This window comes from Triturus cristatus, chromosome 8, assembly GCF_964204655.1.
Source record: "Triturus cristatus chromosome 8, aTriCri1.1, whole genome shotgun sequence".
Taxonomy (NCBI): Eukaryota; Metazoa; Chordata; class Amphibia; order Caudata; family Salamandridae; genus Triturus; species Triturus cristatus.
Genome location: NC_140591.1, coordinates 805,097,612 through 805,674,327, shown reverse-complemented (window position 1 = coordinate 805,674,327; position 576,716 = coordinate 805,097,612). Strand labels below are relative to the sequence as shown.

The 576,716-nt window shown below is 45.2% G+C and overlaps 2 protein-coding genes across 2 annotated transcripts in view; both read right to left on the bottom strand.

Annotated features, from left to right (window-relative positions):
- CLYBL (citramalyl-CoA lyase) overlaps positions 1–49,763 on the bottom strand; it is a 2,027,539-nt gene extending 1,977,776 nt beyond the window's left edge. The window contains exon 1 of the mRNA XM_085622259.1: positions 49,645–49,763. Coding sequence (XP_085478385.1) covers positions 49,645–49,694 — 50 coding nt within the window. The 5' untranslated portion in view covers positions 49,695–49,763. The remainder of the gene's footprint in view (positions 1–49,644) is intronic.
- A 51,934-nt stretch (positions 49,764–101,697) lies between these two features.
- Positions 101,698–363,807, bottom strand: TM9SF2 (transmembrane 9 superfamily member 2). Its single transcript, XM_085622258.1, has 17 exons — positions 363,455–363,807; positions 330,131–330,198; positions 318,876–318,969; positions 310,921–311,048; positions 295,333–295,462; positions 276,427–276,551; positions 269,558–269,669; positions 262,939–263,018; positions 248,525–248,633; positions 228,134–228,266; positions 222,347–222,466; positions 219,921–219,978; positions 190,290–190,449; positions 173,065–173,216; positions 136,041–136,152; positions 130,173–130,344; positions 101,698–102,834 (listed from the first exon to the last, which is right to left on the bottom strand). Exons 1-17 carry the CDS (start codon positions 363,581–363,583, stop codon positions 102,767–102,769), a joined length of 1,950 nt encoding a protein of 649 aa, XP_085478384.1. The 5' UTR covers positions 363,584–363,807; the 3' UTR covers positions 101,698–102,766.
- Between the last annotated feature and the right edge of the window lie 212,909 nt (positions 363,808–576,716).

Below are 576,716 nucleotides of genomic sequence, written 5' to 3'. Positions count from 1 at the left end.
AAAGTATGTAAGGATGGGCACATGTGTGGAATTAAAATAGATTGATGAATGGGAGGAGCCAAGATGGCGACCGGGACGGCAGCATAGACTCCCGGCTCCGTGAACCTCCGCATCCCGCACGGATATCCTGCACGAGATCCTTAACCTGTGCTACGCGGTCGTGTCTCTGAAGGAGAGTGGCACCCGACTGTGTGACTCCGAAGTTTCTGGCTGCGGTATCGCCGGAGAAATGGGCATTTGAACTCTGCGGTCTGTGCGGCCCTGGAGCCGGGACCTCGAGTGGACGCCGTGGCCGGGTGGCAGTTCAACAACAGCGGCCTGTTGTGGCTGGGTGGTGTCGGTCCACCGGAGCGGTGCCAAACTCGGCCTACATTTCGTCGTGACCGTCTCTACTGTCTAGCGTGGCGGACCGAGTGCATGCCCGGGGGTGCAATGCTCAGACCCTCCGGTGGCTGCCCCTGCCTTTGATGGTGAGCTGCCCGGCCGCCGCCCGTATCCTGCCCTGATCATTGTGGGCCGCCCCCGAATTTTTACGGGAGCTGTTCCGTAGTGGGGACGACTGTTGCCCGTGACCACGCAACGGATAACTTTTCGCCTGCCCCCGGAACCCGGTCACCAGCGACGTGGACATCGAGACGCTTGTCCCAGGGTCCCGGCCCCGGTGAGGGTCGGGCATACTTGGCGGCCATCTTGTTGCGATGAAGCCTACCATCCTGTCCGCTGGGTCGCAGCGGGATTGTGAGAGTGCAACTTTCGGGAGTGTTGCGGCGCGATCGCAGAGAGCTGTGCCGGGGTACGGCGACCTCCTCGAGGCCCTTGGTGCTCTCCATTCCTCCTTGATTCATGGTGTCGGGGTCTTGGGGAGTAAGCTCGACGGGGTGGCGTCGGCGCTGGGGCAGTGGCGGCCCGCCGGTCCGCACGTACACAGGGACTACCCACACTGCGCACAGGAGGACACTTTGGCGGCCACCCCTGAGGTTAGTGCACAGCTGGACACTCCGGCCGATATGCTACAGTGTGTTCGTCCAGCGGAGGACCTGATCTGCCCCGGAGGCATTAGACCTGAGTGGGATGTGGTAGCCTCGTCCCGTACGTGCCCTCCTGCGACCCAGAGACAACTCCAGCAACTATTGTCTGCTTTGGCTGATTCTGCCTTCCTGGACCTGGAGTGCGGTGTATATCCTTGGGCAGCACTGGGAAGCCGGTTTCTCCACGCTGCGGACTGTGTTGATGCTCAGAGACTTCCACCCCACCTGTGTGCGTTGCTCCTCGGACGTTTTTGGACAATCCTCTACCTTGGAACATCGGATATGGTGCTGGGTCGAGGGGTAGGCATGGGCAGACTCCCGAAGAGTGGTCAGGGATGAGGCTGATCCTTCAGGGGTGGTCATCTAGTGGACGGGCGGGCTCAGGGGTTGCGTGCTCTCCTGGCATAGCTAACAGCATCATAGGTGCGTAATGCTCCCCATTTTTCTTTGAGAAGACAGATTTTGTGCCGTGTATTGCTCACTTTGGGGGAAACTTACCGTGCGGGTGGGAGAAGCCGGGGGTATGTTTTGAAGGCCCTCCTCCAGTTTATTAATACTTTCTCTACCCCCCCCGTCTGGTGGGGTTCTTTTCCTACTTCTTTTTCCCTATTCTCCTATATTTCGGGTCTGGTTCCAGGGCGACAGGCACGCTGCTGGGGGGGGGGCCGTACTCATCTGCAGAGGTGCAGGGTGGGGGGTTGGGGGAGGGGGTTCTTTAGTCTTTTATCTCTTTTCCATGGCCTCCTTTTTCTTCTCTGATTCTTTTCGTTTTTCTTTTTCTGGGATCAGTGTGATACGCCTCCTTTGCTATGACTCGTTGCCGCTCCATGTGTACCACAATTTCCGGGGTGCTCTCCGGGAGTTCTGGCGTGGGACTGCAGGCGCGACTGCTTATGATATTCTTCCCCATCCTGATGTACTTGTGCTTGCGCCATTGACCTAATTGATTGCTATAAATCGCTTACGTTTATTACCCTGCATACCTGTAACTGTTGTTTGAAAATTGTCTGGCACCTGATCCTTCTGCCTTGTTTCATCATAAAATGAAAACCTTTTTCTCCTGGTGCCCTACCTACGCTGTTTACAGTATAGCATTACGATTCTGCTCCCCGAAGTGCTGCCTGTGTTTACACTTGCCTGTTTTTGCTCTGACTGCTTAGCGGCCGGCCCCGGGGGGTTGTAGGCCCATACTTGTTCTTGATTGAACTGTCAATAAAGGTTTTCAAAAAAAAAAAAAAAAAAAAAAAAAATAGATTGATGATTGTGAGAGGCTGGGTTGGTATATGATGTCCACTAATGTATGTGGGCACCTTGCACAAGTCAAGACAACCCTTATGGTGATTTAAGAGGTCTTGGACAACCTTAGAAAGCTCTCTAAGTGGTAGCTGTGGAGAGCCGCCTTCAGGTTTAGTCCAGAAGGAGTGTAAAGCAGCTTGTTTTTTAAACAAAATGCAATTTTATAGGATAGGTTAAGTGAAAAGACCCACACCAAGTATTTATAAAAATATGTATTTATTATATAATACTCTCTAGAATGTTCATGTATCTCCAAAACAGAGATGAACACAATGCACACAATACTTTAGCAAAGAAACACAGTAAATAGCACGAAATACACAGTGGCCCCAGTGGGGGACCAAACCATATACTAAGAAAGTGGGATAAGAACCACGACTCGAATCAAGACAGTGTCAAGAGGACTTAGAATTGTAGGGGACCCACAGAACCACCCAAGGTAAGTAGATAGGGATCCCACGGAGAGCGTGTGCAGGGTGAGAACACAACCGCGTGCTCTGTACAAGTCTATGTGCAGGTCACAGTTGGATGTTGAAAGATTAAGGACCCTTCCCAGTGGACCCTGAAGAAACCCTCTGGAAGACAGAAGGTTGGAGAGCCACCCCACCCGTGGAAACCCTAGTACCCACGTTAAGTACACCGGGGAAGCTGGGTGCATACGTGTGAAATGGTGTCGGAAACCGCCTCTAGACCCAATGGAGGACTTCAGAAAAGTGCCGCTGCTGGAAGAGGAGAAAGCGTGGGAATTCATACATGGATTCTTGAAGAGGAGTACCTGAAAGCAGAGGGGACAGAGTCTATGTCACTCGGGAGTGACCAAGAGACTTGGAAGACGAATGCCCTCCGATGTCGGGTGCTTTAGGAAAGATGACGGTGACCTTGACTCTGCAGCTGCGAGGACCGGGCGACGCTGAGGAAGACCAGGACCCAGATCCGATCTGTCCTATCAGGGATGTCGAGTGCTGAGGGGTCGGTGTCCGGCGGGAGCACCAACAAGTCTTGGCAAAGGTAACCCACGTAGGAAGTCAAGAAGGTGCACGGTTGGGACCAGCAAGGTCCAGGAGACTCACAACAAGCAGGGGAGTCAGGGCAGGCCCCAAGCAATCAGGGGAGCCCAAGGAAAGCAAGGATGACCCTCAAATGTATCCATAGGCCGGAGGCACAGGAGTCGCGAGAGGACCTTGAGCAGCTCACGAAAGGAGCAGACCACGGAGCCCACGAGGCGGTGGGGCTGAATATCTTGGTGGAAGAAGTTGCCGGACGTTGGGGCTACTTGGAGCCCAATGCACTTGTCACAAAGTTGCCAACAAGCATAAGAACTTGCAAAAGTACTTGGTGCACAGGGGCTCAGTTAATACAGCCTCCACAAAGGATTCTGGCCTCAAACTCAGTGAGAAGACAGCTCGGACCTTAGGAGAAGTAGGTAACCACCACCTGTGTTGTTGAAACCTTCGGAGTTCGCAGGAGCTTGGGATCAGCAGACCGGTCAGCAGTGTTGAGGTGCCTGCAAATGAAGGGGAGTGACTCTTTCACCCCAAGGGAGATTACTTTGGTTGTCTTTGATGCTTCACAGACCTTGGCGGTTCTTGTATGATGCACAGGCACAGACAATGCAGCAGACTGGATGGGAGATGAAGTCAGGCCCAAACGGAGTCCAGCGCAGTCCAGAGTGCCGAGATGGTAGAAGTGCAGTGGTTTCAGTTCTGAATCTTATCCCACAACGAATCTAGTGACCTACACTCAGGTAAGTCCATAAGTACCCTAAGGAAAGGGTCGGGAAGATTCAGGGGACCCTCCCAGCGGAGGGTCTGGACAGGGGGGAGGTTACTCCCATTTCCTTTGTCCAGTTTCGCGCCAGAGCGAGAGCCAACGGCTCCCAGAACTGGTTTGAAATGGACTATGCACAAGGACACCAAGTGTGCCCCTCATGCAGACATTCAGGCGCTGGCAAGCGCACCCACCCGGTCACAATACACTAAATCTTGTCTGGGAGGTGGTCACAGCTCCCTGTGACAGGATGACTATTGTTCCACCTTTCTCTGCTCGAGCTTGGCTCAGCAGCAGGAGGGCAGAAATGTGTCTGTCCGGGACTAGAAAGTTGGCACTGGGAACACTGAGAGCCTAACGGAGGGCTCTGCCAGTGCTTGGAATCATACCTCCCACACCTTTACGGTGTGGGAGTTTGATTCCAACATGTTTGATACCAAACCAGGATTCGCTGCAGCCGTTTTCAAGATGGTCATTGCGTAATTACGCAGTGCCCCTCTATATATTATATGGCTGCTTTACTGATAACCTGGGAGAATGGACTCCGTAGGCTGCAGGGGTGTCCTGCTCATGCAGGGGCACCCTCTCACTTGGAACCAAGCACCCTGCCTTCAGGATTGCAAAGGTCTGCTATAGGGGTGACTTATAGGTTTTAAGTGCAGTGACCATTAAATATAGTAGACCTACATCTTTAGTAAGTGGTGCATGCACCAACTTACACAGTCTGCAATGGCAGGTCTGTAGTAAAATTTTGAATGGTGTCTAATAGGTGGCATAATATATGATTCAGCCCATGGGAGACATCTGGGGTACCTATGCCCTGGGTACATGGGTACTATATACTAGGGACTGACAAGGTTACCCCAGTATCTAATCTGGGATGCACCTATGTACTGAACACAACAATTTAGGGAGAAAAGAGATTGATTGGTGTCCTTATTAGCAGGATCCCAGTCAGACTAGTCAAAAAAAGCATCACATCAAGCTAAAAGTGGTGGTGACCATAAGAAGTAGATCCTACTTTCCTACAGTGATATATAGGAGTTTTACTCAATGGAATTGTTTGATCAATCACAAATTGAGTTTGAAAAGCCAAGAACTAAGGGCCATTACGCTGCTGCAAACCCTGTTATTCACTAAATCACAGTTTGTGAATGCTAAACAACTTATTGGTAGGTACTTAACCCATTTTGCTATTCAATAAGTGTTTACCGAATCGTAAAATGGGTTTAGAAATGCATACCATAATGCAATCTGGAAGAGGAGTGTTTAGGGTTTCTCTTTCAAACTGCCATTCGAAATGCTATGTATCAATGATTTCTGACTGCAATTTCGATCACAAATTATTTATAGCTTACCAACTCCTCAAAAGGTGTGGTAACCCACTGACAAAAGAGAAATGGACCCCTAGGTACCCATTTCATTTTGTGAATGTAAAAACAAAGCTTGTTTGGATGTGGGCAGTGGTCGACGGGAAAACTGCCAACCCTTTCATTTATTTATTTTCTTTAAGTGCATATTTAGGTCTCGCCTAGCATTGCAGCACGCATGCGCTGCTCGCCCGGCGAGACATATTGTGAGAGAGGAGATTTTTTTAAGGGGACTTGAAGCCCCACCCATCATTTTCATTAGGTCGCGTCAGCGTTTATGCTAAACGCTGGCTTCCCATTGAAAAGGATGTTTTTTGGTCACTGCCCTTTCTCCCTTTTGGACGGCCCATCCGAACTGGGTCGTATGCTTCACGGCTGTCGTGAAGCAATTTCTTATCTTTAGGAGGCGTATACTGCCGGATCAGGTATCCGACAACATTTTTATTTTTACTTCGACGCGTTTATCTGAGCCGCTGCTTCTGGAACCGAGGTGCTGCAAGTATCGGACTGCCGGCTTGCGGAGAGCCGGGAAGCGGTGAGCGTCGCTTAAAACTTGTTGTTGTTGTAGTAGTGGAGTGCACCTTGTGCTGTATGGAGCACGTATTACTTGTGAAGTGGAACTAGGGCCTGCACTTAGGTTTCCATCTTCAATGGTAGAGAATACTATACAATGTGTTATTTGTTTGCATAGTTGCACTGAGTTTCGATAATATATTTTAAGCCTGTGCGCCCTTGATGAAGGCTACAAACGGACATAGTGTATGTGTGTTAAACAAGCCTAGCGCCCTTGCCCAGCCTGTGCGAGCGCCGCTTGCAGTTAGGAATGGGTTAAAGAGCCGGCGCAAGGGTAAATGCTTCCAAGTGTTTACAAAGCCGCACTCTGCCTCCAGAGGCGAGCCATCCGGGAGCCTAGCGGTGCTCCTCCCCACGAGGTGCGCCGGCGGGGTCCCCTTCCCCGGCTGGCAGAGCCCCGCAGTAACAGCCGCGTGCTTTGTATTCTCCTCCCAGGCGTCTCGAGGTGTTGTAAATTGGCTGCGATTGGATTAGCATTAGCGGAATCCATCTGGTATTTAGAGGCTATCTTGTCCATTTTCTGGAATCCATTTTGTATTTTTGGCAGCCATTTTGTTTGCCATGTGCTCACCATGTGCTTTGTCCCGTTTAGTGTTAACTGCTCTTGTAATCTGCCTAGAAACAAACTATATATATAGTATCTTCTGCCTTCGAACATGCCCAGTTGAGTTTACAGCTGTTAGTAGTATGTAACTGTCAGGATGTGTTTACTAGCATTGGCAAACTGTTAACTCCTCCTACTTGTCGACTGTGCAGTTTCTGTATGACCATCTATGTGCATAACTCTTTTCATATGTACTTGTACCGCCTTTTTTCAGCCCCTGTGTCAGTATAAAAGGACCATGCTCTTTCTATTCAGTGTGCTACTTCACTCAATACCGAAGGGTGCTGTGTGAATGTAGTTCCACCTCATGAGGTTTATTAAACTTTGTATTTTCTATTCCAGTTTCTGTGCCAACTTCTTCCTATTGGTCTGAGGACTCTGTGCAGAGAAGGGTGAACCCCTTGCACTGGTAGGCCTAGCTGAGGTCCACTTCTACAAATTGGCGCCCAACCAGTGGGGCTCATCGGCGACTCGGATGCCCAAAGGATTGGTCGCGACAAAGGATTGGAATCTCGCTCTGGACGCGATCGCTGCCCGATGAGACCCGAGTCTTGGCAACCACGGCGTTTTTCCTTTCTTTCTGATCTGACCATCCAGGTGGTGCCGGTCCTCGACTGAGATCTCTTCTGTTGCTTCGCCGTGCAGTGACCATTTGGTCGATTTTAGAACTTGGCAGTTGGAACCTGGACACCAAGTGATTGGTATGTGTCCTTCTGCGGCGCTTGCTGTTGGTTTTGATGCCTGGGATTGGTAAGGTAGTTTAGTAACACTTACTGTGGCTTTTGGATTTCGGAACTTGTGTTGGCCAACTTGGTTTGTTATGAGATTTATATATGGATTGCAATCTATATAGGCAGGTAAGAGGAGAATTTTCTCTATTTGAATTGATTTGAATGGCACATCGTACTAAAGGTACTTAAGTGCTACTTTGATTATAATACTGCATATTCTGCACTATTTTTGGCATGCCTGTTTTTAGCACACTTCCTAGGATGTGTTGCTTTTGTAGTGGTACCAATTTGAGACTCGAAGCACAACCGCCCCCCCCGGAGGGGACACCTAATAGGGATATGTATATTAAGCATGGTCTTTCTTCTATAATGTACAGCACATTATGGAATAAATACACTCGTAAGGATCCTGAGTTGCGTTGGCCTATGTATGGGTCATTTGATTTACGAAAGATTGAGTATGTGGAACAATGTCTGTGTAAGCGAAAGACTAGGCAAGATATGTTTGATTGTGTACGAATGTGGGAGAAAGAAGTGCGTGAACAAATGAAGCATGAGCAAGTCTTTATTGAAAAAGAACAGCGAAAGAACATTTATGTGAAAGCATTAGAGCTGAAGAACTAAGAAATAAAAGAGTTAAAAGAGAGAGAAGATAGGGAGCTCAATTTACAGGTAACTGGCCAATACGCTGTTCGGTGGCCCCTTTATCCTATACCTAATAAACCACAAGATGATTCCTTATTATTAGATCGTCCTCCACCTCCGTATACTGTTCCTTCTGCCCCATATGAGTCAGATGAGGACTCTAGTTCGGTGGAACACAAGACACGAGAAACTCGTTCTATGTTGACCGCTGCACGTTCGACCCAGCTTAGATCTGCTGCTCGTAAAGCAGTTCGTAGCATTGCCCCCGCCTCTGAACTTCTAGATAGTATGAAATGGTGGCAGGAAAGGGAGCAGCTGTATTTTACTGAGGTGTTTGCTGCAGAGGTCCTTGAGCTGTTTAGGAAATATTCTGAGGAGTTAGAGCCCGACGATGTAGCAGTTAATTGTAAGCAAATGCGGGATGGTCTTTTTGTTTTCCCCCAGGTGAATGATACAATCAGGCGTTTGGTTAAACGGCGTGTTGATGCAGTCCGTTTGCGAGAGGAGAAAAAGGCTGCAGACATAGCTGCACAGACATCTCAGACCGGCATGGCACAAGCTTCTATCTCCGGAACAGATAAGACTATGATAGTTCATGCGAAACCTATGCGGGAGGCCGCGCCTTTGTATGTTCCTCCTAAAGGACAGGGTACAAGTGATGATAAGGCCTCTATCGATGCAAAGGGTTGTTTTATTTATAATTGGGTTTACACTCCTTGGAATAGGACGGATGTTATGGCACTTAAAACTGCATTGCCTGATCCGCAGGAAAAATCCAGCCGCTTTTTATGAGGAAGTTGAGGGTGCGATTAGCTCTTGTACTATGACTTTGCCTGATATTGATTTATTTTTCGGATTGATATTACCGCCTGATATGTGGAGAACTGTTCGTAAAATTGATGATCGTGCAGCTTTTGGGGCGTTATGGAAAGACTTAGAACAAATGGATGTAGAAAGGGAACCCGCACAGAAGCCATGTCAGTTAATTCTAGATCTTCCCGCAGCTATATTAGTTAAGTTAAAAACGATTATTCCCCCTAAAAAGATAGATTGGACTGTTTTAGCATCTTGTAAGCAAAAGGCAGATGAATCGGTCTCTGATTTCTTTACACGCTTTGAAGAAGCATTCCACGATTTTAGTGGTCAGTCATTGACGGATGACACAGGCAGACATCTGTTTGTCGATAAATATGTCGCAAACCTGTTGCCAGGAATAGCTAGTCGCCTAAAAGCCAGTGAGAGTTCATGGACTACCTCTTCCCCGATTTCTCTCTTGACTATGGCTCAGTATTCTGAACGCCAGGAATTAGAAGCAAAGGGTAATGAGGATAAGAAGACTAAAGAATTAAAAACGAAGGTTATGTTGGCTCGGGCTTATGGTCTGCCTTTTAGAGGTAGTGATAGAGGCGGACGTGGATCTTATGGTTCGTCTTTCCCTTCTTATACTCGTTCGAATTTGTCTGCTGACCAGTGCGCATACTTTAAGAAATTTGGGCATTGGGCTTCCGATTGTCCAGCACTGTGTGCTCAGCAGTGTCCACGTGGTCGGGGACAAATGAGAAATCGTTCAGGATATTCAGGGCTTAGAGGAAGCACAGGTGATCGTGCTAGGTTTGATGCTAATATACGTGGGCAGAATGGGTTTAACACTTTTGATAGAAGGAACCAATATCAAATGTCTGACTATGTGCCGTCTGATTCTCAAGATTATGCATAGGATTGCCTAGGATGGGGTAAGGAATCAGTTGAAGTTCCAGTAGATCAGAGGGGTCCCTATGTCACAGCGAATGTTTTGGGTTCTACTGATCAGTTTCTGGTTGATACAGGAGCTACTCGTAGCGCCTTGTCTAAACAATTGGTTCCAAGGGCTCCCCTGTCTGGCTTAACCATTACATCGATAGGTTTCGATGGAACCCCTTCCCTTAGCCCATTGTCACAACCACTTGCATTCCATGTGGATAAATTTACTGCTCCGTGTCCATTTTTGCTTTCCCCAAATACACCAGACAATATTGTAGGTCTTGATATGCTCAAGTATTTCAGGGCTACGATACGATGTTCTCCAGAAGGTGTACGTGTTATCTTGAATGACAACCATCCTGTGATGGAGAGAGCTTGTCTTGTTAAAGAGGATATTGCATTAGCTTCACTCCCTAGTACTTTGTGGGCTACTTCAGACACCGATGTAGGGCAAATGGTTATTCCACCGGTACACATTAGTGTCAAGGAGGGCGCTGTGCTGTCACGTTTGCCTCAATACAAAATTTCACAGGAAGGTGAAGAAGCACTCATACGTATTGTCCATGATCTCATTGAAGTGGGGGTTGTTGAGGAAGTTCCTTACAATGTTTGTAACAGTCCGATTCTTCCTATTCTGAAAAAGGATACTGACACTAGGATTTACCGATTCATTATTGATTTGCGAGAAGTTAATAAGATTGTAGTACCACAATACCCCGTGGTTTCTGACATAACGACACTTCTTACTTTGGTTCCTCCGACAGCAACTACATTCTCTGTGATAGACTTAAAGAATGCTTTCTTTTCGATCCCTATTCATCCTGATAGACGATATTTGTTCGGTTTCACTTTGAATAATCGATCGTATAGATTTTGTAGAGTTCCTCAAGGCTACACTGAAAGTCCTAGTATTTACAGTCAAGCATTAAAAAGACAACTTGATTCTTTTGTTTTGCCTGAAGGTGTGGCTCTCATACAATATGTCGATGACATCTTGTTGGCAGCCGATACCCCTGAACAGTGTGAAAAATGTACTTTGTCCTTGCTATCTTTTCTTGCTTCCCATCATCACAAAGTGTCACGAAAGAAATTGCAATATTGTAGACCGAAGGTAACCTACTTAGGTCACCTTCTGTCTAAGGAGGGCCGTGCACTCACACCAGATCGCATTCAAGCTATTTTAGACACACCAGTGCCCCGTACTCAGAAAGATGTCCGTGCATTCATTGGTCTTACTTCTTTTTGTAGGCAATGGATATTAGGATTTTCGCATATTGTTAAACCCTTGCTAGTACTCTTTTACAAAAAGACGGTGCACCAAGGGAAAAGTCTTTTCACTAGTTCCAATCTGTTGTTCTTTTATTTTCATTCAATTTTCAAAAAACAGACTCAGCCAACGCGTTTCGTTCTCTACGAACTTCGTCAGGGCTGTGAAAGAACATAGATAAAAACATACATATGTATAAAACACATAAAGCACACCATGAAACACAACAAACTACATTGCCAATACTACATAAAGAAGTGACATCATTACATGTTGCCATATAAAATAGTAGACACACCTCAACGGACATACAAAATCAATTTCAAATTTGACATATACATATATTACACACAAAATATAGGCAAAAGTATTACTTTTTTTTATATATATAAAAAAGAGACAACATACATATTAATCAAATACATATACATCACAAAAAGTTTAAAAACACTATAGAAAACACATATATATCCTGCCTAGTTTCACAGACAAAACTTAGTGTGTTCTGCCTACCTAAATACACTGTCCAATGTTATGTAAAGAGAACTCCTTTGGATTAATTTAAAAGTGGGAAAAGAAACCCTGAAACCTAATCTGCAAGTAAGTATGTTGATAGAGATAAAGATAGCGGTCCTTTTAATATTGAAAACACTAGCTAAAGTAACTACTGATCTATAAAAAGAGAGAAATAAAGAAAAGAATTTTATTTATTTAATTTAGATGCCAATTCTTACCATAGGTTGTTTCCAAGGAGCGGCCACCATAATTTCAAAAAACAGCCGTCTTCCAAATGGTATATGAATATATGTAACCTAATACGAATAATAGTTTTTCAAGGAAAAAGAAAAGATGAATTCCATTATGGCCTATTATGGGCATGAGCAATCGTAATCACCTCAAGTAGCCATTTAGTTTATACAAAAAACGAAAAACACCTTACCTCTGCAAATATAGAGGCTCTCGTGAATATGTCACCGGCTAATCCAAAAATTAATTAATCGAGACCTTTGGTCGGTTTCTATGTATCACAGGTAGAGGTAAAACGACCTTGTTGTCGTATATTTAGGCCCACAGTACAGGCTCCATCATTCTGGAGAAGTAACATAAAAAACGCAATGTGTCAAAGGAGTCCATTATTGGTCTGATTCCATTTTACAGGGGGTCAAGATCAATCACATTTCCGAAATATCAAGGTTCTAACTCGATGGTTTCTATTGCATATTGTTCATTCGAGTGTGCACTAATATATCACAGAATAGAGGCCGTAATTATAACCATTTAACATTGGACCGCTTTGAATACCGGAGGGTTCTACTCAGTTATATGCGATTTCGTAGAATAATAGCGTCAGACACGTTTTAAACAGGCGAACGATCAACAGCATTTTCCTGGCATGGACATATAGTTGTCCATAGCTGCCTCACATCATTTTATAAACGCATGAAACTATTAAGACGATACCAGCGATAATCCTAGCATTAATACACGAACAACGCCCGTGTCAACAAATTAGCAGAAACATTCCTTTTTGGTCGCATAATTAGCCCCAAAGATAACGGTAATATTAAGACCGAATCTAAATCGGCCAAACGGTAGAAACGTTCCTTTCGATTCGCAAAGGGGTGTTGCACCAATACACTACCCTCCACATACACCAAAAGAATCTCGTCTTACCTTTCAAATACCGGCGCTATCTCGTGTCACCGGTGAAACCCTACCCCATAGGTCAAACGTCTTAAATAGGCATAGCCCACATATCACGTGATAAGTTACGATGTTTGTAAGGTGACAATGCAGATCTTAGTGCTCATTTTACTTCTGCGGGCGCCATTTTGGAATGGTGTTCTAATACATAATATCCAATCTCATACGAATCAAGAAACATCTATATCTGTCACTTAGATAAATAAAAGAGATTAGATGTATATGCCCGTCCCGTAATGAGTTGCGACAGTAATATATTCACCAAAACGGTACTTTTGCTAAGTTTCCAGCACTCGGGCGCCATAATAACAACAAACAAAAAAACTATTCAAAAAAGCTTTTTTATATATATATATCCGTGTAATCCGTGCAGCGACCAAATTTAAGTATAAACGAAGTGTTTCGGAAAATACTGTTTTAAAACCATTTTGGTTATATGATGGTAATGTGTGAGCTCACGTAGCGACCTATGCGTGTCATTTAAAGAGAACTATATCGTTGCAATGCATACCGTGTCCGAATGACATAAAAGTATAACACTCATATGCATATTTTGTTTAAAATCCAATATATGTGTTAAGGTTCAATTTTCATTTACAAATCCCATATACTACATAATCAATAATCAATGCTAGCGACTGGTGCGATTTCGAGAATAGAAAGGAAACCTGAGAAGGTGGTATATAGGGTTTCCCACATATAGAGGTGCACGCCAAGAGAAAATATAAATAATAAAATCAATGTGAATGCTTGAACTTAAGTAATTGACAAATGGGCGTGAAAGAAGTATGGGCTGGATACGATCTATGTAACATGACGTCCCAGCATTCCCTAATATTTGTACAATCTCTACCTAAAAGGAAAGAGTAACACGCATCAAATCTTGATGTGTATATCATTAGGAGCCAATGTTAGCTCTAATGTGATCAGATTGATTGTTCGCCTGATTTGCACGCGATATCAGGAGACATTATTGCCCAACCCTCCATGGGCTCAATATATAACGATTTTTTGTTTATGTTTCAATCCAGTTTGAAACAATGGGAAACAACACTTAAGAGAGAAGGGTAAAAAGACGGAACGAACAAATTAAGATCAAGTGAGGCCCAAGTTATATAAAGAAGGCCCTTGGGGATATATAGGTAAACGGGCATTTCTTCAAGATTTTCTCGAAACGTCCTATAATCAGAAAAGGTGAGTTCATATAACCAGTGGAACTTTTAATATAATGGCCACTAATGGCTATCTGCAACTAGTCCCGTATTGAGATGAGACAAAGATGGGAAGAGCAGGCACAAAAAAGTGGAGTATATCGGTCCAATTGTCCAACAGGTATACAGAGGATCATATTTACCAAAATGTGTGAGACAATATAAGAATAGATGGAGAAACCATGTGATCTATTAAGGGGACCTCGTATGTTAAGTATCATAGCCCACAGTTGTCCCCACCTATAGAAAATAGTGCATTTCCCCATCCGTGTTATGCCCCAGACTAGTCGCTCTCAGACGACAAATCCATTTGGATTCTTTCTGTCTCAGCAACAGATCCCTGTTGCCGCCTCTCTTTGGTTTCGGAACATGTTCAATGGCGTGAAACCAGAATTCCAGATCCTCAGGATGTTCACTGGCGTAATGATTAGTGATTGGGTATCTGGTGTCTTTGGTTTTTATTGCCCTCCTGTGTTCCTGAATCCTAAGTTTTAAAGTCCGGATAGTACTTCCGACGTAGATTACGCCACATCTACATCCCAAGACATATACCACATATGTCGTATTGCAGTTTATGAAATTTTCAATCCTGTACTCTCTCGAGCTGTTGTAACAGAAAGCGAATGTTTTGTTCCTGCCTAGGGGGCAGACATTGCACATTCCACAGGTGAAGAATCCCTTTGGTTTCTCCGGTAACCATGTTTGTGTTCTTTGATGAGAGGTTACATAACTAGGACAGAGTGATCTTTTCAGGGAGGTACCCTTTCTGTATGTAATAGATGGTCTGTTGTTAATCACATCTCTTAAGCCTGGGACCCCCACTAAGAGATGCCAATGCTTTCTGAAGATATTGAAAATGGTATTACTGTGGGAGGTGTACTGGGTTATGAACCTAACTTTAGTGTCAGTTACGTGCCTTTTCTGTTTGTCCTGTAGTGTCGTGTTCCGATCCATCTTACTGACCCTAAGTTCAGCTCTATCCAAAGTGGCCCGATCGTATCCCCTTTTTGCAAATCTGCTCTTAGTGTCTCCAATATGTGCATGGAACGTGTCTTCCTCACTACAATTCCGTCTGACCCTCACCATTTCGCCAAAGGGAATATTCTTCTTTACAGAGTGGGGGTGTGCACTTGTTGCGTGCAGCACAGCGTTACACGCAGTTTCCTTCCTGTATAGTGTACTGTGTATTTGCCCATGTTTGATGTAAAAAGTAATGTCAAGGAAGTTGATGTGTTCCTTATGATAAGTCATAGTGAATTTTACATTGTATGTGTTGGTATTCAAAAAGGATACATACTGGTTTAGTTGGTCAATCGACCCAGACCAAAGGCAAATCACGTCATCAATATACCTCCCCCAGTACACGATGTAATTAGTCCAGGGGGAGGCATTCCTGTTCCAGGCATGCTCCCTCTCAAACCAACCCATAAAGAGGCAGGCGTAAGAGGGAGCAAACCTGGAACCCATTGCAGTTCCATGTATCTGTTGGAACCATTCACCATCAAACAGGAAAAAATTATTGTCCAGAATGATGTTAATCATTGAGACAATCATCTCATTATAGTCATAAAAACTTGCGTCTTCTCTATCAAGGAAGGATTGAACTGCTTTGATACCATAAGTCTTGTTGATGCAGGTGTAGAGACTCTCCACATCTAGAGTTACAAATGTTAACTCTTCTGACCAGTCAAAGTCTTTGAATTTCATTAAGATGTCCTTGCTATCCCTTACATATGAAGGCAAGTTGGGGACGTATTTCTGGAGCTTGAGGTCAACGAATTCTGACATTTTTTCTGTGGGTGAGCCCACCCCAGAAATAATTGGTCTCCCAGGGGGAAATTTCCCCCCCTTATGTACCTTAGGTAACACATAGATACATGGGAAATTCGGACAATTCACCCACATGAATCTGCACTCATCTTCACTGAGAAGACCGGATTCCCGCCATTCTAGTAGTTTTGCATTGATATTCACTGTGCTGTTGGGGTTAGGATTCTCATTGATCTTACGATAATGTGTCTCATTACTAAGTTGTCTTGATATCTCCTGCATATAATCTCCATGGTTCATTACAACGATGTTCCCGCCTTTATCGGCTTCCCTTATGACTATGTTCGTATCCTTGTTCAATCTTGTCAGGGCTAATCTCTCTGCCGCTGTTATGTTGTTAGTTGACCTGGGAGTGAATCTTTTGGGTGTTTCAATGTTATAAAGCTCCTCTGTGATTTTATTGTGAAAATCATCAATGTTGTGGTGGTAGGAATGCGAGGGTATGAACTTAGATTTTGGGCGTAGTCCACTGTCAATACTCGCACTATGATTGATGTCTAGGTCTTCAAGGACCGTAGTTATATTCACCTCATCATCTGGATTTAGGGAGAGGAGACAATGTATATTACGCACTTCTTGTATGGTATGTGTACCCCTACTTTGGACACCCCTTTCACCCCCTTGTTCATAAGATCTATTCGCAAAGAAATCCTTAAGTTTCAATGTCCTGGTGAATTTGAAGAGATCGACGTGCAGGTTTGCAAAATCCCCTCCTTGTGTTGGGCAAAAATTGAGACCTTTACTCAATAGACTTTTTTCATCATCATCCAAGATTTTATTTGAAAGATTTATGATTTTTAAATCAGTATTCACATTTTGACTGGTCATAAGGTCCCCTGTTGTTCCGAGCCCACCCGCAGCTACTTCTTCACTTTGGGCACTGCACCTGATTTGTTTGTCAAGCCTCCCCTTTTGGTTGCTCCTTGATCGCCTACCTCCCCGCCTCTTTTTGTTTGGTCTTTTTTCTGTTGGAGGCGGTTGCTTATCCTTAGGCTGGCTAGTTCTTTTTGGAAGGACGAGGCCCCCTCTTCTAAAGGGACATCTGGCAGTACATGGCTTGATGTGGAACTACCTAAAGAGGAAAGGGATAGGTTGCTATTAGAGCCTGTTTCCTCACTTACATCTCTATCTTCCCTTGTCCTTTTCTTGGTCACATCCTCGGTTCCCTGCAACCCATCATATTTCTTGGCAAAGGTGTATATTCTGCCATTTTGGTAGTCCCTATCATCCCTTCTTATTTTACTTAGTTTTTTGTTCTTCAAGTACAGTTGGTGATCATCCACTACCTGCTTAAGTATTGTATAATTTTTCTCAATCAAATCCTTCTCAGTTATACTGCTAATTTCCTTTTCAAGGAGCTCAATCTCTGCCTGTAACTTTTCCCCCGTAACTTAGTAATGAGACACATTATCGTAAGATCAATGAGAATCCTATCCCCAACAGCACAGTGAATATCAATGCAAAACTACTAGAATGGCGGGAATCCGGTCTTCTCAGTGAAGATGAGTGCAGATTCATGTGGGTGAATTGTCCGAATTTCCCATGTATCTATGTGTTACCTAAGGTACATAAGGGGGGGAAATTTCCCCCTGGGAGACCAATTATTTCTGGGGTGGGCTCACCCACAGAAAAAATGTCAGAATTCGTTGACCTCAAGCTCCAGAAATACGTCCCCAACTTGCCTTCATATGTAAGGGATAGCAAGGACATCTTAATGAAATTCAAAGACTTTGACTGGTCAGAAGAGTTAACATTTGTAACTCTAGATGTGGAGAGTCTCTACACCTGCATCAACAAGACTTATGGTATCAAAGCAGTTCAATCCTTCCTTGATAGAGAAGACGCAAGTTTTTATGACTATAATGAGATGATTGTCTCAATGATTAACATCATTCTGGACAATAATTTTTTCCTGTTTGATGGTGAATGGTTCCAACAGATACATGGAACTGCAATGGGTTCCAGGTTTGCTCCCTCTTACGCCTGCCTCTTTATGGGTTGGTTTGAGAGGGAGCATGCCTGGAACAGGAATGCCTCCCCCTGGACTAATTACATCGTGTACTGGGGGAGGTATATTGATGACGTGATTTGCCTTTGGTCTGGGTCGATTGACCAACTAAACCAGTATGTATCCTTTTTGAATACCAACACATACAATGTAAAATTCACTATGACTTATCATAAGGAACACATCAACTTCCTTGACATTACTTTTTACATCAAACATGGGCAAATACACAGTACACTATACAGGAAGGAAACTGCGTGTAACGCTGTGCTGCACGCAACAAGTGCACACCCCCACTCTGTAAAGAAGAATATTCCCTTTGGCGAAATGGTGAGGGTCAGACGGAATTGTAGTGAGGAAGACACGTTCCATGCACATATTGGAGACACTAAGAGCAGATTTGCAAAAAGGGGATACGATCGGGCCACTTTGGATAGAGCTGAACTTAGGGTCAGTAAGATGGATCGGAACACGACACTACAGGACAAACAGAAAAGGCACGTAACTGACACTAAAGTTAGGTTCATAACCCAGTACACCTCCCACAGTAATACCATTTTCAATATCTTCAGAAAGCATTGGCATCTCTTAGTGGGGGTCCCAGGCTTAAGAGATGTGATTAACAACAGACCATCTATTACATACAGAAAGGGTACCTCCCTGAAAAGATCACTCTGTCCTAGTTATGTAACCTCTCATCAAAGAACACAAACATGGTTACCGGAGAAACCAAAGGGATTCTTCACCTGTGGAATGTGCAATGTCTGCCCCCTAGGCAGGAACAAAACATTCGCTTTCTGTTACAACAGCTCGAGAGAGTACAGGATTGAAAATTTCATAAACTGCAATACGACATATGTGGTATATGTCTTGGGATGTAGATGTGGCGTAATCTACGTCGGAAGTACTATCCGGACTTTAAAACTTAGGATTCAGGAACACAGGAGGGCAATAAAAACCAAAGACACCAGATACCCAATCACTAATCATTACGCCAGTGAACATCCTGAGGATCTGGAATTCTGGTTTCACGCCATTGAACATGTTCCGAAACCAAAGAGAGGCGGCAACAGGGATCTGTTGCTGAGACAGAAAGAATCCAAATGGATTTGTCGTCTGAGAGCGACTAGTCTGGGGCATAACACGGATGGGGAAATGCACTATTTTCTATAGGTGGGGACAACTGTGGGCTATGATACTTAACATACGAGGTCCCCTTAATAGATCACATGGTTTCTCCATCTATTCTTATATTGTCTCACACATTTTGGTAAATATGATCCTCTGTATACCTGTTGGACAATTGGACCGATATACTCCACTTTTTTGTGCCTGCTCTTCCCATCTTTGTCTCATCTCAATACGGGACTAGTTGCAGATAGCCATTAGTGGCCATTATATTAAAAGTTCCACTGGTTATATGAACTCACCTTTTCTGATTATAGGACGTTTCGAGAAAATCTTGAAGAAATGCCCGTTTACCTATATATCCCCAAGGGCCTTCTTTATATAACTTGGGCCTCACTTGATCTTAATTTGTTCGTTCCGTCTTTTTACCCTTCTCTCTTAAGTGTTGTTTCCCATTGTTTCAAACTGGATTGAAACATAAACAAAAAATCGTTATATATTGAGCCCATGGAGGGTTGGGCAATAATGTCTCCTGATATCGCGTGCAAATCAGGCGAACAATCAATCTGATCACATTAGAGCTAACATTGGCTCCTAATGATATACACATCAAGATTTGATGCGTGTTACTCTTTCCTTTTAGGTAGAGATTGTACAAATATTAGGGAATGCTGGGACGTCATGTTACATAGATCGTATCCAGCCCATACTTCTTTCACGCCCATTTGTCAATTACTTAAGTTCAAGCATTCACATTGATTTTATTATTTATATTTTCTCTTGGCGTGCACCTCTATATGTGGGAAACCCTATATACCACCTTCTCAGGTTTCCTTTCTATTCTCGAAATCGCACCAGTCGCTAGCATTGATTATTGATTATGTAGTATATGGGATTTGTAAATGAAAATTGAACCTTAACACATATATTGGATTTTAAACAAAATATGCATATGAGTGTTATACTTTTATGTCATTCGGACACGGTATGCATTGCAACGATATAGTTCTCTTTAAATGACACGCATAGGTCGCTACGTGAGCTCACACATTACCATCATATAACCAAAATGGTTTTAAAACAGTATTTTCCGAAACACTTCGTTTATACTTAAATTTGGTCGCTGCACGGATTACACGGATATATATATATAAAAAAGCTTTTTTGAATAGTTTTTTTGTTTGTTGTTATTATGGCGCCCGAGTGCTGGAAACTTAGCAAAAGTACCGTTTTGGTGAATATATTACTGTCGCAACTCATTACGGGACGGGCATATACATCTAATCTCTTTTATTTATCTAAGTGACAGATATAGATGTTTCTTGATTCGTATGAGATTGGATATTATGTATTAGAACACCATTCCAAAATGGCGCCCGCAGAAGTAAAATGAGCACTAAGATCTGCATTGTCACCTTACAAACATCGTAACTTATCACGTGATATGTGGGCTATGCCTATTTAAGACATTTGACCTATGGGGTAGGGTTTCACCGGTGACACGAGATAGCGCCGGTATTTGAAAGGTAAGACGAGATTCTTTTGGTGTATGTGGAGGGTAGTGTATTGGTGCAACACCCCTTTGCGAATCGAAAGGAACGTTTCTACCGTTTGGCCGATTTAGATTCGGTCTTAATATTACCGTTATCTTTGGGGCTAATTATGCGACCAAAAAGGAATGTTTCTGCTAATTTGTTGACACGGGCGTTGTTCGTGTATTAATGCTAGGATTATCGCTGGTATCGTCTTAATAGTTTCATGCGTTTATAAAATGATGTGAGGCAGCTATGGACAACTATATGTCCATGCCAGGAAAATGCTGTTGATCGTTCGCCTGTTTAAAACGTGTCTGACGCTATTATTCTACGAAATCGCATATAACTGAGTAGAACCCTCCGGTATTCAAAGCGGTCCAATGTTAAATGGTTATAATTACGGCCTCTATTCTGTGATATATTAGTGCACACTCGAATGAACAATATGCAATAGAAACCATCGAGTTAGAACCTTGATATTTCGGAAATGTGATTGATCTTGACCCCCTGTAAAATGGAATCAGACCAATAATGGACTCCTTTGACACATTGCGTTTTTTATGTTACTTCTCCAGAATGATGGAGCCTGTACTGTGGGCCTAAATATACGACAACAAGGTCGTTTTACCTCTACCTGTGATACATAGAAACCGACCAAAGGTCTCGATTAATTAATTTTTGGATTAGCCGGTGACATATTCACGAGAGCCTCTATATTTGCAGAGGTAAGGTGTTTTTCGTTTTTTGTATAAACTAAATGGCTACTTGAGGTGATTACGATTGCTCATGCCCATAATAGGCCATAATGGAATTCATCTTTTCTTTTTCCTTGAAAAACTATTATTCGTATTAGGTTACATATATTCATATACCATTTGGAAGACGGCTGTTTTTTGAAATTATGGTGGCCGCTCCTTGGAAACAACCTATGGTAAGAATTGGCATCTAAATTAAATAAATAAAATTCTTTTCTTTATTTCTCTCTTTTTATAGATCAGTAGTTACTTTAGCTAGTGTTTTCAATATTAAAAGGACCGCTATCTTTATCTCTATCAACATACTTACTTGCAGATTAGGTTTCAGGGTTTCTTTTCCCACTTTTAAATTAATCCAAAGGAGTTCTCTTTACATAACATTGGACAGTGTATTTAGGTAGGCAGAACACACTAAGTTTTGTCTGTGAAACTAGGCAGGATATATATGTGTTTTCTATAGTGTTTTTAAACTTTTTGTGATGTATATGTATTTGATTAATATGTATGTTGTCTCTTTTTTATATATATAAAAAAAAGTAATACTTTTGCCTATATTTTGTGTGTAATATATGTATATGTCAAATTTGAAATTGATTTTGTATGTCCGTTGAGGTGTGTCTACTATTTTATATGGCAACATGTAATGATGTCACTTCTTTATGTAGTATTGGCAATGTAGTTTGTTGTGTTTCATGGTGTGCTTTATGTGTTTTATACATATGTATGTTTTTATCTATGTTCTTTCACAGCCCTGACGAAGTTCGTAGAGAACGAAACGCGTTGGCTGAGTCTGTTTTTTGAAAATTGAATGAAAATAAAAGAACAACAGATTGGAACTAGTGAAAAGACTTTTCCCTTGGTGCACCGTCTTTTTGTAAAAGAGTTTGTATATCTGGTTTTCCAGTAGAGCAAAAGTACGGCATGCTCTGGACGTGTTTCTGCACCTCTTTAGAAAGAATTGTGTATTGATTTTGGATTTGGTGTGCTTAACTGTGGTCAGCCGTACGTTCCTTTTGTTTACAGTCTATTTAGTTGACCGTTCTGCACTCTTTTCCATTTGTTATTTCATAAATATTAATTCGAGTTGAGGGCTTTATTCCCTCAGATAACATGCCTAAATTTCAGGATGGACGCGAGGAATTGGCTATGGATCTTTTTGGGACTAGTGTCTCTAAAAACACAACAACTGTAACCAATACGGCTACTGTGAGCCTTAAGACTTTATTTGTGAAATTAGAAAAATTGCGTAAACAAGAGTTAAGCAGATGGTGGGACGGAGTCACCTTGGAGCAGTACATGAAAAATGGCAGAATTCCAAGGGGACTCCGTATCCTAATCTTCCCGACATTTGAAGATCTGAGTGGGGATCTACTTAAAGAATGGGAATGCAATCTGGAGGGTGCATCTATAACGATGATGAAAATCTTGGTAAGACACGCTGCAGAGAAGGGGGAAAAGTTACAGGCAGAGATTGAGCTCCTTGAAAAGGAAATTAGCAGTATAACTGAGAAGGATTTGATTGAGAAAAATTATACAATACTTAAGCAGGTAATGGATGATCACCAACTGTACTTGAAGAACAAAAAACTAAGTAAAATAAGAAGGGATGATAGGGACTACCAAAATGGCAGAATATACACCTTTGCCAAGAAATATGATGGGTTGCAGGGAACCGAGGATGTGACCAAGAAAAGGACAAGGGAAGATAGAGATGTAAGTGAGGAAACAGGCTCTAATAGCAACCTATCCCTTTCCTCTTTAGGTAGTTCCACATCAAGCCATGTACTGCCAGATGTCCCTTTAGAAGAGGGGGCCTCGTCCTTCCAAAAAGAACTAGCCAGCCTAAGGATAAGCAACCGCCTCCAACAGAAAAAAGACCAAACAAAAAGAGGCGGGGAGGTAGGCGATCAAGGAGCAACCAAAAGGGGAGGCTTGACAAACAAATCAGGTGCAGTGCCCAAAGTGAAGAAGTAGCTGCGGGTGGGCTCGGAACAACAGGGGACCTTATGACCAGTCAAAATGTGAATACTGATTTAAAAATCATAAATCTTTCAAATAAAATCTTGGATGATGATGAAAAAAGTCTATTGAGTAAAGGTCTCAATTTTTGCCCAACACAAGGAGGGGATTTTGCAAACCTGCACGTCGATCTCTTCAAATTCACCAGGACATTGAAACTTAAGGATTTCTTTGCGAATAGATCTTATGAACAAGGGGGTGAAAGGGGTGTCCAAAGTAGGGGTACACATACCATACAAGAAGTGCGTAATATACATTGTCTCCTCTCCCTAAATCCAGATGATGAGGTGAATATAACTACGGTCCTTGAAGACCTAGACATCAATCATAGTGCGAGTATTGACAGTGGACTACGCCCAAAATCTAAGTTCATACCCTCGCATTCCTACCACCACAACATTGATGATTTTCACAATAAAATCACAGAGGAGCTTTATAACATTGAAACACCCAAAAGATTCACTCCCAGGTCAACTAACAACATAACAGCGGCAGAGAGATTAGCCCTGACAAGATTGAACAAGGATACGAACATAGTCATAAGGGAAGCCGATAAAGGCGGGAACATCGTTGTAATGAACCATGGAGATTATATGCAGGAGATATCAAGACAACTTAGTAATGAGACACATTATCGTAAGATCAATGAGAATCCTATCCCCAACAGCACAGTGAATATCAATGCAAAACTACTAGAATGGCGGGAATCCGGTCTTCTCAGTGAAGATGAGTGCAGATTCATGTGGGTGAATTGTCCGAATTTCCCATGTATCTATGTGTTACCTAAGGTACATAAGGGGGGGAAATTTCCCCCTGGGAGACCAATTATTTCTGGGGTGGGCTCACCCACAGAAAAAATGTCAGAATTCGTTGACCTCAAGCTCCAGAAATACGTCCCCAACTTGCCTTCATATGTAAGGGATAGCAAGGACATCTTAATTAAATTCAAAGACTTTGACTGGTCAGAAGAGTTAACATTTGTAACTCTAGATGTGGAGAGTCTCTACACCTGCATCAACAAGACTTATGGTATCAAAGCAGTTCAATCCTTCCTTGATAGAGAAGACGCAAGTTTTTATGACTATAATGAGATGATTGTCTCAATGATTAACATCATTCTGGACAATAATTTTTTCCTGTTTGATGGTGAATGGTTCCAACAGATACATGGAACTGCAATGGGTTCCAGGTTTGCTCCCTCTTACGCCTGCCTCTTTATGGGTTGGTTTGAGAGGGAGCATGCCTGGAACAGGAATGCCTCCCCCTGGACTAATTACATCGTGTACTGGGGGAGGTATATTGATGACGTGATTTGCCTTTGGTCTGGGTCGATTGACCAACTAAACCAGTATGTATCCTTTTTGAATACCAACACATACAATGTAAAATTCACTATGACTTATCATAAGGAACACATCAACTTCCTTGACATTACTTTTTACATCAAACATGGGCAAATACACAGTACACTATACAGGAAGGAAACTGCGTGTAACGCTGTGCTGCACGCAACAAGTGCACACCCCCACTCTGTAAAGAAGAATATTCCCTTTGGCGAAATGGTGAGGGTCAGACGGAATTGTAGTGAGGAAGACACGTTCCATGCACATATTGGAGACACTAAGAGCAGATTTGCAAAAAGGGGATACGATCGGGCCACTTTGGATAGAGCTGAACTTAGGGTCAGTAAGATGGATCGGAACACGACACTACAGGACAAACAGAAAAGGCACGTAACTGACACTAAAGTTAGGTTCATAACCCAGTACACCTCCCACAGTAATACCATTTTCAATATCTTCAGAAAGCATTGGCATCTCTTAGTGGGGGTCCCAGGCTTAAGAGATGTGATTAACAACAGACCATCTATTACATACAGAAAGGGTACCTCCCTGAAAAGATCACTCTGTCCTAGTTATGTAACCTCTCATCAAAGAACACAAACATGGTTACCGGAGAAACCAAAGGGATTCTTCACCTGTGGAATGTGCAATGTCTGCCCCCTAGGCAGGAACAAAACATTCGCTTTCTGTTACAACAGCTCGAGAGAGTACAGGATTGAAAATTTCATAAACTGCAATACGACATATGTGGTATATGTCTTGGGATGTAGATGTGGCGTAATCTACGTCGGAAGTACTATCCGGACTTTAAAACTTAGGATTCAGGAACACAGGAGGGCAATAAAAACCAAAGACACCAGATACCCAATCACTAATCATTACGCCAGTGAACATCCTGAGGATCTGGAATTCTGGTTTCACGCCATTGAACATGTTCCGAAACCAAAGAGAGGCGGCAACAGGGATCTGTTGCTGAGACAGAAAGAATCCAAATGGATTTGTCGTCTGAGAGCGACTAGTCTGGGGCATAACACGGATGGGGAAATGCACTATTTTCTATAGGTGGGGACAACTGTGGGCTATGATACTTAACATACGAGGTCCCCTTAATAGATCACATGGTTTCTCCATCTATTCTTATATTGTCTCACACATTTTGGTAAATATGATCCTCTGTATACCTGTTGGACAATTGGACCGATATACTCCACTTTTTTGTGCCTGCTCTTCCCATCTTTGTCTCATCTCAATACGGGACTAGTTGCAGATAGCCATTAGTGGCCATTATATTAAAAGTTCCACTGGTTATATGAACTCACCTTTTCTGATTATAGGACGTTTCGAGAAAATCTTGAAGAAATGCCCGTTTACCTATATATCCCCAAGGGCCTTCTTTATATAACTTGGGCCTCACTTGATCTTAATTTGTTCGTTCCGTCTTTTTACCCTTCTCTCTTAAGTGTTGTTTCCCATTGTTTCAAACTGGATTGAAACATAAACAAAAAATCGTTATATATTGAGCCCATGGAGGGTTGGGCAATAATGTCTCCTGATATCGCGTGCAAATCAGGCGAACAATCAATCTGATCACATTAGAGCTAACATTGGCTCCTAATGATATACACATCAAGATTTGATGCGTGTTACTCTTTCCTTTTAGGTAGAGATTGTACAAATATTAGGGAATGCTGGGACGTCATGTTACATAGATCGTATCCAGCCCATACTTCTTTCAAGCCCATTTGTCAATTACTTAAGTTCAAGCATTCACATTGATTTTATTATTTATATTTTCTCTTGGCGTGCACCTCTATATGTGGGAAACCCTATATACCACCTTCTCAGGTTTCCTTTCTATTCTCGAAATCGCACCAGTCGCTAGCATTGATTATTGATTATGTAGTATATGGGATTTGTAAATGAAAATTGAACCTTAACACATATATTGGATTTTTAACAAAATATGCATATGAGTGTTATACTTTTATGTCATTCGGACACGGTATGCATTGCAACGATATAGTTCTCTTTAAATGACACGCATAGGTCGCTACGTGAGCTCACACATTACCATCATATAACCAAAATGGTTTTCAAACAGTATTTTCCGAAACACTTCGTTTATACTTAAATTTGGTCGCTGCACGGATTACACTGATATATATATATAAAAAAGCTTTTTTGAATAGTTTTTTTGTTTGTTGTTATTATGGCGCCCGAGTGCTGGAAACTTAGCAAAAGTACCGTTTTGGTGAATATATTACTGTCGCAACTCATTACGGGACGGGCATATACATCTAATCTCTTTTATTTATCTAAGTGACAGATATAGATGTTTCTTGATTCGTATGAGATTGGATATTATGTATTAGAACACCATTCCAAAATGGCGCCCGCAGAAGTAAAATGAGCACTAAGATCTGCATTGTCACCTTACAAACATCGTAACTTATCACGTGATATGTGGGCTATGCCTATTTAAGACGTTTGACCTATGGGGTAGGGTTTCACCGGTGACACGAGATAGCGCCGGTATTTGAAAGGTAAGACGAGATTCTTTTGGTGTATGTGGAGGGTAGTGTATTGGTGCAACACCCCTTTGCGAATCGAAAGGAACGTTTCTACCGTTTGGCCGATTTAGATTCGGTCTTAATATTACCGTTATCTTTGGGGCTAATTATGCGACCAAAAAGGAATGTTTCTGCTAATTTGTTGACACGGGCGTTGTTCGTGTATTAATGCTAGGATTATCGCTGGTATCGTCTTAATAGTTTCATGCGTTTATAAAATGATGTGAGGCAGCTATGGACAACTATATGTCCATGCCAGGAAAATGCTGTTGATCGTTCGCCTGTTTAAAACGTGTCTGACGCTATTATTCTACGAAATCGCATATAACTGAGTAGAACCCTCCGGTATTCAAAGCGGTCCAATGTTAAATGGTTATAATTACGGCCTCTATTCTGTGATATATTAGTGCACACTCGAATGAACAATATGCAATAGAAACCATCGAGTTAGAACCTTGATATTTCGGAAATGTGATTGATCTTGACCCCCTGTAAAATGGAATCAGACCAATAATGGACTCCTTTGACACATTGCGTTTTTTATGTTACTTCTCCAGAATGATGGAGCCTGTACTGTGGGCCTAAATATACGACAACAAGGTCGTTTTACCTCTACCTGTGATACATAGAAACCGACCAAAGGTCTCGATTAATTAATTTTTGGATTAGCCGGTGACATATTCACGAGAGCCTCTATATTTGCAGAGGTATGGTGTTTTTCGTTTTTTGTATAAACTAAATGGTTACTTGAGGTGATTACGATTGCTCATGCCCATAATAGGCCATAATGGAATTCATCTTTTCTTTTTCCTTGAAAAACTATTATTCGTATTAGGTTACATATATTCATATACCATTTGGAAGACGGCTGTTTTTTGAAATTATGGTGGCCGCTCCTTGGAAACAACCTATGGTAAGAATTGGCATCTAAATTAAATAAATAAAATTCTTTTCTTTATTTCTCTCTTTTTATAGATCAGTAGTTACTTTAGCTAGTGTTTTCAATATTAAAAGGACCGCTATCTTTATCTCTATCAACATACTTACTTGCAGATTAGGTTTCAGGGTTTCTTTTCCCACTTTTAAATTAATCCAAAGGAGTTCTCTTTACATAACATTGGACAGTGTATTTAGGTAGGCAGAACGCACTAAGTTTTGTCTGTGAAACTAGGCAGGATATATATGTGTTTTCTATAGTGTTTTTAAACTTTTTGTGATGTATATGTATTTGATTAATATGTATGTTGTCTCTTTTTTATATATATAAAAAAAAGTAATACTTTTGCCTATATTTTGTGTGTAATATATGTATATGTCAAATTTGAAATTGATTTTGTATGTCCGTTGAGGTGTGTCTACTATTTTATATGGCAACATGTAATGATGTCACTTCTTTATGTAGTATTGGCAATGTAGTTTGTTGTGTTTCATGGTGTGCTTTATGTGTTTTATACATATGTATGTTTTTATCTATGTTCTTTCACAGCCCTGACGAAGTTCGTAGAGAACGAAACGCGTTGGCTGAGTCTGTTTTTTGAAAATTGAATGAAAATAAAAGAACAACAGATTGGAACTAGTGAAAAGACTTTTCCCTTGGTGCACCGTCTTTTTGTAAAAGAGTTTGTATATCTGGTTTTCCAGTAGAGCAAAAGTACGGCATGCTCTGGACGTGTTTCTGCACCTCTTTAGAAAGAATTGTGTATTGATTTTGGATTTGGTGTGCTTAACTGTGGTCAGCCGTACGTTCCTTTTGTTTACAAACCCTTGCTAGTACTTTTGACTAAAGATACTCCAATGCCCCTCCCATGGACAGATGAATGTGAGACTGCTTTCCGACAGTTACGACAAGCCCTTTGTTCAGCACCAGTGTTAGGTACTCCAGATTATACGAAGCTTTTTACACTATATGTACATGAGAAAGATGGATGCGCATTGTCAGTTTTAGTGCAGACACACGGTGACAAACAGCGTCCCTGTGCATATTTTTCAGCAGTACTTGATCCTGTTGCTTGTGCGTTACCTGGATGCTTCCGTTCAGTTGCAGCAACAGCTGTGTCAATACGTCAGAGTGAAGGGATAGTTTTGTCACATAAGCTGTTGGTGTTAGTACCCCATGCGGTTGATGCCCTTTTAAATCAGACGAAGACGCAGCATTTAACTAGTGCTCGTCTGACAGGATACGAATGGACATTGTTGGCCCCTCACATTACACTAAAGAGATGTGCGATACTAAACCCAGCCACTTTGTTGCCATACCCGGTGACTCAGTCTCAGTCACAGGAGTATCATGATTGTATATTCCTTACTGAGGAACAGACAAAGGGTCGTGTTGATTTGCAAGACACGCCCCTTTCAAGTATTGATGGGGAACTATGGGTTGATGGGTCCTGTTTGAAGTTACCAGATGGTACAACGTCAGCTGCATATGCAATTACAACACTTCAGACGGTAGTTGAGACAGCTCGTATTCCACAGAAGTCAGCTCAAGCAGCTGAGCTAATAGCTTTGACACGAGCGTGTGAACTTAGTATTGACTTATCTGTGAACATTTATACAGATAGCCGCTATGCGTTCGGAGTGGCTCATGATTTTGGGCTACTCTGGAAGGAGAGGGGCTTTCTTACATCCCACGGGGTGCAAATAATGCATGGAGAATTAGTACATAATCTCTTGACTGCTTTAACATACCCGAAGAGAATAGCAATTGTTAAATGTAGCACACATAAGAAAGTAATTGATAAGATAGGACAAGGCAATGCTTTTGCAGACCAAACAGCCTGTGAAACTGCCATGCAGCGAAGCACCACGTCTATGTACGTAGTGAAGTCACAGGCTGAACATTGGCATGATACCAGACAGGAAGTGCTAGATATGCAGAGATCTGCTTCTGCAGAAGAAATTGAGCAATGGTCTAAGGAGGGAACATTGGATGATGAGGGCTGTTGGAGGAATAAAGAGATGAGCAAGTGGAGATGGCCGACAGCCTATTTACAACCTATGATTCATATGGCACATGGGCCGGCACATGTTGGAGCTCCTCGATAACGAAATTGCTCACGCAAGTTTGGGAGCATCCAGAAATTGCCGGCACAGCTAAAAAGATAGTGCAGTCTTGTCTGATTTGTCTTCAGCATAATCCTGGTAAAGGGACACGAACTCCTACAGGAGGGTTTGCTACGCCAAACGCACCTTTTGAAGTTTTGCAAATGGATTACATCCAGCTTGAGCGCTGTAATAACTTAAAGTATGTTTTGGTAGTGGTATGTGCCTTTAGTAAATGGATAGAGGCATACCCTACGAAGGACAATACAGCTCTCACTACAGCAAAGGTGCTTTTGAAGGAATTTTTCCCTAGATTTGGTGTTTGTAAACTTTTATGGAGTGATAACGGACCCCATTTTATTGGGCAAGTTGTCGAATATGTCCTGAAGGGGTAGGGGATAAAGCAGAAGTTCCACGCTGCTTTCCATCCACAATCAGCAGGGTTAGTGGAAAGGTATAACGCCACACTTAAATTAAAACTGGCGAAAATACTGGCTTCCACATCCTTGAATTGGCCAGACGCATTATCTTTGGCACTGTTGTCCATTAGATCAGTGCCACATTCGCGATCTGGTCTTACACCGTATGAGGTGGTGTTTGGAAGGCCTATGAACATTTGGGGAATTCCTAAACCACGCCCCATACATGATGTACCATGTGTGTTGATGAGTGACTACCTATCACAATTGACTGACAGTTTGGTTTCTATTCATCAACAGGTTCGAGAAGCTCTTCATGATAGGTCTGCAGGTGAAGGCCATGGACTTCGACCTGGAGACCAGGTGATGATCCGATCATTCCAGAGGTCAAGCAGCTTGGACCCGAGGTGGCGCGGCCCGGAGCAGGTGCTCCTTTCAATGAGAACTGCGGTCCGAGTGACGAACAGAAGGAACTGGGTGCACTCCACCCACTGCAAGAAAGTGCCGTCTACCTTGGTGGATCCTGTTGCTTTAATCGACCATCGAGACATCCTGGATACAGAGAAAGGCCAAGCCATATCACCTGACGAACCTGAGGAAGTCTTCCCGGACCACACAATTCCTGGAGTATCTCGATACCAACTGAGACAACGGAAAGAGCCTGCATTGCTGAAATAGACTGGTTGAGCAACCTCCCTGGGTTAGTGAAACGGAATGCCGATGTGACAAGGGGGGGAGGATCAGTCTTGTATAGTGTAGCGACACCCGTCTTGACCCTCGGTGAAGAAATCAACGGCTGCCCAGGGATAAGAGCTCTAACGATTGTTTTCAACAATAAGCTGATCATGTCCACAATGAGATCAACTGTTGCTAAGAGAAAGATCATTTGTGCTATAGGGTTTGTTGTTGCTATGGTGGCTGTAGCAGTAATAACCTGGTTCGTTGAGAAAGTGGCTCCTGCTCGAGAACTTTTAATCGCCACTACTCCAGTATCAGTTGAACACCACTACTTTACGCTACCCTACCATGAGCAGAAGCATCGACAATCCTACTTAAATAATACCTTTATCCAGATGTTGCATCATACTCATAATGCCACAAATACTACCAACTGTTGGGTGTGTGGGATGATACCTGCACATCAAAAGAAAGGAGGAACACCTTTTATTCCTCTTCCCTTTTCTCATAATGGTTCTTGTCAAGCGTGGTATGCGCTATTGATTGCATCTGGAAGACGCACAGTAGGCGGGCTTCTTTTTCGCCTTAATAAAGTATGCTACCAAGATAAAGATGGTTATCCTCAAGCCAAAGGGACCAAAGGGAATGGGAAGAGTATCAACCGGACAATATTTCAACGCCATATATCTTCACAAATATGAGAACTTTTACCAGTAATAAACAATTTGTGATTTCTGTTACCAGAGCTAAAGCAGATTTATGTGTAAGCAGTATTGGAAGAATTCCAGTGGGGAAAGCGAATGTACTGTAATTCCGTCTATTGAAGGTATAAACAATAGCACTTTCATAGCCTCACACAATACTTATTTTATCTGTGGTAGCCACGGATATTATCAACTACCTGCTGGGTGGTCAGGCGTGTGCTATGTGTCCTTTCTATTGCCCCCTGTGTTTCTGGCACCTGCATCATATCACCGGGACCTTAAATTATTTAACGATATCTCTAGAAATAGATACAAGAGGACAATAAGTACTGACGAAGTAGACCAAACTGATACCACTGTGCAACAATATGTCGATTTTAATTTAGGTTTGTTCTCCTTTGTGGGTGCTGCATTAAACAGTAGGAAAGTAAGACGATTAACTAGAGTTGTGGAAGCTGTTACCAATCAGACAGCTATGGCACTTGGGAACATTACGGAGGAGCTGCAAATTGCAAGGATTGTAGCTCTCCAGAACCGAATGGTCCTAGATGTGGTTCTGGCTGATCGAGGTGGTGTATGTCGCATCATCGGTAGCAGCTGTTGCGTATTCATACCGGATCACTCACCTTCAGTATATGACGCAATATCAAAGCTGCATAAGAATGCTGCAGAAATTCATCCAGAGACTGGTACTTGAACTTTGGCTGGATGGTTTTGGACTCTCGTTTCTGCTTGGGGCTTGAAGTTACTAACTATCCTGTGTATAATTATTACGATACTTTTTACATGCTGTGTATGTATCCAACGTGGTCCAATGCTTTGCTCCATTTGCATTTCTGTCTGTATACCTGTCAAAAGGAATATTGCAGAGACAAACGCCCAACAAATGTTGAATAAAGAAGTGGCCGAAATAATGCTAATAGATCTACGGGATGCATATTTAGATTACCCCAGAGAAACAGATGTCTTCAGCTAATGCTAAAAGGGTCGTCTGTTGTAAATTGGCTGCGATTGGATTAGCATTAGCGGAATCCATCTGGTATTTAGAGGCTATCTTGTCCATTTTCTGGAATCCATTTTGTATTTCTGGCAGCCATTTTGTTTGCCATGTGCTCACCATGTGCTTTGTCCTCCTTTAGTGTTAATTGCTCTTGTAATCTGCCTAGAAACAAACTATATTTAGTATCTTCTACCTTCGCACATGCCCAGTTGAGTTTACAGCTGTTAGTAGTATGTAACTGTCAGGATGTGTTTACTAGCATTGGCAAACTGTTAACTCCTCCTACTTGTCGACTGTGCAGTTTCTGTATGACCATCTATGTGCATAACTCTTCTCATGTGTACTTGTACCGCCTTTTTTCAGCCCCTGTGTGGGTATAAATGGACCATGCTCTTTCTGTTCAGTGTGCTACTTCACTCAATACCGAAGGGTGCTGTGTGAATGTAGTTCCACCTCATGAGGTTTATTAAACTTTGTATTTTCTATTCCAGTTTCTGTGCCAACTTCTTCCTATTGGTCTGAGGACTCTGTGCATAGAATGGCGAACCCCTTGCACTGGTAGGCCTAGCTGAGGTCCACTTCTACAGAGGCACCGCCGCCGCATGAAGTGAGAGGAAAGGACCCGGGAGCAGCAGCAGGCGAGCCCGGGGACGCGAGCAGTGCTGCACCATGCCGCCGACACGATGGGCTGGCTGGAGGAGCCCAGCTGGCAGCTCCATGTGTCCCTGCTGATGCTACTGTCCCTGCACACCAAGGGTAACCGTTACTTTCTCTACACCGGCTCCTTGTGGCGAGGTACGCTGCCGCCTCCGTGTCTGTACGTCTTGCCTCTTTTCTTTCCATAATGGTGGCGCACAGTGGACTCGTCTGGCCCGGGGGTTACTGAAGTCAGAGCCCACTGGAAGTCCACATGAAACCGGCAGTTCAGAAAGTTGCTTTTAATTCTGATGCAAGTGCTGTCTCTTGCCGAAAAGTTGATACACTTCGATCCCTGGCAGTGGTTTGTTTCAGTGATGCGGATTTGAATTTTTGCATTTGAATGCAAGCACAGTTCACACAGGGGGCGGTCTGCAGGTGACAAAACGTAGGACAGCAGTTAACATTGGCATCCATGAACTGGTTAACAAGCAACTATTGTAGACACACCTCGCTGTAAACATTTAGATGCCTAGCTACAAGGTTATGACTTGGGCTTGCGTCGAGAGATGTAGTAAATAAATGCATCCTGCTGGAATCATGTCTCATGTGGTAGGCATGGTGGGGTTGGGTCGCCTATAGTGCTAGTGTAACTTGATATTCGTTTGTAAGGCGCTGCTAATGTTGTAAGCACTCTAACACCTTCGGGTAAAGTCGGCACTATACAAAACTGCGTAAATAAATAATCTAGTGGGAAGGGTACGTGCTCTGGGTGTTGAGGAGGGTGGGGCTGCTGGCTGGCTTCAGACGCATGTTTCTGAAAGGCTGTCCAGGGAGAATATGCCTGAGAAGTGGTAGCGATCGGGCCGTAGGAAGGTGTGTGTGTGGTGGGGGGTGCTAGCTTGGGTGGTACCCAGGTTGGGGAGGGTCAAGATTCAGGGTGCTTCTGGGGCTGCACAAGTCTAGGATGCATAACCACATAATCTGTGCATTAAGATGACCCGATTGTATTGCAGGGTTGCTTTGTGAAATGATAAGGGGGGCAGCCTCTCCTTACCTCCACGACCTGCCCAGTATGAGTTGCAGCAAAGACAGCACAATGGTGACCGCTGTGGTGATCATGGCAGACACTGCCAGGATCATGTCCCCTTTGGAGTCTCCCTTCTCTTCCAAACCCTGCATGATCCTTCTCTCCACACTAGTGTAAATGCAATGCAATAGGTTTCGCATTTACAAACATTTTAGCTATTGCCATTTTAAATCTCAATGCATTTTATTTATGTTTTACAAAAGAAAAACAAAACCAAAAAAAAATGTCATTTACAATGTCAATAGCTCTAAATAATGTCACTGCGAGACCTATTACATTGTAAATGCTTATTTTTTTAATGTTGCCCCATTCCATTTAAGGAAAACAGACTGCATTTAAAAAGAAAATTACTTTATTTAAATGCCACTGCAGGCACTGTGGCCTACTGATCTGAGCAGGTATCATTCCTGTGATAGCCTCCCATTGGAGTGAGTCACAATTTCTACACCCTGAATAGTAACGAGATAGGTTGAATTGCTACTCACCCCATAATGTGATTGTGTGAACCAACCTAACATTACGTTCGGTGATTTGCAACGTTCAAAAAGTATGTGCGCAATCTGCAACCACATTTTTCTTTCAAATCAATTGTTAGCACATTTGGCCCTAAGTTTTTAAAAATTATTTGCAGATCCAACAGCCTATGGGGGAATAAGTAGTTCCTACTTTTTGAGCCTTTCTGAATATACACCTTTGAAAAACGAATTGTTATCAAAAGAGATGTCCTAGAAAGCCTTGTTAATGACATATAGTACATTAATGAATAATTCTCCTGACATACTTGATAAGCTAAAGGGGAAATCGGAAAGAAATGTGGGGGTCCTAGAAGATGAAGATAGGATAGACATCCTCAAGTATCCGAAACATATTAGAGGAGGTGTCAAGCTAGTTCAATTCAAAATCTTACACATAAAGTGCTTTAGGCTTACTCTAATGAAATTGTTTGAGAAACACCCTACATTTACTTCCTTCAGACTCGCTCCATACCTAGTATAAGGTTGACAAAGACATATATAAAGAACTGACACTATGTTCATGGAAAATTACAAGTATAGCACGGCAATTGAAAACTTCTGCAAATACTTTATTGACCTTCCTAGAACAGGGCTCGAAAAATCTGAAAAATTGTACTAGTCCTGCAGGTCTAGTACTTTGCAAAATGTCCTCGACCTAACAGTAACCTACTTGACCTCCGTCTCTAAAAGCGGAGCAAAAGTGACAAGATAAAAAGATTTAAAGACATCTTTATTGTTCATTTGCTTTGTGAGCAATAAAAAGGCCTTTAAATCTCGTTATCTTGTCACATTTGCTTCCTTTTCAAAGACAGAGGACAAAAGTTAGTATGTTTTCCTACTATCCAGAAAGGGCGAGTAGGACCTAAAAATAGCTCGACCTCATTAAATTTACCTCGCAAATACGAGCGGTCGAGTGGATTTGTCGAGCCCTGTAGAAAATGTTCAAATCATTTGTTTGCAAGAAAACATGGAATCTTCAATCATTCCTGCTGGAAAACTTTCATTTGTATCAAATCTTAGCCAAAAAGAACACCATGGGCTTCCAGAGTAGCGGCCTAATGACAATGATACACAACATCATGTCTGTAAAACCTCTATTATACACTCAAACTCAACTTACTTGCTACCAACACTCCTAGGAGACAAAAATCAAAAACAAGTATTATAGATAAATATCTATTTTCCCTCATTATTGGTACTAAATAAATCAAAGCTCCGAACATGGTAAGAAGACCTTTAAGACATTTTGGATTTCTTTCTGAATCCCACAGTGGTTCTTACAAGAGACTTCAATGACAACCTGTAATCAGGAAATGCGAAGAATCTTGCCCGAGACAATCTTCGAGATCCGTTTTTCAACATTTTGTCACCCGTCTGTGCACCTTGGATAGCCAACAAACAACTAAAGAACAGTTATTTGCTTAGGCTACTTAGTGACCTGGGATTTTACACACTGAACGGAAGATTACCAGCTGGCCATCAGGCAAGACCAACATTTATAGACAACAAAACAAAACGTGTAACCGATTATACCTTGTTGCACTACACTGCTTGCATTCTGTAAAGATTTCCAAATTGTCCCAAGAAAAGAAAGTGATCGTCATTCAAGCAGATATCACTACGTCTTAATCATAATTGTTTCAAGTCTGAACACCACCACCATTCTAATCAAGTCTCTGCAGTACATCCGAGATCTATAAAATGTAAGGGAAATTACCAACTTAAAATAGCTCAGCTAGGTTGCCAAGACTTTACCGTAAGATTTAAAACTCCAGCTCTCGAGGGTGGACAATTAATCAACATTTTTAGTGAACGGGTAAAAATTGTAAGGCGGAATTTTTAAATTTTCTTTCCACAAAATAAATACTAAAATGGTCTCTTCCATTTTCAATTGTACAGAAAGGCTGATTAGATCAGCAAAAGCGAATATTGGAGGTCATTTAGATCGCTCCTAAAAACCCCACAATCTCACTGTCTCAGGACCTTTTAATCAAAATTGAAAAACAGAGATACAGAACATAAGTAAAAGTAATACGACAGGATGCACAGGGAATAGCTTGGATGGAACTGTATACTGGAGTCAAGGAAAATAACAAAACATTATTTTGGTAACTAATTGGCCATGGTACAGCGTCCTTTATGAGCGTAACTGACCATCCTATAAAATTTTAATCATGGCACACATATATTATCGATCTTTATGAAAAAATAAGTTCTCCACCATTGTCCTTATTGAATATGTTAACACCTCATTTCAAATCACACAAGGTGAAATTAAATTAGTCATTAAAAACTCTTGCTCTTCAAAGGTAGCAGGCCCCAAAAGAATTCTGATTGATGTATTAAAGTCAGACCTTGACTTTATGAGTTCTCTTTTGCATATCTTATTCTCAGTAATTCTTGAAACTGGACGAATACTTCTACCTTGGTTAGGAGCGATAATTCAACCAATCTACAAGAAAAGGGGACAAAGTGAATCCAAAGTTCTATCGACTCATAACTTTGTTAGACTCTAGGGTAAACTCTTTGCAAAGTACTTACTGAATGCTCTATACAAATGGACGATGGAAGCGAATTGTCTGCCATTACAGAAGTCCGGATTTAGATCAAATTGGTTTATAATAGATAACATTGTGAGCCTAAGGTTACTTGATAAAATATTAAAAAGGGAGCTTAGGTTTTACATATGTTTTTTCGACTATTCCTCAGCCTTGAACAGAGTGAATTGAACAAAACTCTGGGGGAAAATTGTCCAGCTGGGTTATCGACCAAACATTGTTACATTTCCTTCTTTTTTTTAACCTTTATTTTACTTTGGTGTACATGCAGGTGATGAGTCGCTGATTCGTCAAGTATAGTTACAATATCATATACTCTCATTACAGTACTACAACTTGCACTGACAAACGTAATCAAGTGGTTATGCACAAAAGTATAAGAGTAACATTTAACTTAATATAATAACATACCAGAGATAGTTTTTACTAGTTTACATTATAATAGTTTACATCCAATCAAGGCAAGGATTGCATAGCCAGTAGATATAGACAGAGTGGTTCCCAAATGTCCAAAGGGCAAGAAGTCTTTGGGAGTGTGGACCCATATACCTCGGAGTGTATTACGCGGGCCGAGGGTCTGGGTGCTGGGGACCTGGGTCCATCGGGGCTGGGTTTGGAAGCAGGGACCGGGCCCGGGGTTTGAGCTCCGTCCGGCAGGCCATGGGATGCAGGAGCCCCTCGTCCTGCAGGCCAGCCGAGGGTCCTGGCACGGGCGACGGGGGTTCCATTGGGGCCCGGTAAGGCTCTCCCCTGCCTGGCTAGGGTTCAGAAGCTGGGACCAGGCCCAGGGCTTGAGCTCCGTCTGGCAGGCCCGGAGTGCGGGAGCCTCCCTGTCCTGCAAGCCAACCAAGGGTCCGGGCGCTGGGGACGGGGAGGTCCATCGGGGCTCGGGGAGGCTCTCCCCGGCCTGGCTAAGGTTTGGAAGCTGGGACCGGGCCCGGGCTTGAGCTCCGTCCGGCAAGCCCTGGGGTGCAGCCGCCCCCCGTCCTGCAAGCCAGCTGAGGGTCGGGGCGCTGGGGTCGGAGGGCCCGGGGAGGCTATCCCTGGCCTGGGTAGGGTTTGGAAGCTGGAACCGGGTCCGGGCTTGAGCTCCGTCCGGCGGGCCCTGGGGTGCGGGAGCCCCCCGTCCTGCAAGCCAGCCGAGGATCCAGACAATGGGGACAAGGGGGTCCCATCAGGGCCTGGGGAGGCTCTCCCCGGCCTGGCTAGGGTTCGAAAGCTGGGACCGGGCCCGGGGCTTGAGCTCCATCCGGTGGGCCCTGGGGTGCGGGGGCCCCTCATCCTGCAAGCCAGCCGAGGGTCCTGGCGCTGGGGACAGGGGTTCCATCGGAGCCCGGGGAGGTTCTCCCCGGCCTGGCTAGGGTTCAGCAACTAGGACCGGGCTCGGGGCTTGAGCTCCGTCCGGTGGGCCCCGGGGTGCGGGAGCCTCCCGTCCTGCAAGCCAGCCGAGGGTCTGGGCGCTGGGGACGGGGGGCCAAGGGTGACTAGCCCTGGCCTGGCTAGCTTTCGGAAGCTGGGACTGGGTCCGGGGCTTGAGCTCCATCTGGCGGGCCCGGGGTGTGGGTGCCCCCCGACCTGCAAGCAACCCAAGGGTCCGGGTGCTGGGGACGGGGTATACCGGGGCCCGGGGAGCCTCTCCCCGGCCTGGCTAGGGTTCGGAAGCCGGGCCGGGCCCGGGGCTAGAGCTCCGTCCGGCAGGCACCGGGGTGCGGGAGCCACCCCATCCTGCAAGCCAGCCGAGGGTCCAGGCGCTGGGGATGGTATCCCCCCTACCTAGAACATGACAAAGTTGCTTAATGTGATTTAGCCATTGAATTTTCCCCTTGCTCCCCCCTGGACATAAGATCCCCTAGATCCTCCCTGTAGCTGGAGAGCTCGGGGGTCGTCCATAAACGTCTCCAGTACAGGAGGGGGCGATTTGAATCCAACTCCTGAATAGGAGCCAAGCCCAAGTCCAACCGAAGGGGTGTCAGGGGCGTACTCATAGGGAGTCTCAGTAAACGCCTGATAAAACTATTCTCAGTGCGAGATAGGGGGGCAACACTAACGTGACCCCATAACTCTGCACCGTAAAGTGCTCCCCCTCTCGCCTGGGTTTTATAGATTTCCTTAGGCGGACTCAACAGTTTAGAAGAGGTGTCATTAAAAACCTTTAAGATACCACCAGTTGATTGTGCCAGCTTCAAGTTAGCCTTAACCATATGGGATCCACAATCCATCCGATCATTTAATGTAATCCCCAGGTAATCGAAGGTGGTTACTCGGTCCAGAGCAGTTCCATCCAGGTGGGGGAGGGGACAATTGGCTAAATTGGGGTTATAGGCCATGAACTTAGTTTTAGAGAGATTAATCTCCAAGTTCCTCAGTCTACAAAAGGAGCAAAAAGCCTCTACTGTGCGCTGGATACCTGTAATTGATTTTAACAGTAAAAGGGTATCATCAGTGAACATTAGGGCAGGTATCTTCCGCCCCGCTAAACTTGGAGAATCCAGATCTCTTGCTCCATATAGATAGTCTATCAACCCATTTAGGAAGAGCGAGAAGAGCATGGGGGCCAGAACGCACCCCTGCCTTACTCCCTTTTCCACCGGGAATGGAGCTGACAGTTCCCCACACCTCCCAAATCTCACCCTTGCATATGTACCTCGGTGCATGCGTTTAAATAGATGGCACAGATAGGCCGGAACGCCCATCTCCAACAGGATTACCCAGAGTTTATCCCTTTCGACCAGGTCAAATGCGGACCGAAGGTCCACAAAAATCAAATACAAACTACCTGCCCCAATAGTGACCGTCTTCCAGTAGACCAACTGTAATCTAAATAGTTGGTCTATGGTGGATTCTTTTGCATGGAAGCCCGCTTGAAGGGAGGTTAGGATGTGGTGTTCGTCCATCCAGGTCTGCAGCCTAGACAAAAGAAGGCAGGCAAATAATTTCTGGAGGACGTCAATCAAACTAATGGGGCGGTAGTTGGCCGGGTCGAGAGGGGAAGCTTTTTTGTGGATTGGAATAATTTCAGCTCCCAGCCAAGTGGAAGGGATCTCCAAGCCCTGAAGAATGGCGTTAAAATAAACCCAAATATTGGGAGCCCAGACCTTTTGTTCACTAAGATATAGATCAACCGGGATCCTATCAAGGCCTGGGGCTTTCCCTAGAGACAAACGTTTAAGGGCCGCCTGGACTTCAAGGAGAGAGCAGGGTGGACAGGCAAGGCACAGGGCCTCCAAGTGTACTGGTGCACATATGCTTGTTGGAATCACTGGATCTACTCGAGATGCAGGGTTACTAAGAGAATAAAGAGGTTTAAAATGGTCCAGCCAGACCTCTTCACTAAGGTTTGGTGTAATGGCCGACATCCCTTCAGCCGACCCCACTTGGACAAGGTTCCAAAAGGACCTAAAGTCACGAGCTTCCAGAGCTGCTTTGATACTTTCCCACCTTGAGGCCTCCCACTCTCGCCTAGACTCCTTTATCAAGGTTTTGTAGGTTTCCCTGGCGATTCTAATACCTGACTGGGACCTCGATTTTACCTCCTTGAGCAAGATGTTTTTAGCCAGCCTACAGTTTTCATTAAACCAGTGGTCACGCTTATTCACCCTTTGCCTTTTCATATTGGTAGTGTAAAAATAACCGATCAGGGAGCCGAGGAGTTTCTTGTGGATGCACAGCAATCCCTGTAGATGGGGAAGGGGGGAGGTCACCATTAGAACTCAAGAGGTGAAGAACCTCTGTTAGGGACTGTACAACATAAGAATATAACTCCGCTAACTTGTTGGGTGCTAGTGCGATCTTCGCCCACCTGATACGTCTACCACCTGCGGCTCTAACCAAGTTCGAGTTACAATTAATCTCAGCACCCCTAATTTCTTTACGATGGCCAAGAGTAGTAGATAATTCTAGTGATAATAAATTGTGGTCACTGTCATCCCTTTGAAAGACGTGAAAGGCTCTCAACCTGGCCCAGAAATCTACGTTTACCAGGATGTAATCTATGGTCGTAGTTTTCCCTTGTCTGTTAAAGGTGCATAAACCCGGAACATCTGGGGGAAGTCTGCCATTACAAGCCCTTAAAGAATGTGAAACAACCAACTTGTTTATTGCAAGGGCCAAAGGCAGTAAGCGCTTTTCAGGATACATAGTGCATTCCGGGATCAGCCAATTTTCATCCTCGTCTGAGGTTACCGAAGGGATCCCCATAAGCGGTTCAAAGTGACAATTGAGATCGGCGCCAATGATTTTATGATATGACGAGGGGAAAGAATGAAGGACAACCTCTAAGGCGTCCAAGATTGATAGACCCAACTGAAGCGGTTGGGAGCGTAGATAAACGTTAATCACTGCCAATGATAAGCCATCCTGGAAGTTAAGTATAATACATAGGATGTCCGGGCAATGAGAGTCTATTTTCTTAACTGAGCAGCCTAAGTGGGAGACCACCCATGTACATAACCCCCCCGAGGGTCTTCCCCTGGGTCCCTGCACTGCTGGAGAATAGAAGGATGCATATCCTACACTCACTGGGTCAGATAATAACCAAGTCTCTTGGAACAGACATAAGTCGTAGCGATCCATCAGCTCACCCCATTCCGGATTGTGCAGCTTAGGCCCTGGCCCTGCTATGTTCCAAGACCCGATTAGTGGTCTACGTGACACCACGTGGGCAGGAGAACCCTCGAGGGGTTGGGACGCGCTAAGAGGGGGAGATGCTATATGTATACGAGTGTCCAGCTCCTGTTTACCACCTGTAGGGCCAAAGTTTTTGGAAGATGGGGGTATAGTTCCCCTACCCACCTTGGTGCTAGTGACCTGCTCAGGGAACCACACCTCTGTACTCGAACCCTCCACAGCGTGACTCCAAGACCACAGCAAAACCGTTCCGGCTGGACGCCATGGTGATAGTGGTCAATCTATATTGCTCAGTGCACTGTATCTATTGCCCACTGAGATGTTGTAGTCTGGTTCATTGGCATCATACTGGGGGGTGGGAGATGATTGTAACATTTCCGGTATAAGAGGTCGAGAATAAAAATACCCCAGGTGGCAAGTGTTGATAGTGCCCCTCTTAGAAGGCCCTCCATATGCTAGTATGTGTCCAGCTACTCTAGGATCCCTAAAGTTGATAATTACACAGTCGCCACAAATATCTTTGGGTCTAGTCCCCAACCAACTGACTCTACGCGCAAATAGGATCTCCCCCAGGCCGGCACCCCTTAAAGGTCTATGTCTGTTTAACCAAAAGTTGGTTTTATTCTTTAACTCCTGGAAGGTTTCCCCTCGGTCACTAACTAGTGGAGGTACACCCGTAAGCACCACCACATACGGTGACGCTTCTGGGGGTAACTGGGGGCGGGGAGGAGATGTGGGTGAACCGTTTACATCGGATTTCCGGGGAAGATTGTGTAGAGGCCTACCCGATTCTAGGCTCCGAGTACTGGGGATTTTTGGTATAGTAGATGAACCAGACTGATTCACACCCGAAACAGCTGAAGACAGTTTGGAGCCAGTAGTTTGACCACAACCAGTCGGAACTACCAAGGGGTTCGGCATACTTTGAGAGGCCGAGGCATGCGTACAGATGTCAGAGCAAATACTTGCACCTTGAGTTGGACCTTTGATAGTAGACTTGGTTGCTCCTTCAGCCCCTATAATAACAGGATTCCCCGACGAAGGGCTAGACTGAGATCTCCCTGGGCCTTTATTGTTTATCAATGAGGCTAGACTATCAATCCTGGAAGTCAAAGATTTAAAGTGAGTGGTAATAAGATGTTCTAAATGTGACTGAAGATCAATTATCAGATGGGTAGCCCAAACAGGCGGACCTATAGTAGAAGGTGGAGGGCCTGGGACGGACGGCACATAAACAGGTGTTGATGCTGTTCACTTAGCCGATTTTTTAACCCGTTTTACATTTTTAGTTCTAGCATGGGGTTTAAAGGGCTTTGTACATACCGGCGGAGAAGAAGATGGAACAACCTCTATTGAAGGATTTTCATCAGGCTCAATCTGAGCACAAGGTAGATCAGAAAAAGAGGGCATGTGAAAAGAAGTAAATTCAGCGGGGTTAGCTGTGGCTACAGAGCTATCGCCCACAGAAGTAACAAGCATTGGCATAGCCAATAGGTCTCGCCTTTGGGACCTTATAAGTGTTTAGCCATGCAACAGTTGCATAACTAAATACTTATAAGGTCCCAAAAGCGAGACCTATTGGCTATGCAAAGCGGCCGTGCGGCCGCGAAAGTGAAAGTGATCGTGATCACACATCAAAGCGGCCGCGAAAGTGAAAGATATCGCGGTAAAGCGCGGCGCGCGTGCCCTCGCACATGCACTGTAGCTCTAGGCTGACCTGGTAGCACTTTTTGGAGCCCTCTCAATAAGTCTCGCCAGACCAGCGCATGCTCTGGGTCAGGCGAGACCTAAAAAGGGGCATAGCGGGGGTAATTGAAAGACGCCTTTCAGTATTTTCTATGGCTGTTGCCACTACCCCTATTGTTTTCTGTAGCATTTTGTCAATGGCTGTAAGGGTCGGGAGCGATTGGGTCGTTGCTGCTAATTGTCTAGTCATAGGGCGGGCAGCAGAGGGCTTACTATTTTTGCCCTTGCTGCTCATTGTAAAGGGTTAAACAAAGGTATCTACAAAAGATAATACACTCTCATACGCAGATTAAACTAATCGATTGAGATAAGGAGAATAGACAATATTAAACAATATTAACAAAATATAGCCCCACAGAGGCACTTCTAATAATAATAAACAAGTATCAGGGCACAAATTCACTGGTTACAAAATATTATTAAAATTACCACGAATGTCGGGGGTCCATAGCTCGTTTAGTCTCTACCATCATTTTCAAGAGGGGTGGCCCAGCCCAGCTCCTGCAGCCCCTGACGGCCACAGACGGACCCGCCCTTGTCCCGGGCTTCTCCCGGCGCGTCCCACAGGACGAGGATCCAAACAGACCTTTATGCGCCTCCTGGCGCTTACGGATGGAGTTTGCGGCGTCCTCGCCGCAGTCAGGGTTGATGGGGGATGTAGTCCCAGTGTGGCGGAACCAAGCCCGGCCCGGGGTTCAGCCCCAAGCAGGAAGCAGCTGCAGGTGAGCCAGGGATCACAGGTGGAGGCTCGGCGGAGTCAAACCCGGCCAAGCAGAGAAGCGGAGCAGAGCCTGGCCAGCGGTTCAACCCCCAGCAAGTTAGAATGATCACAAGGAACTCGGCCCCAAACACTCCTTTATGCGCCTCCTGGCGCTTACGGATGGCGTTTGCGGCGTCCTCGCCGCAGTCAGGGTTGATGGGAGATGTAGTCCCAGTGTGGCGGAGCCAAGCCCGGCCAAGGAAAGCGGCGGAGCAAAGCCCGGCCCGGAGTTCAGCCCCAAGAAGGAAGCAGCTGCAGGTGAGCCAGGGCTCACAGGTGGAGGCTCGGCGGAGTTAAACCCGGCCAAGCAGAGCGGCAGCGCAGAGCCCGGCCAGCGGTTCAACCCCCAGCAAGATAGAATGATCACAAGGAACTCGGCCCCAAACACTCCTTTATGCGCCTCCTGGCGCTTACGGATGGCGTCTGCGGCGTCCTCGCCACAGTCAGGGTTGATGGGGGATGTAGTCCCAGTGTGGCGGAGCCAAGCCCGGCCAAGGAAAGCAGCGGAGCAAAGCCCGGCCCGGAGTTCAGCCCCAAGCAGGAAGCAGGTGCAGGTGAGCCAGGGATCACAGGTGGAAGCTCGGCTGAGTCAAACCCGGCCAAGCAGAGCGGCGGAGCAAAGCCCGGCCAGCGGTTCAACCCCCAGCAAGATAGAATGATCACATATTTTAGGGAGATAGTTTTTAAATTGTGTGTATAAAAATGCCACTTTTAGAAACTAGGTATTTTCTTATTTAACCATTCTATGTGCCTCTGTTATTGTGTGTATTGACAGTCTAGTGTTGGAGTGACAGGGGCTGGGGATGTACATTCACTGCAGACAGCCACAAGGGGGGCTGAGATGTGTCCTGCCTTTCCTTGGGAACTCATAGCTGAGTTGAAAAGACCTTGGTTGCATTTAGAGCAGTGGGATGAGTTTTCACTTGTACCTGAATAGGCAGTGTCTCCTCTGCACAATGCTGTCTCCACCAGAGAAGACAGGACTGGTTTGGACTGGGCTCAAAGACCTTTGCCACAAAGAGTAAATAGGTATCAGTATTGGAGCTTAAATCTCAGAGAATTAAATCACTTCTGGACTCAAGAGGACACTCTGCCAAGGAGAAGAGTGGTATGAAGGAGTAATACCCCTTTACTGTATGTGCTTTGATGGTTTGGCCTCCAGTTGCTGCTTTTGCCAAAGAGAGGTGAAAGACTGGAACTTTGCTGTGAACCTGCTTGAAGAAGAATCTCCAAGGGCCTGCGTGTGCTGGCCTCCTGTTCTGAAGTCTCAGGGCACAAAGACTTCACCTGCAACCCACTGACCAGCACTTGGACTCCTGTATGGACTCCTGCGTTCAAAAGGGCGCCAATTCCAGTCACTGGACCCTGAGAATTGCGACCTGCGCCGAGGAATGGGGCAACACTCGTGAAGTGCACCTCAGCTCCGACGCCCGTTGATGCCTGCAGTTATCAGCCTTCCCAACGCCAGCGCTCGCACCTATGCCGTCACCGCCTCGGTATTGCTGAACCGCTAACTGATGAGGGTGACTTCACGAACTCTTCGACTTCGCATCGCCTTACCGGAACAGACTACTCACTGCCGACCCCCCCTGTCCTGGGCTCATCGCCTCTTCACGGACACAATGCCTTGCCCCCCCGCGCCAGCAACTACAGAACCGGCCTCGGCACGGATGCCTCACCTCCAAAACGCCGTGCATCGTCTATAGACTTCGTTTCCAAGGTACTGTTGTTTAGGGGTCCGTGTGACTCCGTGGCCAAAGCCGCACACCTTGCAATACGTGCCGTACTTTGGATTTATGCCTGTCACGATGTCGTAATAGCCCCAGGTGGAGCGGTTTCGTTTCTACAAGTTCTATTTTTGCAATCATTATTCTAAAGTGATATTTTGATAAATATATGTTGGATTTTTGTCATTTTGGTCTTGTTTGGTTAAGATAAAGATACTTTATTCTTCTTAACTGGTGTTGTGTCCATTTATGATGTTTTCACTGCGTTACTGTGTAGCAAGGTTCCCTACTTGGACAAAGGTACATACTTTTGCCAACAAGAGACCCCCATTTCTAACATGGTGTAATACTGGCTTAATGGCACATGTAAAGCTGAAAGTCGGATAAGGTAATCTACGAGTATACAGCTTTCTAATACAACAAATTAAATTTAAATTTTAATGCATGCATATATGTTACATTGAAGTACTTTGTAATATAGTTACGCCTCAAATGTATTGATGGTTTGTTAATGCTTTGCATCATTCATTGATTGAATTCAATGCACTAAAGAATCTATAATGTGTATGTAATTAAATGCACTTTCATATTAATTGTATAGCTTTTCATTTAAATGTGCTAATTTCTGCATTCACTCTAAAGGATTGAAGCTTTACTGATGCTTTCCCATGAGAACTGTTGTTTCTACTGACTTGTTTTTTTGCAAATGTTCTTACCATTCAATTAGTTTAGAAGAAGATACTTTGTGTGTTAGAGATAGATACATGGCCTGGGATAGAGGCCTTGGAGATGGCACATGAGAACTCGGAGTTATTTTGTTTTCTTCTTTAACTCCAACCCTCGCTGATGGCAGAAAATCCTGCTTCAGACGAACTTTGGACTTTGCTTACAGGCTGAACTTTCCTGTGGTCTGCCGTGCTGGCGGAGCTTTCCTTGGACTTACTGACCTAACAAAATTCTGCGGATGCCCTGCATGTTTTTCCCTTGAGCCCTTAGCCTTTAAAGGTCACTTTGTCTCTTTGCTATGGACTTTGAGAACTCTAGACCATATACCCTCTGAACTCTGTTCTGAATAGTCTCCCTCTGAAAGTGATTTCTACCCATTAAAGACTCTTGATTAAGCTTCCAAAATGATTCTGTAGATATTGCGCATCCTATTCCGCCTAATTCCTATCACTGTTTGTGGAGTTGCTTGAACACTGAATTCTGAGTACGCTTGTATCTTATTGTGTACCTAGAGAATAAGATTAATGCCTAGCAAAGCCCAGCTAATAGTATTCTCTGAATTTTAAGTATTAATGCTCCTGTTCTAAATTGCAGTCGCAGAACTACTGGGTTTATGTAATATTTGTACCCTTAATTTCTTTACGAGGCTTGGCCCTCCTGTGGCTACTTTGCATTTGTATAGTTTTGCCCTGAGAGTGATTTATCTAAACCTGATTTCTAAACTGTAATAAATACCCTGGGATCGGTCTTCGCTGTGTAGCTGTTTAGTTACAATGTTGATTAAATATGCACCCCTAACTCTCTCACCCCCTGAGTGTGTACGGAACACGATCCATCGGAGGGCAAAAGTAAGCGAGGGAAAACTGAATATAAACATATGGTTAGTTGTGCACATAACCCCCCAAATCTAGTTCAATGAACTGCCACACGATGGCGATACAGACTAGTGAAAAATCACGAAAGAGGCCTATACAATGCTCAGCATAGCAGAGACGTTTAATTGAGGTTGTTCATGAAACATATACACTAAACCACTCAGGGGTATAAAAAAAAAACGCACCAAACACAAAAAAAAAACATTTATCGTGTGCAGTTCTTTCTACCATACTGTTGGTAATGAACAAATAGTTCGAATTTTCTCTAGAATGTTAAGAGACGCCGAATGTATGGCTTCGAGCTCGTTCACGTTGTAAACTCGCCCGACCCCCACCACTCTTGTCCCACTCGTGGCTAAATATCTTTCTCCAATCTTGTCCCCGACGTGGCTAGATTTCGGTTTTTAAAATCCTCTTAATAAACGACTGCATAGCTAATAAAGCTAGGATTCACACGTTTTAATGTGCGCAAGGCGGCGGAACAATAGCAATTTGGCAACATTATCAGAAATGGCATCAAGTCACCAAAACTTCGCGTCACTGTAATACCCAGCATGAGGAATAAAAAGTACGGATATTTTAGAAGGGGTGGTACAAGCCAGTCCTGGGGAGAGCAGGGACTGTTGAAAAGTTGCCAAGAGACAGCTTGGGGATACGTTCTTCGCTCCCAAAAGCACGCTAAAGTACTAGAGGCATCACAAAAGCTACCGCAGCATGCACTGGTGGTGGCGTTTCTTCCTCAAGATCCTTTGCATTCTTTTTTTATTTTTTACTTTTGATATTACCTATACCGATACTACACTCCGCATGCTATAGATGACCTAACGGTCAGAGGCTCAGAGCTGCCGACTTTGGAGCTGGTGAACTAGGTTCGAGTATCACCTCAACTTCCTGTGATTGTGAATAAATCACTTCATCTCCCTGTGCCTACCAAAAATTATGAATGCATACTACAGCTTCTGCTTCTATAAAGTGCTCCAATACCTTCAGATCGAGTTCGAGCATTAAAAAAAAATCAACAAAAAAAATAGGCAAGGGAAATTAACCAGAAATACAAGCTAGTCACATGCTTAAAGAGATACAGCGTATCGCGCCCCCTGCGGAAGAAGGGGCGGAACAGCGAAATTCATCTGGTAAGCTGCTATTGGCTGCAAATTACACCAACGCACGTCATCTGATTTAAAGGTTACTCTATTGGTCTTTTGCCGTAGCCCCGCCTGTAGGGTACGTGAACTAGAATTTTGCCCCTTAAAATTGTACGGTGTAAACAGGTTGTCGTGAAATGCATTTTACACTGCGAAACCTCGCGCTTCAAAAGTATTTCGCGAATTTAACAGTATGGGAAGGCGAGGCCCAGACCAGCGGCCAAGTAACGAATCACTTCCGCCCACAATTGTCAGTCAAATATGAAAACTCACGAGAAGCTGCGGCGGGTTGCAAGTCCCAGCCTGATAACGAGTGGCGCCATGAGTCCGCTCTTGAAGGGCACCGCGCGTAGTCTTTCAGCAGCTGCTGTTGGCCGATGGGTAGGCGGGCTTAGAGAACGACGAGTTTTTCCATTGGGTGTCGTGATGTGGAGAGGGAAAGGCAGGTAACCGGGTTGACGGCTCTAACGGCTTGGCGAACTTGATTGACACTATGAGAAAGTTGCTGGTACTAGAAGAGTTCGCGTCTGGAAATCTCTTTGCTTGTCTAACCACTCACTAAACCACAAATGCTCCTTATTGCCCAGTTAATCAAGTTTATTGCCCCGAGTTACTGAAGCAAGTTTAATGTTTTTTAATGATAAATTATCATGATGCTTACAATAATACAACCAGTAAAAACGTAACCTATAATGGGAACCATTACAGAGGCGCAACTAGAGCCAAATTTCGGGAGGGAGGGGTGCTAAAAAAAAAAAAAAAAATCGGGGGGGCTGAATCTTTAAGCAATAGGCAGAGTGGAGCTGCAGGGGCTCTTAGAAGGGGTGAAACAACAGCAAGGCCTCATTAACATGCAAATGGTCTTTTAAATACCTGTGAAGTGCTCGGCTGCGGCTGTGTGTGTGCCGGGGAAGATGTTTCATCCGGGGCTGCCACACACGGGGAGGGAGGGAGTGAGGGGGACTGAAGCCCTTTGAGTCCAATGGGTGTTGCGCGCCTGGAACCATATAGATTTAGTTTTGGAAGAGCAATCCACAGTGAACAAGGGATTTTTCAAGGAAACGGTATTTACATTAATAAAAAAAAATGGAGCAAGTCTCCATCCAGGCATTCAAGGCCTGTTATAGCCATTTCACAATTTATATACATCGCCTTCATGCTCAAATTATAACAACACTTGTGTTAACGAACAACCGCTTGAAAGGAAACACAGGCGCAAGAGGGATCTCACACTTGTGATGAAGCGTGATGGTGTTCTGAAATTTGTAGGGGTGCATCATAACCACGGATAGTCCACACCTGCATATATTCTCATGTTGTATTAACATTTTACCATTAGAAGGCGTTCAGTAATACCACATGAAAGTGTAAGTGGTAGGAAAAGTGGCGTGCCATGTAAAGAGACAGCGTAGAAAATCATATGAGGATTCTGTAATTCATCATTTGCCTAACGAAATTGCTTATATGTAATGTGATGTGTATGATTTAAAATGTGCAAAGAAGTCCTCCTATTTGGGCATTCTCTTTACCCATAACAACACCTGGGCCCAAGCAGTTTTAGCTAAAAGGTTGGTTTTATTACGCACTACATCTGCTTTAATTACTTTTGCTCGAAAATTAAGAAAAAGACCCTCCGTAGAACTTTAAAAACTGTATAAAGCGAAGTGCGTTGCACCGGCACTCTATGGCAGCGGGGTGTGGGGTTTTGCTGATTTACTCTCAATCCAGAGAGTGGAAAACTCTTTTTTAAGATACATCTTATGCTTACCGAAAGGTTCCTCTGATAGCGTTTGTCACGCAGAGTTAGGGCTTCCATTTATTTCCGACCTGATTAGAGTTGAACCTGTGCTTCTATGGCACAGGCTGTGGTCAAAAGATGAGGCCAAATTAAATAGAGAAATTCTTGCGGATACGCTGAACCTGGAAGGAGCATTGAGGATTCCTTGGCTAAGATATGTGTATAATTTTTTTAAGGATCTTGACCATCTCGAGTTTTTCACCGATCCCCGCTCCCTTAAGCTCATAACAAGGAAGAAGCTAAGAAAAGAGGGTATGCTGCTGCTCTTTAATCACTTTTAATATTCAACCTTACCTGACTTATGTACAAGGTGCCTATGATAGGTTTTTATTGACCCGTTTTAGGCTGGGAATTTTTTATCGACTAGTCACTTTCCCCACACCAAATGACTGGTCTCAAAAACTCCAAACCTGCCCCTGTGATAATTTGTCCCCACAGTCCATGATCATGTCACCCTTTTCTGTAAATTTTACACTGCTGCAAGGTCCCTGTGCTTGTAGCCTATTCTTAAACAATTCGGGTTGTGCCAATGCCGACCAGATTTTTTGGCTCTACAACTTTTAAATAATGAGCACACAGTGTTTAGGATATTGATCTTTTTGAAAAAAGTCTTGTCCTATAGGAAGCAACTGTCCATGATCTGATACATTTTGTCAAGAGTTTGTTTCAGTTTAATACTGTTTTTAACTTTTTTAAATGTAGTATAAATTAATTAATATCTGTTTTTTTTCTGTATGACTAATTGTACTGTATTTTCTATGTGCTTTTATGATTGTCTGTGCAAACAATCTAATAAAGCTTTCTTGACCTCTTGTATGATTTAAAATGTGCACCATATTAAAATTGCACATAGAAGTGACTTAATTGCATTTAACGTGTAGACTTCCATAAGTTGTCACAGTTAACAATGAATTTGATGTGCTTCTGTAATGTAATGAGATGTAAAGGCCTAAATGAAAAGTTCACTTACGTGTATTTGAGAGGCCTTTGTGTTTCACTCTTATGTTGGCCGATTTTCTGTAGGCCTGAAATGTATTTTCGCTGGGGGCTCAGTAGTGAGGGTTTTAGTGAAATCTCATGTGCATGTTGAATCTGTTCTGTTCTCACGTTTCTGTTGCAGGTGGAGAAAGTCGTCTTTGCTAATTAGAATAACGTCTTTTGTTTAGGAGAGTTAGGCTGAGGAGGATGTGTTACATTCTGGTGAAGAAGAACTGATAATTGGGAGCCGGTGTTCTTTCTCATTGAGGGAGGCCTGGGAATCAAGGTCATCGAGCCAGGAGCTGGGAGCACCGACACCATGTGGAAAATCACCTATGGGAAGTGTCTAGCGAGATGAGGTGATATGTTGGCGTGTTTTATGTTTTGTATGAGGCATAGAGTCCCGGTGTGGAGTCGGGCGAAGGGATGAGGGGATCGAAGAAGAGAGAAGGAGCATCTTAGAACGAGCTCTGTAGCTTTGGCTACTTGACCCATACAACGCGAGTGTACTTCTTATGAAGTCTTCACGCGCTGACACCTTTATCCTGATCTTGCCTGAGAAATGCTAAATAGGGATATCATGATAGTGGTAGTGTAGGGACAGACTAATGCTTTTTATTCATACTCCGCAGATGAAGACTGAACTCGACGTGGGGGAAATAATTGCCTGCCTTCTGTTTCTGGAGATTGTCATTCTGTTCATGAATCATCGTATAAAGTTAGCCTGCTGGGTTGGATTTGTATTAGTTCCCATGTATTTCTACAACCTCGTAATGAGGTGTTTTTACATCCAGTTGTTTTTGGCTTTGTAATAAATCCCACTAACTTGGAGTCTGTATAGTCATAGTCCTTGTAAATTGCGAGCCTGTTCAAATGAATTGTTTCTCCCCTTTACGCTTCTCAGCAGGCAATAAAGGTACGTCATCCATGAGTTCCACAGTAATTTGGTAGGGAGGAACTTGGCCCTTTCACTTGTGTCTCAATGTCAGTAGTCCACGCATTATATGTAAATGTGAGCACAAGTGTGACACGAGCACAGCTATAGCGCTTGTGCACACCGCCCACACATGCTGCACATGCAACCCCCCCCCCCCCTTTTGGGGGAGGGGGGACAAATTATGTTCCTCGTACTACTTCTAATCATACTGATTTAGCGGAAAATTTACTTAATCTGTAGGGGTGCATTATAATTACACATGTAGAGCGCACCCGCATATAATCCTTTGTCGTGTTAACATCAAGTGTTAGGCTCTAGAAATGTAATAACATAAAATGTGATGTGTTTATCTTATCAAATAAGAAAACGTGAGGCGGTAATGTGGAAAGCAATTGTAATTAGCAGAAAACACGGACGTCAAGAACTAATGTTGTTCATCTGACAACCATCCATTATTAAATGTGTTTATTAATCATGTCATAGTCATACAGCTTTATTCGATCTTTTTAAAACGGATCATAAAAGCACAAGTTATCTAAAAATTCCAACACAATATATACACATATATACACATTTAAAATAATAATTAAACAGTTGCCGTGATCCAGGTAAATTCATATAAAAACGTTTATGAAAAAAGCAGTTCAGAATTTAAAATTATTTAGTTGTTGCTACTAAATTGTCGTCCCACCTTTTTCCTCTTCCTAAAACAAGCCCACAGAAATGAGGCAACAGAACAGCATACAAATGAATGTTTTTCTTTCCTCTGTATAGGTCTTGCAGAATAATACAATGTGTAGATCTGACTGTACTGCGTAGTTGTTACAGGGACAGGGTGAGAGATCTGCTAATTTATATTTATTTTGGGGGTATCCCAGGAGTAGCGGGATCATGTTCATGCGGAAACGCAAAAGGATAAATCTGTGCTGCGCATTATTTATGCGTGATTAATTCTAGAAACCTTCCCCCGATCTTGGTGGTACCAAATCATAAAGATGGGAGGAATGATAAATATGTTTCTTTTCTCTTCGGGCATACTTTGATCTCTTAATGAATAAATCAGTTATTCTTTCCATTGAAACCCCTTTTGCAGGACTCAGTCCTGAAATAATTCTCCCATCCCTAACGCTTTCAGATGGACCTCTCCGTAATTTAACCATCCAATTCTTTTATAATAATCTAATTTACAGCAGTCCTTGATAATGGTTTGAGTCAAATCCACCACAGACCTCCGCCATACTGATAGCCACAACAAGACTGGAGCCAGTCTTATGTTGTTGCTCAAATAAGGAAGCCCCAATTCACAGCGTAAAATATGATTTGGGGCTGATTGCGGTAAGGACACACGGTTTAAGAAAAAGGAGTCTTATATTTATTGTAGCGGTGCAACGTTAGCCATACCCCACACTCCTGCCCCATATATTGCAGCGGACTTTGTTTTAGCTGAATATATATTCTTAATTGCATCCAGTGGGCTGCCTCCCAACTTCTTAGCAAATCTTTTAACAGTGTTAACACTCTTTTGCATGCCCTGGGCTCTTGCTGCCACCAAATTAGGCCACGAGTGGTCTTTATCAACAAGCACTCAAAGGTATGAAATGGAGTTAACTGTCTCGATTTTCTTGCCTGACAACTGGAAATGGGCATGTTTCTCACCTCTTGCGGCTCCAGACACAATTATAAATGATTTTGATTCGTTGACCTTTAGTTCCACAGTAATTTGGTACTGAGGAACTTGGCCCTTTCACTTGTGTCTCAATGTCAGTAGTCCACGCATTATATGTAAATGTGAGCACAAGTGTGACACGAGCACAGCTATAGTGCTTGTGCACACCACCCACACATGCTACACATGCAACACACTCCCCCCCCCCCCACTTTTGGGAGAGGGGGGACAAATTATGTTCCTCGTACTACTTCTAATCATACTGATTTAGCGGAAAATTCATTTCATTTGTAGGGGTGCATTATAATCACACATGTAGAGTGCACCCGCATATAGTCGTTTGTCGTGTTAACATCAAGTGTTAGGCTCTTGAAATGTAATAACATAAAATGTGATGTATTTATCTTATCAAATAAGAAAACGTGAGGCGTTAATGTGGAAAGCAAATGTAACTAGCAGAAAACTCTAACATGAACTCATGTTGTGCAACTGACAACCATTATTAAATGTGTTTATTAATCGTGTCATTTTATATGTAGGCAGGAATATTAACTGAGCGTGCCTTATTTTCTATGTAATTTCTTGAAGGTCATTCACTATTTGCTTAGGTTAGCTGAATCTTGTAGGCCTGAAATGCCTTTCCCTGTAAGCTCTCGCTTTAGAATTAACAGTTTGAATTTTATGTGTGTTGCGGATTCCGTTCTTTCTCATATTTGTGTTGCAGGGGGAAGAAGCGCCCTTTTTAGTTAGAATAATGTCTTTGTTTTAGTAGTCCGGCAACCAAAGAAGAGGATACATCATGAGCTGATGCCGATAAGGAGAACTGCTGTATTGTCACACCAGAGAAGGCCTAGGAATCAAGGTCGACATGTTACTGTTCAGGAACATCGCTGTTCCGTGAAAAAGTACCAATGAGATCGTGGTCAGAGCAAATGGCGTGACCTGCAAGGACTCTTGGGAAGATACCTGTAATATTGGGATGTTACAATTAGGGAGAGTAGCCCACTTCTCTGCCTTCAGAGAGAGAGCATCTCAGAACGAGCTCTGTCTCAATAGCTTTATGCAATCTGACCCATCAATGGTGGAGAGACTTCTTAGAAAGACTCCACATGCTGACACCTTAATTTATTTCCCTGAGTGTGCTTCTGTTGGGGTTTCAGTTTAGCGCTAGTGTAGGGATAGATTGATGCTTTATATTCATCAACTCTCGATGCAGGGAATTTAGACTCATGCTTTTTGATCCTCTGCATCCTATTTCTTGAGTTGTCTTGTGCATGTTGCACTGACTCAACTTTGTTTGCAGATTTGGCTTCATGTTGATTCCAATGTATTTCTACACACTAATTTTGAGGTGTCTCTGTATCTAGTTACTTTTGGCTTTGTAATAAATTAACTAACCTCATGTAGTGGTCTGTGGTTACTGTGTGTCCAGAGAAATTCCTATTGAATTGATTGGCTTCGTTAAATTATTTTCTCCCCCTCTATGCTGCTAAAAGACCCACCAAATTGAAGCTCTAGAATAGATCTAGAACTAATGGGCCCAGCCCTTTCAGTTGGTAGTAGAGGATGGTTTGCACATGAGCGAGGGGAGAATACAGAATAAGTCTAGAAAAAGGAGACCTAGAACCCCAGAGCCCTAAAGTAGAGCCCAGTGACGGAGAGCAACGGAATTCGTCAGAGACTGGCGGAGTTTGATGGTGCGGCAAGATCTGCGGCGATCGGAGGAGTGATTATCAATCGGGATGTGTAGTGTTACATTGCGGGAATGAATTGATTGTGTGATGTCTGGCAGAGTTGGTGTCAGTCGGGTAAATGTGGTTTCGATATGCACGTGCTCACACTGCTCACTTTTCACTAGTGCAGAAGTTACAGCATGACATTGTGCCAAGTGAGCGCTGTAGGGGAAAGGGAAATCCTTTAAAGAAAGTCATTTTCTCTCTGGATTTCCCTTCTCTTTTTGAAACTCAGGAGCAGATTTCCCTTCTCTTTTTGAAACTTGGGAGCAGAAACATTGTCGTGGTGTCACCATGCCTTTAAGTGGAAGCTTTTTCAATATTATTATATAAGCCACAGTTGCTGCTTATTTATCTTATGCAAATAACAACCATTGACAAAGCCAATAGTCCTGACTTGTGGTAGGTATGATGTTACTTGTTGAATCACATATCTGAATGCAATGACAGAAACAGCAAAATACAAGTCGGGTGGCACACTATGCTAAGCACAGATTTTTAGCTCACGTGTTTTTAAGCCATGCCCTTAGTTACATTAGCCACGCCCCCTTGTGACCGCCCCAGTTTTTTCATCCCGCTTAAAACCCTGGGTGAAGAAGACCACGAGTTATTGTGATTGTCTGAAAGAAGAATTGAGGAGGAGTTGTGAGACGTCATCAACAGTTCCACCTAAGATAGGGAACATTGGGCAAATGGGACGTATGGGAATCGTTTAGTAAACCTTGTGTAGAGGTGAACTATACTGATTCGGCTGACCAGCGCAGGTTGAAGGTTGCCGTGTGTGAATGCTCTTGGATGAATTAATTCTATTGATGGCAGACAATTCCGTAGTTTAATACAATTGTCTGAGTGAATGTGTACGGAGAAATTGCGAAGGAGGGTGAGCCACTGCGAGGAGTGAAGGTGACGTCAGAGTGTGCAGTGCTGTGATAGGTCGGTTGGTGTTATTCCGTGCTGAGATTGGTCGTAGTCATCAGGAAGTTGTGGTTGAGAAAAAATATTGTTTCATCATTAAAATTGGATAACCTTAATTCAATGTTTTAGGGTGTTGCAGGAACCTTTCAGGGAGTTGTAACTCGAGTGGGCGAAGTAGCGCCAAAGAGAATACTCCAGCACACTATATGGTGACAAATGTAGGACACCATACTATAATCTGTCTTCAAAATTGGCACAAAATCACTGAGAAAGAGGGTTAATTATCATTTCCACGTTTTTGGTAATTTCGGTTGGACGTGTTGCACCGGTTGAGAGTAGTGATGTTTGCGCTGCGACCTTTGCCTAGATCAACACAGTTTAACACGAGGATATGTGCAGCACATGCTAAAAAAAAAGGGAGATGTATCAAGGGAAGATGAGGAAAAGCTTTGAGGGCATATCAAGAAGCGCAATGGGATGCACAGCTTAAGAGATCGATAGTGGATACTATTGAAGGAGAAAGGTTGTACCCAATGCTCAGAGGAAGGAAGACGAGAGTTGGCGAATATAGGGAACACAGAGAGTGTGTCAGCATCTCAGACAGGTCCTAGTATGAGAGTTGTGGGAAAGATATCCGCAGGACTAGGTTGGACGGGAGTGTTCGCCTTAGGAGGTATGGAACAAAATAAAGTCAACGCTGCTTCACGGTTACCAGAAGCTCTTAGAGTACCGGTCACTATTGGTCCTGTTGTCTCTATGCAAGACCTGAGCTCAGTGGGAAACCGTAGTCAGAGACAGTCCAATCAGGCAGAGGGAACTGGATTGGGAAGGTCAGGGAACATGAATGGAAGTCGTCCATCTCTAGTGCCTATGGAATATAGTACCCCTTTAGCAGCCACCGCTGATCCTTCAGGAATACGCATTGGTTCCAATACTATACGATCCATACACCTGGTGAGCATGAGCTCAGACTTGAGGATGTGGGAAACATCAGTGAGGAGACCAGTGAGTGTAACTTCAGAAACAGGTGCAAGTCAGGGAGCTACCGGAAATAAACATGGCCAAGATGCTTCAGATTTAGAGACTTGGCTGAGAGATCATAATGACAGTAAGGAAGGTCAGAGCAGTACATCGAGTCAGGCAACGATCAAGACTGCAGTAAAGGCAAAACTATTGGATGTGGTGAAGTTGAAGGCTGAGGTAGACAAGATTATCAGTGGGAATGTACCTTTGGAGAGAATGGAGACATATAAACCAGATGACTTCTTGTTTATTACGAAAGATATCACACGCAAAGGAAGACGAGCACATGAGAAGTTGTCAGAACTAGCTCAGTGATATGAAGTAGACTTGTTTCGAACGAAAATGCTACAGGGAAATCATAGGCTTAATTATAGTGACCAGGAGCTGGAGGAAGAGAGAGTGATGGGATTGAAAATACACATCCGAGAGTTGGTCATAGAAACACGGGCTTGAAGTGTGCTTGATAAGTGGTAGAAAAGGTGGTCAGACAACAGGAGGGACAGTAGGTCATAATCAAGGGAATGTCCAAGGAGGTGTTCAAGGCACACCAGGTGCAGCCGGAAGAGGGAGAGGTGTCCCTATAGATCCCAAAACCCGGGATAGATATAGCTACTCTTGAAAAAGAAAAACGCTGGTCATTTGTATCACAAGATTCGGCATTAGAGGCACAAGTGTCACTTAAATCCAGCGAATCAGGTGCAAGTGACAGATGCGGTAAGTCAGTTATCAACGGTGACAAAGCCAAGATCCCATAATACGGGTGGGAATCAAAATCAGTTAGTGCAAGTGACGCAACCTCAGAGAATCTCACAGAACAATCAAACATACCATCAGATGCCCTTTATGGAAGTGTTAAATGGGTTTGACCAGGAGCCATCCCAATGATGGTGCCTGAGGGGGAAAGAAGACTATACTCTTGAAGCAGTCTTAGAGGTAGACCAGAGTGGACCATATGAAGAGGCAGATGTAGATGGTCGTCACATTACATTTTTGATTGATACTGGTGCTACCCGTTCTACTGTGAGATCTGCAGTAGCCCCAAACTTACCCCTCTATGGAAAATCAATCCAAGTTGTAGGAGTAGCCAACAGAAGAATGACAAACTCTTTGACGGAAGAGGTGCAGATGAAAATCGAAACCTTAAAGGACCATCACCAGTTTGTGGTGTGTGATTCAAATCCAGTCTGTTTATTAGGGCATGATCTCTTGTGTAAATTGAATTGTACCATATATTGTACAATGAAGGAAATTGAGTTGCCGACTTATGACAATGACGTTGCTTTCGAACTAGCGAATTAAAACCATTGCATAGACAGGTTTCCTTTGCTGACAGTGGAGTACATGCCGCTGGAATTGAGAGAGACTGTCTCTCCTGTGGTATGGGACTTCACAGGGGAGGAAATCGGACTGATTCGAGGAGTCAACCCAGTCCGCATATAGATCAAGCATATTGTAGAATTTCCAAGAACACCCCAGAACAATCTGACCCCGGAAACGGTGGCAGGGATTACACCTGTGATTGAGTCCATGATTACGCAGGGAATACTGAAGGAGCTCGTAGGAAGTTTGCGCAATTTGCCCATCATGGGATTGCAGATGTCAGGCGAAAAGTACCGCATAGTACAGGATCTTAGAAAGATGAATAACATCGTGATTCCATGTTGTCCTGTGGTACCAAATCCATCTGTAATCCTATTTCAGATTCTTTGTGAAGCTATCTGGTTCACAGTGATATGAGGAAAGCCAATTTTCTATTTGCTTTCCGTCTGGAAAATCGTGTCTTAACATGGTGTCATATCTCTCAAGGATATAATTAAAGCACATCCATCTTCAATCAGGTCTTGAAGAAGAACCTTGAGAGCTTGATTTTGCCCTGAAACTCTGTGTTAGTCTAGTATATTGATGACCTCCTTGTTGCATCCGAAACACGAGAGGCTTGCAGGGACAATACTACTACCTTGCTAAATCACCTAGCTGACAATGGGCATAAGGTGTCTCAGAGTAAACTTCAGTATTGTCTGATTGAAGTTCAGTACTTGGGTCATCAAATTGAGAAAGGCAAGAGGGAGGTGTCCCCACAGCGAGTGGAGGCGATCATGAAAATTAATCCACCTACTGCCCAGAAAGAGGTCAGGATGTTTTTGGGAATGGTTGGCTACTGCCAACAATGGATCCCAAATTTCTTTTTGATGGCGAAGCCTTTACAGATCCTAACCCACAAGGATCTGAGTGATCCGGTATCCTGGGATGAAGACTGTTTGATTGCCTTATTGGAGCCGATAGTGTCTTTGTTGTGCTCCAGCTTTAGGAATGCCTGATTACAACAAAGCGTTTTCACTATTTTGTCATGAAACGGAAGGTTGTGCTCTCCCTGTACTCACCCAGAGACATGGAGGTGCCCGTACATCAGTGGCCTATTTTTCAGCTACATTAGATCCTGTCGCTTCAGTGTTGCCCGGATGTCTCAAATCTGTTGCTGCAACAGGTGTCAGTATCGAACGATGTGAAAACATTTGATGGGTCATCCTCTTACTGTATGCATACCACACTCAGTTGATTTCCTTATGACGAGGACCAAAATACAGCATTTGACCAATATCAGACTAACAAGATATGAAAAAATCCTGCTTGCAGCAGAAAATGTGACCTTAAAGCACTGTTCTGTGTTAAACCCAGCTACTTTGTTGCCTGTTCCAAATGCTGATGAGGAAAATTGTGAAGACCATGACTGTCTGGATGTTACTGACCTTTGCACCAAACCGAGACATGACATTGTTGATGAGCCATTGTCTGATCCTGATCAAGTCCATTTTGTTGATGGTTCATGTCTAAGGGACAATGAAGGCAATCTGAGAACAGCAATTGCTGTCTGCACCATCTCTGGAGTTGTGGAATCCACTTTTTTACAGGGATTACACTCCATACAAGTGTCTGAGATCATTGCCTTGACCCGTGCATGCCTGGTCTCTGAGCAGATCCGAGTCACCATCTATACCGATAGCCAGTACGGTTTCAGTGTAGTTCATGACTTTGGACAGCTATGGTCGCAGAGAGGGTTCCTAACATCATCAGGGACTCCCATTAGGAACAGGGAATATGTGAGACAGTTGTTGAAAACAGTGCAGTTGCCAAAGGAAGTGGTAGTCAAAGTGCGCTGCACAAGGGAAGGGGCTGATTTTGTCAACCTTGGGAAATCGATACACTGATGAAGATGCTTGTTTTTGTGCCATACACGCATGCATTTTCAATGGGGAATATGTTGGCGAGAGTACCGAGAAGACCAAACTCAGCATGATGCTAGCTGTTGCAGACACATGGGATGAAGTTAGGCGGTTGCAATTGTAAGCAACAGATTAGGAACAAGCGGGTTGGATCAGAGCAGGTTGTGAGAAGGGAGAAGATAACATTTCGGTTTCAACTAATGATACAGCAGTGTTACCAGATTGTTTGTTGAATCCAATGGCGAGACAGATGCATGGAGCAGCTCACAGAGGGAGAGACACAATGGTGAGATTGTTTAGGCAGACTTGGTTTAATCCGAGATTTCGTGTGATTGCAGAAGCAGTGTATCATCGGTGTGTTACTTGCCAACAAATGAATGCTGGAAAGAAAAATGTTGTTGCCTTGATCCACATTGGGAGATCGGGGGGGTCCTTTCAACGGATCCAATTGGACTTTATTGAAATGCCTGTGTGTAATGGACTGAGATACATTCTGGTTGCAGTGTGCATCTTTTAATGGTGGGTGAAAGCTTATCCAACTAGACAGTGTGACAGCCTCACAGTAGCAAAGTTATTGTTGAGGGAGCTTATACCACGCTGCGAATTTCCAAATACATTGGAGTCGGATAGAGGAATGCATTTTCACAGCGAGATCATGAAACTATTGTGCACTGGCTTAAGTGTGGATCAGAGACTGCACTGAAGTTACAGGCCAGAGGCATCAGTTATTATGGAGCAGATCAATGTGATGCTTAAGACGAGGCTGGCAAAAGCGTGTGCTTCAACATCTTTGAAATGGCCCGATGCATTGCCCTTGGTTCTAATGAGCTTGCACAGCATTCCTGATAAGAGAACGGGGCCATCTCCGCACAAGATCCTCATGTGAAGGACGATGCGCTTACCTGCAGTGCCGTCTATAGCTTTAATAAACATCACAGATGACTTGATCCTTGACTACTGCAAAGAATTGGCTGATGTGGTTCGTTCTGTGTCTCACCAGGTTGGAGCAGCGACTACACCAACATCAAAAAGTTGTTTGTTCTGTGTCTCACCAGGTTGGAGCAGCAACTACACCGACATCGAAAGACCTCTGTCACGACCTGAGCCCTGGAGATTAGGTGCTGGTCCTATAGCACATAAGAAAGAACTGTCTTGTCTCACTGTGGTGTGGACCGTACCAGGTGATATTGGTGACGAATACCGCTGTGAAGTGTGGAGGATTGCCTAACTGGATACACGCTTCACGTAGTCGACGAGTCTCAAGGCCCTCTGATAAAACAGCTCCTCTCCCAGAAGTGATTCCAGCCATGATCGCAATGTCACCAGAGAGGGCAAGTGGAACTTTGGGGATTCCTGAAAAGGTTGGATACCCATCAGGTCAAGCTGAGCGGGGTCATGCTACACACAGCCCAGGTAAAGACTCTGAGGGAGATGGTAACGTTGCGAGTGGTACAGAGTCTGACTAAGCAGAAGAGACTGGTGTGGAAACTTTTTTCGTGTACAGTCAAGGAAGAAAGAGGTCACAAATCGTCGTGGCCTGTGAGACAGAAAAGAAGACACTTGACACTTTCATCCGAGAGAGAACTTGCACCAATAAGTGAATCATCTGAGTCTGATCTCAGTGATTCTGAACAAGCTCAAGGAAGTGTTAGGAGATCAAGGAGAACAAGAGTGCTGTGTCAGAGATACTCCTCTTCCAAGTGGACTGATCAAGCTACAAATGCAGGGGAGAGTGAGGTCCGAGACTTTGATACCGATTGTCGAGATCCTGCTGAAAGTTCCTGGAATAGAGGCTAATGCAGTCTTGTCTTTGACTGTGCCTTATCCACCAAGATTGAGTTGTTTACGGACTTTGATCTTGAGAGACATCGAATTCTCAAGCTTTGGAAATCAGCCACCTCCTCGGGAGATTGTAGCATTCAGAGCTAAACTGCTACAGCGAGTCATCGATGAGACTGGCTTTGATCTAATAAGGGATGTAAATTGAACTTTGAGCTGTGAATAAAAATTTTACTTGAATGAAGATAACCTAGGCCTGAGTGGAAGAAGAGTAAAATGAGGGATTTTCCATTAGGAGAAGAAAGAGTGTTAAGGGAGTCTTCCAAGCTGTGTAAATACTGTGCCAAAGACTGCTGTGAGAATTTTAAGATCCAAAAAGAAGTTGCTCAAAGACTCTGTTGCCAGTACACAAGAGGTGGAGAAAAGAGACCGTGTATTGATCCTCTTACAGCTACAATCCAAACCAATTTGAAAATAGAGTCTGGAAATTCCAATCGTAGGCACAAATGTATTATAGGTATACTTATTGTAGAAGTAATCATAGTGATAGCTGTAGTCATTATTGAGTCCATCTTAAGCGCACACAAAGCTGAGGTACAGGGAGTTGGGTTACATGGGACATCCACACCTACCCCTTCTGCCTCAAAAGAGGGTACATTAGGATCTGATAGAGGCTTAATAGAGAAAACTGCTGTATGAATATTATGGATGTGAATGACTTGTGTGTGTATGCAACTGCTTGCTACGGTCGAGGAGGGTATCAGGTGTCATCACCTGCCCTTGGCATATGGTATTAGTTGTAGTTTGCTCCTTAGCAGCTTTTATGGCAAGGGTCATTACGAGTACTATTTCTCAAATTATGATTTGGTACTTTCAGAAGTTCCAGTCTGCAAACATCTGAACAATTATGATTATTATAAGTAAGAAGAGAGAATTGGAAAGTATTTTGTACCCACAGTAACACTAGACACTGCTTATGCACATAGACACAATTTAACTTGCACATTAACAGACAGAGAAGAAATCTGTAGATAAAGTAGAGGATAGACAGAGGCCTAACCGTTGAGGTTAACAGTAAGGAAGAAAACTTTGAATGGACCAGGGAGGAGTTAGCTCACAAGGCTAAGGGAAGCTATGGTCCTATAGGTCTAGATTTGGAACAACGAGGCAAGCTTTGCATCTGACAGGTACAGACATGCTATGACACTTTTTTTGTGGGACAGAGTATGTGCAATCATATGTTTTTGATTGACGCTTCTTCAAAGAAGTTCCTCCAAGACGCAGTACAAGTGGTGCCAAGAGTAAACTTTGTCTGTGGGAAGAACAAATGGTATAGCACTTGTGTTTTCAAAGATACACAACCTGGAAGATTTGGAGAGTTTTCAGTCAACCCATGATAGAAACGTGGATTGAGTGTTGGTAAAATTGTGGGAGACATATTTGGAGCGATGATACCTAGTTTGGGTGTAGTATTGAATGACATCAAGATTAGAAAATGATCTACAGTAGGGGATATGTTGTTGGTCAACACAGCTCAGTCATTGTTGCTCGTAGATGGAGGGATGGTTTCGATAAGGGCTATGGTTATGCACAGCCACCTTGCTTAAGATGTATTATTGCCAAAAGATTGTGGAGTCTGTAGGATGCTGAAGGTGCAACTGTGTTGCATTTACATTCCTGATAATAGTAAAGATCTGAGAAAATATATAAGTAACATCACTGAGATACACCATGAGATACATGACTTGGCCATTGAGGAAATTTAGGATAAGATTGGAAAAGGATTTGGAAAAGTTGGAAGTTGGTTTGCTAAATTGGGAAAAGGAATCCTTGGATACAACTTGAAGCCGATCGTAATTGTTGTGGTCTGTGTTATCTTGTTAGGTATGGTAAGGGCCTACAAATGGCATAAGTCAAAGCAATTGTAGAATTCCATTAGAGAAAGAGAAAGAAGGGTGAAAAGACTGCAGGACAGTCATGAGAATCTTAAGCGGTTGGAGCATTTCAGACAGAGGAGACTAGCTATGACATCTGTTTAGATCAGTCTACTCTACAGGGAATTAGAGGGTTTGTGAAGACAGGTCATCAGAGGGGGGACTAATGTAGCGGAAATTTCATTTCATTTGTAGGGGTGCATTATAATCACATATGTAGAGCCCTTCTGCGTATAATCCTTTGTCGTGTTAACATGAAGTGTTAGGATCTTGGGGGGGGCGTGGCCGAGCCGAGCTGCGAGATGGCCGCCGTGTAACGGGGCTCTGCCGGCCGGACAACTAATCCGTCAGCCCATCCGGTCTCTGCCTTGATTTTTGTGCAGGGAAGATACGGCGGGAGGTGCCCAGAAGCCGAGGATCCCAGCGGTGCTCCTGCGGCAGGAGTCGGCTGCGGGAATCCGGAGATACGTGCCCTAGCGGATCCGGCGGCTGGGAGGCGCCGCGCTGGGCGGCGACATCTGCTACGCGGGGCCCTGGTCGCGGGCCGCTGACCGAAAGGCACGCAGAGACTAGCGTGGACGCCTGCAGAGCGTGGGCTGCCCTGCGATTGGAACCTGAGGTGAAGCGGCAGGCCCCTGCTGGGCTGTGAACGGCCTTCGCGGCGGAGCTGGAGCGCGTTGTGTGCTGGCCTGACGGACTGACTGCCTGGGCCTTGCCGGCGTGGCCGCGATCTGCGCAGATGACTGGGCCGGTGCTCCTGCTGGCGTGAGGCGACGGACGACGGACGCTGCGACCACTGGTCGGCGAGGCCCGATCCATACCTGCGACGAGGGGACTCCGGATGTCTGGCCTGTGTAATCCGTGCCCGGGCCTCTGAGGGTCTGCGGCGCCACGAGGCGGTGGCAAGAAGAGCGTGAGAGGCCGGGTGACTCTCCGGGCTGCTGCCTGACCGCGGTGAGCCCGCGATTGATGCGTGACTGGTGCCGACCCGCGACCTGGGTGAGCCGAGAGCTGGCTGGGCCTGGCCTACCTGTAGAGGTCCCCCGAGGTGCATGAGGGCCGCTTGGAGTGGCGAATACCTGACCTCTGCGATCCGGGCGCTGGTTGGGGCCCGTGGCCTGCGGCGTACCAGCTACCCCCCTTCATTGGTGCCGGTGTGTGAAGACCCCTCGGAGGCGACATGGGGAAGTCGGACACCAAGCAGCGGAAACTCCACTTTGAGAAGCAGGCTTCCCGCGGCGCTGTGGCGGTTCCGCCATCGCCGAATGTGGTCCCTGACACGCAGCTAGACCCAACACCGGAGGATGATGTCCGAAGCATGTTCCGCGACCTAAAGGGCTGCCTCAAGGACATCGATGGCAAGCTCGACTCCATGGCCCAGCGGCTTGATGGCATATCCCATAAGGTAGACCAGCACGAGGAGCTGATCGCTGCGGCGGAGGCGCAGATTGCCGAATGCGAGGAGGGCCTCGGAGACACCCAGGAGAGGTTACTACGCATGGACAAGGTCCTGGAGGTGATAAGAGGGCGCAACGAGGATTTGGAAGCCCGTTCCCGAAGAAATAATGTGCGTATTATTGGCATTGCGGAATCCACGAACATTGGAAACATGGAACAATTAGTTGAAGGAATGTTCCGCGAACTGTTTGGGGCGGACCTGTCGGCCATGTTCCTGGTCGAGCGGGCGCACCGCACGCTGGGGCCGCGACCTGTGCCTGGAGCTCCGCCACGACCGATTCTGGCACGGGTTCTGAACTACCGAGACAGGGATACCATCCTGAGGTTGGCGCGTGAAAAAGGTGAGCTCCGATTTCAAAATATGGCCATCTCCCTATTTCCGGATTTTACGCAGGCGGTGCAGGCTGCGAGGCGAGAATTTATACCGGCTAAAAAAATATTTCAAAAGGTGGGGACTAAGTATGCCATGTTATACCCGGCCAAGTTGCGGATACACCACAAAGGGAAGCCAATGATCTTTACGGCCGCGGCGGATGCGCTCAAATTTGCGAGGCAGGCGGAACGCTCGGCGCGTGAGCGGCGAGATGAGCAAGGCACTCCTCCGCTGGGCCAGTTGAGCGACACTGAATGACACCGCGCACTATCACTTTGAGATGTGCTAAAATGCTGGTCGCAGTGACTGTCAGGTACGCGGCCTGTAGCCGCATCTGGAGGTCCATGGGGCCTACAGGGGCCGAAGGATCTGTCCCGGACCTGTGAGAACTGGCTCGACGTAACACGGCTCACTTTGCGAATGCCTCACGGAGCGTTGCGGGGGGAGAAATGTTGGGCCTCCTTTGCTGTAGGTTGTTGTACTGCGTTAACAAAAGGCAGCAATGTTCGGCCACCCTGTCGCTTTTAGACGGGGGAGTGAGCCGGTGACCCCACGCCCTGTGGGATGATTCCCGAGATACTGTTACGTGACATTTACTGTTGGGTGGGGTGGCGGGGGGGGAATGTATCTCAACCTGATTGGGGGGTTGGAGTGGGTGGAGGGGGGTTCTGGTTATTGTTGGTTGTTACTACCACACTGCGTTTTCTTACTACACCACGACGTGACGACGCGGCCTTGCCACAGGCTGACTCTATATGGTTGCCGATCCCCGGGAAGGGGCAGCGGGGGGATCCCCTGTGGGCCCTGGTACGTGAGACATTGGTAACCTCGCCACTGTATGGGACACACACATATATGCCCCCCTGACCGAGTTGCACTGCCTTACATGGAATATCCGCGGTCTTAATGACCACCGCAAGATACGCTTAACTCATGCGCATTTGTCACGACACCAAATTGACATATGTTTCCTACAGGAAACTCATTTGCCTCGCAACGCCGGGGACAAGCTTCGAGGTGCTAGATGGGGCGAGATACACACCTCCGGCTGCTCCAGCTATTCCCGGGGAGTGGCTATTCTTATCCGTAAAGGCCTCCCTTGGCAAACGTTTAAGGTAACTGCTGACACTAAGGGACGCTACATCATACTGACTGGGAAACTATTTCACATGCCGATGACGTTAGTTAATACATATGGCCCCAACTCAGATGACCCTGGGTTTTTCCGTCACGTCTGGCACCTGGCACAATCACTGGGCGGAGGGGCTTGCATGTGGGGAGGAGATTTCAATGCTGTGCTGTCGCTGGACCTGGATAGGGAGGGGGCTGCTCGCGCGCATCACCCGCACGCTGCAGGTCTCATACGCGGCCTAATGGCAGATTATAATCTACTGGACTCATGGCGGGTATTGCATCCAGCGGTTAGGGAAGGCACCTGCTTCACCCCGCACAGAGGAGCCTGGTCCCGCTTGGACTTCTGGCTCTTGACCCCGCAGGTCCATGCTTGGGTGTCTGCAGTCGCTCACAAGGCGCGCACCCTCTCAGACCACTCCCCTGTCGAGCTAACTCTGCGTGTCCCCAAGCCATACATCACGCCCTTCACGTGGCGACTGCCGCCACAGGCCCTGTCAGACCCGGTGTTTCGGGAGGATATCCATCAACACATACTTGACTACTTTGAGCACAATTAGGGTTCCGTGACGTCGTTGGGCACCTTGTGGGACGCGTTTAAGGTGGTGATAAGGGGCCACTGCATTGCGGGGCAGGCCAAAGTACTAAAAACTATCAGGGGTGCGCTCGGTAAATTGGAAGATCGCCTGCACTCACTGGAGGTGCAGTACTGTTCGGACCCTTCGACTGCCATGTTGGCGGACACTCGCGCCACGCTCACTGAATACCAGACGGAGGCCGACAGGGAGCTTAAATTCCTGACTAAGCATGCTGTGGCCCGCAGATATGGGGAGGGGGATCGCCCGGGCAGAACGCTCGCCCTCCTGCTGCGCTCACAACGGCCCTCTCCTTTTGTCTCCTCAGTGATGACTGCGGGTGGTGATACAGTGTATACCCCTCCGGAAATACTAGATACCTTCCGGACGTTTTACAGGGACTTGTATAGGGCTCGGGCAGCCCCCCCACAGGCGGAGCTGTCTGACTATTTTGATACGATACAGCTTATATGGTTTAATGCGCACCAAAAAGGTTACTTCGATCGACCATTTGAGGCAGACGATGTACGGGAGGCAATTGGGTCATTAGCAGCCGGTAAGGCGCCGGGACCGGACGGCCTCCCGGCGCAGTTTTACAAGGAATACGCAGACCTCCTGGCCCCCCGGCTGTTGGCAGTATATGCAGAGGCGGTCGAGTCAGGTATACTCCCAGACTCCATGAGGGAGGCTGTCATCATTACCCTCCTGAAACCGGACAAGGATGCCCAGCAATGCGACTCCTACAGGCCATTATCATTAATCAACACTGACGCTAAGATCTTTGCGAAAATGCTCGCAACTCGGCTACAGCCGGTGTTGCCCCTGATGATCCGCCCGGATCAGTCGGGCTTTATACCGGGCCGATCGACGTCCCACAACCTCCGCACCCTCTTCGGTGTACTGCACTATTTGGCCCCACATGTTAAGGCTGCGGCGGTGCTGCTGGACGCCACCAAAGCGTTCGACTCCCTGGAGTGGGGGTTCCTGTTTCCTCTGCTGCAGCGCATGGGGGTGAGTGAGGCCTTTATCGTATACATTAGACTGCTTTATACTGACATTACTGCAAGGGTAAGGGTAAACGGGCTAGTCTCTGCGCCATTTGCCATTCGGAGAGGCACGAGACAGGGTTGCCCCCTGTCGCCTCTGCTTTTTGCCATCGCCACAGAACCTCTGGCTGCCCGCATTCGACAACATCATGCGGCCAGGGGCATTGGCTTCTCGTCAAGGGCGCTAACCATATCGTTATATGCAGATGATGTCACGCTGTATGTCTCTGATCCTCAGGTTAACCTCTCCCCTCTGACACGAGAACTGCTGGAATATGGACGGTTGTCGGGGGTAAATATAAATTGGGAGAAGTCAGTCATTCTGCCCCTGACTACCGGGACTCCCCGCTTTACCCCGGACTGCCCGCTGAAATGGGCAACTGGGCCGGTACGATACCTGGGGATTTGGATAAGCACAGACATGCAGCAGATATGGGCGGAAAATTATGGGCGTGTGACGGGTTGGATTGAAGAGAGGGTTGGCCGTTGGAAGCATTTGCCCCTTTCGCTGGCTGGCAGGATTGCTGTGGCTAAAATGGTGATCCTGCCTAAACTCCTCTATTTATTCGTGAATATCCCGCTGCCCCTGACTACACATTTCTTGCGACGGCTGCGCTCACTGATGGTGGAGCTGGCCTAGGGGGGTAAACAGCCGCGGGTGTCCTGGGAGACCCTCACTCTCCCACAAAGACAGGGAGGCCTGGCTGCACCAGACTTCTCATTATATGCCTACTGTGCCCAGGCGCAGTTCCTGCACTACTGGGCGCACCCCACACCGTTTCAACCGCATGTGGCGATCGAGACTGATAGGGCGGCTCCGCTGCCGCTGACTGTTGCACTCTACACGCCACACGTCCGGAGGTGCACAGAAATCGACCCGGTGCACGCACTCAGGTGGGCCTGGAATGGGCTGAGACGTAGGGCCGGATTAGATCTTCTTTATACCCGCTCTGTGCCCCTGCGCGGGAACCTGATGTGGCCGCCGCTGCGGACTATGCGGACCGGGGAGCGGGCCGCGGAGCTGGGCCTCAACACTGGGGGCGATCTGTTTCCAGGTGACACCTTCCTTACGCCGGAGCAGATGTGTGGATCGGAGGCTCCGACGCTACTGGACACGCTTCTTTATTACCAGCTCCGCCACTCAAGCAGGAGGCTGTTCCCCACGTTCCCGGCGCCACCGCCGGATCTGCTTGCTTTGGAAAATGTGCTATCTGTGGAATCTGGCCGCAAGCTGGTCTCCCGATTGTATGTGCGAATGCAGACTAACCACCCCGTGATGCTTCCGGCGGCGCGGGGCCTGTGGGCGGCGGAATTGGGCGCGGATATTTCTGATATACACTGGGATTTGTGCTGTAAGCTACTTGAGATTCTGTCCCCCAACTACAGGCTACGCCTGATACACTTCAAATACATACACATGACTTATCGCACACCGAGCCGGCTGCACCGCATGGGTTTAAGGGACACCGATGAATGCTGGCGCTGTCATGCCCCGGGGGCCACCTTTGTACACATGGCGTGGGGCTGTCCTGCAGTGGCGCTGTTCTGGACCAGGGTAGTGGAGATAATATGTGCTATCACAGACCTACTGATCCCATGCACACCCCAGGTTGCACTGCTGGGGATTTTACACATGGTTGAGCCCAAACACTGTAAGCTGCCAGCGATGCTATTATTACTGGCCAAACGACAAGTTGCTATGCATTGAGGAGTTGCTACGTCACCTAGCATTAAGGTATGGGTTAAAAGCGGTGTCTATTGCCAGACCCAGTTGGCCCTGTACTGGGAGCTTATGCTGATGCGATCAAGGCCTAGGGATATATGGGGACCCTTCATACACTGGCTGGAGCTCACTCCGCTACAAACGCTGTAGCTCGATGTTATCCCCTAGTACGGGAGGGTGAGGTCAGTACTTGCTGCTGCCAGTGTGGCGTGTTGGCGGCTGTCGGGGTGGGGAGACACGGGTGGGAGGAGGTGACTGATGGTCGGTTGGGTACAGCGGAGAATGACATGTAACACTGAGTTGATGTCCTTGACATTCCGTACTTTGTGCCTTGTTGGTTGGGAGACGTGTCGTCATTGCTTGAAATATGTACGCAGCAGTGTGAAGCATTGTTGTAAGTTTGTTACTGAAAATGCCAATAAAAAGAATTAAAAAAAAAAAAGTGTTTGGATCTTGAAATGTAATAACAAAATGTGATTTATTTAGCTCACTAAATAAGAAAACATGAAGAGTTATTGTGGAAAGCAATTGTAACCAGCAGAAAACACTAACGTGAAGAACTTGTGTTGTGCAACTAACAACTATTCAGTATTAAATATGTTTATTAATCCTGTCATTTTATATGTAGGTAGGCATATAACTGAACAGGCCTTATTTTCTATGCAATTTCGTGAACCTCATACAATATTTTCTTATGTTTAGCTGAATCTAGTAGGCCTGAAATGCATTTCCGTGGAAGCTCTCGCTTTAGAATTAACAGTTTGAATTTCATGTGTGTTGTAGATTTCGTTTCTTTCCCACGTTTGTGTTGCAGGTGGAAGAAGTGCCCTTGTTAGTTAGAATAATGTCTTTGTTTTAGTAGTCAGGCAAGGAGAGAAGAGGATACATCGGGAGTTATTGCCGATAAGGAGAACTGTTGTATTTTCATACCGTAGAAGGCCTGGGGATCAAGGTCAACATGTTACTGTACAAGAACATCGCTGTACTTGGAAAAGTACCTATGAGAACGTGGTCAGAGCAGATGGCACAACTCGCAAAGGCTCTTGGGAAGATACCTGTAATATAGGGACATATCAAGTAGGGAAAGTAGCCCACTTCTTCACTGCCTTCAGGGAGAGAGCATATGTGAACGAGCTCTGTCTCGATAACTTTATGCTATCCAACCCATCGATGGTGGAGAGACTTCTTAGAGAGACTTTTTAGGAAGACTTCACATGCTGACACCTCGATTTCTTTCCCAGAGTATGCTTAAGTAGGGATGTTACTCAAGTGATAGTGTAGGGATAGATTGATGCTTTATATTCATCAACCCTCGATGCAGGGAAATTTGGACTCATCTTTTTTGATCCTCTGCATCCTATTTCTTGAGTTAATTGTCTTGTGCATGTTGCACTGACAACTTTGTTAGCAGATATGGATTTATATTGATGCCAATGTATTTCTACACTCTCATTTTGAGGTGTCCTTATGTCCAGTTATTTTTGGCTTTGTGATAAATTAACAAACCTTATGTAGTAGTCTGTGGTTACTATGTGTCCAGAGAAATTCCTATTAAATTGATTGGCATTGTTAACGATTTTCTCCCTGCTACGCTAGCATACTGCTAAAAAGAGCCATCAGATTGAAGCTATAGAACACATCTAGAACTTATGGGCCCAGCCCTTTCAATGCTAACACATAATCTGGATATTGCACAGGAGGGTTACGCGTCCTAACATCCCATGCCACCCCCAAATGGTTCCGAATTACCCCAGACCGTACTCCACTGGGCTTAGAAAAATTCTACATACATTTTTCTTCTTCCACACCCAAGAACACATTGTCCTGACATTCCTTAGGAAAACATTCACCTCCTTTGAACCCATCCAAGATTTCAAACATTGCCCCTTCAATGCACACAGTGGTGTTAAAACACTTCAATAACTCGAGTAGGATCTGACCAACATGCTGTTCCCTTTATTGCTGTCCTTCCCTATCTTTAACCACATCATGTTGCCCACATTCATTTTCTGCCTACTACAATCACATTTTTTTCCCCATTAATGCATCTCTCATTTTATTGTTATACTCTTCCACCCTACGCCGTGTGGCGTCAAAATCAACTTCAGCTATGCTATCAGCATTCTTTCTCTGATTCTTCCACCTCCATGGGATTCATCTAGTACTAGGTTTGCGTCCCCTGAGTAGCTCGAATGGACTCCCTGAAGTCACAGAGTTGGGGGAAGTCCTGTAAGATAACATGGACTGTAACGCTTTGCTCCAGTGTGAGAAAGTGCTCTCTTCCTGCATGGTTGCCTCCACTTTTTGCTGAACTGCTGATGTACTTTGACTGAGTGTGTCCTGGGTCCCTGCTAATCCGGTACCCAGGGCCTACGTTCTTTCCCTAAAAATGCATTGTACACCAAACTCAATTGTCACTCTCAGACCACAGGTCAGCCCCTGGTAAATGGTACCCCAGGTATCCAGGGCACAGTGACCAGGGAAGGCCTCTTAGGGCTGCAGCACTTATTGTGCAACCCTTAGAGGTCCTGTACTTTTACACTCACACGCTGCCTTTGCAGGCTGCATGTTTTGGTGCAGAACAAAGTGAAGAGTCGACATGGCACACATCCCTGTGTGCCATGCCTACAACCCACTGCCCTGTCATAGATCAGTCATCCCTCTAGCTGGGTGCACTATACCAGTGGTGAGGGTACAGGTGCATGAGCCCTATACCCCTACAGTTAAGTCAATTCTTAGACATTGAAAGTGCAGTGCTTCTATTAAGAGTATATGGTGCTGGGAGTTTGTCATTACGAACTCCACAGTACCATAATGGCTGCACTGAAAACTGAGAAGTTTGTTATCAAACTTCTCAGCACATTAAACCCACACTGAGGCCAGTGTTGGATTTAATGAAAAATGCACACAGAGGGAATCCTAGAGATCCCCCTTGAAAAACGACCTACCACTAGTGTCCAGGCTGAGTGGCTGCTTTCAGCTGCCATCACCATACATGTTTCTGGACCCCTGGGTCGAGAGCCTGCTGCTCTTGGGGGCCTGAGACAATGCACATCCTGGGACGAGGTGCTAAGCCTCTTTCCCCAGGATGGGCAGGGTCGACGAAGGGGAAGCTTCAAAGGCCTGCCCCCTTTGTGAGCTTCCCCAGGCCTATTGCTGCTTTCAGGAACTGGCCCCCACCGGTTCTAACCCTCAGGTGGGGGAGGCGAGGTGAAGCACAACTCTCAGTCCCCGCCATCTTGCAGATGGGGGACCCTAGTCAAAGTGAGGGCATATGCGCCCCTCCTACTGGAGGGTGGCATAATAGGGGGTGTAGGCACCCTAAGGAAGGGACCCATTGGTCCCAAGATTTACTTACCTGTAACGCTCCTAAATCTAGTATTTAGTGGCACCCTCGAACCTTGCCTCCTCAGACAAGAAACCACAAGAAGAAAAGAAGTAGTAGGACCGAATACCGGTGCCGAAGCTAAGAAAAGGAGGACGCCCATTGGCTTGGCCCCAGCCCTACTGGCATGTCTCCACCACGAACCTGCATAAGCGATACTCTAGTGTGTCCTAAAGCCAGCAACCTCAAGAACCCCGAGGACCTGCCCTGCCTTCCAAAGAAAAGACTGTCTCCTGTGAACACCGGATTTGTTCACCAACAGACTCCAGGTCCGGCGAAATTCGCGAGTCTGCACCCGTCACCCACGGCCCGAGTTCGAGTAGCCCAGCACCACGAGGAGGTCTCCCCAGTGATCCTAACCCGAGATCCAGTGATCCCTGACCTGCTTCCAGCTGATGCCTGCAGCCTCAATACGGAATGTCCCCCTCAACCGCGAAGATCCGACCCTAAAAGACACCCCTGCACCCGATGCCCCACTGCCTTGGGTGGTCCAACCGACGGTGTCCAGCCAACCCTCAGCATCTAAACTTACCTCTCCAAGTGGTGGTCGCACCCAGAAGACCTTCGTCCCCAAGCCTGCAGTGCGTTTGCAAACCAGAGAACTCCTGTTGAAAGTAACAGGGCACCTGATGACAAGCCAGCACCCTGCACCCGGCCGCCCTAGTGCCGCTAAGGGTGTACCTTTGGTGCTATCTTGAACCCCCAGTTGCCGTGAGCTTAAGTCCAGGAGCTTTGCTCCCACAACATTGTGGCCTGCTCGTAAGCAGCCACCAACCGGAGGCTCACTATCTCCCATTGGATAACATTGGGCCTCAGCACTCTGCATCTGGCCTCGCTACTGCTGCTGAGGGTGTAACAAGAGTGGATCCTTGACCCTGGGGGACCCGGAGTCTAACCCCAGAAACCCAACTCCCACAACAAAGTACTTACCTGTTAACCAATAACACTATTTCCTCCCATAGGCGTGTGGAGTTGGGAAATCTATGAAAGTCTTTAAAACTGTAACCAGATAACAAAAACACTTTTACTTACTTGTTTACAGGAAATGTCCCAGTGTAGTATCCAGGTATACTACACTGTGTAAAAAAAAAAGTAATCTGTAAAGTAATCTACTTGACAACCTATTGAAAAACCAATTCAAAGTATATGTACAATATTTCAAAGCATCGCATTACTAGTGATTCTACTGTAATCAAACCAAAGTATATTTACAACTGCAATTCAAACTGTATTATTACTGCAAAGTATAAATCACTTACCTGTGCTAGGCTTGCTTGGTTCTAGGAAATAAAAAAACGTAAAGAATATTTTTATATAAAACTAATTGGTCTGAAGTTCAGTCTTTGAGTATGTGACAATCATTTGCTGATTGAGTGTGTTCAACAAATGCTTAACACTACCCTCTGATAAAGCCTTAGTGCTCGCTGACACTACCACAAATAGAGAGTAAAGTGCTATCTACTTTTACCTCTGCCAACCTTTGTGGTTCCACAGAACTCGGTGCACACTATACCTAACTTTGGTATAGTATATACAGATACAAATCTTCTTAAGCTATATCCCTTCTTTGACATGACACCTGAGTAGTGCCTCCATTATTGATGTAAGAAAGTCCAAAGGGAAAACTTTTACTTTACAGTATATTTCGGTGCTCTGTTCCTTTGGATGTTATTGAGCCCCTCTCCTTGTTTTTACGAGGTTACGATAGTATATACAGAGCCAGCTTCCTATATCCAGTACATCCCCCCCCCTTTTACAGATAACTGAATCACTCCCTGGACCACACGGTTAAACCGTTCTACTTGAACAATGGTCTCTGGGTGGAACACAGCAATGCGTCTATGCACTACACCACATTTATCAAGATACTTCTTCATGTAATCACTCACAAACTGGGGACCATTGTCGGTCACTACTTCCTGGGGAATACCTTCTCTACAAAATAATTCATGTAGAAATTCTACTACACTCTCCGAGGTGACCTTCTTCACCATTTTGATCTCTGGTCATTTTGAAAAAGAATCAATCATGACAATACCAAGTGCCTCCTGCCTGGGTAAGACAGAAAACGGACTAATGATTTCCAAACCTAATTTTCGCAAAGGCGCACTGGGTAACTCAAACAGCCTGGGATCAGATGACAGAGCCTTAGCGGTATTGCCACTTAAGGCACAACTTGTACACATTCTAATGTGATGCTCAACTAAAGAATCAATGCCAGGCCACCAAAAATTGTCTCTGACCCACCTCCTAGTGCACGACTTACCCAAATGTCCCTCATGGGCAGTGTCCACTATAGCATTCCTCAAGTTGAAAGGAGGTACAGATTTGTCCCTTCTGACCACTATATTATTTTCCAATGCCAACTCTTCATGTACTTTAAAATATCCTAATAAATGTCCAGACACCTTCCTTTCCTCTGGCCAGCCATTCTTAATATATTGGATCACCTTGCTCAATTCGTAATCCATTTCCATTTCAGCTTTCCATTTCTCCTCCTGAATAATAGGACGCTCCAAACTTAATAGGTTCACATCTTGCCTAGTGAAGGCCACTTCACAATCATCTCCCTCCAAGCTCATCTACCCCGGATATGGTGGAGGAAGCCAGGACATACAGTCCGTATGCACGTTACACTTCCTTGAAACACATTCGGTATTGAAAATTCTGCAACCTGGAAGCTAATCTGGCCAATCTTGCTGATATGGTACGCCCTCCTCCAGGTGCCATTATGTGCCATTATATGCACCAGTGGCTTGTTTACAGTTTTTAAGTAAACTTGGTCCCCCTAAAGAAAGGTCTAAAATGTTCTGCTCCCCACACACAGCCAACAACTCTCTCAAAGACAGAGTACCTTTTCTCAGTATCATGCAAATCACAAGATGCATAAGCCACAATCCATTCTTTACCCTGTTTACTTTGCATTCGAATTCCACTAAGGCCACAGCTACTTGCATCAACCATCACAGTACACTCCTTACCAATGCCCTATGGTTTGAGACAAGTGGCTTCCACAATCATTTTTTTTAAGTGCACAGAACATAGCTGTCATCTCTTCCATCCATTCAAATCTCACATTTTTTTTTGTATAACACTAAACAGGTCCACCTTGGAAGCCTAACTGGGAATAAAATTCTGTAAGGCCTAGGCATGCTACTAACTACTCCTTAGAATTGGGAATAGGAGCTCTAATGATATTCTCCACGTGGCTGTGTTTGGGCTTAATTCTTGCACCACTAATACTATGCCTCAAGTACGCCACTTCTTGCTTTTTAAATCTACACTTTTCCATGAGCAAGCTAAGAGCATTGGAGGACAAAGCTGTCAAAACACTCCTTAGATTACCGTCCTATTCTTCATTCATACCAAAAACTAAAATATCATCTTGAAAAGCTATGCCTCCATTATTTCCTTACAAGGTCTCTTTCATTAATCTTTGAAAGACAGAGGCAGCAGTAGCTAACCCAAAAGGCATTCTATGGAACCTAAAAAGACCTTCAGAAGGACAGTAATAACTTTATTCAGTTGTTTTGTTTTAAACCATCAAAGTGTACAAAGAGAACAAAACCCATCAATTTACAGTCTAAAACAAAAGAATAAATTTCAAAGGCTACATTTAAAAAGTACAATAAAAATAGCAGGAATAAAAACATTAAAAGCATAAAAAAGGCGAGCTTCAGATTGACAACCTTCCAGTTGAAAAGCCACGCCACATACAAAAGTATTAAAAAGAAGCTTGTATGCAGTACTCAATTCATTAGTTCCATTAACCAACATATCACAGTCAAAAGAATTGTTTTCTGGCACTAACAATCAATCCGTCCGAGGATAAAAACTTCTGTCGGTTGATCCAAAAGGAGAATAAAAAGCGACTAACGGCAAAAACTATTGGCCCAGATGTATCCGTTTTTTAGATTCTGTATGCAACCTTATATTGCCTTACACCAAGATTTAAACAGATCAGTCTTATCCACCTCCTGCGAATCGGTTGGTATTTAACACAAAAGAAAAGTATATGATCTTCATTCTCTTTTGCTCTAACGCAGGCAGGACATAAGTCTGATGATAACCCAGCTGCCTGATTGCCGCGAAACTTTAGGAGCAGGTTGCCATACCTGAATCTAACATATAGTCTTTTAGCAAGTAGAGGTGTGATTTGGTCCAGGAAAGGTTAAAATCTCGGACATGGCTTAACATTTAACAATTGCGTTGTTAGATGGCCATTTGCTGATCTAGTAGCATAGCGCTCCACACAACCGTCCAATACCTGGCTTTCAGTCTCGATAGATAACCTCTAGTTGCCTTCCCCTGATGTTCGCATAGTTCCAACATATCCATCGATTTACACCAACCTGCGATATGTTTGAACCACAGTAGTTTTTTGGCACCACTGGTCATCAATACCTCCCTCATCGAATTACAGTAGTCAGAGACCTGGGGTGTTGGACACATGCATAGTCAATAGATTAGGGGTTTCAGTGAGGTCATGTCACCTATTCTTTTCATCCCTAGGTCACAAAACAGAGATATCAGGGGGGTGGTGCTGGGGGGTATCGAAATAAGTGATCTGACATGGATGTTTTCACAGATCGTTAGTTTGGTTACATTAATGTGGCCCCATATCTCTGCTCCATACAGTGCTCCACTCTGGGCTTTGGCACGGTAAACTTCCATTGCTGGGGTTAAAGATTGAGTATATGACTGTTTGTAGTATCTCAGTATTGATTTGGACCTGTGACATAGGATAAGATAACTCTTGTCTAATTGTTGTTCCCAGGCAAGTGAGTCGCTTAATCCCAAGGTAATCAAAATATTTTACCCGCTCAAGAGGTTCACATGCAATCCTAACCTCACATAGTTTTCCCCGCACTTTCCCAAACACCATATATTTAGTTTGGCAATGTTAAGTTCCAAACTCCTGTCCCAGTAGAAGTCTAACAAGCATTTACAATGCAATGGTCTCGGCATTGTTAAAGTTAGAGCTATTGGCATTGCTCATGACATTATTTTTGTTTAGGTTTTTGTTTTTAAAACATTTAACCTCTTGAGTGCCCCGCCCTTTCCCCGCCCTGTGCCGGGCCTTTCATTAGCGGGCGGGGTTCATGACGAGATAGTCTCGCCATGGGCACAGCGCAACCGGGCTCCATGACGAGACTATCTCGTCATGGGCACCGAAGGGGTTAAAGAAACGGCATTGTTATTTACAATGTCAATAGCTTAATCACTCTCAAATGCGAGACCTATTGCATTTGCACCCACACACAGAGCCACACACACAAAGCCACCCACACACACAGAGCCACCCCCCCCCACTACCTCGGCATTTATTTACAATGCATAAAGCCCCTGTGCTCCAAAACAAACTGATTTCTCTGAATGCACAGAGGTTCTTGAGCTAAGGGCTGGGAGCGGAAACCCTCGGACATGTGTTGATCATACCATTTGTTAACCCGTTCCAGACTGGGGCGTCTCAAGTTCTGCCATCGGGTATTAAAATGCCTTTGAGGGATGGGTATGCACTCACCACGAATGACCTTTCATTTAGGAATGACCCCGTGTACGCGCCCACAACGTTGGCCTACAGTAGTTCCGGATTTTCCAGTATCCTTAGTACTTTTCTTTTTACCGGTTCTTTAGTGATATTTTTTCAATTTTTATTTTGCGTTTTGTATTGTGCTGTTAATGTCCCAAATACACAACCGATGGTCCGTCAGACTGATTTTTTTTCGTTTTCTTCTTTTACTTTTCAAGATTTTACATTTCTGACAGTTAACTCAAACCACAAGTTGCAAGTAACATGCTTTTTAAGGCTTTTTTTCTTTTTCTTTCCATTTTGGTCCACTATTAAATGTGTTAACTCCTAAAGTTTCTATTTACAAAACCGGTACCTGATATTTTATGTAGTTTCATGATCCTGAATACCAAGCTGAGAGTCGGGCAGATTCTAAAACGTTGCTCACCAGAGACGACGTAAATCAGATCAAATAAGCATCGGCAAAGCCAATTTCTAACTTAGAAGTTTATTGGCTTTGCCAATGGTTTTTATCAATGTTGTGCAGGATGGCTAAAGGGAAGGAGCAAAAAGGGTGCTATAACATAGCGGGCACGTCCGCTTCTAGTTGTGTGCACCATATACACGTGTGTCTGTAAAATAATGTGAGCATTTTTTCCCATGTGTCCAGTTGGGTCGGTAAATAAAAAAGTGCAGGGGGAGGGAGCAACACAAGTAGGGGTGGGCGTAACTTGTGTAATTCCTTGTAGCGGAATCAAGTGGAATTACCCAGTAGTACGTGAGAAGAGTAACTCTGTGTTTAGCGCTAGTTTAATCGCGCAAAATGGACTCAAAGATTCATTCTGCTCTAAATAGCACTAAATTCAACACAATACGAATAGTGAGCAGCAGCCGGCACCCATGCTTGCTAAATGTGCTCTTGCAGTAGGATCCCCCCAAAATTATTCTTAATTACGTGAGCAGACGTAATCGCATTATCACCAGTAATTCTGCATCAAAAAGTAACTCAGAATTACTGCAATTACTCTGAGGTTATTGAAATTCCGCTCAGGCCTAAACACAAGTAGGGGGTCCGGCGGCACTGAGGGTGGGGGAACAAAAGCAACATGAGGTGCAAAGGAGAGAAGGAACATCAACATGGAATATGTAGGAGAAGAGCTTATGGGCGAGGGTGACAAGCAGTTGAAGGAGAGCACAACATGGACAGGGAGGGGAGAAGCAAACGAGCGACAGAGAGCAACACTGAGTGCGGCCGGGGACAGAGTCCGGTTAATTATCTGCCGCACGTTCTCGAGCGCCAGGAAACGCCAAGATCAGCCTTGCAGCAAGGAAGAGGCGACCCCACGTCCCGCTCCGTTCCGACCGCGCACAAAATGGCCGAACCTTCCAATGGTAAAAAAAAAAACTCACTAAGCCGGGACTAGCAACCGTAACAGCAACAGTACATGCAGCAGCAAGGAGTGTCGGTGACACTTCTTTTCTTACCACATCACACCTGACCTGCCTTCACTCCGCAGGTGATTAGCAGCGCTCTACAAGTACCCATAACATACTATAATATAACAAAAAGGGAGATGATGTCGCCTACAGCAGTCAACCTCAAAGCTGGGCAACTGGGTTCGAGTCTCGGCAGGGACGCTCAAAATCCTGTGATTCTGGGCAAATCACTTAACCTCCCCTTGCCTAACAACATGAATGTGTCCATCTGTACACAGTTAGTGCTCATGTAAAGCACTCTGATATCTTTGGGTGGAGTTCGCGCTATATGAATAGAAAATAAAAAAAATAACATAACATGTCCCTATCAGCTTGGAACCAACTTCCGTTCCATCTGCGCTGTTGTTTGGACTTTACCAAGTTTAAAAAAATCTTTGAAGGACTGGCTGTTCCAGGTGTTGTGGTGTTTCTGTGCTGCTCAGCACCGAGATATACCTTTGGGTATGATTTGTTGCGAGATACCAAGTAGGAATAACATAACTCCCTGCTTATTCCCCCTTTTCAAGACAGACATTAAAGTATTTCTATTCAGAAGATACCTCTCATAACATTATGCCACCTCGTTCTGAATCTCCCCTCGATACTTGGGGGGATATTTACAATAAAATGCTGGAGCTTAGAGCACGGCAGAGAACCACAGTACACAGGCAGGCATACCAATAAAGAGTCACAAAGAAACGTCAACAGAAACACAAACATAGAAACATACAGAACACATAACCAGACAAGCAAACAAACAACATAATTGTAACTAGCAAGTCAAACAGAGGAGATCATGGACATGATCAAACAGTCAAACAGAAAACGGAACAACAGAGGAACACAATCTGGCAGGGAATAGAGAAGAGAACAGAGAGAAAATAAAGGAGACAAAGGCTGACACACAAAAAACGAAAGACAGGTAAAGCAAAAACCATGTCAAAACACATGCAAAGAGGCAAATAGGGAACACCATAGAAATATAACCAGGGAAGAAAAGTGAGAACAGCATCGAAAGAGAAGAAGTGAGTCAACACTAGAGAGAAAAACAAAGTGAGAAAGAAAACAAAACAGGCAGTTCTAGAACAGCATAAATCTCAAATCAGAGAGGCAAGAAATATGAGAAAAACACTCAGAAATGTAATCTGAAAGTGTTCGGAAACTCAACCAACCACACAAATACAGACAACCCCATATATAAATAAACGAAATCAGAGAAATAGAAAACACAATAGACAGCAACATAGAAGCACTTCTGAAGCCAATACTATTGACGCAGGATAGGTTATTGAACACATCTAAGGGAAATTCTAGAGAGCAGCCAAATGGAATTGTAATATAGAATAATCTAGCAATAAAAGGGAGAATCACACAGAATCCCAAGAACAGGATGAACCAAGAAGTAAAGAAATACACAGACGCGGAAAGTGAGAAAAAGATAGGGTGACAGCCCACAAGTCTAAACGCTAAACACAGAGAGAGAGACATTCAGAGAGTCAGAAGGAAATATAACTCCAGAGACCAGCACAACAAGTATCAATACCAGACAGGGTGGCAGGGGGCAGTTGCTGGGAGAAGGCATTATTCCTCTCTGAGCTGCGGCAGTTACACCACATCCAGAGATGGGACTGTGGACAGGGATGCAGAGTTTAGGCATTGGTGAGAACAATGCAGGGAGGAAGCAGTGTTTCACATCCAGCCCACAGCTAAGCTCCTTGCACAGTAGTGACTACTCTCGTTAGCCTGGGTGACATCCCTTGGAGGTTCCTGTCGATGTCGCGGAGCATGAAGCCAAAAGAGCTTATGGGCGAGGGTGACAAGCAGTTTAAGGAGAGCACAACATGGACAGGGAGGGGAGAAGCAAACGAGCGACAGAGAGCAACACTGAATGCGGCCGGGGACAGAGTCCGCTTACTTATCTGCCGCACGTCCTCGAGCGCCAGGAAACGCCGAGATCAGCCTTGCAGCATGGAAGAGGCGACCCCACGTCCTGCTCCGTTCCGACCGCGCACAAAATGGCCGAACCTTCCGATGGTAAAAAAAACAAAAAACACGCCCACCACACGTAAAAGGGGCAAGGAGTAAAAAAAGAGAAAGACGCGAAAAAACACGCCCCCGAATCTGAAAAAGACGGGGCTTGTTTGGAGAGACAAAGCTCTTCTCCAATGGCTGACCAGCATTGAAGAGGCCAGCCAATTGAGAAGAGGGGAGAAGAGGGGCGGGTTCAAGCCCCACTTCTGAAAAACATTAAATTTCGCGAGCGAGACTGCGCAAGCGCAGCCTTCGCTAGCCAAAACCTAAAAATGAATCCACTAAAATCTGGAGGCCCATAGGTGTTGTGGATATAAGTAAAGAATCATCTGCAAAGAGCAGGATGGGGACTTTCGCCCTTCATAGTAGGAGAATCGGTCCTACAATCCAGCAATCTGCTAGCCACGTCATTAATAAACAGGGAAAATAGTGTGGGGGCAAGCATACACCCCTGGCGCACCCCACGCTGTATCGGTATCCTCTCTGTTAATTCACCACTTTTCCCCCACCTGACCTGGGCATAGTTGTCCTCCCGTAATCTAGCTATCAAGGTTACCAGATCGACTGGAGCACCTAAATCAAGCATTGTTCTCCATAGCAATTCACACGGTATTAAATCAAACGTGGCTCTCAGATCGACAAATGTTACATAGAGTTTCTGTTTTTTTAGTAGCACATATTTCCATATTAATAGGGTAAATATGAAAGCCTAGTCGCATGTATTTATTTTAGATCGAAAGCCTGCTTGATATGGGGACGGCATCACATTATCATCTATCCAGACTTGGAGTTTATCCAGGACTTATCTGGCAAAGATCTTTTGTAATTGTGGATCAGGCTGATGGTCAATCATTGGAAGGGATGGAGACGTCACCCTTTTTGTGTATAATAATCTCAGCTCTCCACCAAGTTATCTGGATATCCCCACCCTCCGATAAACAATTTGACATGAGATTTATATACGGGCCCAATTCATGGGTTCTGATTTATATAAATCGCCTAGTAACTGATCAGAGCCAGGGGGTTTATCGGCCTTTAATCTGTTAATTGCTGACAAGGTGTAATCTAAACTGACAATCACTACAGTGCCCGTCGTATTCGTGGCAGGGAAAATGTTAGCAGTCAAAAGTCAAAGTCAAAATGGTCTTTATTCGGATAAAATATCCATAAAAGTACAAATCATCACCACCAATAAGATATAAAATACAACATAAAACAGCAATAAAAACAAGATCATTTTTCATGATGATATTACTAATGACATGGGTAAAAAGTGCAAAGGTAGCAATAAAGTGCAAATATATTCAATGTACATAACATGTGAACATCATCAACTATATCATTTTGTGCAAACCAGCAATCGAATGCATAGAATGAGAATGTTAATGCAAATAATCTCCTCTAGGTAAAAATGAGTGAAACTTGTCCAAGCGTGTTATCAATGTCATAGGAATTTGTGCAAACTGGCAATAAAGTGCTAACAATTTCAATAAATACGCTGTGCATATAATAGCCTGGCAACGACCATATTTAGGTGAGCAGATTTTAAGAAGTAGATGAGGTAAACAGTAACGTCAGAATGAGGACAATCTATATAATATCCATTGTTTTCCGTGAACGTATCGCTGAATACAAAAATGAACTTGCTCTGGTAATCATCTCATCACTTCCTAACCGCAATATTTCATTGTAAGCCATTTTGTGATCCGTGATAGCATGTGACTTAAAGTAAGGGATAAAATACTGTTTAGTGTAACTAATGTAAAAATTGCAAAAAAGCAGAAAGTGTAAAGTTGTTTGTTTTTGACCATTTCCACATGGACAGAGCAAATACTCTAAGTTTTTATTAAAACCAAGTGGAAAACAGAGAGAATATTTTATGCTCCCGTCCCTAAGGCGAAAGAGCAGGCTCCTGTTCCATCTTCCGATGTTTCTCTTAAGATATTCCTGTGGTGTGGCTTTGTTATAACCAGGGCAAGACGAGATGGAAATATATCTAATTATTGATGATTTGAGAAGCTCTGAATGTTCTCTTTCCCTTCGGTATGAGTCATATAGTAACTCTCTCAGTGTCTTAATGTTCATGCCCTCTACGTTTTGATGTTGAAAAAAGATATGTTCCAGTTCTACACTAGCTAAACTTTCTTTTACAGCATTAAGCCATGGAATGGAAATGCCCCTATCACATTTGGTGCAATCAATGATTATTTCCTGTGTTAGAATTGCGGCCGGGTTTTGCCACAACTTCAGCCAGAACAAAGCTGGCCGGGATTTAATAAAATCCTCAACGTAGTGCATGTTTAACTCTTTATGGCATATGTAAGTGGGTGATGAGATTTGTGCCCCCAAAACCTTCCTACAGAATCTATTTTCTTCCGTTTGAGTACCGCTACTATTTATGTACCCCCACACCTCAGCACCATATGTTGCGGTAGGTAAGCATTGTGATTTATAGATCTGTATTAGGGGCATCATAACCTCAGCCCTCTTTGGCTGTTGTAAGCTAATAATAGAATTGACTGCCTTGGCGAGTTTGTTTCTGCCGTGTGCTGTATGTGCAGACCAAGAGCCGGTCTCTGAAAAGATCAGACCCAGATACGGGAAAGTGCTAGTGCTTTTTAAGATATTATCACCAGAGACTATGTGGTTAATACGATATTTGTTGGGCCCGCAAGACATAATATATGACTTCTTAAAATTGGTGCACAAGTCCAAACCAGCCATAAAAGAGACAAAGCCCATAATTAAAGTACGTAGTGCTCTGGGTGTCCGGCCCATCAAGACCGCATCGTCTGCGTATAGAAGTACTGGGAGTAAATTACCGTTAATTTTCGGCACATCGCAAGAAAGTTTAGATAGGGATTTGTTTAATTCATTTATATAAAGGATAAAAAGAAGGGGGGCCAGGACACAACCTTGTCTGACCCCTCTGCCAATTAAAATATCCCCGGAGACCTCTCCATCATTATTTATCCTAACACGTGCTTTTAGGTCTCTGTGCAGATGTGCCAGAAAGTGAACTAGTGACTCGTCTAGTCCATAGTTTAAAAGAATCTCCCATAACTTCGATCGATTTACAAAATCGAACGCTGACGATAGATCCATAAAGCCCAGGTACAAAGGAACTTTTTTGGCGACGGTATACTTGCCTAAAATAAGGTTTAAATTCAAACATTGTTCGACAGTTCCCACATTACTTCTAAATCCCAGCTGACAAGGATGTAAAATGTGATTTTCCTCTGCTCAAAGCCTGACTCTATTAAAGATCACTCTGCCCAGGATCTTCAGTGTATTATCTATTAAAGATATAGGGCGGTAACAGCTGGGGTTTGATCTATCGTCCTTTTTAAAAATAGGTACGATGACGCTGCTTGACCAGGTATCAGGGATTTTAGTGTTGGACAGATTGTTAAAAACATTACAAAGCAAAGGGGACCAAAAATCAGGTTCGGATTTGATTAGATCAATTGATAGACCGTCAGGGCCTGGGGCTTTGTTCCCTGCGCTTTGGTTAATAGCATCTTCCACTTCCGAAATGGATATAGCAACCTTAATTTCTGTACAAAGGAGATCTATAGTGGTTACTGGGGCTGTATATATTTTTGCAAAATGCTCCTCCCATATCTTGCTTGGTATATTAAAGTTAATGGGGATTAGGTTGGATCCCATGGACCTCAGAGCTTTTACTTCGCCCCAGAACCCAGTCACGTCTTTAAGTACGGCAGTGTGGGCTAGTGAATCCCACCTCTCCTTCAAGATCTCGTCCGTACGTAACTTTGTTGCTTTTTTATAGCATCTTCTCAGGGTCATAACCAAATTCGTGTTCCGTGGTTTTTCGGCCAGTGCCTTGCGGAGATCCCGGTTAGCCCGTGAGCAAGTCCCATCAAACCCTCTTTTGTTCTTGCTTTGTTGCCTGATGGGTTTAGAAATTTCCTGTTTAATGCCAGTGCATAGCCTGACAAAGGCTTCAACTATCTCTGTGTCTTGGCTGTCACTAGACAAGCACGTGTCCACAGTTAAAGAATGAGATTTTATGATTCGCGCAAGTAGGGCTTTATTATTTATGCCTTTCCAAATTACTCTAAGTTTGTCGGTGGATGCAACCAGATCCCTTGCCCCTATTTCTTTCCGTTTAGTGACTTTATTGGCAAATTTAATGATTGTCAAAATTGGATTATGGTCACTATACCTTGCTGATAAGACCTCAGCCTTAACTAGGCAGTTCTCAAGGGGCGATGATATAAAAACATAGTCAATGGTCGATGAACAACCACGGCCTATGTAGGTGGGCAAATGGTCGATGTCGGGAGATCCACCGGCTTTATCCATGACATTGATTAGGTCCCTGGAGGATAGATGATTGAACAATTCTTCCCCTCTTTTACAGTGGATTATTGGGGGAGATGAAACTGTAGTGTTATGCATGCTTTTGTACAAATGAGCATTAAAATCGCCCCCTAAACAAATTCCATCCAGTTTCCCAAACTTGTTACCCTCTAACATATCATCAATGAAATCAAATAGAATAATAAAATTCTTATTAGGCAGTGATTTAAAATCATTATTATAAAAATTTATAAAACATATCGTGGTCCCATTCGAGTATATTGTGGCCTGAAAATGACTGTCATTAGTCCCCAAAGGTTTAATGCAACTTCCTGCAGTAATCTTTATCCATGTGGATAAGCCCCCGCTAGGTCGACCAGCTTCAGGGCTGAGGGCAGTACTATTAAAACAAGCAAAACCCTCAAGTAACAAACTGCTGGTACTCCATGTCTCCTGAAACATCAAAACATAAAAACTGCTGACCATTTTAGTCCACTCTACTATATTCATTTTTGATTTTAGGCCAGCGATGTTCCAGCTTAGTATTTTTAGATGTTGATCAGAGGATATAGGTTCACAAATGGCAGTACTAGAGGGAAAGCACTCTACCGGGCAAACTGTTCGGGGATAAACGGTAGGGCTGGGTTTAGACTTAGCCTGAATGGCTATAGGTGCTTCCCGCGGCTGAGCTACATTATTTGAAAGATTGCACGAAAGTCAATCCTGACCCTCTAAATCAGTCAAAACATCAAACCGATTGTATACGGGACATGTCGGGAATATAGAGTGATCATTTCTTTGGGGTGGTCTATAAAAAAAGCCCAGTGGTAAAAAGGTTATGGCAGTACTAGGGTGAATGGTGTTACGTTTTAAGATACATTTTACCAGGGAAGGATGCCTAAAATTTATGACTATGCAGTCGCCCATAATGTTTTTTGTCGAGGGTCCAACCCAACCCACCCGTCTTACCATCAAAATTGTATTGGCAATCTCCATACCCATCCCCTTAAACTTGCATAACCAATCAATACACTTGTTCTTGAGTTGGTCCCAGGACTCACTTTGGTTTTCCTGCAGAGGTGGTACTCCGGCTAAAATTAAAACGTAAGGACATGCCTCTGGCGGCAGGTTAAGTACCGCAGCGGCATGTTTTTTAGACTGGATGGGAGGAGTAGACTTGAGGTTGGTATGTAACGTTGGGTTTGTGGGTACTGTCTCAGACGGGGTAGGGGGGACTGCTGTTGGGAGTGGAGCGTGGCAGAAAGGGTTATTGGTAACAGGAGCTATTGACGAAGGTGGTATGCTGACCAAATTGCTCGTTACAGGGTTGCGAGGCAAGCTCTCCTTACTGCCCTCGCAATTTGCGCATAAATTGTTTGCGCTAGTTATAGTGCGTTTCCCACTACCTCCTTGAATCCCCTTATTAGTAGCCTCCATATCTTTTAATAATCGTTCCCCCCTGGTTTGATCAATAATAAAAGTCCCTTTCCTTTTGGTGTCTTCTTTCTTTACTAGGCTCTCCAGTCTATCCAGACGTTTAAAAATAAGATTAAACTGTTTGTCCATTAGACTTTTCAGTTGTTTAAAAGTGGAATCCACAATGGTGTCAATTAAGTTCTCGGTTGACCTGCCCAGCATACTGTTTGCGGGTGTTAACTCAGTTTGTGTGCACAAGGTGTTGGTTTCTACTATAGTGGTAGTTAAGTCAACGATGCCATTTGTTGGGCCCTGTGAATGTGTGCTTACATTGACTGGGCTCACACTTGCTGTAGATTTCCCACGTGACCACATACTCTGGGGAGTTGGTTGAGTTTTATTGTTGCTCCACCGAGGAAGCTGCTGCTGAAGTAGCGCCTCCGGGCGCGCTTCCCGCCGGAAATGGGCGGTGCGAGAGGGGGCTGCTGGGGACTGTAGTCTCCCCCTGTGGCAGCCTCTGATGACGATAGGCGGCAAGGGAGAGAGAGCCCAGGTGAGTACAGTCGCTTTGCTGCTCGCTGCTGGTGCCGGCGCTGGAAATGGCCTGATGACCCATGTTAGCAGTATTCTGATCAGCTCGAAGACTGTCTATACAGCCAGTACCCCCAGCCCTGGTATCTAATGTGGAAAAAAGTTCCACCCAAACCTCCGGCTGGATATGGTAACTGGGAGTAGTTGCATTTTCCAAGTTTCCCTTTGCGATAATGTGCCAGAACAGGCGACTAGCCTTACATTTTGCGGCTAGTACCAGGTCTTCCCAGTGTTGATCTGCATAGTCACGTTTAGCTTTGGCAAGTGCAGCTTTGTATCTTTTGCGTGTCAGGGCTACCCCGTAGTGCCCCCTTTGCTAGCTTGCATTTACTGTTGAACCATTTTTTATTCACTGTACCACCCGATCTACTGCCAGAGCTATTTTTCGTAAAAATAATTTGAAGGGCATCGCACCAATAGTATGGGAGTTAATTCAGAAGAGTGTTCACAGTCCATACTACTGCTCAAGCCAGACAGAAAATGTGTGAATAACTCATAAATCCTAGTGTACAAGTACTGATCTGCTAGGACTTTGGGCCAAGTGACTCTTCTGTGATTGTTAGTTACAAGAGGCTCTTCTACTCTAGAAATACAACTGGTTGGATTCCATTCCAAGGCAGTAACCATCGTTTTTAACAGCAAGGAGTTGTGATCGCTGTCAAACCTCTGGGTGATTGTCATATCCTCCACTACAGACCAGATTCTTATGTCAACTAGAATGTAATCGATAACGCTGGTACTGGCACCCCGTTTGAAAGTGGCCTGCTAGATGTGGTCCTCTCGTTACATGCCCTCAAGCTCCTTCCTGTGACCAACAAAGCAATCTGCAGAAACACAGACGTTAGACGATGGCAACGATGACTAGCTACCAAATTCGGTATGCCCAACGTCTCGTCCTCCTCCTCAAGTAAGGTGCTAAGTAGTGGAGAGGGCTCAAAGGGAGCATTGAAGTCCCCTGGCAACAATGATTTCAGAGATGGTTTGATATACTCTTACCAAGTCATCTAGCAACGTTCATGAGTAATAAACGCAATAAATTTTTGGGAGTCATCAAGACACACCTGGTGATATGCACTTGCCAAATCTATACATGAAAACACACTTGCACCAGCCAACGTGATGACCATTTCTTGGAGATTTGGGAGAGGATGGGCATCCAACCATATTGAGCTATTGAGGCTGCGCAAGTCCACACAGAGCCTCAACTTACCTGAAGCTTTAATCGAAATACCAACTGGAGAAACTCGAGAAAAAGCCTCCACAGGCTCTATTATTTCTCTTTTTCAAAAATCCTTCAGCATATCCCTCAATGTATCCTGGTACGCGAGTGGTACATTCCTTACTTTGTGTCGCATGGGAACTGCAGCATCACAAAGCTTGAGACTGTGTTAAAATCCTCTGAACTCTCCAACCTGGTCACTGAAAACTTCAGGAAATTGTGTCTGCAAACCCAGAATGAATGTGCCCAATTTCTCCCCCTTTACATTTCTCTCCCACTCAGAAGCATTCTTGATAATATAAACAGGAGGATACGCTCTTGGGTCCAGTCTTATACCCATCTCCTTCTGATGAGTCCAATCTAACAAGGACCGATCATTCCTTGGAACATATACCTTGCCTCTTATATGTCTGCCAGAAAAATTCAATTCAGCCCAGAAATATCCTACTAAATCTATTTTGTGTCCCATGTACCCTCAAGGTGTCATATCAGGAGATAACGGTTTCCTGTTTGGCCCCTTTTCGTTCACAGTATCATGAGACAGAATAGTGTACCATGCACATGAATCTACCAAAACTGGAATTAAAACACCATCAAAAGAGATATTGCAAGCTGGAAATTTGGTATTAGTCTTTCCACCAATCATGTTGAGGATAGCATATGAACTTAGTTCAATGCCCCAGCGTTGAATGTGAAAGACATGTTTTTGTAGACCTGCAGAACCCTATACAATACATTGGTGAAATAGAGTTATTGATTTTGGGGTACTAACAATCCCTATGAATGGATGAGGGGCTCCGTGGTAACAGAAACAAACCTATTCCATTATTCACAATATCACTCACGCACACTGCACTAAGAATAGACACTATAAATAAAAACATTTGTTGTGACAGAAATAACCTGTTTCTCAGTACATCTAAAACAACTACACAGGATATCAAAACGGCACATAGCAAGCAAAGAGAAAAAATAAATTCTAACGGTTAAAATGTCATCTACAACTAATACCCTAAAACATATCTCTGTGCGCTACATAGACAGCATGGAAAGCAGAGCAACTTTTATCCTAGCGCTTCTTAGAGAGGAGCGGCGCACTGTACCTTGTTGACAGCAAAAGCTGATGTCATTAGCTGAGGTGTGAAGGCAGTGTTCTCTGCGAAGGACACATGCTGCTGGAACGGCCTTCCTTCGGAACTTTGCATTATCAGCACTGAGCGAGATGTTGCATCTTCGGAAGAGTTCCGGCAGTAGGTGAGACTGTCTTCTGGGAGAATTTCGGGTGATATTCAGGGTGAAGGACCTCTCAATTAAGTGGTAAAATAGCGGTCCTTATAAACGAAATCCTATCAGGGATTGGTATTTCTGACATAAGAGGACGCCTTTTCAGATTACAGTATTTTGACTATATGTCAGGACTTGTTCTTATTTGACCTAGACATGATAGACACTTGACCCAGACTTTTGTCACATCAGATGTTAGATCTGTGTCATCAGCCAGACGACCTAACAATTTCACAGTTCTTAGAAAGATAAGGTCAGAAAGCATCTGCGTCAAATGGCAAAAATGACAATGAGTCTGCAAAAAAAAAAAAAAAAAAGAGAAAGATGGTGACCTCCATGATCTAAAATCGTGACGAGCCTACCTGAAAAAAAAAGTCAAATTAATCTGACCTTAAGGGCTTACCTTCACTTCCTGCCACTCTTGGACTCCAGAGAAGGCACAGGGGTGTCATCGTGCTTCCCGGTCTTGCTCCTGATCTCCACCAAAGCAAATTCAGAATTTAGTCCTCACGCACCAGAGTCTGTGGATTGGTTAGTGATGTCACAGCAAATAGAGGCCTTCAGAGAAGCCATGCTGCACATTTTTGACACTTTACTAGTTTCCTCTAGCAGGCCTTTGGGCCCCAAAGATTCACAGGGCCTCCATTCAGACTTCAGCCAGCGGATCTTCCCTAGGTGCAGTCAGTGCCCCTTGCCGTCGCATCAGGTTCTGCACTGGCTGTGGTCCAAACTTCAGATCTGGTGCCGCCTCAGGCTCTTGTTCTCTTTGCACCAATGCCAGAGGAGCATTTGTAGTCCATTGTGCCATTGACTCTGAGGAGAATCAACCAACACCACACCCAACTCTGACCCGCATGCATCTCAATTTTTTAAATCCACCATCCACCCCGACTATTCTCGGTCTCATTCTTCTGAAATGTCATTGAGCTACTTTAACTGCAACGACGCTCAAATTCTCTCCTCCATCTGCTTATGCTGGGACCCCCCTCGCTTACCAGTGACTCGTAATATCTCGCTTTGCTAATACTAAGCCTAAATACTGAAATTTGCTTGTGACCTTGCTCTTAGAGGTATGTGGAAATCTGTGTAGTAAACAATTTCCTGCTGTTATGTGCACTGCTTTCTCAGTAATTTCCGTCACCTCCCTCCAGCAATTCTCTATTTTGGGGTAACTCCAGAACATATGGAGAAACTCCGCTCCTACTTAGCCACAGTGGGGACACGTGGCCGTGGCTGTGTTAAGATACCTAATAATGAGCCCTGGGGTAAGGTACGCCCTATGGAATACGTAAAAATTAACCAGATGAAATCGGGCATTTCTAGTGACCTTGCTGACCCTTTCCGTCAATTCTCCCCATGTTTTTTCCTCCAAGGGTTCTCCTAAATCCTCTTCCCATTTCTGTTGTATTTCACTAAGTGGGAGGAGTATGGTACGGCTCAGCCTTCTATACAAACAGGCGACCGCCTTAAACGTCCACGCTGCCGTTACCACATATTGGCACACTTCATCTAATTCAGGTTCAGTAAGGCCAACCCCCCCAATGCCTACGTATTGCTGCAGTTAAGGCTGCATGGAAATGGAAGTCACCCCCCGGTATCCCATTCTTCTCACTAAATTCTTCAAAGAGTAATAATATGCCATCCTGAAACCACTGCTCTATGGTGAGTACTCCAGCTTCCTCCCATGTTCCTAGCTTCCTCCAATCCGCCCTTTGCGGCAATGCCATACAATACTTTAATGGTATGTCTGGTGCATTAGGGTGTCTCACTTTAGCCCTTTGCGACCTTCTGAGCCAACATTTGTGGGCCACATGCACTTTCACATTAATTTCTCTCTCTGATACAGGTAGTTTCAACACTATTCTGAGAAGAAGGTCCGGAGCGGAGCATCCATCGCCCTGCTGTACTGTTACCCGAAGTTGGCTGGACACCCATTTCGTCAGCCATTGCAGTTGAGCTGCAATATAATAGTATTCAAAATCCGGCACCGCTATTCCCCCCTCCGTATAACAATACACACCAATAACCACTGATTTGTACATGATTTTATAACTGGCAAAACTGGCCACCGACAGCCCATCTGGTTTCCATCTTGGGGCTATCCATGGCTCATGGTGGCTATCTTTTACATGTTGTGTCTATTCCGTGCATATCTTAGACAACCCTAACATATGGAGGATCCTACATATAGCGCCCATCCAGGCAAATAGTGACCTTTTCTTGTTTCTGATATCCAGGCCTATGGTGTCGGTGTCATCCATGGCCATCACATATGCGCCTCTTCACAGCATCTGATGTCTCTAAGGGACATAGGCAAGATGTCTGACACACAAGGAGTAGCTCTGTTGTGTGGCGGCTATAGCTGGAAGATTGCTGGGCAGCCTTAGAATAAAATTGCCCTTTCTGGCATTTGGAGAGCCTCCCAGGCATATGATGAGGATGCACATCTTTGTAGTCATTCTCATAAGGAAATAATGCTTCAAAGTGCACCACTTGATCTAATTTAGCTCACAATTATCCACTAATAGCCCTGCTAGAGGTGGGATGTTAAGGGAATCAAGCTCTAAACCTGAGCACTCTTGGAGCAATCTGTGACCGATTTACAGACCAAGTTGACACTGCCAATGCAAAGGGGCAGAAAGTCTGCTGCAATTAGTGTCAACCACCTGGCCTGTCACAGTGAGTTTGTGGATCTAGACTTAAGGAAACGGAACCAGCCTCCAGCAAGTGCAACGAGGCAACATTGTTGTGGTTATACAGCAGTGAATTCAAGGAACGTGGAGAGGATCTTGGCTAGGAGCGAGGACAAGTATTATGGATAGGGACAATAGTATCCCACTGGGGATGGTCGCATAAGCAACAAGGACATAGAACAGAGGAGGCAAGGTGAGTGGCTTATTTGCATTAAGACTTAGGCTACCTTGCTGTGTCACTGACAATCTACAGAGCAGTATTTATATTGCGTGCGCCTCTTTATTAATTTTGTTATTGCAGTTCTATAGAACATGTACCGGACCTACTAGGGAAGTAAAGCATTTGACAAATACCAAGAGTTACACAAACAGTGAAAGCAATGGGGTATAATCAATCAGGGTTTTCTGAATTGGGTCAGTGACTGGGATTGCCAGGGTGTTCCAGGTGTTGGCGGCGAGGTAGGAGAAGGGTCTTCCACCGGTTCTAGTCTTGTGGATCTGAGGGAATGAGGCAGTGGCCAGCTGGGCAGAACAAAGGCGTCTGGCGGGAACGTGAAATGCAAGATGATGGTTCAGATATGCTGGTCCAGCATCGTGGAGTCCTTTGTAGGTGTGAGTGAGGAGCTCGAAGGGGATTCTTTTGTCGTCTGGGAGCCAGTGAAGTTCATGAAGGTGTTTGGCGATGTGGCTGGGCAGGGGGGTGCGATGGGTGGGTGGGTCAGAGAGGGTGTCTTGAGGACCAGTATGGCTGTGGCGTTTTGAAAGCTCTGTAGTTTCCTGAGGAGTTTCTGGGTGATGCCGGCATAGAGTGTTGCCGTAATCGAACCTGCTGGTGATAAGTGTGTGGGTGACTGTCTTTCTTGCTTCAGTGGGGATCCAGCTGAAAGTCTTTTGAAGCAAGTGTACTGTGTGGAACCATGAGGATACAGCGTTAACCTGGCGGTATAAAATATAATGCTGGATTTGGATTTAAAAAATAGATTGATTGTATTCAAGTGGGGGGGGGGGGGGGGGGGGGGGGGGGACACAAAAAGTGTATATTTTGGAAACGTGATTTCCAGCAGAGAGAAGGAATTTCTGTTGGGGAACACAAGTATATACAAGTGAGAGGCAAGCACAGAGCGGGTGAGAACTCTGGACCCATTAGAGAATACTATAAGCAATCAACTGCAAATAGTCAAAGGAGTTCTCAAACTGTTTGTCCCGACAGCAGGTGAAGTGGGGTTTTCCGTTATAGGTGTTGGAGCGCAATCAGAGTGATTTGTCTATATAGCCACCAGCGAGCAACTACGATTGCTTCACAGTGTTTTTTCTTTTGAAGGCAGGGGTTTCCAGGTAAATTAATACTGTACTTTGGAGCGTATAAGAGCCTCCACTAATGGTTTGTCAGACAGGTAGTTTACCAAATCTCCCAGAAAAGTCCTGCCACCTTGAATAAACATACAGTCTTAATTGAGAGCCATTTTAGAGGTATCAGGATTGGACTCATTGGTTTGGATCTTCTAGAGGCCAAAACTAGTTGAGCCGTTACTTGACTGGCTACTATTTGAAGCAGCCAAATGGAAATGTTAGACAATTAGTAATTTCCATAGTCGAGCCTTCAGACCAAAAGGCATTGAACAACTGTTTAAAAGTCTTACCTAGGGATAAAGGATTTGATACTATGGAGGTGATTTATTAGAAAATGCGCTCCTCTGGCTAAAGTGTTTATGGGGGTAGACACATGTAGGATTTTGCCCAGGAGGTTTTTTGCGCTCTCAGCAATGGAAATGTTGCATCAGTTAAGATGAACTTTGACTAGAAATATTTGTACCAGGGTGGGACAATACGGGAGATGGGGATGGGGATGGGCAAGAGGCGAGGGAGAGCAACAGGAACTCCTTTTTGGGGGCTCAGTTTAGGGTGAGACTTTTCATAATAGCTGCATGTCATCAGCATAAAGGTAGAATTAAAGATTTGATGGTTTCAGAAGGATGCATAGAGATTCTGTGCACCATTTGAATAGAGATGGGGAGCTGATGGACCCTTGAGGCAGTCCCTGTTGAAATGGCAGTACACTGGAAATACGAGCTAGAAAGTGTGACCTGGGAGTGATTTACGAGGTAGGATTGAACCTGCTCAGAAATGTGTCACTAATTCCCATTTGTTCTTGTAGTATCTGCTATACACAAATAGGAGCTAAGGGGGTGGAAAAGAACAGGTCGCCCCCCACTCACGGAATTCAACACAAGAAAAGACCTGTTCTGTCAACTGTATGACCTGCTATGGGCATCCACCGTGTATTTTTGCAATCACACAATTTTGTGTGACAAGACAGTGGATCAATATCTCCCATCTGCCATAAGGTGACTTCAATCACTTAATTACCTTAAAAACCTAGTGTTTGTGCTGTCTCTCCCTGTATAGCCCTCCCTCTAATGTGAAGAGAAACTGTGAGGGTGGAATAATGTAACAATGAATTAAGAGTGTGAAAAAAGGTGAGAGAAAGTTAGCAGTGCCTCACAGGAGTAACACCATGGGAGTTTACAGACTGGTACTCGCCTGCATCCTCAGGTTCTCATAATTAGCAACTAGCAACTTATAAATCAAATAGGTGATGAAGAAAAAAGAACAAAAACGTGTTCAGTGTGGAATATATGAACCCCGTCAGGAGTACCGGGATCTGGCGTAGGAAACCCGATGCACCTAGTCTAAAAACGAGCTAGACAGCCACTACCTATATTACTTTATTCATTGCTGTGTGACTGCTCAATTAAAACCAACATGTTACATTGCCTATGTAATCTTACGGCAATTTCATCAGGGTAAGGGTCAGTTGTCCACACTGCACTAATTTTCTCTGTTAGTTATACCTACAGGAAACGGAGACAGCATAACACATCTCATCAACACAGACCTCAAAATAAAAAAATATTGCCGTTTGTGGGGAATGTTGACAACACATATGATATATTTACCGGGTGGTTGCCCTTCATCGGCATACCTGCAACCCCGTTTAAAAACTGCGCATGTGTACTAGTCCATATGCGCAGTGCTCGTCGCAGTCGCTTCAATCAGTCAGCCTGTATGAAAAAGGGAAAGTTATTCAAGCATTCAGTACGTCCCATGACCATGCACCATGATGTCATTCAGAATAGGGATCAGCCGCTACCCTACCTTAGGTCACTTCTGAGAGTCCCAAGCACTTGTTACGCGCTCGTGCGTACACCCCTCTCTCACGGTAGTAAAACAACCGCCACTCGTCTGTACTGCCTACACAACTCAACCTCTATTGAGTAAAGCATCCCCTCTTTATTCGTACTTGCGCTGCCCAATCTACGTTGCGGCCATATGGTTTATCATATCACGGGTGGCTGCTGCGTATGTCGTGCATATTGTCAATCACCCCTAACTTCACCGGGGGATACATCAGGCTTCCGCTTGTCTACTTTGGTCTAAACATTACTATAGGCAAAAGTCTCTATCTACCCCTCCCGCCTGGCACAATGCTCGTGGGCCCTGGTGATTTAGGAAGACTTCCTCCCCGCCCATAGATCTACTGAAACCCGCATACCGTGACAACGCGGGTAACTGGCAGCCGCTCAGCACCTCATCGTATCTGACTCGTGGCAAACAATTTTAAATGCAGCGCGCGCTGCGTCAATAGGAGTTGGCCCGCCCTGCTTCCGGTCCTCACATCTGATCCAGTTCTACCAGCCCAATGCGGCGGCCATTTGAAAATGTCCACAAGCCATAAATGCAATCCATATGTGATATGTATTTTGGCGTGTGTCCTGTCTCTGATTAAAAGAATTACTGGCATGTTACTTAAATGTCGCTGATGTATCCCAAGCGGTTATTTGCCTGGGATAAGGCAATCATGTAGATGTATATTTGTCTTCCCTAGCTGGACCATTTAATTTCATTCAATTCAACACAAGCCTCCCCCAAAGATGCACAGGCATACTCCCTATCAGTTTGATGTACAATTAATCTATGCAGAGTACAGAGGTAAATTTCTATGATACCTATAAGGACAGGTCACCACCAACCACCCTAGTACTTGTACTGCTTACTGCAGCCATCTGTTTAGTCTCAGGACAATGCCTGGGGGATTATCAAATTGACAACCTGGTATCTCCAGAATGGTGCCACTTTGTTCCATTCTATAAGCTCACTGAGCCCATGTTGGTCTACCCCCTCTTGATATATCCATCGGGCTTCTTTCGTGCTCAGTCTGCTCTCCATGCTATACTCGTCCCCTATTACCTTTTCTAGTACCACCCACCGTATGTCCATGTGGTGATGTTTCTGTGTTATAAAGTGTTGTACCAATTTGGTCGTGAGCTTGCCCGCTTGTAGTATCTGCACCAAGGAATGGCTAATGGTGTTGAATGCTGTGGGTAAATGCAGATGTACGAGGAGGCCAGATACGTCTTTGTCAAGGATGTGCAGCACATCATCAACTACTTCTAACATTTCTGTGCTGCATCCAAACCTAAAACCCAGATGAAAGTCATCCCGCAGGTTATTTTCTTTTAAGATTTTTAATTGTTTTGTGATGCAGATTTTTAAGGTTGTAGGATGAAAACGGAGTCTGGACAGCGCACAAAAGTTATTCATGTCATCAGGATTAGCATATGGTTTCTTGCTGTTTACACATTTTCCAAGTGCCTAGCAACATCCCAGTAAAGACTGCATCTGCTCCTTTATTGCTAGCTGAACTCCAATTTGCTTTCCTCAGCAAAAAAAGTTGCTGCTCCTTTCACCTCAAGGCCTTCACCACAATCCTGATGCATACACCCTCCCCCAAAGTTGCTGCTTCCTTCACCTCTAGGCCTTCATCACAATCCAGATGTATGTGGGTGCAAGGTGGCCCCCTGATGCCTCTCTACCTTAAAAGCTTGTGTTTTGCGCACGACTAGCCAAACTGGACCTAAATTTCCACTGCATTTCCCACCATGTCCACCTAAACAGAGACCAGGGGCCGTATTCTGCATTGTGATTGTTTGCGCCCGGTGCACTGGGCGAAACAATCACAGTGCGCCCTATTATGTTTAATGTGCTGCCCACAGGGCAGCCGCGAACTTGTGCTGCCCTAGGGGCAGTGCATTCAAGTGAAAACACGGAGCAGCTGCTCCGTGTTTTCACTGAGCAGGCGGCACCTGCCAGCACTTTAAAAGGGGATTAGAGATCCCCTTGCAGGCGGGTGCAGTCACTGACTGCACCCGCCTGCTAGGGGATCCATGTTACCCCCTTATCCCCCTGCAGAGGGCTACTGTCAGGAGGTGCACTGACAGCGCGCCACCTTTTAAATAGCGCACTGTCAGTGCACCACCTGAGGGCTTCTTTGACTGCGCCCACGTCTGTAATATGGCGTGGACGCAGTCAGAGGAATTCCCTCATTTGCAATAGGGTACGCCCCTATGCAAATGAGGGACCACCCTCTGTTGATGGCGCTAGCGCATTAAATATGCCAGCGTTTTCGGTATTACAGAAGGGGGCGCACAAGCGTCTGCGCCCCCTTATATAATACCAAAGTGCCCTGGGAGCGCGCAAAGTGGGCGCAAACGCCTGTTGTGCCCCCGGGGCACCTTCCGTAATACGGCCCCAGGGGTCTCTTTTTTACAACACAAGGTTCTCTGAATATTTGGGCAAGACCGACGGTGAACCTGTATCACATTAGATGCTCATTATTTTTAGAGAGAAAATGTCTTTCCATTCCAACAGGTTCAAAGGTTCACTCCTTTTTTGTTTTAGACGATTATGCGTATTTTAGGGGTTAGTGAGAGCTAGTTTCACTGTTCTAAAGATTATAAATGTTGATGTGGATCCCACAGGAGAGAACTTGTTTGCTTTGTCCTTTCAGGAAATTTTCAGTGGAAGTATTTACTCATATAGTAGTAATCTCAATCAGAACACAGCGAGAAAGGTTCTAGAAAGCTATGACCATAACTAGTCCGACCAAAATTCTTAAATTGATTTTACTTTCTGACTTGTCTGTACACTATCCAGCATATTATTGATTTCTGAAAACATCAAATGTTCAGAAACCGACTTCCCTGAGGACCATTTAAACTTCTACAGTAAATGTAGTAAACAGTATGTAAATACACTTGCTAGATTTAAAATCATACATATTTTTATTAATTTAATGCAGATCAATGTTTAATTAAAATGACTGTAAAGTGAGATGTTCAATTTTTGTACTTAACATTTACAAATAACAAGTTAAGAATCCATGAAAAACTGGGAAGGAAAAGCTCAGAACAAAATAACATAATTTTTTACTTGCCAGCTATTTTCGAAGTTGTTAAACATAAGAGATCGTGGCGGCAGAGGTCAAAAATGTCCAATGCAGTGAGAAATAATATGTACATATTTCTAGCTTTTGCCTCATCTTTCGGAATTATGTCAACAATTCAACTTTTATTTGAATGGCAAAAACATTATTGCAACCATGTAGAAAAAAATCTGACTTAATACGTGGCAGATTAGAACAGAACAATATTGGTCGACAATAACAAATTGAACATCCGAAACTAGAATTATTTTAATTCATTTTTTTAAGTCCATTCTGGTATTTACAGAACATCCTGAACATACATTAGACATCTGTACAATATTTAATAAGGTATAAATGTACAAACCCAAAAACGACTCAGAGGCACAGTTTTAAAAGGCCAAACTCACTGGAACTAAGGAGGAGTTAAGACAGGTACCAAGAATATTTATAGACTGACTAAATCAGATAAAAATGAAAAAAAGGAACAAAACCCAGATTTAAAAAAAAAAATACAGTTTAAGTTATTCTCCACACCCGATTTATCATATTCCCTTCAAAGAAAAATATCAGGTCTACGGTCTAGAAAAAAACCTATTTACAACTGCAATTTTCAATTGCATTGCAAATGCTGTAATGCATACCCCTCTGTACCACTGAGCAATTCTGCGCTAGTGTTACTATATTTACAAGTGTGTATAATATGTGCTCTTCATTCAGCAGTATGATGAAACACATCAGCACTAAATAAAACAAAACTGGAAAGAAATTATTTAGTTGTAGACTAATGTTGCTTCACGGGGGTATACTGTGTTTTGTATCACGTTATTTAAACATAATATTTTCGTGAAAAGTTGAAGCTCTTCGTTGTTAATGTTTTTCAGCAAACAAAATTTTCCTCTGGTGCTGGTCAGTCCACTTTCACTACGCTGTAAATTTTGGTCACAAACCAAAAACATGCAAAGAAGCCAATCGTTCCTGTAAAAGATATTAAACGCATTAGTCAAGCTGCAAAAATGCATACACACAAATATATCTATTCTAAATTAAAACATTAGGAATTTGTTTTCCCATCAGTAAATGTATCTATGTTGGTTATATTTATAGCAGAAACCTGGGCTTCCTCCAGATTCCTCATCTAAAACTATCAGAGTATCTGGAAAATTTACATGCAATCAGGTCTAGGCAGAGGGCACACCATCACCCCTCTCCAAGTTATTTGCAGGCTCAGTAAAGACACTGTCCACAGTGCTTAATTTGAGCCGGTGGTGGCAACCGGCACTCAATTTTGGGGAATGGCACTTATTTTTCTTCATCCGACGAAAGAAAGAGAGAAAACACACAAAGGGTAAAGAGGGAGGAAGAAAGATGAACAAAATAGTCTCAAAGGGAGAAAGAATGAACTGGCACGAGTGAGATAAAGGGGCAGGGAGTCTCTTGAAGGGGTTAGAGAGGCATGAGGTTGAAGACTGCGCAGCCTTGGTAATTGGGGTAATGAGATTTAATAGCACCGGCTGCGGCTTCTGAGCAGAATTTTGGGCAGCAACACTCATTCTTTTACAAACATTGACCGTCCACAAAAGTGAAGTCGGTATGGCTCAGTTTCACCTGCTTAGAAGCCAAGGATAACGAACAAAACCATAAAAACAGAATACAAAACAGCATATGATCTCCTTAGTAAGCGGTCAGAGGTAGTCTGATGAGGAATCTGGGCAAACCGAGTATCCACCAGAAAAAGTGTTACTAATACCAAGTAACTTTTTCATCCTAAGGATACCTCTTACTGATTCCTCTTCAAGAGAAACTCCCCATTTAAAGTTGATGAAAAGAGGATGATCTGAGGAATATAATACAGGAAGGTCAGACAAAATGTTCAGTCTAAACATTTCAAAACAACATGATGAGAAAAAAAACAATCCTCACTCCTCCCGTAAAGATATTTAAGCTCAACACCGATCATAAAGTGACAGATGTCAAACGGAGGCAACCCTTGAAAATTAGTACATCTTGGTAAGCTGTATCAACAGTCAGCTCAACCAACTCATTAACAAAAGTAATCTTCTCAATGACTTCCAGTTTGGCTTCAGAGCTGGCTGCAGCACAGAGACCGCTATACTGCAAATTACCAATGCTATCTGTATTCGCTACAATGGGGTATTCTTCCCTGCAGATCAAAGTAAATTTCCCTGCGGTGCATGACACAAAGCACAATATCCTCATTTGCACTCTACAAAAAACGCATGGTTATTGAAAGGAAAGTTCTAGAATTGCTCTAATCTGATTTAGCCAATCCATTGCAAATGAGCACTCCTCACTGTCCCACCCTGTGCCCGTTTCTCGAGGATCCCACAAAGCTCTGTTCCAACCTCTACCCCCTTCAATCGCTACCTGGAACCCTTGGGTAAAATGAAAAAATCTGGCAAATTTTACCATCAATATTCTGAAGATATCACGCTATACTTAACAATGGCGGCTACCCCAGTGCGAAAAGGCAGAAGTGCCTGGGTGGGCGGTCCTGCTCGAGGGCGGCGGCGGCGGCGGCGGGGGGGGGGGGGGGGGGGGGGGAGAGTGGCTTGCCTGTTGTGGGTAGTGACTGCTGTTTGGTCGGCAGAGAAAGCAGTGGGGTAACGCCCCCACGTCCCAATGGGGGAGCCGCCACTCCCCCCGCCCTCAAGCAGGACCGCCCACTCTCCCTTTCTCTCTATGTAGGCTGCTGCATGCAGCAGCCTACATAGAGAAAATGTCCCGGCTGGGGCGCTCTCCGCTGCGCCTCACCAATCACAACGCTGCCATTGCAGCGTTGTGATTGGCGGAGGGGAAGAAGGGTGGCTGCCTTTCCTGCGATGAGAGCTGCAGGAACCAGAAAACACAGGATGGCGGGAGTCGGGACCCATCCAAAAGCTGAGGTAGCGCGGAACGGCAAGTTAAAAAAAAATTTTTGTTAAACCCCTCCTGCCTCCTCCCCCGCTATGACCCCATTGGCCCCCCGCCCACCCGACATGCCCAGCCGCGACTGGATTCATGTCCCTGTATCTTCCGCCGAAGAGACTACGTGGCTTCCAGTCATTGAATGTTTCCTATGTTAGCGTGTGCTCTCGTGCCCCAAAGCCAGTTCTGGGTGCTTTTAGAGGCTGTGACCCCTTCTGGCCTTTGAGGTCGGACGTCTAAGCTGCCAGGGTCTGAGCCACTCATAGGAGCGGTCATGGTGGGGGGTGATGCTGCCTGGCACTGGTGGCTTCAATCGTGTGAGGCCAATCCCGGGGGCTTTCCAGAAATTACATTTCTCAAACCCTGAGGCCGGTCGTGGAGGGCTCCATTGTCTGAGGACGGGCCCTTGTGTATTCGTTGCCTGTAACATGTTTTCTGGTCCAATTTTTCTTAATTATAAATTAAAACACCCTTCCAAATGTAACACAGACAGATGGATAACTGGACACCTTAAGTAAAATGACCTTAAACCTACAATACTTGTATTCCTTCTGTTTACTTGTTTGGTTTAATTGTGTGCTAGACAAACCAGCGTAAAACGTTGCTTTATTGTACATCAAAAGAACGCTATGTTCAAACCTTTACTAAAGGACATTAACAAACAACCCCGTAAACTAGTAGCTTAAATACCTACTACACACTAATAAACAGATTGCTTGGCCCATTCACAAGCCCACTTTGTTTAAACCTTCACTGAAACAGCCGGGGGCCACAGTGTGGCTCCAGATACAAACCCAGTGACTTGAGGGGGTTCACCTTCAGAGCCGCGCAGTGAAAAGGCAGGGCGAGTGGGTGCTTTAGTCACAAACCGTGGTGTTCCAATCAAACTGCTTACATGCAAGCTATAGCACATATGCAAATCGGTATTATTGTATTAGCTGTGTTATCTTCTATTCATTTTATAGAATATGACATTTAATTGATTTGGGTTCTGTGATTAGTAACCTTGTTTATGCCAATTGGAGAAATGTTGCAAACTCTCGTTGCTACGTTAAACCTCTTAAGCAGACTTTATTCCATTCTGTAAAATTAATTAGTTAAACACTGTCCACTTTGGTAGAGTGAACTCGAAAACCCGAGTCTCTGATAATTGATTGCAAAGTCTGCAGAAACCTGTAGATCACAGCTGGTTCACAATCAATGTTACAAAGTACCGCTATCTGTGCCTAAATGGCATGCATGTCTATGTAAGGACTTTCTTAATTTTGGGACTTTGTTGAGGTCTTGTGGGCGCTGCTAGTCCAGTGGAGAGGAACTACCATAACCAGAATCCACAGCACCTGGAGGCGCTGCAATGAGCGAGGAAGGAGGCGGGCCACCAAACACCAATGAGCCTAAAGCGCGTCCTGGCTTTCCAGCTAATGTCCGGGCAGAAGCAAATTGTGTCACTGTGTTGTTTCCCCAGCTGTGCCCACTGTTTTGCTTCTGCCTACACCTGCCTTGGACAGCCTGCCTTGTTGATGCTTGATTAAATAATACTCTAGAGAGATGTCGACTTACGCCAGAAGAATATCAGAAGGTCCTGAAATGAACCTGTGAGGCAAGCAGGGCCTGCTCTAGTGAAGCGTGATTGCAACCGGTGCCAGTGCACGGGGTGCTAACTTCGGGGGGTGGGGCGCAGTGTGTGCAAGTAACTCTGGTGCAAAGATTTTCGCCCACCACTTTGAAAATCCACCAGCCACCACTGATACTTAAAGATATCCTCTCTGGATGAAATCTCTTCTAGGACATCATCTCTAGGTTAAATACAGTCTTGGATGAATGCTCATCATTTTAAATTTAATTGCAATAAAACGGAGTTCTTATTCATCACATCACATACATTCCCCTATTACACTGCAACAAAAGTCGGATTAAACCAATATGTTAGACTGTTAGTGGACTAAAAACTTCAAACAAATAAATAACTAGCACACGTGAAAGCCCTTATCCTTTTAGAGTGGACTCGAATACTATCTGGACACTTTTGTTCGCAATAGCTATTCCAAGGAAACTTGAGGCAGGTGAAACAGAGGTTATATGTTTCATCAATGCATTTCTTTAATTGGTACCATTGACACCAACAAACATTTGCCTATCAAGTCTATGGAAGGATGGCCATAGAACCAAAGAGTCCTCCTGGAATCAGTCTATGTAAACACCCTTCCATTTTGGAAGAATGAGGCAGAAGGAAGAAAACAGGTAAGGAAACCTCAGACAAGTGAGCCTGAAACCACATTAGGCAGGCAAGAGTCTTAACACTGCCTTACTGGGCCGACAACATATATAAGGAGGCTTAATATTAATGCACAGTGAGGTGTTCTCACTATTTTGAGTGCTAGTACACCAATCAGAATAGAGCACATTAAGAGTGTCAATCATAATTGTGGGGATTAGACTGTTTGGTTACCAGCCTTCAAGGTGCCAGAGTACATAAAGGGATGATATAGTGTTGATTCTCCAGAGTTTGTTTTTTTAAAAGAAATGATGATTAACTGTCACAAATTCACAGAGATGCTTGTGGTAGGATAGTGACTTTTACTTTGTGCTGAATTCTCAGCAAGATAGGAGCTTATCTTCCACAGACTGCTGTCACAAGCAAGTATCACGCCGTCCCATATTGGGCAACCCTATAACTTAGTTGACGCATGGAGAATTACACACCCTTGGGAGACAGAATATGCATATTATGTATTGTAATACGGCTCGCTTCACAGACCTTGATGGGGAAGGTCAGAGAGGTAACCATATTGCCCAGAACTTTCTCTAGTGGTACTCCTGCTAGACAACCCCCCCCCCCCTCCCACAGAGGATTAGATACTAAAAGTTCAGAGGACCTGAGCTATTGAACCAGCTGATTCACTCATACGTTTGGTACAGGATCATACAACATTTTGAGCTTAATGATGGAACAGTGGCTAATGGGGAGACACTGTGGGCAGTGTTTAAGTTATATATCAGGGTATTTGCATCTCTAAGGAGGAAGACAAACCAAGTTGCTGTGTAAGACGTTAGGTCTCTTAAAGAGCTCAAAAACCTAGAAAAGGAGCATATCCAGCAATGAGAGCGGGTATATCCAGCAATAATGGCTCAGTCATGACTTCGCTGATCAACACAGCTATTGATATAGGAAGGCTCCCCCTACTGATATTAGAGGCTATTACAGATGTAATCACAAAGCCAGGCCGTGACCAATACCAAAGCACCTCATACAGACCACAGTTACTAAACATACACAATGAAATAAGATTCAGGCCCAGAGACTACAGTCTGATGTAGAGACTAGTGCTCCTGGAACATGCCGGGATTATAGCACAGCATTCAACTACTCTCAACGTGTGCACACTGATGGCCGTAGTTCCAGACCCACAAGCAGCAGTCGTTTTACTTGATGCTGAAAATGCATTTGATGCATTGGAATGGTATTCACGTAAGAACTTAGAGTATGGGCCTTGGACAGTATTTCCCAAGTCTCACAGACTTGTTAAACACAGACCCAAAAGCCCGGGTAATAGTAAACTATCTGTATTGGGACTCTATCTGTATAGGAACACTATCCTAATTGGTAGGGACACTTGTCTCCATGGCATTACTCTGGGCTCTTAAGAGGGGGTGGAGATATTATGGATGATCTCTATAGTACCCACACATACTACTTGGATTAAGGACTTGGCATACTATAGTATAGCAGTGGAGGAGAGAGTACAGTAACATGCTACATTCTAAGACATGCCCAAAGGACTTCTGGGAACCTTGCACATCCTTCATGAGACAAGAAGAAACAGCATCTGCTTTATAGAGCTGTACTGGATCATTTATTGACGTTTAACTAAACATATGAACTTGTGCATATGTACGCCCCAGGGGATGTGGTCTTCACTCTAGTGGTGCAACAATGTTAACTGGTATGATTGTACTATATTTATGGCTGAATCATGGGCAGAAACACGTAGAGTACTCCGAGGTTATGTTTATATTCTTGATGTTATTATAAAATATAAATAACATTTTAAAAGGTGCCCATCATAAATACTAAACCCACACTAAAATCTCACACTGGAGCAATGAGTTATTAAAACCATGAAACAATATGCAACTGTAAGAAATATCCCTGCTCAGGCGACTAAGAACATAGAGATGGCCACCAGTAATCCTCTGGAAGTTCCTACATTTGACGTTGGAGAATGGCAGGACCATGGAAACAGCTGAAGATAAACGGTCCAAAAGTAATAGTACACTGATTCTGGTCGGTCTATCTGAAGAGGTCATAGATAGTTCAATAATAAGAGAAACAGTCATCATGAGTGGTGTGGCTACCGGACTGGGACATACCACAAGCTAATGGATGAAAACAAGTTACTTACCTGTAACTTTGGTTCTCCAGTATTGTTAACCTCCATAGATTCCCATGGCTTGCATCATTCCCTGTCGTCGGAATGGGAGTTTCGGTAAACAAAATAACATAGCAGTAGGTACAAAAGAGATTCCCTTTTGTAGCATATCCACCTCTTTTTGCAAAAGAGACCAAAGTAAAGCAACAGCCCATCAGATTAGCCTCACCCCATAGAACCCTCCTGAGAGAACCTCAGAGCCTCAGATTTTCTGAGCCGTTGTCTAACAGTATAACCAAAACCTGCTGAGGGCTGAGCTTTCCCAGGGGAGGAGGGTGGGCGCATGGGAAGCTATGAAAGTTACCAATACTGGAGAACCAAAGTTACAGGTAAGTAACTTGTTTTCTTACTCCAGTATTGGAACTTTCATAGAATCCCATAGCTTGTATCAGAGTAGCTAACAGTCAGAAGCACATTTTGCTCCCTTATTGACATCTCTTCCTCTATTCCCTTTTTTCTTCCCAAAAGTAAAACATCAATCACCAGTGCAATCACAAAGAACACATAGCAAAATGTGCAAATAACAATAAGAAAGGAAGGAGGGAAAAAAGGAAAGCTCCACTCAATGGAAGAGGTTCCTCAGGACTGCCTGGCCTACAGCCGTGTCTTCTTGTGCCAAGGTCTCCAGGCAGTAATGTCTTGTGAAGGTGTGCGTGCTGCTCCAAGTTGCAGCCCTGCAGATGTCTTTAATCTGGACTCCCGCAAAGAGAGCCGCAGAGGAAGCCATGGACCTGCCCTCTAGAGGCTTGTCCGCTGCAGAATGACAGAACTGTATAGCACTGGAGATCCATCGAGCAATACCCTGCTTGGACAGGGGTAAGCCTTTGCGGGGAGCACTGAATGCAATGAACAATTGAGAAGACTTCCGAAATTCTTTAGTACGGTCCAGATAAAATTTCAAGCACCGCTGCACGTCCCGTGAATGAAGTGCCCTTTCTGCTGGCGTAGAAGGCGGAGGAAAGAAAGCCTTGAGAATCACCGGCTCATTTAAATGAAAGTCCAAAGGCACCTTTGGTATGAACTTTGGATTAGTCCTTAGAATCACTGTATTTCTTTTGAATTGGAGGAAAGGTTCCTGAATTGTGAGAGCTTGTAATTCTCCAATACGTCTTGCTGAAGTGAGAGCAAGAAGGAGCGCCAATTTCGATGAGAGGAATTTCAAATCTGCTCGATGAACCGTTTCAAAGGGATGCTTCATCAGCTGGGTGAGAACCAAGTGCAAATGCCATGTGGGGGGCGGAGGCCTCACTGGAGGAAAGACTCGAAATAGGACTTTGAGAAATTGTTTGACAATTCTGGATGACCAGAGAGAAGGTCCAGATGCAGTGCGTCTGTAGTGAGAAACTGCAGCCAAGTGAACATTTATGGATGAATGAGCCAGACCTGCCTTAGCCAAGGACAGGAAATAAGGAAGAACCTGGTGAGGTTAAGACGAGAAAGGGTCCACACCTTTCTGTTGGCACCAGATGTAAAATCGTTTCCATTTCAAACGGTAAGTCTTGTTAGTGGAAGGAGCTCTAGCCTGAGAGAGAACATCTCTTATCTCTTCCGAGAGATGAAAATCTAGGAATTCTCGCTGCTCAGGAGCCATGCTGACAGGTGTTAGGAACGAGGATCCGGATGCCAGATCTGGCCCTGGGACATCGTGAGAAGATCCGGGATCGCCCGTAGAGGACGTGGAGGGGCCAGAGAAAGGAGGTGAAGCTCCGTGAACCAAAACTGCCTCAGCCAAGCTGGAGCTATTAAGATCATCTTGCACGGCTCCGTTTTGATCTTCCTGAGTATTCTCAGAATTAACGGAATGGGGGGAAAGGCGTATACAAATGATCCTGACCAAGCTATTGAAAGCGCATCCCCAGCGATCCGCGACGGTGTAGTTTGCTTGCGTAAAACTGGCATTTTCTGTTCACCGGGGTAGCAAAGAGATCTATTGAGGGTTTGCCCCACAGGTGGAAAATCTCCTCCAAGACCATCGGGTTTAGTTCCCATTCGTGGCTGACTGACGAAAGTCTTTTAGCAGTCCTGGTAGGTGTTCTGCCTTGAGCGATATTCCGTGTAGGATCGCCCACTCCCAAATTTTCTGGGCCTCCTGCGACAACGGAAGAGATCTGGTACCCCCTTCCTTGTTTATGTAGCGCATGGCAGTGGTATTGTCCGTGCGGACGAGAACCGTTGAACCCTGCAATCATGGAAGAAATGTTTGCAGTGCCAGACGAATCACTCTGAGCTCCAGGAGGTTGATGTGAAGAAGGCGGTACCGGGGCAACCAATGCCCGCTTACATGTAAGTCTTGAAGCACCGCACCCCAGCCTTCCAGCGAGGCATCTGTTACAACTTGAGGAGCCGGATTGCTTACGAAGGATAGATCTTGGGAAAAATTCTCTTCCTTTGTCCACCACAAGGCTGCTTTTTTCATTGCCGCAGTAATCACCACCTTGTCGTCGAAGGAGCCGTGTACTTGCTGCCATTGTATGTCTAGTTGCTCCTGAAGAGATTGCAGCCGCAACCTGCAGTGGGGTATCAGAGGGATGCATGAAGAGATCACTCCTAGAAGGGATTTGTAACTGCGTACTGAAAGACACTTTCTTTTTCTCAACAGATGAGCCAAGGACCTCAATTTTTCTTGCCTTTCGAAGGATGGAGAAGCCTTGTTGAGAGACGTGTCCAGGATAGCCCCTAGGAATCGTGCTTTCTTGGAGGGACAGAGACTACTCCCTGTTGAGTGTCAGACCCAGATTGCTGAACAGAGTCGTACATGCCTTGACTGTCTCCTCCGCTGTCCGCCTGGACGGAGCCTTCAGCAACCAGTCGTCCAGGTAGGGGAAGATTTGAAAATGCTGTTTCCTTAGGAAAGCTGCCACCGGTGCCAGCACCTTGGTAAAGATCCTCGGGGCAGAGCGAAGTCCAAAGGGTAAAACTTTGAATTGGAAGTGGCTCTTGGCTACTGTGAATCGTAGAAACCTCCTGTGGGCTGGATGAATGGGTATGTGAAAATACGCATCTTCGAAATCGAGAGTGGCCATGAAATCTCCCAGGTTGAGGAGACGCAAGATATCCTGGAGAGAGACCATCCGAAAGGATTGACTGATGAGATAGGTGTTTAGCTCCCTGAGATCTATAATGGGGCGCCATTTCTCCAGCGTCTTCTTGACCAGGAAAAACCTGAAGTAGAAACCTTCCCCTTTCTGAGACAGGGGAACCGGCTCCACTGCTCCCTTGAGGAGCATCTGATGAACTTCGAGCCGTAAGAGAGACAGATGTTTTGAAGGCATAGCGACAGGGGGCTTGGAAGGTGGCATATGAATAAACTCCAGCATATGGCCATTTTGAATGATGTTGAGCACCCAACGGTCTGATGTTATCCGTTTCCAGTTGAGGAGGTATTGAGACACCCTGCCTCCCACAGATATTGACGGGGAGGTGGGTACAACAGGTAGAGCCAGAATGCCGCTATTGCCTCTTGGAGGTGTCACCCTGGTGATTTTGTTTTCCTCTAGTGTTGGACCTAGCGAAAGAAGAGGTCTGGCCTTGTCTTTGTTGGTATGTTGGTCGATAAGACTGAGACTTTGAACCATAAGAAGAGTACCGTTGTTGTTGGTACGAAGCTCTGTAGGATGTGGTACTCTTCCCCCTGGCCCCACGGAAAGGAACCTTCCTATACTGAAGAGTTCCTAGAGATCTTGCCGTCTCCGTATCCTTTTTAATGTCCTGGAGGGCATCGTCGATATGTTTGCCAAATAATGCCTCACCATCAAACGGAAGGTCTAGAATTTTGTTCTGGACCTCCGGCCGGAACCATATCGCCCGGAGCCAGCCTTGGCGACGAAGAACAGCTGCGCCTTCCAGTGAACGGAAAGCTGTCATGGCAATATCCATGGCACAGTCGATCACTTCCGCTGATGTAGCCTCTCCCTCCTGTAGAATCTTCTTGGCCTCCACCTTGGACTCCTGTGGGAGCTGGTCCAAATATGGTGAGAGGTCGCACCACATTTGGCGATCGTATCTACCAAGGATCGTCAACGCATTCGCTGCCCGTACCAAAAGACTTGCCATAGAGGAAAACCTGTGCCCCGCATTTTCAAGGCGCCTGCCTTCTTTATCGGAAGGAGTTGTCAGGGGTGCAGAAAGTTTGCGTGACTTTCTTTGCGCCGCCTGCGATATTACCGAATCCGGCTTTGGTTGACCTATCAAGGACGCTGGACTATCCTCAGGAGCCTTGTACTCCAGGCGTGGCAAAAGTGGCATGACAGTAGCCGGGGTTTTCATTGCCTTCAAACCCTCGTCCCAGACATGGCTGACAATGGGAATGGAACGGACCACTTTCCTGTAGGGGTCCTTAAAATCATAAAGGAAGCATTCCGTTTGAACTGAAGGCATAGGAAGTTTGAATCTATTGGAGGCCCTTTCCATCAGTTTGTGAAATCCCCCAATGTCTGCCAGGGGAGAATCCACTGGATCCAGAGTAGGTGAAGCTGGATCCAGGATCACATAATCATCCCACTCTACACACTGGTTAGACCTGTTGACATCATCCTGATCCCCGTCCGAGGAATCATCTTGAACATCTTGGACCACTGGAGGTATACCTGGGCTGGATACCTGCGGCTGTGAAACCATCTGGAATGGTTCTCCCGGAGAAACCACTGCAGAAGCTGATGGTGTAGGCACAGCATGTACTACAGAAAAAGTCAAAGAAGGAGGATGAGTAGCTTGAAAAAACCTCTTCCTATTATCCTGCAACATGCCCTGGAGATCTGCCAGGAGGGAAGAAGGGACTGAAACCATCTCCTGGCCTGCGCCTTCCTGACGCCGAGAGGATTGCTGGTATGAGCACTCATGAATGTATTCGCCCTCAGAATCCGTGTCTTGGCATTTTACCAATAATTGTGAGGGGCTATGAGCATAGCCAAAAGAATCCTGATCATCCCCGTCAGAGTCCTCTTCTTCCTCGAGCAACAGTGCGGGAGGCAAGGGGGTAACCCTCCTTGGAGACGTCATACCTGGCGTTATCCTCTTTAAGGAAATAGTGATCTTCTTCGTAGACGAATATGTCGTCAACGGTACAGTCGGAGATGGGGTTGTAAGAGAAACTATCGTCGAGATCCACCGTCGACGGTTGAATCGTTGACGAAGAGATGGGCGTCATCGACACTGCCGTTGACGAGACCGTCGACACCCCTGCCGTCGTCGTCGTAGTTGCTCTCGTTGACAACACCGTCGTCGCCGCTACCGTCGTTGACACCCTCGTCGCCGTAACGGTCGTCGACGCTCCCGTCGACTCGGACGTCAATATGTGGCTTGAAGGTACCGTCGACGAGCCCATCGACGGTGCAACTTTTTTCATCTGGGATTTTGAAGTCTTCGTCGACGGAGTGTTCTGCAGCGTTGTCGACGATCTGGAATCTTTCTCCGACTTCTCAGATGTTAGAGAAGAGGGCTTTTTAAAAGCTTTAGCAGACTCCACCACTGCTGCAGCTGAAGATAGTCCTTCCCTCTCCTTTGCACCATGGAGAGATTTTCTAGGACCGCGGCTCTCAGACTCACGGGGGGTCTTTTTTGAGGCCTTAACAGGACGTTCTGAGGATGGTGAAGGGGAAGCCCTACCCCTTTTCACTGACCTTCTAGATGAGGTGCCAGGTGATGAGTCCTCACTGTCACTTGACAGTTTCCTTCCTCAACTTTAGCTTCTGGGGCCAAGTGAGGAGGCGACCCTCACGGTCCCGTTGGGTCTTTGTAGAGAAGGTGCGGCAGATCTTGCAGTCCGCTGCCTTGTGATCAGGGTACGGGTAATAAATGCAGTCCTTATGCCTGTCCTCCACATACAGACTCTTCTTGCCACAGGTGGAACAAGCCTTGAAAAGGGCTTTATTCTCCTTGTCAGACATGTCCAGATGAAATACCAAACAATTCTGAAAAAAAAATGCTGAAAAGGTAGTCAAATAGAGTTGAAGTGAGCAGACCTCAAAGGAGACTCCCTTAGCACAACGTGCGGTAGAAAATCTAAGGCTCTGAGGTTCTCTCAGGAGGGTTCTATGGGGTGAGGCTAATCTGATTGGCTGTTGCTTTACTTTGGTCTCTTTTGCAAAAAGAGGGGATATGCTACAAAAGGGAATGAGGTCTAGGCCTTTTTCTCTCTCTTTTGTACCTACTGCTATGTTATTTTGTTTACCGAGACTCCCATTCCGACAACGGGGAATGATACAAGCTATGGGAATCTATGAATGTTCCAATACTGGAGTAAGGATAACTGCGCTCACTGTGCCCCACCTGCCCTCTGAGACTCCACGAAATTGCAACTTAAAGGGCACAGATCAGCATAATTAGTTTGGAGAAACGTGTATTTAAGTTGGGTAGGTCGTGATAAACTCAGAAAAGTTCACAAGTCAGAAACAGGGCAAGGAGTATGCCATATTAAAGATACAACAGCAGATGAGAGAATACTTGGAAAACTATAATTAGAAAACAACAAGAAAGGGGAAGCATGCTACATAAGTGACGACTCTTGTACATTAAGAAAGGTCTTTTAGATATGCAAATAAAAGTACAGGCAGGGCTCTGGAAAACATGTTACCCAACTAAAAGAGAGTACATACATAATGGGAGATCATCCTTCCAGGACATGATTGGCCTATGTCAGAGTACAAAAACACCCAGTCTTAAGAGACGACACCTTTGTAACATGATCTTCTACGAGGAAATTAATATTTAACTTCAAACTCACTTCGACCCCTCATGAAGTATTCAATTCCAATCAAAGAAATAGTTACTTACCTGGAGGAGTATTTCAGAAACTAGAGGAATTCACTGGATTCATATGCTGTGTATTATTCTGCCATCTAGAAGTTGAGTGAGTCTTTAATTTTCCTCTTTCATTCATTTTTATTTTACTTTTTGGGTGTTATTCAACCACCATTTGGTGGCAAGTCCATACCCTAGTGATGGCAGCCGCTGTGCATGGCTGCTATTTTTAGGTTTGCTTTTCCCCTTTGGTGATTTTGTCTGTGTCTTTGGGCTTTCTGTGTGGTCTGTGAAAAATAGACATTCTGCAGCTAATAAATAAGGCACCTCATTTCGGGTGGGGGGGCATGTAAATGCTGAAAATTCTTCAAGCTGCAAAACTACACCTATGGGTAAGTAGCCATTTCGTTTGAGGGTGAATCCTTTCTAAATTAACATATTGTGCACTGATTTTGTAGCAGTGTCTGGGTTGAATTAAGTGCAACTGTTGATTTTGGAAAATTATAAGCACAAAAGGTACTAATACTCAAAATGCAATCACAAAAGAAAAAGGAAGAAAAGAGAACAAAGAACGATGGGAACCTAAACAGGATTATTGGTTTCCCATCATTTCACCAAAGTGACCAGTGTCATCATTTGGGTTCACCAAACAACTCATATGATCTCCTCCTTTTTAATCATTGGTGGAGTATTGAACGAGTTGTATCCGCTCATTAGATTCTTGACAGAGGAAAAAGAGAGACCTTAAGAATAGGTCAACATTAAATACTAAAAACTTTCAAAATCATTTGTAGATGGAAGTAGTGCAGTGCAAACAAAAGTGTGAGTAAAATAGGATCAGAAAGAGAAGCTAGAGTCTATTCATGTCAGTTATCTCAATTGCTTTCCTATATAAAATAGTGCAAGAAAAAAGCAGTTCAATCCAGTCACTGCTAGTATTGGGTCGACATGTTACAGCCCACGGGATACCTCTCCCAGGCTTTCTTCAGGACTTTGCTGTAATACGTTCTCCGCTACTGCAATAATTCATTTTAATATATTGAGATAAAAATACATACAGATGGGATATAGTTGTATTTTTCTGATCCCCAGTATTTACAAGATGTGTGGAACATCTAAAACAAAATGAGATTGCAAATTTAATAAAGACATATCTGTGTCTTAGAATGCAGTTATTCTTATTGTCTTTAGAGCGGTCTTTACAAACATAAAGTCCAATGCTCACCCGTTAAATACGAGGAATAGACCGCACCCGGCTCCAGCTCTTGTCAATGAGGCCACGCTCTGTAATGCGTCCATAAAGGTACATATGAAAATAATGAAACAAATGAATATATAAACTGAATTCAATGCGTTTTATACTGGTGTCCTAATCACCTTTATCACTTGAAACTATTAAATATTAATCAAGTGTGTCCCTAATGGATAGTGTATTACAACATTCACCACTAAAATGGCTAAAAATGGCATAAGGCTCTCTGATAAACTTCAGTTATCTATATACATTTAGTGTCACAGAAATAGTAAACCCCATGTCTTGGAACATATGTTTTCTGCAATTTGTGGGAAGGTATGAAAATACGCGTTCGCGTTGTCTCGAAGTTAACAAAAAACATCCAATAATATCTCAGAATACGTTCAAGTATGGTCATATCTCTTATCGGAATGATGTCCGTATCGTGGAGACTTAGTAGTTGATTGTGTCTACCAACACGGAACGGCACCCTGCTTTGTACATCTTGAGAAGCAATAGTGTCTTTAGGCAAAGAGTAATGTACTACCAATAATAGCAGTGTAAGATCTTGGTGTGACCTCTTAGTTATCCGCTCTTTTTCGGAATGGTTACTGAGAAAAAAGACAGCAACACTGCGAGAGACTATACTTATAAAGAACCAAGAAAAACCAAGAAAAGGTGCTGGGTTTCAACCTTACCTGTGCGCCGTTGCCTCGCGTTTCAACATGGCTGGAATGGAGGCAACAAGGACGGTAACCCGCCATTGTTTTTAACTGTTGGAAACGCCCCCAGGTGGAGTGCATTGACACTGAGTAGTCGCGGGAAAAAAACTTCATAATAAACTACACAACTACATCACTCATGTCGGAAATTGTAGTTTTTTGTTTCATGGATCCACTCAACGGGTGTGTTTTGTGGCTTTCTCAAATGTCGATAAAGTTTAATAAGTAAATTAAAATCAAAATGCTATCTCGATAAAAACGATCTTATCGGCTGCATTATCCTTCGCGTGGGCTTACAAAAGATTGAATATGAAGTAGGCTAAAATAGCGTATGTTGCTATCTCGAATCTCAGCGATCTTGACGGCTGTGTTTTCATCTGCATAAGATTTGTATTGCTTAATGCAAACAATGTTTCAATTTCTGTGACAGCATAGTGATCATGATAATCAATGTTTTAACTGGCCCGAATATAAGATTGAGAACTACTGAATGATGTTACTAGGCTTGGAATCGGTAGTCCTCATCGGGGAAACTACTAGAGATGTGAACCTTATCATCAGTAATAATGATAATTATCTCTATGATTCTGATACTAACAAAATAACATAGTTCATACAAAAAAAAAAGTTGTCAAGAAAAAGACCCTATCCATTATTAATCGAGGATGTCAACTCGTACTTGCTAGGGGCTTATACCAGTCAGAGAGAAAAACGCTATATTAGCAGGTTTTCTTAAATATGTGTTAGCTCACATACACAGCCAAGGATAGAGTGCCAGAATGCAAATGGTTTAGTCATTATTTGATCAATATTATAGAAATAGTGCATTAAAAAGGACAGCACTAATTACTTGGTTAACCACTTCAGCTCTCAGATCTCAACAGAGGCTGCTCATTGTTAGTTTATTATCACATTGTTGCAATTGTCATTATCGTCTTTGAAGAGAGACCCATGGTATTGCATCATTCAGTCCTTGGGTATCACTGGATAATTTGTATATCCACTTCTGTTCTCGTATGAAGAGAACATTAGATATGTCCCTGATATGGGCCGGAATGAAGGGTTTCTCCAATACAGTCCATAAAAAATCATCTGCACTGTGAGCTTGGTCTACAAAGTGTCTTGTTAACTTGGTCATTGTTTTTTTACACCTGAATGTGCTTTGGTGTTCCAGCCTTCGTAATTTCACTTTTCTAGTTGTCATACCAACGTATCGTGAATTGCAAGGGCATGTAATAAGATATATTAGATTATCACTATTACAATTGGTGAAATTCCTTTGAATCCAGGGTCGATTTGTCCCAGTATTCACAGATTTTGACTGTCGAGTTTGGGGACATATGGCACAGGAGCCACATGGATGGTGGCCTTGTACTGACGGTAAGTCCCACAATGTGCCTACTATACGAGGTTTGTTGCCAAAAGGTTGTGTGTGGACAAGTTTATCTCGCAGATTTCTGCCTCTTTTGAATGAAAACAGAGGCAGTGGTATCTTGTCTGTGCAGCAGTTCAAAATGCGCACCATATGTCCATGCCCATATGTCCCCAAACTCGACAGTCAAAATCTGAGAATATTGGGACAAATCGACCCTGGATTTAAAGGAATTTCACCAATTGTAATAGTGATAATCTAATATATCTTATTACATGCCCTTGCAATTCACGATACGTTGGTATGACAACTAGAAAAGTGAAATTACGAATGCTGGAACACAAAAGCACATTCAGGTGTAAAAAAAAATGACCAAGTTAACAAGACACTTTGTAGACCAAGCTCACAGTGCAGATGATTTTTTATGGACTGTATTGGAGAAACCCTTCATTCCGGCCCATATCAGTGACATATCTAATTTTCTCTTCATACGAGAACAGAAGTGGATATACAAATTATCCAGTGATACCCAAGGACTGAATGATGCAATACCATGGGTCTCTCTTCATAGACGATAATGACAATTGCAACAATGTGATAATAAACGAACAATGAGCAGCCTCTGTTGAGATCTGAGAGCTGAAGTGGTTAACCAAGTAATTAGTGCTGTCCTTTTTAATGCACTATTTCTATAATATTGATCAAATAATGACTAAACCATTTGCATTCTGGCACTCTATCCTTGGCTGTGTATGTGAGCTAACACATATTTAAGAAAACCTGCTAATATAGCGTTTTTCTCTCTGACTGGTATAAGCCCCTAGCAAGTACGAGTTGGCATCCTCGATTAATAATGGATAGGGTCTTTTTCTTGACAACTTTTTTTTTTTGTATGAACTATGTTATTTTGTTAGTATCAGAATCATAGAGATAATTATCATTATTACTGATGATAAGGTTCACATCTCTAGTAGTTTCCCCGATGAGGACTACCGATTCCAAGCCTAGTAACATCATCCAGTAGTTCTCAATCTTATATTAGGGCCAGTTAAAACATTGATTATCATGATCACTATGCTGTCACAGAAATTGAAACATTGTTTGCATTAAGCAATACAATCTTATGCAGATGACAACGCAGCCGTTAAGATCGCTGAGATTCGAGATAGCAACATACGCTATTTTAGCCTACTTCATATTCAATCAGTAAGCCCACGCGAAGGATAATGCAGCCTATAAGATTGTTTTTATCGAGATAGCATTTTGATCTTAATTTACTTTTTAAACTATCGACATTTGAGAAAGCCACAAAACACACCCGTTGAGTGGATCCATGAAACAAAAAACTACAATTTCCGACATGAGTGATGTAATTGTGTAGTTTATTATGAATTTTTTTGCCGCGACTACCCAGCGTCAATGCACTCCACCTGGGGGCGTTTCCAACAGTTAAAAACAATGGCGGGTTACCGTCCTTGTTACCTCCATTCCAGCCATGTTGAAACGCGAGGCAACGACGGACAGGTAAGGTTGAAACCCAGCACCTTTTCTTAGTTTTTCTTGGTTCTTTATAAGTGTAGTCTCTCGCAGTGTTGCGGTCTTTTTTCTCAGTAACCATTCCGAAGAAGAGCGGATGACTAAGCGGTGACACCAAGATCTTACACTGATATTATTGGTAGTACATTACTCTTTGCCTAAAGACACTATTGCTTCTCAAGATGTACAAAGCAGGGTGCCGTCCCGTGTTGGTAGACACAATCAACTACTAAGTCTCCACGAAACGAACATCATTCCGATAAGAGATATGACCATACTTGAACGTATTCTGAGATATTATTGGATGTTTTTTGTTAACTTAGAGACAACGCGAAGGCGTATTTTCGTACCTTCCCACAAATCGCAGAAAACATATATTCCAAGACATGGGGTTTACTATTTCTGTGACACTAAATGTATATAGATGACTGAAGTTTATCAGAGAGCCTTACACCATTTTTAGCCATTTTAGTGGTGACTGTTGCAATACACTACCCATTAGGGACACACTTGATTAATATTTAATAGTTTCAAGTGATAAAGGTGATTAGGACACCAGTATAAAACGCATTGAATTCAGTGTATATATTCATTTGTTTCATTCTTTTCATATGTACCTTTATGGACGCATTACAGAGCGGGGCCTCATTGACAAGAGCTGGAGCCGGGTGAGGTCTATTCCTCGTATTTAACGGGTGAGCATTGGACTTTATGTTTGTAAAGACCGCTCTAAAGACAATAAGAATAACTGCATTCTAAGACACAGATATGACTTCTATTAAATTTGCAATCTCAATTTGTTTTAGATGTTCCACACATCTTGTAAATACTAGGGATCAGAAAAAGATAACTATATCCCATCTGTATGTATTTTTATCTCTATATATTCAAATGAATTATTGCAGTAGCGGAGAATGTATTACAGCGAGGTCCTGAAGAAAGCCTGGGAGAGGTATCTCGTGGCCCGTAACATGTCGACCCAATACTAGCAGTGACTGGATTGAACTGCTTTTTTCTTGCACTATTTTATATAGGAAAGCAATCGAGATAACTGACATGAATAGACTCTAGCTTCTCTTGCTGATCCTATTTCACTCACACTTTTGTTTGCACTGCACTACTTTCATCTGCAAATGATTTTGAAAGTCTTTAGTATTTAATTTTGACCTATTCTTAAGGTCCTCTGTCAAGAATCTAATGAGAGGATAAAACTCGTTCAATACTCCACCAATGATTAAAAAAGGAGGAGATCATAGGAGTTGTTTGGTGAACCCAAATGATGACACTGGTCACTTTGGTGAAATGATGGGAAACCAATAATCCTGTTTAGGTTCCAATCGTTCTTTGTTCCCTTTTCTTACATTTTCTTTTGTGATTGCATTTTGAGTACTAGTACCTTTTGTGCTTATAAGTTTCCAAAATCAACAGTTGCACTTACAGACCACGGATTATCTCTAATGTATTGTGAATCATTGAATAGGGGGGATCTAATACGTTGTGTCTAAAAATCCCCTTAGACCCTTCATTGTATTTTCTTGGGTTGAAATAGGATCAGGCTCGCAAAGAGGTACTTTTACCCATTTTGTCCAATCCACGTTGGCTGATTTCAATGTCTTCACAGTAGTGTTATGTGAATGTGAATATGGACGACCAAGTGGTTGCCATACAGATGTAATTACTGGAAACGTTTGCTATAAAGACTAGGGTTACCTTCTTTTTCCTCATGGTGTGCTCTAGATTGCTCTTCTAGTTGTACCCCTGCTTTCGAAAAGCATTTCTGGCTGGTCTGTACTATCCATCATGCAATGGTCCCCATGGTCACTGTGAGCCCAAGCTCACTTGAGCAAAGGAAATAAAGAACTAGTTTCCTTTCTTCATGTGCTTATTTCTTTGAAGGTAGTACTTAACTGCCCTATGAAGTTCTAGCACGTGGAGAGCTCTTTCTGCACGTATCTTTGGCTGCTGGAAGAATTCTGTTTGTAATGTTTGGTTAGCATGGAAATGTGAGATAACCTTGAGATGGAACTGTGGGTTTATTTGCATGACCACTTGTTCTTGTGGAATAGCAAGTAAGGTTCCTGCATCATAAGCGCTGCAGTTTGCTGACACTGCATAGTGATGTGACTGCTATTGAAAAAACATTGTTTTCAGTATTAAAAAAAGTAGCCTACTTTATGCATTGGATCAAAGGGATTCTTCGATAATTGTGTTAGCATCAAGTTTAGATTCCACATAGGGGAGGTTGCTGACTTGGGAAGTGCTATCCTCCTTGCACTTTTAAAGAATCTCTTAATTACTGGTGCGTTGAAGAAACTTCTACCCATGGATATGTCACTATGGCTGAGAACTGTAACTTGAATGATGTGTAGGTGAGATGCTCATCAGGTTGTTATGCAATGTTAGGTATTTAATGACAGTAATGTCATGTGTTTTACTGCCCAGGAGGCCTTCCTTGTTGCACCAGTGGACAAAGCTCTTCCACGCAGCATTTTCTTGTGCTAAGTATAATAGTTTACTGCAGGTTCTCAGTCGGAGTCTCACATGGCCAAATTCTTAATCTTCAGGAGCCAGGCTGAGGCTGGGTGGTTCTAGGTGACAGACCAGTCCTCTTTGCATTGATAGCAGGTCTTGTGAGACTGATAACCGTATCACTTCCCCATTAGAAATCTCCATCAGTTCTGAGAACCATGACTGACTTGTCCATCATGGTGCTATTATGATCATCTTCATGGGTGGCTGCTAGCATTTGTTTACAATTAGGTGGTATCAGATGTACTCGGAGAATAGTATACATAAATGTCCCTGAACAATCTATTGAAAGGGTATTTCTCTGGGACAGGTGTTGTGGGTATCTAGATTCAAGGTTTTGAAATGTTTTGTTTTCTGTAATGGCAAACAGACCTACTTTTGATGAGCTGTTTCTGGCAACCCTGTTCCAATATTTCTTGTTTTATTTAGCATTCGTGTGAGACGCTTGCTTGTCTGCTTAACCTGTCCACCTCTAAGTTGTGAATACCTGGCAAGTGTGTTGCTACTATGTGTACATAACCAATGGATGGCCCATTTTCAAATTTCGGGACTATCTTGGGCAGTACATACACATTTATGTGCTGGACTGCTTCCCTTCGGTTCCAAAACTCATGATGTCCAAGTGCCTCATGGGTTCTCCCCATCCCATGTGGAATGCATTTGTGGTAATGGTCACTAAAGAACTTGGTTGTATGAAAGACCTGCCTACTGCTGTATTGCTCATGTTCCAAAATGCAATTTCATTCTGTACCTTCAGAATAAAAACCATTAAAATTGCTTTTGACCATTGCTTCTGTGTACATTCTTGTATTGGTCTCATGTGGGGTTTGGCATATGGAATAAAGGGAATGAAAGACGCAATTTTACCCATCAATTTCCCAAGAATCCTCACCCTCAGAGATAGCCCCTCCTGGTAAAGGAGTGTTTTCTCCATCAAAGCCAGGATCCTTTTTGTCATGAAAATTGCTTTTGTGTCACTGGAATTTACTCTAGCTCCTAAAAATATTTGTCTCCAGTTTAACCCCTTGTGTGCCACGCCCTTTCCCCGCCCTGTGCCGGGCGTTGCATTAGCGGGCGGGGTTCATGACTAGCTGGACTCGTCATGGGCACAGCGCAACTGCGGCCCATGACGAGTCCAGCTCGTCATGGGCACAGAAGGGGTTAAGGAAGGATTTCTTCAAGTTCAATAGGAATCTCAGTTTGCGTGGGGGTATGCATGACCATGTTTATATTCTTCTGGCATTGTCTAATGAGTTGGCCTTTACCATCTAGGCAGTGGTATACATAGTATACATGGTATACATAGATCCCTTGCATTCTCAAGTGTGCTGTCACCGCAGTCAAACATTTTATGAACATGCTAAGTGCAAACTCATTGTAGCTGCTCCCCTTCTTATGTGGTGGTGGAACTATAGGGCTTCCATTTGTTTTACCATTTCATGGTCCTTCTCAATCTGCTACAAGGTGTCAAACACCACTGTGCCAAACAACTGCTCTCCTATGAATAGAGTGTTTGTGATATTCTAGTGCACCTCATGCTTAAAACACCTAGACTCTCAGTCAAGCATGCCTTCTCTGGGTGGTGCCTGTACACAGCTGCTCGCTTGCCATATACACAACCTCCAAGGCTGACAAGAGGCAGGTATTTGACATAGCCTTGCCCACTGTTTGCACTCTTTCTGTATTGTTTGGAGAAGTACTGCATCAACTCCTCTATTTCCTCCCATTGTTAATTCCCATATCTACTAAGGAGCTCACTGGGGTTGGCTAGTCTCCTTTTGGTGAAGCTGCTCTGTCTACTTTTCGTCCCATCACCTCCACTCTCTAGCTTTCCATTTCTGGGGGAGGGCCTGTAAACACTGTGGCCTTAGTACTTTCCAAGGCTGTGCCCATTATGATTAAATTCAACACTGAACTGCCCTTTATGCAATGGTGGCTTCTCCACTAAGACGGAGGAGCGTCATCTCACTGCCTTTAGCAGTGAGAAAAAAAAAGATAACTCGCTTTAATATAATTTTATTTATACCTGCTGTGGCAGCTCGGTGGGGTGGATCTGCTCTTCTCTCAGAGCAGGAGGAGGAGTGGTGGGCACTATTTAAGTGCGCATGAATGTTTGACTGGCACTCTCAGACCGGCCAGACATTCATGCACACTTTGCATGTTCTCCATGCAGTCTGCATTACAGCCTGCCTGGAGAACATGCCCAAGCTCCCATTCCCTGGCTGAGCACCAAACCACGGGTGTGCAGACCAATCACAATGCTGTATTGCAGCGTTCTGATTGGCTATGGGGAGCTTGGGTGCTTCCTGTTTCCACAGAAGAAGCCGGAAAGAGGAATGAGGAGAGGTGGTGGCGGCGGCTGGTCATCCAGCCGGCAGGTGATATTTTTTTATTTAACCCTCCTACCCCCTTCCCCGCCCCACAGCTGCTTCCAGAGAGCAGCCGCCCCTGCCTTTATGTACATGGGATCTTTTTAACTCCACCTTAAAAAGCCTCCCTACCATGATCTAAAACACTTGGGCACTGGGAGGTATTGAGTCCTCCCTCAATACCTCCCAGATGTGTCCCCTTGCCCGTTTAGGGCAATGAAACATGTTGGCCGTTCAGGTTAAAATAGTCTAAACATGCTGTGTTTTTAACGGAGTGTGAACAAAATAAAAAAATGTGTGATAGATGTTCACAACTCAATTTTAACTTATGGGGAGTTTAGTTTACTCTTTTTCACATTACGGGGCCTAGATGGTAGATAGATGTCACCTTTATTTACACACCTCACTCTTATTGAATTTTCTACATTTGTTCAGAGTTAGGTCACATTCATTTTCTGTCAAGAAAGTGCCGATGATGACAGAGTGAGCAAACTGGTGAGTGACAACTAGTAGCTCCATGGATGGTGCTTACGCGAGGCACTTTCTGACCCACCTCACATTTTTTTTTTTAATAAGATATTCCTATCTTGCCTTTTTTTCCCCACAGTCGGCGTGTCTTGTTTCGTCGACTCCTCCCTCCCAAGGTCTTGATGGCTTTTTGGTGTCAAACTGGTGCTCTTGCGCTGAGACCTATAGGATTTTCTTTATTTTGTCTTCCCTTTGCTCGTCTAGGATTTTGGTGTAGAGGGAATCTTTGCGTTCTTTGGGTCTGATGGCTATGTCTCGGGCCCACTGTTTGAGGGGTTACCTAAGCATGCCTCTTGTGTTCTTTCTTTGGTACTTGTCGCTTTTCAGGTCACCAACAAACTCTTCGATGTCTACCCCTGCGCTATGTCAGTTCCCTCTGTTTTCTTCATCATCACTAGATAGACACTTGAGGGAAATGTGCTGCTTATGCGGTGTCTCCATCGTGGTGCTGAATTCCTACCTCTGCTTTTCCCTAGCACTGAACTCTGTGTACATTTCACAGTCTTCGGGGCTGTGGTCTTTGAGCAGGCATAGGTTTCATACTTTGTGGCTGTCTTTTTGTTCAAACTTATGATGGCACTTGCGGCAGAACATGAAGGGAGCATTCTCCATTTCCCTGAATGGTTCCAGCCCCACGTATGCACATTCTTCGACCCCTGAGGTGAGCTCCCTGGAATGGTGCACCTACTTATTTCAGAGATATTCAATGGATGTTAGTCTACCTTCGATGAATCTTTCCTTCTAACTGTTTTTCAGGACTCTTCTGGATGTTCTGCTCATTGCTATGTCAATAACTTTTTACATTTCCTCCAACGATGCTGAAGCCCTGACTTCTGACTCCAGACCTAACGGGAGAAAAAACTACCTGAAGATGGCTACCACGTTACTGGGGCTTTCAGGGTCCACGTCTGACGTTCCAAGGGGACAGACATGCCACAAAATGGTGGTTGACTATGCCCAAAAAGTTTATCAAATATATTCCGTACCCAACCACTAGAGGGCAGAATAATGCACAGCATGCAAATCCAGAAAAGGTTCCAGCTGCAAAAGTGGTGCTACCATACAAGACAAGACCTGAAATATTGTAATTGAGAGCTTTTGTAATCCTCTGAACCAAACTCCATATAGGCTAAATCGGAGAAGTGAAGAAATGCCTTGTCAATCCTTTTGAAAAAGCTTAATAAAGTTGTTTAAAAACGTGATATAGTCATGCTATTTTACTGCTGCTTCTCGTCTCTATGTCCATGTCTGTCTTACACATTGTGGAAGTATTCCAGGGGATGCTGTTGCTGTGAATGTTTATGAGGCCTGGGGTTAACAGGGTGATACTTGCAGTACTAAAGTTAAAAATAATTTTGCTAGAGAGGCTAACAACCCAGGATTATGCTCTACACCAGTTATCTTTCAAATGCTTCAGGAATTGTTTTTCTCAAAATAGTCTTTCCATTGCAAAGGACATGTCTCGATATCCGACTGGAAAAATCCTAGAGAAACTAAAACAACTGCTACAGTAGAGTCTTCAAAACACCATGACCATGCAACAGACTAGAGCATCTACATTGTCTAAAGAGCCATGGAGCACTTACTATGACTCTTTCTTTGACTGAGAGAAGGGTGCGCTCATCAATTCTGGCTAATGCGTTGCTACCATAGCCACCATTTTCCGCAAATCAAGTAAGTATCAATCTAGGAGGCATGATGCCAAGTGATGAGGGAAACACTTTGTATAGATGGTAAGAAGGTGCTTTTAGGGAGAAAGAGGAAAATGGAAATCCACTGCAGCACAATTTGTCAGATGTAACTTGTACCAAGCTCTCAAGGTGTGCATTCAAATTCAGCTTTGTTGGAGTGGTTCGAGCTGCAAGTTGCGTGCATTTTGACAGCCGGGATTGACAAAGGCTTACACAAGCCACAATGACCAGTTTCACAAAGGCTTCTTCAATGGGGTGCATGAATTTCTTGGTGAATCTAACACTTCTCAGCAGAAGATATATCCAATTTCGGAGCTTCGGCTGCTTTCTGGATCACAACCAGTATGGGGGCCTGGTAATGTACCATACCAATAACATTTTAGTTCAAAGCACTTACAAGAAACTAAGCCTTTGCATCATCTTTCTAGTCTCTGTAAAACTTAGGAAAGTCTGGAGCATCCCAAACCAGCTCTTCAAATGTAAGCTTTGGAGTTGGTGTCCTCAGTGAAAGGCTTCCCATCAGACAAACTAGAAGGTATCCTCTTTTAGATGTTCTCAATGGGAGAACAGTCATATGGCTGTCCAGTAAAAACACGAGCAACACCACCAAGCTCTGCATCAATGAAGTAAGACCTGTGGTAAACTTTAAGATTAATAACCTCGGCTGAAGTACTGACGTCTTTGAGCCAGACACACACTGAGACTACTTCAATGACTGGCGGAGCATTAGAACAGCGCAGATGGTGGCACTTCTCCGAGCAATAACCAGATATCCGGTAGGAAATTGGAGGATTGCTTACACATATGCTTTTGCGTCTAGGAGAGCTCAGTTCTGGAACGTTTGCACCTTAATGATACTGCCCATTCTAACCCTCACTTTGAGACTACAAGTCTACTATTCCATAGTTTATAACTTCAGATTATGAGCCATGGGATTGAAGTGCTACAACTGAGAAGGCCTGCGCATTATGCAGGTTGGTATGTGTTCCAAATATATAACGCTTTGGAACTAAATAATTAATCTAAGCGAGAGAACACTTGCAGAATACTTCTGCAACAAAAATACATTTACTAACCAATTTAAAGGTGCTGGCTATAACTGGGAAACTTCCATAAGGATATACAAATCCCATGTACGGTCTTCTAACTCATAAAATATACTAATTTTACCAATGATGCTTGGAAGTAGGAGCAGCACAACATATAGTAACACGCAAACATACTCACAGTACATGTTGTATGTTGCTATGCACATACCTGTTGTAGGTTCTGGATAGGAGGTGCTTGTGTGTAGATGGCACACTAGTTAGTGTTCCTGGCTCCTCTCCACCCTATTAGGAACCATACCTTGCGCAGTGGGAAATACGCACAGTATGTATGCGTGCGCTTCAGCTTAGTGGGCCCAGATGTTTTTCCACTTGATTCTTCCTTGCCCGACAGCTATTGTCAATACTACTCTCACATGTATATTGACTTCACAGCTCTTTTTCCTGCATTATATAAATTATATAAGAATGGTCTCCAGGTGTGCATGGTAGACTTCACCACAGTCTCTCTCTCTCTCAGGCTCTGGCCTCCAAGGGCACCTCCAGGAATGACACAAGAACACTCATGTTAGACTTGTTCAAAGGTCGAAGTAGGGTAACTTTGGGAAGGGTCTCCCTGCAGTGCCTAGTCTGTAAGTGTATACCTAGCCTTGATTGGTACTAAGCTCAATGCTGGTCTCCAAAGGATGAATCCCTAGCAAGGGCCCAGGGACAGAGTCCCGGGAGTGTGAGTGTGGCTTTTGATGTGAGATTCATAAGTATAGGAGCTTACAAAATGATGCTGCAGCGTCATAAGTGGTTGCTTTTATTCCTCTTTAGCCATGCCACACAGCATCAGGGATGCTGTACTGCATCACTAAAAACATTGGCAATTCTAACATGTCCAGAAGGCAAGTCCTAATGGCTGTGCCAATGCTTGCTTATTCATAATTTTCTTTTTTACAAGACAGTTCAATCTGTCTGAGCATATGTAAAAATAGCCCACAGTGGTTTGTCGTTTTAGGGACCAGAAATTTTAACACATACTTCCCCGAACCACAAATAATGTAGTTACTTTTCTGTGCATCCTTCAAATCATAACTTGCTCAAAAGCTTGAACTGTCTAAACAACTCCTTGATGCAAATCAGCAAAGTATGATAGTTAAATATCTTTCATGTAGTGTAGTTTTTTTTAGTATTGGAATTATATTTACCTGTGAAGAGGAAGAATATCAAAACCATTATCATCGTGTATCCAAAGTACAAAATTGTACTGGCTGTTCCGGTAATTTGTAATTTTGAAAAGAAATAATGGACGGCATAAACAAGGAAATAAACTGCTGTAAAGCCACTGGTAAGGAACGAACGCCACTGCCAATGGTAATCCTGTAGGTGGGGGAAAGATAAAAGAAAAAACAGTTTAATGAAAATATGAAAGCATCATTTATTTCATGATGCACCAGATGTGATCAAACCTAGCAAAAACTGTTTTAAATTATGAAAATTTATGAAAAACTGGCAATGTATTCTTTTATTCAAGCATCTCAAATCCCCCCAAATCAGTCCACCAATTGAATTAAGAGGGAATACCTACGCCAAACTGCTTAAGAAATAGAATATAAATATGTTAAAAGAAGGATAAACTCGCACCACTACATCTCTGTTCTGTAAAATCTTTAGAAAATATTTCTAGGTGACATTTGCCAGTTATAAAAGAACGTCTCTTAACATTTCATAATTTTAAACTTAAACAATATGCAAATATTATTTTCTGACAGTGTACATCACCCCCCCCCCCCCTATTCCCCCCCAAAAAACTGCATTAAAATTCAACTTAGGGGTTGTCTCCAATAAATACGTTTGGCCAGGCAAACATATTGCATTACATTTTTTAGTCAGACTAAATGTGAACTTTGTGTAAACTGTATTTCAATAATTCCCGTAAGATTTTAAAGTTTGAGTGGCAGTAAGGTGGTGGACAGCTGTGCGTGGTTCTGCTAATGACATCTTAATTGTTAATCAGTCAACAGCAATGCAAAAGCTAATGGTGTTGAACAAGTTACTTACCTTCGGTAACACATTATCTGGGAGAGACATTATCTAGCTGGAGAATTTCCCAGGCGTCAGACTGGATCCGGAAACTTTTGCGTGAGCAGTACCCCTGCTCGATGTCAGGTGGCTCCGGTGGGCTCTATGCGACGTCGCAGGTTGAGATGTCGCAGTCATCTATATAGGCGCCACCCAGATGCGTGTATGTCAGTTACGTTCACTTTTTCCACCCTAGAGGCGCAGAGCCATGAAGTGAACTGACTAGTGTGTGTCACAACTAGGGCCCTGCAAAGGGGATCAACCCTAGCCCTATAAATCAGTCCGCAGCGCAAGAAGGCATGAGTTGGTCTTTAAGGAATCTGCAGCTATATTTTGTCTCCACCAGATAATGCATTACCTAAGGTAAATAACTTGTTCATCTAACAGAGACTTCTAGCTGAAGATTCCTTGGCTTTGAATAGATACCCAAGCCATACTTCCTGGTGGTGGCTGCGGTCATATTTAGTAGACTAGAAAGTCCTGCAGGACCAAAACGACAAAATACCCATCCCTGCAGACTGGACTATCATTGCAGTGAAGCCAATGTCCAGGACTGGCATTCCACGAGACAATGCCGTGATCAAAGCCTTCCCCCTAGTGGAATGGGCTCCTAAACCTTCAGGAGGCTGCTTGCTAGCCAGGGCATAGCAGATCTTAATACAGTTATCGACCCACGAAACACCACCTTATCCAGGAAAGTCATAGGATAGGGAGGCTTATATGACAAAGCCTGCAGCTCACTCACCCTCTGGGCAGATGTTATTGCCACTAGAAAGGCTGTCTTGATGGTAAGCAGCTGGAGGGGACAATTGTGTAATGGCTCAAAGGAAGCTCAAATAAGATATGTGAGAACCAGATTTAGAACCCACTGCAGTAAAGGGGGTAGGGGGAAACATGTGTACAAGCCCTTTTAAGAACCTACTCACAATAGGGAACTTAAAAAACGAGGGTTTGGTCAGGCAGCCGCAAGAAAGCGGACAGAGCAGAAAGATAACCCTTGAGAGTGCCCAAAGCAGAGCCCTGCTCGACACGGGTAAGAATAAAAAGAAAAGTATTAAATAGAAAAACAGAAAGAGGGTAAATAGACCTTTCTGTCTAATATCTTACACATTTTTGCCATCAGCAAGCGTATACCATCTTGGTGGAGGGCCGTCAAGATAAAACTACTTACTTAGAGAGGAACGTCAAAAGCTATCAACTGTCACCGCTCAATCTCCACACAAGTATGCGGAGTTGACCGGTTCGGGTGGAGGACCCTCCCTTGCTGCTGGAGACAGAAGATCCTCCTTAAGAGGCAACCTGATCAGAAGATCGATGATCATTCGAAGAGGCTCTGGATACTAAACTCTCCGTGCCCAGTCCGGAGTCACAAGAATGACTTGGGCCCGGTCATTTTTGATCGTCTTGAGAACTCTGGGCAGAAGTGGTATGGAGGGAACGGCGTACAGGAGGCCTGAGCTTCACTCACGACGCAAAGCGTTGCTTAGTGAAAGCCGCCTTGGAAACTTCAGCGTGCAATACGTCTGGCATTGCAAGTTCTCTTCGGAGGCAAACGGATCTAACCAAGGCTCTTCCCACTATTGGAAGAAACCTTGCGCATCCTCCGATTGGAGATACAAATCTTGATCCGCTAGGCATAGTCAGCCGATTTTGTCCGCCCTGGCGTTTGGAGAACCTGCCAGGTTTTGAACCACCAGGATCATGCCCTGCTGGTCCAGCCATGTCCAGAAGCGTATGGCCTCTTGACAAAGGGTTCACTACCCCACACTGTCCTGCTTGTTGAAGTACCACATGGCGGTCGTGTTGTCCGTGAACACTTGCACTAACTTCCCCTTGACAGAGGGAAGAAATGCTTTCAATGCAATTCGGATTTCCCGAAGCTCCAACAAGTTGATGTGGAGCCCCGACTGCTGGAGAACAGTGCCCTCTGATCTCCACCTCACCCAGATGGCAGCCCCATCCCAGTAGTGATGCATCTTTCACTACTGCGAGATCTAGTTGGGGAAGAGAGAGGGGTCAGCCTCTGACCCAAAAGCCGTTTGTTAATCACCACTGCAGGTCTTTTGCAGTACCCTCCGTGATCTGAACCATGTTGGACATATTATCCTGATGCTGTGCCCACTGGATCACCAGGGCACACTGCAGAGCCCGCATATGCCCTCTGGCACGATTTACCAACAGGATGCCACGAGTCCTAGAAGCATCAGTCATTCTCACTGTAATCCAGGATACAGCGTAAACATTGGTATCATGATCTGAATATCGTGGACTCACTGCTGTGGAGGATAAACCCGAAACTGCACTCAGTCCAGAACAGCTCAGATGAAAGGGAGCGTCTCAGAAGGAGTCAGGTGTGACTTTGTATCATTTATAGTGAACCCCAGCGAATGCAGGAGGTCCACCGTAGTCTACAGGTGGGAGACAACAGTCTGGGGCAAGGACACCTTCAACAGCCAGTCATTAAGGTAGGGGGAAGACTGAAACCCCTAAACTGTGCAGATGAGCTGCAAACACTGCCATCACCTTGGTGAGCACCCGAGGCACGCTGGTAAGGCCAAAGGGTAGCACAGTGAACTGAAAGTGCTCGTGCGCTACCTTAAACAGCAGGTAAATTTTGTGGGGTGGCAGAATGGGGATGTGAAAATGGGCATCCTGCATCCAATCTGCTTGGTCTAAGGCAGACAAGACTTGAGCCAACGTGAGATTCTCCTTTTTTTTTTAAAAAAGAGATGGACGGTCCGGAGGTCTAGAATAAGACGTAAACCTTTGTTCTTTTCTTGGTGTAAGAAAGTCGCTGGAGTACAACCACTGCCTTCTTCTGAAATTGTACGTTCTCTAAAGCCCCTTTGGCAAGGAGAGCAGTAACAGATGATTCTCCGCCAGCCGTTCTTCAGTTGGTGGTAAAGGAGGAGGAAAAGACAGAAAAGGAAGAGAGTAGCCATTTCAAATGATCTGCAAAACCCATCTGTCCGTGTTATGGACCGCTAGTGGGGGAGATGATGTTGAATTTTCCCTCCAACTGAACTGGCATGGTCTTGCAATACCAAACTAGGAAGGCTTGGGGGCTGCATCCGCAGAGGAGTGGGTGGCGGATGAGTTCTGGCTACCATTTCCACGAGGTCGGAATGTACCACATCCGTGTTCTCGCACAACTTCGAGTGCCTGTGCAGGACCACGATAGGGGTATGGCTGATGCAGCTGAAAATCCCTTCCATTGCCATGAAAGGGGCAAAAAGCAGACTGGGAGTGAGGTGTTAGAGAGGCCCAGGGACCTGGAAGTAGCCCGTGAGTACTTGAAGCGCTCCAGTGGCGAGTTTTTCTGTCTAAAGAGATGAGTCCCATCGATGGGCATGTCCGTAAGATTGGCATGGACATCCCCCAGAAAGCCAGCTGTTCCCAGCCAGGTGTCGCGCTTTAAGGCTTCTGTTGACGAGATCCTCTGCCCAGTGAGTCAGTCGTATCTAGACCACACCCGATAGGGAACTTTACCGCATCTCTCCTATCTTTCAGTGCTTGGGAGAGCACGATCTGGGCCTCCTCTGGAACCTGTGACAGCACTTGCCCAACAGTTTTCCATAAGCTGTGCGAGAATCGGCCCAATAGGCATGCTGTGTTCACAGACTACAATGCAAAGCTGGCGGAAGAAAACATCTTCCCAAATGCATCCAACATTTTGGATTACGTGTCTGGGGGAATGGAAGGGAAAGTGCCATGGGCTGTTGAAGTCTGAACTACCAAGATCTCAGGGGTGGAGTGTTGGCTGAGGAAGCTTGGATCACCCAGTGCAGTGCGACGGAGGTGTGCTATTGTCCTGTTCACAGGAGCCCCTGTGCTAGGCTTGGACCAAGTACCTAGAAGGACATCTGTAAGTGCCTCACTGAAGGGCAAAGGGGGTTTGGAACTTGGGCGAATCGTTAGTTTTAGCAGTTGTGATAGGTCCCTTTTTGTGTATGTCTATACATCATTAGGAGCTTAGACACTACATCTATTAACTCACTGGCATAAAAAAGTGCAGAATTTGGTTAATGACCACAAAGGAAAATCTTCATTCATTAATTTCAGTTGATTACATGATTTTATCAATTTGGATGTATTCTCACACACAACAATATAGCCACACTTTGTATTTATCTCCCATGAGTTTTGACACATGCTTGCGTGTTTTTTTTAGCACATTTTTACTCATCTGAGCCTACTACTTCCAATGCTTCATATGCTTTATATGATACATTTGTTTGCTTCCATACCAAGAAATAATTGCTGGATTGATTAAAACAATGTAATCAAACTGATGTGAAATAATACTTTCCATAGCAGTAATTAACCAAATTCCCAGGAAAGGTGAGGCATATAAGGTTCAATCCCTGAATACCTTGAATGAGGTCTGGCAGATAGAGGGGTGTCTACCTTTAGGGACCTGAAGGAGTTGCTAAATCTCTCTGAAGTAAATAGCATAGGACAGGACCTCTGGCATTGGTGGTACCAAAAGGAAAAGTTTTAGAATCCTTAGTTTGTCTGTGTAGTAATGAAAATCACAGGTTAAATTTTACAAACCAATCGTTAAAACATGCAATGCAAATCAAAGACCATCTAAAATTCAATAATGCAAGAAGACATTATAAAACATCTTAATATTTAAAAACCTTTAGCAAAGGTTCATTGCCAACCATGTCAGGGACAAAGATATAACGTTCTCAATTTTGTATAACTATTACTATGATTTCAGTACTAAATTACAACTGAATGTGTATTACAGTGGAAACACCTTCAGTAAATCGCAATCTATTTATCGGGTGACAAATGTATTGCATGCACTATCTGGCCCTAATGTTACATGACAGAGGAAGTGAGAGTTCAGGATAGAAAATATATACTTTATCTTGAAGATGCACTGCTTTTGTAGGTAGGTATGGTTGACCTTGATATAGTGACATGCAACTTAATTTAAACTTAAATCCCAAAAATAGCAGTTTCAACACTTATATTAAACTTACCTCGGCACAGAGGTGAAAGTAGCAGAGAAGAATGGTTGCTTCAGAACAGGTAATAACCAAAATGATGAATACAAGAAACAAGAAGCCAAACATGTAATACATTTGATGAGACCTAAATAAAAAAAAAAAGCAATATCACAATTATACCCTGGGTCATTTATACATATTATATTATGCAAGTAATTGCCTACCTTTATGTTTTCACTGTTTAGTGTTCAGAGTACACGGCCTCAAAATGTCACATGCAACCCATCACTGTACACTAAACTACATGTTCACAAAAGTTTTTTTTCCAACCAATTTTATTGAGTTTTGAACAATAGGCGTATAACATACATGGCTGACCTCAGCGGACGACAGTACAAGGTGCACCTTACAATGCACAGCATTCCATGGCAGGAGTAAGTGGTTCAGTACTATAGAACTTAATGTCAGAACAATCCACACACGATAGCAGATCACAAATACATTGTGGCGTTAATCAAGAAAGCATATTTTATACTGTGCAATTCAATTATGAGGGGTAAATCCTGTGGCGTCCTATGTTAAGGCCACGTGTAGCAATCAACATACTTTTATGAGTGATTCCGGAGCACCCCCCTCCCTTACGGAAAACGGAGATGACACGCACCCGATTCACCAGGCTCTACAGGGCAGTAGCATCGCCAGACCGAATCGGCGCCGCCTGAGGTTGGTCCCTGGGCATATGTAAGCGGGCCCTAACGGCCATCATGATCACACATCCAGGGGGGAATCCTGAGTGTCCTCAAATTCTTCTCACATGTCCCACAAGTCTGCAATTGGTACCTTGCGAGGGCCCCTGACTTCCTCCCAACGCAGCGCAGCTGCCTCGGCCCTGCCCCACTTGAGTGTCGCTGCGCACCAGTGTTGGAACGTCGGGAGTGTGGCGGCCTTCGCGATGGCCCGAAATGCGATGAGTATTGCCAAATCTATGAAGCGGTTGGGCACCTTTTGAGCCTTCCTCAGCTTAAATATCCCCAGCAGTGCCCCTTCCAAGGTATGGAGGTTGTCACGACACGTCAGTGTGATGAGCATATCTGTGACTCCAGACCACACTGTTGCAGCATCCAGACAAGACCAAAACATATGTATTAGATCCGAGCTAGGTGCATGACACTTTGGGCAAAGAGAGGACGACTCGAATATTCAATGAAGAGCGGCCGGAGTGAGTTATGTCCTGCGCTGTATGTTACATTGAATGTACTGGAACTTGGCATTAAAGAACACTCTGCAAGGGTAGTGTACGGTACTTTCCCATTCCTTTGGCGTTGGGGCTCGACAAATGTCAGTATCCCAAAGTATGCGGATGGGCAGCAAAGGGTCTGTTGTGTGAGCCAAAGCTTTGATGAACCAGGTTACTAGTTTCCGACCACGCCACATGACATGCAGGGCATGGGTGTTGTTTCGGTTAGGACACAGTGACACTCCACAGACATCCCACCTACGCCAGTGTCCAGTGGGCCAGGAAACGCCCCACAGGTAGGTCGTGATCTTCCTGCAACTGACCAAAGGATATAAGCTCCCGGTCTCTGAATAGGTCTCCCACCGAGGACACTCTTGCATCTCTCCTGCCCTTCCCTGTCAATGCTTGTGGGAACTGCGTGAAGAAGCTCACGCTAATGGGTGGAGAGTACAGGACCGTGCCTGGCATGAGCTTTAGGCCTTCCTTATAGCTCTGACAAACCACTCTCATCAGACCGTACGCCCATCGAGGAGGTGTTCACAAATGTTGACCTATTATTTTGCATCTTAAGGGATGGCAGTGCCACAGTGGGAGGGAGACGGATGACCGACATTGTGTTTCTGATACCACTCTGAATATAATCGTCAAAGTTTGATTAACAGGCTCACGAGAAATTAATGAAGAGGGGATGTAGATGTCCTCAGTTAGCTAGCAGATACTGTGTATAAAAAATGGCTTGGCACAAGGAGCACTATATGCAGAATGCTAGGTAACTATGATTAACTGTTAAAGAACTCCTTCAGGTGGAATTATTTACAGCAAGATCTCCGACAAATATAAAGACTCTCTTGCTAGAGGACAACAGGCATTTTCGAAGAGAAAGGTTCGGCTTTTGAAAAATGCAGGAAGTACACAAGATACCATGCACAAAATCAGGACCTACAGATACTGATGCACACCTAACACATCCACGCATTCAGAAAACACCTTTATAGTTGGCCACTGACAAAGAAAACACAGAGGCACACATACTAGCATACACAACTCTTACACAAAGGCCTGCAGATCTACCAAATCTTCTCATATAATTTGTAACACAATAATCTAGTCAATGGTTTCTGTCTAAAAGCAAAACACCAAGTCCCAGAAAGTGAAATGTCACACCTGCCTGAAGGTGTCACACGTATCATTGGCCAATTTAGCAAGTTTACCCACAGAAATTTGAAATATGGTGTGGGGGATTTAAGTTAAAGGCAACTGGCCTTTACATGATGATTTCACTTGTTTTTGTGTTGCTCGTTTCACAGAAATAAACATGTTTGACAAAAAATCTAAGGAATCTTTCTATTCTTTCATTTCAAACTGCAAATTATGGCTTCCCTGCACTTTCAGTGATTGAACACATTTTGATTGGCTTGTCAGTATGCCTAAGGTTCTATGTTTGCCCCTGCAGTGACAAGCCTCATATACACCTATGGATGTATGTTTGCAGCTTTACTTATGCCAACTTGTCTTTAATCAGAGCCACTTTGGAGATACTACATGTATTCCAGGTAGAGATATGTGGTATGGAGTAGGTTTCATTTAGAAACATGCTGCATAGTGAAGTGAAAGCATGTTGCACGTCTCCTTCATTCCCTCGCTCTTCCCGTCCTACCTCTCTGTGAATGGTAATAAGGAGCTGACCTTGCAACAAAAGATCACCAACCAATTTTAACTAATAGGGGAAAGGATATCCTAATTTGTTGGTTTAAATGTTTTCAATAAACCCAGTATCAGTTTTTATTCAAAAGTGTTTATTTTATCACTGGTATTATCTACCTCTACTTTTAGCCAATCATAAGACCCTGCCATAGTGTGTGCTCTCCATTTATCTATAGTGTTCCATTTATATTAAATTATGGTATATAGTCCAAATATAGATCCCTTAATCCTAAAACGTAATTAAAGGATAGAGCCAAGTGTCTATACTTCTGTAACAAAATACCCATTAACAAAGACTGACAGGGATTAAATAGAATATTCAATATAAAAGTAGGTGGAGCCAAAACCGTGAATTGAAAGTATTAGAACGTTTTTTCCTGTATTGCTAAAGACTTGTCCAAGTACAAAATATAATTTGGAGAAGTCCAACACTCCCTTTATATAAAAGAACATGGTATTAAGTTGGACACATGATTCTTTATATGGGTTGAGAAGGATGGGTACCTGGACCTCTTGTTTCAGTTTGTAGATTTAGATAGTTCCTCTGCCAGAGGAATTTGTGGGTTATATATTGATAAAAATGGCTGCTGTGCAATACAATTACTTTTTATGCGTTTTGTTTTTAGTGTTTTTAACTATATGGAGTCGACATCATGACTAGAAAGTGGTATAAAAATGTAAATCAGCAGATTATCCACGGTGTCCTAAAGACGGTGGAGTTGCCTTCTGAAACCACAGAAATGCGTCAAGAATCCACTATCACCTTCACATTATACAAGTCTAATATTGAAGAACAAGTTACTTACCTTCGGGAACGTCTTATCTGGTAGAGACTATATCTAGCTGCAGATTTCCTACCTTTGAATTTTCCCCGGCATTAGACTGGATCCGTAAGATTTTTTGTGAGCAATGCTCCTGCTTGCAGGCAGGTGGCATATGTTGGCTACATGCGTCGTCATCCGCGCCGGAAGTGAAATCCACATCGCCCATATGGGCTCCACCTCTGCGCTCTGACATCAGTTACTTTTCACGACCTTCCCCGCCAGAAGCGTGAAGCCATGAAGAGCACCGAAACTGGTGTGTCCAAACTAGGGTCTTAAAAGGGATAAGTCTTGACCCACGAGATCTGTCTGCAGATCAGGGAGAATGGGTGGGACTGTAAGGAATCTACGGCTAGATATAGTCTGACAGATAAGGCATTACCGAAGGTAAGCAACTTGTCCATCTGATAGAAACTAGATACAGATTCCTTACCTTTGAATAGATACCCAAGCAATACCATCCCTGGTGGAGGGTCTGCGGACAAATTTAAACGAGGAAGTCCTGCAGGACCATACGGGGAGATACCAGTCCCTGGGGCCCGACTAACCAGGCAATAATGCTTGGTAAAGGTGTGCAGGGCTGCCCATGTTGCTGTCTGGCAAATGTCCAGGACTGGGACTCCACATGCTAATGTAGTGGTCGCAGCTTTGGCTGTGGTGGAATAAGCCCATAAGCATTCAGAAGGCTGTCTCTTGGCCAGTGCATAGCAAATCTTGATGTAGAGAAAAACCTATCAAGAGATGGTCTGTTGCTTCACTGCCTGACCTTTCTTCGCACCAACATACCCCACGAAGACTTGGTTGTCCACTTGGAACTCAGGTGAACAGTCCAGAACGAATGACAATGCTCTTTTTGGGTCCAGACGGTGGAGTCGCTCCTCTTCCTTAGAAGGATGTGGAAGAGCGTGGAAAGTGGGCAAAGTGACATATTGGCCCACAAGAAATGGTGTTATCCCTTTTGGACGGAAAGAGGCCCTAATGCAGGGCACCAGTTTGTCCGAATAAACTGAGAAGAATGGAGGCTTGGAAGATAAAGCCTGCAGCTCACTCACCCTCCGGACACACATAATCGCCACAAGAAAGGCTGTTTTGATGGTGAGCAGCCTAAGGGGACAATTATGCAATGGCACGAAAGGAGCGCACATCATAAATGTGAGAACCAAGTTAAGGTCCAAATGAAGCATAATGAAAAGGGTTGGGTGAAACGTGTACAAGACCCTCCAAAACCTATTTATAATAGGGGATTTGAAAAGGGAGGGCAGCCGCAAGAAGGCATAAAGTGCAGAAAGATAGCCCTTGAGAGTGCCCAGAGCAGAGCCATGCTGGGCAAGCGAAAGAATGAATAACAGTACCTAAGAAAGAGGGGCAAGAAGGAGATCAATTTGCTTAGATGAACACCATGCCACAATTTGTATCCAACAGCAGGCGTATATTGTCTTGGTGGAGGGGCACCTGGCTACAAGAATGACGTTACAGACTTTGGAGGAAGGTCGAAAGCCGCCAACTTCCGCCATGCAATCTCCATACAAGAAGGCGGAGAGTGGACAGGTTGCCTGATGCTGCGACCGAAGATCCTCCCGAAGGGGCAGCCTGATCAGAGGATCGACCCTCATGTTCAGAAGCCCAGGATACTGGACTCCATGCCCAGAGCGACTCAGAAGGAAGACTTGGGCCAGGTCGTTCCTGATCATCTTGAGAACTCTGGGCAGGAGTGGTATCAGCGGAAAGGCGTATAGAGGTCTGAGCTCCACCAGAGATGAAGTGTCTCTGAGTGAAAGTACCCTACGAACCTCCAAGAGGCAAAACTGCTGCCATTGTGTGTTCTTGGCGGAGGCAAACAGATCTAACTAAGCCTCTCCCCACTGCAGAAAGATACCTTGCGCCACCTCTGGTGGAGATGCCATTCGTGATCTGCTAGACAACAACTGAGGACATCCAACCTGATGTTCAGGGAACCTGTCAGATGTTGAACCACCGATGATATACCCCATTGTCCCAGCCCTGTCAAGGGACGCAAAGCCATTTGACAAAGGGTCCACGACCCCACCCAGCCTGTTAGCTGCAGTGCCACATGGCAGTGGTGTTGTCCGTGAACACCTTAGCCTTCCCTTGATGGAGGGTAGATAGACTTTCAATGCCAGTCGGATCGCATGGAGCTCCAGCATCGGTCACTACTGTGAGATTTGGCTGAGAAAGGGAGAGGGATCTGCCTCAGACCCAATCGCCACCACTGCAGGTCCTTTGCAGCTGCCTGTAATATCAGGACCATGCCGATCTTACAGGCAGGAGAGACACAAGATCGTAAGTGCTACATTTATAGATGTACCAGCACCTTCGTTTCATGTGTGCTCTAAGAGAGGCCTGCTGGCTGAAGATTTCTAGAAACTTATATGGCAGCCAGGGTTTTTGGGGGTCGATATTCCCCTACACTTCGGAAAGAGAACATTCAATAACGACAAGCAGCCTGGCAGTTAATGGAAATGTAAATAACTTTATCGACGGGAATTAGTGTTCTAGACATATAAACGAAATACATTTGCCACCGGCACTACATGGAATGATTTCTTTGAGGCAATGAAAGTGGTAGCAAATTCCAGATTCATATTAATGAATCTGGATATGAGCTCTTAAGTTCTGTATTTGAGGAGGACATAGTATTTTGCTGAAAAAACAGTTGAAAAGCATGATGGACGTTGTAGTCCGGACACTAATGTTACTAGGATCAGACTCTCAGAAACTCGGCTATTGCTTTAAATAATAATTGCACATAGCAATGAATAACATGATAGTACTTTGTGTAAATGGATATTCTGATCAAGAACGTTAAACAGCACACATGAAACTAAGGTGCTGGTACATCTATAAACGTAGCACTTACGATCTTTTATCTCTCACTGTTTCCCACCTCAGTGTATTTAAAACGAGAACAGCTGACACCCGCTATTGTTGCACATGATTGGGAGGATCGAAAAACGAAATGCTGCACTGTTTGGCTGCTTGTTTGGAATGAAAACTCTGTTTGACCTGATATATATGATGAACAATTTGTCATAGATGCCTTTCCTCCTCCTCTCGACCCTTGATGGGATTACATGCTTAATTAAAGCCCTCCATGAATGCTTCGATAACTGGGATTTTTAAAGAGGGAAGAGTGTTCCCTGTTCCAAATATATACATATATACACACACATACACACACACACACACACACACACACATACACACCCCCCCCCATGGTGGCATGATGTAGCCCGATTGATGTACAAGCCAACCCCGACACCAGATCCACACCCAGGGGTGTCACGCTGGGCGTTGATGTGGATCCATGGAACCAAAACAGAAAAATAAGAGAGGTTTGGGCGCACGCATGGGGTTGGGGTGGAGTACAAGGCAGTTCAAGACTGGCAGTTGCTCACAGGGCTCGGCTCCACACTGCGGCTAACCCGCAGCTGCACATGGCCAAAAACCTTCCTGTAGGGAGCAATGTGCGGTGTGGGTTTGGCCTTAAGTTTAATAAAGTTTAATAAAATATAACTTTATTAAAAAAAAACCTAGGAATTCAAAGGAGAAAAACATAGGTTAAAGTGATGCTATAGATAGTAAATGTGATTATTTGCTACTTTGCATAAAAAAAACCTTCGAAATTCATTGAAAAAAAAACAAAGGTTTAAGGGATGTCATAGTTAGGCGAAAATGTCAGTTAAACATGACATTTTAAACTAAAAAAGAGCCACAGAAAATCACCAGCTATAGTTATCTCAAGTAACTAACTCGTTCCCTACAGCTACTATAACTCACGCCTCCACCATTCACAGTTTTCTCATAAATAATTTCACTGCAAATGTTGCGGTGATATTTTCAATGATGTCATATATATCTTGAGCGATGTAATATATGGGTTAGTTAGCAGTGCACGGCGAGGGCACAATTTATAGTTACATTAGGGTACAAGTTATAGTTGCTTGAGAGAACTACAACGGGTGAATTTCTGAGAGAAAAAAAATACTTATCAATTGGAAAAATCCACACATCAAATTGAAGATTCATTGTCAAATGCCCAAAAGTTAGAAAATACCAGAGTTTTGAAATATTTGGTATCTCTTATGGGCCTAAGGAAGCTACTAGACGGATAAAAATGTATTGTGTAATTTATTAAATTCATAAATAATTCTTTCATCTTTATGCATAAAAATAGCACCTACTGCATATCAATTAATAGACATACAAAAATAAGGATGAGAAATAAAGTGCCTGTGCTTTTGCAAATGAAAGGAGCAAAAAGCCTCTAAAAATGTCTGCCTGCATATTTGTCCACAAATGAAATAGGTTTTCATCAATAGTATGTGAAACACATGGTATATGAATTTGTTTTATGATTATAGACAGGTTCATATCTATTTTTAATTGTGTTGTCTTGTGTTTTTAATAAAATTCTAGCAATTTGTGTATATGAAATATAACAATAGTTATGGTTTCATTTTAGTTGGGTATATGTTCTAAAGCATGGGCTCGATTTTGTGCTGGGAATTGGAATAAACTCAGTTTTTAAACTCATCCTTCCACCAAGGGAATTCTCTTTCTACCCATTAGTAGCACCCTAATCCCCTGGATGGTTAAGGGGGTCCCTCTCATTTCTTTTGATATGCCTGAATTATTGCACATAGTTGTAAACAAAATTAAAAAGGGCTTAAGGCATTGGTGAAAAAAAGAGACCTTTATGCCCGTTTTCGAAATGAACTAAAAAGCTGTAATATTAAAAAAGTACAGTCACTCGACTCAGTTCTTTAATGGCCTATTTGATTAATTTTAAAAGGTGTCCTGTCAACTGGCAAGAGGATCCACAGAGACAGCATGCAACATCCTCATTACAAGATCTTATATAAAGGATGTGGAACATTGGTCGTAACCACTATTTTCTGAGTGGAAGTAATTTCTTGCACATCATGTTTTGCAATGCCTCAGGAACAGCGTGGCACAGCCTACAGTGCTGGTCAGAGTTACTGCACAACTTTCCATACCAATGCCCCCTCAGAGGTACTACTAGCCACAGCCTGATTAACTGTTTTTTTTATTCCAGCGAGAGCAGTTGCTTTAGGCATGCCGGCCAGTTTGGTGGATCATACAGTTTGGACAAAAGAGTTGAATTTACTTTCTTGCCCAGTTCTTTTTGGTCCAGTGCAATTGACAGAAATGTTGCTTGCTTTACTAGCACTCTTGCCAGGCATTTGCTTAGGAGACTCGTTTCCCATAAGACTTGTGCTTCGAGAGTGGAGCAACAGCTTGAGATATTTGTTCCACATGGTTGACAAATTTTTGATTATCTGCCACAAAGATAGTCTGGTCCCATTTCTTTTAGTTTTGCACAATAGGAGATAAATTTGGCGTGCACAGTCAGCTCATGCCTAGTTAAATTAAAATCCTGGCAAATATACGTTAGAGCCGTGGAATCTGACAGGTGGAAAAGGAGTTGATAGCAACTGCAGCTGCTAAACCGGTTCCTAAATGCAAAAATTTCACCGGCTGAAGTAGGCATTAATTTGCTCCCCATAAACGTAGACAATTTTGTTGCATCCAGGCCAGTCATGTTTTTAAGATGTTTTGAAAGGAGAGTTTAGTGTCTGTGCCGAATTCTTCAGTGCTTTCAGATGTGCCTCTCTGCGCCCTCTTTTGTTGAACCACATTCCTAGATAGTTGGAGGCAGTTACCCTTTCCAGCCTTGCTTTATGCAAACACAAAACACCCTTTTTGCCCAACCTACTGTCAAAAATCAGAACCTTGGATTTATAGCTATTCATTTTAACCCTGTTTGTATTGCAAAAGGAGGCAATATAATGATCGTGGGAGCCCAATGGGAGTTTGATCTAATATGGTGTCATTCGTATAATTCAGGGCATGGATCTTAGTGCTCGCTACCTTGATATGGAAAGCTCTTGTTTTTGTCAGGGATTGATTTTAGTCAAATAAAAATAGATTGAACAGTAGAGGAGCAAGGAAGCAGCCGGTTTGTTTTAGGCCACAATTTGTGGCAATTATTTTTGACATGACCCATTCTGATAAGATTTTAATTTGGACCCAGGTGTCTTAATAAAGACTTTCGATTGCTGATGGAAGGGAGGCATAAATTCCCCAGTTTGCCACTTTAGCCCAAAGCCTGTCTTTGCCCAGATTGAATACTGATTCAAATTCAATACAAGTGGCATAAAGAGATTGACCTTTGCTCACCACTATTTGCTCAAAAGGAGTGGCGAGACATAGCAGATCGTCTCTAATGCTACTTCGTCTCCTGAACCCAGTTTGATAAAACTGGATTAATGTCCTCCGAAGGAACCAATTATCTAGCTGTTGATTAAGTATTTTTGCGAAGCTCTTTTCTTCAACATCAAGGACTGCACTCCATCGGAGGTTCTCTGGGGAGCTAAGAGAGCTCTTTTTTGGGTCTGTTACGTTAACCTCATGTTTGAAAATGAATATGTATTATGAATGAACAAGTTACTTACCTTCGGAATGATATATCTGTAAGAAACATTAGTTAGATTCCTCACCTTAGAATATCCCCAGGCGTCAGGCTGGATCCGGAAAGATTTTTCGTCAGCAATACCCTTTGCACGTCGCTAGGCGTCATCTGCGGCTCCGCGTCCATCGTCGGCGTCATGCTCCGGAATGACGTCGGAGTACTTAGACGCCGCCCTCGCGCACTGACATCAGTTCTTGTACATAGCTTTCCACGCCAGGAACGCAGAGCCATGCAAGAGACCGACACTGGTGCAAAAATAGTCTAGGGCCCTGAAAAGGATAACCTTAACCCTAGATGTCGGTTCGCAGAACGGGGAGGATGGGTGGGTCGGGGAGTAATCTAACTAACTAATGTTACTTACAGATATATAGTTACCGAAGGTAAGTAACTTGTTCATCTGAAAGAAACACGTTAGTTAGATTCCTCACCTTAGAATAGATACCCCAGCAATACCAACCCCGGTGGTGGGTCTGCGAACCAAGATCACACCAGAAAGTCCTGGAGAACAGAACGGCCAAAGAAGCCGTCTCTCCGGACTTGGCTGTCCAGGCAATAATGCTTGGCAAACGTGTGCAGCGAGGCCCACGTTGCCGCCTGACAGATGTCCTGCAAGGGGACTCCCCGACCCAGGGCAGTTGTCGCTGCCATGGCCAGAGTGGAATGGGCCCTCAGCCCTACAGGAGGTTCCTTTTTAGCCAAGGAATAACAAGCTTTGATACACAATACGACCCACCGAGAGATGGTTCGCTTGTGTACTGCCCTCCCCTTCTTAGCACCCACGTAGCCCACAAAGAGCTTGTCATCCACTCGGAACGGCTTGGTGCGGTCCAAATAAAAGGACAGCGCCAGTTTTAGGTCCAGACGGTGGAGCCTCTCTTCCTAAGGATGCGGAGGCGGAAAGAAGGTAGGCAACGTGACAGACTGCCCGATGTGGAAAGCAGTCACCACCTTAGGAAGAAAGGAAGGACGAGTCCGGAGAACAACTTTGTCCGGATGGACAGAAAGAAAAGGAGGCTTAGAAGATAGAGCCTGGAGCTCACTCTCCCTTCTAGCAGAGGTGATGGCAACTAGGAAAGCAGTCTTGAGAGTGAGAAGACGAAGGGGACAATTATGAAGTGGCTCAAAGAGAGCGCACATCAGATATGTCAATACCAGGTTCAAATCCCACTGAGGCATTACGAAAGGGACAGGAGGAAACATGTGAGTAATGCCCTTGAAGAAGCGAGAAACAGGGGATTTGAAAAGAGAAGGCTGATCAGGAAGCCATAAGAAAGCAGAGATAGCTGAAAGATAACCTGTAAGAGTGCCCAGAGCAGAGCCCTGCTGGGCCATGTAAAGAAGAAAGAGAACCTCAGAAAGAGGGACGCAAAGGGGATCCACAGCCTTTGCTGTGCACCATGCCACAAATTTGTTCCACCTGCAGGCGTATACCGATTTTGTGGAGGGACGCCTGGCTGCCAGAATCACATCGCAGACTTCAGGAGGCAAGTCAAATGGCATCAACTGTCGCCGCTCAATCTCCACGCATGGAGGTGGAGACTGGACAGGTTCGGGTGGAGGACCATCCCGTGCTGCTGCGACAGAAGGTCCTCCCGAAGAGGCAGTCGTATCGGGGGATCGATCAACAGACTGAGTAGCTCGGGATACCAGTACCTCCGTGCCCAATCCGGAGCCACCAAGATGACTTGGGCCCGGTCGCGCCTGATCTTCTTCAGCACTCTGGGCAGAAGTGGTATAGGCGGAAAGGCGTACAACAGACCACAACTCTACTCGCGGCAAAAGGCGTCCCCGAGCGAGTGCTGCCTTGGAAACTCCAACGCGCAGAACTGCTGACATTGCGCGTTCTCTTCGGTGGCGAATAGATCTAACCAAGGCTCTCCCCTCTGCCGAAAGAGGCCTTGCGCCACGTCCGAGTTGAGACGCCATTTGTGATCCATCATGCACTGGCGGCTGAGTTCGTCTGCTCTGGCGTTCAGAGAGCCCGCCAGATGTTGAACCACCAGGGTGATGCCCTGATGTTCCAGCCATGTCCAGAGGCGCAGAGCCTCCTGACAAAGGGTCCATGACCCCACCCCGCCCTGTTTGTTGCAATACCACATGGCGGTGGTGTTTTCCATGAACACCTGCACTACACTTACCCGAACAACGGGAAGGAATGCCTTCAGTGCAAGTCGGATCGCTCTCAGCTCCAAAAGGTTGATATGGAGCCGAGACTCCTCCGGAGACTAGAGTCCTCTGATCTCCGCCTGCCCCATGTGGCCCCCCATCCCAGGAGGGACACATCCGTCACTACTACGTGCTCCGGTTGGGGTAGGGAGAGGGATCTGCCACTGACCCAATCGCGGTCCGTGAGCCACCACTGCAACTGTCTTGCAGTGCCCTCCGAGATCAAGACATGGTCGGACAGGTTGCCCCGATGCTGGGCCCCCTGAAACTTCAGGTCCCACTGCAGAGCCCGCATTCGCCACCTGGCGTGATGCACTAAACAGGATGCCATCAGCCCCAGAAGCCGCAGCACACACCGGACCGAAACCCGGGATAGAGGCCGAAAGATGGGAAGCAGAGCCTGAATATCCCAGACTCGCTGTTCCGGAGGATAAGCCCAGAACCGCCCGATAAATAGGAGCGTTTAGGAGGGACTCAGATGCCACTTCGGCACATTGATGGAGAACCCCAGCAAATGCAGGAGGTCGGCCGTAGTCTGGAGGTGGGAGACGACTTGCTGGGGCGAGCCCGCCTTCAACAACCAGTCCTTGAGATAGGGGAAGACTGGAACCCCTGATCTGCGCAGATGAGCTGCGACCACCACCATCACTTCCGTGAACACCCGAGGGGCACTGGTGAGTCCGAAGGGGAGCACGGTAAACTGAAAATGCTCCTGACCAACCGTGAACCGCAGGTAACGCCGGTGGGCCGGCAGGACGGGGATGTGGAAATAAGCATCCTACAAGTCCAACGCGACCATCCAGTCTCCAGGGTCTAGGGCAGCCAGAACCTGAGCTAAGGTGAGCATCTTGAACCTCTCCTTCCGGAGGAAGGCGTTGACGTGCCTGAGGTCCAAGATAGGGCATAGACCCCCTTTGCCCTTCTTGGGAACCAGAAAGTAGTGGGAATAACAACCACGGCCTACTTCTGGACCAGCAACGCGCTCGACGGCCCCTTTGGCCAAGAGGGCCGCAACTTCCTCCTGTAGAAGATTCAAGGGATCCCCCGACATGTTGTGGCACTGCGGTGGAATGGCTGGAGGGGTCGTCTCGACGGGGAGGGAGTAGCCCCTTCGGACGATTTGTAGCACCCACCTGTCCGAAGTGATGGAACGCCAGTTGAGCAGGTGATGGCGAACTCTGCCTCCCACTGGCGTGGAATGGGCCTGAAAGCGCGGACTAGGAGGGCTTTGAGGCAGATGCTGCTGGGGTGGATGTGGATGGACCGGCACGTTGTCCCCCTGTACCACCTCGGCGGATCCACGTCCACGACCGCGTGGAGGTTGGTTCAGCGGCCTGCGGCTAGGCGGACGTGAGGGGGCGCTCCTTCCTTGGCCACGAAAGGGGCGAAAAGCGGAAGTTTGTGGACGCGGGCCGAGAGACCCAAGGACTTGGCCGTAGCCCTGGAGTCCTTATAGCGCTCCAGCGCACTGTCCGCTTTGTCGCCAAAGAGGCGACTGCCATCAAAGGGCATGTCCATGAGGGTGCTCTGGACCACCCCGGAAAAAGTCGTGGACCGCAGCCAGGCATGATGACGAAGCACCACTGTGGACGACATGGCCCTGCCTAGCGAGTCCGTCGTGTCCAAACCACATCGGCTGGCATACTGTGCTGCATCCCGTCCCTCGGCAAGAGCCTGGGCGAGCCGCGTCACCGGGGCAGCATGTCCTCCACCGTATCCCACAGAGAGTGGGAGTAACGGTCCAAGAGACAAGCGGTGTTAATAGACCGCTGCCCTAAACTAAGGGAGGAGAACAGCTTTTTACCAAACTGCTCCAGTCTCTTGGATTCCCGATCCGGGGGCGCGGACGGGAAGGAGGTCTGGGAAGTAGAGGTCTGGATAACCAGGCTCTCAGGCGTGGGGTGCTGGGACAGGAAACTGGGGCCGCCCGGTGCAGGGCGGTGGCGCCGGGCCACGTTCCGGTCCACAGGAGGTATTGTGGAGGGCTTGGACCAAGTGCCCCACTAAATGGCAGCAGAGGCTCCGAGGAGCTTGCTGACGGTTGGAGCACTTCAGTGAGGAGGTTAGTCCTCAAGGCCACAGTAGGGAGCTCCAGCCCAAGGGCTTCGGCCACCTTACGCAACGCCACAGAAAAGGTAGCACCTTCCGCCGAAGCCACAGTCGGAGGAGAGATGAAGCCAGTGTCAGGGAAGGTGTCAAGGCCACTGGCATCCCCCAGCTCATCTACCCAGACACTTCCCAGTCGCCATCGTCATCCGATTCCTGGTAAACAGGTGAAATGATCGGAGCCGGGCGGAAAATGAAATGGTCACCCATCGGCGTCGGATGCGGCGCCGGATGGCGCCGGGTCCGGACCGGGACTGAACTGGGGAACGACACAGTCCGGAGACGGTGCCGGGGGTGGCACCGGTGTCGGCGGAGGAGGGGTCGTGAGGTCGACCGGCACCGACTGAGATCCAGGCCTAGATCCCGCGGGGACCCGCGGCGTCGGGACCGAAGTCGACGACGGCGCCGGGGCCGCTGGCTCGCTAAGCCTCCCAGTCGAGCCCGCGGGGCCCGAAGGCGCGCCGGCAGGGGTCGACGGCGGAGCCAGGCCCCTCATGGCCGAGAGGAAGGCACTGATCTCCGCCGGAGTCGCGTCAGTCCCAGGGACATGCAGGTATGGGGACGGACGCGGCTCCTGCGGCTCCGACGGAGCCGCGGGGGTGGTACCGCCCGGACCCTCGACCGAGTCACGCGACCGGCAAGGGGAGTCCGAAGAGCGATGTCACCTCTTGGACTTCTTACTATGCTTCGACTTACCCGAAGACTCGGAACCTGACGAGCGGTGATGATGGCTGCGGCTCCTCGACCGGAACCGTGAACGGCGCGGAGCCGAGTGCCGGAGCTCGAGAAGCTTGCGGGAGCCTTCGAGGTCAAGGCCCGGCAGTCTAGGCACGACTCCGCATCGTGGTCGACCCCAAGGCAGTAAAGGCACCGGCGGTGGTGGTCCGTTACTGACATCAGTCGGTGACAGGAGTCACAGACTTTGAAACCAGGCATCCTACCAGCACCAGTATTGAGTCGACGAGAGTAGACAAAAGAGTCCAAAAAGTTTAGTCAAAAAGTGACTAAAAGGCAAAGCTCTTCCCGGATCGGCACTGTCTGGTGCGGAAAAAAGAATAACTGACGTCAGCGCGCGAGGGCGGCGTCTAAGTACTCCGACGTCATTCCGGCGCATGACGCCGACGACGGACGCGGAGCCGCAGACAACGCCTAGCAACGCGCAAAGGGTATTGCTGACGAAAAATCTTTACGGATCCAGCCTGACGCCTGGGGAAATTCTAAGGTGAGGAATCTAACTAACGTGTTTCTTTCAGATATACATACACACAGAGGGCTTCTGCTCAGCTCTCATCACCCATTGGTTAGTTTAACTGCCATCACATCAGTCCACTTCAGTCATGTGCTCTCTTCACTGTGAGTGACAGCATTTCACTTGGGCACATCCACTAGAAAAGTAGTCCACTTCAGTTTGAATGCTGGTGGCCAAGCTCTGCATTTATTTCTCCTTTATTTTGTGTTTTCTTTTTTTCTGCACACACAGCATTTGTGCAAAAACCTAGGAGACGGCATTTACAAAGAAGCATGGCTTCAACAATGGGATTTCCCTATGCTGTGGCAGCACCAAGCACAATGTTTGCAGCACGTCATTTTTATACCCATTGCCAATTTATATTCACAACTTGCAATAGCTCATATAGCCATGCACCCCCATTGTCAATGCTACCAGGCCACAATTTCCTTTTCAGTGTGCTTGCCACTGGTGCCAAAACCTGAACTTGCCACGGACATATAAGTATTGCTGCAAGATGGGGCTTCCTCTGTGCCAGAACTTACGTGAGCCTGGCAGCACTAAACACAACGACTGTAGGGTCTTATTAAATTACATTAAAAATATCCCTAGATTGACCTGAAGTACTTGATACGAAATTAAATGTCTTTGCTTTCCAAACTTGTCACTGTTTACATTGAATTCCAACTACAGCCACTGCTGCTAATTTAAGCTGGATGTGGATTGGTCCTTTTTTGATGATTGCATTTAATTCTGTTACAGTACAGCATGGCAGGAAATCCCTCTGAAGTAATAAAATGTTCATTTTGAGTAACGTGCACGGGTACGACTGCGTATTTGCCATAAGACAGTTCAGTTATTTAAATCCTTTTTTATAGTCTGTTCAGTGGCGCAATTAAAGTATTGCATACGCCAAATTCCGTCGCTCCCAGGCTCCATGATTGACAATCACTTCTTAAGACCTTCAAAACACAGGAGGGGCGCTGCATCAGCTTCATGCCTGCAGTGCAGCAGGTCAGCAGAATCCTTAGCCCTGGATCATTATGCCCCTTTCAACTTATCTCCTGCAATTCGCTCATAACAAAGTGTTTTAATATAGTCTGTGAGTCGGGCACCTTGATTTGGCAGGTACAGGATCCTGTCTTTCTTTTGTAATACACACCATGTCTAGTATGTATCAGCACAGAGATTTTAATTTACATAAAGCGAGCAGTTAAACCTTTACTTTTCGGATTACAAAATATTTTCTGCAGTGTATTCAGGTCCTTCTCATTTTTATTTTCTCCACTAAGAGCTGTGCACCATCCTTGCTTTTGACAGATTCTCAGACCACACTTTTTATACTACAGTGTGCGCATGTTTAATTGTCTTGTTATACTTCCCACTCTTCCTTGATCCTCATCCCTGTCAATGCCCCTGCTCTCACAGATGCATCTCATTCGCTGTTCCTGTGCCATGCTAAGTTCATAATGTGACGTATTCGCTAGTGCAAGCAACACAATTGACCTCGCCACCCATGATGTTTTTAAAAAAAGGGAAATTAGTTTCTTTAAAGAGAATAGCAGTTCAGACTAACTGGGGCATTAAACTTTAAGGAGGACCCCTGTTGTCTAGTTCATAATTTCATATTTTTTTAAATAAACCAGTCATCAAATCATTAACTAAGCACATCAAGTGACTCACCTGCCAGTGCAAAATCCACCGGGGCACACTTCCTGAGAAATGTTTTGTGCAATAGGCTAATGCATTGAGTAGCACAGTCTACCACATGATACATTAAAAAAAAACTAACGTTTTAGAGGGCATGCCACTGTACCACCATGCTAATGACAGGGGTTACATCAAGTTGTAATTATAAATAAAAAATATTTCTCAAATAGCTGGAAACAGATTTCAGCATAACAAACATGTATATTTCTGGTGGAAACAATGGATGAATGTGATATACGAAGTGGAGATCCTTGCTGCAGTTACTTCCATTGGTCCATTCGTCAAGAGTAAGGCTGAATCTTTCTTTGCGGACCGAGCATTGCATAATGCTAGTGTAGAACAAGTTACTTAACTTCGGTAACGATATATCTGTAAGAAACATTAGTAGTGATAGATTACTTACCTTTGAATTACCCCCAGGCGACAGACTAGATCCGGAAAGTTTTCGTTAGCAGTACCCCAGCACATAGGAAGGTGGTGTCGTGTGGCTCCGTGTCCGTCGTTGGCGCCGAGATGACGTTGTGGCAGCTTAGACGCCACCCTCGCGCGCTGCCGTCAGTTCTGTACACTACTTTACGCGCCAGGAACGCAGAGCCATGCAAGATATTGACCAGTGGTGCCTTCAAACTAGGGCCCTGAAAGGGATGACCTTAACCCTAGAAATCAGTTTGCAGAACGGGGAGGATGGGTGGGGCGGTTAGGAATCTATCACTACTTATGTTTCCTACAGATATATCATTACCGAAGCGAAGAAACTTGTTCATCTGAAAGAAACACGTAGTGAAAGATTCCTTACCTCACAATAGATACCCCAGGAATACCAACCCCGGTGGTGGGTCTGCGAACCAAGATCAAACCAGGAAGTCCCGGAGAACAGAACAGCCAAAGAAGCCGTCTCTCCAGACTTGGCTGTCCAGGCAGTAATGCTTAGTATAAGTGTGCAGCGAGGCCCACGTAGCTGCCTGACGCACAAGCTACTACTTGTGAAACAATATATCTGTAAGAGACATTAGTTAGTGATAGATTCCTTACCTTAGAATATCCCCAGGCGTCAGACTGGATCCGGAAAGTTTCCGCTAGCAGTACCCCTGCGCGTCAGTAGGGGGCGTCGTGCGGCTCCGCTTCCGCCGCTGGCGTCTTATGCGCTGAGATGACATCACAGAGACTACTTAGGCGCCACCCATGCGCGCTGACGTCAGTTCTGTACACGACTGTCCGCGCCAGGAACGCAGAGCCATGCAAGACACTGACCACTGGTGCCAGTAAACTAGGGCCATGAAAGGGATGACCTTAACCCTAGAATCAGTATGCAGAACGGGGAGGATGGGTGGGGCGGTAAGGAATCTATCACTAATGTCTCTTACAGATATATCGTTACACAAGTAGTAACTTGTGCATCTGAAAGAGATAGGTTAGTGATAGATTCCTTACCTTAGAATAGATAACCCAGCAATACCAACCCCGGTGGTGGGTCTGCAGATAGATTACACCAGAAAGTCACGGAGAACAGAACGGCCAAAGAAGCGGTCTCTCCAGACTTGACTGTCAAGGCAGTAATGCTTGGTAAACGTGTGCAGCGAGGCCCACGTAGCTGCCTGACAAATATCATGCAAGGAAACGCTGCGTCCCAAGGTAGTAGTGGCTGCAGTTGCCCTAGTAGAATGGGCACGCAGACCCACAGGAGGCTCCTTCTTGGCCAACGAGTCAAATGCTTTGATGCACAGAACGACCCACCGAGAGATGGTTCGTTTGTGCACGGTCCGACCTTTTTTGGTGCCCACGTAGCCAACAAAGAGCTGGTCATACACTCGGAACTGCTGTGTGCGCTTCAGATCGAACGAGAGCGCACGTTTTAGGTCCAAACGGTGGAGCCTCTTCTTCTTTGGAAGGAGGCGGAAAGAAGGTGGGCAAAGTGATGGTCTGCCCGATGTGGAAGGGCGTGACAACCTTTGGCAAAAAAGAAGGACGGGTCCTTAAAACCACCTTGTCCGGATGAACAGAAAGGAAGGGAGGTTTAGAAGAAAGAGCCTGGAGCTCACCCACTCTTCTGGCAGAAGTGATAGCTACCAGGAAAGCCGTCTTGAGAGTGAGAAAACGTAAAGGACAGGTATGAAGGGGCTCAAAGGGAACGCACATCAGATAGGTCAAGACAAGATTTAAGTCCCATTGAGGCATTACGAAAGGCACAGGAGGAAACGTGTGCATAATGCCTTACAGAAAACGGTTAACAACCGGGGACTTAAAGAGCGAAGGCTGATCTGGAAGCCGTAGAAAGGCAGAGATGGCCGAAAGATAACCTTTGATAGTGCCCAGAGCAGAACCCTGCTGGCCCAAGGATTGTAGGAACAGAAGGACCTCAGGAAGAGGGGCAGAAAGGGGATCCACAGACTTTGCTGGGCACCATGCCACAAACTTGTTCCACCGGCAGCCGTATACCGTCTTAGTGGAGGGACGCCTGGCTGCCAGACTGACATCACAGACTTCGGGAGGAAGATCGAAAGCTGTCAACTGTCGCCGCTCAATCTCCACACATGGAGGCGGAGGCTGGACAGGTTTGGGTGGAGGACCATTCCCTGCTGCTGCGACAGAAGTTCCTCCCGAAGAGACAGACGAACCGGGGGGAGTCAATCGCCATGCTGTGTAGCCCGGGATACCAGTATCTTCGTGCCCAATCCGCAGTCACAAGGATGACTTGGGCCCGGTAGCGCCAAATCTTCTTCAGCACTCTGGGCAGAAGTGGTATAGGCGGAAAGGCGTACAGAAGACCGCAACTCCACTTGCGACGAAAAGCGTCGCCGAGCGAGTGCTGCCTTGGAAATTCCAACGCGCAGAACTGATGACATTGCGCGTTCTCTTCGGTGGCGAATAGATCTAACCAAGGCTCTCCCCACTGCTGAAAGAGACCTCGTGCCACCTCCGAGTGAAGACGCCATTCGTGATCCATCATGCACCGACGGCTGAGTTCGTCCGCCCTGGAGTTTAGAAAACCTGCCAGGTGTTGAACCACCAAGGTAATGCCTTGATGTTCCAGCCACGTCCAGAGGTGCAGAGCCTCCCGACATAGGGTCCACTACCCCACCCCGCCCTGTTTGTTGCAATACCACATGGAGGTGGTGTTGTCCGTTAACACCTGCACCACACTTCCCCGGACAAAGGGAAGGAATGCCTTCAGTGCAAGTCGGATCGCCCAGAGCTCCAGAAGGTGGATATGGAGCCGGGACTCTGCCGGAGACCAGAGGCCTCTGATCTCCACCTCTCCCATGTGGCTGCCCCATCCCAGGAGGGACGCATCCGTCACCACTGTGTGCTCCGGTTGGGGAATGGAGAGGGATCTGCCATTGACCCCAATGCCAGTTTGTGAGCCACCACTGCAATTGTCGCGCAGTGCCCTCCGAGATCTGGACGGACTCGGACAGGTTCTCCTGATGCTGCGCCCACTGGAACTTCAGGTCCTCTGCAGAGCCCGCATATGCCATCTGGCATGATCGACCAGCAGGATGCAGGAGGTCATGAGGCCCAGCAGCCTCAGGGTCATCCTGGGCCAGGATAGAGGCCGAAAGATTGGAATCAGAGCCTAAATATCCTGGACTCGCCGTTTGGGAGGATAGACCCGAAAAAGCGTCGTATCCAGAATCGCTCCGATAAAGAGGAGCTTCTTGGAGGGAATCAGGTGCGACTTCGGCACATTGATGGAGAACCCCAGCAAGTGCAGAAGGTCGGCCGTAGTCTGGAGGTGGAAGACGACTGCCTGGGGCGATCCCGCCTTCAACAGCCAGGTGTCGAGATAGGGGGGAGGAAGACCGGAACCCCTGATCTGCACAGATGAGCTGCGACCATCGCCATCACTTTCGTGAACACCCGAGGGGCGCTGGTAAGGCCAAAAGGGAGCACGGTAAACTGAAAGTGCTCGTGGCCTACCGTAAACCGCAGGTTACCCTGGTGGGCTGGCAGGACGGGAAAATGGAAATATGCATCCTGGAGATTCAACGCTACCATCCAGTCTCCAGGGTCGAAAGCAGACAAGACCTGAGCCAGAGTTAACATCTTGAACTTCTCCTTCCGGAGGAAGCGATTGACGTTCCGGAGGTCTAAGATAGGACGCAGGCCCTTGTCCTTCTTGGGCACCAGAAAGTAGTGGGATTAACAACCACGACCTACTTCTGGCGCAGGAACGCGCTCAATGGCCCCCTTGGCCAAGAGGGCCACAACTTCCTGTTGAAGAAGTGCCAAGTGATCCCCCGACATGCAGTGGTACTGGGGTGGCATGGCTGGAGGGGTAGTCTTGAAGGGGAGGGAGTAGCCCGATCGGACTATCTGTAAAACCCACATGTCCGTGGTGATGGTGAGCCAGTGGGGGAGGTGATGGCGAATCCTGCCGCCCACTGGCGTTTGATGGGCCTGAAAGACCGGACTAGGAAGGTTTGGAGGCAGTGGTGGCCGGGGTGGAGGTGGACTGACCCGCCCGCTGGCCCCCTGACCCACCTTGGCGGGTCCCGAGGCCGCGCTGGGACTGTTGCTGCTCAGGCCTGTGGTTCTGAAGCGAACGTGTCAGGCGCCCCTTCCGTTGCCACGAAAGGATCGAAAAGCAGAAGTCGGAGGAGGCAGAGTGGCTGAAAGGCCCAAGGACTTAAAATGCTCCAACGCACTATCTGCCTTGTTGCCAAAAAGGCGAATGCCATCAAAGGGCATGTTCATGAGAGTTTTCTGGACATTCCCAGAGAAGCCAGTAGTCCTCAGCCAGGTGTGGCGACGAAGCGCCACTGTCGTGGAAATCGCTCTGCCCAGCGAGTCGGCGGTGTCAAGGCCACATCGAATTGTGAATTTGGCTGCATCTCCCCCTTCAGCAATAGCCTGAGAGAGCACTGTCCGGGCCTCCGCCGGACACTGAGGCAGCACTTGCGCCACCGTATCCCACACAGAGTGGGAATAACGGGCCAAGAGGCATGCAGTGTTCACAGACCGCAGCCCTGCTCTGGCGGAAGAAGAAATCTTCTTCCCAAACTGTTCCAGTCTCTTGGATTCCCTATCTGGGGGTGCGGTAGGGAAAGCGCTTTGGGACGTGGAAGATTGGACAACCAAGCTCTCAGGGGTGGGGTGTTGGGAGAGGAAAAGGGGGTCGCCTAGGGCCGAGCGATGGCTTTGGGCCACGCTTCTATCCACAGGAGCCCCTGTGTTGGGCCTGGACCAGGTGCCCAAAAGAACGTTAGAAAGTGCATCATTAAAAGGCAGCAGTAGCTCCGCAGAGGTAGCCGCCGGCTGAAGCACTTCTGTCAGGAGGTTAGCCCTGACGGCCACTGTAGGGAGTTGGAGGTGGAGAGCCTCGGCCGCCCTACCCAACACCACTGCGTAACTAGCACCCTCCTCCGCAGCCACGGTAGGAGGAGTTAGCATGCCATGATCAGGAGAGGTGTCAAGACCATTGCCATCCCCCAGCTCCTCTGCACAGTCCGGGTCATACTCGCACTGAGCTGTGAGAGGGTCCCCAGACCCCTCCCAGTCCTCCCCTTCCTCCGAAGGGTGATGTACAGGCCGAAAATACGGAGGTTGGGCATAGGGAAAGAAAGGTCCCATCGGCGTCGGAATCGGCGTCGAGCGATGCAGTTCCGGCTCCGTGTTCACATCGGGGCAGAAACAGGGGCCGGCGTAGTCTGGTGCCACGGGCGACGTCGGAGGTGGCGCCAACGTCGGTGGAGGTGTAACAAGGTCAACCGGCGTCGACCGGGATCCAGGCCTGGATCCATGGGAGCCCTGCGATGAAGGGGCCGGAGCTGCCGACAGTGAAAGGCTAGCACCCCCCAGTCGGGCCTGCGAGGCCCAAAGGTGTGCCGGCGGGGCCCAGACGCCCCAACCGTCACCTTCGCCCAAGGTTCTATCATGGAACGAGTAAACGTCATAGAGCCCTGGGCGAAGGCTCGAGGCAGAAGGCAGCGCGAGGCAAGTCGCGAGGACAGAAGCAAGTAAACACAACACATCTCCTCATTTACAGAATAAAATGAAACAGTATATGTGGAACCACAAAGTAGTGGAAGAACTAAAGGGAAATTTGGTACAGGAAAATCACAAGCAGGAGGAGAAACAATGTATAATTAATCACATACAAAATCTTGTAACTTTTTTGGAGGAATTATCTCTCTTCCATGTCTACTAACAATGGACTCTTTAACATCGGAAACACCAACGTCAAGCTCATGTGGAGGAAAACCATCTTGTGGTGTATCAGGAATACCAACTTGGGGAGTATCGTCAGCACTGTGAGTAGTGGAATCCAATGACGTGCGAACAATGGTCTCTCCAGTGGAACTCTCAGGAATCGGTTGATCATTGGAAACAACACTAGAGTCACTAAGACTGTTGGACTTCCCCCTCAAGGCAGAACAACCACTGGTGCCCTCCCCAGGATCGTTTAAAGGTGGAACCTCGCTACCTACATGGGAATATCCCTGGTGGATGTCGTCATCAAGAATCCAATCATATCTAGAAGAGGTGCCGCCCCACCTCCTCCTTGGATCAGAGTACTGTGGGGGCAAGGTACCATCTCCCCGGCACAATGACAGGGACGACAAATGCCACACCTTCCCATCACTCAAACGTGCAGAATTGCAAAAGATTTTTGACCATAAGGGGTTGCGAATAGCGGCTAAATCCTTTTTTAACAAAACCACTACTCTTGACTCTAACCCACTGTCCCACATGAATATTGACCTGTTTGCATGCATGCTTAGAGTCATAATGGTCCCTACTCCTTTGCTGGGTATGTGTAATCCTGTTATTAACTGATTCCACAGACCAGTCGACTTTCTTGGGGAATGACCATCCAATACAGTCTTTAGTGATGGGTGTCCTGCCTCTTAATAACACAAAAGGACTAGAGCCAGTAGACTCGCAGGGTGTCACACGGAAAGCCCACAAGTTGTGAATCAATTCTTTCCTCCACGATAGATCATTGTGATTGGCCAATTGCACAATTCCCTTCACCACACGGTTAAACCTTTCCACTGCACCATTACCAGCAGGGTGGTACAGGGAAGTAGTCTTGTGAGAAATGCCATTGTCATTGACAAACCGCTTAAAGCTGTCAGAAACGAACTGTGGGCCATTGTCAGTTACAATACACTTGGGCAACCCTTCCCTCATGAACACACTTTTCAAAAACTTGATGACGGCTTTAGTATCAGCAGATTGTACAATTTCCACTTCTGGCCATTTAGAAAAATGATCTACTAGGACAATGAGATAAACCTGCTCACCATTTTCCCAAATAGGCCCAAAAATGTCCACCCCCAATCTTGTCCATGGCATACTAGGATTAGACAGTGGATGAAGGGGAGGTTTCAAGGTATGCTGTGATTTGTCAGAGTTTTCACAAGCCAGACAGTTTCTCACTCTCCTCTCTATTTCCAGGTCCAACCCCGGCCACCAGTATGAGGTTTTAACCCTACTCTTAGTCTTCCCAATACCCAGATGCCCCTCATGACAGATATCGAGCACTTTGGAGCGAAGGGAAGCAGGGGGTATGACTCTGCCATTTCTGAGGATAAGACCATCTTCCAATGACAACTCGTGTCTCAATTCCCAGAAAGAACGTAAACTGTGGGGTAAGTCTTTCTTTATGGGCCAGCCTTCAACAATATACTTTCCTATCTGGCACAAAGTAGTGTCTCCAGCCTGTGCTGATAACCATTCATGTTGCGAAATACAAGAAATGTCATCCAAAATTTTAGCAACACAAAAGGATTCGATTTCTCCAACGGAGTCATCTGTACAAGGCAAAGGTAACCGACTTAAACAGTCAGCAACCACATTTTTTGATCCAGGAACATATTGCACATTGTAATTGTAATCCAACATTCTCACTGAAATACGTGCTAGTCGGTGAGAGGCAGTTTGTAAACCTTTAGTAGTAAGTACCTTGACTAGGGGTTTATGGTCACTTCTTAGGGTAATGTTAAATCCCCAGACATACTGCCGAAAATGTCCCAAACCCCATGCACATGCTAAAGCCTCACGCTCTATAACGGAGTATCTTTCCTCAGTAGGTGTAATGGAGCGTGAGGCAAAAGCAATGGTCTTTTCAATTCCCAGGCTGTCAATTTGGCTCAAAACCACCCCCAAACCTTTCCCGCTGGCATCAGTGTTGACAATGGAATGTAATGAGGGATTAAAACCTTGTAAAGGTGGGGCTCTGCAAATGTCATCTTTTATATCCCCAAAAGCCCTCTCACACTCATCAGACCACACGAATTTGCATCCTTGCTTAACCAGCTGTCTAAGAGGGAAGGTCTTAGAAGAAAAGTCTTTTACAAACTTCGCATAAAATTCAGACAACCCCAAAAAAGCCTTCACTTCGCCTTTGTTCTTTGGGGAAGGGGCATTCTTGATGGCTGACAACAACTCTTTTTTAGGTTTGATGCCTTCACCGCAAATTTCATGACCTAAATAGGTAACACTAGACACAGCAAACTTGCACTTTTGAATGTCAGCGGTAAGACCATACCGTTCCAGAGTCTTAAGAACTCTAAACAAATTCTCGTCATGCTCCTCCCTGGTGGTACCCATGATCATAATGTCATCCTGAAAAATTAATAAGTTGGGCTCATCTTTGAACAGCATATGCATGAGCCTCTGAAACATAGCTGCAGCAGAGGCAAGTCCAAAAGGGACTCTTTTAAACCTAAAACATCCAAATGGAGTCACAAATGTAGTGAGGCTTCTGCTGTCAGGATGTAATGCAACTTGGTGGTACGCTGCAGTAAGGTCAACAGTCGAGAACCATTTAACTCCATTGGTATGAGAAAACATCTCACTGATTCTAGGCAAAGGGTACTGATCAATCAGGATATTCTTATTAAGGTCCCTGAGGTCCACACATAAACGGAGCTTGCCGTTGGATTTTTTAGCGCAAACCAAAGGTGCGACCCATTCTGCAGACTCCACAGGTTCGATGATGCCACCTCTTTGTAGCTTAACGAGTTCTGATTTAACTTCATCCCTGATTGAGAAAGGGATGTTCCTGCATTTGTGGATACACGGAACAGCATTTTTTTTAAGCTCAATTTTATGATGAAATCCTTTAAGCTTCCCTATTCTCCCAGAAAACACAGTTTGAAATCTCTCTTTAATATTCATTGTATATGCATCCTCTGATTGCACAGACAAGACAGGATCAGGGCTGTTAGGATCTAGGAATATGCCCAGCTTACCTTGGTCCCTCCACCCCAGTACAGAAGGACCAACTTCAGAAATGTACAATTTGCTAACTGTTTGTCTGTCTTTGAACAAGAAAGGCAGTTCCCTGTAACCTAAAATATCGATAGGTGAAATGTCAGGACTGGCAAGTTTACGGCCTATCACGGGAATAAATTTTTCCTCCCAGACATCTCTGTTAACAATTGTATAGGGTGAACCCGAATCAGCTACTATGGCAATGTTCACTCCACCAATCTCCATATGGCAGACAGGTTTTTTGCTTTTGCCCTTCACATTCAGAACGTCATCATCAACCAGTAGCACAAAAAGATTCATGTCATCCTCATCAGAAGAATCCGACATGTCATATCCATCAGGTACGACTACTTTCACTTTAGAATTCTTCCTTTGCTTGCTATGACACATTTTTGCAAAGTGCCCAACAATTCCGCACTTGGTACACCTTTGTTTAAGGGCAGAGCAGTTTTTGTCATTCGCCAAGTGGAATTTGCTCCCACATCTAAAACATCTTTTGTCACCAGGGGGGGGGGGGGGGGCATGGCTGACAGAAATTCCTGCAGCTAGGCCAAAGTCGCCGACGAACTCGGGAAGGGCAGGTAAGCCGACGGCGACTACGTAGGCTCCGCCAGAGCCGCGGGGGAGGCACCACCCGCACCCTCAGCCGCGTTGCGCAACGGGAGAGGGGAAGTCAGAGAGCGATGGTGCTTCTTCGACTTCTTGTGATGGTTCGCCTTACCTGACCTAGAGTGCGAAGACTTCGATCCCGACGAACGATGGTGTTGGTTCCGCGACCGGTCCCTCGACCTTGAGCGGCGCGGAGCCGACTGACTGTTTTCCCGCAACTTTCGGGACCACTCCCGCAAAGTCTTTGGCGCCATGGCCCAGCAGTAGGGGCACGACTTGGGGTCATGGTCGTGCCCCAGGCAGTAGAGTCTCATGCGATGACAGTCCCCGACTTGAAACCGGGTATCCCTACGGCACCAGGAGTCGATCGACTCGAAAAAACAGAAACAAAAAGCCTAAAAAAACTCAGTCAAAAAATTACTGGGGGGTACCGCTCTCTCCGGATCTGCGCTTGCTGGCGCGGATAAAGAAAGAACTGACGTAAACGCGCGAGGGCGGCGTCTAAGTAGCTGCCGCGACGTCATCTCGGCGAACACTACGCCAACGACAGATGCGGAGCCGCACAACACCACCTTCCGACACGCAGGGGTACTGCTGACAAAAACTTTCTGGATCCAGTCTGACGCCTGGGGGTAATTCTAAGGTAAGGAATCTATCACTACGTGTTTCTTTCAGATACATAGAGACACTGGCTCATACCCAATTGGCATATTTCATTTACTTTTAAGTCCCTAATAAAGTGCCCTACCTGCACCCAGGGCCAATAAATGAAATGATACTAGTGGGCCTGTAGCACTGGTTGTGTCACCCACTTAAGTAGCCCTCTAACAATGTCTCAGGCCTGCCATTGCAGTGCCTTTGTGTGCAGTTTACTTAGCCATTTTGACCTGGAAAATTAAACCTTTTGCCAGCCCCAAAACACCGCTTTTTTAATACATATACGTCACTCTTAGGTTAGGCCATGGACAGTCCCTAAGGCAGGGTGCAATGTATTTAAAAAGCAGGACATGTACTTTTACTGGTAGTGAAAAACTCTTAAATTCTTTTTTTACTACTGCAAGGCCTAAATCTCCCATAGGATAACATTGGGATTTCCTTTTATAAGAGTAATTTCTAAATGGTAAGATATTACGGATTAATGTCTGGTGTCTTAATTTAAAATACTAACTTTGAGTCAAGTTGAATTTTCAATTAACATTCTGAAAATGCCACTTTTAGAAATTTCGCAGTGTCTTACTTTAGCCATTTGGTGCCCGCTGCCTGTCTCGGATACACGTCTGAAGTGGGTGGCAGCTGGCTTTGTGTATTCTCCTTAGACAGGTCCTAGACTTGATGGGACGTTCTAGCAAGATGGGAGGGAGGAGATGGATCCAGCCTCACTTACACCTGAATAGGCTGTGTCCTGCCATCAAAACAAAGGGCTACATACCCTCCTGCAGTGAGTCTGGAGACAGGGCTGGGAGGGAGGACTCTGTGCTAGTCAAACGCAAGTCTTTGGGATCTCTCCCACTTCAAAGATCTAATTGAGTATAAGTACTGGACCTCTGACATCACCACTTCAGTACACTTCTGGACCTCTGAAGACTTTGCCAGGAAGGGCTGCTGAAAGGACTGTCATGCTGCTGGACTGCTGTATGCTACTCCTGCTTTGCTGACCTGCTGCTCTCTTGCCTGGGTAAGGACAGTGGATCAGCATCACCTGAAACCAGAGTGACTCCAAGGGCTAGCCTCCTGATCTGAAGTCTCAGGGATATTAAAAAAAAACTACCAGCCAATCTGCTTCTGCACTAAGGACTCTGAACTATGTGAGTCTACCCTGCCAAGTGGTCCCACCCCAGTCCTAGACCTTTGGAAGTGGGCCTCAGGTGTTTTTACAACGAAACAGGTGAATCCTCTGCTAAGTGGCGCATCTACTAGTATAACTGATACATCTCCTAAGCTGAGCAGCGCATCTTCGAGCAGAACCGACGCATCGGCGCAGTTGCATGGATTCAACTGGTTACAAAAGACTTGCATTGCCGCTGCATCCCGCATCTTGGGATTGAAGTATCGTCTTTGGAACCGCCACTGTGCAACACTTTTCCCGGCACGAGGTCTGCGCATCCTTCATTGACGCCAGCCTCGACGACAATGCAGAGGGCTCTCAAACATTTACTTTACTTTGCATATTTCTTTCTATATGTTTCATTAGCTCACTCTATTTATCCTGCAATACTGGTAAAGACCTTTTTAGGAACTTTAGCCAACAAGTCCAAAATCTCTGCTGCTTTAATCAGGATTCTGATGTTTTAGAGTTTAATCAGATTAAATGAAGGGCTCTGAGAGAAGCTGTGTAATCAGGCTGAAATTCAATATACATCCTTTTAAGAATGCCAGACCTAATGTCTTTGCCAATGCTAGTTATTGAATATGCTACTTACCAGTATGCATCTGTTCTTGGCATGTAGGGCTGCTGACATTCATATCTGTGCATAGATCGCCGCCTAGTGTTGGGTCCGGATGTTTGCACGTTGTTGTCCTGGAAGAGTCTTCGAAGTATCCTTGGATAGGTGACTCCTCCCCTGGACTACAGTGCGCATGGGCATCCTCTCCATCCTCAGATTGTTTTTCGCCATTGTGGCAGTGATGGAGTAGATACAGAAAGTGATGACCATGCTTGCAGTAATTCTGAGAGCTGCAGCTGCGACAGGCGCCGGGGAGGAGGGAGGGCGATATGAATGTCAGCAGCCCTACATGCCAAGAACAGATGCATACTGGTAAGTAGCATATTCAGTTCGAGGCATGTGGGCTGCTGAATTCATATCTGTGCATAGAATATATAGCAGTGCCCTCTATTGGCGGCGGCTACCCGTGCCAGCTGCAGCGGTCTGAAAAAGTGTTTTGAGAACAGCCTGTCCTACAGCTGCCTGCTGTTTTGACTGCACATCTACGCAATAGTGTTTTGTAAATGTGTGTGTAGTGGACCATGTGGCTGCTCTGCATATATCATGCAGGGGAATATTTCCTAGGAAGGCCATGGAAGCCCCCAACTTACGTGTTGAGTGGGCTCGTGGTGGAATAGTTAAGGTGCGTTTTGCTTTTTGATAACAGATTTGAATACACTTAACTATCCATCTGGCTATCCCTGCTTTGGAGATGGCGTTACCTTTGTGGTGTGGGACAAAGGCAACGAACAGTTGTTTTGTCTTCCTGAAGGGTTTAGTCCTATCGATGTAGTACATGAGGGCCCTCCGTACATCTAGTGTATGTAGTGCCCTTTCTGCAACCGTTTGTGGGTTTTGGAAGAAAACTGGCAGTTCAATAGTCTGATTCATGTGGAACTGCGATATTACTTTGGGCATGAATTTGGGGTTGGTACGTAGTACGACCCTGTTGGTGTGAACCTGTATAAATGGCTCTTGAACGGTTAGTGCCTGGAGTTCACTAACTCTCCTTAGGGAAGTGATCGCTACAAGGAAGGCCACTTTCCAGGTAAGGAATTGAATCTCGCATGAGTGTAGAGGTTCAAAGGGTGGACCCATCAGGCGTGTGAGGACCAAGTTGAGGTTCCACATTGGAGCCGGTGGGTGGCTTGGTGGAATGACTCGTTTGAGTCCTTCCAAGAATGCTTTGATGGCAGGCACTCTGAATAGAGAGAGGTGCTGCCTGGTTTGCAGATAGGCTGAGATTGCGGTCAAATGGACACGTATAGAGGTGTACGCCAGATTGCATCGATATAGGTGTAAGAGGTAACAGATGATGTTTTGGATGGATGCGTCCAGCGGGTTGATGTCATTATTACCGCAATAAATGACGAACCTTTTCCATTTGGATGCATAGCAAGCTCTGGTAGTGGGTCTCCTGGCCTCCTTGATGATGTCCATACAGTCAGGTGGCAGGTTGAGATAGCCAAACTCTAGGACTTCAGGAGCCAGATCGCCAGATTCAGCTGTTGCGGATCTGGGTGCTGAACCTCTCCATGGTTCTGCGTCAAATGCGCGGGTTTGATCCGCAGCCTTTGATGCGGCACCACGGAAAGTTCGAGGAAGGTGGTGTACCACGGCTGGCGTGCCCACGTGGGAGCAACTAGGACGAGTGTCAGGGAGTGTTGTCGGAGTTTGCGGGCCACTAGCGGTATCAATGGCGCTGGGGGGAAAGCGTACGCAAATCTGCCGGACCAGTTCATCCATATCGCATTGCCCTGCGACTGCGGATGTGGGAATCTGGCGGCGAAGCTTTGGCATTTTGCGTTTTCGCTTGTCGCGAATAGGTCTATCTCCGGATGACCCCACTGCTGGAAGTACGGTTGGAGTACTGATGGGTGTAACTCCCACTAGTGCATCTGGTGGCTGTGTCTGCTGAGCAGATCCGCCATCTGGTTGTCCTTGCCAGGGAGGTGTTCCGCCATGAGGAACATGTTCCTTTGAATGGCCCACTTCCACATGCTCTGAGCCAGATGAGACAACTGTGGAGAGTGTGTTCCTCCCTGTTTCTGTATATAGTACATTGCGGTCATGTTGTCCGTCCGGATCAACACGACCTTGTTGCATAGATGTACTTTGAATGCCTTCATGGCTAGGAAGATTGCCATCAATTCCAGAAGGTTGATGTGCAACTTCTTTTGTTGTGTTGTCCATAGTCCTTGCACTGTATAGTGGAGTACATGAGCTCCCCATCCCTGGAGAGACGCGTCCGCTGTCAGTACTATCTGTGGGACAGGCTCTTGGAATGGTCGGCCCTTGCAAAGGTTTTGTGGATTCCACCAATGCAGAGAGTTGTATGCCCGACCGCTCACCAACACTAGGTCCTTTAACTGTCCTTGAGCCTGATTCCACTGACGTGCTAGGCACTCCTGAAGTGGGCGCATATGTAATCTCGCGTGCGGGACTATGAAGATGCAGGAGGCCATCATGCCTATCAACTGCATAAACACTCGCGCTGGGAGTGAGTGATTGGGTTTGAACTTGGAGATCAGCAGTTGTATGCTGTTGATCCTCACTAAATTTGGCTGAGCTGTGGCCGCCAGAGTGTCTATAGTCGCACCTAGGTACTGTTGTACGTGTGCGGGCTGGAGATGGGACTTTGGATAATTTAGTGAGAATCCCAGACTGTGAAGAAGGTGAATGGTGCGGGACATGTGGCTTGCACATTGCTGGGCTGACTTCGCTTGAACGAGCCAGTCGTCTAGGTAGGGGTAGACGTGTATATGCTGCCTCCGTAGATGTGCTGCCACCGTAGCTAGGCACTTCGTGAAAACCCTGGGCGCTGTTGTCACGCCGAAGGGAAGGACTTTGAACTGATAGTGCTGCCCCTGAACAGTGAACCTGAGGTATTTTTTGTGTGAGGGGTGGATGGGTATGTGAAAGTACGCATCCTTGAGGTCCAGTGTGGCTAGGAAGTCTCCCTGCTTGAGAAGCGGAAGGACTTGCTGTAGAGTGAGCATGTGAAAGTGCTCTGAAAGAATGTACTGGTTCAGGGGTCTCAGGTCTAATATAGGTCTGAGCGACCCGTCCTTTTTTGGAATTAAGAGGTAGAGGGAGTACACTCCCGCACCCTGCTCGTGGATGGGTACGACCTCTATAGCGCCTTTTAGAAGCATACTTTGCACTTCTTGCTGTAAGAGCGTTAAGTGCTCTGAGGACATAGGACGGCTTCTTGGTGGTATTGTGGGTGGAGTGGAGGTTAACTCCAGACAGTAACCGTATTTTACAATATCTTTGACCCACCTGTCCGTGGTGATGGAATTCCACGTGGACAGGAACCTTTGTAGCCTTCCCCCGACAGGTGTTATGTGGTCGGGAGGAAGGGAGAGGGCGTCACTGCTTGTTCTTGGGGGAGGACCTGGTGTTGCCGTAGCCGCGTCCTCTGCCCTTTGTGCTGGAGCCACGATATCCACCTCGGGTGTTTTTATCATAGGTGGTCTGTGTATTGCCTTTGTTATATGTTTGTTGTGACCCCTGTCCTCTACCTGCTCCCTTGTTTCCGGGGCGACGAAAGGAGCCGCTCCGAAAGGACTGAGTTTGTAGGGCGCCCATGGACTTTGCAGTGTCCGTGTCCTTTTTTATCTTTGAGGGTGGTGTCAACCTCTGGCCCGAATAAATAGTCGGGGTTGACGGGCTGGTTCAGTATATTGTTTTGTACCTCAGGCTTGAATCCTGAGATCAGCAGCCAGGCATGTCGTCGCAGCATGACGCTTGTGTTTATGGCTCTGGCAGCCGTGTCTGCAGCATCTAGTGCGCATTTGATGGAAGCGTTCGTTAGTAGCTGTCCCTCTCTGATGAGCATTTCTGCGCCTTCCTTGAACTGGTCTGGGAGATGTTGGAATATTTGCTCCAGTGTGTCATAGTGCGCTCTATCATAGCGAGCAAGGAGCGCTTGAGTGTTGGCTATGCGCCATATGTTGGCCGCTTGTGCGGCAACTCGCTTGCCAGAGGTTTCCAACACCTTGGACTCTTTGTCCGGGGGAGGAGCGTCACCTGTCGTTTGCGAGTGTGCCCTCTTGCGTGCATTCGCTACGACGATGGAGTCGAGTGGTAATTGTCCTCTGATGTAAGTAGGATCCCCAGGTGCTGATCTGTATTTTTTATCAATCCTGGGGTTTATCACTCGTGCCCTGGTGGGTTCTTTGAAAATGTCCTTGGCTGGTTTGAGGACCCCCTTCAACATTGGCAGAGTCTTTACATGTCTTTCTGAGGATGCAAAGGTGTCCATTAGAAAGTCATCTTCGATGGTATCAGAGTGAAGCTGTACCCCATGGTTATTTGCAGCACGTTCAATAAGAGCGTTGAACGCCGCAGTATCCTCCGTAGGAGATGTTTTTGCCCCATAGAGTTGTTGGTCCTGTGCATCGAGAGGTGCACTGGGGTCTGCAGGGTCGCCCCAAGTTTGATCAGGGTCCTGCTGGTCATCAGGGTCCGTGTCTACATGGTAGGGGACTTGGTCATCCATGTAGTCCTCCAATGCATCCGTATCGGAGCGTGTGGGGGAGAACCGGTGTGGATCCTGGTAGGATGAATGGAAGGGTTCATAAAGGAGAGGTTCCGATTCTGCAGGCAACTTCCTTTTTAGTGGGATCCTGAAAGGGTCCAACGGCGGCTCCGAAGTTATCCTTCGGTCGTGGAGAATCATCCTGCCAGTGTCGGCGTCGATGATACGTGCCGGAGACGTCTCAGCAGGTGTGACCGTAGGTTGGGTGACCCGTGTCCTGAGTTGGAACATTTTTGGGATTGTCGACGGAGGCAAGCCGAAGGTAATGTTGGCCGGCACCGAAGAGGCTGCTGGAGCTCCGATCGAACCGGAACCCGACGTGTCCTGGAGGACAGCTGTGGTTTTGCTGCCTTGCGTCGCACCAGGTCGTACTTGGGGCGCCTTCGAGGCTTTGGCACCGGCCAGGCTCGTAGAGGCGGCCGTGGATTTTTTCGGCGCCGGCGGTTCATCGAGTCGAGGTGCAGAGATCACCGTCGAAGTCTTCGATACCTGAGGCTTAGGTGTCGTCGGGGGAGCGATGCGAGACACAGCAGGCGGTACGGCCCTTGGTGTCGTTGGTGCCGGTAGCCGAGCAGGTTTGTCGGTGCCGATGGCTTTTTTCCGTTTGTCGACTCCAACGTCGCCCGCTTCAAGTTCGGCACCGAAGTCCCTCTTGGTGCGGTCGGTGCCGACGCGGGGCGCTGGCGTCGAAGGCCTCGATCCGACCAGCGCCACTTTCAGTTTCTGTTTCGGTGGAACCGGAGCAGCTTTCGGTTTCGGTTTTGTGGTAGGGAAACCGGCCTGTTTATGTAGTAATGGCTGCCGCTGAACGTCCGAGGCCGGGCCCGAGGGCGGGGCCGAAGAACTGCGGGATGGGTCTCGGGTAAGGCCCGAAGGCGATCCCTCGACCGGAGCCATAGGCTGTGGCACTGGTGTTTCAACGGTTTGAACAGGTAGGCCTTGTTCATCATTGGAGCTACTCTCTTCGGCCCCTAAGGCCTCCTCGTCGTCTCCTACCTCGGTGTCGTCTTCACCTCTGTGGAAGAGTGACTCGTCTACCTCGTCCGATCCGGGTTCATGTTCGGAAACGGGACTGGAGGGCAAGACTTCTAATTCCTCGACGTCTTCGGCCTCGTCGAAGATGTCTGTTGGGGCCGGTGCCGCGTGCTGCGCCTCGAGTCTCGCCGCTAGTCGATTCCGCAGAGTCTTCTTGGAACGGAACCGGGCACAGGCCATGCATGTCGATTCGTCGTGGTCCGGCGAAAGGCATTTGTTGCACACCGGATGGACGTCGATGTGTGGGTACTTCGCATTGCATACCGGACACCTTTTGAATGGCGTCCTCGATTCCATCGTCGAAGTAGTCGATGGACAGGTAAATGCGAAAAAAGTCGGTGCTGAAAGTTAGTAAACTAACAGGATTGTATCGAAACCCGATCGATAAACAGTACCGACGCAAACTAAAGGCCTTTTGGCCTCGAAAAAATATTTTCCTAACTTGAGCTAAGATAGCACATCCGAACCCAATGGCGGAAAAAAACAATCTGAGGATGGAGAGGATGCCCATGCGCACTGTAGTCCAGGGGAGGAGTCACCTATCCAAGGATACTTCGAAGACTCTTCCAGGACAACAACATGCAAACATCCGGACCCAACACTAGGCGGCGATCTATGCACAGATATGAATTCAGCAGCCCACATGCCTCGAACGTATTGGAACCAGCAAGGGACCTATCCAGCTGTAGGGAATGAAGTTCATAGACAGACAGTTCCTAAAAAGATGCAGCAGCAATATGACAAAGTCAGCTTGGGCATGCTTAAACAATGACTCCGAGATGTCGTTTGGACTCGGAGCACCAGAGGTGCGAGTGGCGATTATTAAAGCACCAACTGCACTTAAGGGATTAGGTCTTCTATCTCTATTGGATGAGTGGGGGTGGACAACTTCGAATGCCACCGCTTTCAGGGAAGGATTGCATTACTCACATAAACTTGTTTAATGTGCTTTTTCAGCTCACTGGAGTTTTGTTTGTGGCAAAAGAGTGAGATTTCCCTATTGACATCTCATTCACTGTGCACTAGAATCTCCTTGAATCTTTGGATTTTGCCACTTCTAGCAATATGGTCCATAGTCTCTCCACTGCAGTTTTCGTTTGGTCAGATACTGCCTTTCTCTCTTGTTGCACTGTTTACTTCTTTTAACTCTGTTCTTGTTTTAATACAACTTCGGCTTCTAACTGCCTTGTTCAGCCAATATGTTTCCTGGGTGCTGATCTGTTTACGGGTCACTTTGGGGAGAGGATGTAACCTTATGGTTAGAGCTGTCGACCTTGAAGCTGGTAAACCGGGTTTGAGTCTCGGCAACTACGCTCAACATCCTGTGATTCTGGGCAAATCACTTAATCTCCCCATGCCTGGCAAAAATGAATGCAACGAAACTGGTGCTCATGTAAAGCACTCTGATACCCAATTTCTCGGGTCTAGTTAGCGCTATATAAAACAAAAAAAAACAAAAAAACTCCCTTTGCTGGTTTACGATCTCCTTCACAGCGCCAAGATTCCAGAAGGAAGACAGAAATTGTGAATACCCGCTGGCTATGCATATCTTTATATTCCTACTAGAGCCGATCATGGCAAAAATTTCAGGGAAGGTACTTGGTGTGGAGCCCTTTTGGAAAACATGAAACAGAATAGTGGGAGACCAGCAAACAGCATACAGAAGAATATTTTAGCGATTGAGATTGTTAGAGGAGAAAGAAAGCAGCAAAAGTCTAAAATAAAGTTCAGCAACTTACCAAATGCTATTCAGAATGAAGAAAAGCTGGATGAAGATGCATCCGAAGGGTAGGATCCCACCCATAACAATTCCTGGTAATGGTTTTGTGTAAAATGACTGCTCAGGAATCTGACGAGGTATCTGGTTTGTCCGAACTGGGTTTTCAATAGCCTTTGTGAACAAAGAAATACTTTCCATTATGAACGTATAGATTTTCTGCGTGATAAATCCTGCACCTCTTTCGCTTGCAGGCACACTAACTGTATTTAAAGAGTTCAATTAGACAGCTTGTAGAGCCTGCAAATCAAAATCTAGTAATACACGTCGCAGATTGCTTTGTGTAACATCAGAATTTTGTGGAGCAAATTGTCTCTTGCAATAAAATGTACACAATTCTTTCTAAGAAAAGGTGATGTTAACCATAAAACCAGTTTTTGTAAATGTGCAAACACAAACGATAAGCAGAAATTACATGCAATGGATAAAGAAATCCCTACTAGTAAAATTCTGCTACACAAGGGAAATTTTCATTTATTTAATGCATACATCATTGAATTTATCATCTGGACTAGTCAGTATAAGTAAGCACATTGTCTTAGCATCTCTTATCCTATTTAATAGAGTATCTATACAGTAGCAGGGCAAATACAAGTGCCTTTTCATTGTCATCTGCACTTTATTGCTAGCAACAAGCACTGAGAAACAACTATTTCCAGCTGCCCAATTGAGTTTTCCCTCACCTCTGCATCTTAACAGGCACAGTATAGACACAGCATATAAAGAGAGTTACCAAGATGTCAGTCGAAAGGTGGAGACCAGTTATCATCTTGCATTATAAAAGTCCTAGAGCTGCTGAAATTTGTTTATCCTCACCGAATTATAGAGTATGCAGTCTGCGATCTTAGAATCTTCTACATAGTAGGCTTCCAGATCTAAGGTAAATGTTCCTAACAAAGTCAGCAGTGACTTTATTTGCAGAAACCTTTGAAATACTGTTTGCAATAGAAACAACAACCAGATTGTGGCCAATAACAGTACATATTCACATTAAAAGTGATCTTATAAGGATTATGTTACTTACCCAGTAGGAATCTGTTCTTGGCATGTAGAGCTGTAGATTTACATGCTTTGCATACTCCTGCCATCTTGTGTTGGCTCCGGATGTTTGCAAGTTGTTTTTCTTCAAAGATATCTTTCCAGTCACAAGGCAAGGCGACTCCTCCTTTTGGTGATGGTACACACGGGAATAGACTCCATTGTTAGATTGTTTTCCCGCAAGAGGGTGAGAACGGAGTAAGTGAGTGTAGTTAAGAGATGTCCATGCATAGATAATGTAAATAATGAGAACTGCAACTACAGGTGTCAGGGGAGTGTGAGTGTGAATCTACAGCTCTACATGCCAAGAACAGATGCTTACTGGGTAAGTAACATAATTAGTTTGCGGCATGTGTGCTGTAGAGAGACATGCTTTGCATAGACTATATAGCAGTATTCTCCCAAAGCAGTGGCTAACCAGTAGATGTTGCAGTTGTCTGAAAAGGTGTCTTTAGCACTGCTTGGCCTACATTTGCCTGTTGGCGTGCTGATACATCCACACAATAGTGTTTGGTAAATGTGTGTGGTGTAGACCATGTTGCTGCTTTACAGATGTCAGCTATAGGGAGGTTACCTAAAAAGGCAATAGATGCCCCTATTTTGCGAGTTGAATGCACTTAACAATCCATCTTGAAATACCAGATTTAGAAACAGGATTGCCTTTGTGAGGTGGTGTAAGGGAAACAAACAGTTGCTTTGTTTTACGAAAGTCTTTTGTTCTTTCTATATAGTACAATAGAGCTCTTTTGATGTCAAGTGTGCCCATTCTGCTATTGAATCAGGTTGAGGAAACAACACAGGTAACTCAACTGATTGTTTAATATGGAAAGCAGAAACCACTTTGGGAAGGAATCTGGGATTAGTGCGAAGAACAACCCTATCTTTATGTAGTTGAAAGAAGGGTTCTTCGAAGGTGTATGCTTGTAGCTCACCAACTCGCCTTAATTAAGTGATTGCAATGAGAAATGCAACCTTCCATGAGAGAAACTTTAAAGGACACTTGTGAAGTGGTTCAAAGGGCGGACCCATAAGTCTTGTAAGTACAACATTAAGATTCCACAATGGTGCCGGGGGAATTTTTGCCGGTATAACTCTTTAAGCCTTATATAAAGGCTTTAATGACAGGAACTTTGAACAAAGACAAATGCTGTGTGTTTTGCAAATATGCAGCTACTGCTGCTAGATGCAACCAAATTGATGTGTAAGCTAGCCCACATTGCTTTAGGTGCAGAAGTAACAATGTTTTGAACTGAAGCATCTAGAGGTAGAATTTTGTTATTACAGTTGACAACAAATTGTTTCCATTTTGCTGCATAGCAATCTCTGGTAGTAGATTTTATTGCTTCCTTCAGAATAGTCATACAGTATGGTGGCAAACTTAAATATCCAAACTCTATGACTTCAGGAGCCAAATCGCTAAGTTGAGTTCCTTGGGATTTGGATGTCTGATTTTTTCATGGTTCTGAGTAAGGAGACTGGAGGTGAGATGTAGTCTTTGATGTGGAACTACTGAGATCTCTAACAGGGTGGTGTACCACGGTTGACGGGCCCATGTGCGAGCTAACACCAGTGTGAGAGATGTTTGCCTGAGCTTCCTAACACAAAATTGGAGGAGAGGGAGAGGCGAAAAAGCGTAGCCAAAAATCCCTGACCAATTCATCCATGTGGCATTGCCTTTGGATAGAGGGTGTGGGAACCTGGAGGAGAAGTTTGGGCATTGTGCGTTGTCTGTTGTCTGTTGTGGTGAACAGATCTAATTGAGGATATCCCCATTGTTGAAAGTATGGCAGGAGAACTTGGGGATGAAGTTTCCACTCGTGTATTTGTTGCCTTCTTCTGCTGAGGAGGTCAGCAATTTGATTGTTCACTCCTGGGAGGTGTTCTGCCAGAAGGTGACTCTTGTGACGGATTGCCAATTTCCAAATTGTCTGAGACAGTTGTGACAGTTGTAGAGAGTGTGCCCCCCCACCCCCCCCTGTTTTTGTACATAGTAAATCGCAGTCATGTTGTCCGTGCAGACTAGGACAACTTTGTCTGTGAGATGAGACTGAAAAGCTTTTAGCACTATGATGTGGAGTCGTTTGTGTTTGTTGTCCCAGAGACCCTGAATTGTGTAATGATGGAGATGTGCTCCCCAACCTGTGAGAGATGTCTGCTGTTAGCACTAATTGTGGAACAGGGTCATGAGAGGCCACCTTTTTAATATATTGTGGGTTCCACCACTGCAGAGAGCGATGGGTGCGTCTTTCTACCAACACTAGATCTGTTAACTAATGCTGTGACTGATACCACTGACGTGCTAAGCATTCCAGTAGTGGACACATGAATAGTCTTAAATGAGACACTATTGCAATGTATGACACAATCATTCCTAGTAGCCGCATGACAATTCTGGCTGGCAAGGTTAGGTTACTTTGGAACTGCAGCAATAGAGTTTGGATATTGGAAATTCTGGTTGCATTGGGGGAGGCTAGAGCTGTGTGAGTGTTGAGAGTGGCTCCTAGATAGGATTGTATCTGGGAAGAATGTAGGTGAGGCTTTGGAATATGAAACCCAATTTGTGGAGTAGGTGTAGTGTGATCTTGGTGTGTTATAAACACTTTTGGTGTGTGCTGGCTTCGTCTAGATACGGAAACACATGAATTTGCTGTCTCCTGAGATGAGCTGCCACTACTGTTAGACATTTTGTAAATACTCTGAGAGCAGTAGTTACTCCGAATGGGAACACTTTGAACTGATAGTGATTGCCTGCTATCAAAAATCTGAGATATTTGCGATGAGCTGGATGAATGGAAATGTGAAAATAGGTCTCTTAAGTCTAGTGCGGACATAAAATCGTCTTGCTGTTGAAGTGGAAGGACCTGTTGCAGAGTTACTATATGGAAATGTTCTGACAGTATGTAACCGTGATCCAAAATAGGGCTTAATGATCCGTCCTTTTTGGGGATCAGAAAATAAAGTGTGTATATCCCTGAACCTCGGTATTGTAATGGAACTGGTTCTATGGTGAAAGCTTGTGAGAACGAGGTGGAATGTTTGGAGTATTGGTATTAATCTCCAGGCAATAACCATGCTGGATAATTCCTAGCCCCCATTTGTCTGTTATGGATTGCCAAATGGGGAGGAATTGTAGAAGACGTCCCCAGTCATGTGTTCAATGATCTGGGGAATGGTGGGTAAGTCACTGCTTGTTAGGGGAAGGGAAGTTACGGGGTGCGGAACCCCTGCCCCTACCTTAGCCGTGGTTTCCTCTGTATCCTCCTTTAAAGAAGCCTCTTGTGGAGGAGGACTCATTGTTCCCTTTATATGAGGAAACATTGGTGCCTGAGGATGTGGTCTTGGACCCCCCCCATGGTAAAAGGAGCGACGAAAGGAGACCCAGTGTAAAGGAGACTGTAGAGCTCCCATAGACTTATCTACCTCAGTGTCTTTTTTTAATTTTCTCTAATGCCTGATCAACTTCAGGCATGAAGATGAGCAGATATGCCTCTGTGCTGGTCAGTCCTATTGCTGCCTGTGCAAATGACCAGGGAGGCCATCTTGAACCATGTACTGGACACTGGTGAAAACAAGAACCCTGATATATGATGGCTTCACTGATCATAGGGATGTTTGGTACCAAACATATCGTCTTGATAAACCCACACTGATGCAAGTGTAGATTTATCAAAACATGCCCTTAGAGGCAACCTTATAGGTGTCCCCTGAAAACCTACCAGCCTCTGGTGTGGTGCGCTTGCTGACTGGATTCTGCTAGCCTGCCACCCGAGACAACTGTCTGACCTCCTAGGGTGAGAGCCTTTTGCTCTCAGGTGGTCAGAAACAAAAGCCTATACAGGAAGAGGGTGTAACACCCTCCCCCACAGGATGACCAGCTGATTAGTCTCCTTGGGCTGGCGAACTTCAAAAGGAGCCGCCATCTTTGGAATACGAATCTGGCTCCACCCACAGGAGAGGAGGCCACCCCCTCACCCCCCGTCCAAAGCCCATTTGGCACCTAGACAGGCGGGAAAATTAGCTAGTCAGGCTAGTACCAACCCTAAGGTGGGCTAACTGAGGTGGACAAAAAGTTTCAGAGGTAGCATCTTAGTAATGTCATACCTAGGAATTCTGTGACAGGGCTATGCTCATTTTCCACAGGAAGTGGTCATTTAGGGGGCGTAGTGACCCCAAGGGTCAGATGCCCATTGGCTACTACCCAACACTCCCCTAAATTCAGTATGAAGGAGAGTCTCTGGCACCAGAGAAGCAGTTCCTGACGTCCTAAGTTGACAAAAGACACTAAAGGGCCGCAAAAGCAGAGAAGACTGAAAAGACCACCTGACTTGGCCCTCCATCGGACTGTCTGCACCCCTTGTCGAAAACTGCACCAGTCTATTTGTCCTGCAGCTGTTGACTCCAGAAACCTGGAAGGACTGCCTGCCTTCGAAAAAGGCTTGAGACCCCTGCGAACAGCAGACCTGTTCTAAAGAGCTCCAGAGGAGAAGACTCTGAGGCCTCCGGAACCGCCAAAACCAGACACCTGAAGCAGCCACTGCACCAGTCGCCTCCGGCCATAATTGAAGTGGGCCAACGGTGCCAAAAAAGTTACCAGACCTGAATCATGGTAGCACCCCTCCTGGACTCCACGATATGGCCTGCAGCCTCTGGATGCAAGTCTCCCTCTACCGCGACAGCAAGGAAAAATCTGACGCCTAAAGACACCTCTACACCCATCACTTCTAGGGCTTGGTGAAGCAGACCAAAGGTGTACCTCGTCCATGAGCATCGCAAGGCCTGATCCCACTTGCTGGTTCAGCCAGACTGACTTCCTAGCCAGAGTCTGTAGCCTCTTTTTACAGAGACCGATCCCCACTGAAACGGATTGGGCTTCCGTCATTGATTTGCACCCTGCACCCGGCCTGGTGCCGCTGGTGGTGTACTGTTGGTGCTGTCTAGGACCTTGCCCACCACTCACCTTTACCCCTGGAGATTCGTCCTGTACGTCGAACTCTATCTGTTTGCGGATAGCATTGCAGAACTCATAAATTGCACTATGTGTCCACTTTGTAAAGTGAAAAGAATTTATATCTGAAAACGTACTTACCTGAATGATTTTTCTCTGATGCCTAAACATCTATACAGATATCTGCTATTTTTATAAATTGGTGTGGATCTCCTTCTTGAGTTGCGTTGCCATTTATTAAACACGGTGTGTATATTTGCAAATGTCTTACACTCCTATGTGTTACGCCCAAGGCTGCTTGACCAAACTATCCCCTAATAGAGCATTTGGGATTGCATAGGAAGCCCTGGCCACGAGGATCCGTTTTTAAATGTTAGAGCTGTCCCGCTGCAGGGCCCTAGTTGTTTTAACACACCATTGTCAGTTCGCTTCATGGCTCCGTGCTTCTGGCATGAGAAGTTGTGACAAGTACTCACGTCAGTGCTCCGAGGTGGTGTCTATATAGATGACGCGGACTTCACGAGCAGAGCCCTAATGGTCCAGAGATGATTTTTCGGATCCGAAGGATCAGTGCCAGTGGATTTCGGTGCCGAATGCGCCGATGTGGAACCAGGCTTCGGTGTGAACTAAGACAGTGGTTTCCCTTTGGGTTGGTCTTTTGTTTTGGTACCGGGGATGGGGTTTCTGTACCGACGGTAGGCTCACTCGATCCAGAGTGGTCAGAAGGCTTATGTGTTGACTTCTTTGCCAAGCCCGAAGGCGGGGCATGGGAAGTTTGGTCCCGGTGTGCACCTGGGCCCGAAGGTGAAGGTGTTACCGAAGCCTTTTTATGAATGGGTGAGGGGTCAACGTCAGTACTTACGACCCGCTGCCCTGGAGTGATGGGGATGTCTTAAACGTCGGAGTCGTCTGCTTCGGAGGCGCTAATGTTGCCCTCTTCGATATGCTTCTGCTCAGGTACATTGATGCCTTCTTGGAAGATACCGTCCGGTATCTAGGTTGATGATTGAGCCATGCTTCTTCGAACCCGACGATCCCGTATTGTTTTCTTGGAGCGGAAAGAGGCATAAGCTGGACAGTCTTTGGCCTCGTGCTCGGGCGAAAGGCAGAGGTTACACACCTCGTGAAGATCAGCGTGTGGAAACTTGGATCCACATTGAGGACACTTTTTGAAAGGAGTCCTTTCCATGAGCCAAAAGGCCTGATGGCGCAGCTAGGCCCGAAGGCCTGCGTCAACGACCGGAATCGAAGAATTCAAGTTTGTAGAGATGCGCGTCAAATGGGAAACATGATCGAAATCAATACCGAAGAATGGGTGAAGGATTGCACGTCGAAAGGTAGAACGGTAACACCACCGAACTGGAGCGTGACGAACACATCCGAGCCCGATGGCGGAAAAAAACAATCTGAAGATGGAGTCAATGCCCATGCGCACTATTGTCCAGATGAGGAGTCACCTATCTCGTGACTTCCAAAGACTTATTCCAATACAACAACAAAGTGCAAACATCCGGGCTCAACACCAGATGGAGATCTATGCATAGTGTGTGATCTGCAGCTCATATGCCTCAAACGTAGGCTTTCTTCAAGTCCAACGCCACCATCCAGTCTTCCGGATCCAGGGCAGACAGGACCTGAGCAAGAGTGAGCATCTTGAACTTCTCTTTGAGGAAGTAGTTGAGGGATCGGAGGTAGAGGATAGAACGAAGGCCTCCGTCCTTCTTTGGAACCAGAAAATAGCGATAATAGCAACCACATCCTATTTCTGGCACGGGAACCCTCTCTATAGCTCCCTTGGCTAAGAGAGTTTTGACCTCCTCTCGAAGTAAGACAAGGTGATCCTTCTTCAGCCGATTGTACGTTGGAGGCATGGAAGGAGGAGTAGTTTTGAAGGGGAGGGAGTAGCCCCTTCGGACTATTTGCAAAACCCACCTGTCCAAGGCGATTTCCCGCCAGTGTTGGAGGTGATGGCTTATCCTGCCACCAACTGGTCACCCATGATCTGGGAGGATCAGACTTGGAAGGTTTGGAGGTAGAGGGAGGGGAGTTTGTGGCCTGACCTGACCCACAGGGTCTGGGTGAACCGTGCTCATGCAGAGGTTGCAGAACTTGCACTGTCCTCTGGCTGGGGTAGGTTGGAATCCTCTTCCATAGCCATGAAAGGAGCGAAAGGAGGACGTGGGCCGGGATGACACTGAGATGCCCAAGGACTTGGCCATAGTCCACAACTCCTTTAAGTGCTCTAGGGCGGCGTCCACCCTGTCTCCTAAGTGATGGAGCCATCAAAGGGCATGTCCATATGGTTAATTTGGACATCCCCAGAAAAGCCAGACTTTCTCAGCCAGACGTTGCGCCAAACAGCCATTGTGGATGAAATAGCTCTGCCCAGTGAATCTGATGTGTCTAGGCGACAGCGTATGGCAAACTTTGCTACATCTCTTTTGTCTACAACAGCTTGGGAGAGGAAAGCCAGGGCATCTCCCGGGAATTGTGACAGCACTTGTGCAACTGTTTCCCATAGTGAATGGAGGTAACAACCCAAGAGGCATGCAGTGTTTACCGACCGCAAAGCTTGGCTGGTGGGAGAGAACATCTTCTTACCAAAGCTGTCCAGCCTTTTGGATTCTTTATCCAGGGTGCGGAAGGGAACGCGCAATTGGAAGCAGAGGTTTGGTCTACCAAGCTTTGGGGGGTTTGGAGCGAGAAGAGAAAAGTTAGGTTGCCTGGTGAAGGACAATGGCGGCAGGTGATGGTTCTGTTCACAGGAGCCCTTGTGCTGGGCTTGGACCAGGTGCCCAGTAAAACATCGGTCAAGGTCTTGTTGGATGGCAGCAAGGGATCTTAAGTGGAAACACCTGGCTGCAGGACCTCTGTCAAGACATTGTTCTTGAATGCCTCCGTAGTAAGCAGCAGGTCTAAGACCTTCGCAATCCTATGCACCACCATAGCGAATGAAGCCCCCTCCTCCGTAGCTAGGTTAAGAGGAGAAAGAGTGTCACGCTCTGCAGAGGTGTCTAAGTCACTGGCATCAACTTGTTCCTCGTACCAGTCGATTTCTTCATTATAAAAAGGGACATCTAAGGGCTCCTTCGGCCTCTCCAAATCCTCATCCAATCCTAGACTTTCAGAATAAGGCAAAGGATAGGACATGGAGATTGACGGCTCTGGTGTTGGCGTCAGAGGACGCCCAACTGGCTCTCTGTCGTCCGGAATCAGGATGGAGGTGTCGCTGCCGATTGGCACGGGCGACATCAAGGGTCTCAGCGCAGGACTAGTTGGTACAGCCGGAGCCAGTCCGGATCCAGGAACTGATCCGAGAGGAGTCCTGGGCTTGGGGGCAGGAGTCGACAGCACATAACTCAGGGGAGCGCCTTCTGGTGAGCCTGCAGGGCCGAAGGTGCGCCGGCAAGATCAAGCTGCCCAAATATGGTGCACATGACATCATAAAAGGTTTTCAATTGGGTGGGGGTCGCTCCTGGCCGAGGAAAGGGAGGGAAACACCGAGCTGACCCAGCCACCTGCTCCGTGGAGTGGGGCATCGAGCGCCTAGAATCATCATCTCGTCAGGTGCATTCTTCGACTTCTTGTGTTTTTTGTGGCGCCTCTTACCTGACCTCAATGACTTCGAGTGAGAGGAGGAAGACTTGATCCCCAGAGCGGTGCTCGGACCTTCCTCTCGACCGAGAGCAGAACAACATCTCTGGGGAGACCTCAGAGGTGCCGGACGCAGGGCAGTGATCAGCTTTAGGGACCGCTCCCTCACAGCTTTTGACGCCATGACCCGGCAGTCAGAGCACGACTTTGGGTCGTGGTCGCGCTCCAGGCACCATAGACACGAGGTGGAGGTCAGTAACCGACATGATGAGGTGGACAGGAAGCGCATGGCTTGAACACTGAGGTCTTCTTACTTGAAATACCTACAAACCGAGAAAAGTCGACAAAAACTCGAAAAAAGTCTGTCAAAAAGTGACAGGGGGTAGCTCTCTTAGACGGATCTGTGCAGGCTGGAGCAGAAAGAAAAGAACTGACGTCAGCACGCCGAGGTGGCGCCTATATAGATGATGCAGACGTCATGTCGACCGACACCATCTACCGGCACACTGGGGTACTGCTATGAAAAATCTTCCAGATCTAGCCGGATGCCTGGAAGTTCTATTTTAAGGAATATGTGGCTGTATGTCTCTAGCAGATATATGTACTTTCCACTTGCCTTGTAAGGGACCACTCAGGGGCCAACTGTAGCTCTGGTCAAGCAACTACGCAAAGTAAATAGGAAACACCATGTTTTCCAACATGGCCTCTACTATGCTGCAACATGCCGCGCACATCACATATGGTTGAGGCAGATTGCTAATGTAGGCCACTAAGAAAAGCCAGTGTATTTAAATAGACATCAAAATTGTGATTGCTAAGTGACATCATGAGTATTTTTGCTAAAGTCCTACATTATAAGTCATCAACGGTGGGGACACACAACTATCCAGCCAGGCAATAGCTAAGGATTCTGGTGAGTGCCACTCACTGATTTCTTTCGTGGGCTGGTCAGTCTTGCACAGGAATGAAAGGTGAATATTGGTTTTATTTACCACGGCATGAACTTGTGGGGTGAATTATTGCTCCAAGCTGAATTCTACTCACAAGTTGCTGATTGGTATTGCGTGGGCTGTCTGCATTAACGTAGAACATCCACTGAAATATGTTACAAGGCTCAAACCTTGTCTCAATTAGTCATATTCAGGCAAAGGCCTGAAATCATCACTGGCAGTAATGCAGGATTTTATAAAAAGATCTCTACTTTTTGCACTGAATGGTCTCCACAAGTTTTCTAGTTGTCCTGCTCAACTCAAAAAAAGGAGACGGCAAAGATCTGGACGCAAAAGGGGACTTCACATATGTGACAAGTCTTACTCAAAATGTTCACTCAGACACTACAAAGCCCTAGGCCCTGGACAGACAGAGAGGGATGGATTAAATACATTGAAGGGTTTTAGGCAAAGATTATTATTAATAGACAGAGTAGCTATCACCTCAGTTGACTAAGCTAAACAATGCACACTTCTAGAATGCCCGGCACCAAAAAAAACAAAGGGTGAGATGCAGGTAAAAAAATCATTAAACATATAGAATAAAAACATTAAGAGAGTGGGACACTACTGAAATTCTTACAGAGCCAATGCATGGTAGTTGAGGGTAATCGCTGGTGCATGTGGTAGTGATTCAGGTGGGTGTATTGTGTGCAATACCATGTAGGTACAGTGACACTAGTGTAAAGCAGAAACAGGTGGTGGCACCTTGTTTTTGAAGGACAATTAGACATTTCAGGTAAGTGGGAATTATCCCTAGAATTAACCCCAACTCCTCTTGGGTTGTTCGTGAATTAGGAATACCTACTTCAGGCTCACACTGAATTGCCTCACTGTAGCCACAATAAGTGTGTCTCCAGCAGGACTGTTTGAGCCCTTTTTATGACCCTTCAAGTGCATGATAAAAGGCTCGCTATAGTCATAACCCTGAAAACACAAGTGAACATTTGGCATCTATGCCAATTAATAAAAGTCTCTTGGGACACAGTTTTATTCAGTTTCTGCGAGCTCCTAAAAGGTATGTAGTAATACTGCAAGTAATAAGATAGGGTCAATCAATCCATCAATGACACTTGTAAAGCGCGCTACATACCCGTAGGGTCTCAAGGCGCTGGGGGGGAGCTGCTACTGCTCGAACAGCCAGGTCTTCAGCTTCTTCCTGAAGGAGAGGTGGTCTTGGGTCAGGCGCAGGTCGGTCGGGAGGGAGTTCCAGGTCTTGGCGGCCAGGTAGGAGAAGGACCTTCCTCCTGTAGTCGCTTTTCGGATGCGGGGGACGGCGGCGAGGGCGTGGTTGGCTGATCGGAGGTGGCGTTTGGGAGCGTAGAAGTTGACTCGGCTGTTGAGGTAGCTCGGGCCTTGGTCGTGTAGGGCTTGGTGTGCGTGGGTGAGGAGGCGGAAGGTGATTCTTTTGTTGACGGGGAGCCAGTGAAGGTCTCTCAGATGTCCGGAGATGTGGCTGGTTCGTGGGATGTCGAGGATGAGTCTGGCTGAGGCGTTCTGGATCCGCTGGAGTCTTTTCTGGAGCTTGGCGGTGGTACCGGCATAGAGGGCGTTGCCGTAGTCCAGTCGGCTGGTGACGAGGGCCTGGGTGACGGTCTTCCTGGTCTCGGTGGGGATCCACCAGAAGATCTTCCGTAGCATGCGTAGGATGTTGAAGCATGCCGAGGAGACGTTGTTGACTTGCCTGGTCATGGAGAGGGAGGAGTCCAGGATGAAGCCCAGGTTGCGTGCATGGTCTGTCGGTTTGGGTGCGGTGCCCAGGGCGGGGGGCCACCAGGAGTCGTCCCAGGCGGAGGGAGAGGAGCCCAGGATGAGGACCTCCGTCTTGTCCGAGTTCAGTTTCAGGCGGCTGGTCGTCATCCACTCGGCTACCTCTTTCATCCCTTCGTGCAGGTTGGCTCTGGCGGCGGCGGGGTCGTTGGTCAGGGAGAGGATCAGCTGGGTGTCGTCGGCGTAGGAGATAATGCGGAGGTTGTGTTTGCGTACGATGGCCGCGAGGGGGCTCATGTAGACGTTGAAGAGGGTGGGGCTCAGAGATGATCCTTGGGGGACGCCGCAGATGACTCCGGAGGCCTCTGACTTGTATGGTGGTAGGCGGACTCTCTGTGTTCTTCCGTCGAGGAAGGAGATGATCCATTCCAGCGCCTTGTCCTGGATTCCGATGTTGCTGAGGCGCCGTACTAGGGTTCGGTGGCAGACCGTGTCGAATGCCGCGGAGAGGTCTAGGAGGATGAGGGCCGCTGTTTCTCCATTGTCCATCAGGGCTCGGATGTCATCGGTGGCGGCGATGAGGGCGGTCTCGGTGCTGTGGTTGGCTCGGAAGCCGGACTGTGAGGGGTCGAGGGATCCGTTCGTCTCGAGGAAAGCGGCCATCTGCTTGTTGGCGGTCTTCTCGATGACTTTGGCTGGAAACGGGAGGAGCGAGATGGGGCGGTAATTCTTGAGGTCGGTGGGGTCCGATGTTGGTTTCTTGAGTAGAGCGCTGAGTTCGGCGTGTTTCCAGCTCTCAGGGAAGATGGTGGTGTCGAAGGATGTGTTGATGATGTTTCGCAGGTGGGGTGCGATGACAGCGTCGGCCATGTTGAAGATGTGGTGAGGGCAGGGGTCGGTTGGTGATCCGGAGTGGATGGAGTTCATCGTGCGGATGGTGTCTTCGGTGCTGATCGGGGTCCAGGCGTGGAGGGTGGTGGGGGGGGGTGGTTGCTCGGTCATGGTGTGCGTCGGTTGGTTGTTGAAGCTGTTGTGTATGTCCGCGATCTTGTTGTGGAAGTATGAAGCGAGGGAGTTGCAGAGGTCTTGCGATGGGGTGATGTCGTTGTTTCCTGCGCTGGGGTTGGAGAGCTCTTTCACGATGTTGAAGAGTTCCTTGCAGTTGTGTGCGTTGTTGTCCAACCGGTCCTTGAATGCTGTTTTCTTGGCGGCGCGGATCAGCTGGTGGTGTTTCCGGGTGGCAAGTTTGAAGGAGGTCCTGTTGTCCAGTGTCGGTTCCCTTCTCCAGACTTTCTCGAGGGCTCGGCAGTTCTTCTTGGAGCTCTTGAGTTCGTCGGTGAACCATGGGGCTTTCTTGCTGCCGGGTCTGCTGGGCGGGGTCCTCAGTGGGGCGAGTTCGTCCGCGCAGTTGCTGATCCACTTCGTGAGGTTGTCGGCGGCCTGGCTGGGGTTCGCTGAGCTGGCAGGGGGGTGCTGGCTCAGGGAGGTGGCGAGCTGGTCTGCTGTGATCTTGTTCCAGCTTCTGCGGGCGGCTTGTTGCTGGTGCTGGTGGGTCGTCGCTTTCTTGAAGGTGAAGTGGACGCAGCTGTGGTCCGTCCATTGAAGCTCTGTGGCGTGGCTGAAGTCGATGTCCTTGCTGGATGAGAAGACAGCGTCGAGTGTGTGTCCGGCGAGGTGGGTGGGGGTGGACACCAGCTGCTTGAGTCCCAGGTTGGCGAGGTTGTCGAGCAGGGTGCTGGTGTTGCGATCGTTGTTATTTTCCAGATGGAAGTTGAGGTCTCCCAGGAGGACGTAGTCAGCGGAGGGGAGGGCATGCGGGCTGACGAAGTCGGCGATGTCCTCGCTGAATTGTGTGCGTGGTCCAGGGGGTCGGTAGATCAGGGTGCCTCTGAGGGTGGTGTTCGGGTTGGTGTGGATCTGGAAATGCAGGTGTTCGGCGCTGGTCAGGGTGTTGTCGGTGCTGGTCGTGAGACGGATGGTGCTCCTGTGGATGATGGCGATGCCTCCTCCCATCTGGTTGGCGTTGCGGTCCCTCCGGACGATCTTGTAGCCCTCTGGGATGGCGGTGGCGATGTCGGGAGCTGAAGAGGCGTTCATCCAGGTCTCCGTGAGGAAGGCAACGTCTGGAGCTGTGGTGTCGAGGAGGTTCCAAAGTTCGATGGCGTGTCTGTGGACGGAGCGGGTGTTGAGCAGGATGCACTTGAGGTGGGTGCTGCTGGTGTTCGGCTTGGTGGGTGCTGGTGCGAGGCAGGTCTGGATGCAAGTGAACTTGCAGGCGTGGCAGCTGAAGGGTCCGTGGGTACGTCGTGGAGTGGCTTGATGGCATTCTGGGAGTCGGCCGGTGTTGAGAGCGGTGAGGGTGGCGGCGGAGTACGTCAGGCGGGTCGGTCGGGGTCCTCGTGGGCCAGGGGTCCTGGCACTGGGCGCGGTCCAGGCGTGGACGGGCGCAGACGGGCTTACCTTTGGCGCGCCTTCGGCGCGCAGTCGGCGCGCCCGCTGCGCGTGGCCGCTGCGCGTTCGCACGGTCGCCATTTAAGGCGAAGTGCGCGGGTGGGCGGAGCAGCTGGGAGGCGGGAGCGGGGAGGGTACAGAATCGAAAAAGGGGCGGGGAAGAGCGGCGGTGGCGGGAAGGGAGGGCGGAGGGGTAGGCGGGCAGCACGGAAGGAAACCACAACACGGGGAAAATAGTAATTAACCCCTTCGATGCTGCGGCCGCTGTGCTGACGGAATCTTGCGCGGGCGTGGTCATGACGGAACGGTTCCGTCATGAGCACAGCTCAACCGTGGCTCATGACGGAACCGTTCCGTCATGAGCACCGAAGGGGTTAAACAGAACAGGCACAAATTCACAACAAAGCAAGGAGAAAAAGAAAGTTATACAAAACAGGCACAAGTTCGTGACAAAACAAGGAAGAAAAGAAAGTTATACAAAACAGGCACAAATTCGTGACAAAACAAGGAAGAAAAGAAAGTTATACAAAACAGGCACAAATTCGTGACAAAACAAGGGCAAAAACAGCCGCAGCGGTGGCAGCCGGCAACCGGCGAACGGGGCAGCAGTGAGGCAGAGGGCAGGCAAGGGGCACACGCAGCAGCTGGTGGCCGTGCGGCGCGGGGGTGTCCCACAAGTGGGTCACACTCACCTGCGTCGCACGGTCGCCCTTTAAGGCCAAGTGCGCGGTTGGGCGGAGCAGCTGGGAGGCGGGAGCGGGGAGGGTACAGAATCGAAAAAGGGGCTGGGAAGAGCGGCGGTGGCGGGAAGGGAGGGCGGAGGGGTAGGCGGGCAGCACGGAAGGAAACCACAACACGGGGAAAATAGTAATTAAACAGAACAGGCACAAATTCACAACAAAGCAAGGAGAAAAAGAAAGTTAGACAAAACAGGCACAAGTTCGTGACAAAACAAGGAAGAAAAGAAAGTTCTACAAAACAGGCACAAATTCGTGACAAAACAAGGAAGAAAAGAAAGTTATACAAAACAGGCACAAATTCGTGACAAAACAAGGGCAAAAACAGCCGAAGCGGTGGCAGCCGGCAACCGGCGAACGGGGCAGCAGTGAGGCAGAGGGCAGGCAAGGGGCACACGCAGCAGCTGGTGGCCGTGCGGCGCGGGGGTGTCCCACAAGTGGGTCACACTCACCTGCGTCGCACGGTCGCCCTTTAAGGCCAAGTGCGCGGGTGGGCGGAGCAGCTGGGAGGCGGGAGCGGGGAGGGTACAGAATCGAAAAAGGGGCGGGGAAGAGCGGCGGTGGCGGGAAGGGAGGGCGGAGGGGTAGGCGGGCAGCACGGAAGGAAACCACAACACGGGGAAAATAGTAATTAAACAGAACAGGCACAAATTCACAACAAAGCAAGGAGAAAAAGAAAGTTATACAAAACAGGCACAAGTTCGTGACAAAACAAGGAAGAAAAGAAAGTTATACAAAACAGGCACAAATTCGTGACAAAACAAGGAAGAAAAGAAAGTTATACAAAACAGGCACAAATTCGTGACAAAACAAGGGCAAAAACAGCCGAAGCGGTGGCAGCCGGCAACCGGCGAACGGGGCAGCAGTGAGGCAGAGGGCAGGCAAGGGGCACACGCAGCAGCTGGTGGCCGTGCGGCGCGGGGGTGTCCCACAAGTGGGTCACACTCACCTGCGTCGCACGGTCGCCCTTTAAGGCCAAGTGCGCGGGTGGGCGGAGCAGCTGGGAGGCGGGAGCGGGGAGGGTACAGAATCGAAAAAGGGGCGGGGAAGAGCGGCGGTGGCGGGAAGGGAGGGCGGAGGGGTAGGCGGGCAGCACGGAAGGAAACCACAACACGGGGAAAATAGTAATTAAACAGAACAAGCACAAATTCACAACAAAGCAAGGAGAAAAAGAAAGTTATACAAAACAGGCACAAGTTCGTGACAAAACAAGGAAGAAAAGAAAGTTATACAAAACAGGCACAAATTCGTGACAAAACAAGGAAGAAAAGAAAGTTATACAAAACAGGCACAAATTCGTAACAAAACAAGAGCAAAAACAGCCGCAGCGGCGGCAGCCGGCAACCGGCGAACGGGGCAGTAGTGAGGCAGAGGGCAGGCAAGGGGCACACGCAGCAGCTGGTGGCCGTGCGGCGCGGGGGTGTCCCACAAGTGGTGATGGTCCTAATCAAGGCAGGCAGTACCAGCAGGAATAAAAAAAAAAAGCTGAGCTTTCACTAAATCTACTCGAATTAATCTAGCCTAATGCAGCACCAAGAGAAGTCCGCAAGTGCTGAAGAACACAATCGGGAGAAAACTACTCGCAAGATGCAGCTTAAGCATTACACCGAAGATAAAATCTAATTTCAGGTTCACAGTAAAATATATTTAAAGTGGAGCCATTGATATGCCCAACATTTATAAAATAATGAAAAAGTAGCAAAATATTTTCAAATATACTTACATTTTTCTTAAAGCCAAAGTAGGCACCAATAAAGGTCAGTGGGACAGATATGCAAAACCACAGGGCCAGTATGGCAACCAAAGTACCGAATGGAATAGCTGCTGAAGATCCTTCTCCCCATAGGATTAAATTCATGACAAAGAAATCAGCAAACACAATGCTGCAAAAACAAACAAGGTACTTTAATTAGATACAACTTTAAGTAAAAGCACAGCGTCATACATCATTAAGATTTGTAAACGTTTCACAGAACTCAAACATTAAGGTTCTGTTTAAGTGGCTTTTATCATCTATTTGGCCATCTTGTTACACCCTTTGGTACCTACTGCAATATCAATCAAACTGAGGCCAGCTTCTCATCCACAAAGAAAGCAGCATTATTCTTTTAGCTGAGTCTTGGCAGCCTCCTATGAGACCTGCAGAATACGCAGAGGTAGCCAGGGCATATCTGAGCTCAATACATAATTGGTCTTAAACACAAACAATATTCAGGTGGAACGAAGAGAATTAACTCTCAATCTGAAACAGGATTAACAAATGCAAAGTATACACAAAATTGAAAACGTTTCTTATCTTTAACAATCATTTTGCAGCTTGTACTGCCGTAGATCTAGTGTTAGGTGCACATGTTGCAACTTGATTTGCCTCGAAGTTAAGAGTTTAGTTTACAGGTAACTTGTGATTCCTCCCCAAAAACTCACAATGCACCAAGAGAGACTCCACCTTGGATGGTTTTTTAGGTCTCGCGCCTAGCGGTGCACTGCGCAGCACGAGACATTTTGTATGTGAAAAACAGGTAATATTAGGTGCCCCTAGGAAATCGCACACGCTCGTGCCTGTGAGTTTCCTTTTGAGCTTCCCCAATTGGCCTTTGCGTGCGTCTTATTGTAAAAGACTGCACGCAATTGGCCCGAGGCACGCGCATAGCTCCTCACATGGCCTATAGGCCGTGGGAGGAGCAATTATCGTGCCCAGACACGGGCACGATAATTGAAAGCACATGCCTCTCGCGCGCACGTCTGCCAGATCGCAGCGCTCAGCACCTTTCAAGCGCCGTCTAGCTCTCCGACTCTTCTGATCCAGTTCCCAGGAAAATAAGGAGCGGACGCTTTATTTTCTTCTACTTGTTTATTATTTAAGGGGTCGGGGGAAGGTTTAATTGTCATAGTGTAGGAAAATTTGGGTGGTTATGAGGCATATTCTGCCTCTAGTGCCCGGTTCCCATGTTGGCTTGAGCAGTCTTCCCTGTAACAAAAGGCCTTTGGGCCAGGTCCTCGCTCAGGAGGGAGCCTTGTGCAGCCCTGGGCCCCCGTGTGCATGAGATGAGTGGGGGCCCTGTGCGGTGGGTGGCACCCAGTGCCCCCCCGCACCAGCAGGGAGCCTCGTGCAGCCCTGAGCGCCTGTTTGCATGAGATGACTGGGCCCCGTGCGTTGTGTGGCACCCAGTGCCCCCCGCGCCAGCAGGGAGCCTCGTGCAGCCCTGGACCCCCGTGTGCATGAGGTGATTGGACCCGTGCGGTGGGTGGCAGCCACGCCCAGCAGGGAGCCTCATGCAGGCCTGGGCCCCCTGTGTGTGAGGTGCCTGGGCCCCGTGCGGTGGGTGGCACCCCGAGGCCTGCTCTGCGGACCCCCTCTGCCTCTCCTGTACACAGCTCACCCTCCCACCCCTCCAGCAGCAGAAGGTTGATATGGCCGCCTGTGATGCGCCTGAAACCCGATCTCCCTCTAGCACAAAATTTTCTCCAGCGCCTCCTGCCCTCGCACCGCCTGGCTCTGGGCGCTTCCAGCCCCCCACTATCCCAACTGTCCCCCGGGACACTCCCAACTGCAGGTGCGGGGCTGCTGGGAGCTGCTGAAGGGGCACTTCGTGGGTGCCCGCGGTGGTTGCTGCGGTCCGTGGGGGGGCCGTGGTGGTACGCGGCTTCTGGCTAACACTTATGCTGTGCATGGGTTGTGGGTACGTGCGCTTTGAGGTCGTGCGTGGTTGTGAATGTGCCTGTGTTGTAGGGGTATGTTTGGCAGCAGCGGAGTGTTTCTGATGGGCGTGCATGTGCTTGGAATGTGTGTCCGTCGGGTGTGGGCAATGCCTCAGAGTGCACTTGTGATTCGTTGGCCTGCTGTGAGGTGTGTGCAAGTGTTGTGGGGAACTTGTGCGTGTGTTGCTGTGGCAATGCCTTGTCTATTTGAGTCTGTTGTGAGTTGCGATTTAGCTGTGTGAGGTGACGATGGCCTGAGTTGTGTGTCGGTGTGTGTGTGACCTGTCCCTACGAAATGGTGTTGCATCATTCATGTACGTATGTAGTGAGCGGTGGAGATGGTTTGTGAGTAGCATTTTGTGTGAGTTGCGTGAGATGGCCGTTTTCTTTGTATGCCTGTAGTGTGGTGTTTCATGCACGTGTGGTGCGATGTCTTGTGACTTGTGTTTTGTAGACGTATGTGTGTTGTGGCGTTTCATGTAAGTGTAAGGTGATGTTGGCTTGTGTTGTCGGTGTTTGTGGCATGTGCCTACGAAGTGGTGTTGTGCGTTGGTGAGATGGTTTGTGACTAGCATTTTGAGTGCGTGAGATGACAGTCCTCTGTAGCCCTATGCCTGTGTTGTTGTGTTTCATGTAAGTGTAAGGTTTGTGAGTAGCATTTTGTGTGTGTGTGAGATGACCATGCTTTGTAACCCTATGCCTGTAGTGTGGTGTTTCATACATGTATGTGTGGTGCGCTGTCTTGTGCATTTTGTGGTCGTGTGTATGTATGCGCGTCAGAGTGTGTGTTGTGGTTGGTGGGGAGTTCGTACCCCCGGGCATCCGTCCCTAGATGAATGCGCGCAGACAATTCTTAATTATACGGCAGGGCGCGGTGGCTGGGTCTGACATTTAAGCTTGAATGGATAATAAATTGCATTACGAGTGAAGGGGCCGGGGGTCGCGGGGCAGGAAGCGGGGAGTTGAACTTGTCCGAGCTCCACCGCAGTCTCAAGTTTCTGCTAGTGCCCAGGGTGGAGGGGCAGAGGGGGGGAGACTCGGGGGTTGGAGGGCTCTTCTGCACGTACACAAGGGCGCCTGCACCCTCCATCACGAGGAGACTGCGTCCCCTGCTGGCCGGCGCCTTCCTCTCTCGCCACATGCTCGTTTCACGCCGAATCGCCACTTGGGGAAGGAAAGCCTGTAGCTCCAGAGGTCAATGTACTTGCTGCTGATATTTGTGTGATGAATACGATTGCATGGGATGTTAAGCGCTTCTAGCCAGCGCAAACCTAAGAAAACAAGCATTTGCAATGCAATAGGTCTCGCATTTTTAAAGTTTGAGCTATTGGTGTTGCATTATTTAACAATGCCTATAGCTCAAACTTTAATAATGCGAGACCTATTGCATTGCAAATGCTTGTCCTTACATGGGTGAGAGTTAATTAGTGTAGTAATCCGAAACACGACAGTCTTTGTATAGTGGTATATCATGCCTAAATGTTTGAAAAGAGTCTAAGCACCACAGTGTGAGCTTGCATCTGGGGAAGCGGGAGAGAACATATGAATCTAAATTACTATAATCTGCAAAATGGCTGCTACAGGTAAGTAATGTGTTCTGTTTGCAGCAGGTGTTGCTGTAGGTTGCACATTCTGCATAGACCAGAAAACAGTGCCAGTCTCCCTGAAGCAGTGGCTTGCAAGCTACAGGAGAAGACGTTTGGGACAACGTTTTAAGAACAGTTTAAGCGACTTGCGCGTCTTGGTGGGCTTGAATGTACACAAAATAATGCTTTGTGAAAGCGTGGATGGTAGATCATATTGCATCTATACAAATGGCTGCATGTGGAATGTGGCAAAGGAAAGCCATAGGGGGCCCCTTTTGCCAGTGGGATGTGTTCTCGGCTCAACATGCAATGCAAGTTTTGCCTTAGTATAATGGACTTGGATACACCCGACTAGCCATCCAGCAAACTGACTTGGGAACAGGCTCTCTAAGTGCTCTAAGTGTGGATTACCAAAAGCTACATTTGCTTAGTCTTTTTAATAGCTTTGGTTCTATCAGTGCAATACATGAGAACTCTAAGTCTAGAGAGTGTAAAACTTTCTGCAATTGTTTGAGGTTGTGGAAAAAAAGATTGACAAATCAATGGTTTCATATGAAAAGGGGAGACAACCTTAGGCAGAAAACAAGGGTATGTCTTAAAAATGAACCAACCTTTCTGCAATTGACTAAAAGGTTCCTCTGCAGTTAATACTTGCAATTTATCCACTCTATGAAGGCAAGTGATAATGGAATGGATAGAGTAAATGAATGTGTACATACAGTTATCAGCGGTAGTGAAGGAAAAGCATATGCAAATATCCCTGATCAATTCCTCCACAATGCATTGCCCATGGACTGTGGGTAACTGGAGGTGAAGCTGTGCCATTTTGTATTCTTGCACTCTACAAATGGCTCAATAGTTGGGGTCCTGCAGCAGACAATGTACTGTTGAAAGGCTTTAGTCTTGATCCAACTCTGGTCCTTGTATTGAAGCGTCCTGATGAGAAGGCCTGTGAAGTCGTTGTGCTGCTCTATGAGGTTTCCTACTTGGAGAACGGCTTTAAGGTGATTGGCGTGATGCGCATTGTCTGGGTCAACTTGGACAACTGAGGTGAGTGAGTATCACCTTGCTGTTGAATGTAATACACTATGGTCATGTTGTCTGTACGAACAAGCTCTATTTTGTAGTTAATTCGTTTTTTAAACATCCTTAACACAAATTGAATTGCCATAAATTCTGGAGACTGACGTGCGACCTCTGTTGCTAAGTAGCTCATTATCCTTGAACTATGAGGTCACCCAAATGTGCTTCACACACAGTGAGGCATCTGCAGTAATGGTCACTGGTAGCAGAGAAACAACTTTGCTAGTACTAGGCTCTTGCTGTTCCACCACTGCAGTTTGTGCTCAACTGTGGGCCCCACCAACACTAGATCCTCCCATTGACCAGTCGTTTTGTGATCATTTTTGTCCAGACACTGTTGCAATAGGTGCATGTGCAAATGAGCATTTGAGATTATTGCGATAGAAGATGCAAGCATTCCTCAATGCATATTTGAAACAGGCTTGAAAGACTATGTTGGGTAACTCTGATCAAGGCTTGGACTTTAGAGTCTCTCTGGGTTGGGGCTATACATCTTGGCCTCGAGACTTGGCCTCTAGTGCTTTAATCCAAAAGGCCATTTGGGGGTTGAACCACCTCTGGAACAGTGGGCTGGGCCAACTGTCATGTTTTCTTCTGGGATGGTTAGGGGATTGAGGCAGGCTGTTTCGGTGATGTTCCCTGCTCTGGAGCAGTCAGTACAGCTCCTCTTCTATTTTTATTATTCAGTCCTTTACGTTTCCAGGATAGGACTCCTAGTAGTGAATCTGGTTTGCAGACTTATGCGACTCTGGAGGATTTGAATCAGTCAGCAGCTTCTGAGGATGATCTGCGGATAGCACCATCTTGTTGCGCTTAGAACAGTCCATGTTTTGGGTTGGCCGCTAAGAATGAATCTCAGGTTGTTGCACCTAGCATGATCAACTGCATCTTCCACACAAACTTAGAGCTGTCTGGATGATATCATCTGAAAAGGATTATGTTACTTACCCAGTAAGCATCTGGTCTTGGCATGTAGAGCTGTAGATTCACACGCTTTGCATACTCCTGCCATCTAGATTTGTGTCCGCATGTTTGCAAGTTGTTTTTCTTAGAAGTCTTTCCTAGTCACGAGGTAAGGTGACTCCTTTTGGTGATCGTGCGCATGGGCATAGACTCCATTGGTTAATTGTTTTCCCGCAAGAGGAGTGAGTGTAGTACAGAGATGTCCATGCATATGTAATGTAAATGATGAAAACTGCAACAAATACAGGTACCCAGGGAGGTGGGAGGGCTCAGGTGAATCTACATGCCAGGAACAGATGCTTACTGGGTAAGTAACATAATCCGTTAGAGGCATGTGTGCTGTAGATACACATGCTTTGCATAGACTGTGTAGCAATATTCCCCCAAAGCGGTGGATAACTGGTAGATGTTGCAGTTGTTTAAAAAAGTGTCTATAGCACTGCTTGCCCTACACTGGCTTGTTGACGTGCGAACACATCCATACAACAGTGTTTGGTAAATGTGTGTGGTGTGGACCATGTTGCTGCCTTACAAATGTTAGCTTTAGGGATGTTACCTAAGAGGGCCATAGACGCTCCTATTTTACGAGTGGAATGTGCTGAAGGCGGTATAGATAAAGCTCTTTTAGCTTTATCGTAGCAAGTTTGAATGCATTTAACAATCCATCTTGAAATACCAGATTTAGAGATAGGATTGCCTTTGTGAGGTGTAGCAAACGCAACAAACAGTTGTTTTGTTTTATGAAAATCTTTTGTTCTTTTAATATAGTACAATAACGCTCTTCTGAGATCAAGTGTGTGAAGAGCTCTTTCTGCTACGGAATCAGGCTGAGGGAAGAACACAGGTAACTCAACTGATTGGTTGATATGAAAAGCAGAAACCACTTTGGGATGGAATTTTGGGTTGGTGCGAAGAACTACTCTATCTTTCTGAAGCTGAAAGAAGGATTCTTCTAAGGTGAATGCTTGCAGCTCACCAACTCTCTTCAATTAAGTGATAGCAATGAGGAAGGCAACTTTCCATGAAAGAAACTGTAATGGACAGTTGTGTAATGGCTCAAAAGGTGGACCCATGAGTCTTGATAGGATAATGTTCAAATTTCAAACTGGTGCAGGAGGTACCATGGGTAGTATTACTCGTTTAAGTCCCTCCATAAATGCTTAATTACTGGAACCTTGAACAAAGATAGCTGTTGTTTGTTTTGCAAATATGCAGCTACTGCCGCAAGATGCAATTGAATAGAAGTGTAGGCTAGACCAGCACGCTGTAGATGCAAAAGATAACAAATAATATTTTGGATAGAGGCATCTAGTGGATCAATATTTTTTTTTTTTTTTTTTAAACTTATTTTTATTGCCATTTTCACATTTCATACATTGTACATCATTCATATTCTTCAAGTGGTCGTGTCCGATCATACATCCTGTAAGGATACTTAACAACTGTATTGATTGATGATTCGTCACCAGGAAGCATAAACAGTGCATACAGTTATCGTGACGTTCACATCCTACGATCTCGGGTTCCATATATGGCAAAGGAACTGGGGTTTAACATAGGTATAAACTAGGGAATGAAAATGGAAGAATATATCCAATTACACTAGTGAGGGAATGTAGCGTCGTGATGGTGAGGCACCTCTGATACTCATGTTTGCCTATCCTAGTCGTTACGACCGAGAATCGTAATAGTGTGCCTGGAGCTAGGGTTTGTCAAGACCTCGCGCGGCTGGGAGTCTACGGATTCAGGTGGGCAGAGCCTGTGACTGTGTACTCTGGATTAGTTGTGTAGATGCGTCATCTGGTGGGTCCGCCCCCGGGGAGAGCTGCCTAAACTGGTATAATAACATGGCCCATTCCATTGATATAGGGTGCTTGCGGGTCCCTTTCACCTCCTCCTCCCGTAATGTCTCCTCCGCCGCCGCCCATTTGTACGTAGCTCCCACCCACGCCGCCACCGGAGGACCGGTGGGGGAACGCCAATGCATGGCTATGCTGCGTTTGGCCAAGAGCACCGCTAAGGAGAGGAAGCGAGTCTGCACCTTGTGCTGCTTACTTACGCGAAAGATGCCTATGGCACTGGCCTCCCAAGTGTTCATGCAAGTTAGCCCAGTGAGGGTACTCAAAGCGGTGTGAATGTGGTGCCAGAAGATTTGAATGACGGAGCAGCTCCAAAACATATGCCGAAAGTCTTCATTTTGTTCGTGACATCTGGGGCATAGGAACTGAGTGTCAGGGTAGAATCGTTGGAGGCGTGCAGGTGTGAGATAGGCCCTGTGTAGGATGTAATATTGGATGTTTTTAAAACGTGCGTTTCTGGAGACTTTCTTAGGGTATCTCAAAGCCTTCTCCCACTCCCCCTCATGGAGCACCCGCCCGATTTCCGCCTCCCAGGTGGCCCGGAGGGTCGCCAATGGTTTATTAGTCAATTCCCGTATGGCTTTGTAAAGCCATGTAGTTAGATGGCGTCCTGCTCCCATATGTAGGATCGTGTGTAGCACTGGGTGTGTGTGTGGTTCCCCATTACTTAGGTCCTGATGCGGTCGGTAGCTATCTAGGAGTTGGCGGTGAAGCAGGAACTGCCCTGGGGGAAGCTCGTATTCCTCCACCAAACTAAGGAACGGTCTTAGTTGCCCGTCCTCGAAAAGGGACGCCGCCTCCGTTAAGCCACACCTCGTCCATGTGCGAAGCGCGCTATTCGTGTAGTAGTGTTCCCGGTTGGGCCATCCTACCAGAGTGAGTAGAGGGGAGTACAACGGGGTCCCCGGGGACATGCGGTGTATCCGCAGCATGCACTTACGTGCGACCAACACCTGTAAGGGGTACGTGGGCTTTGGGTGTGTGCCAGGGAGGAGCAAGCGACGGATCTCCGGAACCGATACCTGTCCTGCGATGGTATGAGTTTCCACAGTATACCTGTCTGCTGTCCAATGAGACAGCCATTGCAGTTGTGCTGCTAAGAAGTAGGTTTCGAATGATGGGGCTCCCAAGCCACCCTGCGTGGTGGGCAGTTGTAGTTTTGTCAGGGCTATTCTGTGTCTGGTGGACCCCCAGATGAGCGCACTAAGAAGGGAGTCTAGGTCCCGGAAAAAGGTCCTGGGCGGGATTACGGGCAGGTTGGTAAAAAAATACAGCAATCTCGGAACCATGATCATTTTGGCCAACGCTACTCTCCCAATTGGAGCCAATGGGAGGCTCTTCCAAAATCCGATCGTAGCCCTAATGCTCGCCAGTGCCTTGCAATGGTTACCCTCGAACATATCTGTGGAGGAGTGGTAGAGACGAATTGAATATGCTACTTACCAGTATGCATCTGTTCTTGGCATGTAGGGCTGCTGACATTCATATCTGTGCATAGATCGCCGCCTAGTGTTGGGTCCGGATGTTTGCACGTTGTTGTCCTGGAAGAGTCTTCGGAGTATCCTTGGATAGGTGACTCCTCCCCTGGACTACAGTGCGCATGGGCATCCTCTCCATCCTCAGATTGTTTTTCGCCATTGTGGCAGTGATGGAGTAGATACAGAAAGTGATGACCATGCTTACAGTAATTCTGAGAGCTGCAGCTGCTACAGGCGCCGGGGAGGAGGGAGGGCGATATGAATGTCAGCAGCCCTACATGCCAAGAACAGATGCATACTGGTAAGTAGCATATTCAGTTCGAGGCATGTGGGCTGCTGAATTCATATCTGTGCATAGAATGTATAGCAGTGCCCTCTATTAGCGGCGGCCACCAGTGCCAGCTGCAGCGGTCTGAAAAAGGGTTTTGAGAACAGCCTGTCCTACAGCTGCCTGCTGTTTTGACTGCACATCTACGCAATAGTGTTTTGTAAATGTGTGTGTAGTGGACCAGGTGGCTGCTCTACATATATCATGCAGGGGAATATTTCCTAGAAAAGCCATGGAGGCCCCTAACTTACGTGTTGAGTGGGCTCGTGGGGGAATAGTTAATGTGCGTTTTGCCTTTTGATAACAAATTTGGATACACTTAACTATCCATCTGGCTATCCCTGCTTTGGAGATGGCGTTACCTTTGTGGTGTGGGGCAAAGGCAACGAACAGTTGTTTTGTCTTCCTAAAGGGTTTGGTCCTGTCGATGTAATACATGAGGGCCCTTTTGACATCTAGTGTGTGGAGTGCCCTTTCCGCGACAGTTTGTGGGTTTTGGAAGAAAACGGGCAGTTCAATAGTTTGATTCATGTGGAACTGCGATATTACCTTGGGCATGAATTTGGGGTTGGTACGTAGTACGACCCTGTTGGCATGAACCTGAATAAATGGCTCTTGAACTGTTAGTGCCTGGAGTTCACTAACTCTTCTTAAAGAAGTGATCGCTACCAGGAAGGCTACTTTCCAGGTGAGGAATTGAATCTCGCATGAGTGGAGAGGTTCAAAGGGTGGACCCATCAGGCGTGTGAGGACCAGGTTGAGGTTCCACATTGGAGCTGGTGGGTGGCTTGACTCGTTTGAGTCCTTCCAAGAATGCTTTGATGGCAGGCACTCTGAATAGAGAGAGGTGCTGCCTGGTTTGTAGATAGGCTGATATTGCGGTCAAATGGACACGTATAGAGGTGTACGCCAGATTGCATCGGTATAGGTGTAGGAGGTAACAAATGATGTTTTGGATGGATGCGTCCAGCGGATTAATGTCATTATTACCGCAGTAAATAACAAACCTTTTCCATTTGGCTGCATAGCAAGCTCTTGTAGTGGGTCTTCTGGCCTCCTTGATGATGTCCATACAGTCAGGTGGCAGGTTGAGGTAGCCAAACTCTAGGACTTCAGGAGCCAGATCGCCAGGTTCAGCTGTTGCGGATCTGGGTGCTGAATCTCTCCATGGTTCTGCGTTAAATGCGCGGGTTTGATCCGCAGCCTTTGATGCGGCACCACGGAAAGTTCGAGGAAGGTGGTGTACCATGGCTGGCGTGCCCACGTAGGAGCAACTAGGACGAGTGTTAGGGAGTGTTGTCTGAGTTTGCGAGCCACCAGCGGTATCAACGGTGCTGGGGGAAAAGCGTACGCAAATCTGCCAGACCAGTTCATCCATATCGCATTGCCCTGCGACTGCGGATGTGGGAACCTGGCGGCAAAGCTTTGGCATTTTGCGTTTTCGCTTGTGGCGAACAGGTCTATCTCTGGATGACCCCACTGCTGGAAGTACGGCTGGAGTACTGATGGGTGTAACTCCCACTCGTGCATCTGGTGGCTGTGTCTGCTGAGCAGATCCGCCATTTGGTTGTCCTTGCCGGGGAGGTGTTCCGCCATGAGGAACATGTTCCTCTGAATGGCCCACTTCCACATGCTCTGAGCCAGATGAGACAACTGTGGAGAGTGCGTCCCTCCCTGCTTCTGTATGTAGTACATTGCGGTCATGTTGTCCGTCCGGATCAACACGACCTTGTTGCACAGATGTACTTTGAATGCCTTCATGGCTAGGAAGATTGCCATCAGTTCCAGAAGGTTGATGTGCATCTTCTTCTGTTGTGTCGTCCATAGTCCCTGCACTGTGTAGTGGAGTACATGAGCTCCCCATCTATGGAGAGACGCGTCTGCTGTCAGTACTATTTGTGGAACAGGCTCTTGGAACGGTCGGCCCTTGCAAAGGTTTTGTGGATTCCACCAATGCAGAGAGTTGTATGCCCGACCGCTCACCAACACTAGGTCTTTCAATTGTCCTTGAGCCTGATTCCACTGACGTGCCAAGCACTCCTGAAGCGGGCGCATATGTAGTCTCGCGTGTGGGACTATGAAGATGCAGGAGGCCATCATGCCTATCAACTGCATGAACACTCGCGCCGGAAGTGAGTGATTGGGTTTGAACTTGGAGATCAGCAGTTGTATGCTGTTGATTCTCACCAAATTGGGCTGAGCCGTGGCCGCCAGAGTGTCTATAGTCGCACCTAGGTACTGTTGTACGTGTGCGGGCAGCAGATGGGATTTTGGGTAATTTAGTGAGAACCCCAGACTGTGAAGGAGGTGAATGGTGCGGGACATGTGGCTGGCACATTGCTGGGCTGACTTTGCTTGAACGAGCCAGTCGTCCAGGTAAGGGTAGACATGTATGTGCTGCCTCCGTAGATGTGCCGCTACAGTAGCTAGGCACTTTGTAAACACCCTTGGTGCCGTTGTCACGCCGAAGGGAAGGACTTTGAACCGGTAGTGCTGCCCTTGAACAGTGAACCTGAGGTATTTTTTGTGTGATGGGTGAATGGGTATGTGGAAATACGCATCCTTGAGGTCCAGTGTGGCTAGAAAGTCTCCCTGCTTGAGCAGCGGGAGGACTTGCTGTAGAGTGAGCATGTGAAAATGCTCGGAAAGAATGTATCTGTTTAGGGGTCTCAGGTCTAATATAGGTCTGAGTGACCCGTCCTTTTTCGGTATTAAAAAGTACAGGGAGTACACCCCCGTACCTTGCTCGTGGACGGGTACGACCTCTATTGCGCCTTTTAGAAGCATACTTTGCACCTTCTGCTGTAAGAGCGTTAAGTGCTCTGAGGACATAGGACGGTTTTTTGGAGGTATTGTGGGTGGAGTGGAGGTTAGTTCTAGACAGTAACCGTATTTGACAATATCTTTGACCCACCTGTCCGTGGTGATGGAGTTCCACGTGGACAGGAACCTTTGTAGCCTTCCCCCGACAGGTGTTATGTGGTCGGGAGGAAGGGAGAGGGCGTCACTGCTTGTTCTTGGGGGAGGACCTGGTGTTGCCGTAGCCGCGTCCTCTGCCCTTTGTACTGGAGCCACAATATCCACCCCGGGTGTTTTTATCGTAGGTGGTTTGGGTATTGCCTTTGTTGTATGTCTGCTGTGACCCCTGCCCTCTACCTGCTCCTCTATTTCCGGGGCGACGAAAGGAGCTGCTCCGAAAGGACTGAGTCTGGAGAGCCCCCATTGACTTTGCGGTGTCCGTGTCCTTTTTTATTTTCTCAAGGGCCGTGTCAACCTCCGGCCCGAATAAATAGTCGGGGTTGACAGGTTGGTTCAGTATATAATTTTGCACCTCAGGTTTGAATCCGGAGATTCGCAACCAGGCATGTCGTCGCAGCATGACGCTTGTGTTTATGGCCCTGGCCGCCGTGTCTGCGGCATCTAGTGCACACTTGATGGAAGCATTTGTGAGTAGCTGTCCCTCTCTGATAAGAATTTCTGCACCTTCTTTGAACTGGTCAGGGAGATGTTGGAGTAGTTGCTCCATTGTATCATAGTACGCTCTATCGTAGCGAGCGAGGAGCGCTTGAGTGTTGGCTATGCGCCATATGTTGGCAGCCTGGGCGGCAACTCGCTTGCCAGTGGTCTCTAAAACCTTGGACTCTTTGTCCGGGGGAGGAGCGTCACCTGTTGATTGCGAGTGTGCCCTCTTGCGAGCATTCGCAACGACAATGGAGTCGAGAGGTAATTGGCCTCTGATGTAAGTAGGGTCCCCAGGTGCTGATCTGTACTTTTTGTCGATCCTGGGGTTTATCACCCGTGCCCTGGTGGGTTCCTTGAAGATGTCCTTGGCTGGTTTGAGGACTCCTTTAACAAGCATGGGCAGAGTCTTTACATGCCTTTCCGAGGAAGCGAAAGTGTCCATAAGGAAGTCGTCTTCCACGGTGTCAGAGTGAAGCTGCACGTCATGATTATTTGCAGCACGTTCAATAAGAGCGTTGAACGCTGCTGTGTCCTCTGTCGGAGATGTTTTCGCTCCATAGAGTTGTGGGTCCTGTGCATCTAGAGGTGCACTGGGGTCTGCAGGGTCGCCCCAAGTTTGATCAGGGTCCTGTTGGTCATCAGGGTCCATGTCTCCGTGGTAAGGGACTTGGTCATCCATAGAGTCTGCCAACGCATCCGTGTCGGAGTGTGTGGGAGAGAAGGATAGTGGGTCCTGGTAGGGCGAGTCGAAAGATTCGCAAAGCACAGGTTCTGAGTCCACAGGCAGCTTTCTCTTTAGTGGGATCCTGAAAGGGTCCAAGGGTGGCTCTGAAGTTATCCTCCGGTCATGGATAACCATCCTGCCGGTGTTGGCGTCGATGTAACGGGACGGAGACGTCTCAGCAGGTGTAACCGTGGTGTGGGTGACCCGTGTCCTGAGTTGGAACATTTTCGGGATCGTGGATGGCGCCGAAGAGGCTGTTTGAGCTTTTAGTGGGCCGGAGCCCGATGTGTCCTGGAGGACCGCTTGGGTTTTGCTGCTTTGTGCTGCAACGGTTCGCGCGTGAAGCGCTTTCGAGGCCTTAGCGCCCAGGTTGGTAGAGGCGGCCGTGGACTTTTTCGGCGCCGGTGGGTCATCGGGTCGAGGGGCGGAAATGGCCGTCGACGTCTTCGATGCAGGAGGCTTCGGTGTTGCCGTGGAAGCGACGTGAGACGCAGCAGGTGGTATGACCTTTGGTTTAGGAGTCGGTGGCGTCGGCGCCGAGAGCCGAGCAGGTTTGATGGCACCGAGGGCCTTTTTCCGAATGCCGACTCCGGCGTCGGCCGCTTCGAGTTCGGCACCGAAGTCTCGTTTGGTGCGCTCGGTGCCGATGCGTGTCGCTGTCGTCGAAGGTGTGGAAGGCCTCGATCCGACTAGCGCCACTTTCGGTTTCGGTTTCATTTGTACCGGTGCAGCTTTCAGTTTCGGTTTGGTAGAAGGGAAACCAGCCGGTGTAGGTAATAATGGCTGCCGCTGAACGTCCGAGGACGGGCCCGAGGGCGGGGCCGAAGAACCGCGGGATAGGTCTCGGGTAAGGCCCGAAGGCGATCCCTCGACCGGAGCCATAGACTGTGGCACTGGGCCCTCGTCAGTCTGAACGGGTAGGCCTTGCTCGTCATTGGAGCTACTCTCTTCGGCCCCTAAGGCCTCATCGTCGTCTCCTACCTCGGCGTTGTCTTCATCTCTGCGAAAGAGTGATTCGTCGACGTCGTCCGAACCGGAGTCATGTTCGGAACCGGGATTGGAGGGTAGGATTTCCAACTCCTCTACATCTTCGGCGTTGAAGATGTCTGCCGGGGCCGGTGCCGCGTGCTGCGCTTCGAGTCTCGCCGCTCGACGATTCCGTAGAGTCTTCTTGGAACGGAACCGGGCACAGGCCATGCATGTCGATTCGTCGTGGTCCGGCGACAAGCATTTGTTGCACACCGGGTGGACGTCGATGTGGGGATATTTCGCATTACACACGGGGCACCTCTTGAATGGTGTCCTCGACTCCATCGTCGGTGTCGTCGATGGTCAGGTAAAAAGCGAAAAGTTGTTTCCGAAGTTAGTAAGCTAACAGGTAGGGTCGAAACCGATCGAGTGAACAGTACCGACGCGAACTAAAGGCCTTTTGGCCTCGACTAACTTTTTCCTAACTGGAGTTAAGATAGCACATCCGAACCCAATGGCGGAAAAAAACAATCTGAGGATGGAAAGGATGCCCATGCGCACTGTAGTCCAGGGGAGGAGTCACCTATCCAAGGATACTTCGAAGACTCTTCCAGGACAACAACGTGCAAACATCCGGACCCAACACTAGGCGGCGATCTATGCACAGATATGAATTCAGCAGCCCACATGCCTCGAACACCAAGGTATCGTCCTCCGCGCTCCAAGGCACTCGCTGGGTTCCTATGTGAACCTCCTGCGGAGGTAGTTCCAGATGCAGCGGATAAATTGTGGATTTATCCCAATTCACTCGTAGTCCTGAGGCCGCAGTAAATTCCTGCAAAGTTTCCCAGAGGGGTGTCAGATCGTCCGCAATGTCCCGCACATAGATCAGCAGGTCATCCGCGTATAAGGAAACACTATGCACCGTGCCTGCTATCGGGATGCCCCAGCTCTCCCCTTCCCGCCGGAGTCGTATGGCTAGAGGCTCCACCGCCAGGGCAAAAAGCAGAGGGGACAGCGGGCAGCCCTGTCGCGTGCCCCTCTGAACCGCAAACTCCGTCGATATGTATCGGCCTAGGCGCACCCGCGATGTCAGTCCGGTGTACAGTAAGCGCGTATAGGCTAGGAGGGTGGGCCCTATGCCTACTCGCTGCAGCACCGAGAACAGAAACTGCCATGTGAGGGAATCGAAGGCCTTCTCAAGATCTAAGATGAGACAGGCCGCTCGAGGGTATATCCCCTGTACCTGATCCTGAATGTGGAAGACTCGACGTATGTTCTGGGACGTACATCTGCCGGGTATAAATCCGCACTGATCCGGGTGAACCAGAGAGCGTATAATTTGGACATATCTATCCGCCAAGGTCTTCCCGAAGAGTTTGCAATCGGCTGACAATAGCGATATTGGACGGTAGGAGGCCATTCGCTGTGGGTCCCTATGTGGTTTCAGGAACGTCACGATTACGGATTCTCGCATGGATTTCGGCAGTTCTCCCTTCTTCAGCGCCGCCGCAAACACCTCCACTAACCGAGGGACTAGGTGCACTGAAAACGTTGTGTAATATTCTAGGGGGAACCCATCCAGCCCCGGAGCTTTATTTCGGGCCAGGGCACGCAGGGCCCGCGTCACATCCGCCGAAACTAGTATGGCATCTAGGGCCTCCTTCTCTGTCCTCGTGATTGTTGGGAGAGGTAAAGGATCGAGAAAGCGATCCACTACATCCTGCGGGGTAGAGGTGGGGTCGCTATACGTCTCGGCATAGTAGTCGCGGAAAGCCCCCAGAATCTCCGCTTGGGAGTGCACTAACACCCCCCCAGGGTCCAGTATCTCGGTGATGGGCTTAACTTCCGTGTCTTGCCTGGCCAACCACGCCAGTAGAGTGCCCGTCTTGTCCCTCTCTCTATGCATCCGTGTAGCATATGATCGGAAGTTGCACCTTCGCAGATCCGCGGAGGCCGTTTGATAGGCCGTTTTGGCTTCTGCTATACGCCGCGTCTCCTCTTCGGACGTAGCGTCCCGTTTGGTGAGGGTCGCCAGGCGGTGTTCCGCGGTGGTGAGGGCCTGTTCCAATACGCGCTTAACACCCGTTATTTGCCTCAGGCACTCTCCCCGGGCCACCACCTTAAACGCATCCCATTCCACTAACCTAGATGACGCTGTCCCCGAATTGCGTGTGAAATAGTCTTGGATGCTACCTTCCTGATCGTGACGAAAGATCTGGTCTGATAGACAGTCCCGCGGTAAGCGCCACGTGGGGACCGGTGGGTGTGGGGGCCGCCAGTGTAACTGGAGAATGTGAGCATCATGATCGGATATGATCCTGCCCAGGTAGTCTGTGTGGGCGATCCTGGGCAGGATAGTCGCCGTACATAAGAAGCGGTCAAGTCGGACGCGCAAGTTGTGTGGGATGGAATGAAAGGAATACAAGCGGACCAGGGGGTGGCGCATCCGCCAGGCATCAGTGAGCGACCAGTGCGAAATCCAAGCCCGGAATCTAGTAGTTTGCTTATGCGCCGGGGAATGCAGTGGAGGCGGGTGCGATCGGTCAAGGTTCAGGTCAAGTGAGCAATTATAGTCTCCTCCCAGGACCCAGGGTATAGAAGCAAATGGGGCAAGGACCCCCGTGAGATGGTCCCAAAACTTGTCTTGGTCAACATTAGGGGCGTAAATGCTACCGAGAAGTACTACCTGTCCGTCTAGAAGACCCTCCAGTAGCGCATATCTACCTTCTTTGTCGACTACTCTCCGAAGCTCCCGGAAGGGAGTTCCCGGTCGCACCCAGACCAGCGCCCCGCGTGCATACGCAGAATAGGTTGTGGCACACAGGAGACCCCTCCATTTCAACTGCAGTTTCCCGACCTCCTTTGCAATGAGATGCGTCTCTTGTAAAAAGACTATCGGGGTGTTGTGACGCTTTGCGTAGGAATACACCGCATATCGTTTGCGTGGAGTGCGAAGCCCCCTAACATTCAGGGTGAGGATGGTGACATCAGTGTGTGGCGTGTGATGCGTCATGGTCTGTGTCTGTTCGCCAAGCGCAGGGACTACGCCTATTGAGGTGTGCATAACTCGGTCGCTCCAGGTGGCTAAGGGTGCCTGCGTCCCCCGACGCCGCGTAAGCATAAGTGGGAGATGGCTGGATGGATCAATATTGTTGTTGTTGACATATACAACAAATCGTTTCCATTTTGCTGCAAAAGAAGCTCTGGTAGTGGGATTTCTTGCTTCTTTTAGACTAGTCATACAGTCTGGTGGCAAAATTAAGTAGCCAAACTCTATGACTTCAGGAGCCAAATTGCTAAGTTGAGCTCCTTGGGGTTTGGATGTCTGATTTCTCTATGGTTCTGAGTGAGAAGGGTGGAATTGAGATACAGCTTTTGATGTTGGACAACTGATAGTTCCAAGAGTTTGGTGAACCACGGTTGATGGGCCCAAGTGGGAGCCACTAGAATCAATGTGAGGGATGTTTACCTGAGCCTCCGAAGCAGAAATGGAAGGAGAGGGAGAAGCGGAAAAGCGTAGGCAAATATCCCAGACCAATTTCTCCATAGGCCATTGCCTTTGGATTGAGGGTGAGGAAAACTGGAGGAAAAGTTTGGGCATTTTGAGTTGTCTACTGTTGCGAACAGATCGATTTGTGGGAATCCCCATTCCTGAAAGTATGGAAGGAGAATCCAGGGATGAAGTTCTCACTCGTGTAGTTGTTGCTGCTTCCTGCTGAGGTCAGCAATTTGATTTTTCACTCCTGGGAGGTGTTCTGCTAGAAGATGAATTTTGTGATAGATTGCCTAATGCCAAATGGTCTGAGTGAGTCGTGACAGTTGCGGAGAGTATGTCTGCCCCTGTTTTTGTACATAGCACATAGCGGTCATATTGTCTGTGCGGACTAGGACAACTTTCTCTATGAGGTGGGACTGAAAAGCTTTCAGTGCTAGATACACAGCTAGAAGCTCTAGATAGTTGATGTGAAGACTCTTGTACAAGTAGTCTCAAACCTTGAATTGTCAAATTAAGGAGGTGGGCACCCCAACCTGTGAGAGATGCGTCTGCTGTTAGCATGACCTGTGGAACAAGGTTGTTAAAGGGCAGCCCTGTTAAGTTTTGAGTGTTCTACTTCTGCAGAGAGTGATGAGTGCGGCTGTCTACAAACACTAGATCTGTTAATTGATCTGAGACTGATTCCACTAACGTGTTGAGCATTCTTGTAAGGGACGCATGGGTAGTCTTGTATGAGGCACTACTGCAACGCATGATGTCATCAATCCCAACAGTTGCATGAAAGTCCTGACAGCTAAGTATTGACTGGTCTGAAACTGTAGTAGCAAAGTTTGAATGTTTCGAATTCTGCCTGCATTGGGAGAGGCTAGAGCTGTGCAAGTGTTTAGAGTCGCTCCCAGATAGGACTGCATTTGTGAAGGCTGAATATGAGACTTTTGCGCATTAACTGTGAAACCCAATTGGTGGAGTTAGTCTAATGTAGTCTGAGTGTGTTGTAAACACTTTTGTTGTGTGCTGGCTTTGATGAGCCAGTCGTCTAGGTATGGGAAGACATGAATCTGTTGTCTTCGGAGACATGCTGCTGCTACTACTGGCAGACATTTTGTGAACAATCTGGGAGCAGTAGTTACTCCAAATGGGTTACTTTGAACTGATAGTGTTTTCCCGCTATCACAAGTCTGAGATATTTGCAATGTGCTGGTTTAACAGGAATGTGAAAGTATGCGTCTTAAGTCCAGTGTGGACATAAAACTGGAAGCAAATTTGAAGTGTGACCATGTGGAAGTGTTCTGACAGTATGTACAGGTTTAACGTCCTCAAGTCTAAAATTGGTCTTAAGGAGCCATCATTTTTGGGGATTAGAAAGTACTAACAGTAAATTCCTGAACCTTGGTACTGTATGAACTGGTTCTATAGCTTTTTTTTTGTTAAAAGATCCTGTACTTCATGATTGAGGAGCTGCAGGTGCTCTGAAGAGAGTTTGTGCGTGCGAGGTGGAATACTGGGAGGATTGCTGGTGAGCTCCAGGCAATAACAATGTCGGATAATGTCTAGCATCCATTCGTCTGAAGTTATGGATTGCCAAATGGGGAGAAATTGTTGAAGGCTTCCCCCGACAAGTGTTAAATGATCAGGGGGGGGGGGAAGTGAATGCAAGTCACTGTTTATTGGGAAAAGGGAGTTATGCGTTGGCGTGCTCTTACCCCTACCTTTGAAGTTGTTTCCGCTGTACCCTCCTCTATAGAAGCCTCTAGAGGAAGAGGGTTGTATGTTTGACATATATGAGGAAGCGAAGGGGTCTGAGGGTGTGCTTTTGGACCCTGCCCTATAAAATGAGCGGCAAAATGAGCCTCTGTTTGATGGGGACTGAAGTGCTCCCATGGGTTTTGCCACGTCAGAGTCTTTCTTAATCTTTTCTAAGGCCTCATATTTTTTATATTTGAAAAGATGTTGCTTGTCAAAAGGGATATTTAAAATAGACTGCTGGACCTCAGGTTTAAAACCTGAAATTCTTAGCCAAGCATGCCAACGTAGGAGAATCCGGGTGCTTCTCCCCTTGCTGCAGTGTCAGACCCATCTAACGCACATCTAATCGAGGAGTTAGATAGGAGTTTGCCTTCTTGAACAAACTCTTGTGGGAGGTGTTGGAGTAGGCCTTCCATCTCGACACCCAGTGTGCCCTGTCATACCTAGCTAGTAGGCCCTGCGTGTTGGCAATGCGCCAGTGGTTAGCGGCTCAATCAATTTAGACTCTTTGTCTCAATTGCTCGCCATTAATAAGTGGGCACACGGTGAGCATGATGACCCGAACTTTCGTACTGACCGCTGGCTCTTGGGTAAGGGCGGATATAATCGGGCCCTCTACATAAATCCACGCAAACTTCACCTTACTGGGCCCACTGCGCGTACAGTAGAGATCTGGCATGGGGTCAACAAAAAATGGGGTTGGAATAACACACTCACTAAGGCCACCCCACTCTGGGAGCCCGACATGTTGGGCAAACTTAGTCAGTGCCCTGGATTTGAAAAGTGGGACATGATAGGGATCTCGTCGGTGGGTGACATGTGGGTGAAAGGTTAGCTAGCAACATTTAAAGATATGCAGGCTAAATACCTCGTAGCTCGTACAGAGGCTTATAGATCAGCCACGCGATTGCTGCTGCCCTGCCGAAAGACGGCCCTGTGGCTGCATCCACCCCGCTGGAGGATAGGCTGTTACTCGACCCTATGCCTTCAAAAGCCATTTCCCTCACATACAAGAAGCTTCTAAACAACCGGCTGGACCCCATGACCCGATTGCGCCAGCACTAGGGGTTGGACCTGGGAGAGATCGAGAATGATGACTGGCGTGATGCCCTGGCGTCCCCCAAGGAGGTGGCCATTCCCTTGCGCCTGGTTCAATTAAAAATCCTACATCGCGTTTATTTTGACGCACGCACACTGTTTAAAATGGGTAGACGACCCGCCCCCTCTGTGCCTCTGGCGCGGTCATTTGCCAGGCACCTTCTTCCACATATTGTGGGAATGCCCTAAAATGCAAACATATTGGGGGAACATCACGAAGCAGATGGAGGGCGTGTGGTAAATCTTTGAAGGCTACCCCCCAGCTCGGTCTACTCAACATGTGGGACACCACGGATCTTACACAAGCACAACAGTCATGGTCTTCTACTGGGTGGTCACTCGCGAAACGCAATATTGCGCAGAAATGGGGAGCAGAGACGGCGCCAGGCCTGAGGGACTGGGCGATAGACATGGACAGGGCAATTATTGCCGAAAAAGACGTCTTCAAGCACAGAGGGTGCCCTAAAAAATGGGACCACAAATGGGGGAGGTGGAATAAATACAGAGGCGAATTGTGTGTATCCCCTACCATTGAGCTACAGCAAGATCGACGCCACCTACTGGAGGTCACTGGATTTAACGACACACTCCCACCCGGATGACAGCGTCAGGCTTGCTCCATAGTATGTCACCGAAAGGGATGGGACTCTTATTGCGAATGATTGTATGCCCAAGGGCGGATTGCCGCCTAACCGTTATACTCCTCAAAGTTGTACTGGGAGGTGGACTGTACTCAAGTCGTATTATATAATTTGTATTGCCATGTTTTCACTGTGGATCCATATACCAACTTATCAAAGCAATGTACCATGTCTTTTTCTTTTTGCTTAATAAAAACTGTTCAAAAAATATTAATAATTTAGACTCTGTCTTGGGGAAGTGCATCTGCAGAGACCTGCGAGTTTTCTCTCTTACGAGCATTAGATACCACTAGTGAGTCTAAGGGTAGCAGCCCTTTAATAAAAATAGGATCTAATGGTGGGAATTTGTATTTTTTGTCAACCCTAGGTGTTAAAAAGCGGCCATGAACAGGGTCCTTAAAGTACAAGTTACTACTTGTGTAACGATATATCTGTAAGAGACATTAGATAGTGATAGATTCCTTATCTTAGAATATTCCCCAGACGTCAGTCTGGATCTGGAAGGCTTTCTGCTTATCAGTACCCCTGCGTGCCAGTAGGTGGTGTCGTGCGCGCCGGGATGACGTCACAGAGGCTACTAAGACGCCATCCATGCGCGCTGGCGTCAGTTCTGTACACAACTTACCGCACCGAAACGCAGAGCCATGCGAGAAACTGACCTTTGGTGCATAAAACTAGGGCCCTAATAGGGGATGACCTTAACCCTAGTAACAGCTCGCAAAATGGGGAGGATGGGTGGGGCGGTAAGGAATCTATCACTAACTAATGTCTCTTACAGATATATTGTTACACAAGTAGTAACTTGTGCATCTGAAATTGACACGTTAGTGATCGATTCCTTACCTTAGAATAGATACCCTAGCAATACCAACCCCGGTGGTGGGTCTGTGAACAAATTACACCAGAAAGTCACGGAGTACAGAACGGCCAAAGAAGCCGTCTCTCCGGACCGGATTGTGAAGACAGTAGTGCTGGGTAAACGTGTGCAGCGAGGCCCACGTAGCTGCCTGACAAATATCCTGCAAGGGGACAAAGCGTCCCAAAGCAGTAGTGGCTGCAGTTGCCCTGGTCGAATGGGCACGCAGTCCCACAGGAGGCTCCTTCTAGGCCAAGGAGTAACATGCTTTGATGCACAGAACGACCCACCGAGAGATGGTCCGTTTGTGCACCGCCCGACCTCTTTGGGCACCCACGTAGCCAATAAAGAGTTGATCATCCACCCGGATCTGCTGTGTAGGCTGCAGATAGAATGCAAGCGCACGTTTTGGGTCCAGACGGTGGAGCCGCTCTTCTTCCATTGAAGGATGCGGAGGCGGAAAAAAGATGGGCAAAGTGATGGTCTGCCCGATGTGGAAGGGCGTGACAACCTTTGGCAAGAAAGAAGGATGTGTCCTCAGAACCACCTTGTCCGGATGAACAGAAAGGAAAGGAGGTTTGGAAGAAAGAGCCTGGAGCTCACTCACTCTCCTGGCAGAGGTGATAGCAACCAGGAAAGCCGTCTTGAGAGTAAGACGTAAGGGACTGTTATGAAGGGGCTCAAAGGGAGCACACATCAGAAAAGTCAAGACAAGATTAAAGTCCCACTGAGGCTTTATGAAGGGCACAGGTGGGAACGTATGCGTAATGCCCTTAAGGAAACGGTTAGCAACCTGGGACTTAAAAAGAGAAGGCTGATCTGGAAGCCGTAGAAAGGCAGAGATGGCCAAAAGATAACCTTTAACAGTGCCCAGAGCAGAGCCCTGCTGGGCCAAGAAGAGAAGGAACAGAAGAACCTCAGAAAGAGGGGCAGAAAGGGGATCCACAGTCTTAGTTGTGCACCATACCACAAACTTGTTCCATCTACAGGCGTACACCGTTTTAGTGGAGGGACGCCTGGCTGCCAGGATGACATCACAGACTTCGGGAGGAAGATCGAAAGGTGTCAACTGTCGCCGCTCAATCTCCAAGCATGGAGGCGGAGGCTGGACAGGTTCGGGTGGGGGACCGTCCCCTGCTGCTGCGACAGAAGATCCTCCCGAAGAGGCAGTCAGATCGGGGGATCGATGCTCATACTGAATAGATCGGGATACCATACTCTTCGAGCCTAGTCCGGAGCCACAAGAAACGCGAATTATTTTTCCTGTAATGCTTCATTATGTCCTTGTTTACCTCACTGATGCACATCTTGTGTCAGAAGTTGATATAATTTCAAGGGGGACTTGGGAACTTTTGACCCCCTCACCTATTGTTATTACACTGGGTGAACCAATTCTCTGGAGCAAGATACAAGATATCTAGAGACTTAATACATGGTGGCAAATGGCGGAGGAGTTCTCCACTGCCTGTAGAAATTATGCTTATATCAAATAATGGAGGCCCAGCGTAATCCCCATATACATTCTGGGAAGCCTCTAAACGAGTGTTCCAAAGTCATGCCATGGGTTATGTAGCTCAAATATAGAAGGACATAATCAATTAGTGGTGCTCATCCAAGCTCACGTCATGGAATGATATAAGAGTATAGGTGATCGGCTTAACAAATGATGCTGTTATCCATTAAAGGTACCCAGGTCACACTGAAACAATGCCCACCTGATGATGGGGTAAACAAGCATAGGGACCAGGTGGGAAAACATATTGTACCAGGCTAGGACAGACCCCCATGAGGCATGTGGATCAGGTCAGTTGTGCTTCAACAGAGTGTTTGGTAGAAAACTAACATGTGGCTGAAGATTTTGTCTATCTCTATACTAATCTACAGAGCAGGAGAGAAGCCCTAGATTACACTGTGAAGGATTCCATACTTGCCACTATACCCTCCCCTCCCCTCACCTAGCTCTAGCAGGTAGGGAACAGCTAGATCTTGAAACCTATGAAAATTAATTGCCTATCCCCTCCTCTGAGATCTCAAAAGGGAAGATGCCAGGGCCTAATGGCATTCTAGCACTAGTCTTTCATAGTTTTCCTCTAAATTAGCACCTTCTCTAATTAATATATTACACCAAGCAGCCAAGGACAAATCTCCTCGCCAGACTTCCGACAAGCATTACAGTTCTGTTATGAATTCTTTGGCTCAAAGTGAAGGTTATGGTTTTATACCTGGTAGGGCTACCAGCCAATCTGAGACCATCATAATGCCTTGGCTCTTGCAACACACATACAAGACCATTGACACTTGCTAGACTTGGAGAAGAACGTTTACGAAGTCAGCTGGGAGTTTGTTTAGCATACTATCTGGACTGGGCCCAGCTACTAATGTTACACCCCCTACTATATAAACAACTACATGCTGCAGTTTGGGTGAATGAAAAGCTTTTGCGATTGAGGAGGATACCCGACAAGGATGCCTGCACTCAACTTTATAATTTACAATCTCCATTGAACTCTTGGTCCAGAGATTAAGGGATGATGGTTTGGTAAGAGTACCACTGGTCAGAAGAGCTAAAGGATCATGTGTCGCTGTCATGTAATGGGAGATCTTGTATCAGTTTTAGCAGTATTCAGGTCTACAAGTAAACAGGTCTGAGACCATCATTCATCCAGTTCATAGAACGCTTGAAGAGACAATATAAGGCTTTGGTCTTCAATTTCCAGATGCTTATAGCTTACTGATTCTAACCTAAGTCTCAAATTCCCTGACACAATTCTGGACTAGCAATATTACGCCTCTTATATGCTGTGGGTCATGGGGCACTGTACTGTCCTTCCACATTCCCTTCTGTGAGGCATCACAATCAAACAATCATTGGCATAGCCAATAGGTCTCGCCTTATAAGTGTTTAGCCATGGAACAGTTGATGTTGCATCAAGGATATTGTGCTGCATAATTAAATATTTATAAGGTCCCAAAGGGGAGACCTATTGGCTATGCCAATGCTTGTTTTGTGAAAGCATTTATACAATATTTTTGTTTTGTGTGTTTGTGGTTTATATGACGGGGAAAAAAGTAACTTTGCAATTATGCTCTAATGTTGCCAACGGAGGAGTTGTTTCTGTTACCCAAAGTACCGTGGACATCTGATTTGTCAACATTACCAGAGCCGAGAGCTCACCATGGGATAATATTTTAAAGCCTGGCTGCCTGATATCTGGCAACACTGACCCATATTACTCTTATCTGAATTCCATGGCTAGACACTTCAAACAAGAAAACAGCAATTTGTAAAAGGGAAGCGCGAAGCTATGTTTTGGTGCGTGTGTGTATGTATGTGCGCATACTTAAGCAGAACCCGTAAAGGTTCAGAGTACAACCTGACCAATGAAAACAGCATCCTCTATTTTAAAAGGTACAAAAGCTTCACTCAATCGCCCTGCAGCTGCTTACACGGCATCGACGACCCTGTTATTTGTTGTATGATATGTGGATTCATTTGTATTTTCTTTACATAAAAGAGTTCATAGGCTAACAGTTTGCAGACAATGCTAAGTGACGTTTCCTGTTGGCCTTAAGCTCTTCAAATAAAACCAAGCCGGTGCCTCTTGAAGTGTGCTGCATTTCCATAAAAGTGTGTGGGTTCTGCCAGGACATCGGTGTTCTGCAGCCCTTTAAAGCAGCTCAGTGCAAAATGTTTTTCCGATAATACTAATTGCTTTATTTGGACACAAAATCATGAAGTTATTTTGAAAAAATGTATGAATGTTTATTTGTGTTGCTATAATCTTTTATTTCCTTTGATGCCATAGACAGGAGATTTCCACTAGCATGAACTGAAGAGGATGTGGCATAATGGCAATCTTTATGTACTTTGGTGCTGGGGAGCAAGGTTCTAGTCTGACTTGAGCGTATTATCCATTATCTTCTTCTGAAAACAAGGTGCGCACACATTTCAAATAGATTCCAGTGCAAAATTACCATATGCTACAGCAACACTGACAAGCATCTTAACTGCAAGCCCTGTTTCCATTTGTTAGAGGATGGCAAGCATTGGATTCACTGCAGCTTACAACCGAATGCAAATTGTAGAAAAGTTAAAGTGACCGTGAAGTGAAAGCAGCTGCGCGAGCTTGTGAAATCTGACAGATTGCACACTGTGCGTTGCTGCCCATAACCGCAAGCCGTAGGCCTTTACACACGCATGAGCGTGTGAAAAGTCCAGAGCGATTACAAGAGGTCGTTTTACTAGGCTCGACCTAAAAACAGATCTCCCTACCAAAAGATTCACTTCAAAAGAGCTTTCTGTGGAAAAATAAAGTGTAAGGAAATCAGTCTTTTCTGCGTGGTCACCCAGGAGTCCTCACCGCCTGCTTAACCCCATAGTTTTGCTGCCTTTAGAAATCAGTGCACTTTACCACTGCTAATCAGTATTAATGTGTCTGTGCTCCCCCTGTAAACATGGTCAAAATGGCTTACTCCTAACTGGCATTTTAACATGCCTACAAGCCCCTAATATATGGCAGAAAGTATACCCAGGGCTTGGAAGTTAAATGCCACCAGTGGACTTCAGCACCTATTGTGCCATCCACTACCCTGGCAGTGCAAACATGGCTTCAAGTCTACCAAAATAGCCTGATTGTGGCAGTGCAAAAAATGCAATTCGAACTGTCAAAATAAAGCCTTCTGACAGGTTAAAATTTCCCTTTCAAATATTAATAATTCACCCGAGGTAGACCTTGTCACCTACAAGACAGGGTGCATTGCATTTAAAAGTAGGACTTGTAGAAATCTAATGTTAACACGTCCTTACAGTGACTAGCACCAAAAAGCTATTTTTCACTGTGGCAGGCCCAGCTGTTTTATGTAGAAAACCATGTTATCTAGAAAAACAGATTACATTTGTAATACCTTATATCAGGAATGAAACTAGCTAGAAAAATATTCAAACAACTATTTTCAATAATTATTAAAAGTCTAATTTAATGATGAAGTCGGATTTTTTTTTTTTAATCAATATGAAGGAAAAGTAACTTTTAGAAACAAATCCGTACCCTGCCTTAATTTCCGGAAGGCTAAATTTGCATGAGCTCACCCAATTCTGCCAGAATAGGTGTCGAAGAGATGTGGAGTGAAGATCTCAAGTTAATTTAGGGACTTTAAGGGTTCATCCTGAAGAGGGTTATGATTATTCTAGGAGGTGGGTAGTTACCCAACCCAATTAATAATCCAATTTCTTACACAAAGTAATGACCAAATATTTAAATATTTCAAATATGCTTAAGACCTGGAGCATCCGTGTGGGAGACATCTTGTCTTAGTACCACTCCCCACATTTAATGGTTATAAAATAGTGCAATTATGGGTCAAAATGTGACCCAGCATACGTCACTGAAAGATGGATGCTGGGCGACCACTCAAACCAACATTACTTATATGGAGGCAGACTCATCTTGTACTAATGTGTTCTTGAAGTCTGCAAGCTTGTCTATGCTGAATTAAATTTTACAGGGTGAAACACCCCTATTGGTGGTAATATATCGGCTCCATGGTCTCCACCATCTCAGATTTTTCAAGTTAGGATGATGTGGGACTCTTCCACTGACCGCTTTGGGCCTTTGCAAGCCTACAAGAATTTGACCTTCACCAAGCACGATGTTTCGTATAAGTACAGATGCAGTATGCCTCGTCTCCTTATCAGAAAGGTTCCAATAAAATTGTGTGCTTCAATCCCCTTGAAAATAATCTTACGATGGGTGCACAAGGGGATAAAAAGATTTATAAATCATGCAAGTCCTCAGTTAGCAATTCACCTTTCCTGCAAAGTGGATGGCTAAGAGGAATGAACATATGCTTTAACTTAGAGAGATTGATCTGATGTAACAGGATAATCCCAGAAACACCAGAAAATGTGGAAACCCTGCCAGGTACATTTCCAACCAGAATAGTTAAGTGAGATAGGGGTTCATTCTATAGGGGTTTTCGATTTGTCCACGGCCTCCTTTTGTCATTGAATTTGGGTCAGTGGCAGCCTTTGGTACACTACAGAGTAACTGTGGTCAACACCTTATATGAAAGATACAGGTCTATTGCTATCTAGTTTTTAACAATAATGTAATGCATTACATGTAAATACTGTTTTTAATAAAATATAGTGAAACTGATTTATTTTTAAAATAAGATATGTCCTGCCAAGCGGGATCTGAATACAACTGGTTGGTGAAAAGATGCTAGGGAAGCATTCAACATGATGCTATGTTTTTCTGCGAATTAGCCATTAGGTGAGTCAATACAAACAAATCCAATTTTACCTGCTCACCAGGACTTTCCCTCATATACAGTGCTTTAAGTACACTAATGCCATGTAAAGCCCCGTAGTCCCTAAATTTGAAGCCCAATGTCAGGTCATAGCAGATATTTGTGATGCAACATTATCTTGTAATATTCCTCAAGAATATCCTGGAGAACATTACAGAAGAACTTCAGACAAACCACAGTGGTCGAGACCTAGTGAAGTAACAAGGAATTAAAGAATAAAAATAATAATCTGAAATGACAATGACAACTATAAGAAATGTTCCACAGCCAACAAATTCACCTATATGCTAATATAGTCCACTACAGAGAAACACCAAGACACATTCTAAATTAGATTTACAGACCACTAACTAATCTTCTGGGAATATAATCAGGCATGATGGTGAAATAAGAGCAATACTATCTTCAGCAGTACAGTATATTGACCTATTTTAAAATGTACTGCATTTTATTCCACTCATCCTACTGATATAAGCAGGTAAACAGAGTGAGCATTTCTAATAGTCTTATAGGCCATACTGGAGAGCTGCCATTTGAATGAGATGTATAGTTTTACACTGGGTTTTAGAGCTTTTTTTAAATTGTGTTTTATTGGTGAAGAAGGATAGATGACTTAGAGCTATGATGCATTTGTCAAGGTATTAAGGAGGGAGAACAATGTACATTTTCTTTGCTCGATTCTAGTGGTCACAAGCCAGGCGAAAAAGCCAGTGAGACACAAGATCTTGAAATTCAAGCTGCTAAGTGACTCGGACGCATTCAGTTTAAAAAGCTTGGTGGAAAATATGAAGTTAAAGAATGTGCATAGATTACACGTATGTGCGGAGCTCGTTCAGGCATATGGAGTGGCATAAGTGGTTTCTAGACTTATTAAAGGGTGGTTATCAATATACAACACCTGGGAACGAGAGACAAACATGCTGCGGAAATTAAAACAATTAAGAAAAACAATCATATCTTATTAATAACTGTGTTTATTTCTAGGAACAATAAATACTTAGCATATACATGCTCTGAAAGTAGATTACTGAAAGAAAACTATTTGTCATACCCGGGACACAGGAACGATGTTAGTAGTACATTGGTTTTCCATTTTTCACCACCAAAAGCTGTTGAAAAAAGGACAGCAAATATAATTGAGCAAAGCAATGTCTTGTGCAAGTGATCATAAGTGAAAATACAACAAATGTTTTATTTCCCGGATAGAAAATTCCAAATTAATAAACCAATGCATTCACCCATAATATATATATATATATATATATATATATATATATATATAAATTTTATTTTAAGAAAAAGGTCCATGCATTTCCACAGAATATGACATTAGGTAGTCAAAGTGATTTTTAAAGCATACAGTTCCTAACTAATAATAACAGGTAGAATGATTAAAAAGAAATCTTTTCACTGGGAGACCAGATTTACTGATGGACATGTTGCATGTGTGTAAATAAATCAAACATTCTAGGAATGCAAAAGACATCGGTTTCAAAGTCTTGCATATTACATGAAATTGATAATCTACATTATAACGAGCAAGCTTTTCAAATATTCAGGGTACTATCTACTCAACTAACATTTGACAGCAACATCTGCTTCTCATCAGCAATCTAGCTATAACCCATGGATGTTTAAAATGTAACTCAAACAGGGGATAACAGGGAGAGGGGTACTGGGAGGAGCAGCACTTGGCTGGGAAAAGGTATTAAGGACAACTAGAGATTTCTAAGGGCTAGTACTATGGAATGTCCTCTACTTTGTTTTTAGTGGAAGACTATTTCGTCCTTAATCTGTTCAGTGACATGATGAAATAATACACTGGTGTAGTAGAAAAGAAAATTGGGATATATTTAAAATATGAGGTTTTATTGTTTCATGAACGCACCTATAATAACCAGGATTTTTTCATTCCGACTGCTGTTGTCGATGGGAATCTATTTCAGATAGAATATTTCCTAAAATGAGTTCGTTTTCACTTTGGCTGTTGCTAGGGAAAACATTCAATGATCTCTTTTGAATTAATTCATTGGTATGTGTTACACTACAGTGTTGAGCTTAAAGAAAACTAGAGACTGGTAAAGATTAGCTAATGAGAAGACAAAGTTGTTTATGTGTAATCCAAGTTTCTCAACAGGGATATTCGCTCTGAATGGATAAACTGAATAAAATCTGCGTGTACCCGTACCTGCTAGATGCAAAAACATTTTTAATAAAACTAAGGTTTCCAAATAAAATTCCAATTAACTTGTCAGCAAAATTATTTAACACAACAATACATTTGGCTGAAAACATTAATGCAAAATACCACTGTAGCGCAAGAAAAAAGAATCATGAAATTGTGTACTAATTAGTGTAAAAAAACAAACAACTAGGAGGCCGTGCTCCTTTATGAACTTTGGAAGACTACCCTGAGATATCTTCTTGCCTTTAATGAAATCAGGCAGAATCCCATAGGAAAGAACCCCAGTTATAAAAACGTGAATATTTAGTCTTTTTGTGCCCCCAAATTGCTTCACCGAATTATCACAATCACTTGTGTTAAAATACTGATATTAATGTAAATATTAAACCACAGTTTTCATGAAGTCTTAACAAGATATCTTTAAATATCACAAATCCAGAGGAAAATCTTGCACATAGTTTAATGTATTCCGAAAAACCTAGAGAGACTGTGGCCAACGATGGCCATGGTTGGGAACCAATGACCAAATCCAGGGTCATGTGCTGGGGAAAAAATTATTTTTGACTGGATGGGCACTACAGCTGTGTAGGGTGGTACACCCAACAGTGAGATTCCCCGAGGGCTCTGTTGTGTTCAAGGTCTTCCTCTACATGGAAACATCAAGTCAGGACTGCTGCCTCTTCATAATGTAACATGTTGGCAAAGCACGTTTTACTTGGAAGGGGATGCACTGAAGACCACTGGGCCCTGGTTTCCAATCACGATCTGTTTAATGTTGTCACCTACCAAATTACAGTCTTTATGGTGTTGCACATCACCCTCTGGATATTTTAGACTGCTCTTGTACATACTCAGACATTTGTTTGAGGGGCATGTTGAGAAAACAATAATGAAATTCATCACGGTGATAACAGATACTGTACGACTTCAAATTAGAGAGAATAAACTGCAGGTTTGATAAAGTAGTTAAAACTCAGAAGGCTAGCAAATAAGTCTGATTTTGCACTCACACCAGGTCATGCACAAGTCTATGGACATTGGATTATAAAACTAAACATTCCACTGTGTAAGAAGTAATTGGTTTTTGAATGGCTGCGACTTTGTAACTCTCTTGGATAGACATAGACGGTGTCACTTTACACAACATTTCCAGGTATATAGCTGTCGAAAATAAAGATGATTAGCTCCCATTGTATGGGATCTTAATCCTTTTGAGGAATACGTTTCAAAACTAAACAAAGACCTCACTCAATTTGGACTTTCATCTATACACTGCAAATCCTCCTACTTACATTTGTAGAATCTAGCAGCAACATATCCTGCTGGAGTTCCAAGCAGTACCCAGAGGACTACTGCACACGTCATCAATGCTCCTCTGTTTGCAGGTGACAAAAATCCCAAGCAGGCAAAAACTATATTACAAAATAAAAGTTAAATGTAATTGCCATCAACTACAGTAAAATAAACAAAAAAACACTTAGTAAAATGTTCAGCATGCAGTCAAATAAATATAAACAGTGAGCCTCCATTATCAACTAATTGTAATTGCCATAGGCAATGATTGTAGCTAATAACAAGTGCATCTCAAGCTACTGAACAATACAAGGATGTGGAATTCCTATAGCCCCACGCCCAGGACATATTGTTGAGTATCAAGAGCAACAAGTTTTCATGTGTATTTTGTGCTTGGGGCAAGTAGGGCCAACCCCCTACAGCACAAACCCATTGGCTGCCAGTTTACAGTAAAACATCATGGATTAGGGAAGGGCATTGTCTGCAGTTCAGATCATATTTGTATCCATAAGTTAATGCTGTTCAGACTTGTATTTATGGTTCAATAATACAAAGCCCTTATTATTAGGGTGAGCGCTCTAAGTAAATGTTAGCTCCGACTGCACTACTGACTGGTTCCAGTATACAAATGTGCACACACATTTTCAAAGTTGAGCAATTTGAAGCTAGGTATAATGCTCTCTGATAAGATGCAAATATTTTTAGAAGCTTGAAAGCAAGATGATTCTTTGCTTTCAAAACAAAATGTTCACGTAAAAATGCAAGCAGGAAAAAACAATTAGATAAACTACTGTAAAAGTTAAGGTACAATTTCTTTGCAGCATCATTTAGTAAAATGTGTTAATGTATGCTAGTATTACCCAAAACTATTCATAATGGAAAATAAGTGTAACGAGTTTCAATAAGATTATAGGAAACATAAAAATAAACAAGATATGGCAAATCCATAGGTCTGAAATTGGTAGTCAGCCTTTTGGCTTTGTCAATGCATGTCTTGTTTTGGCATGGTTTTTGTAAAGCCTTATTGGTGTGGGAGCTGCTGGCCCCTCACCATTATAACAAACATTGGCAAAAGCTAAAATTGCTTTCAGTCTCAAAAAGCACACATTGCCACAGTAGTTCCTTGCACTGAACAAAACTACTTTGTGTGCCGATAGACTCCTTGTGAAAGAGCAGAAGGCTCTCACTCACAGTGAAACAAGCTGATCGACCGAGAGAGAGACAGAATTTTAATAAACACAAAAGGTCATACTTAACGTCAGACCTAATTAGGGGTCCAATTATTAAAGAAAGTCTCAATAGTGCACCCATGTCCTGTGTTACATGGAGATCTATGGCTTTCAAGAATTCACAAGAATTTACATGAGTAGGCCAAGAAATTGTACTCCTAGAAAATATTTGTGAACTGCATTTTAGCATGAGCAAATATACATGTGCAGATTTGCTCATGCAAAAATCTAGGTGTTTGCAAATTCACTTTCTCGCCAACAACTTTTTTCACAACCCTGGAAGAAGTTTTAGGTCTGCTATTGTCGGGAGTCAATCTCCAATCTTTCTCAGTATGGGAAAAGATTAGAGAAGAGTTGGTGAAACCCCTTAAAATACACAAGTTAGTAGGTTTGCACAGACTCAAAATGGCATTCCAACCAGGAGCTACCTTCAGCTCTAATATGTAGATCTGCAGAAAGGCGGTAACATAAGGAAATCGCTAGTATTCAAACCCTATGTTATGAGCTCTGCCATAATCAGAGAGGCTATTTCAGAGCTTTTATATAATGAGATTGCTGCAATAACTACGCGGCACCAAAGGGACAAGTGGATTTTGTTACAGGACAAGTAGATTTATGAAGCAACTTGCCTTATGGACAAGTAGATAATTTATTACTTTTCACAACCCTGACCATAGGTCCAACTGTACATTTATATTATAATGTTACTTATCATGACATGCATAGAACTATACTAGGTTGAATATTTGCATATGAAGGCATTAGTTACAATTAAGTTACAATGCACAGTAAAGGTATAGTTTGACCTTTTTTTCTACATCAGGCTATCACCTGAAAAAACACATCTTTAATATTCCTTAATTTTCTTGAACACAAACAGCCACTTTGAAGTTTATTTTCCTAACCCTGTTTCTTCACTCACAGGTGCCATTAACACACCAAAACCCCCTAAGTACTAGTCTTTCTATCCTTCATGCAAAACCTTTGTAGTTATCACAATTGCAATCAAGGAAAATAATTTTAAACAGCTACGTAAGCAATTCTTTGCCCTGCAAACTGTATGAAAACTTCAAAATGATCTTCTAGGCTTACAAAATAGGCAATGATGAAATAATCCAATTCTTGGCTAAATCAAGCATCACTTTTTAACAGGTGGTCGATTTCTCATTATTTGACAATTTGTACATACTATATACATTTGTTTTAAATAATATAGTACAATATGGTGGCTCCCAGAAAACTATACAACATAAAATTGGAGTCATGATTTTTCGACAGCTTTATTGCATATAAATCTAAGACAAATGTACATATATAATTCCAATGATTACCCTGATAATGTGGATAATCTATGCCTCTATTTTGAGATGCATGTTTTTCACTAGTATACAATAGAGGTAAGTCTTGTATTAGTTCAACATAAAAACCAATAGGTTTCTTACAAGGAAGAATTTAGAGATCAGGGAAAAATTACAGGACTACTTCACAAAAGCAGGGCATTCTGAATAAGATCGGTTTGGGAACATATATTTTCCATCAAACGGATAGGCACATACCTATAAAAAGCACAGAAAAATGAAAAGGCGGTCCAGGAACTTCCAAGCATTCTGCATTTCTTTGGTTGTCCTAATAAAATTTACATTTTCAAGTTCACATGGGTCCCCAGGTTGGGCATTAACCCGCAATGTTTTCTTCCGTGTGTAATATGGGATGACCTTTCAATTATATTGAAGGGAGCAATATCTTGCACGGACAAGGCCTATGCACAGCAACATCATACATTTCAAAGAAGGAAAAATCTTGGAGAGAGTTAACTTGTACCGACTGGTCAAATCGCTCTCACCCATAATCCTTAGGAACTACAAAACACTGCATAAAGCCTCTCTTATCCTATTCACACCAGAAAGCCAAGGTCACCACTCATAAAACCAGGGTGATTACAATGAAAGATGTGTTTCACACACAACTCAATGGTGAAATCCACACTTCTTTCGTTTCAATCTCATTACGGATAAATAAAATGCCTCTTGCTGAGAATTGTCAAAACCACAGCTGGTATAAAATGTTACCTTAGTCAAATAAATGTTGTCTAGGATCAGGCAAGTAACAGCTGGCCTACTTGTGTACCCTCACAAAGATGACACCCATACATTCAGAGAAGAGAGGATTGGGAAAGGCAGCTATAACTCATGTGCAAGCACCCAATATCATTTAAATGAGGCATACACGTATATGTTATGTACAGTTAGTATGTGTATGTATAGTTTGTACTCTGATTTAGATGCATTTCGGTCCACGTTTTCTCTGGGAAATTTCTCATTCTTTAAATCTTATTTCACAATTTATATGCGTTCCAAGATCCCACAATTGAGCAGCATACGTTAACTATTCATGGAAAGAAGATCCTTGACGGGCAAACAAACTTTCAGTTAAATGCATTTCACAGATACACCCCAAACATTTGCAAATGTATTTTCTAGTTATAACTCCGTAGTTTATTGCTAAATCAAAGGTATGGACAGACTAACCTTCATAAGACCATTTTGGGATATCTTTGTACATCCGGAAAACATTAGCTGGGTTTTTGATATCAGGTGGAAATTAGTATTTCTAACTATCCGACTATGTACTGGTTGAATGCAGGTAAACATTTGTCTAGAACTCCAAAGATACAAACCCTGTTCCATCCTTATAATCCAGTTGGACATGGTAGTAAATATAGACTTTTTTCACTTCTAGGGTTTGAAGAGACCACTGCCTAAGAGAAAAGCCTTACTAGAGTTGTTCTTAAGTGATAAGTCACCTCTACAATAATTTTTTCTCCTGAAGTAAGACTGCCCTCACTTCTAACTTTCTTTTTTAGAGCAACACTTCCTTCTGGGGTGAAGATGATTTGCTCTCTCCCATAGAGCGAGGGCAGACTTTGGGAAGATTTCTTGGTTCCAAGTGGCACTAGAACTTGAGAAGGAACCTCTGAAACAACTAACATTTGGGCTGTAAAACCTCAAACTATTTGGCTGATTTAGGAATGAGCTCTCTACTTACAGCACACCATTAACATCAAGCTGAAACCCCCAACAACATGTTGACACCAAGCCAGGTAGCAAAGCGGCTCCTGACAATAAATGGGAATGGTGGCGATTGCACCAAGGCTTGTAAGGTCCCCTTGAGTGGGTACCAACAGGGTCAGAAACGCAGGTCAGTCACCTCAGTTGCTGCAGTGGGACTCTTAAGTCAAAGGAAATGCACTTTATCTGAAAGAGATCGGATGTATTTTGTCAGCAGGCCAAGCTTGGCACACAGGCCAATTACATTTCTGTCCTTGTATTTCTGCTGAGGCACTTTCTCAAAGATCTTACATTCATCAACACTTTCAATGTTATACAATGTAAAGAATATACAGCTGAGGCAATTTCAGTTGGAGAGGAGTACAAAGATAATGCACCTTCCTTAAACATTTTAAAATACGACAATCGTCAAAACACACAAGGCAAAAAAAAGAGTCAAATCATATTTTCAGAAGGAGTTTGAAACAGAGCAAGTCATTACTAAGGTCTTCTTGATCCACACACAGAAAGAGTAAATATTTTTTAACTGACAATGCATATATCATAGGTTTTCATCAGAGGCTGGATGCCTTTAAGTGAAAGTGTTAAATCCCTCTTCACCAAGGTTTCGATTTATATAACCTTACTCATGTTTTCTGAATACTGTCTTTTGTCTGGGCCTTAGAGCAAGAGCCCTGCGAATAAGGCTTACAGAATTGGAAAGCCCAAGTAACTGATCACTTCCACAGCACAGAAACATTTCATCAAATAACTGAAGCTGTTGTATATCTGCATGGCTACGGGTGCTTTCTGAAAGGACTCTTACAAGGGATACAGTTTTGATATGCAGAAGGTAAATAAGCAAGTAGGGAAAGCATATGAAAACAGTTGTAAGTAACCCTTCGTGGACAATGAGCCGGTGAGGAACTGTAGGTTCTTTTTAAGATCTTTGTCAACAGTATGAGGCATCTCTGGTGCTCCTCTGGTACACAACGCATAGTTACCTTGGTTATTATTCATAAAACTGCACACATTCTGTTTGTAAAAGGAACCATAGACTATCTCAAAAAGATTAAACAAGTGAAACAACTGCAAATTAATTTTTTTCCATTTTTCACAAAGACGGTAACCCGAAGCAAAACTGAACAGAGTCAGGGAGGCAACATGTGAGCAGGGAAGTGCACTAAAACAAATCTGCCATATAAAGTAGCTTTCGGCCTAGATACAACCAAATGGTAAATCGCAAGCAGATCGGCGGTATAGCATGCACCAATAATAGTAATCTGGCAACTGATTGAGTCTACCCTTAAACGCCCAATTACTCCCATCACCCAAAAATGCAATATAATTTAATAAAGGATTAAAAAAGTATGGCCCTTTTCCAGTTATCTACAGCAATTTCAAGAAAGATTTATTATTACATTTCCACACTAGAGAAACACAATTATGTAAGGTACAAACATTATATTAACTTTCACACTTGGAGAGTACTTCTTTTTAGAATACTTACAGAGAGTTATCAAAGTCATAATTAAGATTTGGGTGCCAGAGCCCAGGAAAACAGACAGCAGCATTCCTTTTCTGGGTGGCCTGAAAATATCACCATGAACCAGCTTCCATCCAAATTCTTCCTGGGCATCTTCCTGGAACAGGAACAAATGATACATTTAATGCAGGTTGAACAAAGTTCTTTAGTGATAGTAACATAAGTAGTGCACTGGAGATTGTATAGGATGCCACCGGAATAACTACATTTACCAACACAGATATGTAAATGACCGGTATGAGTTATCAAAATTAGTATGCCAATAAGCAGCTTGGAAATACATGCAAATTATATTTTAAGCACATGACTACATGTCCAATGGCAGTTGATAAAAGCATATGGTAACATGCACATATGCTTCTCTCTTTCTCTCTCTCTCTCTCTATGTCTGTTTTTAAGCTAATGCGTGAATATTTAGGGAAACTGCGGAACAAATGCAAAAGTTACTTCCCTTCGGTAACGATATATCTGTAAGAGACATTAGTTTGTGATAGATTCCTTACCTTAGAATTACCCCCAGGCGCCAGACTTGATCCAGAAAGTTTGTGTCAGCAGTACCCCTGCGCGTCGGAAGGTGGCGTCATGCAGCTCTGCGTCCGTCGTAGGAGTCGTGATCGCCGGGATGACGTCGCGGCAGCTACTTAGATGCCACCCACGCGCGCTGACGTCAGTTCTGTACATGGCTTTCCATGCCAGGAACGCAGAGCCTTGCAAGATACTGACCACTGGTGCATTGAAACTAGGGCCCTGAAAGGGATGACCTTAACCCGAGAAATCAGTTCGCAGAACGGGGAGGATGGGTGGGGCGGTAAGGAATCTATCACCAACTAATGTCTCTTACAGATATATCGTTGCCGAAGGTAAGTGACTTGTGCATCTGAAAGAGACACGTTAGTGATAGATTCCTTACCGTGGAATACATACCCCAGCAATACCAACCCCGGTGGTGGGTCTGCGAACCAAGATCACACCAGAAAGTCACGAAGAACAGTACGGCCAAAGAAGCTGTCTCTCCGGACTTGGCTGTCAAGGCAATAATGCTTAGTAAAAGTGTGCAGCGAGGCCCATGTGGCTGCCTGAAAGATGTCTTGCAGGGAGACACCACGTCCCAATGCAGTAGTCGCTGCGGTCGCCCTGGTAGAATGGGCGCGCAACCCCACAGCAGGTTCCTTTTTAGCCAGAGAATAACAGGCTTTTATACACAAGACGACCCAGCGGGAGATAGTCCTCTTGTGTACAGCCCGCCCTTTCTTGGCACCTACGTAGCCAACAAAGAGCTGGTCATACACCCGGAACTGTTGTGTGCGATTTAGGTAAAATGAGAGCGCACGTTTTGGGTCCAGACGGTGGAGCCTCTCTTCCTCTCTGGAAGGGTGTGGAGGCGGCAAGAAAGTGGGCAAGGCGATAGTTTGCCCGATGTAGAAGGAAGTAACAACCTTTGGCAAGAAGGAAGGAGGAGTGCAGAGCACAACCTTGTCCGGATGAACAGCCCGAAAAGGAGGTTTATAGGAAAGAGTCTGGAGCTCACTCACGCGCCTAGCGGAGGTGATGGCAACCAGGAAAGCAGTCTTCAAAGTTAGTAAACGAAGAGGACAGTTGTGAAGCGGCTCAAAAGGAGCGCACATCAAATCCGTAAGAACCAGATTCAAGTCCCACTGTGGCATCACAAACTGAATAGGAGGGAGAAGGTGAGTAATGCCTTTGAGAAATCTACATACGACAGGGGACTTGAAAAGAGAGGGCTGATCAGGAAGCCTGAGAAAGGCAGAATTTGCAAAAAGGTAGCCCTTAATAGTGCCCAGAGCAGAGCCCTGCCGGGCCAAAGAAAGTTGGAACAAAAGGAATTTGGAAAGATGGGCAGAAAGGGGATCCACAGCCTTTGCTGTGCACCATGCCACAAATTTGTTCCACCTGCATGCGTATACTGATTTAGTGGAGGGACGCCTGGCTGCCAGAATGATATCACAGACTTCAGGAGGCAAGTCAAATGGCATCAACTGTCGCCGCTCAATCTCCACGCATTGAGGTGGAGGCTAGACAGGTTCGGGTGAAGGACCGCACCCTGCTGCTGCAACAGAAGATACTCCCGAAGAGGCAATCGGATCGGGGGATCCATGCTCATACTGAGTAGCTCGGGATACCAAACTCTTGGAGCCCAGTGGGGCCACAAGAATGACTTGGGCCCGGTCGTGCATGATCTTCAGCACTCTGAGTAGAAGTGGTATAGGCGGAAAGGCATACAAAAGACAAACTCCACTCGTGATGAAAAGAGTTGCAGAGCGAGTGCCGCCTCGGAAATTCCAACGCACAGAACTGCTGACATTGCGTATTCTCTTCGGTGGCGAATAGATCTAACCAAGGCTCTCCCCAATGTTGAAAGAGACCTTGTGCCACCTCAGAGTGAAGACGCCATTCGTGATCCATCATGCACACCAGCGGCTGACTTCGTCCGCCCTGGAGTTCAAAGAACCTGCCTAATGTTGAACCACCAAGGAAATGCCTGAACGTTCCAGCCATGTCCAGAGATGCAGAGCCTCCTGACATAGGGTCCACGACCCCACCCCGCCTTGCTTGTTGCAGTACCACATGTGGTGTTGTCCGTGAACACCTGCACTACTCTCCCCTTGACAGAGGGAAGGAATGCCTTCAGTGCAAGTAAGATCGCCCGGAGCTCCAGAAGGTTGATATGGAGCCTGGACTCCGCCGGAGACCAGAGGCCTCTGATCTCCGCCTCTCCCATGGGGCCGCCCCATCCCAGGAGGGATGCATCCGTCACCACTGTGTGCTCCGGTGTGATCTGCCACTGACCCAAATGCTGGTTCGTAAACCACCACTGCAACTGTCGTGCAGTGCCCACCGAGATCTAAACGTACTCGGACAGGTCCCCTCGATGCTACGCCCACTGGAACTTCAGGTCCCACTGCAGAGCCCGCATATGCCGTCTGGCATGATTGGTCAGCAGGATGCAGGAGGCCCAGCAGCCTCAAGGTCACCCTGACCGAAACCCAGGACAAGGGCCGAAAGATCAGAATCATAGCCTGAATGTGCTGGACTCGCTGTTCGGGAGGATAAACCCGAAACTGCGCCGTATCCAGAACCACCCCGATAAAGAGGAGCTTCTGAGAGGGAATCAGGTGGGACTTCGGCATGTTGATGGAGAACCCCAGCAAATGCAGGAGGTTGTCCGTAGTCTGGAGGTGGGAGACGACTGCCAGGGGCGAGCCCGCCTTCAACAACCAGTCGTCGAGATAGGGGAAGACTGAAACCCCCTGATCTGCGCAGATGAGCTGCGACCACAGCCATCACTTTCGAGAACACCCGAGGAGCGCTGGTAAGGCCAAAAGAGAGCACGGTGAACTGAAAGTTCTCGTGGTCTACCGTGAACCACAGGTAACGCCGGTGGGCCGGCAGGACAGGGCTATGACAATAAGCGTCCTGCAAATCCAATGCTACCATCCAGTCTTGCGAGTCTAGGGCAGACAAGACCTGAGCAAGTGTGAGAATCTTGAACTTCTCCTTCCAGAGGAAGCGACTGACATTCCGAAGGTCTAAGATGGGACACAGGCCCTTGTCCTTCTTTGGAACCAAGAAGTAGTGGGAGTAACAACCACGACCTACTTCTGGCGTTGGAACACGCTCGAAGGCCCCCTTGGCCAAGAGGGCCGCAACTTCCTGCTGGAGAAGTGCCAAGTGATCCCCCAACATGCGGTGGTACTGAGGTGGCATGGCTGGAGGGGTAGTCTCGAAGGGGAGGGAGTAGCCCCTTCAGACTATCTGTAAAACCCACCTGTCCGAAGTGATGGTGCGCCAGTGGGGGAGGTGATGGCGAATCCTGCCGTCCACTCGCGTTTGGTGGGCCTGAAACACCGGACTAGGAAGGTTTGGAGGCAGTGGTGGACTGACCCACCCGCTGGTCCCATGACACACCTCGGCGGGTCCCACGTCCGCAGCTGCGCTGAGACTGTTGCTGCGCAGGCCTGTGGTTTTGAAACAAACGTGTTTGGGCGTCCCTTACTTGGCCACGAAAGGAGTAAAAAGCAGAAGCCGAAGGAGTGCGCGTGGCCGAAAAGCCCAAGGACTTAAAACACTCCAACGCACTGTCTGCCTTGTTGCCAAAAAGACGAGTGCCATCAAAAGGCATGTCTATCAGAGTGTTCTGGACTTCCCCAGAAAAGCCAGTCGTTTTCAGCCAGGTGTGACGGCATAGCGCCACTGTAGTGGAAATCACTCTACCCAGCGATGTCAAGGCACCAACGAAACGTGAACTTGGCTACATCTCTCCCCTCAGCAATAGCTTGGGAGAGCACCGTCCAGGCCTCCTCCGGACACTGAGGCAGCACCTGCGCCACCGTATCCCACACAGAGTGGGAATAACGGCCCAAGAGGCATGTGGTGTTCACAGACTGCAACCCTGAACTGGCGGAAGAGAAAATCTTCCCAAACTGCTCCAGTTTCTTGGATTCCCTGTCCGGAGGTGGGGAAGGGAATGTGCTCGGGGACGCAGGTTTGGACAACCAAGCTCTCAGGGGTAGGGTTTTGGAAGAGGAAAAGGGGTCACCCAGGGCCGGGCGATGGCATCGGGCTACGTTCCTATCCGCAGGAGCCCCTGTGTTGGGCCTGGACCAGGTGCCCAAAAGAACGTCCGAAAGCACATCATTAAAGGGCAGCCGCGGCTCCGCTGCGGAAGCCGCCGGCCGAAGCACTTCTGTCAGGAGGTTAGTCCTGATGGCCACTGTAGGGAGCTCGAGGTGGAGAGCCTCCGCCGCCCTACGCAACACCATTGAAAAAGCACCACCCTCCTCCGCATCCAATGGTAGAAGGAGACAGTGCGCCAGGTTCTGGAGAGAATTCCAGATTACCTGCATCCTCCAATTCCTCTGCCCAGTCCTCCCTGTCCTCCGTAACCTGCAGGGCAGGTGGGAAAGAAGGAGTATGGAGAAAGGGATAGAAATTCCCCATCGGCGTCGGAATTGGCATCGATCGACACCGGTCCGGCGCCATTGCCATGTTGGGGTGGAAGCAGGGGATGGCGTTGACCGATGCCAGTGGCGGTGCCGTAGACCTCGATGTCGGTGGAGGTCGTATGAGGTCAACTGACATTGGCATGGATCCATGGGGGTCTCGCGGCACTGAGGCCGGAGCCGTCGACAACGTCGGGGCCGGAGCCGGCGACGAAGAAGGGCGAGGACCCCCAGTCGCACCCGCGGGGACCGAAGGCGTGCCTGCGGGGCCAGACAGGCCAAAAATGTGGGCCATGGCTGACAGAAATTCCTGCAGCTGAGCCAGTCGCCGACCGTCCCAGAAAGGGCAGGTAGGCAGTTGGCAACTGCATAGGCTCCGCCGGAGCCGAGGGGGTGGGACCACCCTCAGCCGTGTCGCGCGACAGGCTAGGCGAAGAGTGATGTCGCTTCTTCGACTTCTTGTGCTTCGTCTTACCTGACCCCGAGTGGGAAGACTTCGTCCAACGATGGTGGCGGCTCCTCGACCTCCCACGGGACCTGGACCTTGAACGGCCCGGGCCTCAAGCAACTTTCGGGACCGCTCCTGCAAAGTTTTCGGAGCCATGGCCCGGCAGTCAGGGCACGACGAGGGGTCGTGGTAGCACCCCAGGCAGTAGAGACACTCGCGGTGTGGGTCCGTCACTGACATCATGCGGGGACAAGCCTCACAAGACTTGAAACAGGCATCCCTATACACCAGACTCAAAAGAACAGAGACCAAAAGTCCCCAAAGACTCAGTCAAAAATTGATTGGAGGTACCGCTCTCTCCAGATCTGAGCTTGCTGGCGTGGAAAATGAAAGAACTGACGTCAGCGCGCGAGGGCAGAGTCTACGTTGCTGCCACAACGTCATCTCGGCAATCACAACGCCTACGACGGACGTGGAGCCGTACGACGCCACCTTCCGACGCACAGGGGTACTGCGGACGAAAACTCTCCGGATCCAGTCTGACGCCTGGGGGTAATTCTAAGGTAAGGAATCTATGGAAGGTAAAGAATCTATCACTAACTTGTCTCTTTCAGATCATGTTGAACAGCTAGCAGCTAGTTATCCCTTTCGTCTTTTAAATAAAAGCGGTAAGCCTGCTCAGTGATCTGCTGTTCGCAACTCAACTGAAATAACCTACCACATTACTGAAGCCTTGTCATTGTCCTTTAACAGTTGAGGAATGATGACAAACATTGACTGGATTGAGGAAATCAAAGATGGGTGTCTATATAGGTATCCCAATCTTCCACATATACTGATCTTGATGTGGCTTGCTCTGTCCATGAAGTATTTACAAGCCCCCAGTAAATACAACAACTCAACGGAAGAAGGGGGAAGTCTGCCTCCTGGATCATGTGTGTGGGGGGGAAGAGGAGACAAAGGCAGCAACTCCCCCCCGAACGTGAGAAGTGTGGTAACCGCCACCATCACTGTTGTGAATGCTAAGGTTTCCCATGCTAGGCTTGAACAGTTGCAAACTAAACCTGCTGTAAAACAAATGACCTTGAGGAACCGCCTCTGACAACGTTATACCACGATATGAAATACGTATATCCAGACTTTCAGGTGGGCAAAATTATATAACTATTCCGCAGTGTAACATCGATCACTACAGTAAGAAATAGGTGTTTTTCTCATTTAAACATAGGCAATTGTGTGCATGGAAATCATATTGGAGGTATCCACTTGTGTACGAAAGGATACTGGGATAAGAGCTCCAGATTTGGGGTCCATTCAATTTCTAATGTCATGTGGTGAATGTAAGCACGTGATTCTTTTTGACAAGGCCCCCCCCCCCCCCAATTTTTGCCTGGATCTTGGTGCATAAAGTTATATAAAGATAAGTTTTATTTTTATAAATTGATGTGGATCTGTAAGAAAGTGCCCTCTTTTTGCATGGTTGCCACCACTTTTTGCTAAACTGCTGATGTACTTTGACTGAGTGTGCCTGGGTTCCTGCCAAACAGGTACCCAGGGCCTATGTTCTTTAACTAAACTGCATTGAAAACGAAACCCAATTGGCACTCTTTGGCCACAGGTCAGTCACTTGTAAATGGTACCACAGGTACCAAGGGAACTGTGGCCAGGGAAGGACTAAGGGCTACAGTGCTTATTGTGCTACCCTTAGATGCCCTGTACCTCAACACACACACACACTACCATTGCAGGCTGCGTGTTTTGGTGCAGAACAAAGTGAAGAGTTGACATGGCACACATCTGTGTGCAATGACTACAACCAACTGCCCTGGCATAGGTCAGCCACCCCCCTAGCGTGGTGCACTATACCAGTGGAGAGGTTACAGGTGCATGAGCCCTGTACCCCTACAGTGTTTAAGCCAAATTCTTAGGCATTGTAAGTGCAGTAATACCATCAAGAGTATATGGTACTGGGAGTTTGTCATTACAAACTCCACGGTACCATAATGGCTTTACTGAAAACTGGGAAGTTTGGTGTCAAACTTTTCAGCACATTAAACCCACACTGATGCCAGTGTGGGATTTAATGAAAAATGCACACAGAGGGCATCTTAGAGATGCCCCCTGAAAAACAAGCTAAAACTAGTGTCCAGGGCAAGTGGCTGCTCGCCAGCTGCCACCACCACCTTGGGATTGCTAGAGCAAGCCCCGGTCCACTTATAGGGGATACCTGGACTCTGCACAGTATGCCTCTTTTTGGTATACTATATAAAGAACCAGGCTTCCTACATTGGTGGGGCAGTGGTGGGATACAAGACTTGACATTTGCTGTACCACTCGGTTAATAAGCGATTCCACTAAAGAATCCAAAATGGTCTTTGGCTACAAATAGCTTTTGTCTATTTCAATTTCTTTTTCTAAATTGCTTAACTTAACTGTTAGGGCTGTGTGCTAAGCCCCACATTCCAAAATGTTTAGAATTTAAAAGTATTTTAGTTATTTAGCCGATTTTACAAAGTCTACTTAGAAATGTTTTTAAATTTCTAAAAAGGTCCCAACTACTTTAAATCCATGAATTTTTATCCTTTGCACACGCTCCAATATTAAATGCAAATTCCACGCGTAATAGGTGCACACAAAAGGAATAGGAGTAATGTCTTTGTCTTTTCTTTGTCAAAGAAAAGACAAAAAAGACATTACTCCTATTCCTTTTGTGTGCACCTAATACGCGTGGAATTTGCATTTAATATTGGAGCATGTGCAAAGGATAAAAATTCATAGCTTGATTGGCCTTGTGGAGCAATGTTTGGAGGGTCTAGGGTGTTTTCCCTAACCTATTGCACCACAATGATACACAGGAAGTGAACACTGACGCTAACTCAGTAGACGCCAATTCTCCTAGTCAATGACACCCCCCTAGCGCTAATACTTTTAAACCATGACTGCGGTAACAGTGACCCAGGGAAAGTGGATGCTGAAGAGGATGAGGGTTCCATCAGCAATCTTACTAATAGTAACACCACTGGGAGCACTACTAGTTGCACCCCAGAAGAAGACTGCGAGGATGCTGATCTTCAAAAACTAGCAAAGAGGATAGCCTTAGAGACCAAACTCTTAGGTATAGAAAAGGAAATAGGTGAGAAAGGCCTAGGACCCATCTCTGATGGCAGAAAAGTTATAAATAGGGAGAAATATGAAGCTATAGAGCCTAAGCTCCCCAAAGGGACTGTCCACAAATAAACAAAGGGTGATTATATCACCAAATGGTTTACTGCCTTTGAGAGGACTAGTAGAATGAGTGAACTCAGCAAGCAGTATTGGGGCTCTATACTCTGGGAGATGATTTCAGGAAATTGCAGGGATAGGCGCCTGATCCTGGGTGAGACAGGTGCTGTGTACTATAACCTCATGAAGTATACCCTGACTGAGGGCTTTGGACTCATCACTGAGCACAGGATCAGATGCAGGTAAACTCTTAAAACGTCGAGTCAGACCTGGGTAGATATTGCTGACTTCTCAGTCAAAACACTAGGTGGCCGGTTAAATGGTAATGTGCAAGACTATGATGGGCTTTATAATCTTATTATGAAAGAGTATCCATTAAGTAACTGTGTCTCAGAAAAATTGCATCAGTACTTGGTGGACGTAGGTTCAGCCTCTCGACAAGAACTAGGAAAAGAGGCTGACCACAGAGTCTTCTAAAGGCCCCTAAAAACTCTTTTAGGAGAGTGGACCCCGACAATACACAAACCAGGGCTGGGTACAAGGTAAGAACTGGGATCCAAAGAAGGCTTGATGCTTTAATTGCAAAGACAATAGGCACCAAACTGGAGACCGTATCTAGCTCTAAAAGAACCCCCCTAGTGCACCTACAGTTCCAAATGCAGTGGTAAGTCTCCAGATGATACCACAGGAGTGCCCTGACCATGCCAAAGAGGACACTAAAGCAACTCTAGTCTAACAGGACAAGGTGGATGTAACTACCTTGGCTGTCTAGCCCAGTAACTTGGAGAAATACAGACAACAGCCACATATTAATGAGGTTAAAGTTGAAGCACTGAGGGATACAGGTGCAGGTGTGTTGTATCCTGCTTTCCCTCCTCTTTGTCCTTTTTCAGTGGCTTGTTCTCTGCTGCTCAGCCAGTCTCTATGATGTCATGTATTGTTCTATCTGTGTATGTTCAAGTGTACTTGTCGGTTATCTTGGAGGCTGAGCAGCAGGGTGGCTGCTCCTGGTGGGGTCTTTACTGGATTCTACTATCCTGATTATATGCTGTATCTGTCTATGTTGTGACTTCATCTCAACAATAAATTTACATCTGGAACACAGCTACAAAGAGCCATCTTTTATTTTATTGGATGTTACACTGGCGACGATTCGGAAAAGGACCCATTTAAAGAATTTTTATTGCAGCTTAAGAGAAGAAGAAACACATTTAAAATATTCCTGCTTGCCTCTGGGTACCCCACTGGTGTCTGCATCCAACCGACAGCCTCAGCCCAGAGCATTATGTAACCTTTACTGAAGCAACTTTACTTCTAATTATCTGCAATAACCTCTGGCACATATCTAAAGGACAACCTTGCCTTCTGCCGGTGAGTCAGCTTACATACGAGTCATTTTTCTACTGCTGACTATTCTTGGTGTGCCTGCGCTCCTTGTGCCAACCTGCTGTTTAAAGGTCTCCTGTTTACAAAAGCGCTTCTTGGACTTTTACAACCTGCAATTAAAATTAAAGTGTGCCTGCATCGACTCCGTGTTTCGGTACCTTGGAGGTTGTGCACTGGCAGTTTAAGTGAAGAGATGGCTTTCACGTTTATGAGGATGAACTATTTCAAAATATCTGGGTTTGGGAACTTCAGACTGTTTCAATTTGTGTAAATTGGTGATTTATGTGTGCTCTGAGGTGTTTTGGGCAACGCAAGTAATATTCTGTTTTGTTATTTGGCTTGCCTACGAATTTAAACTGTTGTGAAGCCGTTGAATTACATTTTTTTTTTTTTTTTTTTGAAACCGTTTATTGCAATCTCAAATATATACAAGTATGGGCCTACAACCTTCCGGCCGGCCGCTAAAGTGACAAAAGCAAATGACATACATACAATAAGGCACTTGGCTTTGCATAGACGATAAAGCAGGAGGTATCAACAACGTGGGCCACATAACTCTGAACCCACAATACGGTTTCGTTTTATACAACACAACAACAAAAAACCACACCCGCAAGGCAACCCACGATCGAAAATGACGACACGTGCTCCTCAAGTGGGGAACCCCAACCATCCAAAGAAATCCAGAGAGGGGGAGGGAAACTGATCCGGGACTGGGAGAACAATTTGCCCAGGGCTGAGGGAGGGGGTCAACTATGGGGATGGAGCTGGTGAAGCGGGACGTTGAATTACATTTAAATCACACATTGAGCTTGTGTACCTTACGTGCTCTCGTGCTTCTCCGTCTTGTGTGACGCCTTGGACTTATGATCTGCATGGTTGTATTACGCCCAGCTGCACTGACACACCGTGAACCACCGGCCCTGCATCGTCAACATGCCGCCATTTTTGAGGAATACATAAAAACCTCTTGTTGTCATATTTCCTCAAGGACTCTGCACGGCTAAAAAGACCAAAAGCCACACCGTGGGACAAGCCTGGATAATATGGACCTGATTATCTCCGGAGGAAGATTAGATTAGCGTGCAGCACTCCCACTTACTCAGTAAGGCCTCTTGTGTTGCGAATTTTTGTGTTTTTATTTGTCACTTTCAAGAAGCTTCACATGGAACTTTTCTAACTTTACCAGCATGCCGCTTCCTCTCATGTTTAAATACTGTACTGCAATACTTTTCCATGAGAGATTGAATCTTCTATGTGACGCCGTCCTTGGAACAAACAGAGCGTTTGGGATTTTGGCCTTACATTATAAAATTTTCAATGTGCACTACTACGGATTTCTTGAGTACTAGGTTTGAGTACTGGCGAATTTTCTCTCCAGATGTATCCATGGTGGAAAAACATTTGCTGTTTTCCTGTTTGAATATTTTCTTTGCTTTGTTATACATGCTTATTATTTACATGATGACATATTTCTCCTCTTTAGTTACCTTCAATGTAATGCTCTATGCAGGTTATTGCATATATGTTAGTTTTCAGAATTTCTTTAAAGGTACTGGGAGTGCTCATTGCTAGGCATCCTAATTTATGGTGGTGAGCCATTCACATGCTCAATTTCTATTGAGGAGCTCAAGGTTTGATTTCTGGTGATAAGTTTATTTTGTCATACTTACTAGTCCTGAATTCTATTTGAATTTCTTGTGATGCAATGCTGAAGTAATTGATTTTATCTATGCATAATTGTGCTCTATTTCTGTAATGGTGTTCAATTTTATTGATGCTTGCTTGTGATGAACCACTTAAATGTTCTATTTACTTAGAGGTGTTCAGTTTTATGCAGAGCGTTAAAGGTGCTCAGTGTTTATGAAGAGCCGTGGAAGTGTTCAGTTTTATTGGTGCTTATATCTGATGAACCACTTAGATGCTCTATTTTATTAGGAGGTGTTCAGTTTTATGAAGAGCCGTACAGGAGCTCAGATCTTTTTATGCTTATTGGTGATGAGCCGCTGGTGCTCAGTTCTGTTTATGCTTACATGTTGTGAACCACTTATGTGCTCTACTTTGCTAGAGGTGTTAATTCTTATTGAGATGCTCAATTCTATTTATGCTTACTGGTGATGAGCCATAGAGGGGCTCAAATATGTTGGTGCTTACTTATGCTGAACCACTTCGGTGCTCTACTTCTTTAGAGGTGTTCTATTTTATTATGCTTGCTTGTGCTGAACCACCACTTAGGTGGTCAATCTCTTTTGAGGTGTTCAATTTTGTCATACTTACTGCTGATGAGCCATATATTGCTCAATATCTATTGAGGTGTGCAATTCTGTGGGGGGCATTCTTTATTTTGCTTCCATTTTTGCTCGTGATGACATTTTTCTTGTGTTATGCTTTAACCTCTTCTTCCTACTTTGCGAAGAGGGTGTATATGTTTGATGTTCTGTCATTCTTTTGCTCCTCTACTTTCTGTTCTCTCTCCCTCATTGCTTCGGTTAAGGGGGACGGTGTGTTGTATCCTGCTTTCCCTCCTCTTTGTCCTTTTTCAGTGGCTTGTTCTCTGCTGCTCAGCCAGTCTCTATGATGTCATGTATTGTTCTATCTGTGTATGTTTAAGTGTACTTGTCGGTTTTCTTGGAGGATGAGCAGCAGGGTGGATGCTCCCGGTGGGGTCTTTACTGGATTCTACTATCCTGATTATATGCATCTGTGTATGGTGTGACTTCATCTCAACAATAAATTTACATCTGGAACACAGCTACAAAGAGCCATATTTTATTTTATTGGATGTTACAAGGTGGCACTATGGTGACTGAGAAACTGATATCCCTAGGACAGTGTCTGACTGGTGAGACATTCAGAGTCCTCAACGCTGATAACCAGACTAAGGTCCGTCCTTCGAATGAGGAGGGGTTACTGGACAAAAGAAGGTGGTGTTATCTTCTGTAATTATTGTAGTCTGTCTGCTAGGAAATGATCTGGAGTCCTCAGCTTGGGCTGAGGTCAAAAGAAAAACCCATGCAGTCATGCTAGGTATACGTGATTGGGTATGTGTAAAAACAAGAGCACAATGCAAAGCCCAGGGTGAAAAAGAGGAGTTGAAGCCTGGAATAATGGCCCAACGAGCCAAGAGAAAAGGCAAGAAGACTTGGAAACAAACTAAGGTCCCCTCTCCTCAGGGAGAAGAACTGTCAGACCCAGAGGTAACTGAGCCCCAGGAACTTGGGCCTTACACAACAGAGCTCAAGGGTCCAGGGTGGCCCTCTAGAGAAGATCTGTGTCAGGGGCAGAGGCCCTGTCCCACTCTTGAGAGCCTGAGACAGCAAGATGCTGACCAGGAAAAGGGAGAGGTCAGTGTCTCCCACAGAACCTATTGGGAGGAGGAACTCCTATACACTGAGGCCAGAGACCCCAACCTGGTGCCACTAGGAGAGTGTCAGTGTCCTAGCAGTGTAGATTTTTAACTCTTTCGCTCATGACATCCCCTTACCTGGGCATGTTGGCCAGAACAAAACTTGTAGTAGGTTAGTCACCCACTCCTACTGGCAAGGTATGTCCCAGAAGATGGAGTTTTTAACTCCTGTGTTAACTGTCAAGCCAGTGGTAAGACAGTTAACCACCCAAAGGTCCCCTTAATTCCACACCCAGTGGTTAGGCTTCCCTGTGAAAGGGTAGGGTTTGACATTGTTGCCCCCCTGCACCCACCAACACCATCAGGGAACAGTTTCATACGGGTGGTAATGGATCGTGCCACCAGGTACCCTTAAGCTATTCCACTTAGGATGGTCACTGCTCCTGCAGTTGCCAGAGCCCTCTTGCTTAGTGGGCTTCCCTAAGGAGATTATGTCAGACAGATAGTAAGTTCATGTCTGGCTTCCTAAAGGATAGGTGGTATGAATTTTTTGTGACTTACAAGTTCACTATCCCATATCATCCACAAACCCATGGTTTAGTTGAGAGATTCAACAAAACCATGAAAGGCATGATCATGGGACTCCGAGAAAAACTCAGAAGGAGATGGGATGTCCTTTTTGTCATCCCTGCTTTTCACCTACAGAGAAGTAACAGACAGGAGTAGGTTTTCCCCCCTTTGAACTTCTGTTTGGTTATCCTGTCTAGTAAAGTAAGGCTGGGAGAGACCTCTCAAAGAGCTTAAACAAGAAATAGTGGACTATTCACTTGGCCTACGTTAAAGGATTGCCAAGTACATGGAGAAAGCATTCAAAAACTTTGAGGCCACCGAAGTGTCCAGAACCTCTGGTAAGACCAAAATGTTGCACTGGTGGAATTCCAACCAGGGCAGAAGGTGTGGGTACTAGAGCCGATGGCTTCCAGGGCATTCCGGGACAAATGGGGTGGCTCTTACCCTATCCTTGAAAGCAAAGGTGAGGTCACCTACCTGGTTGAGCTAGGCACTAGCAGGAAGCCTCACAGGGTCATCCACATGAACAGCCTAAAACCTTTCCATGAAAGGGCTGATGTGGCCATGATCAAGGTCACTAATGAGGATCAGGAAGCCACTCCCTGAACTCCTCTCCCAGAGTCCTAATAATGGGTCAGTTGATATAGTGGTCATTTCAGAAACCCTCTCTGCCCCAACAGCAAGCTGACTGCAGTCAAGTCCTAGTTCAGTATTCTGAGTGCTCTTCGCTTACCCCTAGTGAGAGTAACTGGTGTGTACATGACATGGACCGTGGTGACACTATGCCTGCCAAAAGTAAACTGTACAGACAGCTTGACCAAGTCAAGGAAAGCATCAGGGCTGAAATCAGCAAGATGCTGGAGCAAGGGGTGATGGAGCCTTCTCAAAATCCCTGGGTCAGTCTAGTGGTCTTAGTCCCCAATCCTCATTCCAAGGATGGTAAACCAGAACTGAGGTTTAGTGTGAACTATAGAGGTCTCAATACTGTCACTAAAACAGATGCACGCCCAATTGCGTATGAACATATTGACAGGCTAGGGCTAGTCTTTTCTGCAATACTTTTGATTTCACATCAAGGTACTTGCAGATTGGTCTGACCTCTGAAGCAAAAGAAAAATCAGCATTCTCGATCCCAGATGGACATTATCAAATTACATTAATACCATCTAGTTTAAAGAATACCCCTGCCACCCTCCAAAGGCTGGTGAATAAAGTCTCTGCTGCGCTGGAGTCTTTTAGTGCAAGATATCTTGATGATATTGCTGTCCATAGCTCCACTAGGCAGGATCACCTGATCCACCTTGGAAAGGTCCTTGAGGCTCTGCAGAATGCAGGCCTCATTATCAAGGTAAGCAAGTACCAGATAGGGAATGGCTCTGCTGTATAATTGGGCCACCTAGTAAAAGGTTTCTTATCTTTATGGGGCCAAACACATGGCCCCATAAAGATAAGAAACCTTTTACTTCAGAAGGAAAGCAGGCGAGGCCGTCCAAGTGGGACGGCAGAAAAAGCCAAAAGTAATCGTCATAGGCTGCCCCAGCACTTGTTGTAAGGAAGGCTTGCCTTTCTGTTGCCCCTGCTTTTATTGCTTTGTGAAAAGGGCTCGCGCTGCTGCTTGCTGCCAGTGCCCCACCAGCTAAGTGTGGGATTCTTGTGCAGCTGTTGCTCGTGGGTTTCTTGTTTAGTGTGCCACAACCGCTAAGGCTGTGCTTGTTTTGTTAGTCATGTTTCCACTGCTGATTTGTGTGCTGTGCCTGTAGGGCTAGAGTGACTGCTCAACTGCCACCAGCGTTTTTCATGTGCAGCGCAAGAGTGGATTTCAGAGCGGATGCCCATGCAGTGCCTTTATGAGTATGACAAGCGCGCGCTAGTGCTGAGTGTGCGCGTGCTGCGTGTGTGAAGGAAGCGTTAACAGTTGCCGCGCAATCTGTCTCGAGCCGGGGAGGCTTGTAGTGCTGCTGCTTGTGGTGTTCCTGTTAAATGTGAATACATCTTGTGTCAAGAAGAAACTATAGACATAAGGACGCTTCACATTTAAGTAGTTAGGTTAAGAAGTAAAGAAGGGCGTCCTCACATCAAAGAAGCTCAGACTCAATGACGCAGCAATGCAGCTTTCCAATAACACTTCAAAATCTAAAATCTTGGGTTTACTACAACATGCCCTGCCTATGCCCATATTTAACATGTTTGGTGTAAAGGAACGGTGCCCTGCTGTGGCTGGTGCTGTACCCATTATCAATGAGACAGAAATTTGCTGTCCTGCACATACAGTCACTGTGTGCGTATACGCGTGCGTTTGCGAAGCTAGCAATTCAGTTGCTTATGCAGTACCTGAAGTGGACTAGAGTGAAGCTTGCACTGCTGCTGCCTGTGCTTCACGTGCTTCCTGAGAGATGTGCGTTATTGCTGTCATTGCTATCGCAACCTGTTGCAAGTGTGGAAGTGATGTCTTTGCCGCACTCCCTTCAACTTGGGGCAGAGGAGCTAAGGCCTAAATGGGAGAGGACTCATCATGGTGACAACGAAAGACAAAGAGAGGAAGAGATTGTGGCAAGTGAAGGGACGAGAAGATGAACAATTGGAGTTGGGGGTGGAAAGGAATAAAGGTGTGAAAAAGAAAGAGAAAGAATGTGTGAGAGGTAAAAGTGAAAGAGAGCAAACGACAACAAGCATTGAAAATGCAACAGGCCTCGCCTTTTATTAAGTTAAAGCCATTTTCTTTGCTATACAATACCATTAGTAAAGCAAATGGCTTTAACTTAATCAACGGCGAGACCTATTGCATTTTCAATGCTTGTTCAGCATGGCTTGAACATCCAGATGAGACAAGAGACAAGGAAGTAGAACAACCGACTGGAAAATGACCAAATTGAACAATCTGTAGGATCAAATGCCCCAAAGTTATTCCCTATCACTTTACCAGATGGACTGCCATTCACACCCATTTACCCCAAAATTGTGTGGGTAGGATAAAGTACTACATCAAAGCAGTTATGAGGCAGTCACTGTGGTGGGTGATGAGCCAGCTGGTTCTCCACACCATGATGCAGTTTTGGCTGCAACAACTGCTCCTCTCTGACCAGATGTACTGTGTTTTGGCTTCCATGGCAGTTCGAGCTACTGGCAAAGTCCGAACACCTGGGTATTCTTCTGATGAAGGTGAAAATAATTTGTAGGTAATGCAAGGACAAGTAAGATCACATAAGTCCTAGCCTCTTTAAGGTCTGAAAATGGTAATTTGATTGCGCTCAAAAGAAATTCTCTCGAACAAAAAGAAAAAATGAAAAATTACTTTCCTGGTTAGATCATATTCTTTGATCATGACTCCTGGTTTGAAACTGCCTGCAATAGCAGGCTGGAATGAAAATGCATACAAAAGAAAGTTAGATACTGATATTCTTGTGGATACATATCTTTTCATATATTCCACATGGTTAAATCTTATGTGGGAGTCGCACAGAATCAGTCTTTCTTTTATTCAGCAATAGCTGGCACTGCGTGGCATTGCTACAGTGTCAATTTTAGATCGGTTCACATCATCCGCATATGACATAGTGGGTCCATGAATGTGCCACCTGTGCCTGGTTTTCCACGTTCCACAGAAGCAATAAGGAAAAAGAAGAATTAGCTACATAAAGTGATAAAATAAAGGAGAGATAATTTTATGAAATGTGAAACATCTCTAAAAGGCAGGAGGGCTATAAGAAACCTTAGGGAAAATATAGTATCCACAAAAAAAAAAAAGTGTTACCGTAGGTAAATTACTTATTCTCCTAATTTATATTTTTCCCCACAGATTCCTCATCCATGGATGTCTGCCAAAGTAATGATCATTGTTAAGGCGGTCTGGGCTATGGAGTGCAACTTATACCAGAACATTTTGTTGGACTGATATCTGAATCCATATACATGAATGCATCAAAAATGTGTGTGTAATGACTACCGCATTACTAATTGCCAAATATGGAGAATCGGGCTCCTCTGGAAAAAGCAAAAGTGTTAGTACCCCTCTTGCACAGAGAGCATTGTGTCCTGAATGGGAATCTTTTTTAATCAAAGCACATGAGGGGACAACCCATCAGGATGCAGGGCCTTCCAAAACTCTTTTTCAGATACCGCCAAGCCAAAAAACTAAGGGCCTGATTTAGTCCTCAGCGGACGGGTTACTCCATCATAACGGTGATGGGAATCCTGTCTGCCAAAATATAAATCTGATGGACTTAATATTTCGGCAGGTGGGATATTCGTCACAACTGTGATAGAGCAACTCGTCCGCCAAGATCTAAATCAGGCCCCAGGTCAACAGTATTTTTCTCTATCACAATTACATTTCTAACTATATTAATTTCCCAAATGCAAAGAACGTTGCAAGTATACAAAGATCATGTAACTGCAGATACTAACTGAATCTGCAAAACTGTTTTTGTATTCTTCCCTCATGAACCAACAGCCTAGCATAAGTCAGTCCACTGAAATATTGCTATTTATGAATGCTTTGCAGTCATAATTATCCACCAAAACACTAACCATCTACAACACAGCTTCCTCTCTTATTCTTCCTCAACTTTAAGCTTGCCTTTAATCATGTACAGCGTTCCACTTCCTTTTGGCGATGTTTGCACTATAGAAATATCTTATACATACTGCTTTGAGATACAAGTGGTACTTACACAACAACCAAGTCCTTCATACATAACACACAATTAATTGGTACAACAATGGAACAGGTGTGGTTCAGGCAAATTACAAGAAAAATAGATGCACCATAAAAAAGAAAAAATTAACAAGGGAAAAATAATGCTTTTTGTGCAGTACAACAAGAAAAATAAGAGAAAGCTGGTTTTTATCACACCATGTAGTTATGTCCCATCATTACTCAGGTCTGGCATGAATTCAAAAATTTAATCGGTTACTGGTAGGAGGCACTAAGTTACACCAGAAGCCTATCTCCTAGGCCTCCCTCCCTGCCTGAAACAGTAAGGTAGGAACTAAACGGGCAGATATTATAGATACTGGCGATATGGGCCATTACAATGCTCTAGAACTCTACTTCAGGTTCCCATAGCCAATTGCATCTATTTCCAGTGATGACTTTTTTTCATCTTGGAAAGTTTTGTTCGCAGCTTTTCAACAGTCTACTTTTTTGCCTTTTGAGAGAAAATCTTTTTTCCGCCATGGTTCACTGAACTATTTCTCTTGCAAGACAACTTTTTAATGATTCCATATGTTGTAGTCCAGTAGGGAGGGCTGCTTTTTCATCTCTCTGCCGTTGTAGTATTTGAGATCCTGGGTCTCAAAAATTAACCTATGCACCTACAGGAGATTATGAAGATGTATGCAATTGTGGCAATAGAAAGAATTCTGAAGGAAACCATATGAAAATAAGTGGATGAGAGTTTGTCTCTGTGCCCTGGAAATAAATTTAGACCATGTAAAATCCTCTTTTTTCTTTTGGATGATACATATTAGGTAATGGAAGTTAGCTGTTAAAAGGTTTACGGCTAGCAGAATGATTGTCCCGCACAGGAGGCCTTGGTAAATATCCTGTTACCAGGGAATGGGATGAAATATGCAAGGAATTTTCATAGACTAGAAGAGATGACACATGACCCGCTTGAGAATGGCAGGAGGTCACCCGCGGTCCTTGGACAGAGATGGAACAGCAAATTATAAGTTTTTTGCCATACATGCTTTTAACATACCATAGAAGAACAAAATACATTCAGAATGTTTCAAAACTTCCCCTTTTCCTCTTCTCAATTAACGCTCTTATTCATCTTTCAGCTTTTGAACACAGCCATCCCCTCTGCTTTAGCCATGGGAGAATTATTAGTTTTATAATTAACTTGCTCTTCTAAACGAGTTTCATGGTTTTAAATATGGCATTTTAATAATACTACATAAGTACTAGTGACACAATAGAATTTATACACTATATCTGTGGATCGATTTGCATTATACAGCCTGTTTAATATTAATACAACCTTATTCTGTTTTATAAATTAACTACCCAGAGTAATGATGTCTCTGGACACAAGCCTCATGTGATACAGTTTTTATATGTGCTGAGTTTACAAATGTTGTATGAATTTATGAAATGCCAATAAAAATAAATTTTTAAAAAACAAGGAGAAAAATAAAGCCAACGCTGGTTAGGGATCTTCTCACAACGAATAAAAAGAATAACTCAGGGCTGCGCAAATGTTCAGTGTTCTAGGATCCCACATCACTTCAATGGGGTTATATGTCCAGGATCTTATGCAGCAGAATGAACGTATCAAATAATTTCCCGGGACTAAAACATAATGAATACATTATGATTTTAACACTGATCCATCGAATAAGCAAACATTTTGTATTTTTTCTTTAGTGGGCCATTAAAGCAAACAGGAAACTATGTATTGCAGGAAAATGTAACTTACTGTAGAATCCATTTGATTGTATCTTGCAATATCTTTATGCAAAGTCCGTAGCATTATCATGGCTACCATTCCAGATAAGAATAAGACGATTACCAGAGAATTCATGATGCTACGAAACAAAAAACATAAATTGATCACTATCATTTTCAATATGGTTTCATTTTAAGTGTCTTATGATTAGAAGTTCGCATCTTACCACTTTTTACCATTTAGAGATTACAATTCCTATCAAGTTACTATCAGACACTCTTGTAAACAGGAATACTGTTACATGCATCTTGAAAACAGGACATTGTTTAGTAACACAGTCTAACGGCTACTTGATTTTACGAAAATGAAACCTTTCCTAAAATGAACTGCTTCCACCAGTAGCGGCTGAGACTATTTCAAGAATTCCACCCATCACTGTTTCTCCTTTGCTCAACATTTTACAAATAATTTGTTTTAACAGTTTTTGTTCAGAAGTTTCTGTTACACTCACCAAACGGAACTTTCAAAATAACAGGCAACGCTTCAGAAAAAATAACACCCGCTAAGGGGTCCATTTTATTATATTTATTGAGGTAGTTTTTTTTTTTTTTACTATTTGTAAGCAGAAGAAATATAAAAAAAAACTTTTTAAATTAAGCATTAAAAAGACATACACACTACACAAATGCAATATAGGAGCAATAAAGCTGTCCAAGTGAGGCATGTATGATATAGGGACAAACAGTAGCCATAAAATATGACATGACTGAAGTGTGGATTCAAAGTTTCAAATTGCATAAGAGGTTTATCTCTTATCGTCTATCACCTACCAACATCTATATTGACAAAATTATGCATCTTCATACCTTATCACAGAAATAATTCCAATTACAATCAACATTCTCACGTTCACACCTATTTCTCCTATAGTGAGTCCAAATACCTCTAGACTACTGCTTGGAATGTGTGAGATTTCTAAACATTTTCTCCACATCAACACAGAACAGCAAGTCTCTATGCCATCCCATCATTCAAGGAGTCCATTTTCTCATCCAGCGCAGGGAAATTGTGCAGAAAACGTTCTTGCACACCTCTTATTAGGGAATGTGCCAGCAGGATTACAGCCAGTTGCATGTCTACTTGGCTACCTAAAATCTGAAAACTGCTTGCACAACGTCCTTCAGAAATTCTCGTTTTTGGACACCATTGAAAGATGTATAATCCCTGCTTTCTTACATATGGTATTTTGACAGTGACAACTTGCCTGAATTTAATAATGGTGCATGGCGTCCCATTTTAATAAATGAGTTGAAATCACCCATTCAATGAGAGAGCCTCAGAATTTGTACATGCTTTATGCCACTACTACTCAGAAATTGCATGTCTTCAACTATTTCCACACCTTATCAACAAATGATCACTTTCTCTAATAAGTCGTTGTTCTGGAGGCCTCCATTATGTTTCAGGTGGTCAGAATGTGATGAAACAGATCTAGAATTATTTCCTCATTTAAACGTAATTCTGCGACAACATTTGGTACAAAAAGAATAACTATTTAAACCAGCTTTTTGACTGAAAGTAGTATGTTGTCCTTTTAAAAAGTGGTATCCTATTTAAGTCAATCTGTCAAAGGAGGTTATTGGCTTCAAAGGCGTGTGCAACGTGACGCAACAACTACATTTAAATCCCAGTGAAAATTCGGTTTCAAATGGAAGACTGACTGCTTAGTAAACAAAGTGGTATTTCATAGCGTATTTCATTTATTCCGCTAAAGTATGCTGCAGTACTCCATGGACAATGTTTAATGGATGCTAAATGTAATCATCAAATGACTAGAACATCATTTAAGTGAAGTGATTGCCTTCTCAAGTCTTTATAACAGAACACATAATGACTATGATGTCTGTTAAACAGCCCATGTGTAGGAGGACTACTTTTAAGAAGAAGAATCTTCAGTTCAGCAATGATAGGGAGGGACGAAGTATCCATATCTTGCTGGAATACGGTATCTAACATTTGTAGAAAAGGCAACCATAAAATCTAAGCTGTCAAATACCACAAATGGGGCAAGAGGAATTCTGTTGTTGGAGCTTATGAACATTTAAAATTCTGGTAAATGTGGCAAATTGCTGACATGTCATATGGAAACTTACCTGAACAATATAATAGACGAAAAAATCCTCTAGGTCACAGTTAACTGTCCTGCAGTTCAAATTTCACAGGTGTGAAGCAATATGTAGTCTTCTTAGAGCACATATCTTTCATCTGCTCTTGGCATACACAGCAGTAACAATGTTGACCAGAAGGTCAGACCCAAATCTGCACTGAAGTAGGAATGACTTGAGGCTCAAAACGATAATTTGAAGAAGACTAATGTAAGAGATCTTGAACAGAACAGAGCCCAAAATCAGAGGATGCAGACTGTGGAGCAAACAAGCTGTAAAAAAAAAAACATCTTCTTTAACCATAAAATGTTGCCTATCGGGATGGAAAGGAAGACCTTTCAAAACATTTGAAGCTCACGTAGACAACTGGAGGGACTCCATTGTTTCAATTAGGTCTGCTATCTTTTTTAATTTGGCTATTTAGCTTGGTCTCTGTGCAAGGCCAGGTTATGATACAAAGATTTCCTTCTTAGATTGGCAAGTGGGGCAGCATGAATATGCATGGTCATAAGCCCCAACAGATTCTTAGCATATGTTTTGTGGATCTCTGCATACAAAATGTTGTCTCCAGCCTACCCTAAGTCCTCAGACCATGAAGGGCACAACACCAGGGCCAACTATGAACGCCTTCTCAAAAGACAGACTGTGTTAGTTAACAACGTTGAGATGGCATAATCAGCAAGTCAAAACAAATACATGTGACAGAAATTGCTTTGTGTGGTGTTGTGATAAAGTGCCTCTTGACATGGTTAGCCCCCCACTTTTTACCTGGAAAATAATGTGGTTTTGATTGTAGTGCACATGGTCCCTGCGAACCAGGTCCCCTGTGCCAGTACTCCTTCCCTAAAACTGTTTCACAATTGGCAACTATAGCCCCCTGTAAGTCTCTAGTAAATGGTACCCTTGGTATCTAGGGCATAAGAACTGAAGAGGGTTCCCTAGGGACCCTTCACCAGGGCCATGCCACTGTAGCTTGCATGCCTTGGTGCAGTCAAAAACGACACAAAGTTGACATGGCACACCGCCAGTGTGCCTTGCCAACAAGCACTGCCTAAGGTATAGGTAAGTCACTCAACGATCAGGCCTTAAAGTCCTAAGGCAGGGTGCACTATATCGCAGGTGTGGGTATATCTGCATGAGCAGATATGCCTCTACAATATTTAAGTCTATTCTTAGATATTTTAAGTGCCAGGGAAGCCATAGAGAATACATGATGGCTTCTCTAAACACAGGCGTGTTTGGTACCACACTACTCCTCTCAATAAACCCACAATGATGCCAGAGTGGGATTTATTGAAACATGTACTCAGAGGGCACCTCAGAGGTGCTCCCTGAAAACCTACCAACCCTAGTGTGGTCACAGATTGGCATTAGGCAGCCTACCACCACCAGACATGTGGTGGTAGGCTGCCTAATGCTGCAGATGGCAGCCCCTGGTTTAGACCCCCAGTTTGGGCGGGAAAAACTAGGAAGAATGAGAGGTGTGGCCACCTCTGCCAACTACACCCCTAAGGTGCAGGAGGCCAGCTGAAGCACATCTTTCAGTCTCCACCATCTTGAAGATGGTGGAACTCCTCCAAGCAGGGCTAGGACTCTGCCCCCCCTCTCACAGGAGGGAGGCATAAATAAGGGTGTAGACAGACCAGGTAAGGTGCCCATTGGCCCTACCCGTCCTTCAAACACCCCCTAAATCTAGTATTTAGGTGGCTCCCCTAGACCCTGAAACTAGATCCTGCCAACCTAAAAAGAAAGAGGATGAAGAAGACGTCATGCAGGGAAGACTGACAAAGCCCACTGACTTGGCCCCAGCTCTACTGGTCTGCCTGAACTTTCAAAGCCCTTGCTAAGAGAACAACGCCTGTCTTGCAGCCAGCAACCCCTGGGAGAACTGCCTGCTTTTGAAAAAGACCAGAACTTCCAAGGAGCGGCTCTGTCCTCAAGAAATCAACCCAAATTACTCTGGTGCCCTCCGGGAACCGCGTTTCCTTACCACTCTGCACCCAATGCTTCCACCCTGTGTACAGGTGGCCCAACGATCCAGAAAAGGTTCCCCAGCAATCCTGAGTCCAAGTCCATTGTTGACTGACCCCTCCTGGACTCCACAACTAGTCCAGCAGTGTGAATCCAGAGGCTCCCCCTAACCATGACCGGCTAGAGTGAGAGAAACCCAAAGCCAAAGGACACCCCTGCACCCGGAGGTCGACTGACTGTGTCTCTGCGACCTACATCATCCCAACTTACCTCTGCTGTTGCTCTTCATGCAGCCTCTGGATTGACGCCTGCAGCCTGTTTTCAAAACCATGTTCCTCCATTCACTTGCATTGGGCGCCCAACAGTGTTTGCACCCTGCACCTTCAGCCCATGTGCCGGTGGTGGTATATGTTTGCTGATGCCTTGTGCACCCCCCACCCCCAATGCTTCTATAAACCTTCAAAGCTTGAGCCCAGCAGCCGTTTTTACCTACCTGCAAGCAGCGTGTCTTCAAGAACCCCCAAGTCTCCGCTGAAAAACATTGGGCCCTACATCCAGATTTGATCTCTGCACCCGGCAGCCTGTGCCGCTAGGGGTGCAGTGTTTATGCTTACCTGAACCTTGCCCTCTGCTGATCTTCAACCCCGAAGACTGGAACTGTAAGTTGTGTACTTACCTGCAAAACTGCATTATTGTTTTTGTCCCATAGGTTAACATTGCAAAGACTGAAATTTGCACTGTGTCCAGTTTTGAAACTGAAAAGTATTTTTATTTAAAAACATATGTGCTTCTATGAAAGTTTTGTGGTCTTAGTAAATAAATATACCCAAGTACTATTTTTATAAATAGGTCTCAAATGTATTCATTGAGTGCGTTTCTCATTTATTGCCACTGTGTGTATAACAATTGCATTAACACATCCCTCTGATAAGCCTAACTGCTCGCCCACACTACCACAAAATAGAGCATTAGTGTTACCTATTTAGTCTCTGTCCAACCTCTGGTGATCCACTGGACTCACGACACACTATACCTCTTTTTGGTATAGTATATGGAGAGCCAGCCTCTCAAAGGTGTTAAACTACTGGCAGCACTGTACCATGTTCTGTTAATGCAGGCAACAGAAGGTCTGTTGGAGTTTTCACACATATTTTAGGGAGGCTGCCAGGTGGTGGGTTTGGGTTACGGCCCCCTCTCACTTTAGAGTCTTCCAGAAAAGGGAAAATGCCAGATACAAAGTATTAACCTCTTCAACCATAATTCTATTCACCATCTTCATGCAAACAACGTGTATTATCAGGAGACAGGCTTCAAAAGGTGAAAGATGTGTGTGAAGTGAAGGAAGGCGAAGTCTGGAATCAGATAGAAAGCACTAACCAATATGTAGGAGGCAGAATTAAGTAAGGAAGGATATCCTTCTTTTCTCCCAAAAGTCATTCAAATGACAACTTCCTGTAACCTAGTCTCCCAACTTTCATCCAGGAGAAGACACAGAAACCTTGCTGGAGAAACAAGGGCTGGGAACCACAGCTCTCTGATCTGCTGTTTCACATCATCATGTGTGTGGTACTGTAAGATTCTAAAGATAAATAATTTTAAGTCTGCGTGCCAAACGTCTTTCCTGATACATATGTGCTACACCAAAGCATATTTTGGCACAATAAAGTGGATCCATTGACCACATCAGAGTATTTTCCGAGGTTGGAGTAAAATGATAAGACTGGGAAGAGTGCTGAACACCATCGGAAAGCTTGCCAATGTCTGGGAACACGACACAGTCCAGATCACAGAGTTTTTTTTAAAGGGGATTAGTGATAAACCTCCTTGATGCAAAAGATGGGTAACACATGACGGGGAAGCTTTCACTTAAACTCTTGGTGGCAGAGTGCAGGCTGATAAGTATATAACAAAGGTGTCCTATAGTACAGGTCTAATAATCTGATGGTTTGCCCTAAAGGGATAATGGAAATAAGCATCTTGAAGGCACTTGGTCAAACCAATCATTTCAGCATGGTTTCCAAAATATGTGCCACATTTACCACATGGAAACGTTTGTCAAAGTTAAATGTTCTTAATTAGCACTGGTTAAATAGGCCCTACAGTTGCAGAGTCCTACGTCGTATTTAGCTAGCTCTCCTTCCTCAAACTTGAGGAAGGACAGCTGGTGTGTTTGAATCATGGCTGGCAACTAGTGCAAGTTCTTCCATAGCATGCTAGAGCGGACGCTTTACCAAAATACAACTTAGGACACTACCATCGTTGGGCATATTTAACCCATTTCTGTCACCCCATGGGGAGTGAGACATCTTTGGGGACATCAGATTTCACAAATGCAATTAGTCCTGAAGATGGTCTCACATACCTAGCAGAATAGAGACCAAAACTTCCAGTTCCACTACTCTTCAGTAATTTTCTTACCTTTAGTACAAATACTACAGCTCATGAATATGTTCGTCTGATTGTTCTTTGAGAGTGGAGTCGACATACATTTGTCTCATACGTGATTTTTGTAATAACATTGACAAACTACACACTGAACATGTGTCCGGTTCATTTCTCTGTATCCCTACTAATGTATGTTATTCTGCAATATACATAAAGTGAACGCAATAGACTTATTTTTGTATGCCCGTTTTTTATTCATTTTGTTACCCATGATTGAATTTGTTTATCCAATTTAATTGATTGTATATTTCCATGCCGATACACTTGAATGCGTCTAAATCTGATGGTTTGAATCAAAGAGTCTTGTTGGCCATTGACTTTGAAGATATTCGGGTGGCAACTGAGGAAATGCAGGGAAATGGTAAGATTGGCACACTGTCGACTTTTACAAAATCTAGAAGAGTAGGTTATTGAAGGTTCTGCAAAACGTGTTCCAAGATATAGAAACGAAAAGGTCTTTGCATTCAGAGTTTTACAGGGAAATTATAACATCCTGAAAGGACCCTTGAATTGTGTGAGATATAGCCAGATTTTCTTTCGGAACGTGGATATTACAATTTTAACAGTAACCCCAGAATAAATGCAACCCTCCCAAATGGGCTTTGTTACTGGGTGCAGAGCGTGATAACATGCATAACCTTTCTGACATACTATGTAGCAGGTACATAATGTCAACGATCAAAATATCGCCCTGATTCCTGATGCCAAAAAGATGTTCGACTATGTGGCGTGGAAGTACTTATTTCGTACCCTGGGACATGTTAGAAGTTGGGTCAGGATTTGTGGGGAAGGTGCATCAGTTGTACGAGGAGCCAGAAGCAAAGATTAATTGTGTGGGCATTTTGTCAGACTGTCTATTTTTCTTTGAACCCATTTCTGCAGCGCAGCTGTCAGAGCATGTGATGGGGATTCTTACTGTGGCTGGTCTACATGCAGATGAAGAGCTCCACTCACCACCAAACCTGGCTTAATCTCTTCTGAACTTAAGGATTGTTATCACCAACTTCTCATCCTTATCGGGGAATAGAGTGAATGGGATATAAGCGAGATATTTCCCCTACCATTAACACCAGAGAGGTGTCCATGGGGCCTTAACGCTTTCGATGGGCCACCAGGTACCTGGTGCAGGTGAATCAAAGTTAGAAAGACATGGTTCACGAGAATGTGAAATTTGCCGCTTTGAAAAAGCCCCCGCCGAGTTTCCTCTGGGTCTTTTAATTTGGGGACAGTTGTACATGATTAATATGAACTGAGATTATTATATTTTTTGCATTCTGGTGTTGATTATGTCCAGGTCCTAGTATGAAAAACTGGTTCAGCACATAAAAGATACATATGGAAGAGGAAGAGGTAAATATTCAAAGTGTTGAAGTTACACCCAGCAACTGTGTTTGGTGGCCTCTGCCTGCCATGTATGTGGTCTCACTACCTATCACTGGCCCGTCAAGTCCAAGTTCTTCCATACTACACTCAGGTGTGGTTGCCCATTGTGAATACAGATTTTTCAGTGGTGGAAGTAGAGCATCATGTACACTGACAAAAGAAATACAGATGGGGCTTTTAATCCCGACATCTACTCTACACTGAATGCATGGAGAGTTGTACAGACTGCTTAGCGTACATCCACATCTCTCTGAAGTGCCACTGTGGGGGAATGCTATTAAAATTGGAGGCAATGCCATATTTTTGTCCAACTTGGAGAAAGCAGGTATCAAAAGAGAGCAAGACCTATTGTCTGCAGACCTGCATGTTGAATAGGAGTTATAGGACTCCCAGAACTGGTATTTCTTCAAATTAAGAAACAACAATGTATAGGTGAATCTTTCACCATATATAATGACAAACACTGTTGCAGTTTCAAAACCCCTTTTTATTGTCCTTATTTATTCATCTTCAATGCTCTAAAGCATATAATTATCTTTGTGTCTTCATTTTAGTTCAGACCAATTCAATGTGGTGTAAACACATAGCCAAATGTGGGACAACACAGTTTTTAACTATCATGGTCTGCATATATGTTTCAGTTGCTTACCTTCCGAGTCTCACACACTGAGAATGATTGTACAAGCTCTATAGCATTGAAGATGGATAAATGAGGACAACACAAAGGTTCTGACACTGCAATAGTGTGCGCACTTGTATATGGTGAAAGATTCACCAATATATGGTAGTTTCATAATTTCCTCCAGCGGCTCACAGGTATTAAGGCCACCCAGTAAACATTTTAAACTAGCATAGTAATTGGAATCCTCATATTTTTTGGTTACTTCCAAGTGCCCCACTGTTTAAAAGTGATCCTGCCCCCTGTGCCGCGGTAGTTACCCCAATGGCCATACCTTAGAACTTGTGTGTAAGGAGAAAAGAGGGATACCCCTAATTGTTAATCCTAAATCAGGGTAATTGAACTTGGGTGAAAAGAGCAAAGATTTAGGAAACAGTAATTATGTCCTAATTACAGCAAACATAGCCAGCATGACTCTTGAAAGCATGACTAATCATAAAAGCTATTTTTATAACAATTCTTTAATAGTTTTAAATCAAGAAAAAAATTCATTTTTTAGTCTTACATATATACATGAAAATAATCACGGTTGTTTCATTGCTATATACAAAATGGTATTAAACCATAGATGACATGAATAATCTCCAAAAAATAAGCAATGCAGAAAAGACACAGTGTAAATAACAATGTTTGCAATATTTTACACAATTTGTCAAATGTGTCAATGATATGGCCTTAGGATATTTCCACAATCCTACGCGCGTTTCGGCATGTGCCTTCGTCAGGGGGCCATACAATATGTTCACCAGTGCCTAAATGAGATACAAAAAGCTATCAAGAGCATGCTAAATTGATCAGAGGACAAAATCAAAAACACGACTGTTTGAGGCCCATACAAAACATAACGTATGTGGCATTTTAAATAAAATCGTTTAAAATCACTAGTCAACTTTTCAAATCCTACAATTTCTTAAAGTGAACTAAATGATTTAACACCTTAAAAACCATCACCAAAAGTGGGTTCGTAGAAAATACCGTTATTATTCTAACTAAAAAAGAAGAAAGGACATACAAGTGTAGCTTATGGCCTTTCCAAAGGGGAACAGATGAAATAAAGAGTAAGTGGATGGATATGAAAAAAAGAGAGTAAGGGAATGGATGTGAAAAAAGGGGATTGGCTTCGCATGACAAATTGAATCAGGTAGGTAGAAGGAGTGCTAGAGAAGATGGGGTGCAGGAATACACTGAACTGACCAGATTATAGCCGTACCTGTTGAATAGTGGTATATCAAAAGTCTAGTTGATGGTTGAAAAAATTCACAACGAGGGAATGTACAATGAATAGACTGTGAGGTGAGTTGGTGATGGTTTTTAAGGTGTTAAATCATTTAGTTCACTTTAAGAAATTGTAAGATTTGAAAAGTTGACTAGTGATTTTAAACGATTTTATTTAAAATGCCACATACGTTATGTTTTGTATGGGCCTCAAACAGTCGTGTTTTTGATTTTGTCCTCTGATCGATTTAGCATGCTCTTGATATTTTTTTGTATCTCATTTAGGCACTGGTGAACATATTGTATGGCCCCCTGACGAAGGCACATGCCGAAACGCGCGTAGGATTGTGGAAATATCCTAAGGCCATATCACTGACACATTTGACAAATTGTGTAAAATATTGCAAACATTGTTATTTACACTGTGTCTTTTCTGAATTGCTTATTTTTTGGAGATTATTCAGGACATCTATGGTTTAATACCATTTTGTATATAGCAATTAAACAACCGTGATTATTTTCATGTATATATGTAAGACTAAAAAATGAATTTTTTTCTTGATTTAAAACTATTAAAGAATTGTTATAAAAATAGCTTTTATGATTAGTCATGCTTTCAAGAGTCATGCTGGCTATGTTTGCTGTAATTCGGACATAATTACTGTTTCCTAAACCTTTGCTCTTTTCACCCATACCTTAGAACTTGCAACGGGTTTAGAGGAGTGTTTCTCAGTTTCTACAGGATTTTATTTTATTTGTTATTATCTACCATTACCCAGAGACCGAAATGGGAAACACACATATAAGGTTTACACAGAGGGAACCACTGTCTTTGTGGGACGCTCGTACCACTCTGATTGGGGGCAAGGGTGGGGGGGGGGGGGGAGGGTGGTATGGTTGTTCGGGCAGCTTAAATCCACACTTGTTTCTGTGTCCTCCTAGTCACTGCCTATTTATGACTTCCTATCGGTACGCCACTGTACTATGTTAAGATCTCCTTTCCATGTCCTTCCCTCCGCCGCCTTCCTAGAGAACCAGCTGACCATTTTATGAGAAATTGCACGCACTGCTTGCACTGTAAGAATTATTGCATTAATCTGCAAAAGTGTTGTGTAGAGGGCGAATGCATGTGTCACACAAAAAATGGTTCCATTTTGAAGTAAAGGTGTGTTTTAACTGTCCGATTACGCCTTTAATGAAAATTTGGTGTTCCTCTTTTCATGCCAAGTTAGAATTCAAAAACTGGTCTATGGTTTATGAACACGTCATACAAACTGCTAAAAAATTAAATTAAAATTAAATACTGAGGAATAACCCCACTATTTCCCAGGGAAGTAGAAACGTGCTCAGTCTCAGGCTTATGCAGCTTATTTACTTCAACTTTGTATCCTAATATAGAGATGCTCAAGGCAGCAGTAGGACTAGAGAGCCCTTGCAAAAAGGTGCTTAACCATTCCATGCTGCATCAAGCCAGCCTGGCATTTGTAGGAACTCCTTTTTTGCCCCCATCACTTCTGTAAAAAAAACAAATGGCAATAAAATGAAAATTTTACTGCTCCAATTTTTAAGTACATCAACTGAAAACCACATGATATAAAGACCGTTCTAAAGAACCAATGAAATATTCAATGCTTTAGGGTCTGACACAATAAAGAGTAGCTGTTGTACTCATTTCCTTTTGTCTTCTCTCACTATTCATAACCTTTTATTTCCTGACATTCAACACTTACCCATCCTTGCCTGCTTCTTCAAATCTGGTTAAGTTGTATTTCCCACATTACAGTAATTTATAACTTCATACTTTGTCCCTTGCTTGCCAGTCACCTGTCCCTCGGTTGTCTTAGCTCATCTTCCCCTTTCTCATAATGAGAGTTGCACACAATCACTAGTTGTAAAGCACAAATATAATAGTGCAAGCAGATTTCTTTATTATTTGCAACTAATAATTAGAAAGTATTATAGGACTGTAGGAAGCGGACTCTTTATATAGTATACCAAAAAGAGGTATACTGTGCAGAGTCCAGGTATCCCTTATAAGTGGATAGGGGCTTGCTCTAGCAATCCCAAGGTGGGTAGTGTGGTCGAGCAGCCATAGGCTTAGCAGAGAGGAGTGTTAGACTTTTGCAATATACACACAGAGTCAATAAATGATGCACACGACTCAACATGGAGATCCACACCAATTTATAAAAATAAATCTTATCTTTATATAACTTTTGGCGCCAAGATAAGCAAAAATACGTTTCACGTTATAAAGTATTTAAGGTATTGCCAATTGAGGACACAAGTGTACAGTTTTGGGAATGAGATCTGGGACTGGGGACCTGGTTAGCAGGAATCAAGTGCACATTGAATCAAAATCGCATCAAATGCCAGACAAAAAACGAGGGTGACAATGTCAAAAAGGGACACTTTCCTACAATGACCATAAAGTTACAAAATTATAACCAGGAAGACACAAAAATCGAATTCGAAATATGAGCTCAATCAATACGAATACTTAAACGAAAAGTCACTCTCCTTTCATCAGCCTCGGAATTAAAGATTGTGTATTTTTCCCGCTCCATTCACTGTCAATTGAAATTCACAAAAAGATGCATGCACTGGGTGACAAAGCCAATTTGCTACATTAACAACCTAACAGCACATTTATGTAGAAACATTTAAAGTTTTAAAGAATTCTAGGCTATGTACTTGAACAAAAAGAATACAAATGGTTAAAACCCCACGACTCAAGAACGTTCATCCAATGGAGGCTGAGATCTAGCTTTGAAAGCAGCCTCCTTGTCCTCCAAAATCTTGAGAATTTACAATTGTTCAAGTCAGCCCTGAGGAGATTACATGAAAAATGGTAGGAGAAAACACACAGTTTACCACTGAAAGCTAAAGTAGTAGACATCAATCAGGGTTCCGGATGTCCCATAGCACAGAAACGGTGTTTGTCGAGGTGGCGGAGGCCATTCGAGAGTGTTTGGACACTGGCGGGAGGGCTGCTTTAATTTTGCTTGACCTCTCGGCAGCATTTGATATGGTCCCGCACTCACTACTTCTGTCACGTCTGGCCAAGATTGGTTTGTCGGGCACTGTGTGGGGCTGGTTTCGATCCTTCCTGGAAGGGCTGTTGGAGCAGATATGGATTCCACCGTCCTCTTCTTCCCCTCAGCCAGTAACAACAGGAGTCCCTCTGGGATCCTCCCTTAGTCCCCTTCTTTTTAATATGTATGTTACTCCTCTGATACATTTGGCGGAGGAGTTGGGGGCTAAGGTGTTGGCCTATGCTGACGACACCCAGCTGCTTTTTACCTGTGACAAAGATGCGGATTCTGTACTTTTGGTTCAACATTGCCTATCGTCTATCTTTAAATGGCTGGCGGAGGCACAGCTTTAGTGCAATGAATAAAAGTCAGAGATTCTGCTATTTGGTAAATTTCCCCTCAATTTTAGAGAGCAGCTTTGGCCTCCTGAGTTCCCACTACCTACCTCATCAGGAAAGCCAGCTAAAAACTTAAGGTTTCTTCGAAGAAGGTCTTTCCTTCTCAATACACATCAAGAAGCTGTCCGGCTGTTGCTTCGGCCTGCTTAAAACCCTTAGAACATTTTTTCCTATCCTGCCTCCGGCGGCAAGGAAAACGGTCACCTGTGAGTTGATCTTGTCTCGGCTGGATTACGCCAATGCCCTTTATGCTGGTATATCGAGCTATCTGCTGAAGAAGCTACAGGTGGTGCAGAACACCGCAGCCAGACTCCTACTGGGTCTGTCGGCTAGGGACAGTGTGCATCAACAGTTGCGCTCTCTCCACTGGCTTCCTATGGTGGATAGAGTGAAATTTAAACTTTTGACTTTGGCCCACTGTGCCCTTCACGGGTGTGGCCCTCTTTACTTGCAGAGGCGTTTTTCCTTCTATGTTCCTGCGTGCTCCCTGCGTTCTTCGTTTCTATGCTATGCCCAGGTCCTACGTTTTAAGTGTCAGAGGATAGGGGGCAAGAAGAAATTGAAAAACACATTTATTCACCTGAAGCCCACTGCATTTATCCTGTTTGGTTTCGCGCCGGGACACTCATGAGTAGCCGTGAGCGTTATAAATTTATATAACATAACATCTGTCATACAACATGGTCTTGCACACACATGCAAAATTATCTTAACAGACACACTGAGCATATTGCGAAAAGTTATGACATGAATAATGGATCAGGCTAGAAAAGTGGGCCATACTGGGAACGTGGCCAAACATTAATCCTGAACAAATCGGTGAGGCTGCTCCTGCCATATTATTGGCGATAACCAAATGGGATACAGAAAAGAAGTGTAAGGAAAGGCCGCCCCATCCAGTCGTACAATGCCAATGTAGCATTTCAGAAGACAATGCACATGAACAGGGACTGACTTCAATTCTTGCATACTAAGGAGGAAAGAAATCTCAGGTGGTCCTAGATCCGGGAACAGACACTGGCATTTAAATAGGTTCCAATGGGACAGTTTAGTATAGACAGAATTTTCAGCTAACAGTAACTGAAACAATACCTGCAAAAACAGCTCAACACATGTGTTTAGGTGAAAAAATCTAGATAAAGGACTTACTCACCTAAACCACTGAATATGGGTGTGAGGCATAGATTCCAAAATGTAATCCCATCTTGAGGCCCATCGAATGCTCTTTTCCTCCTGAAAACAAAAGATGTCATCAAGTACAAGGTTGTGTCAGATCTTATGGACTGTCAAATACGCCAACTGGTTTTGATACAATCCCTTACAAGCAACCCCATCCATTTTAACCATTCAAAGCAAAAAAACAACAACAAAAAAACTTGTCGAGTCTTCAAGGATTCTCTTCAAATTAGATATGGGAACTCACAGAATACTGAGCCTATGAAAGTTTAAAAGGAAGAGACACCCAGGTAGACTCTACCTGGTTGACACCGCTATACTAACCTGAAGAGATCACAGATCTCATCCTTTATGATTTGAGGCAATAAATGCAAGTAAAAAAAACATTGGTAAAACAGTGAATTCTCCACAAAATACTGCCTCCAAAAACCTCGATTAAGACAGCATAGCTTTCATCACTTAACATCTGCAGTCACATATGAGATGGCAATAGATTCTCACCAACCCGCTATTTGTACAAAATGAAGTGAATAAACACAGTATTATTTATGCATAAGAGTGGGCTCTCATGGACCTCACTCTCTGGGCCGAACAATCCCTGGCACTCATGCCCTCTGCCACTCAGGTTGACAGTGCCATGAAGTTGCTCCAGCAGGCATTCCATGTGATGCTTAAATAGAGAATGGATGCAAAACGAAGGTAGAAAACTATCACCAAAAGTAGTCTGTCTGGGTCTACTTACAGTAAATAGAGAAAGGAGCACTCTGTAACCTTTGGAGCATGGGGGATTAAGGAGCAACAATTATTGGGTTCTGCTTGCGGGTCAGACTCATAACTATATGTATATGCAAAATCTTTGAAGTCACTTAGCAGAGAACAGTCACTGAACAGAGTCGTAGCTCTCACAGTTAAGATTTTATTACGGTTAGTTCATTCAAAAATAGAGTTCAGCGCTAATTAAAAATAATTCAAATTCCACAGACGTATAAATGTGAAAAACAAATATATATATAACAGAGCAGTAACGATGTGAATGATGTAGGTAAATACCTGGTTGAGTAGTCACTGAGAACAAAGTGTTTCAGCTCTGCTACAGTGCTCATCAAAGGGTGAGAGAGTTACCAGAGAAGACACTATATTGTATTGAAGTATTTACTTAGTTCTTACTACCTCAATGTGGGGCACTGAAAAGCTTCCCTAAATGAGCAGCAAGTTACACCAAGGAGGGTGAATGATTGCAAAGATGTTGTCTTACTTGTTTTAATCGTATGTAGGAAGTGTTTAAATGTCGTGCATGATGACACTGGGTGTGGTTATCGTGCTTTGGGATGCAGCACTTAGAAGTGTGCTGGATGAAGAAGTGTGAGAAAGAAGGGCAGTTAGCTTTGAGCAGCTCAACAGGTCCCTTTATGGTATTTCCTATGATCACAGTCTACTTTGCTTCTTACTGCACTGGGTTGTCCAACCTGATATTATGTTTACAGCTATTGGTTATGAGCAGGCTTGGTTGGAGAGAGGAAGGGTGAAGTAGACCTGCTGGGATTGGCTTTGGTGATAAGCTGGTTTATTGGCTGGTAAAGTTCTGGGTGATAGATAAGACCCATAGCATATATATCTTATGTGAGGGAAAGATGATTCAACTACAGGTGGCCACTGAGTGTTATGGTATTAGAACTAGTGTGGGGCAGAAGGATTATATATGAATTGCCAGCACTCTATAATGCCCAGGCTAATCCCAAGTAAGTCCTTCTTGGCTTATATGGATATAGAACATAGTGTGCTGGTTTGGTTATTCCATATCTGTGAGCTGTAAACTGTAGCTTGAACTTGAAGGCGTGATTAACTTCCTGGTTTCAGTTCCAGAGTTGTGGGATAATGTAATTATCTTGGAAATAACTGTTTTCAGCTGCTATAAGAAACATATGTTCAGGGATGCTTCGAATCTTGGCTGGTAGTAATTTCCAGAGCATGGTGGCTTGCTCTGAGAAAGCAGTGCCCTCGATGGCTTTCTTATGGCAAGGTGGTATGATGATCTATGGTGCATGGCTGGAGCAGCATGGCTTGTTCGGTCTGTATTGCTTGAATTTACCTTGTCAATTTAGCAGTCCATTTCCCGGTGGGGGGGGGGGGGGGGGGTCTGGCGGGTTCTGTGAACAATGCAGAGTGCCTTGAACACTGCCCTTCTACAGTGCTTAATTTGATCCGGTGGGGCTCACTGGCCATCGTTTGTGGGGACCACCACTTATTTTCCCCCATCAGACGTTTCTTAAGAGCAAGAGCGGGAAAAAGAAACAGACAGGAAAGGAGGCAGAAGAGAAAGTTGGAAAAAAACTTCACCAAGGGAGAAAGCAGGAATCTGCATGAGAGAGATAAAGGGACGAGGAGCGTCTGACAGTGGATTGAATAGGCGCGAGATGGATACAGCCTTGGTATTCAGTGTGATGACGTTTAATAGTGCCAGCTGCTCACTTCTAGGCACCAGCACTCATTTGTTAAACTAAGTACTGCCCTTCTAGCAATAGGTAGCCGGTGGAGTGACTGCAGGATTGGAGTCATGTGTTCTCTTGGGTGTGGGAGGAGGAGTTCTCTTGTGGTAGCACTGTACATTAGTTGTATTTCGTGAATTATGAACTTGGGTGTGTCAAGGTATAGGCTATTTGCATAGTCAAGCTTGGAGATCTCAAGAATGGGGAATGGCTTGTAGCTTTTGTTCGTATCCGAGGTATGGGAAGATGTAAAGTAGCGTTTTAACTGTGTAGAAGGCGCTCTTTGCGACATTGTTGACATGCAGTATCAAGGTTATGTCTGAATCCTGGACCTACACGTAAACAATACCACTGCACACCATAGTGCATGCACATGAGACCAAAATTGGGACGATTTAGTTACATACATTAAACCACTTTCATTTCACACACCTGTTTCAATGGCATGCCATTCACAGGACTGGCAAAGATGACATAATTTGATGCAATGTTTTGGATATGTAGTGATGATGAAACTATGCTGTCAACAGCACTATATTAACCACCACTGGTTGTGAAGCAATGCAATTTGCATTACCACTAGACCACACATTGTTCATCATCAGCTACCGGGATAGCACCAGTTGTACTGTAATGTGAGCAGCGCAAATACCAATTAAGTTAAAAAAAAATAATAATTAAAAAAGTATGTCTGAATCCATGGTTACCCCCTAGATTTACGACTACTCTTGATGTTGGAGGGGCCTTGAGTTCCTGGGTCATATGGCAGTAGCTTGGATCTTTAGATTGTCCGCAGTTTCCGTCTTTGCGATCTTCTGCTTTAGGTAGTTAATCATCATTCATTTCTTTATGCCCCGAAGGCAGTCAAGTTCTGAGCTGTACAGGTTATCCAAGCCTTGTTGAATAATAGAGGAGATATGATGTACCCCTGAGGGACACCACAGTGTTGGGTGTAAGGAGCTCATGTGAAAGGTGGTAGATAACTACACTTTGTCTCCGTGGTAAGAACCAATCCGTTTCACATATTCCGAAATTATGGAGTCTTTGTAGTAGCTTGTGGTGATGGACAGTGTCAAATGCAGTTGATAAATCCAGAAGTAATAGGGTAGCCACTCTGTTCTTATCCAATGAAAGTCTGAGGTTATCCCAGATGGATATGGTGCTCTTTCAAATACTTTAAATAAGAACGGTTCATTTGGTATAGGCCTATAGTTTGCTGGGTAAGATTGGTCATGGTTCTTTTTTCTGAGGAGTGGTCTAACGAAGGAGGTTTTCATGGGAATGGTAATTAACCTAGTTTGAGGGACTTGAGTAAGCATCTAGCTAACTCCCTGCAAAGGATATCTTTGGAGATTTTTGGAGGTTTCAAGTCTGAAGGTGTGCTTGTTGGTATCTTGAGATGATAATGTTGAGGAATTTTTTTTCCTGAAAGTATGTAGCGGAGGGGGATTGCTTTAGTCTTTTCTATGTTGACTGGGTCTGGTGTAGGGGTGGCGTTTGTGTGCTTTGGCACTCTGGATTGCGGAATTCTGATAGAATCTTGTGGAGTAACTTGGAAAAGCACTCTGCTTCAATTATGTGTGTTGAGCGCTGTTGTCTTTCTGTGGCTCTGATGTTTCTTCTATACGCTCTGATGGAGTGATTTTGTCTTTTTCACCTCTCGATTTTCTCCACTCGTTTCCAGTATGGGGATTTGGGTTTTCAATTCTTTGATGTTGTCCATAATCCATGTTGTGTTCTTTGTGGTTAACCCTGAATGTGGTCTTTACTGGCTTATGTTTGTCCATGGCAGTGGAGATCCTGTGGTAGTAGGTGTGTACGTCTTGAGGTTGCATATTTACTGGGGTTCTTTCGAGACACGAGCCGAGTCTGTCTAGTTTGTTCCATTGTCCGTATGAGCATTTGTTGTTGGTTTTTGGTGTCTGCAGATTGTTGTTGATGACAGATGTGTTGATATTTGAAAGTGATGTTTTTTTTTTTTTAGACAAACTTTATTGGCATTTAATATCAATCCGTGTCATTACCAATCGTGATACAAATAGATTCTGGCCATAACTAATGGCAATATATCCCAGGACCCATTCCGTGGCCCCGTTCAATCGGAGTCCATTGTTCCCTCGTCTCCTCCCGTTACCCAGATAGGGAATGTTGCATGATCCTCATTGTCTCCCCCAGCCAAACCAATCGATTAACTAGCCCCCCCCTCCCCCACTGCTGTCTTCATATTTGAAAGTAATGATGTTGTGGTTGCTCCAACTGCTGGGGAGTTCTCTGTAACTGTGGCTTGTCCCAAGGGGACAACTATGATATATATCAGAGTAAGATGAACCAGAAACAGTTTGATGGAGAGGTTGAAGGCCACAAGGTTTGCTATATTTTTGTTTAAGTTTGTTTGGTTCAGATGAGTTTTGGTAACTGTTAAAGCGATTTCGGTTTGTGACTCTTGCGTTGAACAGCATTTTAATGGTGTTCCTTCCCTCTTAATTTATTCGTGCGCTGAAGGGGGATGTGTGGTATATTATGGGAGGAGGAACAGGGTCACAAGGGTTTTTGATGTGCGAGGATTGGGGGTTCATTTGGTTTAGCTTCAGGTGGAGGGAAGGTTGGGTTAAAAGAAATTGAGGTTTGAGAGATGTGTAAGTGGGATTTTTGAGGAAAGTAGCATTGCTGTAGGTGGTGCGTTTGGTGGATTCAATGGTGTGTGGAGGGTTCTGGGAAAATCTGCTATCAGGAAACCTAATGATCATATGCTCACACCTTCTGATGATTTTTAGTTTCCTGCAGCCAAGTGACATTGTCACTTGTTTGGGTTGAGGTTTGCAGTTAGTTTGTTGTTTTTGACAGTGTGTGGCGTAGGGGTTGTGGTTAATGTTGAAAAAAGTTGTCAGGGTGGTTTCAGTAGTAATTTATGGCACCTTGTGGATGTATATAAAAGGGTGTGCATTTAACGTATATAGTCTTTTAGGGGGTAGTGGTAGTTATAGACTGTGTAAATGAGAAGTTTCTTACCATACGTTTTAAAGGTGAAGATGCAGAGTTTCTAGCCCTAGGCCCTAACAGGCCACCCAGGCAGCAGCCTTAACCTGGAAGCCCTAAACCCTCCTTTAAAAACACACAAGTGATCAGGGGAACAGGGCCAATGGGAACCCTAGTCCTAAGAACAACAGGAGGCCAAACCCTAAGCAATAGAAACCTCAGCTATGGAAGTCAATAAGGAATAAAGCTCTACAAGCAGTAATCCTAGCCCTGTAAGAGAATCAGGAATAAATTCCTAACCCCTATAACCAATAAACACACAAGCTTTGGAAGACAGTAGGAGGCCAAGCCATAAACTCTACAACCACAAGATACCCTAGCCATAGGAATCAATACGAAATCAAGCCTAAATCCATACAACCAATAGAAACCCTAGCCCTAGAAGGCAATAGGGAGCAAAGCCCTAAAACCAAGAGAAACACTAGCTTGCTGAACCAACGGGAGGCCCAGCCATAAACCCTACAAACAAAAGAAACCCTTACCCTAGGGGCAAATAGGAAACCAAGCCATATTGCGCCTGTATTATGCATTTAATGTCCAATGTAAGTATTCCATTACCAATATAGCCTTCTTTCAAGGATTGTATTTTAAAAAGAAAGGGCACAATCTTTCACTATCAAATGATAACCTTTTCCTAAGCTTTCAACTGTCTAGTAAAGTATGAAAAAGCCATAAGAAACAATTAGCAAATATTGCATTATAAAATGAAACACCATAGTTGCGTAATAACTACTACAGAACCACTATAAAGACAGTGAAAGACTGAACAATGTCAAACATTGCATTTATAATTTTGTTGTTTTAAAAAACAGAACAATTAAAATGGCGACATGCATTGTGAGGATTGTGACAAGAAAGAGTATGAATTGGAGTAAAAGAAATTACTGTAAAGTAGTCATGCCAAAGCAATTTCTTTCAGAAATATTTTCCAGTAACCGGGTAAAACTATTTTCGTGCAACAGAAAAGTTACTTGTACGCAAGAAACAATAGTAATTCAGTAGGAGGGCATGCTTGTTAAAGTAAATCATGTATTTGCAATTTTGCTTTTACATTAAATAAAGAAATGTACTTACTTGAAACTTCACGCTGTAGGTAAAAGGAATTTTTATCTTTCCCTCCAACTTGTTCTTAATACTCATGGGAGGTCCAGAGCAATCCGGATTGGAAGCATCGGTATGTCTAAAACTGTAGAAAAATAAAAAAACATTTTAAATAAAGGAGTTTTATATAATGTAGGAAAATATGCTTCCACCTGCAAATCTGTACGTCACATTAACCAAGCATTGGCTAAGAAATAGACTATAATAAGTTAGTACTTTCTCCAACAAATACAATTTACTAATGTTGCTTTCCAATAACAATTGTTTAGGGTTGTCCTTGGATTCCCAACGTTAAGATGTCTTCTCCTGAAGATTATCTGAGTCCATAAAATGGAGTTCAAGTAAGAATATAGGTGGGTGAAAGATGGACACCCACAATTAGTGACAGTTCAAATGTGAAGCACTTGTGTTTCTGGGGAATGCCGATTTCTCAATAGTTGTAGGTGTAGAAAACTGTCAGAATTTTTGATTCTTCGATGAGGACTAACCAAACAGAACTGAATGAAAATGTAGGATGGGCACAGGAAGACCTAACAAAATAAAGGACAGCAATGACTCCAATACGATAGAACAAGCAGCTCCATAAAAACCTAGGTAGATGAAAAAGGTAACAACAATTGCAGATTCTCAGTAAGTGGTAACATGAACAAATAGGGTTAAGTTTAATTTGAAGGCAAGTCAGAAGATGAAGGCCCAGGAGGAACTTGAAGAGGTATTAATAGAAGGAAAGATGATGAACATTAAAGATGAAGACATGGGGAACAGAAGCAGTCAACTCTGGGTCGGCCTTTTGCCTGTGATTGTATGAGGAATGAAGTGGTCTGCAAATGAATGCTGGGAATGAGGTCATTTGCACCTCACAGGCCTTCATCCCTTTGTTCCAAAATTCTAAAGTGAAATCCCGCCTCATCAATGTCTGTTTAGTAAAACCTTTTAAAATTTTTTATTTGCAGTGTACATGGAGTGTGAAAGAAGTGGGACGGAGGTGCAGGTAATCGGCAACAGGCAGAACTTAAACTCTCAGTGTGAGTTCCCTCAAACAAACAGGCATGTTCTTCAAGCTATTAAAAACTGCGCATTAAGAATAACCTCAACCTTGAAGCAGCAAGAAGGTTGCCACACTCTCCATGTCAATCTTATTATAGGGGAATAAATGTATAAATAATATTACATTATTAGAATCTGCTTTGCATAAGTCCTGTTTTAAAAAAGCATTTATAAAATACTTTTGTGATGTACCAAGATGTACGGGCTTTCTCACCTGCGAGGGCCTATGCCTCATCTTCATCTTGCCACTTGTAAGCAAAGAAAGTTATATTCTTTTTAGCTCAGCAGAGACATTTTAAGGTCTCTGGCTGTTTTTAATGAGAAAGAGGGGCACCTGTTTCAGCTTCTATTATCAGTAGTTTTGATTTCTATCGTGTGTGACTCCTTCCTTTGCTTGTATGAAGAAATATATAAAAGTAATTTAATTTTGACATGGTTACCATCATATGCTCAAAACCATTGCGAGGGTAAAGCTACACTGGTTTGATTTGTGATTTCCAACTTCCTTGCTTTTAGCACTTCAAGCCGGCTGAGTTTGATTTTTATTTGACAGGGGGATAGCACTATCGAACAGATCACTCAATAGAGCTTGAGTAATATAAGAAATGACATCACAAAGCACTAGGAAAGGCAGTTTTTGAGTGTGGGGTGTAGTAAGCGGATAGAGAAACAAAAATAGCTAAGAAGTCCAAAAGACCATCTGTGCTCTTCCGTAGCACACTCTTCCGCTGTATGTAGAAAATAAAATCCCCACTATCTCAGTTATGATAAAATAACCAATTAGGCAAAAAAAACAAAGTACTATACTTTTGCTTGGGACGTCTGAACATCTCAGGGTCACGTCACAAACTAACAATCCTCAGTGGCACCAGTATGAATAAACATTGACAAAGCCAATAGTTTTGGTGTTGCTGAGTCAAAATGTGCAGTCAAACATGACCAATATATACATAAAGAAGAAGTTCCTAACACAAACGACAGGCATGACAGACAACAGAAAGCCAATCTACCATATCCCACTGAACTGCACAGGAGAATTGTTGCTGGTTGCTCTGCAGTTACTCCCAACATTCATTTAAGAGAATTAGTGTCAAAAGATAATTGGAGAGAGAAACAAATGTAACTATTGGCCTAGAAGCAGAGTTGTGTGTATTCTCTACCAATGATAAAACTGTATTCTATGTCAGGAACAAAGGATCAGATTATTCTTTCCAACTTCACTTTATTCTCCCAACAGCAGCAAACTATTATAATAATACAAAAATCTCTCTCTCCCAAGAGACCTCGAGATAACTGTATTCCAAAAGACATCAAGCAGTAGTAGTCAAGACAGTCTATTAATCCACTAGCTCCATGACCTTTGTCCTCTTTCTTCGCTGCTCCCTCAGCCAGATAAGTGTACTCTATGCCCATACTGACAGTTGTACTAAGTGTATGAAATTCACATTGCAATGGACTGTATGGTATTGTACAAAATAGCACTTTGGCTTTGTGGGTGTCCGCTTTAATCCACTGATTGCCAGATACTTACCAGTAATTGGAGCGGTCACGGCTCGACGGGTGGTCACTCAATCGGAGTGGGCAGTCACTTGTGGCCTCTCGTCTAAGGAGATGCAGCGCTTTGCAGTGAGACGACTGCATCATTTCAAGTCTGCTCCATTCTCCGTGGACAATGCACATCATTATACCCTTCTGTAGGCAGTAATTGATTCATTGAACCTACAGACATGCCAGAAGCTGGATTTGTCATTAGTAGGGGTTTCACTGCCTGATCTGCCCCACAAGAACACCTGTTGGGCAGGAACCCCCTGAGGGATAAGAATTTACACTCGTGGGCTCGGCTTCCCTCCCAAGTAAACAGGGTGTAAGTGTCCTGGCCCTCAGGCCCTGCCCCTTTAAGTTCTGCAAAAGCATTCAATCACTATTAACTCTATAAAGCAGATTGTCAGTCATTAATTCCTGGTGAAGAGGAGGAAGTATTTCCTCGGGAAGACAATCTGATGGGCATCATAAATGCATCAGTGCAAAGGCCCTTCACCAGTACCCTGGAGCCTGTCCAGAAGCAAAAGACTGTTGGCAGCTGTCAATCTGAACTCCTCACCTGGAGAGAAGATCCGGGTTCCCATGCGGGACGCTCAAAATCCCAGAGGCAGGAGGTCCGGAGTATCAATGTAAAGGCCAAGAGAAAAAGGGAGCATCCAGAAGGGGCGGATGGCTCAGAAGGGCTCGAGCAGGCTTTCCTAAATAGGTCAAAAGCTGCAAACATAGGGAAAAGGGGTCTTCCGACCCAAATACTACCACCCAAGGACCAAGGGGCAGTGCCTTTACCAGATCTAGCCACAGATGACATCTTTGATGAGAAGGATTTCCATAACGGAGACTCTGATGGGGACTATAATGCTGGGAGGCTAGTGACAGCATATGGAACCATCTGACACGCTGGACCTGGAAGACATATTTCACCCTAGGACACCTGCCCATAAAGTGGCCAAGTACGTGGGGTCCGCCTGATAAAACCACTCTAAACAAAGAGGTCCATAACCGCCTGAGGGCGGAGTGCCCCAGACCAACAATAGTGGGTAAAGTGGCTGCCAATCCAGGGATAGAGGACAGAATGACCAACTGCCTTGCCATATTTGTAAAAGATCCGAAAAAAAGGATAAATACATATAGGCGGTCCTCCTGCTAGAACAAATTACTGGACATCGTGGGACCATTCAAAAACATATTGGACATGGCTGAGAAGGCAAAATCATTGGGATCGGTTATACAAACAAAGGTCCTATCAAGCTGGGCAAAATGTGCCATTATACTTTTGGTAAACACTAATTTCAGGTGCAGGGGTTTTGGGGTTGTGTGGGGAAGGGGTGGCGGGATTGGCACAATCCAAAACACAGGCAGAGGGAAATCTCCCAGAATGCTTGGGTACTACAAATGGTCTTGGGATTCCGAAGCAGTCAATAAAGAGGTTAAATCCACATCTGCAGATAACTATATATCTCCTACAGGATATGAGTATTTAATAGTCAATGGGGAGAAGTCACAACTTCAATCAACTTCACAACTAACCTTGTTTGGCTTCATGATCGATCTGGTCCATGAGGTTCTGAAACAGCAGAACAAGATGAACAACATCATGAAGGAGCTGAGGTAGACACTTGGCAAACCCAAGATCTCTCTGCGACATCTAGCCCGCCTAGTGGGGCCCTTTTCCACATCAATACAGATGATTTCCAACGTCTGTTGCACCATCGGGCTGTACAGAGACTCAAAGCCACCACCTGAGACGAGGACTGACCTATTCACAACTTATAGACCCATCTCAAGAAGCCAACACTATCCTCTGGGGGCTTCAACACATGAGGCAAGGAACAGGAGACTGATAGTTGTATCGACCACAGACCTCCCCATAGAGTAGGAGATCAGAACCTGGGCTGGGGATCCAGATGTGGAACTTCAGCTGGAGACCAGACTCTGAGGTAGGGGGGCAGATTCCTTCCCTCAGGAGTGGAGCTGGGAGACACATTATGCTTTCCCTCCATTCACAATGATCAGCAGGGTGGCAGACCAAGTAAGGAGACAAAGCAACCATGATTTTCATTATTCTGATTTAGAGTTCTTAAGTGTGGTTCCCAGTTCTGATGGAATTTTCTTGATATTTTCTAATTCCTCTCTCCCCCTTCTTCCAAACATCCAACTATTTTGTTTATCTCAACATCTTGTGGAAGAGGGTTTCCTGACACTCATAGTGTGGAGGACTACAGGAGATGGTCTCTCCCAGGCCTTTCTCGACAGGCTGAATCCCTTATCAGAAATGCCTGGGCAGGCAACACGGTCAGACAGTGCAGAACAGCATGAAGGAGACGGTGCCTGGAACAGGTTTGGATCCTGTGGGGAACGAAACTGTTCATATCCTAAATTTCCTTTTGGAACTGACAGCTCAAGGAAGACCCAACAGGCCGGTAGACTTGTTTAGATCAGCTAAACTGGCACGACACATTCCAATTGACGGGATAGGTTTGTCTTAACATCTAATCTATAAAGACCAAGTTTCAGTAATAGAAGATGCTTGTTGATTTCTTTTAAGGTCAGTAAAGTCCAGAACTCGAACAGGGGAAAGCAGATGGACACTGTAAAAACCTTAGCACATTTTAAGGACATGTCATTTTCAAAAGCCTACGAAACTAAACAGTTTAGTTTAAAAAGGAATGCACCCCACCCTCTACTTGGTTGTCCTAAAAACAAATCAAGTGTCCTCGTGTACGTAGGATGCATTGCCTCGACTTGTGCTGCATCTTTAACGAGAGGCAAACCGGGACAGTGCACCTTACTATATACAATGTGCTGCCCCTAGGGCAGACAAACTTGTAAAGTTAGTGAAAGGTTGAGCGGCTGTTTGAAGCAGACACAGTCTTCCAGAGAGTAGGAAGCAACTGGCCTGCACATCAAAAGGAGGTAAAGAGATGCACCTGCAGACGAGTGCAGTGAAGGACTACCCCTCCTGCAGTGGGTCTCTGGAAGAGTGGGGGAATCCACGGACTCCCTTTTACCTCTATCAGAGGGCACCATGGGGGGGGGGGGGCCTCCTTGTGGCGCACAGTCACTGCGCCTCCTCATGGTCTCATTACCTATGCACCCACATCCATATTGGGGCACAGAGGGAAAGTGTTTATTTTATTAGCATGGGGACACATACCCTTAAAATTGTGCTAGACTTTGTAGTATTACAGAAGGGGCAGCAGATGCTTCTGCGCCCCCTCATCTAATACTACAATGCACCATGCGCAAAAACAAAAAATGTCATGCCCATTGTGCCAGAATACACACAAGGAGGGCTAGGATGAGATTTAAGAACCTGTGTGGGTGAACTCCCCACGCGTAATTTCTATCACAAAAAGAACCCACGGGTCCAGGGGTAGAGTCTGAGGGGCAAGTGGACTTTGTCAACCATGTTCTGGAGGGGGATCCCTTTTAAGGACGGTTCTCCTCACATACCAGAGGTGTCATGCTTCATCATAGGGGTAACCTCCCACCATCAAGAACCTAGTCAAGACGCGGGCTACAAACCCCTCGCTGCGAGGGAGGAGCACAGGGATGTTTTATATTTTAAAGGAGGGTCATTCTAAAACCCTATGTGAGCGGGGTGTGCTGAAAGTGAGGTGCAGTGCTAGAGTGAAAGTGGTTAAAACTGGCTACAAGGTTAGCTGTATGGCAAGCTTTATTCAGCTACCTAGTGAAAGGATTAAAAACAAATAGCTGGTAATGCAGCTGCCGACATTCGAGACAACTTTATTAGAGTACGATCAACGTGTTTCGGCCTTTGGACCTATCAGAGTATGGTGCCCATCATCAGGATCAACAATTAGCTACTCCATAGGTGTGAAAAATAACAAAAACAACGGTGTATTATACTGAACCAGTTGTCCTGTAGTTCAGTAGATTCACGGGTGAAACCCACAGAGGTTAGAAAGTTCGACGCACCCGTCCTGGGCTATTAGCCAAAAGTACATACGCCAACTCAATCACTCAACGAGAGCGTGGAAGCAGGATCGTATGTCCGTCTGACAGCAACAGGGGCACCATATGTAATATAGTTGAAGTGCTTATAAGTACACGGTAGAAGGTCCCAATTACATGAGTACATTTAAATATCAAGAAGCAAAACATGCAAAAAAACTACGGTATAAAGTGTTTTAGAAAAAAAGCTACAATTGCCACTGTTGAATTTGTCATGGTGTGGAACAGCGCAGCAAAAAACAAATGACAGAAGATAGTTCTACAGTTTGAGTACTCACCTTTTTGGGTCTAGCTTAGCAGCAACCAATCTAGCTCCAAGGGCTTCATTTTCCACCACATGGTAATATATATTGATTTCAACATGGTTGAAGATGTAAAAGGTATCTTTGTCATTGAATTCAGACTACAATAGAACAAACAATCATTGTTAAGGAAACGAATAAGAAGCAGGCATGACATTTTGAGACTGATTTCCAGGTTTCATTCATTTATTTCTATAAATTATGTATGTATACCTGGGGGCTTTGGAGACACATTAAAATGAACTGGAAGCAGAAAGCGGCCACATTAAAAAAAAAAACATAATCAATGGTTAAATAAGGATTATGTTACTTACCATGGAAGTATCTGTTCTGGGCATGTGGAGCTGTAGCTTCACATGCTTTGCATACTCCTGCCATCTAGTGTTTGGTCCAGATGTGTGCAAGCTGTTTATTTTCGAAGAAGTCTTTTCCAGTCACGGGGTAAGGTGACTCCTCCTTTCGGTGATATTGTGCATGGACATCGACTCCATTGTTAGATAGGGTGAAAATGGAGTAAGTAAGTGAAAATAGAGCTGTCCATGCGTATGTAACGTAAATTATGAGAACTACAACGCCTACAGGTGCCAGGGGAGGTGGGAGGGCACATGTGAATAAACAGCTCAACATGCCAAGAACAGATGCTTACACAGTAAGTAAGATAATCTGTTTGAGGCATGTGTGCTGTAGATACAAATGCTTTGTATAGACTATAGAGCAGTATTCTCCCAAAGCAGTAGCTAACCGGTAGGTGTTGCAACTATTTGAAAAAGTGTCTTTAGCACTGCTTTCCCCACGTTGGCTTGTTGACGTGCTAACACATCCACACAATAGTGTTTAGTAAATGTGTGTGGTGTGGACCATGTTGCTGCCTTACAAATGTCAGCTATGGGAATTTTATCGAGAAAGGCTATAGATGCTCCTATTTTACAAGTGGAATGCGCACTAGAAGGTATAGATAAAGTTCTTTTAGCTTTACCATAGCAAGTTTGAATGCATTTAACAATCCATCTTGAAATACCAGATTTAGGGATAGGATTGCTTTTATGAGGTGTAGCAAATGCAAGAAACAGTTGCTTTGTGTTACGAAAATTCTTTGTTCTTTCAATATAGTATAATGACGCACTTCTGACATCAAGTGTGTGAAGAGCCCTTTCTGCTACTGAATCAGGCTGAGGAAAAAACACAGGTAACAACGGATTGCTTAGTATGAAAAGCAGAAACCCCTTTTGGAAGGAATTTTGGGTTGGTGCGAAGAACTACTCAGTCTTTATGAAGCTGAAAGAAGGGTTCTTCTAAGGTTAATGCCTGTAACTCACCAAATCTCCTTAATGAAGTGATGATGGGAATGAAGAAGTCAACCTTCCATGATAGAAACTGTAACAGACAATTGTGTAATGGCTCAAAAGGTGGACCCATGAGTCTTGTAAGCACAAGGATCAAATTCCAAACAGATGCAGGAGGTACTCTGGGTGGCATTACTCTTTTCAGGCCCTCAATAAGGGATTTAATTACTGGACCCTTGAACAAAGATAAATGCTGTCCGTTTTGCAAATATGCGGCTACTGCTGCAAAGTGCAATCACATGGATGTAAAGGCTGGACCAGCTCGCTGTAGATGCAAAAAGGTAACAAATAATATTTTGAATAGAGGCATCTAGCGGATCAATATTGGGGTTGTTGCAATATACAACAAATCTTTTTCATTTTGCCTCTATAAGAATAGTCACACAATCTGGCGGCAAATTTAAGTATCCAATCTCTATGACTTCACTAGCCAAATCGCTAGCTTGAGCTCCTTGGGGTTTGGGTGTCCAATTTCTCCATGGTTCTGAGTGAAAAGGTTGGAACTGAGATGCAGCTTTTGATGTGGAACCACTGATAGTGCCAAGAATGTGGTGAACCACGGTTGAAGGGCCCATGTGGGAGCCACCAAAATCAGTGTGAGCGATGTCTGCCTGAGCGTCCGAACCAGAAACGGAAGGAGAGGCAGAAAAGCATAGGCAAATATCCCTGACCAATTCATCTGTAGGGCATTGCTAGAGGGTGTGGGAACCCGGAGGCGAAGTTTGGGCATTTCGAGTTAACCACTGTGTCGAACAGATCAATTTGTGGGAATCCCCATTCTTGAAAGTATGGAAGGAGAATATGGGGATGAAGTTCCCACTCGTGTATTTGTTTCTGCATGCTGCGGAGGAGGTCGGCAATTTGATTGTTCACTCCTGGGAGGTGCTCTGCCAGAAGATGGATTCTGTGATGGAGTGCCCAATGCCAAATGGTCTGAGAGAGGCGGAATTGTTGCGGAAAGTGTCGTCCCCCCCCCCCTCCTTTCGTACATATACAAGGCTGTGATATTGTCCGTGCGGACGAAGACATATTTCCCTATGAGGTTGAGACTGAAAAGCCTTCAATGCTAGAAACACAGCAAGAAGTTCTAGATAGTTGATGTGGAGACTTTTGTGCTTGTTGTCCCACTGACCCTGAATTGTCAAGTTCTGTAGATGGGCACTCCAACCTGTGAGAGACGAGTCTGCTGTTCGCATGATTTGTGGAACAGGGGCGATGAAGGGCTGCCCCCTTTTTTTTTTTTTACAATTCGCTTTATTGCAGTAAAGAAAAACAAAATACAGCAATGACACCAGCCGTCTACATTTTCAGTAGTACAATAAAATAATGACATAGCCTCTTTAGAAACATTATTAAATGTCATAGGCATTCTCTCCTGTTTGCTATCTTCTCAGCCGCGCTTTCTGCTTCTCTGCTCAAACAGCTTCCTATTCATCCCTTCCCATCAGTGTGCACAGCATTCCCCTTTTTTCATTCCAACGTCCCCATGTTCTCGACCATTTATGCGTACATCCCCTCCCTTCATAAACCACCTTATCTGCTTGCATACAACAATTCATGTCATATTCCCAGTCTTGGAATGTCAGTGCTAAGGGTGCTTTCCACTTTTTTTGTTCTATTACATTTGGCTAAAATAAATCCAAGGGCAACCTATATTTTGTCAGCTGTAGAGTTTGTTGATTCCCATATATTTAATAAGCACTACTTTGGCGAAGTCTCCATATCTTTCTCACATGTCTGACTCATAGTTGTTGCTACCGCTTTCCAGTAAGGTTGGAGACCTGGGCATTCCCATTTTAGGTGGAAAAGGGTACCCTCTAGCCCACACCCTCTCGGATAGTTCGGTGACTTAGTCCTCAGTCGTGCTTGAGCAATAAATTAGACGCAGGACTTTCAATTGCACTAACTTAAATCGAGCATGTATAGCCACCTTTCTAGGGGATGCCAGTGCCGCCTCATCATCTAGCTGCCTCAGATCTACCCCCCTTTATCCCTGAGGTGCAACCATGGGTCTTGTAAGTTGTTCATGATTTTCCGTTAGGTCAGAGAGACAGCCTGCCTGTGCATAAAGCCATCTAGCAACCTGTCGTTCAATGGTGCCACCTCTGGGACCGTCCCTATCGGTAACGCTGCCCCCGAGGCAAGTCCGATTTGATGGTATCTGTAAGACTCTGAAGGAGCCAGTTGATATTCCCTGCTAAGGTCCTCAAAAGCTTTCACTGCTCCCTCTGCCCAGAGATTCCTAACCTGAGAGATACCCGTTAGGTCCCATTTCTTGAAACCTTGGTATTTGGCCAGTAGGCCCAGTTGGGCTGCTTCCCAGAGTGGGGCCGCTCGAGTGATTCTGCCACACCACCCCAATTTCGCCATTGCGGAATACCACAGTTTCAGCATGGTTGCTGTCGGAAAGGGGCAGGCTTCTGTAATTCTTTCCCCACAAAGTGCTCTGAAAACCCCCTGCCTCCATATTTTGACGGTCCAATTTGTAAGCTGGATCATAGAGTGGAAAGAAGGGTCATCCTTTTGATAAGTTTTGAGTGTTCCACTTCTCCAGAGAGCGATGGGTGCAGCTGTCTACCAACACTAGATCTGTTAACTGACCCTGTGACTGATTCCACTGATGTGCTAAGCATTCTTGTAGGGGACACATGTGTAATCTTGCATGAGGCACTATTGCAATGCATGATGCCATCATTCCTAGCAGATGCATGAAAGTCCTGACTGCGAAGTATTGGTTGGACTGAAACTGTAGTAACAAAGTTTGAATATTTCGAATTTTGGATGCATTTGGGAGAGGCTAGAGCGGTGTGAGTGTTTAGAGTCGCTCCCAGATAGGACTGCATTTGGGAAGGCTGAAGAGGGGACTTTTACGTATTGACCTTACAACCTAATATTGGTGGAGTAGGTCTTATGTAGTCCGAGTGTGTTATAAACACTTTTGGTGTATGCTGGCTTTGACAAGCCAATCATCTAGGTATGGGAAGACATGAATCTGTTGTCTTCTGATACGAGCTGCCACTACTGCTAGACATTTGTAAAAACTCTGGGAGCAGTAGTTCCTCTGAATGGGAGTACTTTGAACTGATAGTATTTTCCTGCTATCACAAATCTGAGATATTTGTGATGTTCTGTGTGAACCGGAATATGAAAGTAAGCATCTTAAGTCTAAGGACAAAAAAATTGCCTTGCTGTAGAAGTGGAAGCACTTGTTGAAGCATAACCAAATGGAAATGTTCTGACAGTATGTACAGGTTTAACATTCTTAGGTCTAAAATTGGTCTCAAGGAGCCGTCTTTTTTTGGGATTAGAAAGTACAGAGAGTAAACCCCTGAATCTTGGTACTGTAATGGAACTGGTTCTATGGCTCCCTTTGTTAAAAGAGCTTGTACCTCTTATTTGAGAAGCTGCAGGTGCTCCGACGAGGGTTCGTGAGTGCAAGGTGGAATATTGGGAGGACTCCTGGTAAGCTCCAGGCAATAACCAGGCAGCACCCATTTGTCTGATGTTATCAATTTCCAAATGGGGAGAAATTGGAGAATTCTTCCCCTGACAGGTGTTAAATGATGGGGGGAAATGTAGGCAAGTCACTGTTTATTTGGGGAAGGGGAGTTACACGTTGGCATGCTTTTACCCCTACCTTTTGAATAGTTTCCTCTGTATCCTCCTATATAGAAAACTCTTGTGTGTTTGATTTACAAGAGGAAGCATTAGGTCTGAGGAAGTACTTTTGAACCCTCCTCTATAAAATGAGCGGCAAAAGGAGCCTCTGTTTGATGGGGACTGAAGCGCTCCCATAGACTTCGCCATGTCTGTGTCTTTGTTCATTTTTTCTAGGGTCACATCTACTTGAGGCCCAAAAACCGTGATGATTAAAAGGGGTATTCAGAATAGACTGCTGAACGTCTGGTTTAAAACCTGATATTTTAAGTCAGGCATGTCACGAGCATTAGAGACTACTAGCGAGTCTAAAGGCAACTATACCTTAAAAAATGGGATCAGATGGTGGAGGTTTGTATTTTTTGTCAACCTCAAGCTACATTATCATCTGGAGGTGATGGCTTCGCAGGATATAAATCCAGCTCATTATCCATGGGTGGATCAATATCATAGTCTGGCAATTGACTATTGTCATCATCGTCGTCAGTCATAATCGTCGTCATCCCCCCCTTCCCCTATATCAGTCTGTGTATGTAGAGACCCCTGGGGTAATATGTGTAAAGGATCTGACCTGGCAATGGTGAAGATGGTGGAGGGGATTGAGGATTAGGGTAAATAGGGCTTGTAGCCATGTCCTTTTTCTTGAGGAATTTTATAGCTAGTGTCCTCTGAGCTAACTTTCCTTTTGGAAGGTGTTTTTGCCCAAATATGTCCAGTATCTGGACTGATGTAAATTTTCTTCTGCTTAGGGTCTAGCTTTTCCTTCATAAGTTCTAGGATGGGTTATGGAGACTTTCGAAGGACATCTTTCGAGTTTTGCGCCGAAGGTTTCGGTGCTGAAGACAGCTTTTCTTGACTGAGTGCCGAGCTGAAAGGCTTGACTGGTTGTTTCGGTGCCAGGCCTGAGGGCGGGGCATTGGAAACATGGTCTCGGTGCCGACCATAGCCCAAAGGCAGAGGTGGTACCAAAGCCTTTTGTTTGGTCAAAGAGAGTTTGGGAGGTAAAGGGGGTTTAGTAGTCACGGTACCCTGTCCCGGTGGAATGTCTTTGGACTTAAACTCAATTTCCAGCTCAGAATCAGATTCTGGGATAGAAAACGCTCCCTCCTCTTCCGCTGCGGACGCTTCGACTTCTTCGTGTTCGGATTCTTTTCCGAAGATATCTGGAGTATGTTGTATGTTTTGTCGCTGCATGTCTCTTTGTCGAGCCCGACTATCCTGCAGAGTCTTTTTCGATCGGAACAACAGACAAGCCTCACAATAATCTTCTTTGTGCTACGGTGAGAGGCACAAGTTGCAGACTTTATGCAGGTCGGTGCGAGGGTACTTTGAGTGGCACCCATAGGAGAAAATTGAAATGGAGTCCGTTCTATTGGCAGAAGGCTGGCTAGTGAGGAACGGAGTAGAAGTCAGCCAATGCAGCCAGGCCCGAAGGCCGCCCACGAGGTCTTTGACAGAAGATGGAGTTTGACGATCGATTTGATATATGGAGAATAGTGAAAACGCGTTCGATAACAATATCGTTGAGGTTAAAGTGGATTGCGCACCGAGGGGAACCCAAAGGATGGTTTGGAACCGGAGTGCCGCAAAGCACGTCAGAACCCGAAGGCAGAAAGCAAACAATCTAACAATTGAGTCGATGCCCATGCGCAATATCACTGAAAGGAGGAGTCACCTTACCTTGTGAGTGGAAAAGACTTATTCGAAGAAAAACAACTTGCAAACATCCGGACCAAACACTAGATGGCAGGAGTATGCGAAGCCTGTGTATCTACAGCACACATGCCTCGAAAAGGTTATTTCCTTTAATCACTACTGCAGCTATTCATGTCGCTGTTTCTTCCAAAGGGTAAGTTACTTACCTGTAATCCTAGTTCTCTTCCAGGGGTATCCTCATCTTAAAGTCATAAGCACTGAATATTCCCGCCCATGTGCGGAGACCCCGGAAATAATAAAATCATATATGTAAAAAACATACATATATACAGCTCTGTATATGTATAAACCTATATTATTTTTTCCCAAGCAAATGCAGCCCCTAAAAAAGAAGGCTAGGCAATGTATAAATACACATCCAATAATACATATAGGTATAATAAAACACCTAAATCTTTTTTTTTTTTTTTTTAATGAGGTAAACACTCATGAGAAAGCAAAAAAGAAAACTGTGGGAAACACAGATCCACAACACATTGCTAGGCTGCATTGCAATACAATACCATAGAGACTAAAAAGCCCTGTATAGGTAAAAACTGGCACCGTGCCTTTAAGGCAGCCCTGGCTTCCATATCCCATCATGCCTCAGGGGTGACAGTTAGGTCAGTTGTTCTTTGCGGGACCGTAGTCCTAACACAAAGATATATCCTTTCCATAACGAATAATACACTTCTTCTCATTTGCCTGGGGAGGTGGGTGGGTTGCTTATGACTTTGATGAGGATACCCCTGGAAGAGAACTAGGATTACAGGTAAGTAACTTACCCTTCTCTTCCAGGGGATCCTCATCAATAGTCATAAGCACTGAATAGAGTAGCAAGCTCACCTTCCACCTGCAGGCAAATGAAAAAAAGATTGTACCACCCATGGAGAAAAAGAATCATGAAAATGATTATGAATGGAACAGATTCCTCAAGGAGGCTTGTCCTACTTGAGTGTCTGCTCTGGTGTCCGAGTCCAGACAATAGTGTCTGGTAAAGGTGTGGACAGATCTCCAAGTGGCTGCCTTGCAGATCTCGGAGAGTGGGACATTATTGAGAAAAGCAGCGGTAGCCGCTTTTCCTCTTGTAGAGTGCGCTCTAGGGCGCGCCCCCAATGGTTTCTGAGCCAGTTGGTAGGCCAATGTAATACATGAAACAATCCACCTAGCAATGGAACGTTTGGATGCAGCAAAGCGCATACGGACAACCCCATAGTTCACAAACAGTTGATCAGATTTCCTGACATTCTTAGTCCTATCTAGATAGAATTTTAGGACCCTTTTAACATCTAGAGAATGCAACGTCCTCTCCGCCGGAGAGGAGGGGTTGGGAAAAAAGGTTGGTAAGGAGATGGTTTGGTTTACATGAAACTCCGATACCACCTTAGGAAGGAACGAGGGATGAGTCCTCATCACTACCCTATTGAGATGAAACGTAGTGTAGGGTTCTTTAGAACAGAGGGCCTGTATCTCACTGACCCTCCGTGCTGAAGTGATGGCTATTAAAAAGGCTGTCTTCCATGTGAGGTGCTGTAGGGTAGCCTTATGAATAGGCTCAAAGGGAGAACCCATGAGCCTTGACAGAACCAAGTTTAGCTCCCAGGAAGGAGAGGGAGGTCTCACAGGGGGATAGACTTTGAGACCTTGCAAGAAATCCTTCACCACCTGCACCTTAAAAAATGACTGCTGTGAAGGCGAACGCCTGTATGCTGTTATGGCTGCTAGGTGAACCTTTATGGATGAAAATTTCAACCCTGCCCTCGCTAAATGTAGAAGATAGGGCAAAATTACATCCTCCTGGCATTTAGTTGGATCATAATGATGCTGAGCACACCATATATAAAACCTTTTCCACTTACAGAAGTAGGAGTGTCTCGTCGAAGGCCTCCTGGCTTCCTTCAGTATGGACATACACTCTTGAGGGAGGTTCAGATGGCCATACTGGAGGACTTCAGGAGCCATGCTGTTCAGCTCAGCGAGGGAAGGCTGGGATGGTAAATCTTCCCCCGCATCTTGGACAACAAGTCCGGCCTGCACGGCAGCCGCTTGTGGGGGCGGATCGACATGTGTAGGAGATCCGTGTACCACCACTGCCTCGGCCAGTCCGGTGCTATGAGTATCATCTTGGCTGATGAATTCTGCAGCTTGGTCACCACCTTGGGGATTAGTGGGAGAGGCGGAAAAGCGTACACAAATGTAATTGACCAATTGATCAAAAGGGCATTCCCTAGGGATCCTGGTCGATGGTATCTTGAGGCGAAGCCTCGGCATTTTGTGTTTTGCTCGTCCGCGAAGAGGTCCACTTGCGGACGCCCCCATTCCACGAAGATGTCTTCTAACACCTCGTCGTTTATTACCCAGTCCTCTGGTTCTTGAAAATGCCGACTGAGTAAGTCCGCTTGCACGTTGAGTTCTCCTGGTAGGTGCACCGCTTTCAATGAGATGTTCCTTGCTAGGATCCAGTGCCACAGGGACTGAGCTTCCAGCGAGAGCGTCCTGGATCGAGTACCCCCCTGCTTGTTCAGGTAGTACATTGTGGTGGTATTGTCCGTCTGCACTAGAATAGTACTCGTCGTGATCGCAGGCAGGAACGCTTTGAGGGCTAGGTGGACTGCCCTGAGCTCCAGCATGTTGATGTGGTACAACTGCTCGCTGCTGGACCACTGTCCCTGAGTTTGCAGAGACCCAAAATGCGCACCCCATCCCTGAAGGGATGCGTCGGTGATTAAGGTCTGAGTTGGGGGCTCTTGATGGAAGGGGATCCCCACTTGTAGATTCATTGGCTTCAGCCACCACTTGACTGACTGCTTGGCTGCAGAGGAGAGGCACACTTTTTCTTCCCACAGGGAGTTCCTTTGATCCCATTTGTCCTCGAGATCTTGCTGGAGAGGACGCATCCTTAGCCTGGCATTGGGCACTAGGAAAATGCAGGATGCCATGGCCCCTAGCAGAGATGAGATTTGCCTTGCCGACGACAGATTGTTGGTTATAATCTGCCTGCCTTTTAGAATAATGGATGACTGTCTTTCCTCCGAAGGAAACACTTTTCCTACTACGGAGTCTATAGTTGCACCCAGGTAGTGGATCCTCTGCGTTGGTGAAAAATTGGACTTTCTGGCATTCACTCTGAGACCCAACTTGCGACACAAGTTCAGGCATAGCGACAGCTGTGACCGCACATTCTGAGGCGATGAGCCCTTTATTAGCCAGTCGTCTAGGTAGGGATAGACGAAGACTCCTGCGCACCTCAGAGCAGCCGCTACTACTGCCACGCATTTTGTGAATACTCGAGGAGCTGACTTCAGGCCAAATGGGAGGACTTTGAACTGATAGTGAGAGTTGCCTACCACAAACCTGAGAAATTTTCGATGATTCAGCAGGATGGGAATATGGAAATATGCGTCCTGAAGGTCCAGCGAACACATCCAATCGCCCATCCGGAGAAGAGGATATATTTGGTGGAGCGCCAGCATGCGAAATTTTTCCTTTCTTATGTGTTTGTTCAGTATCCGTAGGTCTAAAATGGGTCTGAACTCTGCCTTCACACTCCTCTTTTGAATGAGAAAGTATCTGGAGTAAACTCCCTTTCCTCTTTGGTTTTTGGGTACCTTTTCTATTGCAGATTTGAGTAGAAGCGTCGCTACCTCTTCTCTGAGCTGCTTCAGATGCTGGGATGAATTGACAGGAGGAATTGATGGGGGGTGACTTCTGAAACGAAGCGAGTACCCATGACGCAGTATTTTCAGGACCCACTTGTCCTTTGTGATGGATTGCCACTCTGGAAGATGATGTGCAACACTTCCTCCCACCGGAGCGGTGGACAGCATCGGAGGAAGCGGCTTCTCATTGCTTCCCCGGAGCTTTGTTTCCAGCATTAGTCTGCCTGTTGTTACCCCGTCCCCTGGATGGTTTGCGGGACTGGTATTGCTGTTTCTTTTGGCCTTGCTGGTCCTGGTTCTTTTGCCAATGAGGGGTTTGAACCCTCTGTTGGTAATTGCGCCTGTCATTTCCCTTGCGGCGTCGAAACTCTTTTCTCTTTTCAAGCCCGACGGCTTTCATGGTCTCCAGCTCTGCCTTCATACGGGCCATTTCTTCGTCTGCATGGGACCCAAAAAGAGAACTACCGGAGAAAGGCAGATTTAGAATTCTTGCCTGCGCTTCCGGTTTCAAGGCCGTCAATCTAAGCCAAGATGATCTTCTGGCTGTGATTCCGTGTGCATATTCATGCGCTGCCAGTGTTGCCCCGTCCGCCGCTGCACTTATGACCTGGTTAGAAACCAGACTTCCATCATGCAAAATTTCTTCAAAGTACCGTCTGTCCTCTGATGGAACTTTGTCAATGAACCTCTGAAGAGAGTCCCATAATGATCTATCATAGCGCCCCAGAAGCGCTGAGGCACTGGCCACCTTTAAGCTTGAGGATGCTGAGCCGCAAACTTTCCTCCCCCAGGAGTCTTGCGTCTTACTGTCTTTATCTGGCGGCACCGTCGAAGACCCAGCTACTGCATGTGTCTTCCTGGCAGCGGCGGTGATGACAGAGTCCGGTGGAGGATCTGATTTTAGAAATAGAGGATCCTCCGGAGCTGGACGGTACTTTTTTAGAATCCTCGCCGGCGCTGTTTTGGAGGTTGCTGGCATGAGAAAAATATCCATTACTGGTTGCAACAAACCAGGGACTAACGGCAATAACGGGCGTGACACTGTGCGTTCATGAAGAGTTTCAAAGATTATGGATGAAGTGGTCTCCTGAACCGGCATAGGGATATTTAATTTTGTAGCTCCTCTACACAACACTTCCTGAAACGTAGAAATATCATCCACCGGAGATACCCGAGAGGGTGGCGTCTCCGAGAGTGTCGGTGAATAATCCCTTCTGGATGATCTAGAAGAAGGGGAGGTAGAAGGGGTCCTACGTCGCCTTCTCTCTGATCTGGTCGACTCTCTTCTGCGGGAGGAAGACCTGGATCGCCTTCTTGGTGTTCTAGAGTGACCTCGAGATTCCCTTCCCCGAGAACTTGGTCTGATCGGTCTCGCTGGGAATTCCATGCCCCTTAATCTTGTTAGTGATGCCCTTACTGCGTCAGGCATAGCAGAGTCCTGAGGCATCTCCCTTACGGGACTCTGAGGTACCGCATTGTCCTCTTCCTGCGAACTTTCCTCTCTTGCAGGTACTGGAGATTGATGCACAAGCTCTGGCGATTCGGATCTTGAACTTGAGCCCTCTGATCCTGAAGGCGAGATAGATATAGGACGCGGTGACTCAGGAGTTGTATATATCAGTCTATGAGGGGACTTGCGCCTTGAGACTGGTCGAATCGTAAGGCGAACATGTGACACCTCCTGCGTACCCTCAGCAGAGGGCTGCCGCGACGGTGATAGGCCTATCACCGGAGATCTTGGACTCGAATCCTCGAGGCTCAGAGCTTCTTGTCTCGACGTCCAGATTATCTTCGACGGAGGCTTTATGTACCTCTCCAAAGCTTTGGAGACCTGTGAGGACGGAGGCACCTGCCTCGACGTCGACTTCAACGGAGGCATCTGCCTCGACGTCGACTCCGACAGAGACCCCTGCCTCGACGTCGGTCTTGACGGAGGCATCTGCCTCGACGTCGACTCCGACGGAGGCCCCTGCCTCGACGTCGGCCTTGACGGAGGCGCCTGCCTCGACGTCGACTCCGACGGAGGCCCCTGCCTCGACGTCGGCCTTGACGGAGGCGCCTGCCTCGACGTCGAATGCTCAGACGACGTCGAAAGCCTCTTCGCCGACGAACGATGTTTCCTCGACGGCGATCTTGATTTTGACGGCGATCTTGGTCTCGACGTTGACTGTGTAGATCGCCTACGTTCTTCTTGCGACGTCGACTGATGTCTCGCAGACCTCGACGTCGAACGATGTCTTTCCTTCGACGACGAACGATATCTCTGTGCAGACGTCGATCGATCCTCTCTTGACGTCGACAGATGCTTTTTCGACGTTGAACTGTGGCGCCGAGTCCTCGACGCCGATCTTTTAGACGCAGTCGACGTCGAACGCATCCGCTTCGGCGCTGAATCTAAAGTCGACGATGATTTTCTCTTTGCAGCATGACTTCCCCTTGACTCCTCACCTCTCAGCGACGATCCCGCCGCTGGAGTCTTCGACGCCGAGCCCGACGCCGATGGGGAGCAAACAGGGACCAGCTGCTTCGACGTCGACCGTTCTGCTAAGCCGTACAATCTAATCCTCTCCCTCTCCTTTAAAGTCCTTTTGGAAAGGTCTTTACAAAGATGGCATGTTGCTGGAGAGTGAGAGTCCGGCAGACAGATAATACACACCTCATGTGTGTCTGAAGCAGCCTTCTTTTTTCCACAAGATGGACATGGAATAAATAAAGAAGGCATTTTTCTGACAAAAAAGCAAAAAAAAATCAGTCAGAAAAACACAGGATACTAACTTCCTCTCAGATGTTATAAGAAGAAGTCCAAAAAATCTTTAAATTGTAATAATTCTTGACTAAAGAGTCAAAAAAGAAGAGAGCTGAATTCCAGGGTCCTGACTGAAGGAGCCGGAAAGAACAACTGACCTAACTGTCACCCCTGAGGCATGATGGGATATGGAAGCCAGGGCTGCCTTAAAGGCACGGTGCCAGTTTTTACCTATACAGGGCTTTTTAGTCTCTATGGTATTGTATTGCAATGCAGCCTGCAGGCTAGCAATGTGTTGTGGATCTGTGTTTCCCACAGTTTTCTTTTTTGCTTTCTCATGAGTGTTTACCTCAAAAAAAAAAAAAAAAAAAAAAAAAAAAAAAGATTTAGGTGTTTTATTATACCTATATGTATTATTGGATGTGTATTTATACATTGCCTAGCCTTCTTTTTTAGGGGCTGCATTTGCTTGGGAAAAAATAATATAGGTTTATACATATACAGAGCTGTATATATGTATGTTTTTTACATATATGATTTTATTATTTCCGGGGTCCCCGCACATGGGCGGGAATATTCAGTGCTTATGACTATTGATGAGGATCCCCTGGAAGAGAACCCATGTGATGTCCACAAGGCACCATAATTCTTTTACGCAGCATAGATTTTATAAAGGTATGAACCTCAGTCACCAAACTGGCCATTTATGCACCCAGACCCGGGCTGCAACAATGACCTGCAGCTGACAGACTGAACACATTTATTTGCATTTCCTCAATATCCATTCCTGGAGGTGTAGGTAGCGGAGGCGTAGGTGTCAGACCCTCCCCTACTGCTGAGACAGGTAGCCAGGTAAATGTACTTGCTCAACATCTGTTGGTACCTCCTGGCCCAGTCTAGGGCGATTAAGATGACTTGGGTCTGGTTCGTCCAATTATTCTTCAGAACTCAAGGCCAGAGAGAGATAGGTTGGAACATGAACAGAAGATCAGTGTGCCACTGCAGTAAGAATGAGTCTTCCAGTAACTTTCCTATAAGATAATCCAAATTGCAATAGTTCTGTCAATGCGTGTTTGACAAGAGGCGAACAGAAATAGACAGGGCATGCCATATTGATCGAAGATGTCCCTTGCCTCCTCATGATGGTGATGCCACTCGTGACCTGCCAGCTGATGTCCACTCAGCTGATTTCCTCTGGCATTCAGAGATCCTGCAAGGTGGTTGGCTATCTAAAAGATTTACTACTGATCAAGCCAGATGGTTGGCTAACTGAAAGCCACCTCGAGAGAAATCAGGCCTCAAGATGCAGGGCCACTCTTCCACTTGGCTTGTTGCAGTAACACATGGCAGTCGAGTTGTACGTGAGGATATGCACCAGCTCCCCTTGATGATCGACAGGAAGGCTATTAAGGCCAGATAAATCACCAGACCAAAGGCCTCTGATCCCCTCCTCCTCAACCCAGCAGGGAATGCCTTGGTCACAATCATGAAGTCTGTGTAGAGAAGGGAGAGGCATGCTGCAGATCAAATTGGCGTTTGTCTGCCACCCCATATGATCCTGAACTGTCGCCTGCAAGCTCTGGATGGAGTTAAAGAGGCAGCTCATGCTGGGCCTACTAAATTTGGAGTTCCACTGCTGGATCCGCATATGTATCTGACGTTCGGGACAAGGAGAATGCACAAGGCTAGGAGACCATGAAACCTCAAAGTTATCCTCACCAAGAGACAGGATTGAGGCTCAAACATCAGGATCATATTCAGAATGTCCCAGACCCACGACGGAGTAAAGGCCTTGAACGCCACTATGTTCAGAACAGCCCAATGAAGAAAATTGTTTGTATGGGGCTCAGGTGGGACTTTGGCTCGTTAACAAAAAACCCCAATGATGTCAGGAGCACAGTTGTCTTCCAGAGGTGGCCGAGACTGACTGAGCAGAGCTCGCATTGAGCAGTTAGCTGTCGAGGTACAGGAATACATGTATCCTCAACCTTTAAAGATGGCTGCCAAGAACAACCATCCCTTTTGTGAACATTTGAGGGGTTGAGGTAAGACCGAAGGGAAGCACAGCAAATTTGAGGCTCTGTCTCAGTGGAAACCGTGGATAACTCCTGTGAGACTGCTGATAGGGTAAACGAAAATAAGTGTCCTGCAAGTCCAGGGACATTATTCAGTCTACAGGATCCAGAGCAGAAGAAATCTGAGACCAGATGAGCATTATGAATTTGTCTTCCCTCAAGAAGTCATTCAGTGGGTCAGAGGGTCAGTAAAGGACTTTGCCACTACCCATCCTTGGAACGAGGTATAGCACAAATAGCACCCACCCCTCTCCTCCATCAGAATCTGGCATCTGCTCAATGGTACCCTTGGCCAGTAGAAGATTGACTTCTTGCAGGAAGATCAATGAATGGTCCTCCGAGAGTCACCAATGCAGAGGCTAAAAGGGGCATGAAGGAAATGAAAGGTAGGGCATATCTCCTTTGAATGATTTGCAAAACCGATCTGTTTAATGAGAAGTATCTCCAGTGGCGGAAGAAATTTACCTTGCCAGCTACTGGCTGAGTATGGGCAAATTAAAGCAGCTTGTCAGCCGCTGCGCAGCTACCCACTATGAGCTGCTGAGCTTGCCCTGAGTGGGCTTAGTCTGCTGAAACAGAAAACAATAGAATCTTCGGATTTGACAGTCAATGTTCCAATACCTTAGATCAGAGAAAAACTTCTGAAATAACTTGCTAACAAACAAGGCAAGCTGTCCCCAAAGTGCAAGCAGCCCGACCTCTGCCCCAAAAGGACTAGGTCTACCATTGCTGCACAGGTGGGAAGGACTGGTGATGCCTGTAAGCTAGCCCCGTGAAATAACCCTATATTTTCTTTGCTGTTGGTGGAAATGGTTGGCAAGAGACAAGAGTCCCAAGGATTGTGCTGTGGCTCGACTGTCCTTCAATCATTTGCGTGCCCAACCAGTCTTCTCACTTAACGATCTGGAGCCATCAAACAGCTTGACCATCAAAAATGCTTGGCATCTTCTGAAAACCCAGTTGATCTCATCTTGGAGCGCCTTCTAAGAATCACAGTAGTGCCAATAGCTCTGCCAAAACAGTCTGTGGTGTCCAAACCCAGCAATCAAAAAAATACTTTGTAGTGTGTCCTGGCCATCACGTACTGTTTAGCCAGCAAGGGTCTGAGGTCTTCTACGACAGCAGACAAAATCTCCCTGACTGTGTCCCATAAACAATGGGTGTACCTGCACAGAAGGCACACGGCACCAAAGGATTGCAAGGTTAATCTAGCTGAAGAAATTATTCTCTTTCCGAAGGCATTAATATGTGGAGGGATGGTCAGAAAGGCATTAGAAGCGACTTTAGTTGACTCCTCTACCACCAGCCTAGGTCGGTCCCAAGTCACCTAGAATGAGGGCTAGAGCACTGCATAGATCAGGAGATCATGAGAAGGTCTATGAAAGCCTCATAGAACGACAATCGTGGACTTGCAGACATAGGACCTGGCTTAGGATCACTTAATAAATTTGTTTCAGGTTCAACAGTAGTTAACTGTAAATCTAACACTTCTGGTGCCCTTAACACAACTACTATGAAAGAGTCACTTTCTTCAGCTGGCCCCATTGGCAAGTGCAGCTCAGACTTTGGATATATATCTAGCCCACTGGCATTTTGTAAATCAGGTGTAATGATGTGAGAGTAGGTTGTAGTCATCATCAATCATCACCATCATAATCATCATTTTAGGGGGGGGGGGGGGGGGGGGGGGGGGACGACTTTTCACAACCTGAACTACATCGAATTTGAAACAGAATAAGGCCTCCAGCATTGATAATAGTGGTGTCGGGGCAGATGGGGAGGATTTCAATCTGGATGCATACTGACTGATTGTGATTTTTCGTGACATAGGACTGAAGCAGGCCAAAAGCTCGGGGTAGGTGACCAGCATTGCTGTCAGTGGAGTCTATATTGGTGCTGACCCAGATGGGTTAGTGCCAACCCAGGGGCCAAGCTGGAAGTCTAAACAGCCATCAGAGACCCAACAACAGGTCCCAGGAGGTCTGTACGCACCAAGGGAGGGCCCACTGGAGGAAATTCATATGGAACCCCTATGGCTTGTGGGGCTAAACATGCAGCAGAGGGAGCCAGAAGGATCTTAAAGAGCTACACCATGGGCTTCTTGAATGCCTCCATTTGCTGTGGGGGTAGACGGGGAATTTGTGGCGCAACAAGGGTCAGTTCTGAGTCAGAAGATGGTTGCGGGGTATGAAATTTCAATTGAAGCCCTTGCACATTCATTGCCTGATTTTGACTGGCATAATCAGGTCAAGGGTCACTGACCTTCCTGGTACTTATGTCGTGTCCTCCTGTTCCCAGAAGACTTTTAGAGGGAAAGAGGCTACTCGAATGTCATCTCATGCTTGCCCCTTGACTTCTAGCTAGAGCAGGACCTACATTTTGACCGGTATCTTCTTATGTTTAGCAAGGCAGAGTTTCACCTCTTGCTCCTGGATTACATTCCAGGGCGCGAGAGAACATTTATCGCATGACTGGAGCCTAACCACCAAAGAGAGACACACAATGCAGTTTTGACACAAACATTGCTCCTGCACTTGCGGCCCAGCTTGAATCCTATTGTTTTTTGCTGGCACACTCTCAGGTAATTTTCGTACTATTAAAGAAAAAAAGTTTGGAGCAAAGCTCTAAATCTGCATAGAGAGGCACTGAAAAAAAGAAACTTGTCAACCCGAATGGGTGGCCCTTATATGAGGCTTTGATCCCTCACTTTCTTGATGGTATGGAATAATTTCAAGATGATAGAAAGTCACAGCGGACCCACATGGTACCACCTATCGAAGCATTGCAGGAAAATTCTGATCCAGTCTGGTGCCATAAAATATTTTAAAGATGAGGAATCTGCAGTAGGAAGGATCCATCAGAATGCAGCAGATCACTCAATGGGAAATGGATGCTTCCGACACGCCTGGATCATAGGGCTTGTGGCTCATTATTACGGAGCCAGGTGGAACCCATAACATGGGTAAAGAAACCAGGGATCCAGAGGATTGATTGGCTGATGGGTGTTCCAAGCAGCTACTTGGCTGGAGGGATTTAGAAAATACCAGGTGCAAACAGGTATGATGTATGGGAATGGCCAGATTAGAGGCAGGAGGAACTTCTGTAATGTTCAAGAGTTGGGATGACTTATCCTGGGGTTATTTTTCCTGAGTCCTCGAGAGGGGAGCAAAGACAAAGAACAGATGACTCCCGCAAAAGAACATGCTCCACTGTCAAGTAGGGCAGGGATCTGCACTCCATGGCTTGAATGAAACTGCATCTTCCTTAGGGTGCTTGAACACAAAGAACTCTGCTCAAACATACACTTAAAGCAACAGAAAAGAGAAGGTTAATTAACACCAAAAGACAGAACATTCACCCTTTCTTATTACAGAAAAATATTTTAACAGTCAACTATCTTACCCAAACCGGACATACCAGGAAATTCAAAATTGCAGTAAAAAGTACTAAGCTGAACTTGATTGGTACTCCTTTTATCTATCCATCTATAATACATATGATAATATATCTCTATATATCCATCTATAATATATCTATATCTATATATGTAATATATAAGAAAGGTGAAAGTACTGCTCAAGCATATTATTCAAAACTATTCAAATGTGGTATGGTCCTCAAAGGGGAAAAAAAATCATACTCAAGTCTGTCATTGGTTCGCCTGTTAATGTGACCTAATGAAACAAGATGTGATCTGATTAACTTACATTAATAACACAGGCATCTTTGGGGTGTCCATCTTCGGTTACATAGCAACCGATTGGAAAACCAGGGTTGCAAAACCTCTGCCCATCTTCAACGTCATAACACCAGGTAACTGGCATATTATCCACAATCCTGTAATTTAAATAACACATTGAAGAAAAGAAAAAAGAAAACATGGGGTCAGCCTGTTAGTTTAGCACCACAGTCAACATATATTTTAACAGCACTACTAAACAAAGGCCAGGTATGTCAACTACTGTACCTTTTTGAAACAGCGCACATTTGTGTAAATATGATCATAACAATTATATTTAGAAGTGCTTCACTATTGAAATATTGGGGGGGAATATAGAATAAAAATAAATATTAACAAAAATACATAAAACTACGGAAAAATATTAATAAAAATTAATAAATAAATCAGCTTTATGTACAGCAACACTTGAAAGTCTGAGTTTCTAAATAATCATCCATTCATGTACATTGGGGACTTCATATAATACAAATGTACATCTTTATTATTTTCCATGTACACCTTTTTATATAGTTCTGTATCCACATATTACTTTACTTCTACTGTAGATAAAAAAATAAATTCACATCCTATACCTCTTTCAATATATCCTTTACCTCTGACTCATACCAAACCTCATTTTACTACTTTGATCCCCAAGTAATACTTTTTAGACTCGTCTCTCCTCTATCCTTCCATTATCCAATTAAATCTAATTAACAGGCAGACATGTCCATGTCCCAATTAAGAGCTTAGATTTCCCCTTTACTAATGGACCACTAATCCACTGTGTGTTCCGAAGTATCGTGCTACTCCCCATAAAGCGCTTCTACGCCTCATCATAGTCATATGCAGGAATAGTAAGCACTATAGAAATACAATTACAATCACTTAGCGCTAATCAGGTTGCCCAACCCGACGTGAAACATGGAGGCCGACCTTGACCACCTATTCAGCACTGTCACAATGAGGTGATATACTTCTGCTGTGGACATATTATTTTGCTATTGAGCTAACATGTATGTGTGTTCAAATTGTCTCAGTTATCTAGTACCTCAGGCAAAAATAATTTTAAGAGCTAGTATCAAGGCTTATGTGTGGGTGGTGCAAGCTCCCTCCAAAGTAGTAACCAAGTGCCTTGCTAGGTAAAATACAGGTCAATGAGGAAACCAGGGCTCAGTATAGGAGTAGTGGCACAAAGAAGCAGACGTTCTTGCACAAAAATGAGTGTTAACTATTTAAAGAGCGCCAAACCAACATGAAGTCAAGAAACCAATCATAAAATTCCCAAACCAATTTAGGAAAAAAAGAGACTAGTTTGATGACTGAGACAAGCATAAAACAAAAAGCTTATATCTGGGGGAATAAGGGAACATTATATTTTTTAAGGGCATTCCAAAACACACCTAAAATAACTGCAGCGTAAATCAATGCTACTTCAAGTGTATTACCAAAAGCGTCCATCAGAGGTCCCTGTTGCATCGAAAACGAAAACCAGTTAGCAGAAACATTATGCCTCACACAGGCTGGAAAGGTTATGTGTAGGGTCAATTACATTCTAGGCTGATACACTTAATTGACACTCCTAAAGTTCAAAAACTACAAGCGATACCTTTCCAGATACAAGGACCCCGAAATAAGTAGATGACAGGCTCAACAACTTACACCAGCTAAAGCTCCAGCACAGGTATTAGTTTCCACTTAGTTTTTTTCTCCTTTAACGATGCCTAAATGTTCCTTTATGTCCTTGGAATCCCTGGAGGCCAGCTGGTCTAACTCACTTCCAGGTCTTGGCTACAAGTGGAAGGCATACCAGGTCTCATCCCCATCACTCAAGCGGATGCAGACTACGTGTTCATCTTCCTATGATCTTCTCCGAGTCCGGTTACGTTATGAGGAAATGGTGGTGAGAAGCCTATTCTTATAACGAAGACTAGATAGTGATTGGTCATAGATCTTACAGCTATGCCCAGAGAATTCCCGCATGTGCAAATCAGCCCCTTTCAAAGCAAATCCTCTTAATCTGCTGCAAAAGCATTCTCAAAAAGTTGCTGTGAGCCCAGAAAACCCCATGGGGCCAACTTGCCAGGGAGCAGAACATCAAAAGGCTTTTTGGCACCAATCTCCTGTCCTCGATTAGTCCCCTTCCTTTAAATTTGAGGATAGCTGTACAGTAATTAATCTCCGCATGCCTTCTTACCAGAGATGCGCTGGCCGGCTAAGGCCTTATGTGCTTCCCAGAGAGTCTCATCGAAACAAGAGCAGGGAGTTAATAAAAGTCAGCGAAGGAGGGAGAGCATGGCAGGACTAAATTAGTCACCCCCAGGCTTCAAGAAAAAAATCTATTATGATAGACTCATCCTGGGAGGATATTTACCAAAAATGTACATTCATTATTGAATTCATTTTTTGCCAACTGCTCCAATAGTATTCGGATGGTCCTGGCCTCCCCAAGGAATCCTAGGAAACATTTACTTTTATTCATAAGTAGCCATTTATATTAGGGAAACATTACTAAACTCCTAACATTGCAGGGAAAGCTAATTTCAATACCTGGAGTATCCCACTTTTTACATTATGACCCCGCCAGTGTGGAAAGCTGCCTTTCCAAGTGTCAACCAAGCTTACTTTTGACGTGTGCTTGATTTAACTATTGGCTCCAGTCATTCAGAGCTTTAATTGGAGACCTAAAGTCTTGCTTTGCTGCAAAGACACTCATGTGGGTAGTATAAATCTCCAATACAACCCACACGTGACACTGGACCTTTGACACCATTGGTGCATTACCTATGCCATGTTAGTGCGCCTTTTCACACACATTCAGGTAAGGTCACTATGAACCATTGTTAATTTATTTACACAGCATGTGCACTGGGTGCCGTTTAGCAGTCTCTAAATGCACACAGTCCAAAACACCAGGAAATGCAGTACAAAATGGGGGGACGCTGTAATACGTTGCAGATACTCACAGTATCTACCAGCTTTTTCTACAAGGTCACCTCTTTGCGTTTGCCACTGCCATAAGGCAAAGGAAGATTAAAGTATGACAGTTCTTTGACTAAATCAGTAACTTAGCTCTTGCTACAGCTCAATAATAATACTTTATAATTTGGAATGCGTACATTAGCAATGCCAATGATGGATTGGGATGCGGTCCAAGCGAATGCCAGTACCTGAGATTAAATCAAGCATTCCGGCCACCATCTTGTTGTTTTTGCAATGCATTAATGTTATCACCATCATGGCTTCAGATACATACCCCACGCTGCAAGAACTCTCGTTTGCTATGCCAAGCAATCTAAATACGAAAGTCAGCATCGTTGGATTATCCTAACTTCCCCACAAAACATCCTCCTTGAAAATTGAAGAATCCAAACAACAAGCAAATTACCCACACAATTAGAAACGGTTTAGTTGTTGCATACCACGGTTAATAAATAATCAATTATACACTGACTATTTTTTTTTTAGAAGAGTGACACATTATTAGGGCAAGAAGGAAGCTTAGTACTAGATCAAGGTCCCACTGAGGCATGATAAACGGGAGGAAACCTATTAGTAAGCCCCTAAATGAATCTTAAAACTACAGGAAACTTATAAAGGGAAGGTTGGCTAGGCAAAGAAATGCAGATAAGGCAGACAGATACCCTTTAATTGTTGCAAAAGCGCAAAATTTGCTGTGCCAGGCAAAGTGCAAAACTCAAAACATCCGACAAATGGGCCTTCAAAGGGTAAATTGACTTCTCTCCACACCATTTCACAAATTTCGCCCACCTGCCAGCATAGACTATCTTGGTGGAGTGTCTTCTGGCAGATAAAATAAATGTCCACTACATCAGAACAGAGAAAGAAAAAACTTGTTGCCCCATTCAATATGCAGGCTCTGGAGGAGAGGATGTAGAACCTGCTACTACCTGCCCCAGCGATTGCGAGAGGAGGTTTACCCTGTAAGGGAGATGGAGAGGAGGGCACAAAAAAGGTAAATGAGGGCACAAAAAGGTAAATGAGATCTGTGTACCACACCTTTCGCGGTCGATTTGGGGCTATTAATATGACTTGGGTCCGGTCTTGTTGAATCTTTCTGAGAATCTGAGGAATCAATGGTTTAGAGGGGAAACACGTAAAGCAGTTGGTATCCCCTGTTTAACTGAAATGCGCCCCCCCCCCCCATTGCTCTCTGCATCGGTTACTGGAGGTTACAGAACAACGGGCAGTGCGCGATCTTGTGAGTGGCTAACTGGTCTAACTGAGGAATCCCTTATGGCCTGAAAATGTGCTGAACCACTACCGGATTGACACTCTACTCGTGATCGGCTGAATAATGTCAGCCGAGACTGTCCACACGTACATTAAGAACTCCAGCCAACTGATTTGAGATTATGCAAATCTGATGGTCCTGAGCCCAGGACTAAAGCCACAGAACTTCTCTGAAGAGAAGATACAACCCTATTCTCCCTGCTTGTTTGTATACCACATTGCAGAATAGTATTGTCTGTTAAGACCTGAAGTGACTTACCGCGAAGGGAAGGGGGGAAAAGGCCTTGAGAGCCAAATGCATCACCCCTAATTCCAGAAGAATGTGAAGCAATCTTTGCTCTGGAGACCTTGGACCTCTGTATCCTTCAAATGAGCTCCCCACCCTAGAGTGGAGCCATCTGTTATTAGTGAGGCCGCCGGAGGAGAGGGGTAAAACAGCTTCCCTTCAGACAGGTTGCCGGATACACCCAAACATTGAAGAACAGCTACAGTATCTCAGTAGATTTTGGCCAACTCCTCAAGACCTCAGTTGTGCTGAAACCACTGCTTGCAAAGGTACCACTGAAGAGCCCTCACATGCCAGCGTGCACAGTGGACCAACAGAATGCAAGAATCATTCTGAACTTTTCCTGTTTGAGGAACAAGTTCATAATCCTGAGGTCAAGGATTGGCCGTAAACTACCATACTTCCGAGACGATATGATACTTGGAGATATACGTTAATAATCGTTATGCGGAACTCTTAAAATAAAATTTTGGGGCAATGCATATTAAAATAAAAAAACTCACTAGATAGATGGACCCTTCTCCCGCTTAGATTAATTGGTAGCGTTGCTCTTATAAAAATGTCTATTTTACCACTGTTCATTTTTTTTTTTTTTTACAAATGTCCTGAGAAAAATCAATATGTTTTACTTTAAAGAAATAGAAGCAATTTGTTGCCAATTTATTTGGAGTAAGGAGGCCTCAATTTTCAGTGCTTCAACTTGATATTAGTCATGGGGGGGGGGGGCTGGCACCCCCCCCCCCCAGCTTGCACTTACTAAGAAGATTACAAGGGATCTTTGGATAACTTATTTTAGAATAAAATGGTGCAGGAAGCAGGATCTCAGATTCCAGCTTTTATTAAGACCACCAAGCTCCCCCCAAAAACTAGATACAAGACACTACAGGAGTATGGGGTTAGACTTTGGTCATTTTATTCTAAGAAGACTTTTACTGCTGGATAGGAGTACTTGAAGCTTTCAGAATGCAAAAGTTGGGACCATCATATTCAAAATAGCGGAATAAAGTTTTGGGAAAGCAATGGTTTTAAGGAACTGGGCCATTTTATAGCAGAGGGGAGGTATATAAATTGTCAGGAGATCCAGGTTAGGTGTGGAGTGTGCTGTAAGATCTTCTTTCTAGGCTATCTCCAGATTATGCAATTGTTAAAACATGATTGCGCCCCCCCCCCCCCCCCCATCTAGTATAGCCTCTGTATCTGTACTGGCTGCCCTTTTCAGAACATAGCTAAGGGGGGTGGGAAATTGGTACAGACTTTTATAGAGCCAAGGAAAGTGTTCCATAGTAACCAGCTTTTTAGATAAAATCACTCAAAAAATTAAATGCACTTTCTCAGAGTGAGTGGCAGGCTATTTCGCAGCATGGTAATATGGCATTAAGAGTGGCAAATTTTAAAAGAATGTCATTTTTAACAAGTTGGATGGCATATTATGCTACCAGAGCGTTACATAAAATGCATCCAGGAATAGAGGAGAGATGCCTTTGCTGCCATTAATTGGGACAGGGTGGCTGGCTTCATATTTTTTTTCACCTGCCCGGTGTTAGCCCAGTTTTGGGAGTAAATGTTTTCCGCCCTTAACTGTGGCCTACAGAGAAATCTAGAACCAGAGGAACAAATAGTGCTTTTTGGTTCAGTAAGGCAGAGGCAAAATGTCCCAATTTCTAAAGGAGAGGAAGCATTCATATAAACAACCAAAGAAAGTCCACTCGAAAATACAATGAATCCTTCCAGAAATATTTGTGATCCTTATGGGAAAACGATGGGTTTTCTTAAAATAACCCTCACCCACCAAAAGGTTCCTTGGTGGCATGCTTCATCATTGGGTTTTCCCGATTCATAGTAAGATCCTCTCTAATGGCATGGTCACTTATTCTTCAGAATTGGAGGACAACTAAAGTGCCAGTTTACCTAAATTGGCATAATAAAATGATGTGAACAAAAACGTTTGAGGAAGCCTAGGCAAAATGGGTGGGGGCTACTAAAAGATTTACAGCTGTATGGAAGCATATGGATAAACTACAAAGTCAAGTAGTTGATTCAAGCTAGATTTTATAAGCGTGAAAATTGTGGAATTTAAAAAGGGAAAGGGGAGCGAGGAAGAAGAAAGAAGGGAAAGGAAAAGAAATTGAACAGAATAAATACAAAAGAGGAAGAAAATATATAGGAGCTAAAAACACTGCACTTTATTGATAACACTGTTTACCCGAATTCAGGTATGGTCAGGAGTGAGTTTTGAGTGGAAACCGGGTATTGGATTATAGAATAAAGATCCAGATCAATCTTATAGGGAAACAGTAAGGAAAGCACTTTATGGGAGTTAAATGCACAGCACTTTATCACGAAGTTGTATTTTGGAAGTCCACATGGACTATTATCTCTGCATAAGAAGCAATAATGTACATAATATGGAAGGAATAGGAGATCTTAATTTTACAAATTAGAACAATATGTACAATGCTGAAATCTATATCGTGATCATATATATGATGGAATGGGCAGTGCGATGCATTCATTTTTCTCTCTAGTGCTAGGTAGGGATAAACACACTTTAGGAGTAGTCATTTGCACAATATTCGATCAATATTATATACGTTTCTCCGAATCAAATAACTAATTTAATGAAGCATCCCAATCAGTTATGTCAGTATTTTACACCATGAGAAATTTATGGATAAGAGTGAAACATGAGTTGAAGTACTGTAATAAGATACTGAATAATGTTTGGGGAGTCGTTACACTATATGATGATTTAGATCTTTTTTATTGGGAGATAAGTATAGCACTTTATGGGACCACAATGCACAGCACTTTATTAATATCACTTTGTCTAGTCTGAATTTTGTGATTACCACGTTTTAGAATGTTTGTTCAGTAATGGATGAAATTGCAAAATTCTGGATCTACTTTTTAAGATACGATGTATTTGATTTTACGAGCTATAAATAGTTATGTTTAACGCTGAAACTGATTTTCTGACGATGTAATGGTTCCGGTTAGGATATTGCCCAATAAAAAATAAAAAGAAGAACTATACCATTGCTTTCAGGCAGTCAAAAAGGCCCCAGAATCTAGGCATGTATTACGGTTACAATTGATACTCTGTTTCTTTTTCCGCTATGTGATGAATAGCCCACATTATTTTTTATACAACAAAAAGATGCTGGGGAGCAACGGTACGTGTCACTCAACGCCTTTTATGCAAACAAACCTGATGACAAGTCCCCTACCAACATCACAAAGGTATCAATCAATCAGTATTTGTACAGCGCGACTTATCACCCCGGGGGGTATCCAGGCACTGAGGAGTGGGGAGCCTTAGTCAAAAAGTCAGGTATTGTTCCCCTTCCTGAAGTCGGCACGTGATGGGAAGGTTCTGAGGTGGAGCAGGAAGTCGTTCCAAGACTTAGTGGAGAAGTAAGAGAAGGAGCGACTTGGACGCAGTGGACATCTGCGAGGACAAGTGAGGCAGATTAGAGTTGTCTGGTCAGCTGGTGGAAAGTCAGGTGGTGGTTGATGTAGGAGGGTTCAGCATTGTGGAGGGTCTTGTAGGCGTGGGTCAGCAGCCTGAACTAGCATCTCTTCTGGACAGGGAGCCAGTGGAGGTTTCTGAGGAGGGAGGGGGGGCATCATGCCAGTCCATTTTGGGGAGGTCGAGGAGTAGTCTGGCTGCAGTGTTCGGTATAGTATGTAGTCGTTTGAGGAGGTGGGAGGTTGTTCTAGCGGATAGAGCGTTTCCGTAGTACAGTCGGCTGGTGACAAGGGCTTGGGTCAATGTTTTCCTGGTGTGGGATCCATCTGAAAATATTACAAAGCATGTGGACGGTGTGAAAGCAGAAGGTGGCTACTGCGTTCGTTGACCCGGCGCTTCATGTAGTTTGCTGTACAGGATGATGCAGAGGCTGCAGACATTGCTGGTAGGGGTAGGAGAGGGTTCGCGCACAGTGGGCCACCACAAGTCATTCCACGGAGAGGCGTTGTTCCTGAAGATGAGCACTTATGTCTTATCTATGTTCTGCTTCAGGCAGTTGGATCTCATCTAGTTGGCGATGTTGGTCATGGCGTTCTGGAAGTTGCTTTTGGTTGTGGCGCTGTCTTCCATGAGAGATAGGATTAGTTGGGTGCCGTCGGCAAATTAGATGATGTTGAGTCCTTGAGTGCAGGCGATGTCGGCCAGTGGAATCATGCAAGCGTTGAAAAGGGCAGGGCTGAGGGAGGACCATTGGGGGGCTTCGCAGATAATGCTCTTGGACTCAGGAGATGAAAGACGATAGGTGGATTTTCTGTGTGCATCCTGTGAGGAAGATGACTATCCACTTGAGGGTGTTTCCACTGATGCCAATGTGGAGGAGTCTGGTGACAAGGGTGTGGTGGGAGACTGTGTTGAAGGCCGCTAAGAGGTCGAGGAAGAGAAAGAAGGCGGCAGTCTCGCCACGGTCTAGGAAGGATCTGATGTAATCGGTTGCAGCTATTAAGACAGTCTTGGTGCTGTGGTTGTGTTTGGAGCGGAAGCCAGACTGGGTGACATTGAGAAAGTTGTGTCCTTCCAGATGGTCTAAGAGCGGGCAGTTGATGGCTTTCTCCAGGACTTTGGCCAAGAAGGGGAGCAGCGAGATGTGGTGCAATTCTTGAGCTCGCTCGGGTCGGCGTTTCCAGGCATCAGGGAACGTGGCTGTGGTGATGGATGAGTTGAGGATGTCAGTGAGGGCACTGCCGATTTCCTTCTGTCCCAGGTTGAAGCCATGGTGAGGGCAGGGATCAGTCAGTGCTCCAGAGTGGATGGGGGTCATGATCGCTGTGTGATTGGTCTGGTGAGCTGTATCCATTCAGCGAGGTAGCTATGGGAGCTGCTGGTGTGAGTAAGGAGGTGAGCTAGTTGCTGTAAGAGGTCTGCTATCTTATCGTGGAAGTAGTCTGCCAGGGGGGTCGCAGTGAGTTTGGGAAGGGCAAATTGTGGTCACAGTGGCCGACTGGCAGTAAAATTCTCGGAAGATACTGAAGAGTTATTTGTGCGATTGGTGCTGGCTTCGATGCAAGTGGTTAGGGAGTCCTTTTTGGTTTCCTTGAGGCAGTGCTGGTAGTTGCTAAGGTCAGATCTGAAAGCGGTGAGGTCTGAGGGGTTTCCTGCTGGATCGCCACTGTCTCCCCAGTTGCTTACACATGTTTGAGGGTGTGGAGCTCTGGAGGGAACCAACTGGCATGCTTGGAGGGTTTCCTGGTGCTGGTTGTTTCCACAGGTGCGATGGTTCCGGTGCAGCTAGAGATCCAGAAGTTTTGGACGGCGAGCTCCAGGTTGCTGGTGGTGTTTAGGGCAGTAGTCAATTGGGTCTCTGTGATTTTTGTCCAAATGCGGGTGGGCGTGTGCGCGGGGCATGGGGGTGGGTCAAGGTGAGCCTGCAATGGAAAAGTGGACGGTGCTGTAGTCAGTTCCGGTGAGTTGGGTGGTGTGGCTGTATTTGATTCTGCAGCTGGCCGTGAAGATATGGTCCAAGGTGTGTCCTGCGCAGTGTGTGGGTATTGTGACCAGTTGCACGAGTCCAATGTTGCTCATGCTTTCGAAGAGGTTGGCGGAGCAGCTGTCATTTGAATTGTCGAGGTGGAAGTTGAGGTCGCAGAGGAAGATGTAGTGCTTGGGGAGTCGATTGCCAGGGAAGCGATGAGTTCGGAGAGGACGTTGAAGAAACCGGGGGTTTGTAAATGAGGGATCCTCTGATGGTAGTGTTTGCATCAATTTGGATATGGAAGTTGAGGTGTTTCTTGATAGATGCGATGTCTTTGTGGTGGTACATTGGAGGGTCTCCCTGTGGATGATGTTGATGCCTCCTCAGTGTTTGTTGGCCCAGTCTCTGTGTATCATCTTGTATCCGTGGGGTATTGCGATTTCGGCTGCGGCGGATGGTGTGAGCCAGGTCTCCATGATGAACATCACATCAGGGCTGTAGGTGGTGTCTCAGAGTTTGGTGGTGTGCTTGCAGAGGGAACGGGCGTTGAGCAGCATGCACTGGAGATGTTCCGGAGAGATGGAGGTTACATGTGGAGGCACGGCAGGGGGTTTTGTGTTGCAGGTGAACCGGTACCAGTGGAAGGCAAAAGGTCCTTCTGTGCGTCTCAGGCAGGTGATGCAGCAGTTGTTATGGCAGCCTTCAGGGTTCAGGACTCAGAGTTTGGAGGTGGTGTAGTGATGGATGGCTGGAGAGCTAGGGTTCCTGGTGCTGGTTGCGGTCCAGGTGCGGACGGGCGGAGACTGGCTTGCCTTTGGCGCACCAGCTGCGCAGGCACACAGCAGACTCCATGAGCAGTCTTGGGAGGTGGAAATGGCTGGATGGGAAGCAGGAGGGTGAGAACCAGCGGGATGTGGAAGCGGGAAAAACAACTTTTGCAGCAGGTGAAGTTAACAATATTACAGTACACTGGTGGCAACAGATGTGGACAGAAAAAACAGTTACTACACTTGGCAACAGTACAATAATATAAAAGGCACAAGAAAAAATTAACAAGACCAGGGTAAGGTTTTCTTTGTATCGTTTTCTTATGGCATCTTTCTCCAATGCTTTTTCTACAATTAACAGAGGCTGTTTACGACAGGATCATCCTTTTAAACCTGGAGTTTGCTATAAATAGGTGACTGCCTTTGGCCAATTCACTGAGGTAATGGACTCTTCTCAACACAAAGTATGCTTCCAGAAAAGGGGCAATTTAAAGAGAAATGTTATGCTAAGCTATTACTTGGCACCTTTCCTCTTGAAAGAGATTTGGATAGTCTAGAAGAGGATTTGTGTAACAGGAAAGAGTGCTTGCTTCACCACCCCTCAATACACCTCCCTGAAGGTTACTTTTCTAGTTTTATTGATGCCTATATGTAGTGAATGTGTCTCAAAATCATCGGGGGCTTTGAGACATTTATGTTGCACTAGACATTTGGGTTACTTGAAGACATTTAGGGCTTATTGATTTTTTTCCCTAGGTAGACAATGTTCTTAGTTTACATGTAGGTACGCTGTTCAGTGTGGCATGATAAATTCCTTTGTCGTGCACTGAAGGAATATTCAGGTCTTTTGGATCAGCACTGGCTCAATGTTAGGTCAGTTTGTGAAAAACTAACCAGAGCAACTCGGCTGGAACTGCACACAAGCATTTGCAATGCAATAGGTCTCGCAATTATAAGAGTTTGAGCTATTGGCATTGTAAAATTACAATTCCTTTTATTTATGTTTTGGTCTTAAAACAAACAAAAGGCATTGTCATTTACAATGTCAGTAGCATAAACTCGCATAAAAGCAGTGTGGGGAGTGCAGCAGTGTGCGGCGTGCAGCATTGTGCGGCGTGCAGCAGATGTGGGCAGTGTGCGGCGTGCAGCAGTGTGCGGCGGGCAGCAGTGTGCGGCGGGCAGCAGTGTGCGGCGGGCAGCGTCATGCAGCAGTGTGTGGCGTGCTGCAGTGTGTGGCGTACTGCAGTGTGTGGCATGCAGCAGTGTTTCGTGTAGCAGTGTGCGGTGTGCAGCAGTGTGCGGTGTGCAGCATTGTGCGGCGTGCAGCAGTGTGCGGCGTGCAGCAGTGTGCGGCGTGCAGCAGTGTGCGGCGTGCAGCAGTGTGCGGCGTGCAGCAGTGTGCGGCGTGCAGCAGTGTGCGGCGTGCAGCAGTGTGTGGCGTGCAGCAGTGTGTGGCGTGCAGCAGTGTGTGGCGTGCAGCAGTGTGTGGCGTGCAGCAGTGTGTGGCGTGCAACGGCATGCAGCAGTGTGTGGCGTGCAGCAGTGTGTGGCATGCAGCAGTGTGTGGCGTGCATCAGTGTGTGGCATGTAGCAGTGTCACAGTTGCAGCAGTGTGCGGCGTGCAGCAGTATGTGGCATGCAGCAGTGTGTGGCGTGCAGCAGTGTGTGGCGTGCAGCAGTGTGTGGCGTGCAGCAGTGTGTGGCGTGCAGCAGTGTGTGGCGGCATGCAGCAGTGTGTGGCGGCATGCAGCAGTGTGTGGCGGCATGCAGCAGTGTGTGGCGGCATGCAGCAGTGTGTGGCGGCATGCAGCAGTGTGTGGCGGCATGCAGCAGTGTGTGGCGGCATGCAGCAGTGTGTGGCGGCATGCAGCAGTGTGTGGCGGCATGCAGCAGTGTGTGGCGGCATGCAGCAGTGTGTGGCGGCATGCAGCAGTGTGTGGCGGCATGCAGCAGTGTGTGGCGGCGTGCAGCAGTGTGTGGCAGCGTGCAGCAGTGTGTGGCAGCGTGCAGCAGTGTGTGGCAGCGTGCAGCAGTGTGTGGCGTGCAGCAGTGTGTGGCGTGCAGCAGTGTGTGGCGTGCAGCAGTGTGTGGCGTGCAGCAGTGTGTGGCGTGCAGCAGTGTGTGGCGTGCAGCAGTGTGTGGCGTGCAGCAGTGTGTGGCGTGTAGCAGTGTGTGGCGTGCAGCAGTGTGTGGCGTGTAGCAGTGTTACGCGTGCAGCAGTGTGTGGCGTGCAGCAGTGTGTGGTGTGCAGCGGCATGCAGCAGTGTGTGGCGTGCATCAGTGTGTGGCATGTAGCAGTTTTGGCCTTTAAACAACATGTCCTCCCCATTTGTAGGGTTTCTGTGCTCTGTGTTAGGCAGGCTAACCATTCAAACCTGCTCTGTAAAGCTTCAACATGATAAAAGCCCCGGCACCTCTTTGGTTACAAATTAAGCACTAGGAAAGTGGCTGTAGCCAAGACACTATTGAATTTTAGTTTATATGCTCTGTGTTACGCAAACTAAATAAAGACATATACAGGGTAAAGCTGCTGCCTCATCAAAACACAGGCACTTCCTTTGTTACAAATTAAGCACTAGGAGGGTGGCTGTAGCTACGTGTTTGCAGCTACACACAAATAAAATAATAACGTAGCTCCACTTTAGGTCATATTTATGTTTGTGTCTATAGAAATATCAACTAATTTGTCCACAATCACAGGCTATTAAGCATATTCAGACATTAAAACCTGGTTTCAAAACTCGTAGGTTAGCAGTAGTGGACTTTAAAGAACATCCCCTCCCCATTTTTCCGGTTTGTGTGCTCTGTGTTAGGCAGGCTAAACAAAATAACATGCTGTGTAAAGTTGCCACCTAATCAGAGCCCCGGCACCTCTTCTGTTACAAATTAAGCACTGGGAAAGTGGCTGTAGCCAAGCCACTATTACATTTCAGTTGATGTCCTCTGTGTTACGCAAAATAAAAAAAAAAGTATAAAGTGTAAAGCTTCTGCCTCATTAAAACACCAGCACTTATTTGTTACAAATTAAGCACTAGGTGGGCGGCTGTAGCTACGTGTTTACAGCCACACACAACAAGTAACATGATACCTACAACAAGTTAGGACTATTGGCTTTGTCAATCGTTGTTAGTTGCATAAGATAAATTAGCAGTAACTGTGGCTTGTATATATTATTGAAAAAGCATCCACTTGAAGCCCTAGTGACACCACGACAATGTTACTGCTCCTGAGTTACAAAAAGAGGCACAAGAATCCAGAGCAGACATGGCGAGTAAGTTGGCTGAAGAGGTGGGGGTGGCAAATGGTGTTCACGGGCGCTTTGATGTCCTCAGTGGCCGCGCGGCTCACTGAAAACATCAAAGCGCCCTCGAAATGTAAGTGATCGCAATCGCGATCACACTTCAAAGGCTGTGTGACAGGCGAAAGTGAAAGACGAGTGCTTTCAGGCTGCCAAATGGTGCGCGCGCCCGGCACACATGCACAGTAGTTGGCGGCCTGAAAGCACTCGTTTGCACTTCCAAAAGTGCTTACTATAAGTCTCGCCAGAGCAGCGCTAAAGCGCTGTCTCAGGCGAGACCTAAAAAACTAACAGACACAAAAGATACTAGTAAGACTATTAGTCATGGTGGTCATTACAATGCCCTTCAAGAGTCTCAAACTTCAGGCCGCACCAGCATGGCTCGCAAGGGCAAGAACCGAATTCCCACTGCAAGTTACTCTGCAAAGACAACCCAAACCTACATAATGCTCGAGAGAGTTTTGTTGGCTGAGCACTAAAATCAAACAATGCACCAAGCACAATCCTTGGGAACACCTTCACATATTATACCCCACTATCAATGCCAGTAAATTATACTTGGGAAACCTCACAACTGCCAACAAATGATCAACAAAGAGCACTAGCAGACCACGTAACTGGCCAATGTATACCAAATTAAAATACAAAACAACCACATTGACTGTAGTATTTATAAATGGAGCCTGTATGATTTAGTGTGAAGCTGAATTTACAGGGGCAGGAGGGGGCTTTGCTGAAATGATCTACTAGTGTTGCTTGATAGGTGTATTGGTGTAGATGCAATTGAAGCGTAAGGAAATCCATGAGATGAACCAAAAGGAGATGGGGGGGGGCTAAGCGGTCAGTAAAACAGATCCTACCAAGAGACAATGGCTTGAAATATTGCAGTAATGAACTTGTTAAATATGGTAGGAAAGAAGAGCCATGGAGGCCAGAAAATATCACAGCAGATTCTGTATTTAGACTTCACTCTGAATGCTGCACAGAACTGTGTAAACAGTGCAAAAAGTGCTTGGACGTGATTATCCCAGCAAACCAAGGCTCTAAAAATACTGCTTTTCTTATCTCAAGAGGAAAGCTCGAAATGAAGGCAGATGGAATGGCAGAGCAGAGAATCCAGGAAGGCTGTGCATGAATCTACGTCGAGAAGTACTGATGTGCTGCAGGAGGCAGAGACTTATCCAGGATACAGAGATACGGGGCTCCTCTAGAAGGCAACTTTGAGGAATTCATACTCTTCTGCATAGGGAAAAAGCAGACCCTGAAACCTTTTTAGGGTAGGCTTTTAATAGTTTCCTTTCGACATGCACCATAATAAATGTTTTAAAAGCTTTTAAGTTTTGCAAGACAAATATCAGACTCCAGAGCAACATACACATGCTTAAGAACCACTGCTTGCAAACATATTTCTGTAGCAGCTCAACTCCTGAATAAACTTTGTCCACACACAGTTCACTGTGCAGGGACTATAAAAGAACAATGGTAGGAAATAACAGAAAAAAATAATGAAGTACTCTCTTCTATAACTTACCAGTGATGCTGGTAGTTCAAAAGCATACTTTTTTTCAAGAAGTCTAGTTTTTGCTTGGAGTCTGAATTTGATGAATCATATTCTTTTACACACACAGCCTTACAGGTCTCATCCTTTTTAAATGTGAACTGTAAGTTGAATACACAAGTGTCCACAGGAAAAAAGAAAAGAAAAAATTAAGAATGAATAAACAAATGTCCTCTTACTGCACTTCTACAAATACGTATTTTTTAACAGATCTGACTTTAACATTGTATTTTTTTTTATATTAAATCGTTTGCATTCATAGTACGTGAATGATCTGAAACCCAAGGGCCCGAACTAAATTGCAGCCCGAATAACAAATATCAGCTCCCAAAAGTCTACAATTCCTCACTTCAGCATTATTCAGTTTTCTAAGTGTTTTTTCCCTTTTTTCAATTGTTTTTATTGACATATTTTCCATTCAACAACAGTGCAAGTTTAAACATGACATTCAATAATATCAGGATGCAATGCATTGCGTATACTATCAAGAGATGACCCGCAAGGGTAACCCGCCCGAGTACCGGAGACCCCATACAAGGGTGCTGCAAGCAGTTAACTACTTGCTGAGTGAACAGACTTATTGCTTTGAGGAGCAACACTCTAGTAGACAGCAGAAGGGCCCTCTTCGCAAGGACCATTTCAAGTTTAGGAAAGACACCTAAAAGAACAATGCATTAGACAAACAGATTAGGTCTGGAGGACTCAAGCCGCCTTCCTTCTCTTGATTCATGTTTTGTCAGAAAGTACAATAACATTATGTAAATAGCTCTTAAATCGTCTCTTGGAGGTAGGAGGCACGCAAGAATTTAACAATTACGGAAGGTATTGCATTTGTATAATGTTAAAGAAAAGCTCTTAACAGCCTGAAACTAAGAGGATACCTTGCTGGACTTGGACAAAAGAAAAGGGACTAGCAGCCTGTATATACATCACTCTTTTGTCCTAAACAAATATTAACTTTAGACGGAAAACTACACATTTTCTACATAGAGCAAAAAGACAAAAACAGGCGTTCTGAACGTGCTAAACACAGTTTCCAGAAAAAAAGATTTTACAGCACCTTAAATGCTAAAGGTGTCATTTGATAAAGCACACATCAAAAATAAATTATGAAGCAAAACACATACAGCTACCACAATGAAAGCCTAACTGTACTCATTACGGATCCAGAGTCCAAGAAAATGGACAATAAATGACACCTTAATTTTATTAACGTTCATTTATATAGCGTTTTATATTCTGGTAGGGATTTCAAAACATTTGAAGAACGATACTCAACCTGAGAATTTCTGCCTTTGGTGGTATTAGATGAGACTAAGACCATCCATGCAAGAGCGATTAAAGCCTTTTTTCAGTGAACAAGGCCAGAAACGTTTTGTGACTCTAAAGAGTCAATTATAATTGACAAGCATTCAGTTTGGGGCAGTTAGACCTTGCAACAATACAGAATGCACATTATTCGTATCTGAAGCTATATTCTTCAATAAACAAAAGACGTATTACTTCATAGGATTTACTGTGCAGATAAACAAATGAAAATATATTAACATGAAGTCACTGGCCAGATTAAGATCAAAGAGCAGATCCTATAATTGAGTGTCCACAGCACCTACAGTAGTCTATTACCCAACTAGAACGTGTGCCTTACCATGCACTGCTTATGATCTCATACGTGTTCCGACATCTTACATGACCTCACAGATGACATCTCAAATTACATCATTGATGACCTTATCCAAGCTTCTTTTGTTTATATTACTCTATAAACTAGTATGGTATTTGAAGCCTGAAAGCAAGTACAAAATAGCTTAGAATAATATAAAGCATCATCAACGCCATCACCCTTAGGTGTAGCAGGCATGTATTATGTGCAACGTTGACCATATAGCATACACCTCAAGAATAGCCTAGTTCACATTAACATTCATCAAGAGATATATGGGAAACCCTCATTGCACACTGTGTTGAATATGTATCCAACTGCTCAGAGAAAGTTACTCAAGCTACTCAACATCTGTTCCACAATTAATAACCTACTAAGGGCAGCCTTTATCCGAATCAAACGTCTCTCAGTCACCAAATCTACATTGAGAATTGAAGCGGATATGAGCAGAAAAGTGGGTACTGTAAACAGTGTTTATGGCGAGAGTTTACTCTGTACCACAAGGTTTGCATACAGTGAAATGCTCATGAGAAATACACCACACAGTATTGAGAAGTATCTACTAAGAACAGTGCAGCCTTTATGCAACACTAGTCAAAAAAATACAAAATCGCATAAAATAACCGATGTCTGACAGTGCTAAAGATTATACCATCTACATTCTTCATACTATGGTGAGCACTTTACAGACAGCTCATCTTCTGAAGCAAAAGAAGCACATGTACACAGGTTAGCACCCGGTGCACAGGGTCTTCTATATTAAGTAGAAGTTGTCATGCTGAAACAATTCTGTCTAATGACTGAAGGTTGCTTACAATAATTAGTATTTAGTACAAACAATCTTTCCTTGTTGGAAACTTTTCTGCAGAATCCCAAAAATGCTACACACCTACTATGCATTGTGAGCACATGTGTATGGTAAACACTTACACCCATTAGCTGGACAGTAATATGGTAGCTACCTACCACTATGCAAACTATGAAACAAACTAACACACTCATTAAACGAGGTCATAGAACATGTCGGAATCATGTAATATGGAAGGTCATAAGCAGTGCACAGGAGGGGCACGAGTTCTAGTTAGCTCTGCTAACTAGAACTGGTGAATTTGTCTTTTCTTTTAGCCCCAAACAGTTATGTTGTCACTGATATATTCACCCAACTATAAAGTTACTTTAACCAATTTTTTCCCCTGTGAATTTCTAGGGTTTTAACGTAAAGTAATAATTTAGCCAATCGCTGCTGCAGTGCACAGTAGGAGGTTGGCAACAGGGCCTGGCATGTGGCCAACCTACCCATTGCCAGCACCACTGCTTACTACTAACGTGGAAGTGGCGGGGCCAACAGGTGGCGCTTGTAAGTGATTTTTGCATACTCCGCAGCAAGTAAAAGGGAGAAACGTGGATGTGTCCTTAGACCAGGAGACAACAAGAAGGAACCCACTCATCTTGGACATCTACTACAGAAGAAAGATTACGACGAAAAATAAATCAACCATGCATTTTCCTCCATCAAGGATTTCAGATAGTTTTTCAACACGCAACTGTAGAGGAAGCATACTGTCGATCAGCCTGGAAAATGGCAGGAAAAAATGTGGAAGGGTCGGAGCTTATGGCCCTGGCCACTCCAACCCCTAAGGCAATGTTTTTTTTTTTTTTTTTTTTAAAGGGGAGGGGGGGTGCACACGGTCCCGAGCTATTTTCAGCTTTGGGGACCCCATGGCCCTGTCTACTAATTAAGGGGAGAGGGGGCCCCCCTCCCTCAGCCTATTCTAGTTCTGGGCAACCCATCATTGGACATTTCATATGGGTAGCCCTATCCGGCAACCCGCATGCTGGAGGAGCCAGCATTGCACCCCCCTGCAGGGAGCAGCTATTTATTTTGGTCAATGTGTTTAGGCCAGTGACTTTGGTAAGGTAGGTTTTTCCATCCTTTTTTTTCCCACTGGTGTCTGAACAGATGCAAGGGAGTCATGTGCCTGCTTTGCAGGTTTCTGTTCTCGAGTAAGGCACCACAAGTGAGGGAAATTTCTGTGTAAAAGTCAATTAGGCGGGATGGAAATTCGCTTTATTCAAATCAATAAATGTGCCAGGTTCTGCAACTATTTTTCTTTCCTGATCCAAAAAGCTGTCGCCATTCTCACTTCAGAGGCACCATGGGGACTATCAGCAGACACCGTGGATCCTTTATGAGACATTATGTCAGTTGATGGAACATGGTTTTGACATTTGTAATTCCCCTTGTAGAATGGAGTTAAATCAGCAGCTATGGTTGGCCATGCAGCTGTCCCTTTCCCCCCTCTAAAGTCTGTTTCAGTCTATCTTAAAGCTGGATTACTTTCAAATTAATTGAAGAATGTTCAATAGCTATGTGTTTCAATTTCTAAACAGAGTCTAGGGGGATCGGTGACTTGCTTTCAGAGAACTACTGTTTTCTTACCAACATTTGGTGTTAATATAAACCCTTGTTTAACAAACGTTGCAGACTCTAGCACTGACTTTCCAGCAAACCCAGAGTTACTCCCAGAGAAAATGTTAACTGCATTATATTAGTAGTCAAATGTGTCCTTTGAAGCACTCAAAGAACCCACGCACCAACCATGAAATCTGAAAAGTGCACTCAGCAATAACAGTCCTTCTGATGAGTTTCTCTCCCTAAAAGGTCAGTTTGTGTTGTGCTAGTCTTTCATGGAAGAAAAGACTCTTCCTTTGTTCTCTGATCCTCTGAAAAGTCTATTCATTTCAGCTAAAAGAAAGAAACCCAAGGTAGATTCCGCCTCCGTTTTAATACTAAGATTTATGGCAACATCAGTATACATCTTATCAGCCATGCTAACAGTCAATGGTTTATATGTCTAACACTAAATTAAGTGAGTGCACAGGATGGGACTCTCGCCCATTCAGACATAGCAAAGAGGTCATTAATTTGCATGTCATGAGAGAACTGTTAATGTGGTCAATGGCTTAGCCTTCAAATTGTTGTAAAACTTTGAAAATCACAGATGGCATATTTACCTCAATTACATTTTTACATAAGACATGAAAATACAATCAATCTAACATTCAAGCCACTTCAAACTGAATGTTCTTGTTGAAATAACCTACAACATATTATTAGGAAGCAGACACGTGGGTGTGTGTGCAAGGGTTTGTTTGGTGGAGGCTAAAACAGACATTTAATCATTAGGATACTAATATTTCGGTTGTTTAGACAATATTTTAAAAGGTTTGAGCAAACCGATTGTAAGACAATAACAAATCAATTACTAATTATTTTTAATCTTATTGCAGTTGGTAGCAAGTTCAAACAATACTAGGCAGAAAGGCAGAAAAGAAACAGGAGAGAGAAATCGAAGTAAACTAAGAGTGAGTGCAAATAGGATGCTGGAAGGATATTGTTAGATCTGGGGGTCTCTAGTTGGCAGAGGTATACACCTTAGACCAAATAGGGACCCTTGCTTCTAGTCAGGGTACAGGGACACACACGGTAGATAACCCCTGCTCACCCTCTAGGTAGCTTGGCTCGAGCAGACAGGCTTATCCCCAAGGCAATGTGTAAGGTATTTGCACGTAGACACCACAATGATCCCCCCTCCGCGCACCACAAACTTAGACCACACAGGTGAGTTATATCAAAAATAATATATCTTTATCTAGTTTCCGCAGTTGAAATCAAGTATCACAGGTTTACACTATATTCGCTTTCTGGGTTGGTTGGGATCTTTAAGGCGATAGTCTCTAGTCTCTTGCGTGATTCGGTACTCGCTGAGAATGAATCAGTTCGTAGGCTCTTGTTGGTTAGGCAGCTACGTTGCTCCGTCGGTGTCGCTGCGCTCGTTGTAAAAGCGCTCCTCTCGCTGTTCGGCGCAAGGTTTCCACAACTCCCTCGACGAGCCCTCAGTGACGATGTCGACGTCACCGGAGTCAGCCACTCACAGCGCGGCTTCGTAGAGCAGGGAAGTACGACTCTTGGTCTGCCTCAGGCCTCCGGGTCGCGGCAAGGCACGTGCCGATGAGCACGTCGGTCTTCTTGATGCGGCAACCGGTGTCAGGCCCGGATCAGCGTGGTACTCTCCAACGAGGCAGAGAGCAGCCCGCCCACTTCACCGGCAGATGTTGAGAAGTTTGGTAGAACAGTCCACGGTCCCTGCAGCACACAGCAGCGCAGGGGGGAACACAGCAGAGTTTTGAGTTCTTGGCAACCTTTCTATCCCTGGGTTGCGAAACAGGAGGCCAGCTCTTCTCAGGCCCTTGGAGATTCGGTGTAAGACACAGCACACAGCAAAGTCTTGTTTGGTCAAGTGGGTAGAGTCAGCACACAGCAAGACCCCTTCTCCTTCTCAGCTTCAGTTGTACAGCAGAACAGGTCAGCCCTTAGAGCACACAGCAAGGCAATCTTCCTTTAGCTCTTCAGCGGTCCGTCTTTCAGCAGAGGTTCCTCTTGATGGTAGAATCTAAAAATCTGTTGTCAGGGGTCTTGTACTTATACCCCTAAAAGTCTTTGAAGTCTTTGTGCAAGTGGGTCCTGAGCCCGGTCTGATCCAGTTCTGGGTGTTGCTGGAGCACTTTGTTTTCCTGGCTTCTACATTCTTTTCAGAGTGAGGGGCAGAGTCGTCAGCCGCCCAGCAGGAGGTGGAGCCAGCAGCGTGGCAGGCAGGCACAACCCTATTCACTCCCAGGTGCTATCTCCTCCCTCCACTCTCCTTGCAAATGCCGCCATTCAGCAGAGGGCTGACTCAGCCAACCTCCTGGGGGATCCCCAGCCCCTGTCACTCTCAAGCCAGACAGTCAATCCACAAGCACGCCCAGGCACACAGAAGGGTCAGGCAAGAGAACAGCTACTCTCTAAAAAGTACTATTCTCCAACTCAGGATTTACAAACAACCTCTCCTAAAAGATGTGTTATTAAATGCTGAGCTCAGGGATATCAAACACTCATGTCTTATCTTGTTCCTATGGGAAGATAGGCGGATAGCCGTTGGCACCAGCCTCCCCCATGTTAGCCTATGGAGCAAGATAACCTTGCAGCAGTGAACACACAAAATGGCCGTTGTTCACTACCAGAACATGTTACCTGCACTAGTACATGCTCTACCTTTTACATACACTGCACCCTGCCCAGGGGGGTACCTTGGGCCTTCCATAGGGATGACTGACGTGTATAAAAAGGGAAGGGTTAGGCCCGGTCAGTGTGGACACTGGCCAGGAGGACATGGCAGTCCGGGGACTGCAGGCAGGCCTGCGGTGGCAGGCCTGAGACACCTTTTTAGGGCTACACCGGTGGGTGGCGCAATCAGCGCTGCAGACCCACTAGTAGCATCTGTCATCACCAGCCCTGGCACACACAGTGCACTTTACGAGGGACTTCATGGTGATACAGATATGCCAATCAGGTATATCCAATCAATATGATATTTTACACAGGGAGCACTTACACTCTGGCACTGATTAGCAGTGGCAGAGTGTCCAAAGCATCTAAACCAGCAAAAACGAAATCCATCACAGCATCAAAAATCCAGGTAGCAGAGGCAAAAGATAGGGGAAAAACCCACGCCAAGGATGTCAGGTCTAACAGATATCAAGTCCATATCCCCAGATTGTGAAGTAGCGGTCACTCGTGGCATAGTTTCAGTTCAAGTTGACAGCAAAGCATACAAACAGTTCCATGGAGAATGCATAGCTTAGAAAAACCCACTTGAAGTCCTGAAGGGCATGGGCAAAAGGTATGGACAGGGAAGATCCTAATCTCCATTTGTTTCTGCTGTAGGGCTATTTAATGTCTCAGACATCACTCTCTAGTTAACAGGGTCTTCTTACAAACATCCCACCCATGGTCAGATGGACTTCCTCAGCTAACATCCAAATTATTCGCACATCAACGATAAACTGGGCCTCGTTATGTTGAATCTGGATTCTCTGCATTGCATGAATAAAGCCCCAGACCTACCACACAGTATTTTATTTGAGATCTTTGTGCAGGATGAAGGCCTAGTACAAAAGTGACGCAGGTCCATTTTGACCATCTCCCCCACCGCCAATTGAAAGTATGTCACTACCTTCTGCCAATACATCTGTGTTACTCTGCATGACCAGATCACATGAAATAGGCCTACCCCATTGCCTCCCCATCTATTGGATATTCTGGGTGACCACTACTAATATTAATTTGGTTTTAGTGACATTTTAACATGTGAATTTAAAGCTTTGAAAGGCAATTCATTTAATTAACACTTGCAATTTAATAGTTAAATAAGTGTAAACAAACCTTGTATGGTGAAGGTTCTATTCTTTCCCCAAACAATACTTGACCCAGATTTTCGGACGGTCGCTTTTCTTTGTCCTCATGACAAAAATCAAATCTATTAAAATGGATAAAAATAGGTTTACAAAAATGTAACATCAGCATGTTCAGTAATCCAACCTCCCTCTTCCCCCACAAATGTGTACAAGCTATAGACCGATTCAACTGCAAAGGAGAAAAGAAAATCTCTGGGCATAAACATAGAAAAGTATAGCATAATGTATTGGGCAGGTCTACAGAAGAAGAAAGAAATATATTGGCGAAAACCTGAAGTTGCACTTAATGTCAAAACAATCAACTTGACCTGATGCTCATCAACACGCCTCAAATTGAGAACTCTCTAAAATAATGGTGATGCTCTCGTCTAGGTGCTAGGGTGAAGTGATTTTTTTTCCAGTTCACCCCAGGCGAAATGTGCCTTTTGGGGCTCTACTTCTGATTATTGAGGGATTGGGAGGAGGGGGTGAGATCCTAGTAAAATGAACTAAGATCAAGAGAAAAACAAGCATCTCCAGTGCCCTTTATACCTGTATCCCGCCCCAATTTAAACACTGCCATCAAGTTGGTTTGGGGTACGAGGAGGGGGGAAAATGTGGTTGCAAAACTAGAGCTAATTATCAGATTTTGTGGTTTGTGAACTTAACTTTATCATCCTCAACTAGAAGCTCGGTCAATGAACTTGTAATACTTTTTTAAAATTAATGCATGTTAGAATTTCACCTAGAAAAGACCCATAACATTTCTAAATTGCAGGTTTACTTAGTAAACTCCTTGGGTTTTGGAATGGTCTACATTTTAAATGTGCTCAGAGGTTTGCACAGTGATAGACAGTGCTGTGAACAGTACTCCTGTGCATAAAATTCACAGAAAATGGTAAGCATATGGGATAGACAAGGCAGTACACCATTACACTATGCACAGGCCTTGCCTTGCCTTACACGCTGCACTTTACTGGTATCAGCACATTGTGATTCTTGTACACAAGATATTGCCTTAGGTCTTGCCCTACACACAACACATACTGGTAACAGTAAAAAATGGGTGGAACACAGTTTGTACAGTGCACAAATCTTATAGCAGGGCCTACGTTCATGTGTACATTCTGGTAACAATACATAATGGTATTGAAGACAACACAGCTCGGCCACTTACACAGTACAAACTGGTGCCAGTACCTAGTACTATTGAGACTTTGGCATAGGCTTCTGCAATGGACACAGTAGAGTAACTGAGTACAGTACAACCAGGCGTTTTATGTTTTTACAATTTTTTTTAACTGGTTCCTCGCCCTGTCCCGTTGGGTTCACACACAAAAGTCAGTATATTGCAGATTTACTGAAGCCTGGAGGAAGTGTTCCAAAAAGGAGGGGACAATAAGGACTACAACACCTCTTACTGAATATACTGGTACCGAAAAAACTGTTGACTCTTCTGTTCTTGTTTGGATTATAATGTGTGTACACCTAAAAGAGAACCAAACACGTTTCGCCACCTTCACCCACTTTGCCGGTGTTAATAAGTTTCATTTTTCATAATGTTTTCTTTTGTAACAAATAAACAATTATTTGGTATTTAAGATTGTTGTGCGTCTAGGGACCACTGTTCGGATATACTGGTACTGAAACAACAGCATGGCCCCACCAAACACAGCTTAAACTGCTGCATTTTAGTTACATTTCAAAAGCTACATACGAAGTAGATTTTAAGATCCTCATTAAAAGAGCACTGTATCCTTAATTACAATTGTAAAAATAGTGCCACTGTAAACAAGAACCGGCGAACAAATTTTCGGCTTTGTCGATGCTTATTTTGTCATGATTTTTGCAAAGATTTATTGATCTAAGAAGCCAGCCTCATATACACACATTAAACGCAAACATTTTTGGTCTTGAAAACACACATTGCTATAGTAGTCTCTGGTACTGAGACAAACTGCTTTGTGTGCGAATGTGCTCCTTGTGCAAAAAGCAGAACACAGTCATTAACAGTGAAGGCAGCCAATGTCAGAGATGGGCTGACCCACGTATGTGGTGGACACACACACAGACACACACACAGACAGACACACACAGACAGACACACACACACAGACAGACAGACACACACAGACAGACACACAGACAGACACACACAGACAGACACACACAGACAGACACACAGACAGACAGACACACAGACAGACAGACACACACAGACAGACAGACGACACACACAGACAGACGACACACATAGACAGACGACACACATAGACAGACGACACACATAGACAGACGACACACATAGACAGACGACACACATAGACAGACGACACACATAGACAGACGACACACATAGACAGACGACACACATAGACAGACGACACACATAGACAGACGACACACATAGACAGACGACACACATAGACAGACGACACACTCTCACCCTCTGTATCAATACAAATAGCTGGTGGCTGCTTTCAGCTGAAAGTATTTGTTTGATGGCTTTATCTGCGATTCCCCAGTGCCGTACATATATATATATATATATATATATATATATATATATATATATATATATATATATATAAGAAAGGGTTGGAGCTGTGTGCCTGCCCTCCCCCATTCCTGGGCCGATTTTGGGGGGAGGGGCACATGTCAGAGGCGTGGCTAAACTGACTATCATGCCACTCGGCTCTGATGCTTCGGACAACTTCACCTAATCTTGCAAGGTGCACAACACTGAACACCGTGCATATCCGATGGGGGCGACAGAACTACCCTCCCAAACCCTCAGGAGCTGTAACTTTTGCCAAGAGCCGCCCATCGGGACCCACTGAGGCCACCATACACCACTGCCACCGGCTGAGGTGGGTGCGGTCCAGCTTGCCTCGGAGGCTTCGCAACAGGGGCTGCTGGTGAGCCGGAGGCCGAGATTGTGGTACCCCGCTGGGCCCCAACCATCCCCTTCCTCTGGAACAACTGACGGCCGTCAACCCCCACTCAGCAGCCTACCTTCGCTGTGCTGCGACCAGCCTGCACTCTTCCTGTCCGGACGCAACTATGAGACAAGGGGAAGCCCAGCCGAGTGAGACCTAAACCGCCACTGTGATTACTCTGACAGGAGGGCGCACTCCGCAGCACCCCCTGGCGATTGCAAACCCAGCAGACGTGCATTTTTGTCAGGACGCGGGGACATTTTGGACACCGCTGAGGCCGCTTGATTTCTGTCTGCTCAACCTTCCCTGAAGAGCCCGGATTGTCGGGCGCTGCGCTGGGGGGCGGGTTGGAGACTGGTGTGGAGGCACCCCGCTGGGCTCGCGCTCTGCCCATCCTGTTGAACTACAGTTGGCGACCTGCTGCCTCTAGTCCGCAGCCTACCTAAATTTTTCTGTGGCAGATACTGTGAGGCCGGCCTGTTCTCCCCCTGTCCGGTGACTACTTCTGTGCGAGGCGGAGTGGCCTAACCACGAGCGGTCGAGGCAGACATCCAGTTTTCCCCCTGGCAGGCAGTCACACTCTTCACCATCTGCCGGTCCACTGGCAGTTACAGATCCGGCGGACGGAAGCACTCCTCCAGGCCACAAGAACGTACTGGATGCTGCTTAGATTGCGGCTGCGCCTACCACTACTTCCCGACGCCTGGAACACATCTGAGGAGTTCTGGGCCCAGAGCAAACTCTTGATACTCCAGATAGCCTGCTGGGCACTCCTCCCTTGGCCACCGCTTATCTGACACTCCCTGCCTTTCTCCCAAGACAGACATCTGTTTTTCTTCTCTATCTCCCTTTTATATACAGCAAGGCGCTCTCCGGGTCCACAGAGTCATGGGGACCACCTCCTCATCACCATTCCTCGGCGACCCACCAGATGTTGGGACCAAACTCTACAACCGGACATAATACAGTTCTTTGAGCTTCCCACCAACGTATACTGATCGTCTCTTTTACAGCTCTTCCTGCCTCTGTGATTCCTTTGTATACTCCACTGCGCACCTACTAGGAGCCGGGGGGACTCTAAATAGCAGACTTACCATTGAGCCTCCCAAGACCACTCACAGATCTAGGGCTTCATCAGATAAGGAGGAAAACCGGAATGCCGCTTAGCCCCCAGAGCTGTGGGCTGGCTTTGGAGCCTTGGACGCCTGCCTTGACAGCTTTGTTTCTCGTCTGGACCACATGGGGGACTGCCTGGAGCGGCATGGTCGTCGCCTGGATACTGTGGAGGACCACATGTCTGGAGTTCAAGATAACATGACCAGTATGGCACATCGCCTGGAGAAAACGAACTCCTCCTAAAAGCAATAGCCATTAAGAATGAAGATTTGGCAGCCTTATCACGTCGTAATTGAATTTGAATAATGGGCATTGCGGAAACAATGAATATGGTCCCACCAGAACGGTTTGTAGGATCCCTCCTCACCTACATTTTTGGCCCGGAATCTTTTTCGTCTACATTCATCATTGAGAGAGAATAAAGATCTCTGGGCCCTTGAGCCCCTACAGGAAACCCCCTCAAGCCTTATAGTTGCAGGGCTCCTAAATTACTGAGACCGGGACACCATACTCTGCTTAGCCCATAAACCATCACCCTTGCAACACCAAAACGCAATGATTGCCATCTATCCCAATTTCACATTAGCCATTCAGGAAGCCAGAAGAAAATTCAACGATGCCAAGGCATCGCTTCGTAAGCATGGACTCCAGTATGGTATGCTCTACCCTGCCAAGTTACGGATAATGGTGAACAACAAAGCCAAATTCTTCGACTCTTCAGCTGAAGTCGTATCCTTTTGTAAACCGCTGAGACCTGGTAAACCTTCTACGACTCACATCCCCCCCGAAACGCTCATCACCTAAACCGAACACATCTTCCAGTGCTGACCTGTTCAATCCCAGCTCAGTTGCATGATATGCATTCAGTCATATCTAGAGGTCTTCACTTTTTCACTTGCTCCATGTTCCAATGGCACATTCTTGTTGTGTAGCCTCACTCTATTGGACAAAACTTCAAATAACAGGTTTCCGACTGGGCAATGGCGCCTGTTGCGTTCCTCGCCCCTCTAAGGAGCACTCCATATATCATTTTGGGTTCTCTGTTTGCATCATTGCTATCTTGGGGATTCGCTGGCACCTTCTGGTCTAGTGTGAGTGGGGGAAATGGGTTTATTTAAATTATATTCCCTGATTATTCTCTTTTCCCCCCCTGTTCTGCTCCCACAGGGCCATACATGACAAACTAAGATTCTATACATGGTGATGATACTTAGTCACCTGAATGATGGGAGGTAAAGCAGCAAGTCGATCTTGCACTCCTCACTTGGAACAATAGAAGTCTTAACAACCCTCGCAAGGGTAAGCAGGTGTTATTGTATTTTAACCGTCGCAGCATAACAGTGGCCTTCCTGCAGGAAACACACATTCCCTCCCAATCCTCACCCTCCTTCGCTGCCTCTGGGGGGACCTATAGATACTGCTCCAATAACAGTTCTTACTCCTGCGGTGTCTGCATACTTATTCACAAAAGCCTTCCCTTCCATCATCACACTACCATTACGACACACAAGGCTGTTATATAGAGGTTACTGGCACTTGACTGAGGAAATGGGTCTTGCTCTTAAATGTGTACGCCCCCAATGTGGACGACCCCCTCCTTCTTTCATGACCTGTCGGCCATTCCCGGCCGCTTTGACACTTATATTACAATATTGGGAGGCGATCTGAATCGAACAATCAACCCCAAACTTGATACCACTTCCAATATCATAATGGCAAACCCCCTTGATTGCGGGCCTTCCATGGCATAACAGACGACTACTCTTTGGCTAACTCATTGTCCAAATACCCCGGGATATACCTTCTATTCTGACCCGCATGCGATATGGACTCGGCTGAATTACTGGTACCTCTCAGAAAATACTGGCCCATGGATACTTAATATTAAGATACTATCACGTACACTTTCTGACCACACCCCAGTCCGACTGACTCTCACACTGCCCTATGAAGGAGGCCGGGAACGTAAATGGTCCTTTCGAACCACTGCTCTACTCGACACGGTTTCATTCCGAATTACAGGAAGCGATCCTGGACTACTTCAGGCTAAATACTGGCACTATTGACACCCATGCTGTGCTGGGGGATGCTTTTAAAGCTTACATCCATGGGGTCTGCATCTCAAAGCACGCCGGAATTCTTCAGGCCCTACGCAAAGACCTGGTTTGAGTAGAGGATGATTTAGCAGCAGTTGATAAATCAAACTCCCCACACCCCAACTCAACCTACTTATCTAAACAGACTTTATTACTGACAAAGTTCCAGAACCTGGTGGAGAGAGAATCTGTAGACCTCGGAAAGTACGCGACTGCCTGCCATTATGGCAAAGGCGAGCCCCCTGGAAGCACACTGGCCCTCCTCCTTCGCCCTCCCCGAGAATGGGGATGCATTACCAGACTACACCTTGCTGACAGCTCCAAGGTCACGGTGAATGAAGATATTATACGAGAGCTTGTCTCTTATTATAAATAGTTATATACTACACGCCCTGATTCGGATAGAAAACGACTGGCTTACTTTGAGGAAATAGCAATGGTCTGGCTAACTACTGGCCAATCTCAATTTCTGGCCGAGCCCTTCACTTCAGACAAACTCACCTCAGCTTTAGACTCACTAGATGGATCCAAATCCCTCGGACTGGATGGTCTTACAGATGCCTTTTATAAAGCGTTCAAAGGTATCCTTATACGTCACCTTCTGGAGGTCTACGCTGTGGTCCTAGATAAGGTATCCCCCCCTTCCATGAGAGAAGCAGCGATCTTCCTGCTCCTAAATCCCAATAAAGACCCGGCTCTATGCACCTCCTATAGGCCCTTGTCTCTACTCAATTTTGACAACAGAATCCTGGCCAAAGAAATGGTTAATAGGCTCTCACTGCTGCTGGAACTAATCATATCCTCTATCCACACGAGGTTCATACCCCATAGATCCACATTGCTAAACCTAAGCACTGTCTTTTCGGTGCGGTTGCCCTTCTCAATGCAGAGAAGGCTTTTGATTCTTTGGAATGGCCTTTTCTCTAAACCACACTGCAAAGACTTGGCATCTCTCATCCAATTTATAGCTTTGGTCTCTCTTCTATATTCTGCAACCACGGACCACATACGGGTCAACAGTTCTCTATTTAACCCCTTTTACTGTGACAAGAGGCACCAGGCAGGGATGTCCTCTTTCGCCGTTGTTGTTCATCATTGTAATGGACCCTTTGGTCCACCACTTACACCAGAGAAACACTTACATCAGGGTCTCCAATTTAGACCAGGCCCGTTGCTTTTCAATGTATGCGGACAACATTTTTGTTGTTCATCAAAAACCCTTCGGTTAATTTGGCCCTACTCATTCGTGAGATAAATAGTTTTGGTGCCTTCTTGAGCCTACATATCAATTGGATGAAAGCTGAGTTAGTCCCTCTTACCGACCCCCATTCCCCCACTGACCGTATACTCTCACATGGTGTACCAACACCACCCAATACTTAGGCATAATCCTACATAGAAACAGGGAAAAAGTCCTTTGTCTCAATTACGGCCCCACCTTCGACAAGCTAACTGAGCAGATAGAGCGCTGGATACGCCTCAGTCCATGGCGGGCCGGATTGCCATCATAAAAAGAGCCGCCCTACGTTGCTTTCTTGGTTTCAAAATATCCCTAAACCCTTGTTTGTCACCTTCTTTGCAACGCTTCACGGGTTGCCGATTTGCCTGGTTTGAGCTGGCCACAGGCTTAGAGTAGCTTGGGATACCCTCGTTCTCCCGTATAAATGTGGCGCCTTTGTGGTTCCCAATTTTCATATTTATTTCCTAGTCGCGAAATCAGTTTGTCCATCATTGGTATCACCCTGATGCCCGTTTGCCATAGACCTAGTACATGCAAGGCAATGTGGTAAGCTATGCTCTGTTTGGATTCAGACTTTACCCATTGGATGTCTAAGCGCAAACAAATTATTTCAGTGGTGGAATTTGAAGTGCACTTGCTATACGAAGTAAATAAAGTATAAGCCGGGATATGCAGTTCCTAGTGAAGTGCAGGTCAATGTCCATTCCACAGGATACGCTCTTCTGTCAATACTCTAGACCCCTATTTGAGATTCTCAAAAACAATCACAGACAAGCAACTACCATTCTTGGATCGGACGGTCAAGAAAAAAAAACAATGAATTAATAACCAGCACATACAAGAAACCAACATGGAAATAGTCTGCTACTTTACAGCAGCCACCTCCAAAAGCGGTGTGTGATAATTTACCTTATGGCCAATTCTTACGTATGCGACGCAATTGCAACACAGTTAAGGACTTTGACACGCAAGCAAACACTAGCAGAAAATTGAGACCAAACAATACCCCCAGCATTGTGTAAGAACAGCCCATAAACGTGCCTGAAACTGCAATAGAGAGACACTACTTTAACCAAGGACCAGACAACGAGAATACACACTCACTAGTGTCACCACCTTTACATCACAATCCAACCAGATACACAAGATATAACAAATGAAAAGAAGCGTTCAATTCTATACAGGATTATCTGTTCCAAAATCAACAGATGGTTAAACTGTTCCCCAGCAATAGATCAAGTAGTCATGATGTGACGAATAAAAGTTATTCAGGAGTCTTGCGAGTTGCTCTAAATCCATTTTTTTTCCCCGAAAAATGCCAATTTGACAGAAGCAATCCATTCTGCCCAGGCAATGCGTATCTTCCCAGTGGGACTTCATCTGGGCTTGATCATTATCCCAATGCCGTCATCCACCCAGTGTTGGGTCCTGTTGTTGTCTCATAAATCCTCTTAGATACAATTCTGTACCACTAGATGGCGTGTTCGACTCATCTCATCTTCATCCTTTCTGCTTCCTGGTTCGAATGTCCTATGAGTTCAGCTAGACCTGTTCCCAATTGAACAGAGCGGAACAGCTTATAAACCAAAAGCGTCCCCTGCACTGACCCTTCCCAGTCGGCCAACAAGGGTAGGTTCTTCAAAGTGCCACTTCAAACCAAAACGTAAGTACAGCATAGCCGACTCAGTATAATAGATGGAGAACCATTTCTATTAAATAAACAATGGTCAAATTGAACGGCATCATTGATTTTTCATCACGCAAACAGCGTGCCGACGTGCAAGACTCAAGGTGTCATGAATATTACCTGATTAGGGTAAGTTATCAAATGTGATGGACTTTTAATAATGTATGTCATGTTCATGTGGCATGTGTCAAAATGACTTTTCTGAATATATAGGACACAATTTGATCAAACACAGAGCATGCTATTGGTGTCAATAACAAACTATTCGATTGGTGTTAAAAATATCATGTTAATTTCAATTGAATTCTCGCCTACAATATTGCAACAAATGAATGCAATTTTTAATTCTTACTGTGTGTCTTCATACTATAGGTCATCGTCAAAATACTTTTCTTAAAGATAAAAGCCAAAACTAAGGAATGTGTGATTCGGAGCGGATTCACGAACCTATATATTGAAACTCCAATCACAAAGTAGATTATGTAACATCGGTCCTGAAGAACAGCAACCAGATCATGGTTAGGACTAAACAAAGGCTTATACATGTTGACCTACAGCTATCTAAGATAACTAATTTCTAACAGATAGTGCCATGTATTCTAATAAAGGTAGGAGAACCTGTTCAATAAAGTTTTCTTCTGAGATGTACCCCTAACCTATATTTAACTTTACACATCTTACATTTAAACACCAATCTACTTTATAGACCCCACACCCGCACTTCACCAAATGGAGGGCGGAAAGATCTTCGGAAAAGAGCCCCCATTGAGGGTGCCCGTCGGGCATTGCAGCGCCAGCCCGACATGGAGCAAACACCCAATGATGAAGCATGACACCTATCTAGGTGTGTGAGGACATTTGTTCCTGCAGAGTCACTCTCCCAGCGTACCCTGCGGAACCGACATGGACCCACACAGACCAACATACTTCACCGGGAAATACAGACCCCTTCTACCTTATTTAGATTATCTGGAGCACATATGCTGGATTTTGAAGCGCCCCAAGTCCCTCCTTTTTGATATATATACACAAAGTAAATTCCTGTAACTGTCCAGGCTGAAAACATTTTTTTATTTAGTAAAACTAGATCACCTGGATGGTGGATTAACTATTAAAATCTGGCCATGTAGTGTAACAACAGAGAACTCAGATAAACAGCCCTCATCATTTGGATCCTGATATTCCCCCCGGTTAGACATCTAAAACCGTTTTTGCCTTCTTCATAAAAGCTTTCAAGCATTCTTGCTCTTCTTAAAGGCGTTGTCATTTTTGGGGTTATATTTGAAAGTAACGGTCTACTGCCACACTACATCCTTAACAGATGATTAACTGATTTGCCTACTGTTAGTATCCATACCATCAGAGTGCTGGAAAGTCACTATAAAGTGGTTAAAAAGCACTTTACAAAAACTGCCATAATAATAACAATATAGATATGGTTTGTAGGTGTAAATAACAGTATGTCCGTTAAAATGAAAGGGGCTCACACAGTGTGCAAAAACAAGTATAAGTTCTGTTTCTTTTATTTTCTAACCTGCCCTTCCCCGTGTTCTATGTATGACAGACACAGCAGAAATACATTTTTTTGCAGTGAAGATAATTCTATAAAGCATAGCACTATAAACAGAAATACTATCTTCTATTGTGCTTGTGAAAGTTTATCTATAGAGTCTATATGATGAATGTGATATGGGTGGGAAAATAGTTGCTGATAACTGGGAGTGTTGATGCAAATGATCACTAGACTTCCCTCCCACGCTGGGCAATGAAATAATTACAGTCCCAGATGGCGTGACACAAAATGTTCAAGGTCTGATTTTTTTTTGAAGGTGTTGGCGCATCACACCATGGACCTTTTACAGGCACAGCATATTTTTCTTTTTATTGCAGGACTTTGTGGCTGCTGTAGTAGAAGACAGTGAAAGTCAAAATATAGTTAAAAATATGTACCCGTGTACCTCTAATGGCAAAAAAACTGCAAAAGTTAAGTGTTAGCTTGACAAACATCCTGGAAACCTATGCTGCATGCAAGTGCCTCAATCGATCGATCGCAGCATACATTTTGAAATTTGTCAACTGTAATTTGAACGCGATCAATTTTTTTGTTGTTGTAAAAAAATAGGGCCAGAGTCTCCTTCCAACAGAATAAAATGTATCAGTACTTACGCAGTGTATTCATAAGGAAGCACTGACTCCACAGAGTCCAGTCGGTTAACGAATAATTCAATTTCCGACTGAAAAAGATGAAGCACAAAATTAATATCATCTGAACAAACAATCAAAAGAATGAGAATACCTGAACAGACTAAACAACGGTAGGTCAAACACTGTGCAAGAGGAACAAGGTAAAAAACTCACATATATTTGGGAACAAAAAATTTAACTGAAAACCATGTGCCAACAAGTACCACTCAAGTATGTAATTTAACTTTTAGGCATTGTAAACTATATTAAAGCCTGGAAAGTTCGGATTTCAAAAGCTAGAGTTCTGTTACCAAGCTTGACATACATGTTCAGGTCAGTTCATCTGAACTACATGGTGAAATGACAATCATCTGCACCATCTGACTGACAGAACTGAAGCAGAGCATGCATATCAAAACCAAATTAATATATGCCTGCATCTCCAGTATGACCATTGCCTCCCAAACGTTGCAATACTTGATCCTGAGCCACAGTGTTATCTATTTGGTAAAACAAATTAATTTGTAATGACAAAATCAGTTTTTAGTTCTCACAGACTGCTTTAGCTGATGGATACTGAAAGTCCTACTGTGTACAACACCAATACTTGCAATGGTCAGGCCACTGCTCATCATGGATTATCCTTCTACTAAATCTCATGTGCTTCTTATTTGATGGCTTTCCGTACTGTAATAGCGTTTGTCTTTCCCTTAAGAACAGCTTCTTTACTATCCTTTGGATAGGGCGACTTGTATCATTACTTTCCTTCATGTAAAAACTTCTTAGGCCTGGTGTTAGCCAAGGTCCTTTGATTTCAGTAACATTAAACCTATAATACGCTTACTCCTAGGGGCTGTCAGCAGTCTTCATTCATTGGTCTATTGTGTCATTCATACTTGCATTCGGCCCACTAGAGCATAAAGCATGGGGAAACGGGTAGCCACTTCAGTCGCTGGCCAATGAGTGATGGAAATCTGCTATTTCATAAAGAGCACATCAGCACAAAGTTTCTTTCGGGACCTGGGAGAACTATATGCTTTTCGAGACCCCATAAAATTGTTTTTCCAATTGTTTTTTTTTTAATATATTGGCAGAGGCTCAAAAACTCCCACAACAATGTAATATAAAAATTACTGTAAAACAAAACAAGCATTGTCAAAGTCAAAAGGCTAACAGCCTTGTTCGCTTCAATTGTTTTCAGCACATAATGGGAGCATTGTGTTTTTTGCTTTCTCCCCATCTGCACTCTTCCTACTGCTTTAACAGTACACTTGACTTACTTTTCCGTTGTTCAGTACTCCCTTGTTCAACACTAGTGTTTGTTTTCTGAAGGGATTTCAACCTTGCTCGAGTGTCACTAATGCATTTATCTGTACTTCAAATTTAATTCTTCCTTCGTAAGTAAGAATTGACCTGTGGGTTTTTGCTTTTTCCTATGCACATCGCCAGTATGCTGCAAGAGGTGCTGTAATTTCGTTCATGCAGCACATCTTCCCTCACTGTTCACATTAGGGACAAGCTCTGACCTCCCTAGTCTTCATTACCCTTCCTTTTAACTTGGCCTTTGCTTTTGACAGCTCCATGTTATATTGGGATTAGAGGAAATTCCCAGACCCTTATAGTCTGCTGAGCTATTTCTGTGGTGTCTCACTCCATGTGTGCAGTTCGTATCACTTCCTACCGTTTTCACTCTGAAGTTCTGTTTCTAGTACTCAAACATTATTTTCTGAAGCAGCTGCTACACATAATGGTTTAAAACAATTGCATGCTTATGTAAACGTGTGTTTAAATCGAGGACACCTTGAACCTTCTTAATTTTGTTATTCTTTGGATGGCTCCAGAACATGATACAATGGATGTATTGGGTATGATTTTCTGTTGCTGAAGAGCACTGGCAAAAACCATTGGCAAAGTCAAAAGGAGAACCCTACTGACTTTGCAAATGCTTGTTGCAGTGTATAACCAAATTCACAAGCATTACTATTACTCATCACATTGGCTCTCATGTTCCTGTCTCATTATGAACAGCCATGTGGGATAACGGAGAAGACAACCGGGCAAGGGGGCTGGGATTGACCCAATGCCACATGCAAGTAATGAGGGCTCACCTAGTGTTTGCTTGGGAAAACAGTAGACCCTGTCAAATAAAGGAGATTGGCAACTAGGATGCTGCACATGGAGCCCCTCTCAGATGTGGGTTGTAGAAACCCTGAATGAATGATGATGTTTGTTTTCCCCCACTCCCTCTAGGAGTGAGTATGTCCTGTAGATTTCTCTGAAGGATTGCTGGGTTGCCCTGAGAGATGGGGTGTCCTGTAGGGGGTACCCCCACCTGCCCACTCTGACATGTTAGACTACACTTCCTGTGACTTACTAAGATGTGTGAACCACAGTGGGTCCTTACATATTTAACAGACGTTTCGACTAGGATTTTATAGTTTGCTTTTTTTTACTTAACCTAAATTATATCATTTACACTTCTATATTTAACAGACGTTTCGACTAGGATTTTATAGTTTGCTTTTTTTTACTTAACCTAAATTATATCATTTACACTTCTATTCACTTTGGCACGGTTAGGTTTAATCTTACGGTTCCGATTAGGATATACAAATTAAGAGCAGTTCATGATAATAATAGGCGATTAGATGCAAGCTTTAACTGTTTAAACCATTGCACGGAAACACAGGACACATATTGTCAACAAGAGAATGAGTGGTGATAAAACATCTGTTCCTAGTTGACATTTTGGTTGAGATAGGATTACCACTTCATTTATATAATGCAAAGTGCCTATATGCAATGTAGACTATTTCTCGACCTGACTCAACACTTGAATGTAACAAGCATTGGCATAGCCAATAGGTCTAGCTTTTGGGACCTTATAAGTATTTAGTTATGCAGCACAATATCCTTGGTGCAACAACATCAACTGTTGCATGGCTAAGCATTTATAAGGTCCAAAAGGCGAGACCTATTGGCTATGCCAATGCTTGTTTTAATTTATCACTGCAAATGCCATCCACAATTTTGGAACAGATCAATAAAAAAATTAAAATGGCGGCTCTGTCATGCCATATGTATGAGCATGTGTGGTGACTCATGCACACGCATAGGTCATCATGTCGGTCCACCATGCAGGGATTCACGCGCGCGCTGAAAGACAGATGACAGCTGTGCAAGGTAGCACTTTTAAAAGCAGCTACTAAATGTCTCGCCAGAACAGCGCATGCGCTGGCTCAGGCGAGACCTAAAAAGGATAAATATCCTTGCTTTCCATTATGCAAAATTCTGCTCTTATATACATCAATGTAACATTATTCTAAAACATTAAGAAACAAAAAAAAAGTATGACAGGCCGAGAAGGAGGAGGAACAAAAGTGTGAACAGAGATGATTGATGAATTGAGGAAGGGGGAAGAAAGATGTCAGAAAAAGGTCACTAGGGTGATAATGGGGAAACTAAAGCAAGGTGGTCACTTAAAAGAAGGTTAGATTTTGGGTGAGGAAAAAATTAAGGAAAGAGGCAAGAAGAAAAGAATAAAGGAAAGGTGAGAAAATATAAAGCACAAGCAAGGAGGTTAGGAGAGGGTACAACACAAGAGAGAAAGCAAAGAAGAAAGGGGAGACAAAAAGGGATGTCTAAGGAGACAAGGAGAACAGATGGGTAAAAGAAAGATTGAAAAGAGTACTGAAGGCAGAAGAGAGCAAAGGCAGCAAGGGAAAGACGGAAATACAGGAGAGGAAAGCAGGAATGAAATGAGGTAGTTGCAATAACAAGGAAGTCAGGATTCAAATGGGAAGAGAAGAACAGAGTGAATAATTGACAGTTAAGAGTGGCAAAACAAGAAAGAAGCCTCTTATCCTGAAGTTGTTGTGAAGATATTTTCCTGTTATTCCCACACTACGAAACATGAGTAAGGGCACTGAGTAATCTGAGGGAAGCTAGTAAATGCATCAGAAAAATCATCACTATTTCTTCCAATTAAAACTACTTTAAGTGCATTCCTCATCTGAAGAATTACTTAGCAGCAGCCAAAAGCAAAGAAACCGATACGAGGATGCCAACACCTCCATAGAGATTCTACTGGGGCACAGTCCGACTGAATCCTTCTTTACCCGTTGCCTCTGAATCCAGGTCAAAAGTGCCCCATGAAAGAGTTGCGATTAGGCAACCTATTCAGAAGAGGCATCGAGGATGCTGAAGACCAGGTACAGTGAGCCATGATGCCCTTATGCACTTCCCTCTTAAAGCAAAGGGCAAAGTTTGATACACAACACAATCCTGCAGGAAATAGTTTTTTACTGCTCTGGACTTCTCTGTGCCTGAGAAGCCCGCAAATATACTGCTCTGGACTTTTTTGTGCCTGAGAAGCCCACAAACCGTTGACTGAGTGTGAACATTTCGACGTACCGTGCAAATAAAACCATATGGACCTTTTTTGATCCACACTGTTGTAGTTGTATTGCAATTGCTTGCCTTTAAATGGTGTAGTTGTGGAAAAAACAGCAACAGATCTTCCAGGATATGCCTAAATTCAACTTTGGAATGAAGAAAGGCTTCAAATGAAGCACCATCTTGCCTGGCAAAGGTTACATTAAAGGAAAAACAACACTGTGGGCCTTAATACAACTTTGGCGGTCTTCCAATGAGACCGCCACCGTGGCAATCCCAGGAAGACCGCCAAAGCCGTGTCGAGCCCACCCACCGGATTTGGAGTGTAATCCAGGGCGGCACGCGGTGCAGCGGCAGTCTCAGGGCGGCAGCTGTGTTAGGCTCATAGGAGAGCCTTAACAGCATACCACCGCTGTGAGAATGCTTATAGCACATTCCTGCACGGTGTGGCATGCACCATGTCGTACATGCCATACTGTGCAGGAGCAAGAGTGCAATTCCGGGAGGGCAAACCATGGGCCCCCCGCACACATACCCAGAAGCAGATTCAGCCGAGGGCCCTGTCAGGACCCCCTAAACTGCATGTCCACTACTCTTTACATGTCGGGATCCCAGCCATGAAAAGAGCAGTGAATATGCAGGTTATAATATGCTTGGTGGTGCTGGCATCAGCACTGCCAGCATATTCAGGCTGTTTGAAGACCGCTGCCACAGCAGGATCCTTGATTGGGTGTGGAGGAGGCGGTCTTGTGGCAGTCCCACCGCCACACTTATAATACAGCGGGCAGACCCGCCATGGTGGTGTTGGTTGGACCGCAACCACGAGTATGCTGGTCCCAGGACCACCATACACTTAATAAGGCCCACAGTGTTTCACCTCAATTGAATTATAGAACTGGCATCATTCACAATACAGACTTAATAGGTTGCGTTCAGATGGGTTGTGACGTATTTGGTGACAGCTAGGTAGTTTAACGGAATATTACATATTGATCTGGCTCCCTGAAATAAAGAAGTTGAATTTGCAATGCCAAAAGGCGTGACTTATTACAGAACTGCCTTTTCAGTCACTAGTGAGTTCAAGCAGTCAATAACTCATCTTACATCCCTTCCGTCACCCATCCTTGCACTCATGAAACCATTTATTTACCCACTGACCCATTCCTGCATTCACCCACTCATGCATCCATTATAAAACACACACACACACACAGATAAAAAGCAAATGCAAGGAAAGTTTAAAAAAAGAAAAAATGCCACAGCCTAAATGTGGTGGCTATACACTTGCAATAAAAATAAATAAACAATGTAACTATCTTCAACCATCTTTAAATAGTATTATGCATAGTAGGAGCAATAATGATACACTATGGGCAAGAAAATTGCAAGATGGGCATTCAATAATCATCACTGTGGTGACCATTTTGGAATGTACTGTGCCTAGTGAATCATTGTTGTATCGTTCCAAGATGGAGACAGGTTTCTAAATGTGGAAGCTTTCTTGAAATTGTAGAATAAGGTGTTATGGGTAATGCAGCTCCAAGATGGCTACCCAATTTAGAACCAGTGGCCAAGTGGGATGCTGTGCACTGCAGATGAAATGAGTGCCAAGCGAGTGGTCCGGTAGCACTATCTCTGGAGCTACTGGGTGCTTGTATAAAACATAGATATATATGCTATCATGTGCACAAGATGAAGGTCAATGACACTCACAGACAAACGTCTGAAAAGTTCTGACCCAAAGCCCTTCTAGGTATGTACGGCAATGTATGTTTTATTAAGTAAATTCTTTTAATTACAAGATCCTGGCAGGCAGCTAAAGTTGTTGAGTTAGACATAAAAAGCACTTTAATGCACACACTGTTAAATACTACACATAAAATTGCACAAATGTACACACTAAAGTAGAATAAAAAATATACAACAATTGCCTAATACAGCAATCTGCGAAATTCCATATAATTAAACTTCAATTTACAGGTTTTATAATACTCCAACAATTCACACTTCAAGTTACATAATAAAAAGATTCCGACCTATGGCACAACACACAATGTTTCCCAATGAATCAAACAAACATGTAGCCTTTGATCATTGGCTTGTCTCCATACCCAACACAAGCCTAATATGTTGAGCAGAATCTTTTAAGCACTTTTTCAGTGGAAGCACCACCTTCTGCCCAATGAAGAGATTATAGAGAAGACCCACATGTGCAAAGAGCCTAAGCCCCTGCTCTCACTATTGCTTCCTAAAGCGCCTTTTCTAATTATTATATAGGGTCTGGCGATAGCTGTGCCCTCAAGCCAGACCTTGAAACACTGGTGTATTGTTGGTATAGGTACGGTAGCCTATGTCACATATAATTTATATCTTATGCAGTAGACAACAGATACAAAACAACACGGAAAAGGATGAGAACCTTTGCAAATCCTACATTGTACTGATATTCTGGGAGCCATAATAGTTATTTAATAGGATGCCTTCCTTGGCCTATACAAAAGGTGCTGGAGCACTGTCCACAAAACAACTGAAATACATTAACAAGAAGGATAAAGAAGTGATCAAGAAGACCACTCATGTTTCATTTTCAGCATGATAACTCTAGACAAGTGAGTTTTTATAGGTTTATTTAAGGCAAACTGCAATGGAAACAGCTTGATCTCTACAAGCACTGTGTTCAAGAGCGTGAGGATAGCATAAGAATGCTCAATTTTCAGGTCTGTTTGCCAGCTCTTGGGATTTCCAGTAAAAGGAATGGCTATTAATCATGTGATATCCTGCTGTAATGCCAAATTATTCTTACAATCTAGCCAGTGGGTGCAGCAGTATGTCTCTGCAAGTAATGCACAGGATGTGAAACGTTATCTCAACGGACTATAATATGGGCCAGGAAGTTCGGAGATGTGCAGCTGGTAAGTAATGACCAACTACTTGATGCTATCTCTTGCAAGCAATGCAGCAAAATCTCATGGCTCCCTGTATCTATGTATTAGAGAGGCCATTACAAAGTGACACTACTGCCATTGGCCATGAGAAGTAACTGTTCTCTCAGTGTAATTGTGGCTCCCTATCTACTCTGAACTTATACAGAAAGTCAGCCCACACCTTTCCAAAGTGTCGCCTAATTCTTGAATCCCGATCTTTTCTCTCATGTAGGCTACGTAAGGGAAACAGTTGAGAAAATTATAGGTGGCTAGGTGAAGTTCTTTTACTAAAGAGAGATGCATATATGCTTGGCATTTATAAAGCTGTTGTGTGCTGTTCTGAACCTATCACGTAATCCTCTTCTCCCTACCTCGGTCTACTTTCCTCCAAAGGGCATGTTATCTTCGATGCCAAAGAGACCACCACCTACCAGCTGCCAGGCCACTACTATCTCAGAGCAGCAAGCACACTTTGAGGTTCTGATTTATTTTACTGTGCACTGCACTCATATTCTATTTTGCTCGTGATGAGTATTATGGAAAGTTGTGTCCAAGGATGGCTAGAATCACTAAACATTCTAAACTGCGCACCCAGATATCAATCCATGCACTAAAACTCTTGGCAAAACCTTTTCCAGGAGTCGGATTCTTCAAGCACACATAAATGCAGCATCATCTCAGGTTGTGAATAAATATCAAATCTTCCATGTAAGAATCAGGCTAATCAGCTCTTAATCCTGCTCTGGAAGTGCACACAGAGCACAGAAAATTGATTCCTTCAGAAATAAGCATGAACTGGTCATTCAAAAATGTTCAAGAACCTAACAACCACTCATTTGCAAGTACTTCCTTAATTAACATGTTGTTCTTCAAAAGGCAGATGGACCGACAAGGAAGGACTGAAAAACTGCCACTCTTGCAAGTTTACCACTCCTACTGTTGGTCACTGTGTAAATCAGAATTTGCTTTGCTTCCCACCCCTCTTAACACTGCATGGTATTCTAGTTGTTCTATACTTGTGCTTTACTCTTACTATTTTAAGCTTTCCTAGTAAAATTTTAAAGTGCTCCGACACCCCTCGGTTTAGTGTGCGCTACATTAAACTACAAACAAATCAAAACTTTATAATGGATGTGCTCTTTTATCTGCTATATTACTGGGCGCAATACATACTGGACCCAATAAGCGGTTATGCTTATTTAGGTGCAGTTTCAATGCTTTACTTTATATAAACTCTAATATATATATATACACGTTAACAGTATTTTCTGTCAACAAAGGCTATTGGTTAGGTTTAGTCAGTAATGCTTTCTCACACACCAAACGAACTCCACCATTACCCCTTGTTGTGCACCTAATCATTCTTAACACTGCTCCCAGGGCTGCTTGGTTAAGGGCAGCCAGGTTAAAGGAGTTACCTGTGGCGTTTTCTTTGCCAGAGGTAGAAGCAACTTTGCAGTGAGCGGTTTATTTTCCCTGAGCAAAAATAGGGGTTGAGGAACGTATGATGGTCTAGAAGTTTTGAACACTGAAACTGACACTAGTCTATGCTGGCAGAAATCAAGGGAATATGCAAAATATGCACCTTCATGAATACCCAGTGGGTGGGAGGGCTGTGACAAATGGGAGGTTGCCTATAATGTAAATATACGTAGAGGAAAAAGAGAGCCTGGCGGGTGCACACAAACTAAGGCAACACTGGGTCTATGCATTGACAGATAAGTGATGGCTGTTGGCCATATGCCTTTATAAACATGTTGTCAATAACTGTGATGTAGTCTATGGGGTATGCGCAGGAACAGAGTTTTGTACTAACGAACGAGGAATAGATTGGTTTATGAAATGATTGACATGCCATATTGTGATTAGTTTGGTAGCAGAAATGTGTGACAGGATAGCCATTTGTTTTAATATTCATATTGTAGATGGGTGGGACATGGTGAGTGAAATGGGTAGGGAAAACATGGGATTGAATACATGAAATGTGAAACTGACCAGGTGTTTGATTAATCAGGCTTTCATAACCATGCGTTTGAAGGGTGTAATGTGATCCATGGATTATGCAGGAAAACAATATGATACAATGTAGGTATTGAAATGTAGATTGTATGGCTAAGGCTAGGATTTACATAAACTGGAGGCGGTTGATGTGATGTCAACGTGTTAACTGATCCAAATACTGGATTTGACTGTTGCATCTGCAATGAAGCAACTGAGAAATGCTGGGTTTACATAGGTTTGGTAGAGAAATGGGATAAGGTTTAACGAGTATAAGAAAGGACACATGGAAGAAAGATGGTTTTAATTTTCTTTATTAGCCATTACAAATGGATTGGAAGTGATGAAAGACAGACAATAGGACATTTAACTAAGAGCCACATGCTAAGTAAGTAGTGAAGTTGTCCTTCTGTTTGCATGAAATGTAAAATGATGCTCACAATGGAAAAATAAGGACATTGGGGTAGAATATTTGTGTGTTGTGGCTGTGTAATCACTATGAAATCACTATTGTCATTGTGGATAATAATCGCTGGGGTGCACATAGTACTGTTGTAGAGTTGTGCAAAATTGGATTGAAGGATGATGTATGCACATAAGGCTCATATTCATTTTTTTTTTGTAAACAAATTTTATTATCTTTTCAGTTAAGCAATACAATAATATAACAGCGTGACATCACCCGCATCTGAATTTACCCAAATTAGCTTATAACGTATGTTTTCCCAGGAGTGATCACGCCAGAAAAGGTCTTTGCATCCTGTTCCCATTCCCCCACTGCTAGCTCAGTTGTATCTCACATATTATCAGTATCCACTGTAACATTGCATACTATAACTCTTATCACTCTTACACATTTTCTAAACTTTGAGAGTCGCTAAAAGACACTCCTGGGTCTTCCTCCTATCCCGTGGGAGTTTATCTAGCATGGGTACTATGCGCTTAGTAGGCAGAGCGCAGGTGAATCAAACATCTTCATCTTGGTGTTCATCCTCCTGGTCACTTTCTTCCACAGCGTCAGAGTTTTTTAATAAATCAAGCAACGCTGTCCATGCTAGCCACCTCCAGCAATTTCTCACTTCCGGTTTGTTTAGCTATTTGCAATCTAACAGTATTTTCACATTCAGCTCATTTAATGAACTCTTTTTTCCACTTAGATACACTAGGGCCAGTTTGCTATTTCCAATGGCTGGTATTAACCTCTCTTAGCCAATACTAAGCCAAGATCTTGGAACTTACTTGTTTTTAGCGGTATAGGGAAACCAATGCAACAGACAGTAATCCGGGAGTTTTCACTATTTCCTTCTAAGTTACTTCCGCCGATATTGTGGTTACCTCCTCCCAGAAGGCCCCTATGTTCGGGCAACTCCAGAACAAATGCAAGAAATCAGCTCCTTTTGTAGGACATCGTGGACATGCTGCTGTTTACATACTAAACTATTTATTGAGCTTATCTGAGGTGAGGTAGGCCCTGTGTAGTACATAAAAGTTTATCAATTGAAACCGTGCATTTCTAGTACTCTTCCACGCTCTTTCCCCCAGCGTCCCCAATCATTATCCGCTATGGGCTTGTCCAGGTCTGTTTCCCATTCTCTATGGATCTTAGTCAGGGGAGGGAGCGTTGTGTATGTAAGTCGCCTGTCCTGCCTTAAAGGCCCGGCTCAGTGAGACCCTCCCCCAGTGTTTTCTCATGGCTCCTGTAAGTGCTGTGTGGAATGGAAAGTCTCATCCCGGTGTATCGTGACGTTCCCTGAGGTCAGTGAATGGGATCAGGGTGCCCTCCTCATAAAGGTCTCCTATCGAAGATATTCCCAGGTCCGCCCATGCTCCCAACCTACGCCAGTCGCCTTCATGGGGGAGTGCCTGCTTTATATTTGGGTAGGCCCAACACCCTGAGCAGTTACAGAATGGTGAAGCTATAGTACAAAAGTGTACACCATGTCATAAACCTCACTTTTGTGCTGCAATTTCTCACATATATTCAATGGGATTTTTGGCATGTATGCATGTTTAATCTTGGCCCTTTTCAGGCTTATATTCCAGCATTTACAAGCCATCCTTAGGTCCGTGGGTAGGTCCCTGTCTCAGCAAGAAAGTCTCAAAATTATTCTCGACAGGAGTTGCAAGTCTGGGGCCTCTCCTCTCCTTTCTGCTGGACCCCTAAGTTTATCAGCCACCCATTTCGTGAGCCATTGCAACTGCGCAGCTATGTAATAATGTTCAAAGTCAGTTGCTGCGAACCCTCCCTCGGTTCTCGGCCTCATAAGTGTAGTGAGTGCTACCCTCCGTGTGCCGTATGAACGCCATCACCAGTGAATTCAGTTGGACAAACATTCTGGTTGGGATCCAAACTGGTAGCACTCGGTAATAATATAGCAGCCTTGGGAGTGTCACCATCTTAGGGAGGGCAACTCTACCCGCTACCGACAAGGGCAGAGTCCCCTTCAAAGCTGCTTTTAACTCCCCATAAGGCCCCGGCCTCTATTCCCTTCTAATAAGTCTTAAGATGAGTGATAGATCTGGGTGCCCAGGTAGGCCAAGCAGTGGGATTGCCATTGTACCTCCTCTGTTGCTAATGGGACCGCCAAACCCGGAAACAGAGACTACTTTGCCCAGTTCACTTTTAGGCCCACTACTTGCCTAAAACCACGAAGAAGACTCTTCGCCCCTCTAAGTGCCTCTCACGCATCCGCCCGACACAACAGCAGATCATCTGCTTAGAGTGCAATGTGGTGAACCTGTCCGGTTACCTCTAACCCCTGAAAATATTGCTCCGTACGGGCTCTGGCTGCCAGCGGCTTCATGGCCAAGGCAAATAGTAGAGGCGACAAAGGACACCCTTGTTGTGTGCCCCTTTCTATTCTACAACTTCCAGAAATCAGTCTGTCCGTCTTGACCCGGGCAGTAGATTCCGCATATAGCAGGGTCGTCCACTTAATGAATGCTGAGGCAAGTCCAAATTTCCAGATCACCTCGAATAAGTAAGCACATTCGAGACTGTTGAAGGCCTTTTCAATAGCCACTGCAAAGATGATCTTACCACCCTCACACTTGGATCTCGGTTCTAGGATCCGAAGAAGACGTCTAATGTTTAATGCGGTGTTTCTGGTGGGGATGAAGCCCACCTGGTCCTGGTGGATTAAAGTGGACATATGGGGAGAAGCCGAGTCGCCAGTATCCGGCTCAAAACCTTATAGTCCAGGTTTAGCATGGACAATGGCCGGTCATAAGGTTCATACTCATGCAATGTATATCTAAATATTGGAAGATTTTTTTTTTTTTAAATGGCCAAAAAGGGAAATGAAAAAAAGTAGAAAAGAAATGGTTTTAAAAATATTCATACATCAAAGTGTTGATTATTGTATTGAATTAAATATTTTTTAGGCCCGGATGAAATACTTATATATGGACGAAACACGTTGGCTGGGCTAGTCTTAAAAGAGGCTTGTAAAAGAATATGTGAAAGAATCCAAGGGCTGCAAAGACCAATTCTTTATAACAAGAACACAAACTTTGATTATGAGCTTTTGATCAGGAGTGATCGCAGCTTGAATATTATAGACATTTGTGAATTTAGATAGTAATACGTTGCCCTCCCACAAAAGAGTTTTTTTAAGTTGGTTTGACCATGCTATACTATACTCCTAAAGAAGCCTTTAAATCTGATACAATTCTGAGTTCTTCAAGACCTTATAATGGGTAGAAAGAGATATGTAAATAATGCAAACGGACCACCTAAGAAAGCACTACAGACCATTCAGTATGGAAGCACTATATTAATACCAATACAATCCTTTTGCCACAGATTAGGAGCAACACCATCTGTTATCTACCTTCAATCTTTTAGACATAAAAAGCCAAGGGCTTAGACTAAAATAATAACTTTTTTATTTTTTAATTTAGTACTACAGACCACACTTCAGTCGTTTCTGAGAAATATAAGTGACAGGCGTTGCTATCGCCTAAAATAATAAAACGCAATTTATCAGCCTCAGAATGATGGAAACCTAAGTTGGTATTGCCAGAAATTAAACTTGTGAACTGATGATCACCACATAGGTTATTCCCAAAGGTCAAACTCACCGAAACATCATCTTATCGATAATTCTCCTTCAGGCACCCAACAGTCATGTCGCCGAAAAAACGATTATACATTTTAGATCTCAGTGAATCCAAAATGTACTCATTATGTTAAAATAGTGAAAGTTTTACTGACAATCACAAGCTCCAACACCATGTTTATAAGGGCACAAACCTTATATCCGATGGGGGGGGGGGGTGTCACATACACTTACAAAGAGATGAGAGGGAACCCTTTCAAATGCTTGGGCACTTACAATTCCCCCCTGCACATTTATTACAATTTAATAATCAACTGGTTCAAGATATTCTTCATTTCAAATACAATTTCACAATTATTTTTTTAGGTCTGAGTACTGCACCCCATATTGCGCTAGCCTCAGTGCTCTTCAGGATAACGACATAGAAGAGAGAATGGCTAATAATCCAGGACATTAAGAACCCTCAAGCAAGTATGCAGAATAGAGTGACTAAGCCTTGGATCAAAATTCCTGAGAAATACCGAGAGGTGAAGGTAATAATAGCTCTTTGGCATCTGAGCAGCAGAATCGAGTAAAAGGTGAAAGCTTTAGGAGTTAGCGTGTGCTCCTGGACTAACCAAACACCAGGTTGAAGTGGAAGGTTTCTAGTGACCTGATTTGGAGAGATGTCATTTTTAAGTCTAAGCCTTAGTGGTAGGGAATTCTGCAAATAGGAGTCCTGTATGTGAAGAGATCTGCCTCTGAATCACATCTTCAATTACAGATTCAAGTGTGACCTACAACGGAGTCTCAACAGCTTTCTATACACACGTTGATAAGCTAAACAGATTTGTTTGGAATCATCCTTCCTGACACTATTAGAGTATGTTCCCCTCTCTTCAGTAAGATGAAGGCCATTGGTCTTATACATGTTCCCAAACACAGCTTGGTCTTAAACATCGTTCCCAAACACACCTTAGCTTGAGACGGATACCACTCTGGTACACTGCAGCAGGAGGCCGTGAAAAGCATGGTTAATTCATTAAGGTGTTAAAAACATGAGATGCTGCTGAAAGAGTCAATAAAACCACAACAATTGCTTATTTGCAATAACCAAGATTAACATGGTAAGAACAACGATTTTCATTGTGAATGTTCCTGGATCGTATTAGTTAACTGCAAAAGCACCATTCTCAGGTTGGATGCTATAGGTTACTAAAGTAAGAAAACTTCCAACCTAACGATAATCAAAGTTGAAAACAAACATGAAGGGAGCAGTTGAAGAAATGACAAATAGAAGAAGCAAGTTTGGCAATACACTCTACCCTGGTGGTTCTGACCTACCTGAAAACCTTTGGCACTCATCCAGTAAGGTAAGCTTCACAAATTGCTGGCTTGGGTGGCTCCGAAACCTTAAGAGCAAATTTAAGCCGAGTCATGTGAAAACTGCTGAGACAATCTACAAGGATCCACATTCCAATGTAACTATGTCTGTTGCTGGGCATCTTAACCCAGATGTTGAAATTGTCATGTATCAAGCTGAGAGGTAGGGTAGCAATGACTATAACTCTGTACAATGAGGTGAACCACACTACTAAATCTGTTGGTTGAAGTAGTAATCCAGCAACTGCAAACAAAGAGTTTAACACTGACTGGCTCATAACTGCTGGACCAGAACAAGTGATAGAACAAAAGTGTAAATTGGTGATGAAATTGGTATTGGTGAAGGTCTGGGAAACATGCTGTTCCATGGGTGCAGTAGAGTGATAATATCGTCAGTGTGGTTTAACGGTTCCTGCACTTCCAACCTATAGTATGCCGCTTGCATCAGGGGAAAGTCCTTGCAAACTCTTCTTGATCGCTCTACTCCCCTGCACCAAAGCTCTCATAGGGGGGCATGGCACAGAACAAAAAGATAATCTCCCTCGATGTCTCAAGAGCTGAGGTGTCTTTAAGTGACAACCATGACCCAAGCTGAGTGGGATTCAGTCCACCAAACTTAATAGTGGTAATTCACTATTCAACCATTAAAATTGTGTTCCAAAGAGAAACAAAACCCTCTCTAATCTCACTCATCTACAGTGCAACTAAGAAAGAGTGCAGCTTGTCTACTGCTACCATTTTTTCCCCCAAACGTGTACGTTTAAGTTATTTTCTACTACACACTCCACAGCCCCGCCACTTCAAATTGCTTGTGACTTACGCGCTGACAGAATGGACAGTGTTCCCTACACATCATTTCAGAGAATGTTTTTAGGTTTCAAAAAGGCCTAATGTGGTCAATTCCAAAAACTACAATTGGCTTTAGACAAATACTGCTTACCATTAGCTGTGTTTCTTCCCAATCTGGTTTGCTTGATTCTTGTTCGGTGCTTCCCTTTTTGTTGTTGTGTTTGACCACCCCCATAGCATTTCTCAACATCCATTTGATAGGACGACTGTATCCCCCGCAAACATTCAGAGAAACCCATCTTATGTTATCAGAGTTCAAAGCATTATTTGGAAGACTGGGATGGGTGGATAAAATCATTGTGCTGCTCGAAAGGGGTTGCTATTATACTAAAATCTAACTCCGGGATAGACCTTACTAAATCCCTAGTGGATGACAGAGGACGTTGGGCTATTGCCAAGATTAAGATTCAGGGTTCTAAATACACTTTAGTATCCTTTTATGGTCCTAATGAGGATGACGTGGGGCCTTTAAATAATCTTTGCCTTGCATTAGCAGATTTTGAGTCACCTCTGATAATGGGAGGAGATTTTAATGTGCTGTTAGATAACAACTTAGATAGATCTTCCCCACGGGCACAGATTTCTGCACCACGTGTTAAAACCCACCTTATGTCTACCCTTAAGAATTTAAATCTGAGTGACGTGTGGCGGGAAATAAAGGGCCAGAATAGGAAATATTATTTTTATAGTAAAAAGAACTCACATTACTCCAGGCTCGACTACATATTTCTGGATCATTCTGAAATCGATAAAGTCAACCTTATCGAATACCAGCCTATCCATATTTCTGACCATGGAGCTGTAGTCCTTATTTTATATCTCCCTCAAGAATTCCTCTTGAGGAGATGGACCCTAAATAGGAGATTTTTACTGCAGGCATCTACCCCAGGCTTTTTGAAACTTGAAACAGCCTGCTTTTTAAAAGATAATGTGGGATCGACGTCTCTGAATAACGTTTGGGCTGCATTCAAGGCCTGGTTGAGGGGTACATTAAAGGGGGCAATATCGGGTTGGAGTAAGACAGAGAGGAAAGATCTGTCGGACTTAGAAACTCAAATAAAATAATCTGAAGGTGACTTAAAGTTTAGGACTCCTCCTGGCACAGACTATGAAAACTTAGAGAAGAGACCAATTCAGACTCAAGTCGGAGGAGATTCTGCTCCAAAAATGGGAAGTCAGCAAGATGAGAGAATTTGAGCAGGGGGAGAACTGTGGGAACGTTTTAGCCATGAAGTCCAGAATCGATAGGTCTCATAATTATATAAAAAAAGATTAGAATAAAAGCTCAAGTAATTGAGGCCAAAAATAAAATAGAACAGGCTTTTGCGCAGTTCTACCAAGAGTTATATCATGAGGAAGAAGTTGCTGCCAAATTAGATATTGATAAATGGCTTATAGCTAAATAATTGCCAAAACTTTGTGAGGATAATCAAATGTCTCTCAAAGCAGTAATAACAGAGAGTGAGATACTGACAGCATTGGATAAAGCCAAGAGCGGTAAAGCTCCCGGCCCAGATTCAATTCCGACGGAGGTTTACTCCCTACTTAAGGAAGAGCTTGTTCCTGTCTGGTGGCAGTTATTTAATGATATCCTGGCCGGAAGATCTCCCATACCAGCTTCTTGGAGTGGGGCTGTCATAACTCTGATATTAAAACCCGGGAAAGACCCAATGCAATGTCAATCGTACCGACCAATCTCGTTATTAAACGCTGATTATAAGATCTTCGCAGGGATACTGAATACTCGGCTGTCTTAGATAGTGGGTACTATTATACATCAAGATCAGAAAGGTTTTCTCCTGGGTAGACAGATATCGGAACTAGTTTACACCTTGATAGGAGCAACAGACTTGGCAGTCTCATATGGTCAGCCAATAGCTAGTATCACGGTTGATGCGGCCAAAGCCTTCGACCGTGTGAGCTGGGTCTTCCTAGACAGGGCTCTGAAGGTTTTTGGGTTTGGTGAAGAGTTCAGAGAAGTCCTTAAAAAAATACATAAATCATCTACTGCTCAGATCTTAGTGAATGGGAGTTTATCCCCCACAGTCAGAATTGGTCAGGGAACCAGGCAGGGCTGCCCACTATCTCCTATTCTCTTCGACTTATATATTGAACCTTTTGCACAAAGTCTACGGCAGAATATGAAGATAGTCCCTTTGTATCAAATGGGTTTGAAAGGAAGGTAGCCCTTTATGCAGACGACCTGGTCTTATTTTCTTCCAATGTTGAGGTCACCCTTCTTGAACTTTTGGCTGAAGCTCAGCTTTTCGGGAATCTCTCAGGATATGAGATTAACGAAGATAAAACCAAGATCATGGCCTGGAACATCCCCGATCATGGTAATACCTTCGCAAAACAGCTTAGATATCTTGGAGTTATAATTACCCAAAACCCTGATCATATTCCAAAAGTGAACCTAGATAGGGTCTCCAAAGAGGTGGATGTCTTACTAAAGAGGTGGCAGAGTATCCCACTTTCACATTTTGGCAGAGTAAATCTTGTTAAAATTTGCATTCTCCCAAAATACACCTACTTATTTAATAACATATCGCTGGAATTTGCAAGGGCAGACCTGCTTAAAATTCAGGGTAAGATCTCTTCCTTTATTTGGACAAGTAAAGGAATTCGGCTGTCCTGGAAAAAACTCAGGCGCAAACTACAGAGTGGAGGTATGGGTTTGCCGGATCTACAACTATATTCATGGGCCTATCAACTGAAAAATTGCAGGATGCTACTGCAAAGACCGGATGACTCACTAATCGGGAATACGTTTAAAGCCATGCTAGTAGATATAGGGAATCTGGGTTTATGTACAAATTTGGGTCCCTTAAATTTTTTAAGAAAGTGCGCCTGAAGACTTTGCGTGCGGCGGCCAAGCTTTGGTCGTCCTGTTGAGGACACTTTGGACTTTATTATTGTGACTGGGCCCCGGTGTGGGACTCCCCTGGAACTCCAGAATGTCTATTAGATGCTCTAGCCCGCCCTCTGATTGAGGCTGGAGTTACGCACTGGAAAGATATTATACAGGATAATGAATGTCATCCCTGGGAATACTGGGATGCCATCACCGGAGGTTCACTTTCAAGGTTTAAATTCTACCAGATCTCCTCGTGGAGTAAGACACAAAGTTGGCCTTCTCCGGTAGAGCCCTTAATAGAAAGTAACTTACAAATCCCCACATTGAGGAAGAAAGAAGTGGCTCTATGGTACAACCATTTCCTCTCTGCTGCAGATTCCAAGATGAAGAAGCCAAATCAAGTTTGGGAAAAATACTTGCCGAGCGAGGAGTTGGATGGGATATGGCAAGTATCTATAGATACTCTTTACCCACTAATAAAATCTGCTGCACTCAGGAAGAACCATTTTTTTACAATCCACAGGTTATACTGGTCCCCTCTTAAGATCTCAAGAATACAAGGTGGTGGAGAAGAGAGATGTCCTAGATGTGGCACTTTGAACGCGGATGATATCCACATATTTGCTTCCTGTTCCAGGCTCCGTGATTTTTGGGGAAGCGTGGGTAAGACCATCGCTAGGGTATTGGGTCCTACTGTGGAGGTAAGCCCAACTCTAATATTATTTGGGGTGACAACCAAAGCTGAGGGTGTACATACTTTAAAGGGGGTACAACAGAGGTTGCTATAGCTACGGCGGTCATAGGAGGAAAAAAAAAGAAAAAAAAAAACATTCGGGGAACTACTATTTCCTTTGGCTTTCGGCACTGGTTTAGGAGTGCATGGTTTTTCTTACTCTCTGCTTTGTATGCTACTCCCCCGTCAAATACTCACTACCCAATTCACTATGTTGCTACCTAAACCCCATTTGGTCCATTGCACTATTAACCCTTATCAAATTGTTTGTGCTTGAGAAAATACAAAGTTTCCTCTACCACTCTGCCTCGAACTCCTCCATTGATTTCCACCTCCACTCTCTGTTGCTCCCCCATTTCCTCCTCAACAGCTCCTTCCATTGCAGGTTTATTTTTGTGTGTGTTTTTTTTTAATTTATAAGAGTGCTCACTAGCTGCAATTTTCTAAAAGACTGTAAGAAATGTTAAATGTCACTAATGCAGCACAGAAAGCATCTATATCAAATTAGACATTTGCTGTACAGGCAGTACGACAGATGTCCTGGAGAGGCAGTTTAGAATAAGCTTTCCAGAGTGTCTTCGCAACGGCCCAGAACAAACAAACAAACATGACAAGGAGTTCAGCTCTCACCCAAAGTCAGAACAGTGACCCGCTACCTACAGCTCTGGGCTGCCAGTGGGTTGTAAGTAACATTTACAGCAGCACAGAAATAATTCAAGATTCCACACAAAACATACCAAGTATGTTAAAACCAACATTCCTCACAAGAAACTTGACAATGGCATATGTAATACCAAGAAGCCCGTGCAAACACTCAAATGGAAACCTTGTACGTTAACAACCAAATTAAAGAAAAATGCCGTCTAAGGCTAATGAACATTCATTCCTTAACCAAAAACAACCCGAGTAATGAAAGGATCCACATATTACAAAAAAGAAATAAGGCTAGGCTTATCAGAAAAAGGAAACTCACTGGCCTTAACACCTTCCAATATGTCCCATACTACGCAAAAACCTGTGGCAATTCTATACTTTGGTTATAGTCTGTTAAATTTAAGAAAATGTCAACAAATATATCCTATAAATGTAAACAATAGTGACTTTCTTAGAACTATTTTAAGGGTGTAGTACACTGCTCTAAAAAAAAAAATTGTGTGTCGATTTATGCTCAGTTTATAGAAATCTGTCATTTGCCATCTAGAAGTAGGCCTTGGGACTCAAAAAGTAGGCACAATGCCTTCAGAAACTGGAAAATATTTGGTCATCCAGAAGTAATGGGCAGATAACTGTATCTTAGGACAAAGCATGTAAATCTAGAGGCGAATCCACCAAAACAAGAATGTGCAACTCTACTTCGAAAAGATCCAAAAGTAAAGAGGAAAATGACACTTAGAAGTGCATTTTTTCACATATGGCCATATCTCAGTATTTGGACAACAATAAAAGGTGGGCCCTGATGTCTACAAACATTACATGCAGGTAACGATTTATTGACTCACTTTTTGCACAGGGAACCGGGGTAGGAACTGGGAACAATATTTAAGATACTTGACTTTTAATTGAGATACTTGTTTTATTAAGAGTAGTGAGTGGTCTAGTTGTTTGGGTGCGAAAAAGAGGGTATATGAAAAAAATAAAAAAATAAAATTAAGCTGCTGCAACCATACAGCGGGTATGCTAAAGAAAAGCCAGACTGCACCCATCCACGCACCGACCGCCAGCCATGCTGCTGGTCCAGATATAGAAAGGCAGAAGCAACAAGTTAGAAATACCTACTCAAGTAAGGAGTTACTAAAGCTTAGGCCAAATAGAACGAGGGAAAGCAGTGGGGGAGGGAACCTGGAGCACAGGAAAGACACAAGTATAACTCTAACCAATGTAAAAGGTAGGAGGAGAGGAGATTAAGTGTGGTTTACTTAACGCTGGCTCATTGGTGAAACACGCACCCGAGATAAATATCCTTTTAGAATCAAACGCATAGGACATTCTCTTTGTTACAAAGACCTGAGCCCACCCCCACCTAGATTCAGATATGGATCTAGGAGTAACTTGCCCACCAGGTTTTAAAGCAATTCATCATTCAAGAGTAGAGAAAATAGGAGGAGGAGCAGCAATTATTTTCAAAGAGAAATGGGGGTAGCTATCCCATAAACTGATAAAATGCAGGGGGCGGAACTGATAGATTTCTCCCTAAATGCTAAAAGTGGGACAACCTTTTAAGGAATCCTATGCTATCGGCCACCAAGGACCTTACACGATTCCATATAACCTTTTTAATTAATTTTTTTATTTATCACAAATCTTGCACCAAGTCACTTCAATTTCTTTGTGCTAGGAGATTTTAATATATGGGCAGAGGACACTACATTCACCCAAGATAGAGATCTCTTAAACTCGTGATATTCAAGGATTAGCACAACTGGTAAAAGGTCCAGCAAATCAAGGGGGACAAACCCTTGATTTTATACTTGTCTCAACAGACCTGATTACAGTAAGGGACATGATCAATCTAAGCTGGTCAAATTCACCCCATTATTTAAGAAGCCAACAGCAGATGTAACCAACACCAGTAATTACCATCAAATATCTCAACTTCCCTAGCTGGTAAAAATAATAAAGAAATACATTTATAAAAAAAATTAGCAAGCTACCTGGAAGGTCAGAATATCCTGGAGAACGAACAAACTGGCTTCAGACCAGAGCATGGCACAGAAATGGTGCCAATTTTGGTCATTGACGAACGGAGGAGTTCTGTTATTATTAGATATGTCAGCTGCATTTGACACTGTTAACCATCATTTTTGATACTCTGACTGGAAGAGACAGAGGTGGAAGGAACCTTATTGGAGTGGATTAAATCCAATGTATCAAACAGATAAAGCAATTTCACTCCCTCCTTTCCACTCTGAGTTTTAAGAAAACAGCACACAGGGTAGCTCAGTGATCAGCACTAAGCCTTATTTTTTCAATATACATTAACGGCCACTACTGACCCTGATTAAATCTTATGGGACGTCTTTTGCAAACTATGCAAATGATACTCAGCTAATCCTGTCCTTGGGACAAAAAAGCCAGACTCCTGTAGATGGGCTTCAGAATTGCTTAAAGGAAATGGCAAGCTGGCTTAAAGAGAATTTATTCAATATAATGGAGGAAAAACAGAATAGTTATGTTGCTCTCACTCCAAACAGCCTTACTCACTCACAAATAATCTCCGATTCAGGAACAGCACAGAGAACCAAAAGACATCTCGGGCAGTATGAAATTTGTGGGTATATGTGGATGAGAAATTATCCATGAAAACACTTATCAACAAAACGGCAACCACATGTTTTGCACTGCTGAGGAACCTTACAAAAACTGTTACACTACTGCCTCAGCCAGGCAGAAAGTTAGTGGCTCAATGCTTTATTTTGAGTACAACTGACTATTGTAATGCACTTTTGCTGGAAGCACCAGACTACATAGTTAACAGATTATGTAGTGCACAAACAACAGCAGCAAAACTTGCATTGAATAAATTGAGATTTGACTTTGCCTCAAGCTACCTAAGAAAGCTGCACTAGCTTCCAGTAAAAGAGAATGGTCTTTAAATCAATGTGAATGGTCTACGAGGACTTAAAAAGGAACAGGACCAGTGTCTCTACCTGAGAAAGATAAAGGACTTTTGAAAAACAAATTTTACAACAACATCTGGTATAAAGTGTCTAGCTGCCCCATCAGACTGTAATACAAAGGTAACACATTTTTAAAAAAAACATTAGCACAGAAGGGAACTGGCTTGTGTGTGGTTGTGCTCCTTATGAAAGAGTAAAATGCAGTCGCTCAAAGAGACTGAAGTGTGCTAACCTCCTGCCCCCCCTGCTTTAGAGGGCGAAAGCAAAATGTGAATGACACACCAACAGACAAATGGACAAAGAAAGCTGGCGGAAAGTCCGTATTAAAAAAAAATAATAATAATATTGCTCATATAAATATATTTTTTTTAATTAAAAGGTCTTCGCTAACACCAGACCTAAAAACCACCAACTAAGTAAAAGATTCCCCTTTAAAAATATAGCACATAACATTAGTATACTATGGAATAACATCACCACGCCCACATAGTCGTCACAGTTGATAAAATACGATACTACCCAAAAACGATACCCAATCTCCATCTTTACCATGGTTGTCACCCTGTTATTCCTGCCTTTTGGCTATTTGTTTTCAGCTACTAATTGTTCCAAGGCCAACCATAAATGTTGGGTGGAATTACTAAAAAAAAAACTACATCACGCAGAATTTGACAAGCATAGTCAGCACTTCAATGTATCCAAGTTACCCATTTTCTAACATGGATGCTAAAAGACACAGCTGGGAGGTAGCTGAAGCTAGCCGGGCTCAGGGATGATGGTCATATCCCATGACTCCTGTGCATGTTCCATGCTCTGTTTCACTATAAGGAAAGAGAAGTTAAGTAGAGGGACTGGTCAAGGGCCACAATGCTGCACACTAGTTGTGCCTGCACAGAACACACATCAGAAACCGAGACCACGACTGATTCCACAATGACAAGGCCAGTACAGCTCAAATGTTTCTTCTTGCCTGAGATGAGACTGACAAGGTGACATCTCATGTTCGCTGGAGTTTAGCAGTAAATACTTACTCCTGGGCAACTTTCAGGGTCACACAATTTTCTATGTAACCATCCAGAGCATTGTGGGGTGTGGAGGCAACACACCTGTAGACAACCCAGAACTGGAAGTCATAGAGTGCAGGGGAGGCACACAGGAACGCTTAGGGACCACAGAACAGTGACAACAAAACAGGTCAGCCCAATTGGGTTAAGATGATTCTGCGCAATACACTTGAGGTAAGTGGGGAAAGGGATGACAGGGGAACTCAGATACCTTAACTGTGAGGGACAGAAAATCACATTAAGCCATATAGGATTAGTAAACAGGGTCTTTATAAAGATACATTCCTAAGCTATCAGATGACACAGCTGGACAATGGTTGTATTCTATTAGTTTCTCAGGAACCCTCTGCTAGAAACTAGAGGGGTTACAAAGAATATGGCCTAACATGAGAAACTAGTCACTAAGTTGGGGGTGAAACAAACATCATGTCAGGAAATACCTGACACCAAATGGCTTGGCTGTGTCAGGAGTGAGTTCTAAATACTTTTTAAAAAATGAACGAAAAGCAAGGCGGGCAAAAACCCCAAGGAGATGCAAGGAACCGAGTATGGTATAGGGGCAACTGAAAGAGCAAGGTCTCAAAACGTCATGCTTTAAGGAGTGTTTATATCTAAGCAACTTGTATTGTTCATTTAGCACCTAAAATTGGGCGCTTAAAAATAATTACACTAGAGTAACAAATTTGTATACTAGGAGGGTGAGTTGCTGTCTGGCATTGATGAAGTCCGGAAGCAAGGGGCTGTGCAGCTTCAAAGCCCTTTATTACACCAAATCTAGCCTCTATGGGTTCTTCAGATTGTTAGTAAGGGCTTCTCCAGCACCTCCTACACCGTGTGCTTGATTCTGATCTCAAGCTTCTCCTGCTTGCTGGGGCCATAGTCCAGCTGTCTTCGAACTTGAACAATATGCAATCTTAACCAATACCCAGGCACCATGGGCGTCTGTGGTTGCCATTTGCTGGTCGGACAGCAACATCTTATTTTATTTCCATTTTGGTTGTTCTTTTCAGACTGGCTGTGTGATACAATAAATAAACTCAACATCTCAAAGGAGGGACCATTTGCCTACTAGCCTCCTTCACCTTACCACGATCCCCCCTCATGTCTGCACACAAGAAGGTTTTGGGTGGAGTTTTATATAGCGCATACTCAACCCGAAGTTATCAGAGTACTTTAGATGGGCACTGGTTGCGTTACAGACAGACGCATTCATTTTGCTAAGTACAGGGAGATTAAGGGATATGCCCAGAATCACAGGATGTTTCAGTGTTCCTGCCGAGACTCGAACCCGGTTCCACAGATTCTGATCTTAAGGTTTGCATCCTCTGGTTCACACCATAGGCACAATCATACTGCTCATACATATACCTATCACATAAGAACAAAGCTACAGATATGCCACACTGGGCCATGTATCAGAATCAAGAAAACCCACCACTTCAGAATAACTACATTGGAAGATTCCCTAGGAATACTTTCTATAGATGTATGCCTTAGGTGTTCAGCAGTGCTACAAGTCCTTTGCCTCTAAGCAGGGAACCAAGAAATAGAAAATAATTTCTGGGCCTAAAATGTGGACATTATATTGCATCTTTTGTAGTATTTGAGGGTATGCTTCCCACATGCATGATGTATGTTTTGAGTGCCTCCATAGCCAGTAGAGGAAATCTGAGCTTCTGGTTTAACATCCGAGAAACCAGTAAAGAAAGAGTGGTATACGAATACTTTGGTGTGGTGAAAAAGTGAAACAAAAGTATTCCTGTCTACTTTTTAGGTCTGTATCATCTAGGTTTGAGTACAATGAACTATTCATTCATGGACTCCGATTTCTTTGTCTGTCACCTCAACATGTATTTTCAGGTGATGTCAAGGATGTATATACAATCTCCCTTAATGGAGCTGGAAGAACTGGTTTTGGCACGGGAGGTGTGGAAAGATATTTTCCAATGATATCCTTGTGGTTGAAGGTGAAATACTGAATGTGATGTGCAGTCATGGCGTGAGCAGCAAGACCGCCGAGCTCTCAACTACTCTCTCATGAACCTGCCTGACTACCTTCTTTGGGCATCTACTGCACAGCACTAGGTGAAGTTTCTTGCTATCAAGAGGATGTGTTACTCTTTGCTGCAGGAAAAATCAAACAGCCACCAAGTATCTTTCTGACAAAAAACTGCAGTCTTCACTGACTCCCCCCAAAACTCACACACCAGACCCTTTCACTGGCGCTATCAAATGGATGTCGTGCAATAAAGGGGGTGATACTCTTTGTGTATTCTAAAAAATGCTGCTTAAGAGACAACGTGCTACTCTGCTACCTACTTGACATTCTTTTCATTGTTTGCTCTTACTTTCTTATCAATTTTTTTGATGATTTGATTGACTGTAGTATTCTTAACTGCTCATGTTACTCGCTAATATTTTTATAAAAATGATAAAATAATTGACAAAAAACAATTAAAAATTAGAACAAGAAATAACCGACCAGACCCACTTGTGCGTATTAGACAACAATTCGAACCAGACGTTGGGAACTTAGAGGAAGAGGATTGTCAGGATGCTCTTTCTTCCCCACGAAAAGTAGCTATTCCCATGAGACTGGGGCTAATCCAATTGAAAATCCTACATAGATCATATCTCTCAGTGGGGACCCTGGTCGAACTGGCGAACTGGGGAAGAGAATAGACACGGAATGCCTTAGGTACTGTACCCAAGAACGAAAACTCTTCCATATGCTCTGGGAGTGCCCTGTAAGTCAATCCTTCTAGGAGGGAATCACAACTAAGTTGAAGGATATCTGTGGGAAAGAGATTTCCAACACCCCACAACTCTGCTTACTTAATATATGGCAGGCTTCTGATTTAACCCACACTGAACAATCCTGGGTCTCCCTGGGGCTGGCCCTAGCCAAAAGGAACATTGCCCAAAAATGGAGAACAAGGGACACACCATCTTTGGGTGAGTGGGAGAAAGACATGGATAGATACATGATCGCAGAAAAAGAGGTATTCAAGAATAGAGGTTGCCCGAATAAATGGGATCAAAAATGGGCTAAATGGAATGCGTATAGGGGTGGAATCTGTATCTATCCCACAGACTAACTGCAAAGGCGGAGGGACAAGATCGCTCAACCACAGTTGTGATGTGTTACAAGTGCATAAGATGAGCTGTAACCCGGGACCTAGTGACACAAAATGTAATGTTTAATACCTGCTGAACTTGAGATCTATTTTCCAACCTGTTGTAATGCTGAAATTCTTTCAAAGAAAAAGATTTCACAAAAAAATTAGAACAAGAAATTAATTGTGCGGCGATTCTTGCCTCCTTGACTTTTTGTACAGTAATGCTTCTCAATAGTTAAGAGATTCCAACTATATCCATTAACATGATTAATGCTTAAATTATACTAGGCAAGTCAGAGGTGACAAATTGTAAGTCTGCCTCTTTATAATCCATTGAATTTTTCCTCCTAGAGCTTCTTCTTCTGTTACTATGTTGAAGAGACAGCGTGCAGCATCTCCAGAAGCTAGACAATATTTGGCTATTCTTGACACATGAGGTGAAGGACAAGCTCAGCTTGTGGCACGTGCAGCTGGCAGAGATAGTTATGAAGTAACAGAAATCTTTTGCACTGTTGGATGCAAGTAGGGTTTCCTTTGCTGAGTAATGCTGCACCTAATGGCCTGGGGACCTGTGGGGCAAGAGAAGGCATGGTCGTGCTTCTGGCTGCAGCCCCAGAAACAACAAACTCAGACTGACCAACCTCCAGCAGGAGGCAGACTCATCCAGACTTCCCTCTACCCCGACATGAAGGGCATGAAAAGGATACAAAAACGTTAAAAGAAACTATATCAAGATGCATCCAGTGTGCAATAGAAGACCGATTCACATATAATGCCTGCCAAGGGCATATGTGTCTGCATTTCTAAGCACCGCCCATTTCAAGGTAATAGCAAACAGAATCGACAATCAGGGTGATGAATTTTGGTATTGCGCACTCTTTGGCAAGGCCCGATCTGCAAGTCATCAAGGAGAAACAAAGGCTGATGGTTGACTGGCTGGAACTGTGCATACTTGAAACCTCTAGCTGTGTTCAAGGATAAATATGCATCTACAGCAAATATCCTGTTAAAATATGAATACAATAGATAAAAGCCAAAATGTAGCAAGAAGCTGAAGCAGGCTGACTAACTTGCTTCAATAGCTAGTCGAGATAAAAGGCCATTGTGTAGCCTGGAACTAACCACTAAGACAAGATATCAGGTCAAAAAAGCATAAATTACTTATTCAAGAAGTATTGTAAAAAGTTGCTTGAAAAGAATTATCTTGAGTACAAAACTAGTAGGGATCTTCTGCTGAATCAGTGTGTAGTCAATTCTGTGGCTTTAGAGATTAGGGAATATGAAATAAGATTAGCTGTTAGATGTAAAATGCATGCGAAAGCTCCCAGACCGGACGGATTGGGCATAGAATTTTGTGAGGAATCTGTGGTCACACCGCTTCACATAAACACTGGCAAAGATAATTGGTCGCACTTTTGAGACCCACTGACTTTGCCAAATGATTTTGGTAATGCTTTGCAACATGGACAAAAGAAAAATAAAAAGGCACAAGGATGCGGCTGCAGTGTAAATTTGTAGATGCGACTACGCAAAAAAAAACAGGCACCATTTTTTAAATGTATTATTTACCGATCCTAGAAGGATGGGTAAATTAAAAAAAGAATGAAAAAGTAGCAACATAAAAAGTGCTTTCTAAGGCAGAGAGGCATGCAACAATGCGCTGCATGACCGTTCCCCACAAAAATAAGAGGAAAAAAAGACTGGACGTCGGAGGGCTAGAGAGGAGCATGCAGAGGAAGTTTGTGGAAATGGGCCGGGGAGGGGGAGAAGCAGCACACGAGAGAGATCAAGACAGGAGCGGAGGGAGCACTGGAGCCAGAAGGCAAAATAGCTCCAGGGAGGAAGTGGAGTTTGGTGGAGGAGAAGCACACGAGAGGGGGCCTGCAATAAGAGCTAGACAGCAAAACAGAGCCACTCGACATGGGGAGAACACCACAAATGAGAGCTAGAAAAACACATGCACTCATGGCAGGCTTAAGCAACAAGAAAAAAAGTAATTTCCTAATTATGAGCAGTGGAAGAATAGAAGGACGCCAATCAGAGAAATGGTAAAGGGGCCATGCTCCAGGGAAGAAACTAACACAAGATTGACAAGCCTGGACAAGGAAAGCCATCAACCTAAAAAGTTGCTGCAACTGAGAACGCATATACTGTAAATGCAGGAGACAATAATAATAACACTGCCAAAACCCTGGAAAGATCAGAGGAAATACTCACATTATAGACGCTTGTCACTACTCAACTGTCACAAAAAGGTTAAGACTAAGGGGATTTTGTACCGAATGAAAGAAAATAAGCCACTTGTACAGGGAGAGCATGTGGGATCATTATAACTTAAGATAATGCAAAATAGAATCCTCAGTAACCCGAAATTCTGAAAAGGCATTCCATTAATTGAGCCTGAAGAGGCTTAATAAACACATTAAGGACTAATCATGGGGAATCACAGTGTTGATCAGAGTACTCCACAACTCTCCAAAACATTGAGTAAATATAGAAGTACACTTCAAGTCCTTTCATTAACCCCTTCCATGCTGCGCAGATTCCGCCGCTGTGCTGACGGAATCTTGCGCGGGCATGACGGAACGGTTCCGTCATGAGCACAGCTCAACCGTGGCTCATGACGGAACCGTTCCGTCATGAGCACCGAAGGGGTTAAGGGACATAACAGGGATGCCCCTTGGCCCCAATACTTTTTGTACGGGGCAAAGGGATAGTGACAGTTGGCTTGTTTGGGAGCAGCAGGAACATCCAGGGTATGTTGTCCAAGTGGGGAAACAGATGAGGTCAACAGCTGTATACACTGACAATCTAATACATCAGAGCATCTATCCCAATAGAGTTGGTGTTAGTAGGCCTGCATATGTGATTGTCTTTAAAACACTATGCTAGGCCTCATACCCAAACCCAGGAAGGGTGAATGTGTGCAATTTTAGGCAACTTGGTTTAGTACAGTAAAATTAAGTGTTCCTCTACTCAGGACAAATCTGAAGGCAAAGTAAACACATTAAGATGATGGACAGATCGTTGAAACTTTTCAGACACTCGCCCCCAGTCACTATTAGATCTGTGTTAAATCCATCATTGTTCTTTTGCTCACTTTGCCACCCCAGTTCAGACCCAGCCATCTGCAAATCAGTCTTTACTCTGTCCTTCATGGGAACAATCCAGCCCGAAATGCCAAGCCTGGTCCTCCCGGGACCAGAAACAAGCATCCTGGGACTAGTTTCGGGGTAACACCCCATATCAGCCAGGCTAACTTGAATCCAGTGGCAAAATGAGCAAGGGACTCATAGGGCCAAGACTGATTTGCATATGGCTGGGTCTGAACTGGGGTGGTTAAGTGAGCAAAAGAACGATTATGGGTTCAACCCAGATCTAATAGTGACTGGAAGCGAGTGTCTGAAAAGTTTCAGCGCTCCGCCCATCATCTCATCGTGTTTGCTTCACATCTGAAGGCAGCCAATATGGTTTAGTAGAACATGGAGTTGGTGAAATATGTCAAAATTGTTCAAAGTGCAAGGGACTGTGACACAGACGGGTGGGAAACTCAAAGTTTAGCAAATATATCATTACAGATGGATCAATCACAGGAGAGATATGTACAACACACTGATTACTGTAAAACTTTCCAGCTGTGGTTGACCTCTACCACTGCAAAGTTTGTTAATATGAAAATGTGGACAATTTAAAAAAGCAACACTATTTTGACTAAGATGCCAAAATAGTCCTAAGACTTGTACTGGTTTTATTTTGTTCTCTTACTGTATCCGTGGTAAGCATGAGTGACGCCTGTGCTTTAGAATGTATGTATGTCTTTGGGAATGTTAAATGGCAGTCAGACCAGTTGGACAAGTAGGTTAAACAGACAGGTACTGTTTTTCCTGGTAGGGTGTTGTGCATGTATTCTACTCTTACACCAGGTGTATCATCATCATTAATAAATAAGAAAATCCCCGTTTTTGCTAACTAAATTCTTTCTGGATGTGGTTTCAGACAGACTTCATTGGGATGTGGAAGCATGCTCAAAAGGTGTGCGTTTGTTCTTGTTTTGAAGATCATCACACAGAACTTGTCAAATCAAATCAGTTTTACCATTTACTTGCATATGTGAGGCAGCTCACAAAGTTATCTGCTGCTCTTACACAAAACACACCTTTTTAAACCTTGCAGGTTGGGCCCAATTCAACCAATTGGACTTCCACATGATGATGCAATCAACTCAAAATCTGATGAAGGCGAGCTTGTGGAAAGGGTTTACCAGTTTATCGAGCATCGGGTACTTGATATTACAACAGAGAAGCTTGTCTAATTCCACTATTCTCATGGTAAACATTGCAGGATTAAATATTGCATTATCAAAACTCTAACCGTCGATTTGACAGATGTGAGCATTTTTTCAAGAAAGACTATGAAATGCAAATCCTGTAAGGACTGGGGTGGGTGGTACAAAGCAGCTTTTTGCAGCCCAACATTTTGGAATCTTAGGGAGAGAAGCACAGGGGGTAGATGACTGAGTACCTAGATAATGTTTTTTGCATGGTAAAAACATAGCACCTGGAACCTGCCAAGTCTGTCGGAGTAAAGTGAACGGTCGTTATCTCACCTGTGTGTGTTAAATCATTATCACAGATGGACATGGTGTGGAACTAGTTTTTAGGTAATCACTAGTGGCATCAATGAAATTGTTGACAAAATCTGAGAAACAGTAGTCTCAGCATTCAATTTATGAATATGACACCTATTTTTGTAAATCATTTTTCTGCTTTTCTTTCCACAAGTCTCCTAACGCCGAATAAAATTAGTTGCTCTTTTCAATGAACTGGAGAAAATGCTAGAGAACACGTTGCGCATTAGATATTATGTTTACCAAGCAAATTATAAAATCAATTTGCAGCTGAAAAACGATTCATATTGATATGTTACTTTTTTTTTAATTGAATTGCCAAAATGTCTTCCACAGAAAAAATATAAGAATATCAATTTACAATTACACATATAATAATGCATTACAACAAATAATAGCAGACATTTACAGTAATGCAGTACATTAAAATGTTAAAACATTCTTTGCAAATAGAACGATGTTAACTGTATACATACAAATAAAACATGAGCTGCATTCTGACCACCATTTCTGCGAAAATTACAACCCCGTTTTTTTCTTTGGCTACCTATAGCTTTTTGGGGATGTTTGGTCAATCGCTAATTCACGTATTTTAAACAGGAAAAATATTTGTCTAATATCCGGACAACAAATAAAATAAATATTTTGGTATAGATCCCGTGTCTTGATGTTGTGCTAGCAAGCTAAGTCTGGAAGTATTCAGAAAATTAAGACTAATTAATCATTGCAAAACTGCGCTTGGAATTGCTTGAATCTCCTCTGTACATAACATTTTTCCTTCCAAAAGGAGATTAATATGTTTATTATTTTGAAAGGAGTTTATACGAGTACTGTTCTCGCTGAAACCGAAAGCAACAAGGCACCGACTTGTAACAGGCTGTAAAAAGATTGCTCCTATATTTATAAAACTGAAAGCTAGTGCACAAATCCCTGTTACTAGTTGCATAGGTAAGGCTAGAACTGGCAATCTGCATGCATAGACAAATATCCAGAGACCATATATGCAGTTGTACCGATTGATTTAAACAGTCACCACTCTAACTCCTGCATTGAAATTGCAGACAATGTAGCTTCATAATTTAAATTTAGTTGTCCTATATCTTGATTATCCAGGCTGGCAAAGAAAGGGAGAAATCCTCTCGCTTCTGCCAAAATCTTTGGAACCATTTTTTCAATGTTTTCCACGCTAAATGGGAACTACAGTGAACACTCAAATATCTGTGTTTTTATCCTGTCGCGAGACTGATGACCGATTATCCACTTAATGCTTTACTTTGGGTTTCTGTTACATGATGCCCATCAAACGAGGAAGCCTCTGTAACATACACACATTTTGGGTGGTCTTAAACAAATCATACAGGTGCAGTCATTCTTCAAAACAGCACCAACGTCAGTCACGCTTACTGACCATTACACTCCAGATGTCAAATTGGGAGATTAAAAAACCTAATTTCTGAAAATCTAAGAGGGGTCCAAGCAAAAAAAGGTATATGTGATGAGGACTGAGCTTTATAATCTGGGAACTATGTTAAAACCGAACCTGAAAACTATAAACGGTCACGTGTAGAGTTCAACCCGTGACCCGCTCAATCATGCAGCTTTCAGGGGGAACGACTGACAGAAGAATTTGTATTGGCCGCCGATCCCTGTCTCAGGAACGATCTGTTTAATCCCGTCGATGGAAGTGCACAAATCCTCACCTTGCATTCGTCGTTCCGCTGACTGAGCTCACAAAAATTGACCGGAGCCAAACCGGGTAGGTAGAAAGCGGACAAATGGTTGACCGCCATCAGCAGGCAAAGGGGGACTAGGGAAGTGCGCATAGCCATGGCTGGTGGAAGTGTCTGTGGTCTCGGTATCTCCTGCTGCTTCTCCCGATGACAGACACTCACTCCCAGCGTTTTCCGGTTCCTGCTCCGCAGACACGTCAACCTCGTAGTTGACGTCAGATCAACGCGCCGTCGCGAACATGACAGTCGTTAGCTTTCCGAGCCTTGGCGGAGACGGCCATGCAGGAGTCAGGCCGAAATGGGCAATTGGGTAAAAAGTACTGAGCGAGGCGTGGCCAGGCCCCGTTCACTCTCCTTCCTTGTTCTCTGGCTGAGAACGTTCCGTTCCGCCTGTCTAGGTGATGGTTGCCACTGTGACGTGGCGTTGTTAATATGGTTATGTTCTCAGTGTTTTTTTGAAGTTTGGGTGCGAAGGAAATGCAGCGCCTTACACGTTGGCAGCGAGATTCTTTTAGCCGGATGAATATTTTCTCGCATTTGATTGCAACCAATACGTTCGTAAACAGTGACTTGATTAGACGCGGCGTATTGCTGGACAGTGGCAGCGCGTCAGCGGCGTAGCAAGGTTGCTATGGTGCTTAACGCAACGTAAATAGCTTTGCTCATTCATCTGTAATAATCTCTCTTTTACCATAACCTCCCGGTCTGTTGGAGTACTTGTTCGCGGTTAGTAGCGGTTTTGTTTTCCTGTTATAATGTTGTTGGAAGCAGTAGTGCCGATATCGGCAGTATCCGTTGTCAAATACTTGCGAATATTGATCACTGCCCCCCCCACCCCCACTGGGAATCCAAGCACTGCATTGAAGGCGGGACGTTTGCCACAACGGGAAACGCTATCTTATTCTTTACGCTTTGGGATCAGAAATCTATTCCTTCATGTATGCTGTTATGACATGGAGTCGTGTAGAAGGAGAATAAATAACCGGGAAAAAGGCCCACATGCAGGTGGAAATAAAACGATCAGCATGAGTCAGAGACCAAATCATATATGCTCCATGAAATGAGAAGCAAGATAGACGTATCTTGAAGCTGAAGAGTTTATTCAGGTATATACTCCACCCAACACACGGAGCATCTCCCGGTAAGATGATCGAAGGGCAACTGACCGATGCCATTCGAACCCCCCTTCCAGTGGACACTCCATGCGTGAGCCACATTCAAAAGAATACAACAATGTACGTCTAAAGCATCAAACAAAACATAAAACATTCTTACCAATATTACACAACCTTCCCCCTTACAAAAAAAAAAATACGTAGTAAAGAATTAACTTGAATAAACCAAATGGCACAACATCTTAATATCTAATGAAATCCTCAAACCTTTTTGGTGTCTTAATGACACGTCCTCTGGATGAACTACTAATGCTCGTATTAATGACCGACTGAATTAGAACACTAGAATCAGTCTGAGATTGTTGAGGATGTATTGAAGTAATAGAGCGATGTTCGACTTCCAGTGAAGTCCTTTGTTTGTGGTTGGTGCGTCTCACTCTGTCACCGGCTCCGAATGTTCAGAGTCATATTTAAATGACGTCAGCGCTGCACCGTGTCACTGGCTCATTCTGCCTTGACTGGTGCGTACACTGTCCTGTTGGTCTCGTGGGCCCTGATATATAGAATTAAATAAAGATCCACTTATAACATGATCCATGTGCCGATACTAATTTTATAACAATGGCGACGAGGAACGGGATCCGAAAAGGGCTCACGGGCAAGTACATTTTGAAGAAAGAACAGTTTCACGGATGAAAAGCATGAAGAACAACAAGTAAACTAAATTTAAGCATAACGCATCGATCGACAGCAAAACGTAAGTGAGCACTGTGTGGGGATGTAACGCGGTGGCTGTCTGTGAGGAAATTTGACGGGACAGGCATATCGAAGGTCGGTGTGACGTATGGCATAGCTCCGGATTTTGATTGGAGCAACGCCGGACACGTCACACCAACGCTGTGAACAGCCGCCATTTTGTGCAAAGGAAGTGCAAAGGAAGTCTGAGAGAAATAAACGCGCGTGTGGAAATAATTAATGTCAGCAGCGCCGTTTGGGGAAAAAAACAGATTAGCGCACTCACCCCTGAATAAGCAAAGTAACTGTCGAGATCCTATGCACTGCGCCCTGCATGAGTAAGTTATGAATCAATATGAGGCACAATCAAATGGGGCAGTTAAGAAAATAATTGAAGGATAGTGACGGATACATGTATGAAGTGAACAGCATTCATAAAGGAAAAAAAAAAGAGTTACTTGGCAAATAGTCGGTTGAATAGGAAAAGGTGTTGGTTGGCTGTGGAAAATAAGTATATTGACTGACATCCAAGGAAAAAAATATATATAAATAAATAAATTTGAAGCAAAGTTAAGTAAAGGACATATAAAAGAGAAGGATTATAAAAGTATATGAGAGGAAAAAAAAAACAAGCAGAAGCATAACAAGGAGAAAAGAATATGGCGCAAAGTAACAATATATGTGCACCACCACTGTTTTTGGAAGAACCAGGGAAGCCAATAATGAAATGGAAGAGCTGGTTAAGAGCGTTTGAAAATTAAATAGTGTCTATTGATGGGAAAAAATATGACGATGAGAGGAAGAAGGCGCTTTTATTCGGTCTTTTAGGTAAAACTGGCCAAGAAATGTTCGATAGCCTACCGGAGTATGAAAGCCCGCCAGGGGTGTTCATACCATTAAGTGAATACCAGGAAGCCATAAAAAGACTTGAGAAACAATTTTCGGAAGAGAGTAATATAATGGTGGGAAGGCACAAATTTGCGCTGAGGAAGCAAGAAGAGGGGGAGACTGTTGAGGAGTATATAGCATGTTTAAGAGTCCTGGCAAAAGATTGTGAATATGAAGACATGGTCGATATCTATATAAGGGATCAGGTGGTATTTTACTGTTATTCAAAAAAAGTACAAGAGAGGTTGTTAACATGCAGGAATCCGACGCTAGAGGAGGTGACGGATATTGCCAAGGGTATAGAAAGGTCGCTGGTATCAACAAAAGAATTAGCAACTACCAGCAGTAACTCTAACGTCTTTTATTTACAGGACAAAAAGAAAGTAGAGCCAAGAGGTATTGAAAAGAGTTGGGGCGGAAAAAAGGTAGGAGTAAAAAACTGGTGTGGCTTCAGGTGTGGGTCACAGGAACATTTAGCTGACTGCAAGACATGTCCAGCGCTAGGTAAGAAGTGTGTTAAGTGTAAAAAATTGGGCCACTACTCAGCGTTATGTAAAACAAAAAGAACAGTAGAAGGAATGAGAATGAAGTGCATTAAGTGAGGCAGAACAGGAAATGTGTGCGAACATGGTACTATCAATAGATAGTGTTGATGGAAGAATTAAGGGCCCGATAGGAAATGCACTTATTGGTGAGGTGGAGTGGACATTCACAGCTGATCAGGGTCACCCATAACATTGATATCCGACATGATATTTGAAGAAAAGTGGAGAAATGTTAAACTAGAAGAAACTGATGTGAATCCAAAGGCCTTTGGGGAGCAGAACATTGATATGGTGGGTTATTTCGAAGATAAACTCACGTTCAAAGGAAGGAGTATCAATACGAAAATATATGTAGCAAAGCGGGGAAGAAACTTGGTGGGATGGAGGGACCTAGCCAAGCTAGGCGTAATCCTTGTACCAGGTGCAGAAGAACCAATAATGTTTAGAGAAGACATGTTGCATGTAGTAAATGAAGTACATGTGGATGAAGGTAAAATACGTTTAAACTGTATATTGAAAGAATTTGACGATATTTTTAAAGGTAAAATTGGATGTGTAAAAGGATTTGTACATGAGATAAAGATGAAAGAAGGGGCAATACCTGTAAAGCATAAGGTACGAACGGTACCACTCTCAGTGAGAAATGAATTGAAAGAAGTGTTAAATAAACTGGAAAAAGAAGGTGTTGTTGAGGAGGCTGACGCCTCAGAATGGGTATCTGCGATTGTAGTTTAAAAAAAAAAAGACTACTGGAGACATACGTCTGTGTGTAGACCTCAGGTCTTTAAATAAAAACATACTAGTGAACTGCCATCCACTTCCTAAAATACAAGAGATACTAACGTCTACAGCAGGGTCAAAATATTTCACATTAATAGATTTGAAGTCTGCGTACCACCAGGTATGCTTAACGGAGGAGTCCAAAAAATTGACAACATTCATAACTCCTTTTGGAGCCTACAGATATGTACGACTGCCATTTGGGCTGGCCTCATCGTCTGGAGTTTTTCAAAAGCTAATGGATTTACTGTTTGGAAACATGAAAGGGGTTGAGGCATTCCAGGACGATATACTGATACATACAAGGGAGAGAAAAGAACACCTAGACTTGCTGAGCAAAGTAATGAAAATATTAAGAGATAAAGGCATGACCGTTTCAAAAGAAAAATGTAAGTTCATGGAGGAAAAAATGGAGTACCTGGGGCATATCCTGACTTCAAAAGGTGTAACACCGAAGGATGACTTAGTAAGGGCAATCAGGGAAGCACCCAAACCAGAAGATAAAGATGCCTTAAAATCATTTTTGGGCCTCAGCGAATACTATGCGAAGTTCATACAAGGGTATGCAAGTAAAGCGGAACCTTTAAGGCAACTGTTGAGAAAAAACATTAGATACCAGTGGATGAGTGAACAAAAGGGAGCTTTTGAAATGATAAAAAATGACATAGCCAAAGCACCAGCCCTGAAACCCTACAACCCCAGTTTGAATAATATCATCACTGTTGACGCAAGTGCGAAAGGAATAGGGGCTGTATTCTGTCAAATGGAAGGCAAAACAGAGAATACTATCGCTTTTATATCAAGAACATTGAATGAGGCAGAAAAACATTACAGCACAATAGAACGAGAGACACTTGCTTGTGTGTGGGCCGTGCAAAAGTTGAAAAATTATTTATGGGGCAAAGCTTTTGAGATTGTCACGGATCACAAACCGTTAACTTACATGTTAGATGGAAAAGGACGGGGTAACAGCAATGCAAGTTCCAGACTAATAAGATTATTATCAAGAATGCAGGGGTACAACTTCAGCATAAGACACATAAAAGGAGGAAAGAACTGCAGGGCAGATTGTTTGTCGAGGTTGCCAATGAACGTGACGGATGAAGGTTCCCTTGAAGATAAGGAGTGTGTGGTAGCAGTTGATGCAACTGTAATGTGCGACGGATGGATTACAGGAGAAGAGTGGCTGGGGAGCATAAAGGAAGACAACCTATTGAGGAAGGTTATGGTGCATCTTACGTCAACATGGCCTCCCGTAAGAAACCTGGCAAATGAACTGAGAAGCAACCAGCAAGTAAGCGATGAACTATCGATCGAAAATGGGTTCTTGAAAAGAAGCGACCTGTTTGTGCCACCCGCAAAGTTAAGACAAAAACTGATCAAGATAGCTCACACGGGGCACCCAGGTAGCACTGCAACTAGAAATATATTGAGAAAATACTATTGGTGGCCAGGTATGATCAGTGATGTGAGTAGATATGTTGAGAAATGTGAACAATGCTTAAAAGCGGACAAACACTGGAAAGTACGCAAAGGGGAACTGCAGATGGTTGAAATACCCAGAGGACCATGGGCAAAAATTGCTATCGACTTCGCAGGACCTTTTCAATTATTGCAAGAAGACTGCCGATATATAATTGTGCTGTCAGACTACTACTCGAAATGGGTGCATTACAAGTTTGCACGTAGCATAACCACAGAATGTGTCATAAAGTTTCTGAGGAAAATATTTTCTATTGAAGGACAGCCCAAAATCATCGTGTCCGATAATGGAACTCAATTGGTATCGCAGCAAATGACAGATTTCCTTAGTCACTTAGGAATCAAACAAGAAAAAACGCCACTCTACAGCCCAAAAAGTAATGGACAAGTGGAGAGAATGAACAGGTTCATTAAGGAAGGCATCCAACTGGCGATTGCGTCAAAACTGAATGTAAAAGCCTATATGTTTGAAAAAATAGACACGTACAACACTACTCCAAATGAAACCACCCAACATACTCCATTCTATCTGATGAGAGGTAGAGAATGTACTAGTGAGATCACGCCGAAGTACGACAAGTGGTATTAAGGAAACGAGAGAGTCGAGAAAATACATGACACTGTGATAAATGTCAGACAAAAAATTGTCTCGAAGCAAGAAAAGTCTAAGGCATATGCAGATATAACGAATAAAGCAAAAAGAAAAGAAATTGAAAAAGGGGATTGGGTGATCGTAAAAAAACCCTACAAGGTGGCAAAAGGGGAGTCAGTGTTCAGTGATCCTATTCTTGTGCAACAGGCATCCAAGGGAGCTGTTTGTTTAGAAAAGACAGGATGGCGAAGTAAGGATGATGTGGTAAAACTAAAAAAAGGACAAGAAAAAATCATCATGGAAGGAAAAACAAACAAGATGCTGATGACAGCGTTTTGCACTGGGAATAATGTGCCTCTGCTAGGCAAAGCATGAGTGAACCTGAGGAAGGGTGGCATGGAAGGTACGAGGAAACTGGAACCAGTGGTGGGACAATGGAAGACAACCATGGCAAGGACTCCGCTTATGTCAATGTGCATACAAGACTGAGCTCAGAACGAGAAAATGGCACAAACCAAGGAAGCGGGAGCAAGGTGGTGTATACGGAGTCCAAGAAACAAGTGGAAGGTCAAGGAACTAGGTTTCAGGAGAGATCTAGAAGAACAATCAAACCTCTTAAACGATATGATGACTATGAGCTGTACTAATGTTTTGTTGTTGTTGGGAAAGGGAGATGTTGAGGATGTATTGAAGTAATAGAGCGATGTTCGACTTCCAGTGAAGTCCTTTGTTTGTGGTTGGTGCGTCTCACTCTGTCACCGGCTCCGAATGTTCAGAGTCGTATTTAAATGATGTCAGCGCTGCACCGTGTCACTGGCTCATTCTGCCTTGACTGGTGCGCGCACTGTCCTGTTGGTCTCGTGGGCCCTGATATATAGAATTAAATAAAGATCCACTTTCAACATCATCCATGTGCCGATACTAATTTTATAACAGAGATGGAGAAGCAACTTGAGGTGAGGTAGGTTGAACAGATCTCACCGGGTCCAACCAGTATCCCCAATCTAGATCGTCCTCAATATTTTTCTGCCTATGATGCATTATCTCGATTTGTTTGGGAGAAGCTTTAACAAGTTGTCTTTTTTCTTTTTTAAATATATTTTTATTGCTTTTCAAATAACAACTGGCAATTATTACAGCATTGCAATTGTCCAATGTATGATCCTGCCGCCCCTCTTGTCCTTACGCCCAGTACCAGCACCACAATGATTCAAAAACTACAGTGATATCTACCACCAAATTACAGACATCCCTATCCTAGTGATGTAGTCCTTCCGCCCAGCTATGCTACGGTCAAGGACTAACACTGTTACAATAACTGAAGTATATCTTATAAAATCTCAAGCCAATCTCCCCCATACTCCCTCCCCCACCCCCATACCACCGATGTGCCTTAACAACTTGCAGCGTAAAAATATAGGAACATCTGATCCCTCTGGTATGGTTAGCTCAGTAACAGCAGTACAGTACAGGCTAACTTACTACTATTGGAGGCCAATATTTGTTCCACAGGGCACGTCCAGTGTTACTCTACCACTCTTGTGGAGCCTGGCGAACCCGTTGGGACTGCCAGGGCCGAGCCATCCTCCGACTCCACCTCAGGTTCCTGTAGTGCAATGACCAGTGCTTCCCACGCCCTCGCTGCAACCAGTGCTTTTTCGTTGTTAGTCCGCATGGCCTGTTGAAGCCTGAGTGTACCTTCGCTCAGCGTCCATTTGAGTAAGTCTGCCCTCCACCTCCCCACACTGGGCCCTCGTGCTGATTTCCAGTGCGCAGTGATCTCTCTGTTAGCTAATAACAGGCCTAAATCTATAAAATTGCTCGTCACCGTTTTAGAGGTATGCTGGAACCAGTGCAGTAAACAAATGCCCTAAACAGGTTCCACATTACGGTCTGTGATTCCACAAAGCAGATCAGTCACTTCCTCCCAATATGTTTCCAGTTGTGGACACCCCCACATCATATGTTGAAAGTCTGCCCCTTCCAGACTGCAACGTGGGCACTGAACAGTATCCATTTTAAAATATTGATTAATCTTAGCAGGTGTTAAATATGCCCTATGCAGGATATAAAATTGTACCAATTGAAATCTGGCATTCCTCATGCTTTTCCAAGCTCGCCTAACTAACTGTGGGCCCATGTCTTCTCCGGGATCTCCTTGCCTATGTCTGCCTCCCACTTCCCCTGCAGCTCCCGCAGCGGCTCCAGACCCTCAGTCAGCATGCACCTACAAAGGCACGTAATGGCCTTGAAGGTTCCCGCGGTCATCACCACATACTGACATGCCACTGATGTCTGTGGTTCCGACAATCCCGCCTTCCAGTAACGTTGCATTGCCGAGACTAGGGCTGAATGCAGTAAATAATCTCCCCGAGGGAGGCCATATCTATCCTGCAGGGCCTGAAACAGTAACAGGGCTCCATCTTCATATAGATCTCCCAGCACCTGCACTCCTAGCACCTCCCATTCGGCCAATGCCATCCAGTCCCCGCCATATGGGAGGGTGGTACACATACCCAGCAGAATCTCCGGGGCATACGGACGAGCGAACGCAGCTCTGCGCTGGCTCCGGTTCCAGCACTATCTCAGTGTCCGCTCTTCGCTAGTAAGCAGCTCGAGGCGAAGGCGCTGCTGAAGCACTATAAAGGACAAAATATGGCGTGAAACCCACCGTCCCTCAGGACCATCCGGGCCTCGGAACTCCCGAGCTACCGCTTGAGTGAGCCACTGTAACTGAGCTGCTAAATAGTACAACTCAAAGTCTGGCACTGCCATACCCCCGTCAGCTCTCGGGCGCATCATTGTAGTCAGCGCAACCCGCCTTCTGCCAGTCCCTCATAGAAATCCCCCAGCCATGGCACGAAGCTGCTTGAAAATGGAACCCGGCACCCAGACCGGCAGTGGCCGAAAATAATACAATAGTCGAGGGAGCACCACCATCTTCAGGAGCGCCACCCGGCCCGCCACCGAAAGCGGCAATGTACTCCAAATCGCAAAACTACTCCTAAGGCCTCGTATGGCCCTACCCACATTACCCTCCAACAAATCCTCGGGGTCATGATAAATGTTAGTGCCAAGTTAGGGCAAACATTGGGGCTCCCAGCAAATGCCCGCAACCTTGGAGGGACCCGCCACAGACGGGACCACCGGAAACAAGCAAGTCTTCGCCCAATTCACCCCCAGCCCTGAGACCCTGCCAAAAGCATGGAGTAAGTGCTCCGCTCCTTCTAAGGCCGTTTCCGTATTTGCCAGGAAAAGTAATAAGGCTCAATGGCTAAGGCAAACAATAACGGAGAGAGAGGGCAGCCTTGCTGTGTTCCCCGCCTTACTGAACAAGATGGGAAGATCGTCACACCTGTCCGTACTCGACCCGTCGCCGATCTATAAAGGATCTCCGTCCATCCCACAAAGGATTCCCCAAGACCGAGCGCACGCAGGACCCGGAACAAGTATGGCCATTCTAGGCTGTCGAATGCCTTTTCAATATCTACTGAGAGGACCGCTGCAGCAGGAACTGTGCTATGATCTTCCCCCAATATGCGGAGGTGGTGTCTCACATTAGTTGCCGTGGTGCGTTTCAGGATAAAACCCGCTTGGTCACTATGGACCAACTGCACCATATATGGAGGGAGCCGGGTCGCAAGGATCCTACTAAGTATTTTATAGTCAGATGTTAGCATTGATAACAGGCGATAAGCCGACCTATTCAGGGGGTCCTTCCCGGGTTTCAGCAGAGGGATAATGATAGCCTCTTGAGTGGAGGCAGGCAACCTCCCCAGGCCCCGGGCCTCTTGGAAAACCGCCAGCAGTTTAGGGGCCAATATATCAACGTACGTCGAATAAAATTCAATCGGTAGCCCATCTGTACCTGGCGTTTTATTGCGCACCATATGTTTTATCGCACCACGTATGTCCCCCACGGTAATCTCCCGTCCTAGTGAGTCCGCCTGGTCATCCTCGAGGCGCGGCAGGCGTACCTCTGCCAAGAAATCCTCCAGCCTGTCACCTGCATCCTGAAGCTTACTCCTGTACAGGTCTGCATTGTATTCTAAGAACATCCAGTTGATCCCTTTTTGAGTATACTCTCGTGTTCCCGTAGGCGAGGCCAAGGCCAGGATAGGCGAACCCCTCGGGGTCGGGTTGGCCAACCACGCCAGCAGTGTGCTCGCCTTTCCGCATGCGCCTGCACCAAGTACGCTTTATGGTCGAAGCAGCGCAACCTCTCTACCTGTGTCGCCACTCCCTCCCTCGCAGCCAAGACTTCGTTCTGCACCCCCGGGTTCTCAGGGCGGGATCTCTCCGCCTGTCACAGCCGTTGTTCCTCTTTTTCTATATCTAGCAAGAGAGTCTTCCGCACTCCCACTATTTTAGTTATACACAAGCCCCGCACTACCACTTTAAAAGCATTCCACTCCAGTGCCAAGGTCGATGCTGTACCCTCATTCTCGAGGAAATATTGCTCTATACCCGTCTGTACCTCCGCACGTAATACAGGGTCCTCCAAGGCCTCCGGGCGTAATCGCGAGGTAGGAATTACAGGCCTCTCCCGAGCCCAGTTTATCACCAGCAACAAGGTGTTATGATCTGAGATCATCCTTGCTAAATATTCACTGTGTCTTACTGTCGCATGAATGTCTGGGGTGCATAGTATGGCGTCCAACCGCACATGCAAGTCATGCAGCGCAGAAAAGTAAGAATAGTCCCGCTCCCCCAAGTGTTGCACTCGCCATGTGTCTATAAGCCCCCACTTATCTTGCCAGTCCTGTATAAGTTTAGAGAGCCTATGAATAGGTGCTTCAGGCAAGGGAGGATGAGACCTGTCCATCATAGTATCTGTGATAGAGTTGAAGTCACCACCCAGTATCACCGGACCAGTCAAGTAGGGCACAAACTTCCCTGATAGTCGAGCAAAAAAGGACGCCTGTTCTACATTAGGGGCATATACACTGCATAACGTCACATCTTTTCCATCCAAACGCCCCCTTACAGCCACAAATCACCCCTCTGGGTCCACTAACTGCTGTATCGGTTGGAAGGGTACCCCCGCCCTAACCCATATCAGTGTACCCCTAGCAAAAGTAGAGTACGTCGAAGAAAAAGCTGCCCTCTCCACCTGCGTTGTAATGCCAGACCTTCAGTGCGGTCAACATGGGTTTCCTGGAGGAAAGCAATCTGCACTCCCCCTACGCACCAAATAAGCATGGACCCTGTGGCCTCTCAACATCGTACGTATCCCCCGTACATTCCATGTAATGCATTTTAACTCAGGTGATGTCCCCATTGTGTTGTCTGTCCCTCATCCGTAACTGCACTCCCTCCATTGGGACACCAATGGTTCAAACTACCCCAAAGAAAACCCTCAAACTCTCCCAACAACCCCCAAGAACAGGCTCTAAAAAGCTAGTACCCATCCAAACTATCAACCAACTGTCCCTCTGGTATCTACCAGGGATCCACTCAAGGAACGAAACTAAGGGGGGAGCCCTAGTGCCAAGAAGATCTGGTCCACAACCCCATTGAGTCCTGACGACGTACCCCACTATCAGAGAATCTTGAACCCCTCCGGAAGGGCCCCAGGTGGAGGCAGCTGCACGATTCTAATGCCTCCCTGCCTCAGCCATCTAAACTTTGTCTCCTCCCGATTGCCCCTCTGGGATAAAAGGGGCCAGCACCATTCAACCCCCCTTACAGGTCCCAGGGTGTTACTGCACAAGTTCAGGCATCGACAATCTCATCTGCTGTCCCTGGTGTGATATGCAGCAGTGGAACGCTTCCTGTTTCTGTCCCTTCGGAATCAGTCCCAGCTGACCCTTTTTCGTAATCCGTTGCCCCCATCAACACAGCTCCTCTCGGTTGGGATATCTCCGTCACAGCCTGCAACGCTGCCGATCTCTCCGTCTTAGTCGTAGTGGGTTTCTGCTCTCCAGGGCGACGTCGTCTGGTGCGCCTTGTGCAGCGCGGATGCGGCGCCTCTGTCTGTTGCCCCAGACCGCTTCCTGCCTCGCCCAATCCTGCCCGGTAGGATTCCAACCAACTCCATGCCTCCTCAGGGTCATTGGGAAAATATGTTTTACCGCCAATTGTCACTCTCGAGCGTGCTGGAAACATCAACGAATATTGGATGCCTTCATCTCGGAGTGCCTTCTTAACCGCCAGAAACGAGGCTCGATGGCGTTGCACGTCAGATGTGTAATCCGGAAACAGTGACAGATTGTTATTGTCCACTCTATAGGGGCCAGCAGTGCAAGCCTTGTTCAGAAGCAGTTTCCTGTACTTATAATAGAGTAGGTGTGCCACCACCGGCCTGGGCGGTCTTCCAGGCGCCAACGGTCTGGCCAGCACTCTGTGCTCTTTCCAACGTGTAGAAAGGTGTCAGGCCATCTGGAGCAACCTCGGTCTGCAGCCACTGTTCCAGGTAGTCCACCATATTGCCCCCTTCCACTCTTTCCGGTAGGCCCACCACTCTTATGTTGTTCCATCTATTGCGCCCTTCGCCATCTTCGGCCTTCCCCTCCAGTACCTGCAATTTGCGATTGACTTCTCCCATCTGGGTTTCCAGCGCTTTCCGGGAGGGTTCTAGGACCTCCAACGTGGTCTCAGTCTGCTTCACCCGGACGACCAACTTAGTGTGATCCGCCCGTAGGAGGCCCAACCCCAGTGACACCTGGGCAATGTCCTGCTGAAGTGCGTCCTTTGTATCCATGTTGGCCTTAAGTATTTGATCTACCTGTAGTTGCATCAGCCCCTCCGGGTGCGATTCAGCCGCGTCCTGCTTCCGCTGTTCCGCAGACTCGTCCTCCGGCTCAGGATGGCCCCCCTTTGCCGGCCTCGTGGTTTCCCCATGGATCTCAACCCACCAGGACCCCAGCTGCGGTGCGATCTCACAGCGCTTCCCTCTCCCCGTCTGCTGTGGTTGCAGCCCCCAAGTGGCCCTTGTCGGGGGTGGGGGGGTTCCACTCACCGGTATTCTCACCGGGTCACTAGACGTGCTTTCCACTGCTCACCAAGGAGCTCCTCACCTCTTCTCGGCACCCTTTTCTCCAACGACCCAGTCCGCGACTTGGGAGGTCATCCAACGTCCGAGTGAGGGCGGCCCTCCCCTCAATCTGCCCAAGCTGGTATCCTCCACAGGTGCCTCCCTGGCCGTCCCCGCAACTGGTGCAGCCCAGTAGGCGCCTCTGGCACAATCCCCAGATGGTCACCGCCTGCCGTGGTAAGGGTCCATGAAACATCCTCAACAGTGTTCCTGCATCATGGGCTCTCCCAGGGGAAGACCCTTTGACCCTCACCCGCTCAATGGCCTCCAGCCCTTAGGGCCTAGAGCGGTGGCCCGGACCCCGAGCAAGGTCCTCCAGCCAAACTACCCCCACAACTTGACTATGGGCAGGTCCCAGGACAGATCGTCTGAGAAGTCCACTATGCAGGGGCCTTGGCAGCAGGAGCGCCCTCTAGCCCACCTCGCTTTACCGCCAGCCGGATCTGCATGTGCTGAGCTCTCCCTCACCTGCCTCCTGTATCCTCGCGGCGGGTGCTCCCAGGGCTCGTAGTGCCTGCGAATCTGCCGTCCCCCACTCCGCACTCGGCAGAGGATCCAGCCTATGTAGAGGGTGTGCGGTGTCCATCTCACGCCAGGGGGGACCTCCCGCACATCGGGCCGCAGTCCGACACGGCACTCCAGGCTCATCTGGAGGGACGATCGGCTGCTGCGGCCGCCATTTTGTATGTGCGGAGGCCGGGTTCCTCACTCTTCGGGGTCGCCGGGTAGCACCAGGGTTCATAGGGCGCCCAATCTTGCTCTCAGCAGACTCAACACCTACAGGCACCTTCCCCGGCTTTCAATTACTCTATGCTGGCTCTCCTTCCAGGATAAACGGTGGGGTCGGCGCGGAGCTCTCAGCTCACGCGACCGTCCTCATCGGCTGCGAAGCTGCGCCCCTTGACACTAGCCTCATGAGCCTGGGGGACATGTTGGTGGTATTCACCTTATTAAAGATATAAATCAAAGGTTTGTGATCAGTCACCAGTTCAAACTTGCGTCCCCATATGTACATTCTAAATTTATGGACAGCCCACACGCACGCCAAAGCTTCCCGCTCTAGCGTGCTGTACTGCTGTTCAAACTGTTTAAGGGATCTAGATGCGAAGGCTACAGTGTGTTCACGTCCATCCACCCTCTGACTTAGAACTGCTCCAAGTCCGGAAATACTGGCATCCACGGTTATGAGGGAAACACAGTCATCTCTAAATGCATGTAGTGCTTGAGCAGAGACAATCAATTTTTTCACATTTCCAAATGCTACATCCAAATCATCATTCCATTTAAAACTCTGACCCTTCTACTGCTTGGGCATAACAGGGTACAAATCTTGCATAATATTCGGCTAAGCCGGGGAATGACCGTAATGCATCTTTATCCGTGTGAGCCTTTGCTTCTTCAATTACTCTAATTACAGAAAATGTTGGTTTAATCCCTTGACTAGACACAGTGTCGCCCAAATATTCCAACTCTTGTACAGCAAACTTACATTTGTCTGACCTTACTGTCATGTCTTTAGATCTCAAAATAGAAAGTACACGTTGGCGCTATTTAGCAGATATTTTTACCTCTCTGACCGACATTCTTACTTCGTGAATTGTCATTGAATGGTGTTCTTGGAATCGCTACTATTGTAAATATATATCGATGTATCGCTGTCTACGCCCTGAAGAAGTCCCAAGTTGGACGAAACGCGTCGGCTGCTTTGGCTGTTTTTAATGTTTATATAACTAATGAAAAATAAAGAAGAATGTTTTGAAAAGAAAAGACATCAAGGATATGGACTGATTTAAAACACACTGTATTCGTTGAAGTGGTGCACCTTTTGCTGTGTATTAATATATGTTCCAGAGGCTGGAACAGCATTGTGCTGGCGGGTGCTAAACAAGAGTGCACACTTGTGGTGAATTTAAAATATCACCAACTAATATGATGGGTTAACAAAAAAATACAGTGCTGTCCTAGAGGGATACCGCTAGCTTCGTTCTTTAGTGTACACGTTTTAAGATATCGTTGTGTTCTTTGAATGACTTAGCATATATTAGAATGTCATCCAAATATGCTTGGTCTCCCTTGATATCATAAAATAGCGTGTTCAACAGTTTCTGGAACACGCTACCGGCCGATGCAAGGCCAAAAGGAAGACGTAGGAATTTGTACGTCCCGAAAGGGGTTACAAATGTAGTCAAATCTTGAGAATCTACTGACAATGACACTTGGTAGTAAGCTGATCTCAAGTCTATCAATGAGAACCATTTTGCACCGCCTAGATTCGCTAGTAATTCATGGATTCTAGGCAGTGGGTGGCAATCCACAATTATATTTTTATTGAGTGCACGCAAGTCCGCGCAAAGTCTGATCTCGCCAGTCTTCTTGCGTGCAACTACAATGGGAGCCACCCACTGTGATGAATCCGTAGCTTTAATAATGCCTTGTTCACATAAACGTTGCAAGGTAAGTTTCAGTTCCTCTCTAACACTCATTGGGACGGAACACATTTTGTGTGCCACTGGTTGAGTATCAGGCACTAATCTAATGTGGTGTTCCACACCTTTGACAAGACCAACCTGCTCACTAAGTACAGGTTTGAACTCTGCAATTATATCCTTCAACATGTTTACACTCACATCAGGTTTAGTACATCCAATATTGCATACAGGTAACTCTCCCACTTTGACTGGATTTTCATCGCCAGGAACCAAATATAGTCCCATGCTCGCTAAATCTTTCCACCCGATGATGATTTTCCCTTTCTCTGCTACATAGATTTTTGTTTCGGTTTCTCTACCTAGACATTGTACTACTCCAGAGAAATAACCAATCATATTGATGTCCTTCGCTCCGAAGGCTTTAGGATTAACGTCGGATTGTAGCAATTTAACACGATCTTTACATAAATTGTTAAATGTGGTGTCTCTTAAAATAGTAATCAGCGAACTTGAGTCAACCATAACCTGAAGTGGAACGTTATCAATTACAGCGAAACACAAAGGGCCTTTTATGGAATTAGAATCTCCTCCACAATCTAGGGTTATAATCACATTACTAATTGAATTAGTACATGAGTCTACATCAGTCTCAATACAGCTTACATTGACAGTTTTCCTGGCGTTTCTGCACACTCCCTGGAAATGTCCTATTTTCTTACATATGACACAACGTTTGTTAATAGCGGGACAACCAGGGAAATTCCCGATATGGTTTTTAGATCTGCACCTGTAACAGAAAAAAGGTTGTTTCCTTTGAGGAAATTTAATAGTTTTACTTTTAATATTCACAGCACTATAAGGAATTCTCTTGCTCAATATCAGGAGAAGTTATCAGATTGACCCCGGGTCTGGTGTCTTCTTGCATAGCTTTGCTAGATATTGCTGAACGTTCAATACTCAGGGCTAACTCAATTACTTCGGTCAAAGAAGGATTTTTGCTACCCAGAATTCTTTCCTTGATCTTCCGAAATGCACAGTTGAATACAAATTGATCTCTGAAATAGTTGTCTGCTAAAGGACCAAAGCCACATGTGGTTGCTAACAAGCTGAGTGCCAAGATGTATTCCTCTACTTTCTCATGCTCTTTTTGTTTCTTTTTTGTAGAAGTTGTGCCGCTCTAGCATGATATTGGGCTCATCTGAAAATTGTTTCTTAAGGCGTGCAACCGCCTCCAAGTAAACGTTCCATTGACCGTCGCCAGAATGAGATGCTGGAGGTGGAATAGCTATAATACTGTCAAAAAGTCTCTGGGCTGCTTGACCAAGGCATCCAAATAATAAAGAAAATTTACGTGCAGGGGAATAGCCAACAGCATCAATAGCCACTAAGTGATTTTCGAAAAGTCTGTACCACTCTGACCAAATAATTGGTGTGCTCCCTGGTTTGCTTAAAATGAAGGAGGTTGTATTATTTGTTGAACATTAGCCATGACGAATTGTATATATTCAATTGAAAACCACAATGTATTTAAAATAGAAAGTAGCAGCACAAAGGTGTGCGTGTCACTGAGGTTTAACATGTAATTCCTGTGACGGTCTGAAAAATGTACTTTAAACCAGTTATAAATTGTTAATATGAAAAATAATGCCGTGCGTGTCCCCGAAATGCAACAAAAGAAACAAACACGCTGCTTTGAAATTGAAGGAATGCAGGATAATAAGTGTGCGTGTCACTGAGTATGTAGAATAATAAGCGTGCGTGTCACTGGAGAGCTAAAGTATGAACACGCTGAAATTGTAGACGTGTAAATGAATTAGGCACGTGTGTCGCTGAAATATAAATTGCAGACACGCTGACATTAATGGCCAAACAGCTGATAAAGCTTGCAAAATGACGTGCATGTCGTCAGAATGTGGAACTGGTAACACGCTGGGAAGGGTGCTTTGCACGCGTGGGTTCAAATCCCATCCTCGCCGCCAAATGAAATGAGAAGCAAGACAGACGTATCTTGAAGCTGAAGAGTTTATTCAGGTATATACTCCACCCAACACACGGAGCGTCCTCCCGGTCAGATGATCGAATGGCAACTGACCGATGGCATTCGAACCCCCTTCCAGTGGACACTCCATGCATGAGACAACATTCAAAAGAATACAACAATGTACGTCTAAAGCATCGCACGCTGGCCGCGCAATGCATAAGCATCAAACAAGACATAAAACATTCTTACCAATATTACACCCCACCATTCCATTACATCACATAAATATCTAGAGAGTGGTGTGATGTAACATCATAATGCAGGTTAAGAGTGATTGGACATAAGGAAAGGGTGAACTCAGAAAAGAGTTTGTGTGAAGGGAACAACAAGAGAAAGTTATGTACAATTACAACATCTTTTTTTCCAAAAGAAAAAGAAAAATTCAATAAAGAACAAAATCATCAAAATGTTTTGGTTGTTTGATTATTCTCCTATTTGTAACATTCTCATTGTTATGTGATGAACTGGGTAAGTCACAGATATCATGTGTATTGGGTTCAAGTTTTTCATGTGCAGCAACATCATCAGTATGCATCTGAGTGCGAGAAATGACTGGGTTCACCTGAAGTGGGAAACGTTTCATTACATCTTGGAAAGGATGTAGAAGATGAGGTGGAAGAATTAATTGTTTCATAAATAACTTCATCATTTACAGAGTCGTGATTTAAAGCTTCTTCTTCTGTATCTAGATAATCCCAACAATTTTCTCCACTATTTACATAATGTCTTGTATTATTCTTTAAGAGAATTTCTTCTTGACCAGGTTTTAGATATACAATATCACTCTTACTCCACCATCCCTTTTCACCTAGGTTGACTGATCCACTTGTTACACTAACAACTCTAAATGGTCTGGTAAAATTGGACTCTCCTTTTTGTGATTTACCAGGTTTTTTGATGATAACCCAATCTCCTGTCTTTAATATATTTTTTTTTAGTTTTGTTACTCACATCATGACATACTTCAGGTAACTTTTGTTTGTCAACAACCTTTTGATGTATATTTATTATTTTGTCATCAATCTTGGTACTTACAGTATCTTCTTTATACCAAGTCTTACATTTAGGTGTCAGAATGGTATTATCCATTCTTCCTCTCATTAAATAAAAAGGAGTATGTCCTGTAATTATATTCTCTGTGTTATTGTAGCAAAAAACGTTATCACTAATATGCTCTTTGACAGGCAAATGAGATGCAATGGCCAACTGTACACCCTCTTTGAGAAATCTATTTACACGTTCAACCTGACCATTGGAGGAGGGGCTATATAAAGGTGTTTTTTCTTGCTTAATGCCTAACATTTTTAAGTAATTACACATTTTAGCAGATACTAATTATGTACCATTGTCAGACATTAAAACGTTGGGTAGTCCCTCATTAGCAAAAAGTCTGTTAAGAAAATCAATAACAATATCAGTGGTTATATTAAATTCATAATGAATCCATTTTGAGTAATAATCAGATAAAACGACAAGATATTTACAATCGTTTTCAAAACATTTGAAATGTCCTGAAAAGTCAATGGCTATTTTGGACCAAGGTCCTTTGGAATCTCTATCCACTGCATTTCATTCTTAGACACCTTCCATTGCTTATCAGCTTTTAAGCATTCTGCACAAAGATCAACATGTTTGTTTACATCTGGATTAGATCCTGGCCACCAATAATAGTTTTTTAAGATACATTTTGTGGCTGTTGATGCTGGATGTCCTCTGTGTGCAAGAAGTATAAGTTTTTTTCCAAGTTCAAAAGGTGGAATGAATAAGTCATGCCTCATGAGTAATCCATTGACAACCCAGAGTTCACCAGCAACCTGTTGATAACATCTCAAATCACTGCTTAAATTACGTAATTGTGGCCATTTACTAATCACAAATTCTTTTACTTTTTGCAAAGTACAATCTTTGTTAAGTTTTTCAACCCACTCAATTTCTGTTATGGCTCCTTCACTTGAAAAGGTGGCATCAATGGGTGCAACCACACATTCTATTTCATCATTTATGTCATCTTCACAATCAGCAAGTGGCATTCTTGAAAGGCAATTTGCTGGACAATTTGTTTTTCCTGGAATATGTTTTACTTTAAAGTTGTACTCTTGTAGCTTATTTATGAGTTTTACTAATCTTGAAGATGGCTTCCCATTTCCTCTGCCATATCCGTCCATCATATAAATTAAGGGTTTATGGTCAGTAATGATTTCAAATTCTTTACCCCATAAATATGTTTTTAGCTTTTCAACAGCCCAAATACAAGCCAGTGTCTCACACTCAATGGTGCTATAAAAAAGTTCTGCATTTCTTAGTCGTCTTGAAATAAAATCTATGGTAAATTCCTCTTTGTCCCTTTTTTTTACTGAAAACAGCACCAATTCCTACTGCACTTGCGGCAGTATTGATATTTTTCTTTCACGGTCATGCGGAAATAATGCAGGAGCATCTGCAATAGATTTTTTAATCATCTCAAAAGAAAAATGTTCTTCTCAAAAACATGTTCTCCCTTGTGTAGAAGTTTCCTTAAAGGTTCCATTTTGTCAGCATAGCCTTCAATAAATCGTGAATAATTTTCACTAAGTCCCACTAATTATTTTAAGCTTTCCTTGTCATTAGGTTTAGGAGCTTCTCTGATAGCTTTTACCCAGTCATCTTTTGGTCTTATACCTTCTGCAGTAAGTTGGTGACCTAAATATTCTATTTTATTTTGTGCAAACTTACATTTACTTCTTGTTACAGTCGTTCCTTTTTCTTTGAGTATCTTAAGGACATCATTTAATAGTTTGTTATGCTCACTCAAAGTACATGCATGCACTAAAATGTTGTCCTAGAATTTTTCAACTCCTTTTATGTCTTTAAGAATTGCATCCATTAAGTTCTGGAAAACACATGCGGCATAGGCAAGTCCAATGGGTAATCTCACATACCTGTAAGCTCCGAATGGAGTAACGAAAGTAATGAGATCCTTGGACTCCTCTGCCAGCTTAATTTGATGGTATGCTGACTTGAGATCTATCAAAGAAAACACTTTGGAACCTGATGTGGATACCAAAATCTACTGTATCTTAGGTAAAGGATGGCAATCCACAACAATGTTCGTATTTAATGATCTCAAGTCAGCACCCAATCTGATACTGCCAGAACTTGTTTTGTGACAACAATGGCGGAAACCCACTCTGAGGAATCAGTTAACTCTATAACATGTTCTTCACAAAGTTTTTAAAGGAAATCTTGAATTTCCTTACTTACTGACAAGGGTACTGGCCTCACCTTGTATGAAATGGGGATTGCTCCCTCCTTTAATTTGATTTTATGTTCGAAGCCCTTAACACATCCAATGTGTTCTTCAAAAACTTCTTTATTGTTGTTTAATACTGTTTCAAGGGTCTGTTATTTTTCATTAATACTTACATACTCAGCAAAATTCTCATCTAATATTATTGGTTCATCAGATCCTGGTTTTAATATAAAGCCCAGTTTTGCCAAGTCTTTCCACCCAACAATATTGCGTCCTTTCTTTCCTACATATATTTTAGTAAAAATTTCCCTTCCCTTGAATTCTAATACTTCTTCAAAATAGCCAACCATTTAAATTTCAAAATTGCCAAAAGCTTTGGGATTGACATCGGATTCTTTTAAACTGTTGGTTTTCCAACAATTTTCAAATGTAGTGTCTGAAATAATAGTGATCGGGGATCCAGAGTCAGCCATAATCTGCAACTCTATCCCACCTATTATTACACTACCTAAGGGTACTCTAATTCTACTTTTCAGGAGTATCAACGGAAAGGACAATGTTGGAGCAAATCTCTTCATCAAACTCCTCCACAGCATTAACTTTTACTTTGCTTCTCACATTGCTTTTTATATTTTTACAAGACGAAGCAAAATATCCAATTTTTTTACACTTTACGCACTTTTTTCCAATGGCAGGACAACCCTTTCGATGCACACCTGTAGCATAAGTAAGTTTTACCTTCATTACTCTTGTCTCCTTTAATCTTTGCGCTAAATTTCTGTTCATATCTTTTCTTGTCCTGTAAGGCAAAAACATTAGTGGTTTTCAAACTTTCTTTAGATATTTCAATAGACGATAATAGAGAGCGCTCAATCCCTTTAGCGATATCTATTACTTCCTGCAAAGTCGGATTTCTATAAGCAAGTAAGCCTTCCTGTATTTTTTTGAGTAACAATGGAACACGAATTGGTCTCTTATGTATATATCTACCATTTCATTGTATTCACACTTGGTGGCAAGTACTCTTAAAGCTGCTATATACTCTTCAATATTCTCTCCTTCCATTTGTTTGCGCATGGCAAATTTATGTCTGCCAACCATAATGTTTGGTTCCTCTGAAAACTGCTTTTCCATGCGTTTGACTGCCTCCTGATACGCGTTCATGGGAATAAACTGTCCTGAAGGATGTTCAAATTTGGGCAAACTATCAAAAATGTCTTGCCCAGCATTGCACAGTAAACGAAACATAATAGCTTTTTTTCTTTCAGCATAATACTCCTTTCGGTCAATAGCCACTAAGTAGTTCTCAAATGCCCTATGCCAACTCTTCCAACGCATAGGTGGCTTTCCGGTTAATTTGAGAAAAATGGTGGAACACATATAGTATTGCTTTGTGCCATTTTGACTGTTTTTGCTTCTGTCTCTGATTTCACTTGTATATGAAACATACGCTGTTTGACGAAGCAATTGCTGTTGATTCACAAAAATATCTTTTAGAATGTACTGGAAATAAATGACTTCCTTGTAAAATATTGTTTAGAATCTTACAGATGAAGGAGAAGGCGAAGTTGTGTGCTCCGTAATGGTTGTCAATCAGACCCTAGTCAAGAAAGTGACAGAAACAATATTAAAACTGGCCGCACGTTGTGCGTACTGAGTGATGCGTAAGGACGGTGCCTGCAAGGTTTCAAGATTAAGAGGAAGAACAGCTGAGGAAGCACGTTACCTCACAATGCTTCCAACATGCGAGGCTAAACTCTTGAACAGAGCATGCACGCGAGTGCCCAAAGGTGAATTCCCAACGGTAAAGAAATCGCATTAGTTAAACGAGTGAGGTGCGCAAATTTTGAAAAATAATAAAGCACTGGCGATAAACAGTACCTTTCTTTTGTTGAGTTGTGGCAAATCAGGCAAATTTCTTCCTTAATAAGTATTCCACTGGAAAAAATGAAGGAAAATTCTTTAAGTAAGCGGAAGGAACAGGGCCTTGTAGATAACTCGTCGCCAAATTTGTTATGACAAGGAGTCGTGTTGAAGCAAAGTTATTTATTAAGTAAATAACCAGGAAAAGGCCCACACGCAGATGGAAGAAAAACAATCAAATTTGCCCCAACATTCCATAACATCACATAAATACGTAGAGGGTGGTGTGATGTGACATCATAATGCAGGTTAAGAGTGATTGGACAGTAAGGTGTAAGGAAAGGGTGAACTCAGAAAAGAGGTTGTGTGAAGGGAGCAACAAGATAAAGTTATGTATAATTACAACATATGCTTAAAAGTGATTAACCAAATCACTGAATATTTTAAATCTTTTCTAGCCATCCCGAGTGTGTGAGCCAAATCATACTTTTTATGTTGCAGATTTTATATAGCGCGAACTCGACCTGAAGGCATTGGAGCACTTTACATGAGCATCAGTTACGTTAAACAAGGACACATTCATTTTTCCCTTTTTTGGTAGGCACGGGAGATTACGTGATTTGCCCAGAATCACAGGACGTGGAGTCGACCCCGAGGCTCGAACCATGGATTCCCAGCTCCAAGGTCGGCAGTCTAGCCATACTTCTCGCCACTCCGAAAGAAATAGATATTGGGCCACATGTATCATTATTTCAAATAGCTATTACCTAATTACGATTCTCTGCAAATTACAATTAGGTAATCGCTATTTGAATTATATGAAACAATGAGTTTCATTTAGCATTTCCTAATGGGTTGAATATCGGCCTACCTTGTTAATAGCAATGAGGCAGGTCACAATTTGCAACCCATTAGGAATCTCTAAAATCACTGGGATGGTGGCCTTCTGGGTTCAGCAGACCATACAGTTTGCGTTGTCTTGAACAAGACCAACGTCCCCACTTAGCACTCCTGGATAAATTCCATCCAATGATATTTATTTATATCGTCATGATTTTAAAATGAAAATGTATTGGTTTGCTTGATCCGTTATTCATAAATTACATTCATCGTGTTACGTGATCACACGTAAAAGCGTAAATTAAACTTTCATTTTGTTGAACAGATACCGTTAAGCAGATCCCAATGCATTTGGGGACAAGCCCTTCATCAGGGGGAAGTATTCTAAAATGTAACCAGAGTGCCAATAAGCAACGATCCAAGAAAAGCAGTTTACATAACTGTTACAAGTGTAGTGGAAATCCCTAAAACCCCAAAAGAAATCACGATGTCAGAAAAAATGGATGGAAAGGTCCTCCAAATGTTAAAGTGAATTGTTTGAACGAAGAGAAAGTGCTTGGTGGATTTGAATCAACTGCAAAAACAGTATTGAAAGCGCACAGTAGGCATACAGTGCATATAGCAAATTTGTAAAAGTTCAAATAATTTATAAGGATGGGTTGAATAGAAAAGGCAAAGAAAGATCAACCAAATAACGCTTTACAGATAACAACTTAAATCTAGTCGTTCATTTAAACCTTTAAATTACATGAATCCAATTTATTTATCCAAAAGGATTCTCATTATGGGAGCCATTTTTTGTTGCAGTTAATTCTACTGTTTCATTTTTATTTTCACAGACCTTTTATGTGGGTTACTTTTGTCACGTTTCCGGGATCATGAACTAGATGACTTTACTACTTTTTGGTTTCACACTTGAGCCCAATATTTTGTGCACTTTCCTTCTTATTTTGTTCCAAGATAGCAGGAACTTTTTGGTAACTAGTTTCCTAACTCACACACGACGTCCTTTTGCTTTTTCTGTTTTGTCTTCTTTCTATTTCTACACCCGTTTGAATGGCTATTCCACTCGAGCTACTGAGTGCGTACACGCTGAATAAAACTTCCGTCGGTTTGACGAACGGTATGTACCTCATTTCAACAGTGCACGCAATTTTCTTTCTCACGAATTACTGTTTAATCGAGTCTAATTTGTATCCACACATTTGTTCGAACGGTTATTTCCACTTGTATGTAACGTTGTACATGCGCGCTGTGAAAGCCTTTGGTTCTTTGATGAAACAGGATGCATCTAATCCTTGCCTGACTTATACTTTTCTCATCGACACTTTGGCACTTGTGTTTACGTGATTATAGTTAATTGAGTTTTTTCTTGGATTTACTGTACTATTCTCATTTATTTCTATTTTTCTCACGGTATGTCTTACATGGGAGTTTTTGCTCTTGCTTTTTCATATTTGTGTAGTGTTCTTCACTTTGAATTTTCTTTGATTTAAATCCACCAAGCACTTTCTCTTCGTTCAAACAAGTCACTTTAACATTTGGAGGACATTCTTTAGGGGTTGTTTGAGACAATGCAAACTGTATGTTTTGGATTTCACTCCCTTGATCGGAGGGCGGTACCCACCCGCACAATACAGTTACTACAGAGTGCCACAATTCAACTATTTGACTTTACCAGGTTCAGCAGACCACCATTCCTTTGATTGCTTTTAAATGAAGCAATCATATGTATTTTTTTAATGCAGGCCTTTTTCCTTAAAGGAAAATGGGTTGTGTTTAAAAAAGAATAACGAAAAGTTTTTTTTAGTTTTTCAAGAGCAAGCAGTGGTATGTGGGACCTCTGCCAGCACTTAAAAAACATTTTTACGAACATTCACAAAGGGGAAGGGGTCTCTTGGGTACCCTCCCCTTTTGCAAATGGGTTACCACCTGCTTGAAGTAAGTGGTAAAATGTGGATGTTTTGCGACTGCATTTCAGTCCCAAAACATTCCTACACACGGCTGCGATTTGGTATTAGGAAGGGACGCTCTAAACACGCCCCTTCATAATACCAAATCGGTATGTATTCGCAATTCCAATTTGTGATTCGGTAACATGTTACCGAATCGCAGATTGGAATTCCTACATACCAAAAAGCATTTTACAGGTTGCAAACGGCCCGATTCTGCAAATAGGGCCACTTGCAACCAGTAAAATGCATGATACATGTGGCCCATTGTGTCTTGTAATAACATGCATTATACCATCCAGCTTTCAGTACTCTTCAAAGACCGAAGCACATACTGTGTCAAAACCACTAAAATATATTAGTGTGAAATCTTGGATGGGCAACATGCTTGATAAAATGCTTAATTTGTTACTAATTTCTTCAGAGCGCCTTCTGGGAGAATGACTACATTCTCTGTAGAGCTGGTTATTCAATGCCTGTTGTAATTACAGGAAAAAGTGTTTTGTACACATTGAAACACTGAAACATGTTGTGCTTATAGAAGTGTGTTTTCCTTGTGTAATGCTTTTGTATTGGTAACCTGTTATGCTCAGAGTTATGCTGCACTTTACAGGCCCTGGTTTAATTTCATGGCAGAGTAAGGGTTCACAAGTATTTTGTTGCCAAACCTACTCTATTTAGAAAGTCACGACACAGTGATGCAATACCTATACACGGGAAGTGCTGCTGTTACACTGTAATGCCTCTCCATAGACACCATCCTGGCAAATTCTACATCTATTTGCACTATGAGAAACTGATCGTGGTGGTTCTTTCTTTAGGCAGCATAGGTGCGCTTCATGTTATACATTTTATATGCAGCATTTACATAGACAAGCAGTCTATTAGTCTACCCAGAGTTTCTGCTATTAACACCTGAACGATCCCTCACAGGACAATGCTTCTTCACCAAAAGACAAGAGCCACCCACTATTACTGTTTGATTTATTCCAAATTGCCACCAGCCCTGCATTTAGCACCTGTAGGCCACCCCTGAACCCAATGAAAATGTATGCATGCCACGTATCACCATAAAGGACATGAGCACAGAAAGAGCGCCACAGACGAAATAAGCATGATCCTGGACAGGGAAGACATGGTGGTCCTCCTCCTCCTGGACTTCTCTGCAGCATTTGACACAGTTTACCATCCCGTCCTTATCTGTCACCTGCAGGAAATTGGCATCCACAGACCCGCTCTCCACTGAATCTGCTCCTTCCTGACAGGCAGAACATAAGCTGTCAGCCGAGCCCCATACTCATTGGAAACAAAAAAACTTGTCTGTGGAGGTCCACCAGGCTGGTCCCAGAGTCCTGCCCTCTTCAATTTTTATATGATCCCTCTAGCAAGGGTAATCCGCACCCACAGCATCAATATCTTCTCCTACGCTGATAAAACGCAACTCAAAATCTCCCTCGCATATAAGACTCACAACACATGGAACAGGTTCACAGCCTGCATGACCGAAGTCACCAACTGAATGAAGTCAGTTATCTAGAGCTAAACACTGACTAGACAGAAGTAGTGATTTTTAGCAAAAACACCTCACCATGGGACTACACCTGATTGTCGGCCGACCTTGGTCCCACACCCGCTCTAGGAACCTCAAGATCATCATTGATATCAAACTGGACATTCTTGTGCAAGTCTACGCTATCATTGCATCCTGCTTCCATACCCTCAACATACTAAAGAAAATCTTCAAATGGCTCCCAAGCAATACCTGAAAGCAAGTCACACACACCATAGTCACATCAAACTGGATAAAAAGAACACCCTCTATGCAGGAATCAGAAAGCAACTCAACAGAAGACTTCAAACCATCCAGAATCTGGCAGCCATATTCACCCTAAATCGCTCAGTTGGTACCCTCATCACACCACACCTCATGGAGCTCCACTGGCTCCCGATACTCAAAGTCCTCACTCTTTCAAGGTACTACATAATATCGGCCCCACCTACCTAAACAGTCACACCCCCTCCCACAAACCTTCAAGACACCTCTGCTCAGCCGGACTCCTACTCGCACATATTCCACACATACACAGAAACTGATTTGGAGGCTGGGCAGTCTCCTCTTCCTTTTCTTGAGTTCCACAAGAAGCTAAAGAGCAGGCTCTTTGAATAGGCCAGCCCACCCTAGGCAGGGCCAGAGTCTTACCTGTTGATAATGTGCTCTACAAATTCACATAACAGTATACAACAAGGGAGAAACAGAGAAACACAGATATATGTTGGCTTTTACTACACATATGTTCTAGTTGTAGGGGGAAACAATAGCAGGGCTCGAAAAGTCCACTCGCACACTCACATTGTAGAGCAAGATTTATTCAGGGTGAGCTATTTTTAGGGACTACGCACCCATTCTGGCATGTTGAAAATCCTCTAACTTAAGGGAGGACAAACTGGCTCTTGACTTCTGTCTCTGAAAGCAGAGCAAATGTGACAAGATAACAAGATTTAAAGGCATCTTTATTGCTCACAAAGTGAAAGACAATAAAAATTACATTACATCCTGTTATCTTGTCACAATTGCTGGGTTTCAGAGACAGAGGTCGAAAGTCAACTTATCTTATTACATTTATTTTTCTTTCTGTGACTTAAGATAGAGTATTTTGTAAAGTGAACTGTGTGACAATTGAACTGAGCAAAGCATGTTAAATGAAAGGCTGTAAGAAGTCTGGCTTTTTTCTAAAACATCACTGAAATAGCTTAGTGAACTGTTCAAAGATTTCAAATATATTTTACTAATTATGAAGACCCATGTGAGAAGTTGGCCTGGTATATGATGACCACTAATTAAAGTGGGCACCTTGCACCAGTCCAAACGACCATTATGATGTATGAGGTCAAAAATAACCTTTAGAAAGCTATCCTAGTGGTAGCTGTGGAGAGCTGCCTTCAGGCTTAATCTTGAAGGAATGTAAAGCAGCTTGTTTTACTAGAATATCACCTCCTGAATTAATTAAATGAAGGAGAACCACACAGTAGTTATATAAAAAAATATGTATTTATTAATATAACACTCTACTATCCTCTACACGAAGATAGAACACAAAGCACACACTACAAGTTCAATAGAACAGTTGTACGTAGCACAATACACAGTGGGCTCCGGGGGAGACCAAACCTTATACTAAAATAGTGGTATAACAATTATGACTTGAGTCAAGACAAGGTCTGGAGCACGTAGAATCACTGGGACCCCAAGGAAGCACCCATGGTGAGTAGGTAGGGACCCTACTGAGTACGGGTGCAGTGTGCTAACACAACCGCAGGCTCTGTACAATTTTATGGGGAAGTCACAGTTGCAATTTTATAGTTTAAGGACCCTTCTAGGAGGACTTTGAGCAATCCCTTTGGAACGTAAGAGGTTGGAGAGCCACCCCACCCGTAGATACCGTAGTACCTGAGTTACCTATCCCAGAGGAGCCGGGTGCATAGGTCTGGAATGGTGTTGGAAACCGCCGTCGTTCTCAATGGAGGGCTGTGAAGAAGTACTGCTGCCGTGAAGGTGGACTCAAAGCCTGGATTCTGGAAGGGAGGAACCTGAAAGCAGAGGGGACAGAGTCTAGGTCACTTCAGAGTGACCAGGGGCTTAGTAGACGAATGCCCACCGATGTCGGCTGCTTCAGGTGCAAAGAAGGGATGCTTGACTCTGCAGCCACGAGCACCTGGAGACGTCGACGACAACCAGGAGCCAGAAGCGAGCTGCCCCTTGAAGGATGTTGAGTGCAGAGGGGTCGGTGTCTGGCTGGAGCACCAATAAGCCTTGGCAAAAGCAACCCATGCAGGAAGGTCAAGCAGGTTACAGTGTGGACCAGCAAGGTCCAGGGGACTCACCAAACAATGGGGAGTCAGGGCACATCTGGAGCAAGCAGGAAAGCCCAACAGAAATTAAGATGACCCTTACAAGGGCCCACAGGCCGAATAACCAGGAGTCGCGAGGGGCCTCGAGCAAGATTGCAAAGTACCAGCCCACGGAGCACTCGGTGCAATGAGGCAAGAGTTTTTTGGTGCAAATACTGCTCAGGGTCAGGACTACATGGAGTCCAATGCACAAGTTTGGCAATCACCAACAAGCATATGCAACTGCAAATAGACGCATTGCACAGGGGTTCCAGTTATGCAGTCCCCACGAGGGATACTGGCCTAAAACTTGCTGAGAGGGCAGAGCAACCTCAGGGAACTTCATAACTCACCCTACAATGGGGAGTCAGGACACGTCTGGAGAAACCAGGAAAGCCCAACAGAAATCAAGATGACCCTCACGAGGACCCACAGGCCGAATGACCAGGAGGCTTGAGGGGACCTCGAGCAAGATTGCAAAGTACCAGCCCATGGAGCACTCGGTGCAAGGAGGCAGGAGTTTTTGGGTGCAAATACTGCTCAGGGTCAGGACTACACGGAGTCCAATGCACAAGCTCGGGATTACCAACAAGCATATGCAACTGCAAATAGACACAGTGCACAGGGGTTCAGGTTATACACTCCCCACAAGGGAGACTGGCCTCAAACTTGCTGAGAGGGCAGATCAACCTCAGGGACGGTTGTAACCCACCTCCTGTGTTGCTGAAATCTTCAGAGTTTGCAGGAGCTCAGGCGCAGCAGACTGGTCAGTTGCGCTGAGGTGCCTGCAAATGCAGGGGAGGGAGTCCTTCACCCAAAGGGAGATTCTTTGGTTGTCCATAGTGCACCACAGGTCCTGCAAGGAGCCTGTATGGAGCAAGGGCACAGACAAAGCTTTGGACGGAGAGGGGGACAAAGTCGAGCCCAGTCGAAGTCCAGCAAAGTCCAGAGTGTCCAGACCGTCGAAGGTCAGTGGTTTCTTCTTGTAGAACCTTGTCCACGTAAAATCTAAAGTCTTACAGCCAGGTAAGCCCTTTTGTACCCACGGGAGAGGTTGGACAGATTCAGGAGACCCTCCTAGGAGAGGGGCAGGACAGAGGGGAGGTTACTCCCATGTCCGTTGTCCAGTTTTGCGCCAGAGCTGGAGCCAATGGCTCCCAGAACTGGTTTGAGCTGGACTATGCACAGGGACACCAAATCTCAGAGTACACCCACCCAGCCCCAAATCACTAAATCCTGTCTGGGAGATGGTCACACGTCCCTGTGACAGGATGCCAATCATGCTGCCTTCCTCTGATCTAGCTTGGCTCAGCAGCAGGAGGGCAGAAATGTGTCTCTGGTCGGCGGCATCCCTTTTGTGCTGTCCGGGTCGAGAAGGCTGGCACCGGATAGACCAGTGACCACACGAAGCGTGCTTCAGAAGGGTGGAATCCTACCTCCCACACCGGTTACCAGTGTGGAGGTGTGATTCCAAGGTGTTTGATACCAAACACGATATGTTTCTATGCAGCCGTTTTCGAGGTTATAATGCACCTCTACCTATATGTCCGGCTGAGTCACAGACAACCCGGGAGAATGGTCTCTGCAGACCCTCTCACATAAAACCCAGCACCCTGCCATCAGAATTGATAAGGCCTGCTATAGGGGTGACTTATAAGTTTTAAGTGTAGTGACCTATAGATATAGTGAACCTATATCTAAAGTAAGTGGTGCAAGCACCAGCTTACACAGGGTGCAGTAGCAGACCTGTAGTTCCATTTTGCATGGCCTCTCATGGGTGGCATAATACATGCTTCAGCCCATGGGAGACCTCTGGGGTACCTATGCCCTGGGTACATGGGTACCATATACTAGTGGCTTATAAGGGTACTCCAGTATCCAATCTGGAGTGTACCAAATGTAAATGTAAATATAAATGTGCTAGTACTTATATAGCGCACCGCTACCCCGGACCGGGGTCTCCCGGCGCTGTATTCATACCGCTAGGGAACCCTTCCTGGCTTTCCCTGTGAAATGTCCACTCCTGGGCATCCCCAGGGTGAAGCCAGGCATCCCCAGCGCTGTGGGGCCGTTGTGGAGATTAAGCAAGCTATTGCCCAGAGTTGCAGCGTGGGACCCATGATTAGAATAGGCACTGAGGCGAGAATATCCGGTCCGCGGAATTTATAGCCCGAGACCCTGCCGCGACGGGATTCGAACCTTGGTCCCGTACATGCATGTAAATTTAAAGGAGAACGCAGATAGACTGGGGTCCTGATTAGCAGGATCCCAGTCAGACTAGTCAAAAACAGTTTAACACCAAGCAAAAAGTGGGGGTAACCATAAGAAACAGATCCTACTTTCCTACACAACCCCCCAAATGAAAGGACATGAGACTAACCTTGACCAGTTGAGTCTTCATTTTCTAAGTGGAAATATCTGTAGAGTCCATCTGCATTGGCATGGTTACTCCCAGGTCTATGTTCCACTGTATAATCCATCCCCTGTAAGGAAATGAACCACCTCAAAAGTTTGGGGTTTTCACCCTTCATCTGTTTTAGCCATAAGAGGGGCTTATAGTCTGTCTGAACAATGAAGTGAGTGCCAAACAAGTATGGCCTCAATTTCTTCAGAGCACAAACCATAGCAAAGGCATCCCTCTCAATAGCTGACCAACTTTTCTCTCTGGGGGTCAGCGTTCTACTCATAAAAGCTACTGGCTGATCCTGACCTTCTTCATTCAGTTGTGATAACACAGCCCCTACCCCCAACTCAGATGCATCAGTTTGAACAATGAATTGTTTCGAATAGTCAGGACGTTGCAGAATGGGAGCAGTGCACATGGCCTACTTCAGGTCATCAAATGCCTTCTGACAGCTAACTGTCCACTGAACTTTCTCAGGCATTTTCTTAGATGTCAGATATTTTAAGGGGTCACTATATATCCATATCCCTTAACAAACCTGCAATACCCACTCAGGCCCAAGAAAGCTCTGACCTGAGTCTGAGTAGTTGGAGGTCTGCAATGGGTGAACCTGGCCTCCACCCACAAGGTGGCCCAGGTACACAACCTTATTCAGCCCTATCTGGCACTAAGTGGCCTTGATAGTGAGGCCTGCCTTTTGCAGGGCCTCCAGGACATTTCTTAGGAAGACCAGGTGATCCTCCCAGGTGGAACTAAAGACAGCAATATCATCAAGATAAGCTGTAATATAGTCTTCCAGGCCTGTGAGAACTTTATTCACCAACCTTTGAAATGTGGCAGGTGCATTTTTCAAACCAAAGGGCATCACAACAAATTGATAATGCCCACTAGGGGTTGAAAATTATGTTTTGGGCTTGGCCTCCTAAGCTAGTCTGATTTGCCAATATCCAGCATTGAAGTCAAATGTGCTCAAGAACTTGGCTGAGGCCAAAGCATCAATGAGCTCATCTGCCCTCGGAATAGGCTAAGCATCAGTCCTAGTGACTGCATTGAGCCCCCTGTAGTCCACACAAAACCTCATTTCTCTTTTACCACCCTGGGAATGAGGTTTGCGTACCAGAATCACTGGACTAGCCCAAGGGCTACCTGAGGGTTCAATGACTCCTAATTCTAGCATCTTTTGGACCTCAGTCCTGATGCAGTCCCTGACTTGGTCAGGTTGCCTGTAAATCTTATTTTTAACGGGCAGACTTTCACCTGTGTCCACATCATGGGTACACCAAGTGGTCTGACTAGGGGTCAGGGAAAACATATGTCTGTACTGATTGAGGGCCTTCCTGCAATCAATCTGTTGTTGCTCAGTGTAGCTGCCTGCCAAGGCCACACCATCAACTGAGCCATTATCAGGGTTATGTGAGAGGAGGTCAGGCTGTGAGTCACTCTCTCCCTCCTGTCCCTCGTCAGTAGCCATGAGCAAGCCCATGTCTGCCCTGTCAACATATGGTTTGAGCCTGTTCACATGGAGCACCCTGTGGGGGCTCCTGGGAGTTCCAAGGTCCACCAGGTAGGTGACCTCTCCCTTCTGCTCAAGAATGGTATGGAGTCCACTCCACTTGTCCTGGAGGGCTGCTGGGGTCACAGGCTCCAACACCCATACCTTCTGTCCTGGCTGATACACAGTCAGTACAGCCTTTTGGTCATACCAAGCTTTCTGTAATTCGTGGCTAGCCTCAAGGTTTTTGCTTGCCTTCTTCATATACTCAGCCATTCTGGAGCGGAGACCAAGTACATAGTCCACTATGTCTTGCTTAGTTGGTCTGCGAGGTAACTTCCATCATTCCTTCACCAAACACAAGGGATGCCTAACTGGATGCCCAAACAGAAGTTCAAAAGGGCTGAAGCCAACCCCCTTCTGTGGGACCTCTCTGTAGGCAAAAAGAAGGCAGGGCAACAGGACATCCCATTTTCGCCTAAGCTTTTTTGTAAGGCCCATGATCATGCCCTTCAGGGTTTTGTTGAACCTTTCAACTAATCGATTGCATTGCGGGTGATAGGGTGTGGTAAATTTGTAATTTATTCTACATTCACTCCACATAGCAGTAATGTCACTAGACATGACGTTTGCACCTCTGTCAGTTAAGACCTCCTTAGGGAAACCCACCCTGGAAAAAATTCCCAGGAGGGTCCTGGCCACAACAGGAGCTGTGGGGGTTCTAAGGGGTATTGCTTCTGGGTACCTAGTGGCATGAACCCCCACCACTAGAATATATCTATGTCCAGATGCAGTTGGAGGGTCCATGGGACCAATTATGTCAATCCCAATCCAAACTGTAAAAGATCATGAGAATCACTAACGTTAATACTTAAGGAGCCTGCACGTTTACATAATATAAAAGGCGATACCTGAATCCACTTACTCTGCGCGTAAGTGCCTCGCAATAAATTGTTCAATTGCGCCTGGCGTGCTCAACCCTGTAACGATATGAACGAAAAAAATGGCGATATTCAATACCTAATGCAAACGCAAATGTGACTGCTAAAGCAGCCAGAAGTTTCACTCACCCACTTGTAGTGGAGGGACTTCAGTATGTCCAATACTTCAATAATACAAGGTCTGGATAAAGATAAATATAAATGAAAAAAGCCCGTTGAATATATGTCCTGCCTGAAGTTAGTTGCCTGAGAAAACACTAAATCACAAAGCCGAAGGTGCTCACAAATCTTACCGGTTAGAAAGGACTCAGTGCTGCTCGGTGTAAGGTCGAGCATGGAACGCGTGATGCTGGAGGGATCGGAACCATTTAAACGTGCCGCGAAGTGGGCAAAGAAAGAGGACTGACAGACGGCCGGAAATGTCGCCATATTGACCCTGTGTAAAAATAATTTCTGATAGCGGAAAATCTAACAAAATATAGTGTGAACTAGATTGCACCGCCCTTCATGTGGGGTTTGGTGTTTCACGCAATAATGATAAAAAATGCTCATGGGCGTGCTAAACGCTGCCAATGGCTAACGATGATAAAAGGAAATGCTTAGGAAAAGAAATGGATGGAAAAAAACCCGATAACTAAAAATGAAAATAGCCAGTCAAAAAGATAGATGTTGTATTTAAAAAATGCACGCCATGAATATTGGTTAAAAGAAATAACCGGATATTAGCTCTTGTATCATAGATGAACCTCTGTATGTGAAAAACCGTCACCGTGTGTAAGCTCTTCAGTGTGCCTCCTTGATGGGTAGTGTCAAGTGCATGATAACCAGATCATGCAATAATGCTGAATAGATGTGTCTGATTATAGTAGAAGACTATAGAAAACAATTAATGTCAAGACGGTCATTAAGACCCGATGGTGTCATGGTAACAAGATGCTTAATCCAAAACACTTCTCTACATAATAATTGTTTTGTGATGTCCATGCCTGCCCTTGGTGTTACCCTTTCTACAATTTGAAATCATAACTGTGATATGTTATGCTTGCACTCAGTCCAGTGTGGAGCTAAACTGGATGTAATACTGTTAGTGCGGATTTTGCTCTTATGTTCAGTTATTCGGATTTTACTTTGCGTTCTGTCTTGCCGATATATGCTTTACCGCATGGACACTTGATGCAATAAATTACATTGGTCGCGTTACAATCGCTGGTGTGATACAATTGAATCTTCTTGCCGGTCAATGGATGGGTCAGTATATTGCCGGTAATTACATTGCTGCAGTGTATGCAATTATTGCACTTAATGGTGCCCCGATGTAGAATCTGTTGACTTGCAGGCTTGGGAGATGACAATATAGATCGTATGTTTTTTCCTCTGGTGTAGGCGAAAATGGGTTTATTTCCAAAAATGTCGTTAAAGTCTTTCTCTTGTTGCAATAATTCCCATCTCTGATTGATGATTTTTTTCACCGATGGGGAAATCGTGGAGTATTTAGAGATGAATACAATCCTGTTGTGGTGAGATTTAACTGATGGAGTTAGTAACGCCTCGCGTTTGTGGACCAAAGCTCGATTAAGACAGTTGTCTAGAATATCTTGTGGATAACCTCGGGAAGCATATCTTTCTTTGAATTCTGCCAGTTTTTGATTGCTCACATCATGATTAGAACAAATTTGTCTAATTCTAATGAATTGTGAATATGGCAAATTCTTAATAAGAGGTCTGGGGTGAAAACTCGTGAAAGCCAAGGCGTTGTTCTTGTCCGTGGGTTTACTATAAACTTGCGTCTCAAAATGTGAGTTTGATCTGGTGTAACTGATCAAGACATCCAGAAAATGAATTTGTGACGTAGCAATACTCGAAGTAAACTGGATGCGTGTGTTGATGGTGTTCAGAGTTGTAATCATCAGCTCTAATTCTGTTTTGCTGCCTTTCCAGACAATAAATATGTCGTCTATATTCCAGCAGTATAATTTAATCTTGCTCCACCAAGCCATGTTGGAAACAATATGCTCTTCTTCAAATTGGGCCATGAATATATTTGCATATGCCGGGGCTCCAGAAAAGCCCATTGAAGTGCCGGTAAGTTGGGTATATATAAACGTGCAGGCTCCTTAAGTATTAACGTTAGTGATTGTCATGATCTTTTACAGTTTTTTAGCCGTCATAATCGTGGCCGGGTTACACGGGCTATCATTTGGTGAGCATAAGACAGCACACGTTTTTTCTTTCCACCCGCGTTTCCGTAAGGTTGTGAGCGGTTAACATCACACATTAAACACTGTGTTTATTTGATTTGGGTTGCTTTTCTGGATATGCTAGTATCTCTTCTGGACTGTTCTATGGCTTTGCACACGGTGACTTTCACTTTTCACCTTGGACTGAATGCTGCACACAGGAGTAATTTAACAAGCTTTTCCACTCCTTCCTCTGTATTTTGGTGAACGATTGGGAGTTCAGACATAAAGTCACACTAGGCAACCAGTTCATATTAAATAAGGCAATGATCAGACACCCTTTCACTTGAGGCATGTTGGGTAATGTTATCCCTGATGTATTTAAAATACGACCAGATTGCTATTCGAGTATAACAAATTGTTCTTTGTTTTAGGTTGGCCCCTGACGAAGGGACAGTTACGTCCCGAAATGCATCGGGCATTTATGAGCCATTGTGTATTATTTCACGGACTGATTTTTGCAGTACTCAGCAACTGAAATGAGGATTGCGCATATATTTTCATTTATTTGTTGAACATTGTACAAACTGTATTGCTGTACGAATTGTCAAGTCTAATGTATTTCCATTTTTTTATCATTTAATCTTGATATAAATTGTGGTTAACCAAAGGTTGCAAATTATTTATGTTTTGAAAGGTAGTCTCACACGAGACGTGGGTTCTAGTACCCAGTGAAGTGTGGACAACACTATCAAGTTCACATACTTGTAGCAGTTCAGCTTCCTAGCAACACAGATGGCTTTTAATTCCTGGAATCCAAAACCATTGTACCTAGAATGCAGAGTGCCCCTGGCTCTAGTGTGGTGTGGTGTATGCACCTACCTAACCTAGTGGGAACTAAACTCTCTTAGGTTGGAGAAAGGGTGGGCTAGACCCTTAACTTACCCGACCCTAAGTTCAGTAGACCTTACTTATTCTAATATTTAAGTATATGTGCCTAATACTTAAGGGGTATTCAGTTAGTCAATCCAAAGAGATTTATCTGGTAAAACAATGCAGGCTTGAATCCCAACCGCTGCACACCAATGTGAGAAGTTGGCCTGGTATATGATGTAAACTAATTAAAGTGGGCACCTTGCACCAGTTCAAATACTCTTGTGATGTATGAGGTCAAAGATAACCTTTAGAAAGCTATCCAAGTGCTAGCTGTGGAGAGCAACCTTCAGGCTTAATCTTGAAGGAATGTAGAGCAGATTGTTTTACCAGAATATCACCTCCTGAATTAATTAAATGAAGGAGAACCACACAGTAGTTATATAAAAATATGTATTTATTAATATAACACTCTCTACTATCCTCTACACGAGGATAGAACACAAAGCACACCCTACAAGACCAATAGAACAGTTGTAAGTAGCACAATACACAGTGGGCTCCAGGGGGGAGACCAAACCATATACTAAAATAGTGGTATAACAATTATGACTTGGGTCAAGACAAGGTCTGGAGCAAGTAGAATCACTGGGATCCCAAGGGACCACCCAAGGTGAGTAGATAGGGACCCCACGGAGGATAGGTGCAGTGTGCTAACAGGAAAGCGGGCTCCGTACAATTCTATGGGGAAGTCACGGTCGCAATTTTAAGGACCCTTCAAGGAGGGCTTAGAGCAAACCCTTTGAAACTTAAGAGGTTGAAGAGCCACCCCACACGTGGAAACCGTAGTACACGAGATACCTATCCCAGAGGAGCTGGGTGCATAGGTCTGGAATAGTGTCAGAAACCGCCGTCGTTCTTAATGGAGGGCTGTGAAGAAGTACTGCTGCCGTGAAGGTGAAAAGGGTCCAGTGGAGTCCAAGCCTGGATTCTGGAAGGTAGGAGCATGAAAGAAGAGGGAACAGAGTCTGGGTCTCTTCAGAGTGACCAGGGGCTAGGTAGACGAATGCCCACCGATGTCGGGTGCTTCAGGTGCGAAGAAGAGATGCTTGACTCTGCAGCCACAAGGACCAGGAGACATCGACGACAACCAGGAGCCAGATGCGAGATGTCCCACAAAGGATGTCGAGTGCTGATGGGTCGGTGTCCGGCTGGAGCACCTACAAGCCTTGGCAAAAGCAACCCACGCTGGAAGGTCAAGCAGGTTACGGTGTGGACCAGCAAGGTCCAGGGGACTCACCAAACAATGGGGAGTCAGGACACATCTGGAGCAAGCAGGAAAGCCCAACAGAAATTAAGATGGCCCTTACAAGAACCCACAGGCCGAATGACCAGGAGTCGCAAGGGGACCTCGAGCAAGATTGCAAAGTACCAGCCCACGGAGCACTCGGTGCAAGGAGGCAGGAGTTTTTTGGTGCAAATACTGCTCAGGGTCAGGACTACATGGAGTCCAATGCACAAGTTTGGGAATCACCAACAAGCATATGCAACTGCAAATAGACTCATTGCACAGGGGTTCCAGTTATGCAGTCCCCACGAGGGATACTGGCCGAAAACTTGCTGAGAGGGCAGAGCAACCTCAGGGAACTTCGTAACTAACCTCCTGTGTTGCTGAAATCTTCAGAGTCTGCAGGAGCTCAGGAGCAGCAGACCAGTCAGTTGCGTTGAGGTGCCTGAAAATGCAGGGGAGTGACCCCTTCACCCCAAGGGAGATTCTTTGGTTGTCCTTAGTGCACCACAGGTCCTGCACGGAACCTGTATGGAGCAAGGGTACAGACAAAGCTTTAGACAGAGGGGGGGACGAAGTTGAGCCCAGTCGAAGTCCAGCAAAGTCCAGAGTGTCCAGACGGTCGAAGGTCAGTGGTTTCTTCTTGTAGAATTGTGTCCACGTAAAATCTAAAGTCATACAGCCAGGTAATCCCTTTTGTACCCATGGGAGAGGGTTGGACAGATTGGAGGAGCAGGACAGAGGGGAGGTTACTACCATGTCCTTTGTCCAGTTTTGCACCAGAGCAGGAGCCAATGGCTCCGAGAACTGGTTTGAGCTGGACTATGCACAGGGACACCAAATGTGCCCCATGTGCAGACTTTAAGGCACTCTCAGAGTACACCCACCCAGCCCCAATACACTAAATCCTGTCTGGGAGGTGGTCAGACCTCCCTGTGACAGGATGCCTATTGCGCTGCCTTCCTCTGCTCAAGCTTGGCTCAGCAGCAAGAGGGCAGAAATGTGTCTCTGGTCGGCAGCATCCATTTTGTGCTGTCTGGGTCGAGAAGGCTGGCACCAGATAGACCAGTGACCCCACAAAGCTCACTTCAGATGGGTGGAATCATACCTCCTACACCGGTTACCGGTGTGGAGGTATGATTCCAAGGTATTTGATATCAAACACAATATGTTTCTATGCAGCCATTTTCGAGATAGCATTTATCGCGAGGTTAGACTGCACCTCTACCTATATGTCCTGCTGAGTCACAAACAACCCAAGAGAATGTTCTCCGAAAGCTGCAGAGGGGCCCTGCTCATGCAGGGGCACCCTCTTCAGGATTGATAAGGCCTGCTATAGGGGTGACTTATAAGTTTTAAGTGTAGTGGCCTATATGTATAGTGAACCTATATCTAAAGTAAGTGGTGCAAGCACCAGCTTACACAGGCTGCAGTAGCAGATCTGTAGTTCCATTTTGCATGGCCTCTCATGGGTGGCATAATACATGCTTCAGCTCATGGGAAACCTCTGGGGTACCTATGCCCTGGGTACATGGGTACCATATACTAGTGACTTATAAGGGTACCCCAGTATCCAATCTGGAGTGTATCAAAGTACATGCATGTCAATTTAAAGGAGAAAGCAGATAGACTGGGGTCCTTATTAGCAGACTAGTCAGAAACCAGTGCAAAATCAAGCAAAAAGTGGGGGTAACCATAAGAAGCAGACCCTATTTTCCTATAACCCATTTTTGTAATTCTATGGTAAAAAAAATATTTTTATAGGATCAATACAAATTAGAGCACTTTACTTGGTGATGTGCAAATTTTAACAATTTTTGCTGAAACCTAATTTCCAAAAATTGTTTATGCACTATTATCAGTAAAACTACATGTTAGTGGGAACGTTTTATGGACATTTCAATGGAAAATATGCTATCTGGACATGACAATGCACTACCACATCATGCTTTGGTAATATATTTATGAAAAGTGAGAAAAGTGATTAAGACAAAATATGTGCCAAGGATTATTCAATTTGAGACCAGTTCACGGGTTCTAATACGTTACAGTGAGGTCGAGTAAATTAAATGGGGTGGGGGTCCAAAAAATAGTCAAGTTTCTCACGTTAGCTCTTACAGGAAGCTGTTGGCTGGGATTAAAAAAAACAGCTGAACGGAATTACACCAAAACTGGCATGAAAGCAGAACTTTACTTAAAGAAAAACCTTTGCTTAGTTTGGTGTAAATCTGTTTAGTCGTTTTTGAGAAATTAGCATTAGAAAAGTGGTTTTATAAACCTCAAATTGAACCACGCTGTTAATTAAGTTTTGGAGGGTAGACTTATATGGACCATTAGTTCTGGATGGTCTATGAACCTGGGTTCGCATAACATCTGAAAGATCCAAAAAAAAAAAAAAAAAAACAATTCCAATTGGCCAAGCAGTTTTTTCTCTTGTTGCCTATTTTGGGTCTGCAACCCTAAAGCTGTGTTCACTGAACCACCACTCTCTGAGCTGCTGGCTGCAAATGAAATAAAAATATTGGAGCTGTCAGTACAGGACATGAGAACTCAGTCCTGGCATCCTGAAAAAATGAAGGCGTATGTATAAGGGGCTGCTGGCTCCGGTAGAGGACCCCAATGGGAACTCCCCATGTTATTTATTTTCTTTAAATTACAATGTTGTCATAAGATTTGCAGACCATGAGACTGGGTTTGCAGTCATCCTCAGAACTACCCCCAACACTTAGCGTGAGCTCATCACCCTTTTTTGACATTTGGGGGCCAATTTATCAATCTTTCATGCAGCGCAACGCAGCAAGCCAACTTGCTGTACTACGCTGTATGAAAGAGAAAGGGCAGCAATGCGCCATACTTAACATTATACAGCACATTCCTGTCCTTTCCTAGCACTGGCAACACTTTTGGCTGACTAGCGCCAATGCAGGCACCCTTGTGTCATGTTGCAATGGTGCCTGCATTGTAGGCAGGATTATTTTTGCGCAGGAAGGGAAACTTTTCTGCATAAAAACAATCCTGAGAGGCATTTTAATCTTTCTATGTGTGCTCAAGAATCCAGAACACATAGAAAGAGGGAAAAATGAAGAGAAATAAAGATATTTCTCCTCGCAACGCCTCACCTGGGGAGGTGTAGCATTTTGATGCATTCCCAGGTCTACCACTAATGATAAACCTGGGAATGTGGCAAAATCCATGGGTGGATGCGTTGGAACACCCACACTCCACCCATGGAACACCGGCTGCCTTGCATTTCTCTAGATTTATCTAGCCTGCAGCACCATGCAAGGTGGCCTTGCGTGGGTTGATAAATCTCACTTAGGTTTTGCTTCACCCTTGCGTCCCCTTGGTGTGCAAATTATGGTTTGCACGTCTGTTTTACAAGTTATGAATAAGGCTCCCTGTTTTCTGTTTTTACTGATTTTTACAGAAAAATACAGACAGAAAACATTCATTTTCTTGTCCGTATTTATTTTTAAATATGGATAAAAACGGAAATTGGTTGATTTTTGAGTAATTCTAAATACTGTCTGCCATGACTGCCTGGCCAATAGATGTGTGGATTGATAGATAAGAAGTTAAAAAAGAAAGGTTCTTATTAAAGAGGCTTTAACAGCGGTAGATATGCACAAGGTTGATACTGAAATTGGACATATTTTCATGTAAGTGAACTGATTTATCTTCTGCGGGTGTTCACAGCACTGAAAATCTGGCATACATTCAAGCATGACTGCATATTTATTCGGTAAATAAATGTGGAAATATACTAATTTCAGCTTACTTTTTCCACAAAACCCAAAATAAATATGGATAAATACAGAAATAAATTGCAAACAATAAATATGGATAAATACAGACGGAAATGGCAAAAAAATAAGGTGTCCCTTTGTAGTGTTCTTCACTTTATTACTGTGTATGGTCATAAATGCTTCACACACTCCCTCTGAGATAAGCCTAACTGCTCGTGCTATGTTACCACAGGGTTGAGCAGGGGTTAGCAAAGGGTGTAGCCCGCTAACTCTGACTTAGGAAGAAGGGTCCCTACTTGGACAGTGGCCAGCCATTGCCAACTAGAGACCCCCATTTCTAACAATATATATATTCACAGAAAAACCATAGGTTTCAGGCACGTTATAGTTAGGAATTAGCATTTAAAAAACCTTAAAAATTCACTGAAAAACCCTAGTTTCAGGGGCGTTATAGTTAGCTGGACTTTTCACTCGTACAAAACCATTGAAATTCCCCCGTTATAGTTAGTTCAGCTAACTATAACTTGCGCGCCCACAATTCACTGCTGATGATGTTTTAAACTTGTATATGTGACTATTGGTGTATATAAGTGAGTATATGTGAGAATGAGAGATTGGAAGAGTTCCTGTATGAATAAGTATGTGTTTCTATAAGTGATTGATTAAAAGACTAAGTATGTGTAAGTTTCTGTAGAAGTAAGTGTGGTGGTGTGTGTATAACTGTATATGCAAGTAAATGGATGTTTGATTCTATATTAGCATGAGTGACTATGTGTGTGAGTAACTCTATGGATGAGTGGCGTTGTGTAACAGGATGTATAGGTGTATGAGTACATATGATGAGTGAGTACATGTATGAGTGACTGTATAGGACTGTTGGTGAATGAGTGGATGTGTATGTGGATCTTAGAATTACTGAATAGGTTGTTGTAACTGGTATTGGTATGTCCATTGTTTTGAACATTTTAGTTTCTATTTTTGAATGTGTGTATCAAAGGTTATATTAGGGGGAGAGGAGGTCTGCCAATCTATCACAAGGATGATGTCATCAGTGATGTCATCAGTGATGTCATTTGAGATGTCATCAGTGATGTCATCAGTGATGTCACTGACCATGTCATGAGTGATGTAATATGTGACGTCATCAGCAGTGCATTGCGGGCGCGCGAGTTATAGTTAGCTGAACTAACTATAACGGGGGAATTTCAATGGTTTTGTACGAGTGAAAAGTCCAGCTAATTATAACGCCCCTGAAACCTATGTTTTTTTCAGTGAATTTCTAAGGTTTTTTAAATGCTAATTCCTAAATATAACATGCCTGAAACCTATGGTTTTTTTAGTGAATTTCAAAGGTTCTTTTAAATGCTAATTTCTAACTATGCCTACAGAGATAGGACATGAGAAGAAAAAAGAAAAAACGCACAGAAAGAGAAAAAGAAATGCAGAAAGAAGCAACAGAAGTCCTCAAAGACGAAGAAAAGTGCAGGAAGAAGGATAACGTGCAGAAAGAACAAACAGAAGAGCAGAGAGAAGCCTTGTTGCAAAATCATCCTGTACCCTCAACTTTTTCAGACGGATACTGGTGGTAACTGAGTCTGACTAACCAGTCCTAGAGCCAGTGCTACGTTAAAAGACACTCAGAATACAGTGAAAACACCTACATACACTAGAGAACACTACGCGTTGGGGTCCCCCTGTGATTAACATGACCTCCTCTGTAAGCCCCTAGTATATAATAGGGCAGGGGATTAAAACTACCTCTTAAAATGCGCCACAGGGCGTGTTGGCACACGTCACCTCAGGCCCCGTCCCCTCCCTTCCCCACTGTGTAAACACGCCCTGTGGCCGTTTTAAGTTGGGAGATTAAGTCCCCTTGAATCCTGAGGGTCCCTAGGGTCCAACTAGACCACTAGGTACCTTCAGTAAGCGCCACAGAGCTGCGTTGCAGAGAGATGTAAAAAGGGGCACGCCTAGACCACCTCTCTGCAACGCAGCGCAGTGGTGCTTACTGGAAGCACCTGGTGGGCTAGTTGGCCCCTAGGGTCCCTCAGGATTGAAGGGGAATTATTTTCCCAACTTAAAACGTGCCACAGGGCGTGTTTGCACACGGTAACTCAGGCCCCGTCCCCTCCCTTCACCACTGTGTAAACATGCCCAGTGGCCGTTTTTAGTTGGGAGATTAAGTTTATTTGAATCCTGAGGGTCCCTAGGGTCCAATTAGCCCACTAGGTACCTCCAGTAAGCGCCACAGAGCTGCGTTGCAGAGAGGTGTAAAATGTGGCACGGCCTGGACCACCTCTCTGCAACGCAGCTCAGTGGCGCTTACTGGAAGCATCTGGTGGGCTAGTTAGCCCCCAGGGGCCCTCAGGATTGAAGGGGAATTATTTCCCCAACTTAAAACGCTCCATAGGGCGTGTTTGCGCACGTCACCTCAGGCCCCGTCCCCTCCCTTCCCCACTGTGTAAACACGCCCTGTGGCCATTTTAAGTTGGGAGATTAAATACATTTGGAAGGGGGCCACGTGGCCCCCCTCCCAAGGCCTTTATCGGCCCCGGGGACCCCAACCCCCTGGGTCATGGCCTTTTAAAAAAAAAAAATATTTAGGAGGGGGGCTGCGTTGCCCCCCTCCTCAGGCCACTTATGGCCTCGGGGACCCCATCCCCCGGGGCCGGCCTTTGTTTTTTATTATTTTTAAAAAATATATATTTATAGAAACACCTAGGACATGCTGGACAAACCGTATGTACCTATCACCATGACGATTTGCATGATATTCATTAAAAGGCGACTATGCATACAATGAATCCACGTGGAATGTATTTACACCGCTAGTGAAGCTCTGACGTGTCTGACACCCTACCGTGCCTAATCCCGGCGCCCCCGCCAGTGGGTACTCTCCATGTAGACACCCTTGTCGTTTATTTATACAAACATGGGTAGCTATTGACGGGCACATTTAATACACACGCACACCAAGCCATTCAAAGGGGATTCGACAAAAATTCGCCCAAACTATGAAAGAAACCCCCCTCACGGTTAAGAAAACACACATCCACCGCCGGATGTGTAATACTTTTTATTTTACTCTCTGGAAAGGAGACAAACCTCACTTGAGAGTCACAGCATGCTCCTGGCTGAGCCCAATGCGGTGTTACACCCACCAGTGCCCACCGAGTGCCACACACCCCTGTGTTGTATTCCACCAGCTAGTGCGTATGCTATGACACTCTCTAGCCCATGTGCACTGTAACACCACCCTGTGAATATGTCATGCCACACTTGTCTTCGCACGGGTTATATTGCCCCGTCTAACGTGACTTCCTCGATGCCTATGTTATAACGCACAGCGCTATGCCATACATATTACAATCTGAGATCCATATCTTTGTAACAGTGCATATGCAACGTTACACTCCCCAGCACATATTTTATATTACAACTTTAGAGACTAGTTAGGTTACACAACACTGCCCTCTGCATATTACTCTCCAAGGCGCATATCGCATAGCACGCGCTAGTGCCTGTGCTATCTCGCGCTCTCCAATGAATCTTGCATTGCGCATAATGTATTGCATTTTATATTTCACGCCCCGGTTCATCTTATATCACACTCTTTGGTGCATAATTTATACCATATACTATATCTAGTTTTCATTTTCAATCGTGCTCTCAGGACTATGTTCTATATAACACTGCGTCCACCTACCCTTTTCACAGGCATTACGTTTTGCGGTGGGGGGGTGGAGGGTCAGGGGGTGTTTCTGCCAAGTGAGCCCGGACTCACAGTCACAAACGAACTCTTCTTCCTGAATAAAAGTGAGATTATGCTGCATACTTGTTCATATTTTAAGTAGTTCGCACAGACACACATTTTAAAAACAATAAAGTTCCTAATACCCACCTTCTCTGAACAGTTAGCTTGCTGCCCCATCCACTTCCTCCCTATCCTCTGTTGTCTGAATCCATGGACTAGCCTCCTCCCTCCTGCCATGCATGGTCTGATGTGCTGCCACTGCCCTCCATTTAGCATGATGTACCAGTCCACTCCTCCTGCCCTCCATTGCCCAATTCTATGGCCCATCATTGACCTCCTGCTTAGCCTCTGTGCTTAGCTTGTTACCCCTATTCTCCTTCCCCCTGCCCTCCGATGTCTTTGTGCATGCCCCTGCTCCATCCTTTATGCCCACCATGTTCCATGGACCTGCCACTCCTATCTACTCTGAGTGTTCTGTTGAGCTGCCACTCCCCTCCCACCTGCCTAGCATTGTCAGATGACTGTAACCTGTCCCTGCCACCTCCACCCTGCCTGTCCACATGCCATGCCCCTATCCCCTTCCTCCTGTCCTCCATGGCCTATTTTACTGCCACACCCTTCTGCCCTCCCTGGTCTGTTGTGCTGCAACTGCTCCTCCTGCCTGCCCCACGCGGTCTGTTGTGAGACCCCTTCCCCTGAACTCTCTTGTCTGTGCCCAGGTCCTGACCCTCCCTTCTATCCTCCATGGTCCTTTGTGCATGCCCCTGCACCCTCCTTCTTGGCCATCATAGCCATTGTGCTGCCACTAACCCTCCCGCTTGCCATGCATGGTCTTCTGTGCTGCCATGGCCCCTCCAACCTTCCCTGTGTGGTCAGCTAGCTGCCCCTGACCCCTCCCACCTTCCCTCCATGGTCTGTGTGTATGCCATCATAGTCTCACTGTTGCTCTCCATGGTGTGTCTTGTTTCTAGTGCCCATCCTGCCTCACCTCCATGGTCATCTTGCTGCTCTTGCCCTGCCCCCTTGCCCCCAGACCTCTGTTTCCATGTGCAGATCCCTATTCACTCCCTCCTGGCTTGTATGTTCCATTGTAATGCCCCTGATCCATCCCTCCTGCCCTTTATGGTCTGTTATGCTGCAGCTTTCTCTCCTGTCTGTCCATTATGGTCAGCTAGCTACCATTGCCTCTTTCCCCTCTGTTCTCTGTTGTCCATGTGCATGGTCCTGTCCCCTCCCTATTGCTTTCTATGGATTGTTGTGCTGCACTCCCGCCCCGCATGCCCTGTGTGGTGTATTGTGCTGCTGCAAACCCTGATGCCTGCCCTGTAGGGTCAGTTTGGTGCACCTCTCTATGTCCCTCCTGTCCTCTGTTATCCGAGTCCATGTCCCTACCCCAATTCCTCCTGCCTACCATGATCCAATGTACCATACTTGCGAACATTTTGAACTTGGTAAGAGGGAGCTTTTGAAAAAAAACTGGGGTATTGATTTTCCCCTTTGAGTTACATTGAAAAAGAGGAGATTGTAGACAGGAGACAGATCAAATAAAGCCCATTTGAGCTTAAAACATTGGACGTTTCCTGGCTGAAACGGGTCTGTTGGCATGTATGGTTGTACTACCACTGCCTCTTCCTTCTGCCCACAATGGTCTATTATATTGCCACAGCCTCTCTTGCCAGTCCTGTATTGTTGGTTTGTTGCCCCTGCCCCCCTTTCCACTTCCCTCCATAGTCTGTTGTGCTGCCATTGCCCTTCCTGCCTGCCCAGTGTGGTCAAATTGTTGCCTCTGCACTCTCCTACCTGCCTTCAATTTTCAGAGTCCGTGCCCCTGGCCTCTGCTTCTCAACAGTATCCCAATGAACAACTAGATTGCTAACATTCCATATTTATTACAAAAGTGTGGAACGCCTGACGTCATCTTGATGTAATCAAAACTGTAATACCTAGAGCATTTCCTTTAAAAATTACATACATGAGAGGGTCTTATTTGCATCAAAATTATGGTTAGTGCTCTAAAAAACTAAAATGAGGACATATTTTCTGAGTTTTCAAATAGCGACAAAGAACTTTTAAATTATTTGTAATCTTTATGTTTTTGTATCCAGTTGACCACTTGATTAAATGTTGCACTTAGGGGAGAGGATGTGGTGTTACTTCCAGAGCTGCAGACTTTGCAACTGGGCAACCAGGTTGGAGTTTCTGCCTCAGCTCAACATTCTGTGATTCTGGTCAAATCACTTAATCTCCCAATGTCTATAACCAAAATGAATCTGATCTTGTGTGATGTAACCAATGCTCATGGAAAGCACTCCAATACCTGACAAGTCTGCACTATATAAAACTGCAAATACACAAAAAAATAAGTGTTTTGCACACTTCTGTCATTGGGCTAACTGTGGGCTACATCTGGGTGATATTTGTGCTGCATTTGGGCTCTTTTGTCTCTGGTGGCCATCTTGGGAGATTTATTTGTTATGAACTTCAGTAGGAAATACTTTCAGTTTTTTACTTTGGTTCCATCAAGAAGGCATTCAGATGTGTCACACATTTGCCATAAATTCTGAATGTTTCATTTCATTAAAAAATTCTGACATGCAGACTGAAACATGCACTTTCAATACCAGCAGCAGACTTCCCTGGTGAGCAGTAGCTTTACTACAGTGATCTAATAAGCAACTAGAATGCTAACATTCTGAATTTTATGGCAAGACCAGAGGCTCCTATTATGCTTTCTAATTTTGCGTTTATTTTTACAGCAGCAAGATAAGCGCTAGAAACTACAGTTCCCAGAGGGCCCAGGAGAACGCAGGCCAATAGGAACCAACAAAACATCCATCTTTTTAACCAATGGGAACAACGCTAGGTAATAACGTCACTTCTGACCGCGAGCAGCCCTCTTTTCTCGCAGTTAGATAAGTGCTTTATCTTACTTGCTCTTCATGTTTATTGGTTATAACGTATTTCCTTAGGTGGTTTATGCTGTTTTATGACTTGCATGCGTTCGCTTAAGTAAACGAGCTTACCGCTCGGCTTCCCGATTCGTTTCCCTTGGTTTTTTGTCCGTGTAACAGCGCGCGTGCGCGCGCCCTTTGTTTATTTAGCGCGTTGTGCGGTGACGGTTTTCTCCTCAGCTGTCCCGCGTGTGCCCTCGCATTATCGCGCTTCCCTCGCAGCCGGCTCTTTGGTGCTATAACCTGTTTCCCGCCCCTAGGGGAGTGGTTTTCTACCGGTTTCATCCCCTCCTTCCTCTGTGTGACTGCCAGTTAACCCCTTCCTGCCTGTTCCTCTAAAAAAAAAAATTCCTGATGGAGTTGGACAGCTCCCCTGCCTCTGACCACCACATGGATGATAATGAGGTTTTTAAATCAGATTTGAATAAATTTATTACTGATTCTGTTGAGTCAGCGGTGGAGGCGTCTATGAAACGCCTGTCCAAAGGCATGGAGAATTCAATGGTCAGTCTGCTGTCAAAAGCAATGGCCCATTCTGCGGGGGATAGCAGAAAACGTAAGGTGGTGTCCTCTGCCTCTCTACCTATGCCTAAGCCTCCCTCTCGTTTGGTTAGCGAGGTTCCCTCGCTCTTGACTGAGGACTCTGTTCCTCCCAGGCCTCCTACTAAGGAGGGGTTACTTTCCTCTGAAGGCAAGCGTAAGGGCAAGACTAAACATGTAGAAGTTCCCCAGAGACTTCTCATTTCCACCATTTATGACACAGACGATGACATGGGTGATGCTACCGACCTGGATAATGTTTTTGATATTCCTGACCCTTCCTCTCCTCCTTCCAAAAAGCGCAAACTGGACTCCTTTGATTCTTCCCCGGTGATGGATTCCGAGGGGATTCCTATATTCGAGCCTGCTTCCATCCGTCATCCAAACTCGACTGAATGGTTCCCGGCCCAGCATGTGGGCGAATATATTTCCTCCAGATTACGTTTGCCTCTTGACAAGTCCGTCAGGGCTAAGTTGAAGTCCGAGTGCCCCAAGCCCTCTTTGCCAGCCAATATTACTGCAGTCCCTGTTGTTGATCAGCCCCTTTTGACTTTTTTCTCCAAATTTGGCAAGGATCCCCGTAAGGGGGTTGATAAAGCCTGGTCTTCCTGCCAGGACAAACTCTTGGATGTTGTAGGTCCGTTGGCCCGCATTTTTTTTTGTAAATCTTTTTATTAAAACTGATTCGACAACATGGCATAGTATCACAGAATCATAGCAAAGGGGGTAGCAAAACAGAGGTTCATCAGAATACATTGACTTCATGCAGGAGGAATTACACGGTGAGGGAGACATCTTCCTCTAACAATTGGGGGGGGGGAACATATATTACCACGGTATGTGTTCCAGGGGGCCCATACTTTGGACCACTTGCGAGGGCAGCCGCAAGCAATGTAGACAGACTTCTCCCATTGCATGCACCAATCGAGGTCTTTTTCCCAGTCCGCAATTGTGGGTGTGTGTGAGGCCCCCCAGAGCTGCGCAATATTTCTTTTGGCTACCATGCATCCGAGTGTGACCCATTGCATGGCGTAATTGTTAAGGTCGGTTGGTTCCCAAATATTAAGGAGGCATCTGGGGGCTTCTGGTTGGATCTCAATTTCTAGAGTTTCACTCATAATTTCGTGTATCTTACGCCAGTAGTCCTGAATTAGCCTACAGTGCCATAAAGTGTGCATAAAAATGCCCGGTTGTGTGCACCCCCGCCTGCAAGACCCATCCTTTTGGCCCCCCATGTGTACCAGTTGGGTCCCCGTTATGTAAATTCTGTGTAAAATTTTCAATTGCACCAACCGGAGCCGCGCTGATATTGCAACCGTTTTAGGGGACGAGACCGCCTCCTGCCATCCTTCATCGTCCAACTCAATACCGTCTTCTGTCCATTTCTCTCGCAACAAGGCCAGGGGGTCGCTCATATTGTTAATAAGCTTCCTGTAGGTCAGGGAGATAGCCCGCTCAGGCATGTGCCCGTCCAAAAGTCTGTCCTCTAATGGGGAGCTGTCCGGTAAGGGGGCGTCACTAGTGATTGCAGACTGCAGTGCGTGTTGAACTTGAAGATACCTAAACAACTCAGAATCCGCCAATGAGTATTGGCTCTTAAGGTCGCTGAACGATTTCACTCCCTCTGCACCCCACAGATCTCCAATATTGGAAATGCCGATCAAATCCCATTTGTTAAAACCTTTGGTGTTTCCCAAGTAACCTAGTTTTTGCGAGTCCCAAAGCGGGGTGGCGAGCGTTAGTCTATTGCTCCAACCTAGTGACTGCGTCGCAGCGTGCCAGATCTTAACTGTGTGTTTGGTGGGCCCTGTAAGTGTGTATTTGTCAGGCTTGGAATACAGAGCTCGGGCATAGGCCCCATTAAGGAGGATCCAGCGGTCCATCGGGAACCCTGGAGCGTCAGGGGGGCCATAGATGCCGTGGTTTATGGCTGCAAGGTGAGCAGCCCAGTAATATTTTCTGATATCCGGTAGCCCAATTCCACCATCATACCAACTAAGCGTAAGTTTTGGCAAGGTTTTCCACACCATAAGAGATCCCTCTGAAGTCCTTCTATTTCTTTAAAATACGTGTTGGGGACTGGGTCTGCGGCATTTTGTAATGCATAAAGGAAACGGGGCAAGGACATCATTTTAAACAAGGCAGCCTTGCCTAATAAAGAGATCGGTAGCGACTTCCAATGTACGATGTCACTTTTAAGCCGTTGCATGGGCGGGCCCAGATTGCGGTCATGTCTAAGTGTGGGGTCAAGAGAGACAAATATATCGAGGTATTTAAATCCCTCAATAACAATTGAGATCGGGCAATTTCGAGGCAGTCGCGGAGATTTCCCATGCAAACATATATAAGTGATTTCTGCCAATTGACTCGGAACCCAGAGTATCTTCCGAAAACTTCTAAGATGTCGAATACAACAATCAGTGACCGATTGAGAGAGGCAAGGTAAAGAAGAATATCATCTGCATATAGGGAGATTCGATCCTCCCAGCCTACCGACCACTGCAGCCCTTGAATGCTAACATCTTTACGGATCCAAGCTGCCAGTGGTTTGGCCCGCATTTTTGATCTGGCGGAGTCTGCTCGCCTGGAGGGTGCGGATTTAAATGCAGAAGATATTTCCTTGTGGGTGCAACGGGCTTTTTGTTTGTTGGGCAATGCCAACGCTTCCATTATCCATGAGCGCCGTAAAGGGCTCTTAATCAAGCTTGACCTCAAATTAGCTAATTTGGCTACCCAGGATCCTGGTGTTAAAGCGGAGGGTCACCTTTTTGGTGATTCATTGGTCAAAGACCTGGGCAAATTTGTCACAACTTTCGCTTCTCTAGACAGAGCCCAACAGTCTATTAAGAAAGTTTTTCCCTCTCTGGTTTTTGGCCGGGCCGGCAGAGGCAGGGGCCGCTCTTCCGGCCGCCCGTACGCAAATCAAGGCTCCAGAGGTTCCTTCTTGTCCAGTGCTCAAGAGTACAAGCCGCAGTTCTACCCCCAAAGAGGTCGTGGGTTCCGTGGCAGAGGTCAAAAGAATTTCCGCAACTACAACACTCAACAAGGTAGGTCTCCAGTTTTCTTCCCCAGTAGGGGGTCGTTTAAAGTTCTTCCTACCAAATTGGCACATTATCAGCGCAGACCCGTGGGTTCTAGATACGGTACAGGGTTATCTTATAGAGCTCTTCGCTCTGCCTTTCCAACATGGGTTCCCTCCGCCTCTGGTGTTTTCCGCAGAAGTTTCTCAACTCGTCACGCTGGAGATTCAATCCCTTCTCCAAAAGCGGGCTATTATAGCGGCTCCCTTAGATCCTACAGGTTTCCTCAGTTCTCTTTTTCTCGTTCAAAAGAAGAACAAAAAGATGCGTCCAGTTATCAATCTAAGGTGGTTCAATCAGTTTGTGGTCTACCGCCACTTCAAAATGGAAACGGTCATACACTTAAGAGATACCCTCCGTCCCAACGACTGGATGGTGCGGTTAGATGTACAAGACGCCTATCTCACGGTTCCGATCCACCCCTCTCATTCCAAATTCCTTCAGTTTCAATGGTCAGGAGTCACCTATCGCTTCACTTCCCTTCCCTTCGGCCTTTCCTCAGCACCTTGGTGCTTTACCAAACTCATGAAACCCGTAGTCTCTTATCTTCGTTCGTTGGGTATACGCCTGATCATCTATCTGGACAACATTCTTCTCATGAATTCGACCGAGCAGGATCTTCTGGCGGATTTGACCTCCACTCAGTCTCTTCTCTTGAATCTAGGTTTCCTAATCAACATGGAAAAGTCTATGCTTCTTCCTTCCCAAAAGATGGAATTTCTGGGTTTTCTCGTGGATTCTTCCACGGCATCGCTTCTTCTTCCTCAGTCCAAAGTGGCGACCATCAAGTCAGAAATTACCCAAGTGCTTCGCGCCTCACTCCTCTCTCTTCGTTCCCTGGCAAGAATCGTCGGTCTGTTATCCGCTTCCATTCAAGCCATCTTTCCAGGCCCGTTACACTATCGAGCCTTGCAGCGTCTAAAAATCCGTCACCTTTGTCAAGGGCTCACTTATTCCGACCTCATTTCTTTAGACACAGAATCCCGCAGCGAACTTCATTGGTGGTTAGACCATTTAGATGCGTGGAACGGGCGGACCATCTTCGCGTCGGCCCCAAATCTTGTGTTAGAATCCGATGCAAGCCTGTCGGTTTGGGGCGCCCGTTGTGGGTCGATATCGACTGGAGGTTCATGGTCTCGTGAGGAGTCGAAATTGCACATCAACTGTTTAGAGATGCTTGCCGGCTCCTTTGCAATCAGAAGCCTCACAAAGGACAGGGTTCAATGTTCCATTCTCCTTCGCATGGACAATGTTTCTGCGGTTCGTTACGTGAACCATCTCGGTGGCACAAAATCCAAACCTCTAGCAGAGTTAGCAAAGAGTCTTTGGGAATATTGCCTTTCCCACAAACTATCTCTCACGGCAGAGTATCTACCGGGAGATCTCAACTCAACTGCAGATTGGCATTCCCGCTATCTACGGTATTCCAGCGATTGGAAGCTGCTTCCATCCGTCTTCCAATCTCTCTCTCAAAGATGGGGCCCTTTTCACATTGATCTTATTGCCTCTCGCCTCAATACCCAATTGCTCCGTTTCTTCAGTTGGCGTCCGGATCCTTCCGCCCTAGCTACGGATGCGTTCCTGCAGGATTGGTCCCTCCATCTCAACTATGCCTTCCCTCCTTTCCCCATGATCAACAGAGCGTTATCTCAGGTCCTTCGCCAATTGACCTCTCTGGTTCTGGTGGTTCCCTTTTGGCAAGCCCAAGTTTGGTTCCCTTCTCTTCTGGAAATGACGGTGGATTTTCCGGTCCTTCTCCCAACACGCGCGGACTTACTCCAGAATCCTCTGGGCCTCCCGCACAGCCTCATTCTGGACGGTTCTCTGGTTCTGTCGGCTTGGAAAGTCTCCAGCCTCTCCCTCCTGACCTCCTCATTTCGTAGGAGGCTTCTCTCTTTATCAGTAAAGCCTGGGCCCCCGGTACTTGCAAGGCTTACAAATCCACTTGGTCTTTATGGTCATGCTGGTGTCTGGAGAGGCATCTCGATCCCTTTTCACCCCCTGTAAACTATGTGGTTAATTTTTTGGCCTCAGAGGCCAGTGCAGGTAAGTCATATAGGACAATCAATCTGTATCGTTCAGCCATTTCCCTAAATCATTTCCCAATTGATGGCAAATCCGTTGGCATGCACTCCCTGGTTTGTAGACTTCTACGAGGAGTTCGTTTCTCTAAACCTCCGTTGGCTAAGTATTCTACTTTATGGGATATTAATGTTGTTCTAAATTTGTTCTCTGATTGGCCTGATAATTCTAGCCTTTCTCTCAAAATGTTGTCTGCCAAACTTACCATGCTTTTGTGTTTAATTTCAATTAAATGAGTTTCAGATGTCAAGGCCTTGGATGTTTCTTCTCGTCAGTTTTCCCCTACTGGAGTTTTGTTTCACTTAAATAGACGAACAAAGACAAATCTTAATACAGTTTTTTATCCTTATTTCCCTTCCCATCCTAAACTATGTGTAGGACAATGCCTAAAAATCTATGAGCAAAGAACTCGAGCTCTCAGGACGCCCTCCAATCCTCAACTCCTCATTTCCTTCCGCAAACCTCATCTTCCCGTTTCCTCTGCTACCTTAGCCCGTTGGGTGCGCTGGGTTATGTCCTTGGCCTGCATTGATACCTCCGTTTTCGGAGCCCATTCCTCTAGGGGGGCCATGGCCTCCAAGGCCTTTTGGGCTGGCTCTCGTTTGGAGGATATCCTGAGATCCGCAGACTGGTCAAATGATAATGTTTTTCGCATGTTTTATTGCAAAATGGTTGTTACTACTTCTTCTTTAGTTATTGATATGCTTTAAACAAGCATAATAGGAGCCTCCGGTCTTGCCATAAAATGTAGATTTTCCTAGTATTCTATGACGGAAAGTCTTAATTTTATTAAAGACACGGAGGCGAGTATTATCCCGCCACTACACTACTAACTGGTGTGTAATTTTTTCCCTCCCTACAGCGACTCCAGCATTACCTCCAGCGTCTTCCTGATGACGACAGTGCTCTGTTTCTCCTTCCGAAGCCTGGCATTCTGGATCCTCCCTGCTCTTCTTCCGCTGGAACTTCTGTGGCTAGAGAGACTTGGCTCAACTTTGGTCGAATGTGTTTTTCTTGGTCTTTGGCTATTTCTATTATTTTCTCAATTGCTCCTCTGTTCATGGACTCTATCTGATCTGCTCACAAGCGAAAAGAGGACTGCTCGTGGTCAGAAGTGACGTTATTACCTAGCGTTGTTCCCATTGGTTAAAAAGATGGATGTTTTGTTGGTTCCTATTGGCCTGCGTTCTCCTGGGTCCTCTGGGAACTGTAGTTTCTAGCACTTATCTTGCTGCTGTAAAAATAAACGCAAGATTAGAAAGCATAATACTCTCCTCCGTGTCTTTAATAAAATTAAGACTTTCCGTCATAGAATACTAGGAAAATCTACATTTATGGCAAATGTGTGACACATCTGAATGCCTTCTTGATGGAATCAAAGTAAAAAACTGAAAGTATTTCCTACTGAGGAGACTGCAGTAAATGAGGAAATTAGGAAACTTCATAACAAATAAATCTCACAAGATGGCCACCAGAGACAAAAGAGCCCAAATGTAGCCCAAATATCACCCAGATGTAGCCCAAGTATAGCCCAATGACAGAATGTCCCAGAGTGTTCTTAAGAACAACTAGAGCGCTCACTGTCTTACTTATGACAAAAGTATGGCACACCTGAAGCCATCTTGATTGGAATAAACTGGTAACACTTAAAACAGTTAATTTAAAAAGGAACACAATGAAGGGGCTCATTTTGCCATAGAAATTATGATTAGTGCTGAAGAAAGAAAAATGAGGGCACATTTTGAGTGACTTCTCAAATCCTCTTCTATTTCATTAAAAAATTCTGATATGCAGACTGAAACATGCACTTTTAATACCAGCAGCAGACTTCCGTGATGAGCAGTAGCTTTACTACAGTGATCTAATGAGCAACTAGAGTGCTAACATTCAGAATTTATGGCAAATGTGTGACATATCTGAATACCTTCTTGATGGAATCAAAGTAAAAAACTGAAAGCATTTTCTACTGAGGAGACTGCAGTAAATGAGGAAATTAGGAAACTTCATAACAAATAAATCTCCCAAGATGGCCACCAGAGACAAAAGAGCCCAAATGTAGCCCAAATATCACCCAGATGTAGCCCAAGTATAGCCCAATGACAGAAGTGTACAAAACACTTATGTTTTGTGTATTTGCAGTTTTATATAGTGCAGACATGTCAGGTATTGGAGTGCTTTACATGAGCATTGGTTACATCACACAAGATCAAATTCATTTTGGTTGTAGACATGGGGAGATTAAGTGATTTGACCATAATCACAGAATGTTGAGCTGAAGCAGAAACTCCAACCTGGTTCCCCAGTTGCAAAGTCTGCAGCTCTGGAAGTAACACCACATCCTCTCCCCTAAGTGCAACATTTAATCAAGTGGTCAACTGGATAAAAATCATAAAGATTACAAATAATTTAAAAGTTCTTTGTCGCTATTTGAAAACTCAGAAAATATGTCCTCATTTTAGTTTTTTAGAGCACTAACCATAATTTTGATGCAAATAAGACCCTCTCATATATGTAATTTCTAAAGGAAATGCTCTAGGTATTACAGTTTTGATTACATCAAGATGACGACAGGCGTTCCACACTTTTGTAATAAATATGGAATGTTAGCAATCTAGTTGTTCATTGGGATACTGTTGAGAGGCAGAGGCCAGGGGCACGGACGCTGAAAATTGAAGGCAGGTAGGAGAGTGCAGAGGCAACAATTTGACCACACTGGGCAGGCAGGAAGGGCAGTGGCAGCACAACAGACCATGGAGGGCAGTGGAAAGGGGGCAGGGGCAAAAAACCAACAATACAGGACTGGCAAGAGAGGCTGTGGCAATATAATAGACCATTGTGGGCAGAAGGAAGAGGCAGTGGTAGTACAACCATACATGCCAACGGACCTGTTTCAGCCAGGAAACATCCAATGTTTTTAAGCTCAAATGGGCTTTATTTGATCTGTCTCCTGTCTACAATCTCCTCTTTTTCAATGTAACTCAAAGGGGAAAATCAATACCCCAGTTTTTTTTCAAAAGCTCCCTCTTACCAAGTTCAAAATGTTCGCAAGTATGGTACATTGGACCATGGTAGGCAGGAGGAATTGGGGTAGGGACATGGACTCGGATAACAGAGGACAGGAGGGACATAGAGAGGTGTACCAAACTGACCGTACAGGGCAGGCATCAGGGTTTGCAGCAGCACAATACACCACACAGGGCATGTGGGACGGGAGTGCAGCACAACAATCCATAGAAAGCAATAGGGAGGGGACAGGACCATGCACATGGACAACAGAGAACAGAGGGGAAAGAGGCAATGGTAGCTAGCTGACCATAATGGACAGACAGGAGAGAAAGCTGCAGCATAACAGACCATTAAGGGCAGGAGGGACGGATCAGGGGCATTACAATGGAACTGGGAGCAAGAGGGCAGGGCAGGAGCAGCAAGATGTCCATGGAGGTCAGGCAGGATGGGCACTAGAAACAAGACACACCATGGAGAGCAACAGTGAGACTATGATGGCATACACACAGACCATGGAGGGAAGGTGGGAGGGGGTCAGGGGCAGCTAGCTGACCACACAGGGAAGGTGGGAGGGGCCATGGCAGCACAGAAGACCATGCATGGCAAGCGGGAGGGTTAGTGGCAGCACAATGGCTATGATGGGCAAGAAGGAGGGTGCAGGGGCATGCACAAAGGACCATGGAGGATAGAAGGGAGGGTCAGGACCTGGGCACAGACAACAGAGTTCAGGGGAAGGAGCCTCACAACAGACCGCGTGGGGCAGGCAGGAGGAGCAGTTGCAGCACAACAGACCAGGGAGGGCAGAATGGTGTGGCAGTAAAATGGACCATGGAGGACAGGAGGAAGGGGATAGGGGCATGGCATGTGGACAGGCAGGGTGGAGGTGGCAGGGACAGGTTACAGTCATCTGACAAGGCTAGGCAGGTGGGAGGGGAGTGGCAGCTCAACAGAACACTCAGAGTAGATAGGAGTGGCAGGTCCATGGAACATGGTGGGCATAAAGGGTGGAGCAGGGGCATGCACAAAGACATCGGAGGGCAGGGGGAAGGAGAATAGGGGCAGCAAGCTAAGCACAGAGGCTAAGCAGGAGGTCAATGATGGGCCATAGAATTGGGCAATGGAGGGCAGGAGGAGTGGACTGGTACATCATGCTAAATGGAGGGCAGTGGCAGCACATCAGACCATGCATGGCAGGAGGGAGGAGGCTAGTCCATGGATTCAGATAACAGAGGATAGGGAGGAGGTGGATGGGGTAGCAAGCTAACTGTTCAGAGAAGGTGGGTATTAGGAACTTTATTGTTTTTAAAATGTGTGTCTGTGCGAACTACTTAAAATATGAACAAGTATGCAGCATAATCTCACTTTTATTCAGGAAGAAGAGGACGTGTGTGACTGTGACTCCGGGCTCACTTGGCAGAAACACCCCCTGACCCTCCACCCCCCATCGCAAAATGTAATGCCCGTGAAAAGGGTAGGTGGACGCAGTGTTGTATAGAACATAGTCCTGAGAGCACGATTGAAAATGAAAACTAGATATAGTATATGGTATAAACTATGCACCAAAAAGTGTGATATAAGATGAACCGGGGCGTGAAATATAATATGCAATACATTGTGCGCAATGACAGATTCATTGGAGAGCGCGAGATAGCACAGGCACTAGCGCGTGCTATGCGATATGTGCCTTGGAGTGTAATATGCACAGGGCAGTGTGTGACCTAACTAGTCTCTAAAGTTGTAATATAAAATATGTGCTGGCGAGTGTAACGTTGCATATGCACTGTGACAAAGATATGGATCCCAGATTGTAATATGTATGGCATAGCGCTGTGTGTTATAACATATATATATACAAAAAAAGAATGGTATAAAGGAATTAATACACACATAATTTTTTAAAAGAGCAAAAATAATGTGTGTATTAATTCCTTTATACCATTCTTTTTTTGTATATAACTACGTCCCATACCCAGGTATATAAAGGGTCAATTGGGTATAACCCTGTTGTTTGCTTGATGTGCGTTATAACATAGGCATCGAGGAAGGCACGTTAGATGGGGCAGTATAACCCATGCGAAGGCAAGTGTGGCATGACATATTCACGGGGTGGTGTTACAGTGCACATGGGCTAGAGAGTGTCATTGCAAACGCACTAGCTGGTGGAATACAACACAGAGGTGTGTGGCACTCAGCGGGCACTGGTGGGTGTTACACAGCATTGGGCTCAGCCAGGAGCACGCTGTGACTCTCAAGTGAGGTCCGTCTCCTTTCCAGAGAGTAAAATAAAAAGTATTACACATCCGGCGGTGGATGTGTGTTTTATTAACCGTGAAGGGGGTTTCTTGCATAGTTTGGTCAAATTTTTGTCGAATCACCTTTGAATGGCTTGGTGTGCGTGTGTATTAAATGTGCCCGTCAATAGCTACCCATGTTTGTATAAATAAACGACAAGGGTGTCTACTTGGAGAGTACCCACCGGCGGGGGCGCCGGGATTAGGCACGGTAGGGTATCAGACACGTCAGAGCTTCACTAGCGGTGTAAATACATTCCATGTGGATTCATTGTATGCATAGTCGCCTTTTAATGAATATCACGCAAATTGTCATGGTGATAGGTACATACGGTTTGTCCAGCATGTCCTAGGTGTTTCTATAAATATATATTTTTTTTAAATAATAAAAAACAAAGGCCGGCCCCGGGGGATGGGGTCCCTGGGTTAAGGCCTTGGGAGGGCGGCCAAGCCCCTAGTATATAATAGGGGACGGGGCCTGAGGTGACGTGTGCAAACACGCCCTGTGGCGCGTTTTAAGAGGCCGTTTTAATCCCCTGCCCTATTATATACTAGGGGCTTACAGAGGAGGTCATGCTAATCACAGGGGGACCCCAACGCATAGTGTTCCCTAGTGTATGTGGGTGTTTTCACTGTATTCTGAGTGTCTTTTAACATAGCACTGGCTCTAGGACTGGTTAGACAGACTCAGTTACCACCAGTATCCGTCTGAAAAAGTTGAGAGTACAGGATGATTTTGCAACAAGGCTTCTTTCTGCTCTTCTGTTTGTTCTTTCTGCACGTTATCCTTTTTCCTGCACTTTTCGTCGTCTTTGAGGACTTCTGTTGCTTCTTTCTGCATTTCTTTTTTTTCTTTCTGTGCGTTTTTTCTTCTTTCTTCACATGTCCTATCTCTGTAGGCATAGTTAGAAATTAGCATTTAAAAAACCTTTCAAATTCACTGAAAAAACCATAGGTTTCAGTCACGTTATAGTTAGGAATTATATCATTTGAGATGTCATCAGTGATGTCATGAGTGATGTCACTGACCATGTCATGAGTGATGTAATATGTGACGTCATCAGCAGTGCATTGCGGGCGTGCGAGTTATAGTTAGCTGAACTAACTATAACGGGGGAATTTCAATGGTCTTGTACGAGTGAAAAGTCCAGCTAACTATAACGCCCCTGAAACCTATGGTTTTTTCAGTGAATTTTTAAGGTTTTTTAAATGCTAATTCCTAACTATAACGTGCCTGAAACCTATGTTTTTTTCAGTGAATTTATATATTGTTAGAAATGGGGGTCTCTAGTTGGCAATGGCTGGCCACTGTCCAAGTAGGGACCCTTCTTCCTAAGACAGATTTAGCGGGCTACACCCTTTGATAACCCCTGCTCAACCCTGTGGTAACGTAGCACGAGCAGTTAGGCTTATCTCAGAGGCAGTGTGTGAAGCATTTATGACCATACACAGTAATAAAGTGAAGAACACTACAAAGGGACACCACGCAAGTAGTTATAAAAAATAAGTATCTTTATTTATAGACTTAACACAAGACCAATAACAGTAAAAAGCTACAGTACTAGAAAATAGAGTTACTCTTAAAATGCTGCAAAAATAGTTCAAAGTGTGCAAAGAGGAGTTCAGTTCAAGGCAGTGGTCTCTGCGACCCTTTTACTCACAAACTACCTGGTTTCTGTAGCAAAGCAACCAAAATGTTGCTAAGGAGTTGTAGCGATGATTTTCCTCACGCGTGACCAGCGATGCGTTGAATCCTTGCCGCAAGGGAGGATGATGCGCTGATCTGTGTGCAGGACAAAGCGACAATCTTGTACACGCTAAGCCGGCGATGCAATGAAATCCTTTCCGCGAAGGGAGGATGATGCACTGAGCCTGTTGTGTGTGTGATCTTGTTGCGATGAAAAGAAATGGCGCCCCGCGAGGTGGACGATCCTGATGCGATGCAATGAAAATGGCGAACAATTGGCGTCCGCACTGCGATGTCGTGAAGCGATATACTCGATGTGATGATATTTGGTTAGGGAGCACTTGGAGGCCCTCAAACATGCGATGCGATAATCTTCGGGTTAGCGAGCATTTGGCAGCCCGCAAACGTGTGATGCGATGATCTCCGGTAGCGAGCACTCAGCGGCAGCAGCGCGATGATTTTCCTTATGCTCTTCAGCTGTGGCGGCTCGCTAACGGGCGTTAGCGACGATTTTCAGCACTCTCTTCTCCACAGTAGAACTAGAGGCCCTGGAACTCATAGGAGCCTCACCTGCAGATAGAAATCCTCGCTGGGAGGAAACAAGAGGCTGGTGGTGGAGTCTTATGTGCCTGAGACACCAGCAGGAGGCTAGCTCTCTTCTAACCCTTGGGTGATTGCTGTAGCAAGATAAAATAAAAGTTCCTTCAAAGTCCTTTTCCTCTTCTTCCAAGTCTAGTAGTAACCACTGCAGGCCAGTCCAAGAAACAGCACACAAGCACAAGGACAGTCCTCTTCTGCAGATTCCTTCAGTTACACGGACAGAGGTTCCTCTTGTTGTCCAGGAGCAATACAAATTGTAGGAGTTTCAGCACAGATATTTATACCCCAAAAGTCTTTGTTCTCAGAAGCTACAAGTCACTGAACCCAGCCAGAACCAGTTCTGCCTAGCCCTGGAGCACTTTGTTTACCAGGCTGCATCCTTCCTTTCAGAAAGAGGGGGTCTGCCATCAGACGCACAGTGGGAGGTGGAGCCAGCATTCACCTTGCCAGGCACAGCCCTATTCAGGTCCAGGAGCTACCCCTCCCCATACTCCAATGCAGATCTCTCTATTCAACCCAGGCCTGACTTAGCCTGCCCTGTCCCTCCAAAACCAGACAGCCAATACACATAACAGCAGAGCACACTGGAAGGCTTAGGCAAGAAAATACCTACTTTCTAAAAGTGGTATTTTCAAACACAGAATATAAAAATAAACTTCACTAAAAGATGTTTTTTAATATTCTGAGCTCAGGCATACTAAATTCGTTTTTCTACCATGTTCTGTGGGTCAGTTAGGACTATAGAATGTAATTGCCAAACCTCCCATTCTGGCCTATGGAGAACAGGTAGCCTTACAGTAGTGAAAAACGAAATTGGGTGTAATTCACTACCAGGCCATGCTACACACATCAGAGCATGTCCTACCTTACACATACAATGCACCCTACTATAGGGGTAGCTTACATGATGCCAAGGGAAGGTTCAGCGGCTGGGAAGTGGGTGCACTTCACAGCCAAGATGGCAGTTCTAGACTGTACGCAGACACTGCAGTGGCAGGTCTGAGACACACTTTACAAGCTGCTTCTGTGGGTGGCACAAACCAGCGCTGCAGGCCCACTGGCAGCATTTGGTTTACCAGCCCTGGGCACACACAGGCCACGCTACTAGGGACGAACAGGCAAACCAAATAAGCCAATCATGGATATACCAATTCACATGTCATCTTTACACAGGGAGCATTCGCGCTGTGGCGCCCAGAGCATCTATTACCAGCAAAAACAGAGGAGACAACAGCGAAAAATGGAAGGGAGACCCACGCCAATGGTGCCAGGTCTAACATATATATATATACATAAACTGTGTTTTCTCACCTTTGGTTAACTCACTTGGGCAAGATTTGTTTCATTGTGCAATAACCGACAGCACCCATAGAGGAAAATAATGATGAACTACAAGGACCATGAGGCAGTTTGCACACGCCCACTGGGGCGGGACTTGGTAATATTTAAAGTTACTCATGGCAGCCGAGACTTTGCATCAGTTATCAAGGGCAAAGTGTGCCGAAACGCGTTTGGCAAGTTTTCATGTACTGAAGGAGAGAGCTGGTTCTGCCTGTAGCCTGCAATACAGACGGAGTAAAGCTCTCTTTGTGTGGCTTTTTCACAGGGGCGTTCTCTTTGTTGGATATATATATATATAGTTATATATATATATAAGCCTACAGGTATGTACCTTAAAGATATCACCATAATGCAAAAATAAAGACAGATTTAAGGATTTTAACATAGATTCTGAGTCTTGCAGAATTTGGGTAACAATTACAGCACCCTGTAATTACTGCTACCCTGGTGTGGCTTATTTAGTGGATAGTGTAATTACCTACGTTTCTGAGTTCTACACTTCAGAATGAGGTCTAACATGTGCATGCGGCATTTACTGCACCGAGTGCTCAATTTTTTGCATTTATTTGGGAGCATTTTCCCCTGATATATTTTACCTGATTTTGCATGGCAAGATCTGTCAAGGGGAAATTGTGCAGTATAGTTATAGATATAAAAAAAAATCAAATTCCGATCAGTGCCCAAACATCTATTTGTGCTCTGATCGAAATTAAAAACACAACTTGGAATCAAGGCCTGAGTAAAATCTGTAAAGTTATATAAGGTAGGGATAGGCTATGTTATCAGAGAATTAACTGTGTCTGTGTTGCTATTATGGCCTAGTAGTGCTGTAAGCCTCATACTCCTTACGAGACTCTGAAGCTTGCCACTCTGTAATAGTGCTATGAATAGAGTGTGTTTGTCAAGCAACCTATAAAGGTTATGTATATGTTGTGCATGATGTTCAGAGTTGTGCTCTTGCCATGTGTTGTTGCTAGAGGTAGACGGGCCAATACATTTACAGGGAGAGCCGAGCCCAGGCCCGGATCGAATCTTAGAGCCCGTGCATGAGCCGAGCCCTGAAAATGTTTGCTATGTACATCACACAGCAAATATCAAGTTAAATATGATAAAGTTGTTTCAAATTCAAAAAAGTGTATTTCTTTAACATGTGACGCTTTGACATTCATACGTCACATTATAGTTCTGCACTGACAAGTACTTATTAAAAGTAATGAAGAAAAAAGAGTTTTGGTGAAATAAAATATTTGCCTAAGATCACACAATTTAAGTAGTGAAGCTGCAATTTATCCAGGTTTTCTGGTTTCACTTTATACAAATCAGCCTATAAATGGGTATCTTTTTGTCTTTTCTTATGTTAAGGCTTTGTTTTTACATCCAAGTCCATTTTTTGCAGTTTTTATATAGCCTGAACTCCACCCAAAGGCCAAATTGGAGTACTTTAGATCAGCACCAGTTACATTACGCAGGTTCACATTTATTGCTTATGGACATGGGGGCGATTAAGCGATTTGCCCCGAATCACAGGATTTTGAGCCTATGCCCATGCTCAAACTTGGTTCTCGAGTTCCAAAGTCAGCAGCATTGGCCACAATGCCACATCCTGGCGAGAGGAAGGGAGGCAGGCAGAAGCCACATGAATGCTCAGTATGGGCCCGAGGTAACACCAGGACCACGAGCTGAACCAGAGGCAGGCGTCAGGCTCAAGTCTTGCTCGAGCATTCAGTGGCTTGCCCACCTCTAGTTGTCACTGCTGTTATGCATGAATTTGAATTGAAAAGGGATGAGAGATAGGTGCTCTCGACCAATTCTAATGTATGGATGGATAGAAGTGGGTGAGTGCACGGCGGCCTATGTTTGGAATATTTTTGTATGAGATGAAGGGTTCTGCTGTATTAGTTCTTTTTTAATCTTTATGAAATTGTATTTTGAAACATTGTAATAATGAACTGTTTTTATGTGTGTACTTTTATGAATTTTAAGTAATTCGTATAAAGGTCTTTTGAATTTAATTGAATTGAAGGGTTCTGTCCTTCACAGGAGCAAAGATAGTGATTCAAGCAGTTAAAGAGCACAAACGTTTACTCAATTACCTCCAAAGCAGCCTCTGTGGAAGGAAAATACCAGACGCGCTCCCCAGTACAACTGAACCTACTGCATGATAAAAGCAGCAATTTCCTGAAATGAGAAGAGCGGATGGACACGGAGGGCTGCCCAATTAATTAAAATCAATGATAGAACCTCATGACAGAATGCAACATTTTTCATTTTAGATTCTGTTTAAATAGTACCTTATGTTAGAAATGGTTTCAAGGCACTAAGAAAAAAGAAAAAAATCATTAACATTCATATTCTAATGTCATAAACATTTTACTTTAAATTGGAATGTAAAATCCTTCTTAAGTGCTATAAAAATGGCAATATAGCACAATATAAGTGTCTAGCTCAATTACATTTTGAAGCAAAGGTATGTATGTTATCTCTCTTTTTTAGAGGTTAAGCTGTGGCAAGGTACCACTGCAGTATGTTTGTCTATGGGGAGAGCTATGCTAAGAGGGCCTTTGATCTATCCCCACCAAGTCTTTGACACCTTGCAAATGGGCTGAAGAGTGCTCGACCGCAGAGGGCACAAGAAGACATAAAACAAGCATTGGCACACCCAATAGGTCTCGCCTTTGGGACCATATAAGTGTTTAGTCATGCAACACTTGATGTTGTTGCACCAAGGATATTGTGCTGGATAACTAAAAAGTTATAAGGTCCCAAAGGCGAGACCTCTTGGCTATGCCAATGCTTGTTTGGTAGGCACGGGGAGATTAAGTGATTTGCCCAGAATGCGTAATTAGTCCGTGTTCCTTCTTTGTGCCTAAAGATGACTTCACTCCTCATTAAACCCTGTGGAGGGACCTCCCTTTTCACTTGCAGAGGTAAACAGCACAAGCCCGCATCGCCAATTATACAGAAATGTTACTCAGAGAAGCAACCGACAGTCTCTAATTCAGATATTAGATTCAAGCAGAGAACACTTCACTTTTGAAGCGACAACCCATGCAATGTTAGACTACTGGACAGACAGGGAAGAGGAGTACTTTATTTGAGGCGGGGGAGGGGGCTCAAGAAGTCTTGCGTTGCCTTGCACCGATCCACTCAGTACTTCCCTTTAGATCAGAGAAGCGCGCCATCCGCAGAAGTGTTTCTGAACCTGGCGAATGGGTGCGGGAGTTTGCTGTAAGTGGCTCTGAGGGCTACAGCCACTTTTCTCTCCTGGTGAAAGTAGTCAGTAGAAACAAGGCCAGGAGTGCAAACTTCTGCAGCGCTACGAGGGGCGAGAACGCAGCCGCCCCTCACCCAATAACACAGCAGCCCACACAGCTTGCACCATATGGGTGTGTATTAATTTACACGACATTTTTAATATTTTAGTAAGTGGCACTGGAACTATTTCCTGGCATGAATAATTAATCATGCACACACTCTTGCAGAGGAAGCCAAAGATGTTACAAAAAATCGGATTAACAAAGGCCCTTAATATTTGGAAGACATTTAGGTGAACGGGTCGCAAGTTATGCCTTGGCGGAAGCCTCTATTTGTTTAAAAGAATAAACACGGTGCTTACGGAATTGCATTATATGCGCCTTCCCTATGCTCTCGTAGCCCATCTTTCCGAATTGTTGTGCTCTTTTGGGTGTGCGCAAAGCAGTTTATTAGCTAGGATTGCTGACTATGGGTGGGCAGATGGCTGTAGTGTTTCTGAACAGCAGATTGAACAGGTTGGCTCTCCAGCATTAGGCCAATTATTCTGCCAACTACATGAAGCCACTTTCTTCTAATCAAATAGAGACAGAGGGCAGAAAGATAGCGCCTATATGCAGAAACCAAGCAGCAAGTTAAAAGCTTCCACAAATAGATATGGAGGCTCATGCATGAGGGACTATTTTAAATCTGAAAATTGCTTTCCATCATCACACTTTTGTTACAATCGATTCCTTATTACCCATATTCTATAGAAAACGCAATTCTCGTTGATGCTCTAGACCAGCGTTCGCAAAGAATATGCCTGGCTTGTGTATGTGGTGTGAGGCCCTGGCTTTGAGTTCAAGTCAGTGGGGCCCATGAGAAACAATGCCCTGCAGTGCAGTGGTATGTGGCATATATACAAGACTTATTTTTAATGCCACTGCACAGAGTACACAAAAAATGCTAAGTTACAATCTAGAAATTTTGGGTAGGGTGTGTGAGCACATTTTAGGAGCGTTAAAGAGTGCGATGATATCACGCCCATCACCAATGACAAAAAGGCTCACAACTATTCTCCCTCTGATGCATTTAGCTATTATTGCCATTACCCATACAATAGAGCCCTCCACAACCAAAGCGCTTATTGTATGCAGTTATTATATATATATCGGCAAGTTACATGCACACGGCTGACATTTTAAAGTGCGTAGTAGGTTATGAACTGGAGGAGGGACAACAGAAGGGGGTTTTATAAACAGATGGAGTGGAATGGTTATGCAATTTGAGCAAAAGAGCAGAAGGGGGTAAAAGTGCGGCGTGCAGTGTGGCCTCGCGTTCAAGGGCTATCTGTTGTACATTATGTTTTACAAAGTTAACCGAGCCAGTACGGAGCGTGAAAAAAGCCAATGAAGGGTAGGGCTATAACAAAACAAAGTATTGGTTTCTAAAGGCATTCCATTCTTGCTGAGAAAAAAGGTATTACTCTTCCAGGGAGCGTGCGGCGTGGCCTAAAATTGAAAGGAAACTGACAAGGCCTGCCAGACACACACAGCGTTTCCCTTGCGGGAGCGAGCAGGGGCACCATCTGTTTGCAAGATAATTACAAACAGATGTCACCAAAGCTCGCACCTGCAAGGGAAACGCCAAACGTGCACGCGTGTCAATTGAAAGCAATGCAAAGCGTGCACGTTTTTGGGCAAAAAAGCTGATCGATTCCAAGAGGTCCCCTCCTATGCAGCGCTTGCGATCTGCATAGGCAAGACCTAAAATACCACAAAGCCTCCTCCACTTTTCAAAGCCGTTTGGATGACCTGTGAAGTACAGTAGCCCAGCGTGCACATCTGCTATAAGAATCCTGTCTGTCCTGGAGGCTGCAGCTGTCCGAGCAACAGAATATGACTGGGGGGGAGGGGATACGGCCCTTTTAGCCCAATGGGTATTGAGAGGCTGGTATTATGCATTCTTTTTCTCGTTTTAATTAAAAAGCAGCCATGTAACAACAGTAAACATTTCACGACAGGGCAAAGAAAAACTACAAAGACTCGTGTTCTATGCTGAAAAAACCCACAAGTCCCATGAAAGACTATTAACTAATAGCATGACGGATAATAGTACAAGTATCAAACAACTGTGGCTTTGCTCCTCTTGCTTGCTACTTAGCAATTGTGAAAAATATATTTTCTTGGCTTAATGGAATATTGGTGTAACTTGTTGGAGTATTAATTGAAGGTGGTGAGAACCCACCTCAAATAATAATCATAATCCTTGTCAGAGTGAACCACTAAGGAAACTAAATAAACATGTGCGTAACCCTCAGGTAGCTTGGCACAAAAGCAGTCAGGTTTAACTTGGTGTAAAGAATGTATGTAGTGTTAAAACAGTAATAAATCAAAAACGCAACACAATCAAAAACCCAAACCAATTTAGAAAAATAGAGTACATTTTAAAATAGAAAATGGCAAAAATACAAAGAACAGTAGCTCCAAAAAGCACAAAGCTCCAACCATGGTTAGCTGGCCGCGTGAGACTGGGTCAAAGTCAAAAGTTAAAATGCCGAACCTGGTGGAACGCGGGTCGGATACAAGGACCAGTTTTGTCCCAAGCCAAGAGTTACCTTCTGACTTAGAAGAGATTGCCCGAGGACGTTGTTGTCATCGATGGCTGCAGGCTCTAGCTGAAGAGGGCGCCACAAGGCTGAATACTGTCATCAGGAGGTACCACTGAACTGAATTCGCTGAAAAGAAGAATGTATCAGGAAGTGTGGCAAAGTCAATCCCACTGGTAATGCACTCTTGGCAGATCGACTGCCCATGTCCCACACCGGATCTCAGAGCAGAAATTTGTAGAAAAGTTTCTCAGTTCACGCTTTTAGGGTTAGGCCAGAAGAGTACGCTCTAACACCAATCCAAGGAACCAGTATGTGGGGGGCAGCACTTGGGGTTTAGGACTCACTCCAACAGAGGCCAGAGGCAGAGTCCAGGGCAGGTCCAGTTAGAATTGGTCAGTTGCAGAGAGAGAACAGGATGCTTGTAGTGTCCCTGTAGTTCAAACAGGAGGGCAGCCACCTGACACTTGGAGTCACTTCTGGGGGCCCGGGTTCAAGACAAGCAAGTCTAGTCTTCCTTCAGGATCTTTAGCCAGGAGTGCAGTTCATCTGATCTTCACAGGTCCAGGAGGGGTCTGAGGAGGATACTGGGGATGTCACATGTATGTCCATTGTGAGCCTGTGGGTGTGGGAAACACTTGACCACCCCCAAAGAGTGTAGTAAAAGTTTCCATGGGTGAGCCTATCCACTTTTACAGCACTACCTGTATGTTTTAGTGTTAGCTCTCCCACAGTACCCTTCTTTCCATAAAACCAACATGGCAGAACACTTCTTCTCCTGGTCAGAGCTCCCTGTGCCCACCCAGAGATGTGGCCATTGAAATGGGCAAACCCTCCCTTGTCGTCATTTCAAACCAGTTATGGGGTGGCTTCTCTTCCCAATGTTTGGAGCCACACTGGATAGCAATACAAAATATAGGCATGCCTAGGTGTGAGCTACATCTGCCAGTGACAGCGTAGGCATCCTTTGAAGTTGAGGGAGTGCTTGTACACAGCCTCACGCAGGCAACCCTGCTCAAGGAAGAAAAACACATCTCCAAACCTAAGGCTTTTGGTCACTGTCTGTGAGCAATACTCAAAACACCACAGGTGAGCCATTAACAGTCAAGTTACACTTGACACTGGCGAAAAGGCACATTTGGGCATGACAGGAAAATTACAACTTTCTAAAAGTGTAGTTTCAAAATAGGAATATAAAATCCAATTTTACCAATAAATGAAGTTTTTAAATTACCTTTAAATGAGTCCTTCAATTATGTTTCTAGCAACCCCCAAACTGAAATTGAGCATTATAAGTTGTTATAGAGTAACATAGGGGCAGATGTAGGTAACTTCAATTTAGTGAGTCCTTAATAGCGATTTTTACCGAATCGCTATTAAGGACTCGCTAAATGGAATGTAGGTAGGAATCGCTAAAATATTAGCGATTCCTTAAAATTCCTTAATAACAAATCTGTAATTGAGATTCGTTATTAAGGAATACCTACCCATTCATTCTTATGGGCTAGGAGGCCCATAGGAATGAATGGGAAGATATTCACTATTAGCGATTCGGTATTACTGAATCGCTAATAGCGGGAGCTATTTCAAGGGTGCCAGGGTGTCTAAAGGACACCCTGTTGCACCCCTGAAATGTGGATGTGTACAAATGTGGCGCACATACATGCCCTAAGGGCATGGATGTGTGCCACATGGCACATTTAAAAAAGTAAAAAAGTGCTTTTTCAAAGGAAATCGCTACTTACCACCAACTTGAAGTTGGTGGTAATTAGCGATTCCTTAAGGCTGAAGTGCACTATTTTTAGTGCTATGTACATTGCATTTAAGGAATCGGTATTTCCGATTCCTGAAATGCAAGAGCAAAATAAGGAATCGCTATTTTGCGATTCCTTATTTTGCAAGTAGGTTTCAACTCACCTACATTGCACTCAGCCAAATACCAGTCAGTAACGCAGACATTCTGCGAATTTCTGCGTTACCGCTCGGTATTTGGCCACCTAAATCTGGCCCATAGTGTTTTTTTGTGGGAAAGCTGGTCTTGCCACAGTGAAAAGGACTTTGCAGGTTTTTCACTACCAGGGTATATAAAACATTAAATATACATGTCCTGCTTTTGAAATACTGTGCACCCTGCTCTATGGAAATTTAGGGCTGACCTTAGAGGGTGACTTGTATGTATTAAAAAGGAATGGTAAAAGGTTTAGTTTGGCAGGTAAGAATGGCAGTTCAAAACTGCCTACCCAGGATGCAGGTGCTGGTTTGGAGATTGGTTTTGTAGTACTACTTTAGTGGATGGCACAATGAGTGCTGCAGCCCACTAGCAGTATTTAATTTACAGGCCCTGGGTATACATAGTACTGTATACTAGGGACTTATATGTAAATTAAAGTTACCAATTTGAATATGTCAATTTTACTATGTTTAAAGGCAAAGCACAAACACTTTACTATTGGTTGGCAGGAGTAAAGTGCGCAGAGTCCTATGGCCAACCAAAACGTTTTGGTAAAAATCTGGAGGAATGTCACACAAAAAATGGTTATTTCTGACAATAGGCATTACTTGTGTCTTTTTAGATCTGGCATTATCCAAGACTTTTTGATTTTATTACAATTATATATGTATAATACACTTACTTGGAGGGCTTTCAGCCAGCTTTCTGATCTCAAGATACAAAGAAAATACTTTTCAAGGCGGCCTGATTAGAAAATAAATCAAATAGGGTTAGGCACTAAGGAGGGAAATGATTTCTACCAGTGTTAAGGCCCCACAGAACTTCGAGACAATACTTATGTGTCTTCTACTACTGGTATTGTATCCAGAAAATTGTGGTCCTGTTCCCCTCAAACGTTAGAAGCAACAGCAACCCTTCAGCAACCAACACCGTCACAAAGAAAAATCATAAGTACTTACAGAAGAGTGAAGGTGAAAATAGTGAGTAGGCCCCTCACGTACGCACCACCAGGGAGGCTGCTAGCCGGTTCTCGCTAGTATGCCCACGTTTCTCATCATCGGATGCCCACTCACAGGAAACAAGAATTTGGAAACCAGTGAGGAGAAAAGAGAGGGAACAGACCCTTGAAGAATGCTGTTTTACTGTTCCCATCAAAAGAAAGAGAAGAAAAAGCAGAAACCCGTGTATTGCAAGGAACAAATGTTCGAAGCAATATTTAAAATTGAGTTAAAGACTCCCGTTATAGTTGCCCTCTTTATTCAAATCGGTGAGCCTACTCAAACTAAAAACACTCAATGTTGTAAACCTTTGTGAAGAAGGCCAACATGTTTCATTGCCACTTAGCTTCGTTCTGGCAAATTCGTCAGGGCAAGGGTTTCAATCACCTCACTGGAAGTATGTTTGTATGTTGCGGGAGGGCTGTTAAAGAATAAAAACCAGAAACAGAATCAAACATGTCCTGTTTCATTACCAATTGGCATACACCAACCAGCTGTGATTATAGTTACAGATTAATGTACAGTGCTTACTCATGTTACCACACTAATGGAATATTTACCATAGGGAGGCGGAGGGCATTCGTACCTGCCTCCACTAAGCCACTGGGGGTTCAATTGAAAACTTTACCCCCGCTTTTTACGGCAGCACTCTTGTCAGCTCATAAAGCACCTGCGGAAAAAGAGACGTATATCAGAATACACATCCCCCAATATTACACTCTGTGTAATGTATCTGCGCCGCATTCCATTCATTATACGGTCCTTGCTCTTAACATCAGAGCTTTCCACAATCCTTTATAGGGACTCGCTCCTAGCACACGAGATCGCGATACCCCGGGCAATCTACTGTAATTAATCCAAAAGCCCAGGTCTCTGCGCAAACTCCCTGCATTGTTTTTAAAAGGACAACAATGGCCCATGGCCTCTCCTCGAATAACTCGCAGCCGGGGCAGGAACCCGGTATGAACAACATAGTGATGAATTTGTCGAATTACGTACTAACACCCAATGAATTGGTTGTTCTTAACAAAGGGCTTGGTTATGTGCCCACTCCTCGCCATGACGCTTTTAAGTGTAGAACAGAGTTTAATGAGACAATGAGAAAGATTAAACTTAAAAAGTTTTTTGCCAACAGAGAATCTGAACCCCAATCCTTGTTCTCTACTAATCTTAGACGTCCTTCCCAGTTTTGCCCCCCAGGTTCGTCAACTGGCCCGGAGATTATAGTCTTTGAACAGAAGGTGTTGGAGGAAATCTCCACCCTGGAACAACTTGATCAGCAAGGACGTGCCTTCAGTAATATGAACCAGGATGATTGGGCTGCGCTGAGGTCACTACAGAATAACACCGCGCTAACCATAAAGAGTGCCGATAAAGGTGGGGCCATTGTGGTGATGAATACTTCGGACTACGACCTTGAAGTATATAGACTTTTGGGTGAACGGAAGAACTACCACCCCCTCACCAGAGATCCCACTCCTGAACTAATGAATATAATCACCACTATGGTGGCAGATGCTAGAAGTAAGAAGTGGATTACGAGCAAGGAGGCTGAATTCCTTGTAAATACCAAACCTAGAATACCGGCGTTTTATGTACTTCCTAAAGTACATAAAGCCCAACGGCCGCCTCCGGGCCGCCCGATAGTGTCGGGCATTTCTTCCATTCTCGAGCCCCTTTACCATTTCGCAGACTTTTTTCTGCGTGAGTCAGTTCTTAAACAGCAATCGTATGTGCAGGACACTACAGATATACTAAATATTCTGAGTAGTCTAGAGTTTGATGCCACGCAGCAATTCTTACTCACCATTGACATCGAATCCCTGTACACCAACATTCCCCAGGAAGCCACGCTGGTGGCAGCAGCGAGGGCCCTGGGGAAACAGGTTGACACGCCCCAAACGTTTGTGCTACAGTGCATTGAACTTGCACTTACCAGACATTTCTTCTGCTACAAGGATGAGCTATTCCTTCAGGTGTCCGGTACATCTATGGGCGCTACTTTTGCACTGAGCCTGGCCTGCATTTATGTGGGCCAGTTTGAGGAGCATTTTCTGTACCAGGCGTCTAATCCCTTCCAGAGACATGTATGTCTCTGGAAGAGATATATTGACGATGTTATCTGCATCTGGGAGGGCACTGAAGAAGCCCTGTTGCAATTTTTGCATTGGCTTAATAATCTCGACCCCTGTCTTAAATTCACCTGGACAGTGAGTAACGAACAAGCTGTATACCTAGACCTCGATATTAAGGTACAAGGGAATAAGTTGTCAACGACTGTCCACCAAAAAGGATCTGATAGGAACTCCTTGCTCCATTATCAATCCTATCATCCCCGAGCTCTACGGGATAATCTTCCGGTGGGCCAATTTTTTAGATACCGCCGGAACTGCTCTACTGTGGAGAGTTTTGCCCATCAAGCAGAGGAGCTCACGAGTAGACTTACTCAGAGAGCCTATCCTAAGAAGATCATCAATAGGGCACGTAAAAGGGCCTTGAATACACCACGGGAGGCTCTTTTAGAAAGAAGTCAAAAGGAGTCGGACGAATGTCTGACAGTGGTTATGACATATGATCCCCTGGCCACTAAAATACGACAACTGATCAGGAGACATTGGCCATTGTTGTCCACCTCTGATTTCAAAATGCCCCAACCGCGATTTGCATTTAAACGTGCTACCAATTTAAAAGACAAGCTGGTACATTCACGCCCACAAGTGATACCAGGGAGCTCCTCAATCCCGGTCGGACACTACCCGTGTGGCAGTTGTTCGGTCTGTAGTCTGACGGATAAAACTAAATCTGTAACCCTTAATAGTGGAAAAATTTGGTACTTAAATAAGTTTTCGAACTGCAACACTACCAACGTCATCTACAGACTTACATGTCAATGTGGACTACAGTATGTGGGCCTCACGACAAGGAAAATCAAAATTCGGGTACAGGAGCATCTCAGTACGATCAAAGCTGGGAAATTAACCACCCGCTTGGTACAACATTTCTGTGATACTAAACATGACACACAAGCCTTAAAATGGGTAGTCCTGGAAAGGGTAATGGCCCACAGTGATTGCATTGAACAGGTCCTAGCAGTTAAAGAAGCACGCTGGATTTTTTCCGAGAAAGTTGACCAAATGGGGCTTAATGACCGTATTGAATGGAACAAGATCAGCAGATAGTAGCACCTGTAAAACACTTGTGAAAAGCAAATTGAGTTGTAGTACAGAATTCCAGGGTTCACAGATACACTTTGTGTCCTCATCAGTAAAGATACATATGGCTGGGCGGGTGGGACACCATGTGGCTTCACTGAGGCAATTTTTTGTGAGGTAACCTGGGAGACGTAGTGCGCGTGGGGAATGCCCGCACACGACTTTGGTGCCCCTGTAGTCTTCATGATTGTTATATGCAAATGTCTGTTGTCACGGTGCACCGAAGGCGTCCTGCATACCATACTGCCTTTTTTAATAATTTTTTTAATAATTTTGGGAATATTGGTCTGCGAGCACTTGTTAGATGAGGCTTGTTAGATGAGGCTTAAGCTCCCTCGACACCTTTCTACCGATGTTTTTCATCTTTGTGGATGCCGTTTTTGAGCTTTCCGGCTTCCCCTCTATACATTCCAATATGGCCGCCATTGTAGCACTACAGCACGTAGGACTGCTGAGCCTTGCAGTGTGAGGCGTGGGCCGGGTGAGGGGCGGGTCATAGCGCGGTGAATATCAGATGCCGTCCGACACGAGAAGAGTGAAGCAGGGATGAGACACGGCTTGTCTAGTTGATGTTTGCGGTGAGTTGGATACGAGGTAGCTTTATTCATCCTAAATCCTATATAAAGAGTGGTTTTTTGCCCATCTGAAGCGGCAGGGTCTGAACGGGGCAGTTTGCAGACAGATAGAGTTTCCCCGGGACACTACTTTAAATACGGATCACCTTGGTTTTTTTTTAAAAACAATGCAGGGAGTTTGCGCAGAGACCTGGGCTTTTGGATTAATTACAGTAGATTGCCCGGGGTATCGCGATCTCGTGTGCTAGGAGCGAGTCCCTATAAAGGATTGTGGAAAGCTCTGATGTTAAGAGCAAGGACCGTATAATGAATGGAATGCGGCGCAGATACATTACACAGAGTGTAATATTGGGGGATGTGTATTCTGATATACGTCTCTTTTTCCGCAGGTGCTTTATGAGCTGACAAGAGTGCTGCCGTAAAAAGCGGGGGTAAAGTTTTCAATTGAACCCCCAGTGGCTTAGTGGAGGCAGGTACGAATGCCCTCCGCCTCCCTATGGTAAATATTCCATTAGTGTGGTAACATGAGTAAGCACTGTACATTAATCTGTAACTATAATCACAGCTGGTTGGTGTATGCCAATTGATAATGAAACAGGACATGTTTGATTCTGTTTCTGGTTTTTATTCTTTAACAGCCCTCCCGAAACATACAAACATACTTCCAGTGAGGTGATTGAAACCCTTGCCCTGACGAATTTGCCAGAACGAAGCTAAGTGGCAATGAAACATGTTGGCCTTCTTCACAAAGGTTTACAACATTGAGTGTTTTTAGTTTGAGTAGGCTCACCGATTTGAATAAAGAGGGCAACTATAACGGGAGTCTTTAACTCAATTTTAAATATTGCTTCGAACATTTGTTCCTTGCAATACACGGGTTTCTGCTTTTTCTTCTCTTTCTTTTGATGGGAACAGTAAAACAGCATTCTTCAAGGGTCTGTTCCCTCTCTTTTCTCCTCACTGGTTTCCAAATTCTTGTTTCCTGTGAGTGAGCATCCGATGATGAGAAACGTGGGCATACTAGCGAGAACCGGCTAGCAGCCTCCCTGGTGGTGCGTACGTGAGGGGCCTACTCACTATTTTCACCTTCACTCTTCTGTAAGTACTTATGATTTTTCTTTGTGACGGTGTTGGTTGCTGGAGGGTTGCTGTTGCTTCTAACGTTTGAGGGGAACAGGACCACAATTTTCTGGATACAATACCAGTAGTAGAAGACACATAAGTATTGTCTCGAATTTCTGTGGGGCCTTAACACTGGTAGAAATCATTTCCCTCCTTAGTGCCTAACCCTATTTGATTTATTGATTAGTGAGTGGAGGGCGGTTTGGCACTTACCCTCTACAGCTCCTTATTGTATTGAGGGCCTGATTAGAAAACCTAAAATCAGCCTGTTTTGGATACCCTTCCCATAGGCTCTCAAGATATTCATGAGGAAGTATGGTCACCTGAAGTACTGTCTGAACTGGACCCCCAAGATGAGGTAGAATCCGAGGCCTCTGATGAGGAGGTGGACCTTTCTTGGTGCCCTCTGCCCAATTGGCAAAGATTGGACAATCCTTCTTCTACAGCTGGAGACTGGATCCGTTAGCAGGAGCGGCAGACACCTTTCTTCAAGAATTGGAAGGGAAAGAATTATGCTTTCCTTACTTTGCGATGATCTTCAGGGTCAGTTTGTCAGACATTCAACTGAGGTGACTCGGATCACTCCTTTGTGGAGGACGTAGCCTTGGTCCTCTATACTGCTAGAGCTCTCCTATCAAGCACCTCCCTTGCTTCCATCCTTTTAGAAACATTCTCCTAGATCCAACATGCCAACCACATCCACTGGTCATCCACAACCAGCTGCAACTGGTGTCAGGGAATCTTTCTCTGCTCGTTGGCAAGTGCAAGGCCTTTCGAGCAAAGCTCTCTTCTTCATCGGTAAAGCCTGATCAAACTCTTCCCATAAAAGTTATAGAACATTTTGGGATAGGTAGACACGCAGGTGCATTGAACGGGATCTGGATCCCATAGGGGCTGATTTAGTCAATTTCTGTACTGTCAGGCGGCAGAGGTTCTCTCCTACTGAACAAATTCATACCTTTCCGCCATTTCCCTAGGTCACTTTCCTGTGGCGGACCATCACATTGGGGAACACCCTTTACAGTCCAAGGCACTCCATTAAATATGAGTTATAGCTCTCCCTAGACCCAGGTATGAAGTCCTGGGGAGGTATTTATTCTATTATTATACATGCAATTGTTAGCAAAACTGACCCTTTTCTTTGTCTGACATCCTATCAGGGGGTTTCAGGTGTGAAGCCTTGAACCTAGCATGTCGTTTTTAGGTCTCGCCTGAGACAGCGCTTTAGCGCTGCTCTGGCGAGACTTGTAGTAAGCGAGTTTTGGAAGTGGAAACGAGTGCATTTCAGGCCGCCAACTACAGTGCATGTGCTCCGGGCGCGCGCACCATTTAGCAGCCTGAAAGCACTCGTTTTCTTTCACTTTCGCGATCGTTCACATTCGCAGCCGCACGCCCGCCTCCCTTCCTCCCTCCATGAATGCCAGAAAATCTAACACCAATTTGCTAAGGCCACATCGTGACCTTTACAAAAGCACTGCCTGATCACTTGCTTTGATGTCCTCAGTGAGCCGCGCGGCCACTGAGGACATCAAAGTGCACACCATTTGCCACCCCCTTGTTTCCTTTGATCCCTATCTTTCCCTTCCTCAATCTCACCCTCTCCCTGCCTTTTACAACTGCGGCCCGCCCCCACTCCCCCCTCCCACTCCCTCCTCGTCAGCTTCAGTGCGCTCTTGTTCTCTGTCTCCCAAACATCATCCAGCAACGATGCCATGGCTGGTTTCACTTTCTTTGTTTAATCACTGTGGCCTTTTATTTACCCCTCCCACCTGCCAAACAGCATCCAGCAGCATTCACCATGGCTTTTTATTTATGTAATAGAGCGCCCGTAATGCTAGCCTCAAAAGAACACCCAGCCAACCTCCCTAACAGCATCAAGCAGGGATCGCCGTGGCTCCCCTCCCACCTCCTAAACAGCAATAAGCAGCAATCGCCGTGGCACTCTATTTATTTAAGCGAGGTTCCCCATTTTCCCAACCACCTCTGATTTCCTCATTCCGAACTCACTCTTCCCTCCATGAAAGAGCAGCCCTGATCACTGTACAGGAATGCAGTTTAACTCCTTGGACGGCAGACCTGGGCGTTTCCTCCGTGTAATCGTATAATTACCGTGTCAACATGTCCGCTAATGTTTTTATTCTTGTGAAAGCCATGCGCCTAAACAATATACAGGCAAGTATGGGGGGGGGTTCATTTCGATGTGGTACTGGCATAAGAATTCATAAAGTCACAGCTTAAAGAGGGCGTCTGAGGATTTCTGTTGACGATCGTTACTATGTCCTGCTTATCTTGTCTGAAAACCACAGACTGCGACATGTGATGCTTCCGAGGTACGGTGGTTGCCAAGGGACAACAAGCATTTGCAATGCAATAGGTCTCGCATTTATACGAGTTTGAGCTATTGGCATTGTAAATGACAGTGCCTTTTATTTATGTTTTAAAAAAAACAAACTTAAATAAAAAGCATTGTCATTTACAATGCCAATAGCTCAAACTCGTATAAATGCGAGACCTATTGCATTGCAAATGCTTGTTATAAACTATAGTTTTTATACAATCTTTTTCCAAACCAATGCCTATTCCCTCCTTTCCAAGAGAACCCAATCTGTGCACTGTAAAAGTCCTTTTCTCCTATGAAATTAGCACAAGAAACATTAGACCTTCCCAATCAGATCTACTCCTTATCTTTCTAGACAGTTCTTACTCTCCTGTTTCCACTCCTGCACTAGTAAGGTGGGTAAGATGCATCGTATTAGAGGCAGGCATTGACATCTCTCTTATCGGGTATCATTTATTCAGAGTGGCCATAGCCACTAGAGCAGTGATACTCAAAGTACGGCCCGGGCCGCATATGGCCCTCCTGACCTTTACATGGGGCCCCCGGGCAGCAGCAGCATTGGGCTGCTGTTTACTTGAGTCAGCACTAACATTAAAAAAAATTTAAATGTGTAGCAAGCACTTATTTAAAGTTTAATTGCCATTTGGGAAAGGAAGTAACTAGGCCCTTAACTTTAGGAACACCTTCATTTTTAAAGACAGTGTTTTAAAAATTCAAAATGTATATTTCATTGACCTGTAAAACCATTTCATCTTAGTAAATCAAATTATAGCAGTGCCTTCAGAAGTGTTTTTTTTTTAAAGTAATGGTTTTCAAACATGAATTTAGAAACGTTCATGGCCCCCCCCCCCCCCACCCTGACAACAATGCTATTAGTGACTATACCCAAGCACAGGAGATGGTTTTGTGCAGCACGCATCCTGAAGTCAAGTATTTTGAGTTCCTCTTCTATGTGATAATGAAGAAAAAGGAGGGAAATTGAAATAAAACAATTGCCCACAGTCACACAATTTGGGCCAGTGGAGAAGCCGGGGTTTCATCCCAGGTTTTTTGGTTTCACATTGGGCAATTGAGTTCAGCCACTAGATACACATGCTTTGCTTCCCCTACACCAAATTGTGCTGCTGTAAAAGGTAGTGAATGTCAAAATTCCAATATAGTTATGCCTCTGTATAGGTGTCACTAGTGAATCCCCCGGAAACCATACCATAGATGGAATAAGGATCACTGGTTTTGTATTGTGTATCTAACATATCTTTTACTTCTCTTTGAGTTACTCAGAACTTTTTTTTGAGTATTAGTTATCACTCTTGTCACTCCATACTATATTGGAATTTTAACATTCACTACCTTATACAGCAGCACAAGTTGGTTCTGACGAAAGCCGCAACACCTTTTTCTTAGGGCCAATAGGCTGAAACACGTAGACCACTATTGTCACTAACTGCAGGTATATGTTTTTGCTGCTAGTGCCCTGTTTTTAACCCTAGCCCCAGGACGTGTCAATAAAGGTACATTTCGTACCTGGGAGCTATTTTTACTTTTTTACTATCACTCTTTTCTTGTTCTGCACCTCTCACCTGACCTGATTAGAAACTCATCATTGTGGTATTTAGTATACGTCTGAGTAATAACTAAAACATACCTGAGCTCCTCCCTCTCAGTGAGGGGGTTGTAGCCTGTGCTTGGACTAGGCATCCTGGTACAAGGAGAATCCCAATGATGAAGAATGCCACCTTTTGTGGGTGAGGAATTTCGTCCTATAAAAGGGATATCCCAGGGTTTGGTGAGTCACCTCCTTGCAAAACCACCTGCTCTCGTCCTATTTTTGAGACCCGAGGGTTCTTTTTTCTGTGATAAATGTTGAAAAGACACCAGCAACAACGGGGCATTCCTCTTCCTCCACCAATAGTAGGGATCACTACTTGAATGCTCCCTGGTCTGTACCATCATGGTACTGGTTTAACAGGTGAGTACATTGGGAGTTAGAGGGAACTGGCACTGCCAATTGGAGTTCTCAATGTGGGAGAGGCGTGAAAGGGGAAATTGGGAATAGTTTGACATGTTCGGTTTGCTATTTTATTGCTTGGATCAGGATGCTTATGTACGAGTACATTGCACATCAACAGTGTTATTTCTGTAGACAGGTCAATGTGTTATCTTGTCTAGAAAAATAATGACATTACTGTCATGAAATATCAATGACCTAAATATTCCTCAAAAGGCCAGAGGGTTCTGGCATATCTTGACGGGCATGGCGTGGATACAGCAATGTTACAAGAGACACATTTGGATCCTCGATGTACTGCTAGCTTTGCTAGAAAGTTGGGCCAGCACAGATTTTCTAATCATTTAGCACTTAAACCACCCGAAGGATATCCCTTTCAGGGCCACTGTCAGATGTGATGCTCAGGGTCGAATTCTGAACTGCCATTACTGATATTTTGTTCAATTCAAGGTGGAAACAGTCCCCAATTGGGCTACAGTATGGGAGGCCTTTAAAGTTTATTTACGCGGCATAGTCATTATCAAACTTGCAGCTATCATTAAAAATATTCAGACAGAACTAGAGTACAGTGAGCTAACTATTAAGACCCTGGAGGGAAAGTCACAAGTCATGACAACAAATGGCTATTTAGCTGAAATGAATGGCTTGTTGCAGAAGTGTTGGCAACAGGTTGTTTGAAAGGAGACCTTTTTGGAGCATCATGCATTGGCTAGACATTTTGGTCAGGATGAACTGTCTGATAGTATTCTGGTCTGGATGCTGGGCATCAGTGATGACATACACAGTAGCCGCATATTGCAGGTGGTGGGCGATGGTAGAGCACCAGTTTTTGCTAGTGAAGACATACTCTAGGAGTTGCAAAGATAGTATGACTGGTTGTACACTTCCTGGGTCAGAGAGATTTGGACTCTATTGAGACATATATTGATGATTTTGCCCTGGTGTGGCTAGAAGATTGTCAAAGGCAATTTTTCAATGTAGTCTGTCAACAAGGGTATGCAGCTCCTTAGGGCAAAGGACAGGAGTGTATGCAGTTGGTCAGTATCTAAGGAAGCAGACTGGGTGGTCCGTTCCCTTAGGAACACGAGCACTCACAGACCCAGATGGGTGTCATGCTTCATTATAGGGCATGCTCTTCATTTGGCTGTGTGAGAAGTTGGCCTTGTATGTGCTGTCCACTAATTAAAGTGGGCACCTTGTACCAGTCCAAACAAACCCCTTATGGTGATAGGTTAAAGACAACCTTTATTGAAAGCTATCCTAGTGGTAGCTATGGAGAGCAGCCTTCAGGCTAAGTCTTGAAGGAATGTAAAGCAGCTTGTTTTACCAGTCTATAATCTCTTGAATGACCAAATGACAGGACAACCACACCAGGTATATATTTAAAATATATGTATTTAAGATAAAACACACCCCTCTAGTCTCTTTATGAGGCTGGAGTGTGAAGTACTTAAGTTACAAGTCAGTATTCAACAGTAAAAGCACAAATACACGTTTGGGCCCTAGGGGCGTACCAAACCATATACCAATAAAGTGGTATAAGAACCACGACTGAACTAGACACAAGGCCTAAAGCCTGTAGAAGCGCTTGGACCACAAGGAACCACCCAAGGTAGTGACACACGGGACCCACGGGGGACGCGTGCAGTGTGAGAACACAGCCGCAAATCGCTGTTAATTTCTATGGGGAAAGTCACGGTTGGAAATTAAGAGTATAAGGACACTTAGAGGATAACTACAAGCGAACCCTTTTGGTCTTAGAGGTGTCTAGGGCCAACACCCACGGGAGCACAAGAGTACTCGAGTTACCTCACCCAGGGAAGCCGGGTGCATAGGTGTCTTTTGGTGTCGGGTCGCGTCGCTGTTTTCAATGGAAGCTGACAAAGAAGTGCTGCTGCCGTGAAGAGGAGAAGTGTCCGAAGAGATCCAAGCCTGGATCAAGGATGGAAGGAACCTGAAAGCAGAGGGGACAGAGTCTGGGTCACATACCAGTGACCAGGGGCACGATAGTCCAATGCCCACAGATGTCGGGTGCTTCAGGTGAGTTGACGGGAGTCTTCAGCCACGAGGTCCAGAAGGCATCGATGACAACCAGGAGCTGGATTCGAGCTGTCCCACAAAGTCTGTCGAGTGCTGCGGTGTTGGTGACCAGGATGGACCCAACAAGCCTTGGCAACGGCAAGTCAAGTGGAAATAGAAGAAAGACGTCGGTGCAGACCAGCAAGGTCTGGGGGACTCACCCAGCAAGGGTAAGTTGGGGCACGTCTGGAGCAACCAGGAAAGCCAAATCAGAAGAGGAGTTGCCTTCATGGGGACCCACTAGCCAATGGGCTAGCGATCGCAAAGGAGCCTCGAGCGGTCACACTTGAAACTGGCCCTCAGGTCACTCGTGGAGTGGAGGCCAGAGATCTTCGGTGCAGGAGGTGCTCAAGGCTGGGACTTCTCGGAGCCCAAAGCACAACTTTGAGGAAGACCAGAAAGATGATGGATTGGCAAAAGATCACTGTGTCCAGGGGTCACGGTTCCACGTCACCCATGATAGCCATGGGCCTCAGCTTTGCTGTGGACTCAGGGTAGCCTCGGGGAAGTCTGAAAATCCACCTCTGGTGATGCAAAGACTTCGGCGTCCGGCAGGAGCTTCAGAGTTGCAGAACGGACAGTTGCTTCTTTGGTGCCTGCCAAGCAGGGGAGTCACTCCTTGACCCCAAGGGAGATTTCTTCAGTCTTCTAGCAAAAATAGAAAGTCGAAGGTTCAGGATATATGTTGCAGAGTTTCGTCCAGGGTAATCTAAAGTCTCAAGGACTGGGTTCCCATACTTATACTAAGTTTGGGGGTTGGACATACTCTAGGGACCCACCTATGGGAGGGTTTGGAAAGACGGGTGGTTACACCCATTTCCTTTGTCCAGTTTCGCACCAGAGCAGGGGCAGGTAGCCCCTGCAACTAGATTGAACTGGACTATGCACAGGGACACCAAGTGTGCCCCCAGTGCAGGACTTCAAAGCACCAGAGAGTGCTCCCGCCCAGCCCCAATACACATCTGCCTGTCTGGGGAGTTGGTTACACCTCCCTGGGACAGGAAACCTATTGTCTAGGCCTCCCCTGCCGGAGTTTCGGCCAGCAGCAGGAGGCCAGACCCGTGTCTGTGGCAGTGGCATCCATTTTGTGATGCCAGGGCTTTAGAAAGTCTTTACCGGGTAGACCAGTGTGAACATGTCTCTCCCTCTAGAAGGGTGGAATGCTACCCCCGCCGCCAGAACTGGCGGGGTAGGTAGTATTCCAAAGTGTTTGACACCAAACACAACATGTTTCCGTGCAGCCAGTCCAAAGTTAGCATTTACCACAAGGTTATAACGCACTTAAGAGTATATGGTCAGGCTGCACCACAAACAGCATCAGAGGAGGTACTCCGAACGCTGCAGAGGGGCTCTTCTCATGCAGGGGCACCCTATCACAAAAAAAAAAAACAAGCACTCTGCCTTCAGGATTGTTAAGGCCTGCCCTAGGAGTGACTTATAGTTTTATATGTGTGTGCATTGGTAGTGATATAGGTAGCCTATACCACAGTAAGCGGTGCATGCACCACCTTACCCAGGCTGCAGTAGCAGACCTGTGGTGTCATTTTGGAGTGCTTCCCAGGGGTGGCATAATACATGCTTCAGCCCCTGGTAGGCCTCTGAGGTACCTATGCCCTGGGTACATAGTATACCATGTACTAGGGACTTATAAGGCACTCCAGAATCCAATTAGAGATGTACCTAATGTACATGGAAACCATTTTAGAGAGGAAGCAGCTAGGCTGGGGTCCTGATTAGCAGGGCCACAGCCAGACTAAGGTCGAAAAACAGTGAAACACCCGCAAAATGTGGGGGTACTGCTATAATCTATTGTTGTTGTTGTACATCTTTCTCATTACTGTCCTGTCCCTTGCTGCTCAGCCATGAGTGATGTCACTTGGAATGTTGGTGTGTGGGACTGGAGGAGTTGGCAGTTGGAGAGATGGGGCTGAGCAGCAGGGAGGCTGCTCCTGGTGGGGCTTTACAGGGGCTTTACTGGGGCCTAGCTGAGGCCTTACATGAGATCTACATGGACTTTATGGCTAACCAATAAACCTACAATCTGCTCTAAGCGGCCTGTCTACGAGACATCTTTGATCATTACACTGGCGACGAGGATGGGAGGAACTAACGCGTGTGCTGGATTATGCTTTATGAAGCTTAAAGGATTTTCAAGGGAAAGGAACTCCATGATTAATTCTAGTAAAAGGACTTCAAGTAACTTCAAGAGTAATTGTGTATTGTGAGGAAACTGACGCTCAAGCCCCACCAGTGACCACTCCATCGGTCGCCCTAATACGTAAGTGCCAGTTCCACTTGGATGTACAAGAATCTGACTGACTGAAAAGAAGCCTGGAAATGTGCTGTGACTTGTAATTTAAACCTTTCATGTGGAAGAGCGTCTGTGGCCAGCGCAACATTGACAAGCTCTTGTCTGAACCTGCTGTTCCTGTTTGGAACTGTGCTTCCCGAAACTCTGTTTGAATTTTGACATTTGTCATTGCTACTTGAAATTTTACTTGTTCACGCTATGCTGGCCGAGTCCTTAAGAAGGGTGTGATGCTGTGTGGCATGGAGAAATCGAAGTGCATTGCCTGCCTAAGAGAACCCTGAGGATTGATGAGGTGTGTCACAGTAATGATCTGAGGCTAGTCGTGCCTCGAAATCTGCAGCCAGCGCGTACATCGATGTCTTTCATATTTCAAAAGTTGGGGTTTGATTAATACATTTGCCTGGAGGACCGCATGTCCTGTTGCCTGCCTACGCATCCCTGAGGATTGATGGGGTGTTTGACGTTAATCTGAGCACAAGTTTGAGACCAAGCATTTTTCGCATCTTTATTTGGGGTTTGTGTTGAGCCTGTGCGAGACTTTGGCCATTACGAGCACGTATACCCCTTTCATTCTTATGCTAATATAGCGCGATCAGCGTTTACTGTTGGTACGGTTTGTTGGTTTAACTCCTCATTTAAAAAGCTGGGGCGCATGCTTCTATCAGCGCGTGAACACTTACCGACATCTGGGAGATTGCGCTGTCTCTTCTATGACGTCTTCTGGTGTCTTCACTTCTGGTTATTAGACGTTTGGCACACAGAGCGTGCCGTGAGCCACCCGGTGCGGCGTGGAAAAGCGTGCCGCCATCTTAAGACACGAACCTTTTCTATTTGCCAACCAACGCCAACCACGTCTTTGAGGACTTATTATAAACGTTTGTTCATGGAGTCATGCTGACTGAACTGCCGTCGCGGGACGAAGCTATTCACGCTGACTGGTCTGCACTGTGGCCTCCTGGAGTTTTTGGGTAACGGTGTTTTATCATCGTTTGGACATGGGTGGCATCCTTCGTTTCAAGTTTTACAAGTCAAATAGTTATAATGCTGGAAGTCAGAATCTCTAGTAATAGTGTTGTTTCTTCTTGATGTTTGGTGCTTATAGGTCTTGTTTATTACATGCTGCACCTTCGTTAGTTTTATTCCTGCAATTTTGTTTTGTGGGGGTGTGTGTGTGTGTCTCTTTCCTGTGGGGGTGGTGTGTGTTCCGTTTTAGCTTCCTAAATGTGTCCTTTATGTTGAGGCTGTAGGGTAGTGTGTGCCTCAGTCCTAGTTTAAAGGTGCTGTGTACAATTTTATGGTGAGGTTACTAGTGAGTGATCCTCCATTTCTGGTTTTCATGGTGTTGAGGAACTGTGTGTTCTAGTTCAGTTTGAGACGTTTTGGGTGCTAATTCTGTTCACAGGGACTTGTGTTCCTTTTCATAAGGGAGGTGTTTTTCCCCTATAGGGAGGTGTTCCCCTATTACAAGTTTTGATATCTTGGAGTATCATAGGGGAAGTTTTCCCTATTACGGTGTTCGCAGAATCTTTGGGAGGTGTTTTCCCCTATTGCAGTAATTGGAGTTCATAGGGAGGTGCGTTTCCCTATTTCAATGTTCTTTGTGTCTAAGGGAGGTGTTTTTCCCCTATAGGGAGGTGTTTTCCCCTATTGCAGTAATTGGAGTTCATAGGGAGGTGCGTTTCCCTATTTCAATGTTCTTTGTGTCTAAGGGAGGTGTTTTTCCCCTATAGGGAGGTGTTTTCCCCTATTGCAGTAATTGGAGTTCATAGGGAGGTGCGTTTCCCTATTTCAATGTTCTTTGTGTCTAAGGGAGGTGTTTTCCCCTATAGGGAGGTGTTTTCCCCTATTACGGTATCGGAGTTTCATAGGGAGGTGCGTTTCCCTATTTCAATGTTATATGTGTCTAAGGGAGGTGTTTTCCCCTATAGGGAGGTGTTTTCCCCTATTACAGTGTTGGAGTTCATAGGGAGGTGCGTTTCCCTATTTCAATGTTATATGTTCTAGTGTGTACCATCTAATTTGTTTCTCTGGGGAGGGGGATGGTGTTCATCATTCTTTTGTTATTGTTATTTTCTTGCGACTATTTGCTGATTTGGTGTATAATTACTTGCTTTATGTTTTTCCTTTTTGATTTTGTGCTATCTTGATTCAATGTATCTTTTGCTTGTTTTTCTAAGGAAGGGAGATGTGCTATAATCTATTGTTGTTGTTGTACATCTTTCTCATTACTGTCCTGTCCCTTGCTGCTCAGCCATGAGTGATGTCACTTGGAATGTTGGTGTGTGGGACTGGAGGAGTTGGCAGTTGGAGAGATGGGGCTGAGCAGCAGGGAGGCTGCTCCTGGTGGGGCTTTACAGGGGCTTTACTGGGGCCTAGCTGAGGCCTTACATGAGATCTACATGGACTTTATGGCTAACCAATAAACCTACAATCTGCTCTAAGCGGCCTGTCTACGAGACATCTTTGATCATTACGGTACCCATGTGAAGGAGATCCAACTCTCCTACAGGCTGGCGCTGCAATGGCCGTTGGGTACCCACAAAGGGGCTCTTTATCAGAGATCTTTTATTCCATTGCCGTATGTGAAATGTGGGTGTAGGGCCGTTAGTGTAGATTGGTGTAGAGAAGTGTGTGTGCATATTGGTTCCGCGATACCTTGATGCCCTTCGTGAGTGAGTGTGACAACTGTGTCTTGCTTCGTCAGGGGACAACAATCCTTCAGCCCCTCAAGACAAGCTCTTCGGCCATTCCACTGAGGTCCACCTTAGCTTTGCACAGTTGTTTAACTAATTATCTGGATTTCTCATTGTATTGTTGCATTTAGTTCACAGATGTCTTCCACTTGTTCAGCTTGAAAGCTTCATCACTTTCTTTGTGTGGCGTAGCTAGGCGTTAGGCCGCCCCTGTCGTGCCTTGCATTTGCCAGCTGCGGCGGCCAAATGTAAGAGGGGGGTGCTGGCAATTCCTGCAGCCGCTGCCCTGCAACAGCCACATGTAGGAGGAGGGGGGCAGCCGCCTCCACCCCCAAAACATGTGCTGCCTGGGGCGGACACCCCCCCTTGCTATGCCACTGCTTTCTGCAGACATTTGTCCTTTTCAGTTTCTAGAGCAAAGCCACCCAGTTCTAAGGCTTGAGGACATACAGCTTGGTGACTTGCCTCGCATGCACCTTGGTATTTTCCCCTTGTCATGATTCTGCTTTCATGCTGCTTTTGGGAGAGAAGGACTGCAGGGTTGTCAGCACCTGGCCGATAGGTGACGTCAACCTAGTATGCTTGCAACTGCACTACACATTGTTCGATCCTTGGTGGGGAGTCCTGCGATGTACAGTGAAACAAATTTTCAAGGGGTTCCTCCATGGAAGTATAAGTGGAAGTGAATGCACCACCAATTAATTGCCAATGCCAATCTTTCAATGTAGGCATAGGGAGTTTTGATGTCAGTGAGTCATCGTTGTATCGTGGAGTAATTCTGCTATGACTCTTTTAAACAAACTGTTTTGAGGTTCACTCCACTTGCACTTTGCGTGTGCCTTTGTTAGAGGCCTTAGAGGCTTAGACTATGGATGAAGCAGCCACAATTGCTGGCAATCCTTTAAAAGCTCCGAACTTCTGTTGTCGAGGTGGGTGCCAGCAATTTCTTTTTAATGTTTTCTGACTTGGGAATATTTTAGATGACTTCCATAGAGACAATGTACCTAAATAACCATACCTGGCTCTCAAAGAACTTGCACAGTGCAACATGAGGCCATAATCTGAGAGCCTCTTCAGGGTGGCTTTTACATGCTGATAGTGTTCTACTGTGGTGTTCGAATACATCAGTATGTTGTTGCTTATATGCTTATAATTAGGACTCTAGCTAGACTATTTTTTTTAAACAAATTTTATTAGTAGTTTTTTCAACATACAACATACCACTCAATCAATCAATCAATCAGAGAATTTGTAACGCGCGCTACTTACCCGTGAGTGTCTCAAGGCGCTGGGGGGGGGGGGGGGGGGGGCGCTACTGCTCGAATAGCCAGGTCTTGAGGAGTCTCCTGAAGGCGAGTGGGTCTTGGGTCTGCCGTCTGCCATTGGTGGGTAGGGAGGGGTGTTCCAGGTCTTGGCGGCGAGGTAGGAAAAGGATCTGCCGCCGGAGGTTGTTCTTTGGATGTGGGGGACCGCGGCGAGGGCGAGATTGGTGGAGCGGAGCTGGCGGGTGGGTGTGTAGAAGCTGAGTCTGCTGTTCAGGTAGGCTGGTACCACTAGCACGTTACTCTAAGCATTGAAATGGTACATACTGCAACAGTGCTGCATCATTGGCCGTATTAGTAAAGGACAAGAAAGAGAACAAAAAGTCCACTGTGCATCATAATAATTTGTCAGTAACAGTCTTTACCCAATGTCCCCAACTTGTTTCCCCTCCCCCTTCCTACAGTCCTTCATCTTGTTGCAGTCTTCCCTAAGGGAACCTTAATCCTCAGATTCCAGCAGGTATTGTCACTATCAAATCAATAACATTCCTAGTGCGAGATACATTACTATCTATTGCTAACCAATGATTCATATTCCTGTCATTGTAAGTGTTGTGTTGTGTCCGAGGACCGGCTCCAGGACCCACAGTCATCATTGCGAGCTATTGTGTAGTTCCACGACATCCACTTCCTGCATTTTAAAGGTTTCTAACATTACATCCCACTCCAATGCTATCGGGGTTTTCCGTAGTCCCTTGGTCTCCTGCCGTCGCAGGGCCGCACTTTTAGCGCTACCCCACCTGACCATTTTGCTATGCCTTGCATGTGTGGAGGGCGGTTTCTTGGACTTCCACCGCATGGTGATGGCCCGTATTGCGAGGAGTGATGGCAGGTTTATAAACCTATATTGCACTTTGTGTTTTGAGGGGGACTTATGGAGGCCCAATATACATTCCTCCATGGTGCTGGTTACGTCCCTTTGCGTGGCAGCAGCTACGTGTCGTCTGACCGAGTCCCAAAGCCTCCCCAAGTGTGGACAGGACCATACCATGTGAGCTAAATCGGCTCCCACTTCGTAACATCTGGGGCAGTGGTGTTGCATTTGCTGGAACATTTTGTCTAACCTATGGGGCGTGAGGTAGGCCCTATGCAATATCATGCTTTGAATAAATTTGAATTTTGCATTTCTTGTAATTTTCCTAGGGTGTGCTATGATTTTCTCCCATTCCTTATCATTGAGGACCCGCCCTATATCTTCCGACCATATGGCTCGCAGCGTAATGAGGGCTATCCCCGCGTGAGCTCGGATCCCAACGTATAGCCATTTTACCAAGTGCCTGCCCCTCCCCATGTAGTATAGCATCTTAACCAATTTGTTTGTGGCTGGCTCCTGCCGTTGCGGGTCCCAATGTGTCTTGACAAAGTGTGTTACTGCTGCATGTAATATGTACATATGGTCGGGCACTCCCGTCTCCCTAACGAAGTTGCCATAGTCCAGTAACTGTCCCTCGTGGAACAAGTCTGACACTGTGTGAACTCCTGCGTCGGTCCGTGGCGCAATGGCGCGTTTTGTGATACGCCCAGCTGTTAGTGGTATACCCACTAGGGGGATGTTGCCGGCATAAGCTGGATGTGTACACGTGTAATGGAGGGCTGCTTTCCAGCATTGTAGTGCCGTGAGCAACAGGGTAGAAAGTTGCTGTGGGAGTTTGCATCGCGGCAGTAGGAGTGTATGTAAGGCGCCTCCTGCAACATCTCAGTCAGTGTACCCTATTTCTTGGAGGTTGCATCCGGCCGTCCAATAGGACAGCCATTGCAGTTGGCAAGCATAGTAATATGCCCTGAGGTCTGGTACTCCGAGGCCTCCTTTATCCGTGCCCAGTTTAAGCTTTTGGAGGCTTATCCCTCGTCTGCCAGAGCCCCAGATGAGATCCACCATCATGGTGTTTAAGAGTTTAAAAGTACGTTGTGGGAGCAACACCGGTAAATTCGTAAAATAGTAAATCCGTCGCGGAAAGATCACCATTTTTGTTCTAGCCACTCTTCCCATTACTGACAGCGCCAATGTGGTCCAGAAGGCAATGCTAGACCTTAGGGCTCTGATTGCTCTATGTAGGTTGCCATCTTGCAGATCAGTGGGCGTCCGATAAGACATGTATGCCCAAATATTTAAAGGTGTGTGGAGTGACCATTATTGTCATGGGCTCGAATTAGATATCCGTGGGTAGCGCCTGTTCTCGAAAGAAAAAGGCGTGAGACTTCATCGGGTTTATGGCCAGACCCGATATACGTTCAAATGCAGCAAATATCTCAGCCAGAGGTGCCAAATCCGACCTCAGGTCCTAATGTATAGAATAATGTCGTCTGCATATGCCGAGAAGAGGTGGGTGGTAGGCCCAATCGGAATGCCCATCTCCTGTGCATCTACTCGTATTTTAATCGCCAAGGGTTCTAACGCTAGTATAAACAAGAGTGGTGAGATTGGTCACCCCTGCCTCGTCCCGCAGAATATCGAATATTCAGCCGAGATATGGCCTCCAGTGCGGACACGGGCAGTGGGGGCGTGATATAGCAGGCGGAGCCATTTAACATAATTCTCCGGCAGTCCAAATTTTGCAAGTGCCTTGAACATGTATTCCCAGTTCAGCGTGTCGAACGCTTGGCGGAGGTCTAGGGATAAGCAGCCAGCATGAGTGTGATGTGGTGAGGCGGCCGACATGAGGTAGTGCAGTCTCCTGGCATTCAGAGACGTGTTCCGGGCTGGCAGAAAACCTGTTTGGTCTATGTGTATCAGTTTATTCAGGAGGGCAGGAGTCTGTTTTCTAGGATCTTGCTAAGAATTTTGTATTCCGTTGCTAAGAGAGATAGGGGACGGTAGCTCGCCATGTCAGTGGGTTCCCTACCTGGCTTTGGGAGGGTGACCACCAGTGCTTGGGCCGTCGTGAGTGGCAGTGTCCCCTTTTCCAGCGCCGTGTTATACAAAAGCTCTAAATGGGGCAGGAGTGAGTCCATGTAGGTGTCATAGAATTCTGCCAGCAACCCATCTAGCCCCGGGGTTTTGTTACGGGGAAGTCCTTTAATTGCTGCCTTGATTTCAGCCTTGGTGACTGGGCCTGAGAGGTCTTTCAGAGCTTCTGCGGTCGGTCGTGGGTACGGCAACTCATGTAGTAAATCATCTATTCGCGTGTCCGCACTATGTGCAGGTTTACTGTATAATGTAGCGTAGTATTTGCAAAAGGCTGTATTAATGTCATCTTGGGTGTAAACCGTATCGCCCTCCGGGGTGTTAATTTCCCTAATCATAATGGCAGGGGGGTCATCTCGCAGCAATTTAGCCAAAAGCGCTCCTGATTTATCCGCTTCAGTGTGGCATCTCTGTGTGTAACGCTGGTAACCTATGGTGCAAAGGGATTCTAATAGCTCCGCGTGTTGGATAAGTATTTCCTGAAGTGCCTCCTGCTTCCCCCTGTCATGTGCTGCCTCCTTCTCTAGTCTATCCATTTTCCGTTCCGTGTCTATGAGGGACTTATGGATCTCCTGTCTAGCTTCCACTGTCGTGCTGATAGCCCTCCCTCGTATTACCGCCTTAAAAGTAGCCCACTCAATTAGACCATTAGAAGCTGTGTGAGTATTTTCGGGGAAGTAATGTGTAATGGTGTCAGCCATGGCGGTACGGAATACTGTGTCTTCGAGCAATTGTGGCCATAATCTCCATGTTGGTACCGGAGTAGCTATCCTGCCCCACGTAATCGTTAACTCGAGTGGGTTGTGATCTGAAAAGGTCTTTGCAAGATATGTAGTGTGTGTGACCTGCATCGCAATCGTGTTCGAGCAATAAATCCTATCTATCCTTGTGTGTAGCATGTGCACCGGGGAGTAAAACGAGTATTCCCTGTGCGTTGGGTGTCGCATTCTCCATGCATCGCTTAAGGCCCAGCCATCCGCCCAACTGCAGAGCGCCTTTGCTTGTTTAATCAATCCTGCGCCATGCAGGGGGGTAAGATCTATCTAGTGTGATGTCCATAATTGTGTTACAATCACCCCCTATAATCCAGGGGTGTGCCTCCCAGCCTGCTAATACTAGATTCAAAGTGGTGAAAAAACGTTCCTGCTCAGTATTCGGTCCGTATATGCTACCCAGTACAATTTGCTGACCATCGAGGGACCCTCGTAAAAAAATGTATCACCCCTGCTTGTCAAGTCGCTGTTCCATAGATGTAAATGGTACCCCATGTCGTATCCATATGGTGACACTGCGCCCATACCCAGAGTAGCTAGTAGTAAAAACCTGCCCTCTCCACTTCTTACGGAGCTTCACAGCCTCCTGATCCAGCATATGGGATTCTTTTAAAAACACTATTTGTGCCTTCCTCCTAAGTAGTTGTGCATGTATTCTATGGCGTTCTGCACCGAGCCCAATCCCCTAACATTCCACGTTACAATGTTATACTGACTGAGTGCGTGCATTGGAATAGCAATTCATACCCATGGTCAGTCCATAGCCTGTACCCAGCAGTGACAAGCTGCCTCATACCTAACAAATAACAAGCATTTACAATGCAATGGTCTCGGCATTGTTAAAGGTAGAGCTATTGGCATTGCTCATGACATTATTTTTGTTTATGTTTTTGTTTTTAAAACATTTAAAGAAACGGCATTGTTATTTACACTGTCAATAGCTTAATCACTCTCAAATGCGAGACCTATTGCATTTGCACCCACACACAGAGCCACACACACAAATAGAGCCACCCGCACACACAGAGCCACCCACAGAGAGCCACTCACATAGAGCAACCCACACACAAATAGAGCCACCCGCAGAGCCACCTACACACACATACACACACACGCACACACACACACACACACACACACACACACACAGTTATTAAAAGGTGTTTATGATGGCGTGACAATCGTCTGCTCTAAATACACAAACACAACCGGTATAGCCATTCGCCGCAAAGCACGGATACACATTGGGGTTTTATTATCTTTAATAAAGTTTTATTTTCTTACAGCCTCACAAGCACGCAGAAGAAAGGGACACAAACTTCAACAAACACACATTTGTGCATATGAGTGCACCTTCGTTGGCATAAGGAACCACGCTCAACGCTTAAACGCATTTCTATATCCAAAATCATCCTAACACAATAGTTAACACAACCACAACGCATGCGTGCATTTCGCAGCACACATAACGGCATAACACTGACACCACACACACACCGGTAAATGTGAACCGGTGGTTGCAGGTGGCACTCATCGGCACTCATTTTTATTTTTAGTTCTGCACTGACTGCCCAGCAGGACACGCTCTTTCCAGGGCAAAAGTAAACTGGCCAGTGTGCAAAACTCTGCTCCGGGGAAGATCGTGCAACGTCTAATAGTTTTTGAGACTTTTAATGGACGAGCAAAACTGTTCCAACTTGGGGGGTGAGCGAGCACTACTCAATACAGCCTTCTATAAAGCAGCAACGATCATAAGAAACATTCCCATAATGCATTCATCTGAATCTGAGAGCGGATGTGACGTAATAGGCAGAGCTGCAGACTTTGGACTTGGGGAACATGACATCGGCGTCAGCACCACATCCTGTGATCCTGGGCAAATCACTTTAATTTTTCCGTGCCTAAAAAAATGAGCGTGACTTTATGTAAGGTAATTGATGCTCATATAAACCGTTTCAATACCTTCGGGTCGAATTCGCGCTATATAAAACTACTACAATAAAAATAAATAGACAGCACATTAGCACGACTTTCCTTTGTCCTTAAAGTCGTACAAACACTACATTTGATGATTAACGACAGAGTGAATACATATGTTTTTGAAAATGGTCAGAGAAGCTATTTATTGCTGTCTTAAATAGCAATTGATGCCCCGTGCGTGGTGTCCCGCCACTTAGCAACATTTCTCCCAACAGTGATATACCCACTTTTCTTTTGAGAAAAATGTAAACATGTTCAAGCTACATTGTCAGTGGGAGTTGAGGAGAAGCCGCTGGCGTCCCCCAGCATCCCCTCCCCTGCAGAGGCTAGTGACTCATTTAATAATTAACTTGTTCATGAAAATACCACGTTCTGTCGTCGGTGACGTGTCCGGATGGTGACTGGCTGCCACCATTGTCTTGAAAATACTGGACGCGAGGCGGGTGCGGGAGGGGGCTCAGGTGCACGCCAGGATATTGACTTTGCTTACTTGTTCTATGGCTCTCTCTACCGCCCCTATGTCTGTCTCTCCACTCTTCATGAAGTAGGGATGGGACTGTAGGGCTGGGGATCCCGTGCTCGCGTGTGTATGCAGGGAATATGTCGTAGGGGGTGGGGGTCCCGTCGCAAGTTGTCTTGTCTCTTTGGAATGTGCAGGGCCGGGGGGTCCCGGGCGAGAATGTGCAGGGGTCACGTGGTCCCAATCCGGAAAGGCTCCACGTCATGATGGCGAGATTGTATGGGGCGGGGGTCCTCGATTTACTGGTTGGTATGCGCAGGGCTGCCGTGTCCCAGGCTTTTTCGGCTCAGGGAAATATGAGAAGGTCAAGGGACCGGAGGCCTTGGTCGAGTTCAGGGGGAGGTGTTGTGCAGGGGGTCGTGGGCTCTTCCAGCCTAAGGAAACGAACGGATGGGCTGGGAACTGGCCTCGCGCCGATGGCCACTGATGAGGAAACGAAGGGGCGGCAACTTCCCAGAGTCCCCTTCCCGTGTTGCTGATCCGGCTAATTAATGTTTTACTGTTTAAGAAACAGGCTAATGAATATTGGCTCTTCACAAACCTGTTAACAATTTCGTTAATTGATTTTTTGGGTTGGCTTTTCAGAATTCCTCCCCTACGTGCACAGCCTGAGAGGACAGGGGGAGGAGACCAGAGCAGCAGCCGGACACGGGAGCACCGAGGGAGCCGAGAGCAGGGGGAGAGGAGGACGAGCACACCACTGCCTTTCTCCGAGGTCAAGCAGAAATGCCTCGGAGAAACGCAGTGTCGTTTTCGGAATCGGGGGCGTGTTTTTCTTTCTCTCCTCTTGCCATTGGCTGGAATGTTTACATTCCAGAGGAGAGAAAGAATCAAAAAAACACGCCCCCGAATCCGAAAAGGACGGGGCTTGTTTGGAGAGACAAACCTCTTCTCCAATGGCTGACCAGCATTTAAGAGGCCAGCCAATGGAGAAGAGGTAAAAAAAAGGGGCAGGTTAAAGCCCCACTCCTAAACATTAAATCTCGGAGCGAGACTGCGCAAGCGCAGCCTTCGAGCCGAGACCTAAAAAGGACTGCATCCCCCCCCAAAATACCCAATACTCGGTCCGGTCAAACAACTATACCGGACCATGCAACAAAACATGGCAAACAGAACAGTGCCTTGTGCTACCACAGCATTTGCAAATCGGGGGACATTGCCAACACCGCACTCTGTGCGCAAGCCGTGCTTCATTTTACACTCAAGCTCCGTCTCACGGAACCCCGGGCTCAAGCAAATAAAGACCCACAATGCTGTAACATAGGTTTAGTATAAAAGGATATTAAAGCAGTGACAGAATCGAGTCCTTAGGCAGCATCACTTGATGGTAGTCAGCCAAACAGTCCATCCGCCGTCTGAAGGGTCACGGTGGGAAACAGAGCCACACTGCCTTCCGAGTCCGATCTGTTTAATTCTTCTTCCGAGGATACTGAATCCTCAATGAGCGTGGTCTGGCGGAAAGTAGCGGCCGCGATGAATGCCTGCTCCTTACTCTGTTGCTGTTGATGTGTCGTCGGATTAGGTCTCCGAGAGTTTCTGCGTATTCGTCTGCTTCGACGGACGCCATTTTGTTCCGTTCTACCAGAGCTATGCTGCGTACTTTGGGAGGCATTATCCCCGATCTCTTTAGGGTCCATTACCTCTAGCCATTCTTCAGCATCTTCCGGGCTTTCGAAAAAATGTGTCTTGCGCTCGTAGATAATTTTTAGTCGGGCCGGGAAGAGTAATGCGCATTTTAGGTTCAAGTCCCTCAGTTTTCATTTAACGGCCAAAAAGGAGGAGCGCTTTCTCTGCACTATAAGCGTGTAGTCCGGGTACAGGGATATTCTGCTGTTCTCAAAGTTTATGCGGTCCAGTATCCGCGCTTTCTGCAACAGTGCATCCCTGTCCCTATAGTTCAGCAGTCGGACAATGAGAGGCCGCGGCGGGGCACCCGGTTTAGGCTGACCGGTAGGTATTCTATGTGCCCTTTCCACACACTATTGAGCAGAGAGGCCCTCTGAGGTAACATGGTCGCGGAACCATTGCTCCATGTAATTAGCTGGGTCCGTCCCTTCACTTCTTTCTGGCAGCCCAATGACGCGTACGTTGTTCCGCCGTGTCCTTCCTTCCGCGTCTTCCACACGGTCTAATAGGGTATTGACTTGTTTCTGGAGTTGCTGTATGTGGGCTGTATTCTGGGCTTGTTGAGGGGCTATATCAGCTATGGCCACGGTGTTCTCCTTGACCTTGTCCGCTAATTTGGCATGGTCCGCCTTTAGCAGTGTAAAACCAGACGTGAGGGCGCCTATTTGTTGTTCAATAGCCTTCCTAGAGTCCCGCACTTCTTGTAGTATTAGGTCCAGTTTATCCACGTGGTCCGTTTCAGCTGTAGGCGGAATGCAGCTGGGCAGTTGCGATTGACCGCTAGGGTCTGCCTGTGACATCATGGGGTGCACAGTAGGGTCAGTGTCCTGGTGTTTTCCCTTGTTGCGGCCCATCATCGCCAATCAGAGTATGTGAGCCTGACGGGGTGTTGTCGTACCGTAATGCAAACAGTGAACTGTAATGACAGGGTGTCCTATCGATAGGCTCGCAGTCTTAGAGGCGTAGTCCCCAGGTGGATGTTGCAAATACCGTGGGGACAGTACTGGTCGTGGCGCGCCGCAACTGTAAGTGTCGGGGATCCCTTCGCAAACTCCAGCACCTCACTCAGCAACACAGTGCACCCAGAGAAACCACAGTGCAGGGATCCCTCTCAGGGCCGTATATACACAGGCTGTTGTGCCTCTAGTGTCCTGTTAGTGGGGTCAAGCAGGCATGCATCCGGCCCCCAGTTTCATAACCTGTCACCCAACCCGGGTTCCGCACATCGTCCTCTACCTCCCCGGGTGTGGTAAGGGCTCCCAGGGCTCCACAATATGGCGCCGTCCGTTAGGTGGCGAGTAGGCCCCCCGCTGCGATAATGACGCAGGTTCTATACACTCGGGGCCCAATGTAGTTATATATGGCTCCTCACCGATAGTCTCTGGCGTCCACTTGGCAGTAGCAGGCGCAGCTTGGCATCTGGGTCCGTTGAGGCAGCCGTCAGGTTTGAGGCCTCGACTGTAGGCCGCAGCACTGATGGAGCAGGGTTTTTACTTTAAAACCAAATACCTGTTTCATTTTCGTATGTTATTATTAAAAGTACTACTGATTAATTAGTAATTACTAAAGATTTGTCGAGTCTTGTCTAACCAACCTTATTAACAGAAGAATTACACGTGGGAATGCTATTGCATGGCTAAAATAATAAGTGAACTAAGTTAGTGAGCAAACTGACAGAATAGATGTTGCTTATGTGATGTTATTGTGTTTTGCGCTTATAATTAACACGCATTAATGGCTTTTGATGTCGCAAGCGGCTAGATAAATACATACACATAAGGGTTTTAGCAGGGGAATAACATTGTATAATCATTTCTATGCAGTAATTATGTTTTGTGTTTCTTTTTACTTAAGTTGACCATTGTGGCCTGCTAGAAAATGGCTACCACCCGCAGCCTGCATTTGAGTAGATGAAAATTGAAAGGAGGCTTCGCGCTGACTGCGACCTTGCCCTCCCATTGAACTGAAAAGCCATGATCATGACGACAAATCTGGGAGAGATGCCAAATGCCCCTGAACATGAAGATTTGTTGCCAATCCGAATACCGACCTGATGAACTTATAATGGTCCCACGAATGAGATACATTTTATCCTAAAGAGACATCTGTAGAAGTAACGAATTAATTATGGACTCCTAATTTCTATTCATTATTTGAGACTATCAATGCGTGAGAAAAACTATCGTTGTATCCCAATGTACCAAGACGACATAATTTCCGCCATTCGACTGTTTTTGTAAGATATGATTGCAACATTTGGAATGTAAATTTGGTATAAATATTAGTAGACTAGAGAGGTCTAGCGCCACTTCTTCCCGAACCAATGATCAGAGGTCCCGATGCTGACGGAGAGGACGGTGACTCTACATGACGGCTAGAAACTTTAACTATTTTGCTGAGGACCAGTTCTGACTTAGAAAACGACTTTTAGCCAGAATAGGTAAATATGAGAGAAATGAACTTGCATTTAATTGGCTTTTCTTACAATTTTAGATAAACAATATTCTGTTTGAATTACTGTGTCGGGTGGTTATTTTATTGTCATGTTTATTGAATATTTAGTAAAATGATGTTTCACCAAATCTATAGCAACTAGTTGATGCCATTGACCTCAAGGTATATGCAGATTGGTTAAGGTACAGAAAAGTGTTTCCCTTATACATGTCACGGATAGAGTGGTAGGATGAATGCTGGTGTTATGGGCCCCACCAGCGAGTGATGTGTGTGTGCGTGTGTGACTGTGAAATCACTCCGTCCGTGGAAGTAGAGGGGATTCGGAAGCTCCAATCTGCACCAGTTTCTTGGTAGCAGAATGATGGTTAACTATTGTCTTGATCTGGTGAATTTGCGTGTATATAAGCTTATTGATTATTGATTAATATTGATGTTTGTACTAACACTGTATGTTGAAGTCGTATTGAGTTTTGTGTAGTATGTACGGCTTCCGGGACGTAGGAAGTCGGTGACAGTTCCGTAGTAGGGCAGAGGGAGTGCTGCTCTCGGAAAAAGGCGGGATTGTTAGCCCTGTATGTAGACAGGGGAAAACGTGTGACAATTGAAGTTGCGCGTCGCATTGTCTGGGTTCGACGAGGTAGCATCGCCGTGTGTTACCATTAGAAACGTATTTTCTGTGTGAGAGAAGTGTATATGATAGCGAAGGTTATCTGTGAAGTTCTGGTCTTAGGTATCAGGGATCCTTATGGCATTCCGATAACGCTTATCACTAGAAAGGTAATAGGTATTCTCTGAGCTCGTTAGAAGGACAGAGCAGAGGTAAGCGCTGTTTTGTTGACGTGTGATATAATTCTGTAGTAGGACAGACTGTTCTCTGTTCTCGGGAAAGACAGAATTCTGGGTGAATGTACTACATTTTCTGGTGAGGAAGTGCGTGAATGAGAAGGCATTCTGGTTAATTGCGAAACTCTTAGGAGTATTCCGGAGAAGACAGTTAATTGATGCTTGTTAGAAGGGTAGAGTAGAGGGATGTGCTACTTTATCAACGGAAGTAACGATTCTGTAGTAGGGCAGAGGTAAGCGCTGCTCTCGGGAAAGGCGGAATTCTCGTGGGAAAGGTCTTTTTGCTGTTCTGTGGCTAGCGAAGCAGACAATGGAGATGTTTGTATGTTGTAACTAACAGACTCGTAGAAGTTGAAACAAAGTCTACCGAATAGTTTTGTAAAGGAGGGGTAGACGAGAGAGACAGGAGACAGGAGCAGAAGCTGCTGCAGCGACTGCTGACGTCAGGAAGACCGCGCTGTGATTGGACAGTGGGTTAGAACGGTGGAAGCACGGTAATTGGTGTGCTAGTGTACGCCGCGCAAGGATTGGGAGACATACAGGGTGACGTAGACGCTCCAGGATTGGTGCGTTGGTGTGAGTCGCGCTGGGATTCGTGGACTGAGTCAGTGACGTAGACGCTCCAGGATTGGTGCGTTAGTGTGAGTCGTGCTGCAATTGGACAGGAGATCGTACAGTAGTAGTAAAGACAAAAGGGTTGCGGAAAATCAGAAAATGTATTACCATGCTGAGGAAAAGAAAAAGAAATCCTTGTTTAGTAAGGTTAAGAACTGGTTTGACAAGGATAAGGATATTGTGACTAGGGAAGGACAGTTACTTCCTCCGATAAGAACCCCCGCATCCTTCATGGTTGCGAAATATGGGTATCATACCTGTATTTGGTTAGACAACTGGGTAAAGTATACTAAAGAGGATGGAGTTTTAGCTTTCCCAGAGCATGGCTCATTTAATCTGGCCATAATGAGGAATTTACGGGAGAGGATGATGAGCCTAGAGCCTCGGCCTAGGCCAACGCAGTTTGAGGCATTGACTGAATGGGAAGATGAAGTGCATGAGCGAGAAAAGCAGAGGAGTGGAGGAAATTACAGGTATATGTTCGGGCGAAAGTATGATCGCGAAACTCATCATGATCGGATGAGAAGATGGCGAGATGCCAGCATGACTGAGGGATTATATCCTGTGAGAACTGCAGAGGAGACAGAAGGGAGAAAGTGTACAGAAAAAGAACATAATGTAGAAACAAGGAGGTATGGGGTGAATGAGTCTGATGACGATGTCTTAGATGACATGTTCTACAAAAGACCACCCCCGTATAGACGAGAACCAGAGGTAGGAACAGCAGTTACCCCAATGAGAGACACCCTGTGGATTATAAAGACAGAAGTTATGACCCCTGAGTTGAAAAGCAGTAGTTCTCTTGCGGAAAGAGAGAGAGAGAGAGAAAGAGAGAGGGAAAGAGAGAGAGAAAGAGAAAGAGAAAGGGAGAATGATATTGAGGATGAAAAGACCAGAGATCTAGCAAGAACCATATTTGAATTGACAGAGAAAATCAGAGAATTGACCAAAAATCTTGAAGCAGTTACGGTGCCTGTAACAATAGGTCCGGTTATGCCTGTGTTCGAAAAGCAGAGGGTTGGTGAAAGTGGTTTGACAGTTCCATATGTAGCCAACAGATTGATTGTTCCTCCAGAGCAGACAGAAATGAGAACGGGAGAAAATCAGTAGAGATCAGGAGAAAATCAGTGGAGACATACCATATGTGGAGGAGAGTTGAATGTGCAGACTAACACAGGTTTTAATTCCGGCTGTGTGGAAGGGAACAGAATGATTGGAGGATCGATCTTAGAACCACAAAGAGTGACAGAACCAGTGGGTTCAGAAAAATCCACAGGGATAACTGCTGAAGATTTGAATGATTGGCTGAAAGCTTTGCAGAGGAAAGAAAAAGAATCCCAGGGAATTGATGTGGCTAGGATACGTATGGAAATGGAGGAGCTGATTGTAGGAACAATCCCTACAGAAACGCTGAAAAATTATCAGGAGGGGGAAATACTATTCCTATGTAAGAGTATCACATGGACAGCAAAGAACATACATGACAGGTTGAAAGGAATAGCCAGTGAAATGGGGATCGACATGGAGAAGGTAAAAGCTTTACAAAAGCCTTACCGAGTGGATTTTACAGATAAGAACATTGAGAATCTGAATAATGCAGGCCGAACAGGGCAGATTAAGGAGATGATTGCTTTGCTGAGAAAATGGGGAGATGTGGAGAGATGGAAAGATAGATGGTATAGAAAGCGAGAGGATGCAGCAGACAGAACATACTCAACATTCCCTATGAAAGAAAAGGAGAAAGCAGTGACAGCTTATCCCATGAGGGAGATTCCAGGAGGAGGGTACGTACATGTCCCATGGACCAGACAAGATATTTTGTCATTTACAAATGATTTCCCTCGACTAAGAGAGAAGCCCGTCGAGTGGTATAGACAGGTTTACAGATTTGTGAAGTTGTCAAAAGTGCTGTGGATCAACCTGAATAGTCTGTTTGATATAATTGTACCAGCAGACTTGTGGACAGAATGTAAGATAGTCAAAGATTGGCCCACTAAAGAATACCCGAGAGATCCAAAGACAGAAGCTCCAGACCCGGAGGTCATGAAAAAGTATGAGCAGGTTATGGCTTTCCTGAAAAATAAGGTACCCCCCAAGGAAACAGACTGGGTTAAAATAGATGGAACACATCAAGAAGTGAAGGAATCAGTCCATGCTTACTATGAAAGGCTAATACTGGCTTTCAAACAGTTCAGTGGAGATGAACATCTGGGTGACAAGGATCTGAGCCATTTTGTATATAGATTTGTGTATGGCTTGCGACCTGAAATCAGTGAAATGATAAGGCAGTATACCATAGACTGGCAGAACAAAAATATTGATGAGATCCTGAGACATGCAAAATACTTCAGTGATTAGATTGAGGCAAAGCAAAGGAAACTGAAGGAAAAGGCAATGTGGGCACAGGTGAAAGTTGCAGAAAGACAGGAAGCTCAGTTGGTTGAACAAGCAAATAACCCAGGAAATAAACCCAGATTTGGCCCAGGAAAAGGGAAAGGCAATATTGAGGAAGCAAAGAAAAGGTTTCCCTGCCACAACTATGGAAAATTAGGGCACTGGAAATCCGAGTGTAAGAATCCACCGCCTACTAATGATGACAATCCATCATTGAATTCACAGGTGCAGAGTGAGGGGTGTGATCAGCATCAGCAACAGCAGAAGGCTGTTAAGCAACAGAATCAGGCGCCGAAACCAACTTTGCCACATAGAAGAGGATGCCAGAAGTACAGCCAGGATTCGGGGTTCTACGACGAAGAACAGGTAAACAAGCCAAAACGTGCAAGCGCTGTGTCACAATATTGGCTAAGGAATGAGGGAAGTGATTCTGAGGGAGACTTCTGACGGTGCCGAAGAGAGGAGGAAGAGTGCGTACTTGGCGCAACTCTAGAAATAGATCAGGCAGGACCTTTTGTAGATGGAAAAATCAATGGTGAAAGTGTTACTTTTCTAGTTGACACAGGAGCTACGAGATCAACTGTCAGGTCAGCTGATATAAAGAATCTTCCTCTCTCGGATGAAGCAATCCAAGTAGTTGGTGTGTCCAACACACAGATCAAAACTCATTTTACTGAACCAGTAAGGGTTAGAATAGGGAAATTCTCAGACATGCACCGATTCGTGGTGTGTGACACTAGTCCTGTGAACTTGCTAGGCAGGGATCTGCTGTGCAAGATGAATTGCACTATTTTCTGTACTCCAGATGGAATAACCTTTGAAACACCTGATGAGGATGTCCTATACAGAATGACCCTGGATAACAGGGAAAGTGAGGCTATGGGAACATATGCTGTGTTTAATCCGGATCCATTACCCCCAGAATTAAAACAGACAGTAAAAGCAGCAGTTTGGGATTTTACTGGAGAAGATGTGGGCCTGATGAGAAATGTAGATCCAGTAAAAATTACTGTAAAAGATGGAGTGGTTTACCCAAACATCCCACAATACAGACTGACACCTGAAATAATTGAAGGAATAACACCCATAATTGAGAAAATGATCCAGCAGGGGGTGTTAAGAGAAATATTGAGCAGCCCATGTAATTCACCAATAATGGGATTGAAGAAACCCAATGGGAAGTTCAGAATAGTACAGGATTTGAGAAAAATTAACAAGATTGTTGTGCCATGCTGTCCCATTGTGCCAAATCCATCAGTGATTTTGTATCAGATTCCCCATGATGCAGAATGGTACACAGTAATTGATTTGTGCCATGCTTTCTTTTCAATCCCGTTGCATCACGACAGCCAGCCGATTTTTGCATTTAGATTTGGAGAGCGAATTTTGGCATGGTGCCGAATTCCACAGGGGTATACGGAGAGCCCTTCGATATTTAATCAATTGCTGAAGAAATCTCTGGAGAGTTCAACAATGCCTGAAAATTCGGTTTTGGTCCAATACATTGATGACCTGCTTGTGGCATCAAAAACACGTGAAGCCTGTGAAGTAGACACCATTGCTTTACTGAATCACTTGGCAGATGGAGGATTAAAAGTATCTCCAGCCAAATTGCAATTCTGCAAAAGAGAAGTCCAGTATCTGGGACATAATATTGAGAAAGGCCTGAGGAAAGTGACCATTGACAGGATTAAAATCATCAGAGGGATGAGAGCCCCAATGACACAAAGAGAAGTGAGAATGTTCCTAGGAATGGTTGGTTATTGTCGTCAGTGGATAAGTAACTTTTCCCTGATTGCCAAGCCACTGATTAAATTGACCAAAAGTGAAGTGAAAGACCCATTGGAATTAAACCCAGAAGAAATGGCAGCATTTAAAGAGTTAAAGAACAGGCTATGTGAAGCTCCTGCCCTAGGAATGCCAGATTACGAAAAAGAATTTGAGCTGTACTGTAGTGAGAGAAATGGATGTGCACTTTCAGTGTTAATCCAGAAACATGGACGTCTGAGGAGGCCAATTGCATACTTCTCATCAACACTTGACCCAGTAGCTGTGGGTTTACCAGGTTGCCTGAAAGCAGTAGCTGCTACATGCAGAAGTCTGGAACAAAGTGAGGGAATTATAATGGGATATCCTGTACGGGTATTCGTACCTCATGATGTGGCAATCCTTTTAACAAGGAGCCGGACACAGTTCATGTCTCATAGTCGGCTGACTAAATATGAGAAAGTCATTCTTGGTGTAACAAATGTGAGCCTTGAGAGATGTGTGAATGTGAATCCAGCAACACTGTTGCCTGATGCTGAAAGTGTGGGAGTGAGAGATGATGTTGATCATGATTGCCTGGATGTGCTTGATTACTGTACAAAACCAAGACCAGACATAAGAGATCTGCCACTGTCTGAAAGTGATCATGTGTTGTTTGTGGATGGATCTTGTTTGAGAACGGATGAAGGAACACTGAGTGCCGCAGATGCTGTGTGTACAGTTTCAGGAGTTGTGGAAGCATCACCTTTGAAAGGAGTTAAATCCGCTCAGGTGGCAGAATTGGTGGCACTAACAAAGGCTTGCAAGATTGGAAGAAATGTGAGAGTGACTGTAATGACTGACAGCCAGTATGGCTTCGGAGTTGTCCATGATTTTGGCCAGCTATCGCTACAAAGAGGTTTCCTGACCTCAAGTGGAACTCCCATAAAGAATGCTGAAGTGGTTGGAAAATTGCTAGAGGCGATACAGCTGCCTAAAGAACTAGCAGTTGTAAAATGTGCTGCTCATGGTCAAGGTGATGATTTCGTCACCGTTGGGAACAAATTTGCCAATGACATAGCACAATACTGTGCAAGGAATAATCATTCCATTAATCGGAGTAAAGAAAGAGAAATGTCTTCTTGTTCCTTAATGTTTACTAATGCGGTGGGAACATGAGAGGAAGTGAAGCAGTTGCAGGATGAGGCAGGAGATGAGGAAATGAAAGATTGGGTGAAAGCAGGTTGTGCACCAAGGGAAAAAGACCATGTGTGGGTCTATAGGGATGGAAGACCAGTCATGCCCAATAGCATGTTGTCAACAATGGCAAGGATGTATCATGGCCAAGGACACTAGGGGAGGGATGCTATGATAAGGGCCTTTAATCAGACCTGGTATAGTCCAAAATTCAGGCTGATAGCAGAGAGTCTCTGTCAGAGATGTCTGATATGTCAGCAATTCAATCCTGGAAAGAGAACAGTGGTGAGCCTAGGAACCATAGGCAGGGAGGGAGGACCCTTCACAAGAATGCAGATAGACTTCATCGAAATGCCCCAAGTCAATAGATTAAGGTATGTCCTGGTGGTGGTCTGTTTGTTCTCCAGGTGGGTGGAGGCATATCCAACAAGAAGAAATGATGGGATAACAGTGGCCAAGCTACTGTTAAGAGAATTCATCCCAAGGTATGGGTTCCCAGTGACCATTGAATCAGACAGAGGAGGACATTTTTATAACAAAATCATGGGTTTGATCTGTGAAGCATTGAGTGTGCAGCAGAAGCTACATTGTGCTTACCGACCAGAGGCTTCTGGTGTGGTTGAACAAATGAATGGTACCATCAAAAACAGAATTGGCAAAATGTGCCTGGCCACAGGAATGAAATGGCCCGATGTCTTGCCTCTAGTCCTGATGACAATTAGGTCTACTCCAGACAGAACAACAGGTTTGAGTCCACATGAAATTATCATGGGACGTGCTATGAGACATGCCTTTGTACCAGTCAACAAGCTGATGACTATAACTGATGACATGATTTTGGATTACTGTAAGGGCCTGGCTGACGCAGTTCATTCTGTGTTTCACCAGGTTGGAGAAGACGCCACCACACTTGAAAAGAAACCAGCCCATGATCTGAGCCCAGGGGACTGGGTAAGAATAAAAGTCCACAGAAGGAGGAATTGCCTGGTTCCAAGGTGGGGAAGGCCAAGACAAGTCATTCTGACCACAACGACTGCTGTGAAGTGTGCTGGAGTGAAAAATTGGATACATGCAAGTCACACTCTGAGAGTTCCAAACCCAAGTGACGGCACTGGAAAAGAATACTTTGAAGAATCAGATTCCAGTGATGATGCAGACAGTGAGGCAGTAAAAAGGAAAAAGAATCCTGAAAGGGGGGAAAGTGAGTCAAGAGAGATTTTCATCCCACCAGAAGAAGTTCGAAAAAGAACATTGCAAACTTCTGAGACGAGTCCAGATTCTGAAGAAGTGCCTGAAATTCCAACTAACAGTGACGAGCACAAAAAGAAAGAAAGAAAGGAAAAGAACATTCCAACAGAGGTGACACCTGAATCAAATGAGATAATTGGACAAGTTCCACCTGAGATAATTTTTGAAGAAGAAGGGACAGAAAAAGAAAGAGAGGGACAGATTGCGTAAAAACCCCGAGGAGGTGTAGGGAACATCAACAACAAGCTAGGTGAAGGGACAAGTAGACAGCAAGAAGATTGCGTGTCGGAGACCCGAGGAGGGACAGAAGTAGGGAAATCTCAATTGGTGGAAAAAGAGACTGTTGGAGAAAAGGAAATTGTTGGAAAAGAGAAAACTGTTGATGAACAAGAAGCAACTGAGACAGAATCTGATGAAAGTGAAAATGAGATACATGGAGGACGAGTTCTGAGAAAGAGAACTTGGATTGGAGAAAGAAACAATAAAGAAGGAAGACAAAAGAGAAACGCTAAAGGAGATCTGTGGCCCAACAAGATAAAGAGACTGAGGTATCAACTGACACGAGTTAATTCTTCGAAAGCTGAACAAGTGAACGAAGTGTCAAGTCAAAACCCAACGAAAGAAGAGGAAACAAAGATATCTGAAGGAACTAAAAGAATCAGAAAACCAAACCAGAAGTATAAGTCACCAGAATGGACGTATGTGGCACTGCCTGAACAAGGAGAAGAGGCAGACAGTCAAGGAAGTCCAGAGTAGGCTTTACTGAAAGTGGTTGATGAAGAAGAAGCAGTGGGAATCCTGAGAGTTATCTTGTCCGACATTGGAGAAGAGACGGATGTTCAGGACCTAATACAGTTTGATGATGATGAGGAAACAATAAAAAGTGATGAAAATCCAAATTGAGTAAATCCAAAGAAGTCACTTGAAGAAGAAAGTGAAGAAGTAAAATTAAGAACTAATAGATTGTAATAATCTGGTGGGTACTTGCTGCCCTGAAAAGTTCGGTAGTGGAGTAGAAGAGGCTAAGTCAAAAGACACGGTCAAATTAACAAGATGGCTAACACTGAGAATAATCAAAGTAGATGTACCTTCTTGAAAAGATGGTGCAAGATGTGCTGCTGCTGTACAGGATTATTAATGCTGCTTTGGAGCGTGCTTGCTCTACTGATCTCTTTTAGAGTAACAATAGACACTTTAGAAGGACATACTGAGAACAGGACTAACATAGGGAAGAGTTCACAGAAGATAGTTCCAACTAGAACTAGCAATGTATATATACATAAGGATAGGTCAATTAATGATTTTTCTAGCAATGTGTTTTCAAAATTGCTGTATGAATACGTAAAGACAATGGATGTAAGGGATTGCTACGTCTGTATGCAATTACCTGCTTCTGTTTCGGAAGGAGTGACTTATCATAATCTTCCGGCTACGTATGGAATTTCATGTAGTGTGTCGATTAGTATATTTTATCAATTAGGGAAATTAGATTATATTATGTCTAACATAGATAAGAATCTTGGGCAACTGCCTATGAATAAGGAACTGAATCCTGCTAAAGAAGCTAACACTTTAGGTGAGATTTTTTTAGAAACCAGAGAATTAACATTAGAATACGTTTTTAGAAATAATTTAACCTGCAGTTTGAAAGAAGAAGAGAAAACTTTTCTACGTCAATTCAAAGAGCTGTCGTCCCTTAATAAATCCCTTCTGGTCAGTATGTAGGATGGAGGGAGCAACCAAGGACAGTCTCTTTGCAAGAATGGAGGCAAAAATCTTATAGTCTCCATTCAATACAGAAATTGGTCTATAAGAACCACAAGCAGTTGTAGACTTCCCTGGTTTCAAGATAACGGTTATGGATGCGTTATCCCATGATGTTGGTGGTCGAACTCCGTCCATCAAGATCTGATTAAACAATACAGCCAGAAAGGGAACAAGTTCCTGCTCCAATGATTTGTATATTTCAGCAGGCAGCCCATCAGGCCCAGACGCCTTGCCCTTCCTGGCATCCTGGATGGCTTCCCTTACCTCCTCTTCCGAAATTTTACTATCTAATGATCCTGACTGGTCAACTGAAAGTTTTGGTAGATCTACTTTCCCAAGCCAGTCATTGATCTTAATAATATCCACATTCTTATCTTCATGATAGATGTCTTGATAGTAATCTTTGAATGCTGCTCTAATGTCTGCATCAGAGGAGAGAGGAACGTTATTGACATGGATCTGGCTAATGTTGTTACGAACCTGATCAGTTTTTACTTTCCATGCCAATAACTTACCAGCACACTCTCCATACTGAAAGTGTGCGATTTTACTGGCCTCCCATCTTTCCTGAAGCCGCTGGTTAAGGATCGAGGTTAATTCACCCCTTAGGCTCATTAATTTAGCCCGTATAGGTGTTAAGATATCATCTGTGGAATCCGAGTTGTCATCGATTTCAGCCTGCGTTTTAATCAGATTTGCCTCAACTAAGGCAATAGCCTCTCTGTATTCCCTCTGTCTGTATGAGGTCTTAGTTGTGATGAGACCCCTCAGAAAGGCTTTAAGTGAGTCCCAAACCACACCAGACTCTGCTGAACCCACATTCACCTCTAAAAAAGATCCCACTTCAGTTTTTAAAAAAGTAACATCTGCAGGGTGAGAGAGCAAAGAACGGTCAAAAGACCAAGACCTTACTACATCAGAGGTAGGAACCATAAGTTCCAAAAACACAGCAGAATGATCGGATAGATGTAGCGGGAGATAGTGAATATCCTTAACTACGTCGGATAAACTGGCTAATTAATATAAAATCTATCCTAGATTGATGATTGTATTTATAATTTCTAAAGGACACCCCCTGTTGCTGCCCAGCCCTTAATCTCCAGATGTCGACATATCCATATTGTTTCATTTCATTCAACAGAAAAGATCTTGATTTAGAAGGAACACGGGATCTACTATTATTAGATTTATCCAGGACTGGATCTAGAACGATGTTAAAATCTCCAGCTAATATAACTGGTTCCGGGAAGGACAAAAGATGAGAAAAAACCACTTCCAAAGATGTAGGGTCATCCACATTAGGGCCATAGTATCCAACCACAGTGAACGAAGCACCCAAAATTATCATAGAGGCAATAACCCATCTTCCCGCAGGGTCAGCTTTAAAATCTAATACCCTGGCTCTAAGCTGCTTTTTAAAAATCAAAGACACACCACGGGAGGTCATAGACTGAGATGTAGATAATATAAAATCAATCCATTTATTCCCTTTTACCAGGGTATCGATTTCAGACTGTATCAAATGTGTCTCCTGAAGAATGATGACCTGGGCATCGGAATCCCGGAGATATTGCATCAATGTCTTAGCCCGAGGTTTGGTTCGGAGCCCATTAATGTTCCAAGACATAATTTTTAAACTAGCCATCTCCACTAAACCAAAACACTGTCAGCCCTATCTTTATAACAGAACCAATCAAAAATTGACCCACCTCCACAAGGAAAAGAAACTCGCAGCAAAAAATAAATAAAAAAACAACAAAATCAGCAAGCAAAAAAAAATACAACAGAATGACTGATGAGGAATTTTTTAAGTTTGCACGTGAACCCCACCCGCCCCCACCCTCACTCCCCCATAGAGAACCCACGATGTACCTAACCGGATCAAGTCCAGTAATGGCACCCCAACCTCAGGCTCCCGTTATTCTCCCGCCCAAAACCAACAACTAAACAGTATAGAGGTAAAAAGTAGTACCGCACTACCCAATGCTGAAAAGAGAAATTAACCCTCCCCATTATTCTCTACCCCCCTTTTTTTTTTTTTTTTTTCCCTTCCTTCTTTTTTATAGAACACTAGAATAATAGATTTTAATGTGTTACAATAGCTGTATGTGGCCATAAAACCTAAAACTCCAAACAAAAAAAAAAAATTTAAGTGCTATTATCTGATGACTTGTTGCCTATATTCGAAAGAAATTCATCAGCAGCTTGGACTGTTCTAATGTTAACCATCTTATTATTGTACATAACCCTCAGAGAGGCTGGGAACACCAATTGAGCGGAAGCGCCCAACTTCTTGAAAGCCTCCAGCCGCCTTCCAAACTCCCATTGCCTCTCCAGTGTAACCCTAGATAGATCAGACCTGACGAGGAAGGTAAAGCCCTTACCAAGTAGGGACTTCTGTTTGAGATCTGCATTCAAAATCTGCTCTTTGATAGTATAGGTAAGAAAATTAACAAGAATTTTGCGTGGTTTTTGCCTTCGTGGATTCTGTCTAAAGGGTTCCCTATGGACCCTCTGAATATCAGATGATAGTTGGTCCAAGGAATGTTCCAAACACAATCCCTCCTTCAACAGGCGAACAACAAATTGCTTAACATCCCCACCTTCAGATCCCTCTGGAACATTGAGAATGCGAATATTACATCTTCTTGCATTGTTTTCCAATACCTCCATCCTATCTAACAGGACCTGGTCGTCTCTTTTAAGTTTGGTAATGTCCTCCTCTACCTTATCTAGATGTTCTGACATTATAGTTAATTTTCCCTCCAGGACTTCTGTCCTTGTTGACAGCCCATCGATCTTATTATCCAATAACTGGCAGTAGTCACGAATCTCCTTCTGCATACCTGAAGATTGCTCGAACCCTTTTTTTATGTCTTGAGATAGGGAAGTAAGCATCGCTAGTAAGGTAGCTGACGAGATATTTCCCGAAGATACCTCTTCGCAGGATGGAACGGAAGGTATAGGAACAGGGACAGGCACTGCCATAGTTTGGTCGCCTGATGAATCCATAATACTAGCCACCCCTACATCCTGCGTGGTGCAGTCATGGACACAGGCATCAGAATAACCAGCGCCACCCTCGCTTGCTTCTGCTAGATCGATCCTCTCATCAGAACTAGTATGTATTAACCCCCCTCCTGCCTCAACCCCAGAAGAAACTCCAATCTTGGGTAAAATCGAACATGGGGATGGAACTGAATCTACAGAAGCAACTGAAACGGCTGATGCAGACATCCCAGGATCGGCAAGGGGTGTAAGGACAGGTATGACAGCCAAAGAAGGAGGGATTGTAAGAGACGAACTTAGAGAAGGGGGAATCAGTTGAACAGAATCCTCTAATGTGGCCATTGCCTTAGAATCTACAAGGCGCAAAACCTGGGGGACGACTTTAAAGTATGTCCGAAGAGATGGAGTAATTTTAGATGCAGACTCAGCACCGACGATGTTACGTTGTGTTTTCCCTCTAGCTCCCTTAGATTTCACTTCCTTAGATAAATAGGAGGAAGTTCTTTTATCTGATTTATCTGTTTGGGATGGAGTATCTACAGCAGATGGATTATGACCAATGACAAAAGCCCTTGTAGGCACTTTAGTTTGTACCTTACCTCGTCCACGAATGGATTTACCACCTCTCCCCTTACCTTTGGGCACTTTATAATGTTGGTATTGGTGCAAACCTTCTAGATCCTGTAGAACCCCGCAATGAAGTAATTCCGGGAGTGACTCGTGTGCCTTCGTGCTGTTATGTCCGCTTCCGTTGTGATTGTAACTGTCTAGTTTCGTAGTGGCAGTCTCTGTGTTCTCGACTATAGCTATGGCCTGAATAGGTTCTCCCAGATGGTGGGTAAGGGCGTCTCCAACTCCGACAGCACGCACCAAACTGCGCGCCTTCCTACCCCGCCGCAGCTCCAGGGCGGCTGAGAACCAAAACCACTGAGTCGGTGAACTGATGGAGGCAGAACAATTAAGGCGAACCGGGACACCAGCCACACCTCGAGAAACTCCGAAAGCGTCTCCAGCAAGAACACCGCTGCCGTCACCGCTGAGCCCGTGAAACATGGAGGAAAAAAAAATGGACCAAAACTAGTAGACAGGGAAAGAGGACCCGCCGTTCGAACGACAAACAGCCCGCAGGTCTGCAGCCAGCAGCGAGAGAACCAAGGACCGAGGACCCAGGCAAGCCACACAAATCCAACCTGCCGTCAGAAAATCGAGGGGTCAGGGGAAGAAAACAGAGGTAAGGACCGAGGAAACTAAGTTAGCATCCGTCATCAGTAAATCGGACAGGGAAAACGGGAGCCTGCCTTGCGGAGCGCCACGGCAGATCAGCCGTCTGCCGCCATGTTCTCCCCAACCATTGTGTGTGCGTAGACGACGTATGACTTGTTTGGGTCAATTGACATGGCATGTTTGAGGTCTTTACCCTTGGCGGTTCTCACGCTGGATGCCACCAAGGCCTTCGACAGAGTTAATTGGTTGTACCTGTCGGAGGCCTTGGCAAAATTTGGCGTGGGGGCTAGATTTCGTCGGGTGATTAGTCTTCTCTATTGTAACCCGAGTGCTCGAGTTTTGGTTAATGGTATACTCGCTGACCCATTTGAAATCTCGAGGGGTACCAGACAGGGCTGCCCTCTCTCCCTGCTCTTGTTCGACTTATATGCTGAACCTTTTGCTCAGAACTTGAGGGATAGTGTTAACATCAAGGCGTTTGAGTGCGAGGGCTGGGAGAGAAAGGTGGCCCTTTACGCCGACGATATTCTTATATTCACCTCTGATCCTCATGAGGCTCTCCCAGTAATATTCGAGTTGGCTTCAGAATTTGGAATGGTCTCCGGATACGAAATTAATACCTTAAAAACTGAGATGATGACCTGGAATATTGATCAAAGCATCTTTGTTTCTGAAACCCGGCCAGCAAATCGTATGAGATATTTAGGTATGGATATTGTAGCTGATCTTGATCAGACTACTACTATTAACTTTGCAAGGGTTGCAAAGGAGTGTCGTAAGTTGTTCCAGACCTGGGCCCATCTCCCACTTTCTCTATTGGGTAGGATCAGCCTGGTTAAAATGTCTATTTTGCCTAAGGTTACTTTTTTATTTAATACGATACCTTTATATTTTGATCCCACCTCTATTAGGAAATTGCAGTCTGATATCAGTACCTTTATTTGGAATAAACATCTCCCAAGAATCTCCTGGAAAAAAATCAGGAGGCGGAGGGAAAAAGGAGGGCTTGCTGCACCTGATCTTCAGGCTTATGCCTGGGCTTTCCAGCTATCACATGCCAGGATCCTATTAAAGAGGCCAGTGGGGCAGGGAGTGTGGTCTCTTTATTCAAAGTTATTGGATGTGGAAGGTGTAAGTCAGTCAGGGTTCCTTTTTAAGTTTGGGAACCCCAAGTTCTTCAAAAAATTTAAACTGAAAATCCTAAAGGGTATGGCAAGAATATGGGCTCAGATGTCTAAAGTAATTAAAGTGGGGTACTATGGAAGCAGGACACCGCTGTGGGACCTACCTGATGGGCCATCATGGTTGGGAGATGCATTAGCTATACCTATGAGAGAGGCTGGCTTGGAGGAGTGGGGTAACCTATTTGTTGACGGGGATTTGTTACCCTGGGAGTATCTCTGCACAAAGATTGGCCCACACTTCTCTAGGCTTAAGTATTTTCAAATGTCAAGCTGGGCTCGGGAATATTCTGTTCAACCACCATATAGTTCTAAATTTCCCTTGGGTGTATATAGTTATCTTATAACACTTTTGCTAGATAAGCCGTCTGCCAAGAAGGAAATTTCATTATGGTATTATTTAATCTTAGAGGAAATGGACGGAATTTTTTCACTCCCAGACGACCTTTGGTCCCTACATGTCATCAATTCCGATTTGCAACATCTTTGGAAGTCATCTTGCATGATGATGTGGGATATTGTTAAACCTGCATGGTTGCGCAGGAATCATCTTTTCACGATCCATCGAGCATACTACTCACCCCTTCGTCTATCTAAATTTGCTGAGGGGAGTAGTGTGGCCTGTGCGAAGTGCGGTTTGGTGGCTGCTTCTGACATTCATATGTTTTTTGAGTGCCCTCATTTGGCCCAATTCTGGGAAGCTATCAGTAAGACTCTTTCACTATCTCTTGGAGTCAACATTTCCTTGGATTTAACATCAGTAATTTTTGGTTGCTACCAAGGGGTTCCCTCCTTGGCAAAAAAGCTTATTTTTTATACCATTCTGCTAGCAAGGAGGGAAATATGTATGAAATGGAAAGACTCTTCATCTCCTTCTATTAATGACTGGTATGCTTCTGCTCTGATGGTTTCTCAGTTGGACTTGGCTAGATCCGGTAATCCAGATACAAGATCTTTCTGGCATCTCCTGAATTGGTCTCATTGAATTGGTCTCATTGAATACCTGGGTTTTTTTTTTAATTTTTTTTTTTTTCCCCAGGTCCAATGATTATGCCATTATCCTCATTCTGGGGGTTTCTTCTTTCATGGTACTAAGTTTAGTGCCGTGACGTGAATTTGGCAATTGCCTGTATAGTTATAAATTAGTGATCACTGCTGGTTGAAAACATTGTTGCTGAGGGGTGAGCCCTACGTTCCATTACTGCTCCAACCAGTTCTAGTAACTGAGGCAGCGCATGGTCTGTACATCAGCAAGATCGCATATTGAAACTTGTATGGCAGATGAGGACAAAAAAAAAAAAAAGACAAAAAAAAAAAAAGAAAACTTTTCTAGACATGGTTGAGAGAAGAAGGTTGAACATGCATAAGAAAGCAGAAGGGCATAAAATGAGTGAAACAATGTGGGATATTGAGAAAGAAAAAGAATTGAAAAATTGAGCCAGTCCAACAATGGCTATAGATGCACCACAGAAAGGCAAACTATGCATTACCAGGAAGAGAGCCCAGTATGATTATTATTTTATAGGGACTAGTGAGTGCCATGATACATACTTTATTGCAACCGGATGGGGATTTAGAGGAGGAGAAGATCCAGTTTTTCCGGGAGTGTATTATATTTGTGGGAACAAGGCTTATTACCGTTTGCCTGACCATTGGTTTGGCACATGTTATGTTGGCCTGGTCTTTCCAAAGATTTTTCATATGGATAGAGTAGACAATGCTGAACATACTAATCCATTAACACGCTATAGAAGAGAAACATGGACAGAAATTGTAGGAGATATTTTTGGAGCTTTAATACCAGCAGTGGGAATTTCATTGAATGCATATGGCATTCGGAAGCTGTCAACAGTGGTGGATCGCTTGTCAACAAGCACCGCTGGAGGCTTTATTTTGGTAAATACTGAAATGGTTGCTTTACACGCTATGGCGATGCAAAATCGACTTGCCCTTGACATTCTTTTGGCAAAAGAGGGTGGAGTCTGTGGAATGCTGAAAGTTCAACATTGTTGCACTTACATTCCTGACGAAAGCAAAGATCTAAAGGTCTATATCAAAAATATTACTGATTTGCATGAAGAATTAGTACCACTGGAAGCTGAAAGTATCTGGAATAAAATGGCTAATAAGATGATTGCTATTAAGAATTTTGTAGCTAAAATAGGTAGTACCATTTTTGGTAAGATATTATTTCCATTAACGTGTGTAATTGTTGCATTATTGATTCTTAGATTAGGGTGTATGTGTTGTAGATATAGAAGAAATAAAAAGAAAATAACAAGAGAAAATGTTAAAAAGAGACAAAAGAAACCAGAAAGAGATCCACAAGAAATAGAATTAGAAGAATTGAGAGAAAGCATGTATATAGAAACTAAAAGAGAAGATGATATGGAAACAAGGGTTTAAAAATGAACAAGAAGACATTTTGAATTTCTTCAAAAGGGGAAATTAAATTGATTTTTTTTTTTGGGTTTTGATTTTTGTGGTGATAAGATATCACCAAAGGGGGGATTGATGGAGCAGGGTTTTTACTTTAAAACCAAATACCTGTTTCATTTTCGTATGTTATTATTAAAAGTACTACTGATTAATTAGTAATTACTAAAGATTTGTCGAGTCTTGTCTAACCAACCTTATTAACAGAAGAATTACACGTGGGAATGCTATTGCATGGCTAAAATAATAAGTGAACTAAGTTAGTGAGCAAACTGACAGAATAGATGTTGCTTATGTGATGTTATTGTGTTTTGCGCTTATAATTAACATGCATTAATGGCTTTTGATGTCGCAAACGGCTAGATAAATACATACACATAAGGGTATTAGCAGGGGAATAACATTGTATAATCATTTCTATGCAGTAATTATGTTTTGTGTTTCTTTTTACTTAAGTTGGCCATTGTGGCCTGCTAGAAAATGGCTACCACCCGCAGCCTGCATTTGAGTAGATGAAAATTGAAAGGAGGCATCGCGCTGACTGCGACCTTGCCCTCCCATTGAACTGAAAAGCCATGATCATGACGACAAATCTGGGAGAGATGCCAAATGCCCCTGAACATGAAGATTTGTTGCCAAATCCGAATACCGACCTGATGAACTTATAATGGTCCCACGAATGAGATACATTTTATCCTAAAGAGACATCCGTAGATGTAACGAATTAGTTATCTACTCCTAATTTCTATTCATTATTTGAGACTATCAATGCGTGAGAAAAACTATCGTTGTATCCCAATGTACCAAGACGACATAATTTCCGCCATTCGACTGTTTTTGTAAGATATGATTGCAACATTTGGAATGTAAATTTGGTATAAATATTAGTAGACTAGAGAGGTCTAGCGCCACTTCTTCCCGAACCAATGATCAGAGGTCCCGATGCTGACGGAGAGGACGGTGACTCTACATGACGGCTAGAAACTTTAACTATTTTGCTGAGGACCAGTTCTGACTTAGAAAACAACTTTTAGCCAGAATAGGTAAATATGAGAGAAATGAACTTGCATTTAATTGGCTTTTCTTACAATTTAGATAAACAATATTCTGTTTGAATTACTGTGTCGGGTGGTTATTTTATTGTCATGTTTATTGAATATTTAGTAAAATGATGTTTCACCAAATCTATAGCAACTAGTTGATGCCATTGACCTCAAGGTATATGCAGATTGGTTAAGGTACAGAAAAGTGTTTCCCTTATACATGTCACGGATAGAGTGGTAGGATGAATGTTGGTGTTATGGGCCCCACCAGCGTGTGATGTGTGTGTGCGCGTGTGACTGTGAAATCACTCCGTCCGTGGAAGTAGAGGGGATTCGGAAGCTCCAATCTGCACCAGCACAACCCCTGGGCTCGTGTAGCTCTGGTCCCGGGAACCATCCCCAGGCGCGGTTGTGTAGGACGTCTCTGTCTGGGCCGGTCCGCCAGGGTCACCGCCCACGGGATCGTGCGTTGCACATCTCAGGCTCTTCCCGCAGGAGCTCCGACGCCACTCAGACCCCCTCAGTTATCGCCTTCGGTCCGCAACGCACATCAGCAGGTTTGCGACTCAGGGCTCGCTTCGCCCTTCCTTGCAGCGGACAAAATCCGGGTCGCTGTAGTCTCCGATCACAACCTATCGCTGGGCTAAGGCGTGGACCGGACAACGGCACCGCTCTTCTCCATCACGGCACACTGCAAGGATCGGCCAGATACAGCGTGTGGCAGTATTTAACCAGGATTTTTGGAGCCCGTGTCCGGAGCTTCACTAAAAGGCAGCCGCCATGTTCTGCAGTCGGCCACGCCCCGACTCTTGCTAGACTAGACAGAGTTTCTAGTACAGCGTTCTGGAACACTTCCGCCGCAGAACATATCCCAAAGATGAGTCTTTAACACCTCAACTTCATGTGATTAGAAAATGTGGTAATGTACCAGGTGGCAGGTCCAAGGAGTAGCTGGTGGTTATTACTAGTATTTAATTCAACATTGGAAAATGACTGTTCTTCGGTGAGATCAACATTACAAAATCCATTGTTGGGAAAGGTGCCATTCTAGCTTGATGGCCTGACTTTGGAGGCTCATATCAAAACATAGGTGAACTGAGCCCAGGTTTGGGTACAATCACCGTGGGAGATACCCATGTTGCCAGACACATTCTGTATGACATAGATCACTTCTAGCCACTCCAGTTCTTTTTGTGGAAAAGCACTCGCCAATATCGCAGAGTGATTAGTTTGATTGTTTTATCAATATGTAGCTTGACTTGCTAGTCTTTTCGGCACCCCTAACCCGAGAAGATGTGCTCGACGTCTCTAAGTTGCAGTTCTATCTGGCAGTTGGGCTCAGAGAGCTTGCAATTTTGGATAGTCTATCTTGTTTACAGATTCCCCTGCTTGGATCAATTCCGAAATGCGCAAACCCGTAAATTCTACGTCACAAATGGGTTTGGGTCGCCTTGGTTTTGTACGATTGCCTGTCAATGATATCAGGAGTATGTCTTCTTCTTCTCTGTCATCTTGTAGGTGGAGGCATTACTGGCTTGGGTGGCCAATGGCCGGCAATGTGGCATTGGTTGAAATGGCTAGCATTGATGGTGGTGTGCCCATAGGTGTGGGGACAGTCTGTCTCGAATTTCATTACAAGACCGGAGGCTACCATTATGCATATTGTTTTTAATGCTAACTCCAAGCAGCCAGTTAGAAACAATACATTATAAAGGGAAACAGATCTAGAATAGAATCTTCCAGATGTACAATAGCCATGCATGTAGGATAGTCTGCCTCTTTTAAATGCGGCTCCAGGCATCTAAGTACATTTTCTCTTCACTTTCATGTATGACCTGCATCTTCTAGAATAGGCAACTACATGTGTATGCATGTTTTCTCAACTTAATTTGTATACCTCCCTGAATAGACGTGCCCTTTTCAAATTAGTTAGTATACCTTTCTGAATAGACTTCCAGATTTACGGAAATTGTGCTCCTCCCCCCTCTCCTCCTCCCTCCCCCACCGCCCTCACACCAGACATCACCCTGGATTTCCACCCTATCACGGGCTACCCCAAAATACAGACAAGTCGGGAACTCCAATAACGACGATCAATAAGAAAAAAAGAAGATAAACAAAAAACCTTTAACCCTCTTGCTCTGGTTCAGCAAACAGCATTTAATCAGGTCTCTTCCTGGCGCTTCAGCAATGATGCATCAGGAGGTAACGCACCTTAGCAACAGCTGCATTCGCAGCACACGGAGAATGCTGCAGTCAAATCCAATACAACCAACACCTCCAGAAGCTGAGAAATGACCCTCAGCAACGCTCTAATTGTAATTGATGGGCTGCCTGGGCAACGTAATAAATCAACAGCTGATCGCTCGCGATCATATCTGATGTCAGGAAGTCTGGCAGTTGGACGCTCCCGTGATTAGCTGCTGACTGTGACCGCAAGTACCCAAAAGCTATTTATACACCAAAAATCTCACTTTACAGTAAAGGAGCATGACATTTAAAAGACCTGATGTAACAATGCCTTAATTTACATAAGCTCTTCTAACAAAGCCTTCATTTACATAAGCTCCTCTGAACCTTACTAATAAGTCTGTTTGCCTGCTTTCTAAGCCATCTATATATATTACTAAGTACTACAACCCATAAACGAGTGTAAAATCTTACATGTTTGATGTAGAATCATATGATCTTGAGGTACCTGCCCCTAACATTAATAATGAGGAAATTGAAAAGATTATTTAACAAGAGATGTGTTTGTGGGGCGGTCCTGTTCAAGATGATGATGCTGCCCCGCTTTCTATACGCCCTCCAGAACTCAATGGACCCAGTTCCATCGTCTTATTTCAAGGAGATAGAGACCCTTCAAAGAGAACTCCTATGGGATGGTAAGCCCCGAATCGCCCTTACCAAACTAACCATCAATTGGCATGACGGAGGAATCAGCCTCCCAGACATTAGGAAATATTATTTTGCCTCCCATCTGGCAGCTATTAATCAGGTAATCTACGTTCTACCGGATGACCCCGGATATGCCATGGATAGGTGGTTGCTGCCGGGTGGGTGGGGGGGGGGGGGGGGGTACAGCAGGGTGCTATATGCTGGGCTTCGCAGGTATCCACTGACAGGACCTACGGCTCATTCGGTCCATGTGTGGCACGTTGCCAACAAGCAGCTGTGTTGGGACCGCAGACTCATCAGGGCAACGCCATTATGGAATTCTGAGAAGCTGGGAAGTCTGTGGCGATGCAAAGGCTTTGACAAATGGGACCTTATTGGAATCTCACAAATCAAAGACATCTGGGGTAAGGAGTCTATCCTCCCCTTTGCCTCCCTACAACAGCAGTACAGCTTGGCGGATACTGACTACTATCGGTATCTTCAAATACTGCATGCCTTGCTCACACATGTCACCAGCAACTTCACACTACAGGAGGCCTCTCCCCTGGAGGACAGATTACTAGATGGCCATCTCCCCGAGAGGGCCATCTCACTGGTCTACAGGAAATTGATTAATAACATGGAGGATCCACTGCTATCATTGAGGGAGAAGTGGGTCGGGGATGGCTTAGAACTGGACGAGGAAGACTGGCGAGAGGCGGTCTCCTCCCAGAGAGTAGCTGCAGTCCAGGCAAGGTTACGCTTGATAAAACTCAAAATTTTACACAGGGTCTATATCACTGGGCCGGGCCTGGTACGGATGGGAAGGCAGAAAGTGGGGAATGCAGACGTGGGTGCAGGGAGCGCGTAACATTTATCCATATCTTGTGGTCCTGTGAGCACGTACAGACTTATTGGCAAGCAATACATCGCACTTTACGGGAGGTACTCAATATTGACGTCCGACCTGAAGCCCGTAGGTGCCTTCTGAACATTTGGGAACCTACGGATCTCACCTCCCACACCAAAAGGAATATTGCACAGCTCTGGGGGCCCCCAAAAGGCAACACGAGGAAAGTGGGAGGAAGACTTAGACTGGTGTATGTTTCAGGAGAAGGCGGTCTATGTCACAAGAGGGTGCCCTGGGAAATGGAATAAAGTGTGGGGGCCATGGAATCACTACAGAGGCGATATCTGTACGCCCCGACTCCCCTGCAGGACCCGGAGACTCTTGATGCCCCTTGATTTGTATTGTACTGTGGAATGCTATTTGATTTATTGTGTGACAGATTAACTGTGCGGAATTGGTAATGCCCTTGGTTGTGACATACAATTGTGAATTTTGTTGACAATGTTCAATAAAAAGATTAATAAAAAAAAAAAAACAAGAGATCTGTTCTGCATGCATGAAACACTCAACCAGGTCATGTCAACCAAAACACCCTTAATTGAGGGAGAAGATGGCATTATTGAAACCCAGAGAGTCCAAAATGGGGAATACAATAAAAAGGGGGCAAAAGATTAACGAAAAGCAACAGCATTGAAAGAACAAGCCCCATGAACACATTCAGAGGTCTAAGCGCCTCAAATAATTTAGAAGGTCTCAATCAATCAATCAGGGAATTGTAAGCACGCGACTCACCAGTGAGGGTCTCAAGGTGCTGAGGGGTGGTCCGCAGATCTGTTTAGCCGAAGAGCCAGGTCTTGAGGGTCTTCCTGAAGGTGTTCAGGGAGGGGGCACGTCTGATGTTTGCCGGTAGCTCGTTCCAGGTCTTGGCTGCAATGTGAGAGATGGATCTTCCGCCTGCTCTGGCTCTGTGGATGCGCAGGGTTTTTGGCCAGTGCGAGGTTGGAAAATCGGAGGTTTCTTTTGGGTACGTGGAAGTTGATTCTGTCGTTGAGGTTTTTGGGTCCTTTGTTGTAGGCATTTGTAGGCTAGAGTGAGGATTTTGAAAGTGACTTTTCTCCACAGGGAGACAGTGGAGACTTCGTAGGTGTTGGCTGATGTGTTCGTGTTGGGGGATGCCGAGGACGAGTCTGGCGGCGGTGTACTGTATTGTCTGGAGTTTGCGGAGTAGGGACTTGTTGATGCCGGCGTAGAGTGCGTTTCCATAGTCCAGTCTGCTGGTGATGAGTGCATGGGTGACTGTCTTCCTTGACTCAGGGGGCATCCACTTGAAGGACTTGCAGATGATGCGGAGGGTGTTGAAGCAGCTGGAGGTGACAACGTTGACCTGTTGGGTCATGGTGAGTGATGAGTCAAGTACGATGTCGAGGTTCTTGGCGTGGTATGAGGGGGTAGGTGGGCTTCCGAGGGTTTTCGGCCACCAGGTGCTGCCCCATGCAGATGGGGTGATACCGAGGGCGAGGACTTCTGTCTTCTCGGCGTTGAGCTTCAGGCAGCTGTTGGTCATCCAGACTGCATTCCTTTCTGGAAGTTGAGCTTGGCAGTGGTGGGGTCTTTGGTGAGGGAGAGGATGAGCTGGGTGTCGTCGGCGTAGGATACGATGATGAGGCCGTGTTGTCGGACGATGGCTGCGAGGGGGGCCATGTAGATGTTGAAGAGGGTGGGGCTCAGTGATGAACTCTGTGGGACTCCGCAAGTGATTTTCATGGAGTCGGAGAGGAAGGGTGGGAGTCTGATCCTTTGGCTTCTTCCGGTGAGGAATGATCGGATCCAGTCCAAGGCTGTTCCTATATGCCTACGTTGTGTAGTCTGGCGACTAGTGTACGGTGTCGAAGGCTGCTGATAGTTCAAGTAAGATGAGGGCTGCGGAGTGGCCTTGGCCCAGGAGGGTGCGGATGTCATCTGTGGTGACAAGTAGTGCAGTCTCTGTGCTGTGGTTGCTTCAGAATCCAGATTGGGACGGGTCGAGGAAGGTGTTCTCTTCAATGAATTGTGTCAGTTTCCTGTTGACTGTTTTCTCTGCAATTCTGGCTGCGAAGGGGAGGAGTGAGATGGGCCAATAGTTCTTGAGGTCAGTGGGGTCAGCTGTGGGCTACTTGAGCAGGGGTCTGACTTCTGCGTGTTTCCAGTCATCTGGGAAGGTGCCTGTTTTGAAGGTGGTGTTGATGGTGCGTTGTAGTTCGGGTGCGATGGTGGCCGCAGCTCTGTGGTAGATGTGAGGGGGACAGGGGTCGGTGGGGGCCCCAGAGTGGATGTATTTCACGGTCGAGGCAGTGTCTTTGGCCGTGATCGCTGTCCAGTTGGAGATGGTGGGCTGGCTGGTGTTTCTGGGGGGCAGGGGGCCATCTGTGGTGCCTGGTGGATGGTCGATGAAGTTGTCGTAGAGGTTTTTGATCTTGAGGTGGAAATAGCTTGTCGCAGAGGTCTTGGGATGGGGTGATGTCAGTGACTTCGCTGCGTGGGTTGGCAAATTCTTGAATGACACTGAAAAGTTGGCCAGAATTTTGTTGTGGATGAAGTTCCTCTTTCTGGCTCTGATCTGGTTGTGGTAGTTTGTCATGGCTTCCTTGTAGGTGGTGTGGTTTTCGGTTGTCTTTGTGTTTCTCCAGTTCTTCTCCAGGCGTCTGCAGGTGCGTCTGGCTTCTTGGAGAGCGGTGGTGAACCAGGCGGCTTTCCTGGGGCGTTGTCTGTCGGGGTTCCGTACCAGGCAAGCTCGTCTGCGCAGTTGGAGATCCAGGTGTGAAGTTCTCTGGCTCCGTCGTTTGCGTCGGGTGCCCAGGTGTGGTTGTCTCGGGTGAGAGTGGAGTTAAGTTGCTCATCGGTAACCTTGCTACAGTTCCTTCGTGGTGGGCGTGGGGCTGGTTTGGGTGCCTTGGGTTTGTTGATGGCGAAGTGTACGCAGTGGTGGTCGGTCTATGGCGGCTGCATTGTGTGGCTGAATTGGACGCTGTGTCCAGTCGCAAAGATGGGGTCGAGGGTGTGTCCTGGCCTGTGGGTCGGTGTGTTGACGAGTTGTTTAAGTCCGATGCTGACGAGGCTGTCATGAAGGATAGTGGAGTTAGGGTCGCTGGGGTTGTCGAGGTGGAAGTTCAGGTCTCCAATGAGTATGTAGTTTGTTGAGGCGATGGCGTGGGGTGCTATGAAGTCGGTGATGGTGGTGGCAAAGGGTGTTCGGGGGCCGGAGGGGTCTGAGGACGGGGGTTACTCGGAGTGTGGCTTTGGTCTGGATCTGGAAGTGCAGGTGTTGGGCGGAGGGGAAGGTTTTGCTGGAGGTGGTGAGGCGGAGGGTGCTCTTGTGGGCAATGGCGAGGCCCCCTCCTGGGTGGTTGGGGCGGTCTTTCTTCTGGATCTTGTATCCGTCTGGGATGGCGGTGCCGATGTCGGGGGCGGAGGATGCGTTGGTCCAGGTCTCTGTGAAGAAGGCGATGTCGGGTGAGAGAGAGACGAGTAGGTTCCAGAATTCCATGGCGTGTTTGTGTAAGGAGCGTACGTTGAGGATGATGCATTTTAGGGTATCGCCGGTGCTGGCGTCGACGGTGTTGGAGGCCGGGGTGGCAGTGAGGGTCTGACGGCAGTGGAGGCAGGTCCTAAGTTTGTCTTAAGTCTGTCTTAACTCTGTCCTAAGTCTGTCCTAAGACAGACTTAAGACAGACTTAAGACAAAACCCTAACTTTACTATTACTAAATGCCTTCTGTGAATACCAAAAGTAGTAAGTTTAGGATTTTGTCTTAAGTTAGTTCTGTGCATCGGGCCCACTGTTACTAAACTACCAACATTCATAATGGTAGCCTCCGGTCTTGTAATGAAATTGCGTTTCTCGTAATAATAAGAAAAGAGAATCTGGATTTCATTAAAGACACTGAGGCTAACATTATCCCACCCTTCCCCTCCCGTGGGTGGATGAATAAATTACTGAACAATATATGCATAATTTATGATACAACCTTTATTCAATGTATTGTTGAAAATATCATGCAGCCTTTATTCAATGTATTGTTGAAAGTTTCATACAACATTTTTTTCAATGGATTGTTAAAAATGTCATATAACTTGCCTGCTTTGATATTACACCTTTCTCAGTTACATGACGATAGAGCACTTATACTCTTTTTTACTCCAGACAACTCCAAATAACTGATCAATCTATACTGCTGTTTCCGCAAGGAAGATGTTCAAAAAGAATGAACTCTGTGTCCCCTTCATTCAACCTTCATTGTTGCTTTCCGTTTGGAATGCACATAAAAAAGAGAAGAAAGATGAAAAATAAAGAAAATGTTACACAGAAGAAGACATACCTTATTACTTCGCATTTAAAACAGACAGACTATCCTATGTGCATGGCTATTGTACATATGTAAGATTCTATTCTAGATCTGTTTTACTTTATGATGTATTGCTTCTAAGTGGCTGCTTGGAGTTAGCATTAAAAGAAATATTTATAATGTTAGCCTCTGTGTCTTTAATTAAATCCAGATTCTCTTGTCATGTTATTAAGAGAATCGCAATTCCTCCTCATAAAACGACCACGTTTTCCTTATTGTTAGCAGGCGGTGTACTACCAGTCCTCCTTGCATTGTGGAAGCTGCCAGGGCTATGCCAGTCCCCTTGTTTTTCAGGTCTGGTGCTTGGGCATTGTTGTACCTTTGTTCATCTGCCATGATTACTTGGTATGACGACTATTATAGACATGTTATCCCTTGCAGGAAATACCATAATGGTTGGTCAGCAGTGTTCCCCTTGCGTCTCTAGTTGGGTGATGCACCCATGCCGCTGCACCTAGGTCATTACACATGATGGAGCAGGTAAAACAAAATTATGTATACCTCCTCTAATTTGCATGTAATTAATTACGTAATCATTCTAAAAATAATTTACATAATATGTTTGGAATGGAAATTATACTAATCAACCTTTGCATCTTGGTAAACACAAAATACACGTGGGACTAAATTGCAAATTGCATGGCAGAATAATTAACTGATTAACAATTGTACGCAAACTAACCTTAGAGTATGTGAAAAATAGTAAAATTGCATGGTTTATATTGCTTTGTGATTGTATTGTGGCTTAAAATTATGAAATGGTAAGTATTATCGCTTTAAATGTTGCTATAGCCAGGAAAATGCTAATATACATTGGGATTAGTGTGGGTTTAAACATTAGAATCTTCATTTCTATATCTTAATTGCTGTTATATCTATTTTTGCTTAAGTTGACATTCGGGCCTACTAGGCCGCAGTACCCAAGATGGCGTTCTCTGAAGCAGATGCCACCATGTGAGCGCGATGATTTCTGCGCATGCCCAGATGGCTCTGGAGGTCACAAAGTGACATGAACTCCTGGCATCGTGTTCCCTGCCAAGGACAGAAATTTAGGTACTTGAGCGCAAGCCAATAGATGTCTATGTGGGAACAGCGGAAAGGACAATAAAGAACCTGTTAAATACGACATTTTCACCTTGAGAAGATACATTCACTGCTCTCGCCTGAGAGTCTGAGGAATACTAACAATTTGTGCCTTCCTATGCCAAGTCATCATGAAAAACCAGTCTGCACCGGGAAAAAAGTCAGATGAACTATGGATAACCCTGAACTGTCCAATCAGAACATTTTCTCTGCCCCTAAAGTTGCCATATCTAGTATGAAGTAAGAAGGAAAAGGGTATAAAAAAAGGCCCTTATCCGCCATTGGATATAATAATTGGTTCATTCGTGGCGTTGGGTTGCACTGAGCTGGTGTTGATTTGTTGATTTGCCTTGGGTGTATTGGTGTTTGGGAGAAGAGATTGCAGTGCATCCTATATTTCTGCCTGACAGTTTGATCCCTCGGTGTGGGTCAGACGGCCTGTAAAGGGAGTTGTACTTGAGAATGCGGATAACTCTCTGTTTGATCTGAAGCCATCGTCGTTAGCCATTTAGTAATTGATTAACTGCATTTTTCATATTCATGTCTAATTTCTAAATGTTTGATTTCTCTTTAATAAAAAAAAAATTATATTATGAGCTGTAGTTAATAACTGAAAATGAGACAAATGTATTAATAGTAGATAAACAACAATTGAAATAATAAGAATTAGTTTTTGTGATTCTTTAAATTTGTGAAGAGATTTAATGATTTCTAGACTTTATTTGTGTTTTAGCTGGTTCTAATTCACCATCAACCAGTCCAACTAGTTGGTCCACCGACCAAACAGTGGAGTTCCTTGATGTTAAAGTCAGGATTCTGAAAATTGTATATAAGATGTGTATATAAGTAATAAGCAAATTAATCCTGATAGGTAATAAGGTACCCACATGTCCAGCAGCCCCATTCTCCTGTGTACAGATTCGAGTGAGATTGTTTGAAAGAAGAGTGTGTTGGTGTTATGGGCCCCACCAATGAATTTATGAATGAATTTGTGAATAAGAATCTGTGACGTAGGGAGAATATGTACATTTTGCCCCTTGCGCTGGATCAGTATTTCTTGGTAGCAGAGGTGATGGTTTCTATTGTATTGGTTTGGTGATTATTGATTTAACACTTTATGTTGAGTACTGTTTACGTTAAGTGTAGTTTGAAATTTGAAGCTTCTGGTAAGTAGGGAGTGGATTTATGTGGCATGAGAAGTCACATAGAATTGAACATTGTCTGGTTTTAAGATTTGTGATAACACGGAATTGTGTTATGTTTGGGAAATTCCTGTATGAATGTGAGTGAGTGGAATAGCAATAGGTTTTCTTGTGAAACTCTGGCCTTAATTCTCAGGAGCATTATAGTCTCCACATGTGTTTTATCCCCAGAGAAACAGGTTTGCCTTTTGCTTGTTAGAAGGGTAAGGTAGAGTGAAGTGCTACTTTATTGATGAGACGTGAAAACATTCTGTGGTAGGGTAAAGGTAAGTGCTGCCTACTGGAAAGACAGAATTCTTGTGAAAATGAATAAAGCTATCTCTTTGGTTTAATTAAACAGGCAATGGAGATGTGTTTATGTTGTTAGTAACAGATTTTGATTAAAGAAAACGTAAGAAACGTTTGCCGATAAATTTTGTAAAGGAGGGGTCAGCAAGAGCAGGAGTAGTGGAAAGGCTGACGTCAGAAAGACCGCGCTGGGATTGGTCAGCTGTAGAAAGACGAAGCTTTCACGGATTGGTGCGTTAGTGTGAGTCGCGCTAGGACTGGAGAACTACAAGAGTGACGTAGACGCTCCGGATTGGTGCGTTAGTGTGAGTCGTGCTAGGATTGGTCAGAAAACGGCAAAGCCGTGAAAAGGTGAATTGCGGAGCTTAGTTGATTAAGAGCTTTGAAAAATAAAAATGATGTATTACGATCCACCTGAAAAAGAGAAAAAGTCATGGTTTGGGAAAATCAAGAACCTATTTAACCTCTTCAGTGCCCATGACGAGATAGTCTCGTCATGGAGCACGGTCGAGCTGTGCCCATGACGAGACTATCTCGTCATGAACCCCACCCACTAATACAACGCCCGGCACAGGAGGGGGAAAGGGCGTGGCACAGAAGGGGTTAAGAAAGATAAGCCGATTGTAACTAGAGAAGGACAGATACTTCCTCCACTGAAAACGCCTGCATCTTTTATGGTGGCGAAATATGGTTATCATACATGTGTTCAGTTGGAAAATTGGCTAAAATATACTAAAGATGATGGAGTACTAGCCTTTCCGGAAACTGGTTCATTTAGTCTAGCGGTACTACAAAATTTGAGGGATAAAATGATGAGATTGGAACCGAAACCCAGACCTACCCAATTTGAGGCTCTGACTGAATGGGAAGAACAAATGTATGAAAGAGAAAGGCACTGGAGTGGAAGAAGGTATAATTATTTTTTTGGTAGACATTATGGTCAAGAAAACCATGATGATAGAATGAGGAGATGGCAAAATGCAAGCATGGCTGAAGGTATGTTTCCTTTGAGAAGTACTGGAGATACAGGTGGTAGGAAATGTACGGAAAAAAGAAATAATACAGAGTCAGAAGGTTACAGATATGGAGTGAGTGAATCATAGGATGAAGTGCTGGAGGACATGTTTTATAAAAAAACAACCACCATATCAACAGGATTCTGCGCTGGTGACGCCAAGTGCACCACCAAAGGAGACTGTAATGAATAAACATTTTGAACAAATGTCGCATAATTTTGGGAAAAATAATCCATTTAATGATTCAGAAATGTCACAGATGCTAAGATCTGAAAATGAAAAGTCTGCTGAATTAGCTAGAACAACACTGGAATTAACTGAAAAGATTAGGGAATTAACAAAGAATATGGAAGCATTTACTGTGCCTGTAACAATAGGACCAGTAATACCAGTTTTTGAAAAACAAAAAGATAATGAGCACTATTTAACAGTCCCGTATAATGGTGGTATGCAAAAGGAGAAAGAAAGGAGTAGTTCAGGAGAATATGAATGGAAGGTTACTGCAGGAATATCAGGATTAAGCACACCTGAAAATTTGACTGTAAACCAGAGTCCAGCAAGTAAGACACTTATGGCAACAGAATCAGCAACAGAAACCCCAGAAAAAGTGGTAGATAACGACAACCCCTGTAGGACCAACATCTGAAGAATTAAGTGATTGGTTAAAGCGTTTGCAGAAAAAGGATAAAGAACAACAACCTCTGGATGTGGCGAAATTAAAAATAACTTTAGAAGAATTAATTGTAGGAACCATCCCAACTGAAAAATTAAAAGCATACCAAGATGAGGAATTAATGTTTTTATGTAAAAGCATTACATGGAGAGCAAGAACTTTGCATGAAAAGTTAGAAGAGACAGCAAGTAACATGGGAATAGATTTTGAGAAAATAAGGTCGTTTCAGTAACCATACAGAGTAGATTTTACTGAAAAGGACATTGAAAACCTGAATACTACAGGAAGGTTAACACAAATTAAAGAATTAATTGCATTATTAAGAAAATAGGGTGATGTGGATCGATGGAAAAGTAGATGGTTTAGAAAGAGAGAGGAAACTACAGACAAAGCCTCTCTAGCTTTCCCGATGAGCGAATAAGAACCACTGGTAACAGAATGTCCCATGAGAGAAATTCCTGAAGGAGGATATGTACATGTTCTTTGGACTAGACAGGATATTTTATCATTTACGAATGATTTTCCCAGATTGAGAGAAAAACCAGTCGAATGGTATAGACAGGTAGACAGGTTTGTTAAACTTTCAAAGGTATTATGGATAGATCTGAATGGTCTTTTTGACATAATTGTGCCTGCAGATTTATGGCCAGAATGTAAGATTACTATAGATTGGCCAACACAAGAGTATCCTAGGGATTCTAAGACAGGAGCCCCAGATCCAGAAGTAATGAAGAAATATGATCAGGTAATTACGTTTCTGAAAAATAAAGTGCCTTCGAAAGAAACTGATTGGGTAAAAATTGACAGAACTCATCAAGAGGTAAAAGAATCAGTGCATGCATATTATGAGAGGTTACTGTTAGCTTTTAAGCAATACAGTGGAGATGAGAAGCTAAGTGAAAAGGATTTGAGCCATTTTGTTTACAGCTTTGTTTATGGTTTAAGACCTGAAGTTAGTGAAATGATTAAACAACATACAGTAGATTGGCAGAATAAGAAAATTGATGAAGTGTTACGACATGCAAAATATTTTTGTAATGAAATTGAAGCCAAACAACGTAAGTTAAAGGAAAAGCAATGTGGGCACAGGTTAAAGTAGCGGAGCGACAAGAAGCCCAGTTAATTGAACAAGCCAGTGGAACAGGGCAAGTAAAACAAAAACCTAATATTGGAAAGGGAAAAGGACAGATTAGCATAGATGAAGCTAAAAAGAAGTGGCCATGTCATAATTGCAGAAAATTAGGGCATTGGAAATCCGAGTGTAAATTGCCACCGAAAGCTACTGGTGATAAATCATCATTAAATCCACAGGTGCAGAGTGAGGTGAGTTGCCAACTGCCGCGACAGCAACAGGTTGTTACCCAACAGTGTCAGGTGTCAAAGCCACCTTTTCCACAGAACTTAAATCCACAGAGATACAGTAATGAGACAGGATTCTACAAGGAAGAACAGGTAACAAAGCTACCGTGCGCTGGTGTCATTTCGCAGTATTGGCGGCAACGCGATGAAAATGAGTCAGAGGAGAGTTACTGACGGTGCCTAGGAGAGGAAGAGGAGTGCATACTTGGCGCAACTCTAGAAGTAGAACAGACGGGACCTTTTGTGGATGTAAAGGTGAATGAAGTAAATGTTACTTTCCTAGTGGATACTGGTGCTACTCGTTCAACTGTTAGATCAGCTGAAGTGAAAAACCTCCCTCTCTCTGGTGAGACAATCCAAGTGGTTGGAGTTTCTAATAAACAGATAAAAGCTTATCTAACTGATCCTGTAAAGGTTAGAATAGGGAAATTTGCTGATATGCATCGCTTTGTAGTGTGTGACACTAGTCCTGTAAATCTGTTAGGAAGGGACTTACTTTGTAAGATGAATTGCACCATCTTTTGAACACCTGATGGTATAGCTTTTGAAACCCCAGACGGTGATGTTCTCTATAGAATGACAATGGCTAACCAAGAACCAGAGATTCCTGATGCATATGCTGTATTTGATCCAGAGGGAATACCTCAGGAATTAAACGAAACAGTGAAAACAGAAGTGTGGGATTTCACAGGAGAAGATGTTGGATTAATGAAAGAGTAGATCCTGTGAAAATAACTGTAAAAGAAAGAGAAAATTACCCGAATACTCCTCAGTACAAGTTGACACCAGAGATAGTTGCAGGAGTAACGCCTGTAATAGACAGAATGATTGAACATGGAATTCTAAGAGAGATTATGAGCATTCCATGTAATTTACCAATCATGGGTTTGAAAAAGCCAAATGGGACTTTAAGAATAGTGCAGGATTTGAGAAAAGTGAATAAAATTGTTGTTCCTTGCTGTCCCATTGTGCCAAACCCTTCAGTAATTCTATATCAGATTCCCCATGATGCAGAATGATACACAGTCATTGATTTGTGTCATGCTTTCTTTTCTATTCCATTGCACCCTGATAGCCAACAAATGTTTGCGTTCCTCAAGGGTATACAGAAAGTCTTTCAATATTTAATCAGATTTTTTTAAAAGAAATCACTGGAGGATTTAAAGATGCCAGAAAGTTCAGTGCTTGTCCAATATATCGATGACCTATTAGTGGCATCGAAGACGCGAGAAGCATGTGTGGTTGACACAGTTGCACTGTTAAATCATTTGGCAGATGGAGGACTTAAAGTATCCCCATCAAAATTGCAGTTTTGTCAGAAAGAGGTACAATACTTAGGTCATCAGATTGAAAAGGGCTTGAGAAAAGTAACAATGGGCAGAATTAAAATCAATAAAGGAATGAGAGCCCCAATGACATAGAGAGAAGTCAGAATGTTTCTTGGAATGGTGGGATACTGTCGTCAGTGGATCAGCAATTTCTCGTTGATTGCAAAACCATGGGTACGTTTGACAAAGAGTGATGTGAGAGATCCACTTGAACTGAATAAAGAAGAGATTAAATCTTTTAAATAATTGAGAGACAGCTTGTGTGAAGCACCGGCTCTTGGAATGCCTGATTATGAAAAAGAATTTGAGCTCTATTGCAGTGAGAGAGAAGGATGTGCTCTTTCAGTGTTAATACAGAGACATGGGAGATTGAGATGACGAATTGCCTATTTTTCAGCTGTACTAGACCCAGTAGCTGTAGCATTACCTGGATGTCTGAAAGCAGTAGGTGCCACATGTAAGAGCTTGGAACAAAGTGAAGGAATTGTAATGGGATATCCTGTGAGAGTGTTTGTCCCACATGATGTGGCAATCCTTTTGACGAGAGGTAAAACACAGTTCATGATGCATAGTCGTCTGACTAAATATGAAAAGGTGATTTTGGGTGCTACAAATGTGAGTCTTGTAAGATGCATCAATGTGAACCCATCAACATTACTGCCTGATGCTGTGAAAGCAGAAGTGAGGGACGATGTTGATCATGATTGTCTGGAAGTGCTTGATTTTTGCACCAAACCACTTCCTGATATAAAGGACATGCCTTTGAAAGAGTCCGACTATGTGATGTTTGTAGATGGGTCTTGCCTGAGAACTGAAGAAGGAGTTTTGAGTGCTGCCTATGCTGTGTGTACAGTTGCAACCGTCTTGGAAGCATCTTGTTTGAAAGGAGTACGATCTGCTCAAGTTGCTAAGTTGTTTGTACTAATTACAGCATGTAAGTTGGGAAAGAGTTTGCGAGTCACTGTGGTTACAGACAACCAGTATGGATTTGGAGTGGTGCATGACTTTGGGCAAATCTGGTCCCAAAGAGGTTTCTTGACATCGAGTGAAACTCCAATTAGAAATGCAGAAATAGTTGGCAAATTACGTGAGGCGATACAGCTGCCTAAACAAATAGCTGTCATAAAATGTACAGCACACAAGAAAGGAAAAGATGTGTCAGCAGGAAATGAGTTCGCAAATGACATAGCCCAATACTGTGCTTTTTTTTTAATTACATTTTATTTGGGTATCCAAAAAGTGGTACAATACGATGCAAAGCTCATGACATTACAGTGGTGTGCAGCAGCCAAATACAGAGCAGATATGTGAAACATATACACTTATTTGAAACATCTATACAGTGATAGCGGTGACGCCCGATGGCTGACCAGAGACCCCAATCGCCTCAACAGTGTTGCATAAGACGGCCCCACTCGACTCGGCAAGCCACCAAGAAGGACACCTTATGCAATCGTTAACTACCGTGAGCCTCAGTAGGTTCCTCAGGTTTATGACTCATGTGGGAGGCCCCCACTATACTGCCGCAGCACCATCCCCCCCGGCTGCATCGGAATTCCCAGAGTGCGCCCTGGCCCACTCGAGAAACGGCTCCCAAATCTCCCTCGGCCTGGAGGTGGGCGGCATAAGCTCCCAGTACACTGCCAACTGAGTTTGGCCATACGTGACTTCCCTCAACCAATCTTTAATTGTGGGTTTCCTTCGCCTCCCCCAAACAATAGCTATCTGTCGTCTAGCAAATAACAAAAACAGTGCATGCAACCTGCGCTTTTTAATGTGCGTATGTTTAACATATCCCAATAGGCCCAGCACCGGGGAGGGAGGCACCTGGATGCCCAGGATCTGGTTGATGGTTTCGAAAAATTTTACCCAGAATAGAGTAATGCTCGGACAGTCCCAGGCCATATGAAAGAACGAGGCGGCCGCTGCTCCACAACGCCAACAACAGTCATCGTCTCGTAATCCCATTTTATGTAAGCCAATGGGTGTCCTGTAATAACGGTGTAAAAATTTAAAATGAATCAGTCGAAGTTTGTAATTAGGTGTGAGATCACTCATTTGGGTGCAACAGTAGGCCCATTCGGTGTCCGCCAAGGGCACGGGCAGCTCGGCGTCCCATTTAGCACGTGCGCCGGACACAACCACAGGGGCATCCGTCTGCATATGAGTGTAAAGTCTGGTAATTAATTTGTGTGAGGACGGTGTAGTCAGCACGTTTTCTAGAGTGTTCAGTGTGGGTGGCTGGGATGGGAAAGTGGCGTGCAGCTCATGACAAGCCGCCCGAAGTTTGTGGTGCAAGAATATCTCCCCAAAGGGTACCCCCTCTCCCTCCTCTGCCGTCGGATAGTCCCTGAACACCCCACCCGGGTACAAGTCTGCAAAGGTATTAAGCTTCATCCCCCGAGCAATTTTCCCGGTGATCTCATCCCGCACGTTAGGCAGGAGGGGATTCTGTACTATGGGGATTGAGGGAGCGTTCAATATTGGCATTTTTGCTCTCCTCCGCAGTCCCTCCCACGCCCACCGCAGCGTTTCCGTGGTGTCCAACCCATCCGTGGGGCGTTTATAGCTCTGATATATGGCTACACGCAAAGGTACCGGAGCAACCACATCCTCCTCAACATCGACATGCGGCTGGAATGGCGTCTGATGAACCCAATATTGTAGGAACTGCGCCTGCGCACAAAGCGCATATAACTTCCCAGCCCTCCCTGTTTGGTCGGTAATGTCAATAGTTCCCCTGACAGAGCGCGCAACCAAGATGGCCGCGTAGGTGCGAGGCTCCCGAGGACCTCCGCAACCTCCTACGATTATCCTGAAATTATCCTGCCCTGGATGAGGGGACTATGTTGCTGAACCTGAGCTGAGGTGGCACCCGTTTCCCGCTTCCGAATCGGACCTCGGACACCGGAGTGAGCACCGATTGAGGTGTGCGGCCTTCCCCTCGCCGGACCCCGGATTTGCGCTGTGGGGTGATCCAGTGACAAAGTGAACAACAGCGGCAGGCAGGGCCTGGCGACTCGCGTACCCCGCACTTTCGCTTTCGCTTTCGCACCACCTTGTCGTCTCTGCGAGGTTGGGTCGCGGAGCCCTTGGTGTTGGTGTGGTGTGGCCTTGCTGGGAGACCCTGCCTGCCTGCAGGCTGTGATCCACCCCGCTGCTCTGAGGGGGCCCCCCCGGAGCTCGTGGCCCTGCTTTCCTGCCCTACACGACGTGGCTGGTGCGACTGGGAGACTGGTGGCCATGGCCACGAAACAAGATGGAGACCGGGCAAAGACCAAATCGACCCGGCGTGACGCCGTCCATCAGGCCAACAGTATGGACCGCTATACCCTCCAGAAGGGATCTCCCGATGGACCGCGCAAGTCCCCTGAGAGCCCTCCTGATGCCCCAGACCTGCCCGCAGATCTGACTCTGCGAGATGTTATGGGCGCCATTGCCGAGATGAAGGCCTCGGTGGGCCAGCGGTTTGATACACTGGCGCAGAAGATTGACTCGGTCGTCGTGGATGTTGGCCTGGTGAGGGCCGATCTTTCCAAAACCAACGACCGAGTAGAGTCTTTGGCCCACACCGCATCGGGCCTAACGACAGATGTGGCGGCCTTGCAAACAGAGGTGCGCCGGCTTAGTCAGGCGACTGCGCTTATGGATCGACGCCTGGAGGACTCCGAGAGTCGGGCACGGAGGAACAACATCCGCATTATCGGGGTGCCCGAGGGACGCGAGGAGGCGGCGGCGGATCTCCTTGTGGAGGACCTGATTGCTACCCATCTCCAGCCACGGGGGCTGAGCAAATTCTTCGCTGTGGAGAGGGCCCACAGGGTTCCCGGGGGAAGGCCGAAGGTCGGAGCCCCTCCGAGACCTCTCATCGCCCGGATTTTCAATTTTCGGGATAGAGACGCTATCCTGCAAACCTCCAGACTGCATGGACCGGTCAAGCTTGACAATATGGAGGTTAATTTTTATCCTGATTTCACCCCAGCGGTCCAGAAGCAGAGACTGAGCTTCCTAGGCGTCAAACGCCGTCTTCGGGACCTAAACCTCAAATACGCCATGCTTTTCCCGGCCAAGCTGCGTGTGGAGGTGGATGGTCGCACGCACTTCTTTGATCGTCCCGAAGCGGCCGGGGACTGGCTGGATACTCTGCCCGGGGATCGTGCTCGGGGGGGCGGGGGGAGGGCGGCGGGGGGAGACGGCACGCTGGATCAGGACTGAGGGTCTAATATTGGGCCTCACTCTGGACGAAAATGATGCCACTTTTGATTCTGCGTCAGTTTTTGTAAGTTCCCCTCCAATGGAGGTTGTGTTGGGTCTATTGGGGGTTCTCCCTCCTCCTCTAGGGGGTTTAGTTAGTCTAACTATATAACACTGTACGGAGGTTATGGGAGGTGGATCTGCCGGGAATGAAGCCCGACTGGTCCGGTAGGGCAATCATGGGAAGCATAGGCTGCAGCCTGTTTGCGATCAATTTGGCCAGAATCTTCACATCACGTATGTCTTCCTTAAATGAATCATCCAGAAGCACCCTCGGGTGAAACCTCCAGGTAAATTCCCTGCGTGTAGTGTTGGGTAAGGAGATCGTGAGCAAACAAGGGGAATGATCCGACCATGTTCTCGATAAATGCTTCACCTCAATCACCCAATTGGCCATATCCCTCGTCAGAAGCCAATAATCTAGGCGAGACCAAGCTCGGCGATGTTCCGAAAAGCATGTGCCCTCCCTAGTCAGTGGATTACGGATTTGCCAGATATCCACCATATCCCCATCCTCCAACATAACATTAAGGACCCTACCGGCCGCGGGGTGATGCGTCCTCGCTGTACCCTGTCTATCTAAATCGTCATGCAGAATGGCATTAAAATCTCCTCCCCAAAGGATCGTGTCACATCCAGTAGTTTTGACCTTGGCCCACACTTCCTGGAAGAACCCAGGCGAGTCTACATTCGGACCATATACTGCGACCAGTGTCAGCAACGTGCCTTCCAGGTAGCCCATCAATATAATGTACCTCCCGTCATCATCCGTGTACACCTCCCTCTCCCTCCAATCCAAACCACGTTTTATCAGAACAGCCACCCCTCTGGAATAATTGGAGTATACCGAGGCGTATGTGGCCCCCCATCTCGTGTGCCGCAGCTTTGCAGATGTTGGGGTGCTAAGATGCGTTTCTTGTAGCATGCATATGTCAATATTATGTCTAGCAAGATAGGCATGCACCATACTTCCTACTATCGTTAAGGCCGCGTATGTTCCAAGTCAGACAATTTACTGTCATTTCGTGTATGTTGCATCAGTCAAATATGTGACATCACGACTCATTTCGTACAGATGCAATGTTTCTTTGTGTCGTGCGCCACACCAACCATGACATATCTATACACCACTGACCCAATATGAAACTAACCCCATTCCCCCCCACCCACATCAACGCCCTAACTAGGTTGAAGCAAATCCCCCCCACATAACACAACCAATAGAATACACCAGGGAAACTTCCCATGGGGACGTGTGAGTGCCAAGCGACAACCCCCACCTACGTGAGGTGGCCAAGAAATGCAGGGGATAGAATTTACAAAGTATCACAGCAGAAACATTCCGGTGGCGCCGCTACCATCAACTCGACCCACCTCCACTTGCGGTTACAATCAGATACCTCCCCACTACCGCCATTGGCACGACCATAGTATATGTACGCTACCTTAACAGAATCGCAGATAATCAGAGCGACATAGTATGCCATGAACTAAAATCAGACTAATTTTGCAAATGTGAATTGTAAAAGCAACAAGATACATGGCAGTCCTGAGTCTTTGTGCCTTCCCTCAACCCTTCAAACCAACATTAAGATCTCTGAATACGGGCCCATTCCAGAGGAGAGCAACATATAAGAACCACAGTACACATATCAGTCATTGTCACTTAGCTGATTTGCAGTAGTATCACCAGGACGAGGGCTGGGTTTTTTCGATTTGCCGCCTACATGTTCGGCAAATTTCAGAGCAGACTTGGCGTCAGTAAAAAAATGAGCAGAACCCTCATATGACACTTTTAGTTTGGCTGGATAGAGCAAGGAGTAAGGGATCTGCGACTGCATGAGAATCCGTTTCGCCGGCAAGAACTCCCTTCTGGCCGCCTGTACCGCCGGGGTGAAATCTGGGAAGAAGGCGACTTGGTTCCCATGATGCTGTATGGACCCCATCGTGCGAGCCTGGCGCAACACCGCATCTCGGTCCTGGTAATTTAAGAGTCTTGCCAAAATGGGACGTGGCGGAGCCCCCACCGGCGGCCTGGGTCCCAGCGTGCGATGTGCCCGCTCCACAGCAAATTGAGGCGAAAGGTGCGTGGCAAACAAGTCTCGTAGAAGGTCCGTTACGTACGTTTCCATCTTCGTGATCGCTGTCGTTTCCGGAACGCCAGTAATGCGTACGTTATTCCGACGCGATCTGGCCTCCAAATCCTCATTCTTCACCCGGATCACACCTAGTAATCTGTCCATTTGCGACAGCTGATCCTTGGTCTCCACCTGGAAGTCATGAAAGCCGGTCTGCTTATTTTCAAGAGCATCCAGTCTGTGTTCGTGCACTCCCACCTGTGTCTTTACAGATTCCATCTGGGATGTCAAGGTGTCCAGTTTTGCGTCGATGTTGCGCAAGCTAGTTCGCATCTCCAGCATGAGGGTGCGCATATCCTCACCTTGCTCTATTTGCCGTCCCTCCGTTGCTCCCTCATTTGCTGAGTCAGCGCCCTGCTCCGGTTGCCTGGACGATTTGCGTTGCTCAAAGCTAAGCTTGGGCTGTTTTGCATCCTGCTTGCCCATGCTGCACGACAACTCCGGAACCTACAGGTCACAGAATGTACCTGGCTCACCCTTTTGGGCCACAGCCTCTGCAGTTCACGCGCAAAGTGCTCCCCCGCCTCCCAGTGCGGCGCGGGGTCGGGCTGCACAGCTCTAGCGTGTCCTTCGCACCCGCTCGCTCCTCGCCTCGAGTGCTTTCGGGGCTGGGCAACTGCGACCAGATCGATACACACAACGGCTCACCCTTGTTGCCAAAAGGACAAAAGTCCGCCGGGCTCCTGCTCCTATTGCGCCCTCAGTGGCTCTCGAATTTCTCCTATGCAGGTTAGTGAGGATCTGCGCAGTCACCCACGTGAAGGCCTCCCCAGCCAGTCTCCCAGGCGAAGTGCAACTACCTGAATGTCTCTAGAATTGTGCAGTGTTCAGGCTCCCTTCACAGCAGCGCACCTCACCTCGGATGCAGGATCGCTCCTCGGTTCTATTCAGTCCGATCTCGCCCGCAGCCAAGATGGCGTCTGCGTCGGCAGGTTACGCCGCCTGGTTCTTCCTCTCAGCCCCGGAACTCACTAGGGCCTCAGGGCCTCTTACGGCAGCCGCACACCCCGCCAGCCATGTCCACAGCGCGCCGGTAACCTAGGGAAGCCTCCTCCGTGCATGCCCACTTCGCCTCCGCCCCGAGGCCCGATCTCGAACCACGGCCTCGGGTGTCCGCTGTGTCCGCAACCCAGCTCCACAGCTCGTCGCGCGAGGATCGCCCGCTGCCTTCTGGGTCCTGAAAGTCTTCTTCGGGCCAGCCTGCTGGGCTGCAATTACCACCGCTTCGCGCCACGGATGTTCCGACGATAGGGTTACGACAGGACCAAAGATTCGTCCCCGTATTCAGTGCGGATGCATGAAGGATTTGTTCTCGGCCAGCGGAGCTAGCTCAAAGAGCAGCCATTCCGCAGCCCGCAAGCCACGTCCCCCGCCCAATACTGTGCTTGATATCAAACTTCATTGAATAGTAACAAGGAAAAGGAAATGGATTTATGTCCCTTGCTTTTTACTAACACAGTGATTACATGGGAGGAGGTGAGGCAATTGCAGGAAGCAGCAGAGGAAGAGGAGAAAAAACATTGGATAAAATCAGGATGTACACATCGGGAGATAGACAGAGTTTGGGTTTACAGAGATGGAAGACCAGTAATGCCTGATAGCATGATCTCTACCATGGCACGGATGTACCATGAAAAAAATCAATGGGGAGGGAAGGAGAAGCTGTGGTCCATTCGGCTTCCATTCATAGATGCAAAGAATCAATAGAGAGTGGACCACTTGTCCTGTGTAGCCAGGGTCTATTTGCTCTTGGTTCCGTCAAAAAAGAACCCTCACAACTGTACACAGGCGCGAAGGCGGTATATACTGGGTCACCGCTAATGTGTACTAGTACAGCATCATCATAGGGTCTTTTTTAGTATGTATGCTGTCCTCCGCCAGGAGGAAGACCAACTGGTAAAACAGTAGCGTCCAGACATGAATATGAGGGAGGGAAGGTGTGAGAAGTGCTCTTGATAAAGTGAGATAAATTCTCTTAATCACTTTTTCTAATAGGGCTTTATTGAGAGAATGTTGAAAAAGAGAAAAATAAAAAGGTGAAGTAAGGGTGTAGACCGAGTTACTGGTCTGCCGTACTTTCAAGTGTCAAGGATCAGGGTCAACATGTTTCAGCCTTCTGTAAAAGTCTAAAGGCTTTCGTCAGGACCAATCAGAAGGAAGGCGCGTTGTGGCTCCTTGGGTAGTGAATATTATTCACTGATTACAAGTAACAGGGGTCAGATCCATAGTATCTGTACCTAATAGAAAAAAGGAAAGGCAACAGCATTGGGTATTGCTAGGGATACAAAATAGAAATCGTATTGTATTGCAATAGTTTTGTGGACAGCTACTGTCCTGTTTGGAAAGGAGAGGTTAGTGGCTAAGTGAACCATTAAAAGATTTCGGGCAAGTAGCGAGAAGGGCGGCTATTCAGAATAGTAAATAGGTTAAAATAACATCTTTTGGTTGTGGTGACGCGTGGTTGCCTGTAGAAGGCGCATCTATTAGAGTGCTAGATATTATGCTCTTATGAACTTCAAGTATGTTTGTAAAACAAGCGAGTTAAGCTGTGCGTGACGCGGTGCAGAAAGAAAGTAAATATTGAAGTCTGCGAATACGTTTAGCAGGCAGTGCCCCTCGTGTCTATACGCGTGTAATGGTCACGTACTGCTCAGAGTGTAACAGACATCATACATAAACATCCTAACCCACATTGTAACGATAATCTCGATATTACCTCATACGGGTGCAAATTGCACTTCTTGGTGGTACCCGAGAGGCATTCATGGAACTATCTTCTAAAATAAAAAAAAATAAAAAAATGTACCATGGACAGGCCCACATCGGTAGGGATGCCATGATTAGACTTTTCAATCAAATCTGGTATAATGCAAAGTTTCGGCTTATAGCTGAGAGCCTCTGCCAGAAATGTCTCATATGCCAGCAATGTAATCCAGGAAGGAAAACTGTGGTGAGCTTGGGAACCATAGGACAGGAGGGAGGTCCTTTCACTCGTATGCTGCTTGATTTAATTGAAATGCCCTCATGCAACAGGCTAAGATATGTACTGGTGATTGTCTGTCTGTTTTCTCGTTGGGTTGAGACTTACCCGACCAGAAGGAATGATGGAGCTACTGTAGCAAAACTCCTACTGAGAGAGTTCATTCCTAGGTTTGGTTTCCCAGTAACGATTGAAACATATAGAGGGACACATTTTCAGAATGAAATTATAAAATTGATTTGTGAACGTACAACAAAAATTGCATTGTGCCCAGGGGGCGCTAGGTGGCGCGCTGGCAAGATGGTCGCCAGTGCGTGAGACTCCTGCCGCTTGGTGCCATCATCCTGGGAATTCTCCTGGCTGCAGTGCGAGCTGAAGTCGCAGACACCGCCAGCCGCTGCATAAACGCTTCCCGCGGCCCCACGGAGAAATTCGGGACTGGAGACAGCCCGCTGCTTCGGATAGGGCCCTCTGTAGCTGGAACCGGTGAGGAGCGAGAAGCGGGCTGCGCGCCACGGCCGGGCGCGAGGGGCACTCCAGCCCGCGGCTCACCACGAGGCGACTAGGCCGCACGGGCCGCGACTCCCGCGGTGGAGGCGGGCTGGCGGCTAACCACTGAGATACGGAGGTTGGCAACAGTGGCGGCGAGGAGAGGCGGAGCCGGTGACCGGCCGGTCTGAAGCGCTGAACGGGAGAAGCACTGGGTACGTGGCTAGCGCTGTGGTGACCGTTGTCCAACGGGAGGTGCTGCGGACCACGGGTCGGAGCGACACTGCTGAGAAGAGAGCCTGTGGTGACCTCCCCAGGGAGTGGCAGGATACTTTGGTCCAGAGGAGAGTGGGGAGAGCACCTGGAGCTGACGAGTGCCCCTGGGGTTTCGACTGGATGTGGTGGGGCTCCAGTCTCCGTATTCTTGGCACGAATCGGAGGAGGTGAGAGAACTGAGTGTTGGCCGGTGGGAGCTGGCAGCGACAGGTCGGTGGGAGCTCCGTGCACAGGAGACGTCCCGACTGATGGTGGCGGAGTGGTGGGCCCAGGCATAGCCGAAACTGTGGAGCCGCTCGGGCTGCGATGTGGTTGCTGCCAAGCTGGTAGTGACCCCACTTGCTAGCAGCCCAGGAGCGGTGAACGCCGGTAGCGGAGGTGGATCATTGTCGGACCTGGTTGATGCGATGCACAAGTGTCAGGGCTGAGGAGAGACGCCTGGCGGGGGGCACTGACATATTGTGAGAACAATACGAGGCGGTCTTAGTGGCCTCGGGTGCCTGGAGGCATCGGACAGAAGACATTTGTTAGACGGTGGCAGCGGCAGCTATTGAGGGGATTCCTTGACCCCCTCCCTCCTCACTCCCCCTCCACCGCACTGTTGGTGGGAGGGTGGTGTTGACTCTCCTATACCTTGGCGAGATGGGGCCGGGGGTTGAGATTGCCTGACAAGTGCCGGGGTGGACAGCGAATGCCGTCAGCACACCAGTTGGCTATGGGTCGGCTGCAGAACAAGCCGAATGAGGGTCGGCCGCGGGCGGAGGGCCCCGGTCCAGCGTCAGGATGCCCTGGCGGAGGCGTGGAGCCACCGCCGACAACACTTGAGGCCAAAATGGACGCCATGCTGGCGGCAGTGGACCGGCTGGGCACCACCCTGGAGCAGACTAGGGCCTCCTTGGAGTCTCGAATCGATAAAGTTACAGTTGATTTCACCCTTCTCCATCGGACCACCGCAAGTTAGTGGACTCCGTCGCTCAACAACGCCAAGCGCTCCAGGATGTCCAGCCTGTGGTGCGCAACCACACTATAACCTTACAGGACCTGATCGACCGTGTCCATACCCTGGAGGATCGGGCCGAGGACGCGGAAGTGTCAGGGCTGAGGAGAGACGCCTGGCGGGGGGCACTGACATATTGTGAGAACAATACGAGGCGGTCTTAGTGGCCTCGGGCGCCTGGAGGCATCGGACAGAAGACATTTGTTAGACGGTGGCAGCGGCAGCTATTGAGGGGATTCCTTGACCCCCTCCCTCCTCACTCCCCCTCCACCGCACTGGTGGTGGGAGGGTGGTGTTGACTCTCCTATACCTTGGCGAGACGGGGCCGGGGGTTGAGATTGCCTGACAAGTGCCGGGGTGGACAGCGAATACCGTCAGCACACCAGTTGGCTATGGGTCGGCTGCAGAACAAGCCGAATGAGGGTCGGCCGCTTGCGGAGGGCCCCGGTCCGTGCGTCGGGATGCCCTGGCGGAGGCGTGGAGCCACCGCCGACAACACTTGAGGCCAAAATGGACGCCATGCTGGCGGCAGTGGACCGGCTGGGCACCACCCTGGAGCAGACTAGGGCCTCCTTGGAGTCTCGAATCGATAAAGTTACAGTTGATTTCACCCTTCTCCATCGGACCACCGCAAGTTAGTGGACTCCGTCGCTCAACAACGCCAAGCGCTCCAGGATGTCCAGCCTGTGGTGCGCAACCACACTATAACCTTACAGGACCTGATCGACCGTGTCCATACCCTGGAGGATCGGGCCGAGGACGCGGAAGGCCGCTCTCGCCGCCACAATGTTCGAGTGGTGGGCCTTCCGGAAGGCGAGGAGGGGCAGAACCCGGAACAGTTTGTCGAGGGATGGCTGCGGGACATTCTTCCTCCGGGGGTGCTCTCCCCACAGTTTGTAGTGGAGCGGGCGCACAGGTTCCCGGCGCGGAGACCTATTCCCGGGGCTCGGCCGCGTCCCTCCCTTTTCAGACTCCTCAATTATCGAGACAGGGACGTGGTGCTCCATGAGGCCCGGAAGCTGGACGCCATCGCGGTGGGCGGTGGTCAAGTGATGTTTTTCCCGGACTACATGGCGACTGTCCAGAAGCGGAGGAGCAACTATCTGGCAGTGAAGCGCCAGCTGCACGAACTGAAGATTCCATATTCACTGCTGTTCCCGTCGCGCCTCAGGGTGGTCACGAAGGAGGGGACCCGATTCTTCGACGCCCCGTCAGACATTTGGGACTGGCTGGAGGAAACAGGGCTGCACAGAGGCCAGAGGCCCCCGGACCCGGGAGCTGGTGGACAGCAGGAGAGAAGGCCGCAGCGGCGGAAGGAGACCCACAGGGATGTGGGGTCGGGCCCTGCTGTGGCACCCAGTCAGGAGAAGATGTGCCTGGAGCGTCAGGAAGCCCTGGAGGCAGTGGCAACCTTGGGGTCTGTGAGCAGCCAAGGGGACGTGGCAGTTCGCGAGTATAGCAAACCTGAGACTAGTAGATCATCTTCCCCGTCTACCATGCTCTCGGACGATCAAATACTGCCAGTGGTGACACCCCAAACTGCTGATCACATTGTGTGAGCTTAGTGCGTTGGGGTGGCGGCGTGTGCTGGCGCGTGGGGTGACATAAGTGGGACTGTGTGCAGTGGTGTCTGTTGGTCCTCTTATTCCTCTGTTTGACGTGGTGTAGTGCCGCGTGTTGGCACACACACAAGTCAGCTGGGATGCCTCAGGTGAGTGGGGTGGCGGGCAGCGCAGCTCAGGGGGGGCTCACAAGTTATGCGAGGTCAGCGGCGGGCAGTGTAGGTAGGCACAGTTCTACCGCTCGCACATGCTCAGCACTATTCGCATCATAGGAGGCACAAATGGCGAATGTAGGGGTAACGCAGTGACACAGCAGTTTGCATCAGTTACAGCCACACCGCGCACCCGTTAGCCATCACCTGGCTTAGTTTACTCCATAAGCGTTTGGCTTGTAGTTTGGACGAATTCCCATTTGGGGGTTTGCCCTGACAGTTACACAGTTCTTGATTTTTATTAGGTGCGCCCAGCAGCACACCAAAGTTCTTTTGTTAGACTTTTCATTGCAACATACCGGCATGACACTCAAAACCTGGGTCCTCCCTTTTGACCGACCCGACCCTGGCCCCGAGGCCCATACAGTCCTTGCTTGCTCTAGATGGCTAATACTGACGTAATCACATGGAACGTATGGGGTATGCACACGCCAGCGCGTCGTTATTCTGTTTTTGCCTATCTGCAGCGGCATAAGGCAGCCATCGCCCTCCTTCAAGAGACCCATATGACACAGCCTGAGCTCGATCGGCTGCGCACTCGTTGGAGGGGCCAGCTCTTTGGGACCACAGACTCCGCACACGCCCGCGGCACACTGATTTTGGTGAGGGCGGGCACGCCGTTTACATGCACAGAAGCAGTGGTTGACCCCGCGGGGCGATACACTTTGGTCCGTGGGAGGCTTAATGGCCAGCACATACTACTAGGCTCTCTGTATGCCCCAAACGTTGAGCAGCCGTCGTTCTTGGATAATCTGTCCGCGGTACTGGCACCATATGCGGGCCTTCCCTGGCTACTGGGTGGGGACTTTAACTCAGTCCTTGATACACACCTAGATAGGTCCTATCCGCCCATCCGAAGCATGCAGGCGGTTTCGAATGCGAGGAGCCTTACCGACTGGCTGTCGCGCTGGGCATTATTTGATATGTGGCGCAGCCTGCATCCCGATGACCGCATCTATTCGTACTATTCGGTGGTGCAAGACCTTCACGTCCGACTTGACAGGGTGGTGGGCTCTCACTCTCTGACTTCCCTGATAGACCAGGCAGAATATTTGGGCCGGACCCACTCGGATCATAGCCCTCTTAGATTGCGTCTTCGATGGGACCCCGGTCGGCCCCCCGTCCCTACGTGGCGACTTCAGTCGGCAGCCCTGGAGGATGCTGAATTTCGCGCCTCCCTAGGCACGGCGATTGAGCAGTTCTTTGAACTGAATGAGGGGACGGCGGGTAGCGAGCTGACGGAGTGGGACGCGCATAAATCCACCATTAGGGGACATTGTTTGGGCGCATCGTGGAATATCCGTAGGCGGCTTGCACTGTCACTCGCTGGCCTGGAGTCTCGCCTCCTCTCGTGCGAACGCCATGGCGAGGGTGGGGGCCGGGACTCGGTCCGGCTAGCGGCTCCGGGCACGCCATGCTGAGCTACTTGAACGATTGCGATGTCACAACTATGCGGCTCATTCGGCCCGGGTTCATGCCACGTCCGACAGGGCAGGGCGGTTACTGGCCTGGTTGCTTAGGCAGGAGACGGCGCAAGCCCCGCTAGACTCTATTCGTGGGCCCAACGGGGTGCTAGTATACACGCAGTGGGAGATCCATCAGGTACTGACGGCACACTATGCGGCCCTGTACCGTTCGACTGGGCGCCGGCAGGCGCAGGATCTGGATCGGTTTCTGGAGGCTGCCCTTCTACCCACAGTCCCAGACTAGCACCAGGAGTCACTCGAATGCCCCCTCACAGTGGAGGAGATAGGAGACGCGGTGGCCTCTTTGGCTTCTGGAAAGGTGCCGGGACCGGACGGGCTCCCGGCGGAGTACTATAAGGGCTATCGGGAGTCACTAGTGCCCAAGCTGCATGCTCTCTATCTTGCGGCCCTTGAAGAGTGCACCTTGCCCGCTTCCATGCGAGAGGCCTACTTGGTCTCCCTGCTTAAGCCTGGACGAGACCCTACCAGTTTAGGGTCATACCGCCCCCTTGCCCTGCTTAACGCGGACTATAAAATCCTGGCCAAGGTGTTGGCGGAACGGCTGGCTCCAACGGTATCCGTGTTGGTGCACGGAGACCAAAATGGTTTTGTGCCTAAGCGTAGCACCTCTCTTAATTTGCGGCGGTTTTTCCGGGTGGCCACTGATGGGGTGCAGCACTGGCCTAGGGCGGGCTGTTTGGTCCTAGATCTTGAAAAGGCCTTTGACTGCCTAGAGTGGGGGTACCTGGTGGCGACGCTGTCACACTATGGGTTGGGCCTTGGGTTCCTTCAGATGGCGGCCCTCCTCTACAAGAACCCTGTGGTGAGGGTGAGAACCGGGCCATGCATCTCCGACGCCATCCCGATCGGCCGTGGTACCAGGCAGGGGTGTCCACTCTCACCCCTCCTGTTCGCGCTCGCAATAGAGCCTCTGGCTGCCACGCTTCGCAGGGTACTGACGGAATAGCATCCCCCTGGGTGATGCGGCATACCGGGTATCGCTTTATGCGGACGACCTTCTGGTCTTTGTCAGAGACGTGACGCACATCCCGATAGAATTGGAGCGCACCTTGTCCGACTTTGCCGCTCTTTCAGTTCTCCGTGTGAATGCTGCTAAGTCTTGCCTCTATGCGTTCCAGGCCGAAACCCGGGACCCGCACTACCATCTTGGGGGCGTGCCGGTCAAATGGCAGCCAGATACCTTCCGTTAGCTGGGTATCCAGATATATCGGCAACCGGCGGATCTCGTGGAGGGCAATCTGAGCAAAGCGGTGACAGCGATCAGGACTCAGATGCGGTTTTGGGGCACCCTGCCCCTCACGGTCACGGGGCGAATCACCTTAATCAAAATGGTGATTTTACCCCGGCTTTTGTACTATTTCGCTAATTTGCCCATTTATATACCGGCATCCTTTTTTGCAGCCCTTGAGCGATCACTTTGGGACTTTATATGGGGTAATGCACGCCACAGAGTTGCGCTACCCAAGCTATACCTCCCTACTGACCAGGGGGGACTTGCAGTGCCGTGCTTTGCACATTATTACCTAGCGGCGCAGTTGCAGTGGGTAGCCTGGTGGTTGGCGGATAGAGGGCGAGATGACACGGCGACTACAGCGCCTCCCTCCCCCTTGGCTGACATCATCAAACTGTTCCACCCGGCCGCGAAGGTGATGAAGCCGGTACCCCTCCTCATGATGGTGGCCTACAAATGCTATCGCCGTTCTCTCTATCTCACTAGGGCCCGAACCCCTTATGCCCCGGCTATACCGATAGAGGGTTCTCCTAGTGGGCGGAGGGTGCTGTGTTCTGCTGAACTCGCAGACTGGCGTACGGCAGATATCCACACACTGGGGGATCTTTACCGGGACGGTGTCCTCCTCCCGTTCGCCTCCTTGGAGGAGGAGACGGGGTTACCGCCCGGCCACTTTCTTCGTCACCGGTCACTGATAACGACGCTGACGAGTCGATGGGGTGATCTCAGAGAGGAACCGGAACAACATCTCACGATGCAATACCTCCATGTAATGGGACGTGGGAGACACATGATTCGGTGGTTCGCAGCCTCCCTGCGTACACATACAGCGATTAGTTTGGCCCAGCTGCTTCGTAAGTGGGAAGCGGACTTGGCCCGGCCCATGGCCGACAAGGAGTGGGACAGAGCACTGCAGGGCCCGACGAAGATTCCCCGGAATATGCGCTTTCGCCAAATACAATTCTTTATTCTACACAGAGCGTATCTCACGCTCGATTCCGTCAACAGATATTTCCATCGTGCGGATGCGGGCTGCCCCCGCTGTGGGGAGCTGGATGCCGGACTGGTCCACATGCTGTGGAGCTGTCCCGCACTGGGTCCGTATTGGCGGATAGTGCATGGGGCGCTCCGCGCATGTACGGGCCGTCAGCTCCCATTTGAATGGCCGGTCTATTTGTTGCACCTCTTTCACAGAGCTCCCTCCACGAAAGTCACCTCTCGGTTTATCGACCTGGGGCTAGTGGTGGCAAAGCGACTGCTCACTAAACGTTGGAAGGCAGCTGATCTGCCCCACACACGGGCATGGCGGGGTTCACTACTAGTGTGGGCAAAGGCGGAGGGCACGGCCCTCTTGAGGGTAGAAACACTAGGCCTCAGGAAGACGCCAATAGCGAGTCAGTGGGAGGCACTCTTACAGGCCATGGTGCGACTCGACGGGGATGCCGCAGTGATCTGTCGGGAGCGCGATGGGGACGCCCCCCGAGAGGGGCCAGGCACCAGCCAGCCTAGGGGTGAGGCATGAAGTATTGTACTGAGGGCATAGCTGTTCAGGTGGGGCGCAAAGTAAAGGGGACAATGATGATCAAACAGTCTGTACAAGGGACACCGGGATGGGGGGGGGGCAGAACAGGGGACAGAATAAGGGGTTACTAGATCATAAGCCGGACTTTGCTGTTGTTGTTTTACCTGGGCATTTGATGTTCTGCCTCATTATTCCATGGTTTGTTAACCGTTTATGGAAACACACTTGGGGTGAGTGGGTGAAATACTAGTGCCTTTCCTTGGGGAGGCTTCTCAGTGACATGATATCAAAGGGGACTTTGTGGTCACAGTTTCAGTTGAGAGGCCCTCAATGCTGATAAGAGATTAGGTGATGTACCCGCTCCTATTAACTAATATACACCTGACTAGATACATACCAATGATTCTATTACTTATGTAAGTCACTCTGGTCTCAAAGTGTACTGTGAATCTTGTTAAAAGAAATGCCAATAAACAGATTTTATATATAAATAAAAATTGCATTGTGCCCACCGACCAGAGGCTTTTGGAGTGGTGGAACAAATGAATGGCACCATAAAGAACAGATTGGGAAAAATATGTTTGGCCATAGGTCTAAAATGTCCAGATGTCCTGCCTCTTGTTTTGATGAGCATTAGATCAACTCCTGATAGGAAAACTGGTCTAAGCCCCCATGCGATTATCATGGGCAGAGCGATGAGACATGTTTTCATTCCTGTCAACAAACTGCTGCCTATATCTGATGACTTTGTCTTGGATTATTGCAAAGGATTGGCTGATATGGTACATTCTGTGTTTCATCAGGTTGGACCAGATGCGACCACTCTTGAAAAGAAGCCAGCTCATGATTTGAGTCCTGGAGATTGGGTCCGCACAAAAGTACACTGAAGAAGAAATTGTCTGGTTCCACGCTGGGGAAGACCACGTCAAGTGATTCTGACAACGCCAACTGCTGTGAAGTGTGCAGGGGTGAAGAACTGGATTCATGCCAGTCATACTCTTCGAGTCCCAAATCCGGAAGATCTGTCTGAAGGAGAACATCGGTAAGTATCGGATACCAGTTCAGAATCAGAATCAGAAGAAACAAGAATAAGACGAGAACCAGAATCAGGTGAACAAGATTTAAGACAAATTATTGGACAAGAAAATGTACCACTAAGAAGACGCCTTGACATTTCTGATACTAACCCTGACTCTAAGACAGAACAAGCAGGAATACGAGAAAGAACAAATCGTGAAGCTGAAGAAACTGAACAAGAAATCTTTGGTAAAGAAATCCCGAGTACAAGCACAAGAGAAATTCCTCCAGAGGTTATAGAGATAGAAGGTGAGGAATTAGATACAGAGAGTGAGGGTGAAGTAATTGCGGAAGAACCCCGAGGAGGTTTAGGGACACAAAACACACAGGTAGAAAAAGGGTCAGATAGTCAGCAGGAAGATTGTGTGGAAGAAACACGAGGCGGGATAGATACAGACAGTGAACCTGAAATACTGAAGATAAAAAGAAGGTGAAGTCCAGACGGAGACAGAATTGGAAGAAAGTGAAGCAGAGAGAAAAGGTGGAAGAATTTTGAGAAAAAGGGCTTGGAAAACCGAATGAGAAGAGAAAGGATCTAAATTGAAAAGGCCTTTGAAAGAAGATACTTGACCCAACAAAATCAAGAAATTGAGATACCGACTGACCAGAATAAAGCACAATAATGCTGAACAAGTGAATGAAGTGTCCAGTCAAGAAAAACCAGAGGACATGGATCAGAAGCACTTGCAACGCACAAAGAGGATAAAGAGGCCTAATCCGAAGTACAAGTCACCGGAATGGACATATTTGGCACTTCCTGATATACAAGAGGAAGCTGATAGTCAAGAAAGACTGAGAGTGACTGTACAGGAGGTGGACAAGGAAGAAGAATATTCGGAAATCCTGAGAGTTATCTTGTCTGACATCAGAGAAGAAATGGATGATCAGGAAATTCTGAATAAAGACTGTGAACCTATGGATAAGGAAGAATCACACATGAATTAAGAGACAAAGATTTGGAAAAGGAATTGAAAGCCCGGATAAGACAAATGACCAGAGAAAACCAAGAAGTCAACTAAAGCCTTAGGTTTAGACAAAGAAAATATTTAAAGAAAGAGGTTAAGTCAAAAGACACTGATCATTGACAATATGGCAAACACCGAGAATAGAAATCCAACATGTGGATTTTTCCGAAAATGGTGTAGAATGTGTTTTTGTTGTACAGGATTATTAATGCTTGTTTGGATTGTATTGGCAATAACTATTTCATTTAGAATAACATTTGAAAACGTAGACAGACACACAATGAATGGAACTACTAGCCAAAAACTCTGATGACAGTCATATCACAAAACTGGTAGATGGAACAGAACTTCACAAAGATAAATCCATTAATGATTTTTCTAAGAATGTTTTCACAAAGTTATTATATGAGTACATGAAAACAATGAATGTTAGGGATTGTCATGTCTGTATGCAGCTGCCTGCATCTGTGTCTGAAGGTGTCACTTATCATCACCTTCCTTTAACATATGGGATAACCTGTAGTGTCCTAGCTAGTTTGTTTTATAAAACAGGTAAATGAGAATACTATTACACTGATATAGATAATATTTTCTCGCAGATTCCTGTAGTTTCTTAATTAAAAAAGGTGATTCCTGGTAAAACTCTTGGTGAATTTTTCCTCGAAACAAGAAAACTAACCCTAGAAGAAGTGTTTAAAAATAACCTTACTTGTAGTTTAAGAAAAGAAGAGAAAACTTTCCTGAATATGGTGGAAGAGAGGAGAATTAAAATGCAAAAGAAAGTGACGGGGAAAAGGAGGAAACAACATTTTGGGATGTTGGGAAGGAAAACCATTTCAAGGGAGAAAAAAACCCGGCAATGGCTTTAGTTTGGCCCCAGAGAGGGAAATTGTGTATACTAAGAGATAATACTGTATATGATAACTATTTTGTAGGTGCAAGTGAATGCAAGGAGTCAAACAAACTCTTGGGGGGTTGGCGATTTAAAGGAGGAAAAGATCCGGTATTCCCTGGAATATATTACATTTGTGGGAACAGAGCTTATTATAGGTTACCGGACCATTGGTACGGAACCTGCTATTTAGGCCTGGTCTTTCCAAAAATATTTCATATGGAAAGGGGAGAAGGTGGATTGCATGAAATAGGTAGACAGCTAACACGTAGAAGAAGAGAGAGTTTTTCAGAAATTATTGGTGATATTTTTGGAGCACTGATACCAGCAGTTGGAATATCTCTGAATGCACATAAACTTAGAAAATTGTCTACAGTTGTGGATCGTTTATCAACAAACACAGCTGGAGGGTTCTTAATGGTAAATACCGAAATGGTTGCCATGAGAGCTATAGTTATGCAAAATCAACTTGCCCTTGATATTATTTTGGCAAAAGAGGGAGGAGTCTGTGGAATGCTGAAAGTACATTGCTGTGCTTACATTCCTGTAAATATAAAGAAATATGTTCAGAATATAACTGAATTGCATGAAGAAATTGTTCCAATGGAGGTTGAAGGTGTATGGGAGAAACTTGGTAAGAGTTTTTCCTCTATTAAAAATGTATTAACAAAATTAGGTAGCTCCTTTGTGGGGAAAATACTGATACCTGTGACCTTTGTGATTGTTTTAGTGTTAATATTGAGATTAGGATGTCTGTGCATAAAAAGAAGAAAACTACGAAATAAAATAAAAATAGAAAACAAGAAAAATAAAGAGAAAGAAATAAGAGAAAGAGAATTAGAAGAAATAGAATTAGAAGAGTTTAAAGAAAATATGTAGAAGAAAACAAAAGAGAAAAGTGTGGAGAAAACTATTGTTTAAACTAACAAATGCAAGTGGATCTGAATAAAACCATTTCCGTAGATGAATTTAGTGAAATTGGTGAGTAGTGGAGATTAAAAATCACCAAAGGGGGGATTGATGGAGCAGGTAAAACAAAATTTTGTATACCTCCTCTAATTTGCATGTAATTAATTACGTAATCATTCTAAAAATAATTTACATAATATGTTTGGAGTGGAAATTATACTAAGCAACCTTTGCATCTTGGTAAACACAAAATACACATGGGACAAAATTGCTAATTGCATGGCAGAATAATTAACTGATTAACAATGGTACATAAACTAACCTTAGAGTGTGTGAAAAATAGTGAAATTACATGGTTTATATTGCTTTGTGATTGTATTGTGGCTTAAAATTATGAAATGGTAAGTATTATCGCTTTAAATGTTGCTATAGCCAGGAAAACACTAATATTCATTGGGATTAGTGTGGGTTTAAACATTAGAATCTTCATTTCTATATCTTAATTGCTGTTATATCTATTTTTTCTTAAGTTGACATTCGGGCCTACTAGGCCGCAGTACCCAAGATGGCGTTCTCTGAAGCAGATGCCACCATGTGAGCGCGATGATTTCTGCGCATGCCCAGATAGCTCCGGAGATCACAAAGTGACATGAACTCCTGACATCATGTTCCCTGCCAAGGACAGACATTTAGGGACTTGACCACAAGCCAATAGATGGTTATGTGGGAACAGCGGAAAGGACAATAAAGAACCTGTTAAATACGACTTTTTCACCTTAAGAAGATACATTCCCTGCTCTCGCCTGATTGTCTGAGGAATACTAACAATTTGTGCCTTCCTATGCCAAGTCATCATGAAGAACCAGTCTGCACCGGGAAAAAAGTAAAATGAACAATGGATAACCCTGAACTGTCCAATCAGAACATTTTCTCTGCCCCTAAAGTTGCCATATCTAGTATGAAGTAAGACGGAAAAGGGTATAAAAAAAGGCCCTCATCCGCCATTGGATATAATATTTGGTTTGTTCGTGGCATTGGGTTGCACTGAGCTGGTGTTGATTCGTTGATTTGCTTTGGGTTTATTGGTGTTTGGGAGAAGAGATTGCAGTGCATCCTATATTTCTGCCTGATGGTTTGATCCCTCGGTGTGGGTCAGATGGCCTGTAAAGGGTGTTGTACTTGAGAATGCGGATAACTCTCTGTTTGCTCTGAAACCATCGTTGTTTGCCAATTGGTAATTGATTAACTGCATTTTTCCAATTCATGTCTAATTTCTAAATGTTTGATTTCTCTTTAATAAAAAAATATATATTATGAGCTGTAGTTAATAAATGAAAATGAGAGAAATGTATTAATAGTAGATAAACAACAATTGAAATAATAAGAATGAGTTTTTGCGATTCTTTAAATTTGTGAAGAGATTAAATGATTTCTAGACTTTATTTGTGTTTTAGCTGGTTCTAATTCACCATCAACCAGTCCAACTAGTTGGTCCACCGACCAAACAGTGGAGTGCCTTGATGTTTAAGTCAGGATTCTGAAAATTGTATATAAGATGTGTATATAAGTAATAAGCAAATTAATCCTGATAGGTAATAAGGTACCCACATGTCCAGCAGCCCCATTCTCCTGTGTACAGATTTGAGTGAGATTGTTTGAAAGAAGAGTGTGTTGGTGTTATGGGCCCCACCAATGAATGTATGAATGAATTTGTGAATACGAATCTGTGACGTAGGGAGAATATGTCAATCAATCAAATAAGCTTTATTCGATTTTCAGTTCATTGAAAATCATAAAAGCACAATGTTAAAAAACAGTTAAAATGGAAGGAGTCCTTTTTTCCATAATTATGTTACACGATACAGGAGAGATAAGCAGTGCAATCCATATGTTCACAGTTTAAAAAGCGTAATTTAAAAAGGGAACAAGATAAAATCCATATATACACACAAAAAGGTGCACGTTTACTATTTTACACAATGGAGTCACATAATGTTCCTGAATCTGATAAGAAAGAGGAAATGGCCATAATAGTATAATCATTTTCCAGCATTTGTAATCTTAAAAAGGCGGTTCTACATTGTCTTCGGTCCCATCTTCTAAGAATTGGCATTAAAAACTTTTTCCTCGGGATTACATAATATTTACAGAATAAAGTGCAGTGGATAGTTGTTAATATGGAAATATCATCACATGGACAAGTTGGAGAGTGTTTTGTCCAATCATTTGTTTCGGGAAATGTGACCAGTCTAAAAAAAGACCCACAACGAAAACGAGCCAGAAGCATACGAGAAAAGCTGCTCTGTACTAAAGCCAGATAGCGTTGTAGGCCTATACATGTGGTCATCAAATGATTTTCCATGACTGATTTCTTTTCTCTTTCGACGAGCCAGCGTTTGCTCTCTAGATGGTTCAGGCAGTGTGCCTTTAGAGCTTTTCTGGATACCTTTTCCAGACTACTAGAGTTATCAAAATATTCCGGGTGGCCTATGTCATGCGCCATACTTTTTATATAGCTAATCCATGGCATATTCGCCACCCTATCCAGCTTGAGGCAATCCATGATTACATCTCTGTTAAAACCCGTCTCCATAGATGTCCATAAATTGTGCCATAAAAGAAGAGGATTGATCTTTATAATATCAGAAATGTATGAAAGACCAAGTTCCCTGTGGCAGCTAAAAGTGGCGGTAGAAGTGGGGACTTCCAGCAGATAGCGAATAAAGGTATTTTCGCAATATTGAACCTGATCTATACATTCAATTCCCCATATGCCAGCCCCATATGTCCCTGTTGAAATACATTTGGACTTATAGATGGCCAGCAACTCTGGAACGGGTCTTCCACCTAGTTACTTTGGGATGTTGATAACTGCTCCTATGGCTCTCGAGAGGGTCAGCTTCCTAGCATTCATGGCCGCTTTCCAGGATCCCTTTCTGTCAAAAGCTATTCCTAAATAAGAAAATCTATCTGTGCTTTCAACTTTCTTATTATCAATGAAGATGTCACATGTTTTTCTCGTTTTGGTCCCGCAACTCATTGTGAGTGTCTTAGCGATGTTTACCTTTAGACCCCTGTCTGTCATATAAGTAGCAAATTTAGAGACAGACCTTTGCAACCCCAGCTGTGTCCGCGACATTATAACAGCGTCATCCGTGTATAATAAAATGGGGACGGGGTATCCCTAATAGTTGGATAATCATATTGTTGCTCGCTCTAGTGCTGTCCTAAACTATTTATATATAGAGAGAAAAGCAGGGGGGGCAAGGATGCACCCCTGCCTCACCCCTCTTTTTATGGAAAACTTTGCCGAGCATTCCCCCTTCTTCCCATAACGTACCCTAGCACTTGCCCCCCTATATAATTCTTTTATAAACATCAGCAGTGATGGATCAACCTTTAAATCTTTAAGAATGTTCCATAATTTATCATGTTTGACACAATCAAAAGCGGAGCTTAGGTCCACAAACGTAAGAAAAAGTTTACCCTGCTTTGCTTTAGTATATTTATTTATGATCAATGGCAGATTAAGTCCCTGTTCAATGGTGCCTAAGCCTGAACGAAAGCCATATTGAAATGTTGATAAAACTCCTATCTCTTCCGCCCATGTCTGGAGCTTATTTAAAATGACCCTTCCCGTTATTTTCATAAAAGCATCCAATAAGGAAATCGGGCGGTAACAACTAGGTTAGTTTCTGTTCCCCTTTTTAAATATGGGTATCACAATAGCATCGTCCCATGTGGGAATCAGCCTGTGGCGGTTACAACTGATTAATACATTCATTAAAAGTGGGGCCCATAGCCCTATATTAGATTTATAGGCATCCACCGGTATGCCATCCGGCCCTGGAGCTTTCCTTGAGGCACTCTCATTTATAGCTCTAGTTACTCCTCAATGGAAATATCAATCTCTATGGGGAATGGTCCATGATCAGTTAAATGTTCTGGCCCTGACACTAATGTGACTGATATATTATCATCTGGGGCTCATCGGTATAGAGACCTGAAAAATATTCTACCCACTTGTCTCCACTTATAGCCATATCTATAGTGTCAGTCTCTCTGTTATTATTTAAAAAAGGGGCATTAACCACTCTCCAAAACCCAGTGTTATCTTTCTTTATGCAGGCCTCGTGTAGAGCCTCCCATGCTTCCCTTTTTCGTTGTGCCCTGCGATTTTTTAATGCTAATCGATACGAGGTTCTAGCCTGCCTTATTCTTTCCTTACACCTCGATTCTTTATGCAGGGCGTTTTTTAAATGGGTATGGGCCTTTGTGCATTCTTTATCAAACCAGCCCTGTGTGGATTGCTGGCTGTGTCGTTTTTCTCGCATTAGTAGTTTCCGGGCCTCAGCTGATATCTTAAGGAAGGCATTAAACATTTCTTTGTCATCCCTATCCTGTGTTATTAATCAGGCGTTGGAGGAATTCCACAGGATCCACTTTTGCCCAATTTAGAGTATACCCATTTGTGCTGGCAAGATGGATGTCAGAGTTATATAATAAGTTCCTATCAGTTCTACTCGCCAGCCCTCTTATAGTGAGATCTAGGCATATTGGGTCACTCATTAAGATATCAAGAGTCTTACAAGTGAGTACATTGCAAGAGTATCTCTTAGAAATCAGGGCAAAATCATAGAGTTACATCCCCTCCCATTAAAGGTTGGTTGGAACGACATGGGAGGTGAGCACAATTCATTAGCATAGCCCAGGTCAAACTGAAAGATTATGGGCCATATGTAGGTAAAACGTGTTTTGCGATTCTCTAATTGCAATTTTTAGGGAATCGCAATTAGAGAATTGCGAAACGCAATGTAGGTAGGATTAGCAAAATATTTTGCGATTCCCACCTATTCCTTATTTGCGAATCCCAAATTGAGATTCGCAAATAAGGAATACCTTGCCATTCATTCCTATGGGCTAGAAGGCCCATAGGAATGAATAGGAAGACATTCTCAATTTACGATTCTCAATTAGAGAATCGCAAATTGAGAATGCAATTTCAAGGTTGCAAGGGTGTCAATAGGACACCCTTTTGCACCCCTGAAATAAACATGTGTGCACATGTGGCGCACATACATGCGCTAAGGGCATGTATGTGCGCCACATGGCACTTTGAAAAATGCAAAAAAGTGAATTTTTCAAAGAAATCGCAAATTACCACCAACCTGAAGTTGGTGGTAATATGCGATTCCTTAAGCCAAAATCGCACAACTTGGGTGCTTCCTACATTGCAAAATAAGGAATCGCAAATTTTGCGATTCCTTATTTTGCGCGTGGGTTTTTGTGTGCTACACAGCACACTGCCCAAATTGCGATCGCAAACGCTGAAATTCGGTGAATTTCAGCATTTGCGATCGCAATTTGGCTTCGTACATATGGCCCCAAGTCATTTAACAGTTCACCTAGGCTTGTAAGCGAGAAGTGTGAGGGTGTATCTTCATTATCCTTCCCCAGGCCACATATGCCCTGATCACTGAATTGACACAAAGGACTATTAAAATCTCCCACCCAGACAATGAACATGTCCTCCAACATTTTTCCCTCAAGGGTTTTCAAAGATTTACATAAGTTAGTGAGGACATTTGTCGTCAATGTTTTGGGGATGTTGTTATAAAAGTTTATTAAGGCTACGTCCTTTTGCCCACCTAGATTTATTGTCAGGATCTGAGAATATGTAAATTTTGCCCATTGCGCTGGATCACACACTCATCATATCCTTAATTGATTGTAGCAGGCTGCTCTCATGCTGGACCTTTCCACGCGGACATCAAAGCCTGCTGGCTGATTTCATGCTTGTTAACACTTCAGGTGTGCTGTTGTATTTTCTTTTTCTGTATTGTGCCCTGGTCTGAGGTGGCAAAAGACACACAATTGATGGACGGGATGCAGAACAAATCAAAACATTCACCCCCAGTCAAGAGATCTAGGTTAAATCCATCATTCTTTTCTCACCATGCCACCCCAGTTTTGACCTGGCCGTATGCAAATCAGTCTTGACCCTGTGCCTCATGGGGACAGTCCACCCCGAACTGCCAAGCCAGGTCCTCCCTGGACTGGAAACAAGCATCCTTGGGCCGGTTTCGGGGTTTCACCCCTCATCAGCCTGGATAGCTTGAACCCAGTGGCACAGTGAGCCTGGGACTCACGTCTGGGCATACCCGGCACACTTTGGACAAGAAAGCAAAAGACACACAATTGATGGATGGAATGTAGAACAAATCAAAAAATTCACCCCAGTCAAGAGATCTGGGTTAAATCCATCATTCTTTTCTCACCATGCCACCCCAGTTTTGACCTAGCCATATGCAAATCAGTCTTGACCCTGTGCCTCATGGTGACAGTCCAGCCCGAACTGCCAAGCCAGGTCCTCCCTGGACTGGAAACAAGCATCCTAGGGCCGGTTTCGGGGTTTCACCCCTCATCAGCCTGGATAGCTTGAACCCAGTGGCACAGTGAGCCCAGGACCCACGTCTGGGGCACACTTAGGGCGAGAAAGCAAAAGACACACAATTGATGGACGGAATGCAGAACAAATCAAGACATTCACCCCCAGTCAAGAGATCTGGGTTAAATCCATGGTGGCAACTTGCTGCAAGATGGCACTGTCATACTGTAAATGACTCTCCGCAGAGCCGCTCAACTACTGTTCCTTTCGCGTGTGACATAGCATAGCCGTGAACTGGAGAGTGTGTTTGCTTCAGTCACCCTCAGCAGGTAGGCCCAGATTTGGTTAAGGCCTCCTCAGTCTATGCAGGCACAGCTGTGGGGCCTGTTGCCTACTGTTCAGCAGGCAAAAAGAAATTGAATTCCTTTGTCGGTCCGATCATGCAGCATCTGGGAATAGGGAGGCGCATAACGTTGGAGCATGCATGCAAATTTGACCTCTTCTTCACCAGTGTAAGATTGCCTCAGGTCAGGCCATGAAGGGCCCCAGTTGCCGCATGGATAAGGAGTGCCATGCCCTATGGATACTGCATGGCCTCAGACCCCAAATGGACAGACGCCCATTTATTCATATCCTTCAGCTTGCCTGGCATTGGGACCCATGCATCATCGGAGTGTTACCCTTATATCTGCGGGGGAGCTTCACTACCTCTTCTGGTTGATGGCAGAGGCCACACAGCTTGGTATGTATAGACTTGTTAACGTGTCCAGTCAGCTGATGCTGAGAGGGGCACTCCTAACTTGAGCAATGCGCACTGGGATTTTTTTTGTTTGCCAACTGTAGCAGTGCTGATGTGTGGGAGGAGTAATGGTCTGTAACTGGGTGCATTAATTGATCCTTATTCATTGCCCACCTCAAATTTAAATTACAGTGGAATTCTTCATACAGTGTTAACATCTATTATTTATGTGGATTCATTGACAGAAAGAATTGAAAATAAATGTTAATAACATTACATTCAAAGCTTCACTTTTAAGTTGACGAATAAAGGTTTTGAAATGTCATCCTATAGAATCCTACAAATGTGCACAAAACAGAGTGGGGAAAAAAAGGATCCCCTGAATTTTTAATTTGGTGAAGAACAATTTTCATGAGCACCAAGGAAGATCCCAGATTTTCCAAATATCTAACTGTAGGAAAGACACAAATTTATTAAAGACACAGAGGCAAGTATTATGCATCACTTTCGTGCTTTATTGAAAAATAGCAGCTAGAGAAAACTACAAAATAACAAAAGGACAAAGAAGAAATCTGCCCTTAACTGAATTAAAACTACAATAGCCAATTCTCTGGAGGCATGAATTACAAGTAGCCATGCCGCTGAGCAATTAGTCCCTATCTGGGCTCCAACATAGCATCTCCTCCTCTTTCTTGCTGCAGAGCAGCTCAGCTCAGGACATGCTGTTGAAGAATGGAAGCAAATGTATAAAAAACAAATGAAGCACAAAACTAAAGCTACCAAAAATTCTCTTTCTTGATCAAATATTTCAGGTAGACTGTGGAACCTGGAAAATAGGGTTAAAGTAAAATATGGACTATAATAGGAGGGAAATAAATATATTCAAACGGTTCCAAATTTCAACAATATTATAGAGGTGGATAATATTCTGCTCTGTGTCTAGAAAACAATTGGGACTTGCCTACCATGAAAAATTTGGAAAATCCAGATTTTATTACAAGACCAAAGGTTCATATTATGCTTGTTTAAAGTGTATTTATAACCAAAGAAGATGCCTGTAAATAAAATGTTAGTTTAGTTGAGGCTACAAGATAATCGGCTGCTCTCAGAATATCTTCTAGTTTTGAACTGAGATGAAAAGCTTTAGAAGTCTTTGCTCCTCTCGATGAGGGAGCCCCAAAAACTGAAATGTCAATACCAGGCTGTTGCATGGACCATTTAACCCATCCGGTAAGAGTTGCAGAAGAAACAGGTAAATGGGGCTTACTAAAAGAAATTAGCAATTGCTAAGTAGACGATTTGAGAGCTGATGTATGATCCTCACATTCCATAAGACAGTGGACTGAGCAATTGTTTGGTTAATCTGGAAAGTTGCGGTATTAAATAAAAGAGATGATAGTCTTTGTTCTTCTGGACACTGAAAAAAGAACTCCCAAGAGAGTAAACTGCCTGGCAGACAAATCTAGAACCTTAACATCAGACACTTGTTTGAAAGAAATGAAATACAAGAGCATAGCTGTGGAGAAGTGTTGCTCACTGGTTAGAGAAGGCATACCCTGAAGCAGAGGTCAGACCCGGGACCAGGGTTCAATTCCCGACGCGGCAGGGTCTGAGCCCAAGTGTCCACCACGGACTCGATAATTCTCACTTCGGTGCCTACTCAAATCATGAGTTCAGACTCTGCAACTCTGGGCAATAGCTTGCTTAATCTCCACTACGCCCCCCCCCCCGCGGCGGGATGCCTGGCTTTCACCTTGGGGATGCCCAGTACGGGTTATCTCATGGGGAAAAAACCAGGACGGGTTCCCAATGCAAGTGCCGAGATGCCCAAGGGTAAGTCGAGCACTATATAAGAACTCACATACATATACATACATTTTGCGAATAAAAACTGAATTTAGAGAGAAGCATTATTAGACAAATCAGCCAATATTTTCAAAACTAAATTGTCATTCCATGAAATTCTATATTTAGGTAGAGGAGGGGTACTCACCATTAATCCCATTAGAAGGTGTTGAATTAGAAGATTTTCATCTACTGGGCCTCCATTTATGAAATCTTGTTGTAAAAGTTGGCAGATCTAAGAGTATTCTCTGTCCTGTAGCACCTAGTTGGGGAGGGTAAAGAGTTTAGGAAATTTGTGATAAAAGAAATGTGTCAAAATGGGATTGATACTTGATTCTACATGTCAGTGATCCTAGGATGCCCATGCAAATGTATTAAATCTTTTGGTGCTAGGGGCCCCAGAACCCTCAAAGAATTTGATTGGTTCAGTCAAAAATCCTGGAACATTCCAGGAAGGTCTAAAACATTTCCAGATACTACTCTGCGGTTGTCCAACAAGATAAGATTGTGAAAGTCACACTCTGGGGACAGGAAGATGTATGGCCATTTGGAGGGAATCTGGAAAGCATGCATGAGATGATGGACAGAGGGGGCTGTGATGACCAGAAATCCCAACTCTCTCCTGAGTATAGATAAGAAGTGGGAGATGATTATGAAGGGAGGAAACGCATCCGGTAGGCCCTGATTCCAAGGATGAAAGATATGGTCTCCAACTGAAGAAAAGACTAAGCTGGGTGACTCATAGATGCAGAAAGATCCCTTGAGAGTGAGGCCCACAGATTCTGAAGTGCTTGGAAAACCAGAACTTTTGAGGTGCCAATCACTGGCATCCCTCAGATGGCAAGAGAAACAATCTGTCTCATAATTCAGAGAGCCTAGAATATACTCTGCTGTCACTGATATGTGGTGTTGCAAGCATTATTCAAAAACTGTTTTGCAAGTTCCAACAGAATTTTAGATTCAGTGCCACCTATATGATGTATAGATCTTACAGCAGTAAGATTGTCCATTTGAAGCGGAATCAAGCATTATACGCTGTGTTTTGTAAATGTTCAAACCGTAAAGGAGCTATACTTGGTTGACTGCTTCTGACACCACACACTTCCTTTCAAATATTGCCTACAGTCAGCCCCCCAACAAGACACTCTTGCATCGGATTCTTAGAGAAGATCTGGGTGGAATTGAGGATGGCTCTGCCATTCTAGAGGTGAGGAGATGTTCCAGACACCACGCTGCCTTTTTTTTATTTCTAAAATTCAAAGGCATTGTGTCTCTGTACAAGAGACCTTGTCTCAGTTGAGAATTTTGTAGGCGTTGAACAGCCCAGTAATGGAGAGTATCCAGGAATACAGCTTGAATCGAAGGAGCCAAGAGTCCTACGATCCTGGCTAGTTGACATAATGAAATGTGAAATAATGTTAAAAACTGAGATAACTTTTTCTGGATTGTTAACAATTTTGATTCTGGTAACTTTGGGTGGAGAAAAGAGAATACACCTGAAAACCTAGAAACTCTAATGACTGAACAGGAAGATATCGAGATATGTCCTTGTTTATTAAAAACCCCAAATTTTCCAATAAGGAAATTAACAACTGGAGATTTTGAAGAAGAGTAACTTTATCCTGATCCGTGATTAAGATATTGTCTAAATAAATGAGAAGACATACTTCAAGACCTGAGATAATCTACTGCCAGTTTGAGTAACTTGGTGAACACCATGGAGCTGATTATAAGGGGAAAAAAGGATGGGAGGAAAAACAAAATGTTTGATCCTCCTAAAGGAACTGAGCTAGTTTCCCGGAAGCTAAGCTAAAACAGATTTTTGTGAAAAAGGCTGCAGAGGATAGATCGGTGAAAAATAAAGATAAAAGTACTGTAGCCATGTACCAGACGTTGCCCTTTTCGAATACGGGAACTTAAGCCTACCTGATTTTTGTACGGAATTCCCAGCATAGATATATATTGACAAGATTTTGCCTAAACTATATTCCGCTCATGTTTGGTTTTCCCTCCAATATATATTCTATGAAAGAGTTACCCCCTTATCCATGCAATGGGAGGGCTGCACAATCAAACTCACATATTTCAATTTTCTGCCCCTTTTCTTGCTCTCCAAGAAATCATTTTATAGTATCTTTTTCACAGAAATATCATTTTAGGCGATATCGCCTGGCCCTAGCTTTTATTCAAAAGTTGGATGATCCATATGTGTGCTACTCTCTTGCTTCCTTTTTGTGGGCAGTATCAAGACGTAGACGGTTGCAACAAGAATTGTGATTGAGGCAATGGTTTGAACACATTGGTGTGGCTAGCCTGTCATGATTAGCTATCCAAAATTGTTTTGTGGTGTGGTTAGAGATTTAAGATGAAGAACAGGGAAGGTTGTGTGCTATAATAATGTGAGTACCGATGGCTAAAGGGGAAATAGCTTATTTGCATAATATCAATCTTTTTTAACATACATGTGCATTGGTGAATTGAGATGATATCTGTCCAATTAAATATTTTAAATAACTGTTTTAAAATTAGTATTTATGATTTTATTGTGATCTATATGTATGATATTCTGTGATGTATTGTACTTTTATGCATTGAAAACAATGTGAAATAAAGGATTGATTGAAGAAGGCAAATACTTCCAGACCTGAGATAAGCTACTGCCAGTTTGAGTAACTTGGTGAACACCATGGAGCTGACTATAAGGCGAAAAAAAGATGGAAGGAAAAACAAAATGTTCGATCCTCCTAAGAGAACTGAAGAAATTCCCTATGTTGAATGTGTGTTGGAACTACCAGAGTACATGCATCTTTGAAGTCCAAATGGGCCATCCAGTGCTGCAGTTGTAGGCAATCTCTTAAATGAAGGATAGTTTCCATTTTGAACTGACAGTATATAACAAAAGAATTAAGATGTCTTAAATCAAGGACTGGGCCCAATTTTTTCACTAGGAAGATGTTGCTGAGAAGCCCAGAAGGAATTAGTGAATCCTGTTCAATAGCTCCTTTTACTGACACATCTTGAATCTCCTTTTGGACCTGCAACTGGTCTGTGAGGGAAAGATGAAAGGAGTTTGGAAACAAGGGGCTCGATTTAATTATAGGCGTACGGCCCGTTTATTTGCCAGGGCGATGGAGTAAATTACTCTGTTGCCCTGATGGAGATTCCACCCGCCTCATTTATAAATGACTTTAGTGCAGGGTTCCGTCAACATGATAGAACCTTGAACCAAATTGCTTTATTTTCAGAAAGAAAACCTCAAAGCTCTTTATTTTTTTGAAAATAAAAAAGATAATGCCCCTGTCGCCATGAGAGTTATCTCACATGGCGAGGGGAGCATTTTTTGTGTTTTACTGTCCCTGACCACCAGGGTTTGCCTGGTGGTAATAGACAGTAAAAAAGCAACTATTTAATTGATGGACTGTCGGAGAATTTTGGCTACAGCTGTGGTGAAGTATTCACTGCAGTAGCCAAGCCTATGGTCCGCCCACACATAAACCGGATGGGCAGACAACTGTGTTGGCAGGGAGGGGACTCTGTCGCCATTGCGAATGTGTTCCCACTCTTTCAACATTTAAATTGGCCCCAAATAGAAACCCAGTTTTGCAGAAAATACTGTACTCAACAATCTTTGCGAGAAGGTGTAGATGGAACACTTGCCGGAATTAGCATTGCCTCTGGTTTGTCCTGGTAGTAACCTCTTCTTCCTTGGAGGAAGAAGGTAGGCCTAGCTTGAAATTGAAAGTGACCTCTTTGGTTGAAATATTGACCTGTGTTATCAAACATGAAATGACCAGTAGAACAGGCTACTCTTCTAATGGTTTTGCCAGAAACACAGATTCTAAATACTCTTCTGATGGAAGATCGGGTCTTATCAATAGATGTGAAGATATTAACACATTTGGAAATTTCTTTTATAAAATGGTCACCAAGTAACTGTCCTTGGGCTGACGGGCCCAGTTCTGAAGACACCAGTTTTCTTAGTTTTAGATCTGCTTGATCAATACCCTTTTGCAACATTCAAGGGGTATAGCAGCATTGACATTGCCAATTACACAGATTACTCGCTGTATACAGCTAGATAATTTGTCTAGATGAATGGAAATTATGCCCTCCTTTGCCTCCTCAGCCATGAAAAAAATGTAAACACCAGACCCATGATGTTAAACAATTTATCCTTTCATGGAGAAACAGGCTCTATCTATGCCCTGCTTTATGTCTTTAGGAGAAATAGCCATTAGTCTCTATTCAATGACTGGTGAAGCCAATACCTGCTCTAAAATTAGAGGACAGAGACATTCAAACAATAGGATCATTGGTTCCATCCAAAATGTTGGAAGTACAGTAGGAAACATTCTCATTGTTCAAATTTGACAGTCTTTTTTGAAAAAAACTTCTGAGACTGAAACAAATTGAGATTGCCAGCTCCTGCATACGAGTCCATATAAGGTGAGCAAGCAAAAGTATCTGAGCCATCATCAGTGCATTTACAACACATTTTCACTGGTAAATTTTGGCAGGTTTGACTTGCGGAAATTTACGAGAGGAATATTTCAGGAGGTGAGGTAATTACTGTGCTATTGGGAATTCCAAAACATGCATTTACAGAAGTTTCCACACATATCAAAATTCACCACCTAACTCACAATAAGGGCCCTAATCATACACCAAACACACAACTTCAGTGCCACAGTTGAAGATTAACACTTCCCTACAATATTTGATGTCACATATGTAAAACATTACATATCTAATATTTGTTCAAAAATAGTTCAATAAGATGAAATTACTTCATGCAGATATGACATAATCATTGCAATTACTGTACGCTGAAAAATATATCATTAAAACAGAAGAAAAAAGGCTCCATCATGATCACCTTTTGATGGAATATCCCAGTGCGTCTACATTATTGGTGCCGGAGGAAGAGGTTAGAGGGTGGTGGTTGGACTAGAGTGTGGTGGTCCCAGGTGTCATACTGTCAGGGCACTCAGCAAGGGATTTCCAACCCTGAGCAAGTGTTGGAACTCACCAGGACCCACAGTTGTTGCTCCTGCTCACTGTTTTTCATGGATCCAAACTGGCAGTTCCAACACAGAGGCTCTCATACCTGGGGACTCTTGTTGTGAGCACCATGCAGTGCAGAAAAACTGATGCAAAGGTGAAGGGAGCATCAGAGGTTCCTGAGCCTAAATGGAGCAAAGGAGGAGCCATGGAATTCATGCCTGGTTATGGCACAAAGGAGCGTGGAAAGGGGCAATCTCTGTGGCTTGTGCAGGCAAGCGGTGCAGGTAGTCTAATCTTCCAAGCCCCCACTTCTGTCTATGCTTCTCTTAAGTTCCTTCATTTCTCTGCATCCATGAAACTCTGAGACCATGCAAAGATATATTCCATAATATTTAAGGAGACTCCAGTCCTCAAATATTTGGAGAAAACACATAGATGTCAGTGTACATGCGTGAAATATAGTGTCATACATGGCTGTGGAACTTTGATATTTGGTGAGCTTAAACAGATGGAATACTGGCTTTTAGTGGGTGATCATACAGCAGGATAATCATCTGAGGTCTAACAATGAAGTTGTAATTCTAGACCTGCACTGTGCAATGCACATGATGCAGCAAAGAAAGACACTCATAGATCCCATCAGATTAGCCAAATGTCAAGGAGGGTAAAATGGTTGCCATGTGTCTTTAGGTCGTGAAGTAAACAACTCTGTACCCTGCAGAAAAGGATGGGCGGCAACACAATCAAACTAATAAAGTTATACTTTCTGGATCAGCATGGTCATGTTGCTGAGGTCAGTGGAGATTAAAGGCTGGAGGCGTCCTCTCAAGAATCTGAGTCATAAAATTGCCCTTTTTCTTCAGGTTGATCTGGAGATTTGAGGTCTGACCACCTCCTTGTCCTGCATCTGTTTCTTCTAATCTTGTGTCTAGCCCACGGATGGTCACTACTCAGGCTTAATAGCGGGAAAGGGTACATGTTTTTGGATGCATCAGTTGAAATGCGCTTTAGGCGTACTGAATAAGTATTATTTGGAGTTGTACAATACCATACGATATAACAGTGTGTAAGAGGTATTTTCTATTTGACTCCTTCAAAGGTTTTTAGCTGTTGTTGAAACATTTGAGGATATGTGATTAGTAAAATGGCACTTGATTCATTTGTCCCACAGTTCAGAGAGTTTCACCACAATCTCTATAGATGAGAAGACTGCGATGACTGTCCTTAGTGGTGCTCTGAGGAGAGGCTAATGGGCAAGGGCCTGATGGACACTTGCAATAATGAAACAGTAGGGGAGTTTTTCAGTTGCACCAATGTGTGCACCAATTCTTCTAGACATTTTCTGGAGCAAAGCAGAGGTTGGTACTTCTTACCTGGCCCTGAGCATCCACCATTCTCTAGGGCCTGAATGGTCACAGACAGACGATAGACTTTGGACTTCAGTTCTTTCATGGGGTCTTGTTTGGATATCATGCACTATGGCTCCCTCACCCTGTCCTCAGAGCTATCAAAATCCCAGGGTAGTAATCTGATATTTGCCCCACTTATCTAATATTGGTCTCCAACACAGCTTTGGAAATCTGGGTGGCCTGCAATGTAACCTGTGTGCAAGAGAGAGACATGCCGCTTCTTTCTCCAGGGGAGAGCCATGCAGCTACTTCGGCCTTCTCGGAAGTCATCATCAACAGCACTCTTATAAACCCATCCAGCTTGCCCTAGTTGGACATGTTACCTGACAGGCCCTTCATCATTGAATCAATCTGTCAAGAGTAAGGTCTTCATATACTGTTTAACAGGTTGTAAGTCTTTGTGTCCAAGGGTATGGACCCTCACTATGCAGGGGATTAGCCCCACCTAGATGAAGACAACACTTTGTGGTCAATGATGGAACAGACATCAGGCTGGGAGAAGCAGAGGGGGGAGCACCTGATGAATACAGGCCCCAGCTAGGCCCGCAGGACACAAGGGTTCGCTCTCCTGCAATGGAATCTTAAGGAAGTTGGCACGGAAACTGCAAAGTACAAAGACAAGGTTTATTAACCCTTAAGGGTGGTCCTACAATCCATACAATACCCTTCAGTATTGCATAGAGTAGCACAAAGAACTTGCGTACACAGTCCCCTTTTATACACAACAGAGGGGCTCATAAGTGGGAGGATACAACATGAGGCAAGGAATGTTACCTTTTATGGAAATTTTCGATATAAGATCAATATGTGGGCGGAGCTGACATACTCCTTGAGCCCGCGAAAACATGGTCAAGCAAGGACTAACTGATAACAGATGTGGTCAAGCCTGGGCATGCGCCAGGCGGACAAAGGAACTATTTATAGACTGTTACTAGGCAGATTACAAGAGCAACTAACACGAAGATAGGACTCTTCTCGTGTTGAGCACGTGGAGACATGACAATACAAAATGGAGTCCAAACTTCAGTCAACATAACGAAAGAGACATGTGTAAGGCAGGAGAATTCATGTCTTTAGTAAATGCTTAATCACATCGTGGTTTCAATTTACAACAGACGACCCTTTCAGCATTTACTGAAGACATCCGGTTTGTTAGGATAATCATCGTATATGTCAATTGTCATCATTTCTTCTACTTCTTTAGCTAAACGTTTCTGATAAGTGACATTGGCAATAGCTTTCTTATCGGGAATACAGAATGATACACATAAGGAACAGAGCAAAGGACCACATTGGACACAGATGCAGCAAGAAAACAGAACTGCTATAATTATACAGAGACCAGTTAAAACCTTCCAACCCCAAGCAGTGATCAATGCCCAAAACCATCCAGAAAAGGACCAGGTGCCGTTTTCTGTATGGATTTCAGCTGCAATTTTATGCAACCTGTTAATTGCATTATAGACTGACGGTGTGTGGTCAGGGATAAACACACAGCAACTACTCCCGATAATTTTACAAGCTCCACCTCGATCAGCTAACATAACATCTAACACCATATGATTCTACAATGCAACAATTCTGGTAATCTGCAATTCTTCCGTAAGATTCCCAAGAGCAGCAGCGGTTTGGTTTGTCACAGCCTCTACCACTCTTGTTAATCTTCGAACTTTCCTACTATTTAGAGCAGCTCCAACGAAGAAAAACAATCCTAAATTAAAATCAATGTACTGCTGCAGACTGATGTCAGTCTGATCCACGTCATCAATTGATAGAGTACGCTTATACCTATTTACAGTCACATTATTTAACAACTTCAAATCCTTATGATAGGATGCAGGTGCCAAAAATACAGGAGGCAATAGAAATGCTACATAACATACTCCGGACCAACCGGCTGGCAAACGGTAATAACCTTTATTCCCGCATACGAAGTATGTATTATGGGATGCTAAGAAGGTACTGTTATTCAACCCGTCGATGTTTAATATGGTAATACAATCACTAACACCAACAGGAATATAACCCACACTCTGGACACACAGGTCCGCTTGAGCTTGTGCCACTTGAATCACAAATTTGTCTTTTCCCACAGTGTCTCTGGTGTTCGTGAAAATATAAGGAATCGATTCATTGTCTGGTCGATACTCTTCCCATTCCCAAATTGTCCCATTCGCTTGCGGATATCCATCTTTATCCTGATGACATTCTTTATTGAGTCTGAAGAGTAATCGTCCCACTGTGGGTTTCCGGGTGGCAAAAAGCAAAGTGTACCATGCTCTACAAGAGCCATTATGAGAGAAAGGAAGAGGTATGAATGGCGTTCCTCCTTTCTTCTGATGAGCTGGCATCATACCACATATCCAACAGTTCGTAGCATTCGTGGCAACGTGGGTATGATGCAACATCTGGATGAAAGTGTTATTCAAATAAGACTGACGATGCTTCAATTCTTGATACGGAAGGGTATAGAAGTAGTGCTCCTCAGGCACTGGAGTGGTCAACACAAGTAACTCTCGAGCAGGAGTCACATCCTCCACAAACCATGTGGTTATCCCAACAATAGCTACTGTGAGCATAAAACCTGTTGCACAAAGGATCTTCTTTTTCTCCATGTCAAGATAAAGAATCAAGATCTTCCTGAAACTAAAAAGGTTTGTCAGAACTCTTCCCCTTAGGCAGCGGTCGATTTCTTCACCAACGGGCCAAGACGGGTGTCGCTACACTAATGCAGGGCTGATCCCCCCCCCTTGCCTCATTGGCTCTCCGTTTCACTAACCCAAGGGCCGTTCTGACAACATGTCCCGATACTTGAAGGATTCACTTTCTTGGCCTCAGATGATATCGCTTTCCTCCAGGAGTCGCGTGGTCCAGAAAGAGCTCCTCAGCGTCGTTCGATTCCACAGCACGGCCTCTCTCTGTGGTCAGAATCTCTCGTTGATCGGTCAATACAGCAGGCTCCACCAATCCGGGCGGTACTTTGCGGCAGTGCAGGGAATGGATCCAATTCTTTCTGTTGGAAACTCGCACAGCCGTCCTCGTTGCAAGTAAGACTTGCTCAGGACCAACCCATCTCGGCTCCAGGCTGTTCGTCCTGTCAAAGATTTTTATCATGACATGGTCGCCAGGCCGGAGACTATGTCCTTCACCGGTGGACCGATCAGGGAGCGCCTCCCGGACCTGTTGATGAATAGAAACCAAGTTATCCGTTAACTGCGCCAGATAATCATTCATCATTACACAAGGTACATCATACACAGTCTTAGGTTTTGGTGGACCCCAAATATTCATTGGGCGTCCAAAGACAATCTCGTACGGTGTAAGACCGGTTCGAGAGTGCGGTACCGACCTAATTGACAATAACGCCAGTGGTAAAGCATCTGGCCAAGTCAAAGACGTTGAAGCTTGGATTTTAGCGATCTTGAGCTTCAGTGTACCATTATACTTCTCGACTAGTCCTGCAGATTGAGGGTGAAATACTGCGTGGAACTTCTGGGTGATGCCCAGACCCTTCAAAACATACTTTATAACATCCGCTATAAAGTGGGGTCCGTTATCACTCCACAGAAGTCTACAAACGCCATATCGAGGGAAGAACTCCTTCAACAGCATCTTGGCGGTAGTCATTGCAGTATTGTCTTTCGTAGGGTATGCCTCAACCCATTTGCTAAAGGCACAAACCACTACTAGAACATACTTCAAATTGTTACAGCGCTCAAGCTGGATGTAATCCATCTGCAGAACCTCAAAGGGTGCAGTAGGTGTTACAAATCCTCCTGCTGGGGTTCGAGTACCCTTTCCTGGGTTGTACCTCAGGCAGATCATACAGGTCTGCACCACCCTCTTTGCCGTGCTAGCAATCTCTTGATGCTCCCAGACTTGGGTAAGCAATTTTACAATTGCGGAAGCTCCAACATGTGCTAGCCCATGTGCCATCTGAACCATAGGTTGTACAAAAGCCGTGGGTAATTTCCATCTATCCATCTGCTTATTTCTCCAGCAACCCTCATCATCCAATTCTCCCTCACTGGACCATTGCTCCCGTTCCTTATCAGAAGCGGTCCTCTGTATTTCTCGCACTTCTTCCTTCGCATCATGCCATCTTTCTACTTGCGACTTCACTACATACATGGCAATAGCACCAGGCTGCATCGCAGTCTCCCGTGCCACCCGGTCTGCTAACGCATTCCCTTCTCCAACTTTATCGACTACTTTCCTATGGGCGCTACATTTAATGATGGCAATTTTCTTCGGATATGTCAATGCAGTTAAAAGATTATGAACTAACTCCCCATGCATTATTTGTACTCCATGTGACGTTAAAAACCCTCTCTCCTTCCAGAGCAGGCCGAAATCGTGCGCTACTCCGAAGGCATACCGGCTATCTGTATAAATATTCACACACAATCCTGTACTGAGCTCACATGCTCGTGTTAATGCTATCAGTTCCGCTGCTTGAGCTGATTTCTGTGGTATGCGTGCTGCCTCCACTATTGTTTGCAATGTGGTAATTGCATACGCTGCTGAAGTCGTACCATCTGGTAGCTTCAGGCAGGACCCGTCCACCCACAGTTCTCCATCTACATCTGGAAAGGGCGTATCCTGGAGATCAATACGACCCTTTGTTTGTTCCTCAGTAACAAGAATACAATCATGTGCTTTCCGTGCTTCAGACTGAGTCTCGAGGTATGGCAACAATGTGGCCGGATTTAACGTCACGCACCTCTTTAACGTAATATGAGGAGCCAAAAGCGTCAGCTCATATCCCGTTAAACGGGCACTGGTCAAATGCTGCGTCTTTGTCTGATTAAGCAGGGCATCAACAGCATGGGGAACTAATACCAACAGCTTATGAGATAACACAACTCCCTCGCTTTGGCGTATTGACACAGCTGTCGCCGCAACCGAGCGAAAACAACCAGGCAATGCTCGGGCAACAGGATCAAGTACAGCCGAAAAATATGCACAAGGGCGCTGCTTGTCGCCGTGCATCTGCACTAAAACTGATAATGCACATCCATCTTTCTCATGCACATACAGCGAAAAAGGTTTGGTATAATCAGGAGTCCCTAACACTGGTGCTGAACAGAGAGCCTGTCGCAATTTCTGAAAGGCAGTGTCACACTCATTCGTCCAAGGAAGCGGAATAGGTGTGTCTTTTGTCAAAAGGGCTAACAATGGCTTAGCTATGTGTGAAAACCCTAGTATCCATTGCCTACAAAACGAAACGAGACCCAAAAATGCACGCACGTCCTTCTGCGTGGACGGCGTCGGCGTGTCCAGAATTACTTGGACACGATCTGGTGTGAGTGCACGCCCCTCCTTAGACAAAAGGTGACCCAGATAAGTCACCTTTGGTCTACAGAATTGCAACTTTTTCCGAGATACTTTGTGATTGTGGGATGCCAAAAAGGAAAGCAAAGACAACGTACTCGTTTCACACAACTCCGGAGTGTCGGCCGCCAGCAAGATGTCATCGACATATTGAATGAGGGCGACGCCCTCGGGCAGAACAAAGGAGTCCAATTGTCTTTTCAAAGCTTGACTGTAAATGCTAGGGCTTTCCGTGTAACCCTGAGGGATTCTACAAAATCGGTAAGACCTATTATTTAGAGTGAAACCAAAGAGGTATCGACTATCGGGATGAATAGGAATTGAAAATAAGGCATTTTTCAAATCAATAACTGAAAACGTGGTCGCCGTAGGCGGGACCAAAGTAAGCAACGTCGTGATATCAGAAACCACTGGGTACTGAGGTATCACGATCTTGTTCACTTCTCTTAAGTCAATTATAAACCGATAAACTTTGGCATCCGTATCCTTTTTCAGAATGGGTAAAATCGGGCTATTACAGACGTTATAGGGAACTTCTTCCACTACTCCCACCTTAATCAAATCTTGCACTATCTGTATAAGAGCCTCTTCCCCCTCCTGCGAAATACGATACTGTGGAAGGCGTGGTAACACCGCCCCCTCTTGGACACTAATGTGAACAGGCGGAATCACCATCTGTCCCACATCAGTATCCGAGGTGGCCCACAGAGCACAAGGGAGGGTAGCTAACACAGCATCTTCTGCAACCACACACATCCGTTCAGACAGGGGGTAATTGTCATTCAATATCACCCGCACTCCAGCAGGGGAACAGCGGATCGTAGCTCTGAAGTGCTTCAGCATATCAAGGCCCATAATATTGTCCGGCGTGTTCGGGGCAAGCAAAAACGGACAGGGTGCAGAAAAGGAATCAACCTGAAATGTGAGGGGCCGTGAAAGAGGGCTTCGGGAGAGTGTTCCATCAAACCCTACCGATGTAACCATTAAGCCAGATGGGGGAGCCCTCGGAACCAATTGTTTAGACAGCGCACTACGAGTCGCTCCTGTATCCACTAGGAACTGATCAGTAGAACCCAAAACCTCAGCTGATACGTAAGGACCCTTCTGATCAACCGGCACCTCAACTGATTCTAACCCCCATCCAACGCATTCCTATGCATGCTGAGAATCATGGTACCCAGAACGGACAATCCCCGACACTTGATACTGGTTTTGTCGATCAAAAACATTAGGCCTATCTCGTTGCTGCCCGGCAGGGTCAAAACGAGCGTGATTGTTAGAATTCCCTCTAAAATTCGAGAAACCCCCTCTACCTCTCGGGCCACCCTGATTGTGTCCCTGACGCGAAACATGCAACGCCGGGCAATCTCTGGCCCAGTGTCCCGATTGCTTACAATACGCACATTGATTCCTGTTCAAATCAGATCGGCCCGAGGGAGGACCATAAAATCCTCCCCTACCTCTATTTACACCCCGTCGGGGCGGACCATATACTTGTGCTAACATCACCTTCGTTTTCAAATCCCTCGATTTCTTCTCCTCCTGCCCCTTCGCTTCTTGCTCCTGGCGCTCATAGTACTGAGCTATAGTCAGGAGGGCTGTCGGGGTCGCAGTGGACCAAGAACTTTCACTCGCTTTTAGGCGGGCTGCGATCGCCGGTAATAAATTCGCCACATATTTATCAGCAAAGAGGTGTCGACCCGTATCGTCCGTAAGTGACTGACCACTAAAATCATGAAACATCTCCTCAAAGCGCGTAAAGAAATCTGCAACTGATTCATCGACTTTCTGCTTGCACGAGGCTAGCATATTCCAGTCAATCTTTTTAGGGGGAATGATTGTCTTCAACTTAGCCAGAATAGCAGCAGGGAGATCTAAGATAATCTGAGGTGGTTTCTGCGCGGGCTTCCTCTCCCTATCCTCATCCTCAAGCTCAGACCATCGAGCCTTAAAAGCGGCAGCATCATCCACCTTCCGCACAGATCGCCACATATCCGGTGGTAAAATAAGCCCAAAGAACAAATCTATATCTGCTAAGGTCATAGTACAAGAATTCAAGGCCCCCTCGACTTCTTCGTAAAAGGCCGCTGGATTCTTGCGGGGATCAGGCAACGCATTTTTTAACGCCATGACGTCAGCCCTGTGCCAGGGAGTATAAACCCAATTATACACAAAATATCCCTTAGCATCGGCGGAGGTAGTATCCGAGCTAGTCCCCGCTCCTTTAGGAGGAACATACAAAGGCGCCGCCTCTCGCATTGGTTTAGCATGCACTAGGTCGCTCTTATCTGACTGAGAGGTGGATGAATGGCCATCTCCGGTACGCGAATCCGACCGCTTCTCCTCCTCAACTTGTTGGCGTGCTTTCTCTTTAAGGTCCCTCGCCGCATCCCGCAACGCAAACAGTCGCTTTAGCATCTAATACCACATCGTCAGGTTCAAAGACACTGGAATATTTCCGGAAAGTAGCAATCACTTCCTCAGAAAAATGGCCCAAAAAATACAACCTTTCTCTATCCTGCCACAACTCCCAAGAATCCAACAACTCAGCAAGGGATAACTTGCCCTTAAGTGCACGATAGGAAACTTGCCGAAGCTCACCCATTCGCTCAGCCGATAACATGGACCGCGTGTCTACCTTACCCGACCCCGATCCAGAATCTTGTGGCCTCGGGGCAGACGCGCCGACATAAGGAGGCGGAGAACGATCTAATAAATAAAAATCATCGTCATGATTATTAAGGACAGGATAGAGTGACTGACGAACAGCATATTGACCCGAGACTTGTAACCTACGCTCTTTCTCTTGCCTCTCCGTCTGTTCTCTTTCCTCCCGACGCTTTGCTTCCTGCGCTCTCACATGATCATTCTTTCGTTGCTCTTTATCAAACAGCGCTTTCTCACGTTTCTCTCGCTCACGCACTTCCTTCACCCATAATCGCACACATTCAACCATGTCTTGACGAGCACGCCGTTTACACATACACTGTTCCACATACTCAATCTTACGCATATCAAACGACCCATACAACGGCCACCGTAACTCAGGATCCTTTCTGGTATATTTCCTCCATACTGTGCTGTACATTATGGAGGAAAGACCATGCTTCACATACATATCCCTATTAGGAGTCCCCTCTGGGGGAGCTGGAGCAGATTCCTCGAGGTTTAACCGGTTTCCAAAGCAGCAGCACCACTTACGGAGTGCGCTAAAAGCAGGCATGCTCAAAAATAATGCAGAATATGCAGTATTATCAAAAAAATGGCACTTAAACGTTGTGCTGGTCAAAGTTACACAGTTCCGGAGAAATATCTCCACATTACCTGCCTATATGTGTTGCAACGCATATATTCTCACAATAATCAATACAAGATATGACCGGTCATCACAAATCAAACTCAAATAGCCAACCCAGGCTTCAAGAACTCGGAGCAAGTACCGTACAACGGTTCTTACCAATCAAGAGTCCAGATTCCAACTGCCAAGCTCCGAAATTCGCCCAAACGGCTGTCACGGCAGAACCGACAGAAGAGGTCTCAGTCGACGACCGGCGCCACCCAGATGGTCAGCTCGGAAGGGAAGGAAGAAAAACCTCGGGATGCCAGGACTAAAGTGCCTCTGGCAGTGATCACATCCCCGGCCAAATTCCTCACCTTCGTCGCGACCAATCCTTCGAGCATCCGAGTCGCCGATGAGCCCCACGTTGGGCGCCAATTGATGAATACAGGCCCCAGCTAGGCCCGCAGGACACAAGGGTTCGCTCTCCTGCAATGGAATCTTAAGGAAGTTGGCACGGAAACTGAAAAGTACAAAGACAAGGTTTATTAACCCTTAAGGGTGGTCCTACAATCCATACAATACCCTTCAGTATTGCATAGAGTAGCACAAAGAACTTGCGTACACAGTCCCCTTTTATACACAACAGAGGGGCTCATAAGTGGGAGGATACAACATGAGGCAAGGAATGTTACCTTTTATGGACATTTTCGATACAAGATCAATATGTGGGCGGAGCTGACATACTCCTTGAGCCCGCGAAAACATGGTCAAGCAAGGACTAACTGATAACAGATGTGGTCAAGCCTGGGCATGCGCCAGGCGGACAAAGGAACTATTTATAGACTGTTACTAGGCAGATTACAAGAGCAACTAACACGAAGATAGGACTCTTCTCGTGTTGAGCACGTGGAGACATGACAATACAAAATGGAGTCCAAACTTCAGTCAACATAACGAAAGAGACATGTGTAAGGCAGGAGAATTCATGTCTTTAGTAAATGCTTAATCACATCGTGGTTTCAATTTACAACACACCAGTGTGCCAAGGCAATTCAGTCAATATGGCATATGGTATTTCCCAGATTCCTTTAGTTTTTTTGCCTGCAGAGGCCTGCTTTAAGGCCAGTCAGAGTAGGTCCTAGAATCCCTGTTGAGCGATAAAGCCCTCAAGCCGGATCTGACCCGATGTTGCTGTGTGTCCCAAAAAGGAAGGGGGCAGGAAGAATCCTCCTGATCAGGTCAATTCTAAGCCTAGGTCATTCTTGTGACGAATACTGCTGTTAAGTGTGGCGGTCTTCCCAACTAGATTCATGCAGCCCACACTCGCAGAATGGAGTGTCCTCTTGATGATGTGACAGTACCTCTTCCTGAAGTGCAACCCACAACTGAGAGACAGCGAGAAGAGGGTACACAGAGTACTTAAACTCTGCAGGAGCCTGTGACAGCACATCCTCAGCCTGAGGGGGGTTCTTTATGAACTGCCAATTGAGTCATGGCCTGCACCGCTACCTGAGCCAGACTCAGACCCTAATAAAAGGCCTAGTGTTTTGTCATGCCAAGTAGATACTGAAGACCATAGTCTGAGAAGGCAAGAAAGAGAGGCATTAAGATTACCTACAGAACGAGGACTGAGTATTGTCCCGGAAGGATATTGAGGATTCTGGCCAGAGTGACAGTGAAAGTGAACAACCTGTATTCAGGAGACCTAACAGAGCTAGAGTGCCATGTTGGGGGTACTCGTCCCCTGAATGGACATATTTTTCTGCAAATAATGATGAGAGGGGAGTATGTGATTTGGAGGATAAAAGTGAGATTACAGTTGAACCTCTGTGATCTCGAGCTCCAATCTAAACTGAGTTTAAACTTGCACTCTTATTGAATGAACTGATTTGAAATACTGTTCATATAATCATTTTGCTGAACTTTGACATTGTTTAAAGAATTAAGAAGATTCCCCAGGTCTGAGGCAGCATAAGGAGCGCAAGGGGGTAATTTAGAAGAAGACGGAGTAGGGCTAGGGAAGTCCCACTAAGACTAAATAATTAAATTGCACATCATTTGAATTTTGTATTGCCATTTGCACAAGTGGAAATGCACAGAGAAGACCCTGATGCTGCTAGTTTCTACTCAACGGCCTGATTCTAGAGAAGTCATGGAAACTAATACCACAAATAGACAAAGACATATATTAGTAGGGGTGATGTTTGCCTTTGTTGTAGTATTAATTGTTCTCCTTGTAGGATTATCTTCACCTGCATTTTCAACAGTAGTGAGCTAAAGTCTAGTGTCACCTCTAAGATCCCGAGACCTGGAGGGCTAGGGGCTCCAGATCTGGAGCTATACTATAGAGTGGCTCAGGGATCCCACGCTTTCCACTGGCTCCACAAGGAACTGCGCCCTCCACATTTAATATTTGAAAAAGTGGCGGCAGTGCCTGAATCATTGCCACTAGTGCTGTTTCGGGCCCCTCTCAGAAGGATTGGGGTCCTGGACTCTCTTAATTCAGTGGTGCATGCGTGGCACAATCTGCTGAAATGGTAGGCGGGCACGATTCTCTATTACCCCTAGACCCCCATTGCATGGTGTGAGTGGCTGCCATTGAGCTGGGTCTGGTGGCTCAGTGGACTAATGCATCCACTGCAGGGGCCTGTGTTTGACCTCATGGTCACAGGTTCAAATCCCAGCGGGTCCACTCAGCCTTTCATCCATTTGAGTTTGATAAAATGAGTACCATTGAGTTGGGTAACAATATACATCGGTTAGCAGCGCCAAGATGCCCCGCTGCTCGGATGAACGTGCGCTTTACAAATACCCATTTTATGTTATGTTAGGGAGTGGTACAGAATCTTGAGACACTTGGTGTCACCAAGATGGGCGATCTGAAGTGGGGGATTCTACACCGCTTGTTCGCTTCCAGTTTCATAGAGTGAGACATGCGCTGCGTGAGCTGCAAGTTGATGAGATATTAGAACCTCCTGAGCTGAGGGCACTCTACCACATATTACACTGCATGACCCCAGAAGGATTGTTTCCATTATTTATGATATAATGCAGGATTATAGAAGACATCACTATACGAAGGCCAGACTAGAATGGCAAACAGATTTAGTGGTGACACTGGAGGATACTGTCTGGCGATATTGTTGTTAGACTACACAGCAAGTTTCCCTGAATGGTAGGCATTGTTTGATCCACTTTAAATTCCTACAAAGGGTCTACTATACACCAGAATGGCTATTTAGGTATGGCTTGCGAGACGGCAGATTGTGAGAGGTGTGGGGCAGACTCGGCGGGGTTTCTGCCATCAGCCTGGACATGCCTGTGGATAGCGAGGTTCTGGGAACAGATCTTCCAAATATTAAACAAAAACACTGGTTTGGAACTTACACTAAACCCACTGGTGGCGCTGTTGGGGTACACTGGGAAGATGCCGAAAGAGGTGCGAAAACTTATTGGTATGGGATTATTGCATGCTAAACGTAGAATCACTATGCGGTGGGTGCGGGGGACCTGTACCTACCATTACAGAATGGACCAAAGATATGATATATTTCAACACACAATCTGAATTGTATAGTGATTTGCTGCCACCTCAGAGATGTCCTAAGAGCTTTTGGGGACTGTACCAGCAGTACTTGGTGGGAAAGGAAACGGTGGAGGTGGAGGGAGCAAAAGAAAAGATGGTGGATATACTGTGAAATAATGATGGTCTTGTTTGCGCATGTGGAAGTGTTACGTAAGACAAGGTTTGAGCTGCTTCATGTCATGATGGGAGGGTACTGCTTGATGCTGACCTTTGGAATGATTATGAGGCTATGTCCTGTTGGAAATGTCATACGTTTGTATCAAAGAAGATGGGATTGCACTCTCATTGGCTATGACGTATACACACTGTAACTGCTAATAGTCACTATATGTATTTGTTTTACAATTATCAATAAAAACTTAATACAAAAAAAATTCACATTAAGATCCCAAGTCCTACTGAGAATAGTTTACACACACTACATTATAAAGCTTTGCATGGAGATGCAATGGCAGGAGATTATTCTTCAAAAGCCTATTTTAAATTGCTTTATGAATACGTTGACACTATGGATGCAAGGGACTGTTATGGCACTGCAATAATTGTTATCCTGCCAGAAAACATTTTAGGTTGACGGAAGAAAACTCGCATATAGATAGTGCTCAAACAGAGTCACACATGAGCCAAACGAGAAAAAGGTACTATATGGACATATAAATAGAGAAAGTTAATAATCGATCACATAATATACATTTGAGGATCACAATAATTCCACAGTGAAGATATACATTCTTAGTTTTATTATGAATATCCGTACAATCTATTCTCGGTATTGTATAATCACAACATAATAAATAATGCAATTAATGAACAACAACACCAAGACACAAAATGACCAACAGCTATGTCTGATCCCACACTTCCATACATACAACAGTCATATCACAAACAGTCTACACATTATAAAAACAGGAATAGAGAGAGCTGGGAAAACCATCCCTCAAATATATTCAATGAACAGACTGGGATGTTTGCCTATACACAAATCAATAGGTCTCAGTGTTTTATGAAACTCTTTTGTGCACAGTGTTGTACAATGACAATTAAGTTTTATCAGTATCCTAAGTGAGTGATATTCAAAGTAGAGGTAGATACATCACTGCTGCAGACATTCTGTATATAAGTTCTGTTACTTGGTGGTCTCCACACATTGTGCCGACAAGCGTTTAGGTAATAACCCAATAATTAGGTTGCACCTTCCTCAGGGCGCTAAAAAACATATATGAGGATCAGAGGGTCTTGGAGTCCAACAAAAAGATTTTTGTTTGTGTGGACCATATTCAAGGTCAAGGAGTATTGACGTTTTCAATGAGGGACAAAGATAAGAGAAAAACGGCCTAGGTGTAAAGGGCTCCTAGGGCAGATCTTGTAAGAGGTTCCACGGAACACACTACTCAGAGTGATGGTATTAAAAAACATAGAGTTCAGGTACATGAGAGCTGATACAGAAACTCTAAAGAGAGGTATGGGGGACTAAAAGTGTCCCCCAACTGTTACGTAGAATGGTTGCCGAATGAAAAGGATAACATGCACATCGTACAAATCGGTCATAGGGAGAAAACTCCTGACGAGGTAGGGCGAGCTGTTAGCAGTAACTAACGGTCCGGACATGGCAAGGGAGTGTTATGTCTGTACGCAGTTACCTGGGTCAGCAGCAGAGCGAATTACCTACCACCGTATTCCTCTTACATATGGTGTTAGGTGTAGCCTTCTGTTAAGTCTATTTTATGGAAAGGGACATTTCCAATATTCTTACTGAATTATGATTTAATACTTTCTGAAGTTCCTTTGTTCAAGTATTCAATCAGTCAATCAGAGTATTTGTATAGCGCGCTACATACCCGTGAGGGTCTCAAGGCGCTAGAGGGGGTGGGCGATGACGCAGCTACTGATCGAACAGCCAGGTTTTTAGAAGTCTCCTGAAGGTCAGCAGGTTCTGGGTCTGTCGCAGGTGGATGGGGAGGGTGTTCCATGTCTTGGCGGCAAGGTGGGAGAATGACCTGCCGCCTGTGTTCGTTCGGCGGATGCGTGGGACGGTGGCAAGGGCGAGGTCAGTGGAGCGAAGCTGGCGGTTTCGGGGAATAGAAGATGAGTTGGTGATGTGTGTCACTCTTGATACTTGACTTACTTGTATAGGCCTAGGGTGACCGCCAGCATCCACGGGAGCGAAGACCAGAATCACAAATCTCCCCTAGGGTATAGTCATCTTCAGAGAATAAACTAACTGAGAAATGATTTATACGCCTTGGAAGAGCCGGGAGAAGAAAAGGATCTCAGGGTAGCCCACCAGGGAGGCTGAAGTCTCTCAGGAGAAATGCGTAAGGTAAGGAGACTGAAGACTGCAGTAAAGAAAAAATAACAAAGAGGGAGAGAAGGGAAGGGGAGAATTATTTCTGGTCAGGCAATACTAAGAAACAAAAGCCTCCCCCCCACAGTGTAGGATCTCTATCTAATAAAGAAAGGTTGTGTACCTTCACAAACTCCTTTTCTCACACAACGAAGACTTTCTTTTTTCAATTGGTATTCTTCCCAACAGGGATATGAGGTAAGTCTAATTTTCAGGAAAAGAACGTGGCTCCCAACATCAAAAGAGGAGTTGATCACAAGCAGTGGGTATCGAAGTAGCAATAAAGTTTTGTTGTAAAAAATGAAAGAAAAACACTCAGTTCGTGAGTCTCTGGTTGTGGCTTTAAATACAAACAATATTCCTCCCGGATAACGTGAGATTCCTTTCCTGTAAACTTAAATGCTGAGCGAAGTCTTGGCAGTATTGTTTTCCCACAATCAACAGACAAGCGGGAAGGATTAATGGTTTTCGAGTGGCCAAACGAATATATAAAAAACAAAAGGAGCACGCGAGCAGCGCGTGTAACGTACCAGAAAAGTTTTTGATTTATGGAGCGTCTATGTGAGTAGAGGGTGTCTCCGCTTGCAGTCGGTGACTCCGTTCGTAGATGGCAAAATCCAGATATCAACAGTAGGCAGCACGAGCGTGATGTATCCCCAAAACCCTTCTGCTTAGCGGGGAAGAAGGAATGAGCCCGGTGGATGTCAAGCGAGCTCCGAAGATCGGCTTGGGGGTCTGTGACAGGAAAGCAGAAACAAAGTATCTTTACAGGTCCACGGCTCAAGGTAAACAATGATACCAGGGGAGGCTAGAAGTGCACCAACGTATCCACAAGTAGTGCGCTTCAGGATTCTTCAGGTCGGCAAGGTCCTGCTGTAGGCAGAAAATACAGCGTCAGGATGGAGGGCAAGGCAGGGTTCCAACGAGGTTCACAAGAGCTTTGGAAGCCAAGCAACGAACTCAAGGAGGGGCTTAGTTTAAACATCCTTCTGGGCCAATGAGCTCGTTCGAGGAGGACTTGGGACGGTACACAACCCTAATTCCTTAAAGATGCCTTATGGGAGTTGTAGTGATTGTGAGGGGATCGTGATTAAGGCACACGTGGATGATCGTGTAACAATGTGGCTGTGGTGAGGGATTCCGAGGATGAGGTGTGCGGAGGTGTTTTGTATGCGTTGGAGTTGTTTCGGGAGTTTGGACGTGGTTCCTGCGTAGAGGGTGTTGCCGTAGTCCATATAACACAAAAGAAATCCTGGGGTCTAATGGTAAAGAGAAATAGGTGGTATGTAGGGTGAGGAGGGAAAACCTAATGTACGTAGTGAAACTGGAGAAAGCTCCAAAACCATGGTCATACAATCACCGTGGGTAGCTAACCCCATCACATGGGATTTTCATCCCAAAGAAAATCTCAAAATCTCAAGGGGCGACAGCGCCCTTGTGTGAGACGTGAGTACTTTGTGCTATGATTATTATGCACCAAGAAAGTGGAATAAATCCACAAATGAGCCTGAAGTGAGTGGGGATTGCAGTGCTGGTAGTAGTGAAAAGGGGAGTGTATTAAAACTAGTGACGGGACGGCCAGAGGACTTCTGTTAAACAATGCCGTACCGATATTAGATTAAAAAGAAGAGGGGGCAACACTAATCTGGTGTGATCAATGAAGCAACGTGAGAGAATGTGGTCGACATGTTTCAGCCATAGCGCCTATCTAGGCTAGGCTTTCATCAGGACCTTGAAGCTACTGCAAGGAAAAAACAACGTGACAAAGGATATGATGGGCACCCTCAACTTGATTGTAGAGTGCAAGTCTCCTCAGAGATACATACAGCACCTAGATAACAAAAGAAGGGGAGACAGTGTAAAAATGTGTGGAACTAATATGCTCAGTCATGACTAATAGGAAAAATATAAACTTGAAGCATGGTCCACTCACCCGTACAAACTGGGTGGTAAGAGGACCTCCACCTGGCAACCGCTCAGGAAGGAACACCGCTCTGAAAGGAAAATGTAAGGCTGCTGATGGGGGCTTACATATCAAGAGCAAGTGTAAAAGAAGTGGGAAAATCAACTGAAAACGAGGGAGAACTGCCGGAGGCAGTGTCTGCACACGAAAATGAGCTCGGTGAGATCATCGTGAAGATTAAAACGTGGCTAAATGCTGAGCAGATAGTCAGAGTAATGTGAGGTAATACAAGTCCGTACAGAGGCGAACCAAAGTTGAGGCAAAAAAGGGCAACGCTCGAGGGTAGGCGCCTTCAAATTCAAGTAATCAAGTGAAACCCAGAGAGCGAAAAAGCCTACCTATCCGTCGGGGAACCAGGCTGAAATGAGCCTGCAGCCGAAGGTCCCGTATGGTTGGACGGAGGCGAAAGAAATGAAAAACTGCCGGCGGATGGAGGGCCAATCGCGCGACAGGTAATGTATGCGTGCAAGAGTAGGAGCCAATACGAGGCGCTGTCTCAACTAACTGGCTGTAACCTGGGAGATGGGAATGACAGGGCAAGAATGACGCTGTCAAAATCGCTGGCTCGAGCGTCATGAAGAGTCAGGGAGATGACGCGGGAGCGTAAAGAATGCGGAAGCCGCCGTCAGGTTAGAAGGTAGGCTGTCAAGGCACGTGTTGCTCTGGAATGCGCGAGGCATCATGGAGAGTACGGGCAGATGTGTAAAACACCTACTTTCGCATGGGTGGTGTGGGATGTCCCGGGGAGGCCACGGATTATTGGGCAGACGGTTAGGGAACAAAATATATATGTATATATACAACGGCCAGAGGTGTTTAAGCCAGTGTATACAGAGGGTAGGCAAGGCAATGATGTGGTGCGGGCTGGATCACGAGTGCCCCTCTCAGAAATGTGAAACAAGGTCAAAAGGACAGGCTAAGTGTGTTTATAACGATAGCCAAGGGATATCGTCGTTGAGACCCCGAACATGTGTTTGTAGTTTGTACACCCACCTCTGCTCCCGTTTAAAAAGAAAAGCGGAGCTGTCTGTAAGGTGTGGTGGTATGCGGGGTTTGTCAATGACGGTCCAGTGTAAATCATCGGGAGCATGATTCACCTCCAAAAAGTGGTTTGTGAGTTTGGTGGAGGTGCGGCCACACCGTATCGTGCTCTTGTGTTCCAAGATACGGGTTTTAATACGGCGGGTGGTCATGCCAATGTATCTCAGCTCGCAAGGGCAGGTGATCAAATAAATCAGATGAGAGCTATTGCAGTTCGTATGGCTCCTCAGAGTCCAAGGTCGGCCAGTGCCAATGTCAATTTCCTTGGTCACGGAGGTAAGACTGCATGCAGCACAAGAACCGCATGGGTAATGGCCCACAACTGGAGGGAGACCCCACAGGGTAGGTTGGGTGCATCTCTGGTTAGTGCGTGGGCGGGTATGTATCAGTTGGTCCCTGATATTGCTGCTGCGTTTAAACGCAAAGAGGGGTTTAGGTAGCCCACCCTCACCTATATTGAGAATCTTCCAATTGGTTAGAATGATTTTCTTGAATTTATTGGAAAATTGGCAATAGGTGTGAACACACGTGAGTCTGTTTCCGGATGCCTTAGGAATCTTAGGTTCTAACAGAGCCTCTCGGTTGTTGTTAGCTGCTCGTTTCGAAGCCCTGCGAATGAGATGTTTAGGATAGTCTCTAGCCTTCAATTGTTTGGAGAGATTGTTGGCGTGTTCCTTGTATTTGTCACTAGAGGAACAGTTTCGTTTTAGGCGCAGGAATTGGCCAAAGGGCAGATTATCACGCAGAGCTCGTGGGTGAAAGCTATCATATTTTAAAAGAGCATTCACCGCCATGGGTTTTCTGTATAGCTCAGTGCCCAAACGCCCTTCCGAGGGGGTGATGAGAATGTCAAGGAATGGTAAATGAGTCTTGGAGTACTCGCAAGTAAATTTCAAAAAGGGATCACAGTCGTTGAGCCAGTCTTTGAAAGCCAAGAGAGAGGACAGAGATCCCTGCCACAGTACAAACACATCATCTATATACAGCCTGGCGAACCTGTACGTTCATGTCTTTGAAGAACAACATGTCCTCAGTACCACCAATCCATATAGGGATCACATCACGATATGGAAGAGGTATATAGATGATGTGTTTGTACTGTGGCAGGGATCTCTGTCCTCTCTCTTGGCTTTCAAAGACTGGCTCAACGACTGTGATCCCTTTTTGAAATTTACTTGCGAGTACTCCAAGACTCATTTACCATTCCTTGACATTCTCATCACCCCCTCGGAAGGGCGTTTGGGCACTGAGCTATACAGAAAACCCATGGCGGTGAATGCTCTTTTAAAATATGATAGCTTTCACCCACGAGCTCTGCGTGATAATCTGCCCTTTGGCCAATTCCTGCGCCTAAAACGAAACTGTTCCTCTAGTGACAAATACAAGGAACACGCCAACAATCTCTCCAAACAATTGAAGGCTAGAGACTATCCTAAACATCTCATTCGCAGGGCTTCGAAACGAGCAGCTAACAACAACCGAGAGGCTCTGTTAGAACCTAAGATTCCTAAGGCATCCGGAAACAGACTCACGTGTGTTCACACCTATTGCCAATTTTCCAATAAATTCAAGAAAATCATTCTAACCAATTGGAAGATTCTCAATATAGGTGAGGGTGGGCTACCTAAACCCCTCTTTGCGTTTAAACGCAGCAGCAATATCAGGGACCAACTGATACATACCCGCCCACGCACTAACCAGAGATGCACCCAACCTACCCTGTGGGGTCTCCCTCCAGTTGTGGGCCATTACCCATGCGGTTCTTGTGCTGCATGCAGTCTTACCTCCGTGACCAAGGAAATTGACATTGGCACTGGCCGACCTTGGACTCTGAGGAGCCATACGAACTGCAATAGCTCTCATCTGATTTATTTGATCACCTGCCCTTGCGAGCTGAGATACATTGGCATGACCACCCGCCGTATTAAAACCCGTATCTTGGAACACAAGAGCACGATACGGTGTGGCCGCACCTCCACCAAACTCACAAACCACTTTTTGGAGGTGAATCATGCTCCCGATGATTTACACTGGACCGTCATTGACAAACCCCGCATACCACCACACCTTACAGACAGCTCCGCTTTTCTTTTTAAACGGGAGCAGAGGTGGGTGTACAAACTACAAACACATGTTCGGGGTCTCAACGACGATATCCCTTGGCTATCGTTATAAACACACTTAGCCTGTCCTTTTGACCTTGTTTCACATTTCTGAGAGGGGCACTCGTGATCCAGCCCGCACCACATCATTGCCTTGCCTACCCTCTGTATACACTGGCTTAAACACCTCTGGCCGTTGTATATATACATATATATTTTGTTCCCTAACCGTCTGCCCAATAATCCGTGGCCTCCCCGGGACATCCCACACCACCCATGCGAAAGTAGGTGTTTTACACATCTGCCCGTACTCTCCATGATGCCTCGCGCATTCCAGAGCAACACGTGCCTTGACAGCCTACCTTCTAACCTGACGGCGGCTTCCGCATTCTTTACGCTCCCGCGTCATCTCCCTGACTCTTCATGACGCTCGAGCCAGCGATTTTGACAGCGTCATTCTTGCCCTGTCATTCCCATCTCCCAGGTTACAGCCAGTTAGTTGAGACAGCGCCTCGTATTGGCTCCTACTCTTGCACGCATACATTACCTGTCGCGCGATTGGCCCTCCATCCGCCGGCAGTTTTTCATTTCTTTCGCCTCCGTCCAACCATACGGGACCTTCGGCTGCAGGCTCATTTCAGCCTGGTTCCCCGACGGATAGGTAGGCTTTTTCGCTCTCTGGGTTTCACTTGATTACTTGAATTTGAAGGCGCCTACCCTCGAGCGTTGCCCTTTTTTGCCTCAACTTTGGTTCGCCTCTGTACGGACTTGTATTACCTCACATTACTCTGACTATCTGCTCAGCATTTAGCCACGTTTTAATCTTCACGATGATCTCACCGAGCTCATTTTCGTGTGCAGACACTGCCTCCGGCAGTTCTCCCTCGTTTTCAGTTGATTTTCCCACTTCTTTTACACTTGCTCTTGATATGTAAGCCCCCATCAGCAGCCTTACATTTTCCTTTCAGAGCGGTGTTCCTTCCTGAGCGGTTGCCAGGTGGAGGTCCTCTTACCACCCAGTTTGTACGGGTGAGTGGACCATGCTTCAAGTTTATATTTTTCCTATTAGTCATGACTGAGCATATTAGTTCCACACATTTTTACACTGTCTCCCCTTCTTTTGTTATCTAGGTGCTGTATGTATCTCTGAGGAGACTTGCACTCTACAATCAAGTTGAGGGTGCCCATCATATCCTTTGTCACGTTGTTTTTTCCTTGCAGTAGCTTCAAGGTCCTGATAAAAGCCTAGCCTAGATAGGCGCTATGGCTGAAACATGTCGACCACATTCTCTCACGTTGCTTCATTGATCACACCAGATTAGTGTTGCCCCCTCTTCTTTTTAATCTAATATCGGTACGGCATTGTTTAACAGAAGTCCTCTGGCCGTCCCGTCACTAGTTTTAATACACTCCCCTTTTCACTACTACCAGCACTGCAATCCCCACTCACTTCAGGCTCATTTGTGGATTTATTCCACTTTCTTGGTGCATAATAATCATAGCACAAAGTACTCACGTCTCACACAAGGGCGCTGTCGCCCCTTGAGATTTTGAGATTTTCTTTGGGATGAAAATCCCATGTGATGGGGTTAGCTACCCACGGTGATTGTATGACCATGGTTTTGGAGCTTTCTCCAGTTTCACTACGTACATTAGGTTTTCCCTCCTCACCCTACATACCACCTATTTCTCTTTACCATTAGACCCCAGGATTTCTTTTGTGTTATATGTACTTCCATGGGGGAATCAATCCTGTGCGGTCTCTAAACTTGTTCCCTCTGACCCTCCGGTGCCCAACCGTTTTGTATTAGGTTGCCGTAGTCCAACCTGCTGCTGACGAGGGCTTGGGTGACCGTCTTTCTGGTTTCGGTGGGGATCCATCTGTAGATCTTGCAGAGCATGCGGAGGGTGTTGAAGCAGGAGGAGGAGACAGCGTTGACTTGCTGGGTCATAGAGAGCGCTGAGTCAAGGAAGAACCCCAGGTTGCGTGCGTGGTTGGTGGCTGTCGGGGCAGCTCCCAACGTGGTCGGCCACCAGGAGTCATCCCAAGCGCAGGGGGTGGAGCTGAGGATGAGGACCTCCGTTTTGTCAGAGTTCAGTTTCAGACAGCTGGTCTTCATCCATTCTGCGACGGCCTTCATTTCCTCATGAAGGTTGGATTTGGCGGTGGCTGGGTCCTTGGTGAGGGAGAGGATCAGCTGGGTGTCGTCGGCGAATGAGATGATGTTGAGGTAGTGCGCTCGGACAATGTCGGCAAGCGGTGCCATGTAGATGTTGAAAAGGGTCGGGCTGAGGGATCATCCTTGGGGTACGCCGCAGGTGATCGTGGTGGCTTCCAATCGGAATGGGTGGAGGCGGACTCTCTGGGTTCTGCCGGTGAGGAAGGAGGTGATCCAGTTTTGTCACTGATCCCTGCATCGTGGAGCCGTGTGGGCAGGGTGTGATGGCAGACGGTGTCAAAGGCGGCCGCGAGGTCCAGGAGGATGAGGACCGCTGTTTCGCCGTTGTCTAGCAGGTTCCTGATGTCGTCGGTGGCAGCGATGATGGCGGTTTCGGTGCAGTGGTTGCTGCGGAAACCGGATTGGGAGGAGTCCAGGATGTTGTTCTCCTCCGGGAAGAGGGTCAGTTGTCGGTTTGCGGTCTTCTCAATGACTTTCGCCGGGAACGGGTGCAGGAAGATGGGTCGAAAGTACTTGAGGTGCCTTGGGTCCGCTTTAGGCTTTTTGAGTAGGGCGTTGATTTCGGCGTGTTTCCAGATCTCGGGGAGGGTGGTGGTTTCGAAGGAGCTGTTGATGATCTTTCGGAGTTGGGGTGCGATGATGGAGCTTGCTTTGTTGAAGATGTGGTGGGGGCAGGGGTCGAAGGGTGAGCCAGAATGGATGGTGTTCATGATTTTGATGGTGTCTTCGTCGTTGACGTTGTTTCAGGAGAGCAGGAGGTTGGTGTTTTCGGAGGGCTTTGAGTCGGTGGTGTCGGCGACTGTCGTCGGTGTCTGGGTGTCGAAGCTGTCGTGGATGTCTGCGATCTTGCGGTGGAAGAAGGTGGCCAGGGAGTTGCAGAGTTCTTGCGACGGTGGGATGTCATTGGAGCTGGAGTTGGAGAGGCGAGTTCTTTCACGATGCTGAAGAGCTCTTTGCTGTTGTGTGCGTTGTTGTCGGTGCGTTCCTTGAAGAAGGTCCTTTTGGCGGTTCGGATCGGTTGGTGGTGTTTGCGTCTTGCGTCCTTGAGGGCCGCATGGTTGTCTGGTGTCTGGTCTCGGCGCCACTGCTTCTCGAGTCTTCGGCAAGTTTGCTTGGAAGTCTGGAGGTCGGCGTTGAACCAGATGGCTCTTGTGTTGGTGCGCCTGTTTGATGGTTTCCTGAACGGGGCGAGGGTGTTGGCGCAGTTGTTGATCCATTGTCTGAAGTTGTGGGCCGCTGCTTTGGTGTCTGTGTGCTCGGATGGAGGGTCTCGGGCGAGGGTGGTGAGTAGCTGGTCTTCGGTGACTTTGGTCCAGCTGCGGTGTGGGATTCGTTGCGGTTGGCTGTGTGCGGTGTGTTTCTCGAAGGAGAAGTGGATGCAGTGGTGGTCGGTCCAGTGGAGTTCCGTGGTGTGGCTGAAGGTGAAGTGATTGCTGGCGGAGAAGATGGGGTCGAGCGTGTGTCCGGCAGAGTGGGTGGGAGTTGTGACAAGCTGTTTGAGTCCAAGGTTGGCGAGGTTGTCGATCAGGGTTGTGGAGTTGCTGTTGTTGGCGTTATCGAGGTGGAAGTTCAGGTCTCCGAGGAGGATCTAGTCTGTGGAGGTGAGGGCGTGCGTGCTGATGAGGTCAGCGATGGAGTCGCTGAGCTGTGGACGGGGGCCCAGGGGTCTGTAGACAAGTGTTCCTCTAAGGGTGAAGTTGTGATCAACGTGGGTCTGGAAGTTCAGGTGTTCGGCCATGCTGAGGGAGTCTTCGGTGTTGGTTGAAATTCTGATGGTGTTCCTGTGGACGATGGCGATTCCTCCTCCCGGTTTGTTGTTGTTTCGGTCACTGCGGGTGATCTTGTAGCTGTCTGGGATGGCTTTGGCTATGTCTGGCGCCGAGGAGGCGTTCAACCAGGTCTCTGTCAGGAAGGCGATGTCCGGGGAGGAAGAGTCGAGAAGGTCCCAGAGTTCGACGGCGTGCTTGTGTACTGAGCGGGTGTTGAGTAGTATGCATCTGAGATTGGTGTGGCCTGCTTTGTTGGGATGGGCAGGACGCACTGGAGTGCGCTGGCTGGTGTAGCTGCAGTTTCAGCAGGTGAAGGGTCCATGGGTGAGCTTCGGGCGGCCTGGAAGCAGGTGGAGTTTCGGCCGGCGTTGAGTGCGTGGAGGGTGTTGGCATCGTATCGGCATCGGGTGTTGTGGTGCTCGCAGGGGCCAGGGGGTCTGGCGCTGGGCGCGGTCCGGGCACGGATGGGCACAGACGGGCTTGCCTTAAACGTGCCTTCGGCGCACCAGCAGCGAGGCCGCTGCGCGCGCACCGTGCAGGGGTCTCCATCAAGTAGGGGCGGGGGAGTGAGGAGCAGCTGGGAGGCGGGAGCGGCGTGGGCGGGAAGCGGAGGTCAAAGGAGCTAATCTCTGTCAAAATTAACTTAGGGGGACACAATCAAGACAGAACCAAAAAACAGTGTAACAATAATAGCAGAAATATAGTCAAGATGAAACCAAAAACAGTGCTAAGACAATGGATACAGTTTACTGTTTCCTTTGACCGAATTCACCACTGGACATGACTTACGCTCATAGAAACAATTTGACCTGTTCTGGGGTTGAGAAGAAATGTATGGATTTACCCGAAGACAGGAAGAGAGCAATAGATGCAAGGAAGAAACTAGGATGAGATGAGAAGTATAAATAACCGTGGGTTAAGGAAGAAGCAAAACATTAGGACTTAGGAGTTGTCCCTGCACTACTTCTAGATTGGCAACACAAAGGGAAGTTATATGTGAGTAAAGATAAATCATCCCTAAACATTAAGTTCATGAGTAAAAGTGATTGTGACCATATTTTTCAATATGTGGGAACTTGGCTTTTGTTCTTGGGAGGACAAGGACCAGTTATTCCTGGAGTTTATTATATGTGTGGGGAGCATGCATACTTCAAATTGCGCAGGGGATGGTATGGTACATGTTATTAAGGTGTAGTTTTCCAAAGATTTATCATGTAGAACATTTGAATGACCAGGTGTCGGAAACAAAAACTTGAACTAAACTGGGCAGTCGTGGTGCTGAAATTGTGGGAGACATTTTTGGTGCAGTGATTCCATTTGTAGTTGTAATCTTGCATTATCTCAAGATCAGAAAGTTGGACACCACAGTGTCTAAATTATCCACAAGTACAGCAAGTTCTTTTTTGGCTGTAGATCCTGAAATGGTAGCTATGGGAGCCACGGTTTTGTAGAATTGTCTAGTGTTAGATATCCTTTTCGCGAAAGAGGGCTGTGTCTGCAAGATGTTAAAGGTCTACCAATGCTGTATCTATATACCTGACAAGAGTGAGGACTTAAAGAAATACATTAAAAACATTACTGATCTGAAAGGGGATTTGAAGGAATTAGAAATTATAGGTGCTTGGGAAGCAAGTAGAGATGGGTTTTCTAGGACTGGCAAATGGTTTGTAAACATAGGAAGTAGACTAGTGGGCCTAGAAAGTTATTACCCAACACTACAAATAACCAAAAAAAGGAAAGACATAAATATTTGAGGTAATCCTCTTTAGCGTAACTGATATAATTGAAACAATGCAACCAAACTATTTAATGACCCCTAATTCACCCATTCTGATCTGTCTTTCAGAAAATAAGTAAACCACTCTCTTTATACCCCTGCCATGGTGAAACAAGCATTTTCTATGCAATCTGTCTCGCATTGGCTGCTTGGAAAGTGACAGAGCACATGGCGTGCTTAATGTAAGGAAAGCACGTTGTGCCTGCAGTAGGAGAAACTCATAGAAAATAGAGCTTCCAGACTAAATAAGACGTACCCTGTAACAACCGGACTAATAAGACCAGTCGCCATGGGAGGTTACGAATGAAGACAAGGCGGTACAAAGGAGGGACTAACAAGCCTTTTAATGAATCAGATGCCAGCATTTATGAAGAGCAATGACACAAGCCAATTACAAATATGGGCGGAGAGTGGGCAGGGCTTCTAGTCTATACTCAACTACAGCATGTGGCAGAGCAAGGAATGCGCAGTCCAGGCTCGACCTAAAAACAGTATCATAAATACAGTGTTTTATCTCATTAAAGGCAGGCACGATGTCCACTGCACCAGAACGGTAGCAGCACCTGGTCATAGATTTTGTGTTTGCTGTGCTGTGTCTGCATGCAGGTGTGTCTCTCTTCTGTCTGTGCATGGGTACTGTGTGGATAGAGTGGCCTACATCAGGGAAAATCAGAATCAGAGACTCTTTTAATATCAAATCTTTTCTTGGAGGCCGTCAATGCCACGATCTTTGATTATATGTGCAAACCTACTTAAATCAGCATCCATGCTGTTCAGTGGCATATTGTCTCACTGACGTGAGTCAGCATATTTTAAAGAATTTAGCGAATCATCAACACCATAACTTCTATTGGGGAAAACAGAGTAGCAACGTCCTGGCATCTTCTAGCTATAGAACCTGTAGGATTCGAGGATTCTCAATCTCATGGCTCTCGCTGTATTTTCCAGGTGCTTAGCCTCCTCTTTTAGGCAAATGATGGAAAACGCAACTCGATGCGTGAAAGCCTTGTGCCCGTGTAACTTGTCTTCATGCTGAAGTATTTGTGCTTCTAACTGCACCATCCTTTGAGCTAGCCCTTCAACCTTCTTCTCTATCTAGCCAGATTACTCTTTCAGCTCCTCAATACTGCACTCTTTGGCTAACAGCAAAACACACAAGATGATGGACGGAATGTTGCACATTGGCAAAACATTCACCCCCAGTCACAGATCTGGGTTTAATCCATTGTTATTTTGCTCACCACGCCACCCCAGTTCAGGCATGGCCATATGCAAATCAGTCTTGACCCTGTGCCTCATGGGAACAGTCCAGCCCGAACTGCCAAGCCATGTCTTCCCTGGACTGGAATCAAGCATCCTAGGACCGGTTTCGGGGTTTCACCCCTCTTCAGCTAGGATAGCTTGACTCCAGTGGCGTAGTGAGCACGGGATCCACGTCTGGGCATACCCTTCCCACATAGGGTGAACAGCAAAACACACAAGCTGATGGACGGAATGTTGCACATTGGCAAAACATTCACCCCCAGTCACAGATCTGGGTTTAATCCATCGTTATTTTGCTCACCACGCCACCCCAGTTCAGGCATGGCCATATGCAAATCAGTCTTGACCCTGTGCCTCATGGGAACAGTCCAGCCTGAACTGCCAAGCCATGTCTTCCCTGGACTGGAATCAAGCATCCTAGGACCGGTTTCGGGGTTTCACCCCTCTTCAGCCAGGATAGCTTGACTCCAGTGGCGTAGTGAGCACGGGATCCACGTCTGGGCATACCCTTCCCACATAGGGTGAACAGCAAAACACACAAGATGATGGACGGAATGTTGCACATTGGCAAAACATTCAACCCCAGTCACAGATCTGGGTTTAATCCATCGTTATTTTGCTCACCACGCTACCCCAGTTCAGACATGGCCATATGCAAATCAGTCTTGACCCTATGCCTCATGGGAACAGTTCAGCCCGAACTGCCAAGCCATGTCTTCCCTGGACCGGAATCAAGCATCCTAGGACCGGTTTTGGGGTTTCACCCCTCTTCAGCCAGGATAGCTTGACTCCAGTGGCGTAGTGAGCATGGGTTACATCTGGGCATACCCTTCCCACATAGGGTGAACAGCAAAACTCACAAGATGATGGACGGAATGTTGCACATTGGCAAAACAAACACCCCCAGTCACAGATCTGGGTTTAATCCATGGTTATTTTGCTCACCACGCCACCCCAGTTCAGACATGGCCATATGCAAATCAGTCTTGACCCGGTGCCTCATGTGAACAGTCCAGCCGAACTGCCAAGCCATGTCTTGAGCACGGGACCCACGTCTGGGCATACCCTTCCCACATAGGGTGAACAGCAAAACGCACAAGATGATGGACGGAATGTTGCACACTGGAATCAAGCTAGCCTGGCTGAAGAGGGGTGAAACCCCGAAACCGGTCCTAGGATGCTTGTTTCCAGTCCAGTCCAGGGAGGACCTGGCCTGGCAGTTCGGGCTGGACTGCTCCCATTGGGCACAGGGTCAAGACTGATTTGCATATGGCTGGGTCCAAACTGGAATGGCATGGTGAGCAAAAAAACAATGGATTTAGGCCCTGATCTCTGTACTGGGGTGAATGTATGACATTGTTCTGCATTCTGTCCATCAATAGTTCTTTTTGCATTTGTCACCCCGAGTGGGGCGGGTATGCTCAGAAGTGAGTCCCGTGCTCCCCATGCCACTGGAATCAAGCTAGCCTGGCTGAAGAGGGGTGAAACCCCGAAACCGGTCCTAGGACGCTTGTTTCCAGTCCAGGGAGGACCTGGCCTGGCAGTTCGGGCTGGACTGCTCCCATTGGGCACAGGGTCAAGACTGATTTGCATATGGATGGGTCCAAACTGGAATGGCATGGTGAGCAAAAAAACGATGGATCTAGGCCCAGATCTCTGTACTGGGGTGAATGTATGACATTGTTCTGCATTCTGTCCATCAATAGTTCTGTTTGCATTTGTCACCCCGAGTTGCGCGGGTATGCTCAGACGTGAGTCCCGTGCTCTCCATGCCACTGGAATCAAGCTAGCCTGGCTGAAGAGGGGTGAAACCCCGAAACCTGTCCTAGGATGCTTGTTTCCAGTCCAGGGAGGACCTGGCCTGGCAGTTCGGGCTGGACTGTTCCCATTGGGCACAGGGTCAAGACTGATTTGCATATGGCTGGGTCCAAACTGGAATGGCATGGTGAGCAAAAAAACGATGGCTTTAGGCCTAGATCTCTGTACTGGGGTGAATGTATGACATTGTTCTGCATTCCGTCTATCAATAGTTCTTTTTGCTCTTTGGCTAACACTATCTGGTCCATGTATTGTGCGGTTACTCACATGTCCTTTAGTAGAAGAAGCTTCTCCAGGGACAGGTTTGACAGTGGAGGATCATGTGCTTCTTCTGTATTTCTGGGGCACTGGAAGGCACCTAGTGTGAAAGGCAGAACAACTTTGTGTCTTGGGCTCTTTCATTAATTTGTTTGGGAAGCATAGTGGTTGCAGGTGTGCATCGTGGACACCAAACTTCCACTCCTTGAGGGAATTATTATGTGTTCACATTCCAACATACTCAGAGTCTGCAGGCCTTTGCAGCATGTCATGTAATAGGGCAGCAACAATGGGACCATTCGGACCAAGGCCATGCCTCCAGGGATGTACCCATGCAACTCTTTTTGCACACACGTTTGCCACACTCGATGGCAGCAGCCACTGTCCATTCTGATTTACCAAGAGGGTTTTTTAAGTCACCAATGGCGGGTCTTCATTCACTGCTTTTGGTACAGTCATGCTTTCAGAGTTACAGCACCCTCTTAGCAATCACTGGGTGGTCCAGCAATCAATCCACTAGGGCATCGTTCTTCATTATCCTGGTCTCCAAAATGCAGCAAGGGGAGAGTAATAAGAACTTTATTGTTGGTTAATTAAAACCCTTACAATATAAAAACACTAGCATCATTTTCTTAAAAGAGACATTCATTAAAATTGGTGAAGTGACAATGAACATTTTGATTAAAACTCTGCTTGGCTTCACAGCTGCTATTGTATGACTCGAGGACCGGGTTCTAGTCAACAGTTTATTGATGGTCAAGAAGCTGTTACTGTGTCCAATAATGGGATATCGCGCTGCTGTGATGGGGCGTGGTTTGCAGCTCCGATGACTTCCAACAGGTTTAATGCCTTGATAACAAATTTTGTTAACCCGATATTCAACTTTGTGTTGTCCGGGTAGAGGGCTGCTATTATGGCTTGACGGCATGATCGAATTCCGAGTCTTATCCATTCTTCTCGCAGTAACAAACGTCTAAAAGTGAGCATTGCGGGGCATAGGCAAACTATATGTTCCATTCCTTCGGTGTGGTAGCCGCACAACTTACATTGGGTGTGATTGTCTTTGCGGCGCCATTCTGAAAAATTCTTTAGAAAAGGCCATTCACCCAACATCAGCGCCAGGAACTTTTATTTCAAATAAAGTGCAAACGTGCTTGATAAATGAAGGGGTACGACTCCTGGGTTAAAATGGTGATCACTGCCCAGGCATGTTTCCTTTTTGACAGTATTGCCCTATCTGAGTGAAAGGACCACAACCTAACACTCTTCTTGGTAACTGCTTTTAATGCCAACTGGGAGGGATTTGTTCCCCAGAATTCCTTAATACCAAGTAGTTGTAAACTATGGTCCAGGTAGAGTCGATATTTGTGACTGGCATGGCTTTTCTGGATTTCTTGCCAAAGTCTGGCCTCCAGGGAATCCTCCCGGGCGTGATGCAGTCTGTTACAAAACTTTATAAATGCTCCAGCCTCTACCCCATGGTGGTCAAGTAGACCGAGTTCGAGGCGTACTTGTGTCGGCGATGCTGAATTTGGCAGGTGGAATGCACGTTTAAACATTTTGGTTGTTAGTTTGTTTAAAAGAGTATTTGTGGTTCCCTTCATGATCTCATGGCCATATGTCAATGAGTTAGTTATCTTTGCCTTCATCACTTTCAACATTGGGATTAAATTGGGGCCAAGTAGTTTTTTAGACAGTTTTGTTGCTTCAATCTCTAAAGCCAGGGCTTTGGTCCTCAGTACTTCTTTTTGCTTGGCAAATGAGCTTCTGGTGTCAAGGAATATTCCCAAGTATTTGTAGTGAGATGTTGGATCGATTTTCCCATTATTAAAATGCCACCCTCCACGCATCTTCTTAGGCTTCCCTAAGGTAATTGTTTTTGTTTTTGATAGGTTCAGCTCTAAGAGATTGCTTTTGGTATAGGGGAGCAGTTCATCAAGTAGCCTCTGTAAGCCCACCTTCGTGTGACTAAGCAGCACCAGGTCGTCGGCGTATAGGAAGTTGCTGATACGTACTCCATATAATTGGGGGATGGCAATTGACGCTATTAAGAATTGGCAAAAGATCCGATATAAACAAGTTAAAAAGGAGTGGAGCCAGCACGCAACCTTGTTTTACTCCACTTCTGGCCTCGATGGGAGCCTTCACCCAGCTTGATTCTTATCCAGGTTTTGGAGTGGAGTTAAACTATTGCAAGTAGCAAGGATTGGGGGACGCCCCAGCCCTTTAATTTTTGCCACAATAGGCCCCGGGGCACACGGCCGAAGGCAGCTTTAAAATCCACAAAGCAACAGTGCAATTGAGTTTGTTTGACTGTTGCTTTCTCTATCAAAACAGATACTGTTAATAGATTAGTTGTGGTACCAGAATAGGCCACGAAACCTGTCTGGTTGAATGGGAGGCGCTTTGTTTCGTTGGCCCAGGTCAGCAGGTCTTCCAATAGAGTGCTGGCATAGTATTTGGACTCTATATCAAGGAGTGCTATCATTCGATAGTTGCTGGGGTCATTTCTCTTCCCACTTTTATAAATAGGATGGATGATAGCACCTCTCCAGGACTCAGGAACTACGTTGTTTAACCGGCATTGGAAAAACAGGGGGGTCAGATGATCTGTCCAAAATTCAGCTTCTGATTTAAACATTGCCTGGGGGAGACTGTTTGTCCCGGGTGCACCATCAGCCCTAGTTTTCTTTATGGAGCATAGGATCTTGTGTTTAAGTTCTTCAGGTGACACTATTGTCACAGGAAGTGAGTCGATGTTGTTCCCACTGGCCATGTGTACGGGCTCTTCGAGTGTGCTAATGGATAAGGTGCTGGGGCACAACCATGTTGAATTCGTGGCCTCCGGTAATAATATCGTTGCATTATTTATGCTTGGGAGGATGGAGCAGTTATCTTTGTTGTTGGCAATCTTAAAATGGGAAGATAAGAAGTGGTCCATTCATCAACACTGATATTTGCGATGCCATGGCCATTTCCACCTCGCAGGCCCCTGTTTACCAGGGACCAGAATTGCTTTGAATTTGATTTCTTACTTTCGTAGAAGAGCTTCAGCCAAAATTGATCAGAGGCCTCTCGTTTTTCCCTGCGTACGGCGGACTTGAGGGCTGCTTGAGCTTGTTTCTAGTTGAGAAATTTAATTTTGTTGTCTGGGCTCTTCCTTGATTGCCGAAGGGCTCGATTTCTGTAAAGCTTTAATTTTTTTGTTGCAGATGAAATGTGTGGTCGAAATACCTGCTGCCCAGTTCTCCTCTTAGGTGGAGCTGCGTCTGAAAGTTGGTTGATAAAGCTTGCCCTGCAGCTAATAGCAGAGGATCTGGTTGTTGGATTAAGAACCTCCTGGTTCAACAACGACCTCAAGAACTCCAAGAAGAACTGCCGTGCCCTCGAGAAAGCCTGACGAAAAAACCCGACCACAGACAACATGACAGCCCTCAAGCACGCCTCCCGCAAACACCACCATCTGATCCACACCGCCAAGAAGACAGCATTCAAGGAACGACTAGACAACAACGCACACAACAGCAAGGAAATCTTCAGCATCGTCAAAGAGCTCTCCAACCCCAGCGCCGGAAACAACGACATCACTCCCTCACAAGACCTCTGCGACTCACTCGCCTCGTTCTTCCACAGCAAGACCGCCGACATACACAACAGCTTCAGCGCACAGACCACGCACCCAACCACCGAACCAATGCCCCCCACCACCACCCTCCGTGCCTGGACCCCGGTCAGCACCGAAGACACCATCCACACGATGAACACCATCCACTCCGGATCACCAACCGACCCATGCCCCCACCACGTCTTCAACAAGGCCTACTCCGTCATCGCACCCCAACTCCGGAACATCATCAACTGCTCCTTCAACACCGCCACCTTCCCCGAGAGCTGGAAGCACGCCGAACTCAGCGCCCTCCTGAAGAAACTATCAGCTGACCCCACCGACCTCAAGAACTACCGCCCCATCTCGCTCCTCCCTTTTCCTGCCAAAGTCATCGAGAAGACCGCCAACAGACAGCTGGCCGCCTTCCTCGAGACGAATGGATCCCTCGACCACTCGCAGTCCGGCTTCCGAGCCAACCACAGCACCGAGACCGCCCTCATCGCAGCCACTGATGACATCCGAGCCCTGCTTGACAACGGGGAAACAGCGGCCCTCATCCTCCTGGACCTCTCCGCAGCGTTCGATATGGTCTGCCACCGCACCCTAGTGCAGCGCCTCAGCAACATCGGAATCCAAGAGAAGGCACTGGAGTGGATCATCTCGTTCCTCGCCGGAAGAACCCAGAGAGTCCGCCTCCCCCCGTTCAGATCCGAGGCCACCGAAGTCATCTGCGGCGTACCGCAAGGATCATCACTCAGCCCCACCCTCTTCAACGTCTACATGAGCCCCCTCGCAGCCATCGCACGCCAACACAACCTCAACATCATCTCCTACGCCGACGACACACAGTTGATCCTCTCCCTCACCAACGACCCAGCCACCGCCAGAACCAACCTACACGAAGGGATGAAAGACGTAGCCGAGTGGATGATGAACAGCCGCCTGAAACTGAACTCAGACAAGATGGAAGTCCTCATCCTTGGATCATCACCCTCTGCCTGGGACGACTCCTGGTGGCCCCCTGCCCTGGGCAGCGCTCCCAAACCAACGGACCACGCACGCAACCTGGGCTTCATCCTGGACTCCTCCCTCTCAATGACCAGACAAGTCAACGCCGTCTCATCATCTTGTTTCAACATCCTACGCATGCTCCGAAAGATCTTTCGATGGATCCCCACCGAAACCAGGAAAACGGTCACACAGGCACTCGTCACCAGCCGACTAGACTACGGTATCACCCTTGTGAGAAGTTGGCCTGGCATATGCTGTTCCTAGTTATAGGGACACCTTGCACCAGTCCAATTCGACTCCTATTGATGATAGGTTTAAGACAACCTTTAAAGAAAGCTATCCTAGTGGTAGCTGTGGAGAGCAGCCTTCAGGCTAAGTCTTGAAGGAGTGTTAAGCTTATTGTTTTATCATAATAACCTCTTGAATAACCAAATGAAAGAGTAGCCCACACAGGTATATATATAAAATATATGTATTTATTCTAGACAGAATCCCACAGTCACTTTATGTGGCTAGTGGCAAAGTTACACTTCAAACAAGCATTTATAAACACAATAAATAGCACAGAAATCAATGGGCCCCGGGGGGGACCAAACCATATACTAAAATAGTGGTATAAGAACCACGACAATTCTACAGGCAATGCCTAGGGCATTCAGGATCGCTGGCCCCTTAAGAATCCACCCACAGTTAAGAGGAAGGGGACCCACGGGAGGCGTGTGCAGTGCGAGAAGTTGCTATCAGGATCGCAATGTTAGCCTATGGAGAATGTCGCGGTTGAATAATTAAGGTTTAAGGACACTTCTAACAACAGTACAAAGTTAAGGCTTGAGACTTAAGGCTTTGGAGAGCCCACCACCACGGAAGTACCGAAGTACCACTGTTACCTGCCCCAGGGAAGCCGGGTGCATAGGTCGATTCTGGTGTCGGGTCGCGGGCTGATTTTCTATGGAAAAGGAGTCCAAACTGCTGCTAGCTGGAAGTGTCGTTGAAGTCGTGAAGATTACAGTTGAAGAAAAGACAAAGATGAACCTGAAAGCAGAGGGGACAGAGTCTGGGTCACAGCACAGTGACCAGGGAGCTCACAGGAAGGAGCTCGTGGATGTCGGGTGCTTCAGGTGTGGAAGGTACAGCTGGGCTCTGCAGTCACGGGCTCCGGGAGGCTTCAAGGAAGGCCAGCTTCTGGAGGGCGACTGTCCCACGTCGGCTGAGGGTCGCTGCGGTGTTAGTGTCCCGATTGGATCCACTAAGCATTGGCAACCGCAACCCACGCAAGATGAACAAAGCAGCTGCTGGTGCAGACCCACGAGGTCTGAGGGTGCTCTCCTTTGCAGGGAGCGTAGAGCAGGCCTGGAGCAACCAGGGGAACTCTTAGAAAAGAAGATTGTCCTCCGTCAGGGCCCACAAGTCGAGAGACAAGGGACCGCGGAAGGCAGCAAAATGGAGTGCGTAAAAGGGCTCCCACGGGCCACCGGAGCGGGCCAGGGAGCTGAGAGTCGGCACAAATGCTGCTTGAAGGTTGGCTCAAGAATGGGCCAAAGCACAACTTCCCCACTGGTCGGGGTCGTGTGCTGGACAAGAGGTGGCCGGTGTCTCACGGTATGCGGGGATCTCGACACCCACGTGGTCCAGGGTGCTCAGACTTGCTGGGCACACTCACAGGGCGCTGGGATGCACTGGAGACCCACCTCGAGGTTGCTGGAAGGCGTCGAAGGTCGTGAGAGCAACGAAGTTCCAACCGGGTATCTTGTAGTCTTTTAGGTGCCTGCCAAGCAGGGGGATAACTCCTTTATCCCAAGGGAGATTTCTTCAGTCAGCTGGGCAGCAGCTCGTCGAAGGTCAGTTCTGTGAAGTCCTGTACGAATCTAAGGCTCTAGGGCAAAGTTATTCCCATATATCCCCAAGATTAGGGGATGGTCCAAAAGAGAGCCTACCAATCAGAGTAGAGGCGGGAAAGGGTGGCTACACCCACTCCCCTTTGTGTGTTTCCCGCCTGGGCAAGGGGCAGGACGCCCCTGAACCGGTTCCAGGCGGTGTATGCAGAATTGGGGCTCTGCAGCTGCCTACGTGCAACTCTGAAAGGACATTTGGTGCACCCACCCTGTTCCAATCCACATATCCTGTCTGGGGAGGTGCTGGCACCTCCCTGCCACAGGAGCCCTATTGTCCAGATGGCGAGGCTGGGGTTTTCCCCAGCAACAGCCAGCCAGAGTCGTGTAGGTGGCGAACAGTAGCCATTTTGTGGTACATGTGCACTTTTAAATTGGTGTCCAAATTCTACCGCTTTTCCCATATCACCCTCCTAGCAAGGGGGAATCGTGCCCCCATGCCCATGGCTGGACTGGGGGTATGATTCCTTCATGTTTGACACCAAACACGATATGGTTCTGTGTAGCCATTCCTAAGTTACAGCGATGACGCAATAACTTATAATGCGGTTAGGAGTATATGGTATGGCTACACTACAAACAACCCAGTAACGATTTTACGAAGGTTGCAGAGAGGTCCTACTCACGTAGGGGTCCCCCCTCACACATACCTCAGCACCCAGCCCTGTAGGATTACCAGGGCCTGCCATAGGGGTGACCTATGAGAGTATATGTGTTGTATGGTATGGGACATAGGGTACCTACATCCCTGTAAGGGGTGCTAGCACCACCTTACCCAGGCTACAGTAGTGGCCTGGTGGTGTCAGTTTGGGTGGCTGTCCCAGGGTGGCACAATAAGTGCTGCAGCCCTGGTAGGCCTACTGGGGGACCCATGCCCTGGGTACCTAGGGTACCATCTACAAGGGACTGGTAGGGCATGCCCAGCATCCAATTATGTTTGTACCTAGAGTACTCACAACAGTTTTAGGGAGAAAGCAGATAGGCTGGGGTCCTGAATAGCAGGATCCCAGCCAGACTAGTCAAAAACCACTTAAATACCAGGCAAAAAGTTGGGGGCAACCATTAGTCAGATTCCACTCTCCTACATAACCCCCCCCCCCCCCCCAAACGAAAGGAGATAAGGCTAACCTTGTCCAGATAAGCCTTTATTTCCTGAGTGGCCATATAAGGAAGAACCTGTACTAACATGGTTGCTCCCTGTGTCATGGTCCACTTGGCAAATCCTACCCCAAGGGGTTCTAGAGTTTCTCCAAAGTCTAGGGAAATTACCTGTATTGGTTTTTGGGTCAGAGGTGGGCTGGTGGGGTCTCTGAGTCTGGAAGTGAGACCCTACTTGGGTTGGTCTCAACCTCCTCAGATCACTGGCCACTATGGAAGCCTTTCTGCCCATGACTGTGTCATATCTGGCCCTAAGGGTCAACCTCTGGCTGCCTACAGCTGGGGGTTGGATCCCTTTGGCTGGAATAGTGGAGGGCACTGGAAGGTTTGGGGCAGCTAGGTCCCAGGTTTCCCTGTGCTCAACAACATCCATTTGAGGGGTGCCTATACCTAGGGGTAAGGAGGATCCCTCAGGTTGTAGAGGAATATTCACCTGGCTGAAACTACTCTGCTGGGTGTCCCTAATCTGTTGATGAGGGGGTTCCTCTGGGCAGGGGCCCAATAAGGGTCCACTGACCTCCCTGACCTCTGCAGCCCTGGGCTGACTGAGGCAGGGTAGAGAGGGGCAGGATACCTGCTCCAGACTGGGTACCACCTTGGAAGGATCCCCTACCATCAGAGAGGTGGGCAGGTCAGGCCTGTCCACTTCTGGGGCAGTTACTTCACAAGGGGCAGGATCAGTTCCCTGAGAAACTTGACCCTTACCTGTAGTCTGGTGGGGGGAGGACTGTTCCTCTTCCCCTATGCTCTCTGTTTGGGTAGAGTGATCCATAGTTTCAGGCTTCACTCTTTCTATTTTCTCCTGGGGTGGAGGTGAGGCCCTCAGGGTCTCATCCACTTTCTCAGGGATTCCTACCATTTTCAAATGGGCCTTGTGGTCAACCTCAGCCCAGGCTGAGATCTCTAGATCATTCCCCAGTAGACAATCTACAGGCAAGTTTGGGGACACTGCCACTCTCTTGGGGCCAGTGACCCCTCCCCAGCTGAGATTTATCACTGCCATGGGATGATCTGTCCTGATTCCATCTATGTTGGTCACCTGGTAGCTAAACCCAGGTAAAAGCTGATCTAGGGGCACTAGCCTCTTGGTCACCATGGTGACACTGGCCCCTGTGTCCTTATAGGCCACAGCCTTCTGACCATTGATTATTGGTTCTTGTCTGTACCTGCCCAGAATACTGGGGCTCATGGTAAAGTTGGCAAACCCCATGCCACCATCACAGACCATCGTTGCTTGAGTAGGGGACCTGGATAGGCCAGAGTCCCCCTGAGTTCCCCAAGAAATCACAACTAAGTTTCTGGGTGCACTCCCACCACCTGGGGGATTACTACTAGTAGTAACAGGAGGTGTTGGAGCTGGTTTTGGAGGAACATTCTCTTTATTGCCATTCTTTGGACAGCTGGAGTCAGTTTTCCAGTGGCCAGGTTTCTTACACACATGGCAATATGGTTTCTTGTTATTAGAGGAAGTATTTTGGGACCCACCCCCAGCACTGGGTTGTTGGGGCCCTTCAGAGGACTTTTCTTGTTTATCATCCCCACCTTTCTCTTGGGCTTAGTGGAATCCTTCTTCTGGTCACCAACTTGGTTCTTAGGCCTAATCCTGGTTCTGACCCATTTGTCTGCCTTCTTTCCCAATTCTTGGGGAGAGGTCAGATCAGAGTCCACCAGGTGCTGGTGTAAAAGTTGGTTCTGACAATTATTAAGAATCTGCTCCCTCATAATGAGATTATACAATCCTTGATAATCATTAACTTTACTGCCATTTAACCAACCTTCCAGTGCCTTGGTTGCACAATCCACAAAGTCTACCCAATCCTGATTCTGTGCTTTCTGGGTGTCTCTGAACTTAAGTCTGTATTGATCAGTGGTTAAGCCAAACCCATCTATTAAAGCAGCTTTCAAGATGTAATAATCATCAGCATCCTCTTCTCTTACAGAGAGGAGCTTGTCTCTACCTTTATCTGAAAAGGAGAGCCACAGGATTGCTGCCCACTGCTCTACAGGGACCCTCTGTACTCTACAGGCCCTTTCAAGAGCAGATATCCATTTGTGGATATCATCCCCATTCTGATAGGGGGGCACAATCTTGTGGAGGTTCCTATTGTCAGGGACTTTCTCTCTAACTCTAGGGGTTTCATCACTGCCACCAGGGATCTCTAGACCCCACTTCTTTGAAGCTTTCTGAAGCTCCAGGGTTTCCCTGTCCAATGCTAACTGTTCTCTTTTAAGCTCAAGCTTAGCCTGCTCAAATTTCATCAGTCTGCATTTCCTCTCATGGGAGGATTCTCTTCTCTGAGAAGAGGCAGAGGACCCTTTGGATCTCCTAGAATGGTTGGATCCCACTGAGGGGGATCTGTTCCTTCTTGGATCCACCACTCTCCTTTTAAGGGTGGAGGGAGTGCCTCTTGAGCCATCACCTCCATGCTGTGAGTGGTCTGTTTCTTCCAGGTCAGGATTTTCATCCTCTTCCTGTTCCTCATCAGAGTCCACTCTGGGAGTGTCCTCTTCTGAAGGGTGCCCACCCACTCTGTCCGTCCCTCTGGACCCTATGGACTCCATAAAGTCTGCTATGAGCAGGATTTCCCTGAGACGTTTTGTGTTGGCACCTTTGTTTGTCTTCAGTTTTCTAAGGGCGCACATTTCCCTGAGCTCTGCAAAGGTGAAATTATCATACTTATCTACTGGGACCCTCTGGGGTCCTTCCATAGCCTTAGTGCCACCTGAAGACATGTTTAGTGTAGTGATGTATCTACCTGCATTAAGTGTGGCCTACTGAACCCTCTCTTGAGTTGTAGTCAAGGTGTGCTAAACCCTCTACACACAACTCCAAGTTCAGTAGAACTTATTGTATTCTAGCTTGAATTTATATGTACCTTTGGTACCTTGTGGCTTTCACTTTAGAAATTCAATTTGTTATCTGGTAAAACAATGGCAAGCTTGAATCCAACCGCTGCACACCAATGTGAGAAGTTGGCCTGGCATATGCTGTTCCTAGTTATAGGGACACCTTGCACCAGTCCAATTCGACTCCTATTGATGATAGGTTTAAGACAACCTTTAAAGAAAGCTATCCTAGTGGTAGCTGTGGAGAGCAGCCTTCAGGCTAAGTCTTGAAGGAGTGTTAAGCTTATTGTTTTACCATAATAACCTCTTGAATAACCAAATGAAAGAGTAGCCCACACAGGTATATATATAAAATATATGTATTTATTCTAGACAGAATCCCACAGTCACTTTATGTGGCTAGTGGCAAAGTTACACTTCAAACAAGCATTTATAAACACAATAAATAGCACAGAAATCAATGGGCCCCAGGGGGGGGGACCAAACCATATACTAAAATAGTGGTATAAGAACCACGACAATTCTACAGGCAATGCCTAGGGCATTCAGGATCGCTGGCCCCTTAAGAATCCACCCACAGTTAAGAGGAAGGGGACCCACGGGAGGCGTGTGCAGTGCGAGAAGTTGCTATCAGGATCGCAATGTTAGCCTATGGAGAATGTCGCGGTTGAATAATTAAGGTTTAAGGACACTTCTAACAACAGTACAAAGTTAAGGCTTGAGACTTAAGGCTTTGGAGAGCCCACCACCACGGAAGTACCGAAGTACCACTGTTACCTGCCCCAGGGAAGCCGGGTGCATAGGTCGATTCTGGTGTCGGGTCGCGGGCTGATTTTCTATGGAAAAGGAGTCCAAACTGCTGCTAGCTGGAAGTGTCGTTGAAGTCGTGAAGATTACAGTTGAAGAAAAGACAAAGATGAACCTGAAAGCAGAGGGGACAGAGTCTGGGTCACAGCACAGTGACCAGGGAGCTCACAGGAAGGAGCTCGTGGATGTCGGGTGCTTCAGGTGTGGAAGGTACAGCTGGGCTCTGCAGTCACGGGCTCCGGGAGGCTTCAAGGAAGGCCAGCTTCTGGAGGGCGACTGTCCCACGTCGGCTGAGGGTCGCTGCGGTGTTAGTGTCCCGATTGGATCCACTAAGCATTGGCAACCGCAACCCACGCAAGATGAACAAAGCAGCTGCTGGTGCAGACCCACGAGGTCTGAGGGTGCTCTCCTTTGCAGGGAGCGTAGAGCAGGCCTGGAGCAACCAGGGGAACTCTTAGAAAAGAAGATTGTCCTCCGTCAGGGCCCACAAGTCGAGAGACAAGGGACCGCGGAAGGCAGCAAAATGGAGTGCGTAAAAGGGCTCCCACGGGCCACCGGAGCGGGCCAGGGAGCTGAGAGTCGGCACAAATGCTGCTTGAAGGTTGGCTCAAGAATGGGCCAAAGCACAACTTCCCCACTGGTCGGGGTCGTGTGCTGGACAAGAGGTGGCCAGTGTCTCGGGGTATGCAGGGATCTCGACACCCACGTGGTCCAGGGTGCTCAGACTTGCTGGGCACACTCACAGGGCGCTGGGATGCACTGGAGACCCACCTCGAGGTTGCTGGAAGGCGTCGAAGGTCGTGAGAGCAACGAAGTTCCAACCGGGTATATTGTAGTCTTTTAGGTGCCTGCCAAGCAGGGGGATAACTCCTTTATCCCAAGGGAGATTTCTTCAGTCAGCTGGGCAGCAGCTCGTCGAAGGTCAGTTCTGTGAAGTCCTGTACGAATCTAAGGCTCTAGGGCAAAGTTATTCCCATATATCCCCAAGATTAGGGGATGGTCCAAAAGAGAGCCTACCAATCAGAGTAGAGGCGGGAAAGGGTGGCTACACCCACTCCCCTTTGTGTGTTTCCCGCCTGGGCGAGGGGCAGGACGCCCCTGAACCGGTTCCAGGCGGTGTATGCAGAATTGGGGCTCTGCAGCTGCCTACGTGCAACTCTGAAAGGACATTTGGTGCACCCACCCTGTTCCAATCCACATATCCTGTCTGGGGAGGTGCTGGCACCTCCCTGCCACAGGAGCCCTATTGTCCAGATGGCGAGGCTGGGGTTTTCCCCAGCAACAGCCAGCCAGAGTCGTGTAGGTGGCGAACAGTAGCCATTTTGTGGTACATGTGCACTTTTAAATTGGTGTCCAAATTCTACCGCTTTTCCCATATCACCCTCCTAGCAAGGGGGAATCGTGCCCCCATGCCCATGGCTGGACTGGGGGTATGATTCCTTCATGTTTGACACCAAACACGATATGGTTCTGTGTAGCCATTCCTAAGTTACAGCGATGACGCAATAACTTATAATGCGGTTAGGAGTATATGGTATGGCTACACTACAAACAACCCAGTAACGATTTTACGAAGGTTGCAGAGAGGTCCTACTCACGTAGGGGTCCCCCCTCACACATACCTCAGCACCCAGCCCTGTAGGATTACCAGGGCCTGCCATAGGGGTGACCTATGAGAGTATATGTGTTGTATGGTATGGGACATAGGGTACCTACATCCCTGTAAGGGGTGCTAGCACCACCTTACCCAGGCTACAGTAGTGGCCTGGTGGTGTCAGTTTGGGTGGCTGTCCCAGGGTGGCACAATAAGTGCTGCAGCCCTGGTAGGCCTACTGGGGGACCCATGCCCTGGGTACCTAGGGTACCATCTACAAGGGACTGGTAGGGCATGCCCAGCATCCAATTATGTTTGTACCTAGAGTACTCACAACAGTTTTAGGGAGAAAGCAGATAGGCTGGGGTCCTGAATAGCAGGATCCCAGCCAGACTAGTCAAAAACCACTTAAATACCAGGCAAAAAGTTGGGGGCAACCATTAGTCAGATTCCACTCTCCTACAACCCTCTACACCGGAACCACAGCCAAACTACAGAAAAGACTCCAGCGCATCCCGAATGCCTCCGCACGACTCATCCTGGACATCCCCCGACACAGCCACATCTCCGGACACCTGAGAGACCTCCACTGGCTCCCCGTCAGCAAGAGAATCACGTTCCGGCTACTCACCCACGCACACAAGGCCCTCCACAACCTGGGCACCAGGTACCTCAACAACCGCCTGACCTTCTACACTCCCACCCGCCAGCTACGATCGACCAGCCACGCCCTCGCCGCCGTTCCACGCATTCGAAGAGCCACCATGGGAGGAAGATCCTTCTCCTACCTGGCAGCCAAGACTTGGAACTCCCTGCCCATCCACCTCCGTCTGACCCAAGACCACCTCTCCTTCAGGAAGCAACCTGGCTGTTCGAGCAGTAGTGGACGCCCTCCCCCAAGCGCCTTGAGACCCTCCGGGGTGAGTAGCGCGCTATATAAATTCTTGATTGATTGATTGATTGAACAATGCTCTGCATTTTTCCATCAGGAGAGGGGCCACGTCGTCGGACCATTTAATTCATTTTAAATTCTCGGTGTGGCTGCCAGCGTGGGTGTGGGCGAACTCCTGGTAGCACGGGATTTTCGTG

Excerpts from the sequence above, each read along its gene's own strand:
- TM9SF2 (XM_085622258.1), bottom strand. The coding sequence starts at position 363,583 with ATGGCTATGCGCACTTCCCTAGTCCCCCTTTGCCTGCTGATGGCGGTC. Across the intron at positions 276,552-295,332 it reads AAGATGCCTGTGTTATTAAT|TCTGAATTCAATGACAAAGA; the intron begins GTAAGTTAATCA and ends GTTCTATTGTAG. Across the intron at positions 228,267-248,524 it reads ACAATCAAATGGATTCTACA|GAAGATGCCCAGGAAGAATT; the intron begins GTAAGTTACATT and ends TTCCTGTTCCAG.